The sequence below is a fragment of the Ambystoma mexicanum genome, chromosome 3p, assembly GCF_040938575.1.
Source record: "Ambystoma mexicanum isolate Mex_15411 chromosome 3p, UKY_AmexF1_1, whole genome shotgun sequence".
NCBI lineage: Eukaryota > Metazoa > Chordata > Amphibia > Caudata > Ambystomatidae > Ambystoma > Ambystoma mexicanum.
Window position 1 is genome coordinate 882,237,268 of NC_090925.1, and position 469,489 is coordinate 882,706,756.

A 469,489-nucleotide genomic window follows, 5' to 3' on the forward strand; every position below is an offset into this window, starting at 1 on the left:
GATTAAATGATGTATTAAGTCATGGTGAAGGGGTTTTTTGTGACTGCAAGTAGACGTGGGTAGGCAAATGTGCTATACCGGATAAAATTACAGTTTTAGGGTACAGGCCGGTTATAAGGCGTGTTCCGTGGGTCGTTTGTCTGAACATAGCGGGGGCGGTTCTGTTAAACGCCATTTTGGTGCGCAAGTTGTGGGAGCTGCGCAGGAGGCAGCATTCGATTCAGACGCTATGGTTTCTGTTATAAGGGCAGGAGATGGTAAGGATTGCAAGGAAGCGGGCGCCGTCCCGCAAGTCGGCTGTGTTGCTCATGTGCTGAATTGATAAGAGCAAGTTCAATGCAGCTGACCCGGCAAATTGAGGGTCGGTTGTCACGGTAGGAACTGATAAAAGTACGAAGGTTATAGCCGGTAGGGGCATAGCATGGTGGTATGAGCGGCGGCGTTTAATACGCAAGGGTATAGGGGTAGATAATTACACAGAGGTTTTATGGTGGAGGCGAACCCTATACGATTTTATGTATGCACACGATGATTCATCACGTGTAAAGGCGGAAAGGGCAAGGCGTTGCAATCAAGGTAGTTGCCCCGGTGGGTACGATGTCAGATTCACCGTAAAATGGAAGGGACAACAGCTGGTCCGGTAGCACAGCGAGTAGAACGCTCACATAGATATCTGTGCAGAGCCCGCGGACGCAGGTTCGGATCTCGGCAGGGCCTAGCTCACCCAGGCACCCTTCCAAAGTCAATAAATGGCCACCACCCCCCAGGGGAAAATAAGCAGCGCTCAGAAGTCTGAGGGTTCGCAGCGCTATATAGCTGCTTAAGTATTATGTTAACGCGTGGTTGGCGCTGTGTATGCTGCATGTATGATAAATAAATGACTGGACTGAGGCTGTGCTGAACTGCACTTCTTGTTAAATACAGGCGAACCCGGCGAAAGCTTTAGGGCTAAACAGGTAGTGCCGAGTACGAGCATGGTTTCGAGTTTGAACGAGGCTGAAAGAAAATTGTTCTCTTCAGCTACGGGGGGGAAGATGAGTTTTCACCACTAAAATGGATTGTGTGGCCAGGCTACAGGGGTGTGGAGTGGCGGAGACATGCAGATGGTAAAGGCGGTTGGTAAAGGTGCGGTTCAACAGGTCCGTACAAACAGGTATTAGAAGCAACGGGCTCGGCTTGCGGTTGAACTATGTTGCAGGGAAATTGTTCTCTTCAGCAGTGAAGGAGGAGGGAGTGTCTGCCATTTAATCATTAGTGGGTGGCCCGGATACGGGGGGTTGCTCCGTGACGGAGCTTTACAGATTTAAGGTGGCGGTTGCCCGACCACACGGGGCTACACAGGCAGGGATTGTTGCGGCCGATGTTAAAGTCGGCGCTCGCGGTCGGAAGCCGTGCCGCATGTCCGGTTACAAGATGGAGGTTTTACATTTTGGGGATCATGGGCAGGCTCCGTACTTACAAATATGACTAGGCGCCACACATGCGTTATGTGGTGCATTGCAGGGAAGGTTGCGAGGCGCCCGCGTGTTCAGTATGGGTGACATTGAATGTCTCCTTGTGGGCTTAGGTAGGGCCTTGGTGCCCATGAACAGCGGAAATGAGGGCAAACTACCGTCAGTTGGGATGTGTGAGCAGTGCAGGGGGCTTGCATGTGTCAGCAAGGGAATATTTCATGTTTACAGCCAGGTTTCAACTTGTCTTATGTGGCGTTTTTTATTTTGGCCAGGCTGTGCGACCCACTAGCAGCGAGGTGATGGTGCGCAGCCAGGGAAAGTATGGAAGGCTACAGCCGGGGGATTAACATGGCTAATTTCGGTGGCGCAACTGCACATGGGAGGGTTAAAGCTTTCGATTGGGCCACAGTTCACCTGGGCGGAGCGTTCTGGAAGGATCACATCTCTGGTGCGGTGCTATCGCAACTGCCATGTGGTGCAGGGGTTGGTGGTACAGCTGCTGTTTCTGTAGAGGAGTGAGGTCTAAGGCTTTCATTGTAGGTGACAGCTCTACTCTTGGGGAAGATAGGGCTAGGCACCAGTAGAGCTCCAGTGAAGCAGCTAGTGGTACGGGTTTGTGGCGGTTGGAAGGACAAGACGCCCCAATGGCGGTCAATGTAAAGTTAGCAAAAGTATCTGGAATTATGGAGGGGGTAAAAGCGCTCGGACAGACAATGTAGGAAAAGGGGACGAACATGGTTTAAGTCCTTGGTGGGGACATAATATCACGTTGTGCTGTTATTTGGTACCGCAGTTGCTGCTCGGGGGGGCTGGAGGTGAAAAACGATTAGGAGTAGTTAGCTAATTGTAGTTATGGCATAGCAACAGCGGATTAGTTATCAGCCACGTGGGTTGGGTTGACGGCATTTGCTTGTGTTTTGTGGTAACAGCCACAGAGGTGACACAGGGGCTACAGAGTGTTCAAATGCGTCAGCTGAATTCGCAAGTAACTGATAGGGGTTTGCAGTGAGGGACTCTATTACGGAACTCAGGTGGTGGCCCGTGATGAGACGTTGCGGTAGACAAACCTTTTAGTGCAGTAGGCTTTTAAGGGAATTTCCACCACGCAAAGGTGGTTGGTCGGGATCATGCAGGGTCACACGATTTGACAGGAGTGGCAAGGCATTGCAAATTTGGAGGACATAAGAGTGAATGTTCCTAAGTCAATAGGGCGAATCAGGGGATGTACAAAAGCGTAGAGGTGAGGACAACTCAGGGGGAGCAGGCTGGACTTGGAAGCAAGATGACACAGAGCAACAAAAGTTTGATCCCATGTTAGCGCGTGGAAACCTCGGGGTATTAAGCGCATTAGAAAAAACCTATCCTCCTACCAACTTTCCAAATGATATAAAGCAGGTTAGGAGAGGATGGGAGAATAGGCCGGGGAGGCAATAAGGGCACGGAGGTAGATGGATACCCTTGTAGGCAACCATATCTGGGCAGATTCTAGTGGGCATGGGATGGGACATATCTGAATTGGCCAGGGGGTGAAGGTTGCTGGGGCACTCAGGTCAGTGGCTGAGCCCCCAAGGTCAATGCACAGGAGGGCATCACCTATAAAACAGGTTGTCCATGTTGGGTCATGGTGGGGTACCTTATCACTGCAGGGCCTGGTAGTTGCAAGGGTATTGATGTGGGGGATAGGGCTCAGGCTAGCCATTGGGCTGCAGAAGTGGTCATGAAAGTTACTAATACACAACGCAATATATTGGGCTTGCGCACATGGGTCAGTTCGGTGGAATCAATATAACACCACTAGTATGTGGCAAAAGGTGGGATAAGTTTTGAGCCAAAAGACAAGTCAGTATGTACAGTAGCTTCGTGTATAGACTCCACTAAGCGGGAGTCGGACCAGCGCCTCTTGGGAGCCTAACACGGCAGGGGCGTCTGGTGGTGGCAACGAGGGCTCCGCTTCCTCGAACAAATGACTTTCTCTCAGCCCGAAAACACCTGCAAGGGCAGGGAGGTATCAGGCACGGAGGGTTGAGAGAGTTGTGTCTACGAAGGTGAGGGTTGGATAATGCAAGGAACGGAGTCGGACCAGCGGCTCTTGGGAGCCTAAAAACGGCAGGGGCGTCTGGTGTTGGCAACGAGGGCTCAGCCTTCTCGAGCAAATGGCGCTCTCTCACCCCTAAAACACCTGCAGGGGCAGGGTGTTACCAGGCACGGAGTGTTGGGAGAGTTGTGCCTAGTAAGGAGATGGTTGGAAGAGAAGGAGGCAGTTGGCTTCAAAGCAGTGGTAGAACCAGGAGCCGGTGGTGCGAGAGCAGGTCAAGGAGGATGGAAAGGTGGGGGGGGGACTGAGGTACCCCAGGATCAGGCACAACTGGCAAAGGTGACATCCCTGGTCAAAGAAGGATAGAAGGACTGGCACCGGGCAGCAAGGTGTACACAGAACTTTCTAGAGTTACAAATTAGGAAAAGGGGGAGCCACGGTGGGCGGTAACCCACCTTTGGCGTGGCGGTGTTGTGGCGACCAATGAGAACAGAAAGACTCCGAATGAGCCATTGCTAAACCGGAAGGGGCTTCGCCCATTCTGGACCGCGCCTCCTGGGAGCCTAAACGGCGGGGGTGCCTGGCGGTAGCAATTGGGGCTCAGCTTCCCCCCAACAAACGGTGCTCCCCCAGTCCGCAAATACCTGCAGGGGCAGGCGGTTCTCAGACTCGAAGGTCTTGGGGGAGTTGGGCCTGCAATGGACATGGATAAAAAGGGAGAAGCAGGACGAGGAGCAGTCGCCGCATCTTTGGAGCTATTTTCAATGTCTGTTTGCTGTGGTTATATATATGTGTGAAAATAAATCTGCGGCCTTGTTATGCCAAACCAAAGGAAAATGTCTCATGCAGCACCTTACTGGAGGGGAAAGGAAAGGGGCTGGCAAGAATGAGTAATGGGTGATGCATATGGTATAGCTAATGGACAAATGCCCAGGTTATGAAGGTGACGAACGGAGACCCGAAGGGAAATGGAGGAGGCACCCCGATAACCGGGGCAGGGGCCTTCCTCCTTCCGCTCTCCCGTCCCTCCCCCCGCGGGGGCAGGGGAGAGGGCGGCAAGAGGCCGAAAAAGAGCGCCAAGCGCTGCAAAAGCCCGCGAAGGGCAACAAAAGAAAGGGGAGGAGCTTGGGATTCATAAGCGGCAGGCGCCCGGCACAGGAGCACTTGCAGCTCTTCCAGCAGCCGGGCGCCCGCCAAGCATGAGAGGATTTTCGTTTCCCACCCTCCCACCCTACAGCTGAGGTAGAGCCTGGACGTCGTTGTCGCAGGAGGACCAGGCGGTGTTGTGGCGACCAATGAGAACAGAAAGACTCCGAATGAGCCATTGCTAAACCGGAAGGGGCTTCGCCCATTCTGGACCGCGCCTCCTGGGAGCCTAAACGGCGGGGGTGCCTGGCGGTAGCAATTGGGGCTCAGCTTCCCCCCAACAAACGGCGCTCCCCCAGTCCGCAAATACCTGCAGGGGCAGGCGGTTCTCAGACTCGAAGGTCTTGGGGGAGTTGGGCCTGCAATGGACATGGATAAAAAGGGGGAAGCAGGACGAGGAGCAGTCGCCGCATCTTTGGAGCTATTTTCAATATCTGTTTGCTGTGGTTATATATATGTGTGAAAATAAATCTGCGGCCTTGTTATGCCAAACCAAAGGAAAATGTCTCATGCAGCACCTTACTGGAGGGGAAAGGAAAGGGGCTGGCAAGAATGAGTAATGGGTGATGCATATGGTATAGCTAATGGACAAATGCCCAGGTTATGTTGTTGGCACGTTGCCTCTCTCCGCACGGCCATGTTCTTCCTCATTTTCTGCCTTGAACGGGGATTTTGCATGTTCCGCCCCCTATTTAGTTCTTTGCGATGGCCTTTTCCACGCATAGTGCTCTGTGTAGTGCAAAGCGCACCAGCACAGCGCAAACTAGGAAGGACCAATGCAAAGTCTGATATGTAAATCGGAAATTGCTTTCTTAAACACGGCGCAAAGTGTACTTTTATGGTGCACAGACACTTGGCGCCACGCTGAACATTTTGTAAATTCAGCGCTTGGTGTTTAATTGACTTCAAGGACATTCAGCTGAAGTGAGCGACAGCGCATCGTCCTTTCATCACCCAACTTAGGTTTGGTTTGTGGTTTCGATGATAGGCCTGGATTCTGGTCCTGAGGTTGTCGAGTGGAGGTCCTGTATGTAGTTTTCAGTTTGTGGTGGCGGGGTTTCGTCTGGGTTGTTGGTTCTGGGGTTAGTTCTAGACTGCGGTCTGGGTGAGGTGTTGACGTCATCTCTGCGTAGTGATTGGCCGGGTGGTGGTATTGGCACTGTAATCAAGCCGCAGGTGCTGATTTAATGCTGGGTGCGTGACCTGCTGTTTTCAGGTTAGTTTTGGTGATTAGGTTTAAGTATTGAGATTGTGAAGAGGTGCTGCTTTTGAAGGTAATTTATATGAAGAGTTTATTCGACACAAAAATAACGCACGTCCTCATAAGTTATACCAATCATTGGCGTACTTTAAAACGTCGCAATCGAAAATGTCTGGACTGTGTTACTAGGTTGGTCTCTCTACTAATGTTCCGCACTTTATCAACTCAGCTGCGCATTTTTTAGCGCCAGCACATCCGGTTGCCAGGTCAAGCTCGTCCTCGTCTGTCACTCGTGGACACGGGGGCAGGTACAAAGACACCAGTGTGAGTTGGAGGGTGGGGGGCAGTTGGGCGCGGGGGTGCCCCGAGCACAAACACCTCCCGTTGCAAAGGCAGTATTTAAGACTATTTTTTAAAATTATTTTGTTATTACAATCAATTGAAAAACTATTTTTTAGCATAACAAAACACAATTCAACTGCTGCTCCTATACCTTAGATTTGGAAATTAAATGTTTTCATTTTTTTTTCTTTAAATGTGTTCCATTTTGCCTTTTAAACCAAGTTGAAGACTATCCTAATGGGAGCCACCTTAGAAGTCCCAGAGGGGAAATCCCTTTAATGTGGCAGGAGTGTCTCGTTCTGCTTACCCTTGTGAGGCCTGGCTGGAGCTCTCCTGCGCGTTACATGCGCTTATTTACAGTGTATGCGGCTTGCCTAGGATGGGCACGCTGGGTACACAGGGGTCGCCTGGCCAGCTTAATGATTACGAATGTCTCTTACGCGTCATATTGACTGTTCGGGCGCTATGGGGTTAAGGAAACCTTGGCCAACTGCCGTGTCCACATCTGGCGGCTTCCCTCACTTTCTGAACTTGAAAGTGCCCGGTGGCCTTGCCAGCGCCCCCCCAGTCATCGGTCGTGCCCTCAGAACGGGTTCACAAACACAGGAATCAAGTTAATAAATGGTGGATATTAACGTCGCCGTGTACCCCCTGTGCGTGACTAAAGGTTGCCTCGCGTGGGACCGAGCAGCCGGCGTCCCAGTGAGCAGGGCGGCCATTCTGGGGCCTGACGCCTGCCCCCCCCCCATGCAGTACTCAGTCCCTGCATCTGTCCCGGGCTCCAAGGTGTGGCCTACACCCATTGCTCCTCTGGCCCTTCTAGCTTGCATGTGTGTTTACACCGACTGTATCTCGCTGCATAACATTAACTCCTTTAATCAAACCTGCGTCATCTTTTTCATTCCCGGCCCTGTCCTGTGCCTTTGTGCCAATTCTCTTTGGGTTACCTGCACCTTTCCGGATCTTGCATCTGTTTACTTGCCCCTACCCCTTCACGCCTTTCACACATTGGGGGCCCTGCTCTAATCGGATGGGATGGGGCTCCAGCTGTAAGGTGTCGGTGGTTGTGCTCCCAGCATTGTTGGTACTGTGCACCCCCCTTGCCGGCACACCTTGTAGACCCCGAGCATCGGAGCCAGCACTGGTGGTGTTTCCCACCACTGCTTGGAAGCCATTTTGGGGCCTTCTTGAGCTATTGTGCTATGTCTCTGCCTTGGCGCCCCTATCTTGGGGGCTCCCTCCGATTCCCCACCCTATCCCGGTTAGGTCTCGTTCACAGGGCCACCTCTTCCCAGTCTTCGGCCGAGGTGGGGGCCCCCGCAACCCCGGCCCCCAGACCCTCTCCCGGACGGATGGCGTTCGATGATGGCGAGGTTTTCCGCCGGAAGAGCTCGTGGGAGATCGCCCGGGGGCTGCTCGTCTTCCGCCTGTGCTCTGTCCCCAGGCTGGTGAACAACTGCCAACAGGTGAGTGGCGCCTCTGTGGCGACCTATGTGGCAACCAGATGGCGCTATAATATGCATGTGCGTGCAGTCAGTGGTACTGGATGAAACGCATGTTGATCTGGAAAAGAGGGACTAAAGCCCTCCCATGATGCAGAGCTGTGTTTGTTCTCCTTGAGAGTTCTTTCTATCGCACTGTTTGTGTGGTACTGCACATTGGGCAGTGGCTGGTTGTGTGATGACTCAATGGGCTCAGTCATGTCTTTGAAGAGTGGGGGTTTATGCAAAAGTTTCGGGGCGAGGGGTGCTAAGTCGAACCTTTCAAATTTTGGGAGGAGTGCTAGCTTCAGAGACTTTGGGGGGAGGGGGGTCTAATGTATTCACCCATTCTAATGAGAGTATTCTGGTGAAGCTACAATGTTACAAGCAGTTAACTCTCTCCTTTACGTCTGTAACCACCCACTTAAGAACTGCTGTTAGAATGAGCTCATGCCCCCCTACCCTTCCAATCTCTCCTCTGACATGCAAGCACTAACACACCATCACCATTTCGTTTGCCTAAAAGTGAATGCATACGAATACAAGTGCGAACAATTGCACGTTTTACATTGTGGGCACTGGTAAGCGTGCAGCCGCTTGTGCAGACGCTGGCACCGTGTGCGTGCCCTGTCCTGTCCGTCTAGGGTCCTGTAGGTCAGTTAAATCAGCGCAGCCCAAAATGTCGGGGGGGGGGGGGGGGGGTTGACTGAAGCCCGACCTGCCCAATGGGCGTCGCGCCCCAGCAATATTCTCCTTGTACGGGTTTTAAACATCCTTTCCGGTAAACTAGGACGGACTACCTTTGGGTGCCAAGCCGACTGACAGAAGTGCCCCCCCAAGACTTGGCCGTCCAAAGGTGAATGCCAAGAGGTGAGGAATATTCTGGAGCCTCGCCTGCCTGCTGCCAGAAGCGTCTTCCTTGTGAGAGCTGTTACAAACCTACCAGGGCATTTCTTTATGAAGGAGTTGTGTGCAACCAAGAAAGGACATGGTGCTTTGTTCTGCCTGTGTCACTCTGAACCCCAGACAAATCTAGCTACCCATGTCTTTTCTCAGAAACCCGTTTTCCTGAGTTACTGTGTGAATGAACCACCCTGTATGCAGGCGCGTTATAAATGCCACGTCATATCCTATCAGTGCAGAGGTCGACAATCCTGCCATAAAACGCCTATGGAAGTTGATCTGTCTAACGGCAACGTGTCGCGACTTCCCTGTTGACTTAGTTGAGAGCAGCAATGCACATTTGACATTAAGAACCTGCTTTTTGAGGATCCTATGGGGTTGTAAAATCGCAGTGCCATCGGAGTCACAGTTTGCACCGTTTACTTTTGAGTGAATAGGTGGGCTGGGTAGGGATAGTAGGGTAGGGTGGGGCGGGTGGTTATCTTGGTAGACCTGGTGGGGGTAGAAATGGAGATAAGAGAGATTGGGGATTGGGTGGGTGGGAGTAGAGAAAGTGGGGTTAGGGTGGCTGTGGTTAGAGAGAGTGGCAGAAGGGTGGGTGGTGCAGAAGAGAGTTGAGGTAGGGTTGCTGGGAGGGGTAGGGAGAGCGGTGGTAGGGTAGGTGGGGGGTAGAGATTGGGGTGGTTCGGTGGGGTAGAGAGAGTGGATGTAGGGTGGGTGGGAGGTATGCAAGAGCGAGAGAGTGAAGGTAGGGTGGGTCGGGTACAGAGGGTAGAGGTAGGGTGGGTGGGGTAGAGAGGGTGGAGGTAGGGCGGGGTTAGAGATAGTGGGGTTAGGGTGGGTGTAGAGAAAGGGGATAGGATGGGTGGGGGTAGAGGGAGTGGATGCAGGGTGGCTGTGGTTAGAGAGAGTGGCAGAAGGGTGGGTGGGGTAGAGAGTTGAGGTAGGGTTGCTGGGTGGGGTAGGGGTAGAGATTGGAGAGGTTGGGTGGGGTAGAGAGAGTGGATGTAGGGTTGGTGTGGGTAGAGAGTGAGTGTGGAGTGCGTCGGGTAGAGAGAGTGGAGGTAGGGTGGGTGGGGTAGAGAGAGTTGAGGTAGGATGGCTGGGTGGGGATAGAGATAGTGGTGGTAGGGTGTGGGGGTAGAGAGAGTGGAGGTAGGTCGGGGTTAGAGAGAGTGGGGATAGAGATAGTGGGTGTAGGGTGGGTGTAGAGAAAGTGGGGGTAGGATGGGTGGGGGTAGAGAGAGTGGCGGTTGGGTGGGTGTGGGTAGAGATTGGAGGTAGGGTAGGTTGGGGCCCAAATGGCAAAAGAGAGGAACATGATTACATACACATGTACTATACACACAGGTGGAGACTAAGACATGCAGCAAGGGGTTAATAGCCACAGACCAGCTACTGCTAGCAAGGTGGTAGGTGCTGGCCACCGCCGTGAAGCTCGGGGCCCCTTCCAACTGAAAATGTTTACAGGCCCTGACGCCGACCCTGTATTATGCCACGAATTCAGAACCTCTTGCGGTGTCTGGCAGCAGGATGGTACCAATAATGCATCAGAGTTGGCAGGATACCGGCATCTGGTACTTACCTTTACCGGCACCATTGCTGCTGGATTACGGGTGCTGGCGGTACGGTGTAAATCGCCATTCATGGGGCCTCATTACGAGGTTGCTGGTCCGGTAACAACGGTACCAGTATGCTTGCCGGTACTGTTTTTACCAGACCGGCAAACTTCGAGTTGTGCCGCGGGTGCCTTTCATTCCGCCAGGTCTGTCCTGGCGGAATGAAAGGCACCCGCGAGCACTGAATGCCTGTAGCACCGGCACCGTTATGAACGGTGCCGGTGCTACAGGCATCCCTATTCCCATTGAGGCCTATGGGGCTGAAATGGGAATGGGGATATACCGGCACTGGCTCTCGCGAAAGGGCAATTACCCAATCCGGCAGGGCCAGAATACCCCGGTAATTGCCAATTCGCAGGTGTCAGACTTTCATGCCGGTATGGAGGTAGCCTTGGCGCTCTTACTGGCAAGGCTCCCTCCAACCTCGTAATGAGGCCCATGGACTCCATGGGCCTCATTACGAGTCAGGCGGAATGGGTTAAGGGGGTCCGCTAATGGATGCGGACCCGTTATTCCATTCCGCCTGATTACGAGGTCCCCTCGCGGGACCGGGTAAGGACGCCTGGTAAAACCAGGCGTTGTTAGCGGGTCCCGCGAGGGGACCAGGGAGCTAACAACGGGCCGGTCGCAATCGGCCCATTGCTAGCTCCCTGCTCCCATTCCCATTGAGCCCTATGGGTGCTCAAATGGAAATGGGGAAGGTCCGGGCCCAGGTTCCCAGAGGGAGGAATTACCAGGCCCTCGGAATGATCCGGTAATTCCCCATTCAGGGAACCCGGACCCGGTTTTGGAGGCAGCCATGCCGCCAATAGCGGCATGGCAACCACCAAACCCGTAACGAGGCCCCATGAGGGGATTTTCCATCATTACCATCACCGGCAATGCCGGTGGTGGTAACAAGGCCTTTTTTGGCCGGTAGGGCACCTGGCTTTTTAGCTGGAAGTAACCGAGGTGCCCCACCAGCACCCCCATAGTCAGGCAGACCGGTAAAGTGCCAGTATTCACGGATACGGGCACTTTTTTACCAGACCGCCCAACTCGGAATGAGGCCCAATGTTCTGTTTCTGGGGGGGATTGCTCAAATGCCGCCCGTTGATGATATCGCTGTGAAATGCGGTTGAGAAATACACCACTTGCCTCCATTTTAGGATATCATTTGATGGACATTGGCCTAGTGCTGCCACATGCATTGCATCAGGAATGGGGACAGTTCATACCTCTGGGGTCAGGGGCAGCCAATGCACTGGGAGATGAGGTTTCCAAAATGTCTATTGGCCTTTGCGGAAGCCTGAGTGGTCTGTGAAAACCTAAAATATGAGTTAGCAGTGGTGGATAACATGGGAAGTAGCCTCATAGCGATCAGCGATAAGACGTTTCCTAAGAGCACCCAGGCGTCTCCACCCCTATTCCTTTAACTGACTAAGGGGTACATACATTTTTTATTTTGCAATGTTTTGGGGGTAAGAGACTTCGTACCCTCTACAACGGCAGCCCAATGATGCGCGCACTCAGTTTGGGAGGACACCCAAGGGGTGGAGTGCCGCAAACACACACACTTGAGACAATGGCGGGCTGGCTGGAAGCGGTGTGTGCCTGGAGAGCCGCGCTCCTCAAGAACTGCGGACTAGGCGCCTTCCTCCGGCCACAGAAAAAGAACCGGCGGTCGCGGGACTGCAGAACTCCGCCTGCCCTCGGCGAAAAAAGGACTTTCTCTCAGATTGTAGAGTAGCCATTAATTACAGCGACAAAGAAAGTGAACTCGGTCACCTGCGCTAGCTAGCCTTGTGTGGGGAATGCGCCTCGTGCCTCCGCAGCGGCGCTTTGTTTGGAAAGCTCCCCCTACATAATAACCCCGGTGAGATGGCAGCAGCCGAAGCCCTCTGGTGCCGGGCGTAATGACCCATCATGAGGCCAGCCTCTGCCTACCTGCAGAAAGTGGCGTGAGGAGGTTACCGCAACGCACAAAGCCACTTCCTCTGATTCCTTTCAACTCCTGAGACAAAACCGGCAACAGCCCTTTGACCAATCCCCTCCCGTTCTAGGAATGACAGGAGTGGCGTATAAAGAAACAGTCCTCGTCCTTTTCATTACTTCCTGAAGGAGGCCCGCATCCTCCAGTCAATAATGAAGGAAGGTGACAGGACTCTGTAATGGGCATTCCTACCACATTGGATCGCTCTAGCTTCTAAGCACTATAACCAGAGGCATTATTAACTCATTAAATAGGGATATGTTCTTAAGTGTTTTCACTCAGTTCCTCAAAGCTATAACAATAAGGAGGAATTTTGAAACAAGAACACTTTTCTTTGGCATATTGTTCCTTTGGCAAGCTCGCTTAATTCTACTGCAGAGCAGTATACAAGGCGCGAGAACGCCTGACACAAATCAAAAATATGTTTTGAAATACATCTCCCTAGTCCACTCAGGAACCAATACAGAGCTTTCCAGTCGCTCCACGTCAGGTGCCGCCAGTAGCACACACAAAGCTGTTTCAAACATTGCATTCTGGAACTTGTAGTTGTGGGTGAGCAATTCTAAAGGGATCATTAGAATTCAGGGAACGGAAAGGGGAAACAAGAATGTAGTACTTTCTAAATTAAAAGTGAGCAAAGCTTATTAAGCACAGTGGCCATCCGAAACCTGACTTGAGGCAGATCTTTTCACCTTTAATAAAAACGATTCGATCCTTGAGTTTAACAACTTGTAAGCTGTTGTGTTAAAAACATCGAAAGGTGAGTTTTATCTCACAGATGCCTCTAGTCTCACGAGCTAGGAAAGAAGGGCATGACCCGGGTGCTCTTCAGGCTCAGGCACCCTGTCCTCGGTACACCATGATTCAGTGAAAGAAAATGGCTACCATGCCAGAAAAAAAGCACATGCTACAGACCCAATGAAATCACGGTGACATCACTAACATATTGCACACTGGACCAACCCCCATTAATCACTAAATGGGCATTTTCAGAGATATTTTAGATCAAAACATAACTATAACCTGGTTATTTTTAATCCAAAATACATTAAATATGTAATATAATTTAGAAGCTGCAGTAAACATTTTTAAAAGTATCAATCAAGTCAAATAAATGTTTTATAACATTACCACATGGTGGTGGCCATTTTGGAAGTAAAAATGGCTGACAAATTAACCACACAATACAAATTCAGCCAGAAAGTACAAAAAGAGGCGTGGTTGGGGAAAATGGGTGGGAATGGGAGCAACATCCTATAGATTTCACTTTGCACAAGGCGTTAAATAGGTGGGACACATAGCCAAACTACATAAATCCATCCTCATATATCATCTGCATTGAAAATCATTACAGATCTACATTTAAAGCCCCTATTTCAAGGTCCTATGTTAATGACAATAGTTTCAGCTTTAAAGGTAGCGCTTTTAGCGCCACCGAATAGCCAAAACAAAAAAAAGAAAAATACACCATAGATGCCACTTTTGCTCAGCCTGCTAAGAAGTTCCATAGTCAGTCCTTTTGTGCATGTCGTAGCTTACCTATTATTCTGCAAAGGGGCAAAAAGGTGGTGCCTGCTGTTTTGCACCTTGCTTCGCATTCTGGGAAAGTTAAAAGATATGTTTTAGCCTTCTCCGGATTCAGACCATTTGTAAATACCCTATGCCTGCAGAACTCTCAAGTTTCTCGTAGCCATCAAGAGACAGCCATCCAGTTCTGTTTTTTTTTTTCCTTCGAAATCTGGGATTTGTCATTTTTTCTTTCTCTTCGAAATGTAGGAAACCTACAAGATGCAGAATTCCAAGCAAACTCAGGACTGGTTGCCCTTCTCACGCAAGGCCACAGGGAACTGTGAGCTTGGCATCTCGAGGAGGTGGAAAGTCACCTTGCTTTCATTGTAACAGTGCTTAGCCTTCTGTTGGGTGGTGGGTGGAGGTGCTTAATATTATTGTGCCTGATGTGGCAACTTGGTGAACGTTCTGAGGGTTTAAAATGTCACAGGGCCTGCTGGGTTATAGCACTCTGAGAAGTGCAAGTTCGGGACATGTGCAAAGTCACATATTTGGGGAAGATATTCGGGGTGGAAGGATAGCTCAGGGGCAATGTGTTTGTCTTGGAAGCAAGAAAACGCAGCACAGGTTTGAATTCCAATCCCGTGCTTAAAAACCACTTGTTGGTATTAAGCACATTATAAAAGAACAATTTTAATTATTATTATAAGTCAGAGAGCCCGATTTACAAAAGTGTTTATCAATTGGAAAACCCCATTGAGAAGGCCTTTGTAAATGAGGCTGAGATAGTCTGCAAAGTCCGAGCTTGCTTAGACGTTGGGTAAATCACTCTTAATAGGAAATCGCTCAGATGTCTTAGGTCCTGTTTGGGATCATACTGAAGAAAACATATTATGGGACTATGGGGTTTGGGAAATGGAAAACCAGCTTTGTAGGGTGTCATGCTCCTTTATGTACTGTAGACAAATGGGCCTCATTACGAGGCTGCCGCCGGTATCCATTTTTTTTACGGCACCCGCGAATGGGCAATTACCGGGTCATGACGAGTTTGGCGCACCCGGTAATTGCCCATTCGCGGGGGCTGGTAATAAGGGACTCCCCATCCCCATTCGGCCCCATAGGGCTCAATGGGAATGGGGAGGGTGGTAGCACAAGTGGCATTATTAATGGTACCGGTGCTACCATCATGTTCTGCTTGCGGGTGCCTTTACAGCCACCAGGTCAGACCTGTATGGCGGTATGGTAGCAACAGTGCTGGTAGCGATACCGGCGCCGTTGTTGTCTTACCGCCATACTTGTAATGAGGCCCATTGCCTTTAAACTCTTTGCCCACTAGTATATATTAAAACAATCCAAGTCTAACTTTTGTCAATCTTGTTCCCAAACACAACTCTTTGGAGGTCATTTCTGAGGCCCTCAAAGGACAGAAACTGGTGTTAGAGCCTGGAGTAAAAAGGTGACGCCAGGTTTAAGGCTCCCCTCTTCCGCGCAGCGAATTTTTGTCCTTTTTGCAAGCCCTGTGGAGGCACGGATCGGGGTTACCATTTCTGCCTTGCAATCCCACTTCGCTTGTATGAACCACATAGTTTTACACTAGCATGACCTTTTCGTGCTGGCCTAAAATCAATGGGCTTCCTGTTCATCAGACCAGTAACATTCATGAAATGAGTAAACACCCTGCGCCAGTAAGATATCTCAGGGGGTGTTAGGTTAGATTTTCATTTCTATGCTAAATCTCCCTTCACTCTGAGACCCCCAGCAATTTTTGCTGGACTTGTGGATTCTTTTTCCATGTTCCTGAGTGAGTGAGAACCTTGTTCCAACGCACTGTTTCTTTTGCTCTTTTATGGTTGTCATGTGTCTGACTCTCCATAGTCTATTTTTGAATCTGTACTTTCCTATAACCTTTTGGGCACCTGCATTTTATCATTGCAGCAGGCAGCACTTTCTGCGAGGTGTTGCTGGGGTGCCCCTTGGGCTTCCCTTTTTAGTTTCTCTTGTCCTACCTTGCAGAACTACTGTTCTCAGGGGTACAGGGGGATTTTCATCCCCTTTACATTTTATATAGTGAGTGCTGGGCAGATGCATGGTATCCCCTTTCTCACTGTCCCCCTAACATTTCTGTTACAGTAACAAGCCTACTGTTATGGCTGGATCAGTGGACAGTGTCAAACCAGCCACGGTAATAAACAGAAGGGTCACCATTCTGTTAGAATGGTGGCTTCTTTCTTATTTAACGATTTATTGTATGCGCACCCTTTCTTCGTCCCTCGTCTGCCATCCTGGTTCAGTGAGGTCCTTGTTGTTCTTTTATCTATGGAGGGAACCCTTTGTGTAGCCTGCCGAGGTTCCAGCGTGTCTGTGAAGGAAGGTAGTGAGGGAGGAGTCTGAAACTCAGCTCACCTTTGTCTTCTGGTGTGCCTGAGACCAGTTCCCACTGGGGCTGACTGTCCTTAATGAAAGGCCACCCGCCACTTTCTTTAAACTGCAGGGAGAGTTTGCAGAAGTTGTGTGTGGGTTCCTGTATATCTGGCCTAGATCTTGGAACTGAAAACCAGAGGACCACTGGAACAGAAGATCCGATGAAGAAGAAGAAGAGAAGGAGAACACTGCTGTAGCTACTTCCAGTGACCCGAGATACCTGCTGTATAACCGCTGCCTGTGCTGACCCCTTCATTGAAGCAACATAGGAGTCCCGAAGATGATAACTCTGATCCAGAGACTGTTGAGATTGAATCAACCTGAATTTCGAGCCATCCCACGATGAGCTGCAACCTTTCTGGGCTGCAAACCGCTAATAACCTGGGACCTTGAACCTGTGTGCTGTGCAATGTCTTCCAAAGAACGAATCATACTGAAAAATTGGTCGACTCCTGCTGGACCTCCAGAGACATGACTCTACTCCTTGAAGTTCCCTCACCAGAGTGCTGGACTGAGATATCGAGGTGAATCCGATCGGCAACAACCGTCCTTCAACTGGTATCTTGAAAAGGGTTCCAAAACCACAGAGCTGCAAGAAGCAGCAAAGAATCCTTTTCTGTTGACTGCTGCTGCAAGTTCCCATCTAGTGTATGTTCCTTTGTCACCACGACCAAGAACCCAGAGACTGGGTGCTGTGCTGCTGCATAGTGAAGGCGTCCATATGGAATCTCCTCTTCACTGCTGATGTACTGTGTTGCTGAGGGTAGTACTTAACTAAAGTCTTGTGTCGCTAATGTGTAGCTGAGTGGGTGATTCATGTGTTTGGGAGTTCGTCCGTATGTTTTGCCCAGACCTAATATTGGAATGCATCTAGGGAGCATTCTACGAAGTCCCTGAACACTTTCTACTAATTCAGAAATCTGTACATACTTGTTTGACGAGAAATCCTATGGAACTCTGACTTTCCGGCATCTAAGCCCTATCCCGACCTGCCTAATGTTGGCCTCTGGGCCACCAGTGTCCCTCTTCTGCCTCTTCTGAGATCACTCATGCCTTAGAATAGGGAAGGACCTTTAATTATCAGGCCTATACAAAATATAACAAGTGTTGCAAAGTACTTACTTGCTAATGTGTTAGTGCAGTAACTGATTATCCTGAAAGAAAAATAAGTTACACATTGTTACTAAATTCTTACTTAGCATTGAGTTTCTTATTGCCCCTCTGAAAGTATAATACATTATTTACTCACCTTTGAATTGTGTTCCACTCTTCTAGAAAGTAACTGAGTTGGTATTACTGTATTATTCCTGAAATTGAATAAGTGTAAATGTTTACCTATAAGGTTTACTCACCTTGTATAGCTTATTGCCATTATAAATGTTATCCTGAGTTCTTACTTATCCATGAAGTGCATAGTGCCCCTCTGAAAAGTAATTCACAGGTTATTGCCTACCTTAGAATTGTGTTCCACTATTCTGAAACGTATTGTTGGTGTAACAAGAATACATTATATGTGTTGCATGGGATTTACGTGTAACAGTGTTTGTATAACTACATTATTTCTGAAACAAAATAACTAAGAAAGCTTATAACCAGTAGGGTCTGCATACCTTGAATTACATACTGTCATTCTAAAAGTCTACTAATGTGGTTTTACTCCCCATTAATAGCTTACTGTCATTCTAAATGTGTATCACTAGGTTTTACTCATCTTGAACTGCATACTGCTAGTTTAAATAAGGTTTATACTTTTGGTTGAATACTGTAATGGAGGGCCCAACATCCCAGCCCTGCGCAGACCATGTAGGCCATAAATTCCAGGCCCAAAAATGGAAGAGTCAGAGTTAATGACACAGGGCTGTTTTTATTTAGCAATCGTAAAAACAGGGGAAGCAATCAAGCACGCAAGTCTCAAAGCACTCTTAACTTCATAATGCGGAACAGCGGTCTAAAAGACAAAAGCATGTCACTTCTTATTTTCACAACGTTATCTTAATTAATAAAACCTACGGAAAGGTGGGATTGAGTTAGTTGTATCATATACATATATAATCTTTAGGGGTCACCATTCTGATTGGTTTTATTCTTTCTGATAGCTACACCTAACACCACCTCTAAATTGATAATGACAGTCGTATGTCATCTTCGTGTCTTTGGATTGGTTCGTTCAACTGTTGAAAAACAACACCTTTTGAGAACAATGATTGGTTGATATTGGCTTTGCCAACCGCGGCTACTTGGCAGGTCCTCAGCACATGTGCAACAATTTATGGCAGGGGGACTGACATCTAGGTGCCGCTTTTCCCAATTATAACTCACCATCTCTGATTTCCTAGGCCATGGTTCAGGGCTTCAGCTATAAACTAGGTTTTATCCTCTATCTTTCATTCTGAGAAGTCAGAGGGAGTAAAGGTCTCAACTCCTCTATGTCTATGTCTATGAATAGCCTTTGTCTTCACACTCTGAATCACGTGTGAAGAGCCACGTTTTGAGTTATTGTACTTGGCTTTTACCAGGATTTTAACCTATTTTACTATGGTTGCTATTAACATCCCTGCCCGCTTAAGACTATTTTGAGTTATTCCTCTCTCAGTATTAGCCTTAATTAATGAGCACCTGGTCCTCGAAGGTTGTCCATTGCTTTCTTTACTCTAAGAAAAATATATCTTGCTCTTGGGAACTGTTTATCTAGTGCGCGCCTCAGTGCCTGTTCAGACCCTCCCTTTTCTTTCAATAACTTTGGCGACCTGTGCAGTTACTGGGCCTCATTACTATTATATTATAATACAGTCACGGCTACCCCCGGTGAACATTTTTTCACGGCGCACAGAAATGGGTAATTACCGGGTCATTATGGCCATGCCAGACCCGGTATTTGCTCATTCCCGGGCGCCAGAAAAAAATCTTCCCTATTGCCATTTGAGCCCCATAGGGCTCAATGGGAATGGGGAGGTTGGATGCACCGACACTGTTTATAACGGTGCTGGTGCATCCGATATGCTGTGCTCGCGGGTCCCTTTCATTCCGCCAGGTCAGACCTGGTGGTATGAAAGGCACCCGCGAGCAAAACTCAGAGTTTGCCGGTCCGGATACTATTGTATCCAGACCGGCAAGCTTGTAATGAGGCCCACTGTCTGGTATGTCCGTCTCTGCATTTTAGCTAATTCAGCAGGTTTGTTTTTCATGCAGTTTCGATGTACCTTTGAGCTCTCCCATTCATTTGAGCTCTCCCATTCATTTGGCCATGGCAGCGCTGTCCATTTTTTCCAAAATGTCTGCTCTTCACTGTTACGTTTCTGAATTTAAGCAAGCATTATGCATATTCTTATGCATCTTGCATTACAGCGCATGTGTTTGAGTATATGTTTTCTAGTGTCTATTGAGTGCAATGTATATTCTTCATGTATAAATGCAGGTTGATCTAATGTTTGTGTAGCTTCGTGATGGGGGTATATCTGCTTCGTGCCTCATGCAACTATGTGTGTCAGAGGTGGGATGACATCACTTAGTTTCATGATTCTTTGGCTACAGCATGCACATGTATGCCAGATCTATTTTTTTATCTCTTCTTCGATTGTTCCGGGGTAAGGCCGATATGGTCTTCTTAGTGAATGACGTCTTTCCTGTCTGCAGTATGGCGGTGCAGGGGGGCCCTTGCCATAACTGATGCTCTTCTCACATAGCTGCGATATAAAGGCAGCGGACGGGCCGACGCCATGGATGTAGCATTCATCTGTCTCTCGACATTCCCCCCTCAGGTTGAGTACTCAATCACTTCTCTCGGAGGACCCTCTGTTTTGGGTGTCCATATGTTCATCAATCCCCTCAGGTCACCCAAATGCTTTGTGTTCATCTACGCTGCAGGTCATGTAGCAGCACTCCCCATCAGCTTTGCAGAACACCCATCATCCCACGTAATTACAGGGATCTCGTGGATAACAAAAGGTTGATCCTAGAGAGACAATAGGACTTTGCATTAAGTCCAAGTGAAGTGGATCTTCGGTTTTTGTGCATTTGTGTATCGTCATATCCATTTTTATCCCTATTTTCATCCCTATTGCCTTCTTAGCCATCTTCTTGCATTGACATATAGCTATTCTCAGAGTGCAGAATCCCAGTAGTACCAATACTAGTATCGCTATCATTACCTTGAAAGCAGTGGCCATCCATTAGGGTATCCAGGAGAACAGGGAGGTGAGCCAGTCAAATCCAAATCTCTTCTTCCATCTTCATATGGTGGTATGTCAGCAGGGTTATGACTTCTGTAAGGGTCCAGTTCTCCTCATCGTGGGCAGGTGTGTAGATGCAACATGATGCAGCATTTCTTGTGCATATGCCACTCTCCATACCTGTGATTAAGTTAAGGGCATATCTGTACTGAAGAGTCATGAGCCTTATTGCTCTCAACTCTTCCTTTATTGCATTGAAGCCCTGACCGTTGTCTTAATTATTTGTAATAACTCCAACCATGTTTGCAACCACTTAGCATTTGTGGTGGCTTGTACACCAGGGAAAACAGAGGAAAAGAACATTTCTGTCTTGCTAAACAACCTATGCTCCCAATGTTTCTCATCGAGTGCTTCTTCCATTTTGGTGGAGATATAATTATTACCTCTTTTACTTGTTTGTGGTTAAGGGATCTGTTCATCCTATGTGTGCATCCATCTTGGGGAACTATGCAAGTCGTATATTACTTTTGGGCACAACCAGAGCGGGTAGGTTTACGAGTATTAAGGAGCACAACTTTCCCAATTTGGGGGTAGTTTCATCTATCCTTTGGATCCACAGGGCCAATAGTGATCCATTAATAATGAAGTTCTTGTTGTCATTCCTGAAATGTCAAATACTTGTTTACACCCTTTGACTTTTCCAACGTTTATTGTGCCATTATTTTGGAAGCACAAGGAAGCAATTCTTAAGGGCACTATTTGTACGGCTCCCCTGTCATCATCGACCCATGTGAGTAATTTTGTAATGTTGGGCCAGTGGTCAGTGCACACCTTATCTGCATTTACCACAACCCCCTGCCATTGTTCCAGTAATGCCAATGCCTTGCATACTACTAGCACTGTTCCTTTTATCTATAGTTGCCGCCGCTCCCACACCCAGATACTTCTTCCCCATCTTTATCATTGCAACTTTTGATTTTCTTCTAATCTAACTCCTGCTCTGGGTGCTCCAGGTTGTTCATATCTTATTACCAGGTTTATTGTCTTCTTTTTTATCATTGACCTGATCCTTGTACATAATTATCTTCTCGTTGTGACTTTGCTTTGTTTACCCATACTAAGGATCCAGTTTGCCCTTGTAATTGTCCTCAGGATAAACAGAGTGCAAATGTGTCAGGCAGTGTGCTCTGTCTGCAGGTACTTCGGTGGCTACAAAAACACTGGAAGCGCCCATGGCATAGGGAATAAGAGAACACATGTAGCAGCTCTCTTCAGATGTCCCTCTCCCTACCTGGGTCATGTGCTGATACCAAATGTTATTACTTATTTGGACAGAACTAGCCTTGTAAGCATTTATGTGCTGGAAATTGGTGCCAGTATCTTGTCTTAATCTCTTAGCTTGTTTAATTGCAACAGAGAAGGACTGGGTTGTTGCTTCATCCAACATAGGTATAGGCATCTCAATAGTATACATTTGTTTGGGTACATTGTATATGATTACTTCTCATAGTGACAGAAAGGTAAAGAGGTAGAGACAGCAGAAGGCAGAAAAGGCAGCTACAATCATTACTGCTAATGTATCCACTTGATGTGAGGGGGCACAGCCGTTAGGCAGTCTTCATGTCAAAAGCCTATACTTGACAGAAATAAAAAGATCAATTTTCTTCACTTCTTATTCAAGACTTTCACAATAATCTTCTGGTTGCCAGTGGGTACCTATAGGAACAATTGTATCATAATCACTAAAAGAATATGTTTAAAAAATAAACCTAGTTTTGGGGTCTACTAATAGTGAAAGGAGAGGCACTTTAGTTGTCTTGAATACCTTTTATAGCTATCAATTATAAAAGCAAGAATTATATACAGTAGTGTTCTTAGAGGTAACATTTAGTAACATGGTGTGACAATGTGTTCGATTCTTCCGATTTCTTGAAAGTGTGGGCAATTTTGTATTGTGTAGATGAGAATGTCTTTCAGGGGAAAAGTTTACCCCAATTGGTCAACTGTCTCTGTGAGAAGAAAACAATGTTTTATTGGTTTTATGAGAAACCTGAAGGTGTCTCATCCGCTAGTCCCTGGGGATCTGTCATCCAGGTGGCCAGGACATTGCCATTGCATTTGGATCCAGTTCCTGGGGGATACCTAGGAATTCAACCCCTCCCACCCCCTTTCTGACAGTAACACTTTCTCATAGACTGTTCACTGTGAGCGAAAACGGACTAACACCATGGACATGCAAGGTCAGGCAATTACGGATTATTACAGACACCTGCCTTCCATCACACTTCCTCACACAGATAAAAGGAGGAACACGAACGCACACTCTGAGCGAGGCAAACCGCATGAGGAAACAGCAGTTCCAAGATGGCAGTTTAGCACAAGGAGAAAGAAGGCAAGACCAGAGAGAGTCACAAGGAAGGAAGTACCCGTGACCTTTAAAGACCATTAGTTTTGTGAGCCTTGGAGTATGAAACCGAAGACCAGGAACTAAGGCTGATCAAACCTGCACAGTGTGTTGAAGGTTCCCTGGGGTCTCCCGCATCGATAACCAAGGTGGGGAGGAGCGATTGCCGCCGTGGGTCTGTCTTTGGTTCCTATAACAAAGCGGCATCTGAAAGGACAGGACAGCTGTTTAGACTGAGAGACTGATACCAAACCAGCTTGTGGTTTTGAACCAAGGTTGCAAGCTGAGGGGTGAACCGTGAGTCACCCAAGAAGGAATTATTTGAACTTGTTTTGAAAGGGATCTTAGCCCGGCTGAGGGGGATCCAGGGTGAACACCCAAATTGAATACTGGAAAAAGGAAAAAAACGTTTTCTTGTTATTTTTGTATACCAGGCCCTCTGAGTCAAGAGGCGTGCAAGAAGTAAAGAGGCTTGTGCACAGAAGGTCTTGAACTGTGTAAATGGAACTGTTCCTCATGCCGCAGAAGCCAGAGTGTGTGCTTTGCTTGAGTGAACCGCCTTGTCCTGTGATGAAAACATGGGGAAGGGAGGCCAACGGCCAGAACATCCCGACTTATCATTTTGTGACCACTTCTTTCTTTTTCATGAACACCCCCCCCCCACATTATTTGTAAATTAATAGTAAGGAGTGGCAATAGTTTTTCTTTTAGTTTTTAGTATAGGCACTTTTAATTTGACAATACTCTACTAGGACTGCATTATTATTTTTTGATGGTCATAGCTTGCTCCGATCTGTAGATTTAGGTTTAGATAGGTGTTTATCTGACACTTGTGAAAGTTCAATAAACACCCTTGAACTGTGGTCCTGTCTTACTGTTGATACCATGCCTTCCTTACAGTTTACCCCTAAAAGTTGTCTGCTCCTTGTTGCTGATCTCGTCTGGACCTTTATCACTTTTTCTTCTGTCTCAGCATCTAGGATTGATGCAGGTGCGTCTTGCCTTTGCAGGGTTTAACGTTGCTGAGATGGAGCCAGACTCTTGTTCCTTGTACTTTGACAGCATTGGGGGTCACCTTCTCTACTACAAAGATGCCCTCAAATCGTGGCTTATGCCAGAGTCTTGCAAAGTTCCTTATGTAAACACGATCACCAATATATAGGGTGGAGGGTTTGAGCAAACTCTGTAGGCCAGACTGTTGGTTGTCTTCATCGTTCTTCTTTGACCCCACCTGCTAAATCTGTTGTGATATAAAACAAATACATGCTGTCATAGCAGCCAAATATTCATTCATTTCGTTACCAAGAACAACAGCTGTACTGTGGGCATCTGTTCGTGCTCTAGTAGGAGGAGCAAGAGGTATGTGAATACGGCGCCCTGTCACCAGCTCATGAGGAATAAGATGATGGTCTGACCCGGGCTGATTTCGTAGCGCAAATAAGGCTAGGGGTAGGCATCCTTTGCTGTGAGGGTCATTTATTATTCGGTTGTCCTCTCTTTGAGCAGGCTTTTGAGCCTCTCATAAACCTTGTTTGCCTGCGGGTGATAAGTAGAAGAGAATGTGTGCTTGATATTCAGTAGGATTGTGATGTGATCAAACAATTCATTCACAAAGTGCGGTCCATTATCAGACCGGAGGACTTTGCACACTCCCCATCTTGGAAAAACATCTCTTATGAGGAATTTAGCAGCACAGGTGGCATCAGGGTGTGTGTATGGACCCATTGTGACCCATCAGGAGAAAGGCCAGATGACTACCAACATGTATCTGTAGCCACTGCATTTTTGGAGCATAATTCAAATAAACAATATGCAAATGCTGGAAAGGTCCGGTAACATGGGGCATTGCTCCTCTCACTACTTGCAGCGTATGCCCTGCAGCATGTTTCTGGCACACTGTGAAATTTACTATAAATGCAGAAACCTGCTCAACAAGGCTGGACTAAAACCAATCCTCAGAAATCAAAACTGCAAGACTTTCTCATCTTGTATCTGCAGTATGGTAGAGCTGATCTAATGCTACCTTCAGTAATGTGAGGGGCATGACCAGTTTGCCTGCACTGTTCTGCCACCACATGGCATTAGTAGGGCATAGAGAACACCACCTTCTTTTCCACAACTCCTGCTCTTCTTGTGGTGCACATCCCTGTAGTTTGATTATCTGGGTAGAGAATGTAACCCCTCTCGTGTGCTTATTAGGTGGTGTGTTACATTCAAATACTTCGGGAAAATATGCTGCTTTTTTGGCTTCTATGTCAGCAGCCTTGTTGCCATGGGAAATTCAATGCCCACCCCTTGTGTGGGCGGCACACTTCAGCACTACGATGGACAATGGGAGTTATAATGCGGCTATGTGCCTGTCCAATAATGGCGCATGCAGCACTGGTGTGCTGTCTGTGCAAATGAAGCCCCACTTTTTCCACCATGACAGTCCTGCATGTACTGTTGACATTACGTAGGCAGAGTCTGAGTACACTGTGATCTCATCGTTCTCATTCATATCAAGTTCTACAATAAGCACCACTAGCTCTGCTGCTTGTGCTGAAAAATGGAAGAGCAGTCTTGTGCTCACCACTACCTCAAATTTGCCATTCAGATTTAATTTGACCACTGTGGTCCCAGTGTGTCTTTCCCCAAAATCCTAATCAATGGTCAATGAACCGTCAATAAACAGTATTTCTTTGACTGTTTTCTTTAACTTGGGGTATGTCGTCATAATGTTCAGTTTATTTTGTGCAGTCATGAACGTTATCCCCTTACTCAATTGGCTCTGATATGAACGTTGCTGGATTCACTTTCTTGTACCTCACTATCTTGACTGCTGGGTTTGAGATAATTACCTCATACCCAGACGCTCTGTGCAGTCAATGTGCTTTTGGATTTCTCAAGAATGGTGAACAGCAAAAGCACCACATACAAAGCCATTTAACAGCCTATTGGGATAGTGACTGCTTTCTCAATAGCAAAGGCTGCCGCAGCCAATGATTGGTCACTGGGATAATGGCCTCTCATCACTGGGTCTACGACCTGCTTTACTAAGCTAATGATTTGTGTCCCAAGGAAGTTTTCTGGGTGAGCACTGCTGCCATTACCACTACATTTGAGTGTGAAAAGTCAAGTCATGTAACTCTTCATGAAGGGGGATTGAGCAAAACGTAATCTTCAATACAATAACAGTAACACAATTTGGCTTTGTCCAGAATGTTGCATAATGTTGTGGCTGGGTTTGGGACCAATGGAAATTCTAGTTAAACAATGTTGATTAAAGGGTGAAAATCCTGAATAAATGTCCACGACCACCCGTCAATGTATTCACTGGGTATATTGCTGTGTTAAATTCGGATTCAGAGCAGAGCAGTATTCCCTGCTGCACGAGTGCCAAGATTGTCTCATAAATGCCCTCATCTGCTTCCTTTGACATGGGGACATTGTTTTACTCTTGATAAAATTGCTCCTGGCTTTAACTTGATCTTGACTGCACCTGTTTCTTTAAGCAGGCCAACATCATAGGGACTGCTGGTCCACAAATCTGGCAACTGTGGCACGTCTTCTTTGAAAAATTATGATGTCTTTTTTTTATCATTGCCATCCTCTGTGGTACTTCTCTGTTTTCAATCTTCATCCAATATGCAAAGCTTATGAAGAATATTACTTCATCATCTGAATTCTCGTTTGTGAACAATTCCTTGTCTGTCAAATCAGTCAGTCTGTGTCCTTCGCCCAATACTATTACTGCTCACTATGCCTTTCTTTCATCATCAGTCCCATGGATAACCGCTAGAGTCCTGCGGTCCTCTAGCTGCAACTCTTTGCTGATCAGACGCTTCTCCAAGCAGAGAGTGGGGCGTAGATCTCATTATTCGGCAGGAGCCCCCCTCTGAAATGGCTTCCCTGCCCCTCTCAGACTGGAGCCAGAGCTTCGCAGGTTCCAGCAACTACTCAAAACTTTCCATTTCACCTCCTCCTCCCCTCTCCCCGCCCCTGCTAATCCATCCCCCTGCTGCTCTGACTGCCGCCTGGACCGTTATGTGCATTACCGGGGCCAAGCCCTCCTCATCCAGCCTACCACAGTACTCCTACCAGCACTTGCTCTCGGGCTGTCTTCCCCGGCCAGCCTTTATTTGGTCTACCCTCTCCCCACACTACTTTACCCTTACCCCTCCTCACCCATGGCACTTGTCCTCCCAGGCCCCCATTAGCACTTGCCCAGCCCCAGGCCCCCTTCCTTCTTGCACTTCTCCTCTCCCCTTCCCCCTCCCTTTACCTTCCTCTCTGCCCTGCCCCCTCCCAACTGGACTTGCACAATCTAAAGGCCTATTAGGCACAAGGCCTAATAGAACTGTCCCTCACTGTTATTGTTTCTCATCTGTCCCTCCCCATTGTCTTGTGGAGCCTTGAAACACTTGTGTATAGGCACCATACAAATGTCCAATAAATAAATAAAATGACTAGCACTGCTTCTAGCTCTAATGGAAATTCATGTCCATCTTCCTCATCCATAGGAACCTCTGTTCTGAATAAGAATTCTAAGGGTAGTCATGGTAGTTTGCATCTGATCCCATGAAGCCATGCTAATAGGAGATTTACTCCATAATCAAACACTTCGAAAACCAAAGGCAGACCCCCTGGTGCTTTCAGTCCTGAAAAAGCCAATACAGATGTACGTGTGTTCATATAATGAATCCCAGGAGTGGAACACACTATTCCCTGTTCGGTAAATGAAATGGTAATGTCCCTTCCCATGATATTTACTGGTGTCTGGCAAGAATATAATAATGGCATGGACAAGTCATGTTCCCCTATGGTAATGGGTACGTCGTTGGTGAATGGAACCACATTTGTAGCTCCAGAAAACCTTGTGCATTCATGGCTCTGCCTGCCATTGGGTATTTTCCCTCCATAACGCATGATCGGGTTGCCCCCGTATCTACAAGGAAGGAAAACATCTTGTCACCTATGGTTACTCTGATCTGTGGCTCCCTCTCTGTCTCTTGGCTCGTCTGTATTCTTTCCATCCAACTAAAGTAGTATTTGTCCTCCCACCCACTCCTTTATGTGATCGCTGTCCCTTCATTGTCATTTGGTCTATCCTTCTTTCTTTGCATCCCCTCTTCAAGCTCTATCAATCTTGCTTGTAATTTGAGGCGCTCACTGTATTCTTCGCACATGGACACTGGCTTTTGCTGGATTAACTTAGCTCTGTGTAGAGCGTCCTCATTACCGTAATCAGTGGTGCATATGTGGGGTTAGTGTACCGTGTGGCTGCTTTTAATTCTTTTAATGGATACAATTCCTTGCCCCTCGATTGGCAGATCAATGCTCTGGAGAGGAGGAGTAGGAGGAACCAAAGACGCTGTGTCCTTCCCTTCATGCTGATTAAGCATCCACCTCTTCGGGGATGGATATTCCATCTCGTCTCTGAACATCTTCCACAATTCCAGAATAGCTAATATTTTCTGCAACATGTTTCCCTTATATGCAGCGTGTAAAAATGTGGTTATGTGTTGCAGCACTGATGTCGAAAGGGTTCCTACTTGGGGCCAAGGCAAACACAACTTATCTGCTGTCACTCAAATGCACTGCATGTGATACATTTGGATTTTATCCTTGTATCTCGGCGGGATTTGCATAAATGCATAAGGGGGAGTATCTCCCCCCATAATGGCACAACACACTCTTGACTGCCAATACATACCAAACCTAAAACCCAGAAACCCTCCAAGTCTAATACCTCCTTACAATCTTTCTTATCAACAATGTTTTACTTCTCCTCCGTCACTTTTCCGTATCCGCTTCCAAATCCCTCAGCTTCACCAACAACCATGCGGATCCACACCATAAAACACCATCTATGCTTCACACCTCTGCCTTTTAAGTCACAACCAAAACATCCTCACGTCCTATGAGGTACACCAATTTCAACATGACCTCATTTTCCACGCGCTAAAATAATGTCATCCCCTCCCACTGGGCAGCAATCTGCACCTTCAAAATCCTACAATCAAAATTCTCACAGCTGCCTTCTTGGCAAAGCAAGGATATCTTCTTATTTTACACCCCACCGGGATGCTTGCAATACTTTCTCCCTAACCCCTTGGCTAAGGATATCCTTTTATCAATCACAACTTCAATACCTTGTTCCGATTTTTGATACGTCACCTTCTGTGACCCTTGTCACAGGGAATCTCCTCATAAATACAATCCTTTATCACAGTTTCCCACTCTATACGACCAATTCTCACCCACCTTTGTTTGTCACTACAATACTCTCATACTTAAAATTATCCGTGGATCGGCCGAGGCCTCTGTTATCGCTCCTCCCTCAACGGGTTGCTCAACTTCGCCCTTTGGGACACCTTCGTGGGGATCGGGGCAGGATTTTCACCAAGGGGGCTCCTGAAGCCCATCTCAAGATTCACGCATGATTCTACGGTCTCTATGGGTTACTGTGCAGTCCTCAGGCTCGCGATAGGAAAGAGTAGACCATCGGGGGGGGGGGGTCCTGGTCAACCGTCTGGCTCTGCTACCATTATGTAATGGAGGGCCCAAAATCCCAGCCCTCAACAGACAAGCTAGGACAGGAAATTCCAGGCCCAAGAACAGAAGCAATCATAAAAACAGGGCAAGCAATGAATCATGCTAGTCTCAAAGATCTCTAACGTCATAATGCTGAACAACAGTTTAAAACGCAAACGTCACAATGTTATCATGGTTAGTAAAACCTACAGAAAGGTGGGATTGCGTTAGTTGTAGCATACACATATAAAATCTATAGGGGTCACCATTCTGATCGGTTTCATTCTATTTGAGGGCTCCAGCTAAGACCACCTCTAAATTGATAATGCCAGTCGTATGTCATCTTCGTCTTTGGATTGGTTTGTGCAACTGTTGAAAAACAACAACGTTTGAGAAGACTGATTGGTTGGCATTGGCTTTGCCAACCTTGGCTACTTGGTAGGTCATCAGCACATGAGCAACAATTTATGGCAGGGGATTGACATCCAGGTGCCGCTTTTCGCAATTATAACCCACCATCTGTGATTTTCTAGGCCACGGGTCAGGGCTTCAGCTATAAACAAAGTTCTATCCTGTTTAATTAATTCTGAGAATTTGGAGGAAGTGAATGTCTTGGTTCCTCTGTGTCTGGAGCTAATGAATAGCCCTTGTCTTCCCACTCTGAGTCACGTGTGAGGAGACTGTGTTTTGAGTTACTATATTCGGCTTTTACCAGGATTTTAACCTATTTTACTATGGGTGCTACTACCCTCCCTGCCTACTGAAGACTTGTTTGAGTTATTCCTCTCTCAGAATTAGCCTTAATTAATGAGCACCTGGTCCTCGAAGGTTGTCCGTTGCTTTGTTTACTCTAAGAGAAATAGTGCGTTCCTTCGGTGCCAGTTCAGAAACTCCCTTTTCTTGCAATAACCTTGGCGAGCCGTGCAGTTACTGTCTGGTATGTCCATCACTGCGTGTTAGCTAATTCAGTGTGTTTATTTTTCATGCAGCTTCGGTGCTCCTTTATGCTCTCCTATTCATTTGGCCATGGCAGCGACGTCCATTTTATCCAAAATATCTGCTCTTCACTGATGCGTTTCTGCATTTAAGCAAAGATTATGCATATTCTTTTGTATCTTGCGTTACAGCAGATATGTTTGAGTATGTTTTCTAGTGTCTATTAAGTGCAATGTATATTCTTTGTGTATAAATGCAGGTTGACCTCATGTTTGTGTAGCTTCGTGATGGATGTAAATCGGCTTTGTGTCTCGTGAATCTATGTGTGTCAGGGGTGGGATGACATCACTTGCTTTCATCATTCTTTGGCTACAGCATGTCCATGTATGCCAGGTCATGTAGGTTCATCTCTTCATCGATTGTTCCGGGGTAAGGTTGATAGAGTCTTTCTTGTCTGCAGTATGGTGAACGAGGGGCCGACGCCCTGGTTGCCGCATTCATCTGTCTCTCGACAATACCATAAGTATAGTGTTGGTTTTTATAATTGTGTTTATGAATGATAATGGTACTTACCTTTCTATGGAATTCTCTTTGCCTGTGTATATATAAAATAAACCATTCGTTTTACAACACATCAGTGTGTCAGTGTTTCTCTGGATTATATGTATGCTACAAGTTTTTTGTACCTATTTACAGCCATCTGTGAGAAATCTGAGAGTATTTGCACTACTGTTTTCCATGGAACCTCTGCGCAGGTGGCCAGGCAAAGGCCATTGCTCCTGGATCCTGATGCTCAGGGTGGACAAGAGAGCGAGGATCACCTGGGTAGAGGGTCTGTGGGGACTAGGAGTAGGAAGCCCTTGGGAGAGACATGGGGCCTCATTACGAGTCAGCCGGTCCGGAAAGAACGGTGGTGGTAAATCCGCCACCACCGTTCTTTCCGGACCGGCTGATAACGAGTTCTGCAGGTGGGAGGTGTCACTTCCGCCAGGTCTGACCTTAACACCACCTGCCTGAAGGCGGACGTGGGAACACTGGCACCATTACAGCATGGTGCCGGTGTTTCCACTTCCCCATTCCCATGGAGTCCTATGGGACTTCATGGGAATGGGGATTTACCGAATTCCGCCTGCGGAATTACCGGGTCACCGGGGTTGTAATGCCCCGGTGATTCTGGGAATCACAGAGGCGGAATGGTAATACGAGTCCGGTGGTAACCTGCCGGTTTTTCCGGCTCGGTTACCGCCGGACTCATAATGAGGCCCATGGTATCCCCTTTCCCTAATAAAGGCCAAACCAACCCATCTCCCATCTTTATGGGGTATTGCAAACAAACTCCCCTAGACTATTCACATATGACCACTAAAGGTACTGAGATGCGGAAGAAGCACCTGAGAGCAGTGGAGACTAGCTGCTTTACCCACTTAGGTACTGGGAAGAAGAAGAGGCCTGCTGAGTGCAATAGAAGTCAGGCATGTCCCTTTAATGATGGTCAGGCAGGGCTAATTGTGAATCCATGCCTGCAGCCTGTTACAGGACTGCAGGTGTATAAAATTCCCCACCATATGAGTGTGAGTAGAGGAGGAATAGTGGCAGAAGCAGTGGCTGTGATTTTGCAGTGGCAGAGAGGCCAAGAAGTACAACAAAGTGCTGTTCGTGAGTGGCACACTTTTGGTTCATGGAGGAGCAATCCACGAGTAGGGGCTCCATGGAACAGACAGAAGCGTGAAAGGGGAGCCATCCTGGAAGGCTGCCCCTGTTTCAACTATTCAAAGAGCTCGTCCACCTGGGGCCAGAAGCCGGTGGAGCCCTGAAGCGACGGCGAGAAGGCTCTAAGATCTGCATTGCCAGCATCAAAACAACCAGTGAGTTTCTAGACAGACGGAAACCTGGTATGTGAGTGTTTGATGCTGCGCGTATGGATACTTTGTTAGGGAGTGGTCGTGTGGATTGAAAGACATGTTGTCAAAGGTCTCTGCATAGAATCCTTATGAACCAATGAACATTAAAATGTGTTAACTCATGAAAGCTGAATGAATACTTTGTTACGGCGAGGTCGCATGCAAATGAAAGCCTGTTATGGAAAGTCTCCGAAAGAAGAGAACAATTTAAAGGCACATATGAGTTACAATACTTATTGAACTGAATGAGAATATTTAAAACCTAAAACTTAAATCAATTTTGAATGCTGCATTGAAAACCAATCATAGGAGAGTAACCAAGTTACTTACCTTAACATCTATACATACTATGGAGATGCCGAATCACAGAGAACTTTTCAATTATAAAACTGCACCAATTTTGAATACTTCATTACAAGAAAACCTTTACTTATGGAAAAGTCAAGAGAAGGGATGCTTTCTCAGAATAATGACCTCCACCAGGTGATCATTTCCAAAGTGAAAAAACCTCTATGTTGCAAACAACTTTAATGACCTACACCAGGTGACAATTTCCAAAGTGAAAGCACCTTAACATTGCAAACAACTTTCAACTATGTTATTTCTACTTTTGTGATACAAAGACCAGCAATACACAGATGGTCCCAGTGTGTCAAAGAACATTAAAGACATTGGGGAACACCCTCAAATGAATACATCACTGGAGTTGGAATTGTTTATTTGTCTTGAGGACGTAGCCTCAGGATATTTAGTGTTTTGAACTGTGCTTGGGAACTTGGGGAAGGGAACCCAGAGTACTGCTCAAACTTATATTATTTTGGAACTCACGGCAATCTTAAGACTTGTTATGAGAACTGTGTTTCGCTTGGGGAAGGGGGGTTGAATGAACATTACAAGCTGAATCAAGCGTTCAAACTGTATGTTGAACACTATTCTGTTGGTTGCTGACATCCATACATGTTTTATCAGATTAGTTGTGAGGGCAAGCATAGGTTTGGACATAGACAGATTCCTAAATTGAGCTTATTGACTTTGACTTGCCTTCATTTTGGTTTAGTAGGGAAATCCCACCATTGTATTGGGCAAGATAGGTGTTTTTCCATCTTGACATTTAATTTAATAAAAGAGTTTGTTCTGAACTTTGAATCTGTTGTTTGTGTCTTACTCCAAGACAACCTCACACCTCCCTCCCTCCTAAGATAAGCCTGGCTGCTCTGTCCACGCTACCAAGGTATGCAGTGCAGGTCTGTACCAAGAGCTGGAGTTTACTGTATTGCCCCTAAGGTATAGTTTTATAAAGCACCTGGGTGGTGTGAGATTGACACAGACAACAGATTCAATGTATAACAATAGACTTTTATTAATGAAAATGTCAGGATGGAGTAAGGCCTACCTTGCCCCATGCTAAGGTGACATTTCCCTTCCTAAAGAAACTAAGGAATGTCTGTGTCAGTAAGTTATACTGAAAAGTCTGTCTGTGTCCAAAACCTTTACTTGCCCTCACAACTAAGACAAAACAATGTGTAGGGATGTCAACCATAAATCAAACAGTATTCCAAAAGCAAAGTTCTGAGCTATTTCCATCTCAGACTTACTCTTCAGCTTCTTTTCCCCTAATGTCAATACGTTCTTTACAATGTTCAATTTACCCTATTTCAGACTTGGAGCAATACATGTCCACAATGTTATAATGGTCAGGATGCCCTTCCTCAAGTTCAATACAGTTCCAGTTTAACACGTCTGATGGTTTTCTTCCACAAATGCAATACCAAAAGATGACACAAAAAGAAGTTCCTGAAGCTTTGATTTTGTATTGCAACAATTCAGGGCTCCCTTTTCCAAGTCTGGTATACACCAATAGTTGCTTTCCTTTTTCCACAACAGCAAACATCTTTGTTCGCATATTGCGGTTCTCTGGTCTTGGCGCGGTTTTAGACCACACAGTCGACCCATTACAGGTCACACAACCAGTAACCCTGTATTCATTTTAAACAGTTCTTTATTCAACCGAAAGTAATTCTTTGGTCTTGGCACAGTTTTAGACCACACATTCCCCCGATTACATGTCACACAACCAGGAACTTCCAGGTCTCCATGAGTAGTTCAATATTCATCCAAACAAATATTTTCTCCAATGTAACTTTGATTTCAGTTCATTGTTTAATATTTAGCATATTTATTCTTCCATTTTCTTTCAATATTCAATAGATGCAGGTTTTGTTCATTTCATTCAGTTCAGTACTCAATAAATGTATTTTAACTTATTTTGTTCAGTTCAGTATTTCATAAGTGCAGCTTTGTATGTTTCGTTTAATTCGGTATTCAAATTTTGCAATTTTGCTTCTTTCATTCAATTCTGTATTACAAAAATGCTGCTTGGTTTGGTACATTCACTTTGTTAATTAATAAATGCAACTTTGCTTCGTTCATCTAATTCTGTATTCAATAAAGGAACTTTTCTTGCTTCATTCAGTTCGGTATTCAATAAAGGCAACCTTGCTTTTTTCATTCAGTTCGGTATTCAATAAAGGCAACTTTGCTTGTTTGCACGGACCGCTACTACATTCTCTGTCCTTTGGAGTGCACCAGTGCTTCCAGTGTCCCGACACTTACCCGAACCCGGCAGCTCCTGTTAACAGCTTCTCCTTGAACGGGAAGCCTGTTCGCTGAGCACTTCTCTCAGCTCGAACCAGCTCTCGCGCGCAGCTCCACCTCTGCTTCTCTGCAGCTCAGGCTGCCCACCTTCACCTCTGTGGGATCTCAGTTCTGCACAATTCCACCAGCAGGATTCCTGGGGTTCTGGTCATGTAAGGAAAGCATGGTATGAAAAGTAAACACAGAGACAATCGATGCAAGTTTTGAAAACCTTTATTCTGTAATTTACTGGGGTTATTGAAACTCCTAACTGGCCCTTACTCTAAAATGAGAGTTGTCTTGATCATTAACTAAGCAATAAACAAGTCCAAGTCAGTCTAGTCAAAATAAAAAGTGTTATACTAAGGAAACCTAACCTTGCCCTCATTCTCAGATGACAAATGTGTAAAGGTAACACAAAAAAGGAAAAATATTGTCTTAAAAGGAATGTCAGAATGGCTTAGGTAACAACTCTCTTCCCCAAGTTCAGAAGCACAGGGTCTTGAGAGTTTCTTAAAAAGGATAGGTGAATGGCACAGTTCTATCAGCAGTCTTGCACACTCTGGCTTGCTGGTACAATTCAACAGTTCAGGTTTGGGCTTCAAACATTTGACAGTCTAATCAATTCTTCAAGCGCTGTCCGACTTACCACAAATACACAGTTCTGCTCTTGGCTTTCACTTTGCCACTTTTCAACACAGGCTTCCCTCCACCAGGCTCAAGCCTGCCTCTCTTTTCACATTGTACTCTTCACCTCATCACAGTTCAGCACAGGTGAGGCTGTCTTTCTCTTTGTGAGGGTCCCTTCCACACATTCTGCCCTTATCTCTTTTTACTGTCAAATAATTTAAAAACTGCAGGGATTTTATGTAGACCTCTGCATGACCATTTCGACCTCCTTCAAAACAATTTTAGAATCAAGAATCTTCACAACACCAATGCTCCTTTGTACTTGTAGGTTTACTTTTGCCCTCTTGGCATCTTTCAAAGTTCACATGCAACACCAATGACTCTTGGTAATTGTAATTTTTCTTTTTGCCCTCTTGGCATCTTTCAAAGTTCATGTCATTTTTTACTTTTGCCCTCTTGGCGGTTTTTAAAGTTCATATAGATTGCTTTTGACTCAGTCAACTCTCTTCCTGGATTGCGGTTACTTTCTTACCTTCGCTTCCTTCTTTCCATTACTCAGAACATTTCACAGAGACTTTCGAATGTGCAATTCCGCATTGCAGGACCACTTTGTTACTTTGTATATTTTTCTCAGCATTCAATCATTGTTTTTTTCATTACATGTTTTATCGGCACACGTGCAACCATCAACTCTTGTTAGATGCTCTCTCTTCCTCTTAACACAAACCAGGCTTTTGTTTGCCTCTGATAACTCACTGGCCATGTTAATTGGAGCTTCTATCTTCAATGCTTTTCCCGTATCAGTCAAGGCCGTTATCAATGCCTCCTCTGCTCCTCCCCAACTCCGTCGTTCACCCGGGAGGGTAGCGGGCCACCTGGAAGCCCTTTGAAGGTTTCTCTTTTCCACTCACTCGTTTTCAGTCATGGAACGCTTACGGCTTCTCGAAAGGATGGAATTCTCACCTGGCTCTCTCTCGTTTTTCACAGCAGCCGATCAGCCCATTGGCCTTCCATCTTCCATAGCCTGGTTTTCATCAGCCCCAAAAGAGCTGTTCCTTCTCGCTCCCAGCCTCGCTCAGACTGTGCCTGTGGACGCCATCTTTTATCCTGACAGGGAGTGTTAACAAGTGGCAGGTGTATGTGATTCGTATTACATGCCTGACTCAGCCTGATCTCATTAGAAGGACAGAGCCATTGCAAGTCAGTAGTGGTAACCCTCCTGGCCACATCCTTCATCTTCCTCGGCTCAGTAGTGTTATCCATGTGATGTGGGGAGGAATTATGGGAGTTGTAGTTTCTCATAAAATAAGCACGGATAGGGGTTAGATGGGATAAGGCAAAAGGTGGATACCGTGTCTCACCATCAGGTATGACACGATGGTGTCGTACCTGATGGTGTCATTTGTCATCCAAAAAGAATGCATACCCGTGCCAGAGATAGTATTGAATTTAAGATAGCAGGAAGAGCATAAGCGAAATTGGCTGGCACCAGAAGGTATGTCCAAGTTACAGAGGTCCCTGGGCCTCTGCCAGCTTAGTTAGGTTTTGTTAGGAGAATCCAGAACAGTGGTTGAAGTGAGCGGGAATGGTCAGGAGCAGCGTTCTTCTACTTTTATTCTTTAGTGTTAACAGTTCCACTACTTTTTGCAACCATTTTCACCATTCCGGAACTGTTCTTTGTGAAGTTAAAGCACACTTCTCCACTTAACCACCCGATAGCAGTTACTGCGAAATTGAAATCTGTTTGAACTCAATCGGCTGTCAACCAGCATGGCTGCATGGCTGCAATCCTTGAAGAATGCGTTGCACTTTGCTACCTTCATGGCTACTCTATCCCTCGCCAGGGTCACAGTTACACTTCTTTGTTTGGTACACTTCTACCACTGATCCAGAGTGAAGTTTAAAGTCAGATAAGCCTCCTCCCTAAATATGCTTGCATTGCTGCTCGCACTGCCTAAAACGAGGGTTTTGATACTGCAAGGAACTCAGCCATAAACAACTTGTGGCAGGAAAGACCAGAGCGAGTAGTGGGAGAGCAGCTGCAAGAGAGAACCTACACTGACCCGGGAGTGGCGGCTGATGTCTGGCATCTGGCAGGAGTGCAGGGGGCACCTTGTTAGTAAACTTGCAGACTCACGCTTAGCTGGACACTGGGACAAGACTAAAGAGATTTCAAGGTGCTGAATGGAGGGGAGCATTGGTGCTTCTATTCCAACCCAAGGCATAGTGTTGACATGTAGCATAACATGGAAAGCCACGAAAACCCTTCCTAGAAGCAGGCAGACATGGGCTGGAAGGGACCTCCATCCCCATCAAATGAAAGACGGTTTAATTGTAATTGTGAGTGCTGCATAACATGACTTGTACTGAAGTCCTGTTAAAAGCAAGCACTAACTAAGCTAATAGTTGTATGTGACTTTCTGAGACTACTCACGCCAGACATCAGGCAGTATGAGAGCTGTAAAGTAACAGCGTTTTGTTTGAATATTCTATAAGGCAGATTCCCACGATTAAAATGTGATGTTCCATACATATTTCTAGGTACAAGAACATGTTTGGATTTGTGAGTGCTCATGAGTAGCTTTAAAACGGCGGAGCCAATTGCACACCATCCTTACATTTTATTGAATTAATGTATTCTTTACATGTAACCATTTATTAAGTGGCCATCTCTTTGTTTCTCAATAAATGAGCTGCATACAACAAAATATCAAAATGCCTGATGCACGCCAGACCTTTGTTACCTGAAAATCTTTGGTCATTATTGGTTCAAACATTTTGTGAACAATGGGCAGGAAAAGCCACAATGTTGATTTTCGAAAGAGAACTATTCGTTATATTTCATTATTCATTGAGAGATTTGCACATTCACAGCTTTCAAAAGGTAAATACTTCCACATCCTTCATTATGTCATAGTTTAATCCAAATGTGTTTTCTGTGTGTTGTGCGCTCCATTCCTAGCTTGCTAAGCCTATGCACAACTTTCTCTGTGACTGCTTTTTCAGTGGCCACGAGTCAGACCTTTACGTTTCGCGTAACCTTTCATGAAATGTTTTCGACTATTTTCAGTTTGCATGGTTTTAAAGACGAGAGCGGGCGACAGAGGGAAAATGGCTAGGGGCAGATCACAATATCACCGTAACCATTGGATTGAAGATGTGGGGAAATCAAAATGCTTTTGTGCACTACGTTTGAATTCACTGATATTGCAGTCCAACCTCAAATGTTTAGCTCTCTTAAAGTGACAGGGAGGCTGGAATCACAGAGCTCTCAAGTTTCCCCTGACCATTTGTGAGATATGGCAAAGTCAACCAGTCCTGTTTTTGCTGGGAATTCTGGGACTTCTAGTTTTCAAATGGGAAAGAAAAACCTACAGGTCGCAGGATCGAAAGGTAAAAAAAAGGACTGTATGGAATGGCTACTTGAAACTTCAGAGCCCTGCAATCAGAAGTTTGCAATCAAGTGCCATTTTAAGCGCAGCCTATAAGCCACAACCACTGGCATGGGAAGGAAAGCTAGGAGAGAGAATGGATGTGTGTGGGGCACACATGCTGTGGGTGTTGTTTGGATATTTATCCACCCATTGACCACTCATTGCCAAGCTAGTTCCTATGACAATTCCCCACCAGTACCTGCTTCATCCCATCTAAAACACCCTTCCCCATGATCCCTTTGAGCTTGCTCTCTGCTTTTGAATGGGAAGCCCATATTATGTCTAACCAGCCTTCTGTAAGGTAATGGTGTAATTGCAACTAAAGCCCCTGGAGTAATCAAAATAGCTCCACCAAGTGTGCCTTCAGGCACTTCAATTCATTTACAATCAATATGTTTGTCCTTGCACAGACTTCCCGGTAATAAACATAATTTTAAAGGCAATAGTTTCACTCTTGTACAGACATTAGACATGCATTTGCCAGGCACTGTCATACAATACCAGCTGTTGCCATGCAATGGCCAGATATTAAAATCATAATGGTAACTGGAAAAGGCCTCTCCCATGCCTATACAAAAGCCCAAACTGTTGGCTTTGCCAATGCTTGTATGTATTGCACATCATCCTCTCTAACCTTATCTGCAGAGCCTGCTCCATCCGACCTAAAAAAGGACATTGTTTAATTGTACTAACATTACAAATGGAATCTTTTTAACATATTACAATGTTCATTTCTAGTTATCAATTCCAATAGTTTAGTCATAATAAGAATGTTCTACTTGCCTTACTGAGCAAGACTTTCTAATAGAAGGTTATCATTCCAATGTGGAAAGCCCTATTGTACTCTTTCAAAATACCTCTACAGGAAAAGGATAAATAACACTAATGAGGTTTCTAGCTTGCTTTGCATAAAACCATAGAGCATTTTGGAAACTTAAGAGTGACCGTAGATCTTTATACTTGACAACTCTGTCCCTAATAAAAGGTTTGAATGGTTGAATCACTAAGTACATGAAGCACTCTGGTCTTGATAGTCATTTAATTTCTCAAAACACTCACCATAACATTAAAATATTTGTAACATTGAACCATATATAATGATGTGGACAGTTTAAGGTTTTGGATGTGAATATAGAATGGCCTCAACATCAGCAACCCTATTGAGTTCAAGGGCCAGCCTGACATTGTTGTCTTCCCTACCAGGCCTTGGGGTAAGAATGGCTGTGGGCATCATCCTCAGATAATTATATCTGTATATCAGATGTATTTTTGGGGCTGTTTGTAAAGTGCTTCTTTCTGCAAGACAGTCACATCACTGTGGTTAGGAGAAAGGAACAGAGACGAGTTGAAACCAACAGAGCTGTTGATGAGACATTACAGTGATTTAATATTATTGTGCATTTATGTTTTGACTTGTTGTCCAAAATCACCTCACATTACTTTCTTGGCTTGTTGTCTAGATTGTTCTGTTGTCGAATTGCATCTCATAACAAAATATCTGCACATTAATGTGTCAATCTGCGCATTTATTATTGAAATAAATATATTCATCAATATCTTTCCATTGTTCATTTCATTGAATCTCCCTTGCCAAGGAAGAAAATGTAATTCTTTGGTTACATTTCAAGACCTACAAATTCAAACTCTTGAAAAATGTGTAAAGTGTGGTGATCACTTTCACGACTATGGCCAACATTTGTTTCACATAAATTACATTGAACAATTTGTCTCATGTTTATGAACTTCTCCAGGGCCACACCAACTTTTCTTTTTTTAAACAAAAGAAAGGAAAACTGAAGAAAATTGTTTTGTTTGAAAGAGGAGAGCTAATTAAGTATACAATATGAGCAAATCAACTATATTACATTGTTTAAAGTGAAAAGTATAGGTTCTTCATAATAACCGCAGTTAATCTGTTAGGACTGGTTCGCATTAATCATATGTATCTTAAATCATCATGCTCCATTGTGTTCTAAGTTATAAACACAAGAATTGTTGTCCCTACATAAATGTCAGTTAAGCAGTATTATTAGAGTAATCAACGCCAATTATGTGTGCTACTTTTTTCTCTCCCCCCCTAAAATAATTCCTGATAGAATTCAGATTTACATTTTTCAAAACAGAATAGTATTTGCTATGAATTAAATATGTATTCTTTCAGAAATTGACAACAAGTGAGAACAAGTGTAAGTCAAGCAAATAAACGATACGCATTGTGGAGAAGAGTGTGGTCTGCTCTGGGCTGTAGACTACTACTTTGTTGCCTGTTGTTTGAGACTCTGAGTCTTTCTTCCCTGGACATTGCATTCAGGTGGAGTCTGTGGCCCTCACAAAAAAAATAATTCTCCCTGCGCAGAGCACAGCGCAGAGTTTGGAGTAGAGTGTGGACTGCTGTGGTCCGCTGCAGGACCGAGGGGCTTTGTGCCTCAGGTACCTAGCAGAGGCCCTAAGAAGTATTGGCAGACCCCTCTAATGCACTTTTAGCGGTAAGCGGTATGCATGCACAGCTCATCTCCTGAAGTGTTTAGAATTGAATTTATTTAGTTACATTTTCCTCTTCTAGAATGGTGGCTATTCGCAACAGTCGCTAGTCGGTGTGTATAGTGACGCACTGTTCTCGGCTGTAATACCTACACTGCATCCCTGTGCCTGAAGATTCATGTCATCGGTAACGGCTCACAAGGAAAGCAATTGATTTTTCCTTGCATCTGTAACAGTAACAGTATCATTGTGTTTCGGAAAGTGATATCAAAACGGCATGCTGCCCGGTGTAGCTAAGAAATAATCTACTTGCGCCAGGTTAAAAAAATAAACAGCCGCGTTTGATATTTATTTAGTCTGCCCTACAACAGCTACATGGTTGCCCTGCTGAGACACAAGGGGAACCAGGAGGTGGCGGGCATGGAGGTGGAGCAATGCTCACAGGCTCCTGGATGAACCAAAATACACGTCAAATTGTTCTGGGTGCAGAAACATTAACCGCTAATCATCCAACCATGTGGGTAATCATGGTAACTCGATGGACACTGTGAGCGCTGTTAAAGTTGCCCAAGAAGCTACAACATCCAGATCTAGCCAGGAAAGCCGTGTGCTCAACTCTTGGCTTCATGCTGATGTTGTGGTGGCAGGCATCAGTGCAGTTCAGTGTGTCTCCTCTGGGTTGCTTGCGCTTGTGGGTAAGGTTATAAAAGCGCAGTTGGCTCCTAATGCAAACATCGGATTAACAGCAGGTGAAGGGGAATTGGTACTGGCTTTGGTTTCGGTTGTGTCCATTTTGGCACCAGCAATTTTCCATGAACTTGGAAAGCATGTAAGACTTTCTTTAGATTTTAAAACAAATAACTGGGTTCTGCCTGAAGAAACATCTCAGTCTCAGGAACTCATCAAGGTGATGTTACATCGTCCGGATACACCAGTAAAAGTGGATCTGGTCCTGGCAGCTCAATCTGAGAAGTGCTTTAAAGGGGTTGGGTTTGGGGGGTACTGCACAAAACCTGGATACTTCACGGCTTTATGAGGGTACTATTGTCTACCCTGTCATACAGGCCCGTTTCTGCTCAGAGCTGTAAGGAAAGCATGGTTATCAGAAGTACGACAGACACAAGGAGTACAATCCAAGGGTGTTTATTGAACAGTATATGGGTGAGAAAAATGCCTAATCTAAACCTAAATCTAAGATGGGATCAAGCTACAACCATCAAAGTAAAGAAAATGCTGTCCTAGTGGTGTTGCGTCAAAACAAAATGGCCTATACTAATACACCAATTGCCAAATCCTTACTCTATATAACAAAAGGGTGTGGGACAATGATATGTATAACAAAAGAGTGTAGCGCAAACTGAAATGTCCAAAAGGGTTTCAGTAGTTCAGGACTGCTGAACTAATGCCCTCCCTTCCCCATGTTACATCACGGGATAAGGCAGAACAGTAGCATGACTGTGACAACCCCTTAAATCTAAAGGCATCAGGAAGCAGACGCTTCAGAAAAGGTAGGATCCCTTGTATCAATGTCTTTTGCTTGGCATTACAAGACTTTTCACAAGCTCTCACCATGCAGGATTCCCCCTTTCCCAGGCTTTCTCGTGATACCCCTTCATTGGGTTCACCTTCATCTTTACACCAATGTTCACTCACTTTATAAAAATGCAGGATTCACTTTCCCTTACTGTCACTTGGCATCCCTCCGTTGGGTTCACACTGTAGCCTTCAAATCACAGTTCAGTTAACCTTACCAGTTCTGCTAGCTTATAACATTCAGGAGCTCATAGTGTCCTTTCAAACAAATATTTGGTTCACTTTCATCAGTTCATTCAGGTCCCCCTCCTCCGGGCTAAGACCTTCCTCTGTAAGAATTTGTGGCCTCCATCGATCGGGGGCGAGCCTTCAAACCACCAGCATCACAAGTGTTACTTTGCAATCTCTCAGGTCACCCTGCTCTGGACTCAGACCTTCCTCTGTAGGCAGTTCTGGCTTCCCTCGATTGGGTGCGAGCCTTCAAACCGCTAACATCACACTTGTTACTTTTCAATCTTTTACGCTTTCACTTCAAAGTACTTGCCAGTGCGATACAGAGACTTCCAATAGGTGATCACGTCTCGCAGGGTAACTCTGTTATATTGTAGGAAGTGCGTTTACTTTTAACAATCAGGCATCTCTTTCTGACGTCTGCCGTCCTACGCGCAACCCACAATACTGAATACAGTTCAAAGGTTTATACCAGCCCCTCTCCGGAGGCCTTCTGGCATATTTAGTTCTTAATTAGCATTACAGGGCTAATAATTCCTTAGGTCAGCTTTATACTTTCTTTCTCTTTGTGTCAAAGACTTTCAACTGTACGAGGGGGGTCTTGTACCCTTGACTTTACCCTCATATGACCACATTGACTATTCACCTCCCTTCTCAGTTATTTTCTTTGCGGCTACTCTCATGCGCACAATCTCGGCATTCTTCATTCTTGCTATAGTGGGCTTTTCTTCTCGGTTTCTCGACAACCCAACTAGCATTTCAAGCGTTAATGTCCATTTTTTATTGTATTAGTTTGATATAAAACACTTTTACAAGATACATTCACCACCTTCCTACAGAGTTCGTCGGCCTTGAGAAAAACCAGTTCAAATCACTGCGTATCCACACAAACAATGTAATCCCAGCCATTTAAGATGAGTAGCAGTACCCTGGAGATGGATGGGATGCAGATTTTATTCATACATCAATAATCGAAACGGCAAAAGGATAACTGTTTTATTTTCAACTGCCTAAAACAGGCAGCATAACGAATATCAGCAAACTTGGTCTATCCTCTTACTCAAAGCATTTAGAAAAAAACTGAACTCCTATACCGAAAGTTTGTCATCAATGACGTTAACCTGCGTACTACCAACGTCATCTTACGTGGCAAACTACAAAAACCTGCTAAGGAAAGTGGTTGGCTCTCAGTGAATCATCTAAGTATATGATCTATATTAGTATGAGACAGGAAGTGAATGTGATTGGCTACTTATCACCAGGTGGGGCAACTAAGCCCTCCCCTAAAAATGACCACTATGAACGTCACTAAATGTACGACGTCCCATTGGTTACACGAACTATAGGACCCTTAATTACGCTGTCCCCTACAATTGGTTGGCTTCTAACCTCTGTCAGTACTTTTCCACCTACGTCTAGCAGCATGCAGTCTGGCCGTCCAGCTGCTGGTGTGCTCGCCTTAGCCATTGCTTCCCACCAATTAGCATACAGATCCATCATAACCTCAGTGGTGTACTGTCAATTAGGCTTTGAAGCTCGGCCTTGAGAGTGTTCTTAGCTCTGAGAAATTCAGGGAGTGAAGGTAGCGTCTGCCATCATGCGTAGGTGTGACCATCTTGCTTGTCCAACTTCATCCTTCCACGTGACTGGAGACCATGAAATCGAGCCTTTCGTGCATTTATAATACTATTTTCTAATAGATGTCTGACGTCTTTTGTTTTGTTCATGCCTTCTGAACAGGAGTTCTGTTCTTTCACACAATTTATATCCAAAGTCAGTTTGCTCCGGTTTGATAAGACCATGGCTTCCTTGGTTCATCCAACCTGGCTTTTCCGAAATTCACTTGTTAACTCAAGCTGCTTTTTTAACTGCGACACACCGAAATGAAGCCTTCTTATTAATGTCCAGCACTGCTATAATGCCTGGTGGAAACATCCATCCTTTACTTCATCATCTTGCATATATGTATATATTGGTGCTTGTCGCATCTATTCACTATAAAGCTAGCCTCATGATTGCTTCGTCTGCTTGCATTTCTTGCATCTGTACACGTGTAAAATGACTTAATATTTCCATCAGCTCTGTGGCGTAAGCTTCTTCACCTTGATCCCAAGATGTCACTTATCCTCGGTACTTTCTTGATGCCTTATAGAATATCTTCATTCTCTTATATTCAACTCTGTATGACGTCACCATTCATGTTTGCTGTTTATTTGCTCTGTTTCTTCAGGAATCTCATTTAAACGACTATCATACTTGCTCAAATGCAAATATGGTTTCCTCAATGGGAATCTTGCTTCTAGGATTCTCTTAGGTATTGGTATCCCCAATGGTACTGCACATTTTTCATACTCTGCCTGTTGTTGTTTTAACTGCTCTGTGTATGTGACATACTTTGGTACCCAACCTATCGGCAATATAGGCGATACAGGCAAATTAGGCAATATAGGTGAAGTGGTTGAGGTGGGGGTACTTGGCTCCTCCTCTGCACTCCCCCCTCTGGGCGATTCATCGTCCACTCTCTTATCACCCTTCACGTCTAGGCATCCTCCTCTGAAGAACTTCTTCTTAGGGATCCATATCTTTGACTCCCTTCAGGCAACCTGCTGATTTGACATGCTCGTCTTTGTTACATGTCATGAGTTGGCATTGTCCCCCTGGGCCTTAATACATCCATCTTCCCACATACTACTTATGGTTCTTTGGGTACAAGAACTTTATTCCCTCAGGTGCATGGACACTGACCTTCACAAAGTCTCTGATTTCTTCATCTGTCAGATCTTTGGCCTTCCATCCTGGTTCAAAATCGATCATGATCTTCATCCCTACTGCTTTCTATGCGGTCTTCCTGCATTGCGAGATTATCAGGTTGATCACACAGAATCCAAGCAATATCATCACTATCAGGGCTCCAAGGACTTAAAAATGTCTGCCATCCATTGCGGGATCCAAGAAAAGAATGATCCAAACCAGCTGTCATCAGTAATGTCTACAACCTCGTCTATCATCTGGCTATGTAGCTTCATCAGCATACCTATGGCCTCCGTCAAGGTTCCATTCTCATCATCGTGAGAAGGTATGAATGTGCACCCGGATTCTCCAATTTTTGCACAAACACCTCCATCCACAGCTGTGATCATGTCCAAGACATATCTGTTCTGGAGAGTTATCAGTCTTATGGCTCTCATTTCTTCTCTGATTGCATTGAATCACTTGATGGTCGTGTTGATTGTAGCAATTCCCATCTGGTAATCTGCAGCCATTTGGTATTTGCTCCAACCTGGATCCTCAGCATAAAGATTAAGGTGAACACTGAAGCTGTCTGGCTGAACAATCTGTGCTCACATAGAATAGCATCAAAAGCGTCTATTCATTTGGCTGAGAAGTAGCTCTCTCTCTTCATTCTTGTCACCAGCTCCACAGATCTCTTCTCCCTCAGGTGAGCATCTGCTTTCGGGACTCTGTCTAGATTCATATAACTTTTCGGAATCACCAAAGCTGGAACATGAACATTCACTATTGAGCAAAGTCCGCCCCAATTATATGGCAGCTTTTTGTAATCTCTGGATCCGCAGGTCCGGTAGCGATCCATTATCACTGCTGTCCCAATCTTCATTCCTGGCACATCAAAGATACGACCACAGTTCTGATTCTCTCCCATTTTTCTTGTGCCATTATTCCTGAAGCACAATTTTGAATTCTCCAAAGCACTTTCTGCAAGGGTCCTCCTCCATCTTTGCCCCAAGTCAGTAGCTTGGCAAGTTTCGGCCATAACGGCTTGCAGCCCTTCTGTGCAAAGTCAATGGCAGGTTGGTAACAACCAATTGCCACCCAGGCTCTGCAGATCACCACTCCTTCGCATCCGTCTGGTGATAACACTGATACCCAGATCTGCATTTGACCTATGTTCTTCCATCTACAAATTTCTTCTGCAGATTTTCCTGGACTGTCTGGTTTCTTGTTCACTTCCCTTCTGATTCCAACTCCTTTCTCTCCAGGTTTTTCATATGTGATCACATGATTTTTTGTCTGTTCTTTGTCTCTTGTCTTTGTATCTTGCACATACTCATCTTCATCTTGGTCTGTCCATTCAGTTTCCCATTTGAGGTAGGCATCTCGGCCCATGAACTGGCTTCTCGTTCTGCAAAGTGCTACATGTGACAGGCAATGTGCTCCCTGGACATCTATTTCGATAGCTATGAAGATCTTGGATTTCCCCATACTTTAAGGCAGGAGTACACACACAAAGCATCCCTCCTCTGAGGTTCTTCTTCCCACTTCTTTCATATGTTGGTACCATATGTTGTTTCCCAAGTGTGCTGTACTGTACTGTCCAGGTAATCATTCAACGTGACACCATCCTCTTTGGCACTTCTCTTATGTCTCATTCTTCTCTCATGACCTTCTATGATCATTTCATAAAGTACATCAGCATAACTCTTCCTTACTGGAACAGTTATCAGTGGTCTGGGTACATTCTCATGTGCTACTAATGTAGGAGAAAGTTCAGGAGGTTTCATTCTCTCAGCATATCTTGTAGGCATGAAAATGTCTTGCAACAGTTCCATGTGTGACTTCTTTTTAGGAACTAGCCTAGGGTCATTTATCATAGGACCAGATGTGTTTGCATGCATTACCTGTGTGGGCTCACTCTCTATCAACTCTTTTCTTTGTCTTTCCTGCAAAGCCTGTTTCTGAAGTAAAAAAAATAGTTTCTAAGACAGTTCTGGCATGTGAATAACTGTAAGTAACATTTATCTCAGACTCAGGCAATTTATCATCTTTCTTTGGAACAGGAATGACTACACAGGGTCTAGGATGTCTAGTAGTTGCCACGTTTGCACTCTCCTTCTGCTCAGGAAGATTCACTGGAGTCTTGGCTCCATGTACATCAAAATAATACGTTGTGCATACCATGAGTGAAAGCAATACAATTATGAACAAAATGAAAAAGTGGATTAAGCACAAATTTGAAATCTTCCAGCATCTATTTCGTGGACAATGTGTACGTCCCTCTGTGTCGGGCATATTGACATTGCTAGTAACGGTTCCCATCTTTATTGCCTAAGGAAGGAAACATTCAATCTTTAATACAGCAACATCATGTACTACTTCTGGAAACTGTTGACTTGACTCAGCGCTTTGTCTTGGCTGATCAAGGACAAGACTCAACGATCTCCGTGCATTAGCCTATATCAGATCAAAATGTAGGTATCTCTCAAGCATGAAGAAAAACAATGTCGCCAAATGTACCTTAGACGTTTTCTCCAGAAAGTCTCCTTTTAAAATGTTCTCATCGGCTTCAATTGTCTAGATGAGCTCAATAATATATACCAGTTTCCAGTCTATGCCTCGAATATGCTTTACACCAGACGACATGATGAATCTCTTTCAGCATGAAACAAAAGTCCTTCTTTTCCAACAACTCTCGATCTGTCCCGCGAAGGAAAGTTTTTACTCTGTTCTCAGAGTTCTCTCGGAATATGCGTTTACTTGAAAAGTGATGTCCCTCAGGATCTCATTCAGTGTTGCATTATTTCTCACGTCCCTTAGAAATGACCTAACATCCGTATGTCTATTAACAAACTGTGGGCATTCTTCAATCTAATAGTAAAAGACAAGGCCAACCAGTCTGTGAGCGTTATCCGCTGATAGGGGCATTTGCACTTTCCTACCTGTACTCTGCAAGCTGCAAAACTTGCTTGATGATTGCTGTGAGTAATCTCCTTATGATGGGACCATTTTTAGGATCTTGCATGAACACACAAATGAAAGTAGTTCTCCCAATGATAGCAGGATAAGAGCGCAAAACAAAGAAGTATTTCAAATATAATCCTTGAAATGTTGTCATTGGGTAACACCACGGGGAAATCCAAACAGGAATTCAGTGTGAAATGAATCCGGATACTGCACTCTTTTGCAATTGTCAAAAACGACCTCGGAATTTGGCATATTTTTCTTCTTATCAAGGCTTAAGCATGCCTCAGTCCAAAGCCTAACAATTTCCTGTGGTTTACGAACAAAGATGTTTTCCTTAACCCTGTAATGAGTGCACAGAGTATTCAAATGTCTTCCCTTTACTCTTTTATAGATGACTAAAAGAGTGTCCAGAAAAAAGCCATAGTCCAATGACCATATTTATCTTTCACGTGTCAGCTTCTGCGTCCTTAATCCTGTCTGCACATGCTGTAGATCTTCCCCGATGCTTGCTTCCGGAGGGTGTGGGGGCGAAGGGGTCTCTCCAGCATACATTTTTACGTCACCTATGAAAGTCCATGCACGTCTGCTTTGCCTTCTGATTGCAGACGGCGTGACGTCTTCGACAATGAAGGGGCCTTTGAAGCAGAGGTTCGTCCCACTTCTTCCTTGTGTGGTTGCGGATTAAGACTGCATCTCCGGGGAAAAGTTGGGGAACACGTAATTCTTTAGATGTGTCTTTTGTAGCATCCCCTTCTGTGTTCCGTGCTGCCCCACAGCCTGATCGCTGTAGCTGAACTGAAATGACAGAGATACTGGAAGTCATACAGTTCAAATAATCACGCAATTCTAAAACTTGTGCAGTTGGCTGAGCATCACTTCTATCTCTGGATGGAGGTGTGAGGGGCGTTCTCATTCGTCTTCCTGTCACAATTTCATGGGGGGATGAGATGGTGGTCAGAACCAGGCTTGTTCCTTAATGCATATAATGCCCGTGGCAGGCAATGCAACCACCCTTTCTTCAAGGTAAGCTCCAACTTAGCTATTTTTTCTTGAAGCAAACCGTTGAGCCGTTCGCAGATCACATTTCCTTGTGGATGTTAAGCCGAAGCAAACTTGTGCTTTATACCAAGCAACAAGCTGATCTGTTCAAATGTCTGATTCACAAAATGAGGACCATTATCTGACCTCATTACTTCACATACTCCCCATCTAGGAAATACTTCCCGTACTAAGAATTCTGCTGCACAAGCAGAGTCTGGGTGTGTACACGCACCAGCCTCAATCCATCTTGAAAAAGGACAACCTTTCTACAATCAGGTATCTATACTCATTACATACTTGCAGCATGTCAACATAGTCAATATGCAAATGCTGAAAGGGGCCATTGGGTCTCAGGATAACTCCCCTAACTGTGTGCAGTGCATGCCCAGCCGTGAATTTCTGACACACTATACAATTTACTACAAAAAATGCAACATGCTCTAACAGATTTGGTACAAACCAATCCTCCGCAATGGTTGCAGTGAGATTCTCGCTAGTTACATGCGGGGGTTAGTGCGGCTGTTACAGCGCTATCCTTAATAAGGCTGCAGGCATCACCAGTTTACCAGTGCTGTCTTGTCGCCATAATGCTTCAGAGGGGTTTAAAGAACACCCTCTTCATTTATTTTGGATTTGTAGAGGGCACTACAACCCACAGGCATCGAGGCGCTATAAAGAAGATTTACGAAGGCTTGCTTGAGAGTTACAATAAGCGGCCCATGAATAGATGCTTAAAGACAGTTTGATAGGTTACAGTTGCTCACAGGTTACATTACATAGTACAGTGAATGCATAGTAAAGTGTGTCATATCCATCAAAATACAGTCATTGGGTGATGGGAGGTTACATATGCAATACCCAACTCGTGGGGACAAGCCCTTTCAGACAAACAGCCTAGTTTTTAAGGCCTTACGGAAGACTGCATGAGAGTCGATTGACCTGATCTGGGCTGGGAAGTTGTTCCAGAGGGTAGCAGCCATGGTTGGGAAGCTGGAGCCTCCAGCACGCACTCTGCACGTGTGAGGAACCGTGATATGGTTGGCATAGGCGGCCCTGAAGGTCTGGATACTGTTTGTTTGGTGATCCTCTGAGCTAGGTACATAGGTGCCAGACCGTGTAGACATTTATGTGTGAGGGCAAGTGTTTTGAAGACAACCCTTTCCTTAATGGGTAGCCAGTGTACCTGCCTCCTGACCCCTGAAATGTGCTCCCAGCGTGATATGCCTGTTACAGCCCTTAGGGCATTATTCTGTGCAATCTGGAGTTTAGCCAGATTTCTTTGGGAAGTTTCAATAAAGAGGGCATTGCAATAACCCAATCTAGAGCCCATGATGGCCCTGGCTATGGTGATACAGTTCTGTTGGGACAAAAATGGCCTAACAGCATTGATCAATTTAGAATGACATGCTGCAGATGAGGCGATGGTATTGACCTGCCTATCCATGGTAATTCTAGGTTCAAGGTACACGCTCAATGTCTTGATCACTTGGGAAACTGTGATAGGGATGTTGTCAATGGTGAATGAGTGATACTACTTGTCAAGTTTGCCCACAAATTCTTTTGCTCTTGAGCTGCTTCCCCCTGTACCTCTATCAGCTGTGTTTTTGACAGGTTACTGTAACCTTTAGATGTATTCATCATAACAATGGCAAATAATGCATGCTTAACAAATAACGTCATGGAACATCCCATCACTATGCTTGCAGCTTTTTCTATGGCGAACGCGGCAGCTGCTAAAGATTGTTTGCACAGAAAATGACCTCTCATTACTGGGTCTAAAATCCCACTGTAATATGTAAGGGGCTTGTACCCCAACATGGTTCTCTGCATGAGGACTGCTGTCAGAACAGTGCCATCTGTGTGCGAAAATAAATAGAAATTCTTCAGCATAATTAGGAATCTCTAAAACTGGAGCTCTGCAAATTGCTTTTTTCAGTTTGTCAAATCCTTCTTCCCTTTCCTCAGTCTACACTATTTTCTCTTGCGTTGCCTGTGCTTTCTTTAAAGCCTGTATTAAAGGCCTTATATATAAGCTGTATTCAAAGATCTATGCTCTGACGTAGTTACATAATCCCAGAAACCTCTGCATGTGCTTTATCGTCGGTGGCTTTGCTGTTTTAAAGATAGCTTCAGCTCTTTCGGGAGTAACCTTCTTTCCCTCATGTGAAATCATTTGGCCTATATACAACACTTCTTGTTGACAATACTGTAACTTTTCTTTGTCAACTTTATATCCTTTGTCAGCAAGTGTAATTGTCAGCTGAACAGAATCACGCCTGCACTTTTCCTCTGAGGTGCTGCAAACTAAAATGTCATCTACGTATTGCAGCACAACGCTTTCTAAATCGATATTGCTTAAGTCCATCTGTAGGACTCTATTGAAAATCGATGGAGACTCACAATACCCTTGTGGTAAACGAGGACGTTTCAGACGAGTTTGTCTGAATGTGAATGACGTCAGATCCTGCAAGTCTTTGTGCAATGGGATTGAGAAAAATGCATTTTTCACAGTAACATATCGTGCCTCAACAGGTATATTACATAGGATTGTAGCCGGATTAGGAACTAGAGGGAACTCGGCCTCTACAATTTGGTTAATCGGTCAGAGATCTTGAATTAAACGCCACAACCCCCCCTTAGATTTTTTGATAGGGTACACTGCGGTATTGCAGGGTGACTCTAACGTCACTAAGATGCCCTGATCCATCATGGCAGAAATCGTCTTGAAAATACCTTCATCTGCCTCTCGAGACATAGGATACTGTCGTGCATGAGGTAAAATTGCTACTGGTTTCAATTTAATCTTCACTTCTCCAACCCCTTTCAGCAGGCCTATGTCATAGGGGCCTGTAGTCCATAATGAAACTGGCACTTTCACCATGAATGTAGTCATATTCAGCAAAACAAAAGAGCCCAACGTAGTTATCGTGAGGATTTGGCCTTTGCCATTTTTAGGTACTGGAGGGTCCGGTAGTCAGTTATTACGGTGATTGTGTGTCTGGCGCCCAAGAGGTAGTGCCACCATGCCTTAAAGGCTGACTTAATGGCCAGGAGTTCTTTGTCTGTGATAACGTAATTGAGTTCAGGGGATGTGAATTTACACGAACAGAAGGCAACAGGGTGTAACTGGCCCGTTTCGGGGTCCTTTTGTGAGAGGATGGCTCCCATAGCCATGCTTGAGGCGTCCATTTCCACCAGGTATGGGAGATCAGGGCGAGGGTGGCGTAAGATTGGGGCAGATGTGAATCTTGCTTTGAGTTCCTGGAATGCTTCCTCGGCTTGTGTTGTCCACTGGAACTTTTTGTTGCTTTTCCTTAGCAATGACATGATGGGATGCATGATTTGTGAAAATCCTGGGATGAACCGGCGGTAGAAGTTTGCAAAACCCAGCATAATTTGAACCCCCTTGAATGAATTTGGGGATGGCCAGTTCAGGATAGCATCTACCTTGTGTACATCCATTTGGATTCCATTCGGGCTGAGAATAAAGCCCAGGAATTCCACTTCGGAGACGTGGAATGAGCACTTTTCGAGCTTGGCGTAGAGGTGGCGTTGACAGAGTTTCTCCAATACGGATCGGACGTGTTTAACTTGGTCCAGCTTTGATGCGGAATATACTAGAATATCGTCGATGTACACTAGAGCACAGACATCAATCAATTCCCGTAGGACATCGTTCATGAAGTATTGAAATGCTGCAGGCGCGTTGCAAAGGCCAAAGGGCATTACTTGGTATTCGTACAAGCCGTATTTGGTGTGAAAAGCGGTTTTCCATTCGACCCCCTGTTTTACGCGAACAAGGTGATATGCCCCTCTCAGGTCTAGTTTTATGTAGATTTGGGCATCTTTGACTTGATCAAGCAATTCAGGGATCAGTGGCAGGGGGTGGCGGTTTTTTACAGTAATCTGGTTCAGTGCGCGATAGTCGATGCACATTCTCAAGTCCCCCTCCTTTTTCGGTACGAAGAATAGAGGTCTGGCTGCTGGAGAATTCGAGGAACGGATGAACCCGTTGGCCAGGTGTTGGTCAAGATAGGCCTTCAGGTGCTGGTTTTTCTGGTTCTGTGAGTGCGTAAATTCGCCCACAAGGGATTTGTGCGCCGGGTATCAGGTCGATTTGGCAATCGTATGGTCTATGTGGTGGCAGGGTATTAGCCTGTTCTTTCTGAAAGACATCTTGAAAGTCCTGGTATTCACTTGGTAGGGTGCCGATTGCCACATTCGCAAGCGCAGAGGTTCTGGTGTCTATTGGTTGTTTCTCTTGGTGATAACATGTGTGGGCGCAAGTCTCGAGAAAGGCCAATTCTTTTGCTCGCCAATCGATTCGAGGATTGTGAGCTACCAACCATGGCATTCCCAAAATCAACCGGAACTGTGGTGCCTTAATGAGGTCAAAAACAATAGATTCTTGGTGTCCATCCTGGCACAGAAGGGTTAAAGCTGCATTGCATTGGAATACTGGACCAGAAGCTATTTTTGTGCCGTTGACAGTGGTAACAGTGTCAGTGGTTGATTTAGGGTGTAACAGAAGCCCCATCTTTGCCGCAAGATCCTGGTCGATGTAATTCCCAACGGCTCCACTGTCAATGTACGCTCTTACTGCGTGCATCCGAGATGGTTGTTGGTGATTGATCAAGACCACAGATAGTGCAAAATGGGAGGTCTGTAGTTCACTTTCTTTGCTCGACAAGTGGACCCCTACACTTGCCGGGCTGGGGAGTTTTCCGATCCCTTGATGGTATCTTCCTTGTCCGTGGCCCCTACCGTCCTCCTAGGTGGCTTCACAGGGCAATCTTTAAGGAAATTACCTGACCTTCCACAGTACAGACATAACTGCTGCTGTCTCCTTTTATCCCTTTCCGCTTTAGTCAAGGGGGATCTGACCCCCCCGATTTGCATTGGTTCTCCTGAACCTTCCGTTGTGTGGGCAATATTGTCCTTTGAACGCACATACATAGAGCGACGGTCCGGTCTGGTTCGATTTGCTCTTCGGTCCTGCAACCTATGATCCAGTTGAACAACAAGGTCAATTAATTCTGAGCAGTCCTTCGGGGGGTTCGCTACTTGTGCGAGAACATCCTTGAGCTCCCCCGCAACCCCTGATGAAATAACGTGGTTCTCTTTTCCACTGGCCATTCTGCTTCAACTACGAGTCTATTGAACATGGCTATTTATGTTAATAGGTCTTGATTCCCTTGGTGTAGGGACAGAAGTTAATTGTCTAATGCCTGCCCATGAGTATGACGAGCGAACAGCTTTTCCATATCCTGCTGAAAGCCCCTGAAGTCATGCAGCAAACGATCGTCTTGGGCCACAAAGGGTGCAGACCAGTCCGCGGCGCTACCACTCAGGTAGGATAGCACAAAAGCGACCCGTGATTGGTCACTCGGAAAGGCCCATGGTCTACAAAGGAAGTGCAGGTGGCACTGGTTCATGAACGTTGCAAATCTCTTGGGATCCCCTGTAAATCGTTTGGGCGCGGCCAGGGGAACTGCCCCAGGAAGGATTATCTGAACGGGATTGGCTGATGGTGCTGGCATCGAGGGCATGCTTCCCGGCAATGGTGCATGCCGTGCTTGTGACTGGAGAATTTGCCGGCTTAAATCATCAGTGCATTCTTTGGCTACTATCAGCTCTCTCCTCAGGGTGTTGGTCTCCTGCCTGGCTGCATGTACTTCGGAATGTAGCTGCCCCAACATGTGGGCTGACTGGTCGGTTTCTGACATTTCCATGACGCCCAGGTGGATTTTGATGTGAGGCTTTGTGTTCTGTAACGCTCACCTGGTATCCACGGGGACGTCACTCAGCCTGTTCTGACCTCTTACGACCTCGAACCCTTCCCTGGAGTCTACTCGACTGGAGACTGGGCCTTGTTTTCTTGGAAAGTGTGCTCTCCATCCTGCTTTCAGCGCAGCAGCGTGTTGATTCATGCGGGCTTGTTGCTGCCTAGTTACTTCACTGGCAAGAGTCCGACAGGTAAGTATAATGAGTCTTTTGAACAGTTCTCTAACTTCGTTCCTTTCCTTCCTTAGATGATGACCGGCATCCGGGGATGGGGATGTGCTGCTGAGATGAGTAGCGCTGAAGGTGAGTGAGAGCGCGATGCGCGATGCGACCCTTTTGTATTTGGATTGAACTGAGTTCTTTTTCTGTTTCTTTTAGGAGCCGTGACGTTTTCAGCGTGGATGCTGGTTATGAAGAAGAAATGCAGTGAGTAAGCATGTTATGCGGTGCCTCTAGATGTTTCCATGCTAACCTGGAGTGTCTTTTCCCTCTTGCAGATGGATGAGAAGTTCCGGAGACAGAGTTTCCCCAGAGCGGCTGGGATTAAGGTAAGCGTTTGAAGCTTGTACAGTCTTTAAAAATAAGCAAAGATTTGAAGAATGCTTACTAACGCCTTTTTTTCTGTTCTTTTCCCTTTTCCTTAGGAAGCGGCATGCCCGGATGGGAATGACACCGTCAAAGAAGCCCGCAGAACAGAAGAATCGATGAATGATGGGCAGAAGCGCAGAAAGGTAAGGCTGTTCCTAACGGTGTTCTTGTTCTTGCAGGAGCTGAGCGCAGAAGAAAGATGCAGGCCTACTGGAGACCGATCCGAACACGGTGAGTGTCATGCTGCAGATGCAGAAAACAAAAAGCATGTTTCTCAGCCTGGGCGTGGCTTAAATAGCCTTTGGGTATCCCAGGTGTCTCTAGGCTGAACCACACCCAAAAGACTAGACTGCACATGCAGTTCTGGGAACCGAAATATGTGGGGGCATCCATCTTGTCCCCATCAATGCACTACAAGTCCAATCCCCAATGTTATCCTATGGGAGTGAGTCTGGTGCCACAAGCACCAAGTCTGACTCCAAGTGGGTCTTTGGAGGGATGGAGAAGCCCTTGAGGGCCATGTAGGTGATCGTGGCCTGGCACCAGCCTGACATCTTGGAGGGCTGGGGACATGAGGGGCAGGAATCATGACATCAGGCGATAAAGATTGTGCGCTCTTTGCCTTCGTTTGAGTTTTATATAATCGTCAAATTCTCTTCTCTTCGTTACTTCCTCTCTCACTCTGTCTTCTTCTCTTTTCTTCATATCCCTTCTTTCATTTGCCCTTCGTATCTCCTCATCCCTTTGTCTCTGTATTCTCTTATCTCTTGGCTTTTGTTCTTCCTCATCTTCCTTCTTTCTTCCTTCTTCCTTCCTTCGTATCTCCTCATCCTTTTGTCTCTGTATTCTCTTATCTCTTAGCTTTTGATCTTCCTCATCTATCCTTTTTCTCTCTCTCCTGCTCTTCAATCACTCTCTGTTATCATATTTTCTTTGTTCTTCTGCTCTTTCTTGTTTTTCCACTTGTTCATCTTGATACAACTGCTCCCGTCTCTATCTTTCCTTTTTGCCCCTTAATCTTTCAATCGTTCCTCCCTTTCTCTATCCTTTTTATCTTGCTCGTCCCGATCTTCCTTTTGCCTTACATCCTTGATGCCCTTACCATCGAGTTTAAGCAAAATCTGACCACCCATCCATTCATTCTGTATAAGTGCTAACTCATCAGTTCTATCTCTTTCTCCCTTCCATCTCTTGATTTCTCTTCCCATATCTAGAGATGTGCTTGCTCGGTCACTTCTTTCCTTATCGCGTCTGTTCTTGTCCCTCAGGACTTTAGAGATTACATCTTTCTCAGTATTTTTCTCCGGACCCTCGTCACTGCTTTGCGCAGGTGACTCATATGCCAGGTTACTATACCCTGCCGTTGCCTTAAGCTCCCTTAATGGGTATAACTCATTGTCTTTCTTATTCTCGTCTTCCATTTCAGCCGGGCTGGCGGAGCAGAAGGCTCTTCACCCCCCTCCTTGCATACATTAAGTATCTAATCTAAAGGAGGCTGCTCATATTTCTCCTGCTGGTACATCTTCCAGAGTTCTAAACTCGCAAGTCGCTTGTCTAGCTTCTTCCCAGTATACTTTGCATGCAAATATGTCGTCATATGCTGCAATACTGCCTTAGATAGTGACCCTCCTTGCGGCCACGGCATAAACATTTTGTCTGCGGTTCCTTTAACCCATTCTGCAATGTACTGTCTAAGCCTAGGTGCATGTTTTGGCAATTGCTTACAAAGATGCATAAGTGAAGGAACCTCCTCCATTCTTAACCCCGTCACTCTTTGACTTTCAACACTTGTTTACTTTTATCACAGGTTTAAAACTTTGTTTAAAAAACCCAACACAACATGAGCGTGCACCAATCGTCGCAGATCCAATCCCTTCGATCACAGTTTTTACTTGCATCTTGCTAAAAAACAATCATCAAGTTCAATTTAAAAACAATCAGTTAACTTCTTTTTCGACTTCGCACTTCTCTACTTGTCACCAATTTGTTCTCAATTATGATTTCATCACCAATACATGAATACATAAAATAAACAGACAAACAAACACACTCGACCGGTCACATATAGGGCCTCATCACGAGTCTGGCGGTAACCCTTAAATGCAGCAGTAGCGCTATTACCGTTGCATTTAAAGGTCCGCCAGATCATGGCTTTGGTGGATTTCTGAGCTGGGGAACAATCTCCGGCAAAATTGGTGATTTTCGGCACGATTACCGCATGCGGGAAATCCACTGGCGGTAATAGAGCGAATTTTTCCCATTGGGCCCAATGGGGAATGAGGACTTCCCGAATGGCCCAATGGGGAATGGGGAATGGGCAATAATCCTTCTGCCAAACCCGTGATCCGACGCTAATAGCGCTGGGGGGTTTGGCGGTAGGGCTATTAGCGCCGGTGCTAATAGCGTCAGCGTTACCGCCCAACTCGTAATGAGGCCCATACTCTTCTCTACAGCCCTTCCCTGGGACCTGTTTTACCCCCTAAAAAATGCTACGAACAGAACTTAAATCAATCTCTTTAGGTACGCCTTAAATCTAACCCGTCTCCTACGTCATTCGCTATGGGTCTCTAGATTAAGATTTCTTCTAACGTTCTTTAAAACTTGTGCATGGGGCGTACTCTTTATCATGGCCTCTCTCACAATACTTCTTATTGCTCGGCCACACTCGAGTCAATATCTATTCAATATCTTTAACACTCATATTCTCAGTTATATTTATCCCGCCTCCCTCCGTTACTCTCCTTTTCCCTTATCTTACTTCTTCTCTGCACTTATCATTCGTAACATCATTTTTCCACCTTTCTTAGTTTTACTCACCATTCTCATTTTTATCTTCCGAATCTCAGGATCGTACGCCTCTTTTACCGCCTCTTCAACCTTCGTCTGATCAGCTTCTCGTAGTCGTGGGAGGGGATTTTGTTCAAACCAGGCGACCCATAGAACACAACTTGCAAGTCTTTTCGGAAATTATACTAACCACTATCTACGGGGATCTTCACGTCCTACCAGTCGAATGGCAAAAGCTGTGCAATATTGCCGGGACTCCAAAGTTTACTTATGTCGATGATTTTTTAATGAACCATCATCTCTCTACTACCACGTGAACTGGGTAATCCCAGCCCCTTAAGACGAGTAGCAGTACTCTGGAGATGGATGGGGATTCAGATTTGATTCATACATCAATAATCAAAGCTACTCAGGTAGTTTGGGAAAAGGATAACTGTTTTATTTTCAACTGTCTAAAACAGGCAGCATAACGAACATCAACAAACTCGCTTGATCCTCTTACTCAAAGCATTTTGAAAAAAACTGAACTCTTATACAGAAAGTTTGTCATCAATGAAGTTAACCTGCGTACTACCAACGGCATCCTACGTGGCAAACTACAAAAACCTGCTAAGTAAAGTGGTTGGCTCTCAGTGAATCATCTAAGTACATGATCTATATTAGTATGGGACAGAGAGTGAATGTGATTGGCTACTTAACATCAGGTGGGGCAACTAAGCCCTCCCCTAAAAATGACCTCTATGAACGTCACTAAATGTACAACGTCCCATTGGTTACACAGACTATAGGACCCTTAATTACGCGGTCCCTTACAATTGGTTGGCTTGTAACCTCTGTCAGTACTTTTCCACCTACCTCTAGCAGCATGCAGTCTGGCCGTCCAGGTGCTGGTGAGCTCGCCTTAGCCATTGCTTCCCACCAGTTAGCATACAGATCCATCATCACCTCAGTGGTCTACTGTCAAGTAGGCTTTGAAGCTCGCCTTGAGAGTGTTCTTAGCTCTGAGAAATTCAGGGAGTAAAGGCCCGGTCTGCCCTCATGAGTAGGTGTGACCATCTTGCTCGTCCAACTTCATCCTTCCACGTGACTGGAGACCATGAAATCCAGCCTTTTGTGCATTTATAATACTATTTTCTAATAGACCTCTGACGTCTTTTGTTTTGTTCATGCCTTCTGAACAGTTCTGTTCTTTCACACGATTTGTATCCAAAGCCAGTTTGCTCCGGTTGGATAAGACCTTGGCTCCCTTGGTTCATCCAACCTTGCCTTTCTGAAATTCACTTGTTAACTCAAGCTGCTTTTTTAACTGTGACACACTGAAATGAGGCCTTCTTATTAACGTCCAGCACTGCTATAATGCGTAGTGGAAACATCTATCCTTTACTTAATCATCTTGCATATATGTATATATTGGCGCTTGCTGCATCTATTCACTATAAAGCTAGCCTCATGATTGCTTCTTCTACTTGCGTTTCTTGCATCTGTACACATGTAAAATGACTTAATATTTCTATCAGCTCTGTGGCATAAGCTTCTTCACCTTGATCCCAAGATGTCACCTATCCTCTGTACTTTCTTGATGCCTTATAGAATATCTCTGCATCTCCTACATGTCAATTCAACTCTCTATGACGTCACTATTCATCTTTGCTGTTTATTTGCTCTGTTTCTTTAGGAATCTCATTTAAATGACTGTCATACTTCCTCGAATGCAAATATGGTTTCCTCAAAGGGAATCTTGCTTCTAGGATTCCCTTAGGTATTGGTATTCCCAATGGCACTGCACGTTTTTCATACTCTGCATGTTTTCGTTTTAACTGCTCCATGTATGTGACATAATTTGGTACCCAACCTATAGGCAATATAGGCAAAACAGGCAAATTAGGTGATATAGGTGAAGTGGTTGAGGTGGGGGTACCTGGCTCCTCCTCTACATTGGTCAGAAAGTTCACCACAGATATGGCCCGCGACACCCTCTCTCTATTCATCAGAGCGGTCCACCAGTACTTTGGGCCCAATAATGGGTGAGACTTGATCATGGCAGCAAAATGAAGTGTTCTCATTTCAGTAAGACCTGTACAGAATAACAACAGGTGTTTTAAAGTCTCTACTCTGAGCAAAATCGACACTGGCTTGAAGTATTTGCGTCAGGTCGGAAACGTACGTTCAGTATTTCCTGGTTAGGAGTACGTTTAACCTAATTTCGAAGATACTGGTCTCTGAACTGTTTGTTTGGACATTTCTCGAGGTATTTTGGTAGAGTACCCAACGTCATTGACTCATGAACTAGCTGGCGATACAGTTTGTAGGCTGCGGCTTTGTCCAAAGTTGTGATCCAGTCCTGATTGTATAGCTTCTTTTTCACTCTGCCTGGGTTTAGTAGGAGATCCTCGCTCGTGCATCCTATTTGTTTTAGTTTTTCGTTGTTAGCGTTCATCCAATTATTTTAAATTCGATCGAGATCATGGGTCATTTCTTTTTTAAGCTCAAAGACTTCTTGACAGTCCGTTTCTACACATTTGCAATACAGGGCCAATCTTTTCCACTCCACGATCACCTGTAAGGAGGACATGCCAAGTTCTCTTCGGAAGATGTGCATTGGTAGGGAAATAGGCACTCTCAACACTTTCTTTCAAAAGAGGCCCCTTTATTTGGAGCCATGTTTTATCCGGGATTTTGAAGATTGCCTCCAAACCATAGGTGAGGCTGGGGACGACTTTCATTCTGTAAAAATCCAGGACTGGTTTCATTGAAAAACGCTCATACGTATTTATTTTGCAGGCTCGGGTCGCCAATGCTTTTGCTTTTCTGTACAAGAAGTCCAACAGGGGAGCCTCCAAGGGACTGTTGTTGACCCATGTTCCTAAGTATTTAAATGTTGCCACCAGTTTGATCCTTGTTTGCCCCAGGTGCCATGCGTAAGCCTAGGTTTTGTTGTTTTTTTTCCTGTTTTTTTTCAAAGACTAGGATTTTCAGTTTTTCCGTGTTGATCTGCAGGTCATTCTCGATAGCATATCTTCTTAGTTGGTCAAGCTGCTGCTGGAGACCCACCGGGGTCTGATCTATTAACAAAAGATCATTGGCGTATAGAAGTCTGCGTAGGTGGATCCCCCCAAAACATGGGGGAAATGTTCTTGCCATGTCCAGTGTAACCCAGATATCAGACAGGCAATACATTAAAGAGTTCCGGAAACTCTGGGCATCCCTGTTTTAGCCCTCTAAAGGTTTGTATTTCGGCAGATAGTAAACCCGACTGGTTTAATCTAGTTCTTATTGAAGTGTTCATATGAAGTGCCTTCTAAGGGGCAAGGATGGATTTAGGGCATTTCCCTTTTAACAGTTTGTCCCACAGACGGGTCCTACCCTCCTGGTCAAAAGCATGGACAAAGTTCACGAAGGTCAACCATATATTTGTGTTGACTTCCCAGGCCGTTGCCTTCAAGGTACTTAGTATCAAAATGTTAGCTCCTGTTCTGATCCCCCTTCTAAATTGAAGTGGGTCATTACAGTCCTGGAGCTTTAACGAGGTAGATAGTTTGTGAAGGAAGAGGGGAACAAAGATCTTACTGATCACATCAAGAAGGGTGATTGGGTGATAATCCCCAGCGTCTTCCCTGTCGCCCTTCTTGAATATTGGGACCACGTTTGCCTTCCTCCAGGAATCCGGTATTGTCTCAGTTACAACAACTCGGTCAAACAGGAGGGTAATGAACCTTGCCAAGGCATCTGGATGTTCTTTCAGTTTGGCGTTGCTCAGGCCATCTGGGTCCAGGGCACGAGAAGATGACAAGCTCTTTATCTTGGTTATTGTGGTCTCAATGGCATATGGAATGTCCAAATAAGGTGTCATCTTTGAGGTCACAGCGAGGGTTGGGTTTCCTGTTTCTTTATACAGTTTACTGAAGTGGGAAATCCAGGATTCTTCCAACACATTATTTATTTGTGAGGGCTCTGCATTCCCTACCGACAAGTTTATAAGTGTCCAAAAGTCTCTTGCTCATCTCCCACATACTATTTTTAACATAGACTCAGAGTCCTATTGATAAAGTTTGTGCCTATGATCACAGAGCCATCTTTTGTAAGCCCTTACGGCTATTTTTGCTACAAGGATGTCTTCTGGTTTCTTTGTTCGCTCTGTTCTGTGTTGTTTCCTCCTCATTAGCTTCCTTTGTACCATAACCTTAGCATCAAAGGAGTGTGCTGTTGGCGGTTGGTTTTTAGACCGCTCTCAATTGGAGATAGAGAAGCATATCAGTAAGGGAGGATAGTCCACTGTCACAATCATGTCCGATGCTTCCGTCTCCATCGGTAGGTCAAAGAATTTTTTTGTGAATTGCCTTTTTTGGCATCCTCAATCTCGTTGCTCTGTTACAATCTTCTACCGGTTGAGCCCATGTGAGGCCCGGATCTTAGACTTCTGTTTCCCATGTCATTTCTCGCAATTCATGTTCGCTGTGGGATGTCATTACTAATCTGAATGATTGTACCACTGGGATGCAAGTTCCAGAGACAAAAGAGGTAATCCAGGACTGCCTTCTTCCCCTCGTTTGTCAAAGTCATACAAGGGGGATATCCTGTGCCATGTAACCATTTAGAAGGTGCATGTCTTTGTCTACCATTGAAGAGTTCCATATCTTATCTCTTATGGCTGAAGAGGTTTGGTCAAGACCCTCCTGCGAAGTGGCCAACTTTGTTATGCAAGTTGCGTTCAGGTCTCCGCAAAAAATAACACTTAAAGCTTCTTTTTCAATATATGCATCATCCATGAGTAATTCCACCAGATTCAGGAACGCTTTGTTCAAAATTGCTGCTGGATTCCAGTATACATTTATAATACCCAATCTCAATGTCCTAGGTGTGGTTTTCACGCCCTTTACCAATGACCATTCAGTGATGATTTCTTGTGTAAAAAGATTTGCAATCACCAGTTTGGCCTGTTTCAAACCACCTCATGATTTAATTGCAGTCAAGAGTCCTGATGACTGTCTTCCCTTTGCTTCCCTGGATGCAGGGCTCAGAAAAACTTTCAATCCGTCCAAGAATGGTTTTTGACAGAGACAGGTCTCTTGTAAACATAATAGGTTGTATTCTCCCAGATTCACGTCACTCTTTGCTGTGAGGAATTTGAAGCCTCTCGTGTTCCATGAGGCCAACTATAGCTGCCTGCGGGTGGTCCCTCCTGGCAGCTATGAGCTCGATTTAGATGCCAAGACACCTGATAGTCATGACCATGAATAGCTATCCAGGGGAGGAGTCAAGTTTGTTGTCTGGGTCAAAACCTCTCATTTTGACTCAAGGGTGTTTTTAGCCTGGATGGTAATAGGTAAAGTTAATCACGTCTGCGTCCAGATGATCTATACACCTAGATTTTTCCCAGTGGTAGGCTGGTCTTTCAGGTAGAGCTTGTCCATCAGGCATGTCTAAGTCCAGTTCGCTTTCACAGAGTTTTCCTTCATCTTGTCTTTTACTCTGGCCTACCCCGGATGCTGGACCTTCAAGAGCAAGGCCTCCAAGCTACTGCCATGCTCTTCCTGTTTTGTTGGTCAATATTTGTCTTCGACGTATGGTCTTCCCTCATGGCATCTTCTACCGTAGTGATATCAAATCCCAGCATTAGAAAACTATCTGCTGTGTCCAGAAGCATGCCCTTGACTAATGGTGAGGGGATGTGAAGGTAGACACTATCAGTTTGTGTCTCATCGACAAATTCAATGATCTTCAAGTTGGAAGAAAGAACCTGGTGGAGATTCTGGTTGCAGCAAGTAGATCCATCAAACTCTTTCTGTTCAATATTAGCACGTTGTCATTGTCTACAATTCTTTCCAATTTCACTGAGCGAGTAAGCTTCGTCCTGTTAGGCCCTATTAGGGAATTGGGTGCCCTCCCCCTTGGTCTCCCCTTGCTCCTCACTTCTGATTTGGCGGTATGGTCACGGGAAGACCATTTGCGGAGTTGAGCGTTCGCCCGCCTTTGAAACAGCACCGCTCAGACTGCTGTAAATTCGAAACCGGTTTATTCTTGGACGTGGTACTAGGATATGATATGGCATTTATAACGTGCCTATACACAAGTATTTCAAGGCGCGACGAGACGAGGGAGGGGAACAGAGGGAAGACAGACAACGATCTTACTAGGCCAGGTGAGACATTGAGATCGCGCAAGTGCAGGGGAGGTGGGGAAGGGGAAAAGTGCGAGGGGTAAGGAGAGGGGAAGTGCAGTATATAGTATAAACAGTAATAAATAGAAACAATAAATAGGAACAATAAATAAAGTGTGGCCAGCTGGTGGCAGGTGCCTTAGATAGGTGTCTTGTACATCAGTTAGACCATCTGAAGTGGCTGGGCTACATCCTGAGTTATTCTCTGCCTGCGGGATGACAATATCACTGTTCAGGGAGGTTTTCTTCCTTCTCTCCTCCAGGGAGAGGAATTGTAGGGGGTTCGGTTCTACGGCCAAGTTCACCCTTTTCGTGGAAAGGGATGTTGGCTGGAGTAAGATAGGGTTTCTGCAGGAGGATCGTCAGTTCTGGTCGACCCACCCTTCATCCAACGAGTAAACAGACAAGTTCATAAGGTCGTTTTCCGACAACTCAAGGACTTCTTCGTCCCTTGGGACCGAGACGGAGGTAACGTCCAACAGTGGCAGACCCAATGCCAGGGTGGGGGCAGGGCCTGCCCCTCCCCCAACCTGAGGGTCCGGGCTGGATCCACTGAGGTTCTCGGGGCAACTCTTTGTACTCTCTGCCTTTGGGAACAGTAAAGCAGTTTTGTTGGTTGTTTCAGGAGGTTCTGTTGGGTGGCTTTGGTCTTCTTTTTTGGCTCAAATGTCTCAAATTATCTGCTTTTACTACCAAACCGTTTTTTCCCTTGCCAGTAAGGTCCATGATCAGTTTGGGGCTAAGGGGTTCCTCTTCCATTGTGATCAATATAGGGAATTTACCCACCAAAGCATTTTTTCTAAACTGTGAGTGTGGTATCTCCCGACATTTCCCGGGGCCCTGGCTTATTCACCATGTCCAGTGACCCCAAAGCTGCCACTACAGTCCTGTCCTGAGATGACCCTTCCGGAGGGTCTACAGGAAGAACTGGTCGGGTGGTGTCAGATTTGGGATTTTATGCCTCTGTCATGTTCCGAGTTTGCAAGCCTGTTACGAAGCCTTCTACAAATGTCAATTTGGTGTATACCATTGCCAGCATGACAGTATGGTCCTTCAAGTTGTCGTTGAGTGACTCATACAGCTTAGTAAATGAAGCCAATGTAATGGTTGTAGATGGCATTATTGTTAACAGCTCTGGCTTTATGGGTGGAGGTCGCTGGTGTAAGGAACGCATGGTGGCAACAGTAAAGACAGACACAAGTGTTCATAGTTCAAGGGTGCTTATTAAACTGTACAGGTAGGTTGGAAACATGTCTAATCTAAACCTAAATCTATGATGGGAGCAAGCCACAACCATCAAATAATTATAAGGCAGTTCTAGTGGCGCTTGTCAAATAAAAGAGCCTATGCTAAAAAAACAACTATTGCCAATCCTTACAACTAAATACAAAAAAGAGTGTGGGATAGGGTTCACAAGAAAGAAAGAAGTGTTCAGAAATGATAAGTCAGGATGTGGTAGCGAGGGGTCTCTCTTCCCCATGTTTTGAGCACAGGACAAGGTGGGACTCCTGAGCACAGCACACGCTCAAGCTTTCCCATTACAAGACTATAATTCCGTTCTCAGGTATCAGGACCTCCGGAGGTTAAGTCTCTTTTCTACATAAAGGGCCTCATCACGACTTGGGCGGTAACGGTAACGCTATTAGCGCGGGCGGTATTAGCCCTACCGCCGAACTCCCCGGCGCTAATAGCGCCGGATCACGAGTTCGGCGGTAATGTCAATCCCCATTCCCCATTGAGCCCATTCGGGAATGCCCCATTCCCCATTGGGCTCAATGGGGAAATTTCACGCTAATACCGCCGGCGGATTTCCCGCCGGCGGTAATAGCGCGAATTTCGGCGGATTTCCCCCCAGCTCAGAGCTGGGAAGAAATCTGCCGAAGTCCTGCTTTGGCGGACCCTTAAATCCGGCAGTAATAGCGCTACTGCCAGATTTAAGGGTTACCGCCGAAGTCGTGATGAGGCCCAAAGTCTCTTGCCTCCGAGGACCTGATGTGTTCAAAATAATAAACAAAAGTTCCTTTCCGTATGCATGATTACTTTTCACCCCTCAATCCCCTCTTCCGGGCTCAAATCCACAAAAAGTTCCTGGCCATATCATGACCTTCAGTGGTTAAGTAACTTGCTTCAGAGGGCCTGGTATGTTCGAAATAACAAACAAAAGTTCCTTTCTGATTGCACTTGGGGTTATGATTCTTCACCCCTGGGTCCCCCTCTTCCAGGCTCAGACCCCTCTTGAATGTTTACCTCCCTCCTTCGGGTTCACTACGACTTTTCCCAAACAACTTCACCTGTTGTATTCACAAGTCTTAATGTCTTTTTGCACAATCCACTGTGGACATCCCTCCGTCGGGTTCACTCTTGTTACCACAATGTTGATTGGGGCCTCATGCTTTGCCTCTTTCTATCGGCATCCCTCTATAAGGCTCACTCTTGCCAACACAATGTTCCTTCTACTTTATTACTATGTCGGATTAACTTCCCTTGGCTTTTCCATTACGTGCCGGTCAAAGACTTTCGACTGTACAGAGGATTTTGATAGACCCCTGTATGACCACTTTGACCTTTTCCTTGCAGCTCTCCTAGGGCCTTCTGGTATCGGTAGTTTCAACAAACAGGGAATCAACTAGAATCTCTCAAATGAACACCCACATGGTGCCAGACCCTTCTGTAGCTGGTTTTCCCTTAACGTGTTAACAGTTCTTTGAACTTCTCTGTTCAACACAGTTCGGTTTCTTATCGGTTCTCCCCTCGACTCACCGGCTGTGATGAACCGCTTGGCTTTTCTTGTCTCTGGAGTCAAGGCCTGTACCATGGCAGCAAGAGTCTCTCCCTGTCCTGATTATCAGTGTAGGAGAGCTCTGTGAACCGTTGACATCTGCTGCAACACATGCTGGCTATTGTTCGTGGTCTTACGATTCCTTTCACAGAGGCTTCGCTGGCCTGGGTTGGAAAGGGCAAGGCCGCTTCTCTCCTTGCCGCCCCTTCGGTTCTTGCCACCTTTCTCCGCTTGAATTGCCGTACTGGGATAGCTGTCTTTTCATGCAGTTTGCCTTGCTCATAGTGTGCTCCACCTTTTATCCCTGTGGGGAAGGGAAAAGGCCGTCAGGTGTGTGTGATTCTAGTCAATTGCCTGACTGTGCCTGACCCTTGTGTTCGGACATGTCAGGTAAATGGCTCTGGTTTTAGTCCGTTGTCTTTCGTGTTGTGTGAAAGTGTTTGTGTTGGAAAAAGGGGGGCGGGGGGTAGAGTTTCTGAGTATCCTCTGTGGTAGAATGGGGGAAAAGGTGCTATAAGAAGGGGGATACCACTTCTCACCTGTTAGTGTCCCACTTCCACTCCCCGAGGACCCCATCCAGGTGATTCTCCCTCACTGGTCCACCCCAAGGAACTGGATCCAATATCGATGACTGTGTCCTGGCCCACCTGTATGACAGATCCCCAGAGACCAGTCATGGAGACTCCTTCAGGTTTCTCACACTGGTGTGCCGCGGATGGTCTGGTGTGCTCCTCCCTCCATCGACTTGTTGCTGGTTCTGGTGCAGATTCTGAGGAATTGATGTATTCAATGGATTACTTGAGCGAGCAGGGTCAAATGGTGCAACTCGTGGTTGGGCAATTGAAGTCTCTCTACAGGCCCCCTGCTCGAGATCTAATCCCTCACCTTCCCATGAAACCACAATCTCATTTAAGGTTTGGGCTTATTGATCCCTACATCCAGGACTTTGCGTTGTTTGTCTCGGGATTTGAACTGATCCCCTGGTCGTAACTTTTTGAATGCTTGAATAGTGGCCACTGGTGTTTTAAGGGCCTGTGGTCCGGAGGACCTGGGTGTAATGTAAGGGCTCTGTCCACCAGTACTGAATCTATACTGCTCCCTGTTCGGGGCTTCGAGGAAGTAACATGAACTTGACATGGGTTTCCAACTGGAGCAGGGGCGAAACTCGACTCCCCACTCCTGTTTCGAACGCAGTCTGTAGTAATTGCTGGGTAATCAAGTGTGAGTCCTCTGGCTCCTTCCAGAATTTCTGCATCAGATAATTCTCCTGTTACCTCAAGAATGTTTTTTCTTGTTGTCGACTTTGGCTTCAGTTGAAAAAATGTAGTTAATTTTGAGGTCAGGGGCGGCCCCCCCATGCTATTGGTTTTATTTAACCTTAAAGGTGTGCAGGATGTGGCTTCAAGTGCCCTTACTGTTCTTGACAGGGCTTCCGAGGCAGAGACAATTTTACCCATCAATATGTCAGAACAATATGTCAGAACCCTCCCATGGAGCCACAACTCCCGGCACCGCCACCGTGAGGTTTGGGAGGTGGGGGCGAAGACTCCTCGGTTTGCACAGGGTCCTCCACCCTTGGTACATTCCCTCCAGGACTAAAGTTTGAGCGGACGTCACATCCAGGAAGTTCTGCTTTAGCCAGCAAGGAGTTGTTTGAGGGATCCAGTAGGTTCCCTGCCATTGAAGTGGCAAATGAGGTTGCAGCTAATAGCCTATTTAGTGACACTGGGTTATGGACTTGTGATGTTATAATCACTGCCTTCTTTTGAGCTAAGTGGTCTGATGGAGTTTCTTTCAGAGTTCTCGGGTCTCCTTGCTATCGCAGAAAGGTGGGTGTGAGGACTGCAGCATTAGATCGATCAAACCCAAAGTCTCTTGCCAGGGATACGCCATTGACTCCCCCAAGTGTTCTGGGGCATTGTTTTCCCACACTACTCCCAGTGTTTCTCCCAGTGTGTTGGCCAATGGAACATTTGCTCTCGGTGCAGAAGCTTGCTGTCCATCCCCTCTCGAGACCCCTCAATCCCTTGAACCGAGGCAGGGAGGTGTTTTTCAAAATGCTCCACATTTACTTCGGCCTCAGCCCTTGTTGATGCCGGAGGGCACCCCACCGCTGGATAGTCTATCAGGGGTAGGGGAGCGGGTTGAAGTGCTGGTGGTGCTTGAAGGTCAGGTTCGTGGGGGATCGATAGCCTCCGATGATACAAGGCGAGCTTGCTGTAACTGTAGCTCGGTATGAGACGGGTTACATCCTCGGTCATCACTTCTGTCATCACTTCTGTCTGTGCAATCAATGTTCGAGGCACGTGGGATGTTTAATGAGACTGTTTTTACATTGAGCTTACCCATAGCTTTTGTAGAAGGTCCAGTAATAGGTAGCTCCACACTAGATTACTTCTGTGTCCCAGTAGTGCACTGGTGACTCATAAAGGGGTTTGAGGTATTGGCCGATATCTGTAGTGATCACTTCCCCATCAAACTCCAGATTAAGTCAGCTGTTGGGATGGACATGCTGAGCCAAGCTCCCAGCGCAGGCTCAAATGGAAGGAGGACAAGAAGGATGAACTAATAAAAAAGTCAGTAGTGTCAAGCTCCTGTGAACTTGATACCTTGATGTCTGGGAACCTGGAGAGTGAAGGCATACTGGAGGAGTTTGGAAGTATGCTGACCCAGCTCTCTCAGGTGTTTTCTTGTCCTCCAAGTTAACAAGAAGGAAAGAGAAGGGGGTGTTGGCTTGATTTTGATTGCACCAGAGCAAGGAAGAACTTATTACACGCTCTGGGCAGTACCAGTGCATCCAAAACTACCGTCGTAAGTGCCAGATCAAATTATGAGAAAGTTCTGGCTACCAGAAAAAGAGAAATAGAGGAAGAAGCATGGGAAGCCTGGGTGGTAGCCGTAAGGGATAATGATTACAAATTATTCTGAGAACTAGCCCTGTAGGGCCCTTATTACAAATCCACTATGGAGACCCCAATTAATAATGTCACAGAGAAGGCCTGGTTGGACCATTTCTCCTCACTCTACAGGGTACAGAGCAGGGCTGTGGGAGATTGACAAGCAGAAAGGGGTAGTCCAGAACGCTGTGACGAGATGGGTACTGAGGATAGTATCATGTTCTCAGTGGAAAAAATAAAGAAGGCCATTGGTTGCTAACAAAGCAATCGAGCTTCGGGCCCGGATAACATCCCGGCAGACCCTATTTGTTATGGAGCCAGATCTTTAGCCACCAGTGCTTACCCAAGGGTTCAACGCTATATGTGCGGAGGGAGTTATTCCACCTTCATGGTCTATGATGGTAATCCAGCCTATTTATAAGAAGGGATCCCGGGCTTCCCCTGCTTCGTATAGACCCATCTCCTTCCTGGATTCAATCTTTCAAATATTGGGTCGGGCTATACTTGCCTGTCTGGAGGAGTGGGTTGTGAGTAGTGGAGTTCTCTCCCAGGTCCAGTTAGGATTTAGGCCAGGGCTAGGTACAGCAGAATAGGCACTTAATCTCGACTTGGTACTGACACACTCACTTTATTTGAAAGAGGAGCCCATATATCTGGCATTCATGGACCTGAGCACAGCATTTGACAAAGTCAACCGTGCCAAGCTCTGGGACATACTCAGGTCCATGAATTGCCCCGGGGCATTGGTGGTCCTTTGAGGAGTGGTGTCAACGGGTGCTGCACAAGCTCCTTCAGAGTCGAACCGGGGGTGCGCCAGTGATGTGTGCCGGCGCCCCTTCTATTCTGTTTATATCTAAATGGTCTTTACAAGCACCTACTAAATTCCTCCCCTGATGTCCCAAAGTTGGGTGGCCGGCCCCTACTAGTCCTGGTGTATGCAGATGACTCCGTACTGATAGCCGTACTCCCATGGCCTTGCAGGCCCTCATTTCGGAAAATGCCGTCTTCATGAGGGCCTGGATTTGGTGGTAAAAGCAGCTAAATCGGCGGTGATGTGATGCTGGAAGCGGAGACAAAGGATTAATTTCAGGGGCATGTATTGTAGGAACATTGTTATTGCCAGGGTGAGCACATTCATTATTTGGGTATTAGATTTTCCGCCAACATGGGCGCCGTGGCTCAAATAAACAAACTGTTCTTGCAGTTTAACCAGGCTCTTGGTGGGGTCTCTAGGGCCATGTTCAAAGCAAAGCCAATAGCTCTTTTGCTTCAGTTTTACAAGGAAAAATCAGCTTTGGTTGCTAAATTTGGGAGGGAGCTATGGGGTCATTCTAATGTCAATGCGGCCCAGATCTTGGAGAACCAATTTTTGAAAAACCTTTTGGGGCTCCCAACCTCTTCTCCTAATTTCGGAGTACTGGTGGAATTGGGTTGCACGTCAATCAGTGACACGATTTCCCTGCAGCCAGTACTACACTGGCTACGGTTATGGGGTAATGGTAGGGCGACACTTACCCATGAATTGATTTACTTTCCTGATAGCCAAGGACCCAGGAGATAAGATCTGATGGCTGGCCCATATCAGGAAAAAGCAGAGGGGGATACATTGAACACATTTGTATCCACCCGGTAGTGTGCTCTCCAGGGGAGAAATCAATCGATGGACTGATTGTTTTTATGAGTCTGAGTACCTGGACAGAGAAAGCAGAGAAATTATGAAGCAAAGAAATCGAGGGCTGATGACCATCATGTCTCCGGGTGTTCTGCATTATTTACTATGGGCAGAATTCCCCAAGGATTTGGGTCCTTGTATCTAGGTAAAGGTTTAACTGCATCCCGTAAAGCTCTTTGTGGCTGCATGGGCAGGGGTGGGTGTAGACAGACCCTGCCCAACTTGCAAAGCCCCATACGAGGACCTTGCACACCTGATTCTCTTTTGCCCTGCATATGCACAGGTGAGAAAACTGCTCATATGACCACTATTAAGGGAAATGGGGGTTGTACAATATAGAACAGCTTTAACTTACCTGCTATGGGCAAACTCACCACAAGTGGGCTGGTCGCTACTTTCGTACCTAAAAATAGCACTTTGTCATAGGAAACGACTGCTTGATACATCGCCCTGATAATGTATTTTTATATATTGATTAATGAAATGAACTCGTAATCCTTCCTGTTGGTTGTCTCTGCTGTGGTTTTGAGTTGGTATGTGTTTACTATGATATAATTGTATGTATTTCTTTAATGGTTTTATGGATTATTTGTTATACGCGAATCCAAATAAACTTGATGATGATGAAAGCAGAGACCTGGGAGGGATGGGGCAGGGGTGGGGGTGATACTTGTTATGGGACTAATACTACTCATTGCAGTCCAAGTAACGAGAATGTGATACTTGAACCCGAAAGGGGCAATGATAATTGTTATGTGATTGATCATACCCATCACAGTCAAAGTCAAGAGATTGTCATGCTTGAATCAAGATGAGAGATGGTGATACCTAAACCAAGACAAGTCAGCAAGGAACATTGTGGGATTTATCATACTGGTCCCAGTCATAATAAAGAGACTTTAATAAACCAAGAAAAGTACATGGAAGTCATTATGAGACTACTCATCCTTCGCCTCAGTAGAAACAGATAAAGATATTATAAAACCTCAAGAAGTGAACAAGAGTCAATACTATAATATTCAGTCTCAAGTGAAGGAGGCACAAGAAAGTGGAAATAGAGACTGGTACATGGTGGTATTGTTTGTCTCAGGAAGAGAAAAACATGCATTTCTATAAAAAGGATAAAGAGAAACAAGACAGAACCAAGAAGGAATCATCTCAGAAATCCAAAGTCCAGTCATGAATGAACTATATGAACTAATCAAAACCATATCCAGAGAATACCTAAAGATGAATTACTGAAGTAGTAATCTGCATAAACCAAATGACCTAACAGGAGAAGGGAATCATTCTCCTGTTCTCAGCTTTTGTTCTAGTAGTAGGGTCAATTAGACTAGTTTTATAGGCTGACATTCATGGACGACTGACGATACCTTAGTTGTGTTAGGTACGGATGCCTTATAGAATAGGGAGAGTTAGGCATTTTCCTTTTTCTTAACATATCTGAACATAAAATGGTTTATCAGAGTTCGCCTCCTTCTCCTGATCCATCACAGATGACAGATTAGTTTTCATAGTAGGTAGTTCCGTATATGCAGATAGGGTATTTGGTCTAGGGAATTCCTTATTGGAATGCGAGTCCTTGCCCCCTAAGAGGGAGTCACTCCCATTGAGGCCCCACCTGGCAAATACATATGATCAGTCACAGCCTCTAAAACATTTGCATCCATGTTGCATCCATGTGGGAGGCATTATGTGCCTATGGCATAAGGATGCATTGACCCTGTTGAGATTGTGTAAGTTACTGGAGGCGATGTGAAGTTCTGCTCTTTGGTAGTGTGGGGGGGTGTGTAGGTGTTGTGTACGCATAGCATAGTTGGTTTGCTTGTGGTATGTTTGCAGTACTCGAGAGCCTTCTACTATGGTTTAGTGGGGGAAAGAGAGTGCCATCCTCGTGACCTTTTTTAGGTCGCATTTGAGCGGGTAGCTTGTTGGGTACCTGAAATGCAGTGTTCCATGGTCAGCTATGTTTGGTCGCTCTTTAACAATGGCCTGTGGCTTGTGGCTTAGCTCGGCATATTAAACATCCATGTTTTTACTGCTTTCCTGAATGGGAGGTGTTCCTCCATTGTGCGTATTCCCTCTGGGAAGGAGTTCCAGAGTTTCCTTGAGATGTTTGAAAATGCTGATCCACCGTAATTCTTTTTCAAATAACGTTTGGGTTTTAGACGTATGTCATTGCTAGACCTCAGAGCTCTCTGTGGTCTTTATATGGAGATTTATTCTTCTATGAATACTGTTTCTTGGCCGTGAATTGCCCTGTGAGCAGTGCAGTATATTTTGAAATGGATCCTTTTCTTAAATGGTAGCCATATTGCTGACGTGAAATGTTCTCTCTTGTTGGTTGTAGGAGACTTGCTGCTGGATTATAGATTTGTTGTAGTTTTCTGGTCATTAATGCTAAGATAGATGCTGTTGGCATACTCTATTCTTGGCATAACAAGTGAAATAATGGTGATTGATTTGTGTGGAAAAGTGGGACAGAGTAATATCCATCTGGTACATCGTAGGTGGAAGAAGCATTTTGTTTGCTGTATTAAATTGAGGTTCCAGTGTTAGCTCAGGATTCCACGATTTTAAACCACTTTGGGGGCCTGTGGTCTGGTTCCAATTTCCTTAGTCCACTGTCTAGGCAGATGGATAGAAAGGTTATTGGGCATGATCATGATTTCAGTTGTATCCGGGTTGTGGTTAATGTTGTTCATGCTCATCCATGCATTGATTTTTGATAGGCAATTGACAGGGGTTTGGTCTATGTCCTTTCTGGTGGCTATTTCGTTGTTGGCTTGAGTGTCATCTGCATAGTTGTAACATGTAAGCAGGTGTCGTTTGATTAGCTTCTTGAGAGAAAACATGTAAATGTTGAAGACTAGTGGTGAGAGGGATGAGCCTTATGCAACAGCACTTGATAATATGCGTGACTTTGAGCTGAAAGAAGTTAGCCGGGGGTTCTTTCTGTCTGGAAGTATTTATTCCATTGTAGTGCATTGTTGCTAATTCCTGTTTAATTTAGTCTTTTGCTGAGGGATGCATGGTTAACTGTGTCAAAAGCCGCTGAAAGAACTAATAGTATCAATGTGGAGGTGGTGTTGGAGTATGGGTTCACTCTTAGGTCGTCACAGATGGAGAGTAGGTCCGATGCAGTGCTTGTCATAGGTCTGAAACCAACTTGTGTCTGGTCCAGTAGATGTTTGGTTGCCATGTGTGTTAAGATTTGTTCAAACATGTATGTTTCTGTGGGTTTGGCCAGGTAAGAGATGTTTCTTATTGGCCGGTAGTTGCAGGGGTTGTCTGTGGTGTGGGATCTTTAAGAAGGGGTTTAATGTAGCCAGATTTTAAGATCTGCGGATGGTGATTCATGAGCTTGCGGAAGTATTGTGCAAGCCTTCCTTTGCTGAGGAGGTTCTTTTAGATGTCTTATGGGCAGGGGGTCTGCTGGGGTGCCGGCATTGTTGCTTTCCATCACCAGTTTGGTAAAGTCTTCTGTGGAGATCGCTATTAAGCAGTTCAGCATAGTGGTTGCTTTTAGGATTGCGTTAGTGGTAATATTGTTGCTCATGTCCTGGGAATTACTTTGTTTATAAATTGATTTTCAAGGTCGCCAGTTTCTGCAAGTTAGTAGGGATGTTATTGCATGATGTGGGGTTTGTTATCTTGTTCATGATTTGGAACATCTCTTTCTGTCTTTTGCTTGCTTTCGGATTCGTTTGGCTTTGTGCATTTTCTTTGCTTTTAGGATTACTGATTTATTGAGCTGTATCTGTTTATTGTATCCGTTTTTTGTTGTGTTGGTTACAATGTTTCCTCCATGCTTGTTCTAACTTCTGGTTTATTTTCTCTAAAGCTCAGAGGAAGAGGGCAAACCACCTTGCAGCACATTTCTTTTGGGAAGGGGTGAAGAGTTTCTTCGGTGTTACAGAATCTAGAGCTTCCGTGATGCATTTCTATAGTGTCCCAATTATTTGTTGGTAGGAGTAGGTTCAGGAGAGAGCTGTGTGGTTTGATGTATTGCAATATGGTGTTGAGTGATTTCCATTTTTGTTCCTCAACTGGAGCTAGAATTTTGTGGGTGGTACATCCTCGCACTGGAGCTTGAATCACAAAAGGAATCCGAAGATGCTCCCTTCAGAGAATGAGTACTGGGGGAACAGTTGTAGTTAGCATGTTTGCAGAAAATTACATGCAATATGTATTCAGCAGTGTGGGTTGCTCCTTCATATGTTGTAGGAGCGTGCTGGCTAGGGGGAAGGTTAGTGATTTGTTAGAATTGCTCTTCTCTTCGAAGCAGATGTTGAAGTTTCCTAGTATGATCAGGTGCTTGTGGTCTACTGTCATGCTGGTTATGCTGTCTGCAAATTTCTCTCTGAAGGTCGGGTGGTATCTCGGTGGTCTGTTAAGGAGTAGGAAGGATAGATTGGTTTGATGGTTCAGTGCTAGATGGAGGAAGAGTGATTAACAATACAGGATGTTTAGTGATGGTGTTGCTGTGATTCTCTGGCATTCTTTGTAAGCTATGGGGAGGCCTCGTCCTCTTTTTCCTTCACAGTTGGCTTGCCTGAGTAAAGGCGTTACTCCCATAGTCCTCCATTAGCCAGGTTTCTCTGAGGAAAAGCTTGTACATTCCCCCTTGGCTGAGAAGCTAGTGTATCTCTGTGATATATTTTGACATTGATTGGGCGTTGATCAGATTAGTTTAGTTTGTTTATTTATAAAGCGCATCCGAACCCTCAGGTAACTAGGCGCATAATCATGTGTACAGCAGAGTTACATATCGTTACACGAGCATCATAGTACAACAGACAGAGCGTACATTAGTCCAGGCTCTGAATGTTTACATACAAGAGTAGAATATACCAAGAAAAGTATGTACAGAGAATATGCAGAAAAAGAAAAAAAAGTTACAGTGGCTAATGTGGACCGGGTTACAGGTTGGTCCTGAATAGGCTGTAGGGTGGAGTAAACATTACTACAGGTAGAGAGCGGCAGCTAGCTGGTCATGTCGGTGAGAGTCTGGCTGTTTAGGCTAGTAGCCATGATTTTACCATGGCTCTGAATGGCCAGAATGCGGCTTCCGATCTAATTGTTGTGGGGAGGGTGTTCCAACATTGTGCTGCAAGCACTGGAAAACTGGAGCCCCCTGCTGTTTTTAGGTTATAATTAGGGATCTTTAGTTGGTGTAGGTAAGGCGTTCTGGTGGGTCTAATGGGGCAGTGTCTAGCAAATTTGTCAGAAAGGTAACGTGGGGCAGTATGTGATAGGCACTTGTGGGTGATGACCAGTGTTCTTAGCTTAATTCTGTCACGGATCGGGAGCCAGTGGACTTCTTTTCTAACCGTTGATATGTGCGCCTTGCGCGGGAGGTTGAGGGCACATCTTAGTGCATTATTTTGCAGGATCTGGAGTCTGTTCAAGTTTTTAGTGGTAGTGCCTAAGTAGAGTGTGTTGCAATAGTCTAATTTAGACAACATCAGCGCTCTAGATAGGGTGAGGCAGCTAGAGGTGGAGAGGAAAGGCCTACAGGCATTGATCAATTTATTGGTGTATGAGGTAGCTGAGATGGTAGAGTTTATTTGTTTCTTTAGTGATAGGGTAGAATCGAGGTATACACCTAATGTTTTAACCTCTTTGGAGACTTTTATGATGTTGCCATCAATGGTAAAGGATTGGTACCTTTGGTCCAGTTTGTTGAGGCGAGCCTGGGAGCGTACGATAAGCAATTCTGTCTTATCGTCGTTAAGGCAAAGACTGTGTGTGGCCATCCAGGCTTGGATTTCTAAATAGATATCATTAAGCTTTGCAGCATCTTCTTCATAGCTGCCAGCGAGCGTGATGAGGACCTGGGTGTCATCTGCATAAATAGTGTAGCTGACACCCAGATCGTCAAGACGGTCAAATAGGAGCTTCGTAAAGATGTTGTAAAGTGTGGGAGAAATGCAGGAGCCTTGCGGCACTCCACATGTGATTGGGATAGGGTCCGCAGCCGCAGTGGGGGCGAAGACTCTAGTCGTCCTGTCAGACAGGAATGACTGGATCCACTTAGTGGCATTCTGAGAGAATGCAGCAGCCGAGGAGAGGTGTTGAGTGAGAATCTGGTGGTCAACCAGATCAAAGGCAGCAGAGAGATCCAACAAGAGTAAGATGGCCAGTTTGCCCTTGTCTTTGGCGTCATCCATTTGGATTTTTAGATCCAAGAGGGCAGTTTCAGTCGCGTCCCCGTGAAGCCGGATTGTCGCAGGACTAGGAGGTTGGTTTCTTCCAAATGTTGTTGTATTTGGAGATAGGCTACCCTGTCCAAGATTTTGAGAAGAAATGGGACTGTGGTGATGGGCCTGTAATTTGTGGGGATGTTGGGATTTAGGTTAGGTTTTTTTAGCAGGGGTAGGACCCACGCTTCTTTAAGGTTGTTGGGGACCACTGAGTTTTTGAAGGAGGAGTTGATCAGAGAGGTGATGAGAGGGGCTAACTCATTAGCACCATCTTTGATGATGGATGCTGGGCAAATGTCACCTTTGCAGTTGGATGGTTTGAGGCTGGCGATTATCTTGATTACTTCCTCTTCTGTGACCGGTGAGAAGTGGAAGGATGGGCAGATAGGGTTAGTGTGGTTAGTTTTGCTGCTGGGGTTCTGCTTGAAGGCAAGGCTAGCTTTTTTTGCTTCTATCTTGGTTTGTAGGAGGGCAATTTTGTTAGCGAGGGAGAGCTGGATATTGTTACACCAAGCCTTGTCTTTTTTTTAATTATTTTTTAATAATTCTGTTTATTACGTTTTAGTAACACAACAACAAAACAAACATGAATCAACGGCATACATCAGATCATGGTAGCAAGGCAGTTTTCAAAAAAGCAAAAGGAACCCAGTCGGGCCGAGAGCCATCAGGCATTTGTGGGATAAGGCAGGTAACCAATGTTAACAACAGTACATGTCTATTTTCAACGGCACTTTTCAGTTAGCGTCCAGCCATTTACCCCATATTTTTCGAATTTGCGGGGGCAACCCCCGTGCATTATAAATCCGGCGCTCCGAGGCCGCGCATCTGTCCAGCTCATTGCTCCAGCGGTTCACGGATAGAGGGTCGGCAGAGCCCCAGCTAGCCGCGATCAATCTTTTGCCTGCCCCAAATGCCAGTGCCAGAAATATTTTTTCATATTTCGAGAGATCCACTTCACCTCGGATTCCCAGCAGTATCATTTTGGGATCCCTGGGGATTGGTGTCGCCAGGGTGGCTGCGATCTTGTTGATACAGTTCTCCCAGAAGACCTGTAAGACTCGGCAGTCCCATAACATATGGTAAAACGTGGCAGGTTCTGTTTTGCACCTGAGGCATGTCCCGTCTTCCAGTCCCCCCCATCTGGCCATGGCAGTGCGTGAATAGTATGTGCGGTGGAGGATCCTCAGTTGTATAAGCCTGAGCTTGGAATCTATACCTATTTCTCTAGGGAACATCAATGCCTCTACCCAGTCTTCTGGTTCCATTTGACCTATGTCCTTTTCCCATTTTTCTTTGAGCCCATCTAGCTGCGTCGCCCCAAAGGAGTTAAGTGCTTGATAGAGCGTGGAAGTGACCTTGGTGTCAATGTATTGCGAAAGGATGTTGGTCTCAATGGGAGTACAGGGGGGTATGGTTGTCGTATCAGGGAATTGGGTGCGGATGGCGTGGGTCAGTTGCGCATGTCGAAACCGGTCCATGGGTGCGAGGTCGAATCGCTCTTGCATGGTCTCAAAGTCAAGGAGGTGGCCGTCTTGTATCACATGTGCTAGTGTGTGTATCCCTTTCACGCACCAGTGACCGAAGGGGCCCATCTTTACTATTTCCGGGAGGGGTGCGTTGTGCCATAGGGGTTGAGATAGTGTTGGTTTACCTTTCCAGCCTATTAGTTTGTGCGCGTCCCGCCAGGCCCGGCAAATGTGGCGTGTCATTTTGGGCAACAACGGGGGTTGGTCGTGGGTGGCGTACAGGGTCTGTAGTGGGGTTAGTGGGGTCATGCTCTCTATTTCAAGGCGGATGTGGGGGAGTGTGGGATCTGCGTGTATCCAGTCGTTTACCACCCCAATCTGGGCTGCAAGGTAATAGGTGCGTATGCATGGTAGACCGATGCCTCCCTCCCACACTGATCGCTGTAGCGTTTCAAGGGCGATCCTGGGTTGTTTCCCTCCCCACAGCAGTGTGCAAAGGCGTCTGTCTATGAGTGCGAAGGTGTCTCGGGGATGGCAAGGGGGGCGTTTTGAAGTACATACAACAGTCTCGGGAGGGTTAACATTTTGAATAGCGCCGCTCTGCCCATTAGTGATAGTGGGAGTGATTGCCAGTGGGAGGTGTCCCTATTGAACTGGTCAATTATTGGTTGTAAGTTGAGTTGCAGGAACCCACCCAGTGTCGGTTCGAGTCTTATGCCCAGGTATTTGAGTTCTCTAATGGAGACATGATATGGGCAGGTTTCAGGGATCGCAGACTCGTCTCCCTGGACCGGGAAGTAAATGGTTTTGGTTTCGTTTACCTTAAGGCCTGCAAAGCGCTGGTATTCTCTAAGGATGCGGGAGACAATCGGGCAGGAAGTGCGTGGGTTACTGAGGTATATGAGGAGATCGTCCGCGTAGAGGGATAGTCGGTCCTCTCCCCCCCCCGGCCAGGCGAACCCTGACCAATTAATGTTAGTCCTAAGCTCAATTACGAGAGGTTCTATGGCCAAGAGAAAAAGCAACGGGGAGAGGGGGCACCCCTGTCTCGTACCACGACCCAGGGGAAATGATCGAGAAAACCTGCCGTTCACCCTTACCGTGGCCTCCGGGTGTGCATACAGGAGTTTAACCCACGATATAAACGTTTGCCCCAGGTTCATCCGAGCCATGATTGCCCACAAAGCCTCCCATTCTACAGAGTCAAATGCTTTTTCAAAGTCCACTGCCAGGAGGGCCAGTGGGGCTGGTATTTCCTTGGCTCTGCTTAGCGCCAGCTGAACTCTACGCAGGTTCATGCGGGTGGATTTGTTGGGCATGAATCCGCATTGGTCGGGGTGGACCAGGGTCTCTATAACTTGCAGCAGTCTGTTGGCTAGTGTTCTTGCGAGGACCTTGGCTTCGCCGTTGATCAAGGATATTGGGCGATAGGAGGCACATTCCTCCGGGGGTTTCCCGGGCTTATGTATGACGATTATGCATGCCTTCCTGAGGTCCGGGGGAAGTGCCCCCAGCTCTTTGCTGCGTAGAAACATACGGTGCATGTGGGGGGGCAGTGAGCCGCCGAGGCATTTCCATGTTTCTGTAGGGAACCCATTAGGACCCGGGGTCTTCCCAGGTTGGAGCTGTGCGAGCGCCTCTTGCACCTCGGTGACAGTGATTTTGGCGTTCAGGAGGTCTGTTTGGCGCTGAGAGAGCTTCGGGATCTCGATCTGGTCAAGGTAACATGCGGGTTCGGAAGGCAGGCTCTCGGCCGGTGGAGTGTAGAGTTTCTCATAGTAGGCGGCGAATGCCGCAACAATGTCCGAGTCGTCTGTGAGGAGCGTTCCGTCTGGAGATACAATTGCCCGCACATGTCCCTTGGTCTGTTCGCGCCGTTCCAACCAGGCCAGTGTCTTATTCGCCTTGTCGCCTCGATCATAGATTTGGCTCCGGACTAACTGATGGGCTATTCGTGCATTGTCTAGAGCCAGGTTGCTAAGGGCCTCTTGTGTTGTAATCAGATCATCCTTCGCTTCTTGGGTGCAGTGTTCTAGGGTTCGCCGTTCGCACTCCAGGACACGCGCTTCTGCCTCTTTGATCTTTTGGACTTGTCGTCTTTGGTAGGCCGAAACTTCCGAGATAACTTCCCCGCGGAGGACAGTCTTATACGCCTCCCAGAGCGAGATCGGGCAATCCACTGATCCTTCGTTGTTTTCAAAATATTCTGTTGTCTTCTTTTCCAGTTCCTCCGCAATTTCGGGGAGACGTAGGTGATACGTGTTCAGGCGCCAATTACGATCCGGACCACGGCCGGAGTTCTTCATGGACAATAGGAGCGGAGAGTGGTCAGAAATACCTCTTGCGAGGAATTCCGCGCCAAGGAGCCTGTGCTTTATATTGCGGGGGATGAAGGCATAATCGATTCTGGAGAATGACTTATGGACGCCTGAGAAGAAGGAGAACCCTGCCTCGTTGTTGTGGAGCGAGCGCCATGCGTCCGTCATACCCAGAGCTTCGGCGAACATGGCGAGTGGTGTGGGGGCAGGGCAGGTACCTGACCTCCTGTGAGATCTATCGACTGCAGTGTTCATCACTTCATTAAAGTCCCCGCCAATCACCCATACATCGGCCTCCTCTTCTAGTAACCGGCTCTGTAGCTCGGAGAGTAGTTCTTTCGTCTGTGAGGGAGGTGCGTAAATTGCAGCGAGGCCCCATTTCTCGCCCCAGATGTCAGCCAGTATCATAACATAGCGGCCCCGGGGGTCGGTCTTGACCTTCCTGACCTGCAGGGGGACTCGCTTGTGAACCAGGATCATCGTGCCCCTGGCTCCCGTTGTGAATCCAGCCTGGTAGGCGTGAAAGTAGTTGGATCTTTTGAAGAAGTTTGTGCTCGTGCCAAGCAAGTGCGTTTCGTTTAGAAGGGCAATGTCGGGCGAGTAACGGTTAAGGTACTGGAGCACCAGTCTTCGCTTTATGCTGGAGCCGAGGCCGTTGACGTTCCAGGAGAGCACAGTCACCTTGTTGGAGTTCATTCTATCTGCGTGGGGCGCATATCTGGACATCGAGGATCAATGGTAGTCCTGTACACTCGAGAGGTGTGCGGCGCTGTACTTTCGGAGGAGACGTCCGGGGGTCGTCTCGGGTTGGTATATCTGCTGCCTGGATGATGATTATGTCTGTGGTCTTGCCCATAGACAGTACTTGATTCCCTTGCCAGTGCTACTATGTGTCTCGCCTTCTTGTTTCTTGATTCGGTTTCTTTACAGTCCTTGAACTCCCCCCCACCCTGTACTTCCCCCCCAACTGGGAGCACCTGTCGCCCAAACATTGAACCAATAACTTTATAAACTTCTTCGGGATAACCCGGCTGTGATAACGCGCGCGCAGCCTTAGTGGGCGGCGGCCGCTAGGTGAGCATTTCCATTCTACCAATCTGCAGTTTGGGCCCCTCAGTACCGGGTATTCATCCTTTTTCCGTAGGGGTCCTTGACGCGTCGTCGTCCGCATCGGACGGGGGGTGAGGGGGCGAGGGTCTCCCAGGTGGGGGTCGCTGCGTGGGCGGGCCCGTTAGCACGCGTTTCCCGCTGGAGTCCGTGAGGACATGAGTTTCAAGCCAGTCCCATGCATCTTTGGGGTTGTAAAACAAGTGAGTAGCGCCCTCATACTGGACTTTTAGCAATGCCGGGAAGAAGAGGGCATATTTGATGGATAGTGACTGGAGCTTCCTCTTGACGGAGTCAAAGGACTGGCGGGCTTTTTGGACTTCTTTCGTGTAGTCCGGATAGAAACCGACCTTGTAGCCGTTGTATGTGATCGGGCCCATGGCCCTTGCCATTTGTAGGATCGCATCTCGGTCGCGATAATTCAGTAGGCGCGCAATCATTGTTCTGGGCGGGGCACCCGGTATAGGTCGGCCGGTGGGGACGCTGTGTGCCCTTTCCACCGAAAAGAATTTGGATAGCTTCTTCGGGGCAAAGATATGAGTGAGCCAATCTTCTAGGAAGTGTTCTGCGCTGGGGCCTTCCTCTTTCTCTGGTATACCGAGGATCCTGAGATTATTGCGTCGCGCCCTCCCCTCACTGTCTTCGGCGCGGTTTTCCAGTTGGGTCACTTTTTGGGCAATCGCAGTGAGCTCTTGTTCCATGCGATGGACCGCATCTTCAGTGTTAGACACCCTCTGTTCTGCTTCCCCCACCCTGGTCGACAAGTTGCGGAGGTCCTGGCGTATAAGGGACACCTCAGAGGATAGGCCACCCATTTTAAGTTCCAAGGACGTCCTCGAGTCCCCAATCGCTTTCATAAGATCTGACAAAGAGATAGGAGGGTCTCTGAGTTCTCCAGGGTTACTCTCTTCTTCTGGGGGTTGAGGCTCGCGCTGGGAAGGGGCCCCCACAGTGTAGAGATCCATCTTGCTCTGTAGCGTTTGCCTCTTGGTTTTCTCCTTTCCCATGCTTTGGTCGGGCTCTATGTAGCTGGGATCTGGTTGCTCCCCCTCGGGGCAGACGAATGTGTATAGGCTGCGCAGGGTGCGCACTGCGATCCGCCGCCAAAGTTACGTTTGGGATGGCCGCAGTGTCGTCGCTCAGCCTCGCTTAGTGGCATGGTGTATAGTAGGGATGTCGTGGGGAGGACTGTGCCCCTGTTCTACCGTTGTTGTGGGCTGGCCAGCGCCTGTCTCCGCTACATAGGGTGGCCCCCCGCGAGTACTGCGTTTCGGGCGATGATTTAAGCCACTCGGGGCGGTCCCAAGAGAGGGGCAGGGCAGTTCCAACGTTTACACCAAGTCTTGGGGTCCACCGTGGACCGGGGGGGCTCCCCACACTCTCAGTGTAGCTGCGTTTGTGGCTCGTGGGTCTATGGCGCAGCTGTGCTCTGTGTCCTCTGCAGCAGGCTAGTTGCAAAAAGGGGGATCGCGGGGGGGAAACAAAACATCTACCCCCCACACCCGTGTACCTTGCCGTGGGTGCCTCTGGGTGCAGCGTGTCTTCCCTCAGCGGGGGAGCGCAGCTCTCGGCTCTTGCTGCCGTTCGACCCCGGGTATTTTAGTCTTGCTGATGAGGGGGGGCGGGGGGAGGAGGGAGGAGTCCCCGCTGGGAAGGCTGGCGGTGCAAAGTCTCTCCGGATGCGTTGCTCTCGTGGATCGGGAGGTGTGTGGGCAGCTGTTGTCCCGAGGGTGGAGCAGGTGGGGGGGGCCCTCAGCGGCCGCTCATCGGCACCCGGAGAGCGCCGCGGGATCTCGATCCAAGCGTCGGCCTCGCCTGGGAGTCACAGCGAACTCAGTGTCTCCGGGGGGGAGGAGCGATCCTCTTCTCCCGCCCGCGCCGCAATGGCCACGGGTCATCCGCCGGCGGTCCGCGGGCTGGTTCTGGCGTCCCCCGCTCCGGTTTCTCTCCGGAGTGCAGTGGCAGCAGCTCTGGTGGGTCCGCCACCGTTGGCGGGCGGTTGAGGCGAGATTGGTTCTCGTAGAGTGGAAAAGAATTCAGGATAATAGTAGCGGCCGCCGGGAGCCGTTGATTTTAGTCCCGCATGCGTCGCGCGCGCATGCGCAGTCCAAGCCTTGTCTTTGATGCAGTCCTCTGTAGGGGGCAGTGGTGATTCAAGTTCTCTTAGTATAGAGAAGAGTTCTTTGGTGCCAGATTTGACATTTTGTATTCTCAAGTTGTCGGTCTCTTTCTTAGCATTTAAGATGGCGGATTTGTAGGTGGAGGCAGCTGAAGCAAATTTGTCTTTAGTGGAGAGAGAAGGAGCTTTTCTCCAGCTAGTTTCTGCAGTTCTTTTAATATTACGGAGAGCTTTTAATTCTGCTGAGAACCATTTGTTGGAGTGGGCAATAGGTTTGGCTTTTCGTTGTTTGAGAGGAGCTATCTGGTTGAGGGCTAGTTCTAAAGTATTGTTATATAGGTCTACTATGGCTGCTGGGTTTTTTTTTTGCGTGGTGGGTACATTGGCTTTACTGATAGGCGCGAGAAAAGGTTTGAGGTTCTCTATAGTGATGTTGTGGTTGTTTCTGGAGATTATTTGAGGTAACTTTGTGGGTCGTGTGGTAGATGGTAAGGATCTAGGTAAAGAGAAGGTAATAAGATGATGGTCAGTCCAAGCACAGGGAGTGATGTCAGTCAGTGAGAGGTTGCAATTGGCATCTGCAAGCCAATCCAAGGATCTTCCTTTTGTATGTGTAGGTTGATTAATGTGTTGGGTGAAGCCTAGATGAGTAATCGTGTCATTAAGGGAAGTGGCTTGGTTGTCATTGGGGTCATTGAGTCCCAAGTTGAAATCTCCCAGAATGATGATTTGGGATTTCGGTTTCAAATTGGTAGTGAGTAGGAGAGAGATATCCTCTTCAAAGGTGGAGGGGGGGCCTGGGGGTCTGTATATAATATGGAGCAGGATGGTTTGTGTGTCAGATAATGGGAGTTTGACGGATAGAAGTTCCGCTGAAGGTAGGGTTGTGCTGGTTACTTCTCTGATGTTTAGGGTGGATTTTGCAATAATTGCTATACCTCCACCTATTCCATTTTTCCTGTCAGCTTGGATGATGTTGTAGTTGTCTGGAGTGGCTAGAGCTATTGTAGGACCGGCTGCTGGGTGGAGTCACATCTCCGTGATGGCGATAAAGTCTAGGTGGTTAGTGGAAATAATGTCGGCAACATCAGTAGCGTGGGCAACCAATGAGCGAGCGTTGATGAGGGCTCCCTTGATAGAGGTCTGTGGAGGGTTAGTTTTCGTGTGTGGTGGCGAGTGCGGTATAGTAGGGTTATGACCAGGTGAGAGTTCAGAAAGTGAGGTAGGCTGCTTGGGATTCGTAGTCTGTTTGGTGAGCATTCTAGTGAGCTTTGTGAAAAGATTCGTACGATAGCTGAGTCTATCGTTTCTAGTCATGGTCAGTGGGGCTGCGTTCAGGCATGTGGTAGTGGGTACAACAAGGCGAGAACCTAGTCTTGTATTTCTAAGGGGTGTGGGACAGGGTATGCATGGTGAAGGTGGGCGGGCAAATCTGTTTATCCATTCAATTGGAGATAGTAGGTCTGGGTAAAGTGGTGTGGTTGTGTGGGCGCGGAGCAACAGGAGGAGGGTAGCCATAGTTAGAGTGGCGCCTCTAAATGTGGCCATTGTAGGTGGCTTGGCTCTGATGATGGGGGCAGTGAAGTTCATAGGTTATTAGCAAGAGTGCAGTAGTAACTACAGGTAAGGCACAACACAAATCAAATGAGGTCTATTAGCGACCATAAGGCACAGCACAAATCAAATGAGGTCTATTAGCGACCATCAGGCATAGCACAAATCAAAGGAGGTCTATTAGCGACCACAACACAGATCAAATGAGGTCTATTCGCGACCAAAGGGCACAATGCAAATCAAATGAGGTCTATTAGCGGCCATAAGGCACAACACAAATCAGGTGAGGTCTATTCGCGACCAAAGGGCACGACGCAAATCAAAAGGGTCTATTAGCGACCATAAGGCACAACACAAATCAAGTGAGGTCTATTCGCGACCAAGGGCACGACACAAATCAAAAGGGTCTATTAGCGACCGTAAGGCACAACACAAATCAAGTGAGGTCTATTCGCGACCATAAGGCACAACACAAATCAAGTGCAACACATGATGCAGTGTGGCAGCATCTAGGTCCAGAATAGTACATCGGCTGCATTAGGTGACACCTAGGTTTGGGCCAAGTAGGGTCATGGATGCAGGTGGCGCAAAAAATACAAGACATACATCAAAATATCAGGCGTGTGGAAGGCCTTCAGCAATGACAAAGCAACGAGGGGCAGGGTAGTACCATGATCAGGGTTGCGGCCTTAAGGGATGACTGCCTGATAGTGCGGGGTGCAGTTTCAGGGAGCTGATGCCTGCGCAGAATGCAGATTGAAAAAGACAAGGGTTTGTTTGAGCTACTTATAGAAGAGCATACCTACAGTAGTACGGGTTTTAAGCTCAGGTATTCACAGTTATGCAGAGTCTTACTGGTGACGGGCTCATATGCAGGAAGGCAGAGGTGTCAGTATCAGGCGAGGAGGGACTCTTAATCTGCTCTTTGACGCTCCATGTCGCAAACAGGGTGCAAACAGGGGCCTTTGTATGGGCCTTCGTGTGGCCGGCGCTTCTGCTTGCCGGCGGATGCGTGGAGAAGAAGTTGGTGCTAGTATCCTAGCAACGAGGCCTCAGCCTCGGTTTCATGCCGTACGGCGCCCGGCATAGTAAGGTCAGACGGGAGGGTCAGGCAGTGCAGGATCGAAGGAATTCTGCCCGTTAGCAGCAAAATTTCGGTGTTGCAGGTGGAGGGAGGGTGAGGTTGGGGGGTTTAGGGCTTACCCCAAAGAGAGCAGGCCTTCCGTGGCTGTCGATGCACGGTACCGTAGATGGTAGATGTGGAGGCCAAAGCACATGGTGTGCTGGAACTGCTTCCTGGATGCGGATGCTGCTGCGCATGAGGAGGGGCCCTGCCCTCTCCTCGAGGGAGCTCCTGGCTGGGCTCCAGGGGCAAACAGGGGCCTTTGTATGGGCCTTCGTGTGGCCGGCGCTTCCGATTATAGTGAATCTTGTTGTTTTCTGGGTTGTCGGTAGGGCTTTTCCTCTTTTGTTTCCCTTGCCACTTGATCCAATGATTTACTTTGGTTTGAGGGTTAAGTGGGGGCCCTTTGTTATTTCTGGTTCTTCATTGAGGAGGTTGAGTGTCGTATATGCATGTACATTGTGAGTCAGTATTCCGCTCCGTCCCCAGTCCTAGGTGATAAACAGCGTGTTTAAGTGGGTTGCTTATCTTCTTGTCCTTTAGGCATTTCTTAGTCTATTGGTGGAGGTTTCTTTTTCTCTCCCAGTGTGGGGTTGGCTTCTTTGGTTAGCCGGTTTTGAGGCTTTGTAGGAGGCTAGGTATCAGGAGACATAGCGATTTTGGTATAGAAGTCATGAAAGGTGCCTGTTATTTGTGGAGGTACTGCATTCAGTTCCCCAGAGTATTGAGGTTCTATGAAGTAGTTGGTTCAGTTCTTTGGCTTTTCTTGCTGGTACTTGTACCCTGTGCAATTCTTGTCTGGCAGTCTTTCCGTTAAGAAGGCATTTTGACTTGGTTTTTGCGATTGGAATGCAAGGAGATGTGTTCCAAATGCTGTCTGTGTGTTGTGGGCTGTGGGAGCATGTTGTCTTTCTCATGAGTGCCGTGCGGTTAAGTTGGTTACTGGAAACTGATTACACTACATCAGTGAGTGCAGTACGGTTTAGTTCCCCGTTTGTGGCAATCCATGTTGCTTCTCAATAGTCTGTTAGTATGGCAGTGGAAATGTAAGGGAGCCTTAAAGCGTTATAATAGGACAGAAGGGGAGTCCAAGGAGTGAGTATTGGGGTCTGGGTGTATCTTTGTCGAGCAACTATCAAAGTGGCCTCACCTTAATGCTCAGTGGACCCATGGGCCAGAGTAGAAGATGTTGCAGAGTAGGGCTAGGGTACCAGTTTAACAGGGAAACAGAAGACACCCTTAGCCTTTACCCTGCACTGGCTGCTCTAGGCTAACTGCAGAAATAGGTCTGGGGATGTGTCAGGTGACGGATTGTGTGAGAGGAGTGTGGAAGATGGCTGATTGTAAAGCTAATTCAGTTTTTGGCAAAACACTTAAAAGAGAGCAGGCCAAAAATCCAATACAACTAACAACACAATACTTGAGCTTTAAAAAAGAGGGGGGAAATTGAATTTCAAGTTAAAACAGTTCGAACACCTCCGGGATGGAAAAACAAACAGCAGCTCCTTGTAATACCTATCTCCTCTTTAGACAAGACATTAGGAGGGGAGGTTCTTTCACTAAACCGTGGAGTATAACATGCGTTGTTATAAGGGTCCATGTTTCCAGAGGTGTTCCGCTCTAAGGGCCAGTGAAGGGAACAAGGACTAAACTACTAAAACTGACTTATGTCATGTCAATGTGTCCCTGTCATGTGGCATGGACCAGGTCCAAGTGAGCATGGGATCCTCCACATATCTTCTCCTGGCCCAACATACACTAGCTCAGGGTGTCACCTAACCCCCGGAGTCACTGGCCTAATAGTAATTAGGTATGGGACTTCATCACTGTCACCAAATGATTTTTTCCAGCCCTGTGGACTGTGATGAGTTCCCATCTTCCACGCAGTGTTCTGTAAGGTAATGGTGTAATTGCGTTTATAGATCAGTTCATGTTGTAATCAAAATATCTCAACCAAGTGTGCCTTCAGGCTCTTAATTTACAATCAGTATGCGTTTCCTTGAACAGTATTCCTGACAATAACAAGCATTGTCAAAGCCAATAGTTTCACTCTTGTATAGACATTAGCTATGCATTTGTCAGGCACTGTCATACCATACCAGCTGTTGCCATGCTGTAGCAAGATTGCACTATCATAATGGTGCATGGAAAATGTCTCTCCCGTGTCTACACAAAAGGAAAAAACGTTGGCTTTGTCAATGCTCGTTTGTATGGCACATCGCCCTCTTTAACCTTATCAGCAAAGCTCGCTCCACTCAAATTGTTCAATAGTATTAACATTACAAAGGGACTATTTTTTAACATTTTACAAGTTTAATTTCTAGTGATCAATTACAATATGTATTTTAGTCATAATACGAATGTTACACTTGTCTTACCGAGCAAAGCACATCATCACACCTTAGAAAGCCAATATACATTATTTTCTAGTAGAAGGTTATCATTCCAAAATTGGCAGCCTTATTGTACTCTTTCAAAATCCCTCTAAGGGAAAAAGATAAATAACACCAGTGACGTTTCTAGCTGGCTTTGCAAAAAATCAAAGAGCATTTTAGAAATTTAAGAATGACCATAGATCTTTATACTTGACAAAAATGTCTGTGATAAAAGGATTGGATACTTGAATCACTAAGTACATGAAGTACAGTGGTCTTGATGCTTATTTCATTTTTCAAAACAATCATCATTTAAAAAAAAAACAACCCCATAAAACCTCAACTTTTCCCATACACTTCTCACACAGAAACCCACACAACCACCTCTACGCACAGCAATCCGCACGTACTTCACCACACCGCAACAACAGACAAACAGCACATAACCCGTATCAACAGCACATGGGAACTCTCACTGATCCGATAACCGCACTCAAGCCCAGCGCACAGTGAAAACTGAACTGAAGCTGCCAACAGGACTTCACAGCTCTCCTACTCCCACTACACCCTACTAACCCCCCACCCGTCCTCTTTCAGATCTGCCAGAGTGCTTGGGGACCACTTCCGGTGGTGACGGTGCACGGTACAATTACCTTTAACATTAACCATTGCATTAAAATATTTGTACCATTGAACCTATATATTGTATTTGTATTTGTATTTGTTTTATGTAGCGCCTTAATCCAAGACGCTTTACAGTTAACAACAAGAACTCATTAAACATGGAACAGTAGAAGCAATAACAGTAAACATGATTTATATATCATATCAATATATAAATATATTGATTTGGACAGCTTAAGGTTTTGGATCTGACGATAGAATGACCACAATATCAGCAACTCTATTGGGGTTCAAGGGCCAGCCTGAAATTTTTCCATCACCAACAGGTCTTGGGATAAGAAAGGCTGTGCGCATAGTCAGTCTCCAAAGCACAGACCTCCTCAGAGAATTATATAAATATTGCATTTATTTATTTGGGTTGTTTGTAAAGTGATTTTTTCTATAAGACAACCACAGCAGTGCGCTTAGGAGAAGGGAACAGGGACGAGTTGGAGCCAACGCAGGCGTTGGTGAGACATTACAGTGATTTAATACTATTGTGCATGTATGATTTGACTTGTTGTCCAAACGCACCTCAAATTCCTTTCTTGGCTTGTTGTCTAGATTGTTCTATTGTGAAAGTGCATCTCGTAACAAAAATTATGCACAATAATGTGGCAGTGGCATGTGCTATTTATTACTGAAATGAATATATTCATCAACATTTTTACATTGTTAATTTCATTGAATCTCCCTTGCCAAGGAAGAAAATATAATTCCTTGGTTACATTTCTCGACCTATAAATTTAAACTCTTAAACTGTGTAAAATGTTGACCAAATTCATGACTATAGCCAACAAGTGTTTCACAAAACATTTGACCATTTTCCACACATGTATGAGCTTCTTCAGGGCGATGTAAACCTATTTTTTTTAAACAAAAAAAATAAATCTGAACATAATAGTTTTGCTTGTATGAAGAGAGCTAATGCAGTATAAAATATGAGCAAATCAACTATATTGAACTATCTTACAACATTTGTTTAAAGTGAAAATCATAGTCTCTTCCTGATTAACCACAGTTAACCTGTAGAAATGGTTAGCATTGTATTTAAAATCACCATGTTTTGTTCTAAGTTATAAATACAAGAATTGTTGTCCCTACATAAATGTCAGTCAACCAGTATTATTAGAGTAATCACCACCAATTATGTGTTCTACTTTTTTCTCTTTCCACCAAAAAATCCTGACAGGATAGTATTTGCTATAAATAAAATATGTATTCTTTCAGATACTAACAACATGCTAGAAAAAGTAATTGGGAGACCCGCAAATAAACAATAAGAATTATCTGGAAATGATGCATAAATACAGGAAGGTATGTTTATTTCAAAAAATGTAACAATCTGAATTCTATCAGGATGATATAATATAGTTGGTCTGCTCATATTTTTTATTTTTCCCCATTTTTGTAAACACGTGTTGCGTGCAGTCGTGAAAGTAATAATCACACTTTACATAGTTTTCAAGCATTTGAATTTGTATGTCTAGAATTGGAACCAAGGAATTACATCTTCTTTTGTGGTAAGGGAGAGTCAATGAAATTAGCAATTGTAAAAATATTGATATGAATGTGAGATGTTATTTCAAGTAGACAAACTAGACATTAACTTGTGAAATATCTAGGCACTTTGTCAATCTCTGCAGCAATGTATGTCAACTTAAACAGCAATGATAGCATCAAAGTGAGTGAACTAAAAATTAATATAATTGGGCGCAACCAACTCTGAATTCCACCTGTACCTTTACCCCGTTGTGAAATTGCTCTGATTGCTTAGCAGCAGTAATCCTTACTCATGGCCCTACTCTTCTTCGTCACAGTACCTTTGACAAAACAGGCAGTTTTCATTTATTTGGCAAATATAACCTAAATACTAACTTAAAAGAGGAAATGCATGAGGTTCGAAAACTCAAAGTAATGGTGGCCAACCTAACCAGCAAAGTCACAGAGTATGGGGAGCAGCTATCTAGGATACACAGCCAGTAAACATATTCATCAACCCCCTGCCCGCCCCCCTACCACCTGCAATTCCAGTAGGGCAGGCTTTTAAGCAGGTGATGGTCAAAGGGCCATCTTCGATACAGCACCAGATCAAGGCTAGCAGTCTTATTGGGGAGAGAGTGTTGACCCCAGCCAAGTCTGCAGGGGTGGAGAAAGACACTGAATGGGCAGAATTAATAACATACACTATTAATAAGCACACGTCTACACATCCGCCAAGGTGCAATGGCAAAAGCCAGGTATAACCAATTGTCCAATTTTAATCGACCTAGTCACATGACTATGGCCAGCAAACAAGGTGGGGCAGAAAGTGGTGCATCTATCTACATGTGTAACATACCCAAACTAAGAATAGGATCTTATGAGAACAGAGAGATGTTTATTAATAAGAGCATTAATTGGGTATGTTATGTTAGAAGATTAGAAGATGTACTGCTGTCATAAGAGGGGGTATTATCACGTTAAACAAAGGGACTATGCACAATGGCCAAATAGATTGTATTCAACTGACATTGAAAGATAAGATCCTGGTTGAGGGGTTATTAGCAATTGAATCTAGATCCTATCCTATCCCCCTGCTGGAACACTGACCTCGCTGAGGCCCTTCCCCCTAGTGGGTGGCCACAAAGAACCCCTAAACAACCGCTGACTGAGTTAGGTTTAATTTCTCATCAAAGGGTGAGGATCTAGAAGAGGTAGATTGACCAGTTTCTCCCCCAGCCCAGAAGCCCCGACTAAATCAAAGGGAATGAGGGTGCTGCTATGGAATTCTGTCGGGATTGAAAGGCAACTGACAGACCTAGACTGGATGGGCTTAATTTATAGCAGTAAGAGCATATGCATCCAGGAAACTTGGGCCTAATCACCAGTCGAAGTTCAAAGTTTCAAGGCATTCAATGTCCCAGTGACGAAGGGCGCTATATGGAGCACATAGGAGGGGTTATTGACTCTAATAGTGGTAGACTCTGGGTGTGAAACAGAGATGAGTAATCAGAGTACTCCAGACTTGCAAATGGTAATTGGTAAAAACAGGGATTGGCATATCTTTCTTGTGTTCAATTTGTATAATAGGCCCTATGGGACAACCCCTTTGAGTACTCTAACACTCCTGCAGGAATTAATAACCAGCCAGGACCACATGACAAAGGGGAAGCACCATATTATAGTTGGGGGGTGATTTCAACTTACAATTTGAACCCCTGAAAGAACTGGAAGGACTACGGGACGGGGTGGATCTGGAGTGGGACATCCCTGCCTTAGAGGCTAATTATCTGCCATGAGCACACAAACATACACTAGCTTCAGCCTGAATATTGCAAGGGTCAATCTAAGAGCATGTTATGGTAGATGCAGTGGCGACCACCTTGGTAGGAATACATTTTTTGGGTCTGAGCGTTCTTCAAGGATTGATTTCATTCCTGTACTACTGAGTGACTGGGAATTTGTTGAGGAGTTTACTGTTACCGATCATAGATAAAGTTACCATAAACTCCTCATGTTGCTAGTGAGATTAATTGTGGGTCTTGTGAAATGCATGTGCCAACTGTACCGATCACGATTACTGGGAATGCCAGGTGTGTTGTTAAATGGGACCAACTAGAGGCAGCTGGGCTTAAATATACCATCTATAAACGGCTCTGATAAGCATAGAGAGTATTTGTGGGAGGGATTTAATTATTAGTGAGGTTCTGGCTGAGTTTGATTGCCAGGTTTCTGGTATTGGCCACCCTTTTCACAAAACCTGCAAACGAGATAAAGCGGAAAGGGGTGAAAAAGAATGTCTGGTTTGATGACGAGTGCAGGTTGGCCAAGAGAGCTCTGTCACAATGCCTTGTCGCTAAAGGCAGAGTGAACAAAGAGGAGTTACGTTCCTGCAGAACTAATTACAAGAATGATATCTGGGAGAAAATGGAGGACATTTGTAAAGTTAAATGGGATGATCTTCTAGAGGCAACTGCCAGGAGAGATGCTAAAACATTTTGGGCCCTGGTTTCTGATAATAAGGGGATCAATGATAATGGGCTTCAATGTCATATCCCTCCTGAGGATTGGTTTAATAGTTTTTGTGGGTTATGAGGATGGTGTGGTTAGAGAATGTGAGAACGATGAGGGTCTTTTTGAAAAATGTCCAGCGTCAAACTGGTAGAAGTTAAGAGTGCAATCTTGAACTTTAAGAGCCAGAAAGCTCTTGGCCCAGACAGGATACCAGTGACTTGTTGAAAGACGAGCCAGATATCTGGGCACCCATTCCAATGAGATTGTTCCAATCAGTGGTTAAACTCAATAAAGTCCCCAATTCTTGGCAAACCACTGAAACAGTGCTAGTGTATGAAAAAAGTGGGAGGGAGAAGCCTGGTAACTACAAACCTATCTCCCTACTTGATGCCACTGGAGGAATCTTTGCTAAGGTTGTTCTAAAGTAGTTTCAGAAGTGGGTGATCTTGGAAAAAAACAATCTCTCATCTTCAGGCTGGGTTTCAGCAAGGGACAAGCACTATCGATCAATGCTTCCGCTTGTCCCTTGTTTTACAAATATATACTGTGCTGAAGAGGATCAGGGTACACATGCTTTTTGAGGACGTCCAGACTACCTTCAACTGTGTTCCTAAAAAACAGTTGCGGTGGGTTATATTAAAGGGGGGTGGGGGGTCTGCGAAACTGGAACTACTAATGAGCCCGCTCTAGTCTAATAACACGGTGGTGGTGTGGTGGGGGCTTGGAGGAGAAACTACAAACCAGTTTAGGGGGGACAGGGGCGTGCAGCAAGGCTGTGTCCTTGCCCCGGTCCTGTTCTGCCTCTACATTAATGAGGTCATTTTGGAGTTTACGATGAAATGTCAGCATGGCAGGCTCTAGCCCCCCAAGCTAGGCACTGAACATTTTCCGCCAATATCCTTTGCCGATGATGCAGTGCTTCTGGCAACATCACCTTTGTGGATAAGGCGCGGCCTGGAATGTTTTGTCGCCAAATGCTCTCAATTAGGCTTGACACTAAACGAGAGCAAGACTAAAGTACTGTTTTTTTAGACAAAAGAGATCAAGGTATTTTGCATGCCTCATGAAGGTAGATGGGTCCAACCTTGAGCAAGTCACCTATTATGATTACCTGGGAGTTAGATTCACAGACACTGGGGCATGGACTACACAGGTAGAAAAATCACGGTTATTCTGGAGAAATAAAACAGTGGCAGGCTCAAAAAGTTCTTTGTAGATCATGATGAAAGAGCTGCGCCCCCCACTATTAATATCTATACAATTCAGACTGCCTCTGCAGCTGTTTAGGGAGCCGAGATATGGAGGTACGCTAATTGCCAGAAACTGGAGATTGTGGAAAACCTGTTTTTAAAAAATGTTATTGAGGCTCGCAAGAAGTTTTCCAAATGCCCCCCTGTTGATGGAATGTGGCCTGGAACCGATAGTCTCATAGAAGCCTGGAAACCTGTATTTTATTGGATACGACTATGGGTGATGCCAGAGTTCGAGAAATCTCGAGAGGCCCTTATTAATTTTCTCAGTTATCCAGTAGGGTCTTCAATTCCATGGGTTAAACATGTCAAGCATCAGCTAAGTGTGTTAGGCCTGAGAGATACGTGGCAGAAGACAGAGAACTTTCCACACTGCACCAAAGAAAAGGTTACATTTGCTTTTAAACAGGCCATGTATGAATTTCTTATAAGCTCCTGTTTAGGACTAAAGTCGGGACTGGAATATCTATCATTGAAAACAGATCAAATATGGGATAGGTTTCTGAAATTATAAATTATTTATTTGATGTTATTGCCCAGCTGGATCTACTAGGAAGACTTGCCAATGTTACAAGACTTAAAGGAATAGTGCGCTCAGAAATATTATTGGCTAAAATGATAGGCAATAGTTTAAAACATAGTTTAAACATATTTTGAATGACAGTTCCTATGTAAAAACTTTGAGCAAACAAGGCTCAAAGCATTTACATGGGAGCATCCATTTTGCCATTTCAGGCAGCCTCCTCAGCTCTGCCCTGGCGGCACTAAACAAGCAGCAAAAGCCCCCTATTGTGAGCTTTTGCTTACTGGAGCCAGAGCAGAGCTGAGGAGGCTCCCTTCACTTTCATTGTAAGTTTTTGGTGCTCCCCAAGCCCAGGGAAGCACCGAAGATGTAAAATGAAGACAAAAAGTTGCGGAGCGTCAATTAAAAATACAACGTTGTTGTATTTGTGATTGCTGTGGTTGGAAAACCACAAAAATCATAAATACAATGTGGCGGCTTTCGTGTGGAGTCTCCTGGGCTCCCCCAACCCCGAGGGAGTCCAGGAGACTCCAAGCGAAAACCGCCACATTCAGAATAACTACGTTGTTGTATTTGTAAATACTGCGGCATTTACAAATACAACAACGTTGTATTTCTCACTGCGGCAGCTTTCGCTTGGAGTCTCCTGGACTCCCTCAGGGTTGGGGAGTCCAGGAGACTCCACCCGAAAGCCGCCGTAGTGAGAAGCACTGTGGCATTTCAAAACACACCCGCGTTGTGTTTCTGCCTGCAGCGGCTTTCACTTTGGGTCTCCCGGGCTCCCCGGGGGAGCCCCGGAGACCCAAAGTGAAAGCTGCTTCAGGCAGAAACACTGCAGCATGGAAACACAACCGCGTTGTGTTTCTGCCTGCCTTGGTTTTCACTTTGAGTCTCCTGGGCTCACACAGGCGAGCCCGGGAGACCCAAAGTGATAGCCATGGCAGGCAGAAACACAACGCGGTTGTGTTTCAAAAACACTGCAGTTTTTCTTTCTAAGTTTCTCGGGCTCCTCCGGCTCGGAGGAGCGCGAGAAACTTAGAAAGAAACCCGCACCATTTTTAAATACAACAACGTTGTATTTATGTTTGCGGTAGCTTCAGCTTGGAGCCCACGGGGCTCCAAGCTGAAGCTACCGAAAACATAAATACAATGTTTTAAAAGCTGCAGTTTTCTTTCTAAGTTTTCCAGGCTCCTCCAGCCCGGAAAACGTAGAAATAAACCACAGCTAGTGCTTATTTAAAAAAAAGAAATAAGCACTTATCGAGATGCAGCTTTCCTGCCTGCAGTCTCTGGTCTCCGTCCTCCGGCACCAATGAAGCAAAAGCCACCCAGTGGTAGCTTTTATTTATTACAGCTGGCTGGCTTTTGCTTCATTAGTGCTGCAAGGGCAAGAACAGGCGGCATCCATTTCACGAAATGGATGCCTCCTAGTGCTTCCCATTTTAAAGTTTGAGCTTCATTTGCTCAATACTTTAAATAGGGACTTATAGAAAAAATATTTTTAAGATATATTTTTGATTATTGGCCATCTTTTTAGCCAATAATATTTCTGAGCGTACTATTCTTTTAACTGTGAAGAAATGAATTGTACATTTTTTATATACATAATGTTTGATTGTTAATGTTATGTTTGTTTGGTTGAAATTCAATGAATATGTAAATACAAAAAGAAAACAGATCAAGGAGCTGAAAAATATTTAGATCTGATCTCGCCGACATATGCACGCACATTGTTCATGGAGATCAGGACTGGTACTCTTAGCACTGTAAAATTCACCAGAGGCTGGGAAGCTAGTAATTCGGAATCGTGAATGCTGTGTGACGCATGCTGAGGGACATTCAAGCACATCCTGTTATTCTGTAATATGATGACCTAATAAGACTGTATTTATTGCATCTGTTTAAGAAAACTGCATCACTCATGTCTCTAAGTTCTAGCTTTATGCTAATCAACTGTATCACATATTTTGTGGCAAGATTTATTTATCGAGCCTGTTCATGTAGAAAATTCATGATTGAGCAATTGAATAATGCCTGTCTTCTTGGACATTATTTTAACTCTGTTAGAACTTTTTAGATATATATCTGTATGTATTGTTGGTCCTTTTAGAATATTGTTGTGTTTTATGTATGGATAATGTACCCTGGATGACATGTATAATTATTTATTGTGATTATGTTGGACTTTGTGCTGAAGCCATAACGCTGAATAAAGCAAATGCATATTCTTTGCAAAAGCTGTGGTAATACACAGTGTAACCAGATAAACAGATAACGGGTTACCATCACTTCCAATCCCACCTGCCTCCCTTGGATGTTCCAACTAAAATTGCAATGGATCATAAAATAAGTATAGTGCTTGACATTACATTTCTAGTTAGCCACAAAAATGCATATAATGAACCAATAATATGACACAAAATAAAATAAAATGCAAGATTCATACATAACTGGCACAAGGAAAATTCTCTTATTCAATAAATGTAAAAATCAATATATTATTTTAAAAATAATATTCTTTGGAGAAAAACAAATGTAATATTTAGTGTCATATTTTGATTTTGAGTGCCTATTGTCACCATGTTAAGTGATATACATGTCCTGAATACTACTCTCTTACAATCTCCTGGGGAACCTTTTTTGAACATTAATGTGACTGACGAATCTCATGGGCTCAATTGAATATCACCAGATTTCCTGACCGACACAGAGAACCGCCCAGGAATTTGGAAAGGGCAGGCCATTTTCACTCTTAGAGCGCACTACAGTTACATTTGCACGGTGAAAAAGGTACTCCAGTGGCAACATATATTACATGTAAGAAAACTGGACTTTTGTTCCCAGGGCTTGTTTTACAAGGGCAGGATGCTGCCCCCTTTGAAGAAAGGAGCCCTAGGACAAGCACTGCAACTGCCTGGGTAACAGAATGTGGATCGAGAGGTTCTTTCAGGAAAGAAAAAGGAGCACACAGTTCCTCTGGAGCCACTAGTCAGCTGTGGTAGAGCACATGCGAATGGTATCAGTTTTGCCAGCCGTAGATACTCCCAATGAAAGAAAACAGGGACTACAAATACCCTCCAACAAAAATAGGAACCAACAAACTCGTAGAAGCCTGCTCCACGCCTCCACCCACGCGCTTTCCACAGATGTGCTTGTATAAATGGTACCGGCAGAGCAGTGCCACGGGATAGAGCTCTAACATTATTACTGCATGATCTGAGGAGAACTTTGAAATAAAAATGCATCTTTTAATGGATTACAAAAAAGATATTTGTTTGAGAATTCAAATATGTGTTTACTTGCCCAAAAATACCCCCATGTGTACTGACAATTTCTCTTTTAATCCCTAAATAATGATTTTACTGCCAACTTAAAAAAAGGAGCAGAGCACTCACATCAAAAAATTATCTATAGCCCTGTCTCTTGCTCCCAGACTCATCCCACTCTCCCCTTTTTTTCTGGCCGTAGCTAATGACCTTCAGCCGTCGGATCATGGGCCGACGTCTTTTTGAGGCGACCATTCGGGCCTCTGTGTACCGGCAATTTGTGGCTGGTGAGTCGCTGACAGAAATCCAGGAGTGTATGAACAAGCTCAAGATGCTTGGAATTCGACCCATGCTGGCAGTGCCTATTGAGGAGGATGTTGGAGCCGAAAACACAGGGTGAGTTCTCTGAGCCTGACATTGTGACCTGCTCTTGCATCTTGGCCTGCACTGAATTCTTCCTCACACCTTTTCCTCATTGACACTCTCTCTCTCAGTCTTGTATTACAGTAAGTGCTTTGGGCTTTTGTCTGTTCTACATTAGGTTGATTTCAGGGATTGAATCATATGATCTCAGAATCCTGTGACATCATCCACAGGTTTTTATAGGGGTGCAGGCATTTTAAATGCGGGCCTTCTGGAAATGGGGTATCTCTAGGCAACCATATGATCATCATTGGGAGTGTCTGTGTGGCCCTCACTGGACTTTGTGTGCAAGACACTCAGATATTCTTTTGCCTTTGAGTTTGTGGTGGAGCATCACTGATGTTAGGAAGGAGAATACCTGAGGTGCTTCGGGTGTTTCTTTTGAGGCATCTTGAGATATGTGGTATCCTCTGGTTTGTTTTGGAGAGTGTCTGCAATTTCTATTTGGGGCATCTCCGTAGATTCTTCTGTGTAAACTTTGCGGAGATTTGAATTGTGTTAATCTTTTTGATTTCTTTTTGGGCAAGTTCATGGTTTATTTATTTTTATTTTTTATTTTTTATTTATTGTGTTTGGTTTATACAAACCTATACAATCATTTTTTGTACAGAAGAATCAAAAAGAAATTATTACAATTTATACAATTTTATTTAAACAATGATGTAAAAAAGAAAGATGGAACAAATTAAAACATGGATCATAGTAGAACATTTGTTAAAAATCACATTAAACATAAAAGAAAAGGAAAACAGTGTTTAAAAACTAACTTTCGTATAAAAATAAACAAAATTAAACAACACCTCAATTTTGGTTCTTTCTCTTCATATTACGCATGGTAAAAATTCATTTAAATTTGAGTCAATAATTGTCAAGAGCTCAATCAACTTTAAAGTAAAGGAAAGACTTGTGCTACCCATGCATTGGTTCCAAAGTGATTCCATACTAATACTTGACTGGCTCTGAACATCGAGATCAAAAATTGTTAGGCGGAATGATGCAAAGAAAGGACAGTAAATAACTATGTGTTTGAGTGTTTCATCTGCCTCTACAATACCACAGAAACGGCACAAGATTGAGCAATTTGTTACGGTCTTTCTATTCCAGTTTTTGGTTTTTACAAGTGTACGAAACTGGTTTAGGCGGAAACGAAGCAAGATTTTCCTACCTAAGGCAGAAGGAAATTGAATTAAATAAAAGGATCGATCTCCCCATTTCCTTCGAAACCTGTTATATTCTGAATAGGATGGGTAAATTCCCATCATATCAGTCAAAGTGCACCAATGATAAAGGTCACATTTTTTTTCTGTGCAGGAAGATGCAGAGTCATGCTTTTTGGAGTTTCATTGATTGAATCCAAAATGGAATTCAATTTATTAGTGGCAGTTTTCAGCGAACGGATACACGGGTTGTCCAGTAATTTATTGAGCTCAACATATAAAGTGTTTTTAGGTGGATCAACCATCTTAATATAGTTTTTTATGTTCCGCCAGTTTCTTTTTGCGGATAACGGGAGCAAATTAATTTCGTGGCAAATGAATACATTTTGGATAGATTGAGCTAAACCCAATGTAGACTTCCACAATTTGCCCTGAAGTATGTCAAGAAAGGAAGCAATGTCGTATAGACACATGTCTAAGGGGTATAGGAGACATGGTTCAACTTTGAGCAGGAAAAACTGAAGAAGAGGCAATAAAGAAAATAAACAATATTTATGATATATGATTTTCATTTGTGAGGACAATGTTTTCGCTTTATTATTGAGGAAAGTTTGCCACATGCGTAAAGAATACGAGTCGGTCAACGGATAACCTAAATAGCGAATAGAATAAGAGTAGGAAAGAGCGGCGCCTTGTAGGAACCATGAGTGAGAATTTGTTTACTTTGCAACGGCCTTGAAAAAAAGTTAGAATGAAAGATTTCGCAGGATTGACTGTAAGATTGAGATTATTTGCGAAATCTGCAAACAAATCAAGTTTTTTTGGAGGCCAAAGGGGTACGATCAAATAATAACAAATCATCTGCGAAGGCAATCCAATTGAGCCTAATGGGCCCCAATTTGGCTGGGAAGACGATCTGGTCTTTCCAGAGTGAATCTATGCCCTGCAGGTACAAATTAAAAAGGACTGCTGCCATGTTGCAGCCTTGCTTCACACCAATTTCGGTGCTGATAGAATTTGTGAGCGCACCGTTACGATTTAAGCGTATACGGTACGTCGTATGAAGGTGCAACAAGGCAATCAAAGTTACCAAAGAGTGGGGGATGCCAAGATCGATCAATTTGGCCGAGAGAAGTTCTCGAATTACACTGTCGAAAGCTGACGTCAAATCCAAGCTGGCCATGTAAACAGGCCCCATATGCGAACTAGCAATTTGTGCTTGAAGATGCGCTAGGATCGTGGCATTGAGAGGACAGCCAATATATTTTCTGAAGCCTACCTGATAGATAGACAGTAGGTTGTTTTGCACAATAAAGGCTTGTAGTTCCTGCAGAAGTAGTAGTGAAAAGATCTTAGAAGATGCATCAGTAAGCGCAATTGGACGATAATTACAAGGAAGCTCAGGTGGACCTTTCTTGTAAATAGGAATTATATGTGCTGAATACCACGACGATGGGATGAGGCCAGTTTGAAGAATCAGGTCAAAACGGATCTTCAATAAATGTGCCCAGAAAATGGGATCCGATTTGTATACGCATGGAGGAAGCCCATCGGGGCCGGGCGCTTTAGAGTTGTTAAGTTTGCCGATTGCATCAGTGATGTCGTCGATGGTCCATCTAGAGGTCGTACTACAAGTGACCTCTGGGTGGCTACCTTTAATAAAGACAAAACGATCAGGCAACTGGAATTTCAGCTTGATGTAGTTGGTCCAAACATCAGCAGAAATTACAGATTGAGGATCAGAGTGCTGGGCAGATTTAATGGAGCGCAGTAACGACCATGTTTATCTAGTGTCGTGTTTCAACAGATGGTAAATCATATTTTCGTTATCGGCAACATGCATAGAGATTTTCAAAAATTTGATTTTATTTTTGTAAGTTTGCTTGATTTTGTTAATCACTGATGTTATTGAGATAGCATGGGACCCGGAACCTATTGTCTCTTTAATGGAGCAATTTTTTTCTCTTTTTAGTTCAGCTACTGAAGCATTGTATTTATGAGCATGACTCAAATTAGGTAAAACCGTGGGCCGAGTGTGCAAGGCGATTTCCATTAAGTGAAATTGTATGCGTTTCACGTTGTTAAGTTCTATTTTGGATAGAGAAAAAGAAGAGTCCCCAAGATGAGTAACAACATTATGATCAGCAGCAATCCTGTTCAAAAGATTCCAACAAAGTTTCGAACTCCAACGAACAGACAAAAACTGTCTATCAGGCTCTATAAGGGTTAGGCTAGGAGTCGCAGCAAATCGGGCAAATGGTAGGTGGACAATTAAACTAATTAGCATATGATCACCGAATTTTGGATTAGAAATAGTGACCGAATCAATAATTGGGTATAAGCAGGAGGAAATAAAAAAAAACAATCAATGATTTGCACTTGCCTCTGTGCCAAGTATAATTGTATGGATTAAGAATCACAGGGGCTGGTTGAATATCCCATTCTAGGAAAAAGTCTAACCAAATTTGCCCGTTTCTTGCGGCAGAGACAGAGTAATTGGGAGCCAGACCCTTTTTACTTTGTAAGACATCGTAGCAAAAGGCATTAAAATCACCACCAACAATTATTTTTAACAATGGATTGAGCGCTATTGCAGTTTCCAATACTAAATTTACTTCATCTATAAAAGCATCGAGAGTTGAAGTCAATCTATTCCAGTAGACACAGATCAGCAAAAAGACAGTATTGGGCAAATCATCAGGGGTTAGCTCAACAGCCAAAAGACCATGGGTACAGTTTATGTACTTAGCAGCACATTTACACAAGGTATTTATCAAGATGGCTATCCCTCCTGAGGGTCGCCCCAACGAACCATGCAAAGCCTCATGTGAAAAAACATGGTAACCCTCAATTGTGAATGGAGATCGACACATGGTTTCCTGTAGGAAAACAACGTCTGGCAGAGGACCACTTTCTTTGATAATCCAAGCTCTAAAGTTGTTTAAGCCACATGGATTCCATGAGACGATTAATAACTATTCAGAGCTAAGAGTGTCCTAACAGACCAGTATTTGGATTTGAGGGAGCCAAAGTAGAGCCAAGTGATTGAATACCCTTGAGGGCGGATACAATCGCCAACAGTTGCGTGAGAGTATTAGCATCAAGTCCTAGAGATCCTCCCTGATCTTTCAAGGCGGAAGGACTCTGGACTATGGTGATTTGAGTATTGACAAAGATTTCTGCATCGTCGATGGAGTAGAATAGCATCGGTACTAACCCTATTGAGATCATATAATCCTTTTGTTCCCAAATTAACTTCATGACAAGAGGCGAATTGTATCTGCAGATCATTTTGTTATTATTCACAGATGCAAGTTTGACCCAGTCAATGTCATCTGATCTGATCATTCTTAGGGCTGGGATCGCTTGCAAAGTTGAAGTAAAGTAGGATCGATTTAGCCTACCTTTGCCATGGTGCTCTGTGTCGCTTTCCCAACCCATCGGAACAGCTGATTTAAGCTCATCAGCCGAGTTGGCCAAAGCTGCATTATTGGCGCTGTTTTTCCTCGGGGAACAATCAGCCGTAGGATGGATGGGCCTCGAATTCTCACTATGCAGTTCCTGACTCAGATCTGCAGACAACGATTTAGTAGCACTTTTGTCTGAAGTATCAACGTTGTTGTTTGAGATGGCATTGGGAGTGTGAACAGTCACCTTTGCCATTTCGGATTGGGGTTTCACCTGACTTTGTGTAGCCTCATCATTGCACAAGCCATGTATAACTCTATCAGTTTTCTTTGAGGCTAATATAGGGTAAAAGTTTGAAAGCGTAGCTTGTTTAGGAACCGATTGAGAGTCTTCAGTTGGGGTCAATGAAGTTATAAGTTCCTTGCCTTTACTCAAAGTGATCTTCGATGCCATTTTTTTTTGGGAGACAAATTTGACATTGCCCTGACAGCTTTTGTACATTCCTCTTTTTGTCTGGACTCTGCTGCGACAGGGATAGACATCGAGGGATCAGAAAAATTGAGCACTGCTTTGGACTCAGCATTTAGCTGGTTCAGATCAATGATACCCTCACCTCCTGATAAGTTGCATATCTCTTTTATATTACAGTTATGACGATCAAGTTTAGGAGCGCTCTGATTTTTTGATTTTTTTTCAGCTTTTTGTTTAATTCTTTTGTCGGCCCTTTTGCGTTTTCAACTCTTATCAGTGCTCTTTTTTGTTTTCTAGTGAGGACAACTGGGTGGCTTGTACAGGGATAACTTGCTGCATCAGGCTTATCGCACACAGAATTCTGGTCAATCTCAATGTCAGAGAGATCGATTAGATTTTTGAGGGCAGAAGGACTACCAGGAAATGATATCTTTGGGCACTCAAGAGGGGGTTGAACATGATCAATGTTTGGAGCGGAAGGAATCGTAATTGTAGGATGAATCTCTTTGACCGCGATCAATAGTTTTTCAATATTGGCTGCATTTGATGCAACCAGTTGTGCTAGTATAGAGTTTGGAGCTATTGGTAACGGTTGCAGAGGAATTGGACTATTCAAAACAATTTCCGCAAGTGTTTTTGTTTGAGTGCATTTATCACTAGATACAACAGAGGTTGGGTGATTTGAGCTTAAGACTGAAATTGCGTTACACGCAAAGAGCAGGCCTTCTATCTTGTTTATTTTGGAAGACATTTCAGTGTTTTGTAATTGAAGAAATCTAACTTCTTCATGAGTACGTTCATGGCCTTTGTCGAGTAAATTCAATATTCGTGTAATTATTGGAAAAGCCTCTGGGTTAAACGGTAAGTCCATTGGGGGCAAGGGGTTCGGTGTGGTGTGCGTGGTGTCATTTGCACACCCCAAATCCTCTGATTGTAATGGATGGGAGCAATCATAAGGGTAAGCAACATGAGGTGATTGAGTTTGTTGTTTTGTGAGAATAGGAGAGCTGTTAAGTTGTGCTGGGAGAGTCATAGTAGAGGGCCTAAGTGAGGAAGAGGAGCTCCCATTTTCAGCCCCCTCATGTAACACGGTGGATTGATTGGGGGCTAGGTAAGGGTAATATAAACCCTGGTTGGGGAGAGCTGCATGTTCCCCCCATATTTCCTTTGTATGACAGGTGAGGAAGGTTCGTGGGATAATCTAATACGTCTTCCTAAATCAGTTTTGATCATCAGAGGAAGGGTAGAGAAATCAGTCAAGTGATGATTGAAGCACTCAACACCCATTTCCTTTTTGATGGCGGCTCTCACAATGCTATCATCCAGGTTTGCGCTATCGTCCATCCCACCTCTTGGTGAGCTGGAGTTGGCCACCTTGGCTTCGAGAGAGCCACCACCAGGGGCTGAACAAGACTCAGCTATGGGAGTATCAGTGGACTTTGTGACTACCAATGACAAAAAGGCCCCTTGGGATGTATTTGAAAGTACAACATCACTTAGTTGCGGCTCAGTTACATAGGGAAACCCCAAAGGTTGTTTTACTGGGTCAGAAAAACAAGACCCTATAGGGTTAATTTCAGCAGCGATTTGAGGGACGATAAACATTTTAGGGGGTCTGCATGCCCCATGTTAATTGAGGCGTCAGTTAAATCACTGCATGATTCCTGTATTTCCGGGTCCACACTAGATTTTAGCTCCATGTCCTGGGGAGGAGAAATAGCAATGGAGGAAGTAGGTTCAGATAAGTTCTCTAGTAGCTCCATTGCGGGAAGGTGAATAGGAAGACCCCCCTTAGCTTTTTGCAGTTTGGAGCGGTTTGGTATGGACCCTTTGGACGAAATGGGGGTGTTTAGCTTGCACCCACTACGTAAACCATTAACCATTACCTTAAAGAATGGCCTCGTATACAATCAGAAGCCCATGCTGCTTCAAAGTATGGAGCAATCCCGTTGACCGCTGCACCGCGAACCGCGAACAGCAAACAGTACTTGTTCGGTACTTCTGCGGTGCACGTGCGGTGCGCGGTCAGGCAGGATGTTATGCTCACAGAGATACACGTCAGAGCCCAAGGGGGCGGGACTTCTCAAACTGGAAGTGATCTAAACAAAAAATGCAAGTAAGAGGTATACTTTAGATGGGTAAGTAGATGAGACAAGACAGATCATCTCCCCCCAAGGGCAAATTAATGTCTGTATCTTTATGCTACCAGTGACCAAGTGCTAAGCTAGTTGGGCACACTAGTTGGGCACACTGTGCACAGTTGGGCACAATAAGGGAGTGATGGAATTGAACAGCGTGTTCAGCTGTAATTGGGAAGGTGGAGATATAAACAGTCACCTCGTCGGACAGGAAGTCAGGCAAAAGTCTGTGTGACTGTAGCAGACGTCCTCCTCGTGTGCTGGCGAAGAAAGTGGTGGAGCACGATCCTTGGGTCAGCGCAGCGCAGCCGGCGAACACAGCAAACAGTACTTGTTCGGTACTTCTGCGGTGTGCGTGCGGTGCGCGGTCAGGCGGGATGTTATGCTCACAGAGATACACGTCAGAGCCCAAGGGGGCGGGACTTCCTAAACCGGATGTGATCTAAACAAAAAATGCAAGTAAGAGGTATACTTTAGATGGGTAAGTAGATGAGACAAGACAGATCATCTCCCCCCCAAGGGCAAATTAATGTCTGTATCTTTATGCTACCAGTGACCAACTAAGCTAGTTGGGCACACTAGTTGGGCACACTGTGCACAGTTGGGCACAATAAGGGAATGATGGAATTGAACAGCATGTTCAGCTGTAATTGGGAAGGTGGAGATATAAACAGTCACCTCGTCGGACAGGAAGTCAGGCAAAAGTCTGTGTGACTGTAGCAGACGTCCTCCTCGTGTGCTGGCGAAGAAAGTGGTGGAGCACGATCCTTGGGTCAGCGCAGTGCAGCCGGCGAACACAGCAAACAGTACTTGTTCGGTACTTCTGCGGTGTGCGTGCGGTGCGCGGTCAGGCGGGATGTTATGCTCACAGAGATACACGTCAGAGCCCAAGGGGGCGGGACTTCCTAAACCGGAAGTGATCTAAACAAAAAATGCAAGTAAGAGGTATACTTTAGATGGGTAAGTAGATGAGACAAGACAGATCATCTTCCCCCCCAAGGGCAAATGAATGTCTGTATCTTTATGCTACTACGGGAAGTGATCTAAACAAAAAATGCAAGTAAGAGGTATACTTTAGATGGGTAAGTAGATGAGACAAGACAGATCATCTCCCCCCCAAGGGCAAATGAATGTCTGTATCTTTATGCTACTAGTGACCAAGTGCTAAGCTAGTTGGGCACACTAGTTGGGCACACTGTGCACAGTTGGGCACAATAAGGGAATGATGGAATTGAACAGCATGTTCAGCTGTAATTGGGAAGGTGGAGATATAAACAGTCACCTCGTCGGACAGGAAGTCAGGCAAAAGTCTGTGTGACTGTAGCAGACGTACTCCTCGTGTGCTGGCGAAGAAAGTGGTGGAGCACGATCCTTGGGTCAGCACAGCGCAGCCAGCAAACACAGCAAACAGTACTTGTTCGGTACTTCTGCGGTACATGGTTTGTTTATTCCTTAATGCCAGTTCATAGTGAGGGTCTTTGGGTTGCAGTGATTTATATTGCAGCATTTATTTAGTGTCGTAAAAGGATGGTCACATTTAGACACATGCCCTTCTTCAAATACTGCCAAATATGCCATCCTGTTAATACCCATCATGCTTTACTTTTAATTTATTGAAGTTTCTCAAATTATTTAAGGAAAGTAGATGCTATACTCAACTTTATACGTTCTGATAGTTATGGCCAAATCAATAAAACACTGTGTTGCTGCAAAAAAGAATACATAAATGAGAGATTCTATCTTGTGCAGGTGCAACATCTGGTGCCCGTTATATTGAACAATGTTTCCAGATAGACATTTCAGATATCATTGAGTGTCCTTTAGCTCAAAGATACATTTTCAAGGTGATAGTTTGCGCTTTACAAGCCCCTCTACCACACCATACCTAGGATTCTCCGAAAAATGTATTAAGTCCCAACTCTAAGTACATGCCCTTTGGGGCCAACAATTTCATACCCATGATCCACTTGCATTCAGTTTGGCTAAACCCTAGTTTTCTGTTGCTGACACTGACTGATGTGTTGTTTTATTCTGTCAATAGTAAAAAGCTAGTATACCATAACGAAATACGCTAGAGTGAACCACTGTTGAGAAGCATAACCCTGTGCTAATAATATTATTCACATTTTTACTGATGTCGAATTTTCAATGGTAGATGGAGATTTCAACATAATTTCTTCCGTCGTAAAATGATCACATAGTCTATGAAAGTAGAAAGACAGTTACAAAATACCTATAATGATCACAGTTTACTTTTCTCACACGCATTTGTGCACACTATGCAATGTCCACGTGTGAAACACACCTTGATATCGGTAGAAGCTAAGTTTCTGTTTTATCAGTTTGGAAAAGTACTGTCACATATGTGGTCTTTGGGGCATGCAGCGTCCCTAAACCCTTTTGAAGGGAAATTGTTAACAGAAAGATAATTCAGAGTTGGCTATGCGAGAGGTCAGCAATCAGAGGCGGACACAAACATTAGCCATGTTCATTAAAAGAAAAGTGGTTTGGAAGAAGGGCTCGCTTTCCCTATCTAGAATGAATGTCCCTGCCTATGAAACTAAAACTAAAGCAGATTGACCTTGTGGCCAAAATACATCTGACCCTCAAACTAATAAACAAAATTAAAAGATACAGGGTAAATTATCTTGTTTCCAATCCAACACACAAATGAAAAAAACATATAGATATAAAGTTCAATCAAAGAAATCTTGCTTCCAGGGTTTGTTACCTCTTCCCCTTTACTGTTCCAAGAAAGGTATTTTGAATGTTCCATTTCACCAAAGTTCTGTTATAAGTAATGAAAATGTCTCTTTCACTTAATGTTCTCCTCAAGATCACAAAGCAAATGTCCCTTCCACAACACAGGTTGGAATATACCAAAAGAAAGTCTTCTGTGATTCACAAAATGACCAAACAATATCTTTTCCACACAATTTAGCAAGAGCAAGTCTTTCTTAATTTTCAGGATGGCAAAACAAATGTTCCATTTCAACAAAGATTTTTCACAACAAAGTATCTCTTTAACACAAGATGGAATTTCCTAGTGTACTCCCTTGCCAGAAACTCCCCAACTGAACATATACCCTGGTTTGCTCTCCTGCCAGGAATATCCCCCTTTTGGTCTGTGTAGTTCCCCTTGTATTTTCCATTTCCAGGTATCGTTTCCCAAAAGGTTCACTACCTGATATACATACTTTATCAGGTCTGTCTGCAGTATTCACTTTCTTTTAAAAGGTATAACTCGAGGGGGCGCTCTTGAGCCCGTACAAGATGGAGGTTCCATGATGAAGCTTCATACTGCAAGGCTGGGCCTAGCTGGGAGGGGGCTGCTGGGTAGCTTTTAGGTTCTGGAAATGTTGCTCTAAATATCGAATTACCTGCTGTGCGGCTCTCCGCGAAGCGAGGACGCAGGAGCGGCGAGGGTGAACCCTGGCTCAGGAAGGTAGCAGCGGTTTTGCCGTTGAGCTCCTCCACTGTGTCCAGCCTTCCAGAGACTCACTATGAGGGTCTGGACCCTCGCTGACAGGCACGCTTGTCACTGCTCCAGGAGCAGCATAGCTCACCAGGAAGGACCAGTGTCTGAGTTCAGTGTAGCGCGGTGACTACCGCCGGAGGACAGGCACAGAGGGAGTGAGCACAGAAAAGCTCTTCGATATGCAAAATATAATGCAGCACTGGTGCGAGGCGGAAGGTGGATGGGTGCCCACGTGTTCAGCATAATAGGGGAGAGTACACGTCAAACAGTGTGCTGTCTCTGGGAGTTTTTTTGGCAAGGCTTGGTCATTGAAGTCAGGAACGAGGCCCTACGGTGAGCATTGGAAAATTAGCATTGGGTGTGGGCAGAGGCTTAATTTATCAAGCAGAGCACCTTGCAACCTCTGTTTTTGGTGGCAGTCTGCTGAGCGCTGTCCATTTAGTTGGCCATATTTGTGGAAGTGCAATTGTGAAAAGGAAGTGAGGCAACATGGCATCAGACAAGTCAAAGAAAAAAGCCATTGTGGAAGATTTTTGCACCTGGCAGTGGCCAGAGTGTGTCTCCACCTGGCTTCCCGAACTGCTCGACCTTGAGGTGGTGGAAGACCCAATTTACATAGACAAGTGCTATAGGCTGAAAACATCTATCCCAAAAGTAACGCTGACGTCAGTGGTGGGTCCCATGCTTTTGTTTAGACTTTGTGACTCCCAGGATAGGGACAGAATCCTCAAGGCGGCAGCGGGTAAGAACACCTTGTTATTTCGAGACCTTTGGGCTCCCCTCTTTCCGGACTTCTCTCCAGCCACTGAAAAGAAGAGAAGGGTGCTGAATGTGGTAAAGATGGCTTTCTTGGACCGTGAGGTCAAGGCGTATCTGCTCTGGCCTGCCAAACTCAGGGTATCTTGGAAGGGAAAAGAATACCTCTTTTGGGAGACGGATGGGGCTGAAAAGCTGCTGAAATCCATCCCGACTGAGAAGCTACCATGTAGCGATACAGGGTGAAGGGTTCTGGGGTGGGTGACTCACCTTCCTCCCCTCTGAGTTTACATGCTGTGGCAATGGTTTAATTTGAATTGCCAGTGTTGTCGTGTTAGCACTGAACACAATCTGTTCGGTAATTTACCAACCCTCTCTGAACCTCCTGGGTTTCATGTATGCTCTGCGATTCTCCTACATGCCAAGTGCCACCCAAATATTTCTTTGGGGGTAAAACCTGAGCTCCACCAAAGGCAGGCCCATGTCTCAAAAGGGTACCTGTGTTGACCCTTGCCCGCCCCTGCCCACTTGTGACTGTAGACTATCAAAGTTGTTGCTGACCATGGATAAGAGACTGTGCTTGCTTGTGATACCAATGTGTTGGTGCTACTTACTTATGTTCCCTTGTATTGTTTTTACAAGTCTGAAACAAATAAAAGTCAAATAAAAGAGATTAAAAAGTATAACTCAATTGTACCTCTTCAATGATTGAACTTTGTTCATTGCAGTTAAAACTTGTTCCAACTTCCCCCACACTGACGGAGGTCTGCTCAAGTTCTGTCTGTCAACTTCTATCTTAATACAGATTGGCTTCTGGCAATACTTGTTCCGAATTTCCCCAAATTGACATCTCATATAAGGAGAATTGTACAGGTTTTGCCTTTGTACTTCAAATCTACTTTGTCGATATTCAAAATATGTTTCCAAGTATTAAATAACTGGCAGGCAAGTCCCGGCCCCCCAACCCGCCTGGGTCAACTCACTGGCTCTCTCTGCAGCTGCGGCAGAGGTTTTCGGTTCATAGGCTTCTTCCACCAGGCCAGGTCTCTGTCGGTTCTTGCGACGGCTCTTTATTGCTTTGCCGATGGAACCCTTTCTATTTCCCAGGCCTGTGTTGGGGGGAGACAGATGCATGTCATCTGCAGTGTCGGCCCATCCTCTGCCTCCATACCAGAGAATCGACGGGAGGGCACCATTCATGGAGTCTGTCTCCTCTCCACCGCCATATCATGGAAGTAAAAAACGGTATACACTCAGACGACCATACCGGCTATATCCTGAAGTAATCGAAGAGGAGGTGAGCATGCAGGATCAAGAAGAACTGAACCTGTTGTGACCAGGATGCCAAAACAAATGACATCACTGTTGGAATGGACACACTAAGACGCATTAGACACAAAACAGATACGCATCCACCACAAAGCTACTCAAACAATAGGTCAATCTGCACTTAGACAAGAAGAATATGTGTGCATCCAATAGGTTAGAAAACATATTCTCTATATACTCTGAAATGCAAGACGCATTAGAACAACAAACAAAGCCTGCTTAATACAAAGAGCAATAAGGATGAGTGGCCATGTCGAACAAGATGGACAACGCAGCCACAGTCGAATAAATGGAAGACATCAGGGAAGACATGAACTCTGCAAACTATATAGGCCTGTTGAAATTAGCCAAAATCACTGGGGCAAGCAAATTAGAAGCCAGCTGCCCAACCCCTGCAAAGGTTGAAGTAGCAAGTGGAGGGTTGATCTGTTGCTGAAGAGAAAGGAAGAAGATAATGCCCAGGGGAAAAACACTTTTCTCGTAGATTAAGTCAAGGAAAGAGCTGCCAACTCATTAAAAGCCAGGCGCTCATTAGTTGGTGTACAATATTGAAGAAAAGTAGCTCAACCAGGTCTGTAGAGGGCAGAAAGGGTGAGGACAACTGCGTCCAAATAGACTAAGACCCCAGTAAAAGACAAGCAGAATTGCTCAAAATGCGGTCTTGTCATATGTGTCCGGAATGGAAGACAGTGGGCCTCATTACGACTTTGGCGGTAGCCATGCCGCTATTGGCAGCATGGCTGCCGCCAAAATTGGGTCCGGGTCCGGGATCCCTGAATGGGGAATTACCAGGCCATTCCGAGTTCGGAGAGCCCGGTAATTCCTCCCTCTAGGAACCCGGGCCCGGACCTTCCCCATTCCCATTTGAGCCTCCATAGGGCTCAATTGGAATGGGAATGGGAGAGGGAGCAAACAACGGGCCGATTACGAGCGGCCTGTTGTTTGCTTCCTCTTCCCCTCGCGGGGCCCGGTAAGGACGCCTGGTTTTACCAGGCGTTCCTTACCGGGTCCCGCGAGGGGAGCTTGTAATGAGGCGGAACGGGTTTAACGGGTCCGCCTCCTTTAGCGGAGCCCGTTAACCTGTTCCGCTTCAGTTGTAATGAGGCCCAGTGTCTATTCATGAATGCTAGATACAGAGATGCACCCACCAGTAACTCCATAAAAAGATCTTGGAACCATGATGTGGGACAAGGTTAAGTTCAAAGCTAAGAGTCCAGGCTTGCGAACTAGAGAATTAGAGATGGGAAGTTTTAATTGGAAAAGTGGCCTCTCAATGTCACTCCCCCCCACTTCTATCATTGTTCATGTGCTGATGACCTGCCAAGTGACCAAGGTTGGTGAAGTCCACGCCAGCCAATCCCCAGACTTAATTAGCGCTATCTTATAATTGATGCACCAGCCAATTGTGATGAATCTTATGGATCCCTCACTGAACCCCTGCCTAAAGTCTCCTCCCAGGTGGCCAGGGAAAGGCGGATGCTTCCTGATCCTGACCTTGGGGGTGGTGTGCTGCGGGAGGATCACCTGGGAGGAGACAAGGCACCAGATGGTGAGATTCTTTGGGATGAGACGCTGTATGTGTCCTTTGAAAGAGAACACCTTTCCGATTTTCCAAAGCAGGTAATGGCTTATTGTCATTACAATATATCTGAACCACACATAAAATCTGTGGTTTTGGGCACAAATACCATAAAACCTGAATATGCCTTAATAACAGAAAGACCCTTTAAGGTATTTCAGGATAAAAATCCTCCTTACTCACAAAGGTATAATGTAAAAGGATATAGAAATATTGCCTCTAGTCAATTGTCTTCCTCTGTAAAAACCAGTTCTAAGGGTCTGTCTTTTAATGATTGTAAAGGAAATAAATCTACCCTTAAAATTAAGAAGTTTCGTAAAAGAGCTGATTTTGTTAAGGACTACAGGTCCCATAATCCCATAAGTACTGGGAAGAGGAAGAGGATTGAAGAGTTATGCTGTAGCAGTAGTCAGGCAATTAAGCCTAACAGCCCACACCGGAATGAACCTGGGAGGCATAAAAGGCCCCCTGAGGTGCAGGCAATTAGGAGCTGAAACTGTGACTGGAGTGTGTGCAGTAGTAGCAGAGGCAGAAAGAAGGCGGCACAGTGTTGGCAAACCAAGCAGAAATGGGTGAAGCAGGGGGATACCGGTACATGGATGCAGCTTGTGCTGAGAGGGTTCCCCCAACTCTGAGGTGCAGAGGCGATGCAGCGAAAGGGGTACAGGAAGGCTGCCTTTCCCTGTGTGAGTCTAATTGCAGTGGTTGCCATGCAGGAAACGTGTTGGAGACCAAGACAAGGAGCTGTTGTCAAGCCACAGTCTCAATAGCGAGAGGGGCTCCTTAATGGAGTGGCTGGGCCAGAACACCTTCAGAGAAGAAGGGTGTCGGTCCCCAGTGAACCAGAAGCAGTAGAGGTTGTGCAACACGTGGCAAGAGGATAACAGAAGCCGGTGAGTCATATCTGGTGTTCTGATTCCTTGCCCGAGCACTGCCGACAACAGTATCCAGCTTAAAGTTAATTTAAGGGAACAATGGAAAGAAGCACTCACATGGGATCAGAAATATCTTTCTTACTCGCATGAAAGGAAACGCTGCTGAAGGCCATTGTTAAACCCTTAAACTTATGAAGATGTGTTTGCGTGTCTCATATTAAGCAGAACGAACGTTGGGAAGAGTCATTGTTGAACATTTAAAACTTGTAAAACTTGAGAAGAAGTGGTCGCATGTGCCTAATTTTGTTTTCCAAGTGGAGAGTGGAACTTTACCTGTTTATTCACACGAACAATAATTGTTCATAAGTCGAATGTTTAAACATTTTATCTGCAGTTAAAGAGAGTGCATACATTGCCCAAGTCAAAGGTATTCCCTTATTAAGATTGAAAGCAGACTTTCTCAAAGATAGAAAATGGTCTAACAATCATTGTGAGCCCAATAGAAGTTTAACCTTGTCTAACTTACAAGTGTGCAAGCATTACCTGAAGCCAAGAGAGTGGCACCAAGGCTTCTGGGTAATTATTTCACTAACATTCGGCAAAGAAGTGAAGGCAAAGTTGGGGAAGGGAAACATTGCTGCTTTTACAGATTATTTAAAGTTGATACAACCTATATAGCCAAAGACTGTTGGAGAAAGAGAGAAGTGGGTCCTACGTGCAATCTTAGGTTGTTGTTGTGGTAGGCAGACAGGAAAGATGAAGAGGCTGCCCCTGTCTATAGCGGAAACGTGCCTTGCCTACTTCAAGGAGTTGAAGTGCCCGAAAGTGAATCTTGTTCTACCCGAAAACTGTTATAAATTACAAAATACTGAGTGTTAAGCCACTTACCTGGCACTGTGGTGTGGGGAGCCGGGTGCCTACCTGGCGGCTCTACACACGCTGGAAACGGCATCCCTCTCGGATTCTCCTAGCACTAAACGCCAGGGGAGTGGCCATTGCTGGGGATCTGCGCATGCGTTGGAAGTGGCGTTCAGCTTTTCATGCATGTGCAGTCCAGCGGTGTCTCCGGGGTTGCCTGGATAACCATTCCTGACGTTCACTTAGCCTCACTACCATACTAATACCTATAAAGGCAGCGTTGAAATGGTGCTCCGCACGTCTCTGATCTTGGGTTTTTTCCTCTTTTCCTTTCCTGGCTTGTCTTGCTCTTACTCCTTGCTTGGCACTCTATTGCCCATTACCTTGGATACTGAATTCCTTGATTGGCACTCTACTGCCCAATACCTTGAATGCTGAACTCTTTTAGGTATATTACTTTCCAGCATTATACCTGTTGCCTTGATTAGTCACTTTCCACCTTGACACCCAGTGGTATCCTGCGGCAGCCAGTAGCATCCTGTGGTATCATTGCTGCTTAACCGGTTGTATCCTGCAAACTACCATCTACCATGCAACATCAAATATCATCTTTTGGACTTCAGGCTAGTGTGCGGCCTTCCCTGACAGTGTCTTGCACTGTCCTTATGCAACAATAATCAGGGAAGGTCCGTCCCATGGTGTCGGTTGAGCATTCCCCAGTGCCTTAGTGTAGCGTTGGATTAGTTTCCCAAGTCACATTGTCTTCTGGAGTCTTCACTACGGCATACTGGCTTCCTCATCTCATGAACTTCAAAGGAAAACAGGTACGCAGCACCAGCGAGACACCTTGCATGACATTAAGTTGTCGTGGTTGCAGGCAGACAGGAGAGGCAAAGAGGCTGCCCCTTTTGTAGAGAGATATTCAGAGGAAGAGTGCCTTGCCTATTTGAAGGTGTTGTAGTGCTTTAAAGTGAATCTTGTCAGATCCTGTCTTGAATCACCAAGTACTGAAGCTGTGGTGGTATATAAAGTACTGAAGCTGTGGTGATATATCTGGTTGTCAGCAGATGCAGGACTTCAGTAGTACAAATGAAGTGGAAGGCTATGAGGCAAAGGAGAATGTCCTCATGGTAAACTCGTAGTTGAAGTAGTAGCTGCAGAACTGTGAAGTAATCCTGACAAATATACCTGTAAATCCTAATCTTGTGAATAGAGATAATAACTGTTAACCAAGACCAGTGTTTCATTAACATTTATAGAAGGTGTACTTCTTTTTGAACTGTGTCAAGTCTTCTTGGATAACTGAAGGTGGTGGCAAAGCATTGAGGCTGGGAATAACATTGATGCTATTTTGGGGAAATGCAAAGTCTTTACTTCACCAAGAAGAAGACCTTTGTTGTTGTTGGAACTTTGGTTAACAAAGCTTTACCTTGACATTGAACATTCAAGAACTGAATTGTGACTTTGCTATCTATGTGGATTTCCTTATTTGCTTATTATTTGTTGAACTTGATGCTGAATAGATCATGAATCCCTTGGAAAGAAGTTCACCCAGGCTACTAAAAGTGTATCAAGAAACTAAATATTATTGTTGATGTTAATTGAATTGCCATATATTTTCTTTTGTTCTGGATATTTAGTGTGAGGGCCAGACATCTTGTTTTAGAGTATTTCCATTTAGTTTTGGTAGGCAGGAAAATCCTCATCAGAGTAGGGATAGTGAGGCATTTTGATGTAACTTTTACTTTAAAAAAAATGGCATGTTTTGAAGAATCATCAGAGTTGTCTGTCTCACATTACTGACCCCTCACATAATCCATTAGTAGATACATAACATTTAGTCACTGTTATCAATTTAGAGGTGGTTCCAGGTGGAGCCATCAGATAGGGCATGTGCAATGAGGGTTCTAACCCCTATGAATTGTATACATAGATGAATTCCCTAACCAATCACCTACCCTCATAGGTTTTTGTGACTAAGGTTGCCATACCATGCAAATTATGACACGTTTGGCGTTTATAACCTGTTACCTGCATTGAAGAAGATGAGAGCTCTGAGAATCTGTTACCTATGGCTATCCCTGTTTTATATGATTGATAATAAAACAGGCCTTTGTCATTTACTTTGACTCTTCTGTTTATTGGGCCTGGAACTTCTCAGCCCATCTAGTCTGCTTGAGTGCTTGGACTTACCATGTCTTCTCGGGTCCGCAGTGAAGATTTCTCATTTAGTGGTCCCTCCAAGGCTCCCGCTATGAGATACCCGGAGTTCCTCTCTTGCGACACCTTAAACTTACATAGAGGTGCCTACAAGCATCTCAGTTTCCCAGCACGGCTCGTCTCTACAGTTCTGCCTCAGCCTCTGGGTCTGCTTCCTGCTCCGCACACTCTGCAGCTTGCTTCCACTTCTCCTTCACCTTCTTTCACCTGCAGGTGATTTGTGAGTTTAAATGTCCCGCACAGCTGATTGAATGATTGACAACCAGACCACACGTTATACTTGGTATCATGGTTGCTCCGCATTAACTCCCCACTCCTCTTCTTTGTCCCAGCACTCAAGGCTTTCTGGGAATGGGAGTCCAAAGGATTTTCACCTTGTATCAAGTTACATAGTGAAACACTTTTGTCTACATAACAATCATTATAAACACCAGATGCCAAGTATGTTTTAGAAGCGTTATGTACTTCTAAAGACAGAATAAAGTTCTGTTTGAGATGTTTAACAGAAGTAGGTTTTGAATTCTTACAATTAAAGGGTTCTGAATAATGACAACATGCCATTATAAACTCTGGAATCTGGGGCCCTGCTTCACAGAAAAGGGAAGAATACTGCTATTCTATTGTCAGAATGACCACCTCCCCACCGACAGTCATCTCGCCCCACGTGATACACTCTCAAAATACTACCCCCAGGGTCAGGAACAGGTAGCAGCTGCCTTCCCCTGGCTACATGGGTGAGGACTTTAGGCAGGGGATTAGTGATGACTCCACAAGAGTTATCACAGCTGGTAGGACATGCCAGTATGGGTTTACATTGTTTCAAATGTAACTGTACGGATTGTCAAAATGGTGAAAGAATCTTACTTAACATATTCTTTGGAATGCATTCCTGGTGTAAACATAGTATGTACTTTAAATTGTTTGGGTAACCTCTAAGTTTGTTTAAAACAGCTCTTTGCATACATATTTGGGATTTGTTTTGTGGGTATCTCTCTATTCTTTGGGTTGGCTTCTCCAATGACTACTTTGGGATAACTGTTTATTTTTTAAGTGCCTTTACACTCGATTTTGGAGATGGTTATCAGCATCTCTGCCATTAGCTTTTAGGTTTTTATAGGGCGTGATTTATTAGAGCATATTGTAGACATCTCTCTGGCTCTTGTTTGGGCATTGCTGGGTTGTTTTTAGGGTTTCAGACTTCTCTCTGGCTTCTTTTGGTGTTGACATCGCTCATATCTGGTTGTTATTTTCAGACACCTCTGTGATGCCATCTTGTTCTCTTTCTGTGTTTTAGGGGCATCTTGGGAGTTTATCTTTAGGCAAATATAAGGTTTACTTAATGGCATCTGTAGGATTTCCTTTTGCCTATTGTACATTTTATAGGAGTCCTCAGTTAATTTTGAGCACATACCTGCGGTTTGTTTTGGGTGCTTGACTGTGATTTCTTTTGGTTCACCTCTGCGCTTTGATTTGAAGCGTCTCCTGGGTTTCTCTTGATAACAACTCTGTGGTTTGCGCTGTCGAAATCTCTGGAGTTTGCCCTCAAGTGGGGAGCTCAGAGGACTTGACTGTGTTTTGTTTTGCATCGCTTTCTGTTTTTTGTTTGTTTTTCTTTTTCTTTTTTTTTTTTTAAATTCAATTTTATTGGTTTTTAACATCAGAAGTGAACAAGGTGGTAGGTGCATAGTTAAGCATACATAGTGACTCCATAAGAAAATTGCATCCCACCCTAGCAACTGTTGAACAACAAAATACAATGAAATACTCGTCTCCTTCTGATGGGTGAACAGTGTAACTCCCTTTCCCTCCCTCCCTCACCTTGTCCTTGCTCGTAGCACTTCCAGGGCGTGGTGCTTGTTGCAGTGCACTAAAACGGACGACTTGACGTTTATCGATGGTCGTTATTATTGTCATGAGTTTCGGGCTAGGTTTGTGACAGGCACGGGTAGTAGGCGGTGTGGTTTCCGGTTTTCATTTTTTGCCAGGAGCAGGTGGCCGAAGCCCTCAGTGGCTCGGTGATGAGTCTGTGTCCGGTCCTGAGATATAGTGGCCTGTGAAGTCGCTCCAAGTTTCCTCGTGTCTTGCGGCCTTGCCATGGAGCGCCACCGTTATTTTCTCCATTGTGTAGATGTTCATAGCAATTTTCAGCCAGCCCTTCTCATTTGGCAGTCGTGGGGATTTCCATTTGGTAACTAGGCCTGCTCTGGCTGCCAGTAGTATGGGGGAGACCAGTCCTCTCGCCCGCACCAGTTCGTCATCTTCCTCCTCAAGACCAAACAGCATCAGGAGGGGGGATGGTTTTCTTTCTATGCCATCTAGTTGCTTAATCCACCCCAGGACCTCTTGCCAATAAATGCGCACTTTGGGGCACTTCCACCACATGTGCCAATAGTCGGCGTCCATACCGCAATGCCGCCAGCATCTTGGCCTGGAGGTTTGAAACATTTTAGACAGTCTGTGCGGGTCATACTGCCACCGGTGGAGTAGTTTCGCGGCATGTAGCTTGTATTGGGTGGCAATTGATACTTTGGCCGGTGTTTCACAGATTTTGTCCCAGGCCTGCTGGTCGAATTCTCTGTCGAAATCTCTTTCCCATTTTCCTTTGAGGCGGTGGCTTGGAGATTGGTCTTTGGTGATTAAGGCCTTGGACATGCGGGATATCAACCCCTTGGTCGTGTTGGTTGTGTCAAGGATTGTTTCGAAGGGTGTAAGTTCTCTGCGTGTGGTGGCCTTCCATTCTTCTCTCGATAACACCCCTTTCAATCGTAGGTATAGGAAGATCGGGATCGGATGGATTTGGAGGGCTTCCTCTAGTTCCGAGATTGATATAAATTTCTCCTTTCTCCACAGTTGGCCAACTCTCTCTAACCCGGCATCAAACCAGGTTTGATACCTGGCATGTTCGGGGATTTTCTCGCGGATCCCGGGAGACCAGAGGTGGCTCAGGGGAGAGGGCCACGTTGTGACTCCAGTCATGTCCTTTGCCTTCCTCCAGATGTTCCACATAGTACCCAATATAGGGTGGTCACGCAGGCGTCTTGTAAGCTTCGATCTAGGGACCCATAACCACTCAGCGAGGGTCACGTGGACCAGGTTATCATTGTCCAGCTGGACCCATTGAAGGTCTTTTCTATCCCGTAGATGCGGGACCAGGATTCTCAGTTGAGTTGCCTCATAGTATTTTTCTATATCTGGAAGGCCAACTCCTCCCAGTTCCTTCGGGAGTATCAGGATGTCGTACGGTATTCAGGGTTTCTTACCATCCCAGAAGAATTCCAGTATGGCTTTCTTGACCTGTCTAAAAAAGTGTTCTGGGATTGTGATGGGGAGGACCTGGAATGGGTATAGGAAATGCAGGAGGGTCACCATCTTGATCGCGTTTAGGCGTCCCATCCAGGAGATTGTAAGTGGTTTCCATTTTAGCAGATCAGTTTTGAGGGCGATGAGAAGTTGAGGGAAGTTTGCCCCGTAGAGCTGTGCCAGATCTCTTGTTATGTTAATCCCAAGGTAGCGGAGTGTAGAGTCCTCCATGGTCAAGCCAAGGTGTTCAAGTTCTATTTGTTGTTCTGGGGAGGGTTTGTGGAGTGGAAAGAGGATGGATTTGGTTCTATTGATTTTAAAGCCCGAGAGTGCTCCGTACTCTTCTATGAGGTGGATCGCCCGTGGTATTGATGACAGCGGGTTTAGTACATGGAGCAGGATGTCATCTGCGTACAAAGCCAGTTTATATTCTCTACCGTTTACTCTGATTCCCTCCACGGTAGTGTCCGCTCGAAGAGCTCGGGCGAGTGGTTCCAGGGACAGTGCAAAAAGTATCGCGGAGAGGGGGCAACCTTGTCTCGTTCCTCTAGTGAGTGGGAACCAGCGAGAAAACTGGGAGTTTACCATTACATAAGCTTTCGGGGTCATGTAGACAGCTTTGATTGCTCGTCGAAGGATGGGGCCTAGGCCTATTTGCTTCAACGTGGCCTCTAGGAAGTGCTATTCGACTCTATCAAACGCCTTCTCGGCATCAATTGATAGCAAAGCTGGCATATCCGGAGATGTTCTGGTCTCGTGTATTAGGTGGAGGGTCTTGCGTGTAGAGTCTGCACCCTGTCTGCCAAGGATAAAGCCAACTTGGTCATTATGGATTATCGAGGGCATGTGTGACTCTAGGCATGCGGTGAGAATCCTTGTGTACATTTTGGCATCAATATTCAAGAGAGATATCGGACAGTATGAGGCACAGTGCTTAGGGTCCTTCCCTTCTTTGGGGATGACTGTTATCAGTACTTCTGAAAAGGATTTGGGGGCCACACCGGAGAGAAGAATGTTGTTGAAAAGGTCAACCATAAATGGGAGTAAGGCATTCTGAAAAGTCTTGTAGAATCCTGCTGTATATCCATCGTTCCCGGGAGCCTTCCCGGCTGGGAGTCTTTTGATTGCGTCCTCTACTTCTTCCGCCGTTATGGGGGCTTCCATGGCTTGTGTGATTTCCGACGGGAGAGACGGCATAGATACTTTGGACAAATAGTTTGTGATCGCTTCTGCATGTGGTGCAGCCTGCGAGGTGTATAGCTTCTCATAAAAATTGGCAAAAGTTTCGGGGATATTGGGAGGGCGTTGGTCGTGGGGTGTTTCTTCATCGCATACAGTGGGCACCCTCCGCTCACGGCGTTGGCCGCAGAGTCTTGCAGCGAGCAGGGTCCCGGCTTTGTTTCCATGTTCATAGTGTTTTTGTTTCAGGCATTGGAGTTTGTGCACAATGTCCCCCGTTTCCAGTTGCCGTAGTTCTTCTCTTTTGGCAGTGGCTTGTTCAATCTTATGCATTCTGTCAGAAGTCGCCGATTGGGCCATGCGGTCTAGTTGGAAGATTTCCCTTCTAAGTCTACTTTCTATGAGTTGGCATTCCCTTTTCTTCCCCGCTCCCTCGATGATGAGAACTCCCCTCCAGGTGGCTTTGCCTGCCTCCCAAACTATGTTTGTAGAAGTGTCACCTGTATTGTTTTGTTCGAAAGTAGTGGGTAATATCTTGCTCCAGTTGTTCCCGGAAGATCGTTTCCTTAAAGAGCGATTCGTTACAACGCCATGTGGAGCTTTTCCGAGGGAGAGCCATTTGGTTGGGAGTGACTATCACCATATCATGGTCCGACCACGTAACCGGAGATTTGTAGGATTCTATTGTTGCTGTGGTGAGTGTAGCCGTTAAGTATACATAGTCGCTCCTGGAGTACGTGGCGTGAGGTGTCGAACAGAAGTTGAAGCCTGTTCGCGTCGGGTTCATATGTCTCCATGCATCCATGAGATTATAGACGTCCATCAGGTCTGCAACCTGCGAGCGGGCATCGCCAGTCGGGAGGGTTGCGGAGGGATTGCCTGTTTGCCTATCCACCTCTAGGTCTATCCAAGTGTTGAGGTCACCTCCCAGGATAACTTCACCCTCCGCTTCGGTCATAACCTTGGGGATCGTTTGATGGAGAAAGCGGGATTGGCCAGTGTTGGGTGCATATATGGATGCAAGGGTGACAATGGTGTCTTGTATCTTGCCAACCAACCCGATTGCTCTGCCGCTCACGTCCGACCAGCATCTCAAGAGCTCAAATTGTATTGCTTTGTTGATTAAGATGCCCACTCCAGCTTTCTTCAGCGGGCCGGAGCCCCAGTGTTCTGTGCCCAGTTTGGGATATAAGTGTCATGATGCCTACCTCCAAGGAGCCAGGTCCGACCCAGCAACCCCAGAGGCAGGCATCATTCCCCCCAGGGAAGTGCCAGCGGGCCCAAGCTGGGGCCCTTTGGACACAGTCCTGGCGCCTTAGGCGCCAGGCTCATGTTAGACCCCTGTCCTGGCGCGTTAGGCGCCAGGCTCAAAAGCTAGACATGTGTTCAAGTGTTTTAATGTGCACTTACCTGATGCAGACCATGCTGCTACATCCAGGCCCTCTTGAGGCCTGAATGGAACTACTTTACCTGTGGGACTACTTTCCACCTGGGTGTGGTCGGGGAAGGATACATACCTGATCGGTGGAAGGATACATGCCTGGAACTTCTTCCAAAGCTATTTAAACCACGCCCGATCAGCAACTCACGCTTCGCGTTGTTCTGCTCCTCGCAGCTGGACGCTCACCGTGTCAGCTCCTGCATCTGGACTTCAGCCACGCCTGTCAGCATCCTGGGTCGCCTGCAAAAGGAGATAAGAGAGAATTGGAGAGAAAGAAGACCTTACCTGCTAAAGCTGCATCACTGGGACATCACACCGACGATCCTGAAAGGGAAGACATCATTTTAAAAGCATTTCGCTTCGATCGCTGCAGTGCTGCATTTCACTCACCTTTCCTGGGCGCCTCCATCTTCAGCAGCGATCATCCGGATCCGCACCCACTTCCCAGAGCCTAGAGAGAAAAGACAAGAACACAAGGTGAGAGAAGGAAGGGAAATAGAAAAAGCTCACTTTCATTCTAAGACTTACCTGTTGGGTCATTCCCATTTCATTTCGGGTCCTGCCGCTTCCTGGCATTCCGGACCCCGGCCCCAATGGGGAAAAAAGACAAAAACATTGAATGAGCGAATGCAAAGACATTACCTGAACGCTCATCCGGAACTTACACTTCGGGTCGGCGCCATATCTCCGGCATTCCGAACCCCGGCCCCTAAGGGGAAAAAGACATAAGCATTAGCACTTGCTGCAATAAGACAATGAACATTATTATTAAGCTTGAACTTTTGAACTTGCAACAGAACTCTTAGAGCGCCTCACCTGAACAGTCAAGCTTATTTTGAACTCCCATCAAACCTCAAACCAGTGAAGTAACTGGGTTTCAACGCGCCCCTGCATCAGAAGCAGGATGGAGAACTCATTGTTCCAGACCCTAAGGTGAGACTTCACGGGGAATCGTGGAAGGGTATCGAGGAGGGTTGGAAGGGAGTGGGAGGCTTGAGCATTATTCCGTCAGTAGGTAATACTCCCTTTTCACGCACAGGGGAATATTCCTGCGAGCCAGAAAAGCCAGAATAGAGGGGCCCTTCCTGTCCATCATCAGAGTCCTGCGCTTCACCATTGAAGAAGCATCAGCACTCGAAGCCAGACCTGCGCCTCCGTGGGAATCAGGTGAGTGTGACAATAAGACCCTCCGTTCCTCGCCTTTGCAGTATCGGGTTTCTTGTAAGAAAAGTACGTTTAAGCTTGCTCTCTTGAATTCTCGGGATACTAGCAATCTCTTGGTGGGGGAGTTAAGACCCTTAACATTGAGTGTGCCAATTTTCAGGGTGCCGTGCCTGTCACATGATTCGTCACGACCGTTGAACATTGCTGAGTTCTGTGGATTCGGTATGCACGTCGCATCTTCTCTTGCCATTAGTTTCCGCTGTGGAAGTATACTGATGAGTGTTTCGAGCCACATGAGGCCTCGAAGGTTCATTCGTCCCACCCCCCACCCTCCTTTTTGGAGTATTATATGTAATACCCATTGTTCTCAGTTCTAAATTAAGGTTGGTCATTTTCTTTCCCATGAAGAAATGAGTTCCGGTTTCGATGGCGTCCACGTTGGACCAGGTGCACCGTCCGTGAGGGTCATAGCCACGCGACCCCCATCTCTCATGTTACCGTATTAACACTTTGAGCCCCCCCAATTTGAGAAATCAACATCAAATACAATTTAACAAGCAACAACAACTGTTATCATGAAAAGTAAATTATTACGGTACGTGTGGTTTCTTGATGCATCGTGCGCCAGCCGGTCATTCGTTATGGTTCTGGTGGTGAGCTCTGTGTGGGCAGCGTCTGGCGACCATGATGTATTTCTCTGCCGCGAGGTGCAGAAACTCCAACCCGTAGGTCCTGGATGGACATCTCCAGGACAAAAGTTCAGGGTGTATCGCCTCACTTATTGCTGTCCGGGGTATCATTTGGGCATCTGTATTTCTGGCTCCCTTGACTTTTTTCCTTTTCGGGCCACGGGGCCCCAATTTCGCTCTGTCCTGTGATGATTCGTCATGTGATCCCTCTCGTGGGTCAGTGCCCAGGAGGTCTGAAATACAATCTCGAATTTCGTCCTCGGAGCGGTCCTTATCCGCCTGCTTCCATGCTCGAAGGTAAGGGAAAAAGGGTATCCTCGCCTGTAACTCGTGCCTTGGTCCTTGAGCCATTTTGTTAGAGGGCTGCAGACACGTCTTAGGGCTAGGGTAAGCGATGAGAGATCCTGGAAGATGGTGATTTGAGCCCCTCCGAGGGTGAGGGTGTCACCTGACCTGGCTTTCGTGAGAATCCTCGCTCTGTCTTGATATCTGTGAAATCTGGCCAGGACCGACCTCGGTCCTCCTGCCGGGCCGCCAGCGCTATGTATACGTTCTATTGCGGGTTCGTCAATATTCTCGTCTGCGACTAGGATCCTGATGAGGTCATATATATTTTGTTTGAGGTCTTCTTCTGTTTCGCCCTCACGTTCCGGAATCCCAAAAAATCGCAGGTTGTTACGCCTTTCCCGGTTTTCTAAATCATCAATTTTCAGTCGAATGTCCTCCTCCCTTTTCTCTATGTTGCGCAATCTGCGGTCCAGTTGGGTCTCTAATGTGTCGATTGAGGCCTGATTATTTTCGACACCTTCTAGTCTCTGCTCGATACTGTCAACCCTCTGGGTCATTTTCTCTATAATGCCTCCTAGATTAGCTCCCATATTTCTGATCTCGCTTAGGAGGGCGGCTATGTCTCCCTTGGTGGCGGCCGCTCACGCCTCCGGGGACTCCACCGACATTTTGCAGCTGGTATCCGGGACTGGCTGCAGAGGAATGTAAGTGTATTTAGCGAGTTTACTTCTGGTGTTCATATGTTGTGTGGGTGCGAGGAGGCACATGCCCCTAGGGTGGGGTCCCTACCCTCTGCACCGGAGTTTCAAGCCATTGCTGGTGCGGATTATGGGGCAATGTCTCAGGTATCCCATGGAACCAAGGGATTACGTTGGGAGGAGGCACACGCCCTGGGTCAAGGGCCTTACCCTCCAGTTGCGTTATTCTCTCTTCGCTTAGGCCCCCAGTCTTGGTTCTCTTGTGGTGTCCGAGACGTCCCAGCGGTATTGTGGGTCAGCACATAGGTCCCGGCAAGGCAGTGTAGGGGAGGTTTCAGGGGTGGACAGCCTGGGTTCTAGCGGGGGCTCGGAGGGAGCGTACAGAGGAGGGCACACACCCCAAGAATGGGGGCCCAACCCTCTATGTTGGCCTCAGAGCGGGGGACGAGGTCTTGCTTCAGTCGTTGGAGACCTGGTAGAGTGGTTCAACCAGGGTGGTGGAGCCGAGGTCTAGGCGCAACTATGCCGTCCAGAGGTGCCTGGCGTGGAGCACTTGGTTATGAGATATACTCTGTGTCCAGTCCTCCATGTACTTTGGGGTCTTATGGCACCACGTGTTGCCTCGAGGGGAGGATCAGTAGGTCCGTCACGAGGCAGTCCTCGTGGATTGATGGGTGGTAATAGATCAAGTAGGCTGTCAGGAGCCTGTGGACGATATACGTATGGGGGCCGTATGGCTCAATGGCGCCTGGGGTGGACCTTGGATGCTAAAAGTGAGTCTCCCGTAGCGGGTCGTGATGGCTGTCACACAGTGGTGCGCCGGTTCTGTGGACTGCAGGATTGTGGTTGCAATGGATTGCTAAGGTCCTCTGGTGAAAGGAGACGGTGTGGGCCAAGCCGCGTGAGTCGACACCCGCAAATCCCACGTGGTGGGTGTGGCTGGTGCAGGGTGTCGGGCCCGCTCCGAATCGGCCCGTTAGTCAGGAGGGAGAGGAGGAAGTCTCATCCCAGTGGGCTGGGCAACACTGCCCGCGGGTGGTATCAGGGTCGGGAGTGCCTCAACGGAGGCGCGCTACAGGGGCTGTGGGAATGACAGACGTGTTGCAGGCAGAGGGCACTCACCCGGATGGGCCTCTGCTTCGTTGCGTGCCATGTCCGGGGCTGTACGTATGCCTCTACGTGGGGGTGGGGGTGCCCGCCTTACATTCAGGGCACTCCCGGTCTACGGAGGGCTTAAGGCGAAGCGGGGAGGCAACAGCCGGAAAGGGGAGCCGTAGTGCGGTTCGGCAGCCCCACAGGAGGATGATGGGCGGGGCCGGCCGTCCCGCATCTCCCACGGCTGCAGTGCTCGTCCAAGCGGCCGCGTCAAGGGCCCGGAGGGGGAGACTCGGGCCGGGGCGGTTTCCAGGGAAAGACCAGTCCGATTCACACCGGGTTTTTGTTCAGTGGGTGGGGACCACGTTCATGCAGCTCCGACCGTCGTTGTTGCGCAGATGGGGTGGCCAAAAGTGGGGGCTCAAGGCACTTTTGTGGCTTTGAGAAACGGTGCTCACACAGAGAGGATCTGCATCCGTGTGCCCCCTGGCGGCCAACCTTCTTTTTCTTTTTATTCATACACATTGATAAAAATGTGGTATAGAACACAGACAAAGAATTTTTTTAATGTTCACCAGTAAGATGTCCTCTTAATTAAAGGAACTCAGACATAAATAACCCAGGGTCAAGAAGGTCCTAAGTGCATGCTCTTCTTGTAGATTAAAAACAGACTCACTGACTCTTCTAAAAACCGGACTAAAGGGCCTCAGAATCCCAGAATTAATTACGAATGTTTATGCTGGGACAGAATTCTATCATCCAAACAAAATTCGACTTTTGTCACCTATAGCTTAATTTAACCGGAAGGGTCTATTCCAATAATTATATATGCCCAATCTAGGGGATGAAAGCGTACTAATAATCTGCCCTACACACATGTCACTTGTTTGTTTTCACATGTCTCTAGCGTAATGCCTGTTTTAATTGACTTCTATTAAATGTCTGCATTCTGTTTGTACACTTTAGGTCGAACTCTACCAATTACATATACATATACATGCAGGGATAGGTGGTAGAAAATAGGGGCTGGTCGCTCAGGAGGTTAAGGAGAGGGTGGACGACCATTGGTTAGGGCCCCCGTTACAAAAAACAAATGGAGTATTCATAACAACCAAGACTGCACGAACCAAATGCAGACTTTTAGATAGCAGCCTATAAAAACACGCAGATCTGATCCTAGAGTTCGTTTGAGTTCATTTCTGGGGTGTGTTGAGGTGTTTCTGGGCTTTGTATCGATTCCTATGTGGTTTTCTACTGAAACTGCACTTGGTGACATATGCAGCTTCTTAAGCAGGGGTTCACCATTGTGTGGGGACATCACATGATCGCGGGAGCGTGTTCTCGCGAGATCTCGCGAGACGGGATCTCGCGAGCCCACGCTCCGCTGGAAAACGTTCCCGCTTCTGAGTTGGCGCTCGGCCAGCTGAAGCGGTCACAGAGGAGCGCTGCTCCTGATTACGGGAGAAGAAGCAGTGAGCCACAGGACTCACACCACAGCTTCTAGGGCATAACACCACAGCCACAGGAGGCTACATGGGGGCCCTAGAAGTTTACAGCGTGCCACCGGTGAGCACAACCTTTCCACAGTGAATCAACTGGGAAAGCACAGGACTTGATCGCAATGAACTGTAAGTAAGCGCCCAGCGCCACCAGGCCACGTTAGAGCCTTTCTCCCTTTTGTCAGTCAATAAAGACTGTTAGAAACCCTACAGCGTCCTGTCATCTATTTAGGCCACAACATAACTGGCGACGAGGATACCAGAAGTCCCACGGACCCACCATGCAAGGCGCCACACCACCCCCTGCGTTTCTCCCCTTGCCAGGGACACCGGCAATTCCTTGGATGCAATGGGAACCCCTTTTCTCCACCTACTTGGAAGCAGTGGGCGACACGCGAAATGCCCCCATCAAGAAGAGGGTGATGCTGTTAAATGCGTTAGGGGTTGAAGGTCAGCGCATCTTTGCCGGCCTTAAAGAAATACCTGCGGCCGACAGTGACGTCGAAGACGACGATGTTTACAAAGAAGCGACTCGTCGCATCATGAAGAGATTCACCAATAAGGAGAACATTGTACTGCACAGGCTGAGATTCTACACTCGCAAACAGGAAGGGAGCAAACCCGTGGATGACTACATCACCAGGATGAGGGAACTCGCTTCTCTTTGCGCCTTTGGAGAAAATGCAGAACAGGTTATCTGCGACATGCTCATTGTCCACACCAACTCTAGGAAAGTACAGGACAAACTCATCCAAGAAAAGGAGGTCACCCTCGATAAAGCCATCCAGATTGCCAGGGCGGAGGAAGAAACCTCCAGCAGACGCAAGGAGGCGGGAAGTCACCTGCCTGTGCCCGAAATGGCGGCGCTACAATGGAGAGGTCGCAGAGACAAGCATTCCCGCAACGGCCCCAAAGACAAAAGTCCCAGGAAAAAGGAGGCACCGAAATGTTACAGATGCGCCAGCTCCAAGCACATGGCGAACGACCGCGACTGCCCCGCCAGGAATAAGGAGTGCTCCAAGTGCGGACGCATTGGCCACGTGGCTCCGGCATGCATGTGGCGGGAGAAAACTGTTTCCCGTGTTGACGGTGACTGCACCTCAACTGATGATGATGAACTACAGGACAGACCCATGGTTGTCATGGTCAATGCCCCCCATGCCAGAAGAGAAAAGCCCCACTGCACCATTAAAGTGGACGGAATGGAAACGCGCGTCATGGCTGATTCGGGATCCGACCTCACCATTCTGCCCATCAACACGTACAAGGAGATGATGGGACAAGAAAAAGTGGAGATTAGATAAACCAGGCAAAAACCGACCGTGTTTGGAGGGGCAACGGTCGACCTTTTGGGCTACATCAAAGCCCGGATCGATTTTAAAGGGAGGTCTACCACCACCAAAGTGTATTTTTCACCCAAAGGTCCAGCCGTGCTGGGGTGGGATGACCAACACAAACTTAGCATGAAACTAGATCCCAGCACTCCGGAGCAGGTGCTCATGATCTCATCAGGAGCAGCGCAAAACTACAAGGAGATCTTTCCAAACCTGTTTTCCGAGAAACCGGGAAAAGTGAAAAACTTTGTCCACAAGATTCGGCTGAAACCCAACGCCACCCCGGTCAAGCACAAAGTAAGGGCAGTACCTGCCACCGCAAGACCAGCTTTGGACGCCCACCTGCGGAAGATGGTCGAAGAAGGAACCATTGAAACCGTGGAATCCTCAGAGTGGCTGAGTCCGGTAGTATTAGTAAAGAAAAAGTCCAGCAACGACCTCAGGATCTGCATCGACCTGAGAAGCCTGAACTTAGAGGTGATCACGGATAGCTTCCCACTCCCCAGCATCAATGAGATTGTCCTCATGATGAAGGAGGCGGCCATTTTCTCGAAGCTGGACATGCGTGATGCCTATCACCAGATTCCTCTACACAAGTCCTCCCGCCCCCTGACGGCGTTCATCACTCCTTTTGGCTCCTTCCAATACACCCGCATGCCTTTCGGGTTATCGTCCGCAGCATCCGCATTCCAGAGGATGATGAACTCCCTGCTTAAAGGACTCACCAATGTCTCATTCTTCCAAGATGACATCCTGGTGTACGCCAAAGACAACGAGACCCATGACAAGGCACTCAAGTCAGTCCTGAGCCGACTTCAGGAGGAAGGCATTCACCTACGCCATGAAAAGTGTGTCTTCGGGGTGAACAAGGTAGAATATCTTGGGTACTGCATCTCGAGTGATGGGGTAAGCCCCAAGAAGAACCTCATGGAGGCCATTACAGAAGCACCGGCGCCGATGTCCAAAGAGGAACTACCCTCATTCTTGGGCCTAGCCGAGTACTATGCCAAATTCGTCCCCAGGTTCTCCGAGACCACGTCTCCCATGAGGGAGCTCCTGAAGAAGGGGGCAGCTTACTCTTGGGGCCCAGAAAAGGATGAGGCTTTCGGCGAAATCAAGAAAAGGATTCTACACGCGCCGTGTCTTAAACCATACAACCCTGAATGGGACACCTGCATCACCACTGACGCCAGCGCATACGGCCTGGGGGCCACCTTGACCCAGAAGAAGGGCGACACTGAGAACATTGTGGCGTTTACATCCAAGGCATTATCCTCATCCGAGAAGAATTACTCTACGGTAGAGAAAGAGATGTTGGCATGCGCCTGGGCCGTCGACTATTTCAGATCATACGTATGGGGGACAAGATTCAAGTTGATCACCGATCACAAACCCCTAATTCACATGTTGAGCCCGGGCGGCACCAAGACGGCCACCCCTAGACTGGCCAGGATCGCCGCAAAGCTCCAAGAGTATACCTATGAGATACTACACATTGCGGGCTGGAAAAACGCACAAGCGGACTGCATGTCCAGGCTCCTGAACCAAAGCGCCCCCGGCACCACATTCCTGGAAGACGAATGTGTCGTTGCTTCCATCGGCGACTTGAGGAACGTCGAGTACATGGAAATGAGCGAGCGCCACTGGCAGGAAGAGTTCGAGCAGGACTACGCCCTAAGGCACGTAAGCACCTGGGTTCGAAATGGATGGCCCAACGAGAGAGCGATCCCCGAAGGCCTTTGTCCCTACTGGAAGGTGAACGAGGAAATCACCGCCATGAACGGTCTCATTCTCAGAGGTGATCAAATCATCCCACCCAGCGGAATCCGCAAAGTCATACTGTGCAGAGCACACTCGGGCCATCTAGGGTGCAACATGACCAGACGAAGGATACGCGACGCATACTGGTGGCCAGGCATGGACCAGGACGTACGGCAGATGGTCGATAGGTGCCATGAATGCTCAAACAGCGACAAGCGCCTAGACGTGAGGCAAGCCCCCATGCTGCCCACCGAAGTCCCCAAAGGGGTGTGGCGAAAACTGGGTCTGGATTTCATAGGGCCGCTGGACAACATGCCCCCAGAGCACAGGTACGGGATAGTCATGGTCGACTATTTTTCCAAATGGGTGGAAGCTGACTTCACCTCAGACATCACCACAGGAACAGTCATTGAAACACTCACCGCCATATTCCAGCGGGAGGGCCTGCCCGAAGAACTTGTCACGGACAACGGAGTCCAGCTAGTCTCCAGAGAAATGGAAACATTTCTCAAGCTCAACAACATCCAACAGCGGAAAGCAAGTCTATACCACCAACAGGCAAATGGCCTAGTCGAGCGGGCAAACCGCTTCATCAAGGGGGCGCTACAACTGGCTCACGCCTCGGGCCTAGACCCATACAAGACAGTCAAAGAAGCCGTAGCGGCCCACCGTCTCACCCCCAACGCCGTCACAGGTGTTTCACCTTTCCATCTGCTGAGGGGGAGAAGGGCAGCATCCTCACTGGTACCACCATGGCTCCAGCAAGTGATGGCCGATGAAGACGTTGACATGGATGACATAACGTGCCGCATGCAGCGCAACAAAGAAGCAATGAAAGCACAGGGGGATTTGCGCCGAGCCGCTAGACACACACAAGTCAACAAAGGGAATCTGGTGAAGATACGACTCCTCCACAAGGACACCTCCACTGGTTCCAGATACAGCAGTCCCATAGAAGTCATGGAGAGAGGGACAAACCACATCTGCACCAGCGATGGCAGGAGATGGAATCTAGAAAGGGTAGCCATGTACCGCAGGAAAGAAGATACTGTACACTCACAAGGAGACAATGGAGAAGATCAAGTCTGCCAAGAGTCATACGAGAACCATCACCTCCCAAGTAGAGATACCATCAGGGCTTTAAGTGGGCCGGGGCCTGCCGGGGCTGGGCCCCGGCAGGCTCCGAAATTTCGTTTTGAGGTGGGGCCCTGCCGGGGCCCACTAATCTCCCCTGGCAGCCCCGGCCACTACACGAAAAGGCATTTTTTTCTACAGCCTGAAGCTCTCGCTCGTGTGCGAGAGCTTCAGGCTTCAGAAAAAAATGCCTTTCAGCCGTAATGGTGGCGCCGCACCTGCGAGGCATCCCTTTAATCAAGGGATGCACGTGGGCCAGCGCCACCATTATGGAGAAAACGTGAGGCCGCTGGAAGCAGAGGCCTTGCTTTCTAAATACTGAAGTTCCCGCGGATTCGCAGGAGTTTCAGTCTTTAAGAAAAAGGCCTCTTCTTCCAGTGGCCTCACCCTTTTAGCCTTAATGGTGACGCTGCCCCTCCCCAGCTGGCGAGGGGCCGCACCACCATTAAGGCTGAATAGGCGAGGCGCTGTCCCCTGCCAGGCAAGCCTATACAAAATAAATGCAGAGATTAGCAGGCTCTCCAGCATAGGGGAGAAGATGCTAATCTGCAAAAGGCTGCCTGGCAGGGGTACTAGTAGCCCATTGAGCCGAGGCTCGTCAAGGGGGCGTGGCCTAACGGGCCAGCAGGACCCCTGCTGTTAGGCCACGCCCCCTCGATGAGCCCCGGCTCGATTTGTAGTGCCACTTAAGGCACTGGATACCATAGAGCCGCACCATCACAATGACTTCGCAAGCCCCATCCCCCCGACAACACCCAGGGAATCACAGCAAAGAGCTGGACAAAGAGAACCTGAATCACCAGCACCTTCCCAAAGACACTTCATCGATCCCGCTCCATACCCCGATCCTGGCAGGCCCCAGAGAGAGAGAAGGAAACCCAGGAAATATGCGGACTTCATCATGGAGTGACCACCCATCCTTTTTCCCAGCAAAGGAGGTGTGTGGGAACATCACATGATCGCGGGAGCGTGTTCTCACGAGATCTCGCGAGACGGGATCTCGCGAGCCCACGCTCCGCGGGAAAACGTTCCCGCTTCAGAGTTGGCGCTCGGCCAGCTGAAGCGGTCACAGAGGAGCGCTGTTCCTGATTACGGGAGAAGAAGCAGTGAGCCACAGGACTCACACCACAGCTTCTAGGGCGTAACACCACAGCCACAGGAGGCTACATGGGGGCCCTAGAAGTTTACAGCGTGCCACCGGTGAGCACAACCTTTCCACAGTGAATCAACTGGGAAAGCACAGGACTTGATCGCAATGAACTGTAAGTAAGCGCCCAGCGCCACCAGGCCACGTTAGAGCCTTTCTCCCTTTTGTCAGTCAATAAAGACTGTTAGAAACCCTACAGCGTCCTGTCATCTATTTAGGCCACAACACATTTCTTTATATATCTTTAAAGAGTATCTGCACCTGGTCTCAAACGATAGAAAACATTTTACAGTAATTTTTTCTTTGCAGCATCATCAATTTTGTACTTCCGAACCTCCAAGGTGAAGACTTCCATTTTGTGATACATCTGTGCCTCTGAAGGCAACATTGCCCTGGTGACGATAATCAATTTTAACATGTTTTCAGTCGTTTGTGGCAGGGTGAAGGGGCAGTTTAAAGATATATATATATATATAAGGAAGCAGTTGGCAGACAATCGTTGCTCTTGAAACATTATATGTATCTTTAAACAACCTGCCACAAATTGAAGAAAACATGTTACAATTGACTACATTGTAAAGACACACAGCAGCGTTTGGGCCTCATTTCGAGTTTTACCCTAAAATGGCGTCAATACCGGCATGTCGTTGTTACAGCTTCTGCCGAGACATGGGCCAGATTCTCTGGTGTACTGAGTACGTGGGCGCACTCACAGGCCCCTGCTGGAAGAGGCAATACCGGCTGCGGAAGGGGAAAACATAATACCGTCAATACCGGCAGAAAAATGCCACTAATAACGGCACTGGCAAATAAATGCCTGAGACACCGAAAAAAGAATGCGTTGCCAGTAATACCAGTGCCAGAAACAGAAACACTGCTGAAACTGGAAAGCCTGTGGCGGCCAACATTCCAAACAGAATCCAACTCAAACCACCTGTTCCCTCAGCCATCCAGGCGCAGATCTAAGCCACAATCACGTCCCAGGACCAGAGCACCTCAGGAAAATATTCCTAGCTAAGGAAACCCAAGTTCTCCGATGCAGAGCTGATAGTCCTAGTGGACACAGTACTGCAACATGCAAAGTAACTATTTGGGGCCAGACAGCGGAAAACCAGCACCCGATGGAAGTCCACCACATGGGGAGAGGTGGTGGCAAGTGTGCCGGCCGTGGTGACTGTCCTCGCCAAGGAAGGACTGTTGCAAGAGGTACAATGACCTCAAAGCAAAGGTCCACAGTGCTATTTCAAAGCACAGGAGGGAGTGTGCAGCCACTGGTGAAGACATTGTGGACCCCCTACAACTGATGCCATCGGAGTAGCGACTAAGCCGCATACTCCACATGATATAATATGATATGGCATTTATAATGCGCCTATACACAAGTGTTTCAAGGCGCGACGAGGCAAGGGAGGGGGAACAGTGGGAGGACAGACAACGATCCTACTAGGTCAGGTGTCATTGAGATCGTGCAAGTGCGTGGGAAGGGGCAGTGACAGTGCAGTACATGGGAATAGATAATAACAATAAGTAAAGTAATGACTAGCATGCGGCAAGTACAAGGGTAAGTGCAGACATCAGGTGTCAAGGGCTGGTAGGGCGACTGTAGGGATACAGAGACAGTCCCAAGTGCAGGGGTTGCCAGGTGGGCAGTGCAGGTGTGTGATGCTGGCGGGGGAGGGACCTGGGCCTGAGATCAGAGGGTGTCCAGGCAGCCAGTGCAGTTCCGGTTATAGCCAGGAGGTCAGCAGAGGAGAGCAGGAGAAAAGGCAGAAGCAAAGAGAAAGGTTTTGAGGTGCTTCCGGAACCGGAGATGGTTCTCCTCAAGTTTATGGGAGGCAGGGAGGCTGTTCCAGAGGGAGGCACCAGCCGAAGAAAGAGATCCACCACCAACTCGTTGCTTGGAGAAGCGACTGACCTTGAGGGAGTTGGAGGCGGATGAGCGAAGAGCTTGAGAAGGAAGATATTTAGGAAGAGAGAGTTGAAGGTATTGAGGCCCCAGGCCCCAGAAGGCCTTGTGGACGATGCAGAGGGTTTTGAACTTAATCCTCGCAGCCATTGGGAGCCAGTGCAGAGATTTCAGTCCTGGTGAGATACGATCCCTGGGCTTTAGGCCAAGGAAAAGTCTTGCAGTCCTGTTCTGGATGAGTTGCAGAGGGCAGAGAGTAGAAGCAGGCAGATTTAGAAAGAGGCTGTTGCAATAGTCCAGCCTAAAGAGAACCAGAGCTCTGGAGACAGTGAGCTTTTGGGTGAAGGAGAGGAAAGGAAGAATACCTCTGAGGAGGTGCAGCTGGTAGTGTGACTTCTTGGAGATGTCACAGATGTGAGGAGAGAAGGAGAGTGTGGAGTCGAATATGACACCAAGGTTTTTAGCCTTGCAGGTGGGAGCAGGAAGAGGGCCAAGAAAGGCCGGCCAGAGAGCTACAGGAAAGGAGGGCGCAGGTGTGCCGATGAGAATCTCAGTCTTACTGGCATTAAGGCAGAGATCATTGGTGGCACACCACTCCTGCATAGCAGACAGACAGTCAGAGATGAGGGAAGGAGAGACAGAGGGAATAGAGGGCATCAGAGGCATCAGAGGCACTGGGACTGGAGCAGGGACCCACAGAGACATCAGTAAGTACAACTCTATGTCACCCCCATGCATGCATCCACAAGCATAGTGTAGAGCAATGGGCATGCCAAATGGTCAGATACTTGCCATGTCAGGCAGCACACACCCGATCAATGGCAGTGGTATCCCGAAACTATGCACATGCATGCACATTGTACACACCCAGCATGACTGCCCCCTCTGCATGGTCACCCATCTGAGCAATACCACCCATGTAAGACACATAATACCAACAAAACTGGGACAAACACATCATGGAATGGGTTGAATGCATGACCGACAACATGTGTGGAAAATTGGTAATAACCTTTCTCAATTCCCCAACAGGTACCCTCTCCACGGACAGCGATGAGGCAGGACCCTTACACGCACCAACCAAAACAGCCCCCATACCTGCACAGTTCAAACTCATTGCAAGCCTAGGCAAGCATCATGGCAATACTGCAGGCTCAGCCCAGCCCAGCCACCGGCTGTAGTACCAGCAGCTGTCCAGCCACCACCAACGCCTGCAGCTGTCCAGCCACCACCACCAATGGCCACCGTTGGGGAGTCAGACCAGCACTGGTGGTGACACCGCACACATGCCTGTGGACATTGCCCCGACACACCAGCACTCCTCTGTGGCATGTATCCCATCCCATGGCAGTTAGGCATGGCAAATGTGCCCTATGCTGATGAGGAGGAAGAGTAGGAGGAGAGGGAGGAGTATGAGGCATTTGAGGGGGATTCAACACCTGGCTTCAGCCGAGCCTCACCCCAAGTTAGTATAGCCACCACCACTGGCAGAGGGAAACCTGCGGACAATCCATTCACGGCTGGAGCAGATTGAGCACCAGCAGGTGGACATACACGCTATGGCTGGAGAACAACTATGTGAAATACGGCCAATGCATGACTGCATGCAGGGGTGCACCAACCGCATGGCACGCTCCCTGGGACATGCCACTGCTGCTATGGTGACACTGGGCCAAAGGATCTGTGAACACACAGATGCCTCCCCTCGGCATAGGCACTTACACCGGCCATGCAGTTGACCCTGCACTACATACGTGCGCAGGGATCAGAGCCCTCTCCCTCTACTACACCTTCTAAGGGCTCACTGGAGAGCACACCAAGGCTCCTCACAACACTGTGCCACTCACCACAAGGATGCAGGGACAGGACCCTAAAGCAAAGTGTGCACGGAAGTGAAGCATGGATACAATCAGGGTGCAGTTGTGTGATGCTGGCGTGGGTGGTTGTTGGGGTAGGTCATTGGGGAGGGTGTTTTTGGGGTGAGTGATTGGGGAGGGTGGGTTGTGCATACCATGTACAGTACGAGTTGCCCTCACTTACATAAAAAATTCTCACTTTCAGCAATGAGTGGACTTTCCTCATTGGGTACATTACTTTATTGTGTGCATTTAACAGTGAACGCTTCATGGATAGTGATAGTGGTTGTCAACATTAGAGGTTCTCATTGAGCTCCTGGCGAGCAAGTTGCCCAAACCTGGCCTCTGCTCGCGCTGTGCGTTCATATGTGCCACCGGCAGGCATGGCGCTGTTCATCTTCAGGTTGGGGCATATCCACATTGCGGGGCAGGCTTATGTTCCGCTGGGTGCTGGGTGTTGTGCAACTTGGCGCATTCAAGCACAATCTTGCCTACCTTGTCCAGCCTGTACATTAGTGCAGCCCCTATCAGATGTAGACATCAGAAGCATACCTTCCATGCGCCAAATGTATGCTCAATTGCCACTGTGGTCCACATGTGGGGCTGATTGTATGCCACCTCTTGTGGCGTCTGGGGTTTTCGCATACAGAGACATCACCTGCAAGGAAGATAGACATTGGAGCATGTCATTGGGTACTGCGTATGGGTGCATCATTACAGGAGTCATATGATAGCTAGCGTTTCATGCATTGACACATGTGTCAGCCCACTAGACCTAGCCATATTTTCTTTTTAGACTTTGCATGTGGAGTGCACTAGGTAAGGGGGGGCTACAAGCATGTCTAATCTTGTACATATCCAAAATGTCATTGCAGTCGTAGCAACCATGGGTGTGGGCTCATAATACTGGTCTGGCACACGTGCCATGTCCATTGCAATTGAGGGGTCAATCTGTGGAAGTTCATCAGGCCAACATGTCATGTACGGCAGTGTGATGCACTCAATGACACGGCCTTGTGTCTGTTCAGGTTGGGGTGACATGGGCCTGTACCTTACCCCAGTACATCGACACACAATGTGTGTCTGGGGCTTGGCAGGCCATACTGATGCGCAGTATGCTATACACCGGATTAATTGACAAGTTAATGACTTTGAAGTGTGCTTCTGCTTACTGTGGCTGGTGATATTGGTGCTTGTGTGTGTTGTTGCATGTCATATCTGCACCACCTCGATGTTCCTTGGCACCCCATTACACATAATTTGTTGACACCTAGGCAACCATGCCAAACCCACTTGCAGGCCAGGCATTATGCAAGTTTTGCACTGTTGCATTATGGTACCTGTGGTCCAGTGTGTATGCCTGGCCTGTTCGGGTTGCATGGCATCTTGGGATGAGCCATGGAACCGGGCACAGCAGTGGGTGATCGTGAGTTCTGCATCACAGGTGACCTGGAAGTTGAGTGAATGGTACTGCTTCCAGTTCCTGTAGACTTCCTCCATGGCCTGGGGTGCCACCAGCTCAATGTGTGTGCAATCCAGGGCAGCTACCACATTGGGCATACCTGCTATGGCATAGAATCTTGCCTTGGTGGCGTTCACCTTTGCTGTGGTGGTTGGGAGTGCAATATGCTGTTCCACATGCAGCAGGAGTGCGTCCAGCACCTCGACCATCAGTTTTGAGAATGTAGGCTGCGATATGCCATGCAGCTGGCTTACGGTGTGTTGGAATGTGCCCGTCGCAACCAAGTGCAGGACCGACGCCAGCTTTACCAACAGTGGTATGGCTCTGCGATGCAAATCCTGCTCACGATATCTCCCTGGATCATGCTGAGGACATATGCTATGCTCTCCCTGTCAAGGCTGCACAGGGTTAGGATTTGCATGTCAGTGAGGGCCCGTGGTGTGGCTCCGAACATGGGGTATGGGTGGAAGCCTTGCATGACACTTTATCCTCACATTCCTCACCCTCATCCACCTGTCCACTGCCTCTTGGGTCCTCTGCTGATCCTCCAGCCTCTGCAGAGCTATTTTGGCCTGGAGCAGCTGCATGTCAATGCTGACTGCAGTCAGTGGCAGCATGGGCGTGTTTGTGAGTTTGTCTGCTGAATGTGCAGCCTTTTTCAGCTCCTCCATGCTGCTTTAGGTGCATCTGTGGCCTCATTTCCCACACCTGCGGGCCTTTTCTGCCATTTACCGCCTGCTTTCAGCTGGAGGTTTTGCTGCCTAGCATTTCCCTGTGTTACTGCCATTTCTTTGGCAGTAATACAGGAAGGTACTCCCTCGGCATGTGCCGGTGTTGCCATTGTGCCGTTAATACCAGAACAAGTTACAGGTCGTCCGATACTTGGCGCACCAGACCCTTTGTTGGAAAATACGTTTTTGCCAGTGTATCCGGGGCTTGTGGTCCGCCCCACACGTAGTTGGCTGGTCCGGTATAAATGCCGGTATCCGTTGATAACGGCACTTTTTACCAGACTGGCCAACTTATAATGAGGCCCTTTGTCTTTAGAATTGAATGCTCTCAGAGGAAACATGATAATATTGAATATGCCCATCAGAACAATTAAGTCTTCAGAGACTCAGCTGTAACATACAACGGAATTCTTCTTGGCAGCTTGGAGCACATAAAGTTAGTGATGTTACATCAGAAAAATTATTTTCAATTGTTTCCTGTAGTTTGTGACAGGGTGCAGGCACTTTTTAAAGATATACAAAGAAAGGGTGCACCCCCCCCTTTTAGCCATCACCCAGCTCTCTCACCTCTCATCCTTCCTCATTCTACTAGACCTTTGTGCAGACTTTGACACTGTTGGTCGTTTCGCATACTCGTTCTGCGCTTTATAAAAATGGCACTGGACTGTGTCTCGTCCTATGTCTCAGACTGCTCCTCTGCCAGCTCCTACACCCCAACAGCCCTTTTGGTGGGCTTTCCACAAGAATAAGTCATTGACCCACTGCCCTTCACCCTCTACACCTTTACCATCTTGCGGAGGGTACACATATAGTTTTCTCTATCCCCTCCTTCAGCCCTGAAATCTCTGATTGCATAACTAACTTCCTAAGTGTCCTCTCACACTAGATGGCACGGTGCTGCCTCGTCTTTAACTCCTCTAAGAGAAAAATGATCTTGTCCCCTTCTTCAGCGCCAACCCCACTCTCTTATCTTCTTTATGCCGGACATACTCACCCCTTCGTCCATGAACCTTACCTTTTGGAGGCACTAGTCAGTTGTAGCAGTGCACACACCCTTCCCACCTCTCTGCGAGCTGAACCCTCATTAATTGCCTTCCGCAAAGCCATGAAAACTACCTTGTTCACCTAACCAACCCCACATGTTTAAACCTTCATGACTAAAATGTATGATGTACTATGGTGTATGATGTATTATGGTGTATGATACTCCTTATCGCTTAACGCAGGATCTTGCCTTACTGTAACCCACGGCACAACCTGTACCTGTACCTGTAACTAAGTTCCCCTACAAGTAACAGCGCCACAATGCCCCTGGGCTGCCTGCGCGCTATATAAATGTAATAAATAAATAAATAAATGAGAATGCTATTAGTCTAGTCAACCCTACAGATAAGCAGCTGACCAGATACGTTTAACCCCCAAAAACATATAATCAAAACATAGTGGAAATTGAATTGATCCAGCCTTAAACTCGAAAGTGCATTGTGTTTCTTCTTTCTAAACTATTTGTTCAGATAAAAAAAATTCATCAAACGTCATAAAACATAGCATTAAGTCTCATGCAACTAAAGACACAATAAATAGCACCTAGAAACTAAAAATATAATTCATCTTCTCATCGTAGTGGTAAAATATAAACACTGAAATTTTAAAAGTCAGGGAAAAAAATCTAAAATATACATACATCATAGTTTAACTGCTTCGCGGCAGAGAATAATTCTTCTGGGCTAAGCAGTTTTTAAAAAACAGGCAAGAGCCAAAGCAGCTACAACCATGGAGAAAACTATTGCAGTCCTTGTCCCGCCTTGACAGGGACAACCCAATGACCCTGTCAGTCATCAATGGAAATCTTCAAAACAAGGCTGAATTCCAACTGCTAGTGACTGAAGGAGCCCCCCGCTATCCCCCTTCTCATACCTTTGTCCCTCAATCCCACCAACATGTACATATCCACTGTGTAATTACTGGCCTTGGGGTTTTTTTATGTTGGATTATTTATGTTTTTATGTTTGTTTATGCATCTGTAACCATACAGTCCCTCCCACCCCCTTGTCCTTTCTGCACTTACCAGACTCGCCCTGTCTGTTGCCTTAAACCTAGCACTCGCAACCTGCTGGCTGCACTTCCACTGTTTGTTGCTTGTTATTATTTATTTTATTAATTATTTATTATTTATCTGTTTTCCTTTGCTGTGCACTTACCACTGCTCCCCCTTCCATGCACTTCTCCCCTTTTCCCCTCTCCCATGCACCTGTGCGTTCTCAATGTCACTGGGCCTAGTAAGATCGTTGTTGTGTTCTCCCCTGTTCCCCTCCCTTGCCTTGTCGCGCTCTGAAACACATGCGTACGAGCAAGATATAAATAAAAAATCAATTCAATTCAATCGTTCACGTCAATGGTGCATGTTCCCACAAAAGCCCTTGAACTCGCAGTGTCACTCATTCAGTTCAACAAAGCTTATTGTAAAGGCACACTACACAGGAAACACCTCTTCCTTTCCCTTTCTGTTGAATGTAATTTCTGGTTGAAATGACAAATATAAATGCAAATGACAAATGTTTCTTCTAGGAATTCTTTTGGAGGGTGAAGCTTCTCAGATGTATTTTAGGGCATTCCTAAGGTTGTGTGTGGATGTTGCTAGGACTTGTTATAAATGGGTTTCTGTGGTTGTGTTTAGGGATATTTGCATCTGTAGTGAGGCTTATAAGGAAGAAGTGGATGTTTTGTGTTTCTCTTCCCTAGGGAATTCTGGTACACAAAGAACTTGGAGACCATGTTACGATGCGTCGAGCTATCTGTCACAGGCGGGTCATGCTCGATGATGCAACTCAAGGTCACAGCTTTGATGAGCGCCAATTTGTGTGTGAGTTTGAGGCACATCACTATTTCTAGCTGCATGCGCGTGTCACAGACATCTGTTCTATCATTGTGAATGCAAAGAAAAATAGATAGTGAAACAAGCCATTTTGCTAATGTAGGCTTTGGCTTATGAAACTGGTAATTTTAAGATTAAAAAATGATGATTTCAATAAATTCTGGATATTTAATCAGGCTAGTTTTTGCTGGCCAGAAGACGATTCAAATGTATAATTTAATGGTACGGTTTTTGCACTGATTCACAAACTAAATTCTTCATTGATCATTGATCACCCAGATTTCTGATTCAAATCATTAGTTAAAGGAATTGAAGTTGTTTTAATATTTTCTTTCAGCTATTGGACCCCATTAACTCAAGCTCGGTATTCTCTGAATAAATTTCATATTGAATTTGTTAGAAATTGATATTTAGTTAAATTCAGAAGTGGATTCTGCATCCTGATTGGATGTAAAGACAAAATCACACTGTAATGGTTTGTGCTTCAAACCATTTAGTAAATCTGAAACTATTTCTTATTTTGATAGACATAAGCATAGAACATTTCTGTTTGGATTCGTAATGCACAGTGAAACATTTAAGATTTAAATAAACTGTAATTGTCTCTACTCTCTCATTGAATATGCAAGTCATGGTTGGATGATTTCTAACATCATAAATGAATGTGAAAGAAGTGTGAATATAAATTCATAAATCAATCATATGTGATTTTCTAATAATTAAATGCATACTCACAAATGATTCTGAGGGAAAGTATGGCACTCACAGATTAAGCCAGTTGTTACAACTTGATCCAAACAATTTCATTTGCTTTGAGAGACACAATTAGATGTTTCGGATTAAGCCATAAAATAGCATTGTACATGGTGTCTGAATTAATTGGACCAAACTATGAATGATTTCAGAATCACTTCATACCACAATTGCATGTGGTTTCTGGAATAATGTCTAACACCATCATGTATCAGAATCAATATGTGGCGCAAGCACAGTTGATTTTTAAATAATTTCTTACGCAATCACAGAAGGTTTCTAGGAAAAAACAACAGAACCAAATTTGGTTTGGAAGTAAAGACTTGACACAATCCAACGTGGTAAAGACTTGATACAATTCAACACAGTTTTTACATGAAACAACCAGGGATTTCTATGTGAATTCAAAGAACGCAGCCTTAATGATTTCCTTTTTTGCCTATTCATGTTTTACTATAGGAGTCAGAAGTAACAATTACACATTAAGTACTGAAATTGTGAAACAGCAATTGATGGTGGCTGATTTCAGTTAAGGCAATGGGGTTATGCTAAATTCAAGAGAAGCATTTTCTAAATTATATTCAAATGATTTAAACAGGCAGCTATTGCACTTTTCCAATTGAATCGAATGATGTCTTCTTAAATCAAGAAGATACACTCATAGTTTCTCTCTAAGGCGTAGTTAAAGGGGCCATCACAGATAATTTCTAAATCGGTTCACAAGGTGCATATAAATATAAGACATATTTTATTTATGGACACTAGATCAGGTATCTTTCTGTTATTGAGCTACAATTACAGAATAGGTCTAATTAAATTGATCAAACATTCATCACTGATTTTCTTGTTCAGTTAATCAGACTAATCATGGAGGATTAATAATTGAGATCGTAAAGTGCATTCTTACACAATTCTTAGTTGCATTAATGAAATAGATAAATAGACCCCAGTACACTCATTGTATACCATTGCAAATTGGTATCACTGGGTCCTCTAAAATACTGGAGTTCACGAGAGATGACCCTACAGGATGTTTGCAAGTGGTGATGTGACCCAATCAGGGGCGTTCTAGCACTTCCACACGCTTCATTACTAGCTAAGCCTTTATGTTGGAGTTAGCAAGGTACCATATCGGATGTTTTCTGAGAGTTCTTGAGCTACAGATTGTCAGAGGGCTATAATGTCACCCTAATGTGAGCGGTTTTGGATGCTATAACATCTCTCACTATTTGGAACTTTAAAATAACATAGAAATAACATAGAAAATATACATTTTGTTTTTCAACTAGACAGTTGGCTAGCCGAATTCCAGATGCAGTCAATGGACAGCTTTGAGTACAACAGATCTTGTTATATTTCATCTGTCCCCAAAGTGCCTGCTTCACTTCAGCTGTGTTTGTTTCTTTTAGAAAAGGTTGACAGTCTGTCTGCAGGACCCCTCTGCAACAAGGGAGCTGGGTATTGAGAAACTCGTCACAGTGATGAATGGACAGGTTTGCATCTCCTTATCTTTGTCTCCATGGAGTCATACTCTGAGGACCTCTTCAACCTTTCATATTGCAATATTGTCAAATTAATATAGAAACTAAGAAGCCCTGAGTATTGTGCTTGAATTGTCTTAACCTCTGTAACAAGGTGAGCTATTTTGAAAAGTGTTGCTTCCTGGTTTTGGGCCATGCCATTTCATGCCTCATTACGACCCTTGCGCTCCAGTAAAGAAGGGGGCCGGTATGGGACCGGCCCACTTCATTACGGGAGCGCTGATTACGAGGTTCCCTTTGCGGGACTCTGTAAGGACAGGACACCTGGTAAAACCAGGCGTCCTTTCAGGATCCCTCGAGGGGAAGAGAGAGGTAATAACGGGCCAGTTGTTATGTGCCCACCCATTATTACCTCCCTCCCCATTCCCATTGAGCCCTATGGGGGCTCAAATGGGAATGGGGAATGGTTCCTGCAAGGAGGAATTACCGGGTCCTCCTATGTCGGAATGACCCGGTAAGTCCTCATTGCAGGAACCCGGTAATGGAGCCCGGTTTGGAGGCAGACATGGTGCTAATAGCACCATGGCTACCTCCAAACTCGTAATGAGGCACACATAGTTGGGACATTGGGGGTCATTCTGAGTTTGGAGGCAGCCATGGTGCTATTAGCACCATGGCTGCCTCCAAAACCGGGTCTGGGTCCAGTCTGGCTGAATGGGGCCTTACCGGGTCATTCCGACCTTGGAGGACCCGGTAAGTCCCCATTCAGTAAACCAATCCCCATTCCCATTTGAGCCCCCATAGCGCTCAATGGGAATGGGGAAGGCGCTAATTAAGGGCCCGTAAATTGCGGGCCCGTTATTAGCGCCCTGATCCCTTAGCGGGACCCACTAAGTGACCTCGGAATAGGGCGGTAAGGGTTTACCGGCACCGGCATCCTTACCGGTGCCCGTAAACCCTTACCGCCCACCTCGGAATGACCCCCATTGTCTTAATGCTTGGCACTCTCAGGGGAAACCTGCATATCAAAGACTTGGCCCTGGCCGAATGGCAGTGGGTGGGATTTTCTGAATACCTGACACTGTAAACAATAAACCATTTATTAAGACTTGGCACTGCCACAAGAGCCATTTTGAATATACTGTGCTCTGTAAAAGGTAAGCCATTTTGTGATATCTTGACATTGTAACATGCGGTTTTGTAAAGTGTTGTCAGTGATATGGGAGAGTAGTTTTGTAAAAGTTTGACACTCATGGGCAATCCTTTTGTAAAAGCTTGACCCTCGGTGCTGGAGCCATTTTGTAAAGCCTTGGTACAGTCATGCAGCCACATTTTATAATGCTTAGCAGTTGCCATGGGGGAGCCCTCTTATAGGGCTGTAAAACAATAACAGGAGATTTATTTGTCAAAGTATTAGCACGGTTATGCTGAGCCTTTTTGCAAAGTCTGTGTGCTGTCTTGATGGGCTTTCTTAGAAGTCTTGCCCATGGCACAAATGGGAAGCGATGTGTACCTTGTAATGCGATTACAAGGCACTATCATGAAAGAGCATTTTTGTAAAGTCTTAGTACTTTCAGGGGATTCCATTGTGTAAAGTTTGGCTATTCATAAACTGTTCTGAAAAGGCTTGCCAATGTGATTTCTAAACCATTTTTCAAAGCCTTGTAGCTATTAATGGGAATGCATTTTGCAAAGCATCAAGCTTTGGGTATAAGGTATGCAGTGCAAGCCAGGGAGCGGCATAGTAATGAGCTGGGGGTGTCTATGGTATGGAAAGGATTTTAGTCCTTGAAAGAGTATTGTTCTGTCACAGGTTATGATTCGTGTGGTGGCACATTTCATAAACTCTTCCTCTCTGTTTGCCTATTTTTAGGATCTATCATTTGGCTGTCTAACTGAGGAGGAAACGAAGCACTTCCGGAGCTCACTGCGCCGCCTTGCCCAGATTGCAAATGTGAGTGGAGCGCCCCACCCACTGGTTTCAGTATGTTGACTACACACCATGGAGCTATTAGCGTTACCCAACTTATTATCCACGTCTTCATTCTGGAAAGAACGGGGTGGCTTGAGAATTCCAACTTTGGACCTTGGAGTTACCCACCACAAGTTAACCCACAGAACCATCAATATGTATTTTAGTTAGAGGGTACCATAGGCTTCCTTGTACCACTGGTGCCTTCACCAACCGGGCAAGTTTAATTCATACAGAGTTCAGAAACTCACTCTCCATATGCACTCAAGCATTTGATAAGGCCACAAACGTCTTCCCCACCACAGGTAACAGATGTTCAAGACATAGAGGGTCATTACGACCCTGACGTTAGGGGGTTAACGGGGCCGGTAGAGCTGCCGGCCCAGTTAGCCCCCTACCGCCTCATTACGAGGTCCGCTCGGGGGATCCGCTAAGGACGCCTGGTTTTACACACGAGCAGACCAGCATGCTAACAACGGGCCCATCATGAACGGGACCGTTGTTAGCATGCTCCCCATTCCCTTTGACCCCTATTGGGGCTCGAATGGGAATGGGGATGGGTTCCTGGAAAGGGGAAATACGTGGCCCTCCAAGGTCGGAATGGCCCGGTATTTCCCCATTCCAGGTACCAGGAACCGGTACCCGGAATGGGGATAGCCATGCCGCAAATAGCAGCATGGCTACCTCCAATGTTGTAATGACCCCCATAGTGAATTTGTCAATCACCCTGAATGAACAGGCCCACGATGAAAGATCCCATATAGGAGCAGTAGAAGGTTGCAAAATCAGAGCACCCCAAAAGAAAAGGATCTCATAAACTAGTCTTTCAAGGTTATTGTGAAAGGCCTTGTACGATGGATGGGCGGTTGAAGGGCAAATTTCCCTTCCTAATTCAGGTCCCCTTTGTCCTGTCTGTGGATAGCACCTTCGCACCCAAACGAGGGGCAGCAAGCGGCTGGACCATCATCCCTCGATTCAATTCAAGGGTCTATAGCTACTGAGCCACCAGCTTCAGCAGAAGCAAAAGCAACATACTTTGAGGTTTGGGGGAGCCCGATTCCCCTGATCCCATATATTCTCTGCTTCCCAGGTGTGGGGCAGTGGCTCTTAAAGGGACATTGTCCCTAGCTGGCACAAGGTGATTGTTCCATGCCCTGAGACTAGGATTAGGATTAGGGTGACTAAGTGATTCTTCCCATACCACCCCCAGACCAGTCATCTGATAGCTTGTGGAGGGACCCAGCCACTTGGTTCCCACAATGGAAGTCCTCAAAGTGAGGCTGGGCACTTTGCCACAGCAGGGACAGGTTAGAATCAGGGGTGTGGTATAGGGCAGATTTCCTCTAAAACTACATTCGGTGACCTCTTTTGTCAATGGCCTGTGCCAGTGATCTCTAGGGCTTGATTTCCACAGAGCATTGGTGCAGGTGTACGCAACTGATACCTCTAGTAATATGTGGCATCTCAGGATTTGTGTAGAAATGGAAGGTGAATGATGTCCAGGGCTGGCTGGAGTCAGGTTATTGGCATGGAGATGAAGTACTTTTGCACTTTGTTGGTTAATGGGTTTACAGGGGTTTGGCACAGGAACACAAATCCTTACCCCTACAGAGCTGGATGGGCTTGAGAAATCCATACATATATACATATTCACTGAAAAAACTTTAACTTAAGTTTAGTTAAGTTGCCCAAATTTATCGCAACAAAACCCCTGAAATTCAGTGCATTTGGGAAGTCATGACCGGCTTAACTGAGTGCATTCCGGGTGATGTCCCCCATAAGACCATGGGCACCATACATTGTGTATGTCATTGTGAATCTCTTCTCTAATAAAATGTATTGCAATGGCAACGCACCGAGTTACGCGGACCATGACTTCCCATTTGAATTTCTGGGATTTTGTTGTGATACATTTGGGCAACTTAACTAAACTGTAACTAAAAATGTTTCTGTGAATTTCAAGGATTTTGTTATACCATAGTTTTTTCCGCACCACTTGCCATGGCCTACTGCACATTTTACAACACTACCAAACCACTACCCATTGCCTTTGGCCATGGTCAGTGCCCACAGCATTCAGCCATCTCCACTGTATATTTTACAACATTACCAGGCCCCTACCCATGGCATGTAGCATGGCTAGTGGCCACGGCCTTCAGTCGTGTCCACTGTTACCAGGTGTGAGAAACCTGAAGGCACTCTCACAACTACTCCCCAGTCATCTTTTGTTCAGGTGGCCAGGGAAGGGCCATCGCTTTTGGATACCGACCCTGGGGGTGGACTAGCAAGGGAGGATCACCTCAGCGCAGGGTCCTTGGGGATTCAGAAAAGGGTGCCAGAGGGTGAGACAAAGTTCCCCCCTTTCCTGACTTTGACTTTCCCTACCCTCCCTCAGCCTTTGTAGGCTATTGCTGTCCATATCCTAATTTTTCCCCTGAAATTATACAAATTACTGAGAAGAGGAAGATTCCTCAAAGAGAAATGCAGAATACCTATAGGAAACACCACTATAGTACTGGGATGAAGAAGATGGTTCCTGAAGACTACAGAGCTAAAGGTCAGGCATATCCCAGTAATTGGTCTAATTGGAATCAGGCAAACCAGGCGAGTGATTCACACCTGAAACCCCTTGATGGGATCCAAGTGTTTAAAAGGTGGAGCACCAGCAAACTTGAGGAGAGAGCAGCAGGAAGGGCAGCCCAACCCGTGAGAAGCCAAAGGAGAACGGGACACCAAGACGCTGAAGGACTGCACAGTGAAGCAGAGTGTAATTGCGTGGAGAGGGTGCCGTTTCTCCAGGGATTTGGGGTAAGGCAGCAGAAGGGAGTGTGGAATGTGTCGGCCCCTTTGTTGTGGCCAAGCAGTGCTCGTTCCCTGAACAGATGTACCAGTCCTGGGGTTCTGAGGGGTAGACAGTGAGACCATGACCTCAAATCCGAGAAACCATTTCAACGAGGAAGCTAAAGAAAAGAACGACTCAACCAGTGAATTTCAAAGAGTGTGAGAAACCCAGTGCATGTATGGAAGTTACTGAGTTATATTGTATCGGAGTGGTCGCTTGCAATCGGCACATTCTCAAAAGCCTCTGATCAAAGGGGGAGAACAAACTCAAACAAATGCAATGTTAGAAATTGATTTTGAAGCAACGCTATATCAGAGTGATCACGTTTGAAGAAGCAGTACGTGTTCAAAAGTCTCTGTTCAATCGGACATTGAGAAAGTAATACAAAATAGTAATGCTATGGAAAAGAGTATGAAAGCTGTGGATGAGCAGCCGGGTTGAATCAATGAGGTGTGAGCAAAATGCCAAATTAATAAAACAGAGCTGAATATGTAAGAGTGAAGGCTGTAAATAAAAGCCAACCAAATGGAATATGGAAAAGAAAGACAAAGAAGTGCCAAAAAATAGAAATCATGAATCTATGAACTTGTGAGTTTTCGTGAACTCTCAAACCCACCCAAGTCGCTGTGGCAGAATGCTCGGGCAAGGGCAACTGGTTGTGAGACCTGCAATGGGTGGGCCGTGTGGCCTGTTAACTGCGCCTAGACCACCATCCAGGAGAATTGTGAAAGCAACCCTAACACAAGATAAAGCTGAACAGTGTGAGGTTGTTTTGTGAACCAGTGCTTGAAGCTTTGGGAAGGGGAACCCTGAGCTCCTTGGAAACTGTTTTTTGAACGAGTGCTTGCAGCCTGTGGTAAGGAACCCTGAGCTCTTTTGGAAAATTGTTTTGTGAACCAGTGCTTGAAGCTTGGGGAAGGGAACCCTTAAGATCCTTCTGTTATTCATCCATTATGGCAGCACCTAGGCATCACATGAAAGCGATGCCAGGGAGAGGGGAGGATAAAATACAGTCATGCTGACCCCTACATTCTGGGCTTCGTTAATACTGCAGTTCCCGCCCCTAAGCCCCCCATCCTGGGGTTTGATTTGTGATTTACCCTTCACGGTACCGCATGTTAAAGGAGACGTTTGTTGCTACTGGAGAGATATACAGTCTTGCAGGCTTTAGATCTGTGGCCCGCTCTGGCCTGGCTGGGTGGGGGTCAGAGGCCCAATGGCAGTTTGGTGGAGACGGATGGACGCAGCACAGAGCCTGGTACTGCCTCATGCTCTTCGCAGGGCACATTCCTGTAAGCAATACTAGATATGCACAACACTGAAGGGACAGGAGGTAAATGGACTTCTGTGGGAACAGGGCTCATGTGGAGTAGGCTTGGTGTGCTGATATTGAGCTAGGCCTCTCTGTGTGAACTCGGGATGCGAGCATCGCAGGCCATCAGCATGTCTGTTCTTGGCCTAAGACAAACTTGAGTTGTGGGGCAGGGACATGGCTGCTGCTTTTCGCCTACTTCTATGCACTACAGGGCCTTTATATGTACCATGGGGTTGGGGGCTACTCCCCCCTTGTAGGTTATATTGCTTTGTATGGGGTTCGCCTAACTTGGAAGCACCTAGGGGGTGGGATAGGCTCATTTCCATCCCAATATTCCCCACTTTCGTCACTTCTACAGTAACGAATTCGCCCCACCCCCATATTTCCATTCATTTGCTCGTCTTTCTGCCTCTTCCTATGCTGGGGTACCTTTTATGGGCATCCATGCTCTACATATGCTTCTCAAACATTCCCTGTGTTGTTCATACAGTTCAGGCATACAGGTCATGTATATGTATCCCCCATCCCCTGCTAAATCTATCTAAAGTTGTTTGTAATTCTCGGGGTCTGGCGGGGGTGCAATAGTTGTGTGATATAGAGTGTCCACCTCATCATCATGACCATGATATATTGCAACCACAGGATATTTAGGGTCATAGTTTAGCTCTGTTTGTATTTCTACTTCCTGTGTATCACGAGGCACCTTTTTATTATTACTATTCCGAATTGTCACCATCATCATTGCACTATTAGGTACTGCTTTGGCACAACAACGGAGACCCAACTGGCACACGCAAAAAATCACCAAAATAAACACGATGATAGGGATCAGCATCTTTACATTCGTTCCAAGCCATGATGGTACCCAGCCGAATGCCATATTTACCCAGTCATCTTCTTATATTCCTGTTTCTTTTTTCATTTCTACTCCAAGTTCATGCTGCTATTATGTGTGATAGTGTTACATTTTCAGCATCTGTAGAAGGTACGAATGTGCAACATGAACTCCCGATCTTTTTACAGAACCCGCGCTCCACTGCAGTGAGAAGATCGAGGACATAGCGATTTTGCTTTGTCATTAAACTAAGTGCTCTCATTTCCACTTTGATGAAGTTGAACCCTTCTTCAGTGTTATTTGCTAACTGGTTCAACTCCCAGTGAACGATTTGGAGCCACTTGTCGTTAGCCCTGGTTTAAATGCTTGGCTCGAGAGCTTCAGAAAATGTCTGTGTGGAGCTGAAAAGCTTATATTCATCAAGTATTTGTGCAAGCAGATCAGAGGAATCTTGGGACAGGTAATTGGAGGATCGCTTCTTCCTGATCTGCCGATGATTGGCGCTCTTCTTCGCAGAGGACCCGGAAGCCTGGTGGTGATGCAGTAGGCTTTATTTCTGTTGTCTCAGGTGTTGCTTGTCGTTCGTCAGGCAATGGTCCCCTCTTTAGGTGCTCCTCAGGCACTACCAGCAGGGCTGAATGCAGCGTTGCAAGCGAACAGTAGCCCCTCCATGACGACGGGAGGTGGAACTATGCATTTTTGCCACAGACCCAGTTGTAGTCCATCAGCGCAGTTCTTTTTCAGAGGTCTGGGATTAGCAGTGTTCTGTTGCATCATTTGTTCGACTCCACAGAAAACGTCCCTTCACTGTAGAAACAAAGTTCATAATTTTCTTCTCGTTGTATTTTCACTGGCTTCTCTATTGCAGAACCCATGTCAGTTTTGTAACATGTTCTGTCCATATTTGTGCACATGTTTTGTCTGAAAATGCTAGCGTTTCTTCGGAGTAACCACAGAGTCTTTCAGCTTTACACATGAAAGTTGATTCTTGCCATTAGTCCTCTGTGAAGCTTGCTCCTTATATGGCCAGGAAGGGTTCCTTGAAGCACTTGGGATCAGTTGAGCCCTTTTTGCATTTACGAATGTCAGGGTCAAGGAGTTTCAGCTGGACGCTGCGTGCGTGAAAAGTACCCTTTATCCTACATAGTGCAAGGTAGATGAGACACTGGGCCTCATTACACGGTAGGCTAATAACACCTTGGTCCATGCCGGTAAAATACCGGCACCGCCTTGGTGGAAAGGGGAATTACCGCCCTATTCCAAGGTTGGTGGGGCGGTAATTCCCCCTTCCACCATTGCCCATTCCCATTTTGCCCCATAGGGCATAATGGGAATGGGGAAGGTGCTAATTACGGTACCGCAAATTTGCGGTGCCGTAATTAGCACCAAGGTCCCTTAGCGGGTTGGTTTGCGTTAAAGTACCAACCCGCTAAGGGACCTCGTAGTAAGGCGCTAAGGGTTAACGGTCACCGGTACCATTACCGGTGACCGTTAACCCTTACCGCCTACCGTATAATGAGGCCCACTGTGTTTCTTCTAAGGGTACCTCTTGCGGCACTAAAACCGTGGGCGCCCCAGATGCATCTGGTATTAAGGAACAAACGTAGCAACTCCCATTAGACATTCGTATTCCCATTTCACTCATGTCAGAGTACCAACTATTTGAGTGGCCGGATGGCTAAGATCTTCCACCTTATCTAATCCTAGACCATGATATGCAACATATTTATTTTGATGTGTCTGCCACTTCTGAATGAATCTCTGCACATAAAATCCATTCTCCTGGCAGCAAGGGCTGGATCGGGGTGCTCTCTGCTGGTCTCCCTGTGCTTGTTTCTCTGTCCTCTGTGTGTGTGTGGGGCGCAATTTGTTTTGATATGCACCTTATTGCACGTGTGAGTTGGGTGAGGTACTCTTAGAATTCCTCTTCTAGGACACAGTGGCTGTTCTGTGTGTGTCAGATGCTCTCCGTACTTGTGACCTTGGCGTTTACATGTGTCGACCAGTCACTATTTTGTGGGGGGATAGGTGGTGGTCCTTTCTAGGCTGTGTGTGTAACTGAAACATTGCCAGGGGCCGGCAGTACACCAAATATTTCTTCAAGGTGTTGCATAGTTTAGATAATCTACTCTTGAGGAGGCAGTGTATTTTCTCCACCACCACATTCGCTTGTGGGTGGTAAATTAAGCGGATCTTGTGTTTTATTCCTGAAAGGGGCGTTACCTCCTTGGCTGTGGTATTTCTTAATTTTGTCACTATACAGGGGCAGGGTTACATAGGTATATGGTGAGTGGGATTAGTGCTGCGGATGCCCATGGTAATGCGGCATTGTTGATACTAATTAGTTCTCATAGCGACCGCACAGGACACTTACCTGCCGGTGCTGGTAATCCCAAGCGCATTGGTGCGACCCGCAGAAAATCTGTAGAGCTTCACAGTCAATGCAGAAGTTCACAGATGGGTGTTTCTACAGAAGGTTGTTGAAGAGAATAGGGGCACAAGAGATAAGTGCCAAGGTTAAATGTGGCGTTGTGCAAACAGCCCAATAGTTAAATTACAATGCTTTGAAAATGCCTATTTGCATTAAATTTGGAAGGGAACTAGTACCTGAAGAGTTCTGGAAGCTGTAACAGAAAAACCATGTGCAGCAAGTGTTGACAATGGCAGGTATTAGTTCCAGTCGTTTCAGTAAACTCCTAAAGTGGTGGAGCAAGCACAAAAAACACAGCCATATTTAAGTACAGATGGTGGTGAGTGCTTTTGAAGCTACATTGAAGTTAGGGGATAGTGCGGTGAGAGGCAATCAGCGAGCCTTCATTATGACCAACATAGTGCTGAAATTCGGAATAATTATGCAAAAATAAAGAATGTTGCGCAGGTGAGGAAGCTGCCCAGAGCGTTTGTGATTTGAGCTGAGTAAAAACGCCAGAGTAGTTCCGTGTGCTTTGTTAGAAAGCTGTGTGTGCAGGCTACGTTACAGGCTGGGCAGTGAATCCAAGAAAGGGGGAAGCACAGCCAGACACGCACACACTGTCTAGTCCGTGAGGCCAGGCTGTCATATGTGCGCGCGCGGCCGCAAGACCCCCAGGCTTACCTTGCACGGCTTTGCGAGCGGGAGAGCAGCCGCTTCAGTCAGCTGGGCTAACGAGCGAATCAATCGCAGTAACGCGCCTCTGGGAGGGCGAAGAACAATGTGCGCACGCGGCGTCAGGCGAGCATAAAGCTCGTTGCTATGGGAATGACGCATACGCACTTGCTGAGAACGTGTTGGTGCGCGTTGTCATGGTGATCGCGCATGGTGGAGACAGAGCCCGGGATGTGACAAGATGCCGTGCTGCTGGTTTAGTAAGTAGTAAGCTCAATATGGGCCACTCGATTATACTGCCGTATGGTCAAAGCAGTAGATGAGACCAGCAGGGTTCATAAAGGGCAAATGTGGTGCTCTGCTCATTTTGTGGAACGGCTTGTTGGGTAATTAACGAGGCATATTGTAATGGTTGCTTGTGCCAGGTGGTGAGACCACGTATAATGAAAGCCTCATGGGATGCAGGAAGCGAATGGAGGTGTCTGCTAAACCTGGCAGTTAGTGTGCGAAAGGAGTCTTTTTGGCAGACCAGCCTGTTTATGTCATGTGAATGCAAAAACATGGTGCATTAGTATTATCGAAATTTTTTTACATAGTAATGGGCCGGTGTTGAAGCCCTTATAGTAAAGGTTGAAAGATCTCATTCAGGCCATGATGGTAGGTGTCAAGCCTATTTATCCATCATGCCTCTTTTTTAAGGAGGCTGTGTTGGATGTCGGGGCCTCCCTTGACCTTCTCAACCACCCACCAGAAGATATTATTGGGGGTGTGGTTGGCAGTCAGAAAATGTTCCACCAAAGGCGCTGATATATTTTTACATCGGATTTTGGACCTGTGTTCTGATATTCTGGCATTGATTGCTCGTTTTGTCTGACCAATATATCGGAGGCCACAGGGGCATTCAATGCAGTAGATAACATTTTGGCTCTTACAGTTGGTAAGGTCCCTAAGGCCCTCATTGCGACCCTGGCGCTAAGTGGTTAACAGCGCCGTAAAAGGCTGGGGCGCCGTTAACCACTTAGCGCCTTACTACGAGGTCCCTTTGCGGGACCCGACCTGAACGGCTGGTCTAGACCAGCCGTTAAAGTAGGGACCCGCAAAGGGACTCTCGAGGTAAGTACGATACTGCAATTTGCGGTACCCTACTTACCACCTTCCCCAGTCCCATTGAGCCCTATCGGGCAAAAATGGGAATGGGGAAGGGCCAATGTTCAATGGGGAATTACTGCCCCGCCAACCTTGGAATGGGGTGGTAATTCCCCATTGAACATTGGCGGACTCGTTACGATACCAGCACCAACCATGGTGCTAATAGCGCCATGGTTTAGCGCCAGTATCGTAATGAGGGCCTAAGAGTCCATTTACGTGCCCCGATTAGAAAAAAGCTCATCTTCCTGGTGAATTGACAAGCAACGCAGTTGACGCAGGGATGGTGGCCTTGTAAAGGTCGAAGGGTGTGAGTAGCATATTTAATTGGTTGGAACAAGGAGTGTACAAGATGTTCTCTGATCTTTTTAGCACGTTTATAGGAGAATCTAGGAGTTGGATCCTCAGGTAAGTTCAAACGGGCTATATGCCAGTGCTTATTAATGATTTGTTTGATTTTCGAGGTATGAGTTCCAAAGGTAACTACACAGGTCAGACGATCATCTTGAGAGTCTGTATTCTCTCGTTGTAATTGGAGGAGTGTATCTCTGTTACAGTTACTTACTCGTTTGTTAGCTTGGTCTAACTGTTTTTTAGGGTAACCTCGTGCTAGTAATCATGTGGATAAGCTCTCTGCGTGTTGCTTGTAGTCATCAGGAGAGGAGCAGTTGTGACGTATTCGTAAGTATTGTCCGTATGGTAAATTATCTTTGGTATGAGCCGGATGTTTGCTGGCATAATGTAGTAGGGTGTTACGAGCTGTTGGTTTGCGATATAGGTCACATGTTAGTTTACCAACTTTGGGGCATATTGACAAATCCAGAAATTTGATTTCAGAATTACTTTGATCAATCGTGAACTGAATGTCAGAGTTACAGGTATTCAGCCAGGTCCAAAAAGTGGTAACTTCAGATAGGGTACCGGTCCACACAAAGATAACATCGTCAATATATCAGTGCCAATGACTGATTTGGGATTGCCAATTGTTGAGGTTGGAGAATACAAAATCCCTCTCAAATTTGGCCATGAAGAGGATTGCCAAGCTTGGGGCAAAGGCCACACCCATAGCGGTGCCCTTCGTTTGCAGGTATGTAGAGTTATCAAAAGTGAAGACATTTCGGCAGAGTGCTATAGTCATAAGTTCCACGATGAAATTCACAGGAGTCCTGGTAGTGGGGGGGGGGTCGGAGGTTAACCATTCCCTAATACACTCAATTGCTTCTTCCTGGGGAATGTTGGTATAAAACGACTTGATGTCCATACTGACCAGGAGTTGTTCTGTTGGATTGAATTCTAGACCTTCAAATATTTTGATGGTATGAGTTGTGTCCCGAAGGTAAGTTGGAGTATTGGTGCCAATGGGTTGCAAGAAAAAAACCACAAACTTACATAGTGGTTCTATGATTGACCCACAGCCCGAAACTATTGGGCGTCCTGGTGGATTAACAGGATCTTTGTGAATTTTGGGCAATGCGTAAAAACATGGGGTTCTTCCCGTTGGTCTTATGAGATACTCTGCCTCTTTTTTAGAAATCCAGTTGCGTTCTAATGCAAAGTTGACGGATTCAGAAATTTCTTGAGATATTTCCTGGGTTGGATCTTTTCGGAGGACTCTGTAGCTGTCTTGGTCATGAAGTAATGCCAGCACCATGTTCTTGTATTGATTAGTAGTCATAATCACTAGTCCACCACCTTTATCAGAAGGTTTGATGATGATATTCTTTTTCTTTTGAAGCGATGTCAATGCTTGTTTCTCAGCTAAGGATACTCAGAACCAGACATTGTTATCCCTTGCACTCTATACTCACATGTCCGTGTTCTTCCGAAAACTTCCGTTCGCGGTTAATCCACAACACGCCTGGGCCTCTCCCTGGCTCCAACAAGCAGGTAGGATTTTCGCAAAGCCAGCACCCACAAGGACCACTTCTGCTGCATACGTGTTTTGGAGACTAGTCAGCTGTAGATGGGCACTGCCTTTCCGGAGAGGCCCCTGGATATCACTGCAAGTACGGGGGCTAAGGAATCACATCACAGGGGTCACCAAATGAAGGCAAGCCCCTCTGTATGCACACTCCAGAGTAAATAGCAACCCACTAGGGAATAAATCCAAGAGATAGGTTTGCAAGGATAACAAGGTCTTACTCGTACAAAGCAAAGAACTCTGCTGCTCGAGAGCGCGCTGATCTTTCATCATCAAACATGAGTTTATAAGTACAAAAAACATTGGGCCTCATTACACGGAAGGCGGTAATGGTTAACGGCCACCGTTAATGGTAACGGTGACCGTTAACCATTACCGCCTTACTACGAGGTCCCTTAGCGGGTTGGTGCTTTAACGCCTGCTTGTTGCAGGTGTTAAAAACCAACCTGCTAAGGGACCTCGGAGCTAATTATGGCACCGCAAAATTACGGTGCCGTAATTAGCGCCTTCCCCATTCCCATAGAGCCCTATGGGGCAGAAATGGGAATAGGGAAGGGCAATGGCGGAAGGGGGATTTACCGCCCCTCCAACCTTGGAATGGGGCGGTAAATCCCCTTTCCGCCAAGGCGGTTCCGGTATTTTACCGGCATGAGCCATGGCGCTAATAGCGCCATGGCTCACCGCCTTCCGTGTAATGAGGCCCATTGTCTCTGTACGTGACATTTTGGTGCTCCCGATTGGAGGCACCCTATACATGGGCCTGCTCAATAGGGGATGCCAGGCGCTAATTGGTTGGTTCTTCCCAGTCGATCTTGGCGCACATGGGCCAGCTGGGCTCATCCTTGCAGTGAAGGTCCGGGCACACATTTAGTACAATATATCTAATCTAAGCTAAACAACAGAACCTGGTTATTCATCCATTATGGCAGGCACCTGGGCATCACAGGAAAGGGGTGCCAGGGAGAGCTGAGGATAAAATACAGTCTTGCTCACCCCTACATTCAGGGCTTTATTAATACAGCTGTTCCTACACCCAACGTCCCCCCCCCCTGTGGTTTGATCTGTGATTTACCCTTCCTGGTACCTCATGTTACAGGAGAAGTATGTTGCTATTGGAGAGATATACAGTTGTGCAGGCTTAAGATCTGTGGCGGGCACCTTAGGGAGGTTAGGGCCTGGGGGTCAGGTCAGTGAAGTGTGTCCGGCTCCGGCCTGGCTGGATGGGAGTCAGTTGCCTCAGCCTATGTTGTACCATTGCGTCTAACCTGACCATATCACGACCCCTTCCAAGGCATATAAAGGATAAAATGTGGTTGGTATCTAAAATATTCTTGTCTACTTCAGAATGTATTTGCAATTTTAAAATGTTTACATTTATGTACTTCTTTTTTTACCCCCGCAAGCCACTTCCGGTAATGTCAAAGGTCAAGTTACATCACTTCCAGTGATGCTATCAGGTCTGTGATGTCACTTCCGCTACCACTATCATTTTGGTAAATCGACGTCTCTGCCTTCAACCGTGCCTACTGGATATTTCACAACACTACCAGCCCATTAGCCATGGCCTTCGGCTGTGGCCACTATACATGTGTATTGGGCCCACTAGCCAGGCCCTTCAGCTCTGGCTAAAGAGCATGACCTTTGGTCGTGCCCACTGTATATTTTATAATGCTACCAGGCCACTAGCCTTTGGCTTTTTCACCCCCTAACTCACTGTAGCTGTTAAAATATATACATGTTTTTATTAACTTTTTCCCCCATATCCGCACGTATAATGGGCATGTACTACAGATAGCCGTGGTTATCTGTAGTCATCAAACAGCTGTGGTTATCAGGGAAAACAGAGAGAAAATAAAACAATTTCCTGCCCTCAAAGTCTCACACCAGGTGCCCCTCTCTTCCTGCCATGGTCTGCCCACTTCCATCAACTTTTATTTCCCTCCCTACCTTTCTTCATGCCCCTTACAAACCGTTACTGTTCTCTGTGATGCACTTCCAGTCCTAATCTCATTTTCTTCTGTACCTGCGGTTATTCTGCCAAATAACCGCAGGTACGGGTAATTGTTTGTGCTCTTAACTTGGTCCCTAACACCGCTCCAACTCCAAACTTTCACATGGCGTACTCTCCCCTCCCAACACCACTAACGTGGTGCTGTAGTTTTTCCTGCTCCAAAAGGCACTTTTTTGCTTTTATTTTCTGTTATTTGTGGGTATAACCACAGCTATCACTCGCTCTGAAAAAAAAGATGGTGTTTTTTTAATTTCTGAAAACACTCTATCCTGCAAAGCACCATGGGTGATATCTCTATAACCTAGGTAGAAGGGGGCACGTACTGGACGCAATAACCCAGACCCCCAAAGGATTGCGAGTCAACGCTACATCCCAAAGTTGTTTTGTGCTTGGTCCAATTCCTTCCAGCGGTCGAGCAAACATTGGGGGTTTTCGTCTATGGGGAAAAGAACGTCGAATAGCCCGAACTGTGTTTTTTGTTTTTATAACTTCTTCATTTTTTAACGGATCTTTCAAAAATTGGGCGCTCCACATGCAACTTTAACTGTGACTACCACAGTATAGTTAAGTTGTCTATTGAAATACACAGGAAATAAAAAAAAAGAATTGCTAATAACTTTTGACTAGTACGATGGATTTAGCTGAATTTTGCAGAGACACGTGTACTGATACCACCTACCCCGCCTCTTCCCCCTCCCCAGACTGGACATTTTGGGAACGATCCATTGTTGAAAAATAAAGAAGTTATTAAGAAAGCAAAAAAACGCAGTTTCGGCCTAGTCCCCATTCACTTTCCCATAGACAAAAAAGGTCTGTTTTTGGTCAAGCGCACAGCGAAAACCACTGGCTGTAATTGGACCAGGTACGGAACAACTTGGGCATGAAGCGTTGACTCGATTTCTGGGGGGTGTCTGGGGTTATTGAGTAGTTTATTAAATATCTGGCAGAGAACGGGGTACCTGCTTCTCCCAAAATTATAGGTTTATCTGCCATGGCGCATTCCAGCAGACAGGCTTTTCAAGACTGAAAAGCCGCCCTTTTTCGGTTTGTTTGGTGGCGAGAGATAACAGCAGGTATACCTGCAGCGATACCCGCGGCTATCTGAAAACAAAAAGGCAGAAAAATGCTATTTGCAGGTCAAAGCACAATGAAATACCATGGGGCTAGAGGTGGGGGGAGGCAAGAGGACACCATCTCAAATTTAGGAGTTGGAGGGGGGCTAGGGCTGCAGTTTAGAACCTGAAGCACAAACATTTTTCTGGTAGCCGCGGTTATTCGATGGGATTATCGTGGCTACCCGACACCGAGCATGAAAGTGCATCACAAAAATAATGACTGTTAGGGGGAATTGGAGAGGGCTGAGGGGGTGAAGAGGCCTTGAGGGGAGTGGGGGGAGCAGGCACAGATGAGGTGGGCACTTGGTAAGTGCCTGGGAGTGCAGGGAAACATTTTTTTCATCGGTTTCCCGATAGTAATGGGTATCGAATAACTGGGGGAAAAGTTAGATACAAATACATATATATATTTACAGCTACTGTGAGGTAGATGGTGTAAAATCACTTTCCATGGCGAAAGACCATGGCTAGTGGTCTGGTAGTGTTTTAAACTATAGAGTGGGCATGGGCGAAGGCTGTGCTCACTAGCCAGGGCCCTGGCCACTTACTAGCCAAAGGCCCTGGTTACTGGGCCCGATACACGTGTATAGTGGTCACGTCTGAAGGACATGGCTAGTGGTCTGGTAGTGTTGTAAAATATACAGTCTGCTAATGTTGTACAATATACAGTGGACACAGCCAAAGGATGTGGCCACTAGCCATGGCCGAAGGCCATAGCAAGTGGTCTGGTAGTGTTGTTAAAATATACAGGCCCTCATTACGACCCTGGCGGAAAGTAACTGACCTGACCGCCATAGCGTAAATAGCGTTTCCGCCATTGCACGACGGAGTAAAGTGCGGCCAATTCTGACCCATCGGGCACGAGCACTACGCCATGGCGGAAGTGCAAAGTCCGCGATGGCGGAAATGTCCCCAAAACGCCTCTCACCGCCGTCGTACGGCGCCCTAGGTGCAATTCCGCCACCCATCATAGCGGTCACCGTAATGAGCGGCAATCGGAAAATACGGTGACCGTAAATATACGGAAACGGAAGTAAAAACATGGTCCCGGAACGGGAAACAGCACGCCGTACACCTATAAAATCAGAATTCCCACACAACCATCAAAAATACTACCCTGAGACACATCCCAACCCGTCATCCACCCTAGTGAAAACAATAAAAATGGGAAAAGTAGCGAAAAAAGCGTGCGACCGCAAGCGGCAGGTCCACTTCTCCCCTGAGGAACTCACCGTGCTCACAGAGACCCTCCAGGAGAATGCTGCCGTCGTCTTCTCGACGCAAATGACCAGGACGGCACTTGCGAACAAGAAGGCCATATGGGCCCTGGTGGCACAGCGGGTAAGTGCGGTGGGGACCGCACCCCGCAACCCACAGCAATGCAGAATGCGATGGGACGACTTGCGGATACGCGTACGGAGCATACTATCCGCCAACCGTAACATTGCCACAGCTACCGGGGGAGGATCGGAATCACTCATCAAGTTGACCCCCTGGGAAGAAATCTGTGCCTCCACCATTGGAATGGAGAGTATAGAGGGAGTCGGAGGGATGGAGAAAGGAGTGCAGACATCCGAAGAATCAGGTAGGTGGGCCAAATAAAACAATGCTAAATCCACAATGTCCAGTCATGTGAAGTACCATGTGTCCACATAGTGCAACAGAAACACATGTCCAGGAGAACGTCCACATACATTGGCCTGATAGCGCACTTTAAAAGTCACATTAAATACATAAATAAATAAAAATCCTAAAAACACCCTCTACACGTGCAGCAGGCACACCCTAACTGCAGGCTGCAAAACAACTGCATCCTCAATCCACACAAAAATGAAACCACCTCCAAGGCCCTGACCCAAATCACCCTCAGGTACCACCCCAATGCATGTGATACATTGCCATTCCAATTTCCACAGACCCATTAATAACGCTCGCCCTCCTTTACTCCACCACAGGGTCCGATTCAAACGACGAGCTCCAGGACACCCCTACCAGCACACCTGCAAAGAGGGCCAAGACCAACGGCCAAAGACCCTCCACCTCAGCTGCACGGATCAAGACACGGCAGCAGCACAAATCAAGTGGCAGCACACAGGAGGGCACTTCAACAGGCACCCCAGCAGCCAGCATGCCCACAACAGCACCACCACAGGTCCCCCCAATGGATGCCACAGAAGGCACTGCTTCTGGTGGCAGCAGCACCATAGGTGACACTGCATTAATGGCAGCATGCTCCGACACGGAAAACGGTGATGTCGATGTAGGATCCATCCATGACCTGTCTCAATCCCCCTGTTTGTTTCATCCCATACACCATGAGGATACCACGCAGGGGCACCCACAAGACGACGACTGGCCATCCCCCACAAGCCCTGTGTCAAGGCAACATGAGGTGATCAGCCCCTCTGTGACACCACCGCAAATGGCCATGGCCCAGCAGAGGCAACAGTCCCTCGACCAGGTGATCGTGCAACAGCAGCAACTGGCCACGCTCCTCAAGGACCATGCTGATGAATGTGGGGGTACTAAGGCAGCCATAGAAACATCTACTGAGACACTTAGGGCAGAAATGGAGAGAAGTACAGAGACACTAAGGGCACAAATGGAGAGAAGCACCGAGAGCCTGAGGGTACAAATGGAGAGAAGCACCGAGAGCCTGAGAGTACAAATGGAGAGAAGCACCGAGAGCCTGAGGGGGGAACTGCATGCGACGTCCAAAGACGTATGTGCTGAACTTGCCGCTGTGCGCCGTGTGCTCACTGAGCTCTCACAAACCCTTAGGGACATGCATGGACGTGAGCAGGCAGAGACATCATCCGTTGCAAGTTCCGTCCAGGGCAGCCCCCAACGTAGATCTGGGAGGAACCTGCGCTCCACAGGCAGGGGTGCCCCTGATACCCGGAGAGGGGGCTTGCAATAGCGTCTGCCCACTGACAATGAGCATCTTTGGACACTGGTGTTCGGGGGGGAGGTAGGAGGGTGGAGGGGGTGTGTTGGGCTTACTTGGGTGGCGGGTCGATGGGGTGTGTAACATAATTTCACATATGCTATAAACATTTCACAATCATCCAATGAGATGTGTGGACATTGATCTTTGTGTACGAGGCCTTTATAGGCGTACAGTCCATATTGTGCATGTTCCAGACACACACAGTGCCACAAGTCCCGTGTCCATGTATCAGCCACCGGGCGTGAGTGCTAGAAGCATGAATCTATGATAATCTGACGAATTTCACGGCCCTCCTGTGCCTCGCGTACTCCTTGAGGTGCTGCCACATCCCCACCCTCATCATGACCATCTTCAGGTGCTTGCAGTTCTGCATCAGGGGGCATGGGCACATTTCTACGTACGCACATGTTGTGTAGCATGACACATGCCATGACCATCTTTGCAACCTTCTCATGGCGGTACAGGAGTGCCCCGCCAGACCTGCTGAGGCAGCGGAAACGACCCTTCAGTAGGCCGAATGCCTGTTCTATGACTACACGGGTACGTGAGTGGGCATGGTTGTAGTCCTCCTCATGCTGGTTCTGTGGGTTCCGGAGTGGTGTAAGGAGCCATCTCTTCAGTGGATACCCGGCATCACCTGTATGTGGACAATAAAGGATGTTTGTGGAATGACATTGCTACGTACGCATCCCCCCCTTCCTGCCAGGTCATTGCCGCATCACATACCCCACATTATCATGCATGAAATGAGACTCACCGAGTAGCCAGGATCTGTTCCCTGCGTGTCGCTCCATGTAGCGTGGTATTGTAGAGTTCCTCAAGACCATAGAATCATGGGTTGATCCAGGAAATCGGGCACAACAATGTGTAATGATCCTGTTGGAGTCACACACCATTTGTACATTAAGAGAATGATATTGTTTTCGGTTGCGGTACTGGGCCTCCATGGCATGTGGGACAACCAATTCCACATGGGTGCAGTCGATGGCACCAATGCAACCCGGTATGCCGGCAAGTGCATGGAATCCCACTTTTGTGTTCGTAATTTCCTGCTCCGAGCGTGGTAGAGAGATGTAGTCGTCTGCGTGCTTCAGGAGGGCATCGAGCACTTGCAATAGTGTCCGTGACAACAGTGGCTGTTAAATGCCATGCAACTGTCCGACTGTGTGCTGGTAGGTGCCTGTGGCCAGGAAGTGGAGTACAGACACCACCTTCAGTAGGGGTGGGATGGCGGTTGGGCTATCTATCATGCTGACAAGGTCAGCGTGTGTCATGTCCACAATGGCGGTTATGGTGTCCCGGTCCATACGGTAGAGGGTGTGGATCTGCTCATCAGTGAGGTTGAACGGATGTGCTCGGAGGCGTGGGATTGCGGGCTGCCTGCGTGGTGGTAGTGGCTGTGCTGGTGGGCCTTGCTGGCCCTGCCTTGCCCTCCTCCTCCTCCTGCGTCTCCTCTGTGCGGCCGGTTGTTGTAGTAGTTGGTGTTCGTCTTCTTCTTGAAGTTGGAGTACTTGCAGTGCTATCAGGTCCCCCAGGGCCAACATCGCTAGTCCTGCCGGTAGCATTTTGGAGTGGGTGTGGTTGTGGGAGGGGGTTGGGTGTGCAATTTATGTGTTTTCAGGCTGTATAGCCTCCACCTGTGGTGATTCATTCCACCTGTGCAAGCTGCAATCCCCTTTGGGCGAGCACGTCCCGCACACAACGCTGCAATTCGACGCATGGCATCTTGCTATTACAATCATGTATTTAATCCCGATGGCAGTGAAATATTGGTTCATTTGTTCATTCTGCTATGGTCCCATTGTTTCACATACTATCTTTGCAGTCGCGAACAAACTTGTGAAGGGTCAGTGGAATGTAGTACTCGATTAACGGTGGACCCTCATGCAGCACTGTACCGCGGTTCACCGACGGGCGGGCCGTCCCATTTGTGAGTGAAGCCAGTTGCCATTTTCACACACTGCCGCACTACATGGATGGATTTGTGATTTCAAGCGGTCACAGATGCCTTTTCGACGTGATGTTGCAAATGAGGAATTCGAAGGACAGCGCTTTCGGTTTTCAGCTAGCGGCGAGGAGACGCCCACAGGTCTGACTGCAGATATAAAGTTCTATTGTTTAATGTCCTTCGGACAGGGGCCATGGCGAGAATGCAATGATTGATATGAATAGTATGGGATGCGCAATAGCGTAGTGGACGATAAGGCCGGACGTTCCCAAATACATGTTACTTCACAACACTGGAATTCCGGGCTGGAGCACAGTGGATTTTGCAGACTGCATTACGCACAGACTCAATGGAAATTTCACATGTTATGTGAGTAAATAATCAGGCGTTTTCATACCGGGATGAGGGAATGATGTATGGATGCATGGACAGATGATTTAATAGAGAGTTTGCCATGTACATGGCTTTTTGGAATCTATCCACTTCCCCTGCGCTATGTGATGCAGGGCTGCCATAGTGGGACCATCGTCTATGTGCCCTTGTTGAACCCTCCCTGTCTCGACGCGCCTTCAAACACTTGTGTCTATGCACGTTACTAATCCCATCTAATGGAATCTGTTTTAACAGACGCATGCACACAAACACTCGTTTGTAATAGTGTTTTCACCTCGATTTGTTATAGTTAGGATTCGCAAGTGATTTTCGGGTGGGAATGATCCTTTTGAGTGGGCTAGCATGCATATGGCTGTGGATTTAGTGTGATCATTGAAGTGAGTAATTCAAATGAAGTTCTGATGCCCATGCTATTCTTTTTCATTTCATTTGGGTGACAGGTATCTCCTCCCCTTTTGCCGCTGCCATCTGTATGCCACTCCTGCAGATGGCTTTTACTCCCGACACCTGCTGCTTCGTGTTAATCAGTGGAGCACCATTACGATCTTATGGGACGATCGCCAATGGGCCACATGCCCTTACGCAGTACTAGTGGCTAGGAGCAACATATCGACCTTTCAGCTGGACTAGTGCCTATCCTAATGGGACGGCCCTGCGGTTCTAGGCGCTTCCATGTTGCCTTTTTGAACGTGAATGTATCCCCTGTGTACCATGAAGGAACAGGGCGTCACACAAGAAGAGGCTGGTCATTTATTGCGGATGCAGCCCACAATGATGGAGTTCATGACCTAATAGCTGTATGGGCTTGGTGATTTTGTTGTGCATTAAATTTTGATTATGATATTGACCGTGTAGCGTTATTCTTTGCAAGTAATGTAGCATATTCCTATTTGTGGAGCGATGTATTGTGAGAAGATCTGCATTGGGTTCCGGCTTCTGAGTATAGTTGCGTGGTACTGTACTGGGCGCGTTTGCCTACGAAGCCCAGTGAGGTCAGGGATAGGGGCTGCCATTATGACTGTTTTAATGATGTCATGCTCAGGGGCGGGGGATTAGCTTTTGTGTAACAGATGCCGGTCAGCCAGGTGGATTGGTGGAATGATGTGATTATCAGAATATGGCTGGTCACAGGTGCCTGTGTTTGCGTGCGTTTCTTGGAGGGAGACTGAGGTCATGTCGATTGGAATAGCTTCTGTATTCGTGCCATCTGTGCCCTGCAGCTCCCATTGGCCCCTCTTGAGATGAGCCTGGCTGCTCAGTCACTCTGCCAACTTGTGTGGTACATGCTTATGCTGATGGTTGGTTTGTTTACTGGCAGGAGTACAGGGCTGGTGCAGTCTCACTCAAGATACTGCTTTGGATGTTGCCTTACACTGGTGTCAAGCGATGGGGGGCCTGTTTTTGTTTGTCTCATATTTCAGTTCATGTTGCTGTACTTGAACCTTCACATGCCTGTGCTGCATCAGTACGGCAATGGTGCCATGGCAAATATGGATGGCCACTCACAAGGCATTTGGAGCCCCTACATTCTTTTGTTCGTTGGCATGCATGGGTGACTTGTACATTTCACTGGTTGCATTGTGTGACTTCATTGCACCTACGAGGAGTTGTGCAATGTGGCCAGGGAGTGGTGTACGGGCACTCAGTAGGGCCTTTTACGGTTGGTTCGCGATGCCGTACTTCTCACCATGGCGGAATGGTACTTTCCGCCATGCTTGATGGCGTTAGGTAAATGTCCGCTAGGGTCGGAATTCGCGTACCGTTGCGCCATGGTGGTAATTACGGTTTCGCATGGCGCGCGTGCGCGTACTTGGTGCAGTTAGCGTTGGCATTCACTACGGTGTCGCTAATGGCATCGTACTTTACGGTGACGGGTCATAATCGCACCGAGCGCTATTCGATGGCGGTATTGCATTTCCGCCATCGTTTTTCGATTTCCGCCAGGGTCGTAATGAGGGCCACAGTCTGCTAATGTTGTACAATATACAGTGGACACAGCCAAAGGATGTGGCCACTAGCCATGGCCGAAGTGGTATGTTGTCAGATATACAGTGGACACTGGCGAAGATCATAGCCAGTGGCACAGAAAAAAACAATGGTATCATGAAACCCTTGAAATTCCCTAAAACATCTTTTGTTCAAGTTTAGTTAAATTGAGCAGATTAACTTGGCTCGTTACCGTTGCAAAGTCCATAAGCACATGCATATTATAAAATAAGGAATTCGCAATCACAAACAAGATGGCATTATGGGGGACATTAACGGGAGCGGGGCGAGTTAAGCCGGTCATGACTTCCCAAATGCGCTGAATTTCAAGTGTCAAGGGACAGATGAATACGTCATTCATGGCGACTGTTCCTCCACCACCCATTACCATAGAGGTGAGAAACACTATTCACTAAGGCAACCATATCAGCCTTATCTCAGACAAATACAAGAAGAAATTAACCTGATTTAACTAAAGATGGTGAGAGCAAGTGACCTCACTGCTAACTGACACACGAAAGTACAATAGACATGAAGCAGATATGCATTCACCACGAAGAAACACGAACACTAGGTCAATTGTGCATTTAGATAAGAAGAATATTGCTTGCGCCATATAGACATGAAGAATATAACATAACCAATGCATACGCTGAAAGTCAACACGAACGATGAACATATAAAGCTTGCTAAAGGTAGAAACGCAACAGTAATGATTGGCTTTCTTTTATAAAATGGATGGCAAGGTTGCACTAGAATGAATGAGAAGCCTTGAGTCTGGAGAGATTCGACTTGCTGAATTCACTGAAATACAGATCTGTGCAGGACATACAGTGGATGCTTTGTCCCTTTACAAGGTTACTGTGAAATAGGGGAGGTTTGGATGACTCTGAAGAGAACAGAAGATAATAATTCCCACAGCAGAAGACATATTTATTTTAGATTAAGTAAAGAACAAATGGCCTATGAATGCCAGGTGCTGATTAATTAGAAGCTTAATAATGTACGAGGAAAGGATCGACTAAGGGGGTCATTCCGAGGTGGGCGGTAAGGGATTACCGGCACCGGTAAGGAGACCGGTGCCGGTAATCCCCAACCGCCCAATTCCGAGCGGGATCCGTAAGGGACGTGTGGTCGCGAGCCCGTTATTTGCGCTCTCCCCATTCCCATTGAGCCCTATGGGGGCTCAAATGGGAATGGGGAATGGTTTGTGCAATGGGGACTTACTGGTCCCGCCAGGGTCAGACTAGACCGGTAAGTCCCCATTGCACAACACCGGACACAGGCACGATATGGGAGGCAGCCATGGAGCTAATAGCTCCATGGCTACCGGCCAGGTCGTAATGACCCCCTAAGTCTCCAGTGGCCAGAGAGGGTAACAACACTTGTATTAATATGAGCTAAAAATCACAGTAAAAGCCGAGAAAACATTGCCGTCTTACACGTGACCTATAATTGGAAAACACTGGGCCTCATTACGAGGTTGGCTGTAACCCGGTAACACCAAATCTGGCGCCTGAGTTTCCGGTGCCACCAGGACATTCCAAGTCCCGGCAGGGTGGGAGTCATTCACTGGATTTTGTAAGTCCCCATTCCCATGTACTCCCAGAGGACTCCATGGGAGTGGAAAGACGGAGGCACCGGCACTGTGGCTAACAGTGCCAGTGTTTCCGTGATGACACGGCCTACCGGGGCTGATGCGCCCGCAGGGTCAGACCTGCCTGGCACAGCAGCCCGGCAGACAGACTCGTAGTACTAGCGGTCCGGAAACAAAGGGTGCTGGTGAGATTACTGGCTCTCTTGTTTCCGGATTACCACACTTGTAATGAGGTCTATTGTCTATTCATTAGCTTCAGACACAGAAAGGCACCTGCCTCGACTCCCCACAAATTTCTAGAATAGAGGCAACCGACAATACCAAGTATAAAGCTAGATTCCCTGGCTCGTGCTCTAGGAGATAAGAGATGTTGGCCCTCATTACGACCCTGGCGGAGTGGGTTTACGCCAGCGGTATTCGTGGCGGACCCGTCCGCCCTACTACGAGTTCCCGTAGCGCCATGGAGCCCTTCTCCGCCTGGTTTTTCCGGGCGGAGAAATCCATGGCGCTACGGGACCTTGTTGTTAATTACGCCACCGTACTTTACGGTGGCGTAATTAACGCCTTCCCCACTCCCATTATACCCTATTGGGCGAAAATGGGAATGGGGAAGGGTAAAATGGGGATTGGGGATTTACCGCCCCTCCAAGGTCGGAATGGGGCGGAGAATCCGCCAACCCCCATGGCGGTATCGGCAGCTTTCCGCCGTGCTCCAAGGTGCATTTTGCACCGCGATTTCCGCCAGGGTCGTAATGAGGGCCGTTGTCTTATTTACTTAGAAGACGCGGTTCCTTGGTTTCTCAGCCCCTACTCCTATTTTTGCTCATGTGATGATGACCTTCAAAGTGCTCAAGGTTGGTAAGACAGCTACCAACCAATTACAACTCTCAATATGAAGGCGTCCAGTACATGTTACATTAGCCAATTAAATATTAGCCAATTAAATATCACTGAGATGATGTCTTCTTTACCTTTATCATTTATGGGATTGTCTAAGGTGAGGCCATCAAATAGCTAAACCCAATGAAAAGACTAATCACTGTTTTTTATATATGTATACAAGTCCCCTAACCGATCCCCTGACCGCATAGGTTTCTGCAACTAAGATTGTGGTATTACATCAGCTATGACGTGTTTCTCATTTATAGCCATTGTTCTGTATTGAAATGTTTAAGAGCTCTTGGGACTTTTGTGCTTACTACTGTCCCTGATGTATGTGGATTGGCAATAAAGCACGCGTTTGCAATTTACTTTGACTATTTCCGTTATTAGGTGCAGGATTTCTCGGGCCTGTCTATTCTGCATATACTGGGGCCTTCCAGCGCTCCTTTACATATATTAGCAGTTTGGATGGTTTTAGCCAGTGCACTCGGATTTTGAGATTCCCTGCCATAAGCCCGAGGACTACGAGGCAACCTGGGGAGACCGGTGAATCACGCGTGATCTGAGGTCGACAGGAGCACCCTTGGTGAAATTCCTGACCAATCTCTGCAGGTGCCTCGCAGTGCTGATGGCGAGTGGCCGATTGAGGGAGATCGATACCGAAGGCCTTGGCTGATTCACGGATGTAAGTATAGCCTCGACTTGGCAAAACAGAAAGGGGGAGGACATTTTCTGTATATTGGGGGGTTGTGAGGTGATAAAGGATTGATTTATGAGAGAATATCTGTAACAAGGTTATTGAAGGTGACACGCTAAACCTCGTGATGAGGTATTAATGATAAAGAGATTGCCCAAGATACAGTCGCAGAAGAGTTTGTCACAAACCCTCTTCCGGAGTATGATTAAGAGATGAAGATCCCTTGCCGAGCGACAAGAAGGCGGCCATGTTGCATTATATTGGAGGTGAACCTATACGTATAGTGATTGCTGGTGCCAGCAGTAGGATGAAAGTGGTTTGGCCCAGAGATAGGGCAGCATTTGGGGTACCTGCCCGAACAGTTGTTGCAGCAGAGAAGGTGTTAAGAGGTGTAAGGAAGGCATGGTATCAAACAGTGAAGAAAGACACAAGTGATTACAGTTCAAGGGTGTGTGTTGAACTTCAATGGGTTGGTAGAACGCCTATCTAAACCTAAATCTAAAGTTGGGAGCAATCTCCGACCATCAAATAATAATAACGTAGTCCTAGTGGTGTCTGTTAAAATAAAAGGTTGTATACTAATAGACCTATTGCCAATCCTTACTTCTAAATACAAAATGGTGTGGGATAACAATGTATGCAAAAGAAAAGTGTTCAAGAAAGGATATGTCAGGATAGCTGAGCAGTTGGCTTCCCTTCCCCACGTTTTCAGCAGGGGGCAAAGCAGCACGTGCAGGCTTCACACACACTCTGGCTTCTAGGTCATGAGGTAACAGTTCAACACATAGGCATCAGGGCCTTGCGCCAAAGTCTCTCTCGCAATGACAGTCTCTTATTGCAGAGGAGCTCAAGTAAACAAGACACAAACGTTCCTTTCCTTTGTCAGGTTTTCACTTTCACAAGTTCAAGACTGGTCTCCCTCCTTTGGGATGGGACCACGGGTCCACCTCGTCCGGGCTCAGACCCCTTTTCTACAATGGTCACAATTTGGTCTCCCTTGTTCAGGCTCGAACCATGGATCCCTCTTGTTCAGGCTCAGATCCTCTTTCCCACAATGTTCACAACTTGGTCTCCCTCCTTCGGGCTCGGACCATGGATCCCCCTCGTCCGGGCTCAGATCCCCTTTTGATACCAGAATGGAAGACTTTCGAATGTGCGATGGGCTTTGCATAAACCGTCGCAGGACCACTTTGATTAACTTCAGACAATTTACACTTCACATCAATCTCCTACTTTCGTTTCTTTTGTCAGGTACCGTATAGAGAGCTTAGACTGAGCACATTCACAGTGCAGGACCACTCTGTCAACGCTATTGTATCTTTCTTTCTAATGTTCAAATATTCACCAACAATTAATCTTCAATTGCTTCTTTCACACACGCGTTTAACAATGTTACCACCACCTAAGCCCTCCATCAACATACCAGATGGAAACACTACACACAGTACAAATCCACTCAAATCCTTCACATTTAGGGAAGTAACAATCCCCGAAGTCCTTCTAATCATGAACCATACCAAACCATTGTTATGTAAAGGAGACATTTGCCCAGCCAACCTAATAAAAGACTGTGCCACAGCCCTGGCCCCTTTTGTCACCACTTTTATCAATGCCTCCTTCTCAACCAGCACCGTCCAGCTCACCCTTAAGGAAGCCTGGGTTCAGCCTCTACTAAAAAAAAGCACCATTGACCCTGACTCACCAAACAACTACCGTCCTATTACCACTGTGCCATTCCTGTTGAAAATTATGGATAAGGCTGCATATCTACAGATACAGTCTTACCTGGAAGCACACAACATCCTTGGAAAAAGGCAATCGGGCTTCCGCCCCCGCCATGGCACAGAGTCAGCCTTACGTGACCTCAAGAACCAACCTTACTTGACCTCAAGAACCAGCTACTTGAAGCCATGGACAAAGGCAAGACCTCACTCCTCCTACTCCAAGATCTCTCGGCGGCCTTTGACTTGGTTGACCACAAGATCCTGTGTAAACATATCACTGACACAGCTCACTTCTACGAAGAAGCCACCGCCTGGATCACCTCCTTCCTGTATGGTCGAGCTATGAGAGTCTTCTCGGATCAGGCATCTGCCCTGCCATCACCCATCAGTTGTGGAGTCCTGCAAGGCTCATGTACTTCCCCTAAGCTCTATAATCTATTCACCCTCCCCTTTTTCAAAAGAACTGCCTCAACATTGCCAGAGCCACAATTGGCGCAAAACTGGATAACTGCAATATCCTACTCCTTGGCACCTCTGCAAACAACATCAACAAATTGCAAATCGCACAAAACAATGCCCTTAGAGCAGCACTCAGCATCCCCAGGAGAGAACAAATCTCCCAGGCAAGAATAGATGCCCACTGGCTCCCAGTCAAAGAGCGCATAACATTCAAAGCCCTCACAATCACACACAAATGCCTTGCCCAGACCGCCCCAGCTTAACTAGTAGAGAGAATACACCAAGCGTCAACCCACAGACCAAAACGTGACAAATGCTCACATCAACTCTCAGTCCCAGCATTCAACAGAGCTAAAGCTGGTGGAACCAGCTTTGAAGTACTAGCCCCTAAAGCCTGGTACTCGCTTCCTCTCAGTTTAAGAAATTAAGAATCCCTCACCAAGTTCAGAATAGTACTAAAAACAATGATGTTCAACTAAACCGTTACCATTCTGCACTGCCTACAACAGTGTTTCTCTGTAACCTCGGAACACCCATCGACAATATCATTTATGCCTGTATTTGCCTTTGTAACCAATGTGATAACATGCACTAAGTGAATATTCTGTAACAGCGCCATGATGCCTCCGGGCCGCTGGGCGCTTGATAAATCCAAATAAATAAATCATGTTCGTTCCATCGCTCATTTTACAATGTTGCTGCTTGCAACCTTGACTTCAACACAGACCGGTCTGGCATCAGTCCCCCCAACACACCGGCTGTGGTGTTCTGTCACTCCTTTGTTCTTGGAGCCAAGGACGATACCACAGCATCTGCTGCACCTCCCCGCCTTGTTCAGTTACGCAGGAGGACCCTCATCTCCAACACACAATGCAGAATTCTTCAGCCTGGTGTCCTGGACTTACGTTTCTGCCTTGAAGGTTTCTTCAAAGTGACAGCTTCCTGCTAAAAAGGTCAAGGGTGTTGCCGCTCTCACAAGCCTCGCATGCCTGGCCGTCTTTCTCCCCTTGTTCAGCTGCCGACTTGAAACTGCTGTACCTTTGTATGTTTTGCCTCGCTCAGCGTGTGCTTTCATGTTCCGCCTTTTATCCATGTGGAGAAGTGTAATGGAAGTCAGGTGAGAGTCATTGTCGATAATTGTTTGACCTCGCCTGACCATAGTATTGGGACATTTCAGGTACACGGCTCGGGTGTGAGTCTGTTTTCTCCCAGAGCGGGCTGTCCGTGTAAAAGTGTTTGTGCAGGAAAAGGGCGAGGGAGGTTGAGTATCAAAATGTCCCATCGGGTAGGATGGGGTAAAGGTGTTACAGGGAAGAGAGGGATAGCGCGTCTCACCATCCAGCAACCCACTCCCCGCGGATCCCTCACCCAGGTGACCTGGCCATCTGAATGACACACCCGCAGGGACTAGCGGGTGAGGCACCTTCTGGTTTCTCACATACTCTTCCCCTATGCAGTGTGGATACACTTGGTCTTTTCCAAGGTCCTCTTTTTTGGGTCTTGGAAAGAACAAGGGGAAAAGGTATCATGGGATTTTTGGATATTCCTTATGTTTTTTTTCCTCCATTTCGGAAGGGACAGAGTGTTTGTATTTGTCTCCCGAATGTATCCTACAAACAGGGATCGAGGTGATGATTGTGTTATTAGGTATTCATGAGGTTTGAAAGGTACCTCTTGATGAATGGTAGGTTCCTTAAATTTGATTTTCGTCCACTCCCACACCAGAGAGGTTTGCCAACAATCCTGAGGTACTCTCTATGGGAATTTGGGATATCTTGTAAGAGAGTAGGAAATGCAGGAAAGTCTCTTCACACAATGACTTCTTCAGGAAGTCCAGGAATAATGGCAGATGATACCAGCCGTGATTCTCCCCTGATGTTAATGTACATAGGTGACTCTGACCAGACTTGCATTTTTTAGGTCTGCCGTTGTTAGTTAATCAGCCCTTACAGTGGTCTGTTTGCTGCCTGAATCAATTAGCACCTTTACAAGACTTCCATTTACTAGGGATTTTCATAGGTAAAGTCAGTTGAAAACTGGCGCAGACATATGCTGAAGGTTTCTAAATCAGCGTCTGTTTCTTTCCACTTGTCTGCTCTGAGGCACCCTATTTCCATTGGCTCTTTTTAGATTTTTAGGGCAATGTCGAGCCAAATGGCCAGTTTCTTTGCATGAGACACTAATAGGGGGTGATGGTTTAATCCCTTTGAATTCTTCTCTCCTGCTTTCCTTTATACCCTTCAGGTCTGGTCTTCTGATTTCTATTCTTTCTTTTGGCATACATTCTTTGGGTTTAGGGAGCCTTCTATCTAGTACTTGTGTATGTGGATTTGTGATCCTTTCGTTCTTCACCTCTGTGTATAGAGTGAAAATGTTTTGCTGCGACTGAGTGATTTTGGGCAGTGTCAATAGCCATAACTAGGGTAGTCTGGTTTAGCTGTAATACTGCTTTTGTAAAAAAAGGAGTAGAGAGTTGGTAAATTACCCTAAAATTATCATTTTGACCAATTCTTCCATGGTCTTGTTGTTAATCCAGTTGGCTACCGTGTTCTTAATTCGTTCCCCTAATTCGAGGGGGTCAGGTGTGAGTAATGGTCGATAATTGCCTGTCCTCGTCTGACCATAGTATTGAGACATGTCAGGGACACGGTTTGGGTGTGAGTCAGTTTTCTCCCAAGTCAGGCTGTCCGTGTAAAAGTGTTTATGCAGGAAAATGGGGACAGGGGTGTTGAGTTTCCAAATATCCCATCGGGTAGGATGGGGTAAAGGTGTTACAGGGAAGAGAGGGATACCGCATATCACCATCCGGTCTTCCACTTCCCGAGGACCCCTCCCCCAGGTGATCCTCCCGCACTGAAAAAGAGAGGGGTGCAGAAAGTTGTTACAGGGAAGTGGAGGAGATACTCAGACATTGTACCCTTCCAGGTGAAGATGAGGGAGAAGCCATGCAAAGGATGATTGGTAATTTGTACAGAAACAGGAGGGGTAGTGGTGTCAGTAGTATAACAAGGAGTGTATCAGGGTCTCAGCAGAGAGGTGTAGAGAGTTTATTGGAAAAAGTGATCATGGGATTGTATGGCGAGAGTCCCCTTAAAAATTTAGATTTTGATGTCAGATAAGATGAAGGAAGTGATGGAAGTTGGGACACAATGTTTTCAGATGAGGAAAGAGAGGAAGGTGAAAATGAGGAAGAGGGCACACCAACCCTTTGTACAGGTTTAAGAACAGGGGAAGAGAGAAAGTGGTTGGGCTTTGAAGAAACAGAAAGAATGCAGGACCCTGCTAAAAGCTCCAGGGTACCACAAATGCTTAGAAGAAAGAACACCTTATCGGAATAGGTTGATGAATTTACCTGGGCGAAAGAAAGTTATCCTGACAGACTGGAGACTGACTGCAGTCAAACAAAAAATGGAGTTCACTCAATTCCCATTGTTAGAAAAGGGGGAGGACGGCCGCAACATGGCCACAAATGGACAAGAATAATTTAGTGTGTAAATTACCAACTTTGAAATCGGGAGCAGGCAAGTGGATCTATGAATCAGAAAGAATGACAGTACGGATGACGCTAGCGGTGGGTGACATAAAGAGCTTGCTTTCTGCCATTATAGGGGAAAGGGCTGATGACATTTGGAAGTGAGCAGGGTATCCCGAAGTAACAGTTCAGAATACTACTCATGACGGAGCACCGTTTAACAGCTGTAGGGCAGATGTATAGAGAGCGCTCAGAGTGCAATATCCCGATTTGTCACACATGAGAGCAATCATGATGCACAAAATGTGTGATGATGAAGATCCGGTTGCTTACATTCAGAAGATTCAAGAGAAATGGTGGCTTGAGACAAGGGAACCATGGGATAAAACGGTACCCTATACAGACAAATGAAAAACATAGTGGGCATGGAAGCAAAACCATGATCAGAGATTGCGAAAATGTATTATTATTATAATTATTATTATTGGTCAAAAAGACACCATCTTTTTTCCAGGAAGATTTGGCACAGGTACCGAGCATGCTGTGGACTAGCTGTCATGAACCATAGAACTTGCCCTTTCTGGACTTCCTGGTCCTTATCCTGACGGGGCTTGTATTCTTTGTTACTCCCAACATGGCTGCGCCAAGCGACTTGCCTCGCACCAGCCTTCACGTCGCACACGGCACGTTCTGTAAATTGGCTACGGCCCCGCGCGACGCAATGCTATCATTAGGTAGTGACTTGACGTGTGTGTGCTGTTCGGCGAATCCACTATTCCTTGTTCCTGGTTCCTTCTTCCTTCCTTTCATCCCTTCCCTCTAATTTGCTCCCGGAATCCTGATTCCTAGCGACGGCTACCTTTTTCCTGGACATCCTGGAACAGCGGCCTTCCCGGAACTCTGAACTCGCTCTGCAGCCGGACGAGACTCGAGCGAGCCTATACAAGACCCGATCCGTCCACAAGAGGAATCCTCCCGCGGAACAGAGCAAGAAGCGATCTCAGGTGAGACGGAGGGAGATTTACGACAGTTTGAGACGCCAAACGACCGACACTAATACTGCTATGGAGAAAGCAGTCCAGGACCTTATGCGTGTCATGTAAGAGCTCAAAACTGAAGTACAGAACTTAAAGGCTGAGAATGCTGCGTTAAGGCCGCTTGTTTTGTCTTGCGACCCCGCTAACAAGGACACTGTGTTACTGGGTGGAGTGGTAGACAAATATGATGGCTCGGCAAAATCCTTACGTGGATTCCTGGATTCCTGCTTGGTGCATTTTACTTTTAAGCCCTATTATTTTTCAACTTCTAGGGTGAAGGTGGGCTTCATAATCTCGCACCTCACAGGGAACGCGTTGACCTGGGCCACTCCCTTAGTCAACGCAGGGGACGCCTGTCATGATGCCTACCTCTAAGGAACCAGGCCGGGCCCAGCAACCCCAGAGGCAGGCATCATTTCCCCCAGGAAGGTCTCAACGGGCCCAAGTCGGGGCCCTTTGGACTGAATCCTGGCGCCTTAGGCGCCAGGCTCATATTGGACCCCAGTCCTGGCGCCTTAGGCACCAGGCTCATAATCGAGGACATGCGTTTAAGTGCTTGGGTGTACACTTACCTGATGCAGACCTTGCTGCAACATCCAGGCCCCCTTGAGGCCTGGATGGGACTATTATGTCTCTAGAACTACTTAATCACACGGGTGTGGCCTGAGGAAGAATAAATACCTGAGTGGAAGGATACATACCTGGGACTTCTTGAAAGGCTATTTAAACCACGCCCGATCAGTAACTCACACTTCGCGTTGTTCTGCATCTAGCAGCTGGACGCTCACCGTGCCTGCTCCTACTTCTGGACTTCTGCCACGTCCGCCTGCATCCTGAAACACCTGCATGTGGAGAAGGAGAAAGAATTGGACAAAAGAAGAGTCCTTACCTGTTTCAACCTCGTCCAAGAGTCGTCCCGTCGGCGATCCTGAAAAGGAAAGACTTTCATTTTAAAAGGTCAACTCACCCGTCGCTGCTGCGCCGCATTTCGCTCACCTTGCTGCCAGCCTCCATTGCCAGCGGCGCTCGTCCGGATTCGCTGCATCAACCCGGCACCTGGGGAAAAAAGACAGAAAACAAAGGTGAGAGTGAGAAGAGCATAAGGAAAGCCAGAGCTTCCATTTAGACTTACCTGTTTGGGTCATACTTCATTTCGGGTCTCTGCCGCATACAGGCACCTGCAGACCCCGGCCCCTAAGGGGAAAAGAAAGACAGCGGAATTAATGAGAGAATGAAAAGACATAATAAAGACTCTCATTAAAGACTTACCGGAACTTACCTCTCGTTTCGGGGCTATGCTCGTTCAACATTCTGACCCCGGCCCCTATGGGGAAAAAGACATCTGCATTAGCGTTTAATATTGCACTCAGAGGAAAAACATTCTTTGAACACTAACCTGAGCATTCTTCATCGTTTTCATCGCTCTTCTCGGGATCCACGTTCTACACCTGAAAGAAAGACAATAGAGACTTTTTATTCTCGGACATTAGCAGAACCAACATGGATGTATGAGAGTGAATCCAGTGAATTAACTGGGTTTCAACGCGCCCCTGCACCAGAAGCAGGAAGGAGAGCTCGCCATCAGAGATTCTAGGGGCATTACAGAAAGGGGGTTCATTCAGGAGGTGAAGGGAGTGGGAAGCTGCACATTGCCCTGCAGATCATAAACGCCCCTCCCTTTTCACATACAGAGGAACCGGCCCTGCCATACTCTGAGTCCAGCGCCTCACCGGAAGAAGCAACTTCATTCCAGTCCTGGTCAGCGCCTCTGTGGGAGTCAGGTGAGCGTTACAGAATGCAAAGCCTACCAATAATTTCCCACCCGGGCGCTATGGAACCTTCTGAGACTGACCAGCTGGCCCAGCTTTTGGGGGAATTAAGGGCAGAGGTACACTCAGCCCGTCAGGAGACTAACGCCCTCAAAAGAGAACTGATTCTCTCCAAGGAACGAACTGATGACCTGGCCAAACGATTGTTACAGACCCAGGCCGGACAAATGCCTTTACCTGGTTCCGGGGGGCCTTCCACTTCGTTGGGTTTGAGTAATCCAGTACAGATCAATCTACCTGGTTCCATGCCTTTGGCACCGCCTGAACGCTTTGCGGGGGACCCTAAGAAATATGCCATTTTCATGAACCAATGCCGCTTACACTTTTTATGCAGACCTGGGGCCTTCCCCGATGATCAGACCAAAGTGGCCTTTGTGTTATCGTATCTAAGTGGCTGTGCTGCCGATTGGTCTGTTCCTTTGGTGAATCAGAATAATCCCATTCTCCAGGACTTTCAGGGGTTTCAGGCCAACATGGAAAGATTGTTCGCTCGACACTCTCAGAAACAGGCCCTTGACAACAAACTGCTATCTTTACGACAATGTAACCAAGACCTCTTGTCTTATATAGCCTCCTTTAACAGACTGGTGGTGGAAACCGGATGGCCTGAAAATGAAAGAATCACTTTATTTCACCGGGGTCTGCGCGGAGAGCTAAAAGACGTTCTGGCCCAAGTGGTGAATCCACCCCAAGCCTGCGCAGATTACATAGATTTAGTGGTACAACTGGATCACAGACTTCAGAATAGAAAAGCCGATCGGTTCAAGTATGAAACCCGAGTACCGATCAGGACCCAGGTTAACCTTAGGAATACTGAAGTTTCTGAACCTATGCAAATTGGTGGAGTGAAGGGGCCGTTAACTCAGAAGGAACGTGAGAGAAGGCGGCAAAAGCAACTATGCCTCTATTGCGGGGCTTCCGGTCACTTTCTTCGTGATTGTCCGGTAAAACCACCTAAAAAGGTGGTTGGTGTAATGGAACCTGATTCGGGAAACGACCTAGCCCTACAAGCGTAGAGGTCCGCTTGCCGAGCTTGAAAACGAACTCTTTGACCTTGCATTTTGTCTTGCCAATGGTGCTCGTGGACCCTAAAAAGCGCCAACGGTTACATGCCATCAAGGCATACATCGACAGCGGGGCTATTGGGAACTACGTGGATCGCAAATCGGCCTCTAGGATGAACCTCCCTCTCCATCCAAAAGTTAACCAGGAAGTCATTACTACGGTTGATGGTACCGAAATAGCCTCTGGGCCGGTAACGCATTCCACCACAGAAGTGACACTAGTGACTCAAGATGGACATCGGGAAGCGATAGTGTTTGACATAATCAAGGCTCCACAATTCCAAGTTATCCTCGGAATTCCTTGGTTAGAAACACACAATCCTCAAATAGACTGGCGAGCAAAGAGAATCACCTTTCCAGACTGCGGACCAACTTGTTATCCAAGAAATCCAGCCACAGTAACTTCCACCACTGTTCAACTACCGGCAGAATACCTTGAATTCCAGGATGTATTTCAGAAAGAACAGGCTAACACGTTACCTCCCCATCATTCTTACGATTGCCAGATCGATTTACTTCCCGGTGCTCAACCGCCGTGTAGCAGGATCTATGCTCTCACTGAACCTGAAAACCAGCATTTGCGTCAGTATTTGGATCAGTACCTTGCCAATGGTTTTATTCGCCCGTCAAAGTCCCCTGTCTCTTCCGCTTTGTTCTTCGTCCCTAAAAAGAAGGTGACCTTAGGACTTGTATTGACTACCGCGCCCTTAATCAGATAACGATTAAGAACCGTTATCCTTTGCCTCTGATCCCAGAACTTCTTGATCAAGTAAAAGATGCTCGTGTATACACTAAGCTTGATCTCCGAGGAGCTTATCACCTTGTGCGAATAAAAGAAGGTGACGAGTGGAAGACGGCTTCCCGCACCAAATATGGGCTTTTTGAATATCAGGTAATGCCCTTTGGTTTGTGCAACGCGCCTGCCGCTTTTCAATACTTCATGAATGATGTTCTTCGAGAACTTATTAATGTCTGTGTCATCGTATACATCGACGACATCCTGGTGTACTCTTCTTCTGAGTCTGATCACCGAAAACATGTTCGAGCAGTTCTTGAGAAATTGCGCCAGCACAAACGATTTGCCAAGCTAGAAAAATGTGTCTTTCACACCACAGAAGTCGAATTCCTCAGATTCATCCTGACTCCCAAGGGAATCCGAATGGATTCACGAAAGGTGGACGCCATCCTTAAATGGCCATCTCCTAGTTCAGTGAAGGGGGTTCAGAGTATGCTTGGCTTTGCCAATTTCTATCGAAGATTCATCCCAGAGTTTTCCCGAATAGTTCAGCCCATTACAGCACTCTTACGTAAGAACAAACGTTTCGAATGGACCCATGAGGCCGAACAAGCCTTTCAAGATCTGAAGACCAAATTCACCTCCGCACCTGTATTGAAACACCCGCATCCTGATCTCCCGTATATAGTTGAAACTGACGCATCCAGTTTAGCCATGGGGGCGGTCCTGTCACAAAGAGATCCGGAAACGAACCAACTACGGCCTGTAGCCTTTTGGTCCAGGAAATTCTCTGCTCCTGAAATTAATCACGCAATTACAGACAAAGAGTTACTGGCTATTAAATCTGCTTTCAAGGCTTGGCGTGATTACCTTCTTGGTGCAAGACACACCATCACCGTGATTACGGACCACAGAAATTTGCAGTATTTAAAGACGGCCAAAGCTCAATCTTCACGACAACTCCGATGCGCTCTATTCTTTGCGGAATTTGATTTTGTAATTACCTATCGCCCTGGCTGCAAGAATGGTAAAGCGGACGGCTTATCCCGGATTGGCATGGAAGAACCCAATTCGAGTTTAGAACCTGTGCCAATTATACCTGAACAAAGAATCTTAGGCTTGACTTCATTGCAAATTATTGAGGACATCCAAACTCAAGTAAAACAACTTGTAGACTCCTCAGCCTTACAGGAATGGAGTCAAAAAGTTCCTCATTACACCGTTAAGGATAATTTACCCTACTTCCAGGAACGGTTATTTCTGCCAAGTAAAGAATTGCAAGAACAGGTGATTACCCATTATCATGAATCATTAATGGAAGGACATCCTGGTATCGCTAAAACGGAAGAAAAAATCAAACGCCATTTCTGGTGGCCTTCTTGGCGAAAAGACAAAGTCTTTTGTGATGTCTTGCGGAATTTGCGCCCAAAACAAGGATCAAAAGCAAAGACCAGCCGGCCTACTTCAACCCCTGGATATTCCACCAGCACCATGGCACACCTTGTCAATGGACTTCATTACGGATCTGCCTCCTTGTTGTGGTTACAACACTATCCTAGTAATCGTGGATCTGTTCTCCAAAATGGCCCACTTCATCCCCTTAAAAGGATTGCCTTCAGCTTCTATCTTGGCCAAGGAATTTCTGGAGAATATAGTTCGCATACATGGTTTCCCTTCCATACTAGTCTCGGATCGAGGAAGCCAATTTATTTCCCATTTTTGGAGGAAATGTTGCCAACTGGCACAAATCGATGTGCGGTTATCTACCAGCCACCACCCCCAGACCGACGGACAAACCGAGAGAACAAATCAGACTCTCGAACAGTATCTTCGGTGTATGTTACACCAATCTGAGTTCAACTGGAAAGACATTCTTTGGATCGCAGAATATGCCTACAATAACTCTGTGCATTCTGCAACCGGACAAACCCCTTTTTACACATTGTATGGACATCACCTTCGAACCTCAGACCTGGACCCTCCTCCTACCCTGGAAATGCCAGCAGTAAATCATCTGCATACCACAATTACCCGAGCCTTCAAAGAGGCTACTTCTCATTTACAGCAAGCCAAGAAGAAATACAAAGAAAATGCAGACTTACATCGTAGTAAAACACCTCCTTACCAAATAGGAGACCAGGTGTGGCTAGCAACTAGACATTTACCTCTCAAAGGACCTCGAACTTTCAACCCCAGATTCATTGGACCTTACACCATCAAAGCTATAATCAACCCAGTGGCCTTTAAACTCGACTTACCATCCAACATGCGGATTCATCCCGTTTTTCACACATCACTTCTAAAACCAGTACAACCTGGAACCAGACTATCTGAGCCTCCAGAGCCTGTCCAAATTGATGGGGAATTAGAATTCGAAGTGAAAGACATTTTAGATTCCAAGATAGTTAAGTCGAAACTCTTCTATCTTGTTGATTGGAAAGGATATGGACCTCAGGAAAGATCTTGGGAACCCAGTAACTATGTTCACGCACCACGATTAAAACAAAGGTTCCACCGAAGATTCCTGAATAAACCAAAACCCCCGGAGAAAACAACCTTGGGAGGGGCCTTGAGGGGGGGAAACTGTCATGATGCCTACCTCTAAGGAACCAGGCCGGGCCCAGCAACCCCAGGGGCAGGCATCATTTCCCCCAGGAAGGTCTCAGCAGGCCCAAGTCAGGGCCCTTTGGACTGAGTCCTGGCGCCTTAGGCGCCAGGCTCATATTGGACCCCAGTCCTGGCGCCTTAGGCACCAGGCTCATAATCGAGGACATGCGTTTAAGTGCTTGGGTGTACACTTACCTGATGCAGACCTTGCTGCAACATCCAGGCCCCCTTGAGGCCTGGATGGGACTATTTTGTCTCTAGAACTACTTAATCACACGAGTGTGGCCTGAGGAAGAATACATACCTGAGTGGAAGGATACATACCTGGGACTTCTTGAAAGGCTATTTAAACCATGCCCGATCAGTAACTCACGCTTCGCGTTGTTCTGCATCTAGCAGCTGGACGCTCACTGTGCCTGCTCCTGCTTCTGGACTTCTGCCACGCCCGCCTGCATCCTGAAACATCTGCATGTGGAGAAGGAGAAAGAATTGGACAAAAGAAGAGCCCTTACCTGTTTCAACCTCGTCCAAGAGTCGTCCCGTCGGCGATCCTGAAATGGAAAGACTTTCATTTTAAAAGGTCAACTCGCCCGTCGCTGCCGCGCCGCATTTCGCTCACCTTGCTGCCAGCCTCCATTGCCAGCGGCGCACGTCCGGATTCGCTGCATCAACCCGGCACCTGGGGAAAAAAGACAGAAAACAAAGGTGAGAGTGAGAAGAGCATAAGGAAAGCCAGAGCTTCCATTTAGACTTACCTGTTTGGGTCATACTTCATTTCGGGTCTCTGCCGCATACAGGCACCTGCAGACCCCGGCCCCTAAGGGGAAAAGAAAGACAGCAGAATTAATGAGAGAATGAAAAGACATAATAAAGACTCTCATTAAAGACTTACCGGAACTTACCTCTCGTTTCGGGTCTATGCTCGTTCAGCATTCTGACCCCGGCCCCTATGGGGAAAAAGACATCTGCATTAGCGTTTAATATTGCACTCAGAGGAAAAACATTCTTTGAACACTAACCTGAGCATTCTTCATCATTTTCATCGCTCTTCTCGGGATCCACGTTCTGCACCTGAAAGAAAGACAATAGAGACTTTTTATTCTCGGACATTAGCAGAACCAACATGGATGTATGAGAGTGAATCCAGTGAATTAACTGGGTTTCAACGCGCCCCTGCACCAGAAGCAGGAAGGAGAGCTCGCCATCACAAAACCAAAGGTGAGATTCTAGGGGCATTAAAGAAAGGGGGTTCGTTGAGGAGGTGAAGGGAGTGGGAAGCTGCACATTGCCCCGCAGATAAGCCGGTCAAGTGGCACAGCGAGTAGAGCGCTCGCTTTGACATCCGTGCAGAGCCTGCTAACTCAGGTTCGAATCCCGGCGGGGCCAAACTCAGCCTTTCATCCTTCCGAGGTCGATAAATGAGCACCACACACCGTGGGTAATAATAAGCAGCGCTCAGATACCTGAGGGTTTGTAGCGCTATATAAATGCCAAATTATTATTATTATTATTAACGCCCCTCCCTTTTCACATACAGAGGAACCGGCCCTGCCATACTCTGAGTCCAGCGCCTCACCGGAAGAAGCAACTTTATTCCAATCCTGGTCAGCGCCTCTGTGGGAGTCAGGTGAGCGTTACAACGCCCTCCAGGATGATCATGACGGATTCATTCAGGCACTCAAGACTATGTTCGACCGCCCAGAACAGGTTTTTAGTGCTCAAACGCTTACTTGATTTTCGACAGGGTACTCAGGATATGCAAACGTACGTTACTAGATTTAAACAACTGGCCAAGGAAGCGGATTGGTCCTCAGAAGCAAGTTTCACTCTATTTCGCAGGGGTCTAAGCGAGGACATTAAGGATCAATTAGCCAGGGTGGCTCGTCCTAGTTCATTCCAGGCTCTTATGGATCTAGCCATGCAAATAGACTTCCGAATCTAGGAAAGAAAGGCTGAAAGAAGAAAGACCAAGACATCCTTTCAAAAGAATCCCCTTGAGACCTCTATTAAATCCGATTCTGCCCCAACCCCTGACATAGATCCGGAACCCATGCAAATAGGGGCCTTTCGTGGGCCTATTTCCCCTCAAGAAAGGATGAGAAGGATCCACACAGGCCTCTGCATGTATTGTGCCTTGGATAAACACCTTGTCAGAGAATACCCTCTAGCCCCTCCACGGCATTCGGGAAATACCATCTCCCGATCCTAGATGGAGCGAGGTGTCGGGAGAGAGATGCTTGCTCCACATCAATCCCATCCTTGAACTCTCCTGGACAAAACAATTTGGTGATACTACAGGCCTGCCTGTCGCCCTCCAAGGACAAGACCTATCCCATTCTGGCCTTGGTGGACTGCGGAGCTATTGGAATTTTCATTGATCAAGACTGGGTTGTTAGTCATCATATTCGGTACGAGACACGAAATACCATACAGCCGGTGGAAGCAATTGACGGAAGACCCCTCTCTTCAGGACCCATAAGCCTGCAGACTAAAGAGATCCAACTTTCCATAAACCATCATCAAGAGTGAATTTCATTCAACATCATTAAGTCAGCCCATTACCCCATGGTTTTGGGTATGCCCTGGTTACAAAAACACAACCTGTATATCAATTGGACAGCAGGATCGTTGTTCCTGGGCTCAGAGTTCTGTATGTCCCACTGTCTATCCCTGGATCCCTCCTCGATAACTCCTAAAGAACCACCAAGAGACCAAGAAACACCACTCATGGTTTCCAATATCAGACAAGTTCCAGAGGCCTATCAGGGATATGCTGATGTATTTTCTACTGCCATAGTCCAAGCCTTACCCCCTCACAGGCCCGAAGACTGTGCCAAAGATACAGATCCCACAGCTGTAATACCCTTCGGCAGAATTTCGCGCCTTGAAACACTTGTGTATAGGCACGTTACAAATGCCATATCATATCATATCATATCAATGTTCATTCTTTCCGAACCTGAGAAAAAGGCCCTTCGGGAATACCTAGACACCATTCTTGAAAACTGCACCATAAGACCCTCGAAATCTCCAGCGGGTGCTTCGTTATTTTTCATTCCCAAGAAGGATACCAATGAACTCAGACCTTGCCTCGACTATCTAGGCTTAAATCAATGCACCCTCAAAGATCGGTACCCACTGCCCCTGATCTCAGATATCCTGGAAGCTGTGAGCGGCGCTGTAATATTCACGAAGTTGGATTTACGGGGTGCCTACCACTTAATCCGTGTCCGGGAAGGAGACAAATGGAAAACGGCCTTTAGAACACCCTTTGGTCACTATGAATACCTAGTCATGCCCTTTGGACTAGCCAATGCTCCCGCAGTCTTTCAGCATTTTATGGATAGGGTGTTCTCTGATATGTTGTTCCTCTTCGTCATTGTCTATCTGGATGACATATTAATTTTTTCCAAGGATCCTCTAAAACATGAAGAACATGTAAAGGTAGTACTACAACGACTTTGTGAACACAAACTGTTAGCCAAACCCGAAAAATGCTTGTTTCACGTTACTTCTGTTCACTACCTAGGATTCATCCTTAGCCCAGAAGGAATTGGTGTGGACCCTTCAAAGGTAAAGGCCATACTGGCTTGGCCCGCTCCCACATCTGTGAAACAAGTTCAATCCTTCCTGGGGCTCGCCAACTTCTACCGGAAGTTTATTTCTACCTTTTCCGAGATCGTTCAGCCAATCGTTGCTCTATTGAAGAAAGACACCCCCTTTATCTGCTCTACACCGCAAGATAAAGCATTCCAACGATTGAAGACAGAGTTCACGCAAGCCCCCATCCTGACCCAGCCCGACATAAATCGCCCATTCCTAGTGGAAACGGATGCCTCTAACTACGCCATAGGGGCGGTCTTGAAACAGGAACTTGAGGATGGACTGGAGCACCCCATTGCTTACCTTTCACGAACCCTGACTCCCAGCGAGACACACTATTCCATCCTGGAGAAGGAACTGTTGGCCATCCGCCAAGCCTTCACTGAATGGCGACACCTACTTCTGGGTGCAAGATATCCAGTTCAGGTCTGCACAGACCATCGGAATCTCCAAATTCTACAGTCGTTGGAGTGCAGGAATAGTCGTCAGGTGCGTTGGGCCTTCTTCTTTGCCCAGTACCAATTCCAAATCACTCATGTTCCCGGATCACAAAACATGATTGCTGACGCCTTATCTCGACGTCCTGACTACGTAGCCACTGAGGACAAGGCCTATCCTAAGATGTTTCCCCACACTATCTTTGTAGCTCATGCAATCAACCTCCTGGAAGAAATCCTAGTGCAAACCCAGTCCTCTGACCTCTGGAAGGATATTTCAAGGAAGAATCCATGGAATCTAAGAGTTAAGGAAGAATATCTATTCAAGGACAATGCACTGGTCATTCCTACGCAGAAATTACAACACAGGATAATAAACCTCTGCCATGATACCCTTCACTCCGGTCATCGTGGTATAACTAACACCCTCCGTCTTATACAAAGACAGTTTTGGTGGACTTGAATGGAGACCGACGTACAACAGTACGTCAAGGCTTGTGCTATCTGCAGTCAAAACAAACTTGAGACCGGCGGGTCTTCTACTGCAGCCATCGCTGCCAACAAGACCATGGGAGTTTATTGCTACAGACTTCATTGTGGAATTACCACCTTCCCGAGGATACACGACCATCATGGTAACCATAGACGTGTTCACTCATATGGCTCATTTTACACCTTTGTATAAACTACCATCCTCCTCAGAACTTGCAGGAATCTTCCTGGAACATATTTTCCGTCTTCATGGACTTCCTTCCAAGATCATATCGGACCGAGGACCTCAATATGTCTCACAATTCTGGAAACATCTGTGTCGTATTCTAGGGATCCAATGCGCTCTCTCATCAGGTTATCACCCACAAACCAACGGAGCCACGGAAGGTGTAAATCAAACTCTGGAGCAATATCGTTGTTTTGCCACCAAGGTTCAGGATGACTGGTCTCTTCTCATACCCCTGGCCGAGTTTGCCTACAACAATTCCGATCACTCAGCACTCAAGGTCAACCCTTTCTATTGCAGTCAAGGTTTTCACCAGTCAGTTTTACCTTCTGTTATTCCACACCAGTACCTAGTCTCGGCTCATGGATACAGACTCTCGTCAACATACACAAGGAAGCCAAGGAACAATTGAAAGAGGCTCAAACACGCACTAAGGTTTATGCGGATTCCAAAAGAAGACCAGCGCCTTCTTGTTCTGTTGGTGATCAAGTCTGGTTGTCCTCGAAACTATTACCGCGACATCTACGGCCAAACAAATTGGCCCCTCGGTACTATGGACCATTTTCCAGAAAGGAAATCATCAATCCTGTCTCATTCCGAATCAAGCTACCTGATTCCTGGAAGAAAATACACCCAGTCTTCCACACTTCCCTATTGAAACCTTACATCCAATCCACCCAAAAATCCTGCCGACCCAGTCCTGTTGTTGTGGACGATCAGCTGGAATATGAAGTGTCCAGAATATGCGATTCCAGGTATAAACGGGGTCGACTTCAATACCTGGTCGAGTGGAAGGGATATCCTCCTAGCGAGAGAACCTGGGAACCAGTTTCTAACTTAAATACCCCTCGATTGCTTAGAAGATTCCATCTCATACACCCGGGCAAACCTGGTGGAACAGGTCTTCGGAGGAGGCATGCTGTCATGAACCATTGAACTTGCCCTTTCTGGACTTCCTGGTCCTTATCCCGACGGGGCTTGTATTCTTTGTTACTCCCAACATGGCTGCACCAAGCGACTTGCCTCGCACCAGCCTTCATGTCGCACACGGCACGTTCTATAAATTGGCCATGCTCCCGCGGCCCCACGCGTCTCAATGCTATAATTAGGTAGTGACTTGACGTGTGTGTGCTGTTTGGCGAATCTACTATTCCTTGTTCCTGTTTCCTTCTTCCTTCCTTTCACCCCTTCCCCGGACTCCTGATTCCTAGCGACCGCTACCTTTTTCCTGGACATCCTGGAACAGCGGCCTTCCCGGAACTCTGAACGCGCTCTGCAGCCGGACGAGACTCGAGCGAGCCTATACAAGACCCGATCCGTCCACAAGAGGAATCCTCCCGCGGAACAGAGCAAGAAGCGATCTCAGGTGAGACGGGGGGAGATTTACGACACTAGCAGTCTATATGATGTTGGCCTATTACAAGGAGTAAGTGCAGTCAAAATCAAATTGAAACCAGGAGCAACTTTGCCATGGGTGAGACAGTATCCAATGTCAAAAGAGTCTGATACCATTTCCGCTCTAGTGCAACAAGGAATATTAGTGCCATCAGAGTCCCTATCTAACACAATAATGTACCCAGTGAAAAAATAAACAGGGGGAATATGGAGATTTATTTGGGATCTACACCCCTAACCAAAATTGTTGAAGCAGAATTCCCATTGGTCCCTGTGAGGTGGGTACCCCTGGCGATCGGGATAGGGACAGAGCATTGCACTCACGCCAGGGGCACCAAGAATCCGCGACAATGTCTGTCACGGATATAACCGTCCATTCAGCCAAAAGGGCGGTGGATGCCAACATCCTGGAAAAATCCATACTGGCAGAGATTAAGAAGCCAGGGGTAACAAGTGAGAGGAAAGGTGAAACAGTAAGAAGCCCAGGGCATAATGGTCCAGTGCCGGAAATCAGAAAGAGGTGCCCGCCAACGGGTGAAGCTGGAACTACTAATACCATAATGCAGTTTCAGGAATCACGGCAATCCAGCCGGAGCTTAAAAAGCCCTAGGTTTCAATCATTCAAGAACCACAGTGGGATTCACTTACCTTACCATCGAGGCCAGGAAAGGACCTCTATAATATAACGGGGACGACGGGTTGAACAATTGAAGGAACAAGGAGGACGAGTTGAGGAAAGGGAAATGCCAGGAACAGCAGTCGGGAAGAGGGAGGGGTTGGTTCAGAGTGTAGAAGGAAGATTGAACGCACCTGGGAAAGGGAGAGGAGGAGGGGTGAACACTTTAAAACCAGCATGTGTAAATTCAGAGTCTGTCATTATTTTCAGATGCAGGGACTGAGTGTGAGCGGCGAAGAGTGGCTGGAAGATGTGGCAGGATTCGAATGGGCATACTAGGTCTGGAACCATCAGGCATTAGGGAACCCTGTATGCCAGACCGAAGGCCCAGAAGTACAGAACAAAAGTGAGCAGAAGCAAAGGGTCCTGAACAAAAGCTCTTTTCTCGTGACTAGGACCTTAACGCAGCGGCCGAGGCAGCATTGGGAGGCAAGATCTTAACAAACCAACATCCTTCTTTATTTTCACCTGTCGAGAAGAAGTACAATGGGTGTTTGTGTTTAACAGAGTGTTCCGCAGAGCGGCCACATAAAGAAGAGGAAAACTGGACTGAACATTTGTATACTTTAATTTCGTGCCAAACATATGGTGGTTTATGTTATTTTTCATCCTAAGAAGCCATGGGAACGTTTGAGAGTGACAACCTTGATTTTGTTTTGAAAGAACCACTTATAAGGGTACCTGCTTGCTAAACTAAATAAAGGACACATTGCTTATACCTGCCTACTGTCTCCTGCCTACTGTTTAACAGTCCCAAATCCAGCCACCATATTGTGCAATATTCCATCCAAAGCCAAATATTTTACATTGATTGATTTAAAAAAATGCCTTCTTTTCAATCCCCCTCCACGAGGAGTCCCAAGACTTGACTTTGTTTTCCTATAGAGGAATTAAGTGGAAACATACAAGATTACCTCAAGGGTACTGTGAGTCTCCCTTAATATTCAATAGAGTCCTCCAGATGGACCTGGGAAAAATACACCTTAACAGTATAGTGATACAGTATGTAGACGACATTTGGGTAGGCAATGAGACAGAAGAAGCATGCAGAAAAGATTAAATACACTTGTTCACAGTCTTGCCAGAGAAGGAGTACAACGTAGACAAGGAGAAATTGCAATATTACCAGGAAGAAGTCTTGTACATCGGACAGTTCATATTTCAAGAAGAAAGACAAGTGACCGCTGAGAGAGCAGAAGCGATTAGGAAAACAGCCAGACCAAAGTCTGTGAGGGAGATGCAACACTTTCTGGGCTTGTGAAATTACTGCAAGGTGTGTGTCTTTGATAATAGTACATGTGTCCGACTCCTCCTAATAGAAATCAAGGAAGCTCAAAAGGATGACAGTCACATAGCATGGCCGGGTGAAATGATAGAAGCCTTCAATGAGTTAAAAACAGCAATATGCACAGCACCTGTTCTTTGGATCCCTGATTACAGTGCATATTATTTCTTATTCTCTCACTCAATGGAGTATTAATGACAGAAGCCCTCACACAATAAACTACACTAAGACACAAACCACTGGCGTATTACAGTGGGATTCTAGATACAGTGATGAGAGGGCATTATCCCTGTGAACAATCATTAGCGACAGCAGCCTTTGCAATTGAGAAATCTGCTGGTATTACAATGGGCTCTTTTTCTTTTGGAACTGCATTGCCTTGATTTTGGGGAAGGGAACATCAAGTATTTGTGGAACTTTTTTGAACTTGGGCAAGAGAACCTCAAGCATTGGCAGACCTTTCTTGAACTTGGGGAAGAGGAGCTGCAGAGGAAGCTAAGCGCTGGAAGAAGCTCAGAACTTTGTTTTGACCACCATTTCTTTAATTATTGACATCCCTATACAATGTTTATCTTTAGTTGTGAAGGCAAGGATATGTTTTGGACACAGACAGACTTTTAAGTTGGACCCTTTGACTCTGACTTTTCTTAGTTTTGTTGAGGTAGGGAAATCCAACCTTAGAATTGGGCAAGTTAGGCCTTCAACCATCCTGACATTTACTTTAATAAACATTTTGATTTTGGACTTTGAATCTATTGTCTGTGTCCTTTCTTCATGATGCCTTCACACAGGACAGCACCGGAAAACCAATTATGCCCCTCGAATTACTTAACTTAGCATTAGACCAACTACATTACCCAGAACATATAACACAAGAGAGTCTTGCAGCCCTAATCTCGGAGTAGTGATTTGTGCCAAACCTGGTGGAGTATGTTGCTGCTTTTATTACTAATTGTGTGGCCTGTCAGCAGTTCAACGCAGAGCACATGCTGCAAACAGTGAGAGGAGGAATACCCCGTCCTACGGTACCCTTTCAGCATTTGCATATTTTGTGGATATGCTTCAAGTGTGTTGCGGCTACAGATATATGCTAGTTTTCGTGTGTCATTTCTTTCGATGGATCTTGGCCGGTCCATGCACTCATCCTGATGCCACATGTGCTTCGAAGTTCCTTGTACATGAGGTCTACCCGAGGTGGGGAGTGTGCAAAGATGGACCACATTTTGTAAACATAGTCTTGGAGCACATCACAATCCCATTAGGTATTACACACAAATTCTCTTCTACTTATCACCTGCAGGCAAACAGCATTTGTGAGCGCCTCAACAGCCTCCTCAAAGAACGCATTGCCAAGCTGAAAGTGACAATGCAAAAAGGATGGCTCCACTGCCTACCCATAGCTCTACTTGCATTACGTAATCATCCCGGCTCAGACCATCACCTGAGTTTCTATTGTACTTGAAACTGAAATAGATGGCTACTTGTCTGCTATGACGGCAAGTGTTGCTTTTATGTCTCAATAGCTTTGTGTCCGATCGAACAGTGATGAAGACAATGAACAAATGGATCTTGTAACAGGGTTGAAACTTTTGTCATTGTACCCAGGAGAAATTCTAATCAAATATTTGACCCAGCGCTGGTACAAGCCACGATTTGAGGGACCATACCTTGTAGAGAGGGTCACACCCACAACATTGAGGGTCAAGGCAGAAGAGTATGGCTGCACCTTGGTGACGTCAGACCCTACAAAAGAGAGATCCCTCTGCCACAACTCCCTGAATCTGAAGGCAAAGAGGTGACACAAGTACAAATGAGATCGGCTAACAGAAGCAGGCAGCACCCATCAGACTGAGATAGATAATAAATAAGTTGATCATTCCTAATCAGCAAATTAAAAGAATTTAGTGAACATTTCTCCTAAGGATCTTACCTTCACAAAATAAAAATACTTTTTACAAGGAGAGAAATACAGGCACTACTAAATGCTTCCTCTACAAATACTACTGTTTATGATTTTCTCCTATATAGTGAATACATATCCTGCTTTAAGAACAAGAAATATAGCTTTTGTGCTGTTCTAGGAAACCCTAAGCCGTGCTTTATTCTTGAAATAGTTCTTCTTGCCATAGTTGTGCAATTTTCTTGTAGACACTAACATTGTGAAGATAATGTAAAGAGACTCGTGAAGAGCAGAAAATGTGGCTTTTCCATTTTATAAGATACTCGCTTTTGGCCTGCAGACAACTTAACGCATGTGATTATTTACAAAATGTGGATATATTAGCAATAAAAATGGTAGCTACCTTTTTCACATTTTGCAGCCTCTATTTTATTATCCTCTTGGGATTATGAGAGCTCGGTCTCAATAATGTATCCAAACCAATGTGCAATAATGTAACCCCAAATATTTTGTATTAACAACCCAAGAGTTTTCTACAGCAACTAAGCAGATAGAAAGACTACAAAGAAGTGTGGTGGATGACTTTCACCACATGAGTGCATATATTACTGATTCTGCCCAATTAACTAACAATTTGGGATACCAGCACATGACCCAGGTATGGAGAGGGATGTTTGAAGAGAGCTGCTACATGTGTTCCCTTATTCCCTACACCATGAGTGCCTCAAGGGCCTTTTATAGCCGCAGAAGTGCCCACAAAAAAGGCACATTGCCTGACTCACCTTGCACTTTGTCTAACCAGAGGGCAATTCCAGGGCCATACTGCTTCACTAGTGTGGGTGAACAAAGCAAAATCCCAGCGAGAAGATAATTATATGCAAGAGATGAAATCCATGATAAAAACTGAAACAATGCACAAGGTAGTGAGATATGGGCACTCTGGAACAGATGGAGCAGGGATTACAATAGAAAAAAATAAAATGATGCAGTGCAATGATAATATAGGGAAGGAAATACCCAGATGTTGGGAACAGGGCCAATTAAAAATAAAGGGAACTGTACTGACTGACCGGACTAGTGGAATGCAATGCACTAGCCCCACTGGAACAATGGGAAGAGGTTGTGGTAACGCAAATACACAATGTCTGGACCTGTGGCCCAAAATTACAAAGTTAGTCACATGGGTTGGCGACACGTGGGGGACCAATGCAGATCACACCCCCAAAAAATGCCACTCTATGCTCCTGAAATAATGGTACAACAAACGTTGTGAAAAATACTGGGTACAAACGCATCTTTAACGTGCAAGGCAGGAAGACAGGAACAGCAGTATTGATGGGCCACTATTGGGCTTGTGGCTCCAGAGCATACATGAAGTTCCACCTAAAGCGGGGGAGAGTCATGTTCCATAGTACAATTAAACATACCCACTCTGGTAGTACCCCAAAGCGATGTACAAGCTACCAACTTCCCAAAAATTGATGCACATTTAAGGAAAAAGAGGTCCCTTACTGTGAGGGGTCAGAAATGAGGGACGGACACAAAGTTGTAGGGTTCTCAACATTCACCATATTTATTAAACAAAAAGTGTGGGGTAAAGGCCTGTCTGTCCCTATACTAATGAGAATGTCACTAGCTAAAACTTAAGCAAGCTGACCTTGTGTCCAAATTGTATCTGACCCTCACACTAACATATACAAAACTGTGCAAGATAAATGTCTCTATTTCCAACCCAACAAAAGAAAGAGTGTGGAAGATCAAAAAAGTGATTCCAGTAAAGCAATCCTTGTATTTTTTATTTTTTTTATTTTTATTGGTTTGTTACAAACCTTTAAAAAAAGACTAGACAAACAACCAAAAAATACAGAATACAGCACAACATTTGAGTGCAAGAGGGAAGGTTATGCGCATGTTTTAAACTAGAATCAATATAAAGGCCAATTTAGACAAAATCTATGTAACATATACAAGTTCTTTGACTAAATCGAAAAGCTTTAACGTTTATATTTCCAGTTCAGCTTCTGCCTTTAACAATTTTTTCTCCATTGATTCTAAGAAGAACGTTAATTCCATAGTTAATTAGCGGTCCGAGTCTTGAAAAGACTCTCTCCACCACTCATCAATGGACATAGATGGTTTTGCCAGAATGAACCTTCCCAGATTTGTCTCAATTTTGGACAATATAATGTTAAGTGCTTCAAAGTCTCATTGTTTCCTCCACAGAGACGACATAATAAAGAATCTGTGCCATCTTTTTCCCGTATGCTCAAATTTTCCCTTGTGAGGAATTGATTTAAGCGATATTTCATGAAAATAAACCTCCGATTTTTCCCTGCAAATTTGAATAGGTACGCCTGAATTTTTTTAAATTTTCTTGCTTCATAGGGAATCAATTTCATGATTCTGTGTTTTATACGAGTATCACCAGTGTCTATCTAGTCTTGTTCCCATAGCATGGATTTGACCTTGTTTGGATTTTTTTGTAGCAGGCTTCTGTTTGCACCTATGTCGCTTAACATTTTTTCACAACAGTGAACCCACTTTGTCAATACGCTGTCACAATTGCCATTAGATAGATCATTCAAGATGTTGTACTGTGGTTCTGGTTTCTCTGCGGTTATTTTGCGAAATTCGTTTAGCGTGTTCCACGTTATCCTTCCATTGATGGACAGGAGACTAAGCTCGTGTCTTATGCACGCGGTACGGACGCCCAACGGAAGTCGCAACACTTTAGTCCAAAATGAATGTTCTAAGAAGGCCCACAATTCTGCCAAACAACCAATGGCACAGTTCGCTCAATGAATTAATGCTGGAATGACCTTCATTTTATAGTAAAGCAATCCTTGTATTCATGAGTTGACTCCCTTCCCCTGACCCAATCCAGATAGCAACAATGTCCCATCCATAGAATACTCTTGCCAGAATGGCAAAACCAAATGTCTCTTTCATAGAACACTTTTCTCGGGATGGCAAAAACAAATATCTCTTTCGAAGAACACTGTTTTCAGAATGGCAAAACCAAAATGTCTCTTTCATAGAATTGTTCTTTTCATGGTCTACTCCCCTGCCAGGAATTTCTCAACTTCTTTAACTGAAAAACTCTTGATATACTGGTTCACTCTCCTGTCAGTAATATCTCATTTTTGACTCTTATAGATCTCCTGATATACTCTCCTGCCAAGTATCATGCAATCACACTTCTTCAATTGCACAACTTGTCAACTTGCGTAGTTACTTGCATCAATTTCCCCATGCAGATATTTCATGTATGAGGGTTTGTTCAAGTTCTGTCTGTAAACCTGACCTTCATTCTCTCTTTCCAATGCTTATTTCAGATTTCCCCCAACTGACATCTCGTGTCAGGTGAACTGCACAACTCTTGCCTTCTCATTTCTTTCACAGTGTCTTTTGGCTGATGGCAATGCTGGTTCCAGGTTTCCCCAAACTGACATCTCATGTCAAGAGAATTGTACCATTTTTGCCTCTTTATTTCACTCCCAAAGTCTTTTGGCTTATGGCAGTGCCGGTTCGAGGTTCCCCCCAACTGACATCTCATGTGAGGAGAATTGTGCCATGCTTCCCTTCTCTATTCAGTCGATATTGTGAGGGGTCAGCAATGCGAGGTGGACAACTGTTTGCCATTGTATCAAAGAATAAATAAAGAAAAATGCCTCACTGTCCCTACTCTGATGAGGATTTCCCTGCCAACCAAAGCTAAAGGGAAACACTCTAACACAGGATGTCTGGCCCTCACACCAAACATTAAATACAAAGAAAATATATGGCAATTCAAATCGCATCAATAACATTCAAAGGTTCTTGATAACTTCTCAATACCCTGGGCGGGTTTCCTTCCCCAGGATTCAAAGTGAATTCTGCTCCAATGTTCAAAAAAGGAAATTTGTGTATGTAAGTTAGTCTAAAATCAGTTCTTGATGTTTCAAAGTCGAAATAAAGTTTTGTTACCCTAAGTTCCAACACTAGCAAATCTTTTCTCCTTAGAGAAATATGGACATTCCACTTCCTCAGAACAGCACCAGTGGTATTCCCAGCCACAATGCTTTGATACTACTTCCAGCAGTCCAAGAAGACTTGCCACAGTTCAGAAGAAAATACAACTTCTGCCACTGTCAGTGAAGCATAAGTCTTGGTTAACAGTTAGTATGTCATTGGTTATAGGATTAGGATACACAGTAGGTATATTTGTCAGGATGACTTCACAGTGCTGCTGCTTCTACTTCAACAACTTCACCTCAAGTTTACCATTAGAATAGTCTCCTTTGCCTCATAGTACTCCACTTTGTTTAGGCTACTGAAATGTTGCATCTACTGACAACCAGATTTACCACCACAGCTTCTCCACATTGGACTACTGCCGCAGCTACAGTCATTTATGATTCAAGACAGTTATTGACAAGATTCAGTTTAAAGAACTTCAACACCTTCAAGCAGGCAAGGCACTCTTCATCTGAATCTCTCTCTTCAAAAGGGGCAGCCTCTTTGCCTCTCTTGTCTGTCTGCCACAACAGCTTCAAATAATATTAATCAAAAGCAAGCTTCCCTTCCCCAAATTTGCCTTCACCTCTCTGCCAACTGTTAGCCCAAGTAATGACCCAGAAGCCTTGGTGCCACTCTCTTTGCTCCAGGTAATACTTGCACACTTATATCTTAGGCAATGTTGAACTGCTACTGGGTTCACAGTTAAAATTAGATTTTCTTTTTGGCTCTGAGAAAGGCTACTTTCAGTCTTAGTATGGGGAGACTCTTAGCTTGGAAAATGCTTGCTCTTCTCTTCGATTTTAGATTCAGTGTTTATCTACTTATCTTCTTTCATAAGAGCCCACATGAAATAAAGGATAGAGTTCAGTATTCCTTTGGAAAGAACAATTAGGCACAAGTGACCACTTATTTGTGTAGTTTTGAAAGATTGAAGGTTTAACAATGGTCTTAGTAACGTTAAATGTTCAGCAATGGCATTTACAACATTTACTCTTCATACTGAGCGACACGCAAACACTTCTTCATAAGGTTTACAGACTGTTAAGGGTTTAGCAATGGTCTTTGCAGCGTTGGCTCTTCATGCGAACAAATTGGAGTTCCCCGATGTACACGAGTGCTACATTTCCATTGTTCCCTTATTAAATCTTCAATAAATAACTTCAGCAGAATAGGAAACTGAATTATGTTGCTGGCAGTGCAGGAATCAGAATGGCAGGTTCTCACCAGCTTCTCTGAACCTTGTTCTGCGGGTTTCCTAACTTCCACAACTTCTGCCATGATCAGTGTAATACCCAGATTATTTGCGCTGTTACAGGTATCAGTCAAACTGACATATACATGGAGATCGGGGTGTACAGGATGGATGAGGCACCAGCCCCCACCGTTAAGAACACTAGGAGGACACCAACAACCCTCTATATATTTGCCTGAGAATGATGGGGACTGGTCTTTACCTCTAATCTACCCACCATTAGGCAAGAGAAGGGATATTTAACCCAGTTCTCAAATAGGATGATAACATAAATCATTTTCTAAGAAGCTTATATGTTCCTTTTAGATCTGAACACTGAAGTTGGATGGAAGAACCAACCAACCTACTTCTTGACTTTAGTTATACAAAACCAAAACAAGCTCAGGTATTTAGCACTGGGCAACAATTTCTCATCCAGTGAGTGTTTATGCATCAGGTTTTTCTTTTGACATAACACCATAGTACTTTGTATTCCTAAGACATTCAAACATCCATTTTTACTTCAAGAATAAATTGTAACGAGAGCGCGCAGTTGTGTCTCTCTTATGTCCCTGTGTATAGTGGGCAGAAAACAGCAAGGCTGTAAAATGTTTTTCTGGCAACAGAAGGCACAATAAGGTGGTTTGGAAGTGAGTGAGGATGTGTATAATGATTAGAACACCCCCCCGTAGAAACTGAAGATTCTCATTGATTGAAAGTGACCTTCACACTTCACTAAAATCTGTTTGTGTGCCAGTAGGACCCTTTCACACGAGCATGTGGAGGAAATCCTAACTTGGAACAGCAGTATATTTTTGTTGCTGATTGTGAGTGTTTTGTATGAATAGACTGGACAGTAACTAATAAAACCGTATGAACATACCAGTCAATGTGATCATATTTTTGATACACACATGATATTGAATAAAGAATTGAGATAGAGAAAGATTCCTCCCTCTGCCTAACCTGGATAGGTGGCTCACCACCGCTGGCTAGGGCGAAACACCCACATTTAAGGACCGCTAGCGTCTTTTTGAAGGGACAGATACCTAGGGGACAGGTGACAAAAAAATCACTCAATGTCCTCTCTCTTCTCATGGTTTCAGAGAGAGAAGGGTCACAGACCAGGTTTCTGGGAGGAATCATAACCGATTACCCTAATGTCACTGGTTTTCTCAGCCTCTATGGGAAATCAGGAAAGGAAATCAACATTCCCTTGTTTCTTGCCTTTCCGATGTTCCACTGAGAATCAATAAGACTGTGATCTAACACCAGTACATGACTCCAGCGTTGGTATTTTTCCTCAAGCTTAATCATTTAAGAGGAGCATGATCATTGATCAATCTGAATTTTTTTCCTGTTAAATAGTATTTCAAGTATGTTATTACCCATTTGATGGCAATGGCTTGCAACTCAAAATCAGAAGCATCTGCTTGCCAAGAAAAGGGTTGGTTGAAATCTACCACTTTCAAAACAGGGTCACTACATAATATATGTTTCAGCTTCTCAAACAATTTTGATCTTCTGGCAGCCACTTCAATTTCTGTAGGGCTTCATTCTTAAGTTTGTCATTGAGAGGACAAGAGATGGAAGAAAAATGTGGAATAAACCTTTGATAGTAACCCAAAAGACCCAAAAAGACTTGTAACTATTTCTTAATTTTGCGAGGTGAGGTTTTCATTACAGCATCAACTTTATCTGGTTCGGGCTGCACCAAGCCATTCCCTACAAAAAATCCTAGGTATTTTACTCCAGATCTTGCTAAGCGGCTTTTCTTTGTATTAGCAGTTAGTCCAGATTTCCTCAATACTCTGGTAACTTTGTATAGATGGAACATATGCACAGGCCAGGCTTTATTGTATATAATGATGTCATCAATATAGGCTCCACAAAAGGATGAAAAAGTTTATCAATCAGATCATCTATTCTGGCCATGGGATAGCTGTCAAACTGAGACACATCATTCACTTTTCTAAAATCTATACAAAATCTCCAGGTGTTTAGCAACTAAGACAATCTGGGAGGACCAGTGACTTTGTGGTGGCACAATAATGTTGCCATCAACATAGTTTCTACTTTTTCCTTAATTATTTGTTTGCTACTTTCCGGAATGCGGTAAGGCTTTTGATGTACCACCTGTCCTGGAGGAGTACGTATATAATGGTATACTCTTTTCACTCTGCCTGGCTCAGGTTTAAACACATCTGGAAATTGTTATAATAGGTCCAATAATTCCTGTTTTTGACTTTGGGATAGCTCAGTGGAAATTAGCTGATTATCCTTGTTTTCTTTGGATAACAGACGCCTTATCATGATAGAGGTATCTTTTTCCATAGGTTCTTTCCACTCTTAGTAAATTGATATGATATATATGAGTTGTGATATTTTATCATTATTAGGCCCCATCTGTTCAAGAACTTCATATGGGCCATGCCATTTAGATAGCATCTTATTATCACATGAGGGACGAAGGAGTAAGACTTTCTGTCCTATGGAGAAAGATCACATCAATGCCTTCCTGTCATGACATTCTTTCTGTTGTTCCTAAGCTTTGACTATATTTAGATAAACTATTTGCCTTACTGTTGCCATTTGTTCCTTTCACTTTTGGGCAGTTTGGGATAAGTGAATAGTGGCCCTCTCCCTTTTATCCAAGGTTTCCTGCAACATGTCTAACACATCTTGGTGCTCCCTTCCATATAACAACTCAAAGGGAGATACTCCAGTAGATGATTGGGAAGTTTTTCTGTTGGCAAACAGAGCCCATGGTATCATTACATCCCAGTTGGCTCCTGGCCCCTGCTCTGGCTGATTTCTGCAATCACTCCTTCGCCACTGGAGTTTCCCTTCCCCCCTGAAGCACTCCCTGGTGCACCATCTTCTTAAGAAACCCTCTGCCGACCCCTCCTGCCCGGCTAACTATCACCCATCCATCACTCCCTTCCTGGGCAAGCTCCTGGAGAAAGTGGCCATCTCCCAGCTCAATCTCCACACTGAATCTGTTGGTTGTCTTCATGACCACCAGTCTGGCTTCAGAGCTGCCAGAAGCACGGAAACTGCTCTCCTGAACATCCGTGAAGACCTGCTTACCAACCTTGACTCTAACACCCCGTGCGTTCTCATCTTGCTTGATCTCTCTTCTGCCTTTGACACTGTCAACCATGCCGTCCTGCTCAACTGTCTCCGTGATAACCTGCGTATCATTGGTCAGGCTCTGGCGTGGCTGACTTCTTTCCTCTCCAACCGACCCTCACAGGTCCAACTTGGGTCCTTCCTCTCCGAAATCTTTTTCTCTACCTGGGGTGTCCCCCAGGGATCTAACCTCTCTCCCTGGCTGTTCAACCAATACCTGGCACTCCTCGCCCACCGCATTGCCGCTCTCTGTCCCACCTTTCAGTGCTATGTGGATGATACCCAGCTCATTTTCAGGCTACCCCTGGCCTCCTCCTCTGCTTCCCTTATCTCTGACTGTCTGTCTGCCATCCAGGAGTGGTGTGCCGCCAATGACCTTAACGCCAGTAAGACTGAAATTATACTCATCGGCACACCCACTCCCTCCTTCCCTGCAGCTCTCTGGCCGGCCTCTCTTGGCCCTCTTCCTACTCCCACCTGCAAGGGTAAAAACCTTGTGGTCATCTTCGACTCTGCACTCTCCTTCTCCCCTCACATCTCTGACATCTCTAAGAAGTCACACTACCAGCTGAACCTCCTTAGAGGTATTCTTCCTTTCCTCTCCTTCCCCCAGAAGCTCACTGTCTGCAGAGCTCTGGTCCTCTCTAGGCTGGCCTTTTGTAACAGCCTCTATCTAAATCTGCCTGCCTCTAATCTCCGCCCTCTGCAACTTATCCAGAACAGCACTGCGAGACTTGTCCTTGGCCTCAAGCCCAGGGATCGTATCTCTCCAGGACTTAAATCTCTGCACTGGCTCCCAGTGGCTGCGAGTATTAAGTTCAAAACCCTCTGCATTGTACACTAGGCCTTCTGGGGTCTGGGGCCTCAATACCTTCAACTCTCTCTTCCTAAATATCTTCCTTCTCGAGCTCTACGTTCATCCACCTCCAACTCCCTCAGCGTCAGTTGTTTCTTCAAGCAACAAGTTGGTGGCAGATCACTCTCTTCGGCAGGGGCCTCTCTCTGGAACAGCCTTCCTGCCTCCCTGAAACTTGAGGAGAACCATCTCCGGTTCCGGAAGCACCTCAAGGCCTTCCTCTTTGCTTCTGCTTTCTCTCCCCCTCTCCCCTGCTGAATTCCTGGCTGAAACTGCACTGGTTGCCTGGCCACCCTTTCTGATCTCTGGCCCAGACACCGTCAATTGCCCACCTGCACTGCCTCCCTGGCAACCCTTGCACCTGGGGACTGTTTTCTGTATCGCTACAGTCCCCCTACCAGCACTTATGTCTGCACTTCCTTGCACTTGCCAGCAGATGGCCTTTTTATTTATCTTATTTATTCCACTTTCCCATGTACTGCACTTTCCCCTCTCCCTTCCCCCCGCACTTTTCCTCTTTCCCCCCTTCCCTTGCGCTTGCGCGATCTGAATGACACCTGGCCTAGTAGGATCATTGTCTTTCTTCCCTTTGTTCCCCCCTTTCCTTGTCGCGCCTTCAAACACTTGTGTATAGGCGCGTTATAAATGCCATATCATATCCAGTTCTTCCCGTCTACTTCATCCAATTTCTTTAGGATGTGCTTTCAAGTTTGGTTGAACCTTTCAACTAACCCATCTGTCTGGGGATGATAAACCGAGGTTCTTAGGGTTTTAATTTGAAGAATATCTTTTACATCAGCCATAAGTTTGCTCATAAAAGTAGAACCTTCATCAGTTAGAATTTCTTTTGGAAATCCAGTTCGAGAACAAAATGGTAATGGATGCTTCAAGATTTGTTGGGAAGTATTATTCCTTAAAGGGAAGGCTGCAGGATATCTGGTTGCATAATCCAAAATAACTATTCATTACCCAATTTCGAGGTTTCTAATGGTCCTACTATGTCCATCCCAATTCAGGAAAAAGGAACATCAATAATGGGCAAAGGTTGTAATGGAGGCATTTTTGTACTAGTCTTTTGACAAAGCGCAGGAGTACTTATGTACCTTTTGATATCAGCATACATACTGGGCCAATACAATCTGTTCACTATTTGGTGCCTGGATCTTAGTTATTCCCAAATGTCCTTGCCTTAAAATGAGCATTTAGCCATCTCCATTACAATGGCTTTAGGACTCCTGGGTATCACAATCTGAGTTCTGGGTCTACCAGAGGGATCCAGATCTCCTCTGTAGAAGCAACCCATTACTTTGGAAAATAAATGGACCACCTTTTTTTCTACTCTTTTCTTCACGTGTTACCTGATTAAAAGGCTCTGCCAGCAAAGGATCGTTATGTTGGGCAAAAGCTAAATCAGGAATGATTTATATTTTCCTTATATATAGGTACAGGTACTTTTGGTTCAAAATCTGCCTCTCCAAATCCTTGACTTCCCCTTTCAGTTTGTTCACAATTATTAACTTCTTTAAGCTTTGGTAACATAGAACATTCTAATATGCTTTCTGCTATCCTTTCTCAGCTTTGATTTGGTATGCCTTCTTTCCATTATTTTTCATTAACACTTTAACATCTCCTCTATAGTCCGGATCAATCACCCCTGCCAGTATGACTAGGCCATAGCGCCAGGCCAGTTGTTAACATTACGCTATTGGTAACTTTGCCCATGCTTCAGTGATTTATATTCCGGTAGGTGTCTGAAATACCGGCAGGTAAGGCCCGCCAGTTGTTCACAGCCCCTACCATCAAACACGGAGTGAGCCGGTGTGGAAAAGGTTAATTCCAGACTGGCTCACTTGCAATGAAGTGGTTCTGTGCTTGCATCCCACTTTCCTCCCTAAAGAAGTATGGTTCTGGACATGTTTTTTCCATCTTCTCAGTCTAAGCAGACTCTCCAGTCACTAGATGTGTACCAGTCTCGCACATCTGGATAGGCCAAACATTTAAATAAAGGATGATGGCATATTTATGACAATTGGTGGTTCTCAACCTGGCAAGAAAGCCTCTGTGACTTCTGTTGCCTGGTTGATAGTTTCATGTATCCCAGAATCACACAGACTACAGGGCCAGGTACCCCCAAAGGGTGTCCACCTGGTCAGAGTAAAGGCCAATGCTGTCGCTCTCCACGGATAGGTGCTTTGGGTGGTGAATAGCAAAATGGACATCTGGGCTTCTCCCTAAGCCCTTTGCAAGCATTAATGTATGGATACCAGTGCCAGGTCAGACAGCAGGTCGCATAAGGCTGTCCTTCAGAACCTTTTTGCTTCGCCCAGAAGTATGGAGGAGAGGGTATGGGACATAGGTAAGAAAAGGTAACTCATTCTATTCACTACTTTACACCTAGTCCACAATCTCCTTTCCTCCAGACACTCATCCTACACTCACCTAATAAGCAGTAATCTGTATGCCCCACTGACAAAGGGGAGAAAGGGGACTAGCAGGCAATGAGGCCACTACCCACACTTGTACACTGTCCCTACACTCCAATTCCAATTTGAAAGACTTTGCTGTGTAAAGGTTTCCGGTACCTTCCCCATATGACAGATACCCTCTAGCAGGCATTTGAAACCTTTGCCTCAATAGATGTTTTGGAATACAATCCCCATCAGCCCTAGCCACCCTAGTCAATGGTGAGGGATCATGGGAGTCAAGTGCAAACATCTGGAGAGCCGCAGACCCCTGTCCTATAAGTATGGAGGAAAGGTGACTATGCATCAGGAGTACAGTAGTCACCACAGTGAGTAACGTCTTTCTTTAACATGAGGGATAAAGAACCAGACACCCTGAGAACTACATCGGCTCAGGAGGGAAGTGGTGCAATGGTACAGATTGTGTCCCTGAAGAAATAGGATCGACCCAGGGGATTGACAAGCCAGTACACAATTTGTCATCTCTAGAAGAGGGATTGGCTCTAAAATATTGAACCTCTCACCTCTAGGAAAACATGGTTCATGTGATCTGTGTAGAACATTACAGAGGTTTTTTTGTTTTTTACTCCTGCAGTACGCAAAGAAACATGAGGTCCGAATCTTGGTGGATGCTGAATACACATACCTTAACCCTGCCCTAACACTGGTAACATTGGCAATGATGAAGCTGTGCAACCAATCAAAACCATGGATTTGGAACACCTACCAGTGCTACTTAAAAGTAAGGACCGTAAATTTAACAATTGGCAAACAACACATGTTTCGCGTGCTAAATGTAAGTTTGTAGACTATCAGTAGTGTTTGGTGGTCTAGGAGATGAACATTCTGCACTTCAAGATGTGTTGGTTTAGCAGATGGCCGTCATGCTCCCCTATTCTAGCTGGTTCCTCACCTGTCAACGTTTGCCTTTGCTGTGCAATAGGATTCTTTCAATTTGCTGACTCATGACCTGGGGCTGGCCCAGCGGCTTGGCATCTGTTTTGGAGTGAAACTGGTTCGGGGTGCATACATGGACAAGGAGCGCAAGTTGGCCAAGGAGAGAGGCTATGCTGATCCCATCAACCCAGACTGGGAGGCCACGAACAGTAGGTAAGGAAAAAGCATAGGTCCCGGCCTGTGTACTAGGAGATGATGGTCCTGGGTTTTTAGTGAAACAATGGTCCATTTGTCACAGACCACATATTCATCTGCTGTCTGACTAGAAAACCCCAGAGGTTTTGTATACACAATTCAATGTTGATGAAATGATCATGCCTTCTCGTGGGCACATAACTGTAATCCCATTTAAGTGTTAATCACAGATTTTATTTTAAAAAAATAACATTTTTGGGATTTTCTGAAGTTTTATACAGGGTCCTGGAACTCGGTATTCAATAAAAAAAAAGTTTTTTTGCATCGTTACTTCAATCCCCTCCCATCCCCCTCACGCGCCCCTCCCTAGGAGTACCATCAGGTATCAGAAATGTTCTGACGGGTTATGGAAAAAACCCATACAATTAAAACAGTGAATATTACATTCTAGGGTAGTTCCACCAGGTTATGGGCTCTCAATCAGGTTTGGCACAAAGTCCTTTTGCGCATGTTTCAGAAATGGTGTCCAGGTAGCCATTAAGGTCAAGAGAGAGCCTCTCATATAAGCTGTAAGCTTTTCCATTGAAAGAATGTTCCACACTTTGTTCATCCATACATTTATAGGGGGAGGGACGGTCCTTCTCCAATTAGGGAGAATTGAGAGTTTAGCCACCAATAGTAAGTGTGCCAATAGCTTAAGTTCAGTATTCATGCAGAGCCGTTGTATTGAAGCGCTGAGGGCCAGGATGCAGAGCAGGGGATCACCTGGTGCCTCTACACCAGTGGTCGAAGTGTACGAAAAGAAGTAGTGGAACTATGTTCCCTGCTGGCCTGCACCCACTCCCCACAAACCCCATCACCACTCCCCCTCCCGCACACAATACAAACCTGCAAACACATGCACCTGCTGTTTAAGGGAATGTTCAGTGTAGTTTCATCTTCTTCCTACACTTTTATTTTAAAACGAAACCATCCCGGAACGGTTTCTTTTTAAAATAAAAGTATAGGAACAGTAAAACTTCATTAAAAAAAGTAGAGGAGCACGCCCCTAACCACCACCGCTCACGTCGACCACTGCTCTACACCAATATTTCCTTCAATTTGGATCTCGAGACAGAAATCTTATATTTCTGCACATCCCCAGAGAATGTGTAAAAGTGTGCCCTCTATTCCACATGCCCTCCAGCACAGTTTTACATTTTTAGGGTGAGAGTAATGAATGTGGGAGGGGGTTCTATACCACCTCGTACTTAACTTTGTTTGTGTTTTCCGCCAGACGCTGGCATAGGGCAGGAACTTCTCCCCTGTATGTTCTGTCCCAGGTCTCTGGCAATATTGCTTCTCCCAGCTCCGTCTAACAGCCAGTCGCGTAGGACCTGCGGTCAGGCACTGAGCATGAATGTATAGCTTTGTGCAATCAAGAAAACAGCACCCTGGGTACGGTTGACTCCTGAAAGACCAACTCCAGAGGATTTAGCTCCCTAGCGGCCCACTCCATGATGGGGGGGAGCAGGACCCAGTGCCTAGCTTGTAGATAGCGAAAGCAGTCCGACTCTGTAAGCTCGACATCGGTCTTGCAGTCCTCGAATGGTCTAATCCTCCCCTTAACAAAGAGATCTCCTATCTTGCACAACCCTGTGTCAACCCATTGCGTGAATCCCTTGTGTGTCATGCCTGGGGTGAAGTCATCGTTGTGGATTAGTGGAATGAAGGGGGATGCGAAGGAGTACTCCCCACCAAACCTACTCAAGCTGTCCCATGCCTCGAGCGAAGCCTTGGTGATGGGGTTGATGCATAGTCCCTTAGCTCGCCCCTGCATTGGCACCCATGGCTTGGTCCAAAAGTGCTGTCCAGCCACCGCCTCCTCCATATCCACCGATATCTTCCCAGTGTCCCTCTGCACCCAGTCAATTAGTGGCCAGATCTGTGCTGCCCTCAACGGGCATTGTAGGAGCATTCCATACCATCCCCCAGTGTATTTCTAGGGTCAAGAATGGGGACAGACTCAAAGTTAACGGAATCTTGGAAGAATATTCATTTTAATCACTGCCATTTTGCCAAACCATGATAGGTGGATGAAATTCCACAGATATAAATCTTTCTTAATATTGCTAATAAGGTTGGAGTAGTTAGTCCTATATAAGTGGGTCAGGTTTCCCAGTATGCTGATCCCCAAATATCTCAATGTTGTGTTTGTCCAAGCGTATGAACATTTCTGCTTACGCTCAGTCTTCAGGGCGGAAGGGGGATATTGAGTCCTACTATTTCGGAACTGGAGTAGTTTACTTTAAACCCCGAAACTAGACCATAACATCCAAGTTCATCATCAACATACATCAGGGAGATCAGCAGGTTAGCAAGAGACAGGATGACATTGTCTGCAAACAGGTTGATTGTATGTTGAGACCCTCCACATGTTATGCCCACTATATGGATGTTAGCCCTTATTTGCTCTGCCAGGGGTTCCATGAGAATTTCAAAAAGCATGGGTGATAGGGGGCAACCCTGTCTGGTGCCCCTATGTAGGTGAATTTGTGGCGTGAGGACCATTCACCAGGAGGCAAGCTGTTGCGTCGACATAATTGGACAGAATCATGTGGTGCACCTTGGGGCATATGTTGAACTTCTCTAGCACCTCCTGTAAAAATCCCCATTCTACCCTGTCAAAAGATTTCTCTGCATAGAGCGCAAGTAGAAGTGAGTGTGCCTGGTTCCTGCCTGATTTGTCTACAAGGTGTACATCCCTTCTAATGTTAACTGCCACATTGCTACCCCAAATAAATCCTGTTTGATCTGGGTGAATGAGGGATGGCATTAACTTTTCGAGCCTGCCTGCAAGAATTTTTGTGAAAAGTTTAGAAGCGCTATTGGTCTGTAAGAGGAACATTGTTTAGGATCCTTCCCCGGTTCGGGTATAACAACCACATGGGCCTCCTTCATGGAGTCCAGAAGACTTCCTCACCTCCTGTATGTCATTAAAAACATCCAGCAGCGGTTTAGCCAATAGCTGGGCCTGGGATTTGTAAAAGGAGGCAGTGAAGCCATCTGAGTCAGGGGCCTTATTTGTCTTCAAGGACTTTATGGCCTGGATCACTTCTAGAGGGTCTATCGGTGCATCTGGGAGATCTCAGGCTAGTTGTAAAATTTGCTTAAAGTCTACCTCATTCAAATACGAGACTTGATACTGGTAGCTGGGCTCATACGAAGAGTAGAGTGCACTATGACATTTGTGAAAACGCTTCTGTTTTGTAGTTTCTTCCCCCCATTCCCTACCCTGGGAGTCCGTCAGAGTTTGGATGAATGAGTGATGAGTCTGTTGTCTAATGAGGTGTGCCACAAGCTGCCCCGGTACATTGCCTTGCTCGTAATATCTGTGCCGTAGACAATGAAGGGTGCCCTCAGCCCTCTGTGCCCTAAGCAGTTTCAGTTGATTCTTTGTCATGGTGCACTCTTTAAGGTTCCTTCTAGTCGGGGCCTCACGGTACCTCTTATCTGCCTCCCTCACTTCTTTCAACATCTGCTGCTCTTCCTGTCCCCTTAAGTGCTTCATTGATGCTGAATTGGAGAATGTATTGCCTCTAGCCACAGCTTTAAGAGCATCCCAGTGGGTCCTATAAGTCATATCAGCAGGGTTGTTAATTTTAAAATAGTCCCTAATCTCCTCTTTCAATTCCTGGAAGCATAATGGGTCTTTCAAAATTCCCAGGGGCAACCTCTATTGATACTGCTTGCGGTGCCCCGCCTAGTCCCTGATCACTGCCATGAATGCACTATTGTCAGTCAGAGTCGTTGGTTCTATTTCTGTGAACAGGACTAGTCTGAACAGGTCTAATGTCATAAATATGTAATCAATCCTTGAGGCTAATTTATGGACATGGGAGGTGTGCGTGTATGATCTCTCAGAGAGATGTTGAGCGTGCCATATGTCGATCATATTGAGTTCCTGTAGCCAGTCCCATAGTGTCTTGGAGGCCGATCCCATCATGGAGTAGGTAGTTTGTGCCGACGTATCCTTCATCAACATTCATGGCCCAATTCATCTCCACCCTAACTATAAGCTCACCTTGACCATGTTCAGCATAAAGGACTCCTGGGAGATGTTAGGGGCATAAAATGCGAGTATAGTCACCATCTACCCCTGTAGGGTCCTGACCACCAGGACAAACCGTCCATCAGCCCCTCTTTTAGTTTTGACATTGACACTTGTGAAGTTCAGAACCATGTGCAACAGGAGTGCTACCTTTTGCTGTTGACCGATGCCTGGAATTGTGGTGGAAAGTGCTTATTGCAGATCCTGCCTTTATCACCCGCCAACTAATGTGTCTCTTGGAGAGCTACCAAATGCAGTTGTAGGGGCCTAAGCTCCCAGAAGAGCTGCATGCGCTTATTTGGGTGTTCAGGCCCCGGGTGTTCAGTGTGCCAACATTAATCGCCATGGTGTGACCTTGGGTTTCCCCATTTCCGTAGGTACGTGTCGTCTTCCCCAAAACAATATCTCTTGTGCCCTCTCACCATAACCTGGCTAACCTTGTGTATGCTTTCCCCTTACGCTGCATAATAAGTGTATATGGGTCAATCCCAATATAATTGAACTACATTATTCCCCAACTAGATCCATAATTGCTTCTACTCAGCCAAATGCTTGTGGTGGAAGATATACCACCCCTCCCCCTGGCCCTACCAGAACAGGCAACAGCAATTTACAACTGCTAGCTTGCGGCAACAGCCAGCAAAGTCGACTGGTCCATCAGAGAGCCTTGTTGCAGAGAACGGCTCATGTCCCTGGAGGCAAAGCTGGGTCAACTCTTCTCCTGTCCTCACCTCCGGTGAACCCTTATGTAGTAAGGAGAGGAGAAATCAATGTCATTGGCAGGATGCTTCTTTCCAAGCTGAGCAGTGCTCCATGCCTCCCAGCTAGGACCTCTCTCTCTCTCTCTCTCTCTCTATATGGTTTAGGCTTAGAAAGGGTCACCTCGAAGATCTGGAAGCCCAGTAGTTTTGCTCCTTCCTCAACCGAGAAAATCGCGGGCACCTTGTCCATCAATATGAAAATGGAAGCCAAAGGGGAAGGTCCACTTGTATCTCACTTCCAGATTGCTCCTTACTTTCCTTCTCTTTAGAAGTGTAGGCTGGGACACATCCTGGAATATCTGCATTGCTGAGTCTTGGAATTGAATCCGGTTGGCCTTTCTCGCTTCCCCCAAAATTGCCTCTTTAACCCATGTGGAACTATGTCTCTCGGAGGGTTGGGAGAGGGGATTCTGGTACATTTCTTTTAGGGTCAAACCTGTGCACTCTATCAATCCTGATCAGAGCTGGGTGTCTTCCTTAACAAACTGCTGGTGTGGTTGTCTGACACAGCCTTCGCTGTTGTCGCCTTCCACCCCTTTTAAGAATTGTATGTGTAGTGTGTGAATCCAGAGGGTGCCCCACCTGCTAGTCCCCGGGGATCTCCCTCTTAGGTGGCCAGGACACGGCCATCGCCTTTGGATCCAGACCGAGGAGGATGGTGACTGAGAGTAAGAAGACTAACTCTCTTACATCGTACTGGACATGTCCCATTAATGGGATCAGGCGAAGTCAGCCAAAAGTACATACACCTGATACCAATTAGCTCTCTTCACACGGATAAAAGGCAAACCTACTGGAGCAGAGCGATGGACCAAGGGATGAGAGCAGCAGGTCAAAAACCCCAAGAGTTCCCTACTAGAGGTTGTTGCCTCCGACAGGCCGCGAAAGACACGTAGGGAAGGCCAGATCCTGCAAGTGAAGACTGCATTGTGTTTCAAGGTTGCCCTCCGGGGCGAATGGCAGAGTTGGGGAGGCGAGGCCAAGCCTGTGGTACTAACCTTGACTCATGAATTGGAAATCGTAAAACCAAAAAAGAAATGCACAAAGCCGGTGAGTTGGTAAGCGATCTGAGTGACCAGTGTGTGTTAAAGAAAGTTTGAAGTGGCAATATTATATCGCAACTGAAAGCTGCACGCATGTGGAGGAGATGTGAAGAAAGGCAGACATGTGAATTAACTTTGAAGTAAAAAGACAGCTGTGGAATCAGCGATATCGAGTAACAGAGTGGTCCGGCGAAAGGAAGCAGCCCACTCGAAAGTCTCCATGCAAGGTGCATTGTTTGTAACGATAAAGCGAATGAAGTGCAAAAGCAAAGTAAGCCAAATTACCTCTTAGAAAAGGGGAGAGTGGAAGTTGAATTTTGAACTATAAGTCGAAGTGGTTCTGCAGAGGTCTGTAAAGAAAGCCCCACACATTTGAAAGTCTTCAACACCCAAAAGTGGTCTGAGCCTGGCTGAGGGAGACATAAAGTGTAATAAGCTTGGCGAAGGGAGCCCCTTTGCAAGTTTTGTTGAACTGTGTGCTGAAGAGGTCTGAGCCCGACAGAGGTGTACCTACGTGAACTTTATGTCTGAAGAGGTCTGAGCCCAACAGAGGGGGCCATTGGGAACTGTGTTTCGGGAGATCTGTGCCTGGCAGAGGGGCACCTACATGAACTTTGTGTTCAAACAGTATTTTGGAGGTCTGAACAAGAGACTTTAACGTGGAAGGCCAGGTGGACCTCGATCCACGTTTTGGAACTGTTTATTGTGCTGAGAAGCAGAGCCAGAGTTTGTCATCCTGTCTACAAAGACTGCCTTACTCTGTGGGTTCTAACGTGGGGAGGACAGCTGATTTAGCTGCCTTTATTAATTTGAACACTGATTTTTCCTTTTCATACATTTCCCCTTTATGCACTTTTTGTACAAGAGATAGGGCAGGCATTAGGTTTTGTTAGCATAGGCCATTTTGATTTGATGGACTCTACTAGGACTGGTTTGTTAATCGTTTGATGCTCGAGACAATTCCCATCTTAGTTATAGGGCAAAGTAGCAGTTTTCCAACCCCAGAAACTTCAATAAAGGTTTTTACAAATTGTACCTATTGTGTCCATGTCATACTTGTGATACCATGCCTCCTGTACAGTAGGTTCTCTCTTCTCGCTCTATTCTGTAAATCATCGCATTTGTGTCTCTGTGCCTCAGTATCTTCTTTAAGGACGGTCACCAATCACTGCACCTCGCTCAGCTGCCATATCGGCCATTGATCGCTCAGTGGAATCCACTCTGTCTCCGAGCACCCCAATCTCCTTTCTGAGTTCCCAAGCAGACTCAGCCACCTCCTTGTAGAGGACTGCTATTTCAGATTCAAGAGAGTCCTTAATTTACCTTCTCAAAGTATCTAGTGAGCGGGTTAGGAAATCTGGTGTCAGGAGCGGTGTGCCAGGTAGTTGCAGCAGCGCCCACTCAGCATTTCCTTCCATGCTATTTGCTTGGATTTTTTAATTTGTTTCCTAGTAGGCTGCATGTTTGCTTTTCTTACTGGGTTTGGGCATTTCTCTGCTGCTTCTAATTGAATGGGAGGCTCCCCTCTCACTCAGTTGACCCACCATGCCTCGGGCGCCCTCCAGATCTCCCTGACCTCTCCTTCAGCCACGCGCTCAGCCCGCAGCACTCCCACATCTGCCGAGAGCACAGAGAGGCCACAGGGAGGCAGCCGGCAAGATCACTTGCCTTCTCAGCTCCCCTGATGATAGTCCTAAGAGAGGCGTCTCAGCTCTCCTGTTAGCTGCTGGAGCATCGGCGGGGCCTCACGGTGTACCCCGCCTGCAAGCTTGGATGGAGATCCACCATTGTTACAGGGCTGATGAATCACAAGCGGGTGGGACTCTGGGGCCCAGGGGGTGACCATTCCCAGATGCACTCCTACTCTTCTTGCCCTCTGGGTTCAGCACCGCCAAGGTCATTCTGGTAGCCCTCTGCTGTATTGCCCCCCGGTTTGGATCCTCTGCTCCCGGCGTCACTTGCTGGCGAGCTCACCCACTGGCTGCAAGGTCTTCAATGGTGGCTGCCATCTTGGCCACCCTTGCTGCATCCATCACGCTGCCGCTCCCGCAGGAATCCGCTCCCCATTCTATTTAACCAGTGAGAAGAGGCTCTTCGCGGCCACCTCTGAGCAAGTGAGTGGCAGCGCACCTTCCGGTCTACGCGGGTGCCACCATCTCCTCGTTTCGGCCCTGTGAATGGAGAGCGTGAAAGGCAGACGTCTTACCTCTCGGCCATCTTGGCCATGCCTCTAATCACAGAACTTTAGCTTGAATTCTCCCATTGTTTACAACATCACTAACAAAAGCAACAGATGCTACGCTGGTGAAAGCAAAAATCGAGATATATTAAAAGCATAATCAAATTATCCCAAATCACTTTAAAACAGCTGTGAAAATACCTGTAGTTTGCTGTGATGTTTATTGGGGTCATGGAAGTATTTAAAAGCCACATTGCCATGCCATTCAGGAAGTAGGTGCCTCCTTCCTCAAGTTGCTTTGAGGGGTTCCCACAAGACTTAGGTTAGAGATCTCTAATTGAATGTTCGGGGAATAATTCACCTCTAAAGTGTTGCACCCCTGGTGTAAGCTGTAATTAACCCATATCACATGGAGGGGGACCTCATTCCATGACAATAGAGACCCACCTGTCAGGCACACAACCTTGTTTCTTATGTCATCCTAATGGCTGGTAACTCGTTTTTTGTGTTGCTTTTGGCATGGGGTATTGGTGAATTTTGAAATGGGTGGAGTGAAATTATGCCTTTGGCTTTAGAGCACATTTTCTCAAGGAAATTGAATAAACAAACCATAGGCTTCACAGGCAGCCCGGAAAGGGCATACCGCAATACTGTGTGTCAAGGCTGGAAAAGTACACAGGAGCATTCATCTCAGCAAATCATGTGTATGCCGATCAGACAACTGTGTGAACGATCGAAACACTGAATGCACAGTAGCCAAATATGTCCAACACAACAATGGAATGGTGTCTAGTGGAGTGTGCCTCTTCCAAAGTGTGATAAGCGGCTATGATACATGAATTGACAGAAAACAAATATACACATTTAAAATATTGTGGAAGGGGACAACTACTGTCCTACTAGATGTAGTGGGCAACATTCTCCTGTGCTAGTTAATAAACTAAAAATCAGAAATGCCAGAAAGTAAAATATAATTCGTTGCTAATATAGACGAGGATGCAGCAACCACATGTAACCCCCCTTACAAAATAATATGGCATTGTTGCTCAAATAATACAGGATGTCGGGTGTTGCCTAAATATTCTAGGCTACTGCTAACATTGTGACGGCCAGAATGCCAATCTTCTACGAGTGCTGCGCAAATACACCAGGCATTCACACACATCCAGAAGTCAGCTCAGTGTGCCAGCCTGGGCTTGAACAATTGCTTTGCCAATGTTCACATTGCCAACGCACTTCCTGACTGTCCCCGTTAATCTCACATTGCCATGTGCGTTTTAACATTGCTGTCCCGTTTTTTTTCCAGCTAAGCTCTTGCCCGCCAATTTTTACGTTGCTTCTAGGAAATGGTCATACCAGTTTCAACAGTGCATGCCATTTTTACTCAGTTAAGGACATTGGTATTCTAATGGCTACATTGTTCCCATTTGCTCATCATTCCCCTTCATTCTGTGTGAAGACTCAGAAAGCTCCCCAGCACCAGGCTCGGACTGGCCCACAGGGCAATAGGGCAATGCCCGAACCAAAAACGCAAAATACTGGTGTGGGCCCGTTTTTGGGGTCAAAGTGTGTTAGCGGTGTCCGGACTCCGCCGTCCGTGAGCCCCCTACCCCCCGTGATACAGAGACACAGAGACAGCGATCTTGCTCGTGTGGGCTCCACGGTGCTTCTGATGTCACCGGGCACGCCCCGTTTGTTTAACTGGGCACGCAACGGAGTGAACGTCACCCCGTCGCGTGCGAGCCCTTAAAGGGCCAACGCCACACTCCTCCTTTTCCATAACAACAAATTGGAAACAGGAGGGACTAACTATCACACATGTATAAAGCACGCAACTGTGCACACACCAAAAACCCCCATTTATTAACAGCCTCCCTGGATCCCCCGAGGGTGCCTGTCACGGCCTGACCATTGTCCCAAGGTCAGCCTCCCCAGCTCAGTCCATTACATAGTCTGTGAGACGGGCAGGTTTCCCACGCCCTGTTCTCAGGGGGTACCTCCTGCCAACGTCTCTGGCCGGTGTCTCTTGACCTGGTCTGCCCCGAACAGGAGAGTCCACGGCAGGGCTTTCACCCCCACCTTCATCCACAGCATCCTCACCCTCTCGGTTGTCCGGGCTGTCCACTCTCGGGTCGCCGATTCTCCTGAAGAAGGAAGCATTCCTAGTCACGGATGATGTCCCATCAGAGGCTGTCACCATAGAGCCCTTCACCGCCACGACATCCAGGGGGGCTGGTTCATACGTGAGGGATAATTTGCCTTGTGGGTGGCGATTCCTCACCAGCACCTCATCCCCCAGAACGATGTGTGGGGGTCTCAGGCCTCTCCGGATGTTTTCCATGTGCGTCCTTGTTCGTCTGTCCTCCTCGACCTGTTCATTGTCAATGACGGCGGGGTCCCTGTCCCCCACCTCCGGTATGACGTCTCTCGGGCATCTTTGGAAGAGAGCCTCCGCTGGTGCTACACCCGTTGAGGAGCGGGGTGTGGTCCGATATCCCCGCAGGAAGACATACAGGGCCCTCTGCAAGCACTCGCCTTTTCCGTGGGCAATCCTGAAGACTTTGTTAAGGGTGCGCATCATGCGCTCTGCTTCCCAGTTGGCCCGGGGCCACAGTGGGGTTACCCGCCAGTGCTGAATGCCATACTCCTTCATGAGCTCTGCAAAACTCTCGCCTTGGAATGGCCCCCCGTTGTCGGAGCACAGCACGGAGGGCAGGCCATGGGTGGCGAAAATCTTCTCCAACGCCACCCTCACGTTCTCAAATGCGACGGACTCTATGAACTCGACCACCGGGTATCGAGACCACTCGTCCACCACAACTAGGAAGTGAGTGCCTCTCGACGTGGACCCGGAGTCTGCGTGCACTACTTCCCATGGCCTAGTCCCTCTCGGCATCGTTTCAATGGACGGTTCCCGCTGGGCTGGTGCCGCAGCCTGGCATTATACGCAAGATGCCACAAATGCCTCCACCTTCCGCTCGAGCTCCAGGAACCACACCTTCCGGCGGAGGCGAGCTTTTGTTTTGGGCGCCCCTTGGTGGCCCTGGTGCGCCAGGGCGATGACCTGTGCAACTTTGGCCTGGGGCACCACGATCCTCTCACCCCTCAGCAACAGCCCCGACTCCGAGAATGTCAGTTCTTCTCTCACTCTCCATAACTGCTCGAGAGCCACTCTGGCTTCACATGTCCTGCGTTCCACCGCTTCCAGCACCGTCTTCCAGGCACCCCTCTGCATTGCTTCCCTCAGGATGGCGAAACACTCGTCGCTCTTTGACGCGAGCTCTAGCTCCTTCACCTGCATGGAGTTTGGGGTGGCCGTTTCCACGACCAGGCGGACATGTTCGTCAGCCTCTTCAGCCGACGTAGACTCCTGCGAGTCCCCTCTTGGGTGTCGAGAGAGATAGTCCGCCGCGTTGTTAGCCCCTGGGCGTTATGTCAACTACACTCCATACTCGAGCAGGGCGAGCATTCAGCACTCTATTCTCACTGGTGGACGGGATGATGAGCCCGCCATGATCGGCAACAGTGGTTTGTGGTCCGTGACCACCGTCACGGGTCGCCCCAGGATGTAGAGGCAAAAATGTCTGCAACCCCACAGCACCGCCAGGGCTTCCCTCTCAATCTGGGAGTATCTTTGCTCGGTGTCGGAGAGCGCCTTGCTGGCGTATGCTATGGGTTGAATCTCCTGGTCACTCCCCACTTGGGTAAGCACTGCCCCCAGGCCATAGGGGCTGGCATCCACTACGATCTCTGTCTGCAGGCTCGGATCGAAGAACGCCATGGTGTCGTCCGCCGCCAAGGCACTCCTGATATCAGCGAATGCCGCCTGCTCAAGGGGGCCCCACTGCCAGACGGTATCCTTCTTTGTCAGAGATCTCAGCGGCTCTGAACAGGACGCCAGATTCCTGATGAAATGGCCACAGTAAGTGACCATGCCCAAAAAGCTCCTCACCTCCGCAACATTTTCCGGCGGACGCGCCTCCTTTATGTCCCTCACTTTGCAGGGATCCGGCGACACCCCATCCGCCTTAAATATGAATCCAAAAAACTCGATCACTGTTTTCAGGAACTCGCACTTGTCCTTGTGTAGGGTGAGTCCCAGCGAGCAAAGGCGCTCAAAGGTCTTGGCCAGGCGTGCCAGATGCTCCGTCTCTGACCTGGCATACACCAGGATGTCGTCGCTGATGTTGAAGACTCCATCCAGATCAGCCAGTGCTCCTCTTATGATGTTTTGGAACACCTCCGCCGCGGAAGACACCCCAAAACTCAACCTCTTGTATCGGTAAAGACCTCGATGAGTGGTAAACGTTGTGATGTAGCGGGACTCGGGGTGCAGTACCACCTGGTGATAGCCTGCTCTCAGATCCAGTTTGGAAAAGAACCTCGCCCCTTGCAGTTCCGCTATAATATCATTGATGGTAGGGGTCAAGTGCCGTTCCCTCTTTATGGCCTTATTGGGGAGTCGCATGTCCACGCAGATCCTCACCGCGTCGGGCAGTTTGGGCTTGCGTGCGATGACAATGGGAGACACCCATGGGGTGGGGCCTTCAAGCTTTTCAATAATGTCCAGCCCTACGAGATTGTCCAGCTCTCAATCCACCAGATCCCTCAGATGAAAAGGAACTCGCCGGTGCTTCAGCGCCACTGGTTGGATCGACTCATCGATGTGGAGCCGGACCGGCTCACCCACCAACTGTCCAATGCCTTCGAACAGGGAGCTGTGTTTGGCCAGGAGCACCTGAATGTCGTCCAGGTACACTGAATAGGCGAATGTTACAATTCCCAGAGCTTCGGCCGCAGCACAGCACAGCAGTGTGTTGTCGCTCACCGGTGTGACATAGAATCTGGCCCGTATATGTGAGTCGCCATATTGAACATCAGCCACGAACACGCCGTCCAAGGGAATGGGCTGGTCGCCGCTGAAAGCGAAAATGCGTGCCCTTGGCGCGGTCAGCGTGGGCGGGGTCGGCATGGTATCCTAGTGCTATCTGGCCATCACAATCACGGACGCAACGGTGTCTACTAGCATTGGTATAGAGTCCCCATTGACCAGCACATTGCATCTGGGCTGCCTCTTGGAGCGGGATTTCAGCATGCTCACACTGGACACAAAGAAAATGTTTTCATCATCCTCTTCCTCCTCCTCCCCCTCCTGAGGGGTCCCTTCGTCACCCTGGTCCACTTGAGCAACGTTGGACGCCCTTTGGGGTCGGAAGAAACCGGCTCGAACAGGCCCCCTGGGCACTACCTTAGGGGCCGCAGATCATCCTGTACATCCTGGCGAAATGGTCCGCGCCTCCGCACCTCCCACACTTCACCCCAGTCGCAGGGCATTCAGCTGGGTGCGGGAGGTCATACCCACACTTCGGGCATGAGGAGGTTGTCCCAGGCGGGCGCGGGCCCTGAGCGTTCATGGGGCGCCTCGCTCCACGGCCTCTTCCGACCACGCAGACTTCCTCCACCTTGCCTGGACGGGCACTCGCTTCCATTCTGGTCGCCCGCAGTTCAGACACTTCGTGGCATCTTCCCAGTTCTAAGATGCGGGGAAGGGTGATACCCAGCTCGCGCAATATCTGGCACCGCAGTTTCCCAGAGGCGCACCCCTGAATGAGTTGGTTGCGAATCATGACTTCAGGGTCGTTCCACGCACATGGCGCCGCCAGTCTCCGCAGCCGCCCGTAGAGCACATCTAGAGTCGTCATCCTTCTGTCGAGCCGTCCCCATGAGAAAACGTTCATAATCTGCATTGGCCATTGGCAGAAAATGATTATGGAGTGCATCCTTTGCCGCCGCAAACGACCCATCCGCTGGCTGCAGGGACAGAAAAATCTCATGCACTGCCGGGCCTGAAGAGTACAGGAGAGTGGCCAGCTTGCTGTCGTCGCTCGTCTCCATCGTGGCCCTGAAATACATCTCGAGTCTGTCCATCCACATCTTCCACCTCTGTCCCAGGCTTGATTGAGCGCCCGAGGTATCAAACTCAGGCATTGGCTGTAGGGACCCAGGTGGTTTCAGCAGGAGGGCGGGCGGAGGCTGAGCAGCAGGAGCAGCAGCAGCAGCAGCAGCAGCTTGACTCATGGTGGATAGCGCACAGGCACCCCAGATGATATGATTAACGGGGCTGCAACTCACCACCAGCAAGCAGCCTTCTGATACGGTCTAAATTCTGCCTCTCTCCAGATGCGCCCCTCGTGGATGTACCGCTCCCGTCAGCAGGCAGGACAATGAAGCGTCCAAAAATTGAGCAGGGGGAAGAGACCCCGAGTGCATTCAGCAGGCCTCCAATGGAGTCTCACCCATCTACTCGGTGAAAAACAGTGAAAATGTCAATGATTCATTTCAAAATTGACACGTGCTGTTTCCAGTGGCTGTCCGCCGCTGGAATATCCAAAAATTATGTCCGGATGGCTCACCGGCGCTTCGTTATGAAGCCGTGAGTATCCGAGGCCTATTCATCAAAATGGCCGCCGGCCGCGTGTGTCTCTCCCCTCTCCGCGGCCAGAATTCGCTGAAGCGCTCACGTAGGATCATCTACGCTACGAGCGAATGTCTCCGCCTGTTCCAGGAAGTGATCCCGGCACTCGTCGCCACTGTTAGCGGTGTCCGGACTCCGCTGTCCGTGAGCCCCCCACCCCCTGTGATACAGAGACACGGAGACAGCGATCTTGCTCGTGTGGGCTCCACGGTGCTTCTGATGTCACCGGGCACGCCCCGTTTATTTAATTGCGCATGCGACAGAATGAACGTCACCCCGTCGCGTGCAAGCCCTTAAAGGGCCAATCCCACAAAGTGGGACACTCTTTTGGCCAATGTGGGCCAATTTCAGGAGTTAGTTACTATGCGGCTGGTAGCTTTGACGAGTTTTGCTGAGAAAATATTTTCAAAATGGACAATTTGCATTGTTACGAGTGGCCCAATGTTGAGGGCGTGTGTCCTCAGCATTTCTGCGCAAGGAAGCGTCATGACAATTGTCATGACGCTCCTCTAATAAAAGGGGCACTGCTAGCACGTTAAAGTCAGTGCAGCAGAGCCTCAGGAAGCGGCAACTCGTGGCTGTGTCCCATTATTGGTGTGGTGGTTGCCACGTGATCGTGGCCTGTCTCGGTGGTCCAGCCTGGGTGCCCCCAAGACCGAGGCCGCCCAGTGCTGGGTGCCCCCAGCAGGGAAGGAATCCGTCCGGTGATCCAGACCTTTCAGGGTGATCCCTGCATTAGGATTTGCTGCGTGCCCGCAGCTGAAGAGCCGGTGTCGGTGATCCCGACTCCATCTGTGGCCCGCACCAGTGACCGAAGGCGGGCCCCTCACATGCATCACATTTTATTTTAAAAAATCCCCCTTGGGGAAATATTCAAACAGTGTCACAAAATGAATGAATTGCCATTTGCAAAGGTGGGACACTTTTTCATTGGTGCCCGAGACAATTTTATGCCCCAGTCCCACCCATCTCTGTCCCTGGGATGACTTGATGAGTCACATCATACATGGGTGTGACTCCTAAGTGGTAGAGAAAGGGTTCATACCGCCTGAGATCAAAACACATATTGCGGTGTCCTCACTGAGAAACTATAACTCAGCAACATGTGACAACATTAAGCAATTCTATCTTAATAGCAAACATTAATACTGGAATATATTCGCATTTGAGCAGTCCTCATTTTGTGGGTTGAATTTAAATATGAATTTGTATTTTAGGAGTGTTTTTATATATTTATGCTTGTATATTTGTTTGTGGTGTTTGTATTTATACATGTAACTGCTGTTTGTTTGGTCTGAAAGCTGCTATTGTATGTTTAAGAAATTTGTAAAAGTTCTTACGAACTAAATACAAATAAAGATTATATTAATATTTAGGTAACACCCACATCTCATAAATGACCAGACCTTAATGGGTGCAATGATAATTTTTAGAGTTTCATTTGATCTGACATTTGTGAGTGATATGATAGTGTTACGACCTTGCGGCCTACCAAATTAAGAACACAAACCAAAGGAGAGAATACACTTCTGCTTTATTTAACTTCTACAGGATGCTGAACTTTTCCTTGCTCCCTTCGGCCTCCTCCCTCTGACATTTGTGAGTGAGGGTTTCTCAGGAGTGCAAGTGCAATGTCAGTCCTGCCCACTTACGGAAGTCACCATGGTTATTCCCACAACAACAGAACTTACCTGCAGTGTGCAGAGTAGATCCCCGTTGGGTGCTTGCCTGTCCGTGGAGACATCAGAACATGCATGAAGAAAGGTGTGGCCACACTTGGGGCGCTGCCATGTTACGGTTGTCACGCATATGCAAAGGACCAGAGACAGTTTCCATGGCATACGCAGTTAGGCACACCCTCCAGCCTCGTTTCCGTGCAGCAGACTTTAACTCCTGTGGACAGGCGCGTCTCAAACTCTTCTGATTGGACGTTGTTGCCAACGTTGTCCTCCTTTCACTATGTTTATCGCCTTGCCTCCCGCTTTCTCTGGATTGTCCACAACAGGCTTTTTTTCTTGCAGTCTGGCCTTCTTGCTCCTGTTACAGTCCTCCTTGGGCCTCTCACTCCTAGCTGCTTGTGCTTGTTGCCACAGATGGCCTTAAAAATGCGCAAAAACTGCAAGGCATTTCAAGTGTTTTTATTTTTATTCAAGCAGTTGAGATATGTGGATGGTTGTATATGAGCTTATTGTTCAACGTATGGATTGATAAAAGGGAGATGGGAGTTACTCTAATGGGCATCCCTCTCTCTTCTCCCTGTGGGCTTTCCCTCCATAGCTCACTCATCCATACAGCTCAGGTTTCCTTCCCCACTAGCGAGATCTGTAACACTATTTAAACCTCGCTGGAAAAGAGGGCCTAAAGGCAACAGCCTTATTTATCTTGCCCCGTTCCTGTTAGAATTGCCAATGTGACTGGATGGGAAAAGTTGCCAATCTCCGATGCCCTGATTCAATCTCACTCGATCACTGCTATTCACTTACACTTTTTGCTGAGCTTACTACCTCCTTCCGTTTCTCCCACCTTCTCCTCTCACTTCTTACCCTCTTTGGTCTTCCTATACCCACTCTCTCTCTTCACTCATCTCCACCCCCTCTTCTTACCTGTCACAACACCCCTCCTCACTTTTCACTACTCCCTTCTCCTCACCTCTCACTACACCCTTCTTCTCACCTCTTACTGCACCCCTCTTCTCACCTATTACTACATCCCGCTTACCTCTCATGATACCCATCGTCTCTATCTACACCTTACCACACCCTCTGAACTTATTCCTCAGTACTACCTTCACCCCACCCTTTCTGCTTCACTCTGCCCACACCTCTACTCCCACTACCACCTTGCACTCTGTCCATCCCTGCCCACCAAAAGCACACATCCTCCCTTTTACTCCCTCTGACACTCTCTACACTTCTCCCTCTCTAGCTTCATTTTTCTTTCTCACTCACCTTTTCACAGCCCCCAACTACATTACAGACACACACAACGGGTACCATGCACTGTAACAAACATCTCACCTGCACTTTGATCCAATTCTACCACTAACTCTTCAGCACTCGGCTTCTCTGTCCATCCTCCAGCTTGTCTCTTGCCTTCCTGACCTCACCTTGGGGTCATCTTCGACTCTACACTCTCCTTCTCTCCTCACATATCCGACGTCTCTAAGAAGTCACACTACCAGCTACACCTCCTCAGAGGTATCCTTCCTTTCCTCTCCTCTCCTTCCCCCAGAAGCTCACTGTCTCTAGAGCCCTGGTTCTCTCGAAGCTGGACTACTGTAACAGCCTCTATCTAAATCTGCCCGCCTCTACTCTCCGCCCTGTGCAACTCATCCAGAACAAGACTGCGAGACTTGTCCTTGGCCTCAAGCCCAGGGACCGTATCTCTCCAGGACTGAAATCACTACACTGGCTCCCAGTGACTGCGAGGATCAAGTTCAAAACCCTCTGCATTGTCCACAACGCCGTCTGGGGCCTTGGGCCTAAATACCTTCAACTCTCTCTTCCTAAATATCTTCCTTCTCAAGCTCTTCGCTCATCCGCCTCCAACTCCCTCAGGGTCAGCCGCTTCTCCAAACAACGAGTTGGGGGCAGATCTCTCTCCTCTGCAGGGGCCACCCTCTGGAACAGCCTTCCTGCCTCCTTGAAACTTGAGGAGAACCATCTCCGGTTCCGGAAGCACCTCAAAACCTTCCTCTTTGCCTCTGCTTTCTCTCCCCCTCCCCCCTGCTAAAATTACTGAAACTGCAATGAATCTGCAACTGGGCCACTCACCGTTCTCTGTCCCTGCCCAGCCACTGTCCCCTGCACTGCCTCCCCGGCAACCCCTGCACTAAGGGACTGTGTGTGACTGTGTAAGCTGCAGAACCCCTTCTTCTTCCCGTCCCTCCACACTCTCCTCACCTGAGTCTTCAGAGTTGTCTGCGTTCCGTAGATTCTGCCGACTCAGGTAGTCCCGTTCTTTTTTAGGTAGCACTTGCCTGTCTCGGTGAGAAGCCACAGTGACAACTGAATAGACAGCCGTCCTGGGGTCCCGTTACTGGGAACAGGCCGGAATAAAGGGAAAAAACCCACACGTGGGAAAAACCCTTAGGATACTTCTGGCAATGAGGTAGGTGAAGATCCAAGCTTGTATCCAGTAGGACTGGAAGCAGATGCGAGGTCCACAGGGTTGAACACAGGATAGAAGTCCAATGCGACACCAATGAGAGGTGAAGGGAGCCGAATCCACTACCGGCCCAAGGACCTACCAGGCGCGGTAAGAAAGAGAGAAAATACAGGAGAGAAAACAACGGACAGAGAAAACAAGGGAAAACTGGAGAGCCGTGAGTGAAAAGAGCAGCAAAGTGGAGAGAAAAAACACACCTGCCGCCGAAGCGGCGAGACTAGAAGGAAAAAGCGAAGTAGTGCCGAGGGATCGGCAAGGAAGAGGCTGCAGAAAAGAAGGCCACCGCTGAAACTTAAACGGCCGTCAGGTAAGTAGAAGGAACTTATCCCTAGGAGAAGGGAAAAGCAAGCAGAGAAAACCCGCCACACGCCGAGGCGAGCAGAGGGCAAACGCTGGGAGCGCAAAAACCAGAGCCGCTGGTGCGAGAACCAGCAAAGGGTTGATACGCAGCGACTGCCGGGCTAGAAGGGCAGATAAACACCCGGCAGTGCTGTGATTGGCCGTGACTTGTTACCAGACACAAAAAGGCAGTAAAACCTCTCTACCTGCCGGTTAGCCTCCAACGTGGAAGGAGCCGCCACCTGCGGTAGCGATTGCGGATGACAGTATGACCCCCTCCCCACCTAACCGCCCCAGGCTTCCCTGGATAGAGGCGGTGAAAAGTAGCCAACAATCTTGGTGGATGAACCTGAGAAGCCAGTTCCCATGAGTCCTCCGACTCAGGGTATCCCTTCCAATATAGCAGGTACTCAAGACGTCCGCGATAATACCTGGAATCACGGACCTTAGATACCTCATACTCATCAGGCTCCGAGGACCGTGCTAGGATCGATCTGGGAATGATTCTATGGTGAAGATCGGGACAGTAAGGTTTGAGAAGAGAGGAATGAAGAACCGGGTGAATGCGGCGAAGAGAGGAGGGAAGCCGAAGGCGAAAAACCACAGGATTGACTTTAGAGAGAATAGTGAAAGGTCCAAGAAAACGAGGAGACAGTTTAGAAGGCCTTGTCCATCTGGGCAGAAACCGGGTGGACAACCACACCTGATCTCCTGGCTTCCATACTGGACATTCTTTCCGATGCTGATCGGCACAGGATTTTGTCCGTCTTCTGCTGACCTCTAAACTCCGCATGGCTGAAGTCTGGGCTTCCTTAATATTCCCTAATACCTCTTCTACCGTCGGGGAGTTGGTGTAGCTGGGAACCTCCGGAAACACGGCACGAGGGTGAACCCCGTAAGTGCAGAAGAAAGGAGAGAGTCCTGTAGCGGAATGCCTGGTATTGTTGTACGAGTACTCTGGCGTGGGAAGCAGCGAGACCCAGTTGTCTTGATGTTGAGATATATAACACCTTAGGTATTGTTCCAGGGTCGCATTCAGGCGTTCCGTTTGACCATTGGTCTCCGGGTGAAACCCTGAAGACAGAGCTCTTTCAATGCCCAAACGGTTGCAGAAGGCAGTCCAAAACTTCGAGATATACTGACTTCCCCGATCCGAGATTATCTTGTCGGGGAGACCGTGTAGCTTGAATATATCTCGAGAGAAGACCTCCGCCATCTTAGCCGCAGTGGGCAGACCTGGAAGAGGAGAGAAATGTGCCAACTTAGAAAAGGCGTCTACCGTGACCATAATGCAGGTACAGGATTCCGATACCGGCAGATCGACTATGAAATCGGTAGATATGAGACCCCAGGGGCGCGTTGGGAGTTCGACCTGAGTGAGTAGACCCAACGGTTTTCCCAGGCGATATTTGGCTCTGGCACAAATTGGACAAGCCTTGACATACTCGTATGTCTCCTTTCTAGCGTTTGGCCAAAGAAACGTTCTAGAGAGGAGCTCAAAGGTATTCTCAGCCCCTCTATGTCCGGCCGAGCGAGAGTCGTGACTCCACTTCAGGATTCTAGAACAAAGAGGACCCTTGGGAATGTACATTTTCTGTTTGTAGAAAAGCCAGTCACCTCTTTGTTGAAAAGGAGAGGTAATACGTAGGGATAGTTGGGGCTTTTCCTGAATGAGGGCAGTTTTCACCTCTTTAAGGAAAGAGCCAACAAAGGCTAGGATTTCCAGGCGTTCCTTGGTGGAGTCTCTGCGGGATAAGGCATCCGCTAGACTATTCGGTGATCCCGGGATATACGAGACTTGGAATTCAAACTGTGCAAAATGATGGGCCCATCTGGCCTGCCTGGAATTTGAACACTCCAAATCTTGTAGTACCTTGAGGTTCTTATGGTCGGTCCTAATCAGAAATGGATGTCTGGCTCCTAGTAGGAGATGGCGCCACTCTTCACAGGCAAGTTTCATGGCCAGGAGTTCTTTCTCCAGTACCGAATAGTTGAGCTGGCTAGGAGAAAGAGTTTTTGACATGTATGCCACGGGGTGTTCTACTCCTAGGATGATCTGGAGCAATACCGCTCCTACAGCTACCGCAGAAGCGTCGGTCTCCAAAACAAATGGTTGTGATTGATCAGGATGCTGGATAATGGGGGCAGTACAGAACAATCTCTTGAGAAAATTGAAACTCTTCTCTGCCTCATCAGACCAAAAAAATGGAACGGCCTCCTTCTTGAGTAGGCGCGTAATCGGGTATACTACCTCCGAAAAGTTTGAGATAAATCTGCGGTAGTAATTCGCTAATCCCAAGAATCTCTGGACCTCTCGGACTGAAGTAGGAGCTGGCCAATCAAGAATGGCATCAACCTTGGTTTGGTCCATGGCCACCCCTTCTTCGGAAAGAATGAATCCGAAATAGTGAACCGAGGGTACTGCAAATTTGCACTTCCCGCCCTTGACCAGCAACTGATTTTCCTGAAGACGAGACAGAACCTGTGTGACGTGTTGAATATGTTCCTCCATGTTAGGGGAGAAAATCAGAATGTCGTCGAGGTATATTATAACCGAGACCGACAGCAGATCTGAAAATAACCTGTCCATGAATCTCTGGAATGCAGCCGGTGCGTTCACTAAACCGAATGGCATCACTCTGTACTCAAAAAGACCGTATGGAGTTCGAAAAGCCGTCTTCCATTCGTCCCCATCAGTGATGCGAAGCAGATGATATGCGTTCCTGAGATTCAATTTGGTGAAGATTCGATCCCCTTGTACCGCCTCAATAATGTCGGTTATGAGTGGCATGGTATACCGATCACGGATGGTAACCTTATTGAGGCCCCGGTAATCGATACATGGTCTGAGATCAGTCGTGTCTTTTTTCTTGATGAAGAACAGGGAGGCGCCAGCTGGTGACTTCGAAGGTCGAATAAGACCATTCTCCAAGTTGGTACCCAGATAGACTCTTAATACCTTCTTTTCGGCCTGAGAGAGAGAGAACATGCGCCCAAATGGAACCAGTGCATTAGGTTCGAGATCGATTGAGCAGTCTTCTGGCCGATGAGGAGGTAGCTGAGCGTGAAGATTCTCTTGGAATACCCCGGAGAATTGTGCACAAAAATGAGGAAGCGCGTGAATACCTACAAGATCTTTGGAGAGAACTCTAACTGACTGTTGATCTTCCCTGGTATTGGGAGGAAGACAATTGACCGAACAGTACGTAGAACAAAAACTTAGTCGATTTTCCATCCAGTTGATATACGGGTTATGCCTGCGCAGCCAAGGAATGCCTAGGATTATGGGGAAATGTGCGGCTCTAATAATGTCGAACTGCAGGGCCTCTGTGTGTTGGTTGATGACCACAGAGAGTTGTTCGGTGGTAAGTGTGATTAGTCCAGACGACAAAGGTGTACCGTCCACTCCTTCCACTTTCTGACCCACCTTCCGAACTATCCGAGTGAGGCCCATCTTGTCAGCCCACAGAGTGTCCACAAAATTCCCTGCCGCTCCACAATCCAATAAGGCTAATGTTTGCACCAGTCTTCCGCTTAGATTCAAGGTAACAGATAGTACCATCAGTCTGGAATCCTCTTGGGATTCTGAAGCCGACACCGAGAGTGTGACATAGAGACGCTGAAAAAGATTGGAGTACCCCCGGCTGCCCGTCCCTATTGACGCCGAGGGTATTCGTTTCCCGCCTTCCTCTCCGGAACCTCAGAGCAATCCTTCAGTACATGTTGATCGGAACCACAATAGGCGCACAATCCTTTTTCTCTTCTTCGCCTTCTCTCTGCTGATGACAGAGGTGCTCTGATAGCTCCGATTTGCATCGGTTCTTCACTCTGAGTAGAGGAGAAACGTCCAGAGGGAGAGTGTGAAGGAGGGTTCATGGGATTTCCTGATCCTCTTTGCTTTCTGCGTTCTGTCCTTCTCTCTTGGAGACGGTACTCGATGTGGAGAGCGGCAGCCAGTAAGTCCGGAAATGTGGGAGAGCGTGGGGATCTGCCTAGCTCATCCTTGATCTCATCTCTCAACCCTCTCCGGAATACCGCATATTGCGCTTGTTCGGACCATCCCGCTCCTGCTGCCAGTGTCTTAAAGGAGGAGATGTACGACAGCACATCTAGAGCACCCTGTCGTGCATCCAGCAGGTCCTCACCTGCAGTAAAAGATAGTTCGGGTCGCTCGAAAGTCTGTTTCAGTAGGTTCTGAAAAACCGAGAAATCTTGTAGAACAGCATTACTGTTAGTAACTAGCAGAGTAGCCCAGGCTAAAGCATTCCCTGTCATATTTGAGACCATAAACCCTACTCTGGCTTGGTCCGTGGAGAAGGTGTGTGGTCTGAAGGTAAAGTACACATTGCAGGCCTCCAGGAATTCCTTTACCCTCTTAGGAGAGCCATCAAATCTTCCTGACGAAAGAGCCATAGGAGGCAATTCCGGGGGATGTGAGGGTTCCCGGACCGCTACCATCTGTTTTAGCAGGGCATTCTCCGTCTTGACCCCCTGTAATTCCAGTGACATGGCCTGAAAAGCCTTCCATAACTTCTGAACTTGTTCTTCGGCTGACATCTTGGTCCTTAATGGCGTTTCAATCTGTGACTGTGTAAGCTGCAGAACCCCTTCTTCTTCCCGTCCCTCCACACTCTCCTCACCTGAGTCTTCAGAGTTGTCTGTGTTCCGTAGATTCCGCCGACTCAGGTAGTCCCGTTCTTTTTTAGGTAGCACTTGCCTGTCTCGGTGAGAAGCCACAGTGACAACTGAATAGACAGCCGTCCTGGGGCCCCGTTACCGGGAACAGGCCGGAATAAAGGGAAAAAACCCACACGTGGGGAAAAACCCTTAGGATACTTCTGGCAATGAGGTAGGTGAAGATCCAAGCTTGTATCCAGTAGGACTGGAAGCAGATGCGAGGTCCACAGGGTTGAACACAGGAGAGAAGTTGTTACAATTAGGTACTCACGAATGTCCGGAAACAGCAGAGGAGTAGAATAGCTCTGAGGTATATAGGTAATTCCCCCAAAGTGTTCAGAGGCCAGAGAACTGGACTCATTGCACTCCGGGGGCAGTACCCTTGGGAAACCCTCGTGGGGAAGAAAACCCAATTGTGTCTCGTAGAGGATGGTGTCTTCCGAGTAGCTGTGGAAGAATGGTAAGTACTGCAGGCTGAAGGAGGAACGATTCCTGGAATCCGCTCGGGAAGAAGGGTCGAGCAGCAATGTAGAGGAAGTCGAGTGCAGCAGGCTTGTGGACGGAACGGTTCAGGAATCCGCTCGGCGAAAAGGAACTCGAGCAGCAACGTGGAAGGAAGTCCGGTCGAGCTCTATGTAGTAGGCAAGGAGAAAAGTAAGGAAGGAAGCGAGAAAGGAAGTAGAGTAGAAATGAACCGCACACGAGTGCACGGGGAACGAAGGCAAGAGGAGAAACGGGGAAAAAGTAAGGTAAGGAAAAGTAGAATAAGTTGAGACGGAACTCAGACAAAGTGCGCAGAGTGCAAAAGAGAGGATGAGAGGCTTAGAAAACCTCAGCAGTAGAATTGCAGAAAGTTAGAAAAAGCACCAGCGCGAAGCGAGGTGAAGCGAACAGAAGCGACGCGTCTGGCCCAACCATAGAGAGGAAGATATAGAATGGGCAGACGCGGTCGCCATGTTGGAAACAACTAGAACGGTAATCGTCGTGTGGTAATAGCGCTGATGAGCCGCCATCTTGAGTTCCATTGTTGGTATCTTGAATGACTCATTCTCCATTTCCGCCATGTGTGTCGAGCTGAATTCCTGACAGTATGCCCTCCCCGTGGGGTGATTGGACCAGGTTTCCAAGGGTGAGATCGATGGAATTTGTTTACCAGTCTGGAGGCATGAACTGATGAAGCGTTTTCCCAAGTTCTGTCTGATGGATTGTAGCCTTTCCAATCGATTAGATATTGCAACTTCCCATGATAGTATCTGGAGTCGCATATTGCTGCTACTTCGTACTCAGGACCATCTTGAGTATCCACTGGAGGGGGAGTATGATTGAAGCCCCTATTGAACCTATCCGGTATCTGTGTCTTGAGTTGAGAGACATGGAAAACATTATGGATCCGGTGCCCGGATACTGGTAGACGGATTCTATATGCTACCTTCCCGATGGCCTCAATAACGGGAAATGGTCCAAAATACTTGGGTGAGAGTTTCGATGGTACCAAATGTTTAGGAAGGTATTTAGAGGAGAGCCATACCAGATCTTTAGGTTTGTACGTGGGTTCCTGTGAGCGTTTCTTGTCAGCTTGTTGTTTTACCCTGTCTCTGGTTTCAGAAAGGGTAGCAAGGGCTGTAGCATGCCCTTTCTGGATGTTGGAGACTAACTCATCCACCGCTGGGATTTTGGTGGATCGAGGAGTGACGGTAGGGAAGCTGGATGGATGGAACCCATATGTGCATAAAAAAGGTGTCATTTTGATGGCAGTGTGAAAGGAATTATTATATACGAATTCAGCATATGGTAGAAGAAGACTCCAGTTGTCTTGAGAAGCTGAAACAAAGCAACGCAGATACTGTTCTAAGGATTGATTTAGTCTCTCTGTTTGCCCATTGGATTGCGGGTGATACCCAGAGGTGAGGTTTCTTTGTATACCTAAGGTTTTGCATAGTATCTTCCAGAAGGAGGAAACATATTGTGAACCTCTGTCAGATATGATGGATTTTGGAAGTCCATGGAGACGGAAGATAGTTTGTAAAAAACAAGATGCCATCTGAGCTGCTGATGGTAATCGGCTCATGGGAATGAAATGTGCTAGTTTGGTCAAAGTATCTATAGATACCATGATGGTTGTATTGTTTGAAGAAGGTGGTAAATCTACAATAAAATCTGTAGATATGCATTCCCATGGTTGAGTGGGAAGTTTAGGTTGTACTAACCGCCCTGTAGGCAGATGTCTAGGAACCTTAGACTGCTGGCAGATGGAGCAAGAGGACACATAATCCTTGATGTCTTGTGTAACTCCAGGCCACCAAAAGTGTCTATTGATGAGTTCCCAGGTGGTTTTGATTCCTCTATGTCCTGCGACTTTATGGTCATGACACATATGTAATACTCTCTTTCTTGATGTACCTTCAGGTATGTATAGTTGGTTAGCTCGAAAGTAAAGTCCGTCTTCCATTCTCAGGTCATGATCACTGATTTCTGTCTGATTCAGTTCTTGGTATTGTTTTCGTATAGTTTGTAAGTAAGAGGAAACATAGAAAAGAAAAGTGGCGTGTGACCACATCTTTTCCGGGAGGAATGACAAATTATTGTGTGAACTTCTGGATAGAGCATCAGCGATTTGATTATTGGTTCCAGGTATGTAAGTAAGGATGAAGTCATAGGATGAAAAAAAATATGCCCACCGAGCTTGTCGACTGTTTTGGCACTCCATGTTCTGTAACACTCTCAAGTTCCTGTGATCTGTGCGAATTTGAACAGGGTGCTGAGCCCCTAAAAGGAGGTGTCTCCATTCCTGGCAACTCCTTTTTATAGCTAAGAGTTCTTTTTCAAGTACGGTATAATTGCGTTCTGATTCTGTAAGGGATTTCGACATGTAGGCAATTGGATGTTCGAGCCCTTCTTTTGAAACTTGTTTCAGTACTCCTCCTATGGCTGAATCCGAGGCATCGGTTTCCAAAATAAAAGGTTTTGTCTGATCTGGTAACCGTAATATCGGTGCTGTAGAGAAGGCTATTTTGAGACCTTCAAAGGCTTTCTGAGTGTTTGGATTCCACTCAAAAGATCTTCCTTTTCGAAGAAGAAGAGTGAAGGGTTTGATGATTCTAGAAAAATTTGGAATAAATTTTCGGTAGAAGTTAGTGAACCCTAAGAACCGTTGTACCTCCTTTACGTTCTGAGGAGGTTTCCATTTGTAGATGGCTTCTACCTTCCTTGGATCCATAGCAGCTCCTTCTGCAGATAAAATGAAACCCAAATAGGGGATACTGGGTAGATGAAACGAGCATTTTTCAATTTTGGCAAACAATCTATTTTGACGAAGCCGTTCTAAAACTTCGGAAACATGGATAATATGTTCTTGCAGATTGTTAGAAAAAATGAGGATATCGTCCAAGTATACGATTAGGGTATGAAGGAGTAAATCCGCAAATATGTGATCAACAAAACTTTGAAAGACTGAAGGGGCATTTGCTAGCCCAAAAGGCATCACCCGATACTCATAATGTCCGAAAGGCGTGCGGAAGGCTGTTTTCCACTCATCTCCACTTTTAATTCTGATCAGATGATATGCCCCTCTAAGGTCGAGTTTTGTAAAGATAGTTGCACCTCGGACTGCTTCCAGAATGTCCTGGATAAGGGGCAGTGGGTATCGATCTTTGTATGTAACTTTGTTTAGGCCTCTATAATCGATGCAAGGGCGGAGCTCTTTACAATCTTTTTTGGGTATAAAGAAGAGTGAAGCACCTGCAGAACTTCTAGACTCTGTGATGAGACCATGACACAAGTTAGTTTGTAGGTATTCCTTTAAGCCAACCTTCTCGGAAATAGAAAGAGTGTACATGCGACCAAAGGGTACTTGCGCATCTGGTAGTAATTCGATAGAACAATCGTCTTTTCTGTGGGGTGGTAATTCCTTGTATTCATCATTTGAGAAAACAGAGCTGTACTTATGGTAACATTCCGGTAGTAGATTCAGGTGGGATATGGTAGATAATACCGGGCTTTTGTCTGGGGATGCAGTTGTAGTATACAACCCCACCACCCCTTTGGGTAGGCAAGAATGCAAGCAGTGTTCGGAACCCAAAAATAATGTTCCTGCAGTCCAATTAATGAATGGGTTATGTTTAACAAGCCATGGGAGACCCAGTATGATTGGATAGTGAGCGGCTTTTATCAAATCGAATGATAATTCTTCTTCATGAGTAGAAATCTTCATGGTGAGAAAAGTTGTGTTTTCTTTAATGGGTCCTGATGATAAAGGATTTCCATCTACTCCTTCCACTGGCAGACTCAGGGTTTTAGTCACCCGGGATATGTTGTTTCTGAATGCCCATTCGGAATCCATAAACAATCCTGCTGCACCACAATCTACTAAGGCAGGTATTTGTTGGATATGATTGTCTAGAAATTGTAGAGACACATTGATTACCACCATCTTATGGTGAGTTGAGGTTGTTTCCTGGGAACTTTGTACCAAAGACCCACTCATGGTTCCCTTCATGGGTGGGAGTTGTCGTTTCCCTGACGTCTAGGAGTAGTCAGGTGACAATCTTTTAGAACATGTTTATCGGAACCACAATACATGCATAAACCTAATGTTCTTCTTCTTTGTCTTTCTTCCGGTGTTAATGGTCCTCGAGCTATTCCCAATTGCATAGGTTCCCCTGATTCTTGGTTTTTACTGGTCCTTGTAATATCCGACTTGTAAGGTCCTAACAGTGGACGTGATTTCCCTTTCTTTCTTTCTAGATTTCTTTCTTGTATCCGGTAATCCATCTGGAGTACTAATGTAACCATTTCTGCAAAGTTATGAGGTCTAGGAACTCTAGAGACTTCATCTTTGAGTTCTTCACATAGGTTCCGACGAAATATGGTCAGGAGAGCATCATCAGCCCATGCCGTCTCATTGGCTAATTGTTTAAACTGTGTGATGAAAGTTAGGATATCAGTATTCCCTTGCTTCAGATCCAAGAGATTTTCTTGTGCTGAGACCACTAATTCTTTTCTCCCAAACATGGCTTGCAGACTATTGGTAAATCCGGCGTAAGAATCCATTAGCTGATTGTTGGTGGTGACTAATGGTGTGGCCCAGGCCAGGGCGCTGCCGGCGAGATTAGATATCAGAAAACTTACTTTAGCTCTATCGTTTGGGAAAAACGAGGCTTTCAAAGTTATTTGCACCAAACAAGAATCCAAGAATTCTTTTAGTTTTTTAGGGTTGCCATCGTATTTTCCCATGGGTAATGATCCTGGAGGGATCTCTGCCCTGTTTGCAACCATTTGTCTCAATGTTGCATTTTCGTTTCTTAACATCTGTACTTCAGTACTGAGACTCTGCATGGCTGCCATTACTTGTTGCATCTGCTGTTCCATCTTTTAGGCGTCGCTTTCTGTTACAATTAGGTACTCACGAATGTCCGGAAACAGCAGAGGAGTAGAATAGCTCTGAGGTATATAGGTAATTCCCCCAAAGTGTTCAGAGGCCAGAGAACTGGACTCAGTGCACTCCGGGGGCAGTACCCTTGGGAAACCCTCGTGGGGAAGAAAACCCAATTGTGTCTCGTAGAGGATGGTGTCTTCCGAGTAGCTGTGGAAGAATGGTAAGTACTGCAGGCTGAAGGAGGAACGATTCCTGGAATCCGCTCGGGAAGAAGGGTCGAGCAGCAATGTAGAGGAAGTCGAGTGCAGCAGGCTTGTGGACGGAACGGTTCAGGAATCCGCTCGGCGAAAAGGAACTCGAGCAGCAACGTGGAAGGAAGTCCGGTCGAGCTCTATGTAGTAGGCAAGGAGAAAAGTAAGGAAGGAAGCGAGAAAGGAAGTAGAGTAGAAATGAACCGCACACGAGTGCACGGGGAACGAAGGCAAGAGGAGAAACGGGGAAAAAGTAAGGTAAGGAAAAGTAGAATAAATTGAGACGGAACTCAGACAAAGTGTGCAGAGTGCAAAAGAGAGGATGAGAGGCTTAGAAAACCTCAGCGGTAGAATTGCAGAAAGTTAGAAAAAGCACCAGCGCGAAGCGAGGTGAAGCGAACAGAAGCGACGCGTCTGGCCCAACCATAGAGAGGAAGATATAGAATGGGCAGACGCGGTCGCCATGTTGGAAACAACTAGAACGGTAATCGTCGTTTGGTAATAGCGCTGATGAGCCGCCATCTTGAGTTCCATTGTTGGTATCTTGAATGACTCATTCTCCATTTCCGCCATGTGTGTCGAGCTGAATTCCTGACAGAAGTCCAATGCGACACCAATAAGAGGTGAAGGGAGCCGAATCCACTACCGGCCCAAGGACCTACCAGGCGCGGTAAGAAAGAGAGAAAATACAGGAGAGAAAACAACAGACAGAGAAAACAAGGGAAAACTGGAGAGCCGCGAGTGAAAAGAGCGGCAAAGAGGAGAGAAAAAACACGCCTGCCGCCGAAGCGGCGAGACTAGAAGGAAAAAGGGAAGTAGTGCCGAGGGATCGGCAAGGAAGAGGCTGCAGAAAAGAAGGCCACCGCTGAAACTTAAACGGCCGTCAGGTAAGTAGAAGGAACTTATCCCTAGGAGAAGGGAAAAGCAAGCAGAGAAAACCCGCCACACGCCGAGGCGAGCAGAGGGCAAACGCTGGGAGCGCAAAAACCAGAGCCGCTGGTGCGAGAACCAGCAAAGGGTTGAAACGCAGCGACTGCCGGGCTAGAAGGGCAGATAAACACCCGGCAGTGCTGTGATTGGCCGTGACTTGTTACCAGACACAAAAAAGGGACTAAAACCTCTCTACCTGCCGGTTAGCCTCCAACATGGAAGGAGCCGCCACCCGCGGTAGCGATTGCGGATGACAGTGTGTCTGTATCCCTACAGCCCCCCTTCCCTAGCACTTGTCTGCACTTACCTCGCACTTGCCACCAGCTGGCCCTTGTTATTTATAATGTTTTTTGCTTATAACCCTGTACTGCACTTTCCCCTCTCCCTTTCCCCTTGCACTTTTCCCTTCCCCTCTACCCCTGCACTTGCACGATCTGAGTGAAACCTGGCCTAGTAGGATCGTTGTCTGTCTACCCCCTGTTCTCCCCCCTGCCTCGTCGTGCCTTGAAACACTTGTGTATAGGCGCGTTACAAATGCCATATCATATCATATCATACCCCCTGCAACCCACACTATACACCACCTTCTGTCTCCTTTTATACTCTGATCCTGCTTGTTATGTCTCCCCCACACTATTTCATTGGCTGCTGTGTTCACCTGACTCTAGGAACCAGTATTTGCCGGTATTCTCCCCACAGGCTGGGTTGAACACAGGAAAGGCTTCAAAACCCCTGTAAGCCCACCCCCTTTTTCCAGCAAAGCATTGGAAACAGACTCTAATGGTGTGGTAGCAGGCAGGGACTTGGTCTGCTTATTCTCCCGGTGGCTTTATTCAGCTGCTTGTGAGTTTTGCTGCCAGTTCAGTTTGGGGGCAGTTTCTGTGTCTCTCCTTTCCCACTGCAGCTTCTGCTTACTCCCAGTTCATTAACTGTTGCCACGCCATTCGCCTGGGATCTGTCTGGTGTTAGCAGGTCGGGTGTTGGGTGTCCCATTTCTGTTTGGTATGTAACTGTTTGGTATGTAACTTACTGTTATAGATACATTTTGTTCCAAAATGTCTCTGAAAATGCCCATGTACTTACTTGTGGGTGTTGGTCAAGTGTTCTGTGATGTAAGCAGTACCTGATTGAATGTGCAGTATGTTAGAGTGTTGTCAGTATGATGTGATTGGGTCTGGCGTATGTGCTTGTTTCCACAAGACCGCCATTATCTTTCAACATTGGAAGAAAGAGGTAAGGCTGTTTGTTTTGTCCATTTAACTGTTTTTGTTACTTTGTTAATTGTGTGGAGGAACTTGTGCAAACTGTAGGCATATATTTACAATAAAAAGTGCACTATTAATGTTGCCCATGGAGCCTTAGCAGTTATAACGTATGTGTGCCTGTATATTGAGGCCTGAGGGTCTTAAAACACAAGACGTGTGAGGTGGAGGAGGGGGGTGCCCTCTCATGATCCCTCTCCATACTCTCCTTAGTGCCCTGCCAGAAACAATGCTACAGCTCCCATGGCTATCGCTTTCCCTTGGTTTTTCGTCCCTTTCTCTCACTTCCCTACCTCGTCGGCCGCGGCTCAGCTATACATTCAATATCACACTATAGACAGATTTTGCAACCGCATAGATCCCTGTGCAGATGAACTCAGTGAACGTTATCCACCCAAACTCAGCGGTTCCATAGAGCCACACCTTGCACAGACAGACTTCAGCAGTCCCAAGCAACTGTGAGAATGGTGGCCACTGCGTACACTTCTGCTCATCACCGTGAACTACAAACTTCTTACTACGATAAGGTATGTTATAAGACTTTATTTAAAAAATAAAATGATGTGCAGCTGCATGTTATTCCATGCACTGCAAAGAATAGTATGCTTGGGTTTCCAGCTGTTTTTAACTGTGATGCTTTTAATAATAAAGGGGTCTTGTCCGCAAAATGGCACAAAGTTATGTGTGCTGCTCCAATTCCAAAAAAGCTAGCAAGGATGACTTTCTCAAGAGTAAAGGCAGCTGTCTGAGATGAGGGGAAAACTGAACTTTGCAAGTTTGAATCCCGCCACAGTCTTTCACACTTTCGAGGGTCATATATATTGAACATAATTTGAAAACAGAGGGTATTAATAAAAAAAATGTGTGTGTGTGTGTGAAGTGGGTGTGCTAAGTGGAGAGGCAGTCACGGCAGGACCCGCTTCCTCTACTCTGGCTTGACTTCTTTTGCCTGCAGAATTGACGTGTATCACGGAGACCTAAGAAGCCAGAAGTACTTCAAATGCTGCCCCTGAGCGTGTAGCGCACGTTTATTGTGTGAAGTGGGTGTGCTAAGTGGAGAGGCAGTCACGGCAAGACACGCATCCTCTACTCTGGCTTGACTTCTTTTGCCTGCAGAATCTTTGTGCCTCACGGAGACCTGAGATGCCTGGATGACTTCAAAAAGTTATACGGTATACCTGAGCGCGTAGCGTGTGAAGTGGATGTGCTAAAAGGAGAGGCAGTCACGGCAGGACCCGCTTCCTCTACTCTGGCTTGACTTCTTTTGCCTGCAGAATCAGAGTGCCTCACGGAGACCTGAGAAGCCTGGAGGTCTTCAAAAGCTGGCCCTCAGTGCATAACATGCGCGTAGTGTGTGAAGTGGGTGTGCTAAGTGGAGAGGTAGTCACAGTAGGAACCGCTTCCTCTAGTCTGGCTTGACTTATTTTGCCTGCAGAAACGGCGTGTATCACAGAGAGCTAAGAAGCCTGGAGTACTTCGAAAGCTGCCCCTGAGTGTGTAGCGCACGTGTATTGTGTGTAGTGGATGTACTAAGTGGAGAGGCAGTCACGACAGGAAACGCTTCCTCTACTCCGGCTTGACTTCTTTTGCCTGCAGAATCGGCGTGCTTAGCGGAGGCCTGAGAAGCCTGGAGCACTTCAACAGCTGCCCCTGAGTGTAGTGTGTGAAGTGGGTGTGCTAAGTGATGAGGCAGTCACGGCAAGGCTCGGAGGCCTCGGACTGACAGGCCTTGTGATACTCAATAAACTGTGAGTAACTGTGTTAGCCTTCGGAGAGTAAAAATCAGCAGTTAGGTGTTCCAGGATAAGTTGCCTGCTATTTACTGCACAGCTTCCTTTTTAGGGCCTGCAGCCGTATTATTACATCATAAAAAAATACAAACTGTAGTGCACGATTCTCCTGGTCACTCACCTTTCTGCCATAAGAGTAACCAACTGCCATCCCCCTTCTTTGCAAAAATGAAATATAAACTACACAGATAGAGCCTATAGAGCACAGTCTCCTGCTTGGGAAAAAGAGTGTGGAGTCCCACGTGTGGAGGCTTAAATTCGAACATTCTCCACCGACCGATAAAAGGGGTCAACAACAGCGCCGAAGGCACCGACGGCTGGACTGGCGTTGAAGACCCAATGGGCACCAACAACGGCTTTGAAGGCTTTGAAGATCTCGACAACGACGGAGACCTTGACCTCTCTCTCCGTCTCGAGTGATCCTTCGACACCTTGTCCCGAGGCCTCTCGATGTGGATCACGCCGTGAACTCTGGCTCGAGGGCACGCGAGTATCAGGCCGAGACTACTCATTGTCGACTTCCTCAGAAGGCACGGGCGGAGCTTTGCCCCTTTTCTCAAAAATCTTAAGCATCTCCAACCGGAAAGCTTCCCACTCTGCCGGTGTTGACGTTTTGGATGGGCATGTTACCTTCTCGGTGACCGGCAATGCCTCCGTTTCAACGAGGAGGAAGGGTGGCGGGAGCCAATACGGGACCGTGAGCGCTTGGCTTTTCCGTCGAAAGCCCAGCCGCTCGGGATTTACAGGGCTTGGACACCTTGCCTACCTTTAACTTTCCTGTCATGGACTGACATTTTGAGCAGGTATCCGTCTCGTGGCCCTCGCCCAGGCACCACAGATAGACCCCACGTGATCCGTAATCGACATCTTGGAGCCGCACTACCTACATTTCTTAAACCTGGAATGAGGAGTCATCGGGGAAGAGGACGAAGACTTTGTCAAAAAAATTGATAACAGTAGTACTTCAGAAGTACGAGGCGCGCCGAGTTTCACAAGGCAACCACATTTGCGGAAAAACTGAACTGAGGCCAATGGCCGACGTGCGTGCTACTTTTAACGGATGATGTTATGTTATGTTATTTCAACTTATAAAGCGCACGGTCGCCCAAAGGCATCATGGCGCTGAAGGCCTTGATGTCACCCTTGACGGAGACCTTCGAGGGACATCGACTCGACGGCACCAATGCAGGGCACCCTCTGGTACTCTTGTTCAGAGGAGAATTGCCTAGCATTTTGGTGCTTGACTGCCCCAGGGCAGGACAAAGACTGATATGTTTGCGATATTTCTTCTCTGTGAAAGATAGTGAGCTAAAGACTCTGGGTAAGTCTCTCGTAACCAGGACTAATGTCTGGCAGAGGGACTCTCAGGACCCCCCTTGTTAATGTGCATATTTAAGTAACTTTGGGTCTCACCCTAAGTTACTAGGGGAATCCAGACGTGGACCCCTTGCTCACTATTCTTAGAGAGGCACAGATCCACCCTACTGATGAGGTTCAACCAGACCAAAACACTTGTCTGGGGTTTCTGTTGTACTCTTGTTCAGAGGAGAATTGCCTAGCATTTTGGTGCTGGACTGCCCCAGGGCAGGACAAATACTGATATGTTTGGGATATTTCTTCTCTGTGAAAGATAGTGAGCTAAAGACTCTGGGTAAGTCTCTCATAACCAGGGCTAATGTCTGGCATAGTGACTCCCAGGACCCCCCTTGTTAATTGGCAAGGATTCACAAAGACAATGGGCACAGCATGATTCAGGACCAACCAGAGTGGGAGATCCAGGGAAGGTCCAGCATGTGAGTTGAGGGGGTGAATCCCCAAGAGTCACTGTGTCCAAAAAGTCAATCCAAGCGTTGGCAAAAGTCAATGATGGTGAACCTTTCGTGAATCAAGACAACTCCAACAATTAAAGGGGGGGCACACAGCAACATCACGGGGGAGCAGAGGGGGGCATCAACACGCATCACGGGGGACCTGATGGGGCAGGAGGGCACTCACACGAGACACAGGGGACCAGAGGGCACTCACATACATCACGGAGGACCAGGGGGAACTGGGGAGGCTAATCATGTATCACGGTGGGAACAGAGGGGCTCAACACGCATCAATGGGGGGAACAGAGGGGCAGGGGGGCTCAACACGCACCACCGGGGGATACAGAGGGGCAGGAGGGCTCAACATGCATCATGGCGGGAGTCAGAGAGGCAGGGGGCATCAACAAGCATCAGGGAGGGACAGAGGGGTGGGGGGCTCAACACGCATTACGGTCGACCAGAGGGGGCTGATGGGCACTTCCATGCAACACAGGGGGAACAGATGGGCATGGGGGCATCAACAAGCATCAGGGGAAGAGGGGCAGGGAGGCTCACGCATCACGGGGAACCCGAGGGGGTGGGGGGCACTTACATACATACAACACAGGGGGAACAGAGGGGCAGGGTGGCACTCACATGCATCACGGGGGACCAGAGGCGGCTGGGGGGCACTCACATGCATCACGGGGGAGCAGAGGCGGCTGGGTGGCACTCACGTGAATCACAGGGGACAAGAGGGGGCTGGGGGGCACTCGCACGAAACAGGGGGACCAGAGGGGGCAGAGGAGCACTCACATGCATCACAGGGGACCAGGGGGAACTCGCATGCATCATGGGGGACAAGAGGGGGCTGGGGGGCCCTCACATGCATCAGGGGGGAACAGAGGGGCCAGGGGGGCTCAACACGCACCACAGGGGGATACAGAGGGGCTGGGGGGCACTCACATGCATCAGGAGGGGTACAGAGGGGCAGGGTGGCCCTCACATGCATCACAGGGGACCAGAGGGTGTTAGGGGACACTCGTATGCATCACAGAGGGGGGGGCAGGGGGACTCACACACATCGCAGGGGCCAAGGCGGCAGGGGGGCAATCACATGCAATAGGGGGGACCAGAGGGTGCTGGGGGTACTGGTTGCTCCCTACTCTCAAGTTGTTACACCTAAAGTCAGCAATTGTGGAATGTTTCAAATAATAATTGTTTCTAAAAGTAAGGCAAACTATACGTTTTCGTGCGGTCCTCTTGCGTTTTATGATAATGACACTTTGGTTTTTCTATAGCGCTTGATACCACAGCTTCTGCTGATTCGTAGCGCTGCAAATACCAGGTGTCGTTATTACCCGATATAACGGTACACTTTATAGGTGGTCCGATTTCGCGTTTACTTGCCGGTTGGGGACAATGGAAAAACTGAGTTGGTCTTTTCGTGGCTAGAACATGTGACATGCAGGTGGTATCCACACTACAACATGAAGCGTGGAACTTTCTGGGCTACTGGACCGAAAAAAAGCCCCCCAGCCGTAAAATGTGTAATTTTTGTGAGTCTCTACGTATTTAGAAACTCCTACTTATTTTGCGATAATATCTGTAGGCTACTGTTACATTTCTCTGAAGGAATTGCCCAGCTCAGCGGGCTGAAACATTCTTTTACTTCTAATCTCAAACAATAAAAAGTGACAATTTATATAACGCACCATATTTACAGAATTGTCTCCTGATGCGGTTTGATAGGCCATGAGTTCAAGGCTATCCTCTTTCAAGCTAAGCCGAAAACACTCAAATTCTAATTCTAGCAAGGCACTAGTAATCGCTGCTATCACAGCGCTTAGAAACTGGACGATTATGACATGAAGCACTGCATTAAAATCTGAGTCTTAATATTACAAAATAGATATAATTATGACCCAAGACGCTGAAACCCATTCGTTTTGACCTGCCAAATGGACGGCGGAAAGAAAGAGGATGACCGCTGATGATTATCGGATCTGGTGGCATGGGGTGCCCGGGTTGAGATGGGCACAGTTACAGAGGCACCTAAACAAGCTGTTTGGCAGGTATCCCAGGCACTATGTATTAATCATACATCTGAGCGGCAACTATCTGACTACCTGGGGCAGGAGGTCATTGATGAGAGAAATGATGTTCACCCTACAGGAATTGTCCTCACAGTTGGGTGAGACAGAGGTCATCTGATTCGAGATCATTCCGAGACAAGAATGGATGGGCGCAGAAAGTCATTCAGCAGTTGAGAATTCAAGCAGGAAATTGAACGGGGCAATGGCCAAGTTCTGCAGGGGTAGAGGTTTCATGCAGGAAAGACATGGTCTGATCAACTTAAAATCACCTGAATACTATGAGAAGGATGGTGTGCATTTGTCATCAGCAGCCATGGATCTTTTCTTTTGGAATCTGTGCATGAAACTGCTGGAATTCTAGGAGAAGGAAGGCGGGAGCCACGGTGGGCGTGGACCCACCTTTGGCGTGGCTGTGTTTTTTGCGACCAGTGGCAATATACAGACTACTAACGAGCTGTGGAAAAGTGGGAAGGGGTTTCGCTCTTCTCGCGATCAGCGCCCCTTGGAGGCCTAAGCGGCAAGGGCGCTGGAGGTATCGATGAGGGCTCTGCTTCCCCCGACAAAACGGCACTCCTCCAGCCAAGGAACACATGCAGGGACAGGTGGGGCTCAGACAAGAAAGGTTGGAGGAGCTTTGCCTACACGGGACTTGGTTGGGAAAGGGGGAAGCAAGGTTTGGACATGGAACAGTCGGCTGGTCATCGCACCTTCAGAACTATTTTCACAAAGTTTGGTTTGCAGTGTTTCGAATCTGGTATTTAGTAACAATGTTGAGAAATAAATCTGCAGCCTTTTATGCCAACAAAGAAAGAATGACTCAGTCTGCACCTTTTTTCCTTGGTGGGGTATCCAGGGTGGCGAATAGAATGAGCAAACGTGTTGGTACAAGTATGGACTAATGCCCAGGTTATGGCTATAAGCAGGCGCTGAAAGCACTACCTTTAGGCTGAAACTATGGCTTGGTACGCGTGGAAGGGAGATTTTTGTTTCTTTGCTGATGTTACGACCCATGCATGTTAGTTATACACAGATGCCCTAATTCCATGGTCTGCAACCTGCTGCTCTCCAGATCCTCGGACTACACTTCCCATGATACTTTGCCACAGATTACTATGGCTGTGGCTGATGGGAATTGTAGTCCAAAACATCTGGAGCCCCCAAAGTTGCAAACCCTTGCTTAAGGTTAAGTCAAACCTTTGTTTGCTCACCTCCCCACTAGGCTTTCTTCAAAAATATCACTGCTGTCGGCTTTGGGCACGTTTTAAGGGTAGTTTGTTTTATCAAGAAGCTTATCCCAAAATTGAAGAATTATTGGTCTCGGGTTGACTAGTGTGTTTGTGCTGTGGATAGCTCTTCAGTACGAGTGCTCCTCATACATATACAGAGCCTATTTACCAGCATGCCAGTCGCTGCAATAGTGTAAATTACCTAAACCTTTAATTACACACATGCTTTTGATTACCATAACAAGCTCACAGTTAATATCTAGATTTCTATTATAAATGTACAAAATAAAAAATATTGTTATATTTTAATTTAAAAAAATAAAAAAAAAAACTGATCAATCAATGGTACAATGCAGCAATAAGAGAAAAGAAATTGCAAACAAAAAAGTCTAAACTATTGGCTTTGCCAATGCTTGGTATTGGCAGCTTACGAACGAGAGGAGAGCAGTATGGGGAGAAGAGGCTGAGCGATTGAGGTGAGTGAATGTTGGAGGAGGTGGGATGCAGTGCCCATCTTTGGGTCAAGGGCAAAGGGCAAGTGAGGTTTAGGGGCTGGCCGTAATGCTATGCTTGTACGACTGGTAAGAATTCTGCAGTGCAGGCGGCTGCCTGAGGTGCCAGCCTCTAGGGGGCGCCAACAGTATGACTCCAACGACACCATTGTGATAGTCATCATGCATAGACAGACTCGCTCCTCCTGGGGTCTCTGCAAGCAAGCCTCAGCATGCAGGCCTTAAAAGCAATATTTGTTGGTTTTCAGCTCCCGGGCCTGGCCACACACACGTGCATCCTCAGTGCATGTGCACAGTCAGTCTGAGTTAGGGTGTTTGATTGGGCTGGCTGGATACAGACGGCAGTTGCGAAGTTGCGCTTGAGATACTAATACCGCAAAGGTAAGTTTGGGGGTGGGTTAGGTTACCTGTGGTGCTGCCCCTTTAAGGGATCAGCACGCGGCGGAGTGACGTTACACTCCATCGTGTGCCCTATAAATAAAAGGGGCGTTCCCGGCCGCGTCAGTGTGACCGGGGAGCCCGAGCCTGAAGCACGTCTCAGCTGTGAGTCTCTGATGCTGGGGGGCTGGGGGCTCACGGAATATTGCTGGGGGATCAGGGATTCCCCCACAACAGTGGCGAGGAGGCCAAGGATTAGCTCGGACCCGGCGGTGATTTAAATATACAATTTTTCACACGAACGAGGGAAGGAATCCTCTCGTTCTGCGCATGGGGGAGGGTGCAGCCCACGCAGCGGCACCCATTTTGTCCCTCATATCGCAGATGTTTCACAGCGCTCCGGAGGTGCCCGTGAATGCCATCCCGGCACCATTTCTGGACACATGAGTAGCTGACTGCTATTCCTACATGGACATACCTGGAACTTCCATATTTATGCAATTTTCGAGGTGTAAATCAGAGTGAAGGTGAGGCACTGGGGGAGACTGGCTATTCTGAGACATCTACCCTAGGCCTCCCTGGCTCCATTTTTTGACACTCCTCAGTGGACTGGCAATCTTGGTGACTTGCCACTGGACAACTACCCTCACTGGAATCTCTGGTGGGTGCTGTGAGCACTGGTGGTGAGTTTTGAAGATCAAGGAGGCCTGCAAGCCTATGGTCCTGGTGTGGAAGGTGGAATATCAAGGTGGCTGTGAGGAGATGAAGCAAGCTGGGTGAGTTGCAGCCCCTATGCAATCCAGGAGGGGTGCTGGTGCGCTTGACCCATGAGTGATCCAGCGGACCAGGACAGGGGGCAGGCAACTGCACAACAGCAAGGAGTGCTCCCACCTCCACCTCCTGCAATGTCCCAGATGGGGGCCCGGAGCCCTTCCAACTATACCCGAGTTTGATGTGTCTGGCCCCCCGTCCAGCCTGGGGCCTAGGTGGAGGCGATGGGTTGATCGCCTTGACCTGTACTTTCAGGCAACAATGGAAACCAGTGATGACAGCAAGCTGACCACGTTATTGTATGCCGCAGGACTGGCTGTACATGAGATTGTTGACTCCCTCCAGCCCGCAAATGGTACCTATGCCGCAGCAAAGATCGCCCTGACCAATTATTTCCTTCCCCTGGCCAATGCAGACTACGAGCAGTTTGTCATGCTATCCACTCGACAGAAAGAAGATGAAACTCTGGACACCGTCCATGGCCGTCTCAGGAGGCTGTCAGTGGCATGCGCATGGGACAACCCTGACGACATGGTCAGACACCAGCTCATCCAAGGGTGTTCCTCAGGAAAACAAAGGAGACAGGTGCTGAGAGAACCATGGATCACCCTTCCTCGCATCTTGGAACTGGGCCACTGCCAGGAGATATCCGAGGTACGTGCATCAAGGATGGAAGCATGCTCCTGCACGGCCAAATCAGAGGAGGTCTGCGCTGTGGGGCATGGCGGCAGGGGTGCCCGGAGACGTGCTGGAAACTTCCGCGACAGGGGCGGAAAGCCGGGAGAGGCATGTCAGAAGTGTGGGTACGACCTGCCCCACCCTGGTGAATGCCCAGCAGCAGGGAAATTGTGCGGCGGTGCGGCATGACAAACCACTTCGCACGGGTGTGCAGAGCTTCCCTGCCGGTGATGGTGCCCAGGGGCCCAGTGCGGTCTGGGTTCTTCAGACAGTCTTGCCCCCCCCAATGTTGCCCAGGTACACTAGGGGGAGGAAGGCACCCAACCCAACGAGGAGGGAGGAGGAGGAAGAGGAAAACAGCTTCTTTGTGTCAAGTATGGACGCCCTCCAGTCCAAGGGCTGAAGACAGCCGAGGTGCATCGTGGCAGTCAATGACTCTCCTGTGTCAGTGCTGGTGGACATGGGGGCATCAGTCAATGTCATGGTCCGTGAACATTATGATGCCATGCCCTGGCCCCCCAAACTATCAACCCCGAAGGCTTGCATTTTCACGTTTGGGGGCTCACATCCCATTCCCCTGGACGGTGCATTTGTGGCTCAAGTCCGGCATGGAAGCTCAAGGATCAAAGCACGATTCTACGTGACGCCTGTCAGCACCAACACCTTACTAAGCTGCGCGGTGGCTGAAGCCCTCGGACTGGTGAGCTTTGCGTACTCCGTGTATGTGGAGGACATACAAACTGTGCTGGAGAAATATGCAGGACTGTTCCAAGGGATTGGACGCATGGCTGGTGACTCGGTGAGGCTGCACATCGATGAGTCTGTGCAGCCCATTGCCCTCAAGCACCGAAGGGTGCCCTTCCACCTGAGGGAGTTGGTGGACAAGAAGTTGGACAGTTTGGTAAACCTCGACATCATCGAGAAGGTGTAAGGTCCGACACCCTGGGTGTCCCCAATTGTGGTTGCCAAGAAAGCCAAGCAACCCGATTCGGTAAGAATTTAGGTGGACATGAGGCTCCCCAATAAGGCGATCAGGAGGGAGCACCATCTCACACCAACGATTGATGATATTATTGCTGAGCTGAAAGGGGCTTGCTTCTTTTCAAAGCTTGATCTCAGGACTGGATATCACCAAGTCCTCTTGCATCCAGAGTCGAAATACATTACAACATTCACGACTCACCGGGGTCTATACTGGTACAAGCGACTCAGCTTCGGAGTATTCTCCGTGGCTGAGGACTTTCAAAACATTATCAGAGGTGCACTGGCGGACCTAGAGGGCGTGCTGAACATCAGCTATGACATCCTGGTGTTCGCCAGGTCGGAGGTGGACCACCTGCAGAGACTTGCCAAGACATTTGAGAGACTTCAATCCTTGGGCCTGACGCTCCACCGCAAAAAATGTGAGTTCCCGAGGATGAAAATCGAGTTCTTTGGATTCATGTTCAACGAGGGAGGGGTGTCTCCAGACCCCAGGAAAGTAAAAGACATCAGGGACACGAGACCTCCCGAGAATGTGTCCGAAGTTCGAAGCTTCCTGGGTATGGACACTTATTGGGGCCGCTTTATCAAAAATCTGGCATCCAGGTCCGAGCCTTTACTGCCCCACACGAAGAAAGAGACAGTGTGGCAGTGGGGACCGTTGGAGCAGGCTGCATTTGAGGACATTAAAAGCGCCCTAACATGGGAAGACACAATGGCCTTCTTTGACCCTGTAAGGTAAGGGTTTACTGGCACCAGCATCCTTACTGGTGCCCGTTAACCCTTACTGCCCAACTCAGAATGACCCCCTATGTCTTGGAGCCATGATGCTGTCCGACCCCGGGAGTGGCTGTGAATAAAGGGGCTCATTGGGGACTTGTGTGTTTGTTTTAAGGGCATTAGTGTGTTTTGGGGGTTAACTGTAGTTATGCTAAGTTGAATCTGTTATTTATTGTCCTCACGAAAAAGGAAGTGTGTGGTGCTGCCCCTTTAAGGGATCAGCACGCGGAGGAGTGACGTTGCACTCCGCCGCGTGCCCTATAAAATCCTGAAGCACGTCTCTGCTGTGAGTCTCTGATGGTGGGGGGCCGGGGGCTCACGGAATATCGCTGGGGGGGGTCAGGGATTCCCCCACAACATTACCAACCTCAGAAGCAACACATATTTAAAAGGTGACCATTGACATTTCTGTCCATGTCGCTATCTGTGTTGTCACTGAAAGACAAGTCACTCACATTTTTGTTAAGAGATATCTGACCTCTGTTAGGCTCCTATACTACTTTTAATATTTTAGCAAGAACGGTTAGATCCCCCTTGTTCCTAACCCTCCCACGCCCACCCATTGCTCCCTCTCCCACCTTCCATCCGCCCGCCTCGAGTGAATCAAGTAGAGCTCAGGCCAGGCAAACATCCCCGATCAGCTTCAGTGATACTGGACTGGTATACAGTCAGCGACAGGCCAACATGTGGTTGATTCTCAGCGAGTGCAATAACGGCAGGATGGCAGCAAGTCCCCTTTGAAGTACAGGCCAGACAGAGTGGCCAACTCTTGACATTATTTGAAATCGGTTTATCTAGAGTCCTACTCCGAGATAAAGAGGGGAGCATTAGGTAAACCCTTCATCCGCTGCGGGTGGATAACCCACTGCTGGCCCTGGCGTCTGTTCAGTGGGCTTGCTGGTGTAATTCATGGCAGCCTCTTCTCACCCGTGTGGAACCCTACCCAAACAGAGAACTTCTATCTGGAAAGGCCACACGCGAGGTTCCTTTTATCTCCCGGAATCTTAAGAACACACATCAAACCCCATGACCCCCCAACTCCCCGCCAGTCTCTTAGTAGTGCATTTCAGACTCCAAAGATCACCCCTCTTCCGTTCATCATGTTTGGTAAGAGGAGCAGAGCCGTAGATGGACAGAGCAGGACACAAGCACAGTGGACAGTTAACACGTGCCTGGTTATTCCTAATGTGAAACGGTTTATTGTTTGTAGCTCAGCTGCATGTGTGTGCATATATGTTTAGTCAATTGGAATCGTGGTGGAGTGTTGCATGTCACAAGAGTGATTGGAGGGTACGGGCAGGAGACCATTCATTCTCACAGCAGTGCATAAGTGTGTGGTTTCAGATGTGAAGGAGAGAGAATTCACTGCCTGTAACATTTAAGCTGCACTAGGATAGTCTCATTGGAACGTGCAAAGACGTTAGGCGCCCCCCACACACCAATAGGTTCACCCTTCCCCCACAGTCTCTGAAGTTCTCACCACTCCCAAAAATGTAGTCTCGGCGCAACCCTTGTGTGAGGAAGAGCTGCGCACGCGCAGTGCATCTCTTCATCACATCCCCAGTCTGTGTGGTCAGGAGCTGGCTACACATAGCCTCATTTCCTTGTCCTAATGAATGTATGAGCGCGTGCATAGCACGCTACAACCCTTTAAATACATACATGAATGGGACAGAAAAAGAGAACTGTACATAGCAACAGGAAGCACTGGGTGCAGAGACAGTAACAGCTTAAAACATATTCCCTTGATAAACCGAATGCCACATCGCCACACGAAGAAGCGGGGCAATACCAATAGCATCGGATATAGGGCAAGATGAGAAGGCCAAACCAAAATGATGGAACATTGAGGAAGCTGTGTGTGGGGGGGCGGAGGGGGGAGTGGGTGTTTACATCACTGGCCCTTGTATCATAGCCATCTTTCATTGGTATTGATGTGTACCGATTTGTTTGGATCTGGTCGATGTTCACTTACACATCTAGGATTCAGAGAAACCATGCCCAATTGCATCGTTGTGTAAATGTTACAACAAATAGCAGTTTGCTTAGCTGTTTGGACTTCTCTATAAGCCCTCCCCTGTGTACATGCCCCATTGCACGAGAGCTGGCGATGGCTTAGAGTTGAACAGGGATGAGCAGCTGCATTCCATTATTCTGCAGGGTCTTACTTGGTATAAACACAGTTTTGTACCATTAAAACCTGAAGTTCCAAAAAACTCTTGACTCCTTTTAAAACTGTTCCGGCTGAGTATGACATGTGTTTGAGGGTATACAGTAAGCCCGAGGGAGGGCAGTGACACAGTGGGGATGAATGCCACATAAGGATGTTTTAAAAGTACTGCCACCAGTCACTGGCAACCTTTCCAAAAGCACTCAGAACGCCAGCTTTTAGATTAAATGCTTGGAACACATGGCGCACCATCACACACTATTTTCTTAATGTAAAAGTTTATATATTTGGTTGGTTTATAATGTTTTTTTGTATTTTTATTAATTTGTATTAAAAATGATTTGCATTAAAATTGAAACAATTCTTTTTAGCAAAAGCCAGCTTCATTTTCTAAAAATAATTCTCCATACGCACAAGGACAATGTATACAATGAGCAGTGGTTAAAATGTAAAGATTTAGATAATGTGTTTTGTGTACGTTTCATTTAATCAGTTTAAAGCTGCATGAACACACATTTGCCAGCTACTGCTCAGGTGAAGTGTGCTCAAGAGCCGAAAGTGCAAACTGGGCTTAAATTTCAGGTTCACCTCCTAAGTGACTTCTGTTATACTGGGCCGGTTCATTCATCTCATTGTGCTGTATCTGCCAGAATTGGGATGTCACGCGTGGGTTGTGTGTTGTGGAAGGCAGCACAGTAGCAGGTATGCGTTTACGTCGGGGTAGGTGCACGACAGGTGTGGGTCTTGTTTTGTTAGGAAGAAGGATGTGGGGCATTCATTTTGTGCTGTGGAGAGTGGGCAAGTATGACACCACGTCTAGGAAATAGTGCTCTATAATGCACCCTTCTAGTCCATATGTAAACGTTATTCTTGGGAGATTCCCCAGTCGCCCCTTACAGTGTTTGAGGCTAGCTTGATATGCTTGCTTGATCGGCAGAATATGGAGCCCCTTAGAAAAAAACATCCCAGGACCACTTTTGGTTCCCAGTCCAGCCCAGCCTATATGAAATTGCAAGTAGCCCCCTTCTGAGACTGACAGGGGCCTTTTGCTGAGCCTGTACGATGACCCCTCTGAGCCAATGAACACAAAAGTGTAGTGATTTTGGTTTGTAGGACATGAGATGGAATTAAATGTGGCTTTTAGGTGTCGCTTGGTTTTAGGAAAGCAAGCTGTTACTCCTAGGTTAAGGTGGAAATGCACAGGGATGGTTGTAGGTATTGTGAGGTGCTGTGTGGCAAAGCACATCCAGAGTCCCCTGTTTTGCATTTGGGTTTGACATCACAGAAAATGAACTTCCGGTGAGTGGTGACCTCATTCTTTGATACTAGAGGAACTCAGTCACAAAGTTGCTTTTTGAACACTTAATACAGGTAACAGCCTCAGACTGTCACCTAGTATCTAATGTATGCATTTTGCATTGCATTTCCATCTAGTTCTTCATTGCGTGCCCTGTTTACATTTGTAACAAGCAATTTTAGTTGTCATTTTTGAGCATGGGGGGGGGCGCCACCGATGCTTCATGTCTGGAGTGCAATCTGGTCTAAAACCACCCCAGTCTGGGCATTTTCACTGCCCTTCTTCCAAGCACTCAGATTAGCTGAGCACTGACGCCCGGATGCTCCTTGGCATACATTTAATAGCATTGCCCATGTATGGAAAATGATGTGGTAAACACACACCGTTGTTACCTGCATATTACTGCCGGTATTTAAAATTGAAAATTGTTGAGAAGAGGCTGAATATATCTCAAATAGTCGTTGGTAAGCCAACCATTCTTGCATTTTTATTTGTTCGCTATTTCTTTTTTGAAAACAGAGTTAGACTATGGAATGTACTTGAGCACTTCAACTTGACTGCTGCAACAAGAATTCCCAACACTGAAATTGAAAACTACAAAGAGCTCGATTCCCAGTACTGATGTGGGAGCTCCGGGACCGGGAACTGGGGAGGGGGTTTGGAGGTGGATTGGGGGCCGGGGGTGCGGGGGCGGATGACCCACACCATCCACAGTTGAGCTGCCATCTTGAAGAGAGCACGAGACTTAAAAGTTAGAAGGAGAACAACATTTACAGAAACGCAACCTGGGCTGTAAAGGTAACAGCTGGCAGCAGGGCAGTTTCTAGTCCATTTGGTGACCAGGGCGAAACACTAAATTGCGCCCCCACCCCTTCCCCGCGCTCGGCATGCGCGCCACTCCCAAACTGTACCCTGCGGTTAAGTAACTTCTACCCAACGTCAATAAATCACTGTTATACATATGAAACAGGTTTTATTACATTGTGATTCAAGAACTTTTTATTAAAATAGCTTTTTATTTTTCTAACTATTAGTGTCTATTTTAATTTCTCGTATGTGTGACTTATAAAAGCACATCATTGGCTTTTTGGATCCTTGGCTTCTCTGTTCCATCGTTCAACTGGTCCTTGATTCGTCACGCTCCTCATGTCCTTGGCTCCCTTGCATACCTGCCAGGTATTTCCATGTGCTTTGTGACACTGAGCCATAAGGCATCTCCTGTTAAATGGGGTTTGGCTCCCTCACGGGTTGCTCTTCTGATCCATCACTCCTCTGGTCCTTGGTTCATATAGCCCATCACCCCTCTGGTCATTAGTTCCCTCACAAGTTGCTCTTCTGGTCCATCACTCCTCTGGTCCTTGGTTCATGTGGCCCATCACCCCTCTGGTCATTGTTTCCCTCACAAGTTGCTCTTCTGGTCCATCACTCCTCTGGTCCTTGGGTCATATAACCCATCACCCCTCTGGTCATTAGTTCCCTCACGGGTTGCTCTTCTAGTCCATCACTCTTCTGGTCCTTGCTTCATGTGGCCCATCACCCCTCTGGTCATTAGTTCCCTCACGGGTTGGTCTTCTGGTCCATCACTCCTCTGGTCCTTGGTTCATGTGGCCCATCGCCCCTCTGGTCATTGGCTCCCTCATGAGTTGCTCCTCTAGTGAATCACTCCTCACATTTTGATGTAATCATAAAATACCCGGGTGGTTACCGAGGATAATTTTTGGCGAAATAAGAGAAGAATAGAGGGTTTACAAAGCATCCACTTGTACTCCCCCCAAGTGAACAAGCCAAGTACCAGGTGCTATGGCAGTACTGGCGAAAGGACTGTCGTCTGGTCCACGCTAGAGTTGTCCTGTCAATGTACTAATGGAAACTCTTTCAGCTCTCTTTAATCAAGCCTTAACATCAAACTGTGCACTCAAAGTCCATGCCAGTGTTTTTTCAGAGCAGTCTTCTGAGAGTTAATGACTTAATTTGAGCTGGAAGTAGTAAAGATGTGTTAACCAGGTCTGCTCTCATCCAATTGATGTAGAAGCACTGTGAGTGTCCATCAGCGAAGTCCTGTTAAAAACATTGGCAAAGCCAACAGTTTTTGGCTTGTGTATACGTTTTAGGCATTGGGTGTTCAACCTTTCTTTGCACACTTTACTAGGGGACTAACAATTGGGTAGGCTGCTTGTGGCACAAAGTGAACTTCAATTTAGGTGCAGCCTGATGCCATGTGTGTGGGGGGCAACATCAGTCATCCCAGGTCGCTCATTGGCTTTCAACACTGTTGACTATGGGGCATTAATAAAGGTTCTAATCGTCAACATGGAAAACCAGGGGCTACTTTTTAAAATGGGTTTCATCTCCCTAAAATGGATGCTCAATTCGCGCAGATGCGTCCTCTCAAGCTCAGACCGCATTACTGTGGAGTAGATCATGGTGTGTCCCAGGGGTCAATAACACCCATGCTATTCAACATGAATATTTTAAGCGACATCATTGGAAGTCTGAATTTTAGTGGATAAGTTCACCTTCTTTTACTTATTCAAAATGTAACTATTTTTTTTTTCTTTGCCATGCTCACGTGCGGATTACCTACGTGAGCATGGCAAAGAAAAAAAAAATAGTTATATTTTGAATAAGTAAAAGAAGGTGAACTTATCCACTAAAATTCAGTCTCATTTATTTTTATTTTTTCCGTTCACTTTTAGATTCTGCATGAAACGTATGCCCCCTTGCCTTAGGGAACAAAATATAAGCCACGGGGAAGTTAACATGATTGAAAAAAAAGGAGTTAACTTCACCCTTGGGTTGTTGTTTCTTCATTCACCCGCTGTGGCGCCGAGTCTGATAGTGGCCCCTGCCCTGCTGCTAATGAAATTTAGCAGCAGGGGTCCTGGCGCCGCAGCGGGGATTGAATGGAAGAAGGCTGACGGGCCGGGGATGTCAATTGGGGGTCGTTTGTGCCCGATTGCTCGAGTAGCTGATGTGCTCCCATTAGGTGACTGCCCCGGCACCTAACGGGAGCACATCAGAGACCACGCCAGCACCTGCTGCCTCTATTCGAGCAATCGCGTACAGCCCAGGGCAAGTCAAGCTCTCACCAGTGTGGGCTATTGCGCCCCGGGCAGTCGCCCGCCTCGCCCGGGCCAAGAAACGGCCCTGGCTGGCAGCTGGAGTGGTCCCCCGACCCTCTCCAAGAGTACCTTGCTATCCTGGAGGTTCAAGCTTCTGAGGTGGGTGCTGGGGCTATACATCCCACACTAAGGTATGCCAAAATATTACCCTCACAAGCACATTTCAAAACGTTTGGTAAAGGGAGATTGTTGATTGCTGCCTTTTTAAATTTGACTACAGCAACTGAACTGGGGAATTACAGAAAAACGAATTCCCAGTACTGTTTAGGGAGGTACAGACCATGCACAACTTGAGCAGGCATTTTGAAACTTTTAGGAGAAGACTATTGCTCTGATTACTTACCGGTAATCTTCATTACTCCCAGTCCTACTCTTCCTCATCACCGTACTTATATCATGAGGCCCCTGCCTCCGATACAGGATCTTCTTTTATTTCCTTTTCCCCCTATAGCTCCTCCCCTCCAACCATGTCACCCAGTTTACATAACAAAGCCACAGCATGGGACCTTCCCCGCAGTGAGGCAGAGGAGGGTCGTCAGTACTGTGACGAGGAAGAGTAGGACTAGGAGTAATGAAGATTACTGGTAAGTAATCAGAGCATTACCTCCACATCTACTCTTCCTCATCTCAGTACTTACCTCATGAGGTATACCATAGCAGCAACAGGGAAAAGGTCCCAATGAGACACAGAGCCAAAAACAGTGCAGAAAAGCACACACCTTTAATAACTCTAAATTCACATCCCCACAGACAAAACTCCAACCCCGACGGAACCAACCCCCGAGTGGGAGACATTCAACCGATAGTGGTTGATGACAGTGCTTTGATCTGCCGAGGTGACAGCCCTACAAATCTCCTGTAGAGAAACCCCCCCTTGCATCAGCCCAGGAAGCCGCCAAACCCCTAGTGGAACACCCATGAATATGCACAGGTACAGGCAGGCCAGAAGCCACATAGAACATGGAGACCACAACCCAGATCCACCAACTAATGGAAACCACTGAGGTCTTGCAACCAGCACCAGCAGGGCCAAAAGTAAACAGTAGACTATCAGATAGGCAGAAAGGGGCAGTCCTAGCCAAATACTCCAACACCGCCCGCCGCACATCAATCGTATGCCAAACCACCTCCTCTGGCATTTGTGGATCCTGAAAAAGGCAGGGAGAACCAGATCCTGAGAGGTGTGAAACCGAGACACAACTTTGGGGAGGAACTTCGGTTCACACCTCAACACCACCGAGTCCGGCAGCACCCTCAGCAAAGGGAGGTCAAAGGGGGGTGACACAATAGAGCCCCAATCTCCCCTAGCCTATGGGCAGAAGTGATGGCGATAAGAAAAACAGTCTTCAGAGTAAGATGTTTTATGTCAATCGCCAAAATGTGCTCAAAAGGAGGCCCTTGAAGGAACCTCAAGACAAGAGGGAGATCCCAAGGGGGAAGCCCTTTAGAAGTACAAGTACGAGAAGAAGAAAGACCCCGGAGCAACTTCCCCACCAACACCTCCCCATCCAAGTGACCATCAGAGTCCCCTAAGAGGAATTTTATGGCGGCCCATTGAGAGCAAAGGGTGGAAACCGCCAGGCCTTTGTCAAACCCCTCCTCGAGGAATTGGAGAATAGCGGGCAGGCCAGAACTCAGGGGAGGGATCCCAGACCACACACACCAGTCCTGGAAATGGGCCCAATGCCTGCCATACGCCTTCAAAGTAGAGGGTCTACGAGCATTCATGATAGTCTCTACCACAGGACCCGAAAACCCCTGAGACATCAACCTAGACCGTGCAATAGCCATACTGCCCATTGAATCTGTCGGACTCCAGATCCCATCCCAGACCTCCCTGCAGGGGACATGGCCACTGCAGAACCAGCCAAGGCTCCTGGGTCTGAGGCTCCAACAGAGAGAGGAACCAACTCTGGCGGGGCCAGAATGGAGCAACCAATGCCACTGTCTACTCAGACACTATGATGCTCTGAACCACCCGGGGAAGAGAGGGGAATGCATAAAGGAGACCCCGAGGCCACTGCACGGAGAGGGCATCCACCCCCCCAAGCACCCACGGTCTGAAACCGTGAGCAGAAGACGGGAACCCTTGCCAAGGTCGGAGAGGCGAACACATCTAGAACGGGGGTCCCGAATCTGACTCATCTCCGCAAAGACCCGGTTTGATAGAACCAGATCCGCAGAGAGAAAACGGTGGCTGACAAGATCTGCTTGACCATTGTCCACTCCCCTGACATCTGACATGTGAGGCCACCAGGGACACCAGATGAGATTCCCCCCACAAACTTATCTGAGCAACCAGAACATTCAAGGAGCGGCCGGAACCCCCCTGGCGGTTGGCATATGCCAAGGCTGTTTTATTGTCGCTGGACCAAAACCGCCCAGCCCTCCAGAAACACTTTGAAGTACATCAGAGCCAGGAGAATGGCACACAACTCTCTCCAATTGGATGACAGACGGCTCTCCGCCGGATCCCACAACCCCTGGGCCGAGAGGACCCCCAATGTTGCCCCCCAACCTCTTCCGCTGGCATCTGTAGTAAGAGTGGTCACAGGAGGAAGGACCAAGGATACCGCTGCCCGGAGAGTCAGAACCCCCAACCACCACTGCAGGGAGACCCTCAGAGCCGGGGATACCAGGATCAAGGCCTCGTAAGCCTCAGATGTCAGGAGCCAGTGGGAGCGAAGATAAGATACGAGAGGACGCAAATGAAGATGCGCCCAAGGAACCAGAAAAACGTAAGATGCCATATGCCCCTGCAACTTGAGCAATAGGCGAGCCGAGACATACTGCCTCTTGAGAATCCTGCCCAGAACAGCCAGCAAGCCATGGACCCTCTCCTGGGACAGAAACACTCTCCCCATCCTGGTGCAAATCTGAGCTTTGATGAAAACTAGATCCTTACAGGGCTCCAGTTGAGACTTCTGCCAGTTTACCAGAAACCCCCAATCCTGCAGTGCCTGGCAGACCAACAGCAGCTGAGTCAGGACTGTCCACCTGAGTTCTGCCTTGACCAACCAATTGTCCAGGTAGGGAAAACTATGAATGCCCCTCAGGTGCAAATGTGTCACCATTTGAGCCACCAGCTTGGTGAACACTCTGGGGGCTGAACGCAACCCGAACAGGAGCACTCAGTACTGAAAATGTCAGGATCCCACTGCAAAACTGAAGAACTTCATGTGACAGGGGCGGAACGCCACATGGTAATATGTATCCTGGAGATCTAGAGATGCCAACCAGTCCCCCATGTACAACATCGGGAGAATGTTCAGCAAAGTCTCCATCTTGAAGCGTTCCTTCCGGACAAAGCAGTTTAGGGTCTTCAGGTCCAAAATCAGGTGATACTTCCCTGAAGGTTTGGGGACCAGGAACACCTGCGAGTAGAAACCCTGTCCTCGAAACAGGAAAGGGATGGGCATGATGGCCGGCTTCAGCAACAGCTCGGATAGAGCGGTTTCCATGGCCAACCTCTTGGTCCGTGACCTGGGAACCACACTCCGAACCATGCCAGCCTGGACAGGAGGAGAAAGGAAGTTCACTAGATAACCTCTTCGAATTGTGTCAAGAACCCAGGAATCCGAGCACCACCTGTCCCATACTGGAAAAAACAGCCGGAGACGCCTGCCCACCGGCCTGTCCAAACCATCAGGATTTCTGTACTGGACCAGGACGTGAAGAGCGTGGAGGACCCCGACCCCCTCCTTGATCTGCAAAAAGATTGAGAGGAAGAGCCAGGGAAAGACCTTCCGGTCACAGCACCCCCACCAGAGGAAGACTTCTTGGTCGTCGAGGAAAGCTTGCGCCACAACTTGTCAGTGTGTTTGTCAGCCATATGCACTTTATCTTCAAGAGCGTCACAAAAAGGTTTGCACCCATCAAAAGGAAGTTTTAGGGCAGTCGCCTTCTGAGAGCCTTCCATTTTCCAATCCCACAGTTGCACATGTTGCTGGGCCAACACGCAGCCCCTATGGCCATGGCCGAGCCCTGCACCCCATCAAATGCCAGATGAGACAAAAGTTCAAGTTGCTTCTGCATCTCGGATAATAAAGGGGCACAATCAGAACCCCCATCCATAGCCTTTTTCAATTTCCTGAAACCACTGAGCACAGTTTCTGCTGTGTAGGAACCGTAAATATTTGCATTGAGGGCCAGATGTGCCCCAGCATGAACCTTCTTCAGGCTGGAATTAACCCTCCAATCCACCGGGTCCTGGATAGCCGCCTCCTCGGCCGACATAGAGGAGTGACTCACTAGGCTGGAGAGGATATCATCAAACCTTAACTGGATCCAATAGCATAATCTCGACCCCTTTCAATGGGTTAGAGCTTGGCCAAAAAGTGGGGCATAGCAATCTTCTCGCTCGGCCCCACGTTCAGGAGAAAACAAGGCTTATGCAAATATATAAACAATCCTCCATCTCCTTATCACGCCCTGGGCCCTGCAGGACCTGGGCCATGGAGCCATCACTGCGGCCTAGAGCCCAGCAAAAAAATTTGCAAGGCGTTACCACTTAGCTGTGACCCCAAGCCCTACCGGGGGCCCAGGAGCAACGCTACACCTGAAGGAGCCGAAGGCCCCGCCACACAGCCCCACCAGGGGGCCAGCAATCGTTGTTCCCCAGAGCCCCGCACTGGGAATAGTCCAACCTGCGGGAGGCAGAAAAAATTCAACTGGGTGATGTGGTTGGAGGGGAGGAGTTATAGGGGATAAAAGAAATAAAAGAAGGTCCTGTGTCGGAGGCAGGGGCCTCATGAGGTAAGTACTGGGACGAGGAAGAGTGGACATGGAGGTAATGAAAGAGAAGCATACTAAGCTGTAAATGTCAACATAGCTAGGAAGTGGAGTGTGTCACTCACCCCACCAGGAAAGAATGGAGTGTACATATTAACGATAGGCATTGCTGTTTTATAATTTGTTGTTCTAATACAGGTGGAAGCTGGAAATAGGGCAAGGGGTAAAAGGAGAGAAAGGGAAGTTAGTGCCAGAGTAAAAAAAAAAAAGGTATGTGGAGGGGGTGTGGGCGATCAGCCCCTTAGACAGGTCTTTACATGAAATCTAAACACCAGAGACCATTTACTGTGATATGTCTGTTACCCTCTTTTGTAAAAGAGTTCTTATCCAGTATGGCCAGGTTTCAATGGACATCCAGCCTTTGGGATCATGGCGATGAGAGGTCTGTTCGCCGCCAAGTGGTCATCCAAACGATGACGTCCGAGAACTTTTCACAGCTGTGTGTTTTATGGAGAGCGAGCTGCTTTGGATTCAGGGAATGTGATGTGGAACGGCTCACACCAGCCGGCACTACACTACCACAAACCACACACCACCACCCCCCAACTGGACCCGTGGTTTGCTAGGCCAGGACCCCAGTTACATACACATAAACAAACACACACTCACCTCCACCAACTCAATTCGCAGTAAGGACCCTTGAACATAGCACGTGAAGGCTCTCCCCCCACCCTTAACACGTGCATTCTGTGCAGTGGCAGAGCCAGGTTTTGATGCCAGGGGGGCAAAGTGCTCCTCTGGGGGTGCCGGCCACGCCGGTCACATCAGAGAGGGGTCGGGCTCACTACCATTCCCTTAATTTTGCAGGTATAACTAGGAACTGTTGCTAGGGAGGTATACAGTTTGTGCATTAAGACTGTATGTTGCAACATTTAGTTGGTGTTCAATTATAAATTAAAACTGCCAAAATGGAATTGATGCTAAAGGTTTTTATGCCGAATAAAGCTTTTATTAAATTAAATTAAATACATTAAAACAATTACTATAATTTGTATGCTTCAGCATTATTTGTCCCCTTTATTCAAGGCAAAACTATGCATGATGGCTGCAGATATAAGAGCCAAGGTAGCAAACTCATTAGGTGTGGGCCGTGATCAAAAAGGTCACTTTTAAATTAATAATACAATAGTAAAAGAAGCATGAAGGGGAATCAGATTGTAGATCTTTGTTTTAATCTGGTTAATTGAGAGCGGCGGCCCATACGTTTATATAATTACATGTAATTTAAGGGTGTGCTCAACAAGCCGGTTAGACAGCTCAGTTGGTTGAGTGCTCGCTGCTGTGATATATGAGTGATCTGCAGGTTTTTTTTCTTTTTAATATATTTTATTAAGTTTTACATACATATTGTGACATACATGATCCTTGCGCATCATTTTATTTTCTATTAGGTTCCCCTTTCCCGTCCCTCTCTCGGTTCCCTCCCTAACCCCAACTTTAAATGGGAACTGTGTCACAGATCTGCAGGTTTGAATCCAGGCATGTCCAGCTCAGCCTTTCATCCTTCCGAGGTCGATAAATGAGTACCAACTTCGGGTGGGATAATAATTGCTTGTAAATCTGTTCTATGTACAGCGCTTTGGCAAAAGCGCTACATGAATAAGCCATTATCATTAACATGGCAAGTAGCTCATTCAAGTAAAACACTGGAGATCAACCCAAATTTTGGTTACCATGGAGCAAGTCTGCACTAGAATTCCTTTTCCTGCAGGGACAGCAAAGAAGCAGAGGGCCTGGAAGGGCTGTAGGAAGCCGCAGGTTATGGCTGGGTTGAGAAGCTTATACATGGGTGTACGTCAGTGGTCGAAGTGCATGAAAAGAAGTAGTGGAACTATGCTCCCTGCTGGCCTGCACCCACTCCCCACAAACCCCATCTCCACGCCCCCCCCACACACACAATACAAACCCCCAAACACTTGCACCTGCCGTTTAAGGGAACGTTCAGTGCAGTGCACTGAAAGTGTAAGCTGCAATGTCTTCCTACACTTTTATTTTAAAACGAAACCATTCCAGAAGAGTTTCTGTTTAAAATAAAAGTATAGGAGCTGTAAAACGTAATTTAAAAAAGTAGAGGAGCACCGCTCCCAACCGCTCCCACTCACTTCGACCACTGGTGTACGTGTCTGTAAGGGGTGAGGTTAGCTTGGGCAGAACAGTGTAGAGGGTCGCCAAAAGAGCTGATGAGGGCAAGTGAGTAGGCCCGAGAAGCTTTGGCGTTCTCCAGTCTCAGTGAAATAGCCCCGGGCAAGAGGCCTGCTCACAAGCTCTGCAGATGATCACCAAGGGAAAGTTTCCAAACCCGCTCCCCTGCACTGTACCTACTCACACTATCTCTTTGCTCACACACAACCTCTACCCGCTTCTCAAACACCTATATCCACCACAGTCCTCGCACAACCTCCTTTCACCAGCTCTCTCCAGAGGAAAGGGAGAGAGAGGGAAGGAAGGAAGGAAGGAAGGAAGGAAGGAAGGAAGGAAGGAAGGAAGGAAGGAAGGAAGGAAGGAAGGAAGGAAGGAAGGAAGGAAGGAAGGAAGGAAGGAAGGAAGGAAGGAAGGAAGGAAGGAAGGAAGGAAGGAAGGAAGGAGTAACCTGGAGTTCTCGCATAAAAACAATTGTGAACATTGAAAACTTCAAAAGTAGTGGTTGTGTCAGAGAACCAACTTTATATAACGCTCATTGCTTTTCATGTTAACTGGTCAATCGGTTGCCTTTGGGAGCTAATTGATTTTATATTGCCCAGAGATGGGAATATTGTGTTTACTAGGGCAGCGCAAGGAGGGCAGACCTAACATTGCTGCTGTTATTGTTGCTGCTAATAATGGAGATTAGGCTGAAACAATTACAGCAGCTAATTAAAGGACACTGCTTTTGTTAGCATCTCTTATCAGACAAAGCTACTGGGAATTCCAAACTATGGCAAAATAGGGATAAATAAAAAACCGAGCTCTGGGTTCCACGCACCCGCAGCTGGATCACGTGGATTAAACTGCAAATAAAGCATATGAAATGAACGCTTTGTAGTCCTTCCAGTTTCTCGAAGAAGCGGTTTTAAGTGATGCATAAACAGCCAATGCATTTATCAAAGTAGATCTAGGGCAGCCATCTGAAGAAGGCACAAAAGGCAACCAGCTGGACCTTCCATTTTGAAAAACGTTACACTTTATCATGCCTTGAAGAAATCTGTCGCCAGTTTCTAGCTCTGCGGCTTCTGGTCACATTGAGGGTGTGTTGCTCAAAAGAGAATGGTGACCTTCAACCACCCTTACTGAGACGTTCTTTTCTGTTGCGCGTCATCCTCTAGCAAGCGCAACTTCCCGAGGCCTTCCGCAGAGCACCAGGGAAAAGAATGTGCTGCCCTTTTCGGCTGATCTGAGATTGCATAGACAATCATGATAATGAGCGTCCTTGTGCAGCGCTACAGATCAGACTCCTCCACCTTCTAAATACTGGTGTTATTATCAGCCCATCTGATGGACCTCAATATATCGAGCTTGAAAGGGAAAAATCTAAGTGGCCCTTGTTGTCGGATTCGATCCTACAAAGTGCAGGATTCCTTCTTTCCGGAGAAGAGTGCTTTACTTGTGTGTTTTTTCCACCAGGGCATGCACAATGGTTTAATTGAGCCTTTCTCGCGATAGGCATTTTGTGCGAGAAAGGAACTTTGGTGTAGTTTGAGTGCAGGTAGTTTGATGCAAAGCTATTATCTTCAGTTACACAACAATCCCGCTTATTAATACAGCCTCCCCTTGGCCCCCAGTACAGAAGGAGGGAAGTCGGGAACCTTTCACAACACAGTCTTCTACCAGCCCTGCCAATGCTGTACCCGTTCTCTGTGCGACAGAAGCCTGCTTGCTGTTGGCCATGCTGGAGCGTGTGTTTGATGGAAGTGTGTATTGTCTACTGTTTGTGGTGCATGCATTCTGTGCGTGAGGGAGGCTTGCACGGCTCATACTGTGCATGCTCTGTGCAACGCTGTGTCTCCTGTTGTGTGTGTTTTTGCGAGAGAGAGTTATAGTGCCACTGATTTTGTACTTGCCTTGTGAATACATTTAAATAAATCAGGTTTAAATGGTGTCCAAATAAAAGCTTGAAAAGGTCTATTGGTGGTATTGTATTTTAATAATTAAGATTATGCAGCATGTTTGTTGCAGGGGTAGGACAACGTACAGGCTAGGATCATGTGTACTTTGGGGATTTACACATGATTTTTGTATTGATGTCGTTTGCATCGTTCAGTCCCTCCCCCCTACATAAACTTGAAGCTAGCCTTGTACGCAGAAGAAGGTACAGCAGACATAGCAGTGCACGTAGAGAAACACTGCAAGCATGCATCACTCTCCCACATAAACCATATGAACAGCTTTGCTTATAGTGGCGCATGGCAAACACAGATTCTCTCTCACACTCCTATGAAAGATGCAGCAAAAGAACTTGAAATGAAATGCTATTTTATTTATATCGCGCTCATACACAAGTGTTTCAGAGCACGACAAGGCAAAAGGGAGGGGAACAAGGGAGAACAAAAAGGAAAACGGCGATCTTACTAGGCCCAGTGACATTTAAGAAAGCGCAAGTGCATGGAAAAGGGAAAAGGGGGAACGTGCATGGAAGGGGGGGTGGTGGAGAGTGCGGAACAGAGGAGAGAACAGAATAAATGCTAAATAAAACAAATAATTAAATGAATAAATAAGGGCAATAAACCATGGTAGTGTGGCCAGAAATTGGCAGGTGAAAGTTAGTCAGATAAGGGATATCTGATAAGTGCAGGAGAAAAGTGGGAGGGGGACTCTATGGGTAGATAGATGTACAGAACCCCAATGCAAGGGGTTGCCTGGAGGTGGTGCATGAGGCAGGCAGGGTCCCAAGTAACAGAGGGTGGCCAGGTGCACGATGCCAAGAGAAGAGACAAATCAAGAGGGGAGAAGGGGGGAAAAGGCAGAGGCAAAGAGGAACTTAATAAACAATTAAGAAACACTTACCTTTCCAGTTTCCACGTGACGATCAGGCATGGCAGTCTTCACATGGGTCTGGTCTGCAGGCAGGCCCAGGAGAAAAGGAAGCATTGCTACTGTGGCAATGGGTGCCTCTCTGACTCGGCGGATTTAGACAGGTCAGTATCATGTGGAGTGTGTGCAATGTGAATGGCCCCAACAGGGGGCGCACCAGGGTGGAGTTAGAGGGGGCAACCCCCGCCCTGAGTCCCCTGGCTCCGCCACTGATGACCTGAGCTTAACTTCTGCAGACATCGATTGTTCCTGTGGAGGTAAAACATTCAACACAAAACATGAAATTACAAACTCCTACTTTACTCCTAGACTCCGCTTTACTCCTGCTACAGAGGCCACAGCACACATCCAATGTATTCACCTCACAGGTACGTTGTTATGTTATGTAATGTGTGCTTATATAGCGCCGGCAGTCCGCAGGCATCGGGGCGCTGATAACATACAACATATACTGGTCACACCTCGGACTCACAAAATAATCCCAATGGGCTCTTTATTTCCCAACAGTGAGAAATCACTTAAAGAGGCACGTCTTCAGGCATTTCCTGAACGTTTGGTAGTTCTTTTCCAGCCTCACGGTGGATGGTAATTTGTTCCATTGTTGTGCAGCACGTACTGAGAAGGATCTGCCCATACCTGCCTTAAGCTTATATCTTGGCGCGTAAAGCAATCTTTTGTCCACGGAGCGTAACTGTCTCAAGGGAATGCATTTTACAAATTGCTTCTTGAAGTAGAGAGGGGCATCTTCAAAAATGCACCTGTGAATGATGGTCATTGACTTAAAAGTCACTCTACCCTCGACTCTTAGCCAATGCAGAGATTTTCTTGCCTCTGTTATATGGTCCCTGGTTTTTAATCTCTTCACTAAACGTACTGCGTCGTTTTCCATGACTTGACACCTGGCAAGGTCTTTTTTAGTTGCTCCTAATAACAATGCATTTCCATAATCTAATCTAGACAATACTATTGCTCTGGCAATAGTTGCAGTATTATCCTCATTCAGATACGGTCTGATTGTGTCTCCAAGTGACTGTCAGGCCTAGCTCTGTGACTTCAAGGGGAAGCTGAGTGGCTGTTGTGTCAGCCTTGGCGCAGCGTATCGTGGATGCATAGGGCAGCTAAGAAGAAGTGCTACACGGGGCAGCCAAACCATTTTTGCAAGGGTTAGTTGAGCTTAGGTGTTGTGCCTGCGAGGGACAGCTGACGTAGGCGGTAACTGAACTAAGTAAAGAAGCTTACTTCCGTCATACCTGAGACTCAGAGTTATCTCTGTGCCATGAATCTCATTACAATACTGGCAACAAGCTGAAGAACCTACTTGTGTCTTGGACCTCTGCTGTGCTGCAGGGACAGCAAAAGATAGGGACAATTAAGAAAGGGTCATCCACCGCCACCAACCCAAAAGATTCCCTCTTCATTTGAAGCTAAGCAGCAGCCACCACATGTTGACCACATCCCAGAGCACCAACAGTGAGGAGGCCAGTGACCATGCCCCCCCAACCATGCACTTCATCACTATGTGGCCGCAAAACACCACACAAATTACCCAGGCAGAGGTGCACTCCCTCACTGCGGAACCATTCACCAAAGCATTCAACACCAGACCACTATTGTGTGTCAAGTGCCAGGCCACAGGCTGGCAGAACTACTACCAAGCCACCAGGCTATCTGCACGCTGCTGGCCACAACATTTCAGGTGTCCAACACTGCTACAACCAACGTGGGTGTCTAATCCACTTAAAAATAATAATGGGTGTCCAACACTCCAAAAATAAAAATAAACTCCTGTGTCCAACACCCCAACTCCTGGGCGTCCAACACCCCATCTCCTGGGTGTCCAACATCATAATAAGTGTCCAACACTCAGCAGTGGCATGTAGGTAGTCCATAGCTCAAACCAGCTGGCACTACACTACCACAACCCACGCAATGCCGCTCCCAACTGGACCTGTGGTTTTGAAGGCCACATGACCCCAGTTACATACACATAACATAAACTCATCTCCGCCAACTCAACTCGCAGTAAGTAAGCACACATGAATATAGCAATTGAAGACTTTTCCCCCTACCCTTAAGATGTACAAGCCACTAGAACATTGTAAGTGAAGACATTTATTTTCCTAGTTTTAACAAGTCCGATTCTTGAGCTTAACGCCTGCAGACGTTAATTGTTCCTGTGGAGGTAAAACAATAAACATAAAATGACAAACTCCTACTTTACTCCTTTACTCCTACTACAGAGGCCACAGCACACATCCAATGTATTCACCTATACATTCCAAGCATGCTCACACTACCTCACTGAATCTACTAAAACAGGCCTCACATCACAAATATAGGACAACAAGAAAGGAGGAAACATTTGGATATGTTTTTATGTGTAAAGAAAGTTTGTAATAAACTATAACACAATAAAAAAAATGTTTTAAAAACGTATTATCTCAACCAAAGACCAAAATCCAAGCAATAATGAGATGAAACAGCTCTTCCAGTCACACGTCTCTGTGCTGAATTGAAATCTATTTTGAAGAAAGCCAACAAGTCTGGATCCAGCTCGAGTAAAGCCTTCAGAATGTCCCACCCTGGCACATCCACAACAGTCCCACAAAGAACGCAGAGCCCACAATGCGGCACTAAGACCCCATCTTCAATATACACATGTTGGAATTCCCCATAGTTACAGCAGTCAGCGCAGTACCTCTCAGGATTCCTCAAGACAGCCACACTGTCAAGAACCTTAACTCTTTCTGTTTTCGTCTGTCCGCTGCCATGCCCTTCGTACGTGCTCAACGTCGCCACCCAGCACAGACAACGGCCCCTCACACTGCGCCCTTGTCACATCTCCTTCCTTTACAAAACACCCGAAAGAGATATACATACGCAAATACCCTACACATGTACGTCCTTAAACTCCAGAACACATTCCATCCAACAGCTCTACTCAACAAGGTTCCAGGTCTTAAAATCGCGGCAAAAATGGCTGTGAATACAAAATATTGCGGCAAAAATGCTGTGGTTTTGCCGCCACAATCATGTAAAGGATGCGGGGGACACCCCCGCAACCCCCAGACCTTTTATACCATTTAAGGGGGGCGGGGGACACCCCCTCTCCCCTTAAATGGTATAATGAGGTACACCTTTACTGGGTCAAACCACTGCATTTTTGACCCGATTCTTTTTACCAGCAACATTTTTGCAGCGATTTTATTACCTGATACCCTCAACACAAACCCTACCACCGTCCTCACAAATAAATAGAAAGTGGGACACATCTACTCAATCAATGCCCCACCCCCCATACTACTAAGGAGGGGCACCAAATGCCTAAAGAAAGGATGCCAAACTTAACGTAACTCAATAGGCTCCTGGCCCAAAAAACCACATCGTAGCTCATGCATAACAACGCCCCAAACATCAGTCAGGCGTAGCCCTATTGGGCATGGAGAACACATCCCCAAAACAAACATAGCAAACAACACAAACCAAGGTCACGCTAACTCTACCCCCAATGCACACAACCGAGCACACATAAAAGTGTACCTCCAGTCACAGGCACGCTCGCTCACTCATGCACCATTCCCATTCACAAACCATTCCACACAAGACCACATTTGTGTGTCAAATGCCAGGCCAATAGGTAGCACTACCACTCTACAGCCACTATGATATCTCACACCACAGTAGCCACAACATTTAGGTGTCCAACACCCCTAAATAATCCTGGGTATCTAACACCCCTTCATTCCTGGGTGTCCAACACCCCTTGACTCTTGGGTTAACATGCCACTACTCCAGAAATACGGAACCAAACTTCCCCCAACATAGCGTACAAACTGCACACCACCAACAATGCCAAACAAAACAGGCAGGTGATCAAACCCCAAAACTGTGTGAACCAACAAGCATACAAACTAAAGCAACTAAAAACATGCCTGCAAATCACATACCAATGGATGTCCAACACTAAAATAAAACTACTGCGTGTCCAACACCCCAACCTCTGGGTGTCCAACATCCCACCACCTGAGTGTCCAACACCCCAACTCCATCATGAGTGTTCAACACTCCCAAGCGGCACGTAGGTAGTCCATGGCTCACACCAACTAGCACTACGCTAACACAACAGACACACTGCCACACCCAACCGAACCCGTGGTTTGCTAGGCCACGGCCCCAGTTAAACACACATAACAAGACAAAGTTGCATCTCCACCAATCCAACTCAAAGTAAGTAGGCACACTAGAACATTGTAAGTGAAGACATTTATTTCCCTAGTCTTAACAATTCCAATTCTTGAGCTTAACGCCTGCTGATGTTGATTGTTGCTGTGGAGGTAAAACGATGCACACAAAAAAACCTACAAATCCAAAATTGCTTTACTCCTACTACAGAGGCCACGTCATATCACACATCCATTCAGTCTAACATCCAGACAGACTCCAGCTCTGACAGTGTGCACACAAAAACAGGTCTTAATTAGAACAGGCCTCACATCACAAATACAAAGTTCATGTTGTACTACAGAAAATTGAAAACAGTCCAGACACAATCTACTTCTTTCTCAGATGTATCTTCCTCCAGACCGCTATGTAATGCCACCCGCCACAATGTCAAATTAAAACCTGACACCCCACAGCATGTTAAAATATCAGAGAGCTGACATCCTCCAGAACAGCCGCTGAAATCAGCTGGCCCAGAAACAGTACCTCAAAGGCGCATGCCAGCCTTGGTCTCGACACCCTCTTTGTCATTGTTCAGTGTACGCTCCCCTGCAGCACAGAGGCACCCTCAGGAAAGCACGCATGAACACACTCCTCTAGTGGCGACTCATTCATAATGGGCGAGGGGGCGTCGACCCACTGGGTCTTAGCCCCCTCTCACCCATTATGGAGGAGCTAGCCCAGTGAAATACTGGGTACTCCCTCAGCTGTCTTTTTCAGCTAAGGGAGCGCTCTGAACTGTCAAAGGGAAACATCGTTTCCCTTTGACAGTTACAGTTCCCTAGCTTCACAAGCTCGAGGCCATGTAAGGCTGGGGGCTTTTTGCACCCCAGCCTTGCATGGCTCATTGGAAATGTTGGTTGAGGAACTGCAAAAACACTTGTGTACAGGTGCATTATAAATGACTTATATCATATGATGTCTGTATGGGCAAGGCACCCCCTCGCACATACAGACAGCACAGGCTGAAGTGGAGCATCTGCTCACCCACACTCAGGCCCTTGCACGCATGTGCGGGAACCAGGAAGCTTCTTGATTCCTGTTCATGCTAGCAGGGGTTGGTGCTCTGGAGAGGAAACATCAGGACCCGCTGCAGAAGGTACGTTTGTTTATGTTCATGTATATTTTTATTTAAATTATGTGTATGGCTTCATGCATGCTTCTGTTGTTAGGTGAATGTATGATGATGGCTGCTGGTGTAAATGAGAGAGTGCTTGCTGTGTGTATGTTGTGTAAATGTGTGTGGTTGTGTGTGCATTTATTTGTTATTTTGTTACGTGTATGCTTGTGTTATGAGTGAGTGCATGATGAAGGGTGCTTGTGTGACTGTTATGTTATGTCAATGTGTGTGTGTGTGTACCAGCACAACACACACACACACACAGTGCATGTGTGTGTGTTTGTTCTGGTCCGTGGAGCTGATTTTGGCCAATTTGGGAAGAGGTTTGTATAACAAAGGCATTTAAAAATTAATAATAAGCTCTCCTTCTGCGGTGCTCGGGGGCCCAGGGGACAGGGATGGCATTTCTTACTGGGCACCCCAGCACCTTGCATACACACATAATCACTTTTATTGTGTGTGTGTGTTTGGCACTGTGGGTCCAGAGGACAGGCATGGTATTTTTCTACTGGACACCTATGATAGAGGTCTAGTAAAAAAATAAAAGCCCATACCTGCCCACTTGGGCCCCCCAGCCCCTTGAATTCACACATAATCACTCTGATTGTGTGCATGTGGTTGGTGCTGTGTGGCCCAGGGGACAGGGATGCCATTTTTGATAGATGTCTAGTAAAAAATACCATGCTTGCCCCCCTAGGCACCACAGCACCTTGCATACACACATATTCGCTTTGATTGTGTGTTTGTGTTAAGCGCTGTGGGGCTCAGGGGACAAGCATGTCATTTTTGTTACTGGGCATCTATGATAGCAAGCAAGCATGCTAAGTGTTATTATGTAGCTAGAATGGCATTTTAATGTATCCGGTCTAGCCATTTTGTTATTGTGGTATGACATTTTATATTAGGCAGCTTTGATAAAGTTTGCATGATCAGTGGTATTATTCTATCTGTGGCATGACATGTTGTATTGGGCATCTTTGATAAAGCAAACATGAAGAGTGTTAATATTTAGCTAGACTGGCATTTCAATGCTGCCAGTCCAGGCATTTCTTATTGTGGTATGACATTTTATATTAGGCAGCTTTGATAAATCAAGTATGATCAGTGGTATTATTCTGTCCATGTCATGACATTTTTTATTGGGCATCTGTGATGAAACAAGTGTGTTATTATGTAACTAGACTGGCCTTTCAATGCAGCAAGTCTAGCCATTTCTTATTGTGGTATGACATTTTGTATTGGGCATCTTTGGTAAAGCAAGCATGATAAGTGTTATTATGAAGTAAGACTTGCACTTTTATGCAACCAGTCTATCCATTTCTTATTGCGGTCAGTCTATCCATTTTTTTTTATTGTGGTATGATATTTTGTATTTGCCATCTTTGACAAAGCAAGCATGATAGTGTTATTTTGTAGCTCGACTGGCATTTTAGTGCAGCCAGTTTGGACATGTTTCCATACTCTGGCATGCATTTTTAATGGTAAGGCCAACTGGAGTATGTTCATATGTGAGGATACTGACATATAATGGCAGAACAACCATGGACATGTTTTTGTATAATATCATTACTGGCATTATGCACAAAGCAAACATGAGTATGTTCTTATATGGGAATACTAGGGTATAATGGTGCAGTCAGCATTGAAATCTACGGGCGCAGCCAGGGTGAACACGCTTTATACTAGCACACAACGTGGGGAAAAACGCATCATGAAAATGTGTTGGAGAAATGCTCCTGTGCTCTGTTGGTGACTTGCATCTATTGGATTTTTTCACGAGTTACCCTAGAAAACCAATTGCAAACTGTTTGGCTTTTTACCTAATTTATCTAGAAATGTTACTCTAAAATGCACCATTTGAACCCAGAAGAACCCCCACAAATCCCCCTTGATTGGTGAGGGTTCACTCGCTACGTTCGACCGCTGTTGCATATCTGGGACAAATATTTACACACGCCTCCAGTTAAAAAATTCACCAGCCACCACTGCCCTTCTCACACCGCTTCCACTTCTTCTCCGTGACCGTGCCTTGCGGCTCGTTCCAACCACTCCAGAGCCGTTAGAAACCAACTGCGGGAACCAGGCAAGCAAAAACAGTACCCAACATGTGCGCACGCATGAGTCCAGATCCGTCATTTGGCTCGGAACGCCACTCATTGCTACGTTCGCATACGTCATCATTAGCGCAGCAAGTGCCAGCTTGGATGGAGTTCACTTGACGCTGCCACGTTTTGGCTGCAGAGCCCTCACTCAGGCTACCGCAATGCCCCAGGAACTACACTCTTAACTGCACCCCTATGAGCATGCAGCCTCGGCGCCTTTCTTCTCCACTTCAGCTGTGCCACAGTGCCAGACCTGTCAGATGTGACGTCCGCACAACCAGAAAGGCATCGATCGCCGCTCGTACATGTACATTGTCCCTTAAAATAACATGCTGTGACTATGGGCCTCATTACGACCCAGGCGGTAAGTTACCGCCTGGGCCGTGACTTTACCACCATGGCGTAAACTACGTTTACGCCATGGTGGTTGGCGGACTTACCGCCCCATTCCGACCTTGGCGGGGCGGTAAGTCCCCAATCCCCATTTACCCTTCCCCATACCCATTTTTGCCCCATAGGGCATAATGGGAGTGGGGAAGGCGTTAATTACGCCACCGTAAATTACGGTGGCGTAATTAACTCCATGGTCCCTTAGCGCCATGGATTTTAACACCTGCTAAAAGCAGGTGTTAAATCCGCCATGGCGCTAAGGGACCTCGTACTCAGGCGGTAAGGGTCGGCGCTGTTTACGCTGCCGTAAACCCCTTACCGCCTGGGTCGTAATGAGGCCCTATGTCTGTTTGGTATGAAGTATGTGTCAGGGTGACAAAAGGGCCCTACCCCACCATCCGCTGTTTGATGAAGGACCCGGGGTTAGTGTGGCAAAGACCCACTGCTCCCCCCAAAACTCCAAGAGCTAGAAACAGCGGATTGACATATGTCTACTGCCACTGCCAGCCCTTTAAAACAAAGCATATGTGAGGGTAAAGTCACAGTCATGGAGACCCAGTAGGAATGACTGATTCTGTAAATGTATCTGCGCAACAGGGAAAGGTCTCGACACTGGCCCTCCGTTATGCAGACGCACAGGAAGGGGATGTACACGTGACTTAGCTGAGCACAAGAGTGAAGCTCCCATTGGTTCCACAGACCGTAAGCCATTGCTTGAATTGATCCAAATCCCGCACTCGCAACCTACCATACTTGGGAGCTGGTAGAAATTCCGAGATGGCAAATGGCCCATCATAAGCTTGCTCCCACCTGGTAGAACACACTGTTGTGGGCCCATTAAGTTCCAATCCACAATCATACAAAGGTTCAAGCCATAGCTCAGGGCCCGGACCTGGGGGTCAAATCCGGGGTCTATAAATACTAAGGAGAGTGGGTAGTTGGATCAGTGAAGTGTGCAGGTGTGGAGGTGGAGAGCGTGCTGAATGTGCACCAGAAGGAGGTGGAGAGTACGCTGAAGGTGCAGTAATAGGAGGTGGTGCCGAAGGTACATGAAGTTGGGGGCGGGCCTTTGGGGCAGAGAGAGGGGGTGGAACGAGTCACAGGTGTGGAAATTAGAGGAGGGTGGGAGAGGCGGAAGGAGGAACGTGTTAGTGGAGAATATCAATGATATCGGGAGAGGGACAGAGTTTGGATGAGAATATTAAGCGGGAGAGGAGAGGATAGTGGGTCGTTGGATCAGTGAAGTGTGTAGGTGGAGAGCGTGCTGAATGTGCACCAGAAGGAGGTGGAGAGTACGCTGAAGGTGCCGTAATAGGAAGTGGTGCTGAAGGTACATGAGGAAGAAGTTGGGGCAGGTTTTTGGGTCAGAGAAAGGGGAGTGGGACGAGTCACAGGTGTGGAAATTAGAGGAGGGTGAGAGAGGTGGAAGGAGGAACATGTTAGTGGAGAAGTAGCAATGATATGGGGAGACGGACAGATTTTGGAGGAGAATATTAAGCGGGAGAGGGGAGGATAGTGGGTAGAGGAACATGTCGAGGAGAAGAGGAAGCAAAGGCTGGAGGAGAAGAGGGACAAGAAGGAGAGACAAGCACAGTGCGAGTCCGATGTGAGCACCGCCATAGGTGGAGACGGTTGCTGGAGGAGGGATGGGAGAAGTAGAGAATGTGTAGGCCTCTAGGGGCATAGGACCAGCCACAGCCAGTATGGAAAACAACAACAGTCAGACAGTTGTTTGGAAGGAGCAGGTGAAGGAACAAGCTTGTGGCGGAAGAGTGAGGTAGGCCGACATATAGCCAGAGGGTCAGCATCTAGACCTAAGGACAACATTCTCATGATCAGGTGAGCATTAGCCCGGTGAGGAGGGAATTAATTGGGGACTGGGTGATAGGATCATACCCTGGAGCCAGGACAGCACTGTAGCACCTACCTGGGTATCCTAAATCTTCACGGCCTATCTGACCTCTGGGAGACACTGTGAACACTATTACAAAAAACTGGGTCTTGCAACATGAGTGCCTCACCTATCTCAAGGATACTACATTCCAGGCCCAAGGAGAAATCAGACAGAATCAAGAATGCCATCCACACAGACCCAGTTGTGGCACAAAGTCATGCGTAATGCTGATGAAAGAACCAGATAAACTATTTGGAGCAGAACTTAGTGCTGCCCTTGTGGGTGGGACAAAGGCGTACATGCAAATGGTTATTTCTCCTCTGTAAAGGGTGCACTGAGCTCAAACGTGGTTGTAGACCCTCCTGAGTGGAATACATTCCATAGAACAGGTTATTTGACACATGTTCGATCTCAGTAGAGGGGCTCCTACACTTATTTTCACATTTGTAAACTTGGGGTCTCACCCTAAGTAACTAAGAGTAATCCAAACGTGCACCCCTTGCTCACTGTGCCTTAGAGAGGCACATCTTCACCTCACTAAGGAGGCCCAACCAGACCTAAATATTTGTCTGAGGTTGCTGATGGCACTCTTGTTCAGAGGAGAATTGCCTAGCATGTTGGTGCTGGACTGCCCTTGTGGGTGGGACAAAGACTGATATGCAAATGGACATTTCTCCTCTGTAAAGGTTGCAGTGAGCTGGAACGTGGTTGTAAACCCTCCTAAGTGGAAGGAAATGCCATAGAACAGGGCATTTGGCCCAAGTTTGTCCTCAGTAGATGGGGTCCCACTCTCCTTTTCAAATTACGGACAGGTCTTAAAAAGGCTTGGTTCATGTCAACTTGCAGCGTGGTGTCCCCAGATTACAAACAAGAGACCTGAATCATTTACCCCAGCATCACCAAGTTGCATGTTAAAGCAAGCAATTATCACATACAGGTAAAAGCACTCCCATTGAATTGAACTGAATTGATATTTTATTTATATCGCGCTCATACACAGGTGTTTCAGAGCGCGACAAGGCAAGGGAGGGGAAACGGGAGAACCAAAAAAAAAAAAGTAAAAACAACGATCTTACTAGGCCCAGTGACATTGAGAATGTGCAAGTGCATGGGAGAGAGGGAGGGGAAAAGTGCATGGCAGGAGAAGTGGAAAGTGCGCAGCAAAGGAGAAACAGAATAAATAATAATAAAATAAATAAATAAGAGGCAACAGTGATAGTGCAGCCAGCAAGTGACAAGTGCTAGGTTTAAGGCAGCAGACAGGGTACGTCTGATAAGTGCAGGAACAACAAAGGGGGGAATGTATGGGGACAGATACAGACCCCAGTGCAAGGGGTGGCACAGGGGTAGTGCAGGAGGGTGGCAACGTGAGCAGATCTCCGGGCCCGGAGGACAGACGTGGCCAGGTGCACACTGCTAGGAGAGAACAAATCAGCAGCGGAGAGTGGGAGCAAAGGCAGAAGCAAAGAGGATGGTCTTGAGGTGCTTCCGGAACCAGAGATGGTTCTCCTCGAGTTTTAGAGTGGCAGGGAGGCTGTTCCAGAGGGAGGCCCCAGCCGCAGACAGTGATCTACCCCCAGCTCGTTTCTTTGAAAAACTACTGACCCTGAGGGAGTTAGAGGTAGAGGAGCAAAGGGCTCGAGAGGAGAGGTATTTGCGGAGGGATAGCTGAAGGTAGTTTGGACCCAGGCCCAGAAAGCCTGGTGGACAATGCAGAGGGTTTTGAATTTAATTATTGCATCCACTGGGAGCCAATGGAATGATTTCAGAGCTGGAGAGATACAATCCCAGGGCTTGAGGCCAAGGGCAAGTCTCGCAGTCCTGTTCTGAATTAGTTGCAGAGGGCGGAGAGTAGAGGCAGGTAGATTTAGAAAGAGGCTGTTACAATAGTCCAACCTAGAGAGAACTAGAGCTTGGGAAACAGTGAGCTTCTGGAGGAAGGAGAGGAAGGGCAGAGTGCCTCTGAGGAGGTGTAGTAAGAAGTTTGACTTTTTAGAGACCTCAGAGATGTGGGCGGAGAAGGAAAGTGTGGAGTCAAAGATGACCCCAAGGTTCTTAGCCTCGTAGTTGGGGGTAGGAGGAGGGTCAAGGGAGGACGGCCAGAGAGTGAGGGGAAAGGATGGTGAAGGTGTACCGATGAGGAGGATCTTTGTCTTACTGCCATTCAGACAAAGATCATTGGCGGCACACCAATCTTGAATAGCAGTTAGGCAATCAGAGATGAGAGAGGGAGAGGAGGTGGCCGAAGGCAGCCTGAAAATGAGTTGAGTGTCATCAGCATAGACCTGGAAATTTGAGCAGAAGATGGCAATGCAGTGGGCCAGAGTTGCCTGGTATTGGTTGAAAAGCCAGGGCGAGAGGTTAGACCCCTGGGGAACACCACAGGTAGAGAGGAAGATAGATGATAGGAAGGACCCAAGTTGGACCTGGGAGGTTCAATCCGAGAGAAAAGAGGTCAGCCAGGGCCTGATCATTGATACCCAGGTTATCACGGAGACGGTTGAGCAGGATGGTGTGGATTGACCGTGTCAAAGGCAGAAGAGAGATCGAGTAGGATGAGGACAGATGGAATGTTAGAGTCAAGGTTGGAGAGCAGGTCTTCAAGGATGTTCATGAGAGCAGTTTCCGTGCTTCTGCTAGCTCTGAAGCCAGACTGATGATCATGGAGACAGCCAACATAGTCGGAGTGAAGGTTAAGCTGGGAGATGGCCAGCTTTTCCACGAGTTTGCCCAGAAAGGGAGTAATGGAAATTGAGCGATAGTTAGCTGGACAGGAAGGATCAGCTGTGGATTTCTTGAGAAGAGGATGCTTCAGAGGGGAGGGGAAATATCCTGAGGCAAAGGAGTGGTTGCAAAAGTCGGCAATGGCCAGAGGGAGGATGTCAATGTTGTCCTTAATGGTTTTAGAGGAACAGGGATGAACCTGTTTTGATGAGGCTTTCATAGGTCGGACTTGTATAGCGACCTCATCAGGGGATAAAAGAGGAAAGGATGAGAAAGGGGGTGGCGGGATGGCTGAGGGATGGTCAGCAAGAACAGATGGAGAGGGGGAGGAGGGGAAGGGGAGAAGAGGGTGGACAGGATGTCCTGGGTTTTTGAGATAAAGTGAGAGGCAAAGGCATTGCAAATAGCCTGGGTGGCAACAGGAGGGGTAGAGACTGCAGCAGGGTTGGCCAGCTCCTTGCAGATTTTAAAGAGTTTGGCCGAGTTGTTAGATGCCACCAAGACACGGGCTTGAATGTGGACTCTCTTCTTGGTGTGGACAGAGAGTCGGTAATGCCTTTGGAGCAGACGGCAGGCCAGTTTGTCAGAGGATGAACAAGAAGCCCTCCATTTCCTCTCAGCCACCCTACACTTACGTTTAAGTGTAGCTAAGTCAGTCATACCAAGAATTACACTTGGCTTTGGACTTCAGGCGGATCCTCATGACAGGGGCAAGAACATCAAGAGGATCCGAAATAGAAGAGTGGATGAGGGATAGGGCTGTGTCAGGGTGTGAGTCAGCCAGAGGAGGAGAGGGGAGAGAGAAGTTGGCAGCGAAAGCCTCAACTGACACACGCTTCATGGGCCGGATAGCTGAGAAGGTAGGTGGCAGTGTTGGCGTAGGCTTGGCTTTGGGGGAAGAGAGTGAGAGATGAGAGGAGAGGAGGCAGTGGACAATCCAGGAGAGAGGAGTGGTCAGAGGGATCGAGAGGGGGAGGCCAGAGGAGATCAAGACATCAAGTGTGTGACCTGCAGAATGCGTCGGGCCAGAGGGGAGAATAGAGAGAAGGAATCTCAGAGGTCATGAAAGAGCAAAGACGAGGTACAAGGAGAATCTAGATGGATGTTGAGGTCACCAAGGTGGAGGAGTTGAGTGGTTGAGGCCAGGAGGGAGGAGGAGAGGTCAGCCCACTCAGAGAGAAAGGAGGTGATTTGACCAGGGGGTCGATGGAGAGTAGCAACAGTAAGAGAGTGGCTAGGAGAGATTGATAGCCTGCATACAAGGCATTGGAAAGAGGGGTATATCTGAGTGGGAATGATAGTGGCAGGAATCCACTCAGGAAAGATCAGGGCTACACCACCACCGGGCCGGGGGGATCTGGGAGTGGAGAGGATCTTGTAGCCATCAGGCAGGAGAGTGTCAAAGCTTGTGACAGAGCTGGCCATGAACCATGTTTCGGTAAAACCAAGGACATCAATGTCAAGTTCTTCGAGGAGGTGGCAGATGTCAGAGGAGTGTTTGACAGCAGAGCGAGAGTTGAGAGTGGCAAGATGAAGAAGGTTGCCAGCCATAAAGACCTTCCGGGAAGGGGTACAAATCAGAGGTACACCCTGCGGAGGAGTGGAGGTCGCCAGATGTGGGGCAGAGGTGGAGGGAGTGGGCAGGGTAGCAAAGAAATGAAAGGAAGGAACAGCAGCAGATGAAAGGAAGTTGATGAGGCGAGGGAAGCACCTATCAAAGAGGAGGAGATTGGCCTGATGACCTTGACCATGACAGTGCCATTTAGATAGAAATTAAGGATGACTCTGGAGGAGTCGAAGGAAGCCATGAGAACTTCCCAGTGGGTGCCACTATTAATGTGTGGGGAGGAGACAGGACAGAGCACAGAGATCATATGCGGAGTCCATAGATCCGGCGAAGGAATGACAAAGAGGATGTCAGTGAGGGTCTGTCAGGAAGAGGCGTTGGAATAGGTATCAGCGATAGGGAGACCCGGGTTATAAACCAAGATATCCTTTTTAAACTTCTTCTTTCCATACTTAGTGAGAAGGGAAGGATAGTTGATAGAGAAGCAGTTGGAGTAGATAGGAGAAACAGAAAGCGCCATGGGTGGGAAGAAACAGTAGGCAGAGGGAGGAGTAAACAAGTACAGTGGTATGGAAACAGTCACTGCGCCAGCAGGTTACATCAATGGGCAAAGTTAAATACAAACTTGCATCAGGTTTGACTTTCAGGTTAAATGCAAACTTGCACCAGGTTTGACTTTCATGTTAAATGCAAACTTACACCAGGTTTGACTTTCAGGTTAAATGTAAAGCCCTATATTTACGGAAATGAAGTAGGAGTGAGATGGTAAAGGTCAGTACCGAAATGACTTAAATTAGTCAATGACCAGGAGAGCTGAGAGTACATGGCAGTCAGGAGGAGGTAACTAACCAATGCAGAGTAAGGTAGCAGAGTCATCGTAGTCCTGTAGCACAGGGATAGCAACCTCAAGGAGGGTAGAGATGTGTTAAAGGGTGGATGGTTATGAAGCAGCCTGTCAGTGGACAGGGAAGCTGACAGGGCCTTAGTCGTGGGCCTCTGTTGCTGGTGCCCGAAACCGCCTCTAGGTGGCCTTGGTTGGGCAAAAAGGAACACAATGGCCAATCAGGAAGGGCCTGGCTGAAGTTACCATAAGGAGCCACCAGATGATAAGAAGGGGGAAGCCATCTTGGGGTTGAGCATTTTAAATGGCAAACACAACGAAAATCAGAAGTTTGACACACTGTGCAAAGTGGAAAACACCAACTTCAGGGTGTGGATGCTAGTGAAGCATAGCCATGGGCTATGGGAGCATCAGGAGGGCCAGGAAATGGAATGGGCCATGTCATGCTCAAAATCGGAATAAAATCCAAAGTGCACAATGTTTCTTCTAAATTCGGAAAATGCAGCCACAAGTTGAAAGAAAGCTGTAATAATGTCACGTAAGCCTACCTTCCAAGAGGAGCTTGAAAGGCGCAGCCAGCTTACATCAGCATCGAGATGAAATGAAGAAGCATACATGCCAACCCTCCCGATTTAGGCGGGAGACTCCCAATTTTGAGGTGAAAAATATTGCTATTTTTCACAGTCTCCCACCTAAAATAACTGTAGCCCCAATGCATTCCTATGGGGAAATATGTGTCTCCCGATTTCCCTGTGGAAATCTCCCTCCCAGGTGCATCTGAATGTTGGCATGTATGGCTGGAGGCTTCGTTGTGGGCCTCTGTTGCTGGTGCTGGCTCCCGCCTCTCGGTGGCCCCGATTGGGCAAAAAGGAACACAGTGGCCAATCAGGAAGGGCCTGGCTGAAGTTATCATAAGGAGCCACCAGACGGTAAGAAGGGGAAAGCCATCTTGGAGTTGAGCATTTTAAAGGGCAAACACAATGAAAATCGGAAGTTTGAAACACTGTGCAAAGTGGAAAACACCAACTTCAGGGTGCGGATGCTAGTGAAGCATAGCCATGGGCTATGGAAGCATCAGGAGGGCCAGGAAATGGAATGGGCCATGTCATGCTCAAAATCGGAATATGTGGACAGTCCTGGAGGAGGGGCTAGGGCCCTATAAAAGCTGTGGGAATTGTGCGAGAAAAGAGGGTGAAAGGAGTTGGAGATTGCGCAGCAGAGGTGATTTTGATGTTCGAGGAAACATGGTGTATCAATTCACACGCCTCTAGATGGGTTTATTCTTTTTGAAACAGCAGCCATACCTTGACATAAAGGAAGGAATGCTGGAAGGTTGTCAATTTATGCCTCAAAGGAGGAACTCTTACAGTGCCATACGGAGAGCACTTACTGCATCACCTGCAAAGTTATTGCAGAATGTTATTGTTCATAGTCTGGAATGGGACTCCCAACAACTCCTTAAAATCAATGGGGATTTTAATATGAAACTGGGCCATTGTCTCTCTTCTGAAGTGATTGAAGCCGAAGAAGACTTTACATGGGAAATCCCTCCAGAATTAATAACTAACTGAAATTCAAACTGAACTGGGAATTTGTTTAATATTTGTTTAGTTGAAAACAGATTACACATGGTGAATGGCCACTACTTGTTCTGATACTCCTCTTAAAGTATCTTTTTGGGGACATATGTGTTGTACGATTTTAGATCATTTATATTGTTCTGGTACATCTTTGGCATTTAGTCAAAGATAATGGCTATCCCTCCAGGATTAGATGGTGTCCCCATTGCATATTGACTCACCAATAGTAACATGAGATATATTCAGTGGGATTCGTTTACTATTGACAGTCAAATCGCAGGTCTTATAGCACTCTATACCAATTCTTCTTCACTGGTTTAATGAAAATACAAATTCAAAAGTATCAATTTCTTATTACGAGAAGGCAGTGAAAACATTTGGTTAAAAGTCTACGTAAGAAGTAAAGAAACGTAAATTATAGAATAATAAACGGTGGTTCGCTGACTTGTGAAAAAGTAAGGCAGGCATTATGAGCGGCATTGGAGGAGCAGCCTAGGGATGCATAGTTAAAATAAGGAGACATAAGTTTATGATGATTCATGGAAACAGAATAAGTAATTGGTCATGTCAAAATGTCAAAAAGCTCTATACATGGCCTTGTACATAAATTGCCCAGATGTTTATGATAGGTGATAAGATGCTACCAGGCTCAGAAAGACTCATTTCTTTACTGCAGGGGCCATCACAGATCCTTGCGACTGTATTACTAAAATATTTTACTGACTAGCTCACTCAGAATAACATCTTGCTTGAGAGAGGATGATTGAGTGGGTTGGAAGAGGCCTCATTCTGGTTCCTGGTTGTGTGAGAGGTGCGGCTTGACTACGTTACCCCTGCATTTTGAGGTTCTTTCCTTTAACCTTTCAGCTCTATGAGAGTCAGCAGTCCAGGCGTAGCTGGTGCCACGAACTTTGAGGACTGCGTGGGACCGGTCACCGCTCGACCAGGAGAGAGGCTTGGAGGCCGGGGGGTAAGGACAGCCTGCCCATTGGCACCGCGCTTTGCTTAGAGTAACAACTTGGATTGTGCATGGGGGAAAAAGTTTAGTATTGAGACACAACGGAATAGCTGGACTGCTAGAGCTCATCGGCCGACCCCTTTAACAGGCCTGTGTAATAAAGTCTGCTGCTGACGATCTGCTGTACAAAACGGTGGGTCTTTGTAATCACAGATCTCAGTTGAAAGCCGGCTGAGGGGGCCGGCCAGAGGGCCAACTTAGAGAGTGGTCGTAGCCCCTTGCAGGAAAGGCCCAGCGGGCCCAGTGGAGACAGTTCCCTAGGCCATACTGCGGAATAGTACCTCCTCAAATTCCACCTTAAATCTGCCTAATTTCCGCCTTCACTGGGACAAGGCAGGGGAATGGCAGACACTCTGTCAAACATTAATAGTGGAGTCAAGTACCGAGGGCAGAGCCCATGGTCGCAGGTCTTGCCCTCGGTCCCTAAAGAGCCGGATTTGTCCATTCTTGTGAACTCCAACCAGGAAGGGGACAGTGAGGGGTTAAAAACGGGGTAAAATTGTCCCTGCCCGGTCTCGTTATTTGAAGACTAAGCAGTCCATAGGACGTGCCCGATAGTCATCAGGGTGCATATCGCAGCCACAACGACATCTCCCAGGAACATTTTGGAGAAAGTGGGGAATTGTTCTAATCCTACGCCTACCTCGCCAGCAAACGATGCCGCTTCCATTCCTTTGGAGAAAGAGGGGGCGGGTGACATTAATGTGCCTGGTTTACCTGCAATTCAAAGTGCACTTGGATCATCGCCAGTAATCCCGAAAGTGCCAGCCGTTCTCCAGTTGCTGCAGGGTGCACTCAAGAGCTGCAATTTCTCAGCTAGGATGTCTGTTCCTTGCGAAGACTCTGCACTGGCCCTTGTAGCCAGTGAACTGAGGACCACGGAGGAACCAAATACAGTTGTCTACAGATTCGGTAAAGCAGATCCAACTAGTCATAAAAAAAAAACAGGACCAGCAGTCCTTTAAGAACTTCTGGAAACCGAGAGGACTAGCGCCTGAAAATCTGCTCTCCAAACAACTTTTCCAGAAGAGGGAGGACCCAACCCAGAGACAGGGAATGGAGCTCATATCAATTGAGGAGACTCCAGCAACGGCCACAGTACCCTCCTCTGACCTAGGTAATAAAGCAGAGCCATCCATTTTAGGGCCGCTGGCCACAGCCAATGCTCCACCTACAAAGAAATATGAAATCTTTGCTAAACTGTCAGAGGGGAGCAAGGTGAACGCCTCCTAGAATAAGTCGCCTCAAAGCAAAAGAGTTGCCCTAAGAAGAAAATTGGCTAAAGAAAGGAGCAATACTATTAAAAAGTAACCCATTCACCATTAACTCCACCAAAACCTGCACCAAGGAAGCAACAGATACTAAGAAATCTAGTTCCATTGACATTATTGGAAGAAAAGGGCAAACAAGAGGCTCACATTCCCCCAGGTGAAAGACCCCGTTCCACCATCTTTCGAAGGAGCGAGATTGGGGATAACTTACCGAGACAGACAGTTGTAACTTCTCAGAATGAAGAACAGTGGGACCTCATGAATCTTTCCACATATACTTTTCGGGAGGACAACGGGATGAAGATAGATGTCAAGACAGAGGAGACGTCAGCCACATGTAGATTGCCATCTAAAGGCAGTTTGAGTGATGAGATGAGTCAAAGCGAAGACAAGGACGAAATTGAAATCCAGCAGTCGGAAACAGATGACACACATTTAAAATCATAAGCGACGATCGACAGAAGAAGAGATTGTCTTAGCCAGGAGAGAGGTAGTGACCAAAGTATTATTCAAGTTCAAGTTATTGAGGATGCTACCTTAGTAAATCCAAAGGAGGTGGCAAAGGTCTCTGCCCAGCAAGAGAAATGTGTTCCCTTTAAAACATTAGAGGACAGAAGACAAGTCTGACATAGAAAATGTCAGACTTTCTCGGCTTTAACAAAAAGCTTGTTCTCTTTGAGTCTTTGTAAGACAGCTAACACGTGTTAAACATGTTCTCGAAAAGACGATGAATATATCAAAATGTCATCAAAGTAAATCACCACAAATTGGTCCATCATATCTCTGAAGATATCGTTCATGAAGAATTGAAATGTGGCGGGAGCGTTACAAAGACCAAAAGGCATCACTAAATATTCATAAACGCCATAACGCTTAAAAGCGGTCTTCCATTCATCTCCTTCACGAATGCGAACCAGATAGTAAGCACCGCGCAAGTCCAATTTAGAGAAGTACTTGGAAGTTCCTAATTGATCTAACAGAACATTTATCAGTGGTAAAGGCTACTGGTTCTTTATGGTGATGTCATTAAGAGCCCTGTAGTCAATGCAAGGCCTTAGATATCCTTCTTTCTTCAGAACAAAGAATAAAGGAGAGGCAGCAGGTGATTGAGAGGGCCGTATAAATCCCATATCAAGAGCTTTATCGATGTATTCTTTCAAGACAACATCTTTTTTGGGAGTTAAAGAACAGACTCGACCAGTAGGGATTTTAGCTCCAGGAATTAGTTCAATTGGACAATCATACTGCCTATGTGGAGGCAGCTGTTCTGCCTGGCCTTTGTCAAACACATCAGCAAAATCTGTATATTCACTTGGTATATGTGTACCACTCTGATGTACCACACTAATAGTGGACATTCCCTCCATAGAGGCCAAAATATGTGATTTATTTGACACCTCCTGACTGGTAAAGCAATGTTCATTACAAAAAACGGAAGGATATTGGATCAATCCCGTAACCCAATCAATGGCGGGATTATGACGAGTCAACCAAGCAAGTCCAAGTAATATTTTGTACTGAGGAGCCGCAATGACATCGAAGACTATTTCCTCTGAATGACCATTGAATAACGTCATCTGAATAGGTACAGTCTCCTGAGTTACCATACCGGAAATCAAGACCGATCTATCCACAGTATTAACAGTTTCAGGTTTGTTTTTGTCTACAAGGGGTATAGAACATTTCTTGGCATATGTGATATCGATGCAATTATTAGTGGCTCCAGAATCAACCATAGCCTTGGAAACCAATTCTTGATCATCAAAACGTAAAGTCATCTCAACAGCTATGGGTGCGTGCGCTGGAAATGTAATGGAGTCCGATGTAACACTCGACACAGGGACTCCTGCTACTGTCGAGTTTTGGCGTTTCCCGAAGGCTTAACTGGTTTTTTAGGAGATGCCGCCAGTAAATACTCAGATGAACCGTAATACATACATAAATTGTTTTTTCTTCGGTTCTCTCTTTCTGCTCTAGACAACCGGCCTCTCACCGCACCAATTTGCATTGGTTCATAATCATTCGAAGAAGCTGCCGGAGTCTCAGAATGAAACGGTGCATGCAGGAAAGGTTTTCTCTCTCCTTTGCGAGCATTTCTTCGGGCATCAATTTGTAGCATCAAATCAAGAAATTCTGAGAAACCGGTAGGAACCACTGGGACCGTGGACAAGGCATCTTTGAGTTCTTCTGAAAGACCCTTGTAGAAAACAGCCGTCTTCTTTTCTTCAGGCCATTGGGTTTCGGCTGTTAATTGGTTGAATCGGGCGATGTAAGCCAACAGAGGTTGACTGCCATGTTGTAGATTCAGCAACTCCAGATCTGTGGCTTGAGTAGCGTAGCACATATCAAAGACTTTACTCATAGCAGCCAGAAGATCATCGCAATCATACAACAAGGGGCTATTTGATTCCAATAAAGGATTAGCCCAAGCAGCAGCTGTAACCCCAAATGGGAATCACGAATGCTGCTTTAGTAGTTAGGTCGGGAAACGAATTAGGTCGGCAAAGAAAATGGAGTTGTCACTGATTAACAAAAGTTCTATAGGTTTTAGGATCACCTGTGAACCTTTCCGGGGGAGCCAAGGGAAACTGTGTTGGCATAACCACTTTAAGAGTTTCCTGTGATAATGATGGTGCCGTAGTCCCAGATCCCGATGCAGTGGCTACTGGAACCTGTGCTCCCTGAGGAGTGGCATGCATGGCATCTTGCATAACATCCATTCGATGCCGTAGCATGTCCTGTGCCGTAATCATTTCATTTCTCAAGTCAGTGATTAACTGAGTCAAAACAGTTAAAGGATCTGTACCCTCCATGGCTTCTGATTCTGTCATAAATCACCAATGTATCAATTGAAAAGGATACGGTAACCAAAAAAGGATACAATTGGTAGGGCTCTTCCGGATCCTTTTTCACACGACTTGATTGTAGTTAAGTCAAATTAAACCTTCCAAATGATACAACTCTCTGACTGATGAAACAGGCAGAGAGATGGATCACTGGAAAGGGCGTGGGTATTGTATCGGAAGTCAGCCTAGGATAGATTAAAGTATCATAAGAAACTGTCCCAAACTCAACTCACTATGATAGCACAGTATTAGCATAATTCAAAACACTGACCTTATGGCAAAAACTGAAGTATTCAACGAAAGTCTCTTGAAGATAACCAGGAGTTGGACCAACAACAAAGGAGGGAAGATTAGTAAGGGAGACTTATCCCGAATGGCACGAGGCTCACGCTAGATACCGGGTTGGTACGCGAACAGGATACACGCAGCCCAGTACAGCCGCGCTTGAAGACAGCGTCTGCGTGGAGATTTGGCACGCAAACAGGATACACGCAGCCGAGGACAGCCACGCTTGAAGACAGCTCCGCGTGGAGATTTCTCACGCGAACAGGATACACGCAACCCAGGACAGCCGCGCTTGCAGACAGCGTCCGCATGGAGATTTGGCACACGAACAGGATACACGCAGCCCAGGACAGCCGTGCTTGCAGACAGCGTCCGCGTGGAGATTTGACACGCAAACAGGATACACGCAGCCCAGGACAGCCACGCTTGCAGACAGCGTCCGCGTGGAGATTTGGCACGCGAACAGGATACACGCAGCCCAGGACAGCCGCGCTTGGAGACAGCGTCCGCGTGGAGATTTGGCACGCGAACAGGATGCACGTCTCCAGGAATTAGCGTGTTGAGGAAAACACGCTACAAAAGGCCAAAGAAGTTGCTGAAGGGAATGCGAGGACGCAGGTCCAGAGTTCAGCTACAAAACGCCAAAAATGAATTAATCAGAAGCAGCGATCGACGTTTCCACGCTGCTTATGTACGTACTGCCAGGACACACGTGATGGAACTAAGTCACGTGAATTTAACGACGTGACAAATGCAGACGTTGTTTTCCTGGCAATGCATCGAACAACCTCCATTTCGAATAGACCGGTCTAGCGGTTCTATGGGCGTAACTCATTTTGTATGGAGAGGTTGTTCCCAGTCCAGAGATATGTCCAGCAGGCATGACACCCTACCACTATGAAAACTAACTTAGGACTGGATAATGACTCCATTCTCTTGATGGTTACACAATCCGCAAATAGCCTCTTGCAACTTCTTGTATCAATCTCTTTAGTTATTCAAATGGGTCACTGTATTTTCTCTCCTATTTGGGAATCTCTTTTGGGATCTCTTATTAGACCTATATTCTTGGCTGTGAATCTCTATGCTTGGAAGGGAATATTGCTTTGGAGGACTTTACCTCCTGGGTAATTACAGTTCAGCGTGTTTTGGTCTACTTGACGTGTATGTGGCACATTCACCTAGTTCCTCTAAACTTTGGCTCATATCTTTCTTTCTCTTTAGTATTATTTTCTTGTTGTACAGGATGTAGAGTTACTTTTCCCTTTTCCAATGGTATTTTTATCCACTGTTCTTCCTCAAACACCCTCTCTTTGTTCATGAACAGCTGGTGCCTTCTCTTCCTGGGTGTCTCTCTTGTTGCGCTCTCCTGTTTCCTCGTGGTGTCCCATTGCTCCGCTGTGTGACCGGACACACTGTGATCCTATCTGGCTGGTTCATGTCAGTGATGGTTTGTGGACCTGCTGTCCACCCCGGATTCTCCTTTGTGGTCTCGAACCACCTTCTCCTGGGCTCCTGCCCTGTCGGTTTCTTGTATGTTGGGTCTGCTGCAGCTCTGGCATCATGCTCTGCGATATCGAGCGAGTTTGAAACTCGCCGTATTCCTCGTTTCCTTCTTCTCCTGGTGTTATGCAGCTCGGGGCTTTCTCCGACTTGCGTATGCGTTCCTCCCTCTCTCGTCTCGCTCGTCTCGCTCTCAGTGTAAATTTATAAATATGCTTGTCCCAGTAGATTAGGTATTCTGATTTAGAGGAACACAATCTTTTCCAATGAGATAACGGTATCTATTAGGAGTTTCTTTGTCCCAGTCTAGACACTTCACAGTTTCTGGTATTGTAAAAAATTCCATGTAGGCCACAATATGCACAGCTTGAGGGAGTTCCTCGTGGGAACAGGAGTCCTTGTACATGGAGGGGGAGTCTCTAACGGTGAGGTTTCACTTGCCTCTACCCCTAGCGAGGATATTGCAGACCTGGCTAGGCCTCCCTATCCTCACAGGGGGCGTTCCCGCTTGGGAAGAAGGGATGAAATCCCTCAATACGTCACACTACTTAAACACTTCCACTCAGCTGGTAGTCTGGTTTGGACACAGTGGTTTATGTACACAACCTTTCAATACAAATAGGGGTCTCTTTCAGTGGTATGTTTTAGCACCCATTTTGTTTAATATCTGTACTAATGCTTTAAAATATGTTATGTTCTCCAGCATGGGGTCTGGCATGGATTCACATGCTCATGAATATTCCCCGTCGTCAGGCTGGGAATCCTCGGTAAAGAAAAAATCAGTATCAGTTTCGTTTCTGATCTGTCTTTCTTAGTAGTAACCAATCACTGATCTCTGGGTCATACTGCCCCCAGCCAATGACTGCCCTCTCCCTAAGCCCCGCCTCTGGCAGCCATCCTCACATTTTTACTGCACGCTCAACTGTTGGGAGTCCTCGTGCTTTAGCTCTCGAGTTTTTTCTGCGTTTTTGCGCTTTTTCAGGAGATTTTCTAATTTTTTCGGTTTAATCGAGCCTCAAGCTCCACCGTTTCTACTTCCAATAACAGGGACCCATTTCGGAATTCTTCTACGCCCCTCAAGGGTGAAGTTTTCGTCGAGTTTACGCTTCTTGGAGGATTCCGGAAGATCTGCGGCCTACCTCAACGGACATGGCCCAGGACAAGGGAAGCTCGACGCCCAGATCCAAGCTGTTCAGGTGCTGCCCTGTATGCGGATTACAAAACGTTTTCAAGGAGGACGAGCATTTGCGATGTCTCTACTGCCTTCATGAGGACAAGACGCACGTGGAGAAGGACTGTGCGTTCTGCAAGAACCTTTTGGAACGGACCAAACAAGATCGTCGTTCCCGCCTCGCCGCCTGGCTGGAGAAGGGCACAGCAGGTGAGAAGGCAAAGAAAAAGTCTGAGCGGGCTTCTAAATCCTGTGAGGGCGCCCCGGCGACGGGGGCCCGACAGAAGGCCAAGCACTGCGAGTCCGTGGGCACCGGGAGCGCCGAAAGGTCGGGCTCTTTGGCTGCCAGGCAGAGCGCGTCTTTCCCGGCATGTTCAACCACGAGCCAGCGCTCTGGTTCGGGGAAGAGGAAGTCCAAGAACCCGGGTAAGCTGCTGGAGCGGCCCCGGTCGATCTCGAAGGGGGAGCGAGGCGCTGACCCTCCCCCCAAAGCGAAGGCCCAGGACACACCTAAGGTGGTGAGGGCTTTGATCCAGCCGGCAAAGGCCTCTATCGAAGTGGTCGCTGCGACCCTGGCAAAGCCGGCTGAGACTACGCCAGTGGAAACGGCCTCTGGGCCCAGAGTATCCCTGCCACCGTGGAGGGAATACACTTTCCAGCCCATTGTTAAGACCCCCGTGAAGTACACGGCGGAAAAAGAGGGGGAGGGGGGCGGTGGCCATTACAGACTCGGATTCAGCCTCTGAGGAGGAACTGGTGGAAACCGAGAAGGGCCTCAACAAGAGGTTCATAGGCCTCAATGAGAGGTTCGAGAAGGTTCGATCCCAGGGGGCGGTCTCCGCTGATGTGATCGAAGATAGCGAAGATGGCGACGAAGAGGGCCCAGTGGAGCGGCCATCCTGTCCGTCGCAGCCATTACCCCAGCCCCAGGATAGCTCGGCGGCCATTTTGTTGGCGATCCAATCCTTATGTACCGAGATAAGGACGAGATTACCACAGACCCCGACGGAGGATCCAGAACCAGGCCCATCGGGAAACACTCCGAACAAGCGGAGGAGAGTCCACCCCTCCCTGCCCTTCGTGCCCGTGAGGCCTGTGGACCCCTCATCCCCCTCGCCGGACCCTAGAGAGGATACGGCGACGGATACAGCAACGGGGACGGACGACGACGGCGGCAATGACACAGCGGACATCCCGTCATCACACCCCCCACAGGCTGCTCCAGCCGATGAAATTGGCTCCTTCCACGCCATGATAACGAGAGCATCCGAGCTCTTCCAGCTCTGCCCTGAAGAACAAAAAAAGGAAGGGTTTCTTTACCAGCGACGAGAGGCCAAGAGGAAGACGGTCCTTGCGGTGCCTTTGCTCGACGACATCTGGGACGAGGGGCTTGCCGTCCTCAAGAACCCTTCCACGACGCTCGCCAAGAGGGACAGGTACGAGAAGAAGTACCGAGTCCTCGATGCTGCCCCCTTGTGCCTCAGGGCCCAGCCCACGCCAGACTCTGTCATCTCGGCAGCAGCTAAGAAGAAAGCGGCGGGTGCGGCGGCTTCAACTTCCACTTCCCCGCCGGACAGCGAGGGCAAGAAGTTGGACTCCATGGGACGACGAGTCATCTTGTCGGCGGCACCGACGATTAAGGCGGCCAATGCCTTAGCGATCGTGGCCCGCTACGACAGGGAGCTCTGGTTCAAGATAGCTCCCCTGCTAGACTTCCTGCCTGACACGAGAGGGCGGAGGCCCTAGCAATTATGCAGGAAGGCGAGGTGGCGTCGGATCACGCCATAACGGTGGCAACGGACATTGCCGATACCGGATTTCGCCAACTGGGCAACAGAGTTTGACTCCGATGACGAGGATGGCTAAAGGCGACGGACTTTCGCCAGGACGTCCAGACCAGAGTGTTGGACATGCCGTTCGACGGCAACAACCTTTTTGGTAAGGCGGTGGACGAGTCTCTACAGGCCATCAAGACCGACTCGGAGACGGCCCGGGCCCTAGGGGTGCTTCAACAGCAACGACCCTTTCGGAGCTCCGGAGGCAGACAGGGTTCCTCCAAAGGATCCAGCGGTGGCTCCTCCACTTACCGCCAGGCGGCCCGCTCTTCTTACCAGGAGGCCTACAGAGGTCGCGGCAAGCAAGGGGGATCCCGCCGTCGTCGCCAAGGTGGCCAAGGCGGCAAGGCCGCCTCCAAGCAAGACTGACCCGGCCGCGTTGTCGGGCCGCCACCGAAGCACCCCGGTGGGAGGCCGGCTGACGAAATTCATCAGCATGTGGAAGTCCATCTCCACCGACTGTTGGGTGTTGGACACCCGGGCCAACGGGCACTCGCTGGACACGTCCCTCAACTGATGTTGGAGGTAAGGGCGATGCTCAAGAAAGGGGCCATCGAGCTCGTCCCCGGGAGGCTCTGGGGCTCCGGAGTGTACTCAAGGTACTTCCTCGTCAAAAAGAAGACAGGCGGTTGGCGCCCCATCCTGGACCTGTGTCGGTTAAACAAATACATCAAGGCGCAGAAATTCAGGATGGTCACCCTCCAGCATGTGCTGGGACAGCTGGAGGAAGGCAACTTCCTATCGTAGTTGGACCTGGAGGATGCTTACTTCCACATCCCCATTCTAAAAGGACACAGAAAGTTTCTCAGGTTCGTGGTTCAGTGACGCCACTACCAATTCAGAGCCCTACCGTTCGGATTAAAGTCGGCACCCAGGGTATTCACCAAGTGCCTGGTACCAGTGGTGGCGCGGCTGTGCCTGCAGGGGATCCACGTCTACACCTACCTGGACGACTGGATAATCCGGGAAAGGACAAGGGAACTCGCCGTCGAACACATAGCGAGGACCGTCCGGTTGCTCACGGAACTGGGGTTCGCCATCAACTACCCCAAATCCCACCTGGTTCCATCGCAAGTAGCACTGTTTCTGGGAGTGAAGCTCGATACAGTGGGGCAACTGGCCTCCCCGTCAGAGGAGAGGACCAAGACCATCCTGGGCAAGGTGCAGCACCTGTTAGCCACGGATGTGGCCAGGGTGAGGTCCATCAAGTCCCTTCTCGGGATGATGTCCTCATGCATCTATCTTGTACCCCTTTGCAGACTTCGGATGCGTCCGCTACAGGAGTTCCTCGACGCCCGCTGGTTTCAGGTGACGGGCTGCTTCGAGGACAGGATCCCTCTCGACGAGGAGTTCCGTCGGGCGATCCTATGGTGGGGCACCCGTGCTCACCTCACTACAGGCATGGACTTTCAAACCCCGGCGTTTCAGGAGACGTTGACGACGGACGCCTCTCTGGAGGGTTGGGGGGCCCACACTGGAGATCTCTAAGCAAGGGGCCTTTGGCTCCCGGAGGAGAGGTCCCTCCACATCAACATTCTGTAGCTCCAGGCAGTGTTCTGGGCGCTCAAGTCGTTCCTTCCGTCCCTCAAGGACAAAGTGGTGAGGATCTTCACCGACAACACCACCACGATGTTCTACATACGGAAGCAAGGGGGCACCAGATCCCCAGCTCTATCCAAGGAGGCCCAGGATCTGTGGCACTGGGCCGTCGCCCAGTTTCTGGTTCCCTTCCATTTGGCAGGAATAAAAAACACCATCGCCAACTCACTCAGCAGGGAGCTGCGCTCGTGCCACGAGAGGGAACTACGCCAGGACCAGGTGGATCGGCTCTTCCAACGATGGGGCAAACCCCAGATCGACTTATTCGCGACGGCGACGAACTCCAAGTGCCAGAGGTTTGCCAGCAGGTTCCCACAGCCGAGGAGCATGGGCGATGCTTTCTCGTTCCCCTGGGACGGCCTGTTTCTATACGCGTTCCCTCCGTTGCCGTTGCTGCTCCGCCTCATCAACCAGCTCAAGAAGTCCAGGTGCAGAAGGATCCTTGTCGCACCGGCGTGGCCGAGGCAGATCTGGTTCCGGACCTTCTGGACTTGTCAACGTCCCTGCCAGTCAAGCTGCCGGCGGACGCGGATCTTCTCTCTATTGAAGAAGGCGCCAATCTCCATCATGACCCACAGTCGCTGAACTTGCAGGCCTGGCTCCTGCAGCGCTAGAGTTTGGAGGGTACGATATACCGGCTGATTGCCGAGAGGTTCTTGCAAAAGCCAGGGCGTCCTCAACTCTCAAGTGTTACGGTCATAAATGGAAGAGGTTCTCTGTCTGGTGCCGTGCACAGAAGATTAACCCTCTGCGGATTACGGCCCCTCAAGTACTGCCGTACCTACTGTCGCTGGCCAAAGCTGGACTGGCTCACGCCTCCATCAAAATACATCTGGCTGCCATCTCCCGATATACCAGGACTACGGGACGGGCGTCCTTGTGGTCTCATCGCCTGGTGAAGGAATTTATGAAGGGACTATTCCGATCATTCCCGCAGGTGAAGGCTCCTGCCCCGGAGTGGGAGCTTAATGTGGTGCTGACCAGGCTCATGGAGGCCCCATTCGAGCCTATGCATTTGGCGCCTTTGAAGTTCCTGTCATGGAAGACAGCGTTCCTCATGGCCATCACCTCCGCACGACGAGTGGGAGAGATCCAGGCCCTATCTTGCAAGCCTCCATACTTGACTTTTCATGACACGAGGGTGGGGCTGAGGACGCACCCCTCCTTCATGCCCAAGGTGCCGTCGGACTTCCACCTCAACGAGCCCTTGGTGTTACCAGTTTTCTTCCCGTCGCCTTCGACGCCGGCCGAGAGGACTTTGCACTCGCTGGATGTAGCTAGAGCGCGTTCTACGTGGACCGCACGAAGAGTTTTCGGAAGACGTCACAACTGTTTGTGAACTTTGGGTCTGTAAATCAAGGGAAGGCTCTCTCGAAGACTTCCATTTCCAGATAGCTCTCCGGCTGCATCATGCACTGTCACTGGTTGTCAAACCGACCGGTGCCCGGACGTCCGAGAGCCCATTCGACCAGAACGATCGCTGCTACCATCTACTGCGTCGATCGGGACTCCAGGGAGGAGTCTAGGGTCGGCCAAGCAGTGCTGCGCAACCTGTTCGCCTAAGGTGAGCCTGGTGAGGAGGTAAGAATTGCTTAATGTTGAGTTTTGGATGTAATGCTTAATGTTGAGCCTTTGCCACCTCCCGTGGTTGTGCATGTGTATACTGCTAAGTATTCTTTTATTCATGAGCATGTGAATCCATGCCAGACCCCATGCTGGAGAAGGAGCAAGTTACTTACCTGTAACTGTTGTTCTCCTGCATGGGTCTGGCATGGATTCACATGCGAACCCTCCCACCTACCCCTCTGCGGCTCTTCACTTGGTCATACTGCCACTTTCCGTGCTACCAAATCTGAGGATGGCTGCCAGAGGCGGGGTTTAGGGAGAGGGCAGTTATTGGCTGGGGGCAGTATGACCCAGAGATCAGTGATTGGTTACTACTAAGAAAGACAGATCAGAAACGAAACTGATACTGATTTTTTCTTTACCAAGGATTCCCAGCCTGACGACGGGGAATATTCATGAGCATGTGAATCCATGCCAGACCCATGCTGGAGAACAACAGTTACAGGTAAGTAACTTGTTCCTTATGTTATGTTATGTTATGTTATAGTACATTTGTATAGTGCTTTATGTACCATTGGTAGGATCTCAAGGAGATGTTGTTTGAACGTCCTCAGGGAACCCGGTCCATATCAGTTGAAAGAGTACTGTAGCATATCGTGCTTGGGTTCACTAGGTATGTGAGTAGCCAGATTGGTTTTTGCAGGTTGGCTACATTCTAATGCTAAGTGTGGTGCCGTGGATGTGAGAGATCAGTGTAATGTGCGCAGCATGGAGGGTGGTTTCCGAGTCTGCATTCTCGCTGCCGTGAGGCATATGTAGGGGAATGTGTGTGCCGCTAGGTTGATTTCTTTTCATGTGGTATAGCTGCATTCTTCCATGCTGTTGAGGTGTTTTATGAGTGATAAAGGTATGTGTGCAGCTTGGCTGAATTGATCGAGGTTTGTAGCTGTATTTATTGCTTGTTGATGTAAAGAGGAGAGTGAGCATAAAAGTATGAATGACTGTGATTATCGGTGGGTGGCTCCTGGCTGGTGAGGGTATGATCATTTTATTTTGGATGAGCAGTCCTTTTTGAGACGCTCTATTATTGTACTTGGAGGGCCCTTTTTGAGGGTTGCTGTAGGGATTTTGGGTTGGGTTGTTGGGTGCTTATTCAGATATTCTACAACAATGTTTTGTTCTCACAGGAGAACAAAGCCACCTCTGGCATTCCATGCATGGGGACCAGGAAGATTCTGCGCTCGTCATATGCGGATGATTTGGCTCTTATGGCACATAACCCTAGCGCTATTCAAAAGTTAATGAACTGCTATTGCTCATATAAGGCGGCTATTAATATGATAGTCAATGGGAAGAAATCAGCCACTCTGGTTATGGGCCCAAAGCACAGGAAGAACAGTCTGTTTTTCTCTGTAAATGAAAAAAGCCCCAGTATGGTTGAATCCTTCAATTATCTTCGGGTAAGCTTTATATGTAAGAGCAGATGGATTTTTCATCACAATAAACAGGCAATTTCTTTTAAACAAGCAATTGATGGCATTTTTCATTATGTACGAATTTGAATTTACAATCTGTTGAGATGATAATTAAGGTCTGCAAAGCTAATTCAGTCCTCTTAACCCCTCCTCAGGCAGAACTGTGGGGCTATGAAATGAAAAGTAAATGAGAAATTATTGAAAACAAGCTCTGCCAAAAAATGATAACTCTCACTTAGCGTTTGCAAACTAGACATTAGCTATTTAGAAGATCCATTGGTTATTGCCCCAGTCATGCTTTGGTTACAAGTATGGGCCTGCCACTTCACTTGTTATCTAGGGCTATTGTACAGGATATTTGTTTGTGTGGTGGTGGGAGTAAGGATCTTTGGTTATTTTATGTTAAACAGAAACATGTTTCTGTAAATGTTACATCTATTTTTACTAATCCCACATTGATATCAAGGGAGACCAAGGCAAAAATGAAAGGTCTCATAATGGCAGTGTCAACTATATGGAAAACCGTTTGCTTGCAAAGCCTCAAAATAGAGGGCATATAAGAATGACAACCCAGCGATAATTATCTCGGATTATGTTTTGCGTATTCTCGCCATTTTTGTTTGACCAGTCTGATATTCCATTTGTGTAAAATCAATTCCTTAAAGACAAAATGGGGAAGTGATCCAGTTAGAAACAGAAGTTACTGCACCTGTTAACCATGTCCTCGTGGTCAATGTGGTGTCAAAATGGGCCAGAGGGGCACAGCAATTTTGCTTTCAACATCCTAATACCTGTAGTGTACATTTGACATGTGGGACAATTATGTATGAAATTATGAAGATATTCTTGGGTGTTGGGAACAAACCATTCTTCCTGTAACTCGGATGCAATCTAATGTTTGGATGCTTGCACACTGCAGTGGAACTGCTTGAGGGCAACTGTAAGTAGTTCCTGGGGTATGACTGCTTTCCCTAAAATAGTCTTTCTCAGAATTAAATCTGTGGGGGATAAGGAACAACCTCTTTTGATCCACAATTCCTTCTTGTGCTGGGAGCCTGTATCTGTAATTCAATAATCTGGGTCAGTGGGATTGCATTTTAAGGAATTGGTAGTTCTACCTGCAGTAATATTACCTCAGTGGACAGTATGGGATTTGGCATTTCCCGATAGGCTGCTTCTATTGCTGCTAAATCTACTGCATCATTAACATAAGAAGTTGGGTTTGCACCGTTGGTGTGGACTGTGCACTTTACTACTGTGACCACTGTGGGGAGTGTTAATGCATCAATTAACTTAGAAAGTAAGGCAGTGTGTTGCACAGGTGTGCCATCTGATTTTCTTTTAACACTCGCTTCTGCCATCTGGAGAGGCCTCAATGTACTGTTGATCTGACATAAGCTGAATCTGAGTAAATGGTAGTGAAGCACCAATTGGGTATTTCTAATGCTGTCATTAGTGATTTGAGCTTTGATGCTTGAGCTCAGTAGTTCAAGGGCAGTGGTACCTTAAATATCAATTTGTAGTCACCTTCTTCAATCCTTACTACTGCTGCCCGTCCCATGTGCCTGATCCCAGTGCTCTGATCAATCCCTGACAACCCGTCAATGAAGAACACTTTACCTTCTTCAAGTGGGTGTTCCCTAACATGGGTAGTATCATCCAAATTGTCTTTGTATGTTGCACTATGTCCTTTTGCTTTTGCTGTACTGTTCTGCAATTCATGTTGCTGGTTTGACAGCGTGACATCTCACTATATGAATGGAAGGGTTGGACAAAATGACGCTCTTTGCGTGGTGAGAGTGGATTTTGATTTCTCGATTGTGGCAAAAACTGCATATTCCATGTATAACGTGACTGGTTATCCCATTGTGATTGCAGAGGATGTTTGAATTGCGAAAGCTGCTGCTGCTAGAGCCTGTTCGTATTAAAAATGTCCTGGCATGACTGGGTTTAAGAGACCACTATAACAAACCAAGGGCTTGGGTCCCATTGACGTCTGTTGAGTGAGGACAGCCATCATCACTTGACCACTAGAATGTGAAAACAGGAAGAATTGTTTTTTGTAATCTGGTTTTGCTAAAACAGGTGCATTACTGATTGCGTTTTTGAGTTCCTGAAAAGATTGGACCATCTCATCTCTCCAGGCAAGGGGTCACTTAACTTTCTGCACTTCTTTTAACCCTTGTAATAGAGGTTTGGTGTAAGTAAAATAATTGAATATCCAGGCCTGACAATAGTTACATAATCCTAGGAATTACCGCAACTGCTTGACTGTGGTCGGCTGTGGGGTGTGATATAGTGCTGCTGTTCTTTCTGGTGATACTCTCCTCCCTTCTACAGATATTTTCTGCCCTGCGTAACCAACGTCTGGCTGGCAGTATTGCAATTTCTCTTTATTGACCTTGTACCTCTTCTCTGCCAATAAACTCAAAAGGGCAACTGAATAATTTCTACACTGCTCTTCTGTTGGGCTACACATTAGGAGGCTGTCTACATACTGAATTACTGTTCTCTGTACCTGTAGGTTTCCTAAATCCATTTGCAGTACCCTAAGGAAAATTGTTGGGGACTCACACTACCCCTGTGGCAAACGAGTATATTGGAACCTCTGTCCCCTGTAGGTGCATGTTGCGAGATACTCGGAGTCCGGGTGCAATGGGATGGAGAAAAATGCATTTTTTAGGTCTATTACTGTGAAGTGGGTCACCGCAGTGGGGATATTGCGAAGGATGGCAGAGCGATTGAAGACCAATGGAAATTCTGCCTCTACAATATTGTTCAACAGGCATAAGTCCTGAACCATCCTTCAAGGCAACTCTTTTGCTTTTGTCACTGTGTACAGAGCTGTGTTGCATAGGGACCCTGATGGCACTATTACACCCTGCTGCCATAATGCTACAATGGTGGAATTAATCCATTCATCTTCTTCTCTGGTGATGGGGTTTGTCCCAGGGCAACACTGCCCCTAGTTTCAGTTTTATGCAAACTGCCCCTATCCCTTTCAGGAGACCTACATCATTGGGGCTACTGGTCCATAACTCTCTGGGCACATTCTCTAAATCTTTTCTCAGATTGGTAGCAGTGTCTTAGTAAGGAGAATGGTGTGGGGTACTATTCTCTGCTCGATAATTATCTGACAAGGTATACCGATTTGGAAGCCCATCTCCCCTGTGTCATTGGTTTCTTCGAGCAAGTGCTCATCAGACACCTCTCGCAATTGTTGTGCTGGGTCAATACATACGACTGTATGACGTTCGATGTCATTCTCATCTGTGCCAGGCAGTATTACTTTGCCTTAGTGATCGCTGCGTCTAAATCAATGTGATAATTGTGCCTGGTGCTACCTCCAGGGGGATGGCTGGTCTGAATAGAAATTCTGCGGGTATGCATAGTGTCTTGCTCTCAGTGCTGGGCACCCAACCTATCAGAACTGTTACCCCATAGAAGAACACATGTGGGTGGAGTGACATGCCATGCAGGGCGCCGTGCCCACAAAGTGCTGTATTACTGCAGTAGCTCTAGCATGCAATAGAGCACACTATGGCCTCCTCTGTGAATTAAATGGTCATGTTCACCTTGCTCATGATGTCCCCGGCCAGGAGGCTAACTGGGGTATCTTGTGAATACAATAAAGGTGCTGACATTTCTTGTGTGCCTATGGTGATGGGTAAAGCTTCAGTGAAAGGAAACGATACAACAGCCCCAGAGAATCCCTGCATATCAATTATTTTGCCTGATAGAGGAAACTTCCCTTCTTTAATGCAGGACTTGGTAGCTCCTGTGTCAATCATAAAAGAAACTGTTCGATCCCCTATTTTCACTCCCACTTGGGTCAGAAGTGATAGGACTGGGCATGTCAGATGCCTCTGTGGGCTGTCCTATTGTGGGTAAAAATTGAGGCCTGGGAGCGGGGAAGTATTGCCCCCTATCACACTCACCCCTCTGTATGAGTTACCATACGCTATAGCAGGGCTTTTTTGTCCCATGGCTGAGCAGGTGCCTGCAGGAGATTTGGTGCTGGTAATTGGATTTGCTGTGGCTACATGGGACCTGGGGCAGGTGGGGTGTTGATGCTGCATTGCGGACGTGGGTGGTAAGAGAGCCGATACACAACACTCCAATGTTAGGGTGCTAGAGCATGGGCAGCCTACTTCTCATTCTCATGCAACATATCCTATCTTCCAACAAGACGAACACTGTCCTCCAAACCCGTTCCTCAACATACAACCCCTTTACCTCTTTGGTAACTGCCCCTTAAACTCGGGAAATTTCCCATCTCTCTTCTATTTTTTTTTTATTTTTTTTATTAATGTGTTAACAGCTTAAAATAAGCTTTTCACATATAAATCAATAAAACATTTTGTAGAATGAAATTATATTTAGATAAAACAAAGATAATATAATTAATTCATATCTAATAGTAATAATAATGTAACTTATAAAATAGGCATTCAAATTATAAGACTTGCATGTCAATAGCTCGTATAAACCTTAACTGGTACAAACAGCCATAAGACTAGTTGTAGTCACAATAATAAAAAATAGATAAAATGTCTCTATATAGCTATTTCTAATAATTTTTCAATTGTTAGCCATACATTATATACAGCAATATAGAGCTTCATTCCTGAGCCATTAAGCACTCTAAGCCAAAAATCTTCACTGCAAATATAGTCCAAATGGTGGACAAAGTCCCCATAACAAGTTGCATAGGTTTTTTGCATGGCCGAGCATCTAGTTAATACATGTTTTCATGTTTCAATCACCATATTATTCATGCATAATCGACAGGATCGTTCTATATTGGTGAGATTACTCATAATTCCGCTGATGGCCAACACCGGCAGTTGGTCCGTCCGCAATAATATAATAAAACGTCTTAATCGCGGAGAGGGGCACAGAGAGATAGGGAACCGGTTTCTTAAATATGTAACTCATATGTTGGACAAATTTATATCGTTTCAATTCTTCCAAGTGTGCATAGTTTTCAATCCAATCGTATAATTCTGATTTTTTAGATAAGGCACATAAGGTACAAGTTCGAATGCTGTTATGCCTATTTGACCAGCCAATCTTTTCCAAATATTCCTCCATTTGTTTTTTCATGAGAGGAAATGAAGACGATTTATTTATTTCCTTATGTAATGTGTTCAAAAGAGGATTTTCTGTAACTAGTGACATATTCAAATATAGTTCAGCTCTTTTTCTGAGGACTTATGCTTTTAAAGATATCAGGCCCAGTTCAAGTCTTAGAATAGCCATTGGTATACAATTTGGGAGGCCAAGTAATTTCTTCCAGAATTTTCCTTCTAATATCTGGAGCCACCCCAAATCCATGAGCTGCAGAGCTTCTAATCCATAAGTAATCATAGGAGTTAGTACCTGTAGATACAATTGTCGTGCAGCCCAGACTGTGTATCCACAGTGAGAAGTAGAGAAACGATATATTAGAGCACTGATTTGTGCCGCTCTCGTGATTCTGACCTGCTTACACATCGCATATTGACCCTTTGGCTCTATTTCAATTCCCAAGTATCTATAAAAGGGAGTGTATTGAATTCCGGACCCTTGTATTTGTAGACACACTCTGGCGATTTTCTTATTGCTGATGACCATCATCTGGGTTTTGTCTAAATTGATAGTAAGGCCATTCCCCTTTTGGCATAGCTCCATAATGCCTCTGCAGAATTTCGGAGACCTTTGATAGTATGGTCCATAATAACTATATCATCTGCATATGCTAGAACTGCACAATGAGCTAGGCCAATCTTAGGTGGACAGTTATGGACTTCAGATAAGGCTTTTGGAATGTCATGAACAAAGAGATTATACAATGTTGGTGCTGTCACGCAGCCTTGCTTGACACCTCGCAATTGGTCGATCTTATTGGTCCTGTTACCCTTTGCATCTAATTTTAGAGAGACTGTGGTATCCCAATGTAACTGTTTGAGGTAATATAATATTCCCTTCGGGCAACCTAGATTTTCTAATTTGGTCCACAACAAGTCTCTCAGCACTAGATCAAAGGCAGCCTTGAAATCAATGAATAATATGTATAATGGAGGACTTCCGGGAGATCTGGCCTTATTCCGGAGTATATCCATTATAATAAGGTTGTGTACCGTAGAATATCCACTCCTGAAGCCACATTGGAATTGGTCCAAGATCTTTTATCTGTCCATCCATGTGTGGAGCTCTTGAAGTAAATATGTCGAAAATAATTTGCCAGTGGAATCCAACATAGATAATAATCGGTAGTTTAAGGGGTCAGTACGACTTCCCCTCTTGTATATGGGGACCAAGATTGCAGTTCGCCAGGAGTCCGGTATAAGGCCGTTTTTCAAAGTTTTTTCAAACAGTATTTTCAGAACCTCTGCCCAATATTTAGGGTTGCTTTTTAACATAACATTCGCTAGGCCATTGGGCCCGGGCGCTCTCAATGATTTGAGTTTATTGATCATGATTATCAATGAATCGATCGACATCTTGAAAGGAGGGGCAGGGCTGTTCCAGACTGTCTGCACCATAGTCAAATCAGATAGCTGGTTGTTGCGACTTCTCAAAAATTCCTCCCAGTGGCCTTTGTCAATAGGATTGTTAAGACTACTATTCGTTTTGCCTCTGGCCTGTCTCAATAGACTCCATATGGAGCGGGAATTTCTTGTGCATAATATTTGAACTGTCTTTTGCCATTTAGCTCATTTGGATGCATAGCGTTTTTGTCTAAGCCAAGATCTAAAGGCGTTCTGGCGTTTCTTACTGGAAATCAGATAACTATCCCAGGTGGTAGAGTTTTTCTGTAGCATCCTAAGTTCTGCTCTTAAGATTCTTTTAGCGTCTCTGATTTCAACATCAAATGTATTAGTTATTTTAGCATCAGGAGCAATTATGTTGACATTCACAGCAGCATACTTGTGTGAGAAGGAAGTTATCCACTTTTCAATATCGTTGCCTGACATTCTGAGAAGAGCAGCATGACCAATATTTGGCGTTTTATTCATAGCTTCTACAGCGTTTGTGATATTTTTGTCTGACCAGCGAATATTTGAAGAGGTGTGGTTCGTTCTCAAATCGCCGATCGATCGAGGGCAGATATGCTGAAGAACAAAATTAAATGTTAACAATAGAGAGGAATGATCGCTCCAATCGTTGTCACTAACCTTCATATCCGCAGTCAGATTAGCCATTGATGGACTTACAAAGATATAATCTAGAGTACTGCGGGCTCTGGTATTTCTCCAAGTAGATTGACCTGGATCGTCACTAGGAGTTCTACCATTCAGGATTTCAAAATCCCAAGCATTAAAAAAATTGAACCACAGTAGTCCCTCCGAATTTGCCTCCTTATGCCACATCGTGCCTGTATTCTTCAGCAAAGGGTTATTGGTCTTACTCATTGGACCCACAATATGACAGTTGAAGTCACTTACAATTGTTACTAGATTGTGGTCAGCATCTACCATCCAATCAATCAGTAACGAATGGCATGCATCCCGAATGAGGTCTCTATGTGGGGATTCAGGTGGATTGTAGAGATTAATCACTAACATCTTCTCCATTTTATCTTTACCGGTGAGTTCAATCTCAACTGTTAATACATATTCGTCAAAGTTCGAGTGGATCCCCAATGATTTTAGTGGGTGTATGATTCCTGTTATAAGGCCCCCATACGGTCTTCCCTTGGGACCCTTTTTAGCTAATTCCTGATGAATTGAATATCCATTGAGAAGTGCCTGGGTGGTGATCCACGTCTCTTGTAGACAAATACATGTTTTCCCCACTAGCAGAGAAGAGGAGCCCACTGCCGATAATAAGTGGCTAAATCCCCGACAATTCCATGTGATTAGACTTTGATCTCATTGGGATAAGGAAAGTGACGGCAAGGATTCAGCAAGCCATTTAAGCACATTTTGCACATCTGCTAGTTGTACTGCGTTGCCTTTAGGTAATTTCGGTGCTATAATTTCAACCGCTTTGGTGCTAGGTATATGTATTGGCCATTGTGGATCGATTATATTTGGATCAGCATCTACTTCAATATCCACTTCCCGTAAGCTTGCTTTATAGCTGCGAATCATATTGGCAGTGGCTAAAAATTTACAATGTAATGCCGAGGTATTAGAATTCTTTGCTTTCAAGGGCTCCACATATTCGAAGTCTTCTGATCTCAGCACCCTAAGCTGTGGTATAGAATACAGTCTAGTCAACAGCGCCGATCTAAAGAGCCAATCGTGATCGCTGTTTTGGTACAGGTTTTTAATAATACATATCCTTCCACCTTGATATGGTATATTGTTGCCTTTATCGTTGTTTTGGAGTTCCCCTAATGGAACAGATCCTATATCTGTTCAAGCTGGATTAGTTGGTATGGCATTTGCAATGTCAACTGCGGGGTTATCCTTCAGCTCATCAAAACATGTTGAATGATCTGAATCTCTCTCATCTGCTTGAGGTACAATAATACTCTTATTAGACACAATCTCCTCAACTGTATTGTTGATAGTGCTCTTCTCAAGAATAAGCCAACTGGTCAGTTTATTCTCCCTGCTAGCAGTGCCTTTATTCTCTCGAGGTACCTTGCATTTGGGTTTTTTCTTATCTTGTTTGGGGGTGCTGCCTTTGGTAGGAGTTGATATTTCTTCTTCCTGGTCCACTGTGTCCGGTGGTCTTAAGGTTGCCATTTGGCGCTTTTTCCTTGCAAGGGCTCTTTTCACCAGTCATCGCTGTTTATGTGAGTAGAAGACATCCATATTCGTTGTGGTGTTAGAATCGATGTCTTCAATCTCCGGGCAATCTGGCGGATGGTCTTCTCTTCCTTGTGAGGCAGATAACTTTTACCATTATTTGCTGATGGTAAGGTAAGAGTGACTTCCAATATCCTCCCACACATCTTTAAAAGGATGTTCAGAGCAAATTGCAAAGATGCAACTGAAGATTGCAAGTCGCCCAAGGTTATCTGACTTTCCCCTTGATCCCTACCGCAATCAGGTTCTGAAGATTCCAAATGTACATCCAAATTTGGAGAAGCAGATAGACTGTTGTATGTTTCCCGCTGTGTGTGAGTAGGCAGATGTTGATAGCTATCATTCTGGATAACCGAATTGCTTACTGGGTAAGGAGTCATAGATCTCTGCATAGATAAACACAAATCCAATAGCGAATTGTTATCTATTACACTTTCACCAAGTGCCTCCATAGAGGTATTCATACCAGAACCCCCTGTAGATTTATCCATCAGGAGTGTTGGTGTTGTAATATTAGCAGTATCAGGAAGCAAGAAAAAATCAGTGATTGCTCCTTTCTCCACAGGTGCTTCTTTGGATCCTTTGTTTCTATTTGCTTTTATTGTCGGGGTTCTGCTCTTCTGATTACGTAGATTATATCTCGTCGCAGAGCATTTCCTAACTGATAGCATATTAAGTCTTGAAATGCTTCTTTAATAATCTCTAAAAGCTCAGTGTCACGTGTATAGAGACACAGTTTAGAGCAGTGTATTAGCAGTTACCTGGGCTAAGTATGCCTAAAAGCTCGGTTGCAAGCAACTGATCACCGTTGTCCAAATGGAATTCAGGTAGTAACAGGGAGCTGATTGCGTATAAAGTGTGAAGGCCAGATCCAAGGGTGACCTACAGTCTCCTACCTAGGTCGATGTATGGCACTGCAGCCTCCGGACCCAGGGCAAAGTACATATTAGGTCCTTCAAAATAGGACCTAGCAAGGGCCAAGTCAAACGGCCCAGAAACGAAAAGAAAAAGTAGCCGGGTTTTCTTAAAATAAATCTTACCAAGTGCCCAGCCCTCGCCCTCACATGGGCGCTTCTGCTGGTAGGCAGGTTTTCACAGCTACGGGCCGCACTCCGCTTCCCTGCAGGTCCTTAAGCCACCCGTGTAATCTCCACAGCCACTGCTCAAGGACTGCCGTAATCCCAGGCCGCGATCTCGCGTGTAGCAGCCGCTTGCTCACCGCTTGCCCACCGCGACCCCAATCCCTGGGTTGCGGCCGCTGCTGTGGGCGTACAGTATACGGGGGTAGCAGGGGATCGTAGCTTCCGCAACGCTGTTCTCTCCCGCAGCCTTCGCGGTTAGAGTAACGGACCCGTCGATACACGTCAAGCGTCAAGCCGCACCACGTTCGCTCGCTCGCGTAACAGAGCACAGAACTCGCCGCTTCCGACACTCAAAGATTTCTGTCTAAGAAAAACCTGATTTCCATCTCTCTTCTGCCATCTCCTGGCCCTTCTGTTCATCCATGCAGGGAGCTCTGTCCCTGCTGCCCTTTCCTGGTGTTAGTAATCACTGCACCTTCCATACTGAATTTACCTAGCTTTTTTGTACCAGTTTTTCTTCTGGCTTCTGTGTTTGCCCTACTCTTTCCTTCTCCTTTTGTTGCCTCACTCTACAGTAGTATACTATCTGTGCCTGTATTACGGACCATGCCTTTCCTTCAATGTCAACCATCTTATTCAAATCAGCTTAGATATCTGGGGGACAATCCTTGAGCAAAATGTGGTAGGACAGCTACATTCCTGTCCCATGCCTCTCTAGTTTTTAACTGCCACATCTCCTGTATCTGTCAAATGTAGTGTGAGGGGTCCTCATCTGCCTCCATTGTGTGGATCATGATAGAGTTTGTGTCAGATGTGTCTCGGTATCAGTCCCTCAAAGCTTTCAATATGTGTGCTTGACAGTTGTTAAATGGTGCACCAGGGTGGGTATTACTGCTCAATTTTACTCCTTTATACCCAACCATATCTCATATGCCTTTTTCCCCTAACAGGGAGGCAAACAAGCTCTTCATTTCCCCTACAGCTGATGTGATCTCGGCTGTTTGTTTTAAGAGGGCATACATCTACCTCCCTGCTCCTGCAGTGAGGGAGGGCAAGGTGCCCATTAAATTATCCCGATCCATGTGGGGCCAGGGAACCTGATGTGCTCTCCTTAGTCCCTTCTGTAGCAATGGGACCTGCGTTCCACAATTTTTATTCTGGGTGGCTTCCTTCCTACCAATTTGCCTGAGCCACAGTCTGAGCTGATGGCCCCATGGTGTTATTTACGTCTGGTTGTCTGTCTCCCACTCATCGTCATCGTCCTCTGCTTCCTGTTTAGTGTATACGGAGTCATAGTGTACACTATTGCAGCATTCACTCCTAACTTGCGTACCCTCTGCAGCCCCCCCCCCAACTTGGGGGATTAAGAATAAGAATATGGACACGGCTCCTTCGCCGTTGATAAGTTAAGTTCCATGGCCAATAGCAACTGGAAGGACTCCCATTTTCTTCCAACTCCTATAGAATTTCTTATTGCAATTAGGCAACCTCCAGAAGGATGGCTCATAGGTCCCTTCACAGCTTTCTTTTAGTATATACTTGAATCCATCCATGTGAATTTGGGTTAAGGGCTAAGTTTCTTGAAGTAATATAATATGCTGGTTCTAAAATAAATTACAAAGTTCCCTGTTTGTGCAAAGGTGCCTATGTTCTCTAGAGTTCCATGATATAACTTTGAGAGAACTCTGTGTGTTAAGGATTAGTCATATGAACACTTTTCTGTTTAGCAGATTCAATCAAAGCAGCCGGGACATTATTAATTGTGTTGCTAGGACATCCATAAAAATTCTGTCTGCTAGCTGGAGGACTAGTATTTAATAAGACATCCAAACCTAGAGCTTGCGCAGGTATACTGTCTTTCTGTGTGTATGACCTGTGTAGCATTGACAGTTCTCCAAAAATGGCAAAATGTCGAACCCCAAAGACCTGAAGTTCTCTATTTCACAGAATAATATCTCTCTAATTTCTTGTGATGCTTTTCGAGTGATACCAAACCCAATAATCCTCCTTCAAGAACTCAATGAGAGTTATATCCTGGGAGGTGATTATCCTCAGTTTGGGAATATCATGCAATAATGCCGGAATATTTGATTGATTAACTAATGGGGTATTTCTATCCAGTTATAGATATTCTATGACAATTTTTCAATACAGAAGGACTGACAGATTTATTGGACAAATTGGGACCAGTAAGTAAACATTTAGCAGACTCTCAGCCCGAGTGAGCTCTCCTTAAGAAGATGCCTGCAGTAACCTCTATCATTTAATGATATTATCTCCTCTTTAATTAAGCCCTTAATGATGTGTAACTTCTCTGTTTGTAACTGTCATCTATGGGTACTCCCATCCTTTCCTTACTTTGGGCCTCATCACGAGTTGGGCTGTATTCCCGGCTGTAATACCGCCGACTCTAATAGCACTAGCACCGACCAGTCCGGTGGTATTACCACCGGATCACGGGTTGGGCCTTAACAGTAAATCCCCATTCCTGATTTGGTTCAATGGATCCAATGGTGAATTTTCGGTGCTAATATTGCGGGCTAACACAGCCGGCTGTAATACCGCAGAAAACAGGGATTTTCACCTCCAGAAAAAAGCTGGAGGTAAAACAGCCGAATTAGCACCCAACTGGCGATAGGGCCAGCCCTTAAATGCGGCGGTAATACCGTTACCACCGCATTTAAGGGCGACAGCCCAACTCGTGATGAGGCCCTTTGTGTGGTAGAAGAGAGCACATGAATCACCTCAGTAATCGCTGAAACCACTCGAGGGGCAGATTCAGCCATGGAAGGATGGACAACCAATTCTGTAGACATTTCCTGCTGTTTCTTATTAGTTGTCGCCTTACCCTTTTTTGACTTATTTTGAAGATTAGCTTAACGTATAGTCATATGGATCCAAGCTTCCTCAATGGTAGCAGATCTTAGAATCTTAGAAAAATTTGAGATGATTTTTTATTTGGATTCTCCTTTCTTTTTTTATATTTCATGTCAGTTAACACAGTTTTACCAGTTGGTGCACATAATTGCGCACTAGGTGAAGAAACCAGTATAAATTCACAAAGATCCTCTACAGTTGCTTGTGAATCTGTGATTATCATCACTTATTCTGATCAATTAGGCTCTGCAGTATCTCTTTGCTCTATAGAGTCCTTTGAAATGATTACATGTGGAAGCAAATTTCAACCTCCAAGAGCCTGAGTGGGATTGTTAATGTTTGTGGAGAGCCACATTTCTTGGCCAAATAGGAGAGAGTCCAGGCTAGCCTGTATAATGGAAATGTTTGAGGTATGCTGCTTCACTTCATTTCTAATATTATCATACAGATTTACCATAGAAGTTAGAACCAGATTGAGGGCCATGATGGAAGTAGTTCGTTATGTCTTCTGGAATTACCGCCTGCATGTAGGTATGCGTGGGCTCAGTAGGCGAGGGAGTTGAATAGTTATTTAAAAGTGAATCCCCCAACTGCTCTTTTGGAATTGTGGGGGTATTCGAGGGAGAGAAATTTGAATGGACTGAATTTATAAGGTCTCCTTTCTCACTATTAGTGTAATTCAATGAGACCGGATTTAGATCCACGACTCCAGCCAAATCACAACTTACATTTTGTCTTTCTTTATTAGCATCTACTATTACTACAACTTCCGTCATAGTTGTAGGTGGCGTAGGATTTGAAGAGGAGGTGAGGGGTACTTGGATATTATGACCAAAATGTTCAATGATATCATTCCTGCAGCGTGCTGCCATTTTAGCTGATATCTCTAGAAGCAATGATTTATTCATCTTTTCCAACAGATCTTGGGGCCGGGGGAGAGGAGAGCTGACAGACTGCACATTTTTTGATAAGCTATTACTGCGAAGATTGTACATTGTACGCTAACTAATGCTACAGTACAGTCTCACCATCAATAACGCTGCCCCTCCTGCCTCCAACTGTAGGCAACTACACTTAACCTCCATCACACTCCGCACCCGGTACTCGACACCCTGCTGGTGTTCAAGATGGAAAACGGTGTCACAGCCAAAGAACTCCATCCTACATGGGAGCTATTTCTGTGTCCTGCTTCTGTATTTTAGTTCTCGGTGTAAGAGGGACTTGCTGGAAATTCACAGCCACCGGCTGCTGATTCACGCTCCACATGGCGCTATCCGCTTCACACTACATCAAGCCATCTGTCCACTATGGTTACTCTGGCTCTGCAAGGTTTCGGTCAGAGGAATTAACCTGACAGCATACAGTGTCAAGCTGCCCCGCTTGGAGAATGAAATACAAGCAGACACTTCCAATACTGAAAGACAGATTTCCGACACAGCCTAGCAAATACTGTTCAAAGACTGCAAATTTGACCACATCACCCTGACCCTCATCGAACTGCACTGGCTCCCACCACTGCAAGCCTGTATCATCTTCAAATCCTGCTGCATCATCTACAAGGCTGTCACCCTGATGTCCCCAAGCTACCAAGCAGCATCTCTGTAGGCCTACGAACTACCAGAAGTAAGGGCATGTGCAGACTTGAACTTGGCTGGTGCTGGAAGGAAAGTACCATAAGCCAGTACTGCTCTGTCTACTCCCTAAGACTTTGGAACCTCTTCCCCATCAACATCAGACCTGACCGATCACTTCTGCAGTTCAGGAAGGAGCTCAAAACCTTCCTACTCAAGAAAGGCTTCTCCTGAACACCTAGGTCCACACACACTCCACTCCCCACCCTACCTGAGACTGGGTGATCTAATCCTCACTTTTTCCTCCCCTGGTTGCTTGCAGATCCATTGTGTTCAAACTTCTAGCCCTCCCCTGTTAGCTTCTCACTTCTTTTCTTCTCTGCTTCTCTTACCAGGTTCATCCCCATATGATTGTAAAGTGCTATGTTGCTTCCAGAAGCTAGGTCCGCGCTCAACAAACACCCAAATAATAATAATAAAATTATCATCATAATAATAAAGAGTGCAGGTTAATTTATACAAAGGTATTTCCCAGGTTTGTCCCGTGATAAGTGGTTTTAGGCATGCCATTGGCTTTTCTCCCATTGTCTCTATCCCAAAACCTTAGCTTGTGTACTCCTTCCTCGATACTGCAACCCCTTTCTGTCAAGATTGGGTGTAGTACTCATTCAAGCACCCATGCACACTGCAGGAAAATAAAATGTTACAAACCATTGACACACGAACAGCAAAGACGTACCTACCCTGCTATCTGAGTGTTGTTGCTGAAGTCTTCATTCTACCAATGAAGCTGCCCCGCCCTTGGACCACATGACCCTCGCGATAAACCACCTTCCGCACTCTGCCTCCAGTGCAGTTCACCTTCACACATGCTTCCCAACTTCAGACTTCACTTGCAACATTTGGCCTCCACCAGAGACATCCATATTTTTATATTGTATTTGCATGTATTATTTGTATTCATCTGTAGGCCATGGCCAGAAGCATGCAACGATCACCGGCATCTAGGCACCAGAAAATGTGATCGTTTTTTCAGAGAAGCCCCTAAAGGTTCCACGTGGGTCCAGTGGTCAGGGGTTTAACAGTTCCTCTGAAGTTGTCAGAACTGTCCAATCTCCCCATTATAACGGTGCAGTATAAGAACCATCTGTTAGGCAGAATTCTGTGCAGTTCCCTTGGGGAACACTGCAAAAATATTAAGACTACAGGAGTAAGCAGTAAACCCAATTGGTAGCAGTCTGCACCACCCAGATTTACCTGGTAGCTGTGGCTAAGCAGTCAGACTTCTCTCAAGAAGAGTAGGGCAGTATGCAGAGTATACACAGTAGGGCCAAAACACAGTAGAGCAAACAAACACTGACCAGAGCTTTGTATAAAAGTATATAATTATTTATTTAAAACACACTTTATGGCATATACTAGCACTCTCAATCAAAAGCAAGTTAAAACAAAGTCAGGTAAAGTATACACACGTCCCTCAATAGTTATCAGACAAGTCAGGGTTAAAACACTACTATTTGTTAGAACAGATGTGAGCGCTTAACCAAGATGGCACTCTGATAATGCAGTTAAAGGGAGAGAAAAAGACAGAGCAGAGAAATAAAACAGTTCCCAACACTTTTAAGAGTTCAGAGCAAGGGGAGAAAGGCAGGTTATACTGTAGAGCCAAAGTTCATAGGCCAGGCCCACTTTAAATGGAGCAAAGCGAAATGCGCCCAAGATCACACGGTTTAAAGTGCACTGAAAGTCTTTGCAGAGTGTTCAAAAGAGGTTGGGGTGATTCAAAAGATATAGTTAGAAGGCCTGGGGCCAACCCAGTTTAGAAGCCAAGGATTTAAAGGGTCACCTTTAGCAATCTGTAGAAAGGGAGGCCAGGCAGGACACAGTACCTTAAAGAGAAAGGAAGCTCCAGCGGGGGCAGTTATTCCTGGCAGTGGTTGAAGTTCATGGTTCCGACCAGGGGAAAAGAAGATCTCACCGAGGAGGAAACATGGAGTCGTTGCACTGCACAGGGATGAAACCAGCTGCGGAGTGCCCGAATAAAAGGTGCAGTCCTTTTATTCGCGGTCAAAGGTGGCGAGCTTGGCTATCCGGCCGCCAGGTGCTTGGCATGGGTGATTCGACCAAGAGACGTCTTTGGAAGGCGAAAAGGGCGAACTGGTTGATCTCACCAGCTCAGGGGAAAAAGACTCGTCCAGCCGGAGATCTTCTCTTGTCGTTGGGAAAGTGGTGAGGTGGCTGCAGCAGGGCTTCACCGGTGGTGTCGTCGTTGCAGATGGCTCAGAATCTTCCCTCTTCGGATTCTTAGGTCCTGTGGCGACTTCTGAAGTTCCAATCCCAAAGGCCCTGCTTTGATGCAGAAAAACCCCCATTCATCAGCCTAGCTGTCAATCACACATGCTAAGTGGTGAGCCGGGCGGCTCACCACTGGGCCAATCAGAGTAGAGTGTGACTTGGGTTGCCGAGGCAACGCAGTCCAGGGTGCCAATTCCCCCCTCCACCCTTCCTGTGGAACCCAGACAGAGTGGCACCATTTGGAGGGCTTCTGTGGAGAAGCCCGCCAAAAAAGTGGAACAAAGGGCTCGACCTTGGTCAGAGTTACAGAGACGGACACAAACGCCATTTTAGAATCGAGTTCTGGCAAAAAGACCCAACCGGTGATTTAATATTAAATAAATAAACCGGCGGTATCTTTGGTGCGTTTAAAATCAATGGGAAAATCCCATAGAGAATATTCCGGTGGAATATTTTGCGTGGTAACCACTGCCACCAGCCAGAAACTCGATGAGGGGGGACGAGACAGTGCCCCCTCGAAAACAGACACAGGGGCAATCGAATTACCCCTTACCAGTACTTCCACAATATGATGGTTTGTACTGGCTCTGTTCACAATTTTGGACTAGTAAAGCCAATGGTGACTTTACATGCCCTGGGAGACAGTAGTCAGTCCCAGGGTATGGAGTCTATGTTTGGGGGTCACTGTGACACCCCTGTGGTACTGCACTGAGGGTGCTGTGTACCACACATACAGAAAAACAGATAGCCCATAAGCACATAACAAGTCAAAGACATACCTCAAATCATGTCTAAGAGTGGTAGTAAAAGAGTCTCACCCTTAGTAGGAGAACAAAACAAACCCCAAAAATCCAGCAAAGCTGCTGGGGGATTCACTAGGTTTGGGAAATTAGCCTTACAAGAGAATTCTCCCTAACACCATCCCTGCTCAGCCAATCAGACGTTTTAATTCTAAAGTGGCCCTGCACCATGGTTAGGTGAGAATAAGCCTACCAGTTCTCCCGGGACACCCATTGAAAGACATTGGGCCTCATTACACGGTAGGCGGTAAACCATGGCGCTATTAGCGCCATGGTTCATGCCGGTAATTTACCGGTACCACCTTGGAGGAAAGGGGAATTACCGCCCTATTCCAAGGTTGGGAAGGTGGTAATTCCTCCTTCCTCCATTGCCCTTCCCCATTCCCATTTTTGCCCCATAGGGCATAATGGGAATGGGGAAGGTGCTAATTACGGTACCGCAAATTGCGGTACCGTAATTAGCACCCTGGTCCCTTTGCGGGTTGAATTTTTAACGCCTGCAAAAAGCAGGCGTTAAATTCCCCAACCCGCAAAGGGATCTCGTAGTAAGGCGGTAAGGATTTACCGGTACCAGTAAAATACTGGTACCGGTAAACCCTTACCGCCTACCGTGTAATGAGGGCCCATTCACTTCCGATGAGCCAGGTGATTTTATTCTGGACATGAGTCTGCAGTGGATACCAACACTTCCATTGGGAACATGATAACCCTTCCATTTACAGTCTAGGGGTTTTCTTCCAGTTTACCCACCTGCCAATGTTTATGAAGATGTTCTTACTTGCAAACTAATATAATCCTTACTTTCCCTAATTCTGTTATGGAAAGTCCTTTTATTAAAATATTTGAGTATGTCCCAGTGCATACTATCTATCTTGCCTAACTGCTACTGCTAAGTGAGACACCTGGAGCCCCAAAATCCCATGTCTTGCCTAGTTCTGTTGCCCAGATGGCCCTAAAATTGGGGCTATGTTAAAAACTCCTACCATCCTGCGATAGTGGTGGGGAGCTGGTAACACGCAACACCTCATCTGATTCACACAAGATTGACAGAATGAGAGCTCTTTTTCAGTTGTGTGAGTGGGTGCATAGCTGTTCTTGGTTTTGTGGAGCGGTTTGTTTGTTAATTCAAATAGCTAATGAGACTACTTAATGCTAATTAGTTACCTGACCCATGCATGGTTTTCAGTGGACTGTCAACTTTGTTTAAAATGCCAGGACTATTGGTTCATGCACAGTGAATTATCTTTAATTAATGTCAAATGGAATTCAATTGGTGAGAGTTGGATTGGTTAATTTAGCATGGTATCAGACTGTACCCATGAGCCTAGAAGACATTGTAGCTCATTCACAGCATCCAAATTAGAAATTATGTTTACCAATGCATGTTTGTGAGGAATTGTCCTCTGGCAAGGGTGCAGAAGCCGTGGCTTTTTTGATTTGTATTAGTTTGTATTAGTTAAAATGATGATACAGGTAATTCCATTTCAGGAAGGGAAATCTGCTGATCAGATTCCCCTGACATAAAGCTGCGTGCCAATGCATGGTGTATACCTTTGACCAGCTGCCTCAGCCTAGCAGTGCCTGCTTTCCAGTAGCACAGAGCGGTTCAGGGGTCACAGATGGCCTCTTGACAGCTGCAGTGACAGCGTCTCTGCAGTGCAGGTGCTGCCTTGAAAACATGCACCCCCTGTTCCAAAAATGACATAACTGTACAACATAACTGTAAGGCTGCTGTCCTGGTGGCACGTTAAACTGTAAATATTAGCCATACCTACGTTGGGATATGGTGGCCAGCATCTCTTACAGTTATCAAAGCCACATCAATTTGATATCACATATGTGTCAGCCCTGTGAGCCCATTTGAGCTGTATAAATAGTTATGTGCATTTCCCACAGACAGGTTGGACCATCTGGCAGGACTGTGTTTCTTTTGTGAGGGAAAGTAACACCCTCCCCAGATGACAGCCACTATACAGGAAGCTGGCCAAGGCACAGGAATCAAAGGGCACACTGATCCTTAAAAGGAGTAGCCTCACAACCACAGTGCTGCCTAACTACATGCCTTTGATTCTATTGAGAAGGGAAAGGAGGCAGGGTTAATGTAGACAGAGAGGGCTGTTTACATTTGGAGGAAGTTTTCACCATCTTGTTTCTCTCTGCTTCTATCTTTCCTTCCTAACCCCTCCACTTCACATGGCACAAAGCATTTTGGGTTTCATGTCAGAAGGTAAAGTCCACTTGTTCCGAGAACATGGTCCGGACCCCTAACACAGGCTATCTTTATTCAAATCACCTGGGGACTTTTTTCTTTAAAAGAAGGGGTCTCCCACCACTTCTTTGAATCATTGTATCTCTCCAGTACTGACATCTCTCCATTGGCTGCCAGTCCCTTTGCATTGTCCACAAGGGCTCCTGGGCCTGGGACCACAATATCTCCAGATTTCCCTTCCGAAGTATCTTCCTACTCAAGCCCTTTGCTCCTCCACCTCCAACTCCTTTAGGGTCAGGCGTTTTTCCAAGAAACGAGCTGGAGGACGATCACTCTCTTCTGCAGGCGCCTCCCTCTGGAACAGCCTCCCTGCCTCTCTGAAACTTTGAGCAGAACCACTTCCGGTCTGGAAGCTGCACCAGACTTTCCTCTTTGCTTCTGCCTTCTCTCTTCCTCTACCCTGCTGATCACCTATCTGACACTGCACTGGTTACCTGGCCACCCAGGTCCCTCTCCTCCCAGCTGCACACGTGCACTGCCTCCCGGCAATCAAGCCCTTATAGGTGTATCTGTAACCCTACTGTCCCCCTACCTGCACTATCCACCACTTGTCGTACTGCACTTAACTTGCACTGCCACTGTGGTCGCACTTATGGTTTTCGTATGTTATGTCCTATGTCCTGCACTTCTGCTCTTCCCCTTCCCTCAGCACTTTTCCCCCTTCGTCTCCCCTGCACTTGCGCAATCTCAATGTATTTGGGCCTAGTAAGAACGTTGTCTGGTCCCCCCTTTTATCCTCCCCTGCCTCATCGCACTTTGAAAAACCTGTGTATTGGCACGCTATAAATAAAATATCATATAATGTCTGGAGTTCAAACCTTCAAGAAGATTTTAATGGACCCAGTTGGGAGAATAGTGCTTTCCAAAAGTCCTCAAATTCAGAGGTGAATACAGGTGTTCCCAGGCACAGGCAAGCCCTGTCCCCTAACCATCCCCAGGCACTATTAGTGGTGAACCTGCTGCTTCAAAAAGACCTGCAACGCTGCCAGCCATACTCTGCCCAGGACCTCACTGTACTGCAGGACCCCTGAAGGTGTGTGCCGGGCTTCCCTGTGTTTGGGAACCTAAGCAAAGGACTCATCTCATCTCTGAGACCTTGAAGTAGGACTCACAGCTTCTCCAAACAAAGACAGCCAGGATTCCTGCCATTAAATCACTCCACGCCGTGAATTGAGTGTGTTCAACCCAGCTACAACCAACCCCATCCTCCGAAGCTGCCCTTGGCACTCATCGCCTTTCGAACTGCTGCCCACCCATTCAAACAATTTTGCCACTGCACCTTATCAGCTGAAGCGCATTGTTGCCTCTGCTTGAACAGAGAAGTGCTGCTGCATCTGCATTGCTCGAATGGCTGTTCGCCCCACCAGCCTCTTCATCGTTGATCGAGTCGACAACCGAACCACTGCTGGTGTTCCTCCTGTACCACATCCTCCGAGACACTTGAACCGCCTCACCTGCACAGCCCACCATCAGTCCGTCAGGCATTGAATCTTGACCATCGAGCCAAAACCGGTGACCGCAAAACAATCCACACAGCTCGAGCCGCTTCGAACCACAGCTATCTTCCAATTTGATTCCACTTTGACACATGCTTGCCAATGAATGACCGCCACTGCTGCATCTCGAACTGACTCAAACTACCGAAAAGCGTAGAGAACACTACTTTGCTGTTGTCGAAACACCAAGACATTGCAAAAGGTACCATTGACGGATAACTGCCCCCATGTCCGTTTGGGGCCCTAGAGACTGGCTAGGACACATTCATTTATTTTTGCATTCTCAAGAACATATCCTTCTGAACATTGTGGTTACTGTTGCCTTTTCTCCTCCTGTCTCCTTAACCAAAGTGCTGCATCTGCTATATTTGCATTCCTGTGTTCTTTCTAAAGGGGTGGGTTTTTGTAGTGCTTTCTATTTAGTTATTATTGTAGATGGTGTGTTTGATTAAAGTATATATATTTTTATGGAGCCTTGTTTGGACGTTTGATTATTTTGAACTGTTATACTTTGATGTGTGGCTTGCTACTGAACCACATTCACACCCCTCTTGAGATTATAGTCCTCCCTTGCCCCACGGTACCACAAAAACAACAAGGTATATCTCTTAACTGGGTCTGTTTAACCTTTATGATTGTGTTGGCTCTTGGTTCGTAGAAGTGAGGGCCAAGTAGGCGCTTTAGCCTCTACTCTTCCTTGTAATCCTGTAGGGCAAAAGTCAATTCACCGCAATTTTATTTATTTATTTATTTTATTTATTGCATTTTATAATACACCCAAACCCTGAGGTGTCACGACATAGGTTACAAGAATACTTATCAGCTTGCTGGTTACAGTGAATACATGTTATGTGTTAAAGGTATTGCACCTATGTTCAATAAGATGATAAATTGAGTATGGTACTAGTTCCAGAGTATTTTGGTGGGGACTCAGTAACACTGAGGCAACACGTTATGATGTAAATAGAATTCCTACTGAGTTTAGCGAAATGCAGTAGATGGAAGAGATGGAAGCTGTCTTGGCCATTGAAGAAACCATCCTCTTGATGGAACAGCTGCAGGAACAATGACGACTGAGAAAGCTCAAACTGAGTGGCAAGAGCAGCATTTTTTAAGAGCCTCCACAACAATGATAGAGCACAAGATCATTTCCCTTTGGAGAAAAAAAAGGGCCTGATTCATGGAACGTTTTCCTGTGGGATTGTGCCATTATAAAACACGTCTATGATTCAGGCCCAAAATGTCTTGGAAGATAACTAAGGTAAGGAAACAATATTCCCCCACCTGCACCCCTGTATTGCTCGCCAAGAGTGCACGGACAATTATTTATCACCAGTACATTTGCAGATCAAAGAAAATACTCTGAACGCAGGTAGACGGAGCAATAACACACAACCAGATACGCAGTTAGCAAAATAATGAGCACTTATACGGCTATTTATTCATAGCTAAGAAGCAACAAGTGATAAAACAGAAACAAATCACAGAGAAGATAGAGAATTCAAAAGAAAATACATCACCATGGGCGTAACTGAATCCCTCATCTCGGCAGAAGTGGCTAGAAGACCCCGGTAACAGCCAGGCAGAGAGCACAACAGCCCACAGGAAGGTCGGAACAAGGCGCCCCCCCTCCTACTGAGGTCTTTGTGTTTTTTTCCACCTGACCTTTCCAGAGCTTCGCATATATATATGAGCTCCTCAGAAAGGGGTGGCAATTTCTCAAACCTTCTGGCATTAGCACTTGCGCATTGCTGAGTGACCGTTGGTTGCCGGCCGGATCAACCGACAGTAACCCCGAAGGAGCAAAGCTTCCCTCTTCTAAAACACCACGGAAAACAATTCCATAGCAAGACATAACAAAACCAGCTTTCCCAGCACAATGTCCTTGACTGAGGTCTGCATACCAGGCTCAGCAACGAATAACATTGAAAGCATGTCTTTTAGCAAAGCAAGTACAGTTTTCACTGAGGCATGGAATCAAAATAACATTGAAAGCATCTCTTTTAGCAAAGCAAGTGCAGTTTTCACTGAGGCATGGAATAAATATCCATTATAGCTCTGAGTGCCCCCAGAATGCACTGCGCATCCGTGCCATGTTTTAGCTCAAGCATAACAACCCCGTCTCCAACGAGAAGTGAGAACCACCCACAAAGGTATACATCTCTGCTGCCACAACGCCAGAATAACAAGCCCTTCACCTGAGGCAGCTGGAATCAGTTCCATAGACAGCCTAGCAGAATGAACACAAAGTATTTCACAACTTGAAGTGGGACGAGCTTCAAATGGAGCACAAGAGGCTGGCTACTTATGTGACAGAAATAGAAAAGGACAGAGCTTAAGATGTTGGAGCTGGAAGTAGCCAAGGCAGGCACCTCAAGCAGAACACCTCGAGAACAAATAGGGCATGTGTGGTTATCCGACTTCCAAAAGAGTTCACAAGCGCTTTGCTGTTAGCACTGACATTTTGGCTTGGCTAGCATTGTTAGAGTTGGCAACACTCTGCTCAGGATGAGTAATGAGGACAAGGCACTTTAGGTACTAAGTCGCCTGCTTCCGAGTTGAAGTGAAGCGATCCTACAGGTGCTTGTTCAAAAGTCTGGGAAGACACCAATGCAGTATTTCAGACATCCTTGTGACTTGCATAAAAAGGGGGAATGTGAGTTGGGAAACTGAGGAAAAGGAATGGGGAAATCTGTAAGAATAATTCAATATTTGCTTGCACAGAAAGGCTCTGGTTAGGGGAAATTATGTAAGCCACTCTACGAGTTTCCCACTTTTGAGGGCTTGCACAGGCAGATCCTGGACCTGTCCAAAGTAAAAGATAGCAGAGCACTTTAAAGTTCAACTGCAAGGAGAATGCCTTAACACTGAGCTCGTGCACGACAGGCCCATGAGAAAGTGGCCACATCACACTCCTCATGCAATTGGCGTGAAACATATACCGTTCCAGGTAGAACCAGGGGACAAAAGACAATGAAGAGACTGTATTTCTAATTGTACTTGTCGAGAATGGATGTAAATGTGAATAGCTACTCCAAGGATTGTCCACCAAAACGTGACTTTTCTCAGGGCCAAAGTAAATAAATGAGCACAGATACGCAGCCGGCAAAGACCAGACCCACTTGGGTCGGTACAATAAGCTAGCCATTACAAACCCAGGACACCAAGGCACGCCTGAAGACATTGTAAGCAAGAGCAAACTCAAGACCAGATTAAGCGGGACAGTCTCGCTCATGCATCCAAGAGCCATCTGTGACAGCATCACCAACAGGTCAGCCCTTGGGGAGGACTAGCTACCTCAGGAGGACTGGGGGAGCCACTTGCTTTATTTATGCAACCTCTGAATGTGATAAATGGGGGACCCCCTAGCCCTCTCCCGGGTGACACCTAGACACCTAACCCTTTGCGGGAGTCCCATATGGTCCAAGATGGGTGATGTGGGTTGAAGAGTAAAGGGAAGTGTTTACTGTTGATCCCCATTAAGATGCCTGTGCAGAGAGTGTTGGAATCCCAAGGGGAAAGGTCCTTGATTCAAGTACGTGAAATGGAACTGTTATCTGGACATTTCTACTCTATTGGCCTACTTGGTCTACCCTTCTACACTTTTTCTCCTCTCAACAATGTCCTCAAATTTTTGACATGCACAATTTCAACTTAGCCAGATGTTCTCCCTTTCTCCCTCACCTCTGACTACAGACACCACACTGGTGTGTCTCCATGCAAAATCGTTCTTCTTAAATTCCTGCTATTATCTACTAATCAATCCACAGTCTTGCCCCCCACTACTTCACTGAATGCCTCTCACTGCACTCTGACCCTCACATTCTTGGTTATACAGCAGAAATTGTTTCCAGGCGCCACAAGACTAAGGGGGGAAGGGTACAGATGAGGATAAAAACAACAATAAATGGTTCTACTGGGCCATGTAACATTCGGATCATGCAAGTGCAGCAAACAGGAAGTGCAAGGGGTGGTGGAAGGGCACCATGGGGGGAGGGGTGGGGGCATGCAGGAGGGAAGGGGCACAGGGGCTGGGCAAGTGCTAGGGCGGAGCCTGACGGCAAGTGCTCAGTGAGGCCAGGAGGGCAAGTGCAATGGGGGATGGGGTGAGGGTCAGGTAGTGCGAGGCGGGGTTGGGGGTGGACCAGACCCAGTAGTCGGATCAGGGAAGGGTGCCCGAAGGCAAGGGTAGGGTGCTGAGGCAGACTGATCAGGGAGCGGAGGAGCCTGGCCCCTGTATGGCCCAGTGGAGACCAGGCAGCTAGTCGTGTCAGCGGAGGAGGGGGGTTTAGCAAGGAAGGGGGAGAGGGTGGAGGAGAAGCAGAAGGTCTTGAGAAACTTCTGGAACTTAAGGAGATCCGGCTCAAGTCCGAGAAGGGCAGTGAGGCTGTTCCAGAGGGAGGCTCCTGCCGAAGAAAGAGATCTACGCCCAACTCTCTGCTAGGTGAAGCGTATGATCTGCAGAGAGTTAGAGCTGGAGGACCGAAAGACTCTAGCAGGGCGGTATTTAGTGATAGAAAGTTAAATGTAGTGCGGTCCCAGGCCAAATGTCAGTAGGATTATAATTAGTTATTGGTAGTGGTATTAGTATTTAGTAATGTTAAGATCGTTAGCACCCTACACTACACTGTGCTATGCTAAGTCCCAAATCAACCCTCTTCGCTTTACCCTCAGTACCACACATCAGCACTGAGCCACACCTAACACATGCTGCAAGATTGGCATCATTTTAAAATGGTGCACACTACCTCTATTGAAATCAGTGGTGCCGCTGAAATTACTGCATGGTTGAAATTCATGCACTAATTACTCCAACATCATCCCCTCTTCTTTTGCAGAGACTTGGATTAAGAAAGGCCTCTGCAAAAGCCAAAGTCTTAGCTACACCTCACCAACCCATTTGATCCTTGGCTCACTATGTGATAAAACAAATGACCCTTCACAGTGGATTTGACATTTCCATATTATGTTAGCGGCCATTCAGCTCCATACTCAATGCTTCACTCTTCCCCACTATACAGAGACATTGGGCTTACCAGATCATATGTAATGACTCATGTAATCATGTGAGTACGTGTTTTGCAACTATTTGTGCAAATATATTTTTATTCTTTTTTTAACTTAAGCTTTTTAACCAAGCTCATTAACTTAACAGTAAGCTATTAATTTATTCATGAGAGTGTGTGGTCTGCAAAATATTGCAGTAACTGCGCAGATTTAAAAATGGAGTAATATTTGTCCATACAGGCACAAAATGTCCATATGTAGGAGTAAGTGGCAGTAGATGTCTTTACCTAGGAACAAGTGGCAGTAAATGTCCATACCTAGGAATACATTTCAGCCAGTGTTTACAGGTCAAGGATAGAACATGAGAATGAGACAGATGATACAGACAGATATACAGAGGATATTATGGAAGAATTGTAGAGAAGTAAAAGGAATGGAAAAGGAATACTTCTACAGACCCGGCAGTAGCCTATCCATCACACAGCCTAATGCTGGCCCCGGCAGTTTTGCAAAGTGCATCTGTTTGCCAGAGAGGCCTGTGTCCATGCCACGAATTTCATCACAGCATGGATGTAGGTCTCCACTACCTACATCTGGGTCCCTCCATTACGCTTGCCAGTTCCTTTCCGTTCTTTCCTTCCCTTTGGTCCAGAGGACTCCCGCTCATCCTGGGGCCTTCTCCATTGATACCCGGCTCCAGGGGCGCTGGTGAGGAAAATGAGTTGGCAATCTAAACCAGAAGAGAGAGATAGGTTAAGTATTAAGCACACCAATTCTCCAAGCTCCTTTTTTTAAACCAGGTCAGACATTTTAGTATCATATACATTTCTAATAACAATAAACATGTAAATGACTTACATTTTCATTTTTTGGGGGGAAATAAACAACTTTATTCACACCTTCATACACACCAACCTACCTGCTCTGATGACCCCTCTATTGTTTGTGTGGGTTACTTACCTCACTGCCATTCACTGTGGCATTACCTTTATTTTTATGTAACCGTTGCATCTATCATTCCCTACTGATCTCTCCATTCTGTTCCAGCCCCTTGATTTCATGTTTCAGGTGGAACGGTTTGATCTGGATCATGTCGACAAATTGTTCCACAGCCAGATCTCCTTCCTTCAACATAATTCTGTATACGACTGGTGAAGCTTGTCCACGATTTTGAATGGGCGGCACCACAATGCCAGGAATTTGGCATTTTTGTTTTTCCCTTTCATACATTTTTATTTGTATGCCTGATCACCTACTTTATACTCCTTTTCAGATATTTTCCTGTCAGAGTATGATTTGGCACCCCGAGCTGCCCTTTCCAGATTTCCCTGTGCAAACGCAAATGCGTGCTGCAAATGCTTCCTCAATTCTTCCACATATTCATTAATAGTGGATTCATTTACCAAGACTTGTTCATTGGTCCTGTACAACAAAAGGTGAGGCAAAACCATTTTCCTGCCTGTCACAATTTCATGTGGGCTGAGGCTTGTGGATTTTGATGGCGTTGACCTAATGGCAATTAGGACCAAAGGGAGTCGCAAATCCCAACTGGAACATGCTTCATCGACACATTTTTTCAGAATGTCAATTATTGAACTATTACAACGTTCCAAACCACCAGAAGAAGATGGCAAATAGGAAATATGTAGCTTAATTTTTACTCTCAGAATCTGCCACACCTTGTTCATTACTACACTAGTAAAATGACTTCCATGGTCTAATTCTATTCTCTGAGGAAAACCAAACCTAGAAAATATGTGATTCACTAGCAAAGTAGCCGCTGTTTGTGCACTGCAGTTAGGTGCTGGTATGCACTCCAACCATTTAGACATTAAACAGGCAACTGTTTACATGTATCTATTACCCCTGTGCTGATCTTTGGACTGGACCAAAATAATCAACCAGCAAAGCTGACCAGGGTAGTGTTATGCCTCTTTTCATCAATGGTGCTCTATGAGATGGGGAGGCAGGCTGAAGCTGTGCACACACCAAACATCCCCGGGTAAACAACTCTACATCTTGGGACCAATAAGCGTATTCTTTCAATATCTCCAATGTTTTCTGTTAACCTCTGTGTCCCACTGTTATTGCATCATGGGCATGATTTAGCATCGACCCCTGAAATGACAAGGGGACCACCAATTGGATTTGTCCTGACATGGATTCTCAAAACAATAATCCATCATGAAATTGAAATCTCTTTTTATACTTTTACAACACCCTCAATTCTTCTCTCACTTTGCAGGCCTCCTCTGTTAAGGGGTTTTGCTCTGCATCTGACAAATGATTGTAGAACAGACCTAAACTGGGGTTTTCTTTTTGTGCCTTGATCAAATCCTGATCAAGCACATGAAAGCTCCATTGCACCATGGGCTGATCAACTGTTCCCTGAGATTTGGAACCTGTTACAGAAGTCACTTGGATCTCACTGAGCAAGTGCTCAATGGGAAATATCTCCCCAATTTTGGCCAGTTGATCTTCTTTGCCATTCCCCTCTATGTCTTCCCCTTGTGTCTTGAGATGGCCTTGTATTTTTCTGGTATCTTTCTCCAGTCAATGATCATGTCATTCTCTGAAAACAAGATTATTGATGGCCTGAATGAGTTTTCCATGTTTGAGTGGCTTTTTGTTACATGTGACTGTTCCTCTCAACCCCTACCCTGGTAAGTACTCTACAAAGCTGTTCCGGGCATAATCAGAGTTGGTAACCAAAACTATTTCTATTAAAGCCATGAATATTGCCTTGTAAATCGCAGCAAACTCTGCAACATGACTACTTTTGGAGCCTAACTTCATGCCTACTCTTGGGATGCCATTACATTTGACCAACACATTCCCTATTTCTGCCACCAATTTTTGTTCAGAATCATCCCGCAAGTGGTATGCCCATCCATCCACATATATAGGTGAGAGATTTCTGCATGCTTCTTCATCGAAGGCCTTTTGTGTTGGGATTGTTGAAATTCAGCCACATTTTTTTTTACTCTCTATCATCTGTGGTTCCCACAGCTGCACAGTCATGCAAGTCTGCCAGCTCTTGAGCAACTGGACTCATTTTATTCTGCTCATATCTCACTTCCACTGGGAATCCCTGCAATGCCAATGCCCATGATGTGATTCTTGACTGAGCTAAATTCCCCGACCTGATCCTTTTACTCTGCAAGAATTTCAGGGGCGGATGATTAGTTTCAATTGCCCGCTCTCCCTGAATAATGGGGCAGAAGTGCTGCAGTGCCCAGACCGTGGTCAACAGTGCCTTTTCACATTCACTAACTTTTTTTTCTACCTGTTACAGTGCTTTGCTGGCTTATGCAATGGTGTTATTTGAATCATGTTTTTGATTTAAGACTGCTGACATACTCTGATCTGTGAACCCTACCTCCATAAAGAAATCTTGGTTCTTCTTTGGATAAGCTAAACATGGGTTTTTATCAGACAGTTTTTCAATTTGGCTACTGACACACATTGGGCCTCATTACGAGTCCGGCGTTAACCGAGGCGGTAAAACCACCTGATTAACGCCGGACTCGTATTACCATTCCGCCTCCGTGATTCCCGGAATTACCGGGGCAATGCAACCCCGGTTTTCCAGGAATCACGGAGGCGGAATGGTGTAAATCCGCATTCCCATTGAGTCCTATGGGACTCGATGGAAATGGGGATCATGGAAACACCGGCAGCATCTCGTAATGCTGCCGGTGTTTCCTCGTCCGCCTGCATGCGGGAGGTGTTAAACCCGCCAGGTCAGACCTGGCGGGAACATCACCTCCCGCCTGCCGGGGTCGGACTCAGGCGGTCCGGAAACAACGGTGGCGGCGAGTTTACCGCCACCGTTATTTCCAGACCGCCTGGGTCGTAATGAGGCCCATTGTTCCTTTCCCCATTTCCAGGGCACTCGCTGATACAGTAGTTTAGTCAATGGTTGTCTGCATAATCTCCAATACATTTCCTGTTGTAACTTCCCATCCCTAACAAACACGTCAAGCCCTTCATATTAGTGGGATCTTTAAATTTTTGGGTAGCTTTCACCTTTTTCTTTTGCAGTTTAACCCTTGCTCTTTCACTTCATATTCCAAGAAATGTACCCTTCTCCTACACCACTGTGCTATCTGCAATGACACTTTTGCCCCATTCTTTTGCAACTGGCTGAGCACATGTCTAATTCCATTGAAATGGCTTTTATGTCTCCATTTTTGATCAGGACATCATCCACATAGATCACTGTTCCTCTCTCAGCTGTATCCGGGAGAGCCGTGTTCAGGAATATCCCAAACTCACTCCCACTATTTATATACCCAAAGGAAGTACGATACCACGCACATTGTAGTCGATCAAACGAAAAGGCAAAGAGATTTTGTATATCTTTGGCTAGAGGTACACACCAATATCCTGCTGTTAGATCCAAGGTAGTAAACACCTTTGACACATGGATCTGTGCAAGGCCTTGATCAATTAATGGAAGTGGCCATCCTTGACACAGGCACCCTCTTATTTAGTTCTCACAAGTCTGCACACAAACGTCATTGACCATTGGGCTTCAGCACACCTAATATGGGTGTATTTGAAGTACTGTGGATGGCTCTAATGATTCTTCTGGACTCTAAATGTTTAAATATTTCTGCCAAGGACTCTAAACAGGCCTAGGGCAGCCTATACTGTTGTCCCTACGATATCCTTCTGGCAATGTAGCAAAATGCAAATCAGTATGCCCATAATCATACGCGTCTTTAGCAAGTACCTCATTGAATTCCACAACTGGTCTTTCTCCTCATCACTGGTGCAAGCATCTGCTGCCTGAGTTTTCTCCTCAACCATTTTAGAAAATTCTGGGAAATGATCTGAAGAAGGAACTTCTGTACTTTCTTCCAACTGCATGGAAGTATCCCTTTGGAGTGACACCGCCTTCAAGTATCTTGGCATTTCAGCCTCTACTTCAATTAGCTGTTTTTCCTTCTCATGTTCATCCATGTGAAATACAATGCAATTGTCCTCATAACAACTAATCACATATTTTTGCTCATAAGGGTATACTGACCGAATTTTTAAAATCCCTTTTGGTTTAGAATCTAATGACTCTGGCAGTTCACCCTGTAAAGTGACATATATTTCATGAATATTCCCAATAACTGGCTTGTTTAAATGTGCAGTGTAGTGTGATTCTTGCATTGCCATCCCTAATGGTGTCCTTTCTTCCAAGTGAACGTCCTGACATCCTTTGTTATTCACCAGAATCTGAATGGGACCATCCCCAACTTCCATTTATGGTGGGCATTCACATTCCAAGTGAATCTCTAATGACAGCTTTTCTTTTTCTTTCTGCACGCATTTCATCCTGTCACATGAGAATGACAGTGATGCAAAGTACACAGCCATGCTGAATATACACTTCCACTGCTCTCTCTGATCTCGCAATGGTTCATCCTGTCACATGAGAATGACAGTGATGCAAAGTACACAGCCATGCTGAATATACACTTCCACTGCTCTCTCTGATCTCGCAATGGTTCATCCTGTCACATGAGAATGACAGTGATGCAAAGTACACAGCCATGCTGAATATACACTTCCACTGCTCTCTCTGATCTCGCAATGGTTCATCCTGTCACATGAGAATGACAGTGATGCAAAGTACACAGCCATGCTGAATATACACTTCCACTGCTCTCTCTGATCTCGCAATGGTTCATCCTGTCACATGAGAATGACAGTGATGCAAAGTACACAGCCATGCTGAATATACACTTCCACTGCTCTCTCTGATCTCGCAATGGTTCATCCTGTCACATGAGAATGACAGTGATGCAAAGTACACAGCCATGCTGAATATACACTTCCACTGCTCTCTCTGATCTCGCAATGGTTCATCCTGTCACATGAGAATGACAGTGATGCAAAGTACACAGCCATGCTGAATATACACTTCCACTGCTCTCTCTGATCTCGCAATGGTTCATCCTGTCACATGAGAATGACAGTGATGCAAAGTACACAGCCATGCTGAATATACACTTCCACTGCTCTCTCTGATCTCGCAATGGTTCATCCTGTCACATGAGAATGACAGTGATGCAAAGTACACAGCCATGCTGAATATACACTTCCACTGCTCTCTCTGATCTCGCATTGGTTCATCCTGTCACATGAGAATGACAGTGATTCAAAGTACACAGCCATGCTGAATATACACTTCCACTGCTCTCTCTGATCTCGCAATGGTTCATCCTGTCACATGAGAATGACAGTGATGCAAAGTACACAGCCATGCTGAATATACACTTCCACTGCTCTCTCTGATCTCGCAATGGTTCATCCTGTCACATGAGAATGACAGTGATGCAAAGTACACAGCCATGCTGAATATACACTTCCACTGCTCTCTCTGATCTCGCAATGGTATATGACATTCTTTTGCATTGCTAAGTTGGCTCATCACTTTGTTAGGTATTTTTTTCCAAAGACCACAACACCCCATTTACCCCATCAATAAGGGGTGACATTCTCTTGAGTCAATTTGTTCCTAGAAGGAATGGGGTCTCTTCAATGGGTGTGACCACCACCCCTTGCCTCAGTCTATATTTCCCTACTTTGATGTCAACTTCAGTGGCACCTTCCACCAGCATTTATTCCCCATTGAAATGGTGCATGTGGCCATTAATCGGTCTCAATTTCAACATGTCTTGTTGGAGTCTCCTTTCTTTTATGCTATCCAATACTTTCCTTGACATTTGCCTGTGCCCACCATTGCAAACACATTACATTTCTCTTCAATGATTACAGAGGTGTAATACCTGTCTTCAAATTATTCAAGTAAACAAAGGAAGGGTGAATTGTTGCTAATCTCAGGGCTTATTTTCTTCAGGCCTGCCTGGCTTTTTGCTCAGCAAAGGGGTATATGAAATGACATTTTACCCACCTTTTGCCCATTTGTTTTTCAATGTATCTGTTTATTTTTTCCTGAAAATTCATTTGGAGCTTTGCCACTGATTGCCCCCCTTTTAAATCGGGGCCACCCGTCTTCCCCATTATTTTGATTTCCTTCACTTACTTTCACTCTGGAGCATAACTGTTTTTTGTTTTCATTTGCAGTAAGTGGCAGAACATCAGCATTTTATGTTTGAAACGTACCTGTCTCTTGTACCATACCTGTCAGCTCTGCTTCTTGGAACATCTGTGGCTCGAAATATTCATCTACACATGTCCTTTGTGACCTTTTCATTTCTGTGGACATATGATCACTAATAGAATTGTCAGGAAATGAAATCCTTTCATTTGTTTTTCTTTTTTGTCACCTACTATTTCATTTATTTCATGTTGCATGTTCTTTTTGAGTCATCTTTTAATTGTTTGTTCTTTGGGTTTGTCCTGTGTATTTCCCATTTCTTCTTTCTTATCTTCACATACCTGGATGGTTTGGTTCAATTCTAAATTAAACCTGACTATCTTCTTGTGTGTGTGTTCTTACTTCCTATGTCATTATTATTCACTTGTTGTCTTGGTTTTAAATTGTTAGGCAATTTGGTTTGTTCATTTAATGTTGGATCATTGTCATTTGTGCATTCATTGTGGGAAGCATGGCTGAGTAGTCATTTGTTGCTGCCCTGTGCAATGTCACACTTGTGACATTCTGCACTCTCACTCATCTGTTGGCTTTGCTTGTCACCTGCACCCATTTTTCCCATCTGCTCCGCCAACAATTTCACTTGTGCCTCTAAGTATTGGCATCTGTCCAGATCCCTAAACTCATCCCTCTGTGCTCTCGGCCAGTACTGGTTGAATTGAAATTGATCAGGCCTGTTTGTCTCAGTTTAGGAGACTGATTTCTGTTTGTGTTTCCCCTGAACTCCTGGGACAGAAGAGATGGAGAGCCTGGGATGATCGTCCTATGTCCATGGTCTACCTTTGGAGAGGCCTGAACATATGGGCGAGGGCTACATGTGTCATTTTGTCTCTCATTCGGTTGATTCTGCTCTCTTTGCTGATTTCCATTTTCAATAAACTAAACTACTTAGCTTGGCCCTGTCTGATTTCCATATACCATTGTACTAGTGCTAAACCTACTCTTGGCCCCGAATGCCTGGTAGGGCCCATTATGAATTTGACATTTGATGTTATTAGGCCCTACCATTTCATAGCGAAACCCCATCTTTGGCAAATTACCAAGATACCTAGGACTAATGTAAGTGTCTCTCTGGCTGGGATCTATAGATTGAAACACAGCAGCCTGGGATGGTGCTGCCTTTCTATGCATTGCCACACCCTTCTGGTTATGGGATGTGTTATTCTTTATTTGAGGAGTTGCCAATGGCATTTTCCCAGATTTGATTTGTAACACTGCAGGGGCAGATTCTCTACCTTTTTGCTGCTTGAACTCCTTATTCTACCCTCATGTGAGATTACCTCATAGACTTTGGTCGCCTGCTCAAGAATCCATTGCAAACTCTGCTCTCGTATGAATTCACAAGCTAGCTGGGAGACCACTTCTTGTTGCAGGCCATGGAAAAACGTGGTCTTGAATTCGACTGAGTCCATGTCACAGCTACTGTCAAAACCTGAAAAAGCTCTTTTCAGGTTTTGCAAGAAATGGCATGGCAATTCATCTTATTGTGCTGTTATGGTATATGCTGCTTTTTTGGCATCTTGGATGCAGCCATAAGGAGAGAATTGTTTTCAAACCTCTCAAATTTATCCCATGATAAATTATCTTGTTCATTAAAACTTTGTATGAAACTAGCAGAACTCGGTTCCACCGTGAGATGAAAATATCTGCCATACTGGGCCTTCGGGATATCCAGAGTCCGAAACAAATCGACATTAGATTCCAAATGTTCCTCAATAGAAATATCTGAACCTTTCGAAAAAGGCTTAATCAGACTCTTAATATTCGTCATCATTTTTAATGGGCTACAGTGTGCTTCATGTTAACCCCCTTTTCCCTGCTCTGAGTAATCAGGCCCGTTCTTGAGCACTGGAGAGTAGCCAGCTCTTGCTGAGTGAACATCAGCTGGCAAATTTCCAAGAGTGTGGCTGCATCCAGCCTCAGTGAGAGTAATGCCTTGCTGCCCTCAGGATTTTGAGAACAGTTCTGTGTTTCTGAAATCCAAATTTTGTTTCCTCATATCTCTAAATTGTGCATGGAACTCTTCTGTTTCCTTATAGAATGCAGAGTTTTTTCTTTTCTCAATTTGACTATTATCCCATTCATTTCAGTAATTTGAATCTTATAATTATCAATCCCTTCCAGCTTTCTTTCATTCTCAGACATTAGTCTGAACACCTCATCCACTAATGCTTGTAATTCCATAGAAGCCTGACTTACTTCTGATACAGCAAGGTCTCTATCCTTCCATACATCTTCTAAAACAATTTTCAAATGGGCATTTTCCCTTTCCCCTTCAATAATCTGCCTCTCATTCTGTGCAATCTGCACGTTTAAATCGTCACATCTGCCCTGTAATTGTACACTAAGTTCACCCTGTTTTGAATTCTCTTCTAATTGTACCATTATTTTGCACAGAGTTGCCAATTCCCCTCGCAAACCTACAATGATCTCACCATCCTTCGTTCTAAGTTCATTTAGCCTATGAATTTATTGGGTATTTATAATGTGCCTATACACCAAGGTCTTTAAGGGCACAACAAGACAGGAGGGGGGCAGGGATGAAGATAACAAAAACGGCCCTACTAGACCTTGTGTCATTTGAATCATGCAGGTGCAGTAACAAGAAGTGCAGGAGAGAGGGGAAACACATATTCCTGCACATGGTGAAAGTGGTCTAGATATATTTCCCTGCATATTTGGTGGAGATGCCAGGGAATTTTGGCTAAGTGTATTTGCTAGGCTTGGCCCTTATAGAGGGGTCATACTGTACTGTGCTGAGCACACTTAGAATTATATTTTTTAGTGGGCTTGTGTGCCAAGTAACAGTGATAAACTGCAGATATGACAGAAACCAAGTTGTATGCGTTCGCAATGTCAACATCTGAAAGTATTTCAAGTTGGCAAGAGCTAATAGTGTCAGAGATAAGTGATGAATGTCCCGAACAATTGGTTGCAGAAGGGACTGTTTTGCAGACATGTTTATTGCAACTTTTTAATTCCGAAGACTGGAAAACACAAACTGATAGTTTGATTTGCCTTGGTGCGAAAGCATGATTTGCTTTACAAACTGATTGTTTAATTCCTTTCAGCATTCTCCCTTTCTCACCTTCCCCCAGACACTCAATGTCTTCGGAGCTCTGGTGCTCTCCAGGCTGGACTTCTGCAACAGCCTCTTCTTCAATCTACCTAACTCCTCCCTTTGCTCCCTTCAGCTAATCCAGAATAAGACTGCAAGACTTATCCTTGGCCTCAAGCCCAGGGTTCGCATCTCTCCAGCCCTGAAATCTCTCTACTGGCTCCCGGTTTGTTGCAAGGATCAAGTTCAAGATCCTCTGCATCATCCACAAGGCTTTTTGTGGACATAGCATATGATAGGATGTTCCTTCTGAACTCCCACACTTGAGACACGTGATCATTTCGGCTCCATCCCAAGTAGCCGATCTCTGGAGTAGTGCACCCTATACAAGATTTTGTATTGGATCAGCCGCATCCAGGATGACACATTTATTTCCCTAGCCGCCACCATGGCCTCCACCCATTCTTCGCTCTCGAGGCTGCCTAGGTCCCCTTCCCATTTTTCCTTCAGCTGTGTTAATGGAGGTGCTGAAAGTTGTTGATGGTTGGGTACAGTACAGTTATCCACTTTTTTTGTAGCACCTCCATATGAAGGTTCACCTCTAGGGGGCTGTGGTCCGGGAAGTCAAGAATCCCCCCGAACTGAGCCGCCACTGCATGTATTAGGTGTGCGTTTGTGTATGCCTCCCTCTGACACTGGCTGTATTGGTTCCTCAGACTCTGGAACGGCAGCATGGCATTTTGTTCAATCCCGTCCCCTACTCTTACTAACCCCACCCTGACCCACCGTGGATGGCCTCCCAGTTTCTTAATCTCCCCCAGTGCTGGGTTATCCCATAAAGGTTGAAATCTCATGATTATCCCTTTCCATCCAATCTCTTTCGTGGCCTCCTCCCAAATGTGCACTAACCTTTGCCCACTGGGGTTAATTGCCTCCTACCTGTGCTCCCATGCAGCACTTGCAGTGGGTCAGCACCCTTCATCGCGTCCAGTTCCAGCCTTCTGTGAGGGAATTGCCTACCCCTGAACAACCATTCATGTGCAACTATCAGTTGGGCTGCCCAATAGTATTGCCTAATGTCAGGTAGCCTCACCCTTCACTCCCATACTGACCTGGTCAGTTGAACTGTTTATTTGGAAGCCACAATGGGGTGTTCTGCAGAACATATAATAATCGGGGGAGTGCTAACATCTTCAATACGTTTACTTTCAGCAGTAGGGTAACTGGAAGGGTGGCCCAGTGTCTGGCATTCTCCCGTAGTCTGTTAACTATTTGGTCGAGATTGCATTCCAGGAAAGTCCTCGAGTCCCGTTGCACCTGTATTCCTAGGTATTTGAAGCCCTCTGCTGCCACCTTAAGGGTGCAGCCCCTCGCTGTGGCCCCCTCCCCCTTGACCTGCATGATGACTGATTTCTCCCAGTTAATCTTTAGCCCACAATACCAATGAAACTCTTCCAGCATCTCGATGGTTCTCGGGCACGATCATGTGGGATCCCCCAGGTACACCAGGAGATCGTCCACGTATAAGGAGATTTTGTTCTCCCCCGACCAGGCCATATGAACCCCTGGATAGATTGGTCAGCTCGGAACATTTTCACAAGTGGCTCTATTGCCATGCGGAACAACCAGGGTGACAGTGGGCACCCCTGTTGGGTGCCCCTCTGGAAAGGAAACAGACGGGACCTGTGGCCATTGACCTGAACCCGGGCCATTGGCTGCGCGTATAGCAGCCACGCCCAACTCATGTATTGGGGCCCCACCCCCATCTTACCCATAACTGCCCAAAGGAAAGCCCACCGTCTGAGTCAAAGGCCTTCTCTGAGTCCAGTACCATAACCACGTGGGGCCCATACAATGAATCGGAGAGCGCCATGGCGGTATGGATCCTCGGCAGGCTCATTCGGGTAGCCCTACCCGGTACAAAACCACACTGATCTGGGTGTATTAGACTGGTTATTAGCAGGGGCAACTTGTTGTCCAGGACTTTTGCTAGGATTTTGGCCTCCACATTTAATTATGCGATTGGTTGATATGAGGGACAGACGTTCAGGGACTTGCCCTTTTTATGAATGACTACTATATTGGCCAATCTAAGATCTTCAGGGAGCTGGCCTTTTTCCTGGCTTTCCTGCAGCATCTCCAGCATAGGGTCTCCCACTTTATCCCAAACGCACCTCCAGAATTTAGCCGGGATCCCATTGGGCCCCAGTGATTTCCCAGCTTGCAATGCCTGGACAGCCCCCAGGACCTCCTCCCTAGTTATGTTTATCTCTAACCCCAGGCATTCCTACTCCCCCAGGTATGGCAATGCTATGTTGGCCAAGTAACTATCTATCTCCAGGCTCGAGGGTCCCCGGATTTCTGCGTAAAGATTCTGATAATAGTCTGCGAAAGCTTGGGCGATGCACAATATTGCACTGACCCATCTCAGCACTTCCTCTCTCCTATCTCCTCTCAAGCCACGCAAGCATACGTCCCCCGTTTTTCCCCAGGTCATATGCTCAGACTCGGGCCCGCTTGACCAGATAAGCCTGCCGGGCTTCATCTGTCACCACCTCCTTATATTCCCTCCCAGCCTTAAACCAGTGCCCTCTTGGTTTTCACTAATGGTGTGTGGGCATCTCGCATCTCCGCCTCTACCACTTCTGCCTCCTTTTCCCATAGGTTTGTGCTCCCCTCCCTTTCATGTACTCCAATTGCGCATCTCGCTGTCCCCCTTTTCACCGCCTTGTACACTTCCCATAATGCACCCCCACTTTCAACCGTCCCTGTGTTCAAGTATTTGTCCGTTCCCGGATGTCCTCCCTAATCGCTTTGTTCCCCAAATTGTATGCGTTCAACCTCAGTTCCCCTTCCCCTGCTCTCTTTCCCCTATCAAAGGATAAAGAGTGGGGCATATTTGGATAGTCCTCTGGGCAGGTACTGTGCCTCCACCACCCTGCCCAGTGCTTTCAGGGCACCAACATGTAATCCAAACTCGACTAGGAGTTGTGGGCCCCGGAGTAGTGAGAGAAGTGTATCTGATTGGGTGGAGATCCCTCCATGTGTCCTGCAACCCGGTCATCACCAGGAATGGTGCAAGTTTGGTGCACCCCTCTTCCCTTTGACACATTGCTCCCTTGGACCATGGGTCCATGCCCCTGTCCAAGACGTTGTTAAAGTCATCGCCCACCAAGTGAATTTCGCCCCATACGTCGCTAGCAGTGTTTTTAAATCCACCCGTAGGTCTGCATGCAGTGGTGAAGGCGCATAAGTGCTGACAATAAGGACTGTTTCCCCCCCAAAGAACCCCCGTGATTCCCACATACCACCCCCCTCCATCCCTGACCACCTTGTTTACTTGCAAGGGCATGGATTTATGTACCAGGATTACCACCCCAGGACCCTCTGTGGTAGCCTGCATGTTCCACCACATTTTACTGCCCTCTTCCAAGGCACTTGCATTCCGTTACCATCAAGTGGGTTTCCTGGAGCAGGACTATTTCCGCTTTCTGATCCCTGATGTGACTTCTCTTCATTTTATCAAGCATGCCATTGGCGTTCCGCATCAGGCCTTTGAGTGTTCTACGTTCCACCCCATCCCATATAACCTGCAACCCGCTGGGTTTGTTGAACTCACCAGTTTGTTTCATCCTGACCACGGTCATTCCATATTCCGCTATGAACCTCAACCGACCCCAACAATCCCCAAACAACCCACCTTCATCTGAACCCCCAACCCATACTTCTCCCAAACCAGAAGCATATATCACCCCTTTAACTACTAACTCAATATCTCCTCAACCGCAGGAGATGGTATCTGATGTGGTGGGCTGTACGCTTGCGTCGCTCTGCCCCTACTCCCATGCTATAGCCTCTATACGTTCCAATAACATGATGCTCCCGACCCAGTGAACCACAGAAACATACAGTACTTGCGGGTAATGCATGCTAGTCTTCCTGCCGGGTCACTTCTCATTGTTGTCTGACAGCGATTGTCCATGGGTCCCGTGCTTCCAGGGGTCCCAGCTCTGGGCTGCCCCACTCGTACTTTACCCGGTTACCTCCCTTTACCGCCGGTCACCGGGTTGGCAGGGAATCATTTCCACCCAGTCCCAGGCTTTAGAGGACTTGGTGAAGAAGCACAGCCCTTACGGGCCACAGATGCGCATGATGGCTGGGTAAATCATTGCATTTTTGATTCCCTTTTCACTAAGTTTCCTGCACACCGCATTAAAGGATTGCCTTGCTTTTTTAACAGCTTTGGTAAAGTCTGGGTTCTCCGTCACCACCGCTCCGTTGTAGCTCAGTGGTCCCTTTTTGCACGTCACCTGGAGGATGGCGTCCCTATCACGATATTTCAACAGTTTTGCAATCACCTTTCTGGGTGGGGCGCTGGCTGTGCCTCCCTCCCGGGACCCTGCAGGCGCACCCAATAGAGAAGAACCGTAATAGTCCCCGAGGCCCCATTCACTCCTGGATCACCTTCTCTGGGTGCAATTCCATGGAGGGGCCCTGGGACCTCTCTGGCAGGATGCTCAGGCATATGTTGTTCCAGCGGGATCACCCCTCCTCATCCTCCATTCAGTTTTCCAATATTGCCATCCTCCTTAGCATAGCCTGGGTGTCTTGCTGCGGTGGTGTAAGTGTGTCTTCAATCATTGCGATGCAGTCCTCGGCCACCTGAACTCTAGTAAACATGTTCCATAGGTCCTAATCTTACAATAAATCAACAGATCCTACCATGCATGTTATAAACAGGAGTGAGTCAGAATATGCAACTTGCAAACGTACAGCTTTTGAAATTCATCAGAACATTTATATTTGTGCTTGTACTAGTACATGTTTAAACTCCCTGGATAATTTACCACCCACGATAGAAATCACTGTTTTCTTCAAGCAAAATTAAAATTATAATTGTTATCCATTTAGCAAACTTGGCAGCAGATGTGCAATTTGTATCTGTTACCTTGGGAGTAAAACTGACAAGCATTTAGCACTCCTACAGAATGCCCCCCCCTTTTCAACAAATTATTATTTCCGTACAGGAAACCACATTTTTCCTCCGGTGCACAGAGAACAAGTGGGGTTGCCCCTTTCACACCCAATTTGACACTTCCACTAATTAGAATATGAGTTATCTCTAATTAAATATTTCTCTATTATTTTTGTCACTAATACTCACCAGTCGTGCAATGCCAATTTTGTCTGCACGGTTGGATTCCCTTTGTCCCACGGGGCGAGGACTCAGTCCCTCTTCCCCCCATGCTCAGCTGCCTGCAGGAGCACAGCAAGGTCTCTCCCTCCTTTCTGCTGCCCAGCTCAGCTCACCGCTCTCCAGCCAGCAATCAATCCCAACTCCTCAATTTTTCTTTTTCTCTTTCTCACTTACTCCTTTACTAGATCCTATTCTGGCCCATCCCCTTCCCACCTCTTGCCCTAGCCTTTAAGCTCGCTTTGCTTCCTCCCCTCTGCCTATATTTGCATAAGGATCCATATTGTTTTACTACCCATTTTCATGCATTCTGTCGTGATGTCATCAGTCAATCAACACATCCCCTTTTAGCCAACACCCCAGTAACTTTCTAAACCCTTTCTGTTTCTCCACAGTGATCTTTGTACAGCACTCTTCTTCAGCCCGGATGAAATGTGCAACTGACATACTTTTTGGCATTCCTGTTTGAACAAAGGAGCTGTTTTTGCAGTACACATTCTGCTGCCCCATTGTGCTCAGAATCTAACATCTGCAAAGCACACTGACATGCAGCTTTCACATTTTTGGCTGTATTTCCTTGCCTGCAGCTGGTCTATGGCCTAAGCAAACCACTCTCATCCCACTTTAATTACTAATGTCAGTAGGATTATAATTTGTTATTGTTAGGGCTATTATTATTTTGTAATGTTAAGATCGTTAAACCCTACACTACTCTATGCTATGCTAAGCCCCAAATCACCCCCTCTTTAGTTTACCCTCAGTACCATACATTAGCACTAGCCACACCTAACACATGCTGCCAGATTAGCATCATTTTAGAATGGTGCACACTACCTCTATTGAAGTCAATGGCACCACTGAAATTACTGCACGGTTGAAATTTATGCGCTAATTACTCCAATAGGAACTAGTGCTGCAAGTCATTTTTTACTCTGTCATTTGTCAGTACTTTAGTCATTTATCCCCTCGGGGCACCATAGTCCCTTCAGAGACTTTCTGTGTGCTAATCTGTCTCTGTCTGTCTTTCACGTGGCTCTCCAATGTAGGCAAGCCCATGCTATCCATAGTTATATTCTAGGGAAATCATGGTTTCAGGAACCCCTCCATGGTCTAGGAGGGGCAGCAGCCTGGTCACTCTTTAAGGGTGAGAACTCCTGTGAGAGGTTGTATGTGGTCGCTTACATGCAGTACTGGCACTCTCTAGGAACTCCCCTCTTTCCACCCACAAACAGACAGGCAGATAGTGGGTAAACCAGTCCATGGAACAATTGTTAAGGTCTGCAGATCTGGATGATTGTGCCTTACGATTACCATCAGCACTGTTCTCCTCTTACACTAATAAGCATGCCACCACTATGTTTTCACATTTCTTTGCTACATTTGGGGTTCACTCTACAATGTCCCCCACAGTCATACCTGCACCAGAGTTTTGTAGGCACGTTCATAAAAGCGATTAAGCGTGTCAGGAAAGCCCAAAAGAGATACAAGACGTTTGCGCACAGGACTTGAATAGTATGAATTGTGCCAGGAAGTATGACTTTCCACTAAATATTTAGGAATCCCTTTTTTTCTCAAATTTGCACCATGGTTCATGGGCCCATTTAAAGTACTACAAATAATCAATCGAGAGGAAGTACACTCAAAACTACCAACAAGTTGACACATACATCCAGTGTTCTATGCCTCATTTTTAAAACCTGGGCAGACACCATTGCATGCAGGAGGAAAGACCAAGCAGTGGTCACTAAACATTACAGGCACTCTCTCAGGTTAGGTGGATATATATGTGGCAACAAATTGGGACACATAGGGCCTCATTATACGGATGGCGGTAAGGATTTACCGGTGTCGGTAAAATACTGGTACCGGTAAATCCTTACCGCCTTACTACGAGGTCCCTTTGCGGGTTGGGGGATTTAAAATCCAACCCGCAAAGGTACCTCTGAGCTAATTACGGCACCGCAACATTGCGGTGCCGTAATTAGCGCCTTCCCCATTCCCGTAGAGCCTTATGGGGCAGAAATGGGAATGGGGAAGGGCAATGGTGGAAGGGGGATTTACCGCCCCTCCAGCCTTGGAATGGGGCGGTAAATCCCCTTTCCACCAAGGCGGTGCCGGTATTTTACCGGCATGAGCCATGGTGCTAATAGCGCCATGGCTCACCGCCTACCGTGTAATGAGGCCCATAGTGTTTCTCATCACCATGAGACGGTACACAGAGCGCTGAGAACAGAGCTGGGTCCCCGGCATGAGGAGACCCTCTCCAGCCCATCAGGGAACAGAAATCCAGGGGTGGATGGCAGAGGGCAAGGGCCAATGGTAATCCTGCGACCCTGCAACATTGTAATAGATCGTTTTTGGGGAAGTCTCAGGCGAGACCACCTGACATGCAAGTTCTAACTTGCCCTTGGCTGAGTCCTCCGTCATTTCACGGGGGAGGGTTTGTTGGGGCCAGGGTACTCTGCTGAATGGTGATTGTGTAGCACAAGCTTTGTTCCTCTGGTCTACCTTTACAGAGCATTTAAGAACAAAGTGAAAACTGAAAAAGAGCACTTGTGAAGCAAGTGGAAAGCAAGTGATGAGCACTAATCGGCAATGTGAAGGTAAGGTGGTGAAAAAGTATGAACACCACAGAGTGAGTTGGGTGAAATACCTGTTGTATTAAAGTCAATAGAATGCCAAGTAGAAACAGAACTGAATGTTGGCTAAGGACACAGGTTCAGAAAGCAAACCTGTGTTGGCAACAAAGTCCAGAGAGAGCACCAATAGCATAACAAAGTGCCCAGGGTTATCGGTTGTGTGACCTGTAATTGGTGGACCGTGTGGTCCGACAACTACACCTAGACCGAGTAACCCCTACTTGGAAAAAAACAAGGAAAGTCAAGATACAGAAGCTGTTGTGTTTAAAAAGTGCTGAAGTGATCAAAGAAAGGAACAACCTGCGTGAACTATCGAAAGCCTGGATGGTTACAAAAGTTGAACTGGAATTGTTATTGAAAGTCAAGAGACTGGAACTGCTTGTAGTTCTAAGCTGGAAGAGCTGGATTCTTGGGAAGGGGAACTGCAGGACGTTGTGAACTGTGTTGAACTCTTGGGGAAGGAAACCCCAGGACGTTGTGAACTGTGTTGAACTCTTGGGGAAGGGAACCCCAGGACGTTGTGAACTGTGTTGAACTCTTGGGGAAGGGACCCCAAGGATGTTGTGAACTGTGTTGAACTCTTGGGGAAGGGAACCCCAGGACAGTGTGAATTGTGTTGAATTCTTGGGGAAGGAACCCCTGAGACCTTTTGGAACTGTCTTGAATTTGGGGAAGGGGGAGCTGGAAGTACGCCGAGAGTTGAAAGAAGCTCAGAACTTTATTTGGAGCACTGTTTCTTTGGTTGCTGACATCCCTACACGTTGTATATCTTTAACTGTGAGGACAAGAATAGGTTTTGGGCACAGTCAGACTTTTGAGTTGAACTTAATGACCCAGGCTGTCCTCAGTTTTCTTTAGGTAGGGAAATTCCACCTTAGCATAGGGCAGGTTAAGCCTTCTACCATCCTGACATTTAAGAAGAATAAATCAATTCATTCAGAAAAGTGAATCTGTTGCCTGTGTCTTACTTCATGATGCCTTCACAAAGGGCAAATGGGGCAAACTGCTGTCATTCTTATTTGGTGTGCCTCTCCTTATTGCTGGCGGGGATCAGAGCCTGTGATTAAGAAACAAGAAGGATAGTCGGGGTGCACCAAAAGGATGATAGCAGTGTGCTCCACCTCTCCTTCAAGGCTCCCACTGCCTGGGAGTCAAGCAATTGCCAGCCCCCCCCCCTCGCCCCGCAACCCTCACCTCCCCACCCTACCCTTCCGTACTTGGGTCAAGCCCCATAACCAAGGCCCCCTTGATTCTACCTCCCACTTAAAGCCCTGGACCTACATCACCTGCATCCTCCTACCCATACCTGTGTGAAGCATCTGCCCATTTACACATGCACTCTTAAGGAAGAGGAAGGAACACACACGCAGGTGCCCTGGAATACCCTATTGACCCAGCTGTCTCAGCAAACTGTCTACAGTATCTATTGGAGTAGTCGTGACAAGTCGCTGTTTACATCAACGACACAGGATGACATATGAAAGTGCGTATTTTATATACACAACACAACGCTTAGGAAATATCTACAGTCTACTGTATTCTACTAGAAGCTTGTTGACACTGGCTCTGGGACATTGTCGAAATTATAACTGACTCCAGGTATGCATATTCTCATAAAGTTCCTCTAAAGGCCCCAACGACCGCCAGCAGTGCGGAAGTGTCAGTTCATTTCTTTCTGTTATTTTAATGTTTGAGTACTTCATGTCTGTAGATAGAGATATCCCAGCAGAGTCCCAATGCGTCATACTCTCACGGTGCTCTGTGTTCTGGTCCCCACAGCTACCAGCGCTCCCTCGACACCCTCCTGGAGCTGATCGCCACCCACGGGCACCGCTACAACCTCATAGTGGCCAGTCACAACGAGGAATCTGTCAAGCATGCAGTGCACAGGTGAGCAAGGAGCACTTCAGGAAGATTGGCAATGGCGGTGCTGGGCTAAAGGGGACCACGTTGTCTGCGCATGTATCTTTCTTCCTATTTCTCATGCTTTGTCTCTCTCCTGAAATCCATTCCCCGTTTCCTAACCAAATACACATCTAATTAGTTCTACCTGTCAAATCCACGCTCTTACTTGCAGGGTTAGGCTCCAACCCACAACAATAATGCAAAGGGCACAGGTAGGGGCATGTCCTATGTGTCCTGCAGTGCCATGGGCATAGAGGACACTACACTACCTTTCATCAGCCCCAACTCTCCAACCTCCCCTTTTTCTCCCTCTTCTATCTCACCATCTATTTCTCTCCAAATGTATCTACCTCGGTTACCCTCTCTTCCACTGGCTCTGCCTTCCCAACTGCGTCACACACTGATGCATCATTTACAATAACGTTGGAAGTCCTCAGATTGTATTCAAAGATATGAATAAAGCAGTCAAGTTTCTTGTATGGTGCAGAAATCTTAATGTTTACTAATCAGCGGTATACAGTCTTTATAACGAAAATGTTATGAAGAAGAATATATATCGAATCTTTTGTAACGAAAAATATAACGAAAATGGATGTGGGGTGGGGTAAAGGGTTCATTCTTGTGGGGGAAACGGCTGGGGTGGGTTTCTAGGGGTGGGAAACGGGTTTGGTGGGGAACCCCTCCCAAAACAATGTGTCATATTTTTTGTTATAAAAGTTTCGTTTTATAAAACGAGTCGTTATAAAGACGTGTTGAATATTCAATTGAGAATGAACTGCAGTACGCCGCGCTATAGTATGCATATAACTGTGGACAGATGAATAACGAGTCAATAAATCAGGAGGCAATGATGGTAAGTCTGAACAGTTCCTTATTCAGGAAAACTGAATCCCCGGCGGTAACCCCGCCTCCTTGCCCACGTGGGTCGCCGCCCACCAACAAACTGTAATAAACAGAGGACTGTTCCTCTAACATGACAACAACAATAAAGGTAGGACATTACAACATGTAACCCTAATCAGCCACAACTTCCATCGTTTATTTTCATAAACTAAACCCTTTCTGGACTGTCTAGTGCAGCAATCTCCGAGCAACTTCAGTGGGTCAGCACACATTCCCTTTTTCCTCTTATCACCCTTTAGCTTCGCTTTAATAGAACCTCAGCATTGATTCCTAATCACGGCCACATTTAGCATGTTTGCTGCACAGACGTGTGTTACAAAATGATCCTCCCTGTGAACCATTTGCAGATAGGTTGCGAGTTTCTACACAGAGCATGTTTGAATTGGTAGTGCTATGCAGAAACAAGGTCGGCCCAGGGCAACTGCTGCTAAAACAAGTACAATGACTAATCCCCCACACTAACGTGAGATGGGGGTTTAGATTCTATTAAAGACAAGGAGGCGATTATTATGCATTAGCTTTCTTTACTCTGACATACACAGCAGCAAAGAAAATAAAATTTGTATAAACTTTTTCTAAAATTTTTTAACACAACATCAACACATTACATTTATAAATGTCCCATTCCAAGATGGTGGACAGGTCATGCCCCCCTGGGAGCCAATGGGCATGCAGCCAAGTCTATAAATGTCTCTGTAAACAATAACAAAATCCTCTTTCTGAAGCTGTTCTTTCACAAAAATGTTACTGTAGCCATCCTTAACACTATTCCATGAACGACGATTCCATGAACCAGGCGAACTCGAAACTCCTCAACAGAAGCAGAACCAATCTCCTTAAAGCCGAACTTCTCACCAGAAATACAAAATCAAGCACTCCAGAACTTGTAACTGCGATCCACACTCCTGAGCAGAACCTCAACTCGTACCTGTAAGAACAACAAGCAAGAAGGGTGGGTGGTTGGGAAGAACAACAAACCAAAGAATGTTCTCACTTGAACCACCTGTGTACATGCGTATCACAATTGTCATATCATATCATATCCAGGGTGGGTGGGAGGGATAATAATCGCCTCCTTGTCTTTAATAGAATCTAAACCCCCATCTCACGTTAGTGTGGGGGATTAGTCATTCTATGACAAGACAGGAGGCTCATATTATGCAAGTTCAAAGCCCTTGCATCTCATTAGTACGTACAAAATGATCCAATATAATAGATAATATAATAAAATAATAGGAAAGGAAACATTTTTTAAATGCTTTCATTAAATCAATCTGTTGACCAATCAGAGAATTGGCCAAGACTAGGTTGCCTGAAAAGCTGTTTTATAAGGCAAAGTCAAATCCACTGCAAGAAAACAGGAAATGTGCCAATTCCAGCGTTCCTTACAGGCCACCAAAACCAACTGGTTAAAAGAGGGAAAAACATTGAACAAAGTTTTCCTATACTAATAGGTTAGGACAAAACCATCTGAAATAAACACCTATGTTGTTCAATCAAATATTCAAAACACTTAAATTCGTACCATTTTTGGGGACCTAGAAAGCAAACCAATGAAAACAAACACCTAGCTCTCCTGGAGATAAAGAAAAGTACCCCATAGGGGTGAAAGTCTTATAGGTTCCATCCCATGCATTAAAGGAAGATATCGCATTAGAAACAGGGCATGTCACAGAACTACACTGGGGAACCAAGAGGGAAAGACAAATCTTCAAAAGGGTAAAATGGGAGTAAAAAATCATTTTTATAAATTTTGTAATAGGACAATCCATCCTGAGCGGAGCTGAAAAGCAATAGAATTAATCTACAATTGTCTTCAGACATATGTGTATACTAAGGAGGGAAGTCTTCTGGAGGCAGAAGCAGAATGGAAGAGAGGGCCCCACCTGAGAAGCTAAACCCGTCAAACCGCCAACACGGAGACCTTCAGACCTCCCGAACTCTTGAAGAAGGACTCTGCTACCATGACAAAAGGCAGATATTACAAACCTGATCCTTAAGAGGCCAAACTTGGCAAGAAGAAAAAAATGTATCCGACATCCAATCACTACCATTATAGTGATATCTAAACCCCCTTGTAGGTATGCCCGGTGCTTGAACCTTGTTCCCTCCTCCCTGGTGATAAATCCCATAGAGGATCAAAAGTAACCGAAGGAGGACACCAAATTTCCAAAATCTTAGCAAGACTCTAAACTGCAAAGAACTGATCACTAAACGGTTAAACTGAAGGTGTACACCAGAAGAGGTCCAACCTATATTTCAGCCAATTTGCAGATCTTTGAAGCTCACAGCACCCTGAGCTGGCACCTTACTGCAAACAAACTCTTGTGAAAACCCCAAAGGTCCACCTGCCATGCAGGTGACTATGATAATCAAGTCATCAACCAAATATATATCCCAGCACTCTGGTAATCGTAGCGGCAGACACCGTCTGAAAGTTAATGTATAGACTCTGGAACGCATCGTGATAGAGGGTCATAATAACGTGGATGGGGGATAGTATCACTCCCAGACCCCTCTATCCCACCAAGGGATATTGAGCCTTCCCAAAAGAATAGAAACCTCCCCCACTCATCCAAAGGAAAAACCTTGCAATCCAGAAGAAAACTACCCTGAGGACCACATTAAAGCCCCGCTTTACGCCGTTAAGAGAAATAAATACCCACTAGCGCCTCTAACCAATCCCCTGACTGTGAACAGGCTCCGGTTAACTTATTGAAATACCAGAGATTAGCACAAAGGAAAGTAACAGACGGGAGGGAAATGCTCAGTGCGAGTCTGCACTGGTCACCCGCCAGAACTCCTGTAAAAAGGAAAAAAACGGAAACCATTGGATACTCCCAGAGGTGTAATATTATGATGCAATCTCCCCCAAGGATGGCAGGAAGGGGAATGAGGGGGAAAGGACTCTGGATAATTATCAATGCCCCGTAAATGCAAGGTTGAGAAGAAATCTGGGACCACTGTCCCCTCAAACCCTGAGGTCTGAGTCACTGTATTCATGTGAGGCTGACTGGCCACTAAGGGAATCAGGGGAAGGAAAAACTAAGCACATTGTCCATAGCAAAACAGTACTTATACAGTACTACGAACCCTCAGGTATATGAGTGGTGCTTATCACTACTACGAACGTTGTGTGGTGTGAGGTGTTCACTTATCGATCTCAGCAGGATAAAAGACTGATGTAGACCTTTCCAAAATTAGGAACCTGTATCAGAAGGGTCAGCACGGATATGAAAACAGCACTCTAAAGAGGTTAAGCAACGCTCATGAGGGTACAGAAGCCTGCGTGTACTCCTCAAGCAGAGGAGAAGTTGCAACACACTGTTAGACGGTTAGCTGAACCATAGGCCAAGCTTTGGGAGGAAAAACATGGGGCAAGCGCCAGAAAGTTATTATTTGGCAACTCGTCTAACTGATACCATCAAGTGTTTCCAAACACTCCATCCAAGTAAAACATGGTTGCTCAACTTGTCATGTAAAAAAACTGAACGGTTACCCTCGAGCTGACCCTGTCTCCACCAGAAACCAATAGAATAAGGAATGTCCAATGGGACAAAAGTAGGGGAGAACAAACGTCCCCACTAAAGAGAGCCTTAAGCCCTACAGACCTCAATAGAGGCATAACGCATCATCTTTATTCTTCCTCATGTTGAGAGAAAATACTGTAGCTTAATCAGCACGGGTATTGGGTGGAGCAATTGAGGTCGGGAATCAAAACCTAAGGAAAGGACTGAGTTGTCCTGAAACTAACTAAGGTAAAGGGTGACAGAATTTTTAACTAAAAGACGAATGATAACACCAGAGAGATGGTTAGAGAGGAAGGTACAACCCCATATGGGTCTGTTTGCAACCACTTCCACACTCTTTTCTTTAAAGTACTTAATAAATAAAGAATATATAATATATGAAATATATATAAAATATCCAAAGAAGAGGGGTTACGCCCTCACAGGGGACCGAATCCCCGGCCCTTATATAAGCTGATACTCACTGAGCTATCTGGGCCACTGACAATTCTGAAAAACGCAAATGTGTTCCAGTCAACACTTAAACATATTGTTTATCAAAGCGTACACTGAGCAAGTGCACCTCAACTGCTCACCCCAGCAGGGTGAGGCAACCAATAGTACACGAGGGAGCACCTCGCAGTAGGAACAAGGCGAAGCCTGAAACCGAGCAGGTTACTGCACGCCTACAAGACCAAACAATGGCGTCAGCCATATGCAGCACCTAAACAAAGCTGCCGACCTTAAGGAAGGAATACACTGAGCAAGTGCACCTCCAACTGCTCGCCCGAGCAGGGCGTGATAATCAGCAGTACACGAGGGGGTAACCTCGCAGTAGAACTCAGGCAGAGCCTGAAACCGAGCAGGTTATGGTGCATGCCAGTTAAGGTAATTACCCAAGTTGCCGACTTTAAGGGAGGAAACACTGAGCAAGTGTACCTCAACTGCTCACCCTAGCAGGGTGTGGACACAGCCGTATACGAGGGGACCCCTCGCAGAAACCCCAGGCAACCTTGCCACCGAGCAGGTGACTGCACCTTTCCAGGGAAGATAACCCAAACAAAAGAAAACTGTCAAGTTGAAGGTAGGATACACTGAGCAAGTGCACCTCCAACTGCTCGCCCGAGCAGGGTGTGATAATCAGCAGTACACGAGGGGGTAACCTCGCAATAGAATCAGGCTGAACCTGAAACCGAACAGGTTATGGCACCTACAGTGAAGGCAAAGCACATAACTTAAGAAATAAGTAAATGAATAAATAAACAAAGAAAATAAAATAAAACTGCAGACTGGCAGTGCATCGGGCTCTTGCGCTGGATGGTCAGACTTTGACCTAACAAACCCACAGTCTATCAGTATACATTCTTTCTTTCCAGCACTAAAGGTAAGGAAATGTATTGTGTCACCAGGGATACGAAATTACAAACATTTAACAAAACCACATTTTTAATATTAAAATGTTTGTGCTATAATCTTTCTGAAGAAGTCATGAACCAACCAAATGCCCATTAGGAAATCCCTGCTCAACTGAGCAAAAAAGGTGACAATCAAATACCTCCACTGTAAAATACAATTATTTAAAATATAATAATTAAAATATCTAATCTTAAAATATACAAATAAACATGCGCTGGTCAGCCGCGAACCCCTGGTCTTCCTGCATGGGAGACCTGCAGCTCTATATTTGAGCTAACTTGGCTCAGTACTGAAACAGAGGCTTTTGTTACAAACATAAGCCACAGGGGCAGGCCGAACCCAAAGCCTGCAGCACCTGGAATCCGCAGGTGACCATAAATCTGTCAAGGGGCACGAATTCAAACAAGAGCCCTGTACACGCCCGGTGTCAAGCAACAGCTTCTTTCTGACCAGCGCGCAACAGGAGCCTAAAGGGTGTCACGCCCAATAAACCATTACACCTGGAATGCACAGGCGAAATGAAGAGGGAACAGTGTAAACAACACTGCTCTCGCGCACGCCGGGAGCGAGTTGATTAATGCACTAGAAACACCTGAGTTTACAAGCGCAAGAAATTTTTAAAGAAGAAATTAATTAGAGCGCTCCCTCGAACTCACAACCTCATGGACTGTAGTCCGAAATTCAACCATTGCACCACTGCTTCAGCTGAAACATGATGTATAAGCATAATACATATTTTCTTTTTGAAAGACACCAAAATGAAACCAACGGCCGCACGCGGCTATCCAGATACAATGTATCAAATACACAAATTCCTTTATAATAAAAGGTAATTAACACATATTTACCATATATGCCATATTCAAACTAATAAAGCCTACTACTGACAAACAATGTAAGACACAACTGAAAGGGGTGACTTAGCTCTGTGGTGTCAGCAGCAAAGAAAGAGGATTTTGTTATTGTTTACAGAGACATTTATAGACTTGGCTGCATGCCCATTGGCTCCCAGGGGGGCATGACCTGTCCACCATCTTGGAATGGGACATTTATAAATGTAATGTGTTGATGTTGTGTTAAAAAATTTTAGAAAAAGTTTATACAAATTTAATTTTCTTTGCTGCTGTGTATGTCAGAGTAAAGAAAGCTAATGCATAATATGAGCCTCCTGTCTTGTCATAGAATTAGAATACTTGCTGGTAGGTAGATTTTTCTTAAAACAATTACTGTCATGGTGGCATTACTTGAAATAGAGAGTTAACATGTAAGCCTACATATCGTTGCATGGATAGTTAAATATCAACTCGAAAATATCAAACATTTATTGCGCATAGTACCTGATATAATTTTCATTAAAAATGCGGAACATGTGTTATACACACTATTTCAAGAACATATACTCATTAAACTGAAGTGAGCAGGGAAAAGACTGCCAACTATACGCCAGTCATCCTAATCTCCCCTTTAAAGGGGGTCATGTCCATAATGGGCGAGGGGGCATAGACCCTCCAGTTCCATTGCCCAATATGAAGGTGGACCCCATAGATCTCAACCATTTGTGTTGCAAAGGCGGGTGAAATCACCCGATTTTGTTTTTGGCGGGTGAGACGCCCATTGAAATGAATGGGAGTGCTGGAGGCTTGGCGGGTGAGTCAGCCTTTTAGAAGGCGGGTGACACCCGCCAAAAGCATGTGGGTTGAGAGCTATGGGACCCGCACCAGCCCAGTGTAAACACAGAGCGCGGCCTCAGCTGCTTTCTGCAGCTGAGGGAGCTCGCCTGGGCTAGCTTGAAGTATAAAAAGGAAATGTGAAAAGGAGTGTGGGCGCCCCTCTACTGAGGACGAACATGGGTCAAATACCCTGTTCTATGGAATTTCTCCCACTCAGGAGGGTCTACAGCCACGTTTCAGCTCAATGCACCCTTCACAGAGGAGAAATGCCCACTTGCACCCACCAACAAGGGCAGTCCAGCACCGAAATGCTAGGCAATTCTCCTCTGAACAAGAGTACCAACAGCAACCCCAGACACGCGTTTCAGCCTTTTTGTTTCACTAATTGCAGTTCTTGTCGGCTTTGTTATCCTATTTCGGCGATTATTAGGTGCCTAGATTAGCCGTTAGATTTACCTGGATGCTGCACTCTTGAGTGTTTATATTGCGACTGCAGCAATATTTAAATCTGTTTGACTGAGGCTCACAGCACACCAGGGAACAACATTTTGAAAAATATCTCCATGAAAGTAAAAATGAGAGATATAAAAATGAAGAAGGAATATTAAGAAATCAGAGAGATCATTTTCTGTAAGCATAAAAGAACCTAAAATTTAGTATCTCTCCTGAAGAACCACGGGCATTATCCGTGGGGAAACACGTGTTGAGAGAAATATATGTGTACAGACGGGAAACAAATATGAATATGTGAATCAGTGAATGAAAAACTAAAGTTGCATGAAAATTAATGCAAAGAATAAATACTACACATGGAATAATTATGTTTGTGTGATGTATATTGTCTCTTCCAGAAGTGCAACCCATGAAAGTGTTATTTAAAAAGAAAAACGTGTTTCAGCCTTGTTGGGCCTTCTCAGTGAGGTGAACCTGAGCCTCTCTAAGGCACAGTGAGCATGAAGGGGTCCATGTCTGGAGTACCCTTGGTTACTTAGGGTGAAACCCCAAGTTTTACAAAATTGAAAAGGAGAGTGGGAGCCCCTTGACTGAGAACGAACATGAGACACATACCCTGTTCTATGGAACCTCTTCCACTCAGGAGGGCCCAAGTTTTACAAAATTGAAAAGGAGTGTGGGAGCCCCTCTACTGAGAACAACATGGGACAAATATGTAATTTCTAATTTCGGTGCTGGACTGACCTTGTGGGTGGGACAAAGACTGATATGCAAATGGGTATTTCTCCTCTGTCAATGGTACAGTGAGCAAAAACATAGTTGTAGATCCTCTTAAGTGGAAGAAATTCCATAGAAAAGGGTATTTGACCCATGTTCCTTCTCAGTAGAGGGGCTCTTACAATCTTTTTTTTTGTATTAATTTAGTTGTTGAAACAACTTTTCAATATAGTGCATATTGGCAGAAATTAAAAAGTATAAAAACTACAAAAATACAAAATACTAACTATTATACATCACAACATCAATTTCAACTGATACAAAACTCTATTTCAACTGATATAAAATAACTGCATCGGTAGCACAATAGTAGAACAAAATAACCTACTGCAGTTACTAGACAGGGCAGAAGGTAAGATTAAGTACTTTAGTACATGCATGTATATGAATGTGTGTATGGTATATCGGTGTATGTGTGAATGAGCATGTGTTTGCTGTATTGGTGCACATGTGAATGAGCGAGCAAATGCTATGTGTCAATGAGCATGTGAATGTTATTTTGTGTGTGTACTTGTATTTGTGGCTGGCAGGGGGTTTCACAGGTGGTTAGTCGGGGGGAGTTGGAATGGCATTTTGAATGGGCATCTATGAAATAACAAGCATGTTGAGTGTTGTGACCTGGCTAGACTGACATTTTGGTTTAGCCAGTCTAGCTATTTCTTACTGAGGCATGATATGTATTTTTTACTGGGCATCTATTTATAAATGAAGCATGATATGTGTTATTACGTGGCTAGAATGCAATTTAGCGCAGCCAGTCTAGCTTTAGTGTTTTAACTTTGGCATGACATTTTTTTCTGGGCATCTGTGATAAAGCAAGAATGATGTGTTATTATATGACTAGACCGGAATTTTGGTGCAACAGTCAAGCTATGTCTTTGGCATGGCATTTTTATACTGAGAATCTATGATAAAGCAAGCATGATATGTGTTATTACGTGGCTACACGGTATCCAGTGATTTTAGCAAAAAAATGTTTTGAGCTATTTGTTATTGAATAATATATATATATATATATATATATAAATGGGGTGGGGTAGGGGTTAACACTGGTGGGGGCTTTGGAGGATTAAAACATGGGGTAAAGGTGGGTTGAGGGGGTGAGCCCCCCAAATCATAAAAAAAAAAAAATCAGTATTTTTTTGGTAAAAAATGTTTCAGTAAAAAATACTTTGAATAAAAAGTTATTGGTAAAATCACAGTAAACCAGCTAGACTGGCATTTTGGTGCAGCCAGTCTAGCTATTTATTTGATGTGGCATTTGTTACTGACTATCTATGTTGAAGCAAGCATGATAAAAGTTGTTATGTTGCTAGACTGGCATTTTGGTTCACCCAGTCTAGTTATGTTTTACTTTTGCATGGCATTTTGTACTAGGCATCTATGATAAAGCAAGCATGATATGTGCTATTACCTGACTGGATACAGTTTCTTAGTGTGGCATGCCATTTTTTACTGGGCATCATTGGTAAAGCAAACATGATAACTACATTGGTCCAGCCAGTTTGTCCATGTTTTTGTATTGTGGCATGGCAGTTTTACTTGCAAATTCAACAGGAGTATTCTTCTTACATGGAGATACTACCATATATTGGTCAAACCAGCATGGACATGTTTTCTTCTAGAATCATTCCTGGATTATGAGCAAAGCAAACATGAGTATGATCTTTTGTATAATTTGAGGTTCTTGGGGTCTCACCCTAAGTTACCAGGGTAATCTAGACGTGGACCGCTTGTTCTCTGTGTTCAGAGAGGCACAGCTCCACCTCACTGATGAGGCCTGACTATGCCAAAACGTGTGTTTGGGGTTTCTGTTGGTACTCCTGTTCATAGGAGATTTGCCTAGCATTTTGTGCTGGACTGCCTTTGGGTGGGACAAAGACTGATATGCATATGGACATTTCTCCTCTGTGGAGGGCGATTTGAGGTAAAGCGTGGTTGAGACTCTCCTGGGGGCCATCCATCCAAGAACATGTCAATGGGCTGTGTTCGTGCGGGTAGGACTCCCAGACCTTCTTTTGAGTATAATTTGATATGGGAACACTAGCATATATTGGCACAGCCAGCATGCAAGTGAATGGTACAGGTTAGGTAAAAGAAAATGTATGCTGCCCTTTATTGTGGACAACAACATTAAGAGAGTGCATTGGGAGCAGATGCTATGCAATTTTGGTGGTGTGCATCCATTGGATCTTTTCACCAGCTACCCTACAAAACCAATTGCCAACTGTCTGACTTTTAACCCAATTTTTCCTAGAAAGTGTGCTGTAAAATGCACCTTTTTAACCCATCATTCAAAAAATTTACTTTTCCCTTGCTGTGCTCAGTCGCTCTGGTATATTTGTGGGAAATATTTACGCCCCTCCAATAAAGAAAATCATCAGCTGCCACTGAAACCTTGATACTGAACAACAGACAAAAGACTCAAAAACAAGCGTAGCAGCCTAGGAATGAGAGGAAGGGTGGTGGACTGAGTTAGAAGCTGGCTGAGTGCCAAGCAGCTTAATGGTACTTGACAAATAGCAAATAGAAAGAGGTTAACAAGTGGTAAGCTGGTTTGTAAATAATTCTACAAAAAGGGTCATGATATGAGGCTGAAGGATAATGTGGGAGTGATGTTAGATTCTGGAGCAAAATTAGTAAATATATCTTTAATTTGATGCCATCGAATACCTGCCAATCGGGTGCACTTGTTTCAATCATGCATTGAAGGTTGCTTTTCAGTATTGCAGCAGTTGTGTCTGTCTTGCTTGAGGTGCTCTTTGATCCAGTGTCACTGTATAGTAGTAGTGTCCTATGTAGCCATCATTTCTATCAGTCTGCTGGAAGGCTTATCTCAAGCGGCTGCAAGCCAAGCTAGCTTTGGTCTCTTTCTAGTGTTTATGGCACACCAAGGGTTTATATAGTCAAGCAACCAAGACACTATTCTTAGGTGTTGCTTATTTATTTATGTATTTATTTATTGTTTTGCTTGGTTTGCAGCAAGCCTTACAAACATAAATATCAAATACAATGATGAAAAATCAAGCACCAATTTTGCTGTTTTGAAACATGTTCACAGAACTTCACAAGAGATAATATCAATGAGTTCTGCTTTTTCAACATTAAGAGTGCAGAAAGCCTTAGATTTAACAGCTGCAACATTGTAAACCAACTATTGAAAGTACAATTTTCTAAATTGGCCAGTAAACACATATTACATATTTCAATGGCATTTATATCTTTCCAAACACAACATATATGCATGCCTCTTAAGGTATAATGTGTTGAGGAAGCTTTTCCACAACAGACACTCCCGCAGATTAAGTGTTTTAGTATAGAGAAAAGGCTATGTTACAATGCCACTGTCATGATTCCTGCCCCTCATGTCCCCAGCCCTCCAAGATGTCAGGCTGGAGCCAGGCCACGATCACCGACATGGCTCTCAAGGGCCTCTCCATCCCTCCAAAGACCCACTTGGAGTCAGACTTGGCGCTTGTGGCACCAGGCTCACTCACTCCCATAGGATAACATTGGGGATTGGACATGTAGTGCATGAATGGGGACAAGATGGATGCCCCCACATATTTTGGTTCCCAGAACTGCATGTGCAGTCTAGTCTTTTGGGTGTGGTTCAGCCCAGAGACACCTGGGATACCCAGAGACTATTAGAGCTACGCCCAGGCTGAGAAATATGCTTTGTGTTTTCTGCACCTTTTTTAAAGCCTGTTTCATACATTTGAACTATCTTATTCCTATGTTCACCTGTTCCAACTCTTGAAGTAAAAGGGAACAAAATACCGTACTTGTTGCACCTAATAAGGCAATGGGATGGAACATTGCAGGCAACTTCCAACAGCCATTTTTATAACTCAGGATAATATGTCATACTGCCTATGTGGAAGGTAGATGAAGTGAACTAATGCTATCCATAAATAACTTTTATAAAATATGTGTACATGAAAAAGGGTCTGCTCTTCATACCATATTTGAGAGGACGTGAGGGCCTGGAGCGCACGACTGCTTTAATTATTTTATTGCATTGCTGATGTTCATCTGGGCACCTTCCAAATTGCAAAGAGAGGCTTGCTTCTCAGCAGCCACCTACCCACAAACCTCTGGAATATCACCACTTGCTTCAGAGGTAGTTAGCTTGAAATGCTGACTTGGTAACGGAATTCTCTGATAATGCTCAAGATCTTAGTGCCATTTGTATTTATAATCAACATTTCCTGCCATTTCTTAGGCTGATGATATATTTGTGAGAAAACAACCTAATCTTGTACAGATTGTGAGGGGTAACCATCTGCACAGGCTGCGCTTGTTACCTGTTGTATGCTCACTAGATGTGGTAAGTTTGAACAGGGTGGATGAGGAGTATTCACAAAAAGGCACAACTGATTTGTGGTTCAATTGATTTATGGTTCAAAAAGCCCAGTTTTTTACATTCAAGTAAGTAATAGTACATACTGATTCAAAGTTACAAAAGAAAAGTGGTACATTCTTGATACACATAGGTACACATTTCATGTAAGGTACTTGGTACTGAAAATAGATAAATTCCAGGCAGTGTCCAAAACGAAGTCCATGCAAACAATGCCAAGAAATACAGAAGATGCCAAACAATGCCAAGAAATACAGAAAATGCCAACACGTGTTTCAACCTATGAGGTCGTCATCAGGGCATATAGATACATGTAGTACATTGGACTATAATGCTAATGCTAAACCTGAACTGTGTTCATTCTAGAAGCCTGTCAGGGTAGGGGGAAGAGTGTCAAAGCAAGGAGCAATTGGAAATGGGAGAGAAAAGAAAGAAAAAAGCATGGCATTAGATTACTATGTACACACCATGACTCTAAAGGTAAGTATGTAGGCTATGGAAAATAAAGCATACCTTATTGTAATTGTTCTCAGAAGGGTCATAGTCAAACTATAGAAAAAATAAAGCCACGGATGATTCCCAAAACATGTTGCTGGTCAGTTCAGTATGCTGTGAAATATGAAGCAAATAGAGCGTATTTAGTCTATTGAAGAGTGCTTGCTAAAGTATTCATAATGTAATTTACGATTTTTGGTATCATGTAAAATAGAGGAGAGGCAAATATTACCTTAACTCAGGGCAAGTCGTGATGTATTGCTTGGCCGAGGTACCGTAGCTGTAGCAATAGTGCAGTATAAAAGTTCGTGTTTGGTGTGATTATTCCGGATATCTAGCCGTGATCTATAAAATGAATATATCATCGTGTTTATGTGAAATGGAATTAAATGCGAGCAGTGTAATTTGCCAAGTGCGATAGCAAGTGCTTACCGGCTTGGGGATTTGGCGTGCTCAGTGGAGGGTAGTTTCTCAAACGCTGAAAGCAATCGCAGTTCTGAGGGGTTACTATAGTAACCTCCACAGGGTCAGTCAGGTGACGCAGTCACCTGACCTTGTTGCTAGGACACATGAACCAAGCCGGAAGGCAGGGAAATGCTAGTCCATACGTAAAATGCTAATTCAAAGTTATGAATGGATCGTCTGATGGGACAGAGAAAATAACATGTGTTCCTGCTAGGGGAAGCCCGTGGTTGGTTTATAAGCAAGTGTTAATTAAAATATAGCATATTTAGAAACGTATGCCTATTCTAAGTCGACTGTCTTGTACTTCTGTTTTAGTTTTCACTTAATGGCACTGCATATGGTCTTTCCCCTTCTGTAATGGCTTGGCAAGTGAAGAACGATGGTCTGGAGGGTTGCCCAGAGCAATGCCAGAGGTTAAGATTAATTCTAAACCTTCCAGCCATCACTTCTTTGTTTTTGCTTTGTCACCCCGAGTGGGACGGGTATGCCCAGACGTGGGTCCCGTGCCTGCTGGGCCTAGAGACCCAAGCTACTCCTCACTGATGATGCCCAACAAGGCTGAAACATGTCTGGCGATGCTTGTGGACTCGTACAGAGGGGATGTGGCTTAGCAGTTTGGGCTGGACTGCCCCTTCTGGGGTGGGAACAAGCCTGATTTGCATATGGTCTTTCCCCTTCTGTAATGGCGGGCAGGCGAAGAACGATGGTCTGGAGGGTTGCCCAGAGCAATGCCAGAGGTTAAGATTCGTTCTAAACCTTCCAGCCATCACCTCTTTGTTTTTACTGTATTGCTCCCAGTCATTAATATTGGTTTAACATCTCAGATCATGATTTAACTGACCTTTCCAATCTGCAATCCATGGAGTGTACGTACACTTTTTGATGTTCATAGCATAGGGAACTAAATAATTGTTATTGGGCAAAAAACTGTGTGGTGCCTTGAATGAATTCTGAATTCATGGACAATGTCAACTAGTGCAATGCTGAGTCAGATTTGTCACCAAGCGAAGAGCCTTGGTACTCCAATCACATCAACATAAGAGCTACATTTTAAGAATCCCATATACTCCTATTATCACCTTTATTGCCAGTGGTGTTACCAGTTAGAGTATTTAGTTCATGAACATGCTCTTTATTTAAACAGTTGCCTGTTAAGAAAGCATATTCACTCGCCATGGTGTTTCTAATTGACAAGTGGTAAAACATATCATAGGGTGACACAGAAACAAAAATGTATTCTAATGTAGAATGTGCCGTATTGTTCAACCCAGAAAAGCTACCAGAGTTTTCATTTTTTTTATTTGCTCATTCAGAGTAACCAAACCCTTTGCAGCCACCCATTCAGACCAAGTTAGTCATGATTTATTGGGCTTGACTTTACATAAGCGAAAAGTAAAATGGAATCTTTTTTTTAAACTGGGGGGTCCCCTTCCAAACCCCCATTTCCCTACATTTCTAATCCCCTGTGACCCCTCACCCATTTTAAATCCTTACCTCCACCCCATATATATTTATTTTTCAGTAAAAGTTCATTCAGTATTTTCTTTTCAGTAATGCCACTGGATACCACCCTGGATGTATGAGGAGGACCTACAATGCTTCCCAGATGCTAAATGACCAAAACATACATCATTAAAATCCCCCAAAATAAACACACTAGCCTCATACCCCAGCTCAATCATGAATTAAAACATTTAATATCAGTAGCTGGTGTGACCAGCTTTATTCGGAGTACTATATATGTTGGCAAAATGCCAAATTTCTTTATGAGCGGGAAGAGACAACTTAATCCAAACAAACTGTATATCCTTACCCCCCATCTGGAGCTCACCTACCACCAAAGGCAAGCATTCCTAACCAGGAACAGGAGAGAACCAGTAGGCTAACCGGTTGGTACTTCAACCACACTTTTAATAATACATGTAAAATGACCAAAACATAAGTGTTTCTGGAACCAGACCTCCGGCAGAGCAATACTTTCATGCGGAAGTATAAAATCCAGGACCTTACCATTGGACAAAAAGCTATGGGAATTACAACACAATATCCTAAAACGCTTTGTCTGATTGCCAGGTTTGTTATTTGAGTACTGACTATAAGATATGTGATAGCTATGACCATTCACAATCCCTCAATTGAGATGTTACAGGTTTACTGTTTATGGCAGAATCATACTTCCTTACAAAACTGTTTTTTGTTTAGGTTTACCAACCATAAATTGTGTTATGTCATTTCGATTTCTCTTGGTCTTCTGCATTTTTGCCTTTGATGTGTTACCCTGCTCGTTCACTGTGTCACAAGTCACCAGATTGTAGTGGGAATCGTAGTTGGTAATCAAAGACACATCAATTGTTATACTTATAATTCATGTTTTCTCATTTTTCAAATGTCTATGCTTTGAAGATTCAGTAATGAAACTCGGACACAAGTTTGCCATGTTTTTTGTTAAAGACTTTTGTTCAAAGAAAAAGGGGTTGGGAAATGCCTCCCTGACCCTGCTCTAAGAGGAATTTCCCTACCTGACCCAAAACTAAGGATCTGTCGGTGTCAGAATGTTCAAAGCAATACTGTCCAGTGTCCAATGTTCTATTCAGACCCTCACACTAAAACTAAACTCTAAGGTGAAACAGGAAATGTTTTAACTTTTGGGAGGTTTTTAAAAGTGTTCATAAAATGAGAATAAATGGTTCCGACACAAAAGTTCTTTGAGGATAAGATGTATCTGCTCCGCAGGGTGGTTCCCTTCCTCTGGATTCCTCTTTGGTACCTGAAGTTTCACATATAACAGCTCCTTAGGCCTCTTGTGGCCCACAACAATGTTAACATATAAACTTGTCTGACTTTGCAATATGTTTCTTCCTGAATACCTGGTATACCTTCCAGACAGGCTTTTGCTTTTTCCTTCTTGGTTCACACAAATGCTTTTCTCACTCCTGCTTTCTTTTCTCAGGATCTCCTTATCTTACACAGTTATTGTTGCCTGGTATACTCTCCTGCCAGAATCTCTTGTATTTACACACTTGTAATCACACAGGCTCTCTGCCCTTCGCCAAAGTTGCACATTTACTTTGTCTCTCACAATGTCCTTCAGATGTATTGTCCATTCCCGGTTCCTTCTGTATTTGTACAATACATATTCATGTGTTTGTAAGGGTTTTGTATGTCATTCAAATTCCCTTTTGATATTAACTTCATTTGTTCTTTCTCTCTCGTTTGCTAGTACTTCATTTACTTTCATTTGGTATGGCCGCCGATATGCCCTGGGATACCCACTGCCTCTGGGTAAACTCACCAGCTTTTCTTGGCATTGCTGAGTTCTCTCTGATCAACCGGTTAAGCATTTCTATCCATTTTCCTGTCCCGACAGCTTCCTCCTAGTTTTCTCGACTCTTGCAGCTTTTCTTTCACACATTTGCTTTGCTCTGGGCTCCGGTAAACAACGGGCTGCTCGCAATCACCTGCAAGTGCCCTGGAGTCCCTCGCCGGCTTCTGATGTTCCCAAAGCATGTCTTTTCTTCTCAGCAGCTTCTGATTTCTTTGATGGGCAGTCTCCTGGCTCCACTGCATCAGTAATCGTCTTTCGGTTTTCTCAACCTCATGGACAGACTACGCTCTCTCCCGCCAGCTGCAGTCGACTTCCATTCTCTGCTTCATTTGCCTTTTGAACTTCCAGGGGACTGGTGTGTATGCACAACCACTAGAGCACTGGCTGAGGTTGTTGCTTTCTTTGCTCTGCACTGCTTGATCCCTCTTCCTTGTCCAGTAATTTTGGTCTTTCTGGGAAAGGAAGTCCAGTTTTGCGACCTATATCAGAAAACGTAAACAAACATTCTTAGTAGTTTCAAATGGTGAATGAGTTCTGGATGAATGATAGGTGGAACTGGAGAGAATGATTTCCTTATAGTTGGTGCTGTGAGAAACCTCAGGGCATCCTCACATCTACTCCCCTTGCACTCCCTTCTCAGGTGGCCAGGGAAAGGCCATCGCTTTTGGTTCCTGATCTTGGGGGTGGAGAAGCGAGGGAGGATCACCTGGGTGGAGGGTCCGAGGGGGATTGGGGAGAGGCGTCCCTGAGGGAGACATGATATTCTCCCTTCCCATTCCATATTTAACCCATAATCCCAGAAGCATGTGTAGGTTGTTGTTACCCCTTTTCCTATGGTTAGGGTAACATCAGGAAGAATTATAAATCTCAGAGACACAAAAGGGGCGTGAGAGAGAGGAGGCAGCCAATAGGCGAGACACAGTATTCCCCTTTCTTTTTTCACGACCTACCTAAACCCTTGCCCGACCTTTATGGGTTAATGCAAGACCTCTCTACTCATTTTCCCACATTTGAAAGTACTGGGACGAGGAAGAGGAGACTTAGGCTCTGATTCACAGAGCGTTTTCCATTGAGGTTTTGCCATTATAAATTGCTTCTGTTAATTAGACCCTAAGAATAATGAACACTACACCCTCATTTTACCACTCTGGTACTGGGATGAGGAAGATGTCTGCAGAGTACTGTGAGAGACAGGCATGTCCCCTTAATCATGGTCAGGCAGACGTGGTAGGACCTGTGGAGGCGCCAGGACGCTGGTCAGCGGCCCACACAGGGAGCCTCTGTGGCAAGGAATCGGCAGCCGGAGCAGCAGAAATACAGAATGAAGCGGGATGCCATCCGTGTCCATTCAGATGCAGCATGTGCAAGGCAAGTCCCAGTGGCAGAGCAGGATTTACAGAAGCTGGCTCACCAACTTCCAAAGAAGAAAGAAGCAGCAGGAGCCACTGAGGGTAACGCGGGAGATCGGTGGGTATCAGCGAGAAGCACTCGATAACCAGGGTATTTCTAGCGGGTTGCGAGTGAGGTAATACTTACCGAACTGAACAGAAACTTGAAATTGAACAGAATTAATGCATATTAATTACCAAACAGAATGGAACTTAAAATTTAGCAGAATTAATGCATTTTATTTACAGAATCGAACAGATACCTGAAATTAAGAATAATTAATACATATTGAATGCCGAACTGAATAGAAAGTTGAAATTGAACACATCGAGTGCATATTGAATACCGAACTGAATGAATACTTGAAATCAGGCATAACAAATGCACACTGAATAACGAAATGAATGAAACCTTGCAATTAAGCTCATTATAATGTGGAATGGAGTAAAACATTTATGAACAAAGCAAAGAACAGCCAAAGAGGAAATACCCATATGAAAGCTATATAGGAAAGAGTGCAAGTGTAAAAGAGTGCCATAGAAAGTTGGGACATGAGCAAAACCACCACAAAGTGAACCTTATTAATAAATGCAGTGTGGCAAGGCCAAAAACTGGCAAGAGGTGTGCGACATGTTATGGCAGAGCCAAGAGGCTAACCAGGAAAAGCTGGAAAAGTGTGAACCTAAATGTAAAGACAAAAGGCCAGCAAGGAGGAGTTAAGTAAATGAAACTCTTCACACAGGAGCAGGTATAGAATAACCTGTGTGGGCTGAATAGCCTAGGGATCCTTGTTGCGCAACCTGCGATGGGTGTACCGTTTGGTCTGACAACTGGGCCTAGATCAGTGAGCCCTGAATGCTGAAAACCAAGGACATTGTGAAATAAACATGGAGGAATACTGCAAGTGAAGTGGTGAAGCAATCCAGAAAAATGGTCGGGCTGACCTCGAGTTGTGTTCAACTTTTTGAAAGACTGAAACAAGTACAAGTGATTGAGCCAAAGTCTTGGGGAAGGGAACCTCGAGACTTGAGGAACTGCAAGTGTTGTCTTGAGAACAAAGTCTCAAGACCCTTCTCTTTTGGAACTGTGTTACTCGGATCTTGGGGAAGGTCATTTTGAGACTTTTTGTGGAACTTCCTTGAACTTGGGAAGTGAAGCTGCAAAGGAAGCTACGAGCTGGAAGAAGCTCAGAACTTTGTGTTAATCACCATTTCTTTGATTATTGACATCCCTACTCATGTTGTAGCTTTAGTTGTGAGGGCAAACATACGTTTTGGACACAGACACACTTTTAAGTTGAACTCTTTGACTCAGACTTTCCTTAGTTTCGTTCAGGTAGGGAAATCCTACCTTAGCACAGGGCAAGTTAAGCCATCTACCATCCTCACATTTAAGTTAATGGACATCTATTGTTTGAACTTTAAGTCTGTTGTATGTGTCTTGCTTCATGACGCCCTCACAATGCATAACAATAGGCCATGAGGAAATTGGATATGGGACGGTTATTTTCAAGAGAAAATGGGGGCTACCATGTCTCAACCGATGAAACCATGACATCTCCCTGGAGGCTGTCTCCCCCCATATGATCCTCCCTCATATAGCTGCCCCCAGGATCAGGATCAGGTAGTGGCTGCTGTCCACTGGCCACATGGGAGGAAGTTACTGCTGCGAAATCAGTGATGACTCCATCGGATTCATCACAAGTCTCTCTTTTGAATCTCTTTTTTACTCTACGACCCTTACCCTTGTACCAAACTTCATATCCAACTCGGTGATAGGTGTTGCTTCCACAAGTGAGTCTTGAGCCTCCGTTATAATCACTGATTTGTCCAGGGAAATTGTAATAAGATGATCAGCGATAGATTTATTTCCCGTACAGTGCATTCTATTTGGGTGAAATGGAAAGGGCTGAGTGGTCAATAGCCAATTCTCCAAACCCTTGTCAGCAGTAATGTTGTCAGTAACATTCTGATGGGGCAGATTTGAGGTTGTAGGAATTACTTTTTAAATGCCTACGCAAATTGGTTAATTCACCAACAAGAACGGTATTAGTAACGCCATCATTCAGGAGAAAATCGTAAAACATAAATAGTGACTGTAATCCAACATGTATGGCACTTAGGAAAGATGGTGCCTATGTTGAAAAATTCAAAGTTGAATGTTGTTTGTCAAATGGAATGTAAGAGAGCGATTGAGAAAACTTGTAAGAGGATGAGTCATGCATCAGTTTACCTTCTAGATTCAGCTGGTAAAGAGGGGTTCACCAGATCCGTAATCTTGCGCATCGTGTTTTACATTTAAGCCACTCCGAATAAAAGAAGAATTTCCCAGAACATCGTACTTTTTATGTGATGAAAGTATGCCCAGTGAAAATGACAAGCAACGGCTCATCACCAAATTAATATGCGTGGTAGTTGAACTGGGGTCTGGATTAGAAATACGTTTAGAAAAATAGGCTATTTTATTGGGGTGCAAATTAAAGGCAATGAATGACTTATCATCTGTCATCAATATCCATCAAGTAATTAGTACCATCACATGGCAAACCTTTGCATCCTTTCATACTAGTTTCCCAGTCACAGTCTCCCAATGCGTTTCCTTAGTTGACCTGCTGCGGAGATTATGACCTTCTGGCTCACTTTACAACAGAAATAGAGGAACACAACTGAATTCAAGTGGCCCAAAGTGGAGAACAAACCACTGGATATTGCTGTCTTATAAACTCAATAAAACTAAAACCAGAGGTGTAATCCTGGTGTAGACCACACCAGATGGTGTCCCTTTGGACATCACTTCACGCAACGGGGTTATTACTGGTTACAGAATAATATACTTACTATTAACTTGAATGCATGAATGTTCACATTGTGTTACCAAGCATAGAATGTATTTTGATTAAGATGAATACAAGAGCGTTTAAGTAGATCATATTCAATAGCAATATGGAATAACACGTGTTACCCTAACCAATAATACAGGCACTCAAACCAATTACCAGCTGCTGCCATTTTGTACAGTAGCCAGGTAGTACCACCATTTTCCAGGCATTGCCATACATGCTCACTTGCAGCGGGTGGGCAGGCTGCAAGATGTCCATATTGAAAATGGTGTGAATAACTCAGCAAACGTGTGAGTATCCAAGCATATGATCAACATACTCTTTGTAAGGTACAGCACCACGTGTGCAGATACCACCATCATATGGGAAGTGCAGCCTTGAATGCCAAATAATATAATTATATTCCTGATATAGTCACCATATGTTACATATAGCTTTACAGGTTCTGACAAGATATGCCAAGTGTAGCCTTTAATGAACCATTGAGGCCTAGCATAAACCATCAGTAAAATACAGCGTTGAATGTTCAGGTGATGCTATCAAATGCAAGTGCAGCCTAAAAAACTCCAGACAAAATGGACCCGGGCCCAGGGGGCATTACTAAAGGTACCAGGCCTGGTGGGTTCACTCACTTAAGCTGCCGCTCTGCGGGTGGCTATAATTATGGCTTGTAAATCAAACCAGGAAAGATGGGAAAGAAACTGTCATTGATAAAACCAGTTAACCCCTGCCTAGGGGAGCTAACAACATACCCCAGAAGTTTCCAAGTGAGGGGGTGAATACCCCCAAATCTTGAGATCTGTGAGTGACTCAAAATCTAGATTGGCGAGTCCATCCTGACCACAAACTGTTGCCTAATAGATGCTTGGGGCTAGGGTCCATGGTCATTGTCTCAAACTGCTATTAAACAAATGTATATTTCCCTGGGACCATCTATACCAGGGGCTGGTCTGATTACGCTGTCTTGGAATAAATGTGGTTGTTCACATAAGTGTGCTCTGCTGATTACAATTATGTTGTTGTTGCACAGAAGCAAATGATGCCTTGGGTTGATTTCATCACATTTAAATCCAAGCTGCACAGCTATTGATTATTTCTCTGATGACAGCCCATCGTCCATAATGGCTTAGTTTGACTTTTTTATATAACCTGATGAAGACGTGCATAATTTTTCACACAACATTGAAACAGGTCGGTCATCCCTTTTGGCTAACAGATGGAAGTATAAAATAATGTACATCTTAGTTCCATGTTGAGCCATTTCAATATGTCACATTAAGTTTTCTTGTGGCTGATTTGTGCACTATTCGGTAGTGAGTATGTTGCATCAAATGGATAGATGTTTACATGTAAGTTAATTATGCATCTTTCACACTTCTTGCAACTTTTATAGTATTTTAGTGGATGTATTTCAGGAATTGTGATTGTCACTATGATATGAACTTCAATAATGTGTTTTTATTATATTTTTAATTCTGTCTTTTGACACCCTTTGTGCAGTCTTTTTGTATAGTTGTCATTTATAGAAATTGTCTTTTCATATAAATTCATTTTTGTATGAATAAAATGAAAATGATTTGATAACAGATTTATTCCACAAGACCATCCTTTTTAGTTTTGGCTATTAGGTGGCGCTGAAAGTGCTACCTTTAAAGCCAACACTATTGTCATTTAACATAAGAGCTTGAAATAGGAGCTTTGAATGTAGGTTTGTAACGCTTTTCAATGCAGATGACATATGAGGATGGAAGGATGTAGTTTGGCTATGTGCCCCACACATTGCTAAGTGAAATCTATAGGATTTTCTTCACATTCCCACCCTATTTGTCTCCAACCACACCTCTTGTTTCACTCTTTGGCTGAATTGGTATTGTCTGGTGAATCTGTCAGCCATATTTACCTCCAAAATGGCAGCCACCATCTGTTAATGTTATTTAAAAGTTATTTGACTTGATTGATGCTTTAAAATATATGTACTGCAACGTTCAAGTTATGTTACACATTTTACAGTATATGTTATTAAACTTAACCAAGATACTGTAATAGTTACGTTTTGGTTTAAAATGGCTATGAAAATGTACATCTAGTGATTTATGGGGGATTGGTAGTGTTTTTGATGTAAGAAGCACCTGATTGGCTGTGCTTGTGTGTTTCTTTGTACAAGTAAGCTATTTAGTTTCTAGTAAGCCATTTTCTTGCTACATTTGAAGAGAGATGAAAGCCTTTTTGTTTTGCTCAATGTGCATTTGTGCTTTAATTTTATTTATTTTTATTTATATTTATTTGTAATCAGTTATAAAACTTTTACAAAATTCAATTATCATAACACAATTCAAACACTGCTTATAACCATTTCATCATCCATCTTATAAAACATTATTCATATTGTACAGTCATAGATATAGTGCAACACACCCATATTATACAATCTTGAGGAATCTTTAAAATTACAATTCATAGTACTAATAGATCTAAAATAATAAAACTGCTGATTTTCATTCCAGCATATTAAAACACATTTATACACAATATCATGGAAGGCAAAAAAGACCATCTGCCATTCTTCAAGTATACAATTCATTATTCGCCCCCAGTAGATGTAAACTTTAGAAGCAATTTGCTTATCGTCTCCCAAAGTCTAAATAAAGCAAGGTGCATTATTTCACTATCAGTACTTAAACAATAGGGCCAGAATGAATATGTTTTTGATAGTCTCATAACTACCTAAGACACTATCAAAAGTAGTCATTATCGCTGGGCCCAATCCAGAACATTCCGTAAATAGATGTGGAGCAATCTCCGTAGCACCCCACTCTTACAAATTCGACATGTACATGCCTGACGGGGTATCTAGTACCAAGGTTTAACCACAAGGACAGTTGATTTAGTCTTAGTTTCAATCGAAAATTCCTAGCCACAATATTTGGCCATATTAACAAATACCTCTGTGCTTTAAGATATTGATGGGTAACATTAGCCACGCTTTTGTACTTTGATGTATGTGCTTTAATGTAATGCCAGTGGCGGCTTGGTTTGCCTAATGTTATTAAGCCATCGCCGGCACTCAATTTGTTTTTCTAATGTCCATGTAAATTTGTGTCGACGACATTGAATTTGTTTTTACTAACGTTAGAAATCTGTGCTGGTGGCGGATTAATGTTATTAACCCGCTGCCAGCACATATTTTTTTAACATTAGAGCAATTCATTTAATGTTGTCCCCGGTTGGCTTTTCTGATGCCGACGTTGAATTCCTTGTAAGAACATTGCAAATCTGTGCTGGGGGCAGCTTACCAACATCAAGCTGCCGCTGGCACATATTTGCAACGTAAGTGAAATGAATTGGCTTTTCCAATACCACTGCCGCCGCCATTTTACTAACATTACAAATCTGTGCCGGCAACAGATTAAGGTTGTTAACCCACTGACGGCACTGTAAAGATGTGGATGCTCCTACAACATGCAATCGTCACGCTCATAAGTGCTCTCTCATAAATGAGGGACGGAAGCAGGGAGGCTTGATCAAACACGTCTTTATTCAAAGAACACTTCTCAGGAACTGCCTGACCTTTCACACATCTCGCCCCTCCCCTTCCCGTTGCCTCGTGTCCCTCTCCACGTGACAGGGGAGTTGGTGACGACATCACCCCCCCCCCCCCGATACTAAACATAAAGTTCGGGATCATGGCATCTCCTCAATGAGACGATGTGATTTTTTCCGAGTCCTTTGAGGTCTCCCACCATTTTTGTTACTCGATTCCTGCGACGGCCAACGGGGCTCATCTGTGCCAGAATCCTCCATGTCTCCTTCGTAAGGTGCATCTCTTTCCCATGCATCTCTTGGTGTGCAGGGCTCACTTAGGGGTATGATCCTTGGCAGTCTTCTGAAGTGAGAGCTGTTTCTTATCATGACACGGGTATTGCCTTCAGCCGTGATGAGGGACCCTTTTCTGTGGGGTATGGTGAGGGGTTCTTTGTTGAAGGCCGCCATGTTCTTGCGGTTTTGTGGCTGTCTTGCGATGACGATGTCTCCTGGTTCTAAAGCATTCTCTTCGGCCCTTCTTCTCTTGTCGGCCGTTTCTTTCATGTCCATTTTCCTTGACGCATCTTGCTGTCTCATTTCGGCGTCACCTTTGTATCTTTCCTCTTCCAGGCCTATGTGAGGAAGTCTGGTTCTTACATTTCTTCCGAACATGACTTCCGATGGCGATTTGCCTGTGGTACTGTGTGGTGTGTTGCGATAGTCCCTCATCAATTGACACAGTAGTTTTTCCACTGGTTCTCCAGTCTTGCGAGCTACCTGCGTGGCGCGCTTAATGTTGCCCATGAAACGTTCGACTGTACCATTTGCTTGGGGCCACAACGGTGTTGTTTTACGGTGATGGAAACCCATATATTCTGCGAAGTTCCTGAAGTCTTATCCTGTAAATGGTGGTCCATTGTCTGATTTTAGTATTTTTGGAATGCCATATGTGGCAAACATCCGATCCAGCGCAGGGATGGTGTGATGCGCCGCCGTGGATGGTACGATTTGCACATCAGGGAATCTTGAATATTCATCGATGGCTACAAGGATGTAGTCGCCTCCCTCCAGAGGGCCATAGTGATCTACTGCTATTTCTTCCCAGGTCCCTCCAGGTAACTCAGTTTCATTACAAAAGCATCCATCGTCTCACCTTTTAACTGTTTTGTGGTGTGGAAGATGTGCCGTTCATAGTCCACATTGGTGTGCGGTGTGAAATAGTCGGTGAGGGTCGTTTTGAGGTTGGTGTAGGTGTCTATATTGTCTTCAGGAAGTTTGTCTAGAATGTCTCTCACATTTGACCCTATGGCGTGAGTGAGTAAGCTGTGTTTCCTTTCATCCTCCAGGGGGCCTACTGCTTTGAGACATACTTCAAAGTCCCTTAACCATTTCTTCCATCTGGGCCCCAAGGTGCTGGTGTCACTCAGATCAAAATTGGGGGGCAGCTGTGATATAAGGCTGTCCGTCATGCTTGTGCAGCCTACTCGGGCGGGTGTTAGCTGTACGGTTAGTGATTCCTCCGATGAATCAAGTGTTTCGCCGGCGTGCTCCACCCACGTTTTGCCGCCTTAGCCGGAGTACCTTCTGTGCATGGGGAGCCGATGCGCTCCACCCACTTGGGCCATTGCTGTTTTGGCGGGAAGAATGTGAGGAGCCGGTGCGCTCCACCCACTTGAGCCGTTATTATTTTGGCGGGAAACTGCGGGGAGCCAAACGCTCTTCACCAACACGTTTCCGTCGTTGGCAGGAGTATGGGCGTGACGGCCTACCTCCACGAGGGGATCCGATGCACTGTGGAGAGCCGATGCGCTCCACCCACCGCTGCCTCTCCAGGGCCAACGCCGTTGACAGGGCTGATCTGTCCGGAATGCAGGGAGCCACCGCGCTCCACCTGCAGGGAGTTTGTTGCCGTTGGTGGGTACTCGCAGTACCCCGCCCGGAATCCTGACGAAGATTGTGGCTGGCGGGGAGCCTTCTCACTCCCACCCGCCTTACCTTTACCGTTGCGCTTTGGCAGGGCCGGAGCCTGCCGCTCGTTCGACACTTGATGAGTCGAGCGCGAAAACGCCGGAATGGTAATTGTCGTCGCGTAGATTCTTCCACCTCGTCGCCAATGTAAAGATGTGGATGCGCCTACAACATGCAATCGTCACGCTCATAAGTGCTCTCTCATAAATGAGGGACGGACGCAGGGAGGCTTGATCAAACACGTCTTTATATCTCAGGAACTGCCTGAACTTTCACACATCTCGCCCCTCCCCTTCCCGTTGCCTCGTGTCCCTCTCCACGTGACACGGGAGTTGGTGTCGACATCACAGGCACATATTTCCAATGTTAGTGAAATGAATTCAGAGCCAGTGGCAGCTTGGCTTTCCCGATGCTGCCGCCGGCTCTGATTTTGATTTCGTAGCATTGCACTGCAACCGGCTCTTATTTAGTTTTATTTGTGTTGCAAATATTTGCAACATTACTGAAATGAATTCAGAGCCAGCGGCGCCTTGGCTTTAACGATGCCGCCGCCGGCTGTGATTTTATTTGACTAACGTTTGAAATATGTGACGGCCGCAGCTTGCAATGTTATTATGCCGCCACCGGCACATGTCTGCAACGTTACTCAAATGAGTTCATTGTCGGCAGCGGCTTGTTTATGACTTGCATTTAGTTAATGCAGATTTATGCCATTTTATGATGCTCTTACCCGTTTATGTCCCTTTTAAGGCTTTCCTTTGACCGCCATAAACCTATGACTTTAAGGTCCACAATGATATTAATGTACATACCATATCACAGTGCCAGAGCCCCACAGAGAGGTTAGAGCCTCTCGCACTGCAGGAGCAGTGCACACTCGCACCCTGCAAGTACAGCATGCCCAGGTAAGCCCGTGGGCCCTGTGAGCATAGTCAGCTGTTTACAGCTGATTCCTCTGCGAACGTGGCGAAATCCGCTATCAAGTTCAGCCTCACTTAGAATATTTGCTGACTACATTGCACGCTGTGCAACTGCTCATCCAGGCTGTTTGCCCTGCATTTTGTCCATTTGGGCAAATCACCTCCATTGTGCCCCAAGAGGAACACCATAGGAAAAGATGGCCGCCCTGTATTTCGTCTGACCACTGCTACAACATAGGCTGCCTGCATCCCGCCTCCGATGCCTGATTGGTTTGCTGCTCATCTTTCTCCTCCAACCAGACGCGGGCAGGCGGCAGCCGGCTCCCCCAACGAAGGTACACCAACAAAGGTGCCTGTCGTGAGCCCATCAGAAGTGCCAGAGCCCAGGAGAGAGGTTGGAGCCTCTCGCACTGCAGGAGCAGTGCGCACTCGCACCCTGCAAGTACAGCATGCCCAGGTAAGCCCGTGGGCCCTGTGAGCATAGTCAGCTGTTTACAGCTGATTCCTCTGCGAACGTGGCGAAATCCGCTATCAAGTTCAGCCTCACTTAGAATATTTGCTGACTACATTGCACGCTGTGCAACTGCTCATCCAGGCTGTTTGCCCTGCATTTTTTCCATTTGGGCAAATCACCTCCATTGTGCCCCACGAGGAACGCCATAGGAAAAGATGGCTGCCCTGTATTTCGTCTGACCACTGCTACAACGTAGGCTGCCTGCATCCCGCCTCCGATGCCTGATTGGTTTGCTGCTCATATTTCTCCTCCAACCAGACGCCGGCAGGCGGCAGCCGGCTCCCGCAACGAAGGTACACCAACAAAGGTGCCTGTCTAGAGGCGTCTGGGCGAAGGGCCCATGCTCGCTGCCTGTCCCCACGGTGCCTACCTGGTAAGAACTGCTGCGTGCTCCCGGCATCCTGCGCTTGCAAGGCTACGCGTCGCTCACATTCCCTGTGAGCCAGAAGTAACGTCTATTGCTAAACCAGCCCTGCTTGACTCTGCCTAACACGGTATGCGCCGAAAATGACTTGGCCCCACTACTATGCTCCGGTAGTGCAGACACTTGGCGCTTAAATAGTATTCTCCTCCACCGACCTTCCCCAGCCTTACCTTTGCATATGTATCCTCAACACACTTGCGACATCTATGCCTCCAATTCTTCTAATATTACTTGTTTCCATCTATCTTGACATAATGACTGCATGTTGCCTGTTCCCCAAACTAGCACATAATAATGAGCTCCTACACGTCGTCGCTTAATTTAGCCACGGCATAGATATTGAACTTAGCCCTACTGTATACTGCATCCTGACATTTATGCCTATTATGCCTATTTCAAACCCAGTCATGTGTGTTTAATTTGAATCTACATATCTGTACACATTTTTGCTTCTAGCCCCAGTGTCTTCACTTGTTGCTGACTTTAAAGCCAGATACTGACCCTTCGGGTAAGGCTCCTCTGACTCCATTGCCTGCCATCTCGAACCTTGAGCATAAAGTTGCCTACTCTGCTTTGCATCTGTGGGGTAGCTATAAGGTGCATTGGTAACATCTCGATTTCTGTTGACTCTGCTTTTATGCTGCTGGCCTGTTGTATATGCTTTATTGAGCCGCTCTAGGTCGCTCCCCTCAGGGTATTGTCCCATCAACTCTCCTTTAAGGTAACTTAAGGTCGCTTTCAGACCATCTTGAACTATGTTGTGCCTTAAGGTCGCCTCCAGACCTTTTTAAACTGTGTTGTGCCTTAAGGTCGCCTCCAGATCTTTTTAAACTGTGTTGTCGCAGGTTTCACTTCTTTCAATTGCCACGTGACCTGAATCACGCATGGGTAAACAGCAAGAGGATTCTTCAGCCCTAGTTCTGCTCAAGTGGTTCTGGAAAGAGGAGCTGCAGCTCAAAGTCCCAGAGAAAGGTACAGTTCTGTTAATAGTGGAACACTGGCAGTTCCTTGGGAGAATATCGGTAACGCACATGGGCAGAGTTGAGTTCCAAAGCTCAGAAGTGTTATGCTGCTGAGTCAGGCAGCAAAGGGCCAGTGATTGCCAGAGCACTCCACAGTCCTATTAATGCAGTCTAAAAAAAGATACATGCCACAACAAAATAAAGGAACCATGCGCACGATTCAGAGAGCTAGACGGTTGTTTGTTTAGGGCATGCAAATAGCTGGGGCCGGCCAGGCCCCTCTGGGATCCCTGCGGATAGGCCTTCTCACTAGCTGAGCACTAGGCTAATTTATAGGGAATCCTAATTGCTCGGATTATCCGCTATTACTCTGGATAGGTGGTTAACCTTTTAATCGTATCACTCTCTTCCTGACTAGTTAATCCCCTTTCTGATGTTTCTCTGGCCAGTGTCTTTCCATGGCCGGTTTGCTAGCTCCACAGGGATGAGGCACACAGAGGAAAGCACAGAGACCAGAGTTCTCACCCACAAGGAGGCTGTATCTCAGTCAACATAAAAACGGATGTAGCAAAGCCCTCTGGGCAAAAGGATATTTACCAAAAGATTCTAAAGGCTCCTTCCACTGGACAGTCTCCCTGCCAAGGACCCATCCACTGACAGCTCAGGGGCCTTGACCCCCAAACATTATGGATTTCAAGTATGAATTAGGAGAACTCTTAGGTGGATCAGAGGTGTTGTATGAAAGCAAAAGAAGGGAGCGTTCTCTAATCAGTGAGATATCGGGAGCAGTAAAACAAAAACAGTGCATTCCCTCTTTTAGAAGAAGCCCAAAAAAAAGTCCAGGCCCCATTAAAAACAGCAGGGTTTCTTAGACGGTCACCCTTAGGACAACGTTCCACAAAGTCACTTGTACTCTTAGCGTGTTAGTGTCCTTGGTACTTTATTTGTCGGGTTGGGGAGGTGTGGGGGGAGGAACTTGAGGGAATGGGGGAGTCTGGTCCTCTGACATCCTGGCCACAGTGCATTATCTTTAACGGAGCTACGTTGCCTCTTGGGACGGTAGATGACCTCCTTTGGCTGTTGGACCCCTGCTACCTTCTGGAATGGGCAGGTGCCTTGGTCACCCTTCTGCTCTAGGGGTATCCTTGACCTGACTGTTCACCTGGAACAGCTCATGGAATGGGCAGGTGTGTAGCTTTACCTCCTGCCTGGGCAGGTCTCTTTGCCTTTTTGCCTTGGGTGTCCTTGTCTGGCACAACAACTTATGGAATAAGCAGGTGCATAACCACCCCCCCACCCCTCAACCGCCACCATCGGGACACTCCTTCGCTTGATTGTCATAGCCTGGGACCTTTGAGTAGACATTCCCACTACTTCTATTGCTGGGTCTCCTCTCCTCACTCCCCCCACACACATGTGCACGCGGTCAGGGTTTGCGGTGACAGCCTGATCCTTGCCACTCCATCTGCCTGATCGTGTGCCCATATTTGCTTCAACAACCTTTCTAGTACTCTTTAACTGTACACTGCCAGATTCGGCCACCAGGTCCTCAATAGGCTTCTTGTCCTATCCTGTCTTTTCCGCATGGGTAGTGGACCCCTGTGGGTCCCCGGATTTGACCCCCTACTGATCCTTAGCTCTGCCCTCAGACGAGGGAATACTGTCAGGCTGTTGCCCTCCCGCTCCTCCACCACCTCCTGCTTTAGCTTTCCCCACTCCACACTCTACTCCAGTTCTCCCTCTTGCTCTCCTCCGATCTCTTTCTCCTCCTTGTTTTCTCGGCCTCCTGCTCTCTGTTCTCCTCTTCCTATATCTGCCTTTCATTCCCCCCTTGCTCTCCAATCCTCCTACTACTACATCCTCTCTCCAGTTGTTCTCTCTCTTGTTAAATCTATCCCTCAGGCACACGATTCCCTCCTTCAGAAAGCTAGTGCAAGCCACTGTGGGGAGTAGGGTGTTTGGGGCAACAAGAGTTATGACTGGTTTGCCTGTTCCTTTTTGGTTTGCCTTGGCCCCTTGTGTCCAACCTATTCCTTTGTGTGTGCACCCACCTCTTCTTATCTCCAGGTTGGTGGCGTGCCTACCAGGAGTGTCATGGCTGCTTCTCGACCAAGTGCCCCACCTGAGATGTTCGTGGAGAACAATCTTTGTATCTTAATGCTGCAGTTTGCGACCATGCATCTAGCACCAACACCCGATGCCTGTCTCTGCTGTATTTTTGCTGTAGAGTCCGTTCTGCAAACCTTTGTCTGCCTTGCTCTTTCAGGCATGCGCTGTGCTGGGACGCCTGCTCCGCACATGGACTCGGCGGCCTCAGGCAGGCTAAGCAGCATGCGTTTGTCTCGCCTAAGAGTGTGTGCTTTTTCTAATAAGGATATGGGTTGAATGTGGCGTTAAGCCCCAGTTCCAAGGGCATACCCGCCTACATTTCAAAATCAAAAACCCTGAGATTCAACCCCGGGATTTAACGTACCAAACACCCATCAATGCATACAAGAAAAAAACATTGTAAACTAGTTTCATATCGAAATTAATTTAAACAGGTTTATGTATGCATGCCTCCAAAACATTCCCTTTAAATTCCAAGGGTTTTCATGCCCACTGCTTTCCTGAACTTGTGATCCTCTGCCGTTCAGGCCTCCCGTCAGCTCTTGTAATGTTAATGTTATTAACAATCGGCAAAGGGGGGGTCTTCTGGCAGAACAAAAGCAGGAGGGCCTGTTATCGTTCAAGGCGGGACCCAGTTTCCCAGATTGAAAAGTAACCTTCGATGCTGCCGTTTATCAACTTTAATTGTCTTTTAACCTGTGGGTCATACCCTCGAGTTTGCAGCCGTGAATACTGCCCGTCATTACGTTAGAATCCCAGAGGTTTCTCGCTCTTCCCCGGAGACCCGAAAAAACCGGTGTCTCCGGGGTAAACCCAAACACTAGGCAGGTATGTCCAAGGGCTGGAACGGGGTAACGGCCGGCAGCCCAAGTTAACGTTTCTCTTGGGCTATTAACGAGGTCTCCGGGCAGTTACTCCCCGTTACAGCACTTGGAACAGGGACTTAAGGCCATTAGCACCCCGGGATACCAAAGCGGTAACCTGGGGTGCTAAAAAAAAAAGCTTTGCTCAATGGGACGCTGGGTGCGTCCCGTTGTACGAAGGAAAATCCTTTATAAGATGCACACCATGGAAAGGGAAGGCAGGGCTCCGTATAGAGCCCCTCTTCCCTTTCCATGGCAGACTGCGGGAGGCAAGGGGAAGGAGCGGATGCAGGGTCAGCACTTGCCGCCAATGAAATAAGGTAAGGGGCTTAGGGGGAAGTAAAACAAAAAAAAGGGGGGCAGAGGGTGGGGGGAAGATGTCTGTGGGGGGAGGCTGCCATTAGCCGGCATGGAACGCGGCCTATCACCTGCAGTTCAAGCCTGCGTTCCTAGCCACCTGATTGGCTGGCACCCCCCGCCAGGGTGCTAATGTCCGTTATCTGTAGGAGGCACCTGGGCTCTAGGTCTCTCCTGCCGGCTCTTGAGGACTAAGAAAGCATTGGGGGATCCACCATGTATTCATTTAAGTATGTATGGTACTTGTACAGTGTGAAACTAGGTAGCACTTTACACAAGTGAGTAACATATGGGTGGTCAGGTTAAAGCTGGCTCAGGATGGATGGGAGTGGTGCCATCCTTGCCGCTCTTCCAGGGTCCACAGAGTGCAGAAAAACAGCTTCAACAACACGCTCTTTAGATGTTTCCAAACTGCAGGAGCTGTGTGAGGTAGGCGGGCAGGTGTCAGGAAAGAAGGCCAGTTCCTTATTGTTTTCTCTTTAACATGTTTTTGTTTCCGGCCTGGCAATGTTGCTGCTGCTGGGATTGCGCTGGCTTCCCAAGATGGCCAATTCTGAGGTACGTGCGATGGTGACCAGGGTTGTTGCCACAGCCTTGCATGTGATGCAGGCTTGGGTAAAGATTACTTGCGCTGATATTGGTTGCCAGTGTAGCTCCAGCAGAGTGGGCCGCGATTAGTATCGCTGCTGCAGGATACACTGCCTTGAGTGGTGTGCGGTCAGAGTTGGTGATGGCAGAGAGGAGCCTGGTTCCTACGTTCATGTGTGACAGGTCAAGGGACTATTCTATCGCCCTGAAGTTAGGGCCTCGATTTTGGCCAATAATACGCTATCTGGACCTTTATGGCAACATGAAGTTTAACCCAGAGGTTGCAATCAATAGTTAAGCTTAATGATTTGGCACCTGGTTATAACTTTTGCTGAAAGTATAGGCCTTCAGGAACTGACTTGTCAGACTGGATGAGTGTTTGACTTAACATTTACCACCTCCAGGGGTCACGTCACAGAGCTTGTAGCGCCCCCAGCCCCTGGAGGTCCCCAATCACCTATGGCTGATGTGGCCACAGTGACTTCCTCACAGATACAAAGATCAGTATGCAATATGTGATATGGTAAAACGTATTCTCAGTTACCCGAGATCCCCTAATGCCAGTCTGTTTCCCTTCCTTCTCCCTTGCTCCCATGACCCATTGCTCTTCACGATCCTACCGCGTTCGTCCTTGCCATGACAACCCGGCATTTGGCAAAATAGAATTAGGCTTGTAGTGCTAACTGGGTTTCCTCCTTACTGGCCATATAGTGGTAGATGGGCCATGATATAACCAGGGCTATTGTTCACAGCCTATGGTGTGCTATGTCTTATCAAACCTGGTCACACGTGACAAGATATAATTTGGCTAGGCTGTGCCAAGTGGCTATAATGGAATCTGACCATAGTGTGCAATCCTAATTCAAAGCTTTCCCACGCACTACTCTTCAGTGATGCATGACGAGCCAACTGGACATTATAGATTTAGGCCATCATGTTGTTACTGGGCCTGTTGTATTCTGATCACGTGCTGTGCTAATTGGGCCGATTGGAAACTAAAAATAAAGAGCAAGTAACTAGTAAGGTGTATTGGAACGTGGCCATGATGTTCTAGTAGGCTATCGTAACATCTTGCTATAATGTGCTAACTGGGAATACCTATGTGTGAGGACTTAGGTAGCAGAGTAAATATACAGTAAATGATAGCAATACCTGACATATTGTGATTGGGGGCCAAATCTGACCCCTATGCCCCCCACATGACTCTCCACGAAGGCAGAGAAACGATAGATGTGCTTTACTTTTAGGCCCATCAACGCAATCATCAATGTATCGCAGGTGTGGAAGCGTTATTCGCTCATACAGCTGTTCAGATTATACCCAATCAATGACTTGGACGATATGGAAATTACATCGATCAGGCAAGTCGTCTGACTGCAAAGTCAGAAACCACTGACGTCAGCACTGACATCACGACGTAGCCACATTATACATGAAGTACGTATTCATCCATTCATGAAGTTACACGAAGATGCACTCGTTTATTGCATATGGGCACGAAGCACATACATATCTCTATATTCATATCGCTCACCGAAGCGGAAACTGCAAGACACAAAGTACTCATATATTTACCTTACACATGCTTGACTGCTACTAACATAGAGAAGCCATAGGGAACGATATAGAACCTATAGGTCTCTAAAATGAATGCAAAAGGAGAGACAGCATTCGCGTACAAGAAAAAGCTGACACGATCGCCGCAGCCAGAGGCACGCAGAAATGAGGCACTCGGCCAAGGACAAGTGAAGACGGAAAGTTCCAGTTACCAAGACAATGAGCCACATGCTGAAAATTAGGCTAAAATCCTCATAATCACAAGCAGGACAACTTCATTTTGTGGTCCACACACGTGACCAAGCCGAACAGGACAATGCCCATTCAACCAATGTAGACAAACAGGACTGTTCCCATTGAACCAGAAGGGAAAAAGCTACAAGAGTTGCCCATGAGCTGCTAACTGAATGCACTCTTCCATGCTTAGGTGATCAGAGATGGCAAAATTAGGGAACACTTCCCACATCCATGTTCATTCCCATTGCCTTCAAAAGGTACACTCAGTCTGGTAACTGTCCAGGGTGCCAGGGATGGGAGGACACATTCTGACCAATCCAGATTCACTGTTCACCTGGGGATATAGTTTATTGCAAGGGCCAATGGTCTCTCTGCGACCCTGCAAAATTAATACAAGTGTTTCAGAGCGCGACCAAGCATAGGGAGGGGAACAAGGGAGAACAAAAAAACATGAAAACAACGATCTTATTAGGCCCAGTGACATTAAGAACGCGCAAGTGCATGGAGAAGGGAAAAGGGGGAAAGTGCAAAACAGAGGAGGGAAAAGAATAAATAATAAGATAAATAAATAAAGGCAAGGAAAAGGTGGTAGTGCAGCACGCAAGTGGCAAGTGCATGATTGGTCAGATAGGGTATATCTGATAAGTGCAGAAGAAAGGTGGGGGACTGTATGGGAACAGATACATATCCCAGTGCAATGGATAGGCCGCAGGCAGTGCAGGAGGGAGTCAGGGTGAGCAGGTACCTGGGCCAGAAGGACAGAGGGTGGGTGGCCAGGCGCATGGTGCCAAGAGAGAAAAAACAGGTCAGCAGGGGAGAAGAGGGGCAAAGAAAGAGGCGAAAAGGAAGGTCATGAGTGTCAGGATTAATCAGGTGAGTACAAAGGCAGCGAATATGGCAAGGGAAATGTGCACAAAATCGCACAGTGAATAACCTTGAATCAAACAACGTGCACACAAGAACCACGACTCATAATACTAAAACCCAGGAGTGCAGATAGAGTGAAACAAAAATACCTATATATGAAAAGGGATGTGGGGTAAGCACTTAGAACCTCCTTATGACTGAAAGGAAAGTCGGCAAACTCCTTACCCACTATGCTCTTACAGATACTGACAGCGCTAAGCCCACGTAGAGGGCAAGCAAGGACAGGATCTGTGTGCTGACACTCTGGATGATACTGAATAAGGAACTTAGAAACAGTACTCACGAGAACCGGAAAGACCACTTGAATGTCAGTAAACCCACGAACCCAGTTGATCAAACAAGGACCCAGAAGGCTATAACAGCAATGGATGGAGGATAACTAAATACCTAAGACCTAAGTCAAGGAGCAAGTAGGAATTGTGATTAAAGAAATAGTGAGGAAAACAAAAGGCATTCACACAGGGACTAGTTACTACAGCACCCCACACCTAAATAATCAAATGGGAAATAAATGCAGAAGTGAAATGGAAAACATGGCATGGATCCCAATAGGAAGTAAGGATCAGGAGCAGGGAAAATTATATCACAAAAGGAAACCTTACCCACCCATCCAAGGAGAAAAGGCAGGAAACTAAATCTAAAAAAGGAAAGACTAATGCATCAAGTTTTTCAGTAGCAAAGGACAGCATCAAAGAAATAGAAAACACAGGCAAATTGGGCTGCATCAAAGGGTAAAGCACAGAGAAAGGCTGCCTGCAGACAGAGGAAGACAGAAAAGGAAATCCAGAAAGCAGAAATCAACTAAGCACATGAATCTGAAATCCAGGGTGGAGGAACAAGAAACAGGAACTAGGAACTAGGCACAAAGGCTAGGAACAAGGAACAAGGGACTAGTCACAACAGGAACACTGCAACGATGACCAGCGCTGGACTGAAGTAAACTGAGGCTTTTAAAGCTGCTTAACGAGCACACCCCTCAGGTGTGCCGCCTGCTGCACCTGCAGCCACAGGTGTTGCCTATCCTCCACCCAACCTTGTCCTGCAAGGGAGGAGGTGAGGCAGTGAGCCAGGCATTCTGGGAAGCATAGTCATTTGATTAAAGTAGCATGCTGGCTGCCAAAAACCTGGAATGGATCCGGAAGGGAAGTAACTTGGAAAATAAGGTTTTAGCGCTCCCAATTCATCACAGCACTGTAGTATAAGGTTCGGAGGGAAAGTCCAGTAGGGGATAAACCCCAAATCATGCCCCCAAGTGGTGGGAACGGGAGCGAAGGGAGCGAGCCGTGACAGTATACCCCCTCCCACGGCTGTCTTCGGGCGCCCGCCACCCGCACAAGACATCTTCTTTCCATGATGGGAGTGCCTTTTCTTTGGAGGTGGCACTGATGGAAATGGTGGCCTATGTGCAAAGGCAGATGGACTGGAATGCATAGAATCAGGCTGCAGTCTAGAAAAGTCATAGACAGGCGTCTGGTGAGGAAGATATTCAAGGGTCGAAGAAAGGCATGAAGGACTTGCAGGATCTGAAGCCGAGTTGGAAGGCCCAGGAAACTCGGTCACTGGGAGCGGACATGCGGGAGGCTTCAGGAAATGTTTATGTTCAGCAATTAGAGATGTTGGCGGCAGAGGTAGAGGTTTGGATTTTCTTCTGTCATCCATCTGGGAAAAGGCTTGTGGTTGAAAGTGATTAAGGTTCGCCTGCACATGTTCTACTCCTTGGAGGCCTGGAAGTCCAATGGGTTGTACGAGGCTGGTACTCCTGGTGACAGTTGAGTAGCCACTTTGTTGCACGTGGGATACGACAGCAGGGACATTTGGCGTACAGATAGAAGTGATAGACGCAGTACTTGGTACATCAGACACACTCGCAGCAGGAGCAATAACAGGCACATCTTGAACTGCAGCAGTCATTCCCTTCCTTTGGCTGCTAGCACTCGACTGGTGCTTCTTGGCGGAATTCTGTTGCATAAGTCCTGCAGGTAATACGCCGGTCTGCACCACTCCCTGTGTATACCCAGGTGAGTGGTTCTGACCCATCACTTCGGCCGACTTGATGACTCTGAAGCGGGAGCTGGCAAAAGTCTCAAACTCTGATGCTGCATATTCAGGAGGCTCTGATGCTAAAGTGGAGCAGTTGGGAGAATCGTCTTGTATAAAAGGCAGGCATTCTGGTGATCCCCCTGCAGCATAAGAAAGGCATGCTGGACGTTCATCGGCAGTAAATGGTTGGGATTCAGGAGGACTCTCTGGAGCGGTAGAAAATACAGTAGGATCTGATGGTGTAGACAGGTTTACCTCTGATATTGGAAGCGAGGCTAAGCAGGATACCGGTGTCTCATGAACTGAAGGCAAACAAGCAGTAGGCTCTGGGACTGAAGACATGCACTTATGATGGACTACCGGAGGCTCTCTGGCTGAAGGATGATCTTCTGGATGAGTCACTGTAGCTGAAGACAGGCAGGCCAGAGGAAACTTTGAGGCTGAAGGCATGCAAGTTGGAGCAATCTCGGTAGCTGAATCCAAACATGTCCGGGTCTTTCGGACTGACCACGTGCATGGTGGAGGCTCTTGAGTAAATGGCAGACATGGCAGCGGTTCATTGATTGAAGACACGTGTGCCAAAGATGACTGCAGGGCTGTGGATTGGATCATAGAAGAGTCAATGTTTGTAGGGGGCCAGACAGAAATCTCAGAAGTTGACAGACACATTTGTGGCTCAGGAATGGTGGGCACCTTTAGGGCAGTAGACTCCTTGGCACCACTAGCCAAAGACTGGGCTGTACCCTTGCAGTCCCTTTCCTTAGTGGGTGACTCAGAGTCTCTTCCTTTGTAGAAGTCAAAATCAACCAGAGGAATCACCATAGTAAAGTCTCTGTTAATCAGGATTTCGCCAATTGTCCATTCCTCTGTCTTGGCTTCTGAAAGTGGCAGATTATCAATCAACAGTTCAGGAGTAGCCTGCCGAGTCTTTGGTTCTATATACTGTGGAATGAGTACATCAGAACATGAATGCTGTACTGTCTCTGACTGTTCGTTGTGATCAGAGTTGACAGAAGGAAGAATGAACCCAGAGGTAACATCGTTTTCCACATCAGCTTGAACCTCTACTTCAGTCTCAGCAGCTGGATCAAGAGCAGGGTCTAAGCCTACAGAAGTGACTGATTCTGTGTATGCCACCATTGTGGATTGTGTTTGGAAATCAGAAGCATGTATGTGTTCAAGCTCAGAATTATGACAAACTGCTACACAGGAAATTTTAGGTAAAGGAGTGGCTTGTAAATCTTCAGCTAACAGCAATCCCTGAGAAACAGCAGAACAATTGTCAGAAACTGTGCCCAGATTAAGCGCTGTGCTAGAAGAAAGACTTTCACTCCCAATAGATCTAACATATTGACAAATATCATGGTTTACCAAAGTCTCTGCACTCAGGGGCTGAACAGTGTTCACTTCATCAACATCAACAGATAAAGTCTGAGGTGTATACAGTAAAGAGTGCAAGGTCTTATTCTCTTCTTGTAAAGAAATTAATTCTTGTCTTGAAAATCTGTGTGCTGACACTCTGGATGATACTGAATAAGGAACTTAGAAACAGTACTCACGAGAACCGGAAAGACCACTTGAATGTCAGTAAACCCACGAACCCAGTTGATCAAACAAGGACCCAGAAGGCTATAACAGCAATGGGTGGAGGATAACTAAATACCTATTGTGATTAAAGAAATAGTGAGGAAAACAAAAGGCATTCACACAGGGACTAGTTACTACAGCACCCCACACCTAAATAATCAAATGGGAAATAAATGCAGAAGTGAAATGGAAAACATGGCATGGATCCCAATAGAAAGTAAGGATCAGGAGCAGGGAAAATGAAATCACAAAAGGAAACCTTACCCACCAATCCAAGGAGAAAAGGCAGGAAACTAAATCTAAAAAAGGAAAGACTAATGCATCAAGTTTTTCAGTAGCAAAGGACAGCATCAAAGAAATAGAAAACACAGGCAAATTGGGCTGCATCAAAGGGTAAAGCACAGAGAAAGGCTGCCTGCAGACAGAGGAAGACAGAAAAGGAAATCCAGAAAGCAGAAATCAATTAAGCACATGAATCTCAAATCCAGGGCAGAGGAACAAGAAACAGGAACTAGGAACTAGGCACAAAGGCTAGGAACAAGGGACTAGTCACAACAGGAACACTGCAACGATGACCAGCGCTGGACTGAAGTAAACTGAGGCTTTTAAAGCTGCTTAACGAGCACACCCCTCAGGTGTGCCGCCTGCTGCACCTGCAGCCACAGGTGTTGCCTATCCTCCACCCAACCTTGTCCTGCAAGGGAGGAGGTGAGGCAGAGAGCCAGGCATTCTGGGAAGCATAGTCATTAGATTAACGTAGCATGCTGGCTGCCAAAAACCTGGAATGGATCCGGAAGGGAAGTAACTTGGAAAATAAGGTTTTAGCGCTCCCAATTCATCACAGCACTGTAGTATAAGGTTCGGAGGGAAAGACCAGTAGGGGATAAACCCCAAATCATGCCCCCAAGTGGTGGGAACGGGAGCGAAGGGAGCGAGCCGTGACAATGAGGTGTTTCTGGAACCGGAGATGGTCCTCCTCAAGTTTCAAGGTGGCAGGGAGGCTGTTCCAAAGGGAGGCCCCAGCCGAAGACAGAGATCTACCCCAAGCTCGTTTTGTTGAAAAACGACTGACCCTGAGGAAATTTGAAGTAGATGAGCGAAGGGCTCAGGAGGGGAGGTATTTACGGAGGGCTAGTTGAAGGTAGATTGATTCTAGTAGAGGTGGTGCTAGGAGGGGCCCCTAGACATGGCTATCCAATTGTAGAACTAACCTGTACATCTTCTATATGTATCCTACCCAAACTGACCAATGTAAATGTCCGATAGGTTTCTGGGATGGAACTTGGATTTGTGATGTCACATTGGGATAAAACCATGTGGCACATGCTTAGAAGAGGAGGGCTCCATAGGAAACTTGTTTTTCTGGTGTGATCCCTGTTATTTTGTTTGCTAATAAAAGACAGTAACTTTTCCCCATGGCTGATTCATCCATTCTCATGGTGGGGAGTCTTTGATGGGCCCAAGTTTTCTCTGCTGATAATTGGGGTGACTGCTGGAGGACCCTGGCCACATCTATAAAATATGATGAGAGTGCTAATGAAAATCATGAGCAAGCCTGACAAATAATCATAGTTCCTTGTCACGTGATGGCAAAAGTTGCCAAATAATTTTACTCAGTATTTATACAAGCCAAAAGACTGCCTTCGATGCTTGCTTTTTCTTGCTTTGTCTAGCAAGTTCCTCCTGTTTCTCTGACTGTATGAGTAGTTAATAACCTGCTTAATGAGCAAGTGTTTGCGAGGTTGTATCCAAAGAAGTGAATCAAGGACACCCTCTCCAGGCAGTACCTTCCAATGCATTACTTTTGGTTTGAAATTGTTGGAAAAAATAACAATATTGGATTTCTCCCCGTTAATTATGAGATTGTTCTTGATAGAGTAGTTGAAGAATAAATGTAGCTTTCTTGGAAGCCAATTGCCGTTTTTATTTATTTTTAAACTGCCCTTCGGCAAATGTTAGGCAGTTTAACTTTAGATGGCCTAACAAAGCAGGATAAGTAGTTGCCTCTGACCAGAGAATTTCCAGGTCACAGATATAAAGACTGAAGAGTGTAGGTGCCAGGGCGCAACCCTGTCTATGTCCTACAAAGCTCTGTACTGGTCCTGACACACTTCCCTCCTTTGTTAGCCTAATCTTGATGTTTGCATTCTTGTGAATATTAGCCATTAATTGGACGAGTTTCAAGGGTACAGAATACCTGAGAAGCTTGTTCCACAAGAGAGTTCGATGCACTCTGTTGAAAGCACTACTAATATCGCGTGACGCCATGTAGATGGTGCCAGAAACCCCCTTTTTCACTGACTCCAATAGATGGCCCATGACTGTAGCGTTTAGGTCAGTGCCCACACCTACTCTGAAGCCCACCTGGAAGTGATTGATCACTCCAAGATGTGACAGCAAAGGATTCAAGTCACGCGAAAGGAGAGAAGAGAATCTTTTGCTGGCAGCATCTAGGAGTGCTATAGGCCTACATTTGTTTGGATTGTTAGTTACGCCCTTTTTAAAGATGGGAATAATAATAGATTCATTCCAGGAGGGATGAAAAGGATGGTTGGAGAAGATAGAAGAAAGTAAGACCCCCAAAGGTCTGACCCAAGCCTCCGGATTGCTCTTCAGCAAAACAGGTGCCAGCCCATCAGGTCTGGGGGCTCTAGATGCCTTGGCCTATGAGATGCCCCAAAGCAGATCTTCTTCACCCCATAGATAGAGGGCCGGATCTGGGAGTTATGACAATCAGGGCTCCTCCAAAACTTCCCTTTCAGGATGTGTATACTTAGTTACATAGTAGTTTAACCAAGGGGATTCTGGTATTTGACATGACGTAGTGGGTTTGGACGAGCCTAGATTGCTCCCCACCATAGCCCAAAATTCTGCAGTGTTGCAATGTTTGAGCTTTTCGAGAATGTTTTGGTTATCCTTGAGGTGAGTTTGTGTCTTGAGGTTCTTCACAAAGTTCTTGAAACCCTGCAGTATTTGTCGCTTTCTTTTAGCTAATAACCTGCTTAATAACCGTTTTCTTCTCTCAGGATGGAAGAGCTTGGAATTCCGAGAGATGCAGGAACAGTTTGCTTTGGGCAATTGCTGGGGATGTGTGACCAGGTGTCCCTCACTCTAGGTAAGCCAGACTCTCCTCTCTCATCTCCCTTAGGGGTTCACAGGGGTTGGCTCATTACCTGACTACATGTGGTGTCCAAAGTCCCAAAGTCAATTCACTAACAACGGTTTCTGCAGTGTGTCAGCAGATATTTGATCGGAGGGGATTCTTTCACAAACAGCCCATCCCCAACACTAAAGTCTGAGTGCGTCACACACTGCAGACACAGAAAACACTAGTAAGTCAAGCTCAGCAACACAGCCTAAAGAAGTGTGTCTGCACCCCTCAAAGTCAATGATCTTCTCTATCACTCAAAAACCATTGTAATCAGCAGAACCATTACTCTTACTCCTCCTCATCACAGTACTTAATTCGGAAGACACCAGCCTTTTTCACAGGAGCTTGTTATCAATCGTTTCTTTTTCCTTTCTATCTGGAATATAAGAACACCCAGAAAACATTGAACCACATGCCTATTTCCATGGAGAGGATACGCGATCAGGTTGGGATGGGTGGGTGTAAGTGCTGTTAAGAGGAGTAGGAGGACTAGGAGTAATGAAGATCACAGCAGTGTTTGAAATTTAGGGGAGTTGGGAGCTATTTAGCTCCTGCTTGTGGCCTAGAGGAGCCTGGTTAGCTTGACACCAACAGCTACCAGGAGCTACTTTTGGCTCCCCGTGCCAACTGATGCCAAATACACATATGTGGATTTTACTCTGCGCGTTTGGGACAATTTTTATAAACAAGCATTAGGACACATCTGCGTGACACTTAAAGCATATGGGGCTATAAATAATGGACAAAGTAATATATTTGTATCTTATCTGGAAATTAGATTTGCAGAATGCTATGTACTAGCTTCTGGTTCCCCAGTGGTAGCTACTGGTCACTGGTTAATGCTTGATACCCAGGAGCTGCTTTTAGCTCCTGCTTATCAGATATTAATATCGACCCCTGCACAGTAAGAAGTCAGAAGATGGAGGACCGTTCACTTAGCTGAGAAAATTACACTGATCAGAGAATACTGCAACACCTAGTGTCATTTTATTGAAACATTACGTAACCAAGCTAACCCCAGTCTCTGTCAACTTCACCTGCTGCGTTCATTATACTGATTGTGCATGGACACTGACTTCTGTTTATTTAATTTAGCTCCATTTACAGCATCTTCACTATTATAAATGGGGGACAGGGCGCATATACGGGTTAGTGTACTCTGCTACTCCTTTCCATTCTTTCGATGGATATCATCCATGCACTTCGTCAGACTGATCGACGCTCTGAGTAGGAGCCAAGGGCACGGTGCCCTCACCTTCATGCTGATTAAGTATCCACTCCCTCACGGGTGGATCCTCCGTCTCCTCCCCATATATCTTCCACAATTCTAGAATAGCTAATCGCCTTCGCAATTTTTTACCTTTGTATGCAGCATGTAAATATGTCATCATGTGTTGCAACACGGATTTCAAAAGGTTCCCCTCTTGGGGCCAAGGCATGAATATTTTGCCAGCTGTACCTTTAACCCATTCCAAATGGTATTTGTGGATGTTATCTTTATATCTAGGCAACGATTTACATAATGCATATGTGTCTCCCATAATGGCACGTCACACTCTTGACTGCTGATAATTACCAGACTGTAATATACCTTCAAATCGTATTACCTCTTCAATGAAAATGGTCAAAGTTAATGGAAAAGCCGGCTTTATTAACAATCCACATAAAGCAGGGACAGCAGTAAGTGCACAGGTCTCAAGAGCTCCCAAAAGTTACAATGCAGAACAATATATTATAAATGGGAACGAACGCGTCATGACTGACGTAATATCACAATCTTAGTTGCAAAAACCTATGAGGTTGAGGGATTGGTTTAGGGAATTGTCTACATATACATTGTATATGGGTTAGTCTTTTCATTGGCCATAACTATCTGATGGCTCTACGTAAGACCATCTATAAATTGATAAAGGAAAGAAAGACATAATCTTAGCAACAGGTAATTGGCTAATGCAACAATTGCAGGGCGGCATCACATCAAGAGTTTTAATTGGTTGGCATCTATCCTACAAACCTTGAGCACTTGGCAGGTCATCAGCACATGTGCAAAAATAGTGGTGGGGGAGTGACACCCAGGAACTGCATCTTCGATTTAAATAAGACACAATCCCTCATTTCCTTTGCCACAAGCAAGGTCATCTAGCTTTGTACTTGGCCTTGTGTGGCATCTCTTGTTCTGGGAATTTGTGGGGAGTCGAGCAGGTGCCTGTCTGTGTCTGGAGTTAATGAATGGACGATGTCCTCCAATTATAGGTCAAGAGTGAGAAGACAACATTTTGAATTATTTTGCTCGTCTTTTACTGTAATTTTAGCTCATATTAATACGGGTATTAGTACCCTTTTTGGACACTGGAGACTTCGTTAATCAATTCCTTATACAGTATTAAGCCTTTAATTAGTCAACACCTGGCATTCAAACACTATTTGTTCTTTAGTTAATCTAAGAGAAATATATCTTACGCATGGGAATTATCTTCTGTTCTCTTGGAGCTATCCAGACCTCCATTATTTTGCAGTTACCTTGCAAGGGGACCGCGCAGCCACTGTCTGGCCTGCACGGATCTGAATGTTGCTTATTCAGCCAGTCTTATCTCCCTGCAACCTCAAGGCTTCTCGTTCACTCTAATGCAGGCCTGCCGTCCATTTTATACAAGATGGCCACTCATCGCTGTTGAGTTTCTACGTTTATCAAGCTATATGTTTATATCGTTCATGTAGTATTTCAGAGTATACAATGATTATGTTATGTTCTTAAAGTCTACATGGGGCAAGCAAAATTCTTTGTGTCTAAATGCACGTTTGACCTAGTGTTCGTGTTTCTTCATGGTGTGTGCATATCTGCTTCATGTTCATTGTACTCTCGTGTGTCAGTTTGGCAGTGAGGTCACTTGCTCTCGTCATCTTCAGTTACATCCGGTTCATTTCTTCTTGTATTGTTCCAGTATAAAGTATGTATGGTTGCCTTAGTTTACAGCGTCTCTCACCCTTACAGTATAGAGGCAAGGAGGGGCTGTTGCCATGAAAAGCATAGTCATCTGCCTCGAGTCAGTCCGTCATACTAGGGAGGACATGTGTGGGTCTCCTGCCACTAGGCAGATAGCCTTTACACACCATTCCACTGCCAGGCTGATACTGGATGGTGCTCAGATGAATCAGAGTTTCAACTTCCGCTGAAGTGAATTTTGTGCTGTCTCTGCCTACCAGCTTGAATAAAAGATGTAAAATTAGTGAACTGGATAACAAAGCAGCAATTTGGGGTATTCACCAGGGCATTCCTTAAATGGATGGCATAGCATGGGCACATTCCCAGTGACCATTTTCAGCCAGAGACCCGGGCCATGGCGCGATGATCCAGGGTGTTCCCCATGTACAGCCTCCTGGCCCATAATGACCACATTTTTAAATTAACAAGGGGGGGGGGCCCTGGGAATCCTTCTGCCAGACATTAGTCCTGGTTACGAGAGACTTACCCAGAGTCTTTAGCTTACTATCTTTCACAGAGAAGAAATATCCCAAACATATCAGTCTTTGTCCTGTCCTGGAGCAGTCCAGCACTGAAGTGCTAGGCAATTCTCCTCTGAACAAGAGTGCCAACAGCACACCCAGACAGGTGTTTCGTTCTGGTTGGACCTCATCAGTAGGGTGGAGCTGTGCCTCTCTAAGAATAGTGAGCAGTAGTATGCAGAAAATGAAACCAGATGGGAGCAATGGATGTAACAGTACATACAATAGGTTCAATGTTGACAGGCAAAGTAATGGTGCAAACAAATAAATGGCATGGCTGTGTATTTACAGTAGGGGGTCATGGGGAGGGGGGGAATTATGTCCTGGGTTACAGCCCGTATGCAGGCAGAGGAGGAGTTTAAGGGTTGATCTGAGTGCAGGGATAGATAGGGAGCTCCTAGTAATGAAGGTTGAGGATCCCAGCGATGAGGGACAAAAGCGAGAGCCAGCACCTGTGATGGGGTGGGGGGAGAAGGACTGAGTGGGGCAGTGGAGTCCAGCAACCAAGAAGTCGAGTAAGGGGTGATGGAGGGCATTGCTTGCACACTTCGAAAGCAGGAAGCATCTGAACGTCTCTCTGAATGTGGATCTTTTTTCCCCTCCCAGGCCAGGCTGGATTTGCCATCTACAAGTCCATCCCCTATGGATCTGTCATGGACGTGATTCCGTACCTCGTCCGCCGAGCCCAGGAGAACCAAAGTGTCCTGCTCGGTATCCGGAAGGAGCGGGACTTGCTGCAGAAGGAGATGAAGAGGCGCCTCATGCGACGATCCTAAAGGCAGAGATACTGCTGTCAGTGGCACTGGGACAGAAGCAGGGTGTTACCTTTCTAGCCATAAGGCCTCAGTGGCAGCACCACCCTTCTTGCACAATAACCTGCCAAGATGGGCCCGCAAACAATAGGCCATGCCGGCTTCTTCCTTCAGCTTTTTTATATTTCATTTCTGATCTTGTTTTTAATATTGAGAAAATGATTTCATTAAAGTGAATGCAAAGCTACTTATTCGTCTGCACATCTCTCCTCCATTTTTGTGTGACACGTTGAAAGGGTTGTTCAAAACTGAGCTAAGTTTCTCATGGTTGGGGAGGTTGGTTCAGGCCTAACATCCGCAGTTGGTGGTGGTAAATCACACGAGTAGTAGTTCTGGCCACCATTCCCTCTCCGAGTTGATGTGCAAGATATCCTTGTCAGAAGGTTGATGTAGGTTCTCACTTCCAACCTTTACAGTGATGGTCTCTGATCAAATGTAAGTTAAGCGTGTTTTTCCCTTCTATTCACTCTTCATACATTCCATCCCAGAGTCTTCAGGGCACTGCTGCGCATCACCAAGGTTCACATGGCTCACCTGTCCTTTATTTGAACGTTATTAGAGCTTAACCTGCAACACCAAGGTGGATTCTGGGTGCTAAAATTAGATGGCAGTAGGAATAACAGGAAACTAACGAGGAACAATGCATGCCTCGGTATCCTTCCCGAAATCCAGGTTGTACTGATCCTTCTTGTAGGCCTAAGGGAAGGGGTTCCTGTGGTAACTTCCCAAGATGGCCCTCAGTCCTAGCCTTGTTGTGAGGTTGGGTTTGATGGACAAGATGGAGGATTGGAAGGGGGCTGAATTTTGATGATGAGAGGTGGGTTAGGGCAAAAAGAAATCAGCAAGTAATCCAATAAGCAGAGGGTTCATAAACATCTTTAATGGCAATCAGCAAACAGCAAAGCAGACATTCAGAGGACAGGACGGTATGAGCACACCAAGATCTCAGAGCCCTGACCATGCAACAACGAATGAACCCGCACAAATACATTGGTTCTTATACCTGCTCATAGTATAGGTGTTTATGGGAGGGGTGTGTCGAACAAAGCGTAACAAATAGCCCCCTGATTATTTTACAGACTCTCACTGGCAGGTCCATAAATCTTGACAAGATTCCCATGTCTGGGGAGGGAACCTGGCTGCGAATGAGGCATATCAGCTTTACCTTGTCCAGACTATAGAACACAAAGCACCAAGTTAACGCCTGGTCCGCCTAATGTTACTAGTTTCAACAATAGAGCAGTCTCACTGAGTGAGGTGTGGCACAAATTCTCGCTGGCAGAAGCCAAAACGGGAATACATATGAAGCGAGCAGCATCTTGCAGCATAAATAGGGACGCATTTCTCTGCCCAAGCATGTGCACAACTACTTCAGTTAGGCCTAGTAGATTCATGGGGGAACACAATAGTATGCTAGGAATTAGTGAGGCACTTCACAATAGTAAAGCGCACAGGGCTAAGTTAAACATGTGATACATTGCAGCACAGTTCTAATTTGTCCACAACAGGTGGGAGGTAAGGAGACCATGGTTGAATCGTTTTATATATAATCTTTGAAGTCTGGAGAAGGCAGAGGGGAAAGTGTGGAGAATCCATTGCCCTTGTGAGGCCTGGCAGAGATAAAGGCATTGACAACACTAACTTTGTCAGTGAAGGAGGACTTTCTTTGGTACCGCTTGTACAGGCATGTCTTGAAGGCTTGATTTATGTAATCAACTTGACTCAACTCTTAACTTTTTACTGCTGCTTTTTAGGATGAGGTCCTGCTGGAAAATTGATCAGCCCAGTGCAGCGAGGTCAATGATAAGGTGGTCATCTATGATTGCCATGTGTGATGAATCGCAGGATTCAGTCACTTCTTCCGGGGGGAGCCTTTCCCTGTGAGGCTAGGGAGGTTAGCCGCCTGCTATGCAGTACCCTCTCTAGGGGTAGAGGCAAGTGGGACCTTACCAGGAGAGACTCCCCCTGTGGGGACAAGAACTCCCATTCGGCCAAGGAACTCCCTAAGGTAATCAATCCAAAACCATCAGTAAAGACCAAGCCTCCGAAAAGCCTAGCCAATATCTGTTTCTGTGATTTTCAACCAGTGGTATACTATAAAGGAGTATATTTTGATGAGAAGAGGAAGAGGAAGAAGAAGAGGAGGAAGAAGAAGAAGAATCAATCAACCCTACACACATCAAAACATAGACAAGCCTCTTGCACATACATCTACAGGTAGATGCAGACCGTTGTCGCAATGGCCCCCCCTACACACTTAATCCGCAGACCACTCCATGTACACAAACCCACATCAGCCCACCTGGCCTCCTTCACTCTGACTGGATCGCTCAGGCTACCTGTATACAACCCCTGACCGTTTGATGGTAGCCAGTACTTTACCAAAGAAATGTACTAGGATTGCCACCCAGGGCATGAAATATGTACTGTGTTCCCTTCCATTACACCCCACCTTGTCTACACACCTAGAGGACCCATACTGGTAGCCTATCTCCTGTCAAAGATTTATTGGGTTGCTGATGATGCTCTCAGAATGTTCTTGAAATTGGAATCACAAATTCAAGGACAACAACCTGCATCATTATTACAAGATGTATTAGGCCAGCATGTCCTGTTCCAATCTGGAGATAACGCAGCCATTACAGATGACCTAAGAATGAACTACATCAAATACAATTGCCCATTAAGAACTGTGAATACTAGCACATGTACTGCTCTAGAAGAGATTGTAATGGTTCACTTAGAAGATCTGTGAAAGTTAGACGAATTGAAGTATGTTGCACACTGACATATCTGGGAGTGGACACTTTGGGCGGCACCTTACAATGCTATTGCACTCGAAGGTGTATGATGGTAACCTATCCATTGCAATTAGAAGATATATAAGTTAGCCATTGTAACACAAAGATATATTCAGGTATCCGTGATACTGCACTGGAAGATGCCTGATGGTAGCCTATTATGGAATTTAGAAGATATAGAGTAAGAGTATTAGGGTAGCCTGTCTATTGGGCTAGAAAATCCTATGACCCTAAACTTTAAGGCAGCCTGTCTGCCACACCTAAAAGACGGTCTAAGATAGCCTTTCTACTTGCGCTTAGAGTACCTCAAGGGTAGCCTGTCTATAGTGCCTAGAAGAGCACATGAGGGTAGCTTGTCTTTCCACACAGTTGATGGGATCACACAACAAGATCAAAGATAAGCTCTATCTGAGCTTAAGGTATGTATAAACATGTATGTATAAACACACCTCTTTGGTGGACGTCTGCACGGCTTTCCATCCACACACTTTAGAATGCAGGTACGACAACTACAACAAATTCGGTGTAGCTGGGCATGTAACGGCTTCGCCCCTTACACCAGATTTGCCTCAACAACGCTGCCATTAGAATACAGCAACAACCTACGAGAATATTCGGCTTAGCTTGCCACATATTAAGTCTCTTGCACTAGTGCTCTGTCGTGACCTCTCTCGGCACCCATCCACATGCCTGACCTCTTTGGTTGCTTACTGGAACCTAGCCAACACACCCAATTTCTAAACTTGACCAAATACACACATGCATTCTAATCCTTTTCTGCAAAATTCCAATACTTGGACTTCGGTCCCTGAGGGCGTCCCAGCCACAAGCGCATTCAGGACATACAAATGGGAAAAGGTGCTAGATAAATACTACTACTTGAATCTTACACTGGGGAAGGCCAAGCTTTACATAACAAAAAGAGAAGAAGGAGCTGAAGCAGGGAGCTATAACCCTGGAGTTTCACACCTGGGTTGCCTGGAGAGAAGCCCGGGAGATTCCAGCAGGTGTTACTGAGGAAACGGGAGGACCACAAGAAACCCTGGCAACCGAAAGAGGTTCCTTCTGGCATGGAAGGCGACCGCAAAGAGAGCTGGAGGCAGGGGGAGTTGGGACTGAGTACTCTCAAGAAAGCAAGATGCCTGTAAGTGGTGGCGTGACCCAGAATGGGTGGACTGTGCAGTCTGACAACTACGCTGACACCACAGAACCTCTGACACCTTAGGATAAGTGCAGAGCAAGAGAGTAGACAGAAGAAGCAAATGAAGCCATCCTGAAGTATTGTGAAGAGTTTCCTGTCCTGTGGAGAGGCCCGGTGACGCTAGCCGCAAGACAGAAAGGTAACACGGACAGCGGGAGACCCGGGAGATAAAACAGAAAAGAAAGAGTACACAAATCCTACTCGTCCCAGTAACACTGAAGAGAGAGAATCAAGTGTGAACCATTACTGGCACAATCAAAGTTGTCCCAGTAATACTGAAGAGAAAGAGTCAAGAGTGAATTCTTACTGGTACAAAGGTACTCGTCCCAGTAATCCTGAAGAGAGAGCATTACGTGCAGATGATTACTAGTACAATCCTCCTCGTCCCAGTAGCACTAAAGAGTGGAAATCATGTAAAGGTCATTTATGGAATCCTGATACTTGGCCCAGTGATAAAGAGCTATATAAAGATAGTGAAAACCTTTTAGAAGTGGGAGTAACTAGCCCAGCCAGGGAAGAAAGTAGACTTTGTGCCAAGAAAGAATAATGAGCACATTGGATCAAGAGAGAGAGAGAGCAGGAAGATAAGAAGGGGAAAGCAAAGTGTCAAGAACAGGGTGTAAAAGAAAAGCGAAAGAACCCTAATTTTGAACTGGGTGAACTTGTTCAAGGAATTACCAAGAACTAGATATGAATTTCCTATTGAAGTGACATTTCTAAAAAGCAGAATACAGGAGAAAGGAATAATTCTCCTGTTCCTTACTTCTTTATATGTAGAGTTAAAGGAATAGAATAGTTGAGTTGGACAGAGGACAGTTTACTTTGGAGACCTATCGACGACTGACGAGATCCATGGTTAGTTTCCGTTAGGTAGGTAAAACCCCTTTAGCTTAGGCATAGTTAGGCGTTCATCATTTAGTTGTTTAATTAAGTCACTTAAATGGAATAGAATAGCCTCTGCCCTTCTTCTGACCTGCCACACCTGTTACTCATTGGTAGTTACTTTTTGAAATGTAGCATGGTTTGCCTTAAGAGATGTGGAAAGATGGTTACAATGGCAAAGGCACACAGTATTTTCTCTGTCTGTATGGATAATCATTTCTTTCGTCTGACAATATTGTATGAAGCCACCCTGACATCTTTGTAATGTGATTTCAGTGCAGGCTAATCATTTGGTATGTGCATATAGCAGAAGGGGTGTGACCTGGTAGTCCAAACTTGGTAAATCTAATTCAATATTCAAATATGTTTATTTGGGTATTCTATGTATGAGTAGCCTTATTTCTAAGAGAATGGTGAAAGGAATAGAGTCCTGCAGAAGCACAAATATTGCTAAACCACTTGATGACTCGCACAGAGTGTAACTATAATCACAGCAAATGGCTGATTTGTTCATCTTTTTTAGAAATGTTTTGTATTACACAAAACAATTAAGAGTTGCTTAAACTACCAACACGAAGAACTAGGGCAAAGATATTTTCAACCATGAACCCCACTGGCAGCCAATTGAATCCCTTTAGTCACATATCTACCCATATCTAACCCGTCAACCCCTGCTACATTAAAACACCTGCCCCTGCTCTGCTGCTCCTGTACACTTACTCCTGCACTTATGCCAAGACAACATGCCTTACCAAATCGACTGTCCCCCATCCCTGGGAACCCTGCAGCCTGCAACCTGCTGTCCATTGAGTCTCCTGTGGCCGGCTCCCAACTCAAAGTGCCTGCCCATACTCCTGAGCCGCATGGCCTTGCCACACCATTTCACCACCCAATACCGTATCCCAGCTAGGTCATGAGTGGGAAGACTAGAACAATCGGATGAGGAGATGAGTGTTAGGTGCATGGTATAGTGTGTTATATTGAACGCTTCTCTGCGTCTCCAATGAAAGTCTCCAGATTTTATAAGGATTCACCTGTAGGAGACATCCGCCATGAGTTGAATGCGGTACCTATACACACTGTTATAGTTATTGATCTCAGAAGCACTAGCATGATTTAGAAAGACACACATTGGCAAATCCTGCCAAAAGGTGCTCCTCAGTGGTCCGGTTGCCCCATTTACTCCCAGTGTGGCTTTCTAGCTCAATTTGCCACTCATTCCTCAGCTCTGCCCGAATTTGCCTCTTAGTTCGCAGTTCAGTCCCAATTTGCCCATCTGTAATGAGTTGCGCCTCAAATTTCTCTCCAATGCTAAGTCTACCCCAAGCTGTCCCTCATTGCTGAGCTCTGCCAATTTCACCTCTCAATTCTGAGTCCTGCCCCAAGGTTCTGCCTAGTGCAGACCCCACACAAGACAGCTCCATGTGAATCCGGAAACTTGCGTCCCTGCACACACACATCCATTTTTTTGTTTTTTTAACATCTACATTTCTGCCTGGTTCCTTGGCTCTGGTCCTTCTGGCTGAGAAAGCTCTACTTGGGTCCTTTGGGGGAAGCCAGAAGGAAGGTTAATTGAAAGCTTAACTCTGCAAATCCTCTTTCATCTGACTCTTAGGAGGCCATGATAGCTATGACATAGATCATCAGCATGCCCTCCTCCACACATACTGGAGCACCAAACTAGTTGCCCAACAACTCTTAGAAGCCAGGGCTCCTAGGTACCCAGGCTCAGACTGGCCTATAAGGCAATGGGGCAATGCTTGAACCAGAGATGCAAAATGCTAGCATGGACCCATTTTTTTGGGTCAAAGTGGGACACTTTTTTGGTTCACGTGGGGCAGTTTGATAAGTTACTTCACCATGCGGCTAGTAGGTTTGACCAGTGTTACTAAATAGATATTCTTAAAAATGCACATCTTATCAGGCCCCCTCCCTCCTTTGGGTACTACTCAAACAGTTTGTCAAAAAACGAATGAATTGCCATTTGCAACTCTGAGCCTCTTATTTATTGGTGCCTGTGACAATGTTATGCCCTAGTCCAACCGGTAACCTGTAGGTGCCAGTTAGTGCATGCAGAAACAGAGGCCCTGCATGGGCTCTTGGGTGTCAACACCCCTGTCCCAAACACAGACATGCAGGGGAATTTTTCTGGCACAAAGTGGAATGTAGATAATGGAGGGGCACAGCCCCAACGTTATGCACAGGCCATAATTATATGCAAGTCTGTCAGCAAGACCCTACTATTCAAAGAACACCCTGTAATCACTGATTGCTTCACTCCTACCTTTCTTCTACCCACTCCAGGCCTTGCCCCCTCGCCTGGGTGCCCTACCCTACCCAGGGACCTCGGCTACCACCTTCATCCTACCTGTAACCCCTGTGCGCGCCCTCATCCCTCTTTCTACAGATCCTGATTGCTTCCCAGCTAGGTTTGCACTTTGCAAATGTGTACACACTGAACGAGCATTTGGCCCTATAAAAATCATCCACATTTACAAGCACTGGGACATTTGCAAGAGGCCTGGAATTTTGAAAGGCCACTTGCCCTGGAGCAGACTCACTCACTTTTACAGACAATGTTTTTCTCTGACATGTTATTCTCTGTTCTCCAACCCTACTTGGACTTTCAGAGGCACATAACTGTCTTTTTAAATGTTCTATTTGTTTTATTATAAAATCCAGAAATCACTGGGTGACCTTTATTCTCTTTAGTAAATAAATACTTAATTTCTCTTGGAAGTGACCAGTCAGGACAAAGAGAGACATCAAAGGAAGAACAGCTTTGGTGAGTGTCGGGAGAGGCACTCGGATGCTGGGGGCGTTACTACCGGTTTGGCGAAGAGGTATGCTTTACCAAACTGAAGGAAAAAACTTAAAAGTGCTAGATGTATATTGAATACTGAACCAAATGGGGACTTGCATATTGAACATTTGTTAAACATTGCTATGAATGAAATTTTACAATTAAACACATTGAAAATCTGGTGAGTACGTAACAGAATGAAATCTCACAGTTAAACTTGTTGAATATAAAATTAAGTGAAACTTTATTGGCAAAGCAAATAATAAGACAAAGGTAAAGTGCCCACATGACAACAACATATGAGAAAATGCACCAGTGTGAAAGAGTGCCATAGAAAGATGGGACAGGAGTAAGACCTCTACAAAGTGAACTTTACAAATAAATGCAGTGTGGCAAAGCCAAACACTGGTAAGAGGTGTGTAATGTATTCTGGCGGAGCCAGGAGGCTACAAGGGAGAAGCCAGAGAAGTATAAATATTATCCATAAAGCCAAAATGCCAACAAAGAGAGAGATTCTGGTTGCGTGACCTGTGATGGGTGGACCATAGGTCTGACAACTGCTCCTAGACCAGTGAGCCCTGAACTGTGAAAACTAAAAGACATTGAGGAATAAATCAAGAAGGGGCATTGCCAGTGAATGCATGAGACAAACCAGGAACATGGTCAAGCTGACCTTGAGCTGTGTTAAATCATTTGTTTGAAAGATTGACCCAAGTATAACTGGTGGTGCTAAGGTTCTAGGGGAAGGGAGCCCCGAGAAGTAAAGCATTAGACCTGTTGTCTTAAGAACGTAACCTCGAGACCATTTTCCTTCGAACTGTGCTGCTTGGAACTTGGGGAAGGGAACGCCGAGGATTGTGTGGAACTTTATTGCCTTGCGTGGCAGAGCGGTCATTCTGAGACTTTTGTGGAACTTGGGGAAGGGGAGCTGAAAAGGGAGATGGAAGAATCTCTGAACTTTATGTTGATCACTATCTCTTTCATTATTGACATCCATACATGTTATTTAGCTTTAGTTGTGAGGGCAAGCATAGGATTGTTTAGCTTTAGTTGTGAGGGCAAGCATAGGATTGTTTAGCTTTAGTTGTGAGGGCAAGCACAGGATTGTTTAGCTTTAGTTGTGAGGGCAAGCATAGGTTTTGGACACAGACAGACTTTTAAGTTGAACTCTTTGACACAGACTTTTCATTCAGGTAGTGAAATCCCACCTTAGTATAGGGCAAGTTAGGCCTCCTACCATCCTGACATTTACTTTAATAAATCAGTTTTCTTTAGAACTTTGAATCTGTTGTCAGTCTCTTGCGTCATAATGCCTTCACAAAAGGCAGCTAGTCTCATTTTGATAGCAAATCTAATTGAACGAAGTTGGAAATGTTGCTTTTTTTAAATAATCGAATAGCACGATTGGGGATTTTGCCATGCTACTAATTGTTCTAGCAACACTTTAGCAGCTTAAGAACCACTGTATCATTGCCGGCAACCTTTCCAAGACTCATATCGAAGTATGACAACGAACCATATGCAAGTTCAAAATCTTGGCATGCCAGTGTGAAATATAGACAGGTTGCAGGTACTTCCCAATTGCATTTCTAGCGTCCATAAACTGCCATTGTAGGGCTGTGTACAGATGTGTGAGTTACTGTTCATGTCAATTACTTTGTTTCTGAGGTCTGGAGAAGTCACAGAGCTGGGATTCAGGAGACCCTTTCACCTCCTCCATTTTCTCCACCCACATTCAAACTGGTGCTGCTGGACTCTCCACAATGACTCCTTTTGCACTAGATGCAGCATATAGGAGCCCAGCCCAGCCCCTGTAACTAGGTCAGACTCTGGAATTGCATCCACTTATTATACATAACACATGGTGCCTGTTGTGGTGTAACCCGAGAGGGTCACCTTAAGAAGGAGACAACCTTTAAGGGAAGTGGCAAAGGTGGGGTGAGCAGAAAAGGAGGGGTGAGGGGAGGACACGGGGAAGTTGGAGGAGAGAGGATAAAGTGAAGGTTAACTCCAGCAGAGCCGTGAACTAGAGGGACTACATCTCCATGATCACAAGAGACGAGAAGAGCTACCGGACGGGTACTACATTGGGCATGCGACGAGGCCAGTAGAACGAGGAGGGGATGGAGATACCTGCCACTAGAGGGTACCGACACCCACACGCATCAGAGAATGACTGGCCACCAACAAGAGCAGTTTGGCGATAAGCTGTGGAAGGTGTTGTGGTGTTTCCAGAGAGGGTCACCTTAAGAAGGAGACAACCTTAAAGGGAAGTGACACAGGTGGGATGAGTGGTAAAGCAAGGGCGAGGAGAGGACACGGGGAAGTTTGAGGTAAGAGGAATAAAGTGAATGTTAACTCCAACGCGGCTCCCTTCATCACTGAATTAATGAGAAGGTGTGCAGGCATGATTAGTGAATAACACCCAGAACTGTGCTCAGGGAAGAAGGTGGCCAGAGATTTTTTATTCTAGACTCTGTAGCATAGAGGTGATGATCATGAGGTGTGACAGTGAGGCGTGCACCCACTGTCAGCAGCACAGGTGATCATTCACATCTGGCAACCATGCTTCTGCGGTTGTTCGAACTACGGGTGGGAGAAGAATTGAGTGGAGGGCTGTAGAAGGGATGGGGGAGTGGCAGTAGCTGGCTGCAATACCTTTGCTGACATCATTATTTATGAAGTTTGTTAACAAAAGTAGTCAGCAAGTTACGAGTACTGTCCAAATATAGCTATGTAGGTATGTGTGGGACTTATAAAGCACAAACCTAGCTGTGATGCAACGCAGTACTGTACATAGGGCACACACTCAGACGGTTACAAGTAAGGGTGCAGAGATAGCAGAGCAGAGGGAATGGAATATAGAGGAAACCACGTTCTGTGCATTGGGGCGAGCTATGCTGATAGGAACGCCTGTTGAAATGTGGCTTGATGGTAATCTTGCTGGTTTGTCCTAACTGTTCCACATTACTGGAATATTAATCTTGGAGACGAGAGACGAGGGCTGCAGGCGGGAGGTGTGCGATCCGATATCATGCTTCAGTGGTGCATGCATGAAGTGCATGAATATATAGCTGTCAGTGAATAGGCTGATACACCATAAAGGCTGATGGTTCATGGAGGGTGAAAGCTGGAGGTCACACCTCACACAGACTACAGCCTGAACGAGAAAAGTGCCATAGGCAAATGGGCGGAGGCAGACTCAGAATTGTGGGGGGGCTGGATGACAACTTTGAAAGGTGGCCATGAGGGGATCATTAATACATTGTGCTGTCAGAACCCCCCCCTTAATCGGAGCTGTGAGAAACCTGAAGGTGTCTCACTTACTAGTCCCTGGGGATCTGTCATCCAGGTGGCCAGGACACGACCATTGCTATTGGATCCAGTGGGGTGGACCGGTGGGGGACTGGTGGGGGAGGATCACCTGGATGGGGGGGTTGTTCGGGGAGTGGTAGTGGGACACCGACGTGTGAGACACGGTATCCCCTTCCTTTAGGACACCTTTTCCCATCCTACCCCGTAGGATATCTAGAAACTCTACCCCCTCCTTTTCCATTGCGAACACTTTCCTACACTGTGACAAACAAAAAACTAACACTCAAGCCTTTTACCTGACATGTCCCAACACCAAGGTCAGGCAGAGTCAGGCAATTGATAATAACTATGCACACCTGACAGCCCTTTCCCTTCCCAACAGTTATAAAAGGCGGAGCACGAAAGCACACTTTGAGCAAGGCCATCCACACGAGGAGACAGCTATTCCAGGACAGTGTTCAAACGGAGAAGGAAAACGATGAGACCCGAAAAGACGACAAGGAGGGAAATGCCTTTGGCCTTTTCAACTCAAAGCCGCAAAGCCTCTGTGAAAGGAATTATAAGACCTGGAACAACAGCTGGGGTGTGGTACAAAAGATGTCAGCGGTGCATGAGGCCCTCCCAAACTGATAACCAAGGCGGGAAGACGTGCCTGCTACCGTGGTTTCATCCTTGACTCCAGAGACAGGAAACACCAAGGATTTCAACGCAGCCGGTGAGTCGGAGAGAGCTGATAGTAAGCCGGGCTGTGTTGAACCGAAGGTTGCAATCAGCAACACATTGTGAACGCAAGGACTAGTGAACAAAGAACTTGTGTGTGTTTGAACTTTTGGGAAAGCCCAGTGGGAGAGCCAGCTGCAGAGTGGTCAGGCGATGCAAGAGTGCTAATTCGAAGCACTCTGGCTGGCCCTGTTGTTGAGACTATAAGTACCAGGAGGCCCTAGGAGGGGTTGACGTGAGTGGTCCTACAAGGGTCACGTAAAATCCCTTGTACAATCAAAAGTTTCTGACCCGTTGCCAAGAGAAAGCTAGGGGAAGGGAACCCCCCCTCGCTTTCTGATAAGATTGTGAACATTGTGTTAGAATGTCTATGTGAACCTAACAGAGGATACCAAGGGGAAAGATAACAAGTGTGAATCCCATACTGTGATTATTGAAAGGCTGTAGTGAACCCGACGGAGGGAGGCCTACACTGAGAGAAGGATCGAAGGCAAGAGTGAACCCAACAGAGGGATGCTGAAAGAAAGCTAGGAGAAGGGAACCCTCACTTTCTGATGACAATGAATAAATCATGTGTTAGGATTGCTATGTGCACCCGACGGAGCAATTCTAAGGATAGTGAATCCAGCGTATTGATAAAGCAAATTGAACTGTGTGTTTGGCAAACGTGAAACCGGCTGAGGGATGCCTGTGAATCAAGGTGCATAGGAATGCTGCCATGTACATTGTGTGTCGACAAGAGTAAACCCGGCTGAGGGTCGTTCACAGTGAATGGTTGTTTAAAAAGACATTAAGACTCTTAAATATTACAAGCTGTTGAGAATTTGAGTGAAAGGCCGTAGTGAACCCGACGGAGGGAGGCCCACGTTGTACGAAGGATCAGAGCCTGACAGAGGGGGATCCTAAGGCGAAGAGTGATCACCCTACGTAGAAGATTTATTGAAGGAACTTTTTTGTTTTGTTTTGCCACTTCGGGTCCTCTGAGGCAAGAGATTTTGTGTAAAAGAGACTTGGCCACAGAAGGCCCTACTATTTGGAAACAAACTGTAAACTCGTACTGGCAAGGCCCGGGAGTGTGTCGTGCTCAGAAGTCCTGCCTTGCTCCGTGCTAAAATCGTGGGCAAGGGAGACCCCAGCAATACCATCCTGACTTATCTTTTCATGAACACTTCTTTCTTTTTCTGGTGAACATTATCCCATACTATGTTGTAACTTAGCGGTAAGGATTGGTAATAGGTTTTTCTTGGTATAGGCACTTTTATTTAACAAGACGCCACTGGGACTGCCTTATTATTATTTGATGGTCATAGCTTGCTCCCATCTTAGATTTAGGTTTAGATTAGGAGTTTTTCTCACCCTTTTATGCAGTTTAATAAACACCCTTGAACTGTGATCACTTGTGTCTGTCTATTCTTGATACCATGCCTTCCTTACAGAGCCCAGGAGGCGGAATAGCTATTATGCCTTCTTTGGCCCAGGCAATGTGCCTTTTACCCCAATTCAGAGGCTATTTATTTTCACAAAGCAATGCTAATGCTAATCATTAGACGCATGAGCCATCTAAAAACTGCGCCCAGCAGGAGAAGCCCCTTCTCAGTGGAGTCCTGGATAAACATAATGCAGAGTGCTGCCTTTTGTCTGCAACCTCCTAAAAGTGTAAGGGCTTAAGCCCGCCCAATGCAGGGGCTGGCAATGCCCATGCTAAGGCATCAAATGGTAGGGGCAGAGGTACCTTCAGAGACTGTGTTGGCTGGGTAAATTTGGTAGTACTGTGCTCCATTCCCATTGTCCCAAAGGAACGTCTTGGGGAACCAGTAAGACATTAGCAACCAATGGTGCAATTTAATGCATATTGGGAAAGGAGCATTGCCCCGAACCATGAACGTTTTTAAATACAAAATGCACATTCTGATGGTACCTGTCGCGTGGTACTGCTGTGGTTGTGATGTAGTGCATGGTTGGGTTGGCCAGTTGCTAGTTCATGGTGCATATTTAGCTGTGTTGTACCACAATCCTATATAAGACTGAGTGGCCCTAGAATTAGGGTGTCAGTGGGCTGTCAGAAGGAAGGTTCCAGGAAAGTGAATTTATACTGTGGTTCTTGAATTTGTGTCATAGATCACACAATGGAACGTGCACAGCAACCGAAGACAAATGTCTTCACTAAATTCCTCAAACACCACACCTACCCACAATAACACAGTTACACTAATACAACTCCCCGCACTCCCTAAACACCACTGTGACAGACACCACAGACACCCCCATAAACAATGTATGTTAGCAATCTGGTGCACAAATTCAACAATGCTTTAGAAAAGCCACAACATATCTAATCATTATACCTACGGACAGCCTGATCTTTTCAGCTCTGCACACACCAACAAAGCATTCTTGCCCTGTTTTAGTACTCTATCACACCGCTTACAAATTTTGAAGCTCCAAAAAACCGTGAAAAAGGGAGGTGTGTTATGCAAGCCACAATAAAATAGCATAACCGGACACATCAAAGAGTTTCAATCGTTCTGAATTGGGGTAGTTCTCTGAATGGCTCAGGCAACTTCTGTGACTGGCAGCAACAGGCAGAAAATGAATGCCAGTCTGCTGTGTTATAATCTCTGGTGCAATTGGCTGGTGGGAATATGTCTGCCTACAAAATTAAGTAAAATGAGAACTGAGAGAGGGTCTCATTTTCGAGAGAGCAGCTCCTTTTTGTATGTACTGGGTCAATAGCCAGATTGCTAACATACGTTGCTGATATGGGTGACTGTGGTATCTGTCAGAGTTGTGTTTAGGGAGTGCAGAGGGTTGTATTCGTGGATCTGGAGTATTGTTGGTAAGTGTGGTGTTTAGGGAATTTAGTGTAGCCAGGATTTCCAAACTCGTCCGTGGTATATACATTTATGGATTTGACCACTTCAGACTGTTTTGTGTACAAAACATACTTTGTTGGGAGGTCAATAACATCTCGGGGGAATCAGGGTAAATTACTGGTAAGTAGTAAGGCGTATTTCTTCTAGGAGCGCTCGAAGCAGCGAAGCAACCAACTCGCGGAGACAAAGAGATGGAGCTTGTGATGTCGGTCTGCCGTGCTACGCGCAGACCCGACATGTTGTTGCAGGCCTTGAGGGGCCTGGTAGTGGCGCACAGTGTGCAGGGGCTGCAGGCAATAAAATACACAACCACCTTGTTGGGTGCATAAACCCGGACTGGCGCGCTGACGCCAGTTCCGGTGATTCCTTTATTTTCCTAGTGTCACGTGACCCGGAACTAACGGGGCACGTGACACCACATTCCTCCCCAACTTGGAGGTGTTTACACAACTGTTCAACACAAGTGGTCTAACAGGGTATTGCTTGTTCAACTGTCTTAGAGTCTGTCTTGGTGGGGTTTTCTGTCTGTAGATTCCGTCCACCACGTACCCTTGAAGACGGGATGACGGTCTGGGTCTTTCCCTCAGAAGGTACCGAGTGCTACTTCTCTCAGGTGCATCCGCTCTTGGGGTTTCAGGCCTGGCTGGGTCATCTTGCTGGAACGGTGCTCCTGAGGTTGGTGTCGTAGTGCAGGCCTTGGGCGATGTTTGGCTCTGGGGTGTGTGTGGTGCTGTCGCCTCGCTTATTGGGGACACCAGTTGTTCTTCCCATAGTTCAGCTGGTACTCTCCTGAAATGTGACACGTTTCTTGTCACGGTCTCACTTCCACGGGTGGCGGTGACCATGCTGTGGTTTGTCGCGCTGACTGTCCACGCTTGTAGCTCAAAGTTAAGGGACATTTTCTTGGGTGTTGCTCGGTTTTTGACGATTACCGTATCACCTGGTGTTAGCTCTCTGTGGCGGGCTCGTCGGGCGGTGCTTTCTTGTTCGTTCCGCCTCAGTCGCATCGCGTCCATAGCTGGGATGTCCGGTTCGGGGGCTACCCACAGAGGGTGTATGGGGAGCTCTGCCTGTATCGGTACCCCGAGCATGAGGGCAGCGGGGCGGACACCGGTGGATGAGTGTGGGGTTTGCCGATGCGTTCTTAGGAACCGATAGACAGCCTTCAGCCAGGGATGTCCTTTTCCTTTGGCGATGCGAATGACTTTGTTCAGCGACCCCATGAATCTTTCTGCGTCGCCATTCGCTTGGGGCCATCTGGGGGTGATACGCTGGTGTTTGACGTTTATGTCCTTAAAGAAATCTCGCAGTTCTTGGCTGGTGAATGATGGACCGTTGTCGCTCTTCACCTTTCTCGGAATTCCATGCGTCGCGAAGATCTTTTCCAGCGTGAGGATCGTGGTTTCTGCGTTTGTGGATGCAACGTGTTCTACCTCAGGAAATCTGCTGAACTTGTCGATCACTACGAGTAGGTATCCTTCACCAGCAATTCTGCAGTGATCCATGCTAACTGCATCCCACCGCTTGCTGCTTCTCGGAGCGCTGCTGATGGGCTCAGGGTTTTCCGGTCTCCTGGATGCTTGGCACGCAGCACATGATTCTACTAGCTCCATTACCCTTTGTTTTATATTGGGCATCCACATTCTGGATTTGAGGTATGCCGTTGTCTTGATGATGCCTTGGTGTCCGCTGTGAGCTAGCTGGAGGGCTCTCTTCTCGAATGACTCGGGTAGTACAATGCGGTGACCCTTGAGGAGCACTCCTTCGGTGGCGACGGAGAGTTTGTGTCGTATCCCAAACAGTGCTCGGAGTTTGGTTTGAGCTGATGTGGTACGCTGAGCTATGGACGTGAGGTAGGTCTTCCAGTTGCCTGACTGGATGGCAGCAGTGGTGTGCTGCAGGATGGTGTCTGCCTCTGTTTCACAGGCTACCTCCTGTATGGTGAGGGGGCGCGGTCGGGCGCAGGCGACCATGTGGCATACGTGTTCATCGGTTTCCCTCGAGTGGTGGTGTTCTCCCTCGGTGGCAGGTCTCGGTGACGGGACAAGTAGTCCGCTGGGTTGTCTGTCCCTGGACGGTAGTCGACCTCTATGTTATAGGGCTGTAGCTGCAGCATCCATTTCTCTATTCGTGCTGGCGGATGGGGAGCGGAGCCTCGGAATATCGGGATAAATGGTTTGTGATCGGAATAGACTTTCTTGCCGAGCAGGTATACTTTGAAATGGCGACATCCCCAAAGGATGGCAAGGGCTTCTTTCTCTATGTGAGCATAGTTTTGTTCTGGTTTGGTGAGCGCCCGACTGGCAAATGCAATAGGGAACACGTTCCCCTCATTGTCCGTTTGGGTTAGTACAGCTCCTAGGCCAACCGGGCTGGCATCTACTAGGAGTTCAGTGTGCCTTTCTACGTTGAAGAACGCCATGGGTGTGGATGCTGATAACGTGTCCTTGATTTGTTGGAATGCTTGTTGGTGGACCGATGTCCATTCCCATTTCTGGTCTTTTTTGGTCAGTTCTCGGAGTGGGCTTGAGATGTTGGCGAGGTCTGGAATAAACCACGCACAGTATGTCGCCATTCCCATAAAACTTCTCACCTCTGTGGTTGATTGAGGTGCCTTTGTGTTCTTAATGTCATTTACCTTGGAAGGGTCAGGGGACACACCTTTGGCACTGAAGATATATCCAAAGAAACACAGCTCTTCTTTTGCAAACTCACATTTCTCTGCATTTAGCGTTAGGCCTGCCATTTCCAGTCTGCCCAGGATTGCTGCCAGGCGTTTGTGGTGCTCTCTCTCGTTTGATGCGTACACAAGGATGTCGTCGCTGATGTTCGTGGTGCCATCTAGGCCAGTGATGACCTTGCGGATTTCATGCTGGAATACCTCGGCAGCTGACGATATTCCAAAGTTGAGCCGCTTATACCTCATTAGCCCAAGGTGAGAGGAGAATGTGGTGATGTACCTTGAGTCTCTGGCTAATCTGAGCTGGTGATAGCCAGATCTTAGGTCAAGTTTGCTGAAGATTGTTGCTCCAGTGAGATCCACAATGAGCTCGTATATCGTTGGGGTTATGTGGTGTTCTCTTCCAATCGCTGCATTGGGAAGTCTCATGTCTATGCAAATTCTTACGGCGTTGGGCTGTTTAGGTTTTTGGGCCACCACCATTGGTGATACCCACGCGGTTGGTCTGGATGTCTTTTCGATTATCCCTGCTTCTTTGAGCTTGGTCAGTTCCTTCTCCACAGCTTCTCTCAGGTGGAAAGGTATCCGTCGATGTCGCACGGCTTTCGGCTCTATGGTGGGGTCTATATGAAGTTTGATGGTGCCCCCTTTTAGACATCCTATGTCTTGGAATAGTTTTTTGTGTTGCTGTAGTAGATCGTCAAGTTCGTTGTGTTGGAGGTTGAATGCGAAATGGATTAGTTTAAGTTTTTCTGCTGTCCTGCAACTGAGCAGTGTCTCACAGCCAGCGTCCACCACATAGATGCGCGCCCTGCAGTTAGTGTTCTTGTGGGCGAAGTCTGACTTGAAGGACCCTTGCACGGGTAGGGGTTTCTTACATCCATACGCGTATAGTCGGACCTTCTTCTTGTGAAGCGTGGTCTTCGGGCGAAGCTTGCTGAATGCTGTCGCTGGCATTACATTCACTGTTGCGCCGGTGTCATGACTACTTTCAGTGGTTCACCGTTGGCGATGACGGTACAGGATGGCCTCTTCCTTTGTCGTGACCGGTGTGGCTCGACGGCTGATATGAGATGTACTCGGTGTATCCGTTTGCTTCCTTTCTTCCGTCTCTCTTTCCTCTCAGGTGATACGCTGTCATCGCTGTCGTCGCTATCACTCGTGTCTGGGGATCTTTGGGAGTGGTCAACGGCCCTGGCTTTTCCTTTCCGGTCCTGTCGGTGTGATGACTCCCTCGGTGCAAATTCGGCGCCCAGGTGCCGGTCTTGACGCAGTTTCTCTGTCACTCCGATTTGGTGGGTTCAGGCAAACTGCAGCATAGTGATTTAGACGGTTGTACTTCCTGCACGTGGATCCCCATGCTGGGCAGGATTCCCCTTTGTGCCATGGGCCGCCACACCATTTGCAGACTTTGCTTCGTTCTGGTGGCACCTGTGTTTTCTGGCCGTATTTCATGTGAGCGTTCTGGTGTTTGGATATGGCTGCGACATCTTCTAACGGCTTAGGGTTATCCAGTGGGAGTCTTTGGATCGCTGCTTCGATCACTGCTACCTGGTCTTCAGTTTGCTCACGAAGGCGGGAATTTCCCGAATTTCCAGAATGCGGGATAGGCGCATGTTCCTTTCCGAGAGTATCGCTCTTCTCAGCTTTTCTGAGGATATGTCGTTGATTATTTGGTGGCGGATTGCGAATTCTTCGTCTGGGAACTCGCAGCCTACTGCCATTTCGCGGAGGCGAGCATGAAATTTGTCTACAGTTTCCTTCTCGCGCTGCCTGGCCATGCAGAGTGGAAGCGTTCGTAGTCAGGGTTGAGATCTGGTTTGAACATGTTTGTGAGGACCGCCTTAGCCGCGTCGTAGTTGTTGTGGTCTCCGTGGTCTGGGGTAGCATTGAATAGGCGCAGGGTGGCAGATCCGACGTTGAGTAAAAGGAAAGTGTGCTTCTTTTTTGCTATAGTGATGTCCCTGGCATCCAGGTGCATTTCAAATTGTTGTAGCCAGATTTCCCATCTGATGGCTGCCCCCGTGGTGAATGGGTCGAATGGCGGCATAAGCGTGGTCAGTGTTGGGTCAGGGTGGTCTGTGGTGAGGCTCTTTCTGATAGCTGAGCTTGTGCTGGCCCGCACGGGGCTGGTTTCTGAGCTTGACATGTTGTTGGGTGCCCCTTCCGTGATGGTGTGCTGCTATGGGGGTACACTCACCGGTGTTAGTAGTTCCTGGTGACAGCACAGGTTGTCTTGGGACCCTCCACGTGGTGTGGGGGCAGATTACGGGACCTGCTGCAGTCTTTTCAGAGGTGCCCAAAGAGTGCCGGCTTGTGAATGTCTTTTCCCTTCTTTTGGGGACAGCGTACTCCAGTGTCAGGTTATCGATAGTCTTTCAGAGTTTGTGATGGGGTTTCCAGCATTATGGGAGGCTGCAAACGCTCAGCTGACAGCGCATGTAAGTACGCTTTTTTGGGGGTTTTTTTGGAACGTAGAACGTTTCGGAGTGTTTTTCGACTCTGTTCTAGTTAATCGATGCGCAGGGCCGACACACAGCCTTCACAGGGTGGAGCTCTGTTGGTGCTCGCTGTACGCGTGGTCCGCGTAGCTTGGTTGCTGCTGGAGGGGGCGCGTATGACACGCGGTTTCCTCGCGGCGCATATGCTACGCGGCTTCGCTTCATGGATTGAGGGGTAGATGATGGCGCTGTTCGTGCTCCCTGCGTTAGTTACCAGCTGCGGGCAGTGCGGGCTCACCGGTGTGCCTAGGGCTGCGCAGCTCTGTGGACTCGACTGTCCAGATGAGAGGAGGTGTGGTCGTGGCGTGGCTCTCTCTCCGCCTCGTCGCCAGTGTGATGTCGGTCTGCCGTGCTACGCGCAGACCCGACATGTCGTTGCAGGCCTTGAGGGGCCTGGTAGTGGCGCACAGCGCGCAGGGGCCGCAGGCAATAAAATACACAACCACCTTGTTGGGTGCATAAACCCGGACTGGCGCGCTGACGCCAGTTCCGGTGATTCCTTTATTTTTCTAGTGTCACGTGACCCGGAACTAACGGGGCAAGTGACACCACAGAGCTCTGGCTCTGCTGGCCTCCGATTTTTTTTTCAAAAGGAGTAGAAAAGCTCATGAATTCAAGTAAAAGATCAGTTGATGCTTTCTTCAACAGCTGACAGTGGCAGTTCCCGTTACTGGTGCTATGGCTTGGCCCACGCATGCTCACTGTGAGGGCGCATGCAGGTACAGTGCTCATGTCGTTGAACATCCAATCATGGGCAGGCTCCCGAGGCCGCACCACCGTGGCGTGGCCCTCATGTAGGTGCAGTCTTTACACTTATTTATCACTTTTACCAATACTTTTCTGTTTTCAAAGACACCGCTGCAGAATAGTTTAAAATAAAAAAAAGTGATTGAATGGCGAAACATAAAAAATAAAAGTAGAGGAGCAGCGCTCACAAAATGGCACCCCACCCCCCCAACCCCTGTCTTCAGTCACTGAATTGAGTAAATTTAATCTCTTCAAAGGACTCCACTTTCTGCAGATAACCAAAGCGTGTAACCTTATTGTGACTTAATCCTGGAATCGGAGATTTTAACCCCCTCTGTAAATTAGGCACTTGACCACAATTCTTCTGAACTCTACTTGGTACAATTATTTTGTTTGCTTTCAAGTGCAACACTAATACTGTTTTACAGTGCTTACATGAAAAACAGACAAACCCCAGAGTAAAGCAACCTAACAATGTGAAAATACTTATAGAAATATGTTAAGCCAAAATAATGACATTAGACCTTTATTTTCCACATCCTGAATGGAAAACCACAAGCCCTAGAATGCAAAATAATCATAGCCTGAACAATCTACTGTACAGTGCAGTGCTTTCGGACTTTTAAGAAACACAGGCTGCCAGAGAGCCCCACGTGGATCTCCAGCCCTGAGTGTGTGTCTGGTGAAGCAACGAGGGTGATCCTGCAAACTGGGGGGGATCCAGTCACGGGTGATGCATGCTGGGAGGTGCCATCATACCGTGGCAGCGTTCTAGCTGACAGCACCGGTCCTGACCCTAAGGTAGGGCATATAACCAGAGATACACATGTGTGTCTGCCAGGGGCGTCGCTAGGGGGGATGGTGGGGGGAGATGTGGAGGGGGTTCGGGCCCCTACTCTGAAATCCTGCCATCACACATTGCCCTTTTATAGGACGGCTCCCTCTTTTGTTAGTGGCCTCCCTACCTGTGCCCGTGGCCCCCTCTGCGCCCCTCCTAAATTTGATTCCTGGGGACGCCACTGTGTGTCTCGTTAGCATACAGATAAATCATATATTAATATAAAACATCACAATTCGAAATAAATTATCTTGTTTGTGGCGTTGCCCCGTGAGGGGATACGCACGCGGCGGCGTGACGTTGCACGTCGCCGCGTGCGCCTTAAATAAACGGGGCGTTCCCGGCCGCGACAGAGCGACCGGGGAGCCCGAAGCGTGCAGACGTGTTGGTGTCCCATCTGTGCATGCTGGGGCTCGCGGGCACGCAGCGGGGGCACCCAGAGACCCCCAACAGTGGCGACGAGTGTCGGATGCCCGGGCCCGGCGGTGAGCGCAATCCCGGAGTAATTTTTCATTTCGAGTGAAACATCCGTGGATGTTTCGCATCACGCCGAGGCCGCGGACCACACGCGGCTGGCGGCCATCTTGCCCACGAGGTGGAGAGTCTTCTAACGGCTCCGGTTTGGAGCAGGAAGACAATCCAAACCTAATTTTTGGATCAACTGACTGCAGGCAGTACAACCTGCAGGCCCATGCCAAGATTTTGTCATTTTGGTGAATTTTCAGGCGGTGACGTCGTGTTGTAGCTGGGAGATGGACTGAGGTGGCTGGGCCTTCTCAGCCCATTCCTTTTATAGCTCAATTTTTGGAGACTTTTGTTCACGGATCCTCTTCAGGACCCTCTTCAACCCCTTCATCATCATCACGTGGGGGATGACGCTCCAGCTTCTGCGGCCCACGTGGACACCAGGCGCCTTGAGGTACTCTCCTTCAACCCTTTCATCATCACGTGGGTGGTGGCAGTGTGGGGAGTGGTGCAAGTTGCGGCCCTTAGAATTGGAACAAGGGTGCCTGTGCGCTTGCGCCTAGGAGTGATCCTGGTGCCCTGGAGGGTGCGACTGCCACGGCTTCGGAGGAGTCGCAGGATGAAGATCTAACAGACCTGTTCCAGCAGAAACCCCCACAGCACATCCCACGCTCGACGACGTCTGGACTGCCTGTACAACCGGTGGGTGCACCCCCCCCTCCAGTCCAACCACCACCCCTGGCCATGGCCCAAGCCAGGGCGCAAGCGGCCTTGCAGCCAATTCCGGAGTTTGATGCTACGGGCCCTCCATCCAGCCTAGGGCCACGATGGAGGAGATGGATCGCAAGGCTAGATATGTACTTTCGGGCCGCCCAAGTCACGGACGACGACAGCATGGTGGCCACAATGCTATACTCCGCAGGGGTGACTGTGCAGGAGATCTTTGAATCTTTGACTCCAGCGGGTAACACATATGATCAGGCCAAAGCAGCCCTCCTGGCGCATTTCATCCCCCTTGCCAACGTGGACTTTGAAAGGTTCGTCATGCTGTCGGCCAAACAGAAGGAAGAGGAGACGCTTGACACTTTCTATGGCCGCCTGCGCCGCCTGTCACAAGGGTGTGCGTGGGGGGATGCGGAGGACATGATAAGGACCATGCTGATCCAGGCGTGCTCGTCAGGCAAGCTGAGGCGACAAGTCCTAAGAGAGCCCGGACTCACTCTGGCCAGGATTCTGGAGCTCGGGAGGTGCCATGAGGTGGCGGAAGCTCGAGCCAACAAAATGGAGGCCGGTTCCCGCCCGGCGAAACCGGAGGAGGTGTGCGCCATCTGGCGGGGCGGCAGAGGGGTGCGAAAACCCGGTATACCTCCCAGAGACAGAGCGGGGAAGCCGGTAGAATCGTGCCAGAAATGCGGATATGATCTCCCCCACTCCTCGGAGTGCATGGCCAAAGGAAAAGTTTGTGGACGCTGTGGGGTGCCTGACCACTTCTCGAGGGTGTGCAGGGCGACTCTGCCTGTACTTATCCCGAGAGGGCAGCCCCGTCTGTGGGCCCCGCGGCAGTACCGCCCGCCGAGGGTAGCTCAGGTGGAACAGGTGGAACCAGAGGAGGCCCCGGCGGAAGAAGAAGTGGAGGAGGAGGAGGATGAGGAGAACATCTTCTTCGTCTCCAGCATGGAGGTCCTCAAGGGAAGGAGCAGAAGACAGCCGAGGTGTGTCGTGGAGGTTAACTGCTCGCCAGTCCCTGTGCTAGTCGACACGGGAGCCTCTGTAAATGTCATGGCGAGAGGACATTATGCTGCGCTCGACCCAGCCCCGAGACTGGCGACACCAAGGGCCCGTATCTTCGCATTTGGTGGGCGGGAGCCCTTGCCACTCGATGGGGTGTTCGTTGCCAAGGTGGAACACGACGGGTCGAAGATCAGGGCCCGCTTCTATGTGACTCCGGTGAGCAGCAACACCCTGCTCAGCTGTGCGGCAGCGGAGGCCCTTGGTATAGTCAGCTTCGCCTATTCAGTATACTTGGAGGACATCAACGACCTGCTCGACAAGTATGCTGACATCTTCAAAGGGATCGGGAGGATGAACGGCGAACCCGTGAGGCTCCACATCGACGAGTCGGTACAGCCCATAGCCCTGAAGCACAGGCGGATCCCATTCCATCTAAGGGACCAGGTGGACAAGGAACTCGATAACCTGGTGAACCTGGACGTAATTGAAAAGGTGGAGGGCCCCACACCCTGGGTATCCCCCATTGTCGTGGCGAGGAAACCTAAACAACCGGACTCTGTCCGAATCTGTGTGGACATGCGGTTGCCCAACAAGGCTATCAGGAGAGAACGACACCTGACCCCGACGATTGATGACATCATTGCGGAAGTGCAAGGGGCCCGTTTCTTCTCGAAGTTAGACTTACGGGCTGGGTATCACCAGGTTGTTCTCCACCCAGAGTCCCGTTATATAACGACTTTCACCACCCACAGGGGACTCTACAGGTACAAGCGTCTGAGCTTTGGAGTGTCGTCTGCAGCTGAGGTGTTTCAGAACTTAATCCGAGGCGCTCTCGCAGACCTGGAGGGCGTCCTGAACATTAGCGACGACATTCTGGTTTTTGCGAGGACTGAATCAGACCACCTGAAACGCCTAGCCAGGACTCTCGAGAGGCTGCAATCGCTGGGGCTCACCCTCCACAAGGACAAGTGTGAGTTCCTCCGCCCGACCATTGAGTTTTTCGGTTTCATCTTCAAGGAGGGCGGGGTGTCTCCTGACCCCAAGAAGGTTCAAGACATCAAGGCAGCACGACCCCCTGAGTCCGCATCAGAGGTGCGGAGCTTCCTCGGAATGGTGACGTACTGCGGGCGATTCATCAAGAATCTCGCCTCGAGGTCGGAACCTCTGAGGGCTCTGACGAAAAAGGACACTATCTGGCAGTGGGGCCCGTTAGAACAGGCGGCATTCGAGGACATCAAAGGTGCACTAACAGCGGAGGACACCGTGGCTTTCTTTGACCCTGCCTTGGAGTCGGAGATTGTTGTGGACGCCAGCCCGTTTGGCCTTGGGGCGGTCCTCACCCAGGTGAGCAGAGACGGAGGAATGAAGCCCGTGGCCTATGCGAGCAAGGCCCTCTCCGAAACCGAGCAGAGGTACTCTCAGATTGAGCGAGAGGCCCTGGCGGTTCTGTGGGGCTGCCGGCATTTCCGGCTATATGTGCTGGGGAGACCTGTGACAGTGGTAACAGACCACAAACCACTGATCCCAATCATGGCCGGATCCTCCTCCAAACCACCAGCCAGGATCGAGCGATGGATGCTGGCCCTCCTAGAATATGGCGTTAACCTTATCTACAGGCCAGGGGCCAACAATGCGGCGGACTACCTGTCCAGGCATCCGGTGGGCAGGGACGGGCCCGCCCAAGAGTCGTGCGCTGAGGAGGCCGATGATCACGTGAGCATGGTGGTCGAGAGTGCTACCCCCAATGCGATGCCGCTCCCCGAACTGGAGACCGCAGCAGCCAATGACGAATGCTTCCGCATCCTGCGAAGCTCGATGCAATCGGGGTCCTGGAAGAGCGTGCTGGAGTTGGTGGCCGGGCGCACGCAGGAGGCCAAGGTGACCCTCGAGCAACTCTGGAAGGTGAGGGATGAACTGTCCTTCACGGAGTCGGGTCTGTTGCTGCGGGGTGATCGCCTGGTGGTGCCGGGCTCCAAGGTCCACGAAGTCATCAACCTGGCGCACCAGGGACACCAAGGGGCCGCCAAAACGAAGGCGAGGTTGAGGCTGAAGGTGTGGTTCCCCGAGCTGGAGAAGAAGGTGGACAACTTCGTAGCGGCCTGTGTATGGTGCCAGGCGGCTTCCCCAGTACAACGGGAGCCCGAGATCGAGGTAATGCCACGGGGGACCCGCCCATGGGAAGTTGTGCATGCGGACTTCGGATCCACGGCCGTGGGTACTCATTTCCTAGCCATCGTCGATGAGTACTCGCGATACCCGGAGGTGGAATTCGTTGAGTCGGTGGCATTCGAGCACGTGGTGGGCGCTGTGGAGAAGATCTTTGCCACCCATGGGTTCCCTGTGACCCTGTGCTCGGACAATGGATCCCCATTCCAGAGCGCGAGGTTCTCGGAATTCCTCGAGAGCTGCGGAGTGGCCCACCGGAAGGTGTCCCCGTTGTGGCCCCGCGCGAACGGGGACGCAGAGAGGATGATGAGGACATTAAACAAGACGTTCCGGATAGCTCAGGGACAAGGTCAGCCTCTCCAGCGGGCGCTATACCAGTTCCTAAGAGTGTACCGCACTACCCCACATGCTTCAACTGGGGTGGCCCCGGCTGAGGCTCTGTTCCGCAGGTGCCCCCGAGGTCTCCTCCCGGAGGTGCAGGAGAAAGTACCCGGGGTAATAGACGACCAACGGGTGGAAGCGGAGCGGCTGGCAAGGACCAGTCAGGAAAATCTACGGAGGGGCCTTCGTCCGCAGCGGCTGGAACCGGGCGACGAAGTGTTGATTAGGAACCGGCATCCCCATGGGAAACTCTCGCTTCCATATGAGCCCGAGCCGCTGGACGTAGTGGCGGTGAAGGGGTCGATGGTGACGGCCTCGGATGGGAAGTCGGCCGTCACCCGGAACGTGAGTTTCTTCAAGAAACTGGGGGACTCTCGGACTGAACTCCCGCCTGACCCGGATGAGACGGTCCTCCCGGATGAAGACACCCCCCGGGGGGAATTCGTGGGGTCACCAGCACGAGACACCGGGGCGGCCGGGAGTCCGGCGACTGAGGTAGGTGGGAGGTACCCCCAGAGGGCTGGGCGAGGGAAACCTGCCTACCTCGGAGACTATGTGCTGGGGCCGATTGACTGGGCTCCGGAGTGAAGGGGATCCGGGAGGCTGTTAATAAATGGGGGCCTGGGGCTTGCGAGTTGTACATGCCAGTATGGGTAGTAATATGTTTGATGTGTTTTGTTGTTATTGTTCCTCCCCGAAAAAGGAGGAGTGTGGCGTTGCCCCGTGAGGGGATACGCACGCGGCGGCGTGACGTTGCACGTCGCCGCGTGCGCCTTAAATAAACGGGGCGTTCCCGGCCGCGACAGAGCGACCGGGGAGCCCGAAGCGTGCAGACGTGTTGGTGTCCCATCTGTGCATGCTGGGGCTCGCGGGCACGCAGCGGGGGCACCCAGAGACCCCCAACATTGTTGTATCACAAAACTAAGAAATAACGCAGAACAAGTTTATACGACACTCATTTAGTCTTTAACAAGCCAGGCACTCTGAAAGGCGTGGTACGGACAGGCCCGACTAGGCTTTGCCCGAGAACGGAGACGTGAGTACTATTTTCATTTTTCTCTCGTGCTTCTCGTGCTGTGACAGGAGTAATTTGAGAAATTGTTTCTAGCCGTGACTCCGCTGACACAACTGGGTTTATTCCCAATGCTCCACGTTGGCTCCTTTATTTTCAATGTATGATACAAGTTGGGAGGTTGAATTCTCACTGACAGTTCACCTTGGCAGTTTTGTTTTCTTTCTTGCCTTGAGGAAGACCCAGTACAGGTCGAACCACGTGTTGGCTGTAACACTTGGTAAACACTAAATTAGTGTATTTGTATTTATTTTTGTTTATATAGCGCTTTCATATGAACTTGCTCTGCTTCATTTCATAGTGGTGTAATAAAAAAAAAATCAAATTATTTTTTCTTCAAACTGTGATAATTTATTTGAATGAGACAAATATGTTTATCTCTGCTCCCAGCGCAGCCATGTCAGGGATTTATTGGGGTTAGGCACCGCCCCCTGACACTTGCCGCAGCGGGGAACTTAACTTAAGCAGTCTTTTTGATCCACTCTGTATTATTATGCTACCCAGCGCAGTTCAGATTCACAATCCTAGTGCCCCCTTCCTTGTTTTCCAGGACAAATAACCACTGTCGTCAAAGGCAGGGTGGGTGATTCAGATGACGAAGTTGCCCCACTAGCAGCACACCTGCACACCGAACTCCCAAAAGGCAAACCTCGGCGACAGTGCCCATCAAAGGGTTCGACACTCACGGGGCGCCATGTTGTCTAGAGCCCGAGTGGGCTTAGCGCCGACACCCTCAGCGGGGTGGCCCGGCGGCAGCCATCCCGTGCCTAATTGCCCCCCCACCCCCAGTCGCCCATTCAGACTCCCACACTCCTTCATGGCTAACCTCCTCCCACGGAGCCCCCCTCCTTACGTCCCAAATGAGAGGCAGGACCAGTTGGATGAGTGGGAGAAAAATTGCCACAGCAAACTTTATTACATTCATAAAGTCAGGAGTTAGCTTACAGGTGTTCTGTTTTAACTCAGGATTCTGCGCTGAGACAATGCAACTTTCCCCCCCGCCCCTTCGGGTCCTTTAAGGACCCGACCCAGGCGCCCAGCCCCTTCCTCAGCAGTCCCTTTCTACCCTTTGGCCATTTCACATTACACATTTCACATTTACATTTTTTACTTTTCATTTCACTTTCCCCCTCACCATTTACGTGCAATTTTCCCTTCCATGTCTTACATTAATTTTTCTTTTCTTTCCGCTTCGGCTCCTTCTAAAGGATGCGTTCCGGTCTCCTTTCCCCTTTTTTGCTCCCTTACCCCTGGATTCCAAAACCCCTTTCCCCTAGTGGATTTGTTGATCTTTGTTAAACTTCTCTCCCCCAAAAAGGTCTTCCCTTAGCCCGTCCTGCTTGGGAGCCCCCCTCCCCCTTCCGCCAAGACCCTGGGCTGCCCTAGCTCTCCCCGCCTTGATTGTCCCCTCCCCTCCGGCCCCTCTTCCCCATAGCACCCTCCTGTTCACGAGAGCCCCATCCATCCCGCGCTATCAAACCCCCCGAGCTCAACCACCTTCTTATCCCCACCGTCTTTCCCTGCCTTTCGCTAAAGAGGGGTCCTCCCCAACTATCCCCCCTGCTCCTCCTGGCCCCTACCCCCCGCATTCCAAGGCCCCCCCTCCCAAGTGTTTCTTTTAGCTCAACTGGAGCTGCCACTCACGAGTGCCCCCCATCTCTTGAAACCCCCCCCTTCTCCTCCGTTTCCAAACTACTTGCCGGAGCCCCGTTTACTGTGAAATCTTTCGATTCTCCCCCCCCCCTTTGCTGACTTCATTGTTGCTCTCCATTTTTAGTTTCCCACGATGCACTTCCCATTTCCCCCGCCCACTTTTGGAGTTGGAAGGTCTTCCAAACCCCCTATCCCTCCCCATTAACATGGGCCTACCCTAAGTCTAATACTTCTGGGCGCCGTTCATAATAAACTAATGGCTGTGCAGTTCCCCTTGTGGTATCCGCCAGTGCTTTCTAACGGGAAAACCAGGTAACATCCGCTGGGCTTGTCTGCAAGAGACCTGTCGCTGCGACCTGTGTCTCAGCCATGACTCACAGCGGGTCACCGGCCGCAGTGAGTTCCCCCTCATGCACCTGGTCGCCTGTGACACCCCCATTACCCCGCCATAACTTTTACCCCCAAACATTCCGTTCATAACAGACAAGCTGGCCCTCCGGATTGAACCAGTGGCGTGATGAATTGTGCCGCAGCCTTCCCTGCCGGCGTGCTTCCGGTTTGCTTGATCTTGTTCCGTACTCCATTGCAGGAGGGCCAACTGACCTGGCAGCGGCGTGCCGAAATGAGGTCTTCCCTTGACCGTTCCGTTCCGCCTCCTTAGCGGAGGCCCCCCCCTTTAGGGAGGGAGCGTTTCGGGCCAACTAACGGCCTCTCTTAGCTGGTAGTGCCTACATAGACCCATTCTCTCCCTCCCCCCCTTCGGCCTCCGCCAGCGGTTCATTTGCGACCCAACCCTTCCAGAGCATCCTTCCAGTTGGCCACCATCACCCTTACCCCAAAGCAACCCGGAGGTTTCAAACTAATCAAGGCATGTTTGACCCAGCCAAGGCCCCTGCTGATCAGGAATTTCCCCATTTTTGCTTTCAGTTTTCGCCTAGATTCCTCGACACCCCCCTGAGAATGCGCCCCCCTCCAAGACTGCCTTGGTACGATCTCTGGCCATGCCAATGCCGTGCCCCGGAAGTTGTTCCCAATCTGAGTGAGCCCGGCCCTCATCCCCGCCAATAGCCCCCTTCTCCCCCTTGCCACAAGGTCGTTTCCCCCCAAGTGGATCACTATTATGTCCGGGCGGCCATGGCGCCCCCGGCCATCATCCAGCACCCCCCACAACTCGTCCCATCTCATCCCTCCTTTAGCTAACCAACAAATTCGGGTCCGCACAAAACCCATATGTAAATCATTGTATTCCTTCTCCACGCCCCTTGCTGCCCGGGCCACGAATGAGTGTCTGATGACCCACACCATTTTGCGATCATTGTGTTGGGGCCCCAATGCGCCGAGGTTGGGGTATGTGTTGTGCTCCAGCATTTCCCACGAAACACTGGCTGTGCCACCTTGAAGAGAGATACATTTTTTATTAGTTCAGACACAATTACAAGATCTGGACAATGGCATGCAGTAACATGGCTGCTCAAAAGGTTACAAGTTAGGTCTCCCTCCCTCCTTGTGCGGCCATTGATTGGGGCCAGATCCCAAAGTTCTGCAAAATTTTGCCGCATGTCCCATGCTGCCACATGTGGAACATTCATGCCTCAAGCGGCAGTTGGGCACCCAACTGCAGTGGCCTTCATTAAAGTATCTGCACGGGTGTGCGGGCGCGCCGGCCTATGTGAACCTGCACCCCCTCTCCCTCCTCTGAAGTTTCCAGGCTGCGTGCTTTGCATCCTCCTCCCCCCTCCTGCCCCTGTGGCGGACTCTGTCTGTGAAAACTCCTTACTCTCCATCCTTGCTGTGGCTGGCAAGGATTGTTGTGCTGCGCGCGAGACCCCCAAAACTGGCCCTGTAACACTTGCGACCATTGTGATGAGGCTTTCAGCTGACACCTGCCGAGGGTCCAACCAATCTTACACCAGTTTGTGTTCCCATTTTAGGTCGGGGTCAATCTTCATTCTTTTCCTGAACCTCTGGCCCCTCAAAAGCCATGCTGTTCCTCCCCACCTCCTGTGCTCCTCAATCACGCACTGGCTGTAATTGTATAGCGCTGGCCCTTGCTCAGGCTTGCTCTGTACTATTATTTGCGCCAAGATTCTGAAGCCCGCCGCCCAATTTTGCAAGTTCTCCTCAGGCCTCACCCTTTTCCTAGCCTTCACTACCTCCCTGCTCCCACTAGCCTGCAGGGTGTCGTAGCCTTTGGTCTCATGTTCTAATAGCGAAAAGGTGTCAATGAATCTCCCTTTCGCAATTTCCTTTTGCACACAATCCGGTATGTGCCAACACAAATAGTTGTTTTCCGTGACTGCCGGGAGCCCCTCTACGACCCTACCTGGCGGCGCATTTGGCACTGCGGGATGGTCGCACTTGGCTGATTCCCCTGGCCTGGTCCCTTCACCCCGTCCCGCCCCGACACCACCGATTTTTGCTGAGGGTTTCCCTGGGGCCTGTACACTTGTTTTGCTCTTTTTTTTTTTTTTTGACCTCCCCAATTCCTCTGACCCTCCCTTCTGTACACTGCCCCGTTAGTGCCCGCTTCACCTGAAGCCCCTATTAGCCCCCCCTTGTCACGGCAGCCTCTTGCCTTTGTCCCACACCCCCTTCCTTTTAACCCCCCTGTCCGGTTGCGCGTCAAATGCCCTTCTTAACAACCACCCCCCTCCCTTCGCCCCTCCGACCCACGCCCGCCGGAGCACCTCTCTCCTGCAAGCGAGAGAGGGGGATCCGGCTTGCGCACCCTACCTTTGCCATGGTTTACCCACGCTCAAGGCCATTACGCTTCTAAAGTGTGGTTGCTGCACCTTCATGCGGTCATTTACTAAGTGGGATGCGCTAGAGCCCAGCAGTATCTATGTTGGGGCCCACGGATTTCTCCAGTGTTGTTCCGTGTCGTTTTGCTTCCACGGCGGGCCTGTGGCCCCTGGACTCAAAACCTGAGTGCTCTGTGATTGGATGCATAGCCGCAGGGACCTACCCTTTCCCCAGCTTGGAATGATGACTGGCTTGCAAGGCGTGATGCACCGCCGCAGGAACCTAACTGGGCCGTTGGCCACCTTCCCCAACTAGGAGTGATACTAGATTGAAAATAACGTATATGGATTGTGCCCCCTTTAGCAGGTGGTCACTCATTTAGTGAATATCAGCGCACCTAACCTAAATTACTTCGTGGAAAACTGCTGCCCTGTGATTTGCAGCTGCACTCCGGTCACCATTGACCCCTCAGCTGGGTTTGTTGATCCCTGTGAATGCTCCCCTGTTCGCGGGCAGCCGCTAATACCCATAAATCCGCCAAGCTTCGTAAGCGGGGGGGCCCCACACATTGCTCTATAAACCGTGCATCCATAAATCGTCATTGTAATAAAAGTTCCAAACAACACATCCCCAATCGATGCAAAATCTTCAGATCTAACCTACAGCTATGTTATGCGCAGATAAGCCGGGATCACATGCGTTGCGTCACCTCGATTGGTGTGCTGCTTCATATATGCCTCCCCTTGGCGATGGTGGGCTTTATTACCGTGGACCCAACAGCATTGGTTAATACCGACCCCCCAATTACTCAGTCGGTCAACCTGGCCACACTTATGAACACAATTCATTGCAAACCCCCCCCCCACGTTCGGCAAGAACCAATTGTCTTTCCACACTGGTGCCCCGTGATCCTCCTGAAGCCCCGTCCGCATGCCAATTGTTTGTAACCCCCTCCCCTTCCTTCTTCGGCCCCTCTGCCGGGATTACCCCGTTTACCTTCTGAGCCCCCCGCCCTCCCCATCCTGCCTTCCAAAGTGACACAGCATGCAGTGCCTGGTATGTCAACCCTTCCTGCCCCTTTTAAACCATGCCAATACTCGAGTCGCACTGCCCCAAACCTCGGCCTTGCCAATGCGGCACACACAACCGCACACCCCCCACCAACAAGTTAAACATGAGAGAATGCATATATTAGCTCGACACTACCACCAAAGGCAAACGTCCTTAAACAGTATGGACATGTGGCGACTCATAACCGCTCGCACCACCGCCCCTCGAGAGAACAAGTTAGGCCATGCTCGGCAACCAGTAGCTTCACCCCACCCGCGATCCCACCCGCCCACCAGCCATTTGCAAATGCCTCCTTCCGACCACACCATGAGCAGTATTACGTAACAACCGCCTCGCCGCCGACCCCGACCCCAAGCCCTAACCAACTGTGTTACCGAACTTGGAAACGAGCCCAACCCACACTCTGACTCCCTTGCCGTTACTGGTACAAAATGAATTAAATGCCTCCCAGGACCCAGCGGGAACGCACTTATATCCCATGCCTATAAGCATACCAACATGCATAATCCTTGCCAGCAGCCCCTTCCCCCCCGCGATCCTAGCTGTTGCAATTGCCCCCCCCTTTGCCATCACGTTTTACCTGCGACCAACCTGCTCCCGTGGTTGCACAACCAAACCAAAAGCGAGTTTAACTCTATAATGCCTTTCCCACCAAAGGCGCCCATGCCTTAAGGGCCAATGAAACAGGTTGCCTTTAGACTGTGTTGTTCCCAAATATTACATGTCCCTTGCGTTTGCATCCTCGGCAAGGGCAGCCCTTAAATACGCTAGTGTGTATGCGTGGCAACAAACTTCGTAAACCGCTATCCAGCGCGATGTAAAATTCTGTGTAGCTCCCCAGCATTCTGGGGGGTTGTAGTCTCAAAACCCATCCCTGCCAGCTGTTTGCATCCATCATGCGACATGTCTTCATTTTGGGGGTGTAAACGGTATATACAATATTTGCTCTGTAAAATGGATTGGAACAAGAAAACCAGGAAGCCAACATTGCCCCCACATTTCAGATCGCCCTCAGGCGTGACAACAGAGCTGTTCTTGTAACGAGCAAGCTTGCCCAATGTGCCCGCTAAATAGCTGGGATCTGTCTACAATAATCAACCGAATAACGAACGTAACCATTATGGGCGTTGAACCAACGGACACCATGCTCCCCTCCCCCTCCTAATCTCGCCCTCCTGCATTGCTAAATGCCCGAATGCTGTTTCCAAACTGCCGCCGTATGTGGCTTTAAATAAAGTCGACCTTGTGCATATCGTGACCACCAACCATGGCCCTCCAACTGAGCACGTGAAATTCGCCAGAAGGCCAGTGTGGTAGGCAGCGCCTGCATCCTAGCCCCCACCCCAGCTGCCATTGGCCACGAGGGTTAGCCACCAATCCCCCCCCATCGCAGCACCAATAATGCAACCCTTCCCCTTAGTTCCCTGTGCGACCTGCTACCGACCGATTTGTCAATGAAAATTAATCACTTGAAACCCCATTTCGGCCCGCCTGCCGTTTACCGTGGCGAGGCAAACCAGTTAACTACCGCCTGCGCCATTTATAATTAAGTTGGCCCCCGAACCCTGCGGCGAGCACTCCACGACCCCGTGAGCGCTGCATGCTTTAACGCCTGGGGCCTCGCAGCCCCCAACCCCCAGCCCCATCGATAAAACATCCCTACCCCCCGTGCGTGTTCATGTTCTCGCGGATAGCCTTAATGTGGCCGCCAAGCCCACCCCGCATTTTCGACGTGCCCCCCCGCATGTACCCGGCCCTACCTTCGCTTAGCCTTCCTTAACTCCACCCATTTACATTCAAATAGCAGCCAAGTTGTCTGTTTCACCGTAATGCTCCCCCGACCCACTTACCCTCCAACCCCTTGTTTGCCAAGTATACTACCCCGAAGTTCGCGGTGACTCAGTGCCTTCCCCCATTTAAAATAGCCACCCAAGCCACGAGGAAGACGTCAGCCCACCCTCCGGCCACCCTTACACTTTCCAGGCCACGCACGAGGTGAGTGGCATCACCGCACCCCTATGCTTTTCGAACGCTGGATGAAAACACAGGGCACTAGTGACCCATGGTAATGCATTGCCTACTGCCGACAACCCTCGTTTTGCAATGCCCATTGCCCGAGCGGTTCCTCACACTATTCATGGTCCACCATGCCAAGCATACTCCATTAACCCAAGCTGTTCCCCATCGCGCGCTGCCTATGGATAATTACATGAATCAAAACCTTAAAACGGACGCGTATCCCCCTGCTCGATTTTTTGATCGAGGGCACGCAAAATGAGTTTAGTGAAAAACTCAGAGCGCGGACCTTCCATGTCATTGCTGTCGACCCGGTGCAAATAAACCTTCCCTTCTAACGTGCGCGTGCGAGCACCGCCTGGGCACCTTAGGCCCCCACAAGCTTAGGCCCGACCGTGCGCCACAACCCCCCGCCCTCACAATACCAATTCATGAGTCTCCCTCGGCCCCTACCTTCTGTCTCTCCCCTCTGCCGCCGACCGTCCTTCGAACTGGAAATGCAAAACCACCGAAACAGGAACCACGGGACTGGACACCGCAAACCTGAACGTCGCTGGAAACCTCCTCGCCTCTCACCGGAGCAACGCAATTTCAGCTGTTGGTAGCCACGGAAGAGGCCCAACTGGGTTTCCCGGGCTTTTTTATAGCACCCAGGCTGCGGCGCGCGGGCCTGCGTGCTAGAGTGGCGTCATTGCCCCGCCCCCCCCCGAGGTGGGGGATGCTGCCTCCACGCCTCCCCCACCCCCTCGACTCCCCTTCCCGCCGGGCCGCCTGAGGGAATCGTCACTAAGGGGGGCCCCCGCCGAGGGGCCCTCCGTTGTAGGGCGCGGGAGCCCATCGTTGTCGGTGGAGAGGCTGGAATTATAAAGCAGACTTTCTTTCACCATCACCTGCGCACAGCCACACCTGGTGAATGAAGGTGGTGGCAGAAGACAACATCTGATGAGCCCTGACTCTGAGTGACAAAAAGTAACAACGGCTTGGAACACTGGTGTAACAGGGCACTCAACTTTGCACTCAAAGCACCTGCCAGTGTTTTCTCAAAGCAGTCTTCTAAGATTTAATGACTTAATTGGAGTAATAAACGAGCTACTGGTGTAATAAAAATGCCAGGTCGGCCTTCAGCCACTCGATTTACAAGCACTATGCCTGTTCTTCACTGAAGTCCTATTAAAAAAAAAAGCATTGGCAAAGCCAACCGTTTTTTTTGTGCATAAGTATTAGGCATTTACTCCCCAAACCCAACAAAGACCCCGAATTGGTGGGGGGGCGTGGTCAAGCGCCGATGAAGATGGTCGCCTAAATCAGAGCTCCTGTCCCGGCGCACATCTTTATGAACTAATTGTATGTGTATATTTGTATTTCTTTATTTATATAGCGCACCTGGCCCATAGGCACCTGGGCACATATCTTAGGTTACACACAAAAATCATACATACACAGTTAATAGACAGAGTAATTAACATCAAATATTTACAAGCAAATCTACAATACATTTATAATATTTACAAGCAGAGAAAGGCAGTTGCAGTGAATGTGTAAATCATAGATTAAGTGAAGATGCAGTGATCGATTGTGTGAATCTTGGTCAATGAGACATGCTTTGGCTTTGCACTTGAAGGCGAAGAAGGAAAGTTCTTGTCTGAGTGAGGTAGGCATAGAGTTTCGAGGCAAGTACCGGGAAGCTAGCCCCTCCAGATTTCTGTAATTTAAATCTGGGTATAGATAGACAGTGAGTTTGGGCGGTTCTTTGCGGCCGGCTTGAGGTTTGCCTGGAGAACCGGGTGGCTAGGTAGGGAGGTGCCTTGCCGGTCAGACATTTATGAATGAGGGCCAGGGATTTGAGGGCGACTCTTTGTGAAACAGAGAGGAAGCGCAAGTTGGGTCGGGTATCCGATATATGTAGGTTCCTAGGTAAGTTCAGAGCGGCCCTGATGGCGTTGTTTTGGGTGACCTGAAGCTGACTAAGGTTTCGGTGACTGGTTCCAAGATAGAAGGCATTACAGTAGTCTAACTTAGACATAATTAGGGTTCTGGCGAGGATAATGCAGTTTGCTGTGTTGATGAATGGGCGGCAGGCTGTGATAAATTTGCATGCGTTTGCAGATGCTGAGACCACAGCATTAGTTTGTCTCAAAAGAGATAAGGCAGAGTCGAGGTAAATACCTAAGATTTTGGTGTCATTCGTAACCTTGATGATGTTACCATTAATAACAAAGGATTTGAATGAGTGATCTAATCTGCTAAATTGGTTAGTAGAACCCAGGATGAGGAGCTCTGTCTTGTCATCATTAAGACAGAGCTTGCGTCGGTCCATCCAAGCCTGAATGACCAGGTACACCTCATTTAGCGCTTTAGTGTCAGCGGAGTGGTCCCTCGAGATAGGGATGAGTATCTGGGTGTCGTCCGCATAATTGGTGTAGGTGACACCCAGATAGTCAAGGATAACAAAGAGCGGTTTTGTGAACACATTATAAAGCGTGGGTGAAACACAGGATCCTTGGGGGACAGCACACAGGACTGGCGAAGGTACGGCTGAAGCAGAAGGGAAAAGACCCTCATGGATCGATTGGCCAGGAAGGATCTGATCCAAGTAGTGGCTTTATCTGAGAAGTGGGCTGCCACTTAGAGATGTCGACACAGAATTTGGTGGTTCACCTGGTCGAAAGCGGCCGAAAGATCCAGTAACAAGAGAAGGGCGATCTTGCAGGTATCTTTCAGGTCTTTGATTTGCGTTTGTACATCTGAGAGGGCTGTTTCCGTTCCATGCTTGGGACGGAAGCCTGATTGTCTTAGGCCGAGGAGATTATTACGTTCCAGATACTCCTGACTCTGTAAGTAGGCGGCACAGTCTAGGATTCTTTGGCAAGAACGGCACAGTTGTGATAGGCCTGTAATTGGTGGGTATGTTTGGGTCCAGAGATGGTTTTTTGAGGAGGGGGATGACCCACGCATCCTTCAGGTTGTCTGGCACAGTGCCCGTGCTAAATGACGTATTTATCAATGCTGTGATGAAGGGAGCCAGTTCATAGGATGCCTACTTTATGATGGGAGCTGGGCAAATGTCACCCTGGCAATTAGAAGGTTTGAGATTGTTAATTATTTTCTCTACCTCTGAGATAGTTAGGGGTGAGAAGCTGAACGGTTCATGGGTATGTGCAGTATCGTTGGCTTTGTCAAGGAGGGAGTTGAGCTGAGAATTGGGCTGAAGACTACTTTCTTTGAAATTAATTTTGGCCTGGAGTGTTGAGATTTTATCCAGGAGCGCTTTTTGTATGTTTGAGCAACATGTGCTGTCTTTGCTGCAGGTGTCAGGTGGAGTGAAGGGGGTTTCAAGTTCTTTGAGGATCTTGAAATGCTCTTTTGTGTTGGATTTGGCTTGCAAGATATTTTTGTTGTAGGTCTGCTTTTTAGCTGAGAAAATAGCCTCTTTATATATAGTTGAGTGACGATATAACAAGGCTGTCCTTGTTGGCATTGGAAGGGTGGGTTTTCCAGCGGGCTTCAGAGTTTCTTTTTTCTTTGCATATAACCCTCAAATGTGGTGTGAACCACGAGTTGAGGTGCGTACATGGTTTGGCTTTCCTGGTTTTGATAGGGGCAATGGCATTCATTGCTTTGAGAATGGTGTCATTATAGGTATCAATGAGGACTGTAGGGTCTGAGCAAGATCGTAATGCATTATTCAATGAGGGTATGATGTGAGGGAGAAGGTTATTTCTGGTTATGTCTCTTTTGTTTCTAGTACAGGTTGGAGGTGCGATATTAGGACTGGAGCGTTGGTAATTAGCTGAGATTTTGAAGGTGATGGTATGATGATCTGACCAAGTGCAGGGTGAATTTACTATTGAGGTAAGCGTGCAGTTTAGACCAGCTAACCAGTCGAGAGTTCTTCCCTTTTCGTGGGTAGGTTCGAGGATGCAATGGGTAAAGCCTGAGTTGGTGAGTGAGTTAGCAATTTCTAAGGCGTTAGAGTCATTAGGGTCTAGTAGGCCAAGTTGAGGTCGCCTAGTAAAATGATTTGCGAGTTAATCTTAGTTTTGTCTGCTAGTAATGAGGTGATGTCGTCTGCAAAGGTGGTGACGGGCCCTGGTGGCCTGTAGATAAGATGCAAGGTGGCGGTTTGATTATGTGAGATGGGAAGTTTAACCGACAGGAGTTCAGCCAATTGGATTCATAGATTAGGTATGATTGTCATGCCTAAAGATTTTTTGTGGATGAAGGCGACACCGCCTTTGGATTGTTGGAGATGCAGTCACATCTAATGATGGTTTAGTCATTAGGGATGGCAAGTGAGAGTAGGGGTCCTGATGCGGCATGCAGCCAGGTCTCCATAATAGCAAAAAAAGTCTAGATCTTGGGTAGATATGAGATCCGCAATATCAAGTGCGTGGGGGGTAAGGGACCTGGCATTGACAAGGGCCCCCTTGATGGCAGAGTATTTAGAAGCGTGACGCATGCTTGTGGGTGAGTGCTCATGAGTGGTAGTGTGCAAAGCAGTAAAGGTGGTACTACAGTACGTGGTCCTAGACGTAGATGGGGTTTTAGGTATGGTAGTGCAAGTAAGGGATTTCTGAGTGAAGCGGGCAAATCTGGAACCTAGTCTAGAATTTCAGATGTGTGGGGCGCAGGGTTGATTAGTTGTTGGTTTGGTTGCAAAGTGCCAAGCCAAAGAGCAGGTGCGTTCAGGTAAGGATTGATAGGTGGTGTGGAACGTAGGGTTAAGTTGCTGTAACTATGCTGCAAGCCTGGAGCCCGGCAAATGGAGGGCTGGGGTGGCGGCAGTGTGGAACTGAGGTGCTAAGCGGGGTCTAACATGATCGGGTTAAGATATTTTGTGGAGCGAGGCTGGGAGGAAGTGGAGCAGCTAAGGTAGGTACGTGTCAAGAGCAGTAAAACTGTAAGGCAGTGTGGTGAGGGGTAGCAGCGTACTTGGATAGTCATATTGCAACGTAGGCCAGGGTTGAAGGTCAGCTAGTTTGGTGTTTGGTTTCTCTATCTGCTTCAGAAGATATTTCTCTATCTGCTAGACATGCTCAATAAGCACAATCACAATATGTCAATGTATATGGGATACATGTGTGACATTCACACTCGGTATACATATCGATAGATAGTACAATTAGTGTTTCGTCACTATCATGCTAATGCTAGAGAGGACTAATGCAATAAATATGGGTGCAATACAATTCAGTGCTGTCTGAGGTATAAGTACCGTGGGCGCTAGGGCAAGGTGTTCAATGAAGCCTGTGACTATAAGATGCAATCAGGTCCAAGAGGCAAAATACAATTTTAGGCGAAGGTGCAAAGGTGCAAGATGCGGGTATGGGCAATGTAATTTTACAGTGGTTGCTTAATGACAATCAATAGCATACGGTGCAGGAATGATAATTACAAAATGCTGGCAGAGAAGATAAACGCTTGGCAAAATCCACTAAGTTGAACTATGTGCAACAATATGGCAAAATCATCTCGGTTCAGCAATCTGGCCAGGGTAACTGCAGGCACTTAGTAGTGTACAATATTCGGTACGGATCATGCAGACCCAGTGATGAATACAGTGGCTAGCATATAAGGTTAACACTTTGAAAAAGTCAGCTAAGTTCGGCAATCAGCAGTCTAGAAGGAGTTGTGAACAGTAATGCAAGCATTAGATAATATTTATAGTATACTGCTATAAAAAGACAGTCATCGAGCCTGCTAAATGCAGTGATACAGAGTCATTATTGGTAGTCATGGACTGTTGTTGATCGAGATGGAAGTGTTCAGGATTCATGTAATCGTAGTTAAGACGAGTATTGGTCTGTTGGCAGGACGAGTCAACAGATGAAGAGCCTGGGCCTAGTCGAATGGACGGCGTCTCCACCTGGTGCACATGCAATCGGTGCGAGCTAATGCCAACTGAGGACGAGAACTGCTGCTGCCGAGAAAACTCGGGATGCCTGGCCTACATTTCGGAAGGCGAGCCACGACCGCAATGCATCACCGAGCTGCCAGACTTCAGGGCAGCCTGCCTCACACGGGCCATGTTGAGAATAATAATAGTGCTTATGCACGAACTTCGCGCAACTGTTCGTCCTCGTAATCCGAGTAACGAGTAAGTATACTCTGCTTGTCATGCCACTCCTATTTCATGTTCTTCTGCTATATCAAAAATTACATCTACATATCATTGTAACGCATGTAAGTCGTTCAATAGTGTGCATTGTCATTTGTACGTGGAGAATGCCATTAGTTACAAGAATTGTCATTGACAACAAATGTTTATTAAACTTATCTTGGTCATTTAAAAACAGTTTGTTTCATTCCTTTTCACAGGTGGTACATGCTGGTGGCCTATCGTTCCTTTACATGGTGGCTCCACGGGAGGCTTGGGCACCGCGTTCGAAGAGTGATACCCGCCTGTGCCGTTCGTGCCATTAGAGAAACGTTCCCGAGTGACAGGGGTTAGTACAGGGGATTTTCTCTCGCTCTGCTGCAACCTGAACTGTACAATGTTTAAAGTCTTGTATTTTTGTGTCATCAAAATAAGATACAAAATAAAACACCACATATATTTTAACAACGGTTGTTTCGATTTGTTTAAATGAATCAAGTGTGTCTCCATTCAAGGATGGACGTCAGACATCTGTGCTCCGAATGGGTGAAGGTCTGGTCACTGTGAAGCGGGGTGGTCACTATCTATCTAAGCTAACATAACATATTCTCGATAATGCATGCACTAAATAACACTTGTTCAAAGTCTTTCAGTGGGTTATGTCTCTATAAAAGTCACACATATGTCTATACTAACAATTACCATTGGATTATACAGGCCTTGGGTCTTGACCACTATAATACACCGGTTGAAGTGTGGGTCTGTGCTCACAAGAATCTCCGGTATGTGGCATTTGTTATTGATAAGCAACGATATAGTAGCATTGATTTAAAGACAATATACTATATATTGATATAAAGGCGGTTCGCGCCGGTGGATGCGCGCTGGCATGGGGGGCTGTGAGGGGCGCGAAAGACCAAGGTGCCAAACTACATGTACACTTCAAAAGGTGTCCCACGCCAAGGGGCCATCGGTCACATGGCCTCCTCAGACCCCGTGTCTCCAGCCAGGCCTCCCCTTGAAGCAGGCCGCCCCCCTGCAATCCACATAAGTGTGTCTCCATTCAGCAGTCTTCCTGTGCCTTATCTGCACGCCCCAGGCCCATCCATCCCACCCCCCTGTATCAAAGGCGGTTCGCGCCGGTGGATGCGCGCTGGCATGTGGGGCTGTCAGGGGCGCGAAAGGCCAAGCTGCCAAACTACATGTGCACTTCAAAAGGTGTCCCACGCCAAGGGGCTATCGGTCACATGGCCTCCTCAGACCCCGTGTCTCCAGCCAGGCCTCCCCTTGAAGCAGGCCGCCCCCCTAAGACTACGACATACATACGTCATTCATTCACAAACACACCCCTGTTTCTAATACTTTATAAACCACTTGATATGTCTCATGAGAACATCTTTGTGCTTTGCAAGTCAACTCCTGAACATGTTACCTGGCAACCACTGAGATCTACGCTAATCTGCTCGTCGTCGTGCTATCCGTGAACTTCTGTGACCGCTTAGAGCAAACCCATCAGTGTGCTACCTGTGGCCACCCACCTATTCTCCTGCAACATACTGCTCTGCTTGCTGAATCCAACTGTTTGTTGGTCAAGGTAAGGCCATGCATCCTAGTCATATTTCGCAGATTTTTAAATTTCTATCTATTTGCGAGTTGAGTACACAATAGTGCTAGGTTCATTGGTCTCATTGCTATTGACTTGAGTTTCCATTGCTGGGCTATCAATAGATCTATTTATTTTCATCTGTGTCTATTGTCATCGAATTGCACCCTTCGGGGGTCCAGTCTATAATGTAAGCATGTTTCCTTCTCGTGCAATACAGAACATCCAAGGGATGAGTCACATGTTCAGTTTTTAGTCACATCATTTATACATTTCTGCAACTTATGCAAATACTAAGCCGCACATAATGAACTGTTATAGTTCCTGCGACCAAAACAAACCTTGCATTGATCATTGTATGATTCATTTACTTTTGTATCAAATCTTTATTCTTGAAGATTGCATAATAATGTCGATATTTACTTTTCAGATTTATCAACAATGCCTGCCGGTTCGATTAGCGGTTGCCCTTCGAAGACCCATGCTAATTCTGAAGGCACTACAATGCATGTATTCCCGAAAACTGTTGATCGAATAAGAGAATGGGTCAGACATTGCGGATATCCACTGGATGAGCTGGAAAGTAGAGTCCAACAAGTCTTACAGGACAAGAGGGGTGATCGATACCGCATCTGCAGCCGGCACTTTTCCTTGGACATGTACACAACATCTTGGGTAACAAAGAAGAATAAACGGCGAACGACACGGAAATTGCTCGAAAATGCTATTCCCACTCTATTCGTCCACATTACGCCACCGGTGAGTCAAGTGTCCGGATTTAGCTTTAGGCCTTGCGGTAGTGTGTAGGTATCCGAACGGATTAATTGATATTGTAGGTGTTCTATCCCTTGTAATAATTTCGATATTGATATGAGTGTATAGTTTTTTGAATAATGACATTTACCAATATATTCTTTTTCGATTTCATAACCCACAAACGCAATGTATATATATATGGGAACAGGGAACTGTGCTGTATTGAGCATTTTACAAGTATTCTGTTGCCTTACATGGCTATTTTTAATATTGGCATTTCATTATCAATCATTAATTTACCTTTGCAACTTCTTGACTATCCCTTGAATCTGAAGCAAGAACATTCTACATCCTTGACGTGGTCGCAGTTATCAACCACTTCTAGCGCGTATCAGGTAATCTTACTAGGCTAATCCGCTACAGACTTGTTTTATGCATGTCAAGTAATATTTTTATTTTATCGTGTAATCCTTTTACCGAATGTTTGGTTAGTGCTTTCCAATTGATATACACCTTAGTTATCGTCCACTGGTGTTTGTTTTCAGTTATAATTAGTGTTATCCATACTAATGCAAGTACTGTCTTTCAGGGAGATGCTGAAGCGTCCGCCACATCTACAACATTTCTAGATGTTCTTCAACAGCAGGAGGTATGGATACTGACAGCTCCATGGAGCGTCATCAGAGCTGGAATTCTTGTCGTTTGATTGTTCTACACAATGTTTCATTCGTGGTTAGCCGTTGATATGTACCTGTGCTGTCGACCCCAGGTGTGTGTTATGTTTTCACTATTGTAATCCTCACTAATGCAAGTACTATGTTTCAGGCAGTAGATGGAGCGTCAACCCCTGCACTTGATGCAGAGCCTGACATTCAAGTAAATCCAGGGGAAGTGGAAGCGGGACCATGCGTATACGAATCGGTGCAACAGCTTTCGGAAGTGCGCACTATATTTGCAACATCCATAGATATTCTTCAGCAGCACAAGGTATGGATAATGACAGCTCCATCATGCGTGATCTTATAACGTGATTCCATTTGCTATACTTTCTTCCCTATTAACGCAAGTGCTGTGGTTCAGGGAGACGACGAAGCTTCCACTACAATCACAACATCCAATTTAGATGATGCAGATGTAAATAAATCGGAGAAATAAGTCGATGAAATGTGATCATATTTAGATTTTCCTTGATTCTTTTGGACAATGCATCATTTGCGGTTATCTCTTTATCTGTACCTGTGCATTCGACCCCAAGTGTGTGTTATGTTTCCAATATTGAAAACCATACTAATCCAAGTACTGTGTTTCAGGGAGACGACGGAGCTTCCACCACAATCACAACATCTCATTTAGATGATGCAGATGTAAAGGAATCGTTGAAATAAGTCGATGAAATGTGATCATATTTGGATTTTCCTTGATTCTTTTGGACAATGCATCATTTGTGGTTATCTCTTTATATGTACCTGTGCCGTCGACCCCAAGTGTGTGTTGTGTTTCCAATATTGAAAAGCATACTAATGCAAGTACTGTGTTTCAGGGAGATGCGGATGCCTCCTCTCCAATACAACCATTCATGGCAGTCCATGCAGAGCCAGAGGTATGGATACTGACAGTTCCATCGAAATAGATCATCACTGGTCGAATACTTGTCGTTTGATTGTTGCACACAATGTTTAAATCGTGTTTGGCTATTGAGATGTACCTGTGTGTTCGTCCTCACGTGTGTTTTATGCTAACAATATTTTGATACATAGTAATGAAAGTACTATGTTTCAGGGAGACGATGGAGCCTCATTCCGTGCTGTCTATGCGAATACAGAAAATATAGTCGTTGCAGCGCAAGAGGAAGGGAGGACATGCGGAAACGAATCAGAGCTACAGCGTGCAGATGTTGAAGGTCGAGTCAAAAAAGTTGCAAAGAAAAAAAAACAAAAAAAGGTTAGTTACAAAGAGTTTATAACTTTAAAAAAATGTTTGTTGCTGGGGACTATTTTATGTTTTTTTGCAGTCAATTCTACTACACTCAATCTTGTGTTTAAACTGAACATCCCTTTTCCAATCTCCCCTCCACTTAGCCGTGAGTGTCAGAACTATACACACACAGACAGTGAAGCGAATGAGAGATGTGGCTTGCCAGACCGTGTACACTATGGAGGAACTATTAATTGAGGAGAGGCGTGTTCAGGCTCGAGATGCTCATGTCCAATGGCCAGAACATGAATTAACTGTGTTTGGAGACTACAGCAAAGTTGCATTGGACCATAGCTACAGTGCGACCGCACCACCACAGGAAGATGTTATTGAATGTATTGAAGATAGCTCTGAAGTAGTTGCAGATCAATTTACACAATCTACACCCGCCAAAAATTTGCCACCAAAAAACCTGTCGACATTGTTGTGTTCTCCCATCAATGTTGAAGCAATAGATGTCGAAATGACAGAGAATGAACCAGCCGCAGCATCCATAGACGCATCAGAACTTGAAATCAGCGATATTACTTTCCAATGTGTTGAAATCTCCACAACGTCACAGGCCGAAACAACGTTGACGCAGGATGACAGTCTAATGAAAGAGAGCAAATACATTGTATTCGACAGTTGTTTGATGGAAATTATAAGTATGCTGAAATGTGTGCATTCCATTAGAGGGAAAGTATGTGGGAAGCCATTGATTAATGTGACTCGTCAAATAAAAGGCAGTAACGTCAAAATAAATGCCGCCTGTAGATTAAATCATAGGTTCTCATGGTCTGCACAACCGATGCTGGGGAAACTGCCAGCAGGCAATCTACTGTGTGCAGCTGCATCCCTTTTTAGTGGCTCCAGTTTTAGAAAATTAGAGGCTTTCTTTCAGTTTGTGGGACTCCATTTCATTTCTAAAGCACTGTACTACATATACCAACGTGATTATCTGTTTCCGGCCATTAGTGATGCTTGGAAAATTGAACAATTGTCTCTAGCAAGTACATTCGAAGGCAAACGATTCCGGCTAGCCGGCGATGGACAATGCGACAGCCCTGGATTTTCTGCCAAGTACTGCACCTACCACTTTCAGGACATGGATAGTAAGAAAATTGTGAGTTCAGTGGTCGTGCAGGTAACACAATGTACATCGTCAGTGGCCATGGAGAAACTAGGATTTATAAAATCAGTGGAATATCTACAATCAAGGGGAATGCACATCGACCTCATAGCCACGGATAGACACGTTTCAATTGCCAAGACAATGAGAGAGCAGTTCCCACATATTAAACATCAATTTGACGTATGGCATCTTGCTAAATCAATCAATAAGAAAATCTCGGCGGCAGGGAAAAAAAAAGGTTTTGAAAGTATTTTGCAGTGGTCACATTCTATCACCAACCATCTTTGGTGGAGCTCAAAAACTTGTGAGGGGTCAGTGAAAATACTACTTGAAAAATGGCGGTCACTGATGCACCACTGTACCAACGTTCACCGCTGGACAGCAAATGAACATTTCCACCAATGTGAACATGGCCCTTTGTCCCCAGAGGAGGCACGGAAGAAGAAGTGGTTGATTCCATCTTCACCGACACACAAGCCATTGAGAAGATTGTTTTCGACAAAACTCTATCAAGAGATTTGAGAGGACTGACAGAATTCTGTCACACAGGAGATTTGGAGGTGTTCCACAATATGTGCCTAAAGTACAGGCCAAAGCGCTTGCATTTTAGCTTTCGGGGCATGAAACATCGCACTCTACTAGTGGTCTTGGCCCATAACAGCAATGTGGGACGTGAACAATCTAGGACTAGGGGTAAAGTAAGGATGCCTCGCTACACTAAGGTGTTTTCAAAACGAAGTAAGCAATGGGTGATCAAACCAGTCTATGATGAAATGCAGTTCGACTTTGTGAAAGGCCTTATTGTTGCTGTGTTAGAGAAGCACAGATATGGAATTTTGGACGTTTCTGTGCAGAGCAGTGATCCATTGCCACGGAACATTGCGACTGTGCCATGCCCACCCGAAGCACAGCTGATTGTGAAGTACAAATCCTGGTTTAAATAATTGCAATACGATTGTCTTTTTGTAAATAAATGTTATTGTACAGTGTACCTGTAAACCTAACCTCTACCTTCTCTCCCCCTCTCCCCTGCTAATACTACTGAAACTGCACTGAATCTGCAACTGGGCCATTCACCGATCTCGGCCCAGCCACTCTCCCCTGCACTGCCTCCACGGCAACCCCTGCACTACGGGACTGTGTCTGTATCCATACAGCCCCCCTTCCCAGCACTTGTCTGCACTTACCTCGCACTTTCCACCAGCTGGCCCTTGTTATTTATCCTATATGCTGTATGCTTATAACCCTGTACTGCACTTTCCCCTCTCCCTTCCCCCATGCACCTTTCCCTTCCCCTCTACCCTTGCACTTGCGCGATCTAAATGACACCTGGCCTAGTAAGATCGTTGTCTGTCTCCCCTTGTTCCCCCCCCCTGCCTCGTCGCGCCTTGAAACACTTGTGTATAGGCGCGTTACAAATGCCTTATCATATCATATCACAAATGCCTTATCATACCTTCACCATCATGGGTGGCGAACAAGCTGGGTGCCATCTTTGAATTCTCTCTATTCACCTCACATATGTGTATGTATATATTTTTCTCATATCTCATCTCATGTAAATGTAAATGCTGCGCACTGTTAACAGAGGGGAGGCTTGCGCATTGCAAATAATAAAACAAACAAACAAACAATAAATCTCACTTTTAACTCAACTCCTGTGGTACTTTATACTTTCCCTGACCTTCCGCCAAAAATTAAATGTCTCAATTTGGGCTGCAAAGCTCGCAGACAACGGGGACAAAATTGGGGCACTTAGAACGCGCCAACCAAGCGGGCCGTGGCATTTGGGAGAGAAGCCAGTTCGCATTTGCACATTGAGGCGCACTACATAGACGGATTCTAAACTTCAAGTTCTCACAGATGCCTATACTACGTGATGTTGCAAATAAAGAATGCGAAGGACAGGTATATGTATATGAATGGAGGTATAAGGGTCTATTGTTTTTTGACCTTGAGACAGGGACCATGCCGAAAGAACTACATTTGAAGGGAGTGCGCAATAACGTAAGAGACGATAAGGCAGAAAATTCAGAAACTAGACCGAGTTTCATTTTAGTTCAGTATACGAAAAATCGTTGTCAAGAGCACGGTCCGTTTTACAGACTGCATTACGAAGAGACACAATGGAAATTTCAAATATAATGTAAGTAAATCTTTACACGCTTTTATGCCGGAATGAAGATTTAATGAATGGATGCATGAATAAATGAATGAATGAAGAGCTAGGAAAAGCAAGTAAAACGTGTTCGTAGTGGGCACATGGGCATGCAGGTCCACTGGTCTCACCGATCTTGGTCCTTGGCCCAGCCACTTTTCCCTGCACTGCCTACCTGCTCTTCGGGACTGTCTCTGTATCCTTCAGCCCCTTCTCCCGGCATTTACCTTGCACTTGCCACCAGCTGGCCCTATTATTTAATTTGTACTCAACTAACCATGTACAGCCCTTCCCCATGCGCGATCAGAAAGACACCTGGCCTAGTAGGATCTTTGTCTGTCTGCCCTTGTTCCCCACCTGCCTCGTCACGCCTAGAAACACTTGAGTATAGGCGCGTTACAAATGCCATATCATATATCATATCATTCCTCACGCATGTAGACTAACTGTCATTTATCATTGTGTGTTGGCCTCGATTTATTTCGTTACTTTTCGCATTGATTTTAGAGCCGAACATACTCCATTGAACTATCCTTGTAAGCAAATAGTTTGTGATCGGCTGTAATAAATAAAATAAGTAATATTAATGAAGATCGGCTGGCGAGACTAATTATAATATTTTTGTTTTCATAACAGGTATTTGCTCCCCTTCTGCTACTGCCATCGGTTTGAGACACCAGCAGATGGCTTTTACAGTAGACACCTGCAGCTTCGTGTGAACAACTGGAGCACACAGACAATTTTATGGGACGATCGCCAAGGGCCCACATGCCCTTACGCTGTACTAGTGGCTAGAAGCAACATATCAACCTTTACGATGGACTAGTGCCTAGTTGATGGAACAGCCTTGCGGTTCACTGTGCTTCCAAAGTGCTTGTTTTAACGAAAAGCAACACCCTGTGTACCATGGCGGATACAGATTATGGCAATTGCTGAATATTCTCTAAACATTTAATGTAAAATAAATGTACTTTACCAAATGTTCCGTGTTACTGTTTGATTTTAAAGTAAAGTTTCATATTCCGAATTGTGGCGCGCTGTGTTGTGAGATGGTCTGTGTTGGTTTCCGGGTTCTGTGTGGAGTCGCGTAGAAGACGACTGGGCACGTTTGCCTACGCAGCACAGTAACGTCACTGAGGGAGGCGGGGATGTTTTGATAATGTCAGGCTCAGGGGCGGGGGAATTGATTTAGTGCCGCAAAAGCAGGTCATCCAGGGCGATCGGGGAAAAGATAGGATTATCAGAAAATGGCGGTTCCCTGGTGCTTGTTTTCGTGTGCGTTTAATGGACGAAAACTCGGGTAAGGTCCATAGGAAAGTTTTCTAAAATCGAGCCACATGGCCGACCGGTAGGGACAATAAAACATTTTACTAGACCATGCCTTTAACAAAGGAATGCAAACAGGCTGATGTCGAGTGTCCTCGGGAAGCAGTAAATCACACTTCAGGCACAGGCACGGGCAATGAGGGCTTCTCAGCTTCAATATACGATCGGATGATGCATTCTGAGGAAGTGAGCTCAACGGGCAGATGGGAGTCAGGCAGTATCAGCGAGCTGCTTCAGCAGCTAAGGGAGAGGGGCTCCAGCCCTCCTCGTCGATGGTGGGGAACTCAATGCTGAGTACAGAGGCAAATAGGAAGCCTTTATCCTCGGCTTTGCTCCGCAGGCTGGCTTCCGCCTGTCAGTGGCGGGAATTGTGCCCTTTTATTAACATAAATGGTGAAATAAACTCACCAGCACTTATCGTCGTAGGAGACAAGAGGTTTGCAGGCAACGCTGAGTTTGAATTAATGCCATTCCAGGAAGCCGTGACAGCCTACGTTCCTCTGGAGGCGCGGCCTGCAGCACCGGAGTCACATCTGAAAACACCTGACGCATCTAATCAGCTGGTCAGCTGACACGCTCCTGATATTCCGGTGACTACAAAGGCGGACGATTTATTCACAACAAAGGTTTTTTCTTCAGGTTAAAGGTACAGCTGTACAAAAAAGCACTTCTCATGCTTATATTTATTTATTTATTTATTTATTTGCATTTGTTAAGCGCACAGGCAGCCCAGAGGGCATCGTATATGAACCTATACAGTATGCATTTGAAGGCTACTTACTATGTGTACAAATAGCTGGCCATAACTTATGATTTAAAAGTGTAAGAAAATAAGGGCTTCTTCACTCATGCTTTATTCACATCTGCAATTTTGTTAAATATAAAATAAACTTTTTGACTCTACAAAATACTTCCAGTGAAAAAATGTGGCATTTTGCCTGCTGAGGTGTCTGGAATGATATTATTTGATGAAGCTTCCTTACTGTAATAGTACATGTGGAGATTTACACAGAAATAAAGTTTTACATCTGATGACAAGCATATAAATATGCTCATGATTAAAACATTTTAAAAAAGGAATTTTCTCCTGACAAGTGCTATCCTTCGCCTCACTTTTTGATGAGTGCGCTTCTCATTATTGATTTAAGTCAAGGTAGAAGCTTTGCATATATTTGGCAGGTTGTTTACGACCGCAGTATGGCCTCAAAAAAAGGAATCTCCAAGGAATTGCCATCTACATCTTCTAGTAAAGCTCCCAAAAGACAAAAAAGTGACTCTCCCACACAAGATCCAGTCATGCAAGCCATTTTGGATGAAATCAAATCTCTCAAACCGTTCATGGAAGCCACGGTGGCCAAACTACAACTGCTTGACGACAAATGGTCCTCATTCGAATCTAGGATTACTGAAGTTGAGAAAATGGTCAGCAACATTGAAGATATAGCAAGAAAGGTGATGTTGCTTGAAAAAGCCATTACCTCCTTACAGAAACAGGCAGAAAATTTAGAAAATAGAAATAGGAGGAACAATATAAGAATTGTTGCCTTCCAGAAACGACAGAAATAGATAATCCTGCTAAATTTCTTTACTATATGCTTCCTCTACTTTTGGATCTTCCCGCATCTATGCAACCAAACATCCAAAGGGCTCATTGTGTGGGGCATAGAATACCATCCACAAATGCTCTGAGAACTTTAATCTTTGCAGTGCTTGACTATACACATGTCCTACTTATCATGGATAAGGCAAAAGAGAAAACATTACTTATGTGGGAAATCTTCATAACTCAAGATGTTTCCAGCGCCACGGCAGCAAGAAGAAAGGAGTTATTAGCGTTCAGACTAGCGTTAAGGCAACTCAATTCCAGATATGCAATTATACACCCAGCATCCATAAAGGTCACTCTCAATGGGCATACATATACCTTTCAAAACCCAAGTGACTTACGCAACTTTGTCAAGAGCCACAGGAGAGATGAGATGGATACTACCAGACTACCACCAATATAAAGTAAATATCTGCATAATATTTTTTTCTAATATAACCTTTTTTCGCCGGGATGCAGCGAGGGATAGGCCTGTCTGACTCTGATTCTCCACCCCTATCATTTAGTGACTGCCTATGAACATGGATTGGAGTGGCTGTATCCCGTTAGCCACTACTTTATCTTATAATGGTTGGTTTATTTGGAAATTGGTAAATTCCATGTTCTTTTTGTTTGTCTCCCCCTCTACCTTGTGTTTCTTCTCCACGTATGTCTCATTTTACCAGTACTTTGTTTTTGAATACATATGTGTATATATTGCTATTACCATTATCCATGATATTTAATATTGCCACGTGGAATGTTAAAGGATTACATAACCCTGTTAAAAGGCAGAAAATCCTCTCACATCTGAATAGGGCTAAACCATTTATTGCTTGTCTACAGGAGTCCCACCTTTCACAAGTGGAAGCTAATAAACTGAAGCATTTATGGGTTATTCAATTATTTTCGAGTGCAGCAGATGGGAAAAAGAACAGGGTTATTACTCTCATTAATAAACATCTTCAATGCAAAGTTCTGTCTACAGAATCATACGACGTAGGTAGATGGCTTTTGGTTAAACTCCTGGTTGATTCCATAGAATATTCCATTTTAAATATTTACAGCCCCACTCGTCTTGATCCTTTATTCTGGACTCAGTTAAGAAACCATATTCTCAAATCTCATTGTAATAACCTCATTGTATGTGGAGATTGCAATGAGGTTGTAGATCCTCTCCTAGAAAAAAAGTCCAATGTGCGCTTTAAATATACTAAATCTCATATTCAATTTAATAACTTTATCTCAGAATTAGGCCTTGTTGATACCTGGCGTATCACCCATCCATCAGATCTAGATTATACCATTTTTTCACCTCCACATAACTCATTTTCCAGAATTGATTATGTCTTTGTATCTAAATCTCTTACTGATCGTATAGTAGAGGCCAAAATTGAGGGGATTACGTTGTCTGATCATGCTTCTGTTCATATCAAACTGCCCAGTGCATAAACTGTACATCATTTTAATAGATGGAGATTCAACTCAGCTCTCTTACGAGACAAACAATTTGTGAAATTCATTAATCAACAACATGCCCACTTCTTTGCTGAGAACCCCTCAGTCGATACATCTGTACACAACAAGTGGGACTGCTAAAAAGCAGTTTTAAGGGGTCGTATCATATCATACATCACCACCAAAAAGAGAAAACTCAAAAAAGAGTCTAAAGATATTCTTAAATCCATTAAGTCCCTGCAACTAGAACACATTCGGACCAATTCCACTCCTGTGCTTCAAAATATTATTAAATCAGAATACTGTCACGACCCACGCCCAAAACCCCCTCTGGCAAACCCATTGGCCAGGTGGAGTCAGGACTCGGGCCTCTAGAGCCTGGCATCCTCTTCAAAAGCCCTCATGGGGCCAGTCCTGGCGCCTATGGCGCCAGGCTCATACACCATGAAAAACAATGTGCTTGGGAACTACTTTATTGTATTGTCAGCCAACATGGAGGCATCCACATAGCTTGGTTCCTAAGAACCAAGCTATGCGGTCTAGTGTTTTGGGTGTGGTAGCCTAGGGACCACTTTACCTGGACTATTTTGTTGGGGCTATTTAAACCAAACCCGAGCAAGACAACATGCTTCGCGTTACTTTACAGCTTGCAACGTGATGCTCACCGAACCTCGGAGAAGCAGAATCTGCAAGGAGACAAAAGGAATATCATTAGCAGCAGTATCTTACCTGCAGTCTTCATCTTTAAACACTTGCAGCTACTGAGAACAGCTTCCTCGAATCTGCATGCCTCCCGGACAGAACGACCTGAAAGAGGAAGATAGAGGCAACATTAAAGAAAGCAGTAGAGACATTTACAAATTACGAACTGCTCAAAAGGCTTACCTGGCTGGTCGCCTCTCAGCTGGCACCACTCCGGACATTCCACTCGCACTGAAGAACACTGCAACCTACAAGGAAGGAAAACACAGGTTATCAAAGGCAAGACTTCGCAGCGCTGCGCGTAGCGCTTACTTACCGCATCATAGCGCTCTTAATGCCCCATCATTTACCAGCAGGGCTCAACCAAGCCAGTTTGCCGCGCTGAAGCTCCGCATACTTAAGGGAGAAAAAAGAGACATTTGAAACAAAGAAAGGCATGCAGGATAGCAACAAAACTAAAGAACAGCAATAAGGCCTACCTGAACAATATCAAACGGGCCGGCGTCAGTGAAGCAACTGGACCGCACTCGCCCATGAAAGACAACGCGCCCCTGCAAAGAAGGCAGGACGGTGAGCACACCTAATTCTACCACAAGGTGAGGAGAGGGCGCCAGAGGGACTGAAATCATACGGGGGTGGAGGGAGGATACTTACCCCAGTCGGTCAGTCTTGAACACAGTCCTCCTGTATTTTCAGGCAGAACCTTCCCCGCAGACCACATCAGGGCAAAGCGAGTAACCCGGCTGGGTGGCATCCCTGTGGATACCAGGTGAGCGTAACAAATACAGTATAATAAATTAATGACTGAATACTCATGCGCTAACCTTTTAAAGTATAAATCCAAAATGTATCCGTTTTCTAATAAAAACGGTAAATCATTAGAGTCATATCTCAAAACTAATAACGATAAAACAAAAATTACGGTTATCAAAAATCAAGATGGTAATAGAGTCATGAAGGATACAGACATCCTGCAAGTTTGTTCAAAGTTTTACCAAAACCTATACTCCTCTGAGGCATTGCCCAATAGTACTAATATTACAGACTTTCTTAAATATATCAGATACCTGAATATTTCACCTGACTAACATTATAAAACATTTCTCTCTGGAATCAGGTTATAGACTCAATACTGATCAATCAGAGATTCTACCACTTAACAGTCATTGCACCAAACACCATGTTTTAAGGTCAGAGGTGAAATGGTGCCCAGCAGGTATCAAATACTTAGGTATTCATATAGAGCCCTCAATTAATAAAATCATCAAACATAATACAGCTAACATTCTCACTAGGGTGAAGGAATTTACTAATACATGGTCCCCTCTTTTCTTGTCATGGTGTGGTAGACTTGAAGCTGGTAAAATGATGATTTTGCCTATTATACTTTATTATTTATTTATGCTCTCCACCCATATTCCTGCTTCTTTTTTTAAATCATTGGATTCTTGTATGCTTACATTTCGCTGGGGAAAATAGAAACTGAGGCTATCACTATGTAAACTCAAGCAACCCAGAACGGAAGGAGGGGTAGGTTTCCCAGACTATAAAAAATACCACTCAGGCTTTATTCAGCGACAAGCTCAATTGTGGTTCATCCCCAACAATACTAATATGCCCAACTGGTATGCTATAGAGAGGGCGATGGTCTCCCCTCATAGTCTTATGGACTGCCCATATATCAAAAACAGCAATAAGTGTTTCAATAGTAATGGTATCAATGCCTCTATTATGCACCTTCGATCTTACTTGTTTTTGTTAAATTCAAAAAGATCAACATATGTATCACAATATATTTGGATGAACCCCCTGATAAAAATTTACAAAAGGACTGTGTGCTGGAGACCATGGCTATTTTGTGGTATTACATTTGTGCAACAGCTGTTTGTTCGAGGTGTTCCCGTTACTTTTGATGAGTTTATGACTACATTTCATGTAGATAACATTTTTACAACAATATGCAAGGTTATTAGAAGCTATTATGGAGAATTATAGTATACTACTTGGTAATGTTCATAATTATTCAGCACAAAGACAACTTTTATCCAATCCCAATGTCACTGCGGCCATGCTGTATAAAGATAATTCATCTTTGACAACTGTTGAAAACCTACATAAATGTTTAGAGGCATGGAACCAAGACTGTTTTCTAAATGATCCCCAAACGCTCTGGCCATGTATGTGGACCAATATTTCTAAGGTGATTGTTTCAGCAAACCTACTTCAAACAATGTTCTTCTTCCATCACAGGGCATTTATTACTCCATCAATGCTTTTTAAAGGGGGTCTATCCCAAGACGACAAATGTTGGAGTTGCCTATGCTCTCAAGGAACGTTTAAGCATGTTATCTTTGAATGTATTCATGTCGAAGACTTTTGGAAGAAAGTGTGGAAAACTTTACAGAACATTTTTCAGATTCAGTAATTCTTTTCCTTCACAGTCCTATTTCATGGAAGCAAGGCTATTCAACCTGCTATTGACAAGAATACATGTTATTTGTTTGATCTCTTCATAGCCATAGCTATTCAAACTATTACTTCGAACTGGAAAGGGCTTAAAAATGTTCATTTTAAACTATGGTGGAACTCGATATGTGACATTCATAGAATGGAAAAATGCAATGGTTCAACCCCGCGATTAATGCACAAACACAAATAAAAATGGCAACCTTTTATGTATTTTCTTAAGTAAGTAATGTAGTTCCTATAATTAGTAAATATGACTTTACTAGTATCATTCATATCAATGATTATTGTCTCCTCCTCCCTCCCTCCTCTTGTTTATGTTAGTCCTGTGTGTCTGATGTTAGAACTTAAAGTTCTCCACCATAAACTACCAGTTTATATTAACTCGCAGTTTACTGCACTAATGCATATTTCTTACATTCTTGATGCAAAGTTCATATATTGTTTAATTGCATTGTAAATGAACATCCTGTCTTTAGTATATCCATAATGCCTATGTAGACCACATTTTGATGGCTTACTTATTATACAACTTTTGCATTCTTAATGACCTTAATAAAAATATTTAAACAGAAAAAGTATTAGGCATTTACAGGCACTGCTATTAGACAATCAGGTACTTGCACCATTTTGCACCTGCTACCATAAATGGGCAGTTAATACCACTACGCAGTTCCTGGCAAGTGCCTTACCCATGCATACACAAAAGCCCAAACTGTTGGCATTGCCAATGCTTGTTCTTTGTGTGTCAAATGTGTCTGCTGGCATGCACACACAAAGGCATATCTTCTTTTCAGTGTCTAGATGATGATGTAAATGATCAAAAGTCAAAGTGATTAAAGTCAGGGTGAGGGCCAGCCCCCTCCTCCCACCCCGCCTCCTGTGGGGGCCCTGGCCCAGCCCTCAGCCTGACTTCAGGGTGAAGGCTGGACCGGGACCTACTGCAGCTAGTGCGATGTTCCACCGCCTCTGGCTCGCTCGATGACATGTCAGACAGGAAGCAGAGCTCCTGCATCCTGTCTGCTTGCCTAGCGTAACCAGAGGACCAGGGAGAGGAAGGAGCATCCCTCATGTGGAACCGGTAAGGAAACCTTTTTTTAAAGTTTAAAAAAAAAATGTGTATGTGTGAGTTTGTATCTATTGTGATTGTGTATGTATGTTTATGCATGCATCCATGTGAGCGGTACATGTATGTGTGGAGAATGCAGGGTGAGTGAATGTGAGTGGTGCATGGTGTGAGGGGTCAGTAATGCGAGGCGGACAACTGTGTGAAGATATTTCAAAATATGGCATTTTATTTTTAAAGAAAATATATCAAAATGCCTCACTGTCCCTATGTCAATCTGGAAAAATGAATACCCTTCATTTGGATGATAGACGTATCTTGATGGCCGAAGGCCAACCGTTTTATGCACAGAATTATAGAAATACAGACTGCTATGCTTGACCAACAAGCGGCCATTTTAAACATAGCAAGAATCGCCATTTTGCTTGTTAACCATTGCTCATTGCTTTCTGTCTAAACTGCTTTGCAGCTTGCAATTCTTGCGAATTCTGCTTACTCTGCTCAACTGTTAACATTGTTGTCTGAATATGAAAGGGCAAGGCCGTGGGACTGAGGAGTTCGTTGAAACTCCTCATGAGCAGCCCAGAAAGGAATGCCCACTCTCCCTCTCTGTAGCCTTGAGGGAGAGCTGCAGGGCATTTAATCATTTCACAGCTGCCAGCCAGTCTCGTACTGTGGTAGAATATGTTAGAATAAAGCAGCTAAAGGCTTGAATTATGCTCATATTACGGCCCCCCTTCACAAAACCCTTTAGAGCGTGTCGGCTCCCACAACACGAATAGCACCTCATAGATAGGAAGGCTTGGAGTGTGATTCTTCCACCGTGTGCAGCTTGCTTCCAAGAACAGAACCACGGTGTTCTGTTCAATAACTAGAAGATGCCTCCGCACTTTCTAAATTGCACATTGTTACTAGAATAGACATCGAAAGTGTCATAATTGTCATGCTCGTCGGAAATGTCCATCATCATCCCGAGTTCAAAGAAACTCAATAAAAGGGGGGTGTTAAACATGTCATAGCTGATTGTATGATATGCATTTTGTATATATGTAACTGATGTACGTAATTCGCTCTCTTGCGTCCCTCGAGGTCCAGAGAATACACGTCGCGGAGCGTGAGACCACAGTTGGCCAATTGGGACTATTTTGCTTGCAATAAACCCTAGCATTGGGAATTTTAACCTCGTGTCTGGCGCATCCTTTCGTGTATGGTTATTGCCTTGTTTCCATATCGCGAGGGACCCCTAAGGGCCCCTTTCAAGATGGCGCCCGAATAGGGACCCTCCCCCACTTGCCCCTTCGTACAAGTTGTAACGGAGTAGAGGCAGAAGAACAGCGAGGACGGGACGATCGAGCCGGGATCAAGAAGTGTACAGGGCGCCCTGTAGAAGTGAGGAGAGATTCCTTCGCAGATCTGCACACATCTGATCCCTGATCGACGTACCGGGCCAGAGGGCAAAGGAGGCGAGGATCCCGAAACGAGGCAGAAGCCAGAGAAGCGCAGACACGACGTTGGGAGAGGTTGCGTCAGGAAACAGGCGACTTGTTTTATCAGGTGAGTCATTCCCTGATTCAAACGAAACCCTGATTATTGGTAGAGTGTTGATTTTGCAAATTCAAACATCCAGAGTAAGGTTGGTTAACCAAGGGGAAGGTTAAAAACATGCCTGGAGTACTGTCCACTTTAGCGGGGCTTTTCCGCTGCGGTAGACAGTCCTTGGAAAATGGCCAAAGTGCACCGCCTGGGGGAACGCCGGCTTATGACATGTATGCAAAATATGGTGTGGGTGCGATAATATTTTGTGAAATTTGGCATAGGCAAACTAGAAAGCAACAGGACCATCAGTGGGCGATTAATGGTAGCTTTGAGATTGCGAGGACAGATAACCTAGAAAGGGTGTTGATAAGGAAAAAAGCGCGACCCGCAGCTTTTGAGACTATCAAAGATTGGAGGAGGGAAGCAATGCTCCGATTTAGGAGTAGAGAGAAGCATGCGCGTAGGCACAAATCGAAGCTTGAGGTAGCAGAAGAAAAGGAGGAGGAGGAGTGGACGGCAAGTCTAAGACGGGAAGGGAGACGTGAGCAAATGAACATAGAAGGAATATACCCGCAGCGGGAACTACACATAGCAGACGAATTAATGGAACATTTGTTAACCCATACGGGTCGAGGCCCAAAACCAGGATCGAAACCAAACACGCCAGTAGTGACTGCGCAGGCCCAACCAGTAGCTCTCATACCCCCTCCCGCAGCCCAAGCACTTCCCCTCACGCAAGCATTAACCCACGCCCCACCCACAGCTCGAGCCCTCCCACAAGCGCAGACCGCACACACGCAATTTCCCAGCACCCAGCAAGGCCCTTCACAGATGCCACCTGTGTCACTTGTCCCATCCGCACCTCCCGCTCCAGAGACAGATTCAGCACCATCCGCCCCTCCCGAAGTCGAAATTGAGACCGGGGAGGCGAGAGGCGGGGCTGAAGGAACAGGATTTGGACGAGTAACTCGCAGCGCGATCAGCAAAGAAAGGAAGGTTGAATTACAGCAGGTGGCATAAAGGTACATAGAAGGAAATGATGGGACGACAGCATTGGCCTCATTATATGGGTACCGAAGAAGCAACGAGAGACAGGTAGTGTTGGAACACATGGGGACATTTTTGGTGGGAGAATGGAAAAAGTTACTTGGGAGTTTACCGCAACGATTGTTAGATTTGAATAAGTTAGCACGCAGTGAGCAAAGAGATGAAGATGTAAGAAAACATGTGTACAAACTCATTGAACTGATAAATGAGATGGAAGATAGATATGCTGAAATGTTTGCTACACCTGAATATAGTCATGAGTGTATTAAGAAAGGTAGGAAGGAGGCGTTGAGGTTGTATATGCAAAAATCGCGGCCGACAGTTTTTCCAGGTGGTGCAAGGCATTTGCCGGCACCGGGACGAATAGGTGATAAACAAAGATTGCAGGCATGGGTGGGGGAAACAATGCGATGGATGTCGAACAAAAGAACTTCAGTGGAGGAAGTAAGTGAAATGTGTAATGGGTACCCATTGGAGATGAGAAAAGAAGCGATGCGAACGATGGTAGGAGTGTTACTGCAGCAGGTAATTGGATGCAATAGAGGTAGAGGAAATGCACAAGGCAGGGGAAATTTGAATAATATGCATGGTGTGTCATTGGGATTAAATCAATGTGCGTACTGTAAAGAGGAAGGACACTGGCGAGCGCAATGCCCCCACCTACAGAATAGAGGTGGGTTTGGCCAGAGAAGGCCTCATAGAGGACATCCGGGGTCAAATGGCCCAAGCAGAAATAGCATGCAGCAGCAGGGATATACCAATGGAGGTAATCAAAACCAAGCTCAACAGAACCAGGCATTGGACCAAAGTGTTCCGAACCAAAATCAGGGCGGGCAGGGCCAACAGAGAAATGATCAGAGTGGAGGACACCGAGGGGGAAATGGGAATATTTTTGATACACAGCCAAACACGTATTATAGCAGCAGCGGTGACTACACATCGGACGATGTGTTATTTTCGCAATAGGACAGCCCACGGCAGGGGTCGGAACCAGCGTCTATTCCGGTGAATCAGAGAGGACCCTACGTAGAAATGAGAGTCGGGAATAAGTGTCATGATCTCTGCTTCCAAAAGATCAGGACTTGCCCGACTCCCTTGGAAGCAGACCCATAACCCCGGTTCCGAGTGCCAGCCAGTCCCAATTGGGACCTTTTGGACCCTGTCCTGGCGCCAGTGGCACCAGGCTCGTAAAGATGCCCAGTCCCAGCGCTGGAAGCGCCGGGCTCATAATGCTTGGGTGGACTTACCTGCAGCAGACCATGCTGCTTACTTACCTGCCAGTTGAACCCCTGATCCTCTTCTGTTTGGGACTACTTTTCCTGTTGGGTGGGGCAGGAGCCACTCCCTAGGTTCAGAACACTGGAACTCTTCTGGAAAGCAGGAACTCTTTTCTTACCTAGGCGTGGCTGTGGAAGGAGACACCTAAGCACTACAGGAGGCTATTTAAACCACACCCGATGGATGAATCTTGCTTTGCGTTATTCTGCATTCTCTGCAGCAGAACGCTCATCGTGTCTTCTGCTTCTGATCCTGGGCCTAAGGGAACAAAGGCTTACTATCCTGGAATCCAGTCTTCAGCAGCACCTGTAAAGACAAAGAAAGAACAGGTTAGCACTACGGTCTTCAGTGGCAGCGCATCTCTTACCTGGTCCATCGGCTGTCACCAACGCCTCGCGCTGCATTCCGGCATCTGAAAGACAAAGGCTTACCTACTCTTCGCATGCTCCGGAGGTCTTCACACTGCATTCTGGCATCTGAAAGACAAAAGCTTACCAGCTCTTCGCACGCTCCGGAGGCCTTCGGCGCTGCATCCCGCATCTGAAAGACAAAAGAAGGTGCGTTTAAAGACATTGGGCAACTTTATTACTCACGTGCCATTACTCCTTCCCACGCCGAATCCAGTGGGTATTCCAGCACCCTTCAGCTTCTCTAAAGCTCCGAACTTGTACCTGCAAGATAAAAGGGACAGTTAGTGCGCATCGTGAAGCAGGCTACAAGCGCTTACTTACGTGCTTCCAGGCGCTTCTATTCCTCACGCGGGTTCGATCCTCAACTCTCATCAGCCCGCCATCCGCCATCGCCGGAACCCTGCAAAACAAGAGATAGCATTACAAAAGACTTTTAAGACATTTGAAGTGCCCAGAACTTACCGTTCGTGCAGTTAACGACGGACAGCAGTCCTCTGAGGTCAAGAGGTCTGCACCCTTATCCAGTGAAGAAACTGGTTACGGCACCCTGCCCCGAGGCAGATGGAGAGCTCGGCGTTCACTTACCTAAGGTGAGGGCGTTAACCTTTGGGGTTCTACAGGAGAAGAGAAAGGGAAGAGGAGAGAGGCACCCAATAACCCCAGTTCATTAATCCCATATTTTCTATCTGCAGACATCTTACTCTTCGAGTCAGACATACAGTGCACAGAGGTCCAGCCCAAAGAGCCAACCGTGTGTTACACATCACCTTGAAGATACGGCATTCACCCAGTCAAGACCGGCGCCTCTGCGGGAATCAGGTGAGCGTTACAGAACGCAAAGCCTACTGCAAAACTCCCACCCAGGCGCTATGGAAACCTCGGATACCGACCAGCTAGCCCAGTTACTTGGGGAACTAAGAGCAGAAGTGCATGCAGCCTGTCAGGAAACGAATGCTCTAAGAAGGGAGCTGATTATTTCCAAGGAGCGAACAGACGATCTCGCTAGACAATTGCTACAGTCACAAGCCGGACAAACTCCGTTACCCGCATCAGGGGCAAATCTTCCTTCAACATCCTCTACGAACCCAGTGCAGATCAACCTACCTGGGAATGTACCTCTGGCTCCGCCCGAACGATTTTCTGGTGACCCAAAGAGGTTTGCAGTATTTATTAATCAGTGCCGGTTGCACTTCTTATGCCGGCCAGCAGCCTTTCCAACTGATCAAGCTAAGGTAGCTTTCGTGCTTTCGTACCTTAGTGGCAATGCGGCAGACTGGTCGATCCCTCTAGTTAATCAAGATGATCCGGTTCTCCATGATTTTCAAGCTTTTCAGCTCAGTATGGAAAAACTGTTTACAAGACATTCACAGGGGCAGGCCTTGGACAATGAGCTCCTTTCATTGCGACAGGGTAATCAAGACCTTTTGGCTTATATTGCGTCTTTCAACAGACTGATAGTGGAAACTCGATGGCCTGAGGACAAAAGGATTACGCTGTTTTATAGAGGTCTACGTGGAGAGCTCAAAGATGTGTTAGCCCAAGTAGTGAATCCCCCGCAAGACTGTTTGGACTATATTGACTTAGTCGTTCAAATTGACCACAGACTGCAGAACAGGAAGGCCGATCGTTCCAAGTTTGATGCTCGAGTATTTTCCAAACCACCAACTCCTACCAAAGGAGTAGACTCCGGGGAACCCATGCAAATAGGGGGCCTGAAAGGACCACTAACACAAAAGGAGCGGGAAAGGAGAAAACAGCTGCAATTATGCCTCTATTGCGGAAACTCGGGGCACTTTCTTTGAGATTGTCCGGTGAAACCAGCCAAGAAGGCAGTAGGAGCTGCAGTTACCAGGGTCACAAACTCTGAGCAGGGAAACGACCTCGCCCGACAAGAATAGAGGTCCTCTTGCCGAGCGTTAAAACCAGTTCCGTGACCTCGCATTTCGTGATACCTATGGTCCTCATTAGCCCTGAACATCCGGATCGATTACATGCGATTGAAGCTTACGTCGACAGCTGTGCCATCGGCAATTATGTGGATCATGAAATGGTTTTGAGGATGAATCTGACTCTTTGTCCAAAGGCTGTAAAGGACGTCATTACTACGGTGGATGGTACGGAGATAGCCTCCGGACCAATAACGCATACCACCCAAGAAGTGACGCTAGTAAGTCAAGATGGACACCATGAGAAGATTGTGTTCCACGTGATCAAGGCCCCTCAGTTCCAGATTATTCTAGGAATTCCTTGGTTAGAGAAGCACAATCCTCAGATCGATTGGCGAGCAAGAACGGTTCAGTTTCCAGAATGTGTCTCTACTTGTCACCCTCGACCTGGTGTTGCACTGGCAGCAATTTCCTCGGAGGCTCCCCAGTTACCTCCTGAATACCTAGAATTCCAAGATGTTTTCCGGAAGGATCAGGCTAACTCTCTACCTCCTCATAGGTCTTATGACTGCCAGATAGACCTGATACCTGGATCTACTCCTCCTTGTAGTAGAATTTATGCCCTCACCGAGCCTGAGAATCTTCACCTCCGACAATACCTGGATCAATACCTAGCGAATGGGTTAATTCGTCCTTCCAAGTCCCCTGCTTCCTCAGCTTTGTTCTTCGTTCCAAAAAAAGAAGGGGACCTTAGAACTTGTATAGATTATCGCGCCCTGAACCAGATCACCGTTAAGAATAGATATCCGTTACATTTGATCCCTGAACTCCTGGACCAAGTCAGAAAAGCATGCATATATACAAAGCTGGATCTTAGAGGAGCCTACCACTTGGTACGAGTAAAAGAGGGCGATGAATGGAAGACGGCCTTCCGCACCAAGTATGGGCTATTTGAATATCAGGTCATGCCCTTCGAACTTTGCAATGCCCCGGCCGCCTTTCAATATTTTATGAACGATGTCCTCAGAGAGCTCATAGATGTGTGTGTTGTTGTTTACATTGACGACATCCTCGTTTATTCTTCATCGGAAATTGAACATCGGAAACACGTGAAAATGGTCCTCGAGAGATTGCGTCAACACAAACTTTTCGCTAAGTTGGAAAAATGTGTTTTCAACGTGACTGAAGTTGAATTCTTGGGATTCATATTATCACCTAGCGGAGTGCGTATGGATTCAAAGAAGGTCGATGCAATTCTCAAATGGCCATCGCCATCCTCCGTAAAAGGTGTTCAAAGCATGTTAGGCTTCGCTAACTTTTACCGCAGGTTTATCCCCGAATTCTCTCGAATAGTCCAGCCCATCACCGCCTTGTTAAAGAAAAACAAACGTTTTAAATGGTCTACCGAGGCGGAACAAGCTTTCCAGAATTTGAAGACTAGATTTATCTCTGCACCGATCTTAAAACATCCTCGCCCAGAACTCCCCTACATCGTTGAAACTGATGCTTCGAGCCTTGCCATGGGGGCAGTTCTATAACCAATCAGTTGCATCCCGTGGCATTTTGGTCCCGCAAATTCTCGCCTCCTGAAATCAATTACACTATTACTGATAAGGAACTTCTAGCTATCAAGTCCGCCTTTAAGGCTTGGAGGCATTATCTTCTGGGGGCCCGACACACCGTTACTGTGATTACAGATCACCGAAACCTGCAATATTTGAAAACCGCAAAAGCTCAATCCTCTAGGCAACTCCGTTGGGCACTATTCTTTGCCGAGTTTGACTTCATAATTACCTATCGACCTGGTACAAAAAACGGTAAAGCTGATGCCCTTTCTCGGATGGGAGTGGAAGAACATTTGATCAATCCTAAACCTGTACCTATCATTCCCGAACAAAGAATTCTAGGTGTAATCGCCACACAATCCATAGAGGAAGTTAAGGATAAAGCCAGGCTACTGGTAACTCCAGCAGACATACAGAATTGGCATCTGCAGGGAAAGGACTTTACGGTGAAGGACAACCTATTATATTTCCAAGAACGGTTATACCTGCCCAGCACAGATTTACAGAAAAAATGTAATCTCTTGTTATCACGATTCTTTAATGGAAGGACATCCCGGTATGACCAAGACCTCGGAAAAGATCAAGCGCTACTTCTGGTGGCCGTCTTGGAAAAAAGATATCAGAGACTTTATAATGTCCTGTGGAGTATGCGCCCAAAACAAGAGTCAAAAGGAAAAACCAGCCGGCCTCTTACGCCCTATTGACATCCCGCCTCGCCCTTGGCATACGCTTTCTATGGACTTCATCACCGATCTACCTCCATGCTCCGGATACAATACGATCCTAGTAATCGTGGACCTATTCTCCAAGATGGCGCATTTCATTCCACTCAAAGGCTTACCAACAGCAGCAACTCTGGCCCGAGAATTTCTCGAAAACATCGTCCGACTGCACGGTTTTCCTTCAGTTCTAATTTCGGATCGAGGTAGTCAATTTATTTCTCATTTTTGGCGAAGTTGCTGTCGGTCGGCTCAAATTGATGTGAGACTTTCGACCAGCCACCACCCTCAAACCGACGGAAAAACCGAGAGGACCAATCAAACTCTGGAACAGTATTTGCGCTGCATGCTACAACAAACTGAAAAAACTTGGAAAGATGTCCTTTGGATAGCCGAATATGCCTACAATAACTCTGTCCACTCGGGAACTGGGAAGACCCCGTTTTTTCTTTTATACGGTAGTCACCCTCGAACCTCAGAGTTGGATCCACTCCAAGATCTTGGAACACCAGCAGTAGACCACCTGCATTCTACAATCACCCAAGCCTTTAAGGAAGCCGTTTCTCACCTTCAAAGGGCTAAAGAACAATACAAGAAAGGAGCAGACCAACATCGGAAGGAAGCCCCCCAATATCAAGTAGGAGATCAAGTCTGGTTATCCACCAAATATCTACCTCTAAAAGGACCATGCACATTCAACCCAAGATACCTTGGTCCCTATTCCATCACTACCATAGTAAATCCAGTAGCGGTCAAGTTGGACTTGCCCCCTCACATGAAGATACATCCGGTCTTCCACGTCTCTCTATTAAAACCCGTGCAACCTCAACCCCGACTAACTACATCTCCAAAACCTATTCTAGTTGATGGAGAACTCGAGTTTGAAGTCAAAAGCATCTTGGATTCCAAGATCTCCAAATCTAAACTATTTTACCTGATTGACTGGAAAGGCTACGGTCCCCAAGAAAGATCCTGGGAACCTGCAGAATATGTCCACGCGCCTCGTCTAATCAAAAGATTTCATCGAACATTTCCTAACAAGCCCAAACCCCCGGAGAAGCCCGGTTTGGGAGGGGCCTTGAGGGGGGGTGCTGTCATGATCTCTGCTTCCAAAAGATCAGGACTTGCCCGACTCCCTTGGAAGCAGACCCATAACCCCGGTTCCGAGTGCCAGCCAGTCCCAATTGGGACCTTTTGGACCCTGTCCTGGCGCCAGTGGCACCAGGCTCATAAAGATGCCCAGTCCCAGCGCTGGAAGCGCCGGGCTCATAATGCTTGGGTGGATTTACCTGCAGCAGACCATGCTGCTTACTTACCTGCCAGTTGAACCCCTGATCCTCTTCTGTTTGGGACTACTTTTCCTGTTGGGTGGGGCAGGAGCCACTCCCTAGGTTCAGAACACTGGAACTCTTCTGGAAAGCAGGAACTCTTTTCTTACCTAGGCGTGGCTGTGGAAGGAGACACCTAAGCACTACAGGAGGCTATTTAAACCACACCCGATGGATGAATCTTGCTTTGCGTTATTCTGCATTCTCTGCAGCAGAACGCTCATCGTGTCTTCTGCTTCTGATCCTGGGCCTAAGGGAACAAAGGCTTACCATCCTGGAATCCAGTCTTCAGCAGCACCTGTAAAGACAAAGAAAGAACAGGTTAGCACTACGGTCTTCAGTGGCAGCGCATCTCTTACCTGGTCCATCGGCTGTCACCAACGCCCCGCGCTGCATTCCGGCATCTGAAAGACAAAGGCTTACCTACTCTTCGCATGCTCCGGAGGTCTTCACACTGCATTCCGGCATCTGAAAGACAAAAGCTTACCAGCTCTTCGCACGCTCCGGAGGCCTTCGGCGCTGCATCCCGCATCTGAAAGACAAAAGAAGGTGCGTTTAAAGACATTGGGCAACTTTATTACTCACGTGCCATTACTCCTTCCCACGCCGAATCCAGTGGGTATTCCAGCACCCTTCAGCTTCTCTAAAGCTCCGAACTTGTACCTGCAAGATAAAAGGGACAGTTAGTGCGCATCGTGAAGCAGGCTACAAGCGCTTACTTACGTGCTTCCAGGCGCTTCTATTCCTCACGCGGGTTCGATCCTCAACTCTCATCAGCCCGCCATCCGCCATCGCCGGAACCCTGCAAAACAAGAGATAGCATTACAAAAGACTTTTAAGACATTTGAAGTGCCCAGAACTTACCGTTCGTGCAGTTAACGACGGACAGCAGTCCTCTGAGGTCAAGAGGCCTGCACCCTTATCCAGTGAAGAAACTGGTTACGGCACTCTGCCCCGAGGCAGATGGAGAGCTCGGCGTTCACTTACCTAAGGTGAGGGCGTTAACCTTTGGGGTTCTACAGGAGAAGAGAAAGGGAAGAGGAGAGAGGCACCCAATAACCCCAGTTCATTAATCCCATATTTTCTATCTGCAGACATCTTACTCTTCGAGTCAGACATACAGTGCACAGAGGTCCAGCCCAAAGAGCCAACCGTGTGTTACACATCACCTTGAAGATACGGCATTCACCCAGTCAAGACCGGCGCCTCTGCGGGAATCAGGTGAGCGTTACAATAAGGAGCACCGTTTCCTTGTAGATACAGGGGCACAGAAGTGTTCGATAGACCACCACTTGGTTCCGGAGATCCCACTGTCGGGGCAAAATAATGTTTCTGTAGGGTTCGCAGGTACACCAGTAATTAACCCCATCTCCGAAGCTGTCCCAATTACAATAGGACCATTTACAGAACAGTGTCCATTTCTTCTGACAGAAAATTGTGGGGAGAACTTGCTAGGATTAAATTTGTTGAGATAATTGGGGGCAGTTATACATTGTGCGGCAGATGGGGTGTTCCTCACGATTTGGCCTCACGATGCACCGGTGACGGAATTTATGGCAGAAGAGTTACCAGAAGAGCTAGGTAGAGTACCAACCTGTCTGTGGGCAATGCATGATAATGGTGTAGGATGCTTGAAAATAGAGCCAGCAAAAATAACTTTGAAAGAAGGTGTTACATTACCACAAATTCCCCAGTATAAAATTTCTGTTGAAGGTGAGTGAGTGAGAAGGGATTAAAGAGTATTGTTACTGACCTGGTGAGATTGGGGGTGGTTGAAGAAATTGCAGGTAGCACGTGCAACAGCCCGTTTCTTCCAGTTTACAAGAAAGGAGGCAATGAAGTACCATATTGTTTCATTATTGATCTGCGCGCATTGATCAAAGTGGTAGACCCACAATTCCCTTTGGTCCCAGATGTCACAACAATACTGACAATGATACCGACCACTGCAGAATACTTTAGTGTAGTTGATTTGAAGAACGCGTTCTTTAGCATTCCAGTGGATAAAAGTAGTAGATATCTGTTCGCGTTCACTCTAGGAGGTCGATCATTCACATTCATACGCATTCCACAAGGATACACAGAAAGCCCGAGCATTTACAGCAGAGCGCTAAAAGAGCAGCTAGACATGCTAGAATTACCCGAAGGTTGCATACTCTTGCAGTACATAGATGACTTGTTACTAGCTGCTGACACACAAGAGATCTGCAAAGAAAGTACTATATTACTATTGACACACCTAGCGACCCATGGTCACAAGGCAAGTTTGAAGAAATTCCAGTATAATCAAAAGGAGGTGTCTTATTTGGGTTACCTACTTTCGAAAGAAGGGAGAAGATTAACACCAGAACGCATAGAAAGTATTTCTAGTATGCCTATTCCAAAAACTCAAAAAGGAGTGAGAGCTGTAATAGGCATGGCCTCTTATTGTCAGCAGTGGATTAGTAATTTTGCGTTGATTGTGGAGCCGATGATAAAATTAACTAAAAAGGATGCAGTGATGCCTTTACAGTGGGATGAGGAATGTCAGAAAGCGTTTGAGCAATTGAAAGCTGCATTGTGTGCTGCGCCAGTTTTAGGCACTCCTAACTATAAAAAGATCTTTAGAATATTTGTGAGCGAGAGTGAAGGATGTGCATTGGCGGTTTTGACACAGGAACAAGGTGGAAGAAATAGGCTGTGCGGCTATTATTCTTCCGTGCTGGACTCTGTAGCGCGCGCACTACCACAATGTTTGCGATCTGTTGCAGCGGCTTCTGCGTCAGTGAAACAAACGGAAGGAATGGTATTGGGGCACACTTTAATTCCGATGGTGCCACATGCTATAGACGTTCTATTAAATAGAACACAGACGCAACACCTCACTTCTGCCAGACTAACAAGATATGAGCTCATCTTGTTTGCACCCCACATCCAAATTATGAGGTATAGTGCATTGAATCCTGCAGAATTAATGCCACTGCCCATAGCAGAAATTGGTGACAACGAATCACCACCCCATGATTGTTTAATGGTCACTGAAGAAGAAACAAAGGGAAGAGTTGACTTGAGCGACATCCCACAGAAAGAGCCAGATGGAGAGTTGTTTTGCGATGGCTCTTGTTTTAAATTACCTGATGGCACATCAACAGCCGCATATGCAATTACTACCCTAGAGAGTGTTGTGGAAAGTAAAAGAATCCCATACAATTCCGCACAAGCCGCAGAAATAATAGCACTGACCTGAGCCTGTGAACTCTCTGAAAATTTGAATGTAAACATATATACTGACAGCCAGTACGCCTTTGGCGTGGTTCATAACTTTGGCCGACTCTGGGCTGAGAGGGGTTTCTTGACATCACATGGAGCTAGGATTCAACATGGCCCTTTGATTGTACGATTGTTGCCTGCACTCACGTTTCCAAAGAGTCTAGCTATAGTAAAATGTGCGGCGCATAAAAAAGTAACATGTAAAGTGGGAGAGGGAAACGCATTTGCAGACAGGATTGCGAAACAAACAGCCACTGATTTGAGTTCTAGAATGATGACAGTACAAACAGAGGAAGTACCTTGTATGATAGAGAATGGAGTTGCCACAGTCAAAGAAATGCAGGCTCAGGCCACGACCGAAGAGATTCAGGGGTGGGCTGAGGGCTCTGCTGAGTTAGATTTGGAAGGATGTTGGATGGACAAAGAGACTAAGAACTGGATGTTGCCAAATTGTTACGTAACCGCAATGGTTACAATGGCGCATAGCCCTACTCACATTTGCGCGAAGAAGATGGTACAGCATTTATCCACAGTGTGGAAAAATGAGCACATAAAAAAGAATGCAGAAAGGCTACTGCAGAATTGTATTACGTGCCTGCAACACAATGGGGGTCATTACGAGCCTGGCGCTAAGGGATTACCAGTACCGGTAAGGGTACCGGTACCGGTAATCCCTTAGCGCCCAATTCTCATAACGGCGGCTAGAACCAGCCATTATTGCAGGGACCCGCAAAGGGACCCTGGCGATAATTACGGTACCGCAATTTGCGGTACCGTTATTACCGCCTTTCCCCATTCCCATTATGCCCTATGGGGCAAAAATGGGAATGGGGAAGGGCCATGGTGAAATGGGGAAGTACCGTCCCGCCAACCTTGGAATGGGGTGGTACTTCCTCATTTCACCATGGCGGACTCTTTACAATACCGGCAGCAACCATGGTGCTAATAGCGCCATGGTTTAGCGCCAGTGTTGTAATGAGGGCCAATGTAGGGAAGGGAACCGTGACTCCAGTAGGTAGTTCTGGCCCACCCTCTATGCCATTCGAGGTGATCCATTTTGATTTCATAGAAATGGAAAGGTGCCAGAACTACAAATATGTGTTAGTAGTGATTTGTGCATTTAGCAAGTGGGTGGAGGCATATCCTTTAAAAGACTGTACTGCCATGTCAACGGCAAAAGTAATGTTGAAAGAGTATTTCTCCCGATTCGGGCTGCCCCGTGTCCTGTGGTCAGATAACGGCCCACACTTTGTGGGTGCAGTAGTACTACAGATCTGTGCAGGTCTGCAGATTGACAAGCGATTCCACAGCTCCAGGCATCCGAGTTCCGCCGGACTTGTTGAGAGACATAACGGCGTATTAAAGTCAAAAATATCAAAAAATCTGTGCTGGGAGCAAGTTGAGTTGGGTGGATGCATTACCCCTAGCGCTATTGTGCATGCGCACGTCTGTGCAGGCTAAAACTGGGCTCTCTCCCTATGAAATTATCATGGGGAGACCGCAAATGTATGGTGCGCACCGCAGCCCAAAAGATGATGTGAGGTCGAGCATCCTGTGTTAAGTATGTACTGTGGCCTTTTAATGCAGAAATTGCGTTTGATTCAGCAGCAGGTGCAGGAGGTGTTACCAGTGCGATACACCGGACCGGGGCACGCGCTGGAGCCTGGAAGCTGCGTCCCGATTAAGAACTTTGAATGGAAGACAGCATTAGCACCCCGGTGGCGCGGCCCCTACCAAGTTCTTTTGGCGACACAGACGGCCATTCGAGTGGACGGTCGCAAGGCATGGATCCATGCGACACATGCCAAAAGATTCCCAGGACTGCTGACAACTTCCGACGACCAGAGAAAGGAAACGGTCTCGGAAACGAAAGAAACTGTTACCAATCGAATGACACAGCACCAGCCGGAGCAAGAAGTGAAACTCGAAACAGAACCTGAGGAGGCTGCCAAAAAGGGGAAAGGGCGGAAACTGCCCCAACGTTGCCCAGCAGAAACAACATCACTGCCAAGCGACACAAACTCTGAATTGCAAACACGAGCAGAAACAACGCGTGTACCCCTTTGGCACCCACCAGCTTCTGCAAAAGCACCAAAGCCAAAGCCAAAGAAAGAAACTACATCATTGCCATGGCGCTCATCGCTACCCATCATTGCGCCGCAGGCTGACACTGAGCCTGATACTGGAAGTGCATCGGCAATATTTACAGATCACACAATACCAGGAGTGAAACGATATGATCTGTGGCCTCGACAAGCAAAGTGATCCACAGATCTTTGGTGCTTTTCTTTTGCTTTTGGTTCCACTCACGGACGGAGTAGGAACCAGGGGCGTAGAGGAGAGAAGTGTGAGAGTTGTGCAAGTCGGACAATTCAAGACTCACGGCTCCTCTGTGCGCTTATGATAGAGTACATGTGTCAGGAGCCAGAGTGGGACAAGCTGGACGCACATAAGTACTAAGGCTGATAGGGTACATGTGTCAAACGCCAGAGCGGGACAAGCTGGATGCACATAGTACTCTGTCAACAAAGAACTGTTCAGAAATAGTTTGAGCCGTGGAAGAAAAGACAACTAATCTTGCTCGGAGTGGATACGTGATCTAGGCTGTGAAAGGGCTGGCAGAATTGAACTGTGACATTTTCATTTAACTTTTCTGGCATCAAGAACGAGAGACATTTGCGACAGACTTTGCCAGCAAGAAGAAGGACGATGAAGAAGAAATCAAGACCGGTTTCAGCATCCTCCTGCACCCCTGCTGAAAAGATGATAGTTTTAGAGACTGTAAATTTAGGGAAAAAGCATGGTAAAAGGAATAAGGTACTGATTTGGACATTGGTCCTGTGTTCTCTAAGTATGGTAGTACCAACAATAATAGCTATTACACTATGGTGGATGGAGTCCGCGCACCCATTAGAAACACTTTTGCCAAAAGCAGCTACTGAAAGCCCGGTTCATGTAATCACTGGTAATTTGTCCCCAATGGAAGAAAGACATAGAGAAGGATATGGCAACAATACATTGTTGCTCATCATGAACATGACCCATGGGGTTTTAAAGAAAAAAGATTGCTGGGTTTGTGCCCATTTACCACAGCACGGTGGGAAAGGGATAGGCTGGTATGTACAACCGTTATCATTGATTTATTCATGTGAAGCATCGTTGAGTGCAATGTTCTTTGGGAAATGGAACAAGAGTAATACGGGTCAGCTAGATGAGACCAATATGAATGAATTTGAGGAAGTGATCATGAAACCTGTGGGTTGTTCCATATTCCACAAAGCTCGCGTGTTTTCACCAGATCCCATGAGGAAAAATACACGAAAGATAACAAGACTAGATAGATTACATAGGCAGAATAGACCGACCCCGCCAGCAGAAGAAACATCAGTAATGCCATTTCGAATAAGGGATGAATGGAATAAAGACGCTGTGCCCCCTGCCTATACAGTGGAGTACAGCCCCAAAACTGCTCCCCTATGTTTAAAGAAAAAAGGTTCCTAAAAAGTAGGAACGTTTAGCAGCTGCCTGAACACAGTGGTTTTAAAGCACGAAATAGAACCGGTGGACGTAGGGGACCCTGTTTACTTTATATGTGGGGAAAAAGCATAGCCATGGTTACCTAGAAACTGGGGAGGTACGTGTTACTTGGGTCTACTATTCCCAGGAGTGTTCCTCTTAGAAACTGCAGAAGTAGTGAGGCGATTAAAAGGTAGAACCCGAAGGAGTAGTGAAGATGGAATGATAGCAATGGATGTAGCCAAATCGTTTATACCATTCTTGGCTCAAATAGAAAATTCCTATAATATAAGAAAACTGTCTAGAATATTAAAAAATACAATAGATTCAACAACGGATATTTTATTCAATATGACGTTAGAAGAGAAAGGAATAAGACTAATGGCACTACAAAACAGAATGGCTCTTGACATAATATTAGTTGATCGTGGGGGAGTTTGCAAACTCGTAAAAACTGCATGCTGTGTGTTCATAGATGACTACTCCCCTACCATAATCAGAGCCATCAGGAAACTACATGTCCTTAGTTCCACACTCTCTACTGAAGAAGGGGGTTGGGGGATAGGATCTTGGTTTTGGGGACTATTGCGTTCCTGGGGATGGAAGCTAATTTCGATACTAGTGGTGGTACTTGGTATATTCATAACATGTTGCTGTTGCATACAATGCCTACCAATAGCTTGCACTGAGATAACTGAGGGATGTACTAAGGGGTGAATGCACATGGTGTCGAGAGGAAAAGAAACGCATGGCCGAAATAACAGAGACACTGATGAAACAAAAACAGTAAAACAATTCATGGCTATAGACATTTATGATGAAGATGATGCTTATGATAGCATGAAAGGTTTAGACATAGATACCCCAGACTTATCCTCATCAGAGGAGGATACAATGAATGAATAAGACATTTGGCATACGGCCAAAAGGAGGGTTTGTCAATCTGGAAAAATGAATACCCTTCATTTGGATGATAGACGTATCTTGATGGCCGAAGGCCAACCATTTTATGCACAGAATTATAGAAATACAGACTGCTATGCTTGACCAACAAGCGGCCATTTTAAACGTAGCAAGAAGCGCCATTTTGCTTGTTAACCATTGCTCATTGCTTTCTGTCTAAACTGCTTTGCAGCTTGCAATTCTTGCGAATTCTGCTTACTCTGCTCAACTGTTAACATTGTTGTCTGAATATGAAAGGGCAAGGCCGTGGGACTGAGGAGTTCGTTGAAACTCCTCATGAGCAGCCCAGAAAGGAATGCCCACGGTCCCTCTCTGTAGCCTTGAGGGAGAGCTGCAGGGCATTTAATCACTTCACAGCTGCCGGCCAGTCTCGTACTGTGGTAGAATATGTTAGAAAAAAAGCAGCTAAAGGCTTGAATTATGCTCTTCTTACGGCCCCCCTTCACAAAACCCTTTAGAGCGTGTCGGCTCCCAGGACACGAATAGCACCTCATAGATAGCAAGGCTTGGAATGTGACTCTTCCCCCGTGTGCAGCTTGCTTCCAAGAACAGAAGCACCGTGTTCTGTTCAATAACTAGAAGATGCCTCCGCACTTTCTAAATTGCACATTGTTACTAGAATAGACATTGAAAGTGTCATAATTGTCATGCTCGTCGGAAATGTCCATCATCATCCCGAGTTCAAAGAAACTCAATAAAAGGGGGGTGTTAAACATGTCATAGCATTTTGTATATAGGTAACTGATGTACCTAATTCGCTCTCTTGCGTCCCTCAAGGTCTAGAGAATACACGTCGCGAGGCGTGAGACCACAGTTGGCCAATTGGGACTATTTTGCTTACAATAAACCCTAGCATTGGGAATTTTAACCTTGTGTCTGGCGCATCTTTTCGTGTATGGTTATTGCCTTGTTTCCATATCGCGAGGGACCCCTAAGGGCCCCTTTCAGCTACTCTGCTGAGGAATTCCCTGCCTATCCTAAAAGCTAATGGAACATATTCTAGCATAGGATAACTGGCCCTCACACTAAACAAGAAACACATAAATAAAAGGTATGGCAATTCAACATGACATGACCAATGTACAATTTCCTCAATGACCTTCTAATGCCCTGGGTGATTTCCCTTTCCCAGGATTTAAAGTCACTTCATGACAAAGGTTCAAGCATAGAAAGAAAATGTCTTAACTTAGGTCTTAATGATTTTAAAGTCAAAACAAAAGTTAATCAACACAAAGGTTCCAAGGGGAACGCCTCTCCTTTTTTGGCTAAAGTCATCCACTTTCCACTTCTAGGAAAAATAGCCACAATGGTAATCTTGGCCACGATGCTTTACCCCTCCCCCAGTAAGATTTGCCACAGTTCGACGAAAATGTAATATCTGCACTGTGGATGTTACACAGTTCTTGGTTACAGATAGGAATTCTTGAATTATAGTTTTGATATTCAAAATGGTATGTTGGTTAGGATGCCTTCTTAATACTGCTACTTCTACTTCAACAATGATACTTCTATTTGCTTCACCACGAGAGCAGACACCTCTTGTGCCACAGTCTTTAACCTTGACTTCGACCACTGCAGCGTAGCATCTACTGAAAACCACATGTACCTCTTTAGTTCCAATATTTTGGATTAATGCCACAGCCTCAATAACTTTTATACAAACTTTGACAAGATAGAATTTCAAAATATTTCAACCTCCTTGGGTATTTGTATTTTGTTATTTATAACACACAGAGAACAGAAAAAACTGTATAGCGGCACAGATGACAACAACAATTCATAGAGAACACAGCTAGGTCCATACAGGGCCCCCTAGATGTAAGACCTCTCTATTGAACAGAAAGGTCCCTAGTGCTTGGCGAAACTGAAGAAGTGAACTCATAGTCCTTATTTTTAATGGTAGGGAGTCCCACAATTTTGGGCCAAAAACAGAAAATCTTCTATCGCCCTGTGATTTGCATACTGAATGGGGGACAACCAAAAGGTACCATCACTAGAGCGCAGTTGTCTCATGGGGTGATATGGCTGAATTAGCTCTCTCAAATACAAAGGGGTGATACCATTTACACATTTAAAAATAGTACAGGCTATCTTAAACCTGATGCGATCTTCAATTGAGAGCCAATGTAGCTCACGACGAAATGAAGACACATGGGCAGTTCTG

The 469,489-nt window shown here is 46.6% G+C and overlaps 1 protein-coding gene across 1 annotated transcript; it reads left to right on the forward strand.

Moving 5' to 3' along the window:
• Window positions 1-6,895: 6,895 nt before the first annotated feature.
• PRODH2 (proline dehydrogenase 2) lies at window positions 6,896-393,041 on the forward strand. Its single transcript, XM_069649889.1, has 10 exons — window positions 6,896-7,644; window positions 100,529-100,722; window positions 144,445-144,565; window positions 146,740-146,823; window positions 148,685-148,765; window positions 208,724-208,870; window positions 209,072-209,238; window positions 345,094-345,204; window positions 388,425-388,513; window positions 392,660-393,041. Exons 1-10 carry the CDS (start codon window positions 7,381-7,383, stop codon window positions 392,827-392,829), a joined length of 1,428 nt encoding a protein of 475 aa, XP_069505990.1. The 5' UTR covers window positions 6,896-7,380; the 3' UTR covers window positions 392,830-393,041.
• The last annotated feature ends 76,448 nt before the right edge of the window (window positions 393,042-469,489 follow it).

Bases quoted from the DNA above. Each gene is read 5' to 3' on its own strand.
- PRODH2 (XM_069649889.1), top strand. From the start codon at position 7,381: ATGTCTCTGCCTTGGCGCCCCTATCTTGGGGGCTCCCTCCGATTCCCC. The intron at 209,239-345,093 runs GTAAGGAAAAAG...TGGTCCCCACAG, and splicing joins TGGGAGGCCACGAACAGTAG to CTACCAGCGCTCCCTCGACA. The intron at 345,205-388,424 runs GTGAGCAAGGAG...TTCTTCTCTCAG, and splicing joins GTCAAGCATGCAGTGCACAG to GATGGAAGAGCTTGGAATTC.